The sequence below is a fragment of the Plodia interpunctella genome, chromosome 1 (assembly GCF_027563975.2).
Source record: "Plodia interpunctella isolate USDA-ARS_2022_Savannah chromosome 1, ilPloInte3.2, whole genome shotgun sequence".
Taxonomy (NCBI): Eukaryota; Metazoa; Arthropoda; class Insecta; order Lepidoptera; family Pyralidae; genus Plodia; species Plodia interpunctella.
The window spans coordinates 7442167-8018882 of NC_071294.1; the positions used below are offsets into that span (position 1 = coordinate 7442167).

General features: G+C 35.0%; 38 protein-coding genes and 3 long non-coding RNA genes across 75 annotated transcripts; 22 read left to right on the forward strand and 19 right to left on the reverse strand.

Moving 5' to 3' along the window:
* Positions 1-22798: 22798 nt before the first annotated feature.
* LOC128683871 (5'-AMP-activated protein kinase subunit gamma-like) lies at positions 22799-31630 on the reverse strand. 3 transcript variants are annotated; one of them, XM_053769930.1, is made up of 4 exons: positions 31341-31615; positions 28592-28679; positions 26147-26313; positions 22799-25126 (listed from the first exon to the last, which is right to left on the reverse strand). In XM_053769930.1, the coding sequence occupies exon 4, from the start codon at positions 25056-25058 to the stop codon at positions 23007-23009; it is 2052 nt and encodes a 683-aa protein (XP_053625905.1). In that variant the 5' UTR covers positions 25059-25126; positions 26147-26313; positions 28592-28679; positions 31341-31615; the 3' UTR covers positions 22799-23006. The 3 variants fall into 3 exon arrangements, with proteins under 3 accessions (XP_053625905.1, XP_053625896.1, XP_053625914.1); XM_053769921.1 differs by lacking the exon at positions 26147-26313 and having other exon boundaries at positions 31341-31630; XM_053769939.2 differs by lacking the exons at positions 26147-26313; positions 28592-28679.
* Positions 31631-36841: 5211 nt separating this feature from the next.
* Positions 36842-49395, forward strand: Hr38 (Hormone receptor-like in 38). 2 transcript variants are annotated; one of them, XM_053769952.1, is made up of 4 exons: positions 36842-37265; positions 45524-45600; positions 45960-47394; positions 48018-49395. In XM_053769952.1, exons 1-4 carry the CDS (start codon positions 37166-37168, stop codon positions 48272-48274), a joined length of 1869 nt encoding a protein of 622 aa, XP_053625927.1. In that variant the 5' UTR covers positions 36842-37165; the 3' UTR covers positions 48275-49395. The 2 variants fall into 2 exon arrangements, with proteins under 2 accessions (XP_053625927.1, XP_053625936.1); XM_053769961.2 differs by having other exon boundaries at positions 36843-37453.
* A 2746-nt stretch (positions 49396-52141) lies between these two features.
* On the forward strand, positions 52142-55961 carry Vps52 (Vacuolar protein sorting 52). The gene is made up of 7 exons (XM_053745680.2): positions 52142-52557; positions 52857-53002; positions 53112-53679; positions 53852-54007; positions 54246-54364; positions 54823-54946; positions 55150-55961. Exons 1-7 carry the CDS (start codon positions 52306-52308, stop codon positions 55777-55779), a joined length of 1995 nt encoding a protein of 664 aa, XP_053601655.1. The 5' UTR covers positions 52142-52305; the 3' UTR covers positions 55780-55961.
* Positions 55954-65198, reverse strand: LOC128670194 (uncharacterized). The gene is made up of 12 exons (XM_053745668.2): positions 65006-65198; positions 63798-63865; positions 63514-63652; positions 62788-62889; positions 62110-62272; positions 61482-61660; positions 60912-60978; positions 58481-60829; positions 57849-58382; positions 57214-57393; positions 56621-56872; positions 55954-56399 (listed from the first exon to the last, which is right to left on the reverse strand). Exons 1-12 carry the CDS (start codon positions 65075-65077, stop codon positions 56176-56178), a joined length of 4329 nt encoding a protein of 1442 aa, XP_053601643.1. The 5' UTR covers positions 65078-65198; the 3' UTR covers positions 55954-56175.
* A 1503-nt stretch (positions 65199-66701) lies between these two features.
* Positions 66702-68895, forward strand: LOC128673977 (uncharacterized protein). 2 transcript variants are annotated; one of them, XM_053752189.2, is made up of 2 exons: positions 66702-67240; positions 67314-68895. In XM_053752189.2, the coding sequence occupies exon 2, from the start codon at positions 67332-67334 to the stop codon at positions 68670-68672; it is 1341 nt and encodes a 446-aa protein (XP_053608164.1). In that variant the 5' UTR covers positions 66702-67240; positions 67314-67331; the 3' UTR covers positions 68673-68895. The 2 variants fall into 2 exon arrangements, with proteins under 2 accessions (XP_053608164.1, XP_053608162.1); XM_053752187.1 differs by having other exon boundaries at positions 66704-67240; positions 67332-68895.
* A 2070-nt stretch (positions 68896-70965) lies between these two features.
* LOC128673959 (peroxisomal N(1)-acetyl-spermine/spermidine oxidase-like) lies at positions 70966-72745 on the reverse strand. The gene is made up of 2 exons (XM_053752153.1): positions 72403-72745; positions 70966-72330 (listed from the first exon to the last, which is right to left on the reverse strand). The coding sequence occupies exons 1-2, from the start codon at positions 72702-72704 to the stop codon at positions 71028-71030; spliced, it is 1605 nt and encodes a 534-aa protein (XP_053608128.1). The 5' UTR covers positions 72705-72745; the 3' UTR covers positions 70966-71027.
* Positions 72746-74027: 1282 nt separating this feature from the next.
* LOC128673967 (aromatic-L-amino-acid decarboxylase) lies at positions 74028-86298 on the reverse strand. Of its 2 annotated transcripts, XM_053752165.1 has the most exons (7): positions 86165-86288; positions 81616-81654; positions 81093-81177; positions 80493-80727; positions 77802-78051; positions 77235-77383; positions 75171-77104 (listed from the first exon to the last, which is right to left on the reverse strand). In XM_053752165.1, exons 2-7 carry the CDS (start codon positions 81644-81646, stop codon positions 76382-76384), a joined length of 1473 nt encoding a protein of 490 aa, XP_053608140.1. In that variant the 5' UTR covers positions 81647-81654; positions 86165-86288; the 3' UTR covers positions 75171-76381. The 2 variants fall into 2 exon arrangements, with proteins under 2 accessions (XP_053608150.1, XP_053608140.1); XM_053752175.2 differs by lacking the exon at positions 81616-81654 and having other exon boundaries at positions 74028-77104; positions 86165-86298.
* Positions 86299-90982: 4684 nt separating this feature from the next.
* Mtpalpha (Mitochondrial trifunctional protein alpha subunit) lies at positions 90983-97979 on the forward strand. Its single transcript, XM_053769697.2, has 15 exons — positions 90983-91177; positions 91327-91433; positions 91579-91765; positions 92006-92198; positions 92287-92408; positions 92666-92895; positions 93321-93500; positions 93800-93966; positions 94257-94486; positions 94619-94734; positions 95218-95294; positions 95740-95875; positions 96076-96299; positions 97098-97214; positions 97537-97979. The coding sequence occupies exons 1-15, from the start codon at positions 91108-91110 to the stop codon at positions 97673-97675; spliced, it is 2295 nt and encodes a 764-aa protein (XP_053625672.1). The 5' UTR covers positions 90983-91107; the 3' UTR covers positions 97676-97979.
* A 2319-nt stretch (positions 97980-100298) lies between these two features.
* On the forward strand, positions 100299-101640 carry LOC128683782 (probable palmitoyltransferase ZDHHC24). Its single transcript, XM_053769734.2, has 2 exons — positions 100299-100437; positions 100598-101640. The coding sequence occupies exon 2, from the start codon at positions 100653-100655 to the stop codon at positions 101493-101495; it is 843 nt and encodes a 280-aa protein (XP_053625709.1). The 5' UTR covers positions 100299-100437; positions 100598-100652; the 3' UTR covers positions 101496-101640.
* Positions 101641-102415: 775 nt separating this feature from the next.
* Positions 102416-106446, reverse strand: LOC128683772 (major facilitator superfamily domain-containing protein 1-like). 2 transcript variants are annotated; one of them, XM_053769721.2, is made up of 11 exons: positions 106162-106446; positions 105845-105969; positions 105263-105413; positions 104865-104990; positions 104513-104718; positions 104082-104295; positions 103491-103704; positions 103200-103297; positions 102988-103100; positions 102806-102899; positions 102416-102726 (listed from the first exon to the last, which is right to left on the reverse strand). In XM_053769721.2, the coding sequence occupies exons 2-11, from the start codon at positions 105963-105965 to the stop codon at positions 102531-102533; spliced, it is 1533 nt and encodes a 510-aa protein (XP_053625696.1). In that variant the 5' UTR covers positions 105966-105969; positions 106162-106446; the 3' UTR covers positions 102416-102530. The 2 variants fall into 2 exon arrangements, with proteins under 2 accessions (XP_053625696.1, XP_053625686.1); XM_053769711.2 differs by having other exon boundaries at positions 106054-106193.
* Positions 106447-107814: 1368 nt separating this feature from the next.
* jp (junctophilin) lies at positions 107815-129870 on the forward strand. Of its 2 annotated transcripts, XM_053756961.1 has the most exons (8): positions 107815-108194; positions 116439-116650; positions 120098-120381; positions 120753-120926; positions 122855-123189; positions 124535-125981; positions 127753-127953; positions 128533-129870. In XM_053756961.1, exons 1-8 carry the CDS (start codon positions 107968-107970, stop codon positions 128617-128619), a joined length of 2967 nt encoding a protein of 988 aa, XP_053612936.1. In that variant the 5' UTR covers positions 107815-107967; the 3' UTR covers positions 128620-129870. The 2 variants fall into 2 exon arrangements, with proteins under 2 accessions (XP_053612936.1, XP_053613013.1); XM_053757038.2 differs by lacking the exons at positions 107815-108194; positions 116439-116650; positions 120098-120381; ... (1 more) ...; positions 122855-123189; positions 124535-125981 and adding an exon at positions 126879-127368.
* A 139-nt stretch (positions 129871-130009) lies between these two features.
* Positions 130010-136522, forward strand: CarT (Carcinine transporter). The gene is made up of 8 exons (XM_053757163.2): positions 130010-130176; positions 130301-130537; positions 131157-131324; positions 131512-131770; positions 131845-132471; positions 132625-132806; positions 133449-133627; positions 133727-136522. Exons 1-8 carry the CDS (start codon positions 130123-130125, stop codon positions 133917-133919), a joined length of 1899 nt encoding a protein of 632 aa, XP_053613138.1. The 5' UTR covers positions 130010-130122; the 3' UTR covers positions 133920-136522.
* On the forward strand, positions 135006-136522 carry Catsup (Catecholamines up). Its single transcript, XM_064435991.1, has one exon. It carries the CDS (start codon positions 135006-135008, stop codon positions 136044-136046), a length of 1041 nt encoding a protein of 346 aa, XP_064292061.1. The 3' UTR covers positions 136047-136522.
* A 561-nt stretch (positions 136523-137083) lies between these two features.
* On the reverse strand, positions 137084-138158 carry RpS18 (Ribosomal protein S18). The gene is made up of 3 exons (XM_053750169.2): positions 138020-138158; positions 137697-137882; positions 137084-137383 (listed from the first exon to the last, which is right to left on the reverse strand). The coding sequence occupies exons 1-3, from the start codon at positions 138020-138022 to the stop codon at positions 137114-137116; spliced, it is 459 nt and encodes a 152-aa protein (XP_053606144.1). The 5' UTR covers positions 138023-138158; the 3' UTR covers positions 137084-137113.
* A 1635-nt stretch (positions 138159-139793) lies between these two features.
* Positions 139794-149341, forward strand: Fs(2)Ket (Female sterile (2) Ketel). The gene is made up of 11 exons (XM_053751194.2): positions 139794-139970; positions 140495-140736; positions 140933-141113; positions 141684-141943; positions 142144-142330; positions 142568-143709; positions 143795-143965; positions 144052-144174; positions 144671-144805; positions 146131-146285; positions 146733-149341. Coding segments are annotated over exons 1-11 (2655 nt in total). The 5' UTR covers positions 139794-139912; the 3' UTR covers positions 146734-149341.
* On the reverse strand, positions 146946-151207 carry LOC135309695 (uncharacterized). The gene is made up of 2 exons (XR_010369863.1): positions 151093-151207; positions 146946-150842 (listed from the first exon to the last, which is right to left on the reverse strand). It is a non-coding gene; the product is annotated as an uncharacterized LOC135309695 (long non-coding RNA).
* On the forward strand, positions 150918-156222 carry Ahcy (Adenosylhomocysteinase). Its single transcript, XM_053751320.1, has 4 exons — positions 150918-151328; positions 152014-152204; positions 154889-155041; positions 155157-156222. The coding sequence occupies exons 1-4, from the start codon at positions 151307-151309 to the stop codon at positions 156081-156083; spliced, it is 1293 nt and encodes a 430-aa protein (XP_053607295.1). The 5' UTR covers positions 150918-151306; the 3' UTR covers positions 156084-156222.
* An 847-nt stretch (positions 156223-157069) lies between these two features.
* Positions 157070-159458, reverse strand: mRpL15 (mitochondrial ribosomal protein L15). The gene is made up of 3 exons (XM_053751447.2): positions 159199-159458; positions 158259-158413; positions 157070-157758 (listed from the first exon to the last, which is right to left on the reverse strand). Exons 1-3 carry the CDS (start codon positions 159298-159300, stop codon positions 157131-157133), a joined length of 885 nt encoding a protein of 294 aa, XP_053607422.1. The 5' UTR covers positions 159301-159458; the 3' UTR covers positions 157070-157130.
* A 6920-nt stretch (positions 159459-166378) lies between these two features.
* VhaAC39-1 (Vacuolar H[+] ATPase AC39 subunit 1) lies at positions 166379-168795 on the forward strand. Its single transcript, XM_053743917.1, has 4 exons — positions 166379-166602; positions 166792-167300; positions 167791-168045; positions 168454-168795. The coding sequence occupies exons 1-4, from the start codon at positions 166482-166484 to the stop codon at positions 168613-168615; spliced, it is 1047 nt and encodes a 348-aa protein (XP_053599892.1). The 5' UTR covers positions 166379-166481; the 3' UTR covers positions 168616-168795.
* A 446-nt stretch (positions 168796-169241) lies between these two features.
* THG (tRNA-histidine guanylyltransferase) lies at positions 169242-171443 on the reverse strand. The gene is made up of 2 exons (XM_053743930.2): positions 170605-171443; positions 169242-169580 (listed from the first exon to the last, which is right to left on the reverse strand). Exons 1-2 carry the CDS (start codon positions 171199-171201, stop codon positions 169269-169271), a joined length of 909 nt encoding a protein of 302 aa, XP_053599905.1. The 5' UTR covers positions 171202-171443; the 3' UTR covers positions 169242-169268.
* Positions 171444-173658: 2215 nt separating this feature from the next.
* On the reverse strand, positions 173659-175835 carry Cog6 (Component of oligomeric golgi complex 6). Its single transcript, XM_053743903.2, has one exon. It carries the CDS (start codon positions 175587-175589, stop codon positions 173730-173732), a length of 1860 nt encoding a protein of 619 aa, XP_053599878.1. The 5' UTR covers positions 175590-175835; the 3' UTR covers positions 173659-173729.
* Positions 175836-176996: 1161 nt separating this feature from the next.
* Positions 176997-181811, forward strand: l(2)37Cb (lethal (2) 37Cb). Its single transcript, XM_053746309.2, has 5 exons — positions 176997-177534; positions 177706-177842; positions 178591-180154; positions 180755-181157; positions 181537-181811. Exons 1-5 carry the CDS (start codon positions 177206-177208, stop codon positions 181756-181758), a joined length of 2655 nt encoding a protein of 884 aa, XP_053602284.1. The 5' UTR covers positions 176997-177205; the 3' UTR covers positions 181759-181811.
* Positions 181806-182625, reverse strand: LOC128670560 (succinate dehydrogenase assembly factor 4, mitochondrial-like). 2 transcript variants are annotated; one of them, XM_053746331.2, is made up of 2 exons: positions 182516-182625; positions 181806-182300 (listed from the first exon to the last, which is right to left on the reverse strand). In XM_053746331.2, the coding sequence occupies exon 2, from the start codon at positions 182278-182280 to the stop codon at positions 182002-182004; it is 279 nt and encodes a 92-aa protein (XP_053602306.1). In that variant the 5' UTR covers positions 182281-182300; positions 182516-182625; the 3' UTR covers positions 181806-182001. The 2 variants fall into 2 exon arrangements, with proteins under 2 accessions (XP_053602306.1, XP_053602297.1); XM_053746322.2 differs by having other exon boundaries at positions 182408-182580.
* Positions 182626-184931: 2306 nt separating this feature from the next.
* On the forward strand, positions 184932-189159 carry LOC128669332 (WW domain-containing oxidoreductase-like). The gene is made up of 6 exons (XM_053744093.1): positions 184932-185118; positions 185340-185487; positions 185991-186244; positions 187387-187566; positions 188393-188660; positions 188801-189159. The coding sequence occupies exons 1-6, from the start codon at positions 185099-185101 to the stop codon at positions 189080-189082; spliced, it is 1152 nt and encodes a 383-aa protein (XP_053600068.1). The 5' UTR covers positions 184932-185098; the 3' UTR covers positions 189083-189159.
* A 939-nt stretch (positions 189160-190098) lies between these two features.
* mib1 (mind bomb 1) lies at positions 190099-331114 on the reverse strand. 2 transcript variants are annotated; one of them, XM_053744081.2, is made up of 18 exons: positions 330910-331114; positions 330614-330809; positions 330337-330533; positions 329781-329948; positions 329254-329361; positions 328568-328753; positions 327735-327902; positions 327198-327342; positions 326739-326917; positions 325953-326122; positions 325292-325391; positions 288113-288264; positions 193657-193912; positions 193212-193398; positions 192515-192861; positions 191766-191982; positions 191248-191393; positions 190099-190949 (listed from the first exon to the last, which is right to left on the reverse strand). In XM_053744081.2, the coding sequence occupies exons 1-18, from the start codon at positions 331018-331020 to the stop codon at positions 190809-190811; spliced, it is 3174 nt and encodes a 1057-aa protein (XP_053600056.1). In that variant the 5' UTR covers positions 331021-331114; the 3' UTR covers positions 190099-190808. The 2 variants fall into 2 exon arrangements, with proteins under 2 accessions (XP_053600056.1, XP_053600048.1); XM_053744073.2 differs by having other exon boundaries at positions 191248-191396.
* Positions 331115-331558: 444 nt separating this feature from the next.
* Positions 331559-341056, forward strand: LOC128670472 (uncharacterized protein). Of its 2 annotated transcripts, XM_053746144.2 has the most exons (9): positions 331559-332017; positions 332221-332330; positions 332607-332787; positions 332971-333231; positions 333762-333797; positions 335100-335214; positions 335699-335889; positions 337785-337992; positions 338174-341056. In XM_053746144.2, the coding sequence occupies exons 1-9, from the start codon at positions 331698-331700 to the stop codon at positions 338312-338314; spliced, it is 1563 nt and encodes a 520-aa protein (XP_053602119.1). In that variant the 5' UTR covers positions 331559-331697; the 3' UTR covers positions 338315-341056. The 2 variants fall into 2 exon arrangements, with proteins under 2 accessions (XP_053602119.1, XP_053602127.1); XM_053746152.1 differs by lacking the exon at positions 333762-333797 and having other exon boundaries at positions 331570-332017.
* Positions 341057-342634: 1578 nt separating this feature from the next.
* On the forward strand, positions 342635-347403 carry LOC128673054 (radial spoke head 10 homolog B-like). 2 transcript variants are annotated; one of them, XM_053750661.2, is made up of 9 exons: positions 342652-342786; positions 342871-343215; positions 343326-343387; positions 343701-343847; positions 344353-344583; positions 344833-344946; positions 345141-346128; positions 346541-346765; positions 346964-347400. In XM_053750661.2, exons 2-9 carry the CDS (start codon positions 342969-342971, stop codon positions 347245-347247), a joined length of 2298 nt encoding a protein of 765 aa, XP_053606636.1. In that variant the 5' UTR covers positions 342652-342786; positions 342871-342968; the 3' UTR covers positions 347248-347400. The 2 variants fall into 2 exon arrangements, with proteins under 2 accessions (XP_053606630.1, XP_053606636.1); XM_053750655.2 differs by having other exon boundaries at positions 342635-343215; positions 346964-347403.
* Positions 347404-347890: 487 nt separating this feature from the next.
* Positions 347891-349166, forward strand: LOC128679297 (uncharacterized). The gene is made up of 3 exons (XM_053761469.2): positions 347891-348337; positions 348536-348665; positions 348757-349166. The coding sequence occupies exons 1-3, from the start codon at positions 348039-348041 to the stop codon at positions 348982-348984; spliced, it is 657 nt and encodes a 218-aa protein (XP_053617444.1). The 5' UTR covers positions 347891-348038; the 3' UTR covers positions 348985-349166.
* Positions 348986-351751, reverse strand: LOC128679145 (uncharacterized protein). The gene is made up of 2 exons (XM_053761226.2): positions 351486-351751; positions 348986-351357 (listed from the first exon to the last, which is right to left on the reverse strand). The coding sequence occupies exons 1-2, from the start codon at positions 351492-351494 to the stop codon at positions 350476-350478; spliced, it is 891 nt and encodes a 296-aa protein (XP_053617201.1). The 5' UTR covers positions 351495-351751; the 3' UTR covers positions 348986-350475.
* A 228-nt stretch (positions 351752-351979) lies between these two features.
* Positions 351980-356737, forward strand: TM9SF4 (Transmembrane 9 superfamily protein member 4). Its single transcript, XM_053760972.1, has 9 exons — positions 351980-352137; positions 352215-352600; positions 352798-352953; positions 353023-353300; positions 353546-353749; positions 354050-354467; positions 354722-354905; positions 355082-355220; positions 355699-356737. Exons 1-9 carry the CDS (start codon positions 352129-352131, stop codon positions 355797-355799), a joined length of 1875 nt encoding a protein of 624 aa, XP_053616947.1. The 5' UTR covers positions 351980-352128; the 3' UTR covers positions 355800-356737.
* On the reverse strand, positions 353543-354779 carry LOC135309924 (uncharacterized). Its single transcript, XR_010370187.1, has 2 exons — positions 354681-354779; positions 353543-353971 (listed from the first exon to the last, which is right to left on the reverse strand). It is a non-coding gene; the product is annotated as an uncharacterized LOC135309924 (long non-coding RNA).
* A 630-nt stretch (positions 356738-357367) lies between the features above and the next one.
* On the forward strand, positions 357368-358429 carry LOC128679222 (carbonyl reductase [NADPH] 1-like). Its single transcript, XM_053761348.2, has one exon. The coding sequence runs from the start codon at positions 357507-357509 to the stop codon at positions 358329-358331; it is 825 nt and encodes a 274-aa protein (XP_053617323.1). The 5' UTR covers positions 357368-357506; the 3' UTR covers positions 358332-358429.
* A 3736-nt stretch (positions 358430-362165) lies between these two features.
* LOC128679075 (fez family zinc finger protein erm-like) lies at positions 362166-377110 on the reverse strand. Its single transcript, XM_053761101.2, has 6 exons — positions 376694-377110; positions 372888-373102; positions 372588-372728; positions 369441-369772; positions 366774-366924; positions 362166-364694 (listed from the first exon to the last, which is right to left on the reverse strand). The coding sequence occupies exons 2-6, from the start codon at positions 373099-373101 to the stop codon at positions 364426-364428; spliced, it is 1107 nt and encodes a 368-aa protein (XP_053617076.1). The 5' UTR covers position 373102; positions 376694-377110; the 3' UTR covers positions 362166-364425.
* Positions 377111-401570: 24460 nt separating this feature from the next.
* Positions 401571-440728, reverse strand: Schip1 (Schwannomin interacting protein 1). 7 transcript variants are annotated; one of them, XM_053743559.2, is made up of 13 exons: positions 430042-430270; positions 421079-421094; positions 415931-416315; positions 415371-415531; positions 413851-414911; positions 413297-413418; positions 412626-412723; positions 410391-410517; positions 409846-410046; positions 409418-409593; positions 408897-409037; positions 407661-407794; positions 401571-407145 (listed from the first exon to the last, which is right to left on the reverse strand). In XM_053743559.2, exons 3-13 carry the CDS (start codon positions 416307-416309, stop codon positions 407064-407066), a joined length of 2682 nt encoding a protein of 893 aa, XP_053599534.1. In that variant the 5' UTR covers positions 416310-416315; positions 421079-421094; positions 430042-430270; the 3' UTR covers positions 401571-407063. The 7 variants fall into 7 exon arrangements, with proteins under 7 accessions (XP_053599534.1, XP_053599543.1, XP_053599561.1 ...); XM_053743568.1 differs by lacking the exons at positions 421079-421094; positions 430042-430270 and adding an exon at positions 440589-440728; XM_053743586.2 differs by lacking the exon at positions 421079-421094 and having other exon boundaries at positions 415371-415528.
* Positions 440729-441795: 1067 nt separating this feature from the next.
* LOC128677606 (uncharacterized protein) lies at positions 441796-447416 on the reverse strand. Of its 8 annotated transcripts, none has more exons than XM_053759028.2 (8): positions 447354-447416; positions 446680-446793; positions 446111-446210; positions 445753-445885; positions 445517-445645; positions 444224-444387; positions 442699-442871; positions 441796-442149 (listed from the first exon to the last, which is right to left on the reverse strand). In XM_053759028.2, exons 2-8 carry the CDS (start codon positions 446789-446791, stop codon positions 441875-441877), a joined length of 1086 nt encoding a protein of 361 aa, XP_053615003.1. In that variant the 5' UTR covers positions 446792-446793; positions 447354-447416; the 3' UTR covers positions 441796-441874. The 8 variants fall into 8 exon arrangements, with proteins under 8 accessions (XP_053615003.1, XP_053614588.1, XP_053614838.1 ...); XM_053758613.1 differs by lacking the exon at positions 447354-447416 and adding an exon at positions 447271-447343; XM_053758863.2 differs by lacking the exon at positions 447354-447416 and adding an exon at positions 446876-447199 and having other exon boundaries at positions 446680-446807.
* Positions 447043-447463, forward strand: LOC128678024 (uncharacterized). The gene is made up of 2 exons (XR_008405599.1): positions 447043-447123; positions 447273-447463. It is a non-coding gene; the product is annotated as an uncharacterized LOC128678024 (long non-coding RNA).
* Positions 447464-448943: 1480 nt separating this feature from the next.
* LOC128677401 (uncharacterized protein) lies at positions 448944-453061 on the forward strand. Of its 2 annotated transcripts, none has more exons than XM_053758243.1 (2): positions 448944-449191; positions 451640-453061. In XM_053758243.1, the coding sequence occupies exons 1-2, from the start codon at positions 449107-449109 to the stop codon at positions 452896-452898; spliced, it is 1344 nt and encodes a 447-aa protein (XP_053614218.1). In that variant the 5' UTR covers positions 448944-449106; the 3' UTR covers positions 452899-453061. The 2 variants fall into 2 exon arrangements, with proteins under 2 accessions (XP_053614218.1, XP_053614305.1); XM_053758330.2 differs by lacking the exon at positions 448944-449191 and adding an exon at positions 451330-451569.
* Positions 453062-453757: 696 nt separating this feature from the next.
* Positions 453758-459869, reverse strand: eIF4A (eukaryotic translation initiation factor 4A). 2 transcript variants are annotated; one of them, XR_008405545.2, is made up of 8 exons: positions 459606-459869; positions 458793-459168; positions 458494-458708; positions 458179-458326; positions 457850-457981; positions 454974-455197; positions 454591-454798; positions 453758-454134 (listed from the first exon to the last, which is right to left on the reverse strand). XR_008405545.2 is itself a non-coding variant. In XM_053758456.2 (7 exons), the coding sequence occupies exons 1-7, from the start codon at positions 459626-459628 to the stop codon at positions 454654-454656; spliced, it is 1263 nt and encodes a 420-aa protein (XP_053614431.1). In that variant the 5' UTR covers positions 459629-459869; the 3' UTR covers positions 454240-454653. The 2 variants fall into 2 exon arrangements, 1 of the variants encoding a protein (XP_053614431.1); XM_053758456.2 differs by lacking the exon at positions 453758-454134 and having other exon boundaries at positions 454240-454798.
* Positions 459870-461510: 1641 nt separating this feature from the next.
* Positions 461511-468654, forward strand: chic (chickadee). The gene is made up of 4 exons (XM_053749285.1): positions 461511-461873; positions 466843-467014; positions 467368-467467; positions 467639-468654. The coding sequence occupies exons 1-3, from the start codon at positions 461763-461765 to the stop codon at positions 467463-467465; spliced, it is 381 nt and encodes a 126-aa protein (XP_053605260.1). The 5' UTR covers positions 461511-461762; the 3' UTR covers positions 467466-467467; positions 467639-468654.
* Positions 468655-468736: 82 nt separating this feature from the next.
* LOC128669079 (uncharacterized protein) lies at positions 468737-563232 on the reverse strand. Of its 8 annotated transcripts, none has more exons than XM_053755865.2 (16): positions 562832-563232; positions 543778-543800; positions 523406-523446; positions 517109-517167; positions 515965-516025; positions 498838-499041; positions 498212-498340; positions 496147-496264; positions 495232-495924; positions 493035-494596; positions 492527-492669; positions 491468-491677; positions 491159-491285; positions 487990-488174; positions 479274-479345; positions 468737-469555 (listed from the first exon to the last, which is right to left on the reverse strand). In XM_053755865.2, the coding sequence occupies exons 5-16, from the start codon at positions 516009-516011 to the stop codon at positions 469467-469469; spliced, it is 3579 nt and encodes a 1192-aa protein (XP_053611840.1). In that variant the 5' UTR covers positions 516012-516025; positions 517109-517167; positions 523406-523446; positions 543778-543800; positions 562832-563232; the 3' UTR covers positions 468737-469466. The 8 variants fall into 8 exon arrangements, with proteins under 8 accessions (XP_053611840.1, XP_053601166.1, XP_053600356.1 ...); XM_053745191.2 differs by having other exon boundaries at positions 491468-491668; positions 562680-563232; XM_053744381.2 differs by having other exon boundaries at positions 491159-491282; positions 562680-563232.
* On the forward strand, positions 531871-538606 carry LOC128670864 (myb-like protein X). 2 transcript variants are annotated; one of them, XM_053747273.1, is made up of 19 exons: positions 531871-532029; positions 532144-532201; positions 532631-532771; positions 532858-532890; positions 533122-533178; positions 533350-533364; positions 533461-533529; positions 533780-533812; positions 534182-534238; positions 535132-535197; positions 535276-535323; positions 535473-535544; positions 535684-535884; positions 536004-536060; positions 536469-536507; positions 536702-536740; positions 537402-537461; positions 537807-537925; positions 538512-538606. In XM_053747273.1, exons 1-19 carry the CDS (start codon positions 531979-531981, stop codon positions 538545-538547), a joined length of 1251 nt encoding a protein of 416 aa, XP_053603248.1. In that variant the 5' UTR covers positions 531871-531978; the 3' UTR covers positions 538548-538606. The 2 variants fall into 2 exon arrangements, with proteins under 2 accessions (XP_053603248.1, XP_053604065.1); XM_053748090.1 differs by lacking the exon at positions 534182-534238.
* Positions 563233-576716: the final 13484 nt, after the last annotated feature.

The window sequence follows — 576716 nt, forward strand, 5'->3', positions numbered from 1 at the left end:
AAAAGTTTGACAAGATTTAAGTGCTGGGCATTAATAGTCACTGGGAATCTGGCATTTAATTCTGTACCTATCTAGACCGATCAGTCAGGCAGAAACATCAAGATTGACTGAACGGTTTTATTCGTCTAATCCTATTTCAATATCGTTTTTTATACGTCTGGGATTTTATTTGCCTTCCATTTGACAACCTAAATTATTACAGACAAATACTTTCACCAATTTAATTGTCTATAATGCAACTAAGTCTAGTTTGATAGGGTAATGTCAACGTGTTTCTGTCCGTGAACATTTAAGGCTACATTGCATTAAATTAGATAATTGTTATTAAAAAATATAATATAAATAAATAAAGCTCTGATTTTATTAAAGTCGCAAAGTAAACAGTTCGATTCCTCTTCTAAGTGTAGGCACCCTTACTGTTAAGAACCAAATATTTATAAATCGATAATACATTTGTATACCTATAATTCATTTGTATTTATATTTGTGTACCTATAATTCATTTGTATTATAGATTTATAAATATTTCACAAATCCATCCTATGTTTCTTAAAAATATAACTACCTTCATGATAATATTTCAAAGAGTAATCTTCCTGTCTAACCATCAATGTGATGAGAAAAATATAGTAGCCCCTTAGCACTTTCTATAGCCCCTTAAGTAGTTAGTGGATGCCGGCACCGATAATAGTGCTTTATAAAACCTGACCACAGTCACTCTAAAAGTAAATCGGGTGTCAGAAAATGCACATTATTCATGAGGTAATAGAAGCAGGCAAACAACTTCACATATCTCTGATGCAAAATAGTCTAGTTTTAGATCTTAGTATTTAGTTTTTACGACGACTAAACATCGTCTGAGATACAGGCTTGTATCTATATATACCAAGTTAGAATAATTGATGTAGTTATAAGCGATTTAGTATTGTTGACTAGTTAATAAAATTAGGGGTGAATTACACCAATCAACTTTGACGTTGACTTAAACCTGCGCGTCGCTGACGTTTAGACAAAATGGCGTAATTTAAGTTTATCTGAACAGGTTAAAGTTAACATCAAAGTTGACTGGTGCAACCCATGTGTAGAATGAAGGACTTTGTAGACTTTGTAGAGTTGGACTCGCGCGCCGAGGAGTTGTGTATGAACCTTTTGAAGTAGGTATAGAGCCATAAAAATATATTTTTCTGAACATTGCGTTTTTTCGTAAAATACTAACTAACTACTTTAGTAATTTAAAGTGTAATGTATATGTACATAATATTCTCAAATCTCATATAGGTATGGAAGAAATATAAATTTGAAAATTGTTGTTTTACTACGATCGCAGTACAGAGGTTCCTTATGTCCTTAAGTCCAAGCCTGGAGTGGACACAGCCGCTTCGCATCTGACCATAACTAACCAGTGCAGCGCTCCGCAAGTGAAGGGCACGCTTACAATTCTCGGATTATTTTAACTTGTCTTTTTCAATGTCAACGTTTAAAATAATTGCATCACGATTTAAAATGCGATGCTTTTGCTTTCAAGACGGTTAAACCGACATTTTATGATACTATTTCCTGTAAATCATGAGACACCTTTTTGTCGGCTGACATGACTTTATACGTTGACACATATGATAGTTTAGAGTGCACATACACTTCAAACCCCTTCCACACGACCCAATTTTACGCCCAATTTGATTAGATTGACAATCAAATTGGGTCGTGCGGACGAAAAATATGAAATTCAAGGTCATTGGGTGGTCGGTATCGCCCGATTTGGGATTGCTCAGTCAAATACTGAAATTGGCGATATAGTTGTGTACGTATGGAGGGATGATCAGATTGTACCCAATTCAATCGGCAATCAAATTAGGCAATCAGATTGTGTTACTTCTACGGGTGTTACTTCTAAGGGTGAGTCAACTCAGAATCAACACAATCACTCAAACACAACGATCATTCAAAATCAATGTCAAATGTGACGGTGCACTGTCACATTTGACGTTGATTTTAACCGGTGTGCCGCCGCTGACGTTTAGACAAAATGGCATATCTTGCGTTTTTCTGCGCACATTAAAGTTAACGTCAAACATGACTGTGCAACCTAGAACCCACCCTGAGTAGTTAAAGTTGCAAATGTTTCAATATTTGCTAAATAAGCACGTCTCGACGTTTCCTTTTACATGTTTAAATACCAGGGAATGTTTTCAAGAATTTTCTAAACTATACATAAGACGCATCAAAAATAAATAGAAACAGATACTTGGCGGAGAAGCTTGAACTCCCATAAATGTTCAATGTAGAAAATACCGCAATTAGAAATTCAGTTTTAATTAATAAAACACAGGAGTACCTAATTATTATGAGTCAGGTAATTGTTTAAAATTCTTTAATAATATTTCTTCCTTAATTATTTTAATAACTGCTCAAAATATTTACAATATAGTACAATAAACCAGTACACCTGACTCTTGAATAGCTTAATACATTTTTTACATAAATTCATATTAGGTAGGTACTATTAATTTGAGTTAGACACATTTCTCTCCGAAATAAGCAGGTTGTGACCAACAGGATACAACTTTAAGACTCAATCAGCTTAAGCTGTCCCTTAACGGCAATGAACAGCAATTTTGATTACATCAAATATCATCTCGATTAAGTAAGAAATAATAATAATAAGACCAATTAAGTTAAACATAAATCTCTGCTATCATTCTCGATGATTGTGAAGCAAGGTGAGGGCACTCCCTTTATTCGAAAAATCACTAATGACAATGTATAATTTTTACTTGTCATGGTAATTATGTTAAATATTAATTCAACATCATGTAAGAATAAATTGAAAATCGAATGGCGCCCTTGTTTTTAAATTGAGTTTATTCATCCGGGAAAAACGGCTTTATAATCGTTTTACGTAGTAGTGATTTGTAACTGACTATTTATTTATTTCAGTGGTTCATAATACACATTTATTACCGTTTAAATTAGTTATTTATTGGTTTAATTTTTTTAAATTACTTATAGATTTTCATCCTAAGTTAAATAAATAAATATCGATTTAAATTTTTTTTAAATTAAAAATACTATTTAAGTTTATTAAGTTGTGTAAACACAGTGCTTGTTATATTGTTATGTCTCAAGTGCTTATGTTTTATAAATGAATTTAGTGCGACAACAATTACATTTGGTTATGTCACTCACTAATATTTTGTACTTACTATTGTGTCAGTGTACCTATTTATAATTCACATGGTTTTATAATAAAGTCACATTAAATATTTTTGTGAACTTGATTCCTTTCGAATGATTGCGGATGTTTGTATACAATCGGTACACCTACTGAATTCGCCGATATTGGCCATGATCAATACATGATCATTGCATGTTATAAACATTACCTACGCAATTATATCTGGGCAACTCGTAAACACAACAATAACATTGTTGAGTTTATATAAATGGATGCGAAATTGCAATTTTCGGTTGCAACATTCGACTGTGTCATTATATTTTGTACGAAGATAACTAAAGTAACAACGCGGCAACGGAAAGATACAAATTATAAAGAATACAGAAATATGTAACAAAACTCAGAACTGACAATTACTATTCGATGCCGGGTAAGAGTTTACTTATTACTCAAGCCATATTGTCCGCTAGTTTATTATGATTTTACCCAAGCAAAGATGAGACGAAATAGTTAGAAATAAATCGAGTTACAGTATTGATAAGATGTATATATTTGTATATATATATTTTTTAATATTTCCTTTTTACTATACCATGATATTTTCAACTTTGACGTTGGCAAAATCATTATTTTGGCGCACCCATACAACTTTTTTATAAATACCGCGGCCCATGGACACCAACAATACGATAATAATCACTTTGCGTTGCTGACCCTGTGGCCTAGGGTCTTAACCATAGTACTTTTATATATCAAGAAAAGCAGATTTTTTACTGAAACAGCGATCTCTTGCAGCGATAAGACATATCAGCGCAAAATGGCATAATATTTCTCTACTACTAAGATACAGACTCTGCCTTATAAAATTGCCGAAGTAACTAGATCGACACCATATACAACATGACCTATATTCAGGCATCTTTGACGTTAGGTTTAACTTGCGTACAACAACGCAAAGTTCATCATTTTATCGAAAAGGCGGCGCGTAGGGTGATTAAAGTTAACGTCAATGTTTACCGGTACAACTGAGGCTTAAAGTATTTTCAATAAGTTTCATCTGCATCCTCGCTGTTTTGCGGTGACGAAGACAAAGTTAATTTAAGCCGTCAGATTGCGGCCAGCGGCACCCGAATGTGGATTTCGGCTGGGAACCGCCCGCAGGCTCGCATGCCGCTCATATGCGGTTTGAGAGCATAGATTACACTACTAACTTCTTCTACACTGTGACCGGCAATGTGGGTCTTACAAATCTTGAGAAAAAGATGATTAGCCTTTCATTTATTCTACTACTAGCGGCCTGTCCCGGTTTCCCTCTGGTTAAACCTTATAAATTATGCACCTAAAGCTTCCTCAAGAATCACACTATCTATTGGTGAAAACCGCAAGAAAATCTGTGCTGTAATTTTGAGTTTATCGCGAACTGACAGGCGCGACAGAGGACTTTGTTTTATAATATGTAAGGATAAGTAAGTAAGCTAGTGATGGGATATATTAGCTTTTAAAATTATATTTTTTGTACAATCCATACGAATATTATAAATGCGAAAGTCTGTCTGTTACGATACGATCATATATATAAATATAGTTAAAGACTATATAAATATAGTTCAAACATAGGCTACTCTTTCTTCACACTTCTAGCCCAAAAATCAAAAATGGGGTCCAAAAGTTTTTATGACAAATATATTTTACTTCAAGTGTATCTGCGGGCAACAGCTTGTTAAAAATAAAATGGAGGTGTTTATTTAAAAAAATAATTGTATTTTAACTAAATCTAATCCAATAAAAGTAATGTAATTATTACGTACATAAATAAAGTATAAAACTACATAGAGTTAGTTCAAATCCGCTCCTCTCATTACTACAGCCGACGAAAAAAGGTAAGCATTGGAATTATAACGAATATAAAAGCCATAAAAATAAGTATTTTAAAGTTGAATAAATTACCGCATTGGTGTTACGAGATGGTGTAAAACAAAACCGCTTCTGTCGTAATGAGATCGAGAGAAATTCCAAGGAGATTGCAGGTGACGACAGCTGGCCGTACCAGAGGTAACATGACATGACACAAAGTATAGGATACGGCCTGAAATCTGCCCGTAACGTATACTTACAAGTCCTACGTGTTATGGATCAAGTGGTAAATGAAATACCGCGGTTATGCCTTTATAGAGACAGATTTTGTTAAAAAGGTATATTGTAGAGGGTACCAGCGTACTTGTAGCATGCATGAAGCTTGACTCTACGTTAAGATCTGACAAATTATCTGAAAATTAACTATGTATATCTCCTTGTAACTATGTAAATCTAAAAAAAGGCATCCACGCCCTCTCAGCCTCCGCTGAAAAAAAAGAGTTAATTTCATTATAAGTAAATCTCCTACACAGATGTATAAAACTTAATTTTGTGTGACGAAAATATTATACCTCAGTAGGAAATATACAGGAATGACGAGCAATATGCAATATATTGTAGTACATACTTAGATAAAGTCTTTCCGCAGAATGTCCAAAGAGATAAAATAATCTTTCGAAATAATGAGCTATATTTGTTTGAAAGGAGCGCATTTAGACGCGTAGCTTGAAAGTAACTACGACCTTATTAATTTATTCGGGTTCAATGGCTAGAGACCAACACATCAGAACCCTTCACAAAGTGTGTGTTTTAAGAAAAACTTGTGTGAAACATGTAAAATTCCAAGTATAGACGATTTCAATATTTACAAATGAAGTCGTCTACAATTTTAACAAATACCTAGTTAAGTTTGTCGAAAAAAAGAATAAAAGTCATACATTGAAATGAGATTTCATTTTTCATTATTTCGTAGATAACAGAGGTTGGATGTGATAACTTCATACCAAATCAGATGGACGTCTTTGTTTCTATTGTAAAAAGTATTTCTACTGCTTCATTCGCTCCCATAAAATTTTGATATAGGTTAAATAATCCCCTCTAAATTTTGGTACCGTCAAGATACGCTATGAGCGCTTCTAATACTCCCCGGGAAATGTGGGTCACAGGTCGAGCAGTTAGTTACACGCGAGATTCGTAATCGGGTCTGCACGGGTACAAGATAATTAATTCACATTTAAGGATACGCCTATTATAGCTTTTTATTAATTAACGGCGATTAACAATGTTGATTAACCATTTCACCAACTATTCACTATTTCACCAGGTAAAAGTCTACATTGAAACTCAACTACATAATAAATACGATAATCTTGTAAAGTACACAACACAAATAGTGTAAGTAAAAAGTGAGTGTTGAGTAAAATATTATATCATATATCTTTATATTATTATTTCTCTAACTAACTTAACTTATTAATAGGAAAATGAAAAGACGATCTGATTCTAGTATTCAGGAATGAGGAGCGCAGTCAGTTGCTGGATTGGCAGTAGATGAAAAAAGAAAGAGAAGACCTGGCGGCGAAAATCAAAGTTATTCGACAGCATAAGTATCTAAACTAGTCAGTAGGTAAGCAAGACCCTTTTAACCTTGTTAAAATAATAATTCAAGTCTGATTCTTAATATACTTTCTTTGTGACAGATATTACTTTTGTTAGAGAATATAGAATAATTACGTAAATTACTAATTTTGTATTTCGACAAACACAAATGATAGGTTCTATCGCCACAAGCACCTCCAGTGGATAGATGCGCGTTTCGAGATATCGCTATACATTGTGATACGATAGGAGTAATAAATGATGTGACCTGTGTACTAATCGTCGTGCACTCGAAGTAGCGATCAATCTTCATTACGGCGTGTAACCGGCGCCTTGCGATTAATTCACATGTGGCTCGAGAAAGATGCATCATTACCTCAAAACCGACCAACACTGTGACTTATTGAATCGGCAGCTGACCGCCTTATAACATCTAATTTCGAGATTCATTTTGTGAAATCCATTTATTCCTTCATCTTCATTTTCTAGTCTCAAGTGGAAAGTTCCTTCATTTCTTCATGTACGTTTTCTAACTTCAACTTAGGTTCAAGAAAAATTTTAGATTACCATAGTCTAGATTCTTACTATGTAGAACTAATCAATTAGGTACATATCTAATATCAACAGATCGATCAAACTTCGATCGAACGAATCAAGAGTTATAAAGAAATAATCCGTTACAAATATTGCACAGCGATCATCATCATTTCGGATTATTGTTTTGTATATGTATAATACGGTTAGTTTAGTACTTTGTACGATGTTATGTCTATGGAGCGGCGGCGGCGCGGGCTGTGCGCGGACGCCTTTCACCGCGGGTCGTAGGTCAGGGCGCGCTCAGGTGCTCCGCCCTAGCTGCCCCGCACACCGCACCGCCTCACCCCCGCGCCCTGTGCTCAGCGCTAACGGCCCGCCAGCCCGCCACCATTGCCCTATTCAGCTGTCGCCACGCGAACACCGCCGCCGCTGGGAACGACAACACTTATGAATTATTCCAATGTACTGAATTGTTTGGAAACAATTACTAAACAATACGAATTCGTATCATAAATTTCAAAACGCTCTTTGTTTCAGCATTTAGTCTCTAGAGCTGCCGATATTGACCTATGCACATTTACATTGTTTACGAGTAGAGTTTATGTTCAATAGGTACACCTGCTTTATATTATTCACAATAAATATTGTTCCTAGAACTTTCTCAAACAGTTGATTAATTTATTCAATAACTATGATGACATCAAACCGGCCGCAAGCATCATAAATCAATTTGCGATGTGTATTGAGCGAATTGAGCATGTTGCGGTGGCGTGCTATGCTAGGTGCTGGTGCATCGTTAAGGTAATGCGGCCGTAGCGGCGGAAGCTGCGCATTGCGAGCTTTCGGCGGTTCCCACGGCGCCCCTCCCGCGCCCCTGCGGTTACACAATGAGAGGTGAACGCGGATCTAAGCAATCGCTTAACCTCGCCCACTGCGCCGGCGCCCGCGCCCCGCGCTAGCCACCGATGAGCCACAAACAGCGAAAGCATTTAATTTTATATCAAGGAAAACTAGCTGCAGATCACTTTCCATTTTTATTGTTTACAGTTGTCCGAAATAATTATATTTCTCTTCAATGTATATAACTTTGTAAACTTTGACAGGTTATTGATGAAGTTGTAGAAAGGTGAATCTCACTGAATTAATTAGTGTTTTAAATTCCAGCACAAACTAAGTAAACATAAGTACGTTTTAGATTCTGTTACAAACCTCACCGAATGTTTTAACACCTTGTTTGCAAGAGAGTACAAATCTCTGCCCAGTTATCTTCAGTCCATTGAGCCAGCGACACCGTCCACGTCTGATTTTGAGGCTGACAGTGATGGCCACTTTCGATACATCCGGCAGTTCGAAGGGGTCATGTCTTTTTGTCCGGCGCGGCGTGCACATGACCCATGCGTGATTATGTTCGACGCGCTTAATTATGCTGTCACATCGTCACTTGATAATAGTGAAAGCGAACTATACTCACCATAATAATAGGGAAATATTATTCGTAGATACTCACGCTAGTTATTCACGCTTTGTTCTTTATGATTAACTCATAAACGAACCTCGTAACCTGTTCCTCGTGTCACCTTACGATTTATGCTCACACAAAATTAGCATCGCCCGGAGTTAATTATTCGTCATTATGAATAATTTTGAAGCAGCATTTAGTTGCTTAATGCAAATTTCCAACTTGATTAATCATCTTATTATAGAGATAGGCAAATCCAGTTGGACCAGTTTGCAAAATCAATTTAAAATCAAGTGACGGAAATCACAACGATAGCTATACAGATTCTACCCTATCGTATAAGTAATTTATTATATCAACGAATAGATCTACCGGAGGAAAGCATGCATGGAAAATTATTATATAAATGCGTATGAATTCTTCTCTAGAATATAACTACTCCATATATTCCCGTAATGTCGTACGATGTGACGAAAACAGAAAAGCTTGAAAACTATTAGGCAACAACAGAATCCCCAAATAAGGTTGACGTCACACGTAAAATCACAGCGAAGTTCTACCTACTTATTGTAACAATATTCTGAAAGTACAATAAACCATGTAGGTAGAAGAGGCACTGAAAGTGTTTCAATCAGATTCAGTTATCTTGGATCCATATTGGGCACTTTTTCTGTCGAGATCGCCATAAGATATGAACTAATGCCGCAAGCCAGCAAGGAATGAAATAATTTCATATTGTAGTGAATATGGTACTGATCCAGCCCACAGCTATCTTAAATGTAATTTATAGAGTTTTGTCTGTAGCGAGCACATTTTCGCGCGTTGTGTTCCGGCTGCGGAATGGCCCGGTCCTCCTTGAGCAGCTGGATCCAGCCGATCGCAATCTTTTGATCATCGGGCCGTACGAGTTACAAATTTATTTATAAATCGAACGACTATTCATGTAGCACATGATGGAACTATGGGATTAATTCTTAAAGCAAACCGTCAATGAACCTTGACGTAATTTTCTTACTTCCATGCTTTTTACAAAAAGTTTTCAATAATAAATTCGATCATGATAATACCTTATAATGTTTCATAAAACTATATATAACTATAACAATAGATTATGTGTTGAAGATTCACAAAAGAATTGATACTTTGAAATTGGGTGCCCTTTGATTCTTTTAAAATTATTGTTTCTAATTTCACTTCGTGAAACCTTATTGGCCTAAACTTACAACGCACAATTACTATCTTATTAATTATTTTTCTGCACTTTTATAATTTAGCCTTATAATTGTTAGTGGTTCGAAACTCTATTGTAAGACATCCTAAAATCGTTTGAAATTTATTTCTTTAGACTTAACAGTAACCTAGTTTAATAATATTTGAGACAATATTATCATGTCAAATGTATGTATGTAATAATAATTTCAAAATGTACTACAACAGGTTAAAAACTCAAGTCGGACAGCGGACAGCAGGAGGTGCAGGGGGGCGCAGCCCCCCACAATAAAAAAAACCTAGCTGTGTCGGTTAGGTTAGGTTAGTATTGTGAACATACCAAGCGGAGCGAGCGGAGCTTAAAACTATTTTTTGAGACAGAGGTTTGGATATGTGTCCAAAACGTAAGGTTAGGTTAGGAAAAGCCTACACTTACTGCATGATGGTAAATAAAGATTATTATTGCACAATAAAGATTAGGCGTTATTCTTTTGTATTAACTTGTTTAGTGAGAAACATAATTAAACCATTATGAATATTAGAAGTAACAAATGATTTGGACTACTAACTAATTTGGGAAGTAAATCAACGGCGGTAAAATGCTAGGGTAATGCAAAGGCAAAAATAGACTATACAAAATTAAGAATAATAAAAATGTACTAAAAATTTTAAGCAAAAAGTTTGTGTACCAACCTAAATTAGTAATACAAAAAATTAGGGGAATCAATAGAGACCCTTTAAAATTATTTCCAGAAATAAAAATCAACCTATAACATTTTTGGTCTGTAATTGTTTCATTAAAATCAAACCTGTCCTTCCGTAGCGATTTTGAAATGTCCCCTGAATAATATTTCAAACTAATCACATCGATATGCTATCTCGTCTATGCTGCCTACCTGCTAAAGCCAGAAAAAAGCTTATATTGAGATACGAATGTGATTTATGGTACTTTAGTTGCGAACAATAGCGTATAGATATTTAATTTATTTCATTGTGCAATGTGTTTGTTTCGATAAAATATCGCATAACAGCCTCTGGTTTCCGAGATATATTGCACGTCAAATAACTATATAATATGGGACGAGTGCGACCGTTGCATATGAGCAATCCATTATGTAAAAATGGCGCTCATAAATCAAGCTATCTACTTACACTGCAAGCTCGCGTCACAGTGTGGGCAGAAAATACTGCTCGTCTAATTTGAAAATTATGCAAATTAAAACAAGATAAACCTAGTTTCTTTAAAAATAAAATATTTACATAATATTATATTAAAATAACTTACAAATGACAATGCTTAAGATTAAAGATAAAAATTAAAGGTTATGAATTGAAAATGTAATGTTCTTTATTTTCTCATTTTTATGTAATTACTATATTAGAGCCAATGTATTTTAAGCTTTATTAAAATATAAAAAGACTTTTAATTTAATTTAATTCTAATTCTAATTCTACTATTTTTAATTAATCTATTTCTAAACTGTCTTAACAATAAGAAAACAATATTTGAATTAATAGGAAACAGTCCTTTTCCCTTGAAACATTTTTATCTAAAATAAAATCATTATACGTAGGATTACAGACAGACTAAAGATATTTATAATTTATATAAAGTGATGCAGGTGGCTATATTTTAGATATTATCAAACTGCCAGGTTAACATATAGGAAACTGACCACCGACGAGCAAGATGCTACTGCTACTACTTATTTATATTTCTTTTAGCAGGATCGACGTAATAACAAATTTAATTAAAAGTAAATTAATTCAACTTGTACAAGTAACTTATCTGTTGTCTGGGGCAGATCCTGTAGGAATTAATGTAATATATTATATTATAATTAATATAGACACTTAATTTTAAAAAATTAAGTGTCTAAATTGTTATTTTTTTTATTTGGGACGAAGGATAAAATTCTATAAGATAAGATAAAGTTCTAGAATTATCAAAAAAGAATAATAAATACAATACAATATTATATAATAAAAGTGGTTCGGAATGTAAAGTGAGATTTCACTTTTAGCATCACCGAGAAAAAAATATACATAGGCGAAACATTTTTGTTTACATGAGTGTTTCACTTTGAAGCTACTATACACTCTGGTAAGTCTACGTTAGAAGGTTTTATTATTTAGTTGATTACATATAAACATAAAACGTATCCCAAGTTGACATTGCATTGGAAATTTTACTCTATGAATATGTTATTAAGACACATAGTTTGTACTTTCAGGATGATTATAAAATGCCGAAGGCCAGATAGAACATCAAATCAATCCATCATTAATTAAATATTGGACTGTCATCATCGGCGTTACACAAGTCACTTTGTTGCCTCTAATAGGATACGATAGCATCAGTAAGTTTCTTACATTACAATTCACATTCTTATTTATGTACCTTTGTGGGCTTTAGCGGTTAATGCAATAAAATACCTTCTATAGTTTCTGCATCATTCTAAATCAGCTCTCGCAAGTTCTGACTGAAAAAAATGTTCATTTTTAGGGTTCCATGCAAAAAATAAATAAAACGGAACCCTTATAGGATTGCTCGACATCTGTTCTGCTTCGAATCTACTGGACCAAATCAGGTAAAATTTGGTAAGATAGTGTAATAATATCTATGATCAAACACAGACGTGCAGAATAATTAAATATTATTTCAAATAATGTTATTAGAAAATTAAACAAAAAGTTTTGCAAACCTTTTTGTGTTATGTATCAAATAAAAGTATTTTACTGAGGTACTCTAACTCGTAATGTACACGTATACTATTGTAAAATAAACAGTTTCGATGTTGTTCACGAAAATTGACCATTAATTTTACTCATTAATTATTTAGAATGAATAATTAATAATTAATTAGTGGTTTTGGATTGGATAGATGGCACTAGTGGTTTTAAATAGTCACGCTGTTGTTTACCTATATTTAAAAAGATGTTGTTTAAATATAAATAATACTGTCATGCAAAAACTCATACCTATGGATACTCCATAGGTATGAGTTTTTAGAACCTACACACGCACGACGCACCCCTGGCGTAGCTAGCGACGCACCCTGATCTCTGAAACTACTGAGCCAAAATTTTGAAATAATACGAAATATAGTGTATTGCTTATATTACACAAAAACCTACAATCCTCATCACGTGAGTTCAACTCGCACTTGACCAGTTTTATTTCATTAAACACAAAATCAAGCAAGACCTCTTTTCTTCTTCTCAAGTCTGCTCTCTCTCTCTCTAACCAGAATTTTCGCGGATTTTAGTAATTTGGATTACTTGTATAAACAATATTTTATGCTAAATGTAAAAATGTTAAATGTAATTGTAATTTTGTTGCTCCAGAGTAAAAAAACTATCTCCAATCTCCAAATATTAATAAGTTAGAGTGGGTACTTTCCCACAAGATGAGGCAAAATAATTCCAATTAAGAGCAATTAACATAACTAGTTGTTCGCCGCGAACTTAGACCTCGCAAACACAATTTACAAAATTGTGACTATTTCAAAAACGGCTGAACCAATTTTGAGGCCCCACGAACTTTATCATCAAAATCATCAAATCACACACACATTTATCTGTTATTATGACCACAAAAAAGTATCTGCTCGAACGTCCTTACTTGCGACTTGTAAAGCAGTAGTCATTCAATTCCAATCTCGTGAGACTACAGCTTAATTAGGCGGAACCATTTCATAACAACTTCATAATTGTGATAACCGACAAAGAACGTCACGTCACGCATCATGTGAGAAATATGTTAGTCTAGGACCGGAAACCGGAATGCTAGTTAATATGTATAATGCATTAGTTACCGTATATGCGTTAGTACAAATGAGTCTTGACTCAACATCCCAACTTTGTATTTTATAATTTTTGTACATGTATTAAAATCTGTTTTGTTGCTGATGTGCGCTAAACACTTTAAATACATCTAAAGTGTTTAGCGCAAGTAAATATAGGCGAATGTATACTGAAAAGTGTACTTATATTTACGTAAATTTTACAAACACCTTTCCTCTTCTTTCCAAAGCATGTTACTCGTACATTCAAATTAAGAATGCAACCTCTTTTTGTTTCTTAATTACATTTCAAATAAAGTAATAATAAGGTTTTTGAAATGTTTTCAAAAACCTCACGTCGAAAATATAATATCGACTGATAGGGCTGAACCAATTTTCAAAAATCATTCTATCGTCAACGTGTACCAGATCGTATTAACTACTTGTCTACTACCTACAAACTGACTTTGACCATTGTTCCGTTCTTAGAAATGATACCTATTAAATAAACATTTTATTTTATAGTTTTTTATCTACTTACACATTCAGGCTCAGGAGACACCGGGCAATGTAAAGTACGTTGCACTGACACCTGCATCTGTCATGCCATGCACGATACTACTGCATGCATTCTCCGGGGGGAATAACCGCGATTAAATACTATTAAATACATTTTGGTTAAATACTATTTTATTTTATGACAAATGATTATTAATTATTAAATATGAACATGGATGGGCTTTACCAAAGGTCTAGTTAGTTCCACGACCATCAACTGCTTTTTTCAAAATTTTTAGATCAACGGGAAATTACTATACTCTATTCTCTACTCGATTCCCTTGTGATATCGAAAATTATGTGACATAAATTGTCATGTCTTTTAATGCAGATTTTTTATGCATTTGCTATTTTTTTCAAGCCGTAAGAGACCATAGAACTGGGTAGGTATTTGATATAAATACATAATTCCAACTTGATACCTCCAAGCATTCCTGATCGACGGACGAACAGATCGGATCGATCCTACCTATTTAGAGTTCTGATTTTAACTTTTGAGGTACGTACCTACCGTACCCTAAAAGTAAGTAACTATCTAAAAAAATAAACAGATACACTACTTAAATCACATAAGGAAAATCATGCATTTTTTCTAAGACCTACCTATCGGTTTGTTTAGCCATTATATCATCACTTGAGAAATTTCACTTTGTTGTTAAACAAAATTACATTATGCAATTGGACATCATCACATATAGTCTTAACTTCCTTATGTATAAAACTCCTATTTTATTACTGGTAAGTACGCGATTTATCTTTCTGAAATCTCAGTACATCACTATCCATATAAATATAGAACTTATATCTCTAGCACTAGTGTGCCCTAGGTACGAGTAGAACAGTAGAAATACAGTAGTCCGTATATAATATGCAACCTTTTTTAAAATTTAACAAAACAACAGCTTTTTTGTGTTATTACTTAATTAATATTATACTAGGAATTAAATAAATCTCGACATTGTAAACACCTATGAAATTTCACATAGCAAAAGTGCATTGGTAAACATAATAAAATATATTTTTGGATATCCGCCTTATTCATGTTTAAAATAGAGAGTAAGAGAGTTAAAATGATCGCTCATAATTTAATTTAACGTCACTTATGCTGGACCGCGCTGAGTTGTTTGTTCTTTGATTTATCGACTGAGTGTGACTGAGGTGTGACTGCTCCGTGGTCAGTAAAACATCGGTTTTGTCTTAGATATATAGGTACTTACGATGCTAGTCAGTGTATCTTTTGTATATATCGCCGCGTAAAAGACTAAATTATATTTTTTCTAGGAAACGGTAATTGTGCTATCCATGCATAGGTACTCGGAAAGTCATAACCACAACGATATAGGGAGTTATATGTAGTTTCATTAAATACCCAATAGTCAACGCGTTCACGAACAATGAATGAAATAATACCCCGTAACTTAACATGATGGATAGACAATAAAATCAATAGTAGATCATTTTCCATCGATTATTATGGCTGTGTCAGAGGTCATCGACTCCCAATCGCATGACATCAGCCTCACTTAGGATTACAAAATACACTCTCACTCACGTAATCTCAATTGAGGCTAGGCTTTACAGGCAGTTTAATACATTTTGTAACATTATCGTTTCCGACATCACTCTTAACTCCAAACAGAATATGTCATATAATCGACACTTAGGTACAGGTTTCGTTTCACGTTTACAATGGTGTTGATTGTTATTTACATAATTATATATTTACTATTAGACATTCATTTTATACGACACCTGCTCTGAAAGAATAAAATTCCATGTTTGAACTTATAAGTATATTATGAAGTCGAACTAAAACCGGTCCGAAAAATTGTATAAAAATCCATTGTTCCCTAGAACGTTAGGTATATAAATTAAAACCCGGTCGAAATAAATGTGAAACACGCTGCATACAAACGTCATTTAGATAGATCCAAACACAATTCCGTCGTGTTACATAAATATTTAATGACGGTAATGAGAAATATTTTTTTAAAAGAAGAAATATTTATAATGCAAGCGGCCAGAAAATATGATTCTATTTTTTTTGCAAATGTGATTATTTGATAGACGATGTTGTGTTAGAAATTGCCTTTTTTTTTATTTTTTATTATCACTCGAAAGAAAGTACGATCCACATCTCGACTGATTCGAGATATTAGTTGAAGGTCGCACCTTCAACTAATGTCTCGGACCTCACACACCCTAGTTAGAATCTGTGACGTCACAGATCATAACGTGGGTATTTAAAGAAGTTTAAAGAAAGGGTCTAAAGATTTTTTTTTTCTAAAACCCAAAAAATCTTTATGGACGATAATCAAAATAATATATAAGAATAGATAAGAAGAAATATCTACATAGTCTAGACATCATAATGAACTAAAATAATTACTTGTCACCGTCTTAAAGTGGCAACGAGAGAGTAGGAAACTCTGCAATTTTAAAGAATATCTGTGGTTTTTGACATCCAAAAAATAATGGCGGCCATTATTAAAAACGAAGATGGACTGTCCTAGCCCGAGGCGTTTTAGTTAGATGCCACATAATCACACAACTTAAAAAGTAATCAATCCATTCTCTTTGGCAACGTTTACAAATTGTGTCTTCAATGACTCGTAAAATCTTATGACTCTCACTGGACGAAATATTGAGAAACATATTTAAACTCACCGAATACATAACGCACATTTACTTTCAAACTATGCTATCCATCTTACTGTTGCTGCCATTAAATGATAAAATACAATAGGTAATTCTGTTTTATTTACAAATGAACGAAGCTCCTACTTCAAATTTATTACAAATTACTGTTTTATAACTTTTAATTTAGTTCAATAATAATGGGAATTGGCAGTCCGTCATTTCAGCAAAATATATATAATAGGATGGAAATAATAAAATACACAGAACATTTAATTTTATTTAATACTGTCTGTGGGGACAGCAAAATTCCATTCTCAGTAGTTACTCTACAAATTTCTTTGTCGGTGATAATTTTATTTATGGTACCTGGTTCAAAAAGACTTTTTACCCTTCAAGTTTTCTTACCTTTATCATTGTAAACCGATCTCTATCTATAGAGATCGGTTTTACGGTTTACACACGAAATATTTATCATATCATATCAAATTTTCACCGTTTATAATATAAAATTCAAATTTAGCAGTACCTAATTAGATATTAGGTAGGTAGTACTATTTTCGATATCAGGAAGTACATATTATTACAATAATATTATTTAATTTAGAATATGACCTGAAAAGCCTAATTTCTGAATAAATCATTTGATTTTTTATATTACTAATTCCTATGAGCTAATACCGTGCAAAAATAATAATTATCATAAAAACACTAACATAAATTTTGTTGACTTACAACATTGACCATGACAGCACTGCAATCAAATACATATATTAATAAGTAATTATGTTTTAGATTTACAAATTCAGATTAGTGATTGGGAGCTTAGAAGATGGACAAAAATAATGGGCTAAAGATTAAATTAATTACCGATGAGTACATATGTTTAAAACATTTGAAAAATTACACTACCAATGTATCATGTTCATTACTTGTGTTCTCCTGATACACATCGGTGAAATGGTAAGTGCCGGTAATGTTTGACCTGCCAAGGTACCTTGCGATGTTTAAAACACCATAACACTTTGAAATAATGGATATAATGTACATGTATTTATTATACAAAAGAGATCAAGGGAAAGTTGTATTTGAACTATCTAAAATATCTAAATCTAAATATCCGAAAAAATTGCTCGAAATACGAAGATATTTTTTTGGTTGGAGGGTAAAAATCTAAAGGTTGCGGAATGCCAATGCATACAAATAAATAAAATTGGTGTGTCTGTCTGTAATTTCAAATAAACTGCGTTTTATTACATAGTGCTATAGACCTATATTTTTTGTCACTATATCTCCTTATAATCTACTATCTATAATCGAAGAAGGAATAGAGGTATAGACATTTTTCTAAAACATTTGTCATGTTAGAAGAAAAATAAGGAAAATTTCAACGTCGCATTTCCCGATGAATTAATTATGGGGTGCAAACATGCATGAAACTATTTATATATACTTGATGTGTAACAATATTATTATTTTTGTTCCTAAGAAAATTCTCTAGGGCAAAAGGTAATTCTTATATTTTTCTAACATTACTTTTAGACAGCCCTAGCCGACGCTGTGCTACAGGCACTTCTAGCCGGCCGCGGTCTGTGTAGGCAGATTCGTCGCACAATCGCGACAAGCTTCCATATTTACTTACCGATGTCAAGTGACTTACCGGTTTCTTGTGAGTGGGCCGCTACTGGTTCGTATGATAATTCAACAAGTTATCCTCATTTTTTGTCGTCTAATTCATAACTTGCACATATACTGACGAAATACTAATGTTAACAGGATTAGGCTATTAAATCAGGAGTTTCCTACGAGGAGTATCATTAGTGTTGATGTGCTGTTACTCAATTTTATCATAATAAATTAATATTATGTACTTAGGTACCTGCTTACATCAAAGCACTTTCGTTGTTTTTCGTTGGGCTTCATTTTAGCCCAGTCTGAACAGATTTTTAACATAATAGTAATTTGCTCTCTATTACTATGAATTTTTCATAGGCGAGAGTGTAATGAAAATGTAGTATTCGCAGTACATGTATAGTATATAGTATAAATTGAGTCAATTTAACTGTGAAGATCGGAGAGTCAGTCCCACGAGTTATTTTATAAGGTTTCAGTTTTTTTCCTTCAAAAACCTTAAAAATATACTATTGAGTATAGATTTAGTATATTTTTAAGGTTTTTGAAGGAAAAAAACTGAAACCTTATAAAATAACTCGTGCATTTTATAAGGTTTCTGTTTTTTTTCCTTCAAAAACCTTAAAAATATACTATTAAGTATAGATACATAATTCTGGACTAATACAACCTAACCAAAATTACTTCAAATTTGCCGCTGTTGCTGCGACAAAAGAGGGCTTCATTTTCGGTTGACTGTACACTACACACAGACATATCTATTAGTATAGAGACGAGACCTGATATAAATGAATTCATGGTCAAAAGTAAAAGATACTGTGTGACCTTGAGACCAAGTGGTTTGTTCCGGGTTGGCTCCTCCAGCGACGGCGACCGGTTGCCGCGTCTCTCCTCTGCATCGAATGCGCTTGCACACAGCTCACCCGGCGTCCTAGGTAGTCGTCAGAACGCTGCACGACGCGATCCAACGGTCTGCGTGTATACGTGATTACCATGATAACATAGACTACAACTAAATAAGTACATAGTTACGTTGTATAATTTGAATATTGACACATTGCGTGCTGCTTTGCCATTTGTCATTCACCTACACCGGATCAGCTATATAACGACACATGCAATAATAAACACAACTACAGAAAAACTATGTAGAACTCGTCGCCGCGCCTCGCCTAAATCTAGCTTCTCTAAATCTCGTCTTTATGATACTTTATCTCTCAAAAGCTTTGTGTGCAATTTGGCCATATATATTGTTACGTTATAACGGGTATAGTTCTAGGCTGATTTTGACGAAAATTATTTTTGTTGTAATTAATTCGAGGTCAAACGTAAACTACGTCAGTTGGAGCTGCGTGCAACAGCTAGTATAAAATTAATCTAAATTCAGATTCTATACTCAGGTAATAATTAAAATTATTTATAATTAATTCGGATGGCAAATATATTTAAATTTTATCATAGTATTATATTTTTATATAAATTAATATATTTTACCGAACGTGTCGTAACTTCTTTTAATCACTCTGTATGATGGAATTAAATTAAAAATAAACGCACGACTCCTACATGCCCACGGAATTATTATATATATATATATATATATATATATATATATATATATATATATATATATATATATATATATATATATATATATATATATATATATATATATATATATATATATATATATATAGAAAGAAAAATCGTCTTACAATAAACATATTATTACAATCTAATCCAGACGTTTATCCTTTATGTAGAGTTTTCGAAAGATTCCTTTCATTATTCAGTCTAACAATTATTAAGTAGACAAATACCTACACAACTTGGTAATGAAGTTTACACAAACCGAAATTACCATCCTACCCTGGATAGTATGGAATATAATGATCGATGAAACAAAAAATATATTAACTATTACTTTTATTTGAAATATATATTAACTATTATTTTTTCTTAAATATTTTGGATATTGCTTGGGTTCAAAATTTCTATTCACTAGTCGGATCAACCAATATAAGCTATATTAGTTCATCTATCTATGCGTTCTACATTAGAACACAGGAATCGTTTCGTATCCTTTATCGTTCGGTAGTCCTACAGACAATGAACCCGTACAGTTTCGCCATGTCCGTCTGTCGGTCCATGGTTTAGCTCTTAAGCATAATTAATACTAGAATAGTAGAATTTGGTATGGGTATCTATACACATTAATCATGCCAACAAAGGTGTCAAATAAAGTTTATCAACGAAGCGGTTGTTGTTAGGCATTCAAACGTTATAAAATTAATATTCATATATAACTAAATTAGAAGGAAACCGTCACACCTAAGTTGGTTTAATAAGTTTACGAATTCTACTCGCACTTGGTTGTTTGTTGTAGTCATCGGAACCCTACACCGTACGTAGCCCGACACGCACTTGGCCAGTTATTTGTGAGAACATAACAACGAAATACAATAGACCCTACTCTTATATTTCGTAAAATATGCCATCAAAAATATGCTGTAAAAAAGCCAAGTCCCGCAGCTCAGATTTTCTACCGTAAAAAGATGTGAGATCCATGTTACCAAGTCGATTAATTTATTTAGTCCCTACTTAGGGGACCTTCTGTCTTAAGTTATTACGCAATTTATTATCATATCAATATTAAAAATCTTTTATGTTTTAAATAAATAGATCGACTCGAGCCATCAACTTGGTTTCTCGCCAAAATCGTTGGTGTATCTAGAAAACTGGATCGAAATTCCAATTTTTTTAGGTTTTCCCTTGATTTAGATACTAACCACTAATTGTATTCTAAATTTGAAACTTCTAGTCTGCTAGAAGTGCCTTAGACTTTTGATGATCGGTCAGTGAGTGAGTGATTGAGTGATTGAGTGACAAAATCAAGAAACTTTAACAAGTTAAAATTCTTAAAGTACTGGCTCGAATTGAATGAAATTTGAAATTTACAGTGTTTATACAATACCTGCTTAGTTACTGAAAATGAAAGCTTCCTGTTTTATCCACAACAAAGTCATTGGGGTTCGAAATTGGCCTGAATTGCTTCGAGAAAAGGATGGTACGGCCGTGCCTTTTTTTTTTGCTCGACTTGTGGGAGCACTGCCGTGCCCCCAGATAAACAGACGACTATACTCGTATATATTACATCAACTTTTAAACATATTATATTAGCTCCGCGACAAAACTTATTATATATGTCCTTGCATTCTTATTTAACAGGTTTCGTAGTTTATTTGCGACAATCCAGTCTAAACGAACCAAAAGATGACCGCTAAATACCTAGGCATTTTTTAATAACGCATAATATTATTATTTAAAAAAAATGGTTGCCTGTAAAGTCGGTTTTACGGGCGAAGATTTTACGTGATAACGTCTTTTTCTCGGTAGAATATTTATTGATATGAATATAATTAAATTGCACAATAGGAACAAGGAATTGAATGAAAATAAGAATTGCACAAATTTTAACTATAGAAAAATATTTTGTTTACTAAACGAAACGAAACGAGAGAGAGGCCCGCCGAATGCCTTGCGTCTCTCTCTCCCTCGGTGACTCATCGTAACGTTACCGGGCGTTACACTTTTTCATAAGTGACTCCCAGCCGCAACCTAATTTAAGACGTTGTCACGTCAAAAAGGTATAGAACAAATAAATAATAATAATAAATACATCTATTAGGACAAATTACATAGATTGAGCTAGCCCCAAACTAAGTTCTAGACTTGTATTAAGGGATACTAACTCAACGATACTATATTTTATAACATATACTTCATAAACTTCAAGACACGTGGCTAATCAGAAAAATATCATTTTCCATCATGATCGGACCGGGGATCGAACCCGGGACCTCTCGGTTCAGAGGCAAGCACTTTACCACTACGCCACCTAGGTAAATAAAAACATATTGTGCCAATATTTATCATTTGCTGGAATAAGGCTAAATAGCATGGGCTATGAAAGGTATAAATATAGGTAGGCACATTTGGCATATACCATAAATCCATATCCATATATACAGGCTTTTCTGAATCTCCGATAACATGTATGCTTGACTTCAGGATAAAGTTTAAATCAAGTTAGGTACGTATAACTTTGAAGGATATACAAATGCAGCACATACTATCCTGAAGTGATGAGCGCATGAAGCAAAAACAAGAGGCGACGCCTTTAACAAAAGCAGTTTGAGGATACGCGGTGCTGAGGCAAACGACAGAAAACGTAATAAGCCCCGCCCCTTTACATGATGTCTGTGCGCCTTTGGTTCGGGGATGAGTGCCACGATCTCTCGTGGCACGCTAACGCACTAGTTCATATTGGGTTTTTATTACAAAACTCAGTAATACTGCTAAAAAATTTATTAAGTTACAGCAATGTTTACAATGAAGTAAATAATATGAATAAGGCAATCACGTGTAAGTATTTGTTGCAACTATGCAATAAAGAACTAGATGATAAATTTACGATACCAATATAAGCAAAAGCATGTTTCGAGATTAAAATACATTCGGTGACTTCACCTATCACAATTTCTTTGGAATAATGATCTACTTATTCTTTAACATCAGCAATCGGTTCATCTATCGTAGAGGAATCTACTGCTGGTTCTACTATTAAACTATTATTTACGTGTCTATTATCATCGGTCTGTTTTGTTTCCGACAAAATCTCGTTTTCCTCCACGCCATTAATATTTTCTTTTTCATTAGTTACAACTTCCCTTTCTAAATTATTTTCGTCAATTTCAGGTACAATTTTATTTTGTTCCGCGCCTATATTTGGTACTTCGATCGATATAACGTCATTATCTGTTTCTTTCGGTGACTCCGCAAACTTATTTTCTTCAAGAGGTTTGAAAATTTCTTGAAGCGACGAAACCTTTTTCTCAGTCGGAATTATTCTATTTAAATATTGTAAAATATCAGATAATGAAACAATCGCTATAAGTTTATCTTCCTTATTTACTAACAGTAATCGATGACTCTCAGTTCTTACTATAACTTCTAAGGCCTCATATAAAGTAATACTTGAACGACATTTTTGTAACTTTTCTTCCCAGTCTTTCTTTTTTTTTCTTACTTCCCCTATTGTCAACGATAAATTGCTATAAAGTTTTTCGTTGACCAGATTCAATACTTCATATTTTGCATAGACATCAATAAGTTTGCCATTTTCATCTAATATTGGTAAAGCAGATATATCTTTTTCAAGCAGTAACTGAAATGCTGACTTAATACTAGTATCATCATTTACGGAGTGAATATCGTCGAAAGTACCAATTTTCAAATCAGTTAAAGTTTTGTGGAAAAACGTTAATTCTGGAAATTCATTTAAATAGACAAATAAAAATCGCAAGATCCTTTTGTGAGATAATATATACAAAACATCGCCAGATTGAGGATCAACCATAAGCAAACGATGGACACGATTTTTATTTAACAAATTAATAGCTTCATGTAGAGACTGGTCTGGACTCACACAACAAAGTTGTTTGCGTGTGGACCTTAATATTTTTCTCCAATTATGAAGAGTATGCCGTTCTAAGTCCTCTACAGATAAATTTTCAGCTTCTAGATAAAGAAGAATACGAATGAAATCAGTTACTGTTATCATACCAACAAGTAATTTTTTGTTGGCATCCCAAAGTGGAGCCGATCTAATACCGTGAGATATAAGCGTAGGAAATGTTTTTCTAACTAAGAACTGAGTGTCAAATATAATTACTTTTGCAGATTTAGGTAAAATTTCGTAACATTTATGGTATTTGAAAAAATTCAACAACAATCTAGTTTTGTCTCTACCCCCTAACGATATTTGTACAATTGATAAATATGGATCATATCTGGGAAGTCCTCTAACCTCCCTGAAAATTTGCTTAGCTTGCACTGGATCTAATGAAGCATAAGAATTTTTATGGTAAGTAGGTGAAGTTGTCTCTATTGAAGATCGACGTAACGTATTACTTTTCTTTTTTCCTTGATCAGCTTGATTATTCTCAGTATGTGGTTTACTTTTGAAATTAAATATATCCATAACTCTAGTGATAGGACTGTATTTCCGCGACGATGCCCCTGTAACTGTATGATAATACTTTTTATGAGAATCTTTTGTATCGGCTGCATTTTGCTGTTCTTTTGAAGTTTCTTGAGTTTCTATTGGTTTGACAGGCTTTGGATACTTTTTAGCATCACTCTTTCTCCTTATTCGAAATATATCAAAAATAGAACTACGAGGACTAGACGATGTTCCGTGAAATGTTTCATATTCCTTTTTTTCCACGGAATCTCTTTCAGAACTTGATGGTCGAGATGTTTCTGCAGATCTATCTTTAAAAATAGATCTAATGTGTGGTCTTTGTGATTCCACACCGCGTGTACCAAAATGTACCGTGTGAATATTACTTGCTGCTACACTACCCGAAGGACTTTCTTTATCGTCGGTTGTTGATAAAGTGGTGACAACAAATTTTTTCTTCTCGCCAACTACTGTTTGTATATCTTTTTGTATTTCATTTTGGTTTCTTTTCTTTTTCTGTTTGTGCTTCTTGCCATGTCTAGCAATATTCTCTGCCGTAGCAGATTCATTTTCTAAAATTGGATCCATATTTCCATAAAAACGTACCTATTATATTTATACCGTTATAACAGCCCATTTGGAGATGATGTTGTTACCTGTAAACAAGAAATATGTTTTAAAATTGAAAATGTTTTGCCATCGTTTCTAAAAGGGGTTCATTTCAAATTGCAGAGAGAAGCCCTGGTTTTGTTAATTTTACTTCCTATCAGCTTCTATATATACTACCTAAATTGATAGGATTCATTCACATAACCGTAAATATCTTCAGTTGTTATACAAACTGATGAATTTGTAAGCATTTTATTGAAAAATCAACAAGTTTTATGAAAATCTAATAATACAGAAAAAAACCATTATCGGGGTGTTTTCACAATAAATTGTCTATTTTAAGAAATTAACAAATTTACACAAGACAGAAAAGATATAAGGATAATCAGAATGAATTCAATCAGAATACTGAAATTTCTTACTTTTTTACATACAGACAGATAAATAGTAATGTAAAAAGGTGTTTGTATTAGAAATGAGCCAATAATACCATGCGATTTTTTTAAATACACGACAAACAGTTAAAATTGATTTGTATGTATACATACTAATGATATAACAAAAATAAATCATTACCCTAGGATGTGGATTAATATAAATAACGAAATCCACATCGTGTCTTTTTACATAGATCAACAAAAATAAAAAATACTGTTGGAAGAGGTATATAAATGTACCATTAAAATAGTCTATACCGGAATATACAACACCGGAGCACTAGAATACCATAGAGGTATAGATGATGTCATTCTCATTTTCACTCACTCTGTTGCTTAGCAACGAATGCAGTAAACTCGTAAACTATGTAGTATGCACCATTCCTATTTTACGCCATTGCGTAACGCATACGTAGTAGTTAGCAAGTACCTATTTAATAAAATAAAAAGACATTTACAATATTCTTTTACCAGTCATATCTTTCATACAAGTACGTAATATAATAGATTATTTAGTATTACAACCAGGACATCAAGTTATGAGCGTGGTTAATTGACACCAATTCTTCAATCAATACTTTTGGAAGGTTATCACTGTCACTTTGCTTAATTAAATAGAATATTGCGTACCTGAACTCGGTAGACTCATCTTCTTGTCAAACTATTATCGTCCTTAGGTCAATATTATTTTTGTTATTCTAAGTTTCGATATTTAAATAAATTTCGTATTAAGTAAATGTTCACTGTGAGACGCCATGTTGACTGTCAAATGACGGAGACTACGCCATGCACGCCATCTGCCAGCGGGCGCAAAATACAATTTGTAGGGGTGAGGTACTGATTTGGACAGTAGTTGACCGCGTTCTTGTGACTTTTATTATAATAATAGTTTAAGTTTTGACTCACGAGATGTCAACCAGTTATTTTATGAAGACAGTCATAAAAGTGAGTTCTTTGAAGAACATGACAAATACACTTTGTCATACATAGGTATGCAATGTGCGATAGATTTGGCACATAACTATATTATCATGTTACTAGCTCATAAACATAATTCGATCCAACCTACCATACTAATCTACCAAATAAGAAAGTTAATATTTTGACTAATTAATTAAATAAAACAATAAAAATATCATTGACTGAGCTGACGGAAATATACTTGGAAAAATTTATCACATACTTGCACCTTCTATTTCACGCCCTTTGGGTTTGAATTTCGGGATACTATTCGGGATAATCTATCTTTTTCCATGTAACAATCAACCTCAGTGCCAGAATTATCCAGAAAAATTTAGTTCACATAGATCGTAAAATGTATGACGCTTCATATTTATTATATATTTTCATATTTTTTCTTGAATATCTCGAATGTACAACACAACAACAGTTACAATTTCAATAAGTATATTTATGTATCTAAATTCATGTATGTTGCGAACATTGGTAACTTAGGTTGTTGACTGTACTTGACATGTATTAGGTATGATGATCGTGACCCATAGATCAACAAACAAAAACTAATAAAAGTAACAAAAAAAATTAAAAGAAATTCAACAGTATTTCATGCCGTAGCGGCATGAAATAGTATCGACATCGAGATATATTTTTTCGGAACCCATATGATTTGTACAAAAGATTTAAATTTATCTAATCTAAATATTTAAATATATACATACACGTGTCACCAACTTACCATATGTCTAATTCAGAAAATGAATATATTTATGTTTATTTGATGAAGTTAAATTTTATTTGATTAAATCAATCTTTGATTTAAGCAAATAAAATTTAAATTCTTCAGACTTATGATACGTGACACGTGTATGTATGTTAAAATGTGTTATAAGGCTCTATACGATTATTACATTAATTGCTTCATCCGTATCATGACGTGAAGCAATGTCGACGACGGCAATAGCCTAATTATAGGTAGAAGCTACAAACCGCACCGCGCATGCGTTTCAAACAATGACGTGTTACAACGTCATGAATTAGTGACGTCACCATTGAGAAGCCACGGGAAACGGTGACGTCGCAAGTGGGGTCAAGAGGGGGGGGATGCCCAACCGTGACGACACTCGCAAGTCGATAAATCGAGGCTCTAGGTATTTCAGTTCAGTGATAATCAAATAATGGCGGAGAAGAAATGCAGCGTCCCGGCAAGTCATGGGTCGACAGCTCACGTGCCGAGAGGGATGCACAATTAATATACATAGGTCAGCTCTACTTTATCAATGAGTCTATTCGACGTGACATTCAAACATATCCCACCATTCAATGAACTGTAAAGTTTTTCATCACACTTTCTATCAAAAAGGATCGTACCATGAAATTGATACCTAAATAAAATTTCTAAAGACGTTTTATTTATAACTAGCTTTTGACCGCGGTTTCGCCCGCATTTATTTTGTGCATCCTTAACTTATAATTGTCAATATCTCAGGTTTTAAGTAACGTAACGTGATGAAATGAAACCTATACCATATAGAGGATGGTCTAATTTATAAGTTAGACCATCCGCTATACAACTCCGAAAATTGCTTCAAATTTTGTCCAATAGTTTTTGCGTGATGCGCGAACAAATGTACAGACAAAAATTCTAAAAACAATTACATCTATTAGTTCTGTTAAGACCCCCTATAATAATTTTTCTTCAATATCTTCATACATAGTACAATGGCTGTACATAACAGCCATTGTACTTACTATGTATAGATTTAGCTACTTAACGCATTACATTTTCTGATGATCTCTTTTGATACAACTTTCTACAAGTCAATGTACCATGAATGCTCATTTACAACATTGTAAAAATTTAAACAATAACTGGCTGGAACAATCAATAACCATGTTACTGAAGCTTTATTATTCATTTACTAATGATATTCAAGACTTTCCATGCGTACGTAACATATATCAGATAACTCGACGGAAATATTGTTATCGCAAACATTAATAATAATTTATAAGTACCTAAAATAAGTATTCACTATGATTGCTGGTGGGAAATCTATATCAGTTTTGATTATAACAATGTCTTTTTCTTCATAAGTATTAGTAGTAGGTACTTACGTATTCAGAATGAGATGAAACCATTGCTGAATAGATCACCAGCTCAGCTTTATACTTCGGCATGAGTTACGCTGATTTTCAGAGGGGCCTATAAAAATTTAAATAAATAAAAAATAAAATAAAAGGCATGTAAAATCATAATATTGAATTGAATCTTTGCGCTTGTTCATCAATTTTCAAAGATTGTTTTATGGAGATCGCGTTTGAAACAAAATCTTGAAATGATATAATAAAATTACGATATACATTTTTAAAATTGTTTTGAAATATATTTTGCTAAAACACTTCGCTCGTCGATAACGTGATGATGAGTGCTTGCACAGAGATTTAGATAGCACTCAAGGACTCTTCAACATTACAAAATCATCTTAAATCTCAGTTTATACTAAATCTCTAAATATTGATAGCATGAGGCAGAGCGGTGTATGAACAAGAAATTAGGAGCGTTATAAATTAATTCATTACAACTTACATTACTTCACACTTCTACTACGTCTAGGTGAAGTTGATGGTGGTGTTAAAGTAACCCACTTCATTTTATTTTTATTAAATTTGTAAATGTAGTAGTGCCTTTATATATACATAATGTATAAAACCTCGTCGGCAACCATCGTAACTATTTTTGTACTTAACCAGTTCTGTTTTTATGCAATTAAAAATTGTATAAATTAAAATAATATTTTTGGATCAGGTTCTGCATCATCGAATAACTTTATACTATACGTTACCGTCTCACTCAATTAACCTGGGTTAGATAAGTATAATAAGATACCTAGTAATAGCTGTTATTACCTACATGTGATCGGTACTAGGGTGGTTATTTATTGCATTAATAGTTGATAATATTTTCCTTGTAACAAACATTTTTTTTATTTTTCTAGTTTACAATTTGCTTCTAAAATAGTTTCGCATCGGATTCGTAATGAAATTAAAATTGTGTAAAGCAGCATTTCTCAGGGAAAACAAAACGGTTATGGTAATATGCCATTGCAAATAGTGCAAAGTCATTCCGATGCGTTTATTGCTGCATATGCAGTGACGTGCGATGGCGGAGGCTCGACTTTAATTAGGTACCTACCTAAATTGGCGCACATTACTACTGTAACATGAGATTTCCCTATACAATAAAGGTAAAGCTTAATATTTTTATACTTACATGATCTCATAGCTAACGAGAATTGTTTAAATGTTCGACTGTTTTATTTATATCTGTACTTCTGCACATCTGTACTCTTCCGTAATGAATTAGATTTCTCATATTATTACTAAGTAGGTAAGGTTATTTTTTTACTTATTTTTACTGGTTTATTAAAAAGTATAATTATTAATAGGCCATATTTGGTTATAAGAGCACGGAAAATAATACAGTTAGTGATACAGCAGTGAGGTAGTCGTACGTTTGTATCGAGATTCCACTGATAGTGATTGTGTAGAGAATGAAACTATCTGTGTTTCAGGAGAATGAATCATTTTTAATTATGAATAAGCTTTAGATAAGCTCATTTAGTGATGTCACTGGTTGGATGGTTTCATCATTTCCAACTTAACCTTGTGGATGCAGTAAAATATTGAATTTTGACCATGTTAGTAAATCTAACTACCTAAAAAAAGTATAATAAAAATTGGTTACTAGTTCTAACAAAACTTAGAAATTTATAGTAATTATTCAAATTAGTATAGTAATATAATAAAATTTTAGAACTGTTTATTTTGAATAAAATAGGTAGTTAGGTACCTACCTAATTTAATTGAAAGCTTACTAAATGACTCGCCGCACAAATTTATTCAAACAACAATCCTTAAGTGTAGTGAGTTGAAATAAATAATATGAGAAATATGTTTAAAATTCGTAAGACCTATTTTACTATCCGCTAAAAATTACTAAATATTGGAAGTTAGCCAATTCATTATGTACATATTGTACATACATATTTACGTAGGAAGTGTTGAAAACAGGATAAATGTACATAATCAACGACTTCTAGTTCATATACCTACAGTAGAAAGGTACCTAAGTAATTATGTACTTAACTAAATAGTTACGAGTAATTATTCCAAAACGAATGAAGGTCAATCATAAACATGATGTCTGGGTGATAACGGTGACAGTGATACGTTACCTACTTATTGCTATTTTTTATGTACCTATCTGAATGCATACATCTAAGTAGGTATGTTCTTATAGCAATATCAATATCGTAACGTAATTCGTAAGTAACAGACAGACAACGGTAATTTTTTTCATCAACTTTGGAAACTTAAAGTAGATTGGTGAAGTATATTGTGATGACTGTAGGTACATACTATTTCTGAGAACTCGATGTTGTCGTTCGGGTCAGTTTACGACATAGCTATACCATGTACCCTTACTATACTTAGGTATCTACCTACCTACATTAACCCTGAAAACATTCCGCTCTCAGCACATAATTCAAAGTTTATAAATTATGCAAATGTAAAACAAAAATAAAACAAACAAATATCTATTCTACTCTAATATAGGTAGTACTTAGATCCCAAGAGTTGTTTGATAAAGCGCCAAATAATTGTTAGTATGACTATCATCTGAAAGGGCCGTGTGATAATACTTGCTAATTAGCCCAAGGATAGATTGCGATTCTGACAAATACGAAGCGCGCAGATAAAGTATTTTTGTCTTCGAAATTCTTAAACATAACCTCAAAACCTCGAACAAAAATATGCTTTCATTGTTAATTATACTGATAAAAATACAAATATTGCTACTCACGACAGAGATCACCGCATTGAACTCCTCCTGCACTATTTGTGGACACTTCACACACACATCTGTGATGTGCATAATGTACAAGTACTAAATGATAGTTGAACGTCGAAACCGATCAGAGAATACCTGTTTCACTGGGAGAACGCGCGAAAAGACAATGAGGACACTTGAAAGGGAAATGATGGGGCTACTGCTGTGTCAGTAGGGACCGCCATGCCCAATTAGTACAATTTACAATAACCAACAATGTTCTAACAACGCGCTGACGGCATCGAATTGAAGCAAACCAGCCGCGTTCACGCTAATGGAATTCTCGCGCGGGCCGCTGAGCTGCGTTCGCGCACGATATGAGCCGGCACCCACACTCGCCAGAGAACTACATACACATGCACGTCTCACACAAAGCGCCCGGACAACACACTCAACGATAATGATAACAACACTGGATAATATTGCTTTAATATCAGAACGTCACATTGATTTGATGTTGCTAATCTTTTACGAATTAAATAATTTCCCGATTTTTATAAATAGCATGGAGGTATTTTTTGCCAGTTGATCCTTGTGATATTTTTTGTTCGGAATGACATACTTTAAATGTTTGTAGAATCTGACAATCAGATTAATGTAGTGATTATATCATTTGTCCCGCTTTAATCGGGTAGGATTTTCTATAAGTCTTCGTCTCGGAGTTTCAATACGCTGGTTTTCAAAAAATCTATGATTTTGATAAACGTAAGTAGTTGAACTTATTATTTCTTTCTTGTCAGTATTTGAAATAACTATGTGCGACCCGGATCCAATTTCAGATCAAAATGTTTTACAATAAGTACACTTCCCAACATCTATCACGATCACAAATTCAAATATGTTGACAAATGCCATTTTCTGGGAAACGCCAGATAATGTGAAGGATAGGTTTCAGTTACTACAATTGCTAACATTACGTGACTATATATAGACTAGTATTACGTAGATAATACTTAAATACGAAAGTCTGTGCGGATATCTTTTTCACTATCACGAAAATTCTACTGGACAACATTTTTAAGTTGATACAACAAAAATCTGTCGTTTGCGGGATCCGTCATTGACAGAGTCGGGGGTTATAATGGTCTGTTATTTTCAAAATCGGACATTTGTTGACGACACCGATTTTACACAATCACTAAATTACAATTGGAAAACTGAATTCAGTATTGATTTTCTAATTGCAATCTGTAATACTCATCTTTAACTTTCTATAACACAGGTAGGTCAAGTTTACCTGCCCTTAGCTCATCAAGATTTGCTGTTTGATTTATCATCAAGATTTGCCGTATTAAAGTGTCCGAATTTAGTCTTTTTAAAGTTATATATAAATATTAAATGCGTTTATTTTACTACTCAATATTTCATCATTTTGTATCCATAGATTTTATCCTACTACTAGTTCTATACACACTAAAGTTAAGCATATCTTTCTCAATCTAACGGTCATAATATATTCATATAAATGATATTATCTACTTGTCTCCTTTTCACAGAACCGTCCAAGTATACTTTTTAAACGTGTACTCGCAAAAATGTACCAGTTGTTAATAATGCTAATATCTGAACAAATTTTGTGAATTTGCTTAATTATTTTAGCAATTGACTTAAATACCTAACACGAATTCGTTCTACAGTTGGGTGCAGAAAGTCTAACCCTTATTTATTAGCACATATGCAGTCTGGAAAACTGGAGCTCATCAGCTCATAAAAGATCATCATTTAACAGAAAGAGGATCAGAAACGATATAAAACTAATAAAAATCTTAAATATATTATCAAACTGTATATTTTAATAGATTCCAGTGACAGTATTTTAAGACATTATGACATTCACATACCTACATTAAAAAAAACTGTAAAGTTGGACTGACTCAGCTATTGATATAACTAAGTAAAGTATTTCATACTAAAGATATTTCAAATATTTATTATATGTTATAAGAGATTGTACCCACTTGGTTGTCCATATACTTAAAGACACAGACAAGTGTTTTGTCGGTAAGAGGACGATGCGACGGCATCGATTATAAGTAAAATTAGAATAACTGGACGGTTGCCCGCGCTACGCGCAGCAAATAGTACTGGGGCATGCGACCAATCGTACTAGCCGCAAATACACGCATCGTCTGAATGCGGACACTCCACGGGACATGACAACCCCTCGGCACACAGGACTCACATTTTCTTAATCTAATTCTACTAATTTTCTAAAAAAAATTAACATTAATATCAGTGTGGATAGAAAAATCATCCTACCACTCACGGCTGAAGTTGAACAAATTAAAAAATAATTATATGATAGAGGTTCTGTAATCCGTACCTGAATAATAGGTTCAATTACAAGTCAGCCACCTTTCAAACAAAAAGAAACAACGATGCAACATACATACTATGACACATACACATAAGTACATCATCAAACTTATAAACTCTTGCTTCTTGAGTTAAAAATAGTACAAATTTTATTTGAATAAATATATATCTCGGAAACCTATCTAACTTAAATACTTTGACATCTTGGCTTTTTAAAGAATTATAACAGCCTAACTTATAACAATACTAGTAGTACTAGTGTAATGATAATAAAAACTAAGAAACAGTGGATATAAAAGAGTAAAAATACTTACGAAGCGCTTAAGAATATATTTAGTCACCAAGAAAGGTAAAACCATAAAATCTCAGCAGGTTTTAAAAGCTTCTCAAGGTTAATGGGCAGCGGTTCTCTTTTGAACATGATTAATTTACACTAATATAGGTAAATTTGATAAATTCGACGATCACGGGATATCTGTTTCTATCACTTCTGTTATCAATATTCCATTTAATTATGTTTATTGAAGGATATAATTTAAAAAAAAATAGTTCAGAAATCATAATATTTTAAAATTCTAATATATACTATAGGTACATTATGATAGCATGCATATATTATTGGATAATTTATTATTGTATTAGATAGTATATTATTTTATAATTTAGATGAATTTTTGCGCGAAACAAAACCGAGCACTATAAAAAAGCGGAGTGATTAATGCACTCGTGTGTTTTTCAACACACTTAAAAGCCTATAGCCGTGTGCTATTGCTATTTTATAGATAAATACTTTTAGGATGCACTTTTTAATTTATATCGATACATGAAAATTCCAGCACAATTAGATCTCCTCCAGTGTGTGAATGGCCCATAATCACACTAACGTAATACAGGAGCAGCCGCAGCAGCCCTATATGTGTCCAGGAGTGACGACGACCACAATCAATGCGGAAGAGAGCCGTCTCCGAATGGGGGCACGGGATGCGGCGGCCGCGAGACGCAGTCACCGCCGCATTTGTCTCCAAACACCTCGATAAACACTTCGTTATTGATTATTGCTATTCTAATTTCTATAATGTACTTATTTCTTTTTTATTTGGTCATTTTTATATTGTCTTCTACTATAACAGAACCTGTCACTGACTGTTTATCAATGACTCGTCAGAAACTAACTGGAAATTAATACTAATATTTGTTCTTAATATTTGTTCCTATTTGAATATTATTTTTAAGTGCCAAATTTTCATAATGTTTATTATAATTGACACGGAATACAACTTTCTCAAATGTTGCATTGGAAAAATTTCTATATGGAAACTAAAATTTAGGATACGTTATTTGACATTTTTTAATTATAAAGCTCCAGAGAGATGATAAAAATAAATATATTTATTATAGTTATTTAATACGAAATAAACATTTAAGTATGACTATCACTCCATTGTGGTTCGATCCATATCCATACTTCCTTCCACGCTAATATTATAAATGCGAAAATCTGTCTGTCTGTTTCGCTTTCACGACTAGCAAAAAAATAATCTTTGGTTAAACTGATTTTGAGGAAATATGGTATGCATATTACTTTTTTCCAAAATTCGTCCCAAATTATAGTAGGGGTAAACTTTTGTGTTCCGCTTTCACAGAGAAACTTACGCGGGCAAAAGCTAGTTTCAAATAAGTAACATTTAAAATAATTAATACCTATAATAAAGTTTTCGTTTTCGGTTGTTAGATATGCTTTAGTAACTAATATTTATTTACTAAGCTGTAGTGTGTGTTCATAAAAACACACTTATAAACAAATGGCGAAATTAATGCTAAAAGCATTCTCTCCCAGCTAACCATTAGGACAAACAGAAAAAAATGTGTAATTGTTATTATGTTGTTAATTGTATATTGATCAAGTTATGATGCTTTTTCAATTGCATTTATTATACATTAATTTGATGATACAAAGCAAGTAAGTATGAAGGTTAATAATATTTTGATAAGTAAACGTTGTCGCGTCGGGGAACCGCTGTGCAACTGGAAATATTTGAAGTAGAATTCGACTGCTTACATATAGTTCATTCATATTTTTTTTGAGATATAATTTACGTTTAGCGGTCCCCCGACGCGAAAACGTTCACGTTAAACGTTACATTATTTCTTGCTTTTTAGAAGGAGGAGTTTCTTAAAATTTTCAATTTAACTTTTAATTTATAATTTTTAAACTTCAATCTAAGAAATGGCAGCATCAAAATAATCGATCGAATGGAACTCTCTCATCTCATCCGAGCGTGCTCCTGATTTTTTCTCAGCCATTGAGTGTTGGAGCTCAAGGCCCGTAACTAAATGTCTGTTTGTTTATGTGTAAACCCATCATGTATACTAAATCCGATCTTCCGTAGTCGGTATATGATCTCTCTCCCTTCTGAGCGCTCTGTCTGTTTCTTTCTTATCCACAAGGCATGGGGTCCAGGGCCCGCTATCCTACTTTTTCTTCGCATTATCTTCAGCAACCTTAATTCTCACACGATTGACACGTATATCCTCCTTGACATCATTAAGCTAGTACTTTTTGGGTGTATTCCTTCTGTCAGAACAAAACGGAAGTGTTATGGTTAAGCACATATATTTCTTATTTTCCAGTTTGCGCCAACAATGGTGGTTAAAAATACGTCTGTTGATTTTTATTGAAAAAATGTACAATTTCATTCATAAAGCTCTACTCTGTCATAGAATATACGTACGATTGCGTGTTTGAAATAACAATGCTATATTAACAGCACATGTAAATTATATTAATCGAAATAACTCACAACCGCCTCCAAAAAAACACCAAAATGAGGTGTAAACGCAGGCAATGAATGCCCACTGCCTGCTGTTCCAAAATATCACTATTTGTTAAAATAAATATAGTTTCCATTTTTCAAATTACCATGTACTTATATATGTGAAAGTTATTCAAAATTAAGTTTTCTATAATTTAATAAGAATTTAATAATCTGAAGCAAAAATGTTCACGTTGTTTCCTCAAGCTCATTTTGGTTTCTGTTCGTCTGAGCGAAAGCTCCTTAGACATACTTGTAAATAATAATCTTAGAAACTCATCATATATCATCAGGTGCGTTTTGGCCCATAAACAATATTTTAGATACTGAGACTGCCCTATAGGGCGCGGGTAGCGGCTGCGACGACGCGGGCGTGCGAAAGCTCCGCTCCGTACTCGCGGTGCCGTTAGCGCAGGCTCGGGCGGGCGGCTCGGGCGGCGGGCGGGCCGTGGGTGGTACCGTTGAGCCGTGCCGACGTCACCACTGTGACGTCACAGTCGTGACGTCAGACATCGCGATATAGCCACCAGCCTCGGCGACGGCGGCCTCAGTAACGCACCGACCGTTCACTAACGCGTACCTCCGTGCAGGTTCACGCGGACTGCATTGACACTACCGACTGACTGAGTGAGTGAGTGCGCGTGCAGTGAGTGGAATGTGCTCAGCCGCATGAGGATCCTGCTGAGCGAGCTGGGACTGTCCGGCGCGTGCTTCGGCCTGACCCTGGAGTCGCGCGAATCCTCGCTGGACCCCGACAAGTCTGCGCCAGGTCAGCGCCCGCACGACGATACGCGATCCAATTCTTCTGTGTTTATTTTCGCTTTCGTTGTGTAGAACCTCTGGGTGTTGTAGAACTTTGTGTGGAACTGTTCTGACGATGGCTATCGGCTAGAATGCGAGGTGCGTTGCTGACGCCCTCGAGCCAACACTGCGGCCTTAGACATTTCCAAAACACACGTATGTACCCGCTTTTTATATTTTTTTATCATTTACTTTTAAGTTATATTTTATGTCCTACGTAATATATTGTTTTATTTTAGAGATCATTTATTTTGTTTAATTTGCTCGAACCTTCCTAGTTTAAAATTAGCCTTAAAAGTTTTGTATGTAATTAACTGGGTAAGTATGTGTATTAAGCCTTTGCTTGATAATTTAAGGTAGGTAATTAGATATGTTTGGTTGTACGTAAACTTCAAACTCCTGGACGAAAGACACAGTCAGCTAACACAAAAACACTGGTGTGAATATTACGCAAATATGTCTTGTCTAGATTATATGTATTGATGACAAACTATATAAATATGTAAATGTGCCTATCGTAAATTTTTGAATGCAGTCACACCATTATTTTATAATTTAACAAAAAAAAGAAAATGGAAATATATATTACATTTTTATTTTCAAGATTCAAAACCACTAATTACTTTCTCCGCAGCAATAAATAAGCATTATCATTTTAACCTCATCTGCCTGGAGATAAGTGTGTCATAAACTTTATAAAAAAAATATTAGGCGATTTTTTCCACATCAAATTTAATTATGGTTAGACAAATATTCAATCAAATTATATTTTTTACTAAATATATTGATAATTTCAAATATTATTATGTTCAAAACAAGTATAGATTATATCATAATTCAGACTAGTATGAACTTAAACTTATCCTCTATTCAGCTTTCATCTGCTCAATTTGATTGTACTTAATATTACTTAGTACTATTATAAATGTAATGTGAAAATAAAAGCATATTTTGCACAAATAAGAAAGTTTCCGTTGAATTCTATAAAATGTCACTTCATCAAAAAAAAAAGTAAAATGTATAAAATGGTTTTCTAAATGCTTTTCTACCTGTTATACAAGGAATCAATTTTGAAAATAAATATTTCATTTTATAAACTTCTCAAGTTATTTGCACTATACTTATTATGTGTGTACAGAATCTTCCTTGATGATTTGGTTAATTTACCTAAGTCCTATTTTTTAGATATGTAATTCTTTAATTTTCGTTCAGCTTAATATTTCAAATTAAAAAAAGTAGTTCCAGACTGGAAATGTGTCCTCAACACATCTCTAGCCTGGAACTACTGTTGTGTTCTCATTTTTTTAATATAAGCATTAGTTTAAATATATGTTTCGCCGATTTCATAAATTATTCCTTTTTAATCACAAAGAAGACAAACTAGCAGTTATGAAATAAATTTCAACATGTGCAAGACCGGTCTGGGAGGCATCGCCTAGATCGCATAAATTATTATTAAACATCTATCCGAATATGTCATAAAATGCATAAAGAAGATTAGGTTTTGCTATTATATATTAATTTATCATTTGTTGCAGATATTTATAAATTTATCAAAAGCTTCGCCCTTTTTCCGTTAAAGTATTTCGTTATTTCACCATATCTCAGAATTGTGTAACGATTTAGATAACACCTAAAGTAAGAATCCTTAAATCCTTTCTCATTATTATATAAGACCTAGTTAGTCATCTGACAAGAGAATAAACAGAATGTTCAAAGTACTACAAGTAGACTGACTATGTTCCAAATATTGTATCGTCTGCAACTCTATGAATTGCCATAATATGAAATGTTTATGTCGCGATAGCCCCCGGTGCCCGAAGCCGATGGCCTCAGATCGCTTGCAACTTGCCCAATACTGTCGTAACCAACCGGCAGACGTTGCACCTGTCGAGATGCGAGCCTCTGCAAATTGCCATGTTGCCGGCCGACGCATAACATCATATTGTAACGCATCATCTCAATATTCATAAAACGCTAGCTAAACAAACGGTCTGCCATCATCAACTCACGACTTAAAAGTAGGTCGAATTAAAGCAAAACTCAAATATTAGAAATATTACATACTTTCACTTTTTGTGTTGATGCTATCTATAAGACTTCCAAATAGCACAGATCCCATTTGCCTCATACGAGTAGAAGACAAAAGTGGTCCTATAAAAAAAATATGGCTCTAGTTTTGGTTTATTAATAAGCATTTATATTTTATAGACGTTAAATGTAAATTGGAACTTGAACAACAAAAATGGCTAGTTTGAGTTGTCCATTCTTGCTTGTTCTGAGATCATGTTATATATTGATCGAATATAGTAACAGACTGAGGTATCAGATTTAAATTTTAAAGATTGTCAGGGTTAATAGATAGTGATATCGTCCAGCTGTGATGACGTCACGGCGGAGTGAAGCCCGCCTGCGTCATCGGCTCCCTGGGGGTTGTCTACACATCCTGCGAATAGATTTGGATGTTCTCCCTACAACAAACGGAGCAAAGCAAACCCAAACCCTTTTGTTGCTTTTTGTGTCTATTATATTCTTATCTCTCTATTATCGTGAAAGTGTGAAATATGACTATCAATTCTGAAAGAGATCCCCGCAGAAGATATGGATCTCTTATTTTAATAAAATATTGATGCGTCATTATAACCACCAATCTCGCAGAGATCACATATTAACTATGAGGCACCGTAAAGTATAATTTGAATATGAAAAACAAATACCTAAGTAGTTAACACCTAATAAATATATTAAGGATAACGTATGCAAGAAAAATACCATAGCTGGTTGTTCAACGAGCTGAAAAATTCAGAGGCTCGATGTGGAAAAGCCCATCAACTCTCTTGGTTAAAACTCATTAGCTGTGTTGAAAATTCAGACATATTGGTTCGCATCATTACATTCTTTTTTCACTTAACTTAGAGCATGTGACCGGATAAACAAGCATAACATCAATTTCCTGCTCTTATTTGAAAACCTTTTTATGGAGATATTTTTGGCCATTAATTTTGTAGTCTATGTCGTATTCTGTTTGAAAGCCTGATTACGTCACACCGTCTAAAAATACTGAGGTGGTGGAAAACGGCAGCGAGGGGGTGCGGTGGTGGTTGACGGCGGGCTCGCGGCCTCGGCCTCTGCTTCGAACGCGCCTGTGACGTCACGCGCCATGACGTCATCCATCGACCGCCGCTTTGGCTCAAGGACGCCATTGCCCTCGTCGAACCGGCTACTAATTTTCATGATACGCCTTCAATTTTGCATATAAAGAGGCGCAACGTAGATAAGTTTATTCTTACACATACGAGCAGACGACAAATTAAAAAAGTGCCCAATTGTGGGTCAAATTCGCCAATGAAGATTTCCGTAGTAGTAATAACAGGCTAGGGACCGCTATAAAAACCGCTGATAAACACTTTTTACTGAAAGCTCTCATTGATCGTATTTAATACTAAATTTTCACTTGTTAGGTTCCAACAACTTGGCTTTGGGAAGAAATAGACACCTCACAGTTTTAATAATAATTCAGCATATTATGAAAATTTAAAAAGTTAATAAACTACAAGATAATGTGCACATGATAATTTTAAAATGGTTACAAAACGGAACAGTTCTGCATAGATATAAAACCTATTTAATGAAAATCTCTTTTGTCTTGAGATTTTGAAACGACGCTATAATACGACAGAGTATACTATATGTATAGAATCCAGCTTGGTTTTGCTATGAAATTTAATTAAATACTCGTATCCATAATATGGCGTCCTTAAAATTAAGTATTACCTTAATTTCTCGTTATTGCCCTCAAAGGAAGACATTCAGAAGTTGCTATTTTACCATTCTGTATCCGGAGCATTTATGAATATATTTCACATGGCGACGACGGTGAGGGCTGGGAGCGTGACGTCAGATTCGACAACGTCACACGAAAATCCATCCCCCCACGCCCGCGTACCGGCGGCTGTGCCACAGCTGATAGTCGTGAACACGTTTATAACAAGTAAATAAATATCCTAAATTTAACTCCTCCATGGCGACTGACTGATAAACAACCGGAATAGTGGCTGGAGCCACTAAACCTACAAATAATGGATTATTTCAATATTTATTTTATATAGATAGATTGTAACATTTTACTAATAAAATCGATTTGGTTCAAGTAAATTTAATTACCACCACATCACCTAAATTTAATTTAATGATGGATCAGAGACAAATTTCTTTATACATTAACTAAATATTTAAAATTGAGAAAAATTTAATGCAGTCAGCCAGTATGCAAATTAGCAGAACTATTTCATATAATTGCAGACCTAATAAGTCCATAACTAAAAGTTTTAGATCAGTGAGTCCATTATAATAATGGCCTATAAAAAGAAAGGCACTTATACGGATATATACAGTATACCCGAAACTTAACCATATAATTACATTCGTTATTAGTTACATATAAAAACTACTACATCCATGCACGTAAACTACGAAAGCAAGCCCCTTCAGTGTAAACGTCATAAAATAGAAAAATTTCAGTGTGTCGTCACTAAATTCTTGTCTATACAATATGTAGACGTCGTAGCACTCGCGTAGCAAACAAATCGATATTGTAGCACGTAACGCCATCTGTCTGGTAATGTCGTCAATAATATGAAGGGTGCAAGCTTTTCCGCAGGTTGCTTGTGAGTCAAGCTTTCGTGTGACGATTTGGAAGCCAAGTTATATTAAGTAGCGTCTACACTTTCGTTTAGATGGCATAGTGTGGAAAAACAAAATGAAATGAAGCTGTAGTGACACAGTAGTCCGCCTGTGACAAAAAGGTCCCAGGTTCTACCACCTTACTTATGCCACGTGAGTTCCTATACCAAACCGACTCATGTATAATAATTTTCATAAACCACCACTTGCTTCCGGTGACGGAAAACATCGTAGGGAAACCTGTACATTGGTTTAGTTTAGTTCACTAGTGCCATGCGATTACTTGCCATTAGATGACGGTAGATAGAATGAAGTGTGAAAAATTGTGAGAATTTGGTGTATGCATATTTTTTTAAATTCGATACTTAATTATCAATAAAATTTTTATCCTGAAATTTCTGAAGGAACAAAATTATGTTGTATTTATGTAATGAAAGTATTTTGGATGCCAATTTTTTCGAAGTGTAAATTTATAATGTTCTTCCGAGCTTCGAATGGAATCCATTCTCAATATGACTTCAAAATTGCAATTGATGACTATCATCCGTAGCAAACACTCTACTTTTCATTTCGAATATAAAGAAAGAAAAAAAATGATGATTTTTCACCGAGCGAGCGAAGCAAGCGAGGTCTACAAATCGACTTGGGGAAAAGATACATTGTTTGTATGTAAGTTTGTAACGCGATAAGTTTCGAACCGTTGGTCCTCTTTTGATGAAATTCAAAAGACATGTAGGATCTGTCAATAAGAATTTTTAAGTTCGTAAGGCATCAAAATGGTTAAGTCGTTTTTTTGTATTATTCACAATTTTGTAAAAAAAAAATGTGTTCGCGAGGTCTAAGTTCGCGGCGAACAACTAGTTATAATACATAAAATGTATGATAAATAAAACGAAAATTTATAATTTCGGTGTTGTAGATTCACCAAATTGCATTACAATGCAATTTAGTGAATCTACAACACCGTGTAGTGTGTGTAAATTTTAAATATGGAACACGCGACTCATTAATGCAGGCTAAGACAGCCTGCTAAGATATTTTAATATAGTAGTAGGGAAGTAACCACAGGTTTTTCCCGGAACTCGAAAAGTATCCGCGAGTTCTCGAGTATAAGAAATGAAAAATAAATTTCCTTATTCGTAAAAATTGTTCATATATTGATAAACAATTCTTGATAATGTTTAATAGGAAACAATTAGTTGGAAATGTATGAATACCTGTAGCTTGAAATAAATAATTCATAAAAGGCTCACTAAAATTAGTTTAAAAAATCATAAGCCGTAAGTTTTTATACTTAGGAAGAGGCAATCAAGTAAATCAACCAATATTTCCATAGAGCGAAATAAAAATAATATTGCTGGGACCATTAACTTGTTCAGATTCAGACACGCACATTACATTCACATAACAATGGGCAAAGTCGTTTGTGTGTGTAGATTGCGCAACAGCAATAAAAAAATCGCATCCTACATAGTATCCTCGCGTCAAAACATTGAGAATCATCTAATAGTATGAACAAATAAGATACTACATTATCTAACATTCCCGACACCAAATCTACTGGTACAAAGTGAGAGTTGAGAGACTATTGACCTCCTGGCCAGGCCGTAATGAATTATGTTGCGTTGCGAACAAGCAAATATTAGTTAATTAGCATTAGCCATTATGTGAGCTTATTTTATTTATGTATACCGATGACTGGACAAACGGTAAAAAATTACAACAGATTTTTTTTCCTCTCGATTGTATGTTTCCAATTTGACTGTTTGTTTTTATTCTATGTCTGCGCCTGGTATATTTTTTCATTTTTGATGCAAGCTTTTATTGTCATGTTGTGTACATGTGCGTGCTGTACACTGTTGAGGTGTTCCCCGTTGGTCGATCAAGTCGATCAAGAGTGTCCCATCTGGTCATTCCTATCATATTAATAAGTTATAGTAATGAAAAATTTGAACTCGATACATGTGGAAGAAGGCGAAATATGACTAGCAAGATTTGATTGCAGATGGACGGTGAACGTTGAAACGAAATAAGTAAAAGCTTATATGAGCAAAAGTTCCATCATTAGGGCCAAATTTATATTTGGGATTTTTGATGTTAATATTTTTTCCTTCATTAAACTCTTAGTTAGAAACAATTTCAACCTCAAAGATTAATATATAATCTTTTACATGATATCAGTCAAAACATGACACAAGAATATAGTTTCATAACAAAATGTGACTTTGTTGTCTTCTATCTATCAATACGACCTATTAGATTTCACGGCTTTATTTAGTTAATCAAAATTATTTTACTAAAATAATAACTAACTTACTGGATATCTTTATAATGTAGGTAATCGCAATTCAAGCATAGGATGGATGCAATAAAATACAAAAACACCATTTAATATAGCAGGATTAGATGGAATATTGATTTTTATGCTAAATTCTGAATAATATATTGGAATAGTTGTTTACTATACGGTCATATCTAATTAATCAAAATATATTTTATATACTTACTAGTTTTTGCCCGCGGCTTCCCACGCGTATACTGAGAGTTATGTGGACACGCGAAAAATAAACTGATTTGCGCGAAAAACAAAATGCACATAAAAGATTATATATCTGTTTATGTAGGTATAATGTACATACATACTATGGTTATTTCAATCCGAGACTTATCGCATAATTGTATCAGTTTTGCCATAGTATTCAGTTTTTCATTTACGGCATACCTAATCGTTAAAAATGCTTGTTATATAGGGTGTTTTAAACACTGCATATAATAACAAAAAATAAAACAAAACTGTTGGGATACATTTTATAAAAAACAAAGCCACTATTTTGGCTATAGCTTAATAAGGCTGAAATTAATGGTTCTTAGGATAATAGAAACTGCAAATGCCACTGATTTCATAACCTCCCAAGGGAAACATCGGCTTTTCGCCCTAAAAATTCAATTTATACTTGACAAGCGGCTCTGAACTCAAACCAAAAGACATAAAGTTGAGATTAGCACATCTTCATTAGATAATTGTTTCGTTTTATATGCCAGTCTATGCAAGGTGTTTATAGAGTATTAAATTTTCGGGGCGTGGCAAATCAAGCACCGTGACCGAATGTATTCAAAACGCCAATATTCGGCGGGCAAAACTGCCGTATAAATTAGGAGACCTTTCTTTGTCGTCCTCATTTGTGATAGAAGGGTAGTGATAAACAGTACTGTCATTTCTCAAACCCCGTATAACATTATCGATTAGTCGGTTACGAGTGCTCGGTGAAGGAAGAACTAAAGTATGTTCGCCGAGGGTAAATATAAATGATGCATGGATTGGCTCGAATAGCGTGATAGTTCAAAGGATGATACCGTCAATTTCAAGTCTGTCCGTTCATTTCATTTACAATCCACCCCTCCCTGTTGTTCAATCGTTACCGATCGAATAGAAATAACAGAAAGAAATCTAACTCGTATTACTTCAGGCATAGTAGTAAGAAGTCGTATTTATTAATGAAATTTATAATCATTTTATATAACGAAAATGTTTATTTGTTACAGGGCCGAGCGCCTTAGAGCCGCGCTCGCCAAGCGCCTTTTCGTCCAACTCATCCAGCATGCTACTGCTGCAGACACACGTAAGTACTACTATTAATAATCGTCTACTATATTTTTACATCAAAAGTATCTAAGCTAATATTTAAACAGATTAAGTACTTAGACTTGCATGGTTTTTAATAAGAATTATCAAAATGAAAATGCCACAATATCTCATCTTTTTAGAAAACAGTTTATTAAAGAATTAATTAGTTACAGTAAACATCTGAAATTAAGAAACACGAGTAGGTAACTAGTTAGCACAATATTATTTGCAAATGTTACTCAGTACGAACCGACACGACACGCAATTGGTTCGTCGTAAGGTAGCCGCCCCAGTTTGAAATACCGCCTACTGTTTCTGTGACGCCTACAATATCGATTGTTTTTTCCATTGCAGAGCAACTACGGTTCATCCTTCACTGATTTGTTGTCGCCGCAATATCAAGAAGACTCGTCCGAAATCCTAGAGGAGAATTTGGATCCATTTCCAGACGTCGAATTTCACGCTCCTGCCCCAGTTGAAATTAAAGAGCAACGGACCACGCCTGTGAGCGACCCCGCCTCACCCACTCTCGGACCCACGCTGCCTAGCTTTGAAGAAACATATTCAGTTCGATATCCGAAACAAGAAATAATGGCAGAATTTGGCATTAAAATGGATGAAGACTGCTACAATGTCAGTTCATACTCTCATCAAGGCCACACTTCAACGCAATTATTATACCCTTATCATCAACCAGCAATTCCATACGTGCCCTCACCATATTACGCTCCCGCCCAGCCGTGCAGCCCCACGTTTGATACCGGGGGCGTAACGCATAATCAAGACTCTTATTCACTACCACCTTTTCCGAGCTCGGTCGACCTTCACATAGCTAACGACCAAGCATCCAGGCAAAGACGAGCATCATTACCAGTGCAACGTTCAGAATCAAACAGTTCAAATGACAGCCCTAAACTGCACGGCGGCAGGGTCCACTGTATGCAAGCTTCGACACCCAGTTCAGCATCAAGTTCCCCGGGAGGCGCCCCTCCGGACGTGGTAGGTTCGCGTGCTGCCCCTTCTTCGCCAAGTCAGCTGTGCGCTGTCTGTGGAGACACTGCGGCATGCCAGCATTACGGAGTTCGGACTTGTGAAGGCTGTAAAGGATTTTTCAAAAGGACCGTACAGAAAGGCTCAAAATACGTTTGCTTAGCAGAAAAATCCTGCCCTGTTGATAAGAGAAGACGAAACAGATGCCAGTTCTGTCGGTTTCAGAAATGCCTCGCCGTAGGTATGGTCAAAGAAGTTGTTCGTACTGATTCTTTGAAAGGAAGACGCGGCAGATTACCCTCAAAACCAAAATGTCCACAAGAATCTCCACCAAGTCCACCAATTTCACTAATTACAGCTTTGGTCCGAGCGCACGTTGACACTTCTCCAGATTTTGCCAACTTAGACTACTCACAATATAGAGACCCAAATCCTATGGAGCCTCCGATATCTGATCTCGAAGTTATTCAACAATTTTATTCTCTACTCACTACGTCCATTGATATGATCAAAGTTTTTGCTGAAAAAGTTCCTGGTTATGGTGAACTGTGCCTCGAGGATCGTGAGCAATTATTTGCGTCTGCGAGGTTGGAGTTGTTTGTGCTGCGGCTAGCTTACCGCACTCGTCCCGAAGATACTAAGCTCACATTCTGTAATGGACTTGTACTCGACAAGAGACAGTGTCAGCGGTCATTCGGAGACTGGTTGCACGCAGTTCTAGATTTCAGCAACACCTTGCATTCGATGGATATCGACATTTCAACGTTTGCCTGTCTTTGCGCATTAACTTTGATAACAGGTATGTAACCAAGTTTTAATATTTTAAGAATTCATATTTATAAATAATGTGTAAATGCGTATGTATTCCGTGTTCTTGCATGGGCCATGTTCCGTGTTGAATTTTTTTCGGCTGTGAAGCCGCAAAGCTCGGGGCCAGCATAAAAAAATTAAATTTTAAAGAGTCAGCCGTGATTTGCCTACCGTGAAGTCAACCCTCCTAGAGAATCTTTATATATAACGTTATCTATTTATTAGGTGCTAAACCTATAATACGACATATCCACGGGAGGATATGCTACTACACGATACAAATAGTGTTTCATTATTTTTCAACTTCATATGATAAAATATGAAGTATATATGTATGTACATACAATACATTATTATCACGCCTATTTCCCAGATACCAGGGGTACCCTGACCATATAGGTCAGATAAAAAGATGATTCATATTATACGTTAGATATGTATGTATAATATTATACGTCAGAAAATTGATGATTAATATTATACGTAACTTTGAAATAAATATGTGAACAGAAAATCTTGCAGAGATCGATAGCTTAGCCAGGCATTTAAAACTATTTTTACACCTATTTCAAAATGTTAAAAGTATAATTGGTATTTATTGTTTGTTAACAGAGAGACACGGTCTCAAAGAGCCTCATCGAGTGGAACAACTGCAGATGAAGATAATCGGTTGTCTCCGCGCGCACATGCCGGGCGGCAGCGCGGCCCCGGGCGGCGCGCCGCATTTCAGCCGCGTGCTCGGAGCCCTGCCAGAACTGCGCTCGCTCTCCGTGCAAGGACTACAACGCATCTTCTATCTCAAGCTGGAAGATCTCGTGCAACCTCCGCCCCTCATCGAAAACATGTTCCGCGCCAGCCTTCCGTTTTAGGCACCCTATTCCCCATTGTAACTCCCGCCTTCGTAATGCATTCTCCTTCTATTTAGAGCCGACTCCGTTATTTTAAGCATTAGATTTTAAAATATTTTTCTATAGTATAGATGGACGTTTTATAGACAAGATCTCCCACGGAATCGGTTCATGCTAAATTTAATGAATTTTGAATAAAATAATTACGCAAAGAAGACAATCGTATTACATAAGTGTATGTTAAGCTTAATTTATTAAAAAATAGTATAGTATATATGTTATTTGGGTGTGATTTTGTTTTTATAATGTTGTGTATTTAGTCTGCATTTGAGTTACCGCTCGTGATCAATGGCATCTTGTCGTACAAATATTCCTATGTTATTTACTTGCGTATTATATAGATAAGGGAAATCTAGTCACAAGACTTAGAAATGTTAAAATTGAGCTCTTAAGCAAAGAGCTTTTATTATGGTTATTATAGAAATTACTTAAGGAATGATTATGACATTTGATGTCCTGTTGTCTGAGTAGTATAAGCAGCGAGTTTGGCGAATGGGCGAATCAATGAGGGGTTGGCAACAGCGGCCCGGCCGACCGCTGCCGCACAGACCGGCAGACTCGCTCCTATCTGCTCACGCGTGTAGTGTCCAACCGTACACAAGATTGTTGGAAGTTACCTTTAGGTTTAAATTATTTTATAATTAATTTAGACGCTAGGGCGTTAACATAATTTGTTACATTAGTAAAAGGCCAGAGAAAAAGTTCAGCATAATTTATAATGTAATCTCCTAAATCCATTGTGTCTTAACGAGTACCTTCTAGGTAGATAGAATAGATGTTTTCTTACGTTTGTACATCTTTGTACAAACCGATACATATTATATATGTATTGGTAAAATACTAAACAAACATATCACTGTTTATATTTTTTAACCAAAAGGGTTGCAATTATTATAAGAATCTACCTATTGATATCTGCTTCCAACCTTTAGATACATTTTGCAACCAAGTCTATAGGTATCTTTAAAGTAATGCGTGCCTGCGATTTCCAAATAAAGTGCTTTACTTTAATATCATAAAATAGTTTCTTGATATCTTGCAAACATCCACTTTAAAAATATATATATATATATATTTTTTAATATATATATATATATATATATATATATATATATATATATATATATATATATATATATATATATATATATATATATATATATATATATATTAAAAAAATTGATGTCAATATGACCACATTATATATTGTCTGTTATTCTTAAATCCTAGGGAGTGTACCTCACCTACTGGACCAAAAATATCATATAAAAGTTAGTATACTTACATGTTGATGTTATAATTAACATAAGTGTTTGTTATAGATCGACTAAATGGTAAATTTTAAAACTGCATATCTATTGCCCTCTGTCTAAATGATTCGTCTAAGTATTATAACGAATACGTATGAATTAAGATCTTTATCTATTTATTAATTTAAAACTGCTTGATAATTTCAATTAAAATGACCTTTGCTTGCACTTCGTTCGTCAAACTCCGTGTGATCACTTTTGTAAGAAAGAAAGACTGTTGTTTCGTATTTAAGGAAGTGATACTTAATAAAAATAATGTGTAAAACACAGTTCACTCGCTGAGCCCTCAAATATGATTATTTGTCGACTCGGATGTCCCTTTTTCCTATCAATGAGAAGTGATAACTTTTTCATGAGTAGTTGTAAGTTATTTATAAATATGTGTGAAAGTCGGTAATTTTATATGAAATTGGTAATATTTTGATATTATATCATATTTTGATGTAATGTTATAAATGCTGGACTTTTTACTCGATCGCCAAAACTCCTTTAAATTAGTTAATTTTATAGATTTGTAAGTAGTTGACAAGAATAATTTCTTGTTAATTTAAATTTATGGCGCAATCTTTAATTGTTGTACTGTACTTATAATTTCTTGGTTGTGCTTCACAGTGTTACCAGTTTTGTAACAAGATTGATTTATAAACAAATTTGATAATAGCAAAGAATACTTCACAATTCTTCAATAACTACCTAAATCTGTAATTATTTTTTATACCTAGTGACAAAATATCTCCCATAATTATAATTATCATCAAATAAAGTTATAAAATACCCATTAAGTCACCAGCAAAGTGCCTATTGTCTTGAAAATAGAGCAATTCCTGAATTAGTTCACCCTGGGCAACTCATGCAGTCATAGTGTTAAAATAGCAACTTATACAATGGACTAATCACTATAGTTATGAGTAGATAAAATGCTCTATTTTGAAGATATTAGTAAAAAAATCCATCCTCAAAGAAATCAAATAAGTACTATTAATAATAAAAGTCCGAAATACAATAGATATATCAATCTGAGCTCTTTCTGAGATTGTAATAAAATAAAATGCATTTCTTTATCTTATAGATTGATGTGCTTTTGTTATAATGTTACACATTTTCTTTGTAAATATTTTGTCAGAATATACCGGTGCAAATGCATCAATAAAGTTTTCTTTTTATTTATAGACACCATACCTACTTTCTAAAGAATTCTTTGAAAACGTGGAAAAAAATTACAATGAACAAAAGACATCAACGAGCACTTATTCCATATATGGGCAAGGTATCAAAATGTTTACTTTAGATTGGGTTGTACATAACTTACGCGATTTTGAAATTTCCGATTTTCATGTCGCTATGGGAATTTAAGGAAATCCACTCCTAGTGCTCCCCAAGAAACCTACATCTTAATAAATATCAGCTGTATGTTCGTTTCTGTCCGTCGTCGTCGCCACATTTGGAAAATTTTACAAAATATTGATGATGGTACAAGTTAGTGTGATGTTTTATATTATATACCTATCGGTTATTACACACGAATAAAAACTCGCACACCCTAACATTGACCAGAGGGGTGGTATAAGTAATATAAATCATGGCTAATAGGGAGTATTACTGCGCATTTATCCCGCCCGAGTGCAGCACTGTGTGGTGCACAAAATCTTTGCCTTTTGCTAAGTTGATTATAACGTTTATTTTAGAGTACGTTATTAATCCCTTCATTATGTAAGTTTTCGTTTGTGAAAATATACAACAGTGTTGCATATTCAGGTGCCGAAATATTGGGAAAAATGGTTTTGCAAAAGATAAAAAACTATGGGAAACTGGCTCGCACTATAAAATTTTCATAAATAAAATCCAGTAAATGGTCGAAAATAAGCACGGAACACACGATAATAAAGATATTATGTTTTACACTGGTTTTGAATCATTTAGCAAATTCGTCTTGTATTTAATAGGTACTTTGTGTTCTGAACCCTATTCAATAATCCACTGAATCCTTCTTTTTTTGTTTTAAATTCGCACCACGATTGCGAAGAAACTTTTTTGGTCGTAAATCATCAACAACATTGAAAACTGGCGCTCTTTGCCACCATTAATCTCTTGTCAGTCGAGCGCCATTTTTAATTTGTCTTTGCGTAGGTAATATTCCCTACTAGTCTGGGAGCGTGTGTGTTTCTTTCGCTCCCAGATTAGTAGGGAACAAGTTTAAAAAATGTGGCAACAAGTTTAAAAGTTTAAGAGAGAAGAAAAAAGGGCTACAAACATGAGAATATTATTTGAAATATTTCATTTAGTATGAACAAACAGTAACTAAACTGTAACAAATATTTCACAAACGGATTATTAAATATAACACACTCTGCACAATACATATTTGTTGAGTCTGAAACAATATTTTGATGGATACAATATATTATCGATTATATGAATGACTCACGATTGCGCGCTTCCGACTATGTCGCAGAAAGGTAACTTACAGAAAAAATAAAGCGTTAACAGCTGTCAATGTCAAACAAGCTATGTTGAATTTGTGATGTTCTTCGTGTTCTAGTGAATAGTTCTGAAGAATCATAAATAAAACATATTGTAAATGTGTGCATTTGATCAAGTTTGCAAGAAGAAATAAAATATTTCATCCACTTACCTTATATAAAAAATCACAGGTCCCCCGCCTTGGTGCAGAATAATATTAAAATGACTACATCACCGAACATGAAAGATGTGTTAGATAAAAACCTGGAGGATTACGAGATTCAAGAAGTTCTAAGAAAAGGCACTGACTTGCGTGAATACGCCTTACAAATTGACAAAGGTATCAAAGAGGCAGAAAAGAGTTCTGTTGCAGACTATTTAAAAGAAAGTGAAAATATAAGTTCCCTTCACAATCAAATTGAAGAGTGTGATGGGATTTTGGCTCGTATGGAGAGCATGCTCATGGTGTTTCAGGTATTTCAATTCATTCAATGACATTTTAAGAGAAATTTCCACATTCTATTTTTACCCACTGCATATTTGTGACATAGGTAATAGAATTGTTAACAATTAAACATGTTATGTTTTCAAATACATGTTATAGTGCAATTGTTTGTATAAACCACAGACATATAAGCATATGCTTTTATGTATTAACAAAAAAAATTATAGGTTACCTATACTAATTTTTAAATGAGGTACAGTTTTACAGTTAAATATCTGAAACTACTATACCTTGTATGTTTTATCAGGCTCATCAATGATTTTTTCAGAATGATCTTGGAAGTATAAGCAATGAAATAATTAGTCTTCAGAAACGTTCTGTCAGTATGTCTGTGCAGTTGTCTAACAGACAGGTCTTAAAAGGACCCCTTTCATCATTCATTGAAGATATGGCAGTTTCTGAAACACTCATATTGTAAGTATTCATGTTTGTGGAAGTGTATTAATATATTAAATATTGTTTAATATAAATATTCACAAATTTATTAGCATATGTAATGAAAATGCCGCAATTTTGTTTCCAGTGGTATTAATAATGTTCCTGTTACTGATAAAGAGTTTATGGTACAGTTAGCCATTTTAAACCAGAAGCTTAATTTTGTAAAAGAACAAGATTTCAAGGAAACTAAATCATGCAATGATGTTAAAGATGTTCTTGAAAAATTAAAATTAAAAGCAGTATCAAAAATCAGAACATACATATTGGAGCAAATATACAAATTTCGCAAGCCAATGGCCAATTATCAAATTCCACAAAATGCCATGCTTAAATACAAGTTCTTTTTTGAGTTTGTCTTAGCTAATGAAAGAAATATAGCTCAAGAATTATGCAATGAATACATAGATACATTAAGCAAAGTATACTATTCCTACTTTAAATCATATGCATCAAGACTAGATAAATTAAAATATGAAGAAGCTCCTACAAAAGATGACCTTATGGGTATTGAAGATGGCTCAAAAGGTGGATTCTTCCAAAAATCAAACTTAAAAAATAAAAGTACAATATTCACCATTGGAAATAGAGGCGATGTTCTAGCCCAACAATTGGAAGCACCTATAATTGTACCTCATGTTCAACAAAAAACTAAAGTATGTAACTCACTTTTATACTACAAGCAACATGGATTGGTGCAATGAACAATCATATTAATGAAGTTTTAATGCTATGGAATTAATAATTATTACATTACTAGACTAAATGTTTCTAGTTTTTAGCTTGCATGCTTTCAGAATTCTGGTTTATATGAATTTTTGTTTTCAGTATTCTTATGAGGCTTTATTTAGAAGTCTACAGTATGCCCTTGTTGATAATGGCTGCAGAGAATACTTATTCACAACTGAATTCTTTCATGTAAAAGGCAGTCATGCACAAGAACTGTTTGATAGAATACTGGGTAAAACATTATCTTTACTAGTGGTAAGTTTATTATTATGTTGCGTTTAACTCAGCAGTTTACATCATTTCCCGAAAAAATACGTCACTTGTGAAGTTAGCATTAAAGTAACATTGGCACAATGGATTGTTCTATAAAAGAAATATAATCATCCCATCTACCTGACCACTCTTAAAGAAAGGCATATCAATTAAATGTAGTATTTTTAGAAACAACAGTTAATAATTTAAAAGACAAATACCATTCTATTTCTTTTTTCAGAAAAATATAGAAAATTATGTTATGGAGTGTTACGATTGCTTGGCTCTGTTTTTGTGCTTACAACTAATAAACAGATACAGATGGATGTGCCATAAGAGGGCTGTAGCAGCTTTAGACAGGTATTGTTATTACTTTTTTATAAAGATAAACTTGTTATGAGCATAAAATTTCACATAGGAGGTAGCGGCCCCGTTCAGGTACCATAATAAATTATACATCTAAACCTTCACCAAGAATCACAGTATGTATTGGAGGAGAGAACTGTACAAAAATCCGTTTTTGAGTTTATAGCATACAAATAGACGCGACAGAGGGACTTCTTTTTTTAATAATGTTATGTAGGATGTTTTGATGTATGATGTATTACCATGTATTTTTAAGTCTTCCGTCTACGAACCAGTGCAAAATGTGCAAATGTGCTGGTCAAACAATTGTTTACACCTATGTAGGTAGTATATTGTGTCTTGATTCTCGCGATGGACGGGTTAATAAAGCACGGAATTATCTCTCCAAGTACCACACGCCTTTATTTTGTGCTCTAAAATCCACATTTAGTGTTGTTTTTATACTTTTTCAGTTATTGGGACTCTTTACAAACTGCCCTATGGCCGAGGCTTGAATATGTCTTGAAATTGAATATTCAAAGTGTGCATGAATGTGATCCAGCAAAATTGTCCAATAAAGAGCTGGGGCCACATTATGTAAGTTTTACTTTCTTTTTTCAAGAATTCTGTACTTCCGTGTTCTGTAATTCTGGACTACAAACTAAAATTAATATGCAATATTTTACATTGAACAATTTGATCTGACATTGTTAAACGGTTTTATAAGGATAAATATGTTACTTATAAATGATAAATGTTACTTACTGAAAACTACAATTGTTTCAAAAATATATTTACAGATTACTCGAAGGTATGCAGAGTTTTCAGCCGCAATGCTCAGCTTAAGTGAACAATTCCCTTCTGAAGAGTTAAGTAACCTACTTCTCATTCTTCAAGATGAAGTACATTGCTTTCTCTTAAAAATGGCGGCTGAATTTCCTCAAAGAATTCAGCAGTTAATATTTCTGATCAATAACTATGATATGGTTCTAAGTATTTTAATGGAAAGGACAAGAGATAATACCAAAGAAGCTGAGAGTTTTAGGGAACAACTTCAGGCGAGGAGTACAGAGTATGTAGAAGAGATACTTAGCCCTCACTTTGGTGGAATGATGCAATTTGTAAAAGAAGGTGAGCAAATTCTAGAATCGGATAACAAAGCGCAACTTGCAAATCTAGAAAAAAAATCAATTTCTTTGGTAGCATCATTCAGTTCCGGTTGGAAACAAAGCCTTGAAGAAATACATAGAGAAGTTCTTGTCTCTTTCCCTAATTTGGTAACAGGTTCAGGTTTATTACAAATGGCATTGACCAACTTTGTACAATATTATCATAAGTTTGTAAAATTATTAACTCCCAATGCACGTACACAACTTGTTAACATTCACGTGATAATGGTTGAGATAAAAAAATATAAAACAAATTTTTAAACTAATGGTGCATGGATCATATTTTTAAAGCTTATCATATTACTTTGTATATATTAGCATAATTTTGTGTACTTAATGTGTATAAGTATAATAATATAAATTGTATATTTATAAGTATATTGTAGGTAGTCATGAAAAATAATAGAATTATAGAATAAAGAATAAAGTACTAAGTCATGTTATTAGTGTTTATTTTTATAATCACAGTTTTCAGTGTGCAAAGGAGGCCCACTTAACTTAATGCCTAAAGTTAAATACTTAACATTAAATCCATTCCACAACTATTTACAAATAAAATAAAACATTCAAGTTTCATGAAAACTAAAGGAGCAGATGTTACTACATCATTGGATAGCTGTCATAAAAATGAATATGGCTCTTATGGAACAGCACTCATTAGTCTTCAGCTTCATTTAATGTATCCATACTATAAATTCTTTTTATAATTGATTTCCATGTATTTGCTGGTTTATCCCTTACGAAGTCACGTATTACTTCTTGACACTCTGAAGACAAACGCTTTGGATGCCATTTTAACAGGGCTCCTACCACACGATTTTGATTGTGTTTACACATGTACATTAGACTCGTAAATATGGCTTCTTCCATTGGCGGTGAAGCTGAAAATTAAACAATTTGTTTATAAAACAAAAACCGAAGAAATAAAAAAAGATAGTTTTATGACTGTTTAATTCATCAAAATCCAAGTCAAGTCACAGTCTGACGCTGCGTCAGCATAATACAGGTGTCAGATACTAGGGTGGACATTGTCAAAATAAGAAATAATGTGATGTAAATGTATGTATTGTATACTGATAAATAAATATAATTAGGCACTTACGATTTTCTTTTCTCATATCCAGCAGTAGGTTCATGATTATTTCACAATGAACTTTCATATCCACAGGGTATGGCTTCACCAAAGGCCCGATCATGGAAACACAGAATTGCTTTACTGCACTGGGAGCATCCTTATTTTCTATGATAGGTTGAATCATGTTTGCAATAATATTTTTCTGACACCAACGTGCACCTTGCCGTTTTGCCAGTATAATTAGAGATAATCTTAACATTTTCTTCTCAACAGGAATATCTAAAAATAAAACATAGTGTAATTTTATAACCAAGTCGATTATATTAGTAAATTCGATTTAAGTAAAATCTTTCTTTATAATAATATTTTAGATGCGAAGTTTAGGTTGGTATATGAGGATGTCTGTTATTCAATCACGCGAAATCTACTGTATGCACATCGGTGAAACTTATCCCGAAAATTCTACGGGTGTGATCATCCAAGTCAGTCTAGTACTGAATATAATAAAGGCGATGTAATAATTTATAAACATGAAGCTCCATTATTATATTTAATACATTTGTGACATGTCTGACACATTAATTATTTCACGATCAAACATTTATTTTATAGTTTCTTACCTCTAAGTTCGTAGATAGCATTTCTAAACATATCTAAAATCTTTGTTTCATTCCATTCTGATATTTGATAAGAGTATTTACGGCTTAGAATATTCCTTATGTCTTGCACTCTGTTAAAATTATCCTCACATTTGTAAAAATGTAAAAGGTATACCACGCAGGTCACCAGCGGATTCTTGGCTGTAAAAAAGTAACAACATAACTCATTTGTGTCGCTTAAACATGTTTGAAAACGATAATATATTGTATTTTCATTAGACTCCTCTGGTTTCTTTAAAAACATCCGCTACAATAACATTAGTTCCACAAGCTATATTACCTTGTTAGATGCGTAATTTTTTGTTACGAACTAATGTATTTTCACCTACGCCATATTTGTCTAGTTAACCAAGTTATTCGTCATTGTTTCGAGCGGAACACTGCGAGCGGTTAATACTTTAATTTTGTATTTGACGTGGTGGGTAGACTAAAAGAATCAAACTGATAATTCGAACAAAATCGAAATGAAAATGCTTTTCTATAAGAAACCGTTAAATTTGGGTTTTTTTTACAAAATGCATAGAGAAGCGCGCTAACTAAAATCTAACACCAGTATTAGCAATAACACATCGCTTAAGACAAGAAGACAAACTCACCAATTCCCATATGTGCTAATGGTAATACGTGCATCCAAACATCCATACATTGCCTAATCAGTGCAATAGCTTTAAATTGCATACAATACATAGCATCTAACATAAACAGTCTCAGTCGGGTCTTCATCTTGAAATATCTGCATAGGATTGCATAAAAGTGAGACATACTCTCAACAGTATCAAATTCGGGGGTACGGTTTAGTTTGAACATTGTGTACTCTATGCTACTTAAAACATGATTCACTATATCAACATTAGACCAAACATTTCTCAATTGCATTACAATATAAAGAAGAATTTGTTCTGATTTAGACATAGGTGGTGCTGGAGGCGAGTTAACTTTTGAATACAATTCCACTTTTCTTTCAGGATCTTGTAAATATTTCATTAACCCTGTCAAAAATTGTTTCACATTCCAAGACTGAAGGTTATCTATCATGCAAGCCATAGCTGATTTGGCTTCCCTTGGTTTGAGCTCATTTATATGTTTAATACTGTCTTCAATCTCCTTATGAATTGTATTTGTAATTTCATCTGCAAAAATAAAAACATATTTTAACAAAAATTCAAAGAATGAATATGTATATCTACAAAGTTAGTGGTAGTTTATATTCATAATACGAAAAACATACCTGGAATTTTTTTTGGATAAAATTTTACTTTACTCAACCCATACTTTTCAAGCATGGTACATAAAATACTGTCTTTTGAGTCCCTTTGGCCTACTTCATCGAACAGAATGTTGTTTCTCATTGGCTCTTGCTCACTAAACATATCAAGATCGTCATAACTAATTGCTGAATTATATTTAGAGCTATCAATTAGCTTTTCATTTTTTACTGGCGATTTTTTTTCATTTTTGCAATTTATATTTACTTTTGGCGATTTTGAATTATTCTCTTTGTTACAAGTGTTTGTTGTGTTATTATTATTATTAATTTTTGTGTTATTTTCACACATTGAAAGGCGTGTTGAACTGCGCAAAATCCTTTTATGTTCAAATTCCTGCTTTCCATCTGAAGCCACTCGTTTCAGTCGTTTCTTGCTTTCTTTTGGTAATACTTCCCGCATGCTTTCTGACGCCGATGGCTCATGATTTAAAGTTTGAAGGTTTTCCACAAATCTACTACGACTCCTTGTAATTACACTTGGTGACAAAGATTGTTGGCCTTTGGTGTTTTCAATGTTATGACTTTTGTCGATGCATTCGACACTTCGCTCTGTTATATCTAATAATTTATCAATACGGATTATGGGTTGCATATTTTTCAAAGACTGGGTATTATATTCGTCAAAACATACAGATTTTTGTGTCTCACGTGGTACCGTAACAGACTTAATAACTGGCCTTGGAGTCTGTTTAGATATTAAGTCAGAGATGTCAAATGGTTTTTCAGTTATATCCAAAGCCAATTTAGAGACGTCCAATAAACGCTTTTTAACAGATTTTCTAATCTCAGGGCTATCAAGAGATTTTTCAGTCTGTTTCGGCGTTAAAGATTTATTATTAGGTTCTTCAGACTGTTTCACTTTTAACTCAGACATAATTTTAACAGCCTTATCGTATACAGTTTTATCATTCAATGATGCTGATGTATCGGCAAGAGTAACCTTTTTCTTTAGAGTTTTTAATTTCAAATGTTTAACTGATTTTCCAATTGATTTTTTAATGAGACGTTTTCTTGTCGATTGTACATATTCTCGTCGTATCTTACTTTTAGGAACCATTTTTCTCCTGAATTTTTCTAAATTATTTAATTTCCTTAATCTTCTTCTTAGTCTTTCATTATTATTACCCAAATTTTCGACAGAATTCTGTGGTACTGCTGTCTCATTTGATACATTGGAGTTAATATCATTAAATTTGTCTGGTGTACTTTCTATTGAAGAAGGATCTTCTTCAAACTCTAATCTGCTCATTATTCCTTCTGGTGGGTTTTCTTGTTCTTCAATAACAATTATTGGATCTTCTTCTTGTGAGCTTGGTATAAGCGTATTGAATGCACCTTCATCGTTTTGCATATCTTCTCGGGTTTCCAAATCACAAAAGTCATTGAATGACATATCTTCACTATCACATATTTGAACTAGATCTACCATGTCAGTCAAGTCATCATTTTCATTATGATCCTCATGAAGATTTTCATTATGATTCTCATGAAGATTCTCATTGTGATTGTCCAGTTGGTCCTCTATAATCTTATTGTTTCCACATGTTGGCATGGAAATCTCAGCTATTCCTTGGTTTATGTTTTTCTCAAGAGAAGCAGTAGGATTCATTTTCAATATACTTTTAATATTCTTAATTTCTTTTGCTAAATCTGTAATATTTGCGTGTAATATTTTATTTTCTTCTTTTAATTTAGCAGCGTCTCGACAGATAATAAAATCATCGTGATTAGTCTGACAGGCAGAGACTATTGAAGTTACTGTACTTTGACTGCTACATGGACTACTAGGCATTGGCGTGATCAGATCACGATTGAATTGCATTTTACTTAATATCATCTCAATTTCGCCATCTCTGCTATATTCATCTTCGTAATGACTACTACTATTAACCTGAAGACATTCCTCTGCTTGAGTATTCGAGTATTGATTATTTGGTTTATCTTGAATTGGGTGATTTATCACAGCTTGACTAGAACATACTTCGGTTGGTGGGGGAACATTTTCAATGCCTGTAGATCTAAAGGGACTGACTTCTTCATTAAACGTATATGTAAAGTCTGTCTGTGATTCAAAATTAATTGGACTTGTAGCAGTATCAATGGTATCCAGTATTGGACTAGTGCCCACACTATTCATGGTTGATTTGCATATAAATTCTGGACTATTATCATTTGATAAATAATCAGGACTACGGAAACATTTTTCGCTGTCAGAAAATGCAAGAGAAGAACCTCTACCGGTGTCTGCACTAGCTACGTCATTGCTGTAAACTGAGCATCTATCAATTTCACTTGGTTTAGAAGTAGTATCTAAAACAACAAAAAACGTAATTTAAAAGTAGGTATTATAAAATATATGACTATATTTACTTTACTCATACAAAATACCAACCATCTTTTCCTGCACTGCTAACATTCACAACAATTACTTCTTGAACTTCTACAGATGAAGAATGAATCTGTAAAAATGTATATATGTAGAATGGTAAAGACATTGTGGTAACATTAAATAATTCAAACTTGAATTTCAATCATAGTAGTCTTATGCTATAAAAGAATAACTGAAATTTTACTTCTATACTTCTTAAAAGTCTTTTCTTTACTTCTTAAAAGGTTAAGAACTGAAATTCACGCGTGCGACGTCGCGGGGAAAGGCGATAAAAGAAATACTGAATGACTGACTAACATATGAACGCACAGCCCAAACCGCTGGGTCTAGAACCTTCAAATTTAGCACGAAGGTTCCTTATGTGGTCTAAGGGTGCACTAAGAAAGGATTTTTGAAAATTCATTCTCTAAGGGGGTAAAGGGGTTTAAAGTTAGTCTCTGAAATTTAGTAACTTATGCACATTAATTTCGATACTTATAGAAACATAATGACTGACAAAATAAAAAAGTTTGCTTTAACTGGCTTTATAAAGGCGAATTCAGTTCCGTTATTATATATAGAAATATTTCTCACCTTGTGTTTATTGTTTTTCAAACATAGTGGACTTTGTGGAGACTTCAACTCTTCCTCAGACAAATCAATTTCATTATCACTATTGCCGTCTCCAGAATCATTGCTAGAATCATCATCATGTTTTTTAAGATAGTTTTCATACTTCTTGAGAACATTAACATATTGTGGTTTGAGGTTTTCTAAAAGCAAATAAGTCGTTTTTTAATCATTAATCACATCAAACAAAATTCTCAAATTGTTAAAAAAATAGTTTAAAAACATAATATAAGCAGCCATTTTGCAAAAACCAAGAAAAATATATATAGATGATAATGAGTGTAACCAAATGAGATAGAAGATTTCCATGCAACTTCCAGGCCCAATCTGACTTATATAATATAAAGTAGATTGAGCCAGGCTCTCTGCACTCTGTCTTGTATCTTCTCATGTATTCTAATATGCAGATCTCCCTTTTTGTGAGGGAAATGGAATGATGACTGTAATAGGGTAATTGATTCATTGACTGATGATTTAGTCAATTTATCAATTACCAAGGTAGCAAATTTTTCACTAAAATATGATCAATTTTTATTTAAATTATTTTGTGAGGAATCACAGTCCTTGAACAAAATCAAACAAAAAATCTTACTGTTTTGCAGAAGCAGTCCTCCCAAAATACACAAGTCTCGGAGCAGAATGTCATTTTGCTTCTGGACATTTGTAATATTTGTAGAATTCTTACTGCTTGTCTTTCCTAAATGATTTTCAATTTTTTGCGATTCAATTTTGGTCTCTTGCTCTTTGACTAATACCTGGAAGAAAAATGACAGTTTAGTTATCAAAATTGGCATGTATTATGTGTATGTTAAGTTAATTAAATTTTGGTTTTAGGGTTCCAAGTAAACGAGACCCAAATAATAAGATTTTGCTGTCAGTCTGTCACCAGGCTGTATATCATAAACTGTGATGATGTATTTCGGTTACCACTATAACAACAAATACGAAAAAAAATAATAAAATTAATATTTAAGGGAGCTCCAACAGAACCATGAGAACTCTTAAAATTCTCAGATACAAAAAATTAAATAGCATCCTGTGACAAATTACATTTACAAAATACCTACATTTCAATGCATTAAATAAAATGAGAAATAGATGATCGGATGATCTAGATGTGACAAATAAGTATTAGAAAACTCCAAATCTGCATGTGATGTGTAACTACTCAACAGACAGAGATGAATGACATGGTAGTGGAGAACCTTTGCCCAGCAGTGGCCATAAGCTAAAAAAATGAATATGTAACGACCATTTAGTAAAGACAGACCTCTAACTGTTTTGCATGGGATTGTAGAGCATTAAATTGATTCTCAACATCAGATAACTTTAGCTGTAGTTGTTGGTTGTATTGGTGAACCACTTGAATTTCCTGAAATAAAGACATTTTTGTTATATCATAACTAGTAGTATCAACATAAGATACAAACGACTACCATAGTGGCGAAGCACCAGTTTTTAAGATAAAGTTTTGTATTGACAGAAATTTATATGGAAATTATTTGTTCCTTTTATATATGACAAGATTGGTTCAGTAGATAACGCATGAAGATGTAACAAACCAATAAACAATGTTACTTTTGCATTTGTAATATTAGTTGGAATAAAGGCATATATATCAATAAAAAAGAAAAAATGGTTAGAGGTAATATCCATTTTCTATATACATTTTATAGATGGCTGAAGCTACCCCATAGGAAAGTGGAAGATTTTATATCAATATTTTCCTCCAATAGCAGTAGTCCATTCAACTGAACTCTGTAACTTTTGAGTAGGAGTAACTGGTTTAATTTATGCTAAGTTTGTTTTTTTTTTCATGAAACAGTTTGCAAGTTTTAGGATCATATCCTTTTTGAGATCTATTTTATAGCTAATAGAAAGATCAGCTGACAGAGGCATTTCTAAAAAGAACTTTAAAAGACAGCAATGTTACAAACATTTTAAAATAAAATGATAAATATTCTACTTGATTACTTTAATCAAATATAGTACTTACATTTTCCAATCTTTCACATTTTTCTAAAACATTTTTGTAGTCAATACAAACTTGTTTACATTCTTCTTTGGATACAGAGAGTGACCTCTCTGTCTGTTCTAAGACTTCTTTTTTGTTAAAATATTTTTTTATTAGTCCACTGAAAAAAAGTTACAAATTACCAGACATCTAAAAGTAAGTAAAAATATAAATGCATATTTGGTTTCAATGTTAAAGGGTTTCAAATTTAACTTCTCCTTTACCTATGTACAAAATATTACATTAATTACAATATGATTACTTACTCTGTAGTTATGGTTTTCTTCTTTACAAGCAAAATGGCTTTACGTTGTTTTTCTAGTTTACTAAAACCCTGTAAAAATTTAAAACAAATTATAACTTGATATAATAATTGTTGATTCTTTCATGCATGCAATATTTCAAATTTCCTTGCTTTTCATGTTGCAATTATGCAGAACAGATATATGTAGTGTACCTATATATTATATAAACCTAGCCCAACATCTATACTTAGAATCATCGTTATAATATTAGTAGACATAACACAGGTGCTGGATTAGGAAGGGTTCATTATAATTATTGCCTTTTTTTATATGTACATGAAAATAATAAATATAAAGTACATGAAAATAAATTTTGAATAATTTGGTCAGGTAGGTAATTTGGTCATTATATAGCTACATTTTTGCTTTCTTGAAAAGGACTTTTGTCAACTTTACTTTTTGTTACTTTATATATTAGTCTGAAATTACAGATTTTACGCATATTTTACTATGCGGAAAGCAATTCTCCATTTTATCAAAGATAGAAAATATATTGTTGGTCCAATGGTAAACTCTTGTAACAGTTGTAACTGCCACTTTGGAGTTTTTGACATTTTTACATCCTTATCATTGTTTTTTTTTGCATTTTGTGTCAAAACAACATAACTGTATGATTAAAAATGGCGGAGATATACTAAATATTCTGCAAAAGTAAACTATCTTATGTTAATATATAATTATTTAGCTGTAAAAAAACAAGTTTTCTTCTAAAAATACTAGCCAAAGTGGTAGATATAACACTTTTTCTCAATTGACTTTTGGACCAAGTCAATTGAGAGAATTATCTCACAAAGTAAATTAGTCAATCTGCTTTTTTTTACATGAAACATAATATTTTTACAGTTTTAAGTATACACAATAATAGACATTCATTTGTAGAGAACCTGAATACAGGAATTTTTTGAAATTTCTTTTCGCTTTCCTGTAATGTTTGCTATTTCAGATCTACCATTGGACCAACGATATATTCTCAAAACAAAATATACAATCACAAGTATACAATAATGTGTAATTCATGTGTTAAGTCATAATAGTTCACTTTTTCTGAATGAGTTTATTATTAATTAAGTTTTACTTATTGCTATAATGATAATTAAAATAACATATAGGTATTTATTTGGTAATAATATAATGAAAATACAAGAAGCATAAGTATAACCTCAACTTACGATATTCTTTGAAGTTTGATTTAAAAATCCCAAATCAAAATTTAAAACACTATCATCAAAGGACGAAGTCATAATTATAGCATTTAAACTATTTTTACTATAAAATACACATTATTTTAGGACAAAATTTTAATAAAACGTGAAATCACCCCGGCGCGCGAAGTACTTTTTGACAGATTTCGTGCGTGAGCTTGTTTCATTCATTCATTTCTTATAATCGATAATATTTAACTTTCTTTTACATGTTTCGGCTGCGGAAACCATATAGAAGAGGCTTGTTAACGTTACAAAATTCGGGTATTATTATTTGCGAATGATTTTTTTTCTATACAACACAAACTAGGACTAAAAATTGAGAGGCAAGCCATCAATCCGTTTTTGGACAACATTGTCGGCTTCGTGGATCCTGACATTGCCACCCCAGTGATATTCTTTTCTATGATGCCCCCTAAAGTTTTAAAATTGTAATTATTTTCTCATTAGCCCACTCCTGTGGTAGTATATAGTGCGCCCTGGCCTACTCATGGAATGAGAAGGTAGGCAGACAACAAAAATTTTGATCGAATATGGAGTATTAGTACTGCACATTTATCCCGCCAGAGTACAGCACTGTATGTTAGGTACACAAAAGCTTTGCCGCCTATTGCTACGTCGATTAAAACGTTTATTTTAGAGTACTTTATTAATCCTTTCATTATGTAAGCATTCGTTTGTGAAAATATACATCAATGCAGCATATTCGGGTGCCGAAATATTAGGAAAAATCGTTTTACATAAGATAAAAAACTTCGAAAACTAGGGATACGCCTCACACTGTAAAATTTTCGAGCCGGTTAACGGTCAAAAAAAGCTCGTAACACTTCACACGTGAAGACTATAAAAATATGGACTTCATATGAGTAAGATCTTCAGTAAAAATCAAGATTATATCAGTTTATGTTGACCAAATAATGCAGAACATAACCTAAAATTGTGTTATTATTTTCAGAACCAGTTAACCGCCCTACATTTTTCTCATGGCCTAAAACTGAGTACTCAAAGGCGACAAAGAGCTGCTAAACGTGAAGCTAAAAATCAAATATGTGTCGTCGTATATGAAGTTAACCCTATAGACGGTATTTGTATTTATGTTTTTGATTTGAATAGTTTTTGGGTGGAAGTGGTTTTAAATTCATTATGTTGAATAAGTGGTGGTCGAAAATAATATATATATCCCCATTCCACAAATAGTGTAATGTGATATTAATAGTGTTCAAAAATTATAATAAAGGTATTGTTTTTACAATGGACTTGAATCATTTAGAAAATTCGACTTGTGTTTAACACTTTGTGTTCTGAAAGCATAATCAATAATCTACTAAATCCTTCCTTCTTCCTTTAAACTCGCACCACGATTGCGTAGAAGGTATTTTTGGGCGTAAATCTGCAACAATATTGAAAATTGACGCTTTTTGCCTCCATGCGTAATGTTTGTGTACCTTAGTTGTACCAGTAGCGCCATCTGCGCTGAGCTTTACGTAACATTGCGGTGACAAACGAGCAAGCATGTTTAAACACTCGCTCGCTCGTGTGCGCTCTGCCCGTCTTTTGACTTCCGCGCAAAAAACCGACAATCGAGTTATTGACAATCGAGGGAGCGCCGGGCAGTGACAGTGACATCAGCAGTGAGTGACAGCGCGAGTAGGAACCTAAATGAATTTAATAAGTACACGGAGTGAGTACCTACTAATTCCAACGTAACCTATTTACATAGGTACTCGTGCTGCCCACTGTGATGGTCACTTCCTTGCCCAAATGCTTGCCCTGAGTGTAGTGTAAATGTGGCATTGATCTACACATGGATTTAGTTGTACGGAGTACCTACCTACTAATTCCAATGAATGTCAATGTCAAAACTATTATTCTAGCTGTCGGTTTTTACGTTTTTACCCAACCTGTGACAGTGAGTGATCTCAAGCAAGACTCCTAAAACCAAATCTAAACAAAATAAAAACAAGGAAAAAAACCCAAAGTGCATACAGACAGACATTTTCTGTTAGTTGTGCTACGAGTATTCTTTGAACAAATAAATTAATGTATTATTTTCTATACTAAGTCCTTTTTGCACGACTTAGTCTGGAATCATCAAATTACCTATACAACAAGTCTTTGATCATCAGCAGTTACTTCTTCGTCCTTGCTCCAAGTTCAAGGTTGCGACTTTGAGAATTGCTTAATCGAAAACATAACGACAGGGTAAGTCAATATATCTATAGTTTGAATAATATAACAGCATAAAATGCGAATTATTTCGACGCTATTATAACAGTATTTTTAATTATTTCAGATGGTTCACAAAAGTAACGAGATTTCAAAAAGAAACTTATATGACAGAGTCAAAAAGCTATTAGTTTCTTATGACTGGAGCGACTGCAGCTTTTCTGTGTCTGGGAAAGATTTTAAAGCCCATAAACTCATTCTGGGTATAAGCAGTCCTGTGTTTGAAGCCATGTTTTATGGACCATTATCAACAGAACAAGATGTCCTTATAACAGATATAGAGCCAGATATATTTCAGTTAGTTCTTAATTATATTTATACAGATTATGTTGAAATCACATCAATAGAACAAGCTTTTGAGTTACTGTATGCATCTAGAAAATATCTTCTTGAGCATTTAACAGAGATGTGCATTGCCTACATTCAAGAAAATATCAGTGTTGACAATGTGATAGAAGTTCTCAACTATCCAGAGTATCTGCAAGATAAACAGTTAATTTCATTTTCCTTAAAACTATTTTGTCAACATGCATATCACCTCATACAGGAAAACAAAGTTTTCATATCTTTGTCATGTTTGAAATTAATATTAGAATGTGAGAAAATAAATATTATGGAAAAAGATCTCATTAAACAAGTATTTGAATGGACTACATGTTATTGTACATTAAATGATATTACATGTACATTTGAAAATAGAAGACAAATCCTGATTGATAATGGTATATTAAAATTGTTGAGGATATTTACACTCTCAATGGATGATATTGAGGAAATTACTAAAGATGAAAACAATTTACTGTTGCCTAATGAATCAGATCATATCAAAAGAGTGGCTATGCAGTCTGAAGATGTGGCCAGTAATAACTACAATAATTTACTAGGCAAGTGTTTGATACCACGAACTTCAATAAGCATGCAGTGGCATTTTTGCCATCGCAGTCCAATAAGGCCTGTTGCACCCATTGTTATTGATTCAAGCAATAATGTTGTGACCACACGGTTAAAGTCAAACAAATCCATATTTCTTAATTCCCTGTATATACCTACCAGGATGGCTCCGGCAGTAACATTTAGAACTAATAGCCCTAAGATTTATTCTGAGCAACTTTGTATATCTATCATTTCAGAGTCTGATAACAATGTAATTAAACACACAAATTTTATGAACAATGTGGAGTATAATGCAGTTGTTGATGTAGAACTAAATGAACCATGTCTTCTTAAAAAAGATGAATGGTATAAAATCTGTTTTACTTGGCCTCAAAATAGATTTGTGTCATACTCTTATGTTGCAGAATTTAGAGATACAGTATATAAAGGCCATAAAATCTGTTTAGATTTTGATGATTCCTCTTCAGTTGGAAGCTGTGGAAGTTTTCTTGGTGGTTTAAAATACTGTTTGTAGATGAATCAAATGATAGTAAAAGAGTTTAAATTTTATCAAAATCTGAGCATTATCATAGTTAAATCTCTAATCACATAAGACTCTGTACTACTGGAATGATGAAAGAATAAGATAATAATCAAACGAGAACATAACATAGAATAAAATTTAATGGGATATTAAGGCATGATAGGGTTGAAATTACATTGTTGAGTTTTTATTAATAAATCATGTTTAGTCATTATATGTACCTTTGCCTTTTAAATTTCCATTTCTTTTAATACTGGCAATGGAAATTGTAATCTCTTATTGAATCTGAACTCCACACTTATAATCATTAAAATGCAAAATTCGGTCTGACTGTCAAGCTTTCACTGCTAAATTGCTAGGCCCATTAGTATGAAATTTTGAATAGTAATAGTTAATGACTTGGGGTCCAACAATATACCGCGGGCGGAGTTGCAGCAACCCAGATTATAGTTCCACGGAATTTTCACAAGTGTAATTTTTTGACATTTCAGAATAGACCTTTAGGTTTGTCCAAATAAAATAAAACACTTATTTAGATTACAACTGAATTTAAATCAAATTAACAAGAGTTTACTTGATCTAATTCCATTGTAGCACCATTGGGAAGAATTCCTTGGAATTAATCAGTGTTAGTGTGTCGAAGGGTTTGAACCCTTAGTTAAAGATAAAAAATCATGTTTATCTTTATATAACATGAAAAAATCATGTTTATATTTATAAAACATGTTTGAATTATTTAGCTTCTCTTTGTATAAAAAAAATTATATGTTCAACGTAACTCAAGATATGGCCTGAGAGTACCTATTCTGTCTATATATGTACATCTGTTTATGTATGTTATGGACCAAGTGATTAATTGGATGCTATTAATGGCCGCGTATAATTGTATAATGGCCAAAATGAGAGTGCAATGTGCTAATAGGGTGTCTATTAGGATATAATCAAATTGACTAGACATTATGATTATGCTTGGCATTTATTGCGCATTCAAATTTGTATTTTTTGTTATCTTAGGTTCAATTCACCGTTTCCCGCTACGATTTCCGCTACTTGTCTCGTTCCGAAACTTGTTCTGTCCTTCCTGCAAATTGTCCCATGTCGTTTCCCGCAACGTGCCCCATCCCATTTCCCACTCCCGCTTCCCGTAACGCGTGCCGAACATGTCGTGCCAAGCATGTGTGGACCTCTCTTCAAAAATAATAAAGTTTCGCATATATTTCCACCCCTATATCATTACCCCAAAGATGCAATTTTCAAAATCGAATTAATGCATTATTATTTTTTATCAAATACAAATTGAAATCAAAAATTTCATGTGTCTCACTTCAAAAATGACGAAATTTCATACAAACTGGCAACCCCTATTTCACCCCCTTAGGAATGGAATTTCGAAATATTCTTTCCTGCCAAATTTCATCTTCATGAGCTCAATAGTTTTCGAGATTTCGTGATACGTGTTTTTTTTATTTCGCTCGAAATGGCTATCCATATTTAAAATGCCCGGGCATTATTAATCATGTTATAATTAAACACCTGGTCCATAACATATAGAAAACTACCTATATCGTGAGTCACTGCGTGCACAACGCGTACCTATAATTACCTATACAATGTATGTATTTGTGACCAATATCTATTATATCGGTACTTAATGTTCTTGTTTCTCGATTAATAATAATAATAAGTTAACGGATCGAACTAGTGAGAACAAACATTCTCACTAGTTCGACGGTCGAACAAATGAGAAAAAAAATTCTCACTAGTTCGACGATCGAACTACTGAATCGAACTAGTGAGAACAAATGGTACCTAGGTAAGTATAGACTATAATAATAATAATACACCTATAGTTATTTTGTTGATCTATGAAGTAGTGACTAAAATTTGTAAATAAGTGTCATTAAAGAACAAAACTTCACTTTGTAGTATTTTATTAAGTTGAACACAACCAAATCATTTCGTCACTTCGTATTGTAGATTCGAGTGGCGCTAATTCTCCTTAAAATAATGTTAATCTACATACTATTTCCAGGTTTATTTCTATTATTAAGCACACAGCTATTTTTTACAGTCCCCTAGGGTTTATTTTTGAAAATAACAATTGTTAATATTTCTAAAACTCGCGCTTTAGAAATATTTTAAACACACTAAATATTATCAAAAACTGACTCTTCAGCCGAGCTACCTCTATTGTTTCGATGTTCATATAGTAGTTAGGTACGTCAGTAATTATTATACTTTTAAATAAATATATTTTTAGAACATTACACTTTATTTAAACTCATTTTACACAAAAACTTACATAACATGGTTAATATAATTTTAATAAAAACAGCAAAATATCAATCAACATGGTGGACCTTCAAATTTCTTAGTCAATTGAATGACACGTTCTGCTTCACGAATGCCACTTAACCTTGCACCATGTACTGTTGCGAAGTATCCAGGGACGGTGGCTTCGCCAGCAAAAAGTAATATTGGTGGCTGAGCATCGCAAGGCCCGGGCACAGGTGTACCCAGTTCACATTGATGACTAACTGTTGAACAACAACTCATGTATGAATAAGACCCACAGAAGTGTGGATCAGAAGCCCATCTTGATCGCAACATCATTTGAGGATAAGGCAAACACGGATTTCCGGTGAACTTTCGTAACAACCGCGTCAACCCTTCTGCAACGTCATTATCAGCCATAGTTTCCATCATTGCAGCTTCTTGTCCCGATATCCAAGCACATAACACGTGCTTACTTCCAGGCATCTCATCAATGGCACATACCCCTCTAGTCCAGTCAGAACTACTTTGTAACTCTTCGGCAGACCAAGCTAATTTGAGATTACCTTCGTGACATACCCAAAATGGTTCGGCATATTCAAGAAAAACTTTATCACTAAGACCAAATCCAATATTACATATTGCATCTAATTTGCATACAGGAAGAGGCGGTGCAAAAAGTTTGTCTGCCTGGCATTTCAAACATCCGAGTGACATAGTAAGGATTGTATAGTCTGCCGTCAATTCTTCACCATCGCAACATTTTACTAGAACACGACCATCTCCTGCTTGGCCTGAACCCCAGCGTACAACATTGACAGGTTTGTTATACCTTATACAATTGTCTGGCAATCCTCGCAACAAAGGTGCCATTACTCCTACGTAACCCAAAGGAACTCTGACACTGCCGCCAGGCAACTCTATGTAACTACCATATTGATCAGCACTAACGAGAGACAGATCATCACCACATCGATTGCGCAAAATGTTTGTCAGGCCAAACATCACCCGGGCAGCGTCATATCTTTGATCTTCAGGAAAATTGTACAATTCCTGTTGTATACGCAGTCCAATGAAGTTTAGTAGAGTACCATGGCATCTCTCTCCACCAAGACGAAATAAATTTGCAGCTTGTTGTTCAATCTGACGAAAAGTATGGTACGCGGTAATTGTTACTGGAAGATCTACGGCCCGTCCTTCACTGGTACAAAATAATCCTCGTGATGCATCTTGACGTGGCAATGGTGTTTGCAGTAATCTGTCCTGTGAAGCAAGTGTATAAACTGAATTGGGTAAACAAGCGCCGTAAATCCATTCGGCGCCCATTTCAATTACAGCATCTCCTAGCCAACAAGAGTGTATGCGGCCACCGGGTCTGTAATCAATATTTCTGTTAGTTGCGTTTGAGGTTTTGAAAAAAAAAAGTACTTAAATATAAAAAAAATACCTTTCTTTTGCTTCCAGGACTATAAAATTACGGATTCCACATTGCGTAAGCCGATGTGCAGCAGAAAGCCCTGCTATTCCTGCTCCCACGATAATCACGCGAGGCTCTCTGCAACTTGGGCTAATGCTGCAGGAGTCCATGATGCACGCTTCTTTCTTATCTGGCGAGCTGACAGCGCTGCTCATTGTTCGAGGAAGGACAGGCTGGACAGGCGCTGCCTTCCCCGCTCCGCTGGCTCCAAGACATTTTCCAAAAACCTGAGTGCTCTTTTGATATACTAATTTTAAACGCGATACTTTCATAGCGATATGTTATAAAATCGTCTGAATGCTTACTGCCATTTACAATCTGAAAATATTACATGACACTCTATAATTTTGTTGAGTAAGTACATCGATCACAAAAACAGCTAAAATTTAAGTCACCATAGCAAGCACTTGACATTTTTATCTTCTTATTTTTCAGTGTTCTTGACTGCTATCATCTCAAAAAGAATATTAACCTCCTTTCAATGTATTCTATACAGTAGGTATCTTTATGCTTCTAGTTTGCATTACTTCTTTTTACTTCACTTATCCAAGAAAAACAGAGAAGGATAAGTGAAAAATACTTTTTATTAAAGTTGCTCATCGAATTTACTATTCAATCCACTCTAATATTGATAGTAGACCTACTTAGGTACTTATATACCTACTAAAACCTGTGGTAAACCTAAGTTAGATATTTTCATGTATATACATACACACGCGGGCAGTTTATGAAATAAACTAGTTAGGTAGGTATATGCTTTATATTTTTGTGATACAAGATATTTGCAGCAAGGTGAACTACTAAAGCCTGTTTGCAAAAAGTCAATGTTCTCTTTATGTGTAGCATGATAAAAACATCGCCAGAGTTTATCTTTCGATATTATTATCTACGAACGGACTAAAAACGGGTATGTATGTATAAACACGCGAAATTTGCATATTCTTTGTTCGGCGGTCTTTCGTGTTCAAAGTGTAAAGCCGGCACCACACTATCGGCAAACATTTGGCAAAATTTTGGGGTTTTTACTGCAAGGAAATCCCAGCAATGTACGTTACATTGCTGGGATTTCATTGCGGTAAAAAAGCTCACACAAAAGATATACGCAATGTTCATTCATTCGCGTCCGCATTAGTCCGACTTCGCCGATAGTGTGCAGACGGCATAAAACCGATGAAAGAAATGGTCCCTACCAACTCGCGGATCTCTGTCCTATATATAAGTCTAGTAATGTAACTGTCCGCTTTTTTTCTTTTTCATCACCACTTTACACGGTCGTCGGCATCCCTGGCTGTCAGACCATGGCAGGCATATCATATCATCCTTCTTGGGTTTGCCCCTTCTGCCAGGGCCAGGAGAAAACGGCATAGTCAGACATTTGTCCGTACGTACGAGCGGAGGATCTGTAACATTACAGGCCACGTATCTATTTTCGCCACATTTAGTTTCAGACCGCCATAGAATTCAAAAAAGGGAAATTTCAATCTACCCAGGTTTTTAGATAGAAATGGAAAAAATCAGGAGGATAAACTAAGTATGATCTTACCAGAAAATACCGGGAGAATAACTTGTCTGAAAATTAAAAAAAAAACATTAGCTCAATTCAACAGATTTATTGAACACTCAACATCTAGTTACAAATGTTTATTATACATAGTAGTAATGTAGGTACCTACGTGATACATACCTATTTAAAATATTTAGAAGGAGCTATACGATACAATACCTATTACTTAGGTATAAATATTTCGAAAATAATAAATATATCTACCTACTTAGTAACAATAATACTTACTTAGTTCATTTAAATGAAATGTAACACGTCAATATGTTTTTCCTACATTAATATGTGTTTTAGTATTAACTAACTGATGCCCGCGACTTCGTTCGCGTGGCCGAAAAGATTTTGGTAAGGAATCAAAATTATTAGAGAAATTTAACTGTACAAACAAAGGGTAACGATACCTATACAGAAGATGCTCATACGACTGAAACCTGACTGGACCATCATGGGTCTGCATCAGGTGTTCTAGATCTTCATTTTTTATACCTCAACAGAAAATGCTCATCGACTGACTGAACAACTTTTATTAGGGCGTCATTTATATATTTCCTGTAGTTTTGCTGTACCATCATTGTTATCCATCAGGTGTTCCAGTTTTTAAAATTATTTATACCCTATATTTTGCACAGGCTTAATAACTATATAACAAAAAAAGTTTCATTCCAATCCCTCCAGTAGTTCCGAAGATTAGCGTGTACAGACAGTGTATTTTTCAAATTCTTTCTCTGTTACTATGACTCTAACGCCTAATTTTGTTTTCATGTAAATATATTCAATGTACAGGATTTTATATATTGAATATTGATTAGAAAATAGATAATTAACTACTTACATCAAATCTATCCTTCAATACTCTTTTTGTTGATCTATGATATAAATAGATGTTTTTTAATGTGTTATAATGTTTTATCTCAAACGTTTTTGAGAATCGTTACAGAAATAAATACCTATGCGTAACCTCAGTGCGTAACTAAAAACCGACCAACCTTTTTATTTATCCATATAACGTCACAATTAATGCGAGTGTATAACGAAGAACAAAAAGTGAGTAGGTACTTATAAATACATCTAAAATTACAATTACAATTGTTGTCTAGTGGCAAAACATTTAATTATCATATTTACTTAATTAAAACAATCATAATTAAATTAACAAAATAAATATCACATGGGCAGTTTGTTATTGCGAAATAATTTTATTAAATTTAGTTACTTACATGTCTATATACATAATTTACTGGGTAAATAGCACGGAGTACGTATAGAGACTCCGTAGTAATAGGTACATCATACAATACAAAGGAACTCTACAGTAGTTATTATCATGTACTAGCTTTTGCCCGCGGCTTCGCCCGCGTTAATTTCATATCAAAATCTCAGTAATTTTTTATCGCGTACTCTGCAAGACTGGTATGATTCAAATTCGCATTTTTTCTCATCTTTAGTTCCATTTCCTGTTTCCCGTTGAGTGTCTCACCCCGCAAACGTGTCCAATCCCGCTTTCTGCTATTTAATGTAGATATCCCGTACTATGTGCCATCATGTTTTTCGCAAAGTGTCCCGTCCCGTTTCCCTACTACATGTCTCCTTCCCATTTCCCGCTCCGACTCCTACTCCCGCTTTCTGCAACGCGTGCCGTCCTTATTTCCATGACGTTTTACGTCCCGGTTTTTTATTAACCACAAACGTAAATTAAACGTTTTTTGTATTTACTATTACTGTTATTTTCTACAAAATTTTAAAATAAATCGGCTTCGTGGATTCCGAGGAATTTTTGATTCATATCATAATTAGTTTTTCAATTATCCTACGGGAACTTGACCATTTACCGGGATGAAATGTATCTAATTTTCCCCACATGACCCCTCATATTCCGGGATGAAATGAAATGTCTATAAGATGTTAGCCCGTAATTCCGAGGCATTTTTAATTCATAATTAGTTTTTCAATTATCCTATGGGAACCTGACCATTTACCGGGATGAAATGTATCTAAGATGTTAACCCGGTGTATAAGGTAACCTACACACCAAATTTCAAGCAAATCGCTCCAGTAGATTTCGAGTGATGCGCGTTCAGACAGACATACAAAAATTTCCAAAACTATATTTTCGTCATCTATATCAGTATCTAAGTATATTCCATGAAGAATTAAAAAATATATCCAATGTACAAATTTGGCCTTTCTTCAATTTTATTACATGTATTGATGATCAGGTATTTTGAAATAATTAAGAAAAACCATTGGAAGTTTAGATTTACAGACACGTAGCACAATAGGTCATCAAGCTCTCGATAGGGCATATTTAGGAACCCAGACAGCAAGACATAGGTACTTAGGTAGGTATAGGCTTACAGGGTCTATGCTAATATAGCACCATTTATGGTATTACTCCTTGTAACTTTTAAATACTTCCTCTGCAGATGCTTTCACCTCGTCCCAAGAAAAGTGAATATCGCTTTCTTCAGTGAAACGAGAGCAAATCGCCAATCTCAAAAAATAAACGTCATCAATCTTGGAAGGTACGAGATGAATTTTACCACGACCATTAATACGCCTTAACAATTCTTCGTTCAATTCGTTACTGCCTTTTAGTCTAAAGCAAACTAATCCCATCGTAACTTCCTCAAATAGTTCAAACCTTTCATCAGAAATGCATAGCTTTTCAAAAAGATGGGCCAGTGCAACGTGTTTTCTGATGTGCTTCTGAAGGTTCTCAACACCGTATAATCTCAAAACAAACCATAACTTCAGAGCTCGGAAGCGACGTCCGAGAGGAATTTGCCAATGACGGTAATCAGGGGCCGACCCCTGTTGGTCATGTTTTAGATACAAAGGATCGACATTGAAAGCGTCGACGATCCACCGCGGCTTCTTCAGCCACAGAGCGGAGCAGTCGAAATTCACCAACATCCATTTGTGTGGGTTGAAGTTGAAGGAGTCTGCCTTGTGGATGCCTTTCATCAGGTATCGGAATTCCGGGCAGATGAACGCAGAGCCCGCGTAGGCTGCGTCCACGTGCAGCCACACGTTGTGTACCTGGCACACGTCGCCGATCTCATCGACATCATCAAACGTACATGATGAGGTAGTGCCCAGCGTTGCTACAACCTGAGGAATATTAACAATTATCGTACCTAATTATCAATTTATCATAAGTACTTCTTATTTTCCATAATTTAAATGAATTATGGATAAATATTAAGTATGATTTATTTGGTACCATAAAATCAATACTTACGTAAAATGGAATAAGTCCTTTACTAATATCTTCCTCCATGGCCGTTCTAAGGATATCACCCCGCAGGCATCTCTTGGCGTCCGGCTTCAACAAGCGCAGCTTCACTCCACCTAGGAGACCAGCCCGTTCCACCGAAGAATGAGCTTGTTCTGCAATATTGAAAATAATAATTTAATTTTGAATAGGGTATTATGTGTAAAAAATTATATGTAAAAGACCGTTATTACATACTTTAACCACAAATTGAACCCTAAAATATGAAGATAAGTACATCTTTTAAACCTTTATAACCTGGAATAGCGCATTACTTTTTATTTTAAAAATCCAATAGGGGCAAAGCTCCAGAGCTCATTCAGTTTATTAGCCTACCTAATAATATTCTTTTACCCCGATATTAATTAAAAAGAACACATAGGTACTTACTTTAAGCTAAAATATGTTTTGTCACTATTGCACTTTCTAATATTTGAAATTGACAGAAAGAGACAAAACATATTTTAGCTTAGAGTATGTTTTATTAACGTATGAATAACGGAGTGTATAAATAAACCACAGATATAGACTTACTGTTGCAATATCCCACAAGTTTGGACACTATTTCAGAGTCAGTCCAGTCGGGGTGGTCCTCCTTGATGCGCTGCATGGCTTGGGCCTTGGCCCCCAGGAGCGCCACGAGCGTGGCCTCGCTGGCCGTGCCCTGGATAACCCCGCCCGCTTCGCCCCCCGACCGTGCCAGGAACTCGTCAGGCAGACCCAACATCTGACCCAACCAGTCCAGCATAACCACCTCCAACTCCGTACATGCTGGACTGGCAATCTGCAAGATATATTTTTTATTTAATTGCATAAAATAAAAAGACGCATCTACAAACGATGAACTAGTATTCGATATCAGTCAACAAAAAGTTTAAATAAAATTAAATACCTAGTTGTAAAATTTTAGCTGTATAATTTATTATACCCGAGCAAAGCCAGGACGGGCCGATAGTAATATATAATTTAATTGAAAAAAAAAATAAAGTTTGTAATGCCAGATCTACACGGTCGCCGAAATCATACACGTGTGAACATTGCGTAGGTAGTTAGTACGAGTGCTTTTATTTAACGCAATGAAAAACCAGCAATGTATTCGCCAAAGTTTCGCAAACACTTCGACGACAACGAGGAGCTGGCATAAGCACTGTAGCACTGTAGTTTACTAATGTTTATGCGACTACTTTTCACTAGATGGCGCGATAAGTAATTCTAAAAGTTATGCCCAATGTTGTCATACTCATGGAATTAGTAGGTACTACGACGGAGTACCTACTACTACTAATTCCATGGTCATACTAAACTTGTATGAGTGTCTGATACATTTAGGAATTGGGGTTAATTGATAAAATCTGACATCAAGCCAGTGTTAGTAAAATATTGAGAAATGTTACTCGAGATTTTGATTTCCGTGATGATACCCAATAAATTACCCAAACAGTATTTAAAAAAATTAAAATTTGGAACACATAGCGCCCCAGAGCCGCTTATTTTTTTTTAAGACAGCATACTTCAAAATATCGCCTCAATTTCCGTTTTAATATTAATGAAAAATTGTGCCAGGCCATATCCTTATCCTTTCTTACATATTAGATACTATCTGATGCCCGCGACTTCGTCCGCGTGGTCGAACGATTTTTGTTTAGAAAGATGAAAAAAAAATCTTTATAAGTATTATTTTATTACTTCTTTCCTTTGGGCGCCAAGTTATTATGATAAATTATGAATAAAAGGAAATCTTTATGCTGAACAGTCCAGTTAAATCTCTATGAATTCAATATCAGACGTGCATGTGCCAGACCTTCGATGTTTTAAATATTTATAAACACAATGTTATGAAAATAAATTTAACTGTACAGAGAAAGCGTAACGATACCTATACAGAAGATGCTCATCAGACTAAAAAAGCATCATTTCTATATTTCCTATAGTTTAGCTAGACCATTACGACTCTTCTTCAGGTGTTCCATTAGATGATTTTAGATTTTCAATAGGAAATACTCACCAAACTGAACAACTTTTAGGTGTCGTTTCTTTATTTCTTATAGTTTAGCTGGACCATCAGAGTCTACATCAGGTGTTCTAGATCTTAAATTTTTATACCTCAACAGAAAATGCTCATCAGATTGAATAACTGTTGTTAGGTATTTCTATATTTCCTGTAGTTTAGCTGGACCTTCATGGGTCTACATCAGGTGTTCCAGTTTTCAAAATCATTTATACCAAACAAGTTTCATTCGAACCCGTCCAGTAGTTCCGGAGATTAGCGTGAACAAATAAACATACAGACAATTTTTTTTCCAATTCTTACTCTGTTACTTGACTCTTTCGCCTAATTTTGTTTGTAAATATATTCAATGTATGTACAGAAACTATTTTTCTACTGTTTTATTAATATGTATTGATATTCAATGTACAGATTTTTTTTCTACAGTATTATATGTATTGATAATACAAAGCCGTTGCCGCGTCTGTCTATCTTATACTCGTAGTCTATCTGTTCGCGATAAACTCAAAAATTACTGCACGGATTTTCATGAGATTTTCACCAACAGATAGTGTGATTACTGAGGAAATGTTATGTACCTACTTTAGGTGAAAGTTGAAGTGTGATCTTTATATTGTCGGTCGTGAGATACTTGAACTTTTTAGGCGGTATCTATACCTACTCATAAGTATAATTAAGTAGTAAGATAACTTTTAGGATTTCATATGTGATCGTTACTATGAAACCAGCATTCCAATTAAGCAAGTAGGTATTCGTCACGTGTTTAGGTATTAATTATGGTAATGAGATTAAGCCACACTTACAGATTTGATAAGCGAGACCGTTCTTTCAAGCAATTCTTTCAAGATGTACCTAATCGACATCCGAAAACATCGAATTCATTTTTATACTTCATGAAACATTTTTTCAAATTACCTAAGAAAAGTTGAGCTTGTTACATAAGAGTAGACATACTTAACTATATATACATACTTATTATAATAATATTTCATAATATGCAAGAGGCCTGTTAATTCTAAACCTTGCCTGCCTTGCTATGAAATGTGTAGGTACTTTAACTAACGCGCCGCCCCGGCTTGTCGTCGCGACGTCGTCGTTTAGATAAAATGGCGTAAGTACTATGCGTTTTTGTGTGCAGGTTAAAATTAACGTCAAGGTTGAGTGGTGCACCCTAAAACTTTTGTGAAACGTGAAAATATAATGAATGAAATAAGTACCCATGTGAATCCGATACAGGCAATGGCCCCGCTGAGCATATCAGCAACGATCGAAGGGTAAGAGTTGGCGGTGGGGAAGTAAGCGTGGAAGCGGGGTGAGTGCCAGTGCGTCACCCCGGACATCACGACCCTCTCGATGTCAGCCATCACAGCCGTCCAGGGCTCCGGCTTCTCCGGCGCCTGGTCTGGCAGCAAAGGCCGCAAATACCCCGGCTTCACTGACGGAACCACTTGCCTGAAAATTCACAATATATATATATATATATATATATTTATAACTACATACTTAAGTCTGGTAGTGATAAACATTGTAATCGAGCAAAAGTATAATCATTGTCGACTGAACTGGTCGCGCTCGGAGGGTTCCATACAAATTTCTCACGAAAATCTTCCGTAGCGAGCGATGTGCGATGGGTGACCATATAGCGACCGCGCTCTCCATAACATACCACTTCCCATGAGTTTGCTTCACGATCATAACAGGATTTTTTTTTTTTACTTTTTCTAACTGGCTAGGTACGCAATTCGGAATATTACTAGTTTTTATAACAATCTATTGTAAGAATGCTTAGGATACGTTTTTACGATTAAATAACATACCTGTCTCTGATATTTTCTAAGTATTCTGCTATATAGTCTGTCATCGCCTTGGCGAAGTCCTTAAAATCTCCGGCGTCCATCGTATCTGTAAGTGAGACATAAACTTTGGTAAACTTCACTTTTTTCCCTTATCCACCTGTACCACATAAACACAATATGTATGAGTAAGTAATAAACAATAGAGTTAATATGTACTAGGTACATATATGCAATAATTTATACATTACTTAAAAGTGTGTATTGAACAAATATTTCAGAAATATAAAACATAATGAAGCTCTTACAAATTAGTATTAAACCATAGAGAGAATAGTACTGAGAAAATAAAAAAACCTAATTTGACAGAAGCAAGCCAAGAATATTTTTTTACAAAAATATATAAGTTGTATCCATCTGTAAGTCTCCTTGTATACCACCTATACGTACGTTTATGTGCTATTACGTTACCTAGGTATATGTGCTAAAATAAAACACAAAAATAAGCAAACAACACAAACCACTAAGTTAAAAATTAGAAACATACCAAATTGAAGTTTTGAGTCCTGAGTCGTCATATTGCTCGCTAGGAACAAAATTTTATTTTTGATGATTCATTTATTTTCTTAACTAGTGGTATTTACTTAAACATAACTTGTAAGCTACATAATGCCGGAAAGCTCATCTTTTCAGCGCCATGTGTCTTGACTACTTGGGTCCAGCCAGATTGATGGCAAAAGAAAGTCGCAAGATAAACGAAGATGCGACGTCTGAACTATCTGTCTTCAATAAGGGATGAGGAAAGAGTTTATTCTAAGTACTTCGTTCACCTGTGTGAACCAACTTCGATGAACAAAGTAAGACAGAATTGTTTATCTCCTCATATCACCTACTACTTAGTTAAATGAATAAGGGAAATATCGCTACCAAATTCGAGTTTGTGATCCTAATAAATTTAGGTGACATTGAAAAAACACGTTTTTCACTGAGTATACAAGATAGAAAGGTCCTAATATCTGGCTGTCACGTGACATAAGAATTATGCGACAAGATTCTAGGATATGACAATCGAGGGGTACGGTATACGAGGCTATATGCAGCAGCGAGTCATGGTTCACGTTCAATGCCGAGAGAACGGCTCAGTTGCTGCGCTTGCGCAACCACCGGTCTGCGCGAGCTTGAGTTGTGAGCAAGTGGTGCGAGGTTATTCGCGGACCTCGCAATATAGCGGCCAACAATCAACTTGCGATTCCTAAATTTCAAGTCAAATACTGTATTCGCTACCGTATAGGGAATACCGTATTTGCTTACACACACTGACACTGTAACATCTTATAGTACCATGAAATACAGGTCAAACAGTATTGTACGTTTAAAAATTGCTAGGTCTCATATTAGACGCTTCAATGATTTCGATGCTTAAACCGCTAAAGCTTAAGCTTTTCGGAAATTGATTGGAATTTCTCGTGGAAATTTGAAAGTTCAGCTGGTTCTCAGAAATATACTCTCAAATAACTCATATATATCACGCCTGTTTCCCATTTAGGGTTTCTACTTGCCACGATCCTGACAAATCTCATTCGCTTCCTCTATACTAATTCCCATTCATCACTCTCTTCATTATAAGTACATGCTCTCCGGTTATAGGTGCTTCTAATACTATAGTACGTATAGAAAGAAGGTACGTAGGAGACGAAGTTCTTAGGCGATGGATGATGTAAAAATATTTTAATTTTAAAAAAATATGTCATTGCTGTCTTCTATCAAGGCAATCTATCGCAATTGGTGTCAATTGAACCGATTTAGTTTCACGTCTATAGCCAACCTACATCAAACTCAAGTCAAGAGGTAAAATGTCAACTTAATTAATTGTAATTTATTTAGTCTTGAGCAAACCGGTGGTCTAGTAAGAGTATGCAAAGGGCTGATGAATTCTTAACACAAAGAATAAGCATTGCCTTTCAACGCGGCAATGCTGCCAGCATTTTGGGTACGCTTCCGCGAGACAACATTTTTTTATGTGTAGTTAACAAATAATAAATCTATAATATACGTAAATTCCAAGTTATATTCTACCCGTGTATAAAATATCATAACAATCGATCCAGCAAATTTTGCGTGAAAGAGTAACAAACATACACAAATACATCCTCACAAACTTTCGTATTTTTGGTATACTTAGGATTTTATATCTGCTGGATCTTAAATAAATAATGATTATTTCTTTAAAACTGTTAAAGCAATATGAAAATAAAGAACAAATGGATATCATAATTTAAAATACCGGTCAAGTATCACAACAGCTAATTTTAGGGAATCATCGATACGCGAGTCCATCTTCTAGTTCTATGGTAAAATGTCACATTTACGATTTTCTATTCTCTAACTTGTACCGTAAAATAATTATGTAGTTATGACTATGTAGTTACAAGGTCTATTTACTTTGGAATCGTAAATGTGTACATACACATTTAGGATTTTCTATTACTTAACTTGTGCCGTAAAACCACACAAGTCTGTGAGTATAACTCTGCTTTTTGATTCTATAATATTATAACGGGGAGTACCTACAAAAAAAAGGAAATATGTATAATCTAGATAAAATATATCTATTTGGTATATCTATATTATTTATATACAATTTATAAAAAATATACTATTTAAAAAAATATTTGTTCGCCCTCGATAGAAAAGCAATGTCTGGAGACTTTCACAACGGCGAGGGTGGATTCTACACTACATTAGAAATAAATTACCTACGTAATTTCAGCCAATTTAATGTGCACCACATTTTAAATATGTCTAAGTAATAGTAAATGTTATTATTAACTAGATACCTAACTTATTAATACGTCGGAAGATGTCTATCTGCAAAATTATTTCAAAGCGACCTTTCGACCAGGGTCGGAAAATGGCCGGAACCCGGAAATGAGCTGAGGAACTTGCAGCTCTCTTGGTTGTGTTATGTCATTGTTGTGGCGGTCTGTCTGTGTGTACAATTTATGGATAAAATTAGCTACTGGTGAGTCATACAGTTCTATATCATATAAGTAGATAACTATATGTTAGTTGACTAAGCGAAAAACCCTAGATTTGTATTGAAGTTACAATAAAATTCTTATTTCATAGAATTGTATCATTATTTCATTTTAATTAGCTGCAAGTGATCATTGGGCCAAGGCAAGGCGCTGAAAACACGCGATTTAATAATAGGAATTATGTACTATTCAAAATCTAAAGATTGCTGTACTAGGAAAGGAACTGCTTACTAGCACAGAATAAAAACGACAAATGGGTGTTGGGTATTCCCATTTAACGTCACATCAGGTAAACACCAAACACACCCATAATACGATCCGGTTTCTGACTTTCCTTAATGTAAAATGACGTTATTTGCAAACATCAGTTTCCTCGAACCCACTTCGGAGGATTTTACGTTTCAGCATACCTATTACATTTGTATTTTGAATGTACTTATATAGGTACCAAACATATCGAACGTGTAGACTGTCGTAATCATGTTTTTGCTAATTTAAAATTTGTTGGTAAACAAATATTATTTTATAATATCAGAGTACCTTATACAGAAATTTGTACTACAGATCAATTTATCTGAATTGCGTGATGTGATTATGAAAATATACATATAAATTAAATCTAAGATAGAGAGAGTATAATAGACAACTAGACTTACATAATAAGTATTAGTACTAGGTACATACTATCATTAGATTATAATTTATTTTAATAAAACTCTGATAACTAAATCCATTCTCAGTTTCGTAGGTCTATCATACTAAATGCGACGAAAAATTCAACGTAGGAACGTATAACCATACAAATGTTCATGCTCTACATTTGGCACTATCCCTCAACAATACCTAGTTAGTAAAATAAAACAAAGCACAGTATACTATCTACTACGTGTTTATACGTTTATCGCCAAGGTATCGGTCAAGGTCTTTAAACAAATTTAAAAAATACCGGTCAAGTAAGCGCGATATCTCTGCGGGCAGACCAAAAACACATTTACTGATTTTTTTCAATTTACAACTAAGTACAAATAATTACAATTAATTAACCATTCAATGTTATGCATGGATAAATACATACAGGTAACCCAATTAACAGCTTATATATAGGTCAATATTAATAACAATACAGAGTACAACTATCAACACATTTTCTCTTCGGTGTCCACTACTGGGTATAGTTTCTCCTGTTTCCCTTACTCACCTTGGTCCTTTATCTCCTGTCCCGTGTCTATTAAACTCTACAAATCGTTATTTGGAATAGTTAATTTAATGTGCTAGTTATACACAATAAGTTAAGACCATTTAAATATTGTTAACTAAAATGAAAAATCAGGATGTAAAAGAATAAGTAAATATAACAGATACTTAATTACTTATAGTTCAGTTTTGTGAATTTTGTTATGTAACAAAAATCTGATAGTAAGTTGATATCTACTTATAATGTTAATGTTGATTGTGGAATCGTAAACTTAAATCTTGCATCTACAGATACTATATCGTATAGGTAATATTTATTGATTCGTATATAAACTGAACCTATATTGATAAATACATTATGTATAGACAAATTACTCAATCAGATAATAAATTCAACTATACTTATGTATATGTAGATTTCGGGTTCTAATTTACTTCATTGTAGAAAGCATTTCTTCGTTTATATATGATAGTAGTTTTGATATTCAATTTTTAAAAATCTTAAGTCTGCAAGTCAGGTTAATTTTTTTGAGAATTGTATGGAATTGAATATGAATTATTAATTTCCTCATCAAATGATTAAACAATAAATAATTAGGTTTCGCCTACTTCCTATCCCGAAATTTACCCAGTAGTGGAGCCCTCCAATACAAGATGTGCATTTTGTGCAGATATACCTAAATAAAAAGTGACTACTTACTTAAATTTCATTTGGCACATAAATTATATGTAGCATTAGAGTTATTTGCAACATGTACCTATTTATAAAATGTTCTCTACATAAATAACTCGTTAAACATTTGTATCACGAAGTTAGGAGCTAGATTCTACAAAAAGAAGTTTATTGAAAGTTTCCAAACTTACCAATTTAATTAAGTTAACTTTTTACACATAAAACTGGAGACCAGTGTTCGCGAGGACTGACGGAACGAAAGTCACAATGCGTCCGATACGTTGCTGCAATTCGACTACGCCCGCGCCGCGTCGCTTATAGGCTTTATATACTAGTAACAAACAGTTCACTATACTTATAGCAGCTCTATCAGAAGATTTCCACGGCGCATGAGCCGTCAAACCGAATACTAAGCGGGAGAGGATGCCCTAAATCTTCTGTGAGAGACTTGAGCTAGTTACTTAAATAAGTAGGTACGCGCTCCTAAATAAATTGCATTTAAAATTAAGAAATTGTAGTAAAAATGTTCAGAAATTGCAACACATTTTTGATTGTTTGTAAAGCGATTTAAAATCAATCCAACTAAGTTTTTCAGAGTGCTTAAACTGATATTAACATAACTGTAGAGTATGACAGTAAAATTAACAAAATCGTGCAAATCGAATCGAATCGAAGATTAACAAATTCAGGATTCCGGAACTCACGACCCTGCCTAACCGAGTTAGTGGAAAAGAAAAGCAATCGAGTCCTGAAATTTTGCTCTCCTGAAATATTGTATATAATACAATTATAATACACTAGCTGATGCCCGCGACTTCGTTCGCGTAACCGAACCATTTTTGGTAAGGAATCAAAATTATTAGAGAGAAAATAACATAAGCCCGCAGGCATATTCTATACATAAATGAGAGTTTTAGCCAGTTTAGGAAAGTTTTCAATGATAGATCACTCGTCGATATATCGAAAGGTCGATATACCTATGCCAAAACTGTTTTAAAAAAAATGACTCTTCTTCAGGTGTTCCAGAACTTCGATTTTAATACCTCAGCAGATATGAAAATGCATCAGACTGAACATCTTTTGATAAAGCGTCATTTCTTTATTTCCTATAGTTTAGCTGGACCATCGTGTTTCTACATTAGGTGTTTCAGATCTTAGATTTTTATACCTCAACTGAAAATGCTCATCAGGCTGAACAACTTTTGCTAAGGCGTCGTTTATTCCCTATAGTTTAGCTGGACCATCATAGTTCTCCATCAGGTGTTCAGTTTTCAAAATAATTTATACCATATTATGTTGCCCAGACTTAATAGCTATATAACAAAAAACTTTCATTCGAATCCGTCTAGTAGTACATTTATTTTTTTTATTGTTATCAATTTCTTACTACAAATTATGATACTCGATCCTGAGGAAAAAACTTACATATTACCTTAGGTAAGTTACTTGTATCTAGAATAATATCATCACTCATAGTACCTACTCTTTTCTCCGGAACCTTCGGTGTGAGAATTGCACTTAGCGGATGTTTTTTAAAGATTTGGATATTTCCCAAATTTAAATAAAAACTTATTTTCACAAATAAAAACGTTCCTACTAAGTTCATCAACTTCGCACGAACATCGGCATCCTTAGTTGTCAAACTATTGGCAGTATTGGCACGTTTATCATCCTTGCCACAATGAAGCCAGTTGCCCGTTCTGCCAGAGGTAGGCACAATTATATATTCTTCAATATATCCACGATTTCAGTTCAATCACATTATTTGGCATTGATTGCCACATTAAAGACCTAAAAAGAATCCGCATTGAGGTGCCTGTGAATCCCTAAAAACAACTGACTTAAAAACTTGTTAGCATAAACGAATAAGAAAACTTTTCTAATAAAACGACGAAGGCAATCAAAAATAAATCAATTAATAAAAATATGGAATATATTTTCATGTACTTTCCTATTTCGATATGATGAATGACCCAGCTGAAGTGGGCGCCACCCGTCCGCCCCTTCAGGGACCAGTGAATTGAATCAATCCGCGTTTAAAGCCTGTAACTCGAGACTCCAACTGTCTGAAAAAGTGCCTCATTTATTGATACAAAAGGACGCCAAATCCACTACTGCTGACGACTTGCGCAATGGAACATGAGCTAAGGAAAATTTGGCCAATCTTACTTTTTCTAAGATTTTTACAGGAAAGTGTGTCAATGATATTTAATCGGATTATTCTACAGAAGATCCGAGGTTTTACCCCCCGACGACAGAAATTATAAGTTTAACGTATATCTGTCATGTATATCTGTCTGTAGCAGCCAAAAGACTGAATCTAGTTTTTTATTATTTTAAAGAAAAGTTACTCGTAATATTCTTGGCTATGTTTGAAAAATTCGTGCTCAGCCGTTAAAAATTGACAGGTTAGAAAAGAGTTGACTCTAGCAGATAAGAGGATATGAGCTACTTCGAAGTCGGAGGGATTTCTTAAAAAATTAATATATTTTTTTAAATTTTAGAATACAAACTTAGTTTATTTTCTTACTGTACCTAACTGCCAATAAATAAATTGTTTTATTTTCTTACTAAGTATAATTTGCAGTGCAAGTTGAAGTGTAACAGAACGACAATGAATTTATTTCGTCTTGATTATTTTTGATGCTACGAAAAATTATCGTAAAATAGGGTTATATATAATAAATAGTACATAGACAAATTTACAGGCAAAATCTTATATAGATCATTATCTCCATCAATTTACAGACCGTATCTTTTGTTCAAACAGCACAAAGCTCAAAAGTCTATAGCACAAGCTTTAGATGTGTAATTACCCGAGTGACGCAGGCTCACTCTCGACTCCTCACTTCACAAGCGGCGGGAGAGAGCATGGGGTGAGGTCCTGATAGCCTCCCTTCGTCGTCATGGCTACGCTAAGAGGTATAATGCTATTGCAACAAGTGTGTATAGGAGAGTGTATGGACGCGAACCTTCATGAATAAAAGAAAATCTATGTTAGTACGAGCCTTGGTACGAGTGATAGATGCCACTCTAGTGCTCTACTTCTTTATATAATGGCTGCGTACTGGGTATATATTTTCATGCAAGCCAACACCATTTTGCGAAACTATAATAAAATACTTAATTGTAATTAAGTAGTACCTATCTACAACCTTTGGCATATAAATGCTTATTTAAATAATACGAGTAAATCAGGTTTTTTTATTCCGGTGGTGTTGTCGCTAAAATTAATCCTAGTTATGATTACCGCACAGAATTGTTAGAAACACATATTTTTCTGCGACTAATTAAGACTGTGACCGAATCGTAAAAAATAAACCATGTAATATTGCACTGCCTGAATGATGTAGTATTTTGGAAATACTTTTTTTTCCAAGTTATGTAAACAATTGCTAAAACTAAATAATTAATAATAAAAGTGGTTTACCCGTATTTGATTAAAATAATGATTTATTTTTACTATTTCAAATATCAATATATAACTTTGTTTGGATATACATATAACAAAAAATATTTAATCGAAAATCAAATAATAATAATAATGCATTAAATCTGTCACAACATTTTTGTAAATAGGTAAGTAAATAGGTATAATATGTAAATAGGTATTCCTTCAATGAAGTAACATTTATTCAAAAAATAATATTTTATTTTTTTACTAAACTCACTACTTAGGTACTTACTATACAATAAATCTTTTAGTAAATCGAATGGCTTGAAAATGTGAGTTATGATTTACCACTAACAGCTGGGGCACTACTATTAATTATGCTTAAAATGCTTAGCAAAATGCGACAGTAAAACTAAAATGTAGAATTATGTTTCATATTATAACTAAATAATAATCTAAATCATTAACTTCAATCTTTCAACATAATTTCAAGTATTTAAGAAAATATTAGTATTGTAAAAAATAAATATGTTCACTGATATGTAGGTGTGTAATTAGTGTAAGTATGTGTATGTTGTACTTATACCTATTTAGGAGGTTGCCGGTGAACAAGGTCACCAAAAAATTTTAACTTATCTTTTATAATCCAACAACTGTATATAGTTACAATGTGAGATCAATCAGTCTGCGCACGTGAAATACAACGTTCATTTGCTTGTTTACAATGGAAATTAATGACACTGGTAAGTTTAGACCATGAGTACCTTAACTAACACATAATTTCACTAGTTACTGTCGTACCTACTTATCTTTAGTGAGTTGGACTTAGTCTGATTACATTTTATAATGATAATATTAAGTTTTTTGATAAGGAATGGCTTAGGGTTAAGGTAAACTGTTGTTATTGTTAGGGCCATTTGTGTTATATTTATCGTTATTCGATACATTTACGAGTACCTTTACCTAACTAGGTTGTACTACCTACTGCAAAATTTTGGAGCTCGGAAATGTGCCGACCATCGCCCAGGCCACGTTAAGTTAATGGGTACCTACTTAGTTTATAGTTAGGTAACTACCTATTAGGTTTTGTGGTGAACCTACCTACCTATATGAAAATTAGTTGTCACCAAAGAAAACCAATGTAAGATTGTAGTTTAACTGTAAAGTGAACATGTCGTATGTCGTAAGTTAGACAATGTATCCGTTTAGTAGTGTATATTGACAGACAGACTGGTCTTGGACTGGTGAGAGTTGTTGACTATTGATATTGGTGATATTAACACCAATTTTACCGTAACCGCATTATTAATCCTCCTTCTTGTGAAATTCTGATTGTTTACTAAACGATTTACAATCGAATAAATAAGTACATCTGTAAATTGCTATGTCCTTGACACAGTCCATTTTTTCCCATTAAATTGGTAGGTACATCACTAGATCGGACGTTCACCACTAACTGTCAAAGCTCGTTTACCAACGAGTCATGTTTTATCAGTGATATCAGCGATCTAGTAGTAGTATTTTCAATGTCTAAGGTCGCCATCAGTTCGTTCATCTCATTCTTATTAGTTCTTATTTCATTCGTTCATGTCATGTCACTTTCGTAATTTACCTACCTCCCCTTCTCACTTCTTCCTTCGCCTCCTCCGATTCCTTAGTCCACGACGAAAGTTTAGGTTCAAAGTCTGGGTTCGAAATTATTTAAATTTTTGTATCTTATATCATTAATTGTTCAAAAACATGGCGAATTCCAAGATTTTAGGTGCTTTGAAGCTCTTAAAGAGTAGCAAAGATGTACATTTCCTCACTGGTGAGTTTATATTTTAACTTTCAAAGTAGAGCTATCTACCTTCTAAATTTTTGAACTGTTTTTATGCCATCATTATAGTTTATAATCAAGCTTACTTACAATTCTTTTCAAATATATACTTAGATATTTGCCATAAATTATTTTTAAAGGTTTACACAGCAGAACTTATGCGGCGGCTGCGGCAACCAATGTTCACACGAAATGCAAGATAGTCAATGGCGTTTACGTTGTCACCTTAGATAGTCCTAATACTAAGGTAATTCCTCAAAGTATTAAATAAATACAACAACAACAACTGTAGAACAACTAGAAGACTATTTAACCTTTGCACATGTCAAAAAGTTATGGAGTGTAATACCTATCTACTATTAAATGTTCAGGGTAATTTGTATTAATTTCAGGTCAATTCCCTAAATACTGCAGTAATGGATGAAGTGAAAAATATTATAAGTGAAGTTGAATCTAATCCTTCTATTGAAGCAGCCGTTTTGATATCTGGTAAACCTGGATGCTTCATAGCTGGAGCAGATATCTCCATGCTAGAAAGTTGTAAAACAAAGGAAGAAATAGTTACACTATCAAAAAATGGTGAGTTTATACTTTGAGCACACCTTAAATGTCTCAATTTTTTTGACTAATATTAACTAACTGTGCCCCTGAACTTCAATCTGGCAATTGTTTGTGTTGAGAAAATTTTTCGAATGCTTGGAACTGCCTCACTGGACAGGCTGTCCAGTGAGATTAGACAACACAGTTTAAGCAAACTGTAGCTTTATTATATGAAATAGTGCAGGTTTATATTTTTCATTTTAAATAATTTGCCTTTAGGACATGAAATATTCAAACGAATGGAAAACTCCCGTAAACCTTATGTAGCAGCAATTCAAGGTAGTTGTCTTGGTGGCGGTCTCGAGACTGCACTCGCTTGCCGCTACCGTATAGCTGTTAAGGACACAAAGACTGGTTTTGGTTTACCTGAAGTAATGTTGGGACTTCTACCAGGAGGAGGTGGTACACAAAGGTGAATTATTTATTATTGTAACGCAGCCCTGCCTTACAATAATATTTCTAATCAATAACAGATAATTTTAACATAAAATATGTTTTAGACTGCCTGCACTTACATCAGTACCTACAACTTTGGACCTAGCCCTAACTGGCAAAACAGTGAAAGCTGACAAGGCAAAAAAATTGGGAGTTATCGATCTGCTTGTTTCCCCACTTGGACCTGGTAACTATTATAGTTTTGATTATATTATCAACTTAATATACAATAACTAGCTTAAACCTGCGGCTTCGCCCGCGTTAATTTTCTGGGATGAAAGGCACCCTATGTCCTTCATACTTCAAACTACATGTATGCAAAATTTCAAAAAGATAAGTTGAGTAGATAAGAGTGTGAAGAGGTAACAAACAAACTTGCTTTCACATTTATAATATTAGTTAGTATAAGAATTTGGATTTTATATTTTATTCATCATATTACAGGAAATGGTCTACCTGAAGAGAACACTGCCAAATACTTAGAAAATGTTGCGATACAAATAGCCAAAGATATAGCATCTGGAAAAATGAAAGTAGATAGATCAAAAAAAAGTTTAGTAGAAAAAGTCACAGCTGCTGTAATGCAGTGGGAATTTGTTAAAAATATCATATTTAATAAGGCCAAAGAACAGGTTATGAAGGCCTCTCGTGGACTTTATCCTGCACCGCTCAAGGTGAGTTTGAATTTGAAAAAAAATTTTAAGTATAGTAAACAATTAAATTCCTATTTAAAAAAATATTACTCAATTCAATACACATTATATAATACATTTGGTTCAACAAACTATAAAAAAAAATGTTTTTATCAGTTGTTGACTTTGAACTGATTTTACTGGTACAAATAAATTAGCAGTACCTTACTGCACTACAACAGACTTCAAATATGAAGCACTACTGAAGCAAAACAGTGTACACATCTGACATGCCTATAAAATACACTGCTGTTGAAATGTGTAATAGTGTCATCATTCATATAAAGGTGTACAGCTTCCAGTGTTCCCATCTGGGAAAACCCCTTCGCCCATAGAAGAATTAGGAGAAAACTACACAAATGGGGTATAGAAGATTAAGTTGTAAATAATGATAATTATAACTTCAGATATTGGAAGTGGTGCGAGTTGGTGTGGACAAGGGCCCGGCCGCCGGCTACGAAGCTGAAGCCCAGGCGTTCGGCGAATTGGCTATGACACCACAAAGCAAAGGTCTTTTTGGACTCTTCAGAGGACAAACGGAGTGTAAGAAAAACAGATTTGGAAAGTCTCAGGTTGATGTAAAAACGGTATGTAAAAATGAAACTATTACTTAATAAGTCATGAAACAATCAATATATACATATAGTATATAAAATGCTCACTGACAAAGAACCGAAACTACTAAGTATAAATAATTGGGGAGCACTAAAGCAGAATTTCTCGAAATTCCGACGGGAAGTGGAATGATGTATTTTCACGCGCTACTATATTTATAAATAATTTAATGCAGTCCAAATATGTGTGCAGATGTAATAATTTTGAATAAATAAATATTATAAAGTTACCTATACCAGCCATGGCTTCTCACTGTTTATTATTTTGTCAGATTGGTGTTTTGGGTGCTGGTCTGATGGGCGCCGGCATCGTCCAAGTTTCTATCGACAAAGGTTATAAAGTAGTCATGAAAGACGCCACAAATCCGGGTCTGTACCGAGGGGTGGGACAAATACAAACTGGCTTGACAAATGCCGTCAAGAGGAAGAGGATTTCTGCGTGAGTTGATTTATATTATAATTTATACCTATTGTTCATAAAGAAAATCACAGTTGTGTGTGTATTTTGTTGTATATTTTTTAATTATGATATGCTTGACCTTTTCTTTTTTACAATATTTGTCATTGACAGAATGAGATAAAAAATATTTTTAAAAACGTAAGAGGAGAAAAAAAAAGTCAAAATTACAAATACCTAAAAATTAATATTTTATTTCGTAAAAATACAATTAGAAATGAATCTAATTTCTAAATATCTTATCTTATAAATTATTAAAACATCTTTTACAGTTTACAGAAGGATAAGTATCTGTCAAACTTACTGCCAACTTTGGAGTACTCCAAGTTTAAGGATGTGGATTGCGTCATCGAAGCAGTATTCGAAGACATTAACATCAAGCACAAGGTGATCAAGGAATTGGAGGCAGTCGTGCCAAAACACTGTGTAATCGCAACCAACACTAGTGCTATCCCAATCACTAAGATCGCAGCTGGCAGTAGCAGACCTGACAAAGTTATTGGTGAGAATTTCGTTGTAATTTAATATCTTCTGATATTTCTTTGACCAGATCAGTGCTCTATCTCTCTCTCTCATCTCCGCATGTTCATCATTAGTTGGTAATGCCCTAACGGCCTTAACCATCATGTGGCAGGTATGCACTACTTCTCGCCCGTGGACAAGATGCAGCTGCTGGAGATCATCCGACACCCCGGCACCAGCGACGACACGGCCGCCGCTGCCGTCGCCGTCGGCCTGCGACAGGGCAAGGTACTCCTACTGACATTATTAATGCGAATGTTTGTATGTTTGTGAAAATAGGATATTTTACCTAGTTAGAGGAAACGAAAAACGAGAAATGTGTTTTTGAAATACACAAAAAGAAACTCCAAAATAATTGGCAAATGTTCCATTGCAGATTAAAGAAATACTGTGTGTACCCATGTTTTGTCTATGAAAATGACATCACAAATCGTGCTCATCTTCAACTACATATGTACATCTTTTATAAATGCATTGCATACAAAAATTCAAACAAATCTATCTCGTTTTCAACTTAATCTATAGATTAAATCCATACATCCATATACCGATATTATAAAGATAAAAGATTTTTTTTTTAATTAATAAACTCAAAAACGAACTAAATTAAGGTTTCAACCGAGCGAAACCGGGAGCCGCTTGTTCTTTACTACTACATAATTTAATATATATTTATTTGTATTATTGCTAATGAATAGTCGTGTCCGTTAGGTGGTGATCACTGTTGGTGACGGCCCCGGGTTCTACACCACACGCATCCTCTCTACCATGCTCAGCGAGGCCATCCGGTAATCTCTATATTTCCTTATGTTTTTTGTAGTAGTGTTTTTTCGTACCTAGGTAACGACAATTTGTGATAATAAAATAAGATTGATATTTCTGTTATATACTACTACCTAGCTGTAATTCATTAAATAATTTAGCAGCGTTGGTGATAAATGATATTTATATAATCAGTGTCAATAGTTTAATGTTTTGAAATCTATTTACCGTGTAATTTAGTATTCCTACTAATATTATTGATGCGAAAGTTTGTGAGGATGTGTATTGTATATTTATGTTTGTTACTCTTTAACGCAAAACCTTACTCGACGTATTGTTATGAAATTTTGCACACGGGTAGAATATAACCTGGAATATCATACATACTTTTATCCCGAAATTCCCGCGGGAGCTAAGCCCCGAGGCACAACTTAGTAGTTAACTTAAACTATAAGATGTCATATATTCCAGGTTATTGCAAGAAGGCGTGGACCCGAAGGAGCTGGACAACATGACGAAGCAGTTCGGGTTCCCGGTGGGCGCGGCCACGCTGGCGGACGAGGTCGGCATCGACGTCGGCGCGCACATCGCCGTCGATCTCTCCAAGGTTCCGTGACTACTCTCTTAATTACTAACGTTCACCTATACTCTCTCATAACTGAAAGCTTGCCCAGTTTTTTCTCCAGCTGTTAACCATCGGAGCTCTGCAAGCACTACTATCATCTTTTACGGAACGATTAAATGCAGCGCAGTTAAATTTAGGAACCCGAAATGAATCGCATTGAAAATTAACTTGTATATATACAGGCATTTGGTGAGCGGATCAGTGGCGGCGACTTAAACATAATGCAAGACATGGTGAAAGCGGGCTTCATGGGCCGCAAGTCGGGCAAAGGAATTTACGTTTACGAGAAGGGCACCAAGAACAGAGATGTGAATCAAGAAGCCGTCCAAATGTTGAAAGAAAAATACTCCTTGGAGCCACGTGGCGCCAATACAGTGGAAGATCAACAATTGAGAATGGTGTCTAGGTAAATACAATTTTTATATTTATAAAAAATTAAAGTACATGTTACATATGTAAAATGTACTTTAAATTTAATATAACTTGCCACTATAATTAAGTTAACTAATACTAAATTTACACAACTTCGGTGGTGGCGTAATGGAAAAGACCGCCTGTGGATCGAAAGGTCCCAAGTTCGAAACCTACTCGTGCCACATGAGTTTTTATACCATGTATAGTAGTTTTCACCGACCACCACTTGCTTCCGGTGAAGGAAAACATCGTGAGGAAACCTGGTTGATTATTAACTTGTGTGTGAAATGGCAAAGGCAATGGCAAACCACTCCATTACTAATGCCAAGAAAGTTGTTATGTGTGTTTCATTCCACGTAGTGACCACGACCTCAGCCATGAGGAATACGACTATGAAGAAAGAACACTAAATACCCTAATTTAGTTTTACATAAGATAGATGCAAACCTTAGTTCTTCTTCTGTATGTCATGCTTTCACGCATCAACTTGGTTAAAGATCAGAATTAAAAAATAGGCTACTTTTTAAAATTCAATTGTCAAAGTTCAGAAATGGGGGTAAAAGTTGGTATTACAAACGTCCCAGATACATATGCTGCGGGTGGAGCTGCAGGAAACAGCTATACAATTTGATAGAAACACCTTTATGCTATTTCAAGAACACAAGTTTTAAACCTCAAAATTGAAGGACCCAGTAGATTATTTTTTATTTCTACTGCGATATATTTTTTTAATATTACCATGTACGCTATTAAAATAAGAATTTATTTATAATAATAATTCTTTTTTAAGGTTCGTGAATGAAGCTGTTTTATCTTTAGAAGAAAAGATTCTGCACAGTCCGCTGGAAGGTGACGTCGGTGCCGTGTTCGGACTCGGATTCCCGCCTTTCACTGGAGGCCCTTTCAGGTATTGTCATTATAATTTGACTTATTTTGTTAACTACAGTTAGTTTAATTAAAACTATATTCCTTACATATTACAAAACAAAATCCTCTGCCGCTTCTGTCTGTTCGCGATAAACTCAAAAACGACTGCACGAATTATCACGCAGTTTTCACCAATAGATCCTGTTTAGATGTGGTAGATGATCTTGAGGAAGGTTTAGGTGTATAATTTATTGTTTTTATCCGAGCGAAGCCGGGACGGACCGCTAGTGTAATATAAATTATACCTTAAATAGTCAGTCTTTATGTATATTTTTCTATATGTATGTTAATTTCGTTTTCAGATGGGTTGACCAGTATGGTGCTGATAAATTAGTAAACAAAATGGAAGAATACCAAGGCCTCTACGGCGCACCATTCAAACCTGCCCAGACACTTGTGGATATGGCGAAAGATCCCAGCAAGAAGTTTTATAATAACTAGGGTATATACCCTATTTCGCGTGCCAGCTCTTCACGATTTTTAATAAGTAAATTTTTATAAAAAAGTCACAGTGAAAATATATCTACAAAATGTATAATTAAAAATATTTTAGCATGTAAATATGCGTCATAAGTTTAAATGTGGTATCGACAAATGAAAACCGTTCATAAGTGAAGAGTTGATCACTATGATTATTTATTTAATTATTGATGGTTTCATTTGAAATAGATTATTTGAGATTTTGTGCTGTACTGTAAGAGTTTTTGAGTATCATTGTAATATAATAAAAGTATTTATTTTATAATCCACGTTTTTCATGTTATAAAGAAGGATGTGTATCACGTATTTATATATTTTTTAGAAATAACTAGTGGTTCGATCTAGCTTCGCTCGGGTAAAATCAAAATACATCTAAAATCTAAACCTTATTCAAGAATCTCTATCTATTGGTGAAAGCTGTACAAAAATCCGACAGGACGTTTTGATTATCTATCGCAAACTGGCAGACGTGGCAGAGGAGTTTCGTTTTGTAATATACTAGCGGCCTGTCCCAGCTTCGCTCGCGTAAAAACATAATATAAGACATACAAACTGGCAATCCCTATTTTACCCCCTTAGGGATGGAATAGGGAGTCTTACTGCGCATTTATGCCGCCAGAGTAAACAAAAGCATTGCCGCCTTTTGCTAAGTTGATGAAAACGTTTATTTTAGATCAAAAATTTCATGTCACTCGCTTCAAAAATGACGAAGTTTCATACAAACTGGCAATCCCTATTTCAACCCCTTAGGGATGGAATTTCGAAATATCCTTTCTTAGCGGACGTCTCCTAGTCACAATCTACCTACCTGCCAAATTTCATCTTCATGGGCTCAGTAGTTTTCGAGATTTCGTGATACGTGAATGAGTGAGTGTTTTTCGCTTTTATATATATATAGACAGATTTGTATATTTTTTGGGTGGAAGTGGATAATTGATTATGTTGAAGAAGTGGTGGTGAATATACATTTCCAATCCCACAAATAGTGCAATGTGATATCAATAGTATTCAATAATTATAAAAAGGTATTGTGTTTTACAATGGACTTCGAATTATTTAGCAAATGCGTCTTGTACTTTGTGTTCTCAGGGGTTGGTGCGGGTGTAGAATCCACGGACGAGTTGATGAAATGAAACTCGTGGAGTTCCAACAGTGCTATTTAATCTTCTTTTACAATAGTAATATGAACACCTCTCACACTATCCAATACAATTATTAGGAAGTAAGGATGTAAAATAGCGCATGCATCAGGGATAGCGTCGACGACAAAGCAGGCAACATGCGGACGGTGCAGCAGACATCATCGGTGTGTCACGAGACGGTGAAAGCGGCCGTCTGCGCGGAAGTGGACAAATTTCGACATCTTGCGTGCATGCTGTGCTAGGTCCGTTACATATCACGACACGACTGCAGATCTGCGGCACGACTCGTCGTACTGCGAGGTAAATTATATTATTATAAATAGCAAATATATATGTTGATATATAAATAAAGTATTTATATGTATAGATATTATATGTGGGCACGCCACACGGGTTTGAATTTCACTTTTCACCATCGAATCGATTCGAAGTGAGACGCAGCGAACCAATCACATTGCAGTGTGGTTGTCGTAGCGTCACAATGGCGCAATATACGAAGCGAACCAATGTTCGCTTCGTCTCGCTTCGAATCGACTCGATGGTGACATGTAAATAGCAAAGTCGCACTACGCACACTGAATTATCAATAATCCACTAAATCCTTCTTTTTTTTTTTAAATATCGCACCACGTTTGCGAAGAAGGTATTTTAGTCGTAATCTTCAATAATATTAAAAATTGGCGCTTTTTGACTCCATTGGCAATGTTTGCTAACCCTAGTTGTACCATTAGCGCCATCTGCCCTGAGCTTTGCGTAATATGCCCTATTTCTTAAATCTGTATTATTGTTGATCGGAAATGATCTTTCCTTTGCCTTTTAATCTAATTTTGACAGTTGACATTGTAATTTTATACGAAATATATTTTATATAAAATCAAATTAATCTGGCTGGTGGTAGTGTTGCGAACTATATATAATTTTAATCAAAAAGGCCATACTATCGATAGCTATTTTGGAGCAATGCTATTGGTAAATTACAATAATATCTATAGTATCGAATCGTGAAGACGAAGAGACTATGGCTAGTATAGTTTTGAAATATCGATAACTTATCGATAGTAGTAATTTTCTAAATCAGGTAAATTATTTGTAGCGGAGATACTTAAATTTCAACTTTACATCACAACATGATAAGAGATAAAGACTGCGGGTCGGCGGCGCCACGAGCAAGATGTCCATGTCCACCACGAGCAAGATGTCCATGTCCACGCCTGCGTCACACACACACCGCCGTGCCGTTGCTTCGGTGAGAGCGCACGAATATCGAAAGTCGATATATCTCGCGAAAAAATATCGCTGATTTATATCGATTTATTTCTGAAAAAACATCGATATTTTGATTTTTTTGCCCATCGCTACTAATTCTGAAGAGTTGCTATATCTTGTATTTTTTTTATTTAGTTAGTGGTTGTACGTGAGTGATAAGATATAATTACTGTAATTAGTTTCGAGGCATGCGCATAGTTTGATAGTTATACCTATTAAAGTGTACCTTCTGCCTGTCTATAAAAATATTACTTTGAGACCGAAGGAAAGCTTTACAGTATTATAGTTATCTTGTCTAATAATCTCGCATAACAAGTACGTACCTATGAAAAGTTATTATAAGACTGTATACCTACTTCTTACGTTTTGAAATGTGTTCTTCTTGTTACTGTTTGAATGGAATAAAAATATATGATTAATTTGTAATCGCTGTACTTTGCATGCATGTAAAGAAAAATTTACATTTTTATTGCAGGTAATAGCAGTTTGAGTGAATTCATTAGTTTTTTCATCAAATCAAACTAGTTCCCATGTGTCTAGTTAATTCTAATTCTATCAAAAACAAATTTCTGAAGCGTATAGTAGACCATATATTTTATCTCACATTTGTTTTTGTTTATGTACCTGGGTTCTCCTATTTTCATCTGGCTATTGTGCTGCCAACGTTTGTAGAAGCATGGAGTCTATCACATTATATTCACCTCTTTATTTCATATTTCCTTTTACTTAATGTTATAAGCAATATGATTTTTGGCATGTTTACTGAAACTAGCATAAAAGGCAGGTTTTTAAGTATTGTTGATATAAGAGATTGGACTTTGTGTAGTGTTTGTGAATGTCTATGTCCCCCTCGTTCCTGGCACTGCAATATTTGTAATATATGCATTTTAAAGAGAGATCACCATTGCACATTTTTCGCTTGTTGCATAGGATACTTTAACTTTAGATATTTTATATATTTTACTCTCTATACTTTTATTTGTAATACATACTCATTGTATTATAATGTGAAATATTTTGCACCATTTTTTGTATGGAACAATGGGATTGTTATTTTAAAATTTGTTTTTCCATTAATAAATATATTTTTTGGTTTTGGTTATGAAACTATGGGTGTGTTTTTGATTGTTCTTAATTTTCTAGTTGCTGCTATTACTGGGTTTTTATTTATTTTTCATTTGAACAATGTCCTCAAGGGGCGAGTAAGCCCAGAAATAAAACGTGGTGTAAAAGGTATGGTCAATAAAGGCTGGAAGTCGAATTTAATAGAGGTATTTGGTTCTAGATGGTATTTAACCTGGCTTGCAGCATTCATAAATAGTCCTTTGCCAGGCAATGGCTTGGAGTGGGTTGTTGATGATAAATTTGAATAATGTAAATATGAAACTAACCAAATAAATATAGAATAGTACCTAAATCTACAAACTACGAATTTAATTATGTATTTAATTTTTATGGCACAAGGTACTATTTATGAATCTTCAAACACTCCAGTTTAGCTACTGACTCCAAACATTCCACTTCAACTCCAAAGCAAACATAATAATATTTTAATATAAATTGTTCCACTTTAACAGCAAAAAATTTCAAAGGGTACAGTGAGCTACACAATAATATTCTAATATTATATATTTTATAATATATAATATTAGAATATTATTGTGTACTATTTTATATATAATATTAGAATATCGCAAAATGTCTTCTTAATCTTTTTGTGCCGGTGTTTTTATTTTTACGAGTATTTTCATCAGGTTTAGTCATTGCACTTAATTCAATTTATAGGATGAATTTTACGAAAGAAATTCAAATTTTAAAACAAACTGTATACATATATTTAAGAACTAGATGTTGCCCGGGGCTTTGCTCCTGTGGGAATTTTGAGATAAATATAGCCTATAGCAATCTTGGATAATGTATCTATTTTTAATGAATACATCTTGTTGTTCCTTGTATTTTAAAATTAATGTCAAGATGCAATTGCTGTTGACTGTACCAAAAATACTTTGGAGTACAAATGGAATCAATGTAGGCAAATAATTCTAACTTTTTTTCGCATTTGTATGGACTGAATCAATTTTGAGAACTATGGTTTTGAGTGTGGCATAACTCAACACTCCAATTGTAAAATTAAATTCTTTTGTGAAAATAAGTCATTACTACTACATGTACTATCACAGATAATTATAAATAACATTATTATTTTATACAAGCACACTATATGTGCAACATAAATGTGTTTTCAGAGTGTTTATTTATGCAGCATTTGTAATTTTAAAATAAAACTGTTCTATTGGATATTTTGTTTAATTTCGTCCATTTACATCTTTTTCAATATTGTTTTAGTTATTAGTCACAGTACCTAATGAAGTAAATATAACTTTAATTATATACATAGCTACATATGTCTATTGTCGTTCTGGAATGTTAGTGTTGGGCAATATTTGTGCTAAGTATCGGCTGCGTATTCTATTAGACTGCGTGAGAGCAGCATCCCGTCGGGCACTGTCATCAGATTCGGTCGGCTGACTGGCGTCAGTCTCTTCGCGTTCGGCATTCACTTCATTGTCCAATAGATTCGCAGATTCGTCAGTAATATTCGGTCTGAAATCAATCACAAAGTTAATATTTCGATAATTATTCATGTAAGCAATATTGTTTGTTATAGCATCTAATTACTTACAATTTAATTGAGTCTCTCATTTTGGGGGACATATTAAGAACACCGTTATTAGCAGAGTCCATAATATATATAAGTACAGCCGCTATCAGAGAAACTAGAACAAAAATAATTACTTAATGATGTATGAAGCTTGAAAAATATTGATATTCACATTTTGCTTCGAAAACTCAGTCAATACTTACTAAAGAGACATCCTAAAAAGAACATTTCCAACATCAAGTATCCATATTTATCCACAATAATTCCAGCCAATATTAGAACTGTCGCTAGGCCCAAATTTTGTACCGCTTGGCATCTGGAAGTGAAATTTAATTAAGAATTAGTTCATAATCTTCTAAATTTAAATTGTAGAAAACTTAATTACATTCATATTTTTTCTTTACTTCATACATACATTCCATATGCAGTTCCAAGCTGATTTTCAGGCACAATTAAGGCAACTAATGGCCATAAACCACTAGCCAATAGAGAATACGATATACCCAAGGCAATCTGAAACATAAAAAAATAACTGTAAAATTACTAATTTCTACATGTCTAAGAAAACAATTGGTACCTAAGAAAATAAATATTAAGTAACATAAGGAATGAATTTACACATCATGTAACAGACCAATCTACCGATTAAACAGGCTAGATCTAAATATATATTTTATTTTATTAGTACAATAATTTAATAACTCACCACACCAATATAGGGGTTATAAAAAGTGAACGCCAGTAGAAAATGTGCCCCTATAGTTGCAACAATGCTTATAATAACCCACATAACGTTTCTTCCGGTTTTGTCAATTAAAATACCAAAAAAGGGGCTTAGTGCTGCTGATAATAAATATACCATTGAATTAACGGTATTCGCGTCTTGGGGAACAAAATCAAATTTGCGCTCAAAAAATAACCTGTAAATATTAAAATGAATGTTATCAACTATACATTCCATATTTTAAATAATGCTTAATTCTCTAACAATCTTCTATTTTTTATTTATTTTCAAAAATAGATGTTACCTATGAAATTACTAGGTGTACCTAAGTATTTTTATCCTTACATATGATAAAACAAAGTCCTTTGCCGCGTCTGTCTGTCTGTTCACGATAAACCTAAAAAACTACTGCACGGATTTTCATGCGGTTTTCACCGATAGATAGTGTAATTCCTGAGGAAGGTAGATATATAATTTATTATATTTTTACCCCAGCGAAGTCGGGACGGGACGCTACTTTAAAATATATATATATATATAGTAGTATAATACACTAAGACAAAATATGCTTACTTTCCCAGCGCAATAAATGGAAATATAGCTAGATAATACACAACACATATAACGGAAACCAGCCAAAATACAGATTTGAAATGTAGAATATCTTTCAGGTGGAAGGGTTCCTCATTCGCTGATTCTTCTTGCCTTCCTAACATTTTCTCAGCTCTTTGATCCATCCAGCCCAAGATTAAACCACAAATCAGAGATAACAGACATGTGAATGCGGCTGGAATAAAATAACATGGTCAATTAATTAAGACAGGGAAAAAGTGTCCATACTAAAAGTTAACATTTGGTATCAGCCATTTTTTACTATATTTTGTCCCTAGAAAAAAAATCAACGAATTATGGTGCAGATGACAAAGATTTTTTAACAAGTATGTATCCTTGCAAATGTACAGTGTACAAATAAATCAAAATTTTAAAGTTTTACCAATACCAACCTATAAATAAAGCTACACCCAGCCTCTCATATCCGGCATAATAATTTGCTACCCATCTGTAAATAGGCTCCATGACCCAAAAATTAACAGTGCTGCCAAATCTTGAAAACGAAAGTTGAAGCCCAAACACCATGTTGAGTTCCTTGCCTTTGAACCAAAGGACCACATAATTGTTAACAGCTACTTGTAGAGATTCTCCTCCAATACTGAAATTAGTGAAATGTTATAAAGTTACAAAGCAAATTATCATTTACTCATTACATAATTGGCCTTCAGTAAATAAAGTTCAGATGTACTGACTACAAAGACAGATTCCCTTTCCAAAGAAAATTAAGATTTTTCAATATCTTACCCAAAAACGAAACGACCAAGAATCATCACCCAGAATGCATTGATGTAAACCCCAAATGCAAATATAATGGCTCCAATCAATACTATTGTCATATAAATAATAGTCCCCAGTCTTACTCCAAAGTATCTGGAAAGATTGTAGAAGAATTCTGTTAAAATATATCACATGTCACAAGGCAACATAAATGAGGAATGATTAAAATTAAGTTTTTCAAATTAGTGCAATTCAGGCTTTGTTTAAACATACAAATTAACAATACATTATGAACTTTGATTATCTCTATAAATATCAAAGTTCATGTGTGTTGTTCTAATTCTACTATCAGAACATCCAACTATCAAATATTTAGTCTAAATATAAGCAACCTCATATGATTTCTAATAAAAAAGTCTCCTCACCTATCAATCAAATATCCCCCAATGAAGCACAGTATGACATTGGGCCATGAATATATTGAGTATAATAAAGCAAACTGGGATGTGTTCAAATGTGAGTCAACTTTAAAGTTATCTGCTAGAGCTCCAGGTGTGTCATAACAAAAATAGGAACCTGAAACCAAAACATATTTGATTCTCATAAATATACTATATAATAAAAATATTACGTTTTTGTTTGATATATTTAGTTACTATTTTCAATTAAGTATGCCTAGTTTATATATTGGCAGATGAATCAACAAACTATTTAATTAGCCATGATTGTAATGTAGACAAAATATCTTAGTCTTTCTCTTGATAAGTTTTATTTCATTAAATTCTTTGTAAACACATGCTGTCTTTCAAACAGAATCAGATACATATCTAAAAAGTACCTATTAGAGCTAATGGCTAGTGTAAATAAGTACAAGACAGTAAGAAATGGTGTCACGAAATGTCAGAGGCCACGATTATCTTTGGGTCGCTGCGCCGTAGGTAGCTAGATGCCTACATCTATACCAATGATGAAAATGTTACCTATATCAATAGAATGTTTCAACTTACCAAAACAAAGGAAGCACATCAACAAAAGCGCTATAAAACGATGCACCTTATGAGCCGGGTGGCACCATGATGCTGGGGACACTCGGGTTGAAGAACTCCCACCAGATTCAGGATTCTCCATCGCCCTTTGAACAATAATGATGATTCTTATAAATATATTTGGATATCTACAAAACAACTTGGAAATCTAGTAACATTCTAGTTCTCACATGCTTAATTCATCCATTATTTTTAATCATGTTAAAGTTTACAGATTATGTTGCTACACTCCACTTATAAAAAGGTCTGTTTTTAGTAAATCCCAATGTATTACTCACTTGTATTATCTATATAAATTACTACAAAGAACTTGCTGTTGTAAACTAACGCAGTTATCGGATAATATACACCCGCAATATGTCACACACTCATCTCACACATGCATTGCAATAACAGTACATTATTTAAGATAAAGAGCAATATCAATTTTAACAACAACGCTCAAATTATTTTATTTGTTGATAAACGCAATGCACAAATGTTTTTCTTTCCGTCGATTTGACAATTTATCAATTTTTGACACTACTAAGTTGTCTCTTGTCTCACTCAGCTGTCAACTGAACTGTCAACCTTAATCACTCAGTTTGTCGATGGTTTGTGATGAGACCTTATATATATATATATAGCTATCTTTTTCTTCTGTTGCTCCTGTACATGAATAAGAAAGAGAGGTCGGGCAGATCAATGTCAAAAAAACTATTTCCAATAAATCGTTCAGTTTTTACAGTTCAACGTAAATGATACCCATGGAATTGTACTCCGTTGTACGTAGTACTTATTAAATCCATGGATATACCTACATGCTACATGTAACTATCTGTGATTGTGACGGTTACACTTAGGTTTAATCGGAATGTTAAAGATCCGATGTCTCTTTGGTGATGTCGTGCGTGTGTCATGAGGTATTATCTATATTTTTTTACTAATTTTGACTTCTAGCTAAAGATAGCAGTCTACAACAACTTAGGTAACCCGTGTAACCATTAGACAAGACCGGAAGCACCTAGATTTAGCTGAGATGATATCTTGCCTAAGAGAAGATAGGTCGGTTCGTGTAACCAACTGACAACGGCTATACATAGGTTTCGCAGCACGACAAGGCTTATTTATTAATTAGCTTCACCCTGCGGTTTATCATTAGTTGTAATCATTTTAGCGTTGTAATTATTTAAAAAAATATAATATTTAGGTACGTTTTTTATTTAAGCACAGTAGCGCCATCTACTTTATAATGTGCCGTTGACAATCAGACTGTTTGACCAAATTCCATGGGAATCGCGTACTTTCTAATATTAATAGGGTGGGGATTTTATTTTCGGGGGTTTACAGCGAAATATAGAATAAAGTAAACATATGTTTAAACATATCTACACTAACTACCAGACTCCACCGTAGTTATATAATAAATTTAAGTATGTGAGTGAGAATACATGATTTTTTTGCAAAGGTACCTAATTAAAATAACTATCTTATTTTGTCGATGTGGATGACAATGATAACCTTGACCCAATTACCAGATTTTATATATTTAAATACACATTTTTGTAAACCATTATCTTTATAGCTAGTAGATCTCTATATATTACCTATCTAGTAAAGTCTGTGTATTGTGTTAAAAGCGGCATCGACCCAAACTGCTTCATCATTACTTATTTAGATGACGACGCATAATGTTTTCTAAAGTTATTATTTTAATGAGTCTTATGATGTTTTCAAGTACTACTTAATTATATATTATAAGCACATCTGGTGTAGTTGTGATAATATGTAATAATGATTTAATAATTATTATTGTTGAATTTGAATCGGTGTCAATAAGGAGTCTGCTGATAGACGGGCGCAACGGCGGCAACGCGGCGGCGGTCACAGGCGGTAGTCGGCGGTGTAGGCAGTGCGCAGGGCGGGCGGGGAGCGGAGGGCGGGCGGCGGGCGTCGGGCGCGCAGTGCTCCTCGCGCAGGACCGGAGTGGTGTTCACTCGGCGGCGCGCCACGGCGCGACATGCCCAGCTGATGTTTATTTATACCGCGAGCTCGGAGGAGGGTGCGTGCGGAGGGCCCTCCCCGCGGCAGCACGGCGCCGCGTGATGCAGCCGAGCGAGCTCGACACCGCGCACGCCGCTAGCGGAAACCCCCCGCAGCGTGGCCTCAACGGTGGCCGGTTCGACTTTGACGATGGTGGAACATATTGTGGTGGTTGGGAGGATGGCAAGGCCCACGGTCACGGTGTGTGCACAGGACCTAAAGGCCAGGGCGCCTACGCTGGCTCCTGGCACTTCGGCTTCGAAGTTTCCGGTGTCTACACCTGGCCCAGGTGAGATAGTGACTTCGCCCGGGCCTCGCACATGCCCGAGCGCAAATCCGCGTTCGAAGCCGCTCCAAAAATAGGCTGCTATTAATAATTGAGTTCGGTGTTTCGCTAGAAAACGTGTGTAACGGCGGTGAAAGTGCCTCATGGCCCAATCACCTCCGAAATATTCATATCGATCTGTAGCCACTGATAACGACACGTGATAACAGTTTCATATATGTGTCAAATCACTATCATACACACACATACAATATTTTATAACGACCCAATGTAAAACAAATCATGATTTAATGAATTGTAATTGAGAAGAAGGGTGCGTGTGTCAATATCTACAATATTTGCTATGTAGAACGTTACCGTGAACGTTGAGTTTATTCTGTCTGACTGTGAGACTGATGCTGATGGTAACGGAAAGTACATGTAGACCTTGAGTTGCCTAGAATACCAATAATAACAAATAAAAATTGACCTCACAAGAAAAATATTTCATATGTACCTAGATTATTTCTCTTTTCCCTTCTATAACTCTGCAGTTAGGTACTCCTTTTCCGCAAAATGTCTTAATCAAGTTGCAATTGTTGTTGCACTTTACAACATAGCCCTTGTATAACATTAACTACCTAACAATAAAAAGTACCTATCGAAGGTGGAAACCAAAACACACACGGTGAGGCTTTCATTATTAATAACAATAAACATAAATTATATTGCAATGATAAGAACAACTCGCTTATGACCCTTATTCAATGCCTCGGGGCTTCGCTCCCGTGGAAATTTCGGGATAAAAAGTATCCCATGTGTAATTCCAGGATATTTTCTACCCGTGTACCTACCAAATTTCATAACATTCGGTCCATGAGATAATGCGTGAAGAGGTGACAAACACACTTTCGCATTTATAATATTAGTTGGGAAACCCGCGGTTTATCATTCGCTGTAATTATTTTAAAAAATATTCCGCTTTTAATTTTGTACACAGTAGCGCACAGTACTTTATAAAACTCCGTTATTTATCAAACTTTTTGACTGTATTTTATTTTATATATTTTTCTCATAGTTCAGTTCTTTCTTTTTCAATCCAAAGCTTGACTGCAATAAAATTACTTTGCGTTAAATCCGTCTTAACGCTAATTTATGTTTGAATACCTAGTTATTACTTATATTCCTTCTGTAAATGGTGCAATAAAGAGTTCATCTATCTTTTGAGAGGAGTTCATCTTTCGGATCCACTCTCTCATCTCTGTTAAAAAGCAACGAAGTTTGGGGTTGGGGGGAAATAAACCTTAAAATTAAAGATTCGGCTGTGACTATCTCCTTGGGAATGCTATAGTTGCCTATCAGCTGCCTAGGCTGTGCCTAGGCTATCCTTAGTCGCCTCAATATCGGCAAAATCGTTAAATATCGTCAAAATCGTTAAAGCTGTCGCGAAGAAACATTTCATAGTATCTGAATCGGCGTAAATATTATATGTCCAGTACATATGTTATATGAGGCAATATCTAAATATCACATACCTATACATTATTAAAGCATGTTAAAGGTGTGAGTAACAATAATCATAATTTAAACTAGAGACTTCAGTCAATAAAGTAAATTAACAAATGGAATAAATGGTAAACGACTCCGCCTGAATGTGATGTTGTGCCAGGACTTCCGGTTAAATCTCGGAGCTTATGCCTGCTTCAATGCAACCCACTTTCATCAGGTCATTGCTCCATCGCACGGGGCATCCCGACCGATATTCTGATTCCTGATTGACCTCCATGCTAATAAGATTCAATCAATACTAGCTTCATTAGCAATCTGCGTGATGCAGATACCGGCGTAAATTATACAAGGTTGTAATAAGAGACCTTATAACAACTATCTTGGTCTTGTTACTCGATCACCAGGGCCGGTGTCTACTCATATATCAAGGTGTCGATTATATTAACGATAAGTCATTGTCGTGTCTCAATAGTAGTTTTTAATGCGGAATAACAAGAGACACTAATGAAAAGCAATGTTGACTTAACGTAAGCAGGATCGACATCCAGGTTGGATGTATTTTATCGATGTGATGCAATTTAAACAGACAGAATTTAGACAAACAGATTCACTTTAAAAGTAACAAACATAAAAAATAGATTCTTCGTGCAATTTAAAAGTGATATCTACAATAAGTATTAAAATTGGGCGAAAACAAACAAAAAAGATTTTGACAAAAATGTTGTTGGCTTTTATTGTTGTAGTTACAAGGTCTCCTTTGTTACATTCAACGCGTACATAAAACTCATATCCGTGCTACAAACCGTAGAGGAATCTCCTTGGTAGCCGATCTTGAGTGCACCATCAGGAACTTATGATAATAATGCACTGTAAACTTTAAGCCACATTTGTAAGGAACTTTGTTTATTTATTTATGTACACAAGTTAACAGTGCAAATATGAAACTTCAAATAGGAATCTAAGTACAAAGGTCCTACTTATTTTCAACCGAAACAAAAATGAAAAAAATGAGGCATAGAGGTGGTATTTTTTTAGTTTTCAAATTAAAGTTCTTAAGAAAATACAAAAATATTAACTTGTAAACACGCAAATTATGAACACTGTTCATAATTTACTGTAACATGTAAAACGTGTTATTATAATACTTTGATTATAATAACATGTTTTACACGTTACACTAAACTCAAGTTTATCTGAAATCACTGTTCAGTATTTTTATTTCTCATAAGAAGTGGCTATCATATAAATAAAGTTTTTTTTTAAAACGAGGCTATCAAGCGTCAAACCACTAATGCTGCGACACTAGACTGACAAATACTGGTATTGTACCGTAGCATAGGAATAAGACCCACTACCGTCTTTATCCATATTATTACTAGTTCACGAGTATTAGTTGCCTCTTCTCTTGCCAGAGGTGTAAGTAGTCGTAAAAATCAAGTGATGATTATGTCTTTAGGTAACTTGAATAAAATCTGACAGCAGTGTTAGCAATAAACATACTCAAAAGGAGAGAAGAATAGTTTATCTTTACAAAAAATATTAAATTGTTAGACCTTTAGGGAAAATAAAAAATGCAAAGCAGTTTTATAACATAACCTGGGAGTACCTCCAAGCGGTGAAGGCGGTAACAGTGTTTTTATCCTGCAATTCTCACGGGAGCGAAGCCCCGGGGCGCAGCTACTATTATAAAAAGAAGTACCCCTGTCGCGTCAGTCTTTATGAATGCGAAACCATCGGACGGTATAATTTATTATGTTAGTTACTAATATTATTATTACTATTCAATTTACAAGATTGTCTTCTATGGCCGTCATTGCCCGGTACAGCGTACGGCCAAGGGCCAGGTAATCTTGATGTTTTGTATAACTTCAAGGTTAGCTTATCTTCAACCTTCAGACATTAAAGTAAGGTTGTTTTTGCTTTGGCAATAAAAAATCCTTTCAAAGACTTACCTATTGCCAAAGTTTGCAATTTAGGAAATACTTCTTTGAAGAAATGTTAAAACGAGCTACTTGCAACTTCGCGACCTTTCCTATTGTTTATCTTGTAAGGATTCTCGTTATTTGCCAGAAACGGTTTCTTTCCCTTTTGTAATTTGTTTTCAAAAGAATGTTTGAACACTGCAGCGCCCCTAAAATATGAGCACCTAATTATTTGTCGACAGTATAAGACTGTCTGTCCGTCCCTATGAACAGAGACAGAGCGAGTGCATGCTTAAAGCTGTGCAATGGATTTTAATGCGGAATTTTAAAAGATACCTAAGTGATTTGTGTATATGGTGAGTGATTCCTGAGATAGGTTTAGTGGTTTAGGTATTAATTTATTATGGCTTTACTCGAGCCCGGCTTCGCTCCGGTATATTTATAAACGTTGACACGCCTGACACCCCTGGTGTTGCAGGTGTCCATTGGCTGCGGTGACCACTTCCCATCAGGTTGGCCGCATGCCTGTTTGCTTTCTCAGTAGTATAAAAAAATATATGATAATAATAATCTTGGATGTATTGATTCACACTATAATGCAAGAAAATTAACATAACACATTTAATTTTGGAATTTTGTATGGTAACTTAATAAGAAAATTATTTTAGTAAACAATTAGAATCGATTAACATCCATCTAGATATCACGAAAGGGTCCGCATACCCTTACATTTGTTTGTTATGCTGCTTATAATTATGGTTCTAGTTCAACTTGTCTAATAAAGTTCAAATTTGAAACACAGGTAGCTTCAGTTCTTAGTTACTACTTACTGTATTTACTCTTGTAACTCTAAAAGATAAATTATATTTCGTTTGTTTTCAGTTTGCAAAAGGCTTCAGTTTCAAGCGTATCGCTAACGATTTGTTTGCTACTCTTGTCAAAGAAATATCAGATTTCTACAGACAATTAATTTCTCATTTTGTAGGAAAAGTAACGCAAATACATGACATGAAACAGTTATGGACATTTAACATCTTTGATTTTATGGTCAACCGTTGAGGTGGACCAGCAGTGGTGTTGATGATAATAACGAATATTTGATATTTTATTAAGTAATTAACAAACATGTGAGTTAAATGGCTGAATATGAAAGACAAAATGAACTTTCGATTATATTGGTACGGAGAAGAACATTTGTAATGATTTGAATACGCTTTTAAACACGCGATATATTTGGCACTGAGTTCAGCGTGAGTTTACGTATGAGCTGATTGTCGTCGATCAGAAATCAAAGTCGAGATCGTAAGCTAGATGATATATGGCAAAATATCACACGACATTAATAAATAAACAATAATAATGTATAGCTATGCAAATAAATTTGGTCATTTCTTAATATTTTTTTATAAATTACTACATTAATGTAGTGTTGCTCTGTGGTCGTCGTGTAAGTACACTACACTGTTTTGTTTTACACAGCTGTGGAAAAATACAACATCGCAAGCGAGGATTTACTATATCGATGTATTACATCATACATATATCTCGTTGAAAGTTGCATGTGCTACTTACGAGACACGTTGCGGGAAACGGGACGGGACATATATGTAGCGGGAAACGAGTCCCACCTCCTCCATAACTTAGGACGAAACGCGGTATTGAAGGAGAGACAGGAGTAGGCAATTACCTGCGTAAAAGAACTTCGAATAGGTTTAGCTGGGAGCAAAAACAAATAGCCGAGTTTACTTAAAATTACTTTCAGAATTACCCTTGTTTACTGTAATAAACATGAACTAAAAACATAATCTTTCGTAATTTAATAAAATATTCCGGGTCTAATCAGATAATATATACTTTATCTGATTATGCCCGGAATATTTTATTTTTTTCCTTTGTCACTATCTCTATTTTCACTTTATTGAAAGAACGAGAGTAAGAATGAATATTCTACCAAAGGAATTACTTTTTTAGTTTTAATAAGCTTATTTTTAATAAGACTCACGTTCAACTCGTATTTACCAAAATAAGTATAATTACCAATATAGTGGTTACCTATACACATGTTTCAATATGGTAGTATAAGAGTGACCTTTTTCAGTGTTTCCCAAGGTTAGATTTTTAACAAACACTGTTAGTTTAGCCGGTTAGATAGGTACATTGAATTCGTTACGATAGAATATTTGTAACAGCTATGCTATAAATAGAAACTAGACTCGAGTTCTCCGGAGCCGCCGCGCTTAAGTGCAGAACAGACCATTCCATTATCTTACCGCAACTAATAAAAACTGAAAGGAATTTAGGAGCAAATGTTTGTTATTATATTTCCGACTACTGAAAGTAGAAGATAATATTTTTGCGGATAAGGTCACTATATACAAATATAATTAAATATGCGGTTTTTGCATAATGTACAAAGACATATTTTTATGAGTAGGTACAAAGATCGTATGCTACATGTCATCTCGGAAAAAGAAGTAGTTAGGATACCTTTTCTCCCATTGGAAATTCACACGGGTGAAGCTGGAACCAAAATTTTAACCCATCACGTTAACGTCAACGTTTCATGACCGTGGACCGAACCTTTGAGGAATTCCCTCGTCTGGAGTTTATCCTAGGTGCACTAGCAGGTTACGAATATGTATATCTTAGTAATCCAATGTCATCCAAACTAAACGTGTATTTGACGATATCGCACTTCCTCAAAATTGGGTTGCAAAATGTTTAATTTTATTTAATCCAACTTTTTATTAAATATTTTAAGTTTGAATTCAAAGTTTTAGGATACATAAATACATAAGTAGGATCACTAATTCTTTAAAACAAATGAACGTGATCTATGTGATTTATATATTTACATAGGTACGTATACCTACACATTGTTATCGGTATCTTCTGTAAGTATAATATATCCCGGTTCATGTACCATATGCAATATTGTATGCCGATCTGATAACGAAAGAATAACATAAACAACCTGTGCCAGATGCATGATAATCGGATGGTATATTGTGGTGCCGTGGAGGTTGGGGTGGCCGATAGTGTCGTATCCTGATACACTGACGTCATCTCACACACCTAGTGGAAAGCCTATGTGGTCTTTAGTAATAATAGAGGTATACTGTGACCAAAGGGTCGGAAGCTTCTATGTTCAGCGGCTCAGCATAGTAGTACAAATTGGCATTACAGCCAGTCTTTTGGGCACGTTGCTCCCCTGCAGCTTGGCAAAAAGGCTTGATCTTGCTCAAATGCCATTGTTATATTTAAGAATTATATATTTTAGATATATTTATGGTATTTATTTCATTACAAAAAAAAATACATTTAAAAAATCCATAAAACGTCCACTACATCGATCCGTCGTCAATGAACATTTGAAATACACGGAAACAAGAAAAAGCTCGAGAGCAAAAACTACTTTCTAAAATAATAAAACTACACGTAGAACATCTACGAGGCTGCTACGAAATTCGTAGCAGAGTCTACATAGAGCGTCGTAGCGTGGACCTCGTAGTTGGTGCACGTCGTAGCCCTTAGCTGAAGCTATCGCGCTCGTAGCGCCTATTTAGGATTTCGGTATTTGAGCGAATTCGCGGGTACCTACACCAAGAGCACGCAATGCAGTATCTTCTTCAAAACAAAGAAAAACATACTTCCATAATCCATACCAATATGATAAATGTAAAAGTATGTCTGTCTGTCTATCTGTCTGTTCCGCTAAATGGCTAGACTGATTTTGGTCAAATTTGGTATGCACGTAGTTTTTCAAACATCAATCCCCAAATGAGGGGTGAAAGTTTGTATGAAAATCATGTCAGTTCCGCTTACGTAATATTTCGTTTAATTATTGGAACTTCTCGATACTTAGTTCCAGACAATGATAACATTTTTTACATTTGGAACTAATTTCAAGTATTAATTGAAAATTAGTAATAGATACTTCAAGTGCGAAAATGCTGTTATATATGTAATTATTTATTCGCCCTATAACCTTGGTTTAATCTATTACTTTAGTAAAGTAAAAAGTATTATAAAACTAAACGAATACGTAATATTATTTGCTTTTGAATAAATACATAAAAACAAACAAAAAATCTACGAGATAATTCCAAACTTTCTTCTTTCAAAGAGAGAGTATTTATATTATTATGAGTGCTTACAGACGATTGGATCGTTACAAATAGAGATCTTAATACTATGTTTATTACTATGGAGCACAGGTACCTATGATATGATGTTACATGGTACCTTTAAATAGCCGTAATAAATTATATATTCATAGAGCTACTAGCAGTTAACTGATTGACCTATTAGTCAGCATCTGAAATATATATGCTAGTGCCAATCAATATCAATTGAAATAAATTGAGAGGTACTTTATATTAATGTGAATAATAAATGTTACCAGTATTCTCAAGGCTTTCTCGTAAAGAAAACAACTACCAATATTTACTATGTACGGTACGAAATCCTTTATTGCGTATTATAGTAGGTATACATACGAAAATACTTAAAACTGAAATATATAAATCATCGCTGGAAGGAATTTCATTTACATAACCTTCTTTACATATGTAAAAGTAATATAATAAAATATGAACACGATAAACTCAAAAACTAGTTGATACAATTTTATACGGGTTACCAATAGATATTGTGATTTCTGACGATGGTTTAAGTGTATAGTTTATTGTGGTTTTACTTGAGCAAATTCAAAAAAGTTAAAAAAAAAACTTAAAAAATATTCAAAAAACTTCTATATAGATTACATTTTCTCATTTTACTTGCTCCTTCAATTAATAGTGAATGCGAAATTTCATATTAAATTTAAATATTTCAGTGGCAGCTCGTTCGAGGGCCAATGGCAGAACGGCAAGCGGCACGGGCTGGGCGTGGAGACGCGCGACCGCTGGCTGTACCGCGGCGAGTGGACGCAGGGCTTCAAGGGTCGCTACGGCGTGCGCCAGAGCACCACCAGCAACGCCAAGTACGAGGGCACCTGGGCTAGCGGCCTCCAGGACGGATACGGCTCCGAAACCTACGCCGATGGCGGTTTGTATTATCTAACTACTTCCCTTGCCAACTGAACCGCTCACATCTAGACGAAAATACATACGTTTACATGACCGTGGCATTCTTACAATGAATCGCTTCGCTTGCGGTATTATTCCAAATCGACCCGACAATTAATGGTGCATAATCGAGTTTTATTAACTGCTAATATATTAACCGTTTAAGTGTGAACAATTTCAAAATATTTTCATAAGTTCACGATTAGCGAGCCCACCTATTGACCCAGTTACGGTTGCGTGAACTAGGAAGGAACCATTTGCTTGTTTGCTGTCAGTGAAATTATGTGCGTAAACAAGATACACGGTCACAAAACTAAAATAGCGCTTAAGTCAACTTTTTAAACATTATTTTTTAAAACTTAATATTTTTTCTTTTGCTCCTTAACTGCTTTGCTTATTCTGACTAATAAATATTGAATACCTAGTGAACTAGTATCACATGAACTGACAGGGCAAATCAACCTTGGAATTTACCGAAAATCAGCTCGGTAATACCTAGGCAGGCATGTATAATTGTGTCCGCACACTACCATGAAACACGTCACGCAATCCTCGACACCAATCCGTTGACTCATAACCGCATTAAGATTACATACTCATTCACAAAATTATATGTAGTCATCGAATTCGTTTTACAAATACAGTTCTAAATGTTAGTCACATATCCGGTGTAGCACGGATACAAATAAAACGCAGAAAATATAATGCCTTTAGTCGATCTACTCATTCATTCATAGCCGCTATGGCATATCTACGTCATTCGGCGTCATGATGTAAGCTATAAATGGCAAACGTCTATACGAACACAGTATAGCTTTCACGCAAACTGCGCAAAGCGCGAGGTCGCGCTCGAGTGCACGTTTGGTGTGCGTGCAATAAATTATGAGCCAATTTTTTATTCAGATCTACTTAGAATGAACGATACATCAATTCATATCCCACATTGCGTGGAGTAAGAATTTTTGATATGGCTGTTCAATGGACTGAGTGAAGCCCTGCTGTCCATACAGCCGTCGACCACGCGGCCCTCGCGAGTTAAATATAGAGCAGGCACGCCCGCAACCGCGCCACCTCGCGCACGCCGGCGGACAATTGTGTCGGCCGCTCAACTTCAGCAACGTTGCTGTTGCAATAAAATAACAACAATGATTCAAAAAACTAAAAAGATTTGCTAAATATGTAATAATTGAACTTCTGTCAATTCTACTTTTTGACCGCAGTTTTCGCTATTATTCTACGACCCAAACGTCTGTCAACGTCTGTCACGTTCGGTCGTAATTCAAATTCATACTATTAATTTTAAAGTATCTTCTACGTTTAGCAATAACTACACTCACCCCTATAAAATCACTTTTGTTATCCTTTTCCCTGAAAATCTCTTTCACTTTTTGTCATATGCGAAAATGGTAGCTGCGCGTACGAATAATTTATGTACTACTAAGTAGTTCTACAACATAGCTTAAATAATAGAACAATAAACTTTTCTCGATAATAAGATAATAAAAATACTTATACATAAAATGCATTCCTTTTACAAAGCCCCGAAAAGATATTTCAATAATGCAATCTTTGCAATTTTATTTCGCTGGTGTTGCGTCTAAATGGAGAGTATTTTATTTTTTCGTGTAAATTTAACTAAAACAAATATATAATAATAATATAAATCATCAGATTATATGTTAAGTATATTATAATAATGTGAAAATTAGAAACAATGTTACTCAATCATGCGTGTTACCATCCGTTGGATTTAGTTGAAACTTGGCACTGGATAGCACTTGCCCTGGATTATACGCAAGATACCGGGAAACTGTATCTAAACTAACACTTAACTCATATCTATTACATTATTCTCATGGAACGATAAAGTAAAACGAAAAAATTCATCACTATTTCTTGTTCTGAAATAAAAACGACATGTACTATTTTTCTCTCATCTGAGCATTTTCCCGGTTGGTTCCACAGATTTGAAGCGTCGGAACCCAAGGGTCGGTTCTTACTTTTTCTTCTCCACTTGGGATGTCACGGTCTTCCCAAGTTGTCAGACCACTGACTCGCATGTTTTCCATAACCACATCAAATCAACACTTCTTGGGTTTGCCATAAATACTACATCTACTATTAGGTTTATCAATACATATAATAAATAGATGGAAATAAGACATCTTATTGTGCACGCTTGCTAATGTCTCGGTCTTAAGGGGCTATGATGTCATGAGAGACACATTAAAATAGCTGAAAATAGCTGCTCCGGAGGAGACCAATAATGAAATAATACTCATATCATAATAAGTACAGACATACAGACAAACAGACAGATTTCTTTTCAAATTATTACTCTATTGACTCTATCGCACAATTTTGTTTTTATGTAAATATATTTAATGTACAGAAATGTTTTTTCTACTGTTTTATTATATGTATTGATGTCGCATAAATTCTGTATACTTCTTATTTTATAACGCCATTCGTGGCGTGGCTGCTCCTGCTAGTTCTGTATTTAATTAAGCTAAGAGTTAGTTTCCACGAATACTATCTTTGTGATCACTATTATATCCATAACGATTAACTTAATAAATTGAAATTAAACATAGGTACCTAATCTATTCTTATGAAATAAAAGGAGGTCGAAAAGGCAACTAATCTTTTATTTAATTCTTAAAACATTTATGTACATATACACAATCTTCTGTCTCTTTTTTTCTTCTAACGGTTTTCAGCTGATATCACATTGCCAACTCTTCCAGTATCAAAACTATTATTAAAATATTACATAGTCACATGACAAGTTAATGGGCAACAAACATATTAAATAGTACATGCGAATACAATAAATTATTTATCTTAAATAAAAACACTGGCTGACATTGGAAACCACTTCAATATTATTGTTATCTAGGGTACATCATTAAATACAATTAATCTACATTTTCAGCAACTCCGTGCGAATTTTTGCGAGCGTGTAATTAGACGGATATACATTATCGCGGAGCAGTTTGCCGAAATGTGGCGGATTCGGTATACATTGCTGATTTTTCATTGCAATAAATGCAAACTACGCAATGCGTTGACATCTGTCTGAATTCGGTGATAGTATTAGTCAGCAGACAAGGTTCGGAAAAGTAAAATACCTACACTATTTAGAAATTTTAAAGATATAATTTGTTATTTTGTCGTACTGGCTCTATATAAGCGATTTCTATAGTTGACTGTTTAGAAACTCACAAAAACTTTTATTAATTCATGTTTTTCTTAATTATGTAAAACTGTTCTAGGCCGGCCTCCTAACCAAATGTATACAATTCTCGCCGTAGAAAGTAAAGCAATTTCAATGAGTTTTCCCGATCTAGGTTGAGAATCCGTATCTTTCACCAGCTATTCGGATCAAACATACACTATTTTCCAAATTTGCAACTGTCTGCCTTAGGAACATACCAAGGACAATGGATGCGAGGTTTGCGGCATGGGTACGGTGTGCGTACCTCGGCGCCATTTGGACTGGCGTCGCATTACAGAGGCAACGCGGGCGCGAGGCACGGCCACCGAGGTTCGCTGTCGTCGCTCACCGAGGCGGCCGGCACGCCCGATCCCAGCGACCGCCGCGCCACCAGGATGGACGACGCCAGGGGCGGCTTCGTCCTCAAGGCCAGCTCCGATGAGCCCACCCGAAGGGGGTCTCTCGTCGAGAAAACGAAAAAGGGACTATTATCGGTATGTACAACAACTTCAATTTGTTCTTCGTATAATTTTTACAGATTTCAAAAGAAAGCAGTCTTTTAAAAACAGAGTCAAATAACAAATCATCCAAGTAGGTTACAGAGATTGATTGCTGAAAATTCTGTAAAGAAAACGATTTGTTAGTGTTATTTTGTGCTTTTTTTGTAATGATTTCTTAGAACTTGGTGTTTGTTGCTAGCGTGAACAAATTCAAAGCAATTTCAAAGAAATCTGCTAAAATATAGTTCGTCGGAAGTGTCAGAAAAAAAATTTGGAACAGACAGACAGGGCGATTTGTTTTATACTATGTAGTGTACCTAGTAATTGGAATAGTGATAGAAGATTCTGTTTTGGTGTACTTGCAGAAGTTGCGCAAGCAGCGCAGTGCGGGTGAGCTGGATAAGCGCGGGACGGCGTCAGTGCGGTCGGGCGGCTCCGGCGGCTCGGGCTCCTCCTGGGTCTCCTCGGTGGAGAGCGCGCACTCCGCTGTCACGCACGCCTCGCTGCAAACCAACTCCAACGCCAGCTTCGTTGTAGAGGTCACTGTCTGTTTTCTACCTTTTAAATATACGCATTTAAATTGAAACAAAGAAAAATTTGTTTGCAAAATACATGAATACATACAAATTCGAATCCGAAAGCAGATTAAATTTCTTATAAGCAGTGTCTCTGTTTCGACATTGCAGCCGTCAAGAAGAGTACTTGTAGCGTTTTCACAAAAAGTCGGCCACGCATCGGCGACCCGTATAGAGTTGCTGATGGCCACGGGCTGCGGTGTTTGCTTACCCATACAACTTGCATAAACCAGTATGCAAGTTGTATGGGTAAGCCCACTGGTTTGTTATAAAAGAAAATTGGTGTTTTAAGAAAAAGCAAAAATAAATGAGAAGTAATTTACACTTAAAATAGACTTTGTTCATTAATTCATTAAAGGCATCTTCATGTCGACTAATTAATTACGACATATTTAACGTACTTGAGTTTGTATAGATCAGCGGTACTCAAACTTTTATGAAGACTGAACCCTGACGGATAGCTAACCATTTCACGAAGCCCTAAATTAAATCTTGTCAAATTGGAACTTGCTCCGTGTGCTGACATAACAGCTGACACTGACATAGAAACATATTTCATTGGTCTCCATTGGTTCCCCTAATTTTTTTGTATTACTAAATTATGTCGGTACACAAACTTTTTGCTTAACATTTTTATCATTCCTAATTTAGTATAGCCTATTTTTGTTTACTCTAACATTTTATCGCCGTTCATTTACTTCCCAAATTAGTCAGCAGTCCAAATAATGTATTACTTCTAATATTCATTATGGTTTAATTATGTTTCTCACTAAACAATTAAGCACAAAAGTATAACGCCTAATTTTTATTGTGCAATAATCTTTATTTACCTAACATCATGAAGCTTCCCAACCTAACCTAACTTTTTGGACACATCCAAACTACTACTACATCCAAACCATTTTAACTTTTGTTGGCATAGTTTGAAGCTCCGCTCGCTTCGCTCGCTCCACTTAATACTAACCTAACCTAACCGACACAGCTAGGTTTGTTATCTATATGATTTTTTTATTGCGGGGGGCTACCGCCCCCCAACCCCTTCGTACAGGGGGCTGCGCCCCCTTCACCCCCTGCTATCCGACTTAAGTTTTTAACCTGTTGTAGTACATTTCGAAATTATTATTACGTACATACATTCGATATGAGAATATTGTCTCAAATATTATTAAACTAGGTTACTGTTAAGTCTAAAGAAATAAATTCGATGTCGATTAGGATGTCTTACAATAGAGATTCGAAAATTGTAGCTAACAATTACAAGGCTAAATTATTAAATTAAAGTGCAGAAAAATCTATTAGACTAGATAATAATTGTGCGTTGTAAGTTTAGGTCAATAATGTTTGACGAAGTGAAATTAGAAACAATATTTTTTAACGAATCAAAGGGCACCCTACCTATTTCATAGTGTTTAAATTAGGTAATTTGCAAATTTGATTAAATCATATGAAATCATTTATTTTAGTTTTTTATCTAACACATTTTTCATATAATATGACCAATATTTTCACGGCGCTCCAACAGGATGCTTTCTTTGTTATACCTGACGCTCCAGAGCTCCATGAAGGTGAAGCACAATTTGAGAATAGATATAGACAAATCTAAGTTTTAATTGACAATAAGTTTTTCGCACATATATTTTATATTTCCTTCTTCTAAGGTCTCGAAAGTACCATCGCTTATCAAAATAATGCATTATTAAGAGTGTTAAATTTCAACTCTGTAGCAGGAATAGGTAATTTTTTTTACTTGTAATATTTGAATTACTGGCATCGAGACAGGTGAAAGTAAATAAAATTGAAAGTTATTATAAAATATAATATAAAAGAAGCATAGGTAGTCATATTTTACATACCTATGCAATTCATCAATATTTCGGTATAACTTGTTTCAGGATGAACATTTAGACGCCAGTGTAACGGAAACTTATATGGGTGAATGGAAGAACGACAAGCGTACAGGATTCGGTGTTAGTGAACGAAGCGATGGTCTCCGGTACGAAGGCGAATGGTTCGCGAACAGAAAATACGGTTACGGAGTGACTACATTTCGGGACGGCACACGAGAGGAAGGCAAATACAAGAATAATGTACTCATCACAAGCCAGAAGCGAAAACATATGTTCCTTATGCGCTCAGCTAAATTTCGAGAACGGGTCGACTCGGCGGTCAACGCAGCACAACGCGCTTCAAAAATAGCAATGCAAAAGGCCGACATTGCTATCTCCAGGTTAGTGATTATGTTATGTAGGCTAATATGTAGGTATTGTGCTAGCTAGTGCATGTCCTTACCCAATTACGATAAAGTCTGAAATTATATCTGACGACCTCGGTGGCGCAGTGGTAAAGTGCTTGCCTCTGAACCGAGAGGTCCCGGGTTCGATCCCCGGTCGGGTCATGATGGAAAATGATCTTTTTCTGATTGGTCCGGGTCTTGGATGTTTATCTATATATGTGTTTGTTATAAAATATAGTATCGTTGAGTTAGTATCCCATAACACAAGTCTCGAACTTACTTTGGGGCTAGCTCAATCTGTGTGGTTTGTCCTAATACATTTATTTATTTATTTATTTATTTATTTATATCTGTACCTATCCATATTATTTTATAAAATAAAATAATTGCATTTTATGAATGGGAATAAAAATAATTGCATTTTATGAATGGGCCTGCTGATTATATAACAGCAAGCCCATGCATAAATAAATGCACATAAAAATTAAGCATATTCTTCACAGTAAATAATATTATTTTCAATACAAATAATTATCAAATAAAGAATCCATGTTTAAACTTAGACGTGAAAGTACGTAGATAATTGAAGTCGAACAAAAATCCGGCCAATTCATTATTCCCCGAAATTTCATTGTTCCCTTATGTATAGTATACACGGCGACTAATAAATGTGACCCTCATTGAATACGAACTTTATTTAGACAGATCATACAATGCAAACTGGCAGAAAAGTTTGATTATAAGTTCTTTAAAAAAATAAAATACTGCGAATGTGAATATATGATGGACGTGATTGTAATTATACATTCAAAATTTTATTCTTATTATTTATTACGTAGACAGGTATCGTATAAAACAGTATGACTTGATAGAAAGTAAGAAAAGAATCTTAACTCCGGTGTTCGCGGTCCTCAATTCGCGTCTCAGGCCTCAACACCATCGTTAGAATCTGGTACGTTTTTAATCGGTGTACAATGTACTGTCTTACACATTACTTACAAACGTATTATTTTAAATAGAATTAATAGTTTTTAAATAAGTTTTTATCATCATTACATTCAATATTACGATATATGGATATAAATCCATACAAAATGAGAGGTGTACAGTAAAACAAATGGCAAGTTCTGTAATTTGCTGATGTTGATGTGTGATGTTGCTGAGTTGTCGTCAGAACGTGAACATGAACATATGCACCACACCCGGTCTGCTGAAACGGACAAACCAAATACCGGCCGTAGGCCGTACCTACGCAACGCTGCTTCCATCCATCAAGTCAATTTTGCTGACTCGTGAGTTGTCGTATGATTAATAAAAAAATAAATATTTTATTTTGCAGAACTGCGACCGCGCGAGGAAAGGCCGAACAAGCTGACGAAGCGGCAGACCAAGCAAAAGATGACTGTGATAATGCACAAATGACTGCGAAGCAATTCGCACCCGATTTTAAGCATCCCGGTTTTGACAGAATAGGATTAAGGGAAAGATACAGACAAAAGAATTTTGACGTACCTCTTACGACGCCCATATTGCAAGAATCTGACAAGATCTTGGATGGAAAGAGCATTCCAAATCATATCCCTCCGACGCATCCCCAAATTCCTCAGACTAATAGAGTTCCAAACGCTGTTCCTTCCAGACGACCTTCGGCACAGTATACTAATGCACCTTATCCCAAACCAGTCCAATCCATAGATCCAAGACTTGCAAATAATACTAGTTACATTACAGATAATAGGACAGGTGGACCCTCGTATGATTCGTATAATTATGGACCAAACCAAAGTAGTCAAGATAGTTGGTCATCACCGAATGTACAGTCTGACAAACCATATATGCCTAATGATCAAATAAATGCATATGGAACCACCTCCCCGAGTGGTGTGCAAACACAGCCTTCTTTGTATCGTTTAAATAGACAGGACGCTTTGCAACAACCACCTAATATGGATCAAAGTAGTCAACAATACGTTAATCAAGGACGTAGGCTTTCTTCAGCTAATAGACAAATACCAAACCAGAGACCAACTCAAGAATGGAATTCTCAAATTGGTCCAAGGAGACAAAGCATACTAGCTCAACCTACGAGCGGAGCTCAAGAAAACACATATGTGGACGCGGCAGCTGCTGCGTATGGGCGAAATGAATTTCGAAGTGGAACTGTGCATTCCGAAGGACCTCTCGATAGACAAACGATGGATCCTGATTCACAAGTTTATAGACAAAATGTAGATAACCAAGGATATCGACAAGCTCTCGACCAGCAAGGATATAGACAAGTTCCCGATCAACAAATGTACCGTCAAGGGCCTGCCGACCAACAGCAATATAGACAGGCGAACCAGATAGAACAAGAGATGAATGGGGTAGCCCGTGCTCCAGGTCAACGACCTTCTATAGATTACTTCGACCATTACAAAAGGCCGCCTAGCCGCGACGGGAGTGTAGATCGTTACGGCCGACGATCTCGCCAGCCGTCGGTGGAAGCAAGTGCGCCGAGCGGCGGCTCGCGCGCGGGGTCTGTGGCGCCGCCGCCCGCTTCACGTCCTGCCTCGCGCGCCGCTACGCCTGCTGGCAATGGCCATCTAGCGTCTGGCCGCGGCTCTATTTCCAGAGCGAGTTCTCGAGAAAACCAACCCTTTGAAGAATCACTATTGCGAAAAAGAACTTTAGGGCAAGAAATATCTCCATCACCTTATCAACCCAAGAGGACGGAGAGCTTATTCGTGCCACAGAATCCAGCACCACCGCCTCCTGCGCCCATGGCTGGAGGAGGGGGACGAAAGGTAAGATGGGTAATTTGAAATAATCTTCATTATTATTACATACTTACCAAACATTTAAAACAGACCTACTACCGTAAAACAAGGCCTTCGAGTTTCGTATGTGTTATTCTAGATTATATTTTACCCATGTTCCCCCTTATCGAACCCGTGTACATAACAAATTTTATCTAGTTTCCCAGCAGCTGAAATATATTTTAAAATATTTCAATAAATATTGAAACCACATAAAAATTATCACTTGACCAACTAGGTACCTACTAGGCAAAATAAAAGTCTGTAATATGTAATAAAAATCTCAAATATTGAGTGGGTGATGAAATGGGAAAGACGCCTTAGAACTACGGACATCTATATATTCGTATATAATATAAGCGAAAAACACTCACTCACTCACTCACGTATCACGAAATCTGAAAAACTACTGAGCCCATAAAGATGAAATTTGGCAGGAAGATAGATTGTGACTAGGAGACATCCGCTAAGAAAGGATATTTCGAAATTCCATCCCTCAGGGGGTGAAATAGAAACTTCGTCATTTTTAAAGTGAGACACATTAAATTTTTGATTTAAATTTGTTATTATATTAAAAAATTATGATGCATTAATTCGATTTTGAAAATGACATCCCTTTAGGGGTGAAATTTAATTAACATGTCATTAGAACTAATAAAAACAAATTATTACAATAAAAAATAACACAAGTTTTAGAAACACTCCATAAGAGTAAAACTAGATCAAAATCGATTGGTCCGTTTGGAAGCTACGATGTTGATAGAGACATAGGTCATAGATACAGATACACAGACACGTATTAAACTTATAACACCCAATTCTTTATATCAAGGGTTAAAATTGACTTGTTTATATCTGTTGGCTTACGTGGTGAATTCACTTCATAGTAGTAAAATGCTTCGGATTGTCGGTCAGGCGCATGCCGCGGTTACGTCGTAGGCGTCCGGCGCGGGCGCGCGGCGGGAGCAGCCCGTTCTATTTCTAAATTGAGACAGTCACTCGGCACAGCTTTCCGCGTATCACCTCTTCGCTATATTTAACTAAAAAACTAAAAATCGCAAATTAACCGACTTCCCAGCGATTTCTTATCAAATTACAAAACTTAGTGCTAAACTGATAAAAATTAATGACAAATGGCAAAAGTTCTTGTGTATTGTTTTAATTTTTTAAATTTGACATTGAATAGTTTAATGATGTAATAAATATTAGTGATGGTTATTAGTAACTAACTAAATATTTACATATTTTTGAATGAATTAAGTACATCAAAATGTGGTATCAAGGCGAAGATGAAGACGAGGAAGATCTTATGTGTTCGCCGGCGATTCTCGCTCGGCGAGCCTCCGAAAGTTGGATAAATGTGCCTCCAGTAGAGGTAATAAATAAAAAATAAGAACAAGATATAAACAAAGTCCTCTGCCACGTCTGTCTGCTCGCGATAAACTCAAAAACTACTGCACAAATTTTCATGAAGTTTTCACCATGTGGAAGCTTTACATATAAATTTTGTTATGTTTTTACAAGCCGTGACGGGCCTCTAATTCACGATATTTCGGCTTTGATCTGACAAAGGATGATCACAAGTAGTTAAACAAGACACATTCTAAGAATTATGCATACATCAAATTAATACAAGGCCACGGACAATGCTTTGGCAGTGGCGAGGTATTGGTCCTGACAAATTAAACACCAGAGTCGACACACTAAGAAGATACAAACAAATAAACATGAAATTGTAATATCATTGTTATGTGGGCAGATGCTGAGCACGCCGCAGACGCTGCAACGCAAGAAGTCGCTGCCGGACGTGGCGGGCATGCCGCGCGCGCCCGACGCCATGTCGCGCGAGGAGGTCTCCGCGCTGGGCTCCGCGAGACGCGAGGAGGTGCGCCGCATGCACGAGGAGACTGAGAAACTGCGCGCCAACCCTCTGCTCTACTTGGTCAGTCCGCAAGTCAAGGTGAGCTGATATTGTTCGTATCTCTGGATATCTTGGGCGCCAACAACTCATAGAAGGAAAAAGAAACAAAGGTTTTTTGGCTTTAAATATATATGTTTTTCTTTAGGCAAAGATGTCTTTGTTCATATAGAATGAATTAATATACAATTTCATAATACATTCACTAAAATACATAATAATTATTACCAATGTCTGTCTCGACGCGTCGTCGCATATGTCACACTTTTCATAAATTCGTAGCAACATCGTAGAACAAGTGCTACGAACTAATTTTATCGTAGCTAGTGCTACGAACTAATTTTATCGTAGTAGCATTATTAAGGAATTTTTAACTTCATCTTTCATATCGGGTGTATTATTGGTACCAGATTTTATTCAAGTCACGTAAAAGCATCTGACATAAATCATGGAATTAGATCAGCGGTTCACAGAGTGTCTATAGCAATGTTGGGCCAAAGGGGTAACGTCTTCAAAAAAGTGAGAGATACACGGAATATATACGGCACGGGTATTTAAATAGCTTTACCATATCGGTGTAATTCATGGGTCAGTTTCGACATAATCGCTTGGTGTTTGCAGGACTGGTTCTCCCGGCAGCAGCTGGTGATCCTGGTGTTGTTCATCAACATCTCGCTCGGCATCATGTTCTTCAAGCTGCTCACGTAGCGCCGGCCGGCGGCGCGCGCGCGCCTTTTCTCCTCCACTGTATACATCCAAATATTGTAAATATTTGTACACCCTTGGTCGAGACTAAACTTTTGTTTCATGTGCAAAATGTTAACTTTGCTATTTATTATGACCCTTTTTATACGAGTTACCATTTTAATTTTAAAAATATCGTATTTATTTGTTGATAAGGACTTCGGTTTGCTAGTGTACTTTTCTTTGACGTTGTGTAAGTGTGCAAAGAATGACAAGAATTTCAAGTGCAATTTTATAAGCTCCACCTGTCAAACTTTTACAACTTTGTGATGCGAGTGATATTCTGTGACCACTGGACTGTCGAGTGTAAGGAGCACGAGTTATTAATGGACCTGCATATTGTAGGTTTGATATGCTTTCGAAATGATGCTTGATGTCTTTTTTTGCCTTGTTTCGAATACAAAACACAACACTGGCTTAAGTACCATGAAACTCCTTTGTCGAAAATTATTTGTTATCAGTTCCATATTTTTCATACATTCGCATTTTAACGTTATCTAAATACGTTTTAATTAACTACTCCATAGAGTGAACATGTTGATATAATTCTTTATATTGACATGATAAACAAACATGTTTAATGTAGTTTTGATGAAACTCTTTCCATTAGTTGAAAGCTATCCTGGAGTGATATTATAGCACAAACTTTGATAGAATACGAATAGTAATTTTAAAGTGTACATAAATGAATTTAAAGGATCTTTACAAATGTACTTATATACAAAAAGAACTAGCCTACTTGATTCGCTTGTAGGCATTACATGGAAAAGCGTATGCTTTATTTTCCTATACTGTAAAATTTTAAATTATAGTTATTAAAATTTAAATATGTACTTATAAAATCTGTCTAGATCATTATTACCCCAGTTTTATACAAAATGTATGCTTCGTTTTATACCTATGACGTCAATTCTCTTAAAATTGAAGTTTTTGTATAAATAATAAATCTATAAAAGTTATTTACTATATTAATTGATATATTGGCATGGGAATCTTGCGAATGAGACTGTTGACGAGTTCTGTACAACGAAAGTTGTGGAAAGACGAGCATTCTTTGAATGGATGGATATATTATATAAACATTTATAAGACAATTTTCACAGTTTCATTATTATTATGTAAAAAATATAAGTTATTATCTCTAAGAATTTTAATTACTTGTATCAATTTTATCTACGTTTCACAAATAAAATATTTTAACAAAACTAAATAGAATTTTATTTACTCATACACGTTGAAAATAATGGGATCACCTATTTACCTAATTTACCTCCTACGCCAATGCATTGATAGATATGTGTAGAGTAAGTATGATTAATTAGATTAATACCATACGGCTTCTTGTAACTTTAAACCGCTTAATAACCTTTAGAAGTGAGTGTGACTTCTTGTGTGCGACACCCGCATTTCGCCGTGATGTTCGTGTCATGAAAGAAACTCTAAAAGAGAATTTGAAAATCTAGTTTGATGTCGAAAGATTCGAAAAATATCTTAACCTATGGAACTCAAGAGAAGCAATTGGTAAGCAATTGTATTATTTACAGAATATCCTTCGAGTCACAAATTGCCACCATAATATATTAAAACAAATCTATATTATCTATCTACTATCCGAATGCGTAATAATTATATTCTTTCATTGAAGGGCGAGTCGACAAATGGAGAGGCCATCGACTTGGACGATGTTTTACCCAAAATTGGAGAATTCGGGCTTTATCAAAAACTTTTACTCTGGCTCGTTTGTCTGCCAGCGTGTTTGCCGTGTGGATTTTGTGCCTTTAACCAACTGTTTATGACAGATGTCCCTGATTACTGGTGTAAAGTGCCAGAATTACAAAATATGACACAAGAAGATCGTAAAGCTCTCTCTATACCACTAAAGGTATGAAAACCATGGAATTAGTAGGTACTCCATCTTACTAAATGAAAACATGCAATACCTACACTATCACTATTTTAGTAAGCCTAGAATCTTGTTGATGACGACAAAAAAGTATGTAATCAGCCTGTGCCACGTCGGACCTATTTATTCTGGCAAGTAGCTGATGATAAAAAAGGTTAAATTCATTTAGAAGCCTTCGGGACTCTTATGATGTTAGGGAGAAATATGTTTGTGACCTTCAACTAAAAGTATCTTATAAAATCTGTTAAAAAACAAGTCATTGCTGTACATATACTCCCACCTGTACTTCTATACTATTATTATAAAGAGGTAAGCGTTTGTGAGTTTATATGTTTGAGGCGGGTAATCTCCCAAACTACCGAACCGATTTCAAAAATTCTTTCACCATTAGAAAGGTACATTATCCAACATTGCTGATATTTTATTTCAAAATCCCCACGGGAGTGAAGATATTGCTTGGAATATCTAGTACTTTATATCGCTCAGGAATAATATCAAATTTTGCGAAGCGATTGTTCCGACACAAACACACACAAACTTATACTATAAAAATATTAATGTAGATGTAACGAGTAACGGATTTAATAATTATGTAAAGGTGGACAACAATTCAACCTATGAGAAATGTGTTCGATATGCAGTAAATTGGAGTTCAATTATAAAAACAGGAAAACCTATGGAAGTTAACACTGCTTGGCCACATGAACGCTGCTGGGATGGTTACGAGTACGACACAACTGAAGTGACGTCATCTGTTGTAATAGATGTAAGTAGTTAGGTAGTTCCGAATCTTGATCGAAAATGTAAACTTTTACCTGCGTTTCTGTGCCGAACTTTTTTATGCAATCAAAATATTACTGTAATTACAATTTAAGACGATTTACAATTACTTATCCAGAAGCATATGTTTATGTAAGCATTTATTAATAAGTATTCGGTTTTCTCTTTCACAGTTCAATCTGGTCTGCGAGTATGACGTATATCCTACCCTAGGACTGGTGGCCCTCAATATCGGAGGACCAATTGGAGTTTATACGTTTGGACTTCTAAATGATCGTATAGGTCGTAAAAAGTCCTTTTTTGCTTGCCTCACTACATTACTCATTGGCAGTATTATGACAGCATTTGCAAATGAATATTGGATATGGGTTCTTGCAAGAACAATAGTGGGTTTAACTATTCCTGCAGTGTATCAGATACCGTTTATTATATGTAAGTTTAATCAAGCGTCTGCTTTAAATATTTTAACATTTTACTATGGAAGTAAAACGTTTTGATTTTTTCAGCGCTTGAGTTAGCAGGTCCTAACTACCGATCATTTGTGACCGTTATGACATGTGTATTTTACACTTTGGGTTTAATTATGCTATCGGGCATAACGTATTTACTCAGAGACTGGAGATTACTCGCCTTAGCTACTTCTGTGCCGTTTTTATTTTATTATTTATACTGGTTTGTATTACCCGAATCGCCCAGATGGCTTTTGATGAGAGAACGCTTAGAAGAAGCAAATAAAATCCTAAAAGACATCGCAAGAGTGAATGGCAAAGAGTTGCCAGAAGAGTTCACATCGAAGCTTCAAAAACAAGTCCTGAAACAAAAAGAGAGAGGCTTTAAAGAAACAGAGACTGCCAGTGTTTTTGCTTTGTGTAAAACTCCAAATATGAGACTAAAAACTTGTTTGATAACTTTGAATTGGTGTGCGTCAGAAATGGTATACGTTGGATTAAGTTACTATGGTCCTGCTATCGGAACCAATCAATACATGAGTTTTTTTCTTTCATCTGCTGTAGAAATACCAAGTTACATTGTATGTTGGGTACTTATGGACAGAGTTGGAAGAAGGTGGCCCCTGTGTTTATCCATGGTTATAAGTGGAATATTCTGCATAATTACTGTACTACTTCCCGAAGGCATGTATATGTAGTTATCTGTCTACATTTAAATTATGAAAACAAACCTATATATTATGCTATATGTATACATTTTTCTACTACAACTAAGTATGTAGACTCTGTGATATAAATATATGTTGAAATTAAGTAGTAAAGGCTTGATTTTTCCAGATGCTCAAATGGAAACCCTTATCCTATACTTAATATCCAAATGTTTTATATCGGCATCCTTTCTGATTATTTACCCTTATGCTGGGGAGCTGTACCCGACGGAGCTGAGGGGCGTTGGCATCGGTACATCGGCATATATAGGCGGCTTGGGCTTGATTATTATACCTTTTATTAATTATTTGGTAAGATGAGACTCCATGGATTCGGAAATTATTAGTAACTACTTATTGCTAATTGCGTAGAAATGTCCCATGTTATATTTAAATATAATTTTACATGGTACGCTATAAAATTATATTTCTTAAAAGTTACTGTTAATTTATTCAGTCTTGTCAATAGCTTAAAATGTAACATATGTAATATTTTAAGCTATTGATAAGACTGAATTAATCAACACAGCGAAATATCGAATATAGTATATAATATAGTAGTAATATAGTATACTATATTCGATATTTCGCTGGGTGGTTCACAGAGCGTTCGAACCACTGCAGCCGCTGCCGCTGTCATTACGATCCATCAATTTTCTTGATGAAGGAGTGATTTCCAAAATCAATCATTCATAAAAATTCTATTATCACCAGATTACATACTTATTTTAAAAAATTGAAAAATTGTAATGACAGCGTAGCCGCAACGGTCGAAACACTCTGAGAAACACCCAGCTGTAACTAAAACACCTGAAAATAAATCGTATGAATTTATCGCGAATTAACCATTTAAAAAGTTCTTTGTCTACGAGTATTCCAGACTTTGTAACACAAAAGTTCACATTTATAACACTTTTCAAAAGGAACTAAATCAAGCTAAGCTTATATTTTTAGGGCTCCAGCAATCTGATATTACCTCTGGTGGTGATGGGTGCCGTGTCTGTTGTCGGCGGCCTGACAGCCCTTCGACTGCCTGAAACTCTTCACTCTTCTCTGCCACAAACTGCTGAAGAAGGAGAGGAGTTCGGAAAGAACTGGACATACAAAGACTGCTTTGTTTGCGGTGGTCAGAGGTATGAAAAGAATATATATTTTACACGACTAGACAAAAAGGAGTGATGTTGTCAGGATTCTATTATTCGATGCAATGAAAGTATTCTTCCTTTTTACAGACAAATTTCAGATGCAGATTCCTACGAAAACATAGATCAATTAGAGTTAACTCAAGCCCCTCAGACGGATGACGAAATCTTAGACATACCAAATATACGACGGCCATCAATGCGCAAACTTGTACGACAGTCGAGCACGGTTGAGACGCAACGAGATATTGATGGCAACATGAAGATGACTTATTGGTTTTGATTACATAAATACTTATTTAAGATTAATTTAATTTTTATTTTGCTTACCTAACTTGTGCTTATTTACCTAATTAAAGATATGAAATAGTAATAACATAAAAAAAAACATTATTATTTCAGGTAGGTCACCTAACATTAACCCCGAAACACGAGTTAAATAAATGTAAGGTCAATATATCAATAAAAATAAAGGTAAGTAATAAATCCGAAAATTGGTAATTGCAGTTTTGAAAACATTATTCATTGCATACAGTGCATATCGCAAAGTATTTATTTTATTGTTCGTTTCATATAGGAAAATATATTTTTAATGTAATATTTATATGCTTCTCATTTTCTTAATTCGACTAAATAAGCAATACACCATTTTCGAAATATGTAGGTATGTTTATATATTAGATAATTATGTGAACTTTCGAAGTTTTTTTATCTTATGGAAAACGATTTTTCCAATATATCGGCACCGAATCGGATACACTAAATCCATCCTTTTTCCTTTAAACTCGCACCACGATTGCGTAAAAGGTATTTTTGGTCGTAAATCTGCAACAATATTGAAAATTGGCGCTTTTTGCTTCCATTGGCATGTTTGTGTACCTTAGTTGTACCAGTAGCGCCATCTGCGCTGAGCTTTGCGTAATATCCCTATTAGTAGGTATTCCGATCCGCCCTTCTAAATTTATAGCATAGAATTATGTATAATGGTGCAGCTTTGGTTGTATAGGTTTTTAGAAAGGTGCCCCGCGCGCGTTGCTTGTAACACTCTTGTCAAACATATTGTAAACGACGTAAGTACGTTGTAAATAGGTATCTACCATGGAAATATACTGCACTGTACCTACATCATGGAATTAATAGGTACTACGTTACTAATTCCGTGATCTACCTATCTTTTTCAACGTAATAAAAACATAACTGTCGACTGTCAATTTCTGACAGTGACAGACATTACACACGCGAGTCGGAAATAAAATGACACGATAGCAAGAGAGCAAACGATAGAAACAAAGCCAAAAACGAGAACACCTCGGCAAGTAATGCAAGTGCAAAGTGATAATACACAGTATTTAAACTATAAATTACCGATATGTTTTCCTCAAAACAAGCAGTACTATCGTGTATTTTTATAATAATCAGTGTTGCAGTTGTGTTCGTACATTCACATTCTCATGACGAATCACCTGCTTATAAATATTCGAAAACTGCTAATGAACAATACAAAACAAAGGAAGAGAAGATAACAGAACCCGATTATGACTTGTATATGAGAGCGTTGGGCTCTACTTTGTTTATTAGTGTTGTACCGTTTTTCATATTGTTTTTTATACCTATTGATGGATCAATTGAAAAGCAACCACTATTGAAGGTGTTATTATCATTTGCTTCTGGTGGACTTCTTGGCGATGCTTTTCTGCATTTAATCCCACATGCCTTAGTTCCTAACCATGATGAAACTGGTCACAGTCATAGCCATTCACATAGTAGCCCTGATGAAGAACATGAACCTCACGATATCTCCGTTGGTTTGGGAGTCCTAGGCGGGATAATAACATTCTTAGTTGTTGAAAAAACTGTTCGATTGTTTAGTGGTGGACATGGGCATTCACATGGAAATGATAAGAAAAAGAGTGAAGAAAAGACAAAAAAAGGAAAGAGCAAAGACAAAAAAGAAGAAATAAATATTTCTGGTTACTTGAACTTGGCTGCAGATTTTACGCACAACTTCACTGATGGACTAGCTATTGGAGCATCCTACATAGCTGGGAACAACATTGGATTTATCACTACTGTAACAATTTTATTGCATGAAATTCCTCATGAGATTGGAGACTTTGCTATCCTTGTGCAATCTGGCTGCTCAAGAAAAAAAGCTATGTTTTTACAGTTGTTGACAGCATTTGGAGCTATATCTGGTACAATCCTGTCTATATATCTACAAGGATCAAATGAAAGTCTTGTATCTTCCCTAATTTTGCCATTTACAGCTGGTGGTTTCATTTACATAGCCACAGTGTCAGTCATTCCAGAACTTCTAGAAAACTCACATAAATTGTCTCAGTCAATCAAAGAAATTATGGCCCTCTTAGCTGGTGTGTACATGATGGTTATTATAGCACAATATGAATGAGATACATTATTTTCTAGAGTTTAATATCCATAGAGACATCACAAGTAGTTTATGGACAGTTTCCTTTGTTTAGCAATTTTTTGGTTATATAAATAAATTTATATGTACACTTATAGACAACTGTAAATAAAAAGTTTATAGAAATACCTTGCAACCACCAGAGAAGGTATTAATTATTAAACATTTATAAATCATTAGAAATACAAATGAATGATTGAAAGGAAGAGAATATTAAAATGAGAAGTTATATTTTTATAGCAATAGGAAAATAAGTTACTATAAATGAACAGAACATATTGTTATGTCGGTATTCTATATTGAGGAAATGCTTCCTTGCTGGAAATGTATGTATGCCGAAGCTATTTTTTAAAATAGTTTTAATCATTTTATTTTCTGCACCAATAGTGATATAAATTGTTTTTATTATTACATGAAGCTATTAGAATAATAAAGTATTTTTATGACTTTTTAGCATATCAATTTCTTTTATTCCAATTTTCACCCCTAGCAAGTCACTGCACCAGAGTTACCACAAGAACATTTAAAACAAACTGGACAACCTTCTGTTATTGAAACTTACTGAAGTCCATTTACTGCTTAACCGCAGGTAATATGACGAGTCTTGAGGAATGTAGAGCCGAAACAGTAAAACACCCTAGAAAATTGTTTGGAATGTCTACCCAGGGTTTCCCTCTTTTATTGTACAACAAAATCATCATCTTCACTGCCCAAGTGGAGCTACTTCATATTTAACAAATACAATACCACATATTATAAATGCGAAAGTAAGTTTGTTACCTCTTCACACGCATTATCTACTCTACTGATTGTTATGAAATTTGGTACATGGGTAGCAAATCACAGCTAGTCATTCATAACATTGATATTACCACAGCACAGATAATTTTAAACAAATAAAAAGATAGTAAAAATTGCACAGCTGTTAATACAATCTGAGAACCATCCTATAATGAGTTTGGCATCAGCACAAAGTTTTAATCAATGAGGTTAAGTAGTGGGTATATAAGAAAAGAAGATTGGAGAAAAGAATGTTTTATTATAACAGATTACTTCTTCTTAGATACACCAACTGTCCTTCCTCTTCTGCCAGTTGTCTTAGTATGCTGACCACGCACACGAAGGCCCCAATAGTGACGCATTCCTCTGTGAGCATGAATCTTCTTCAACCTTTCTAAATCTTCACGGAGTTTGGAGTCCAAGTTGGAGGAGGTTAGCTGGCTGTATTTTCCGTCAACAATATCCTTTTGTCTATTGAGGAACCAATCAGGGATTTTGTACTGCCTTGGGTTTGACATGATGGTAATAATTTTTTCCACCTAAAATTATTACAACTGTGTTAAAGAATATCAAGACTAAGCATCAACAATTATTGATACCTATAATAAAAAGTAAATAATAATAATAATAAATGAAAATATTGGGACAATAACACAGATAAAACATATTGTTTAAAAATGATTTAATTATGTACCTACTGTGTTTGGTTATAATTAATAACAATATTATTATTTTTACTATTATTATTGCTAATGGGTTGTATTGACAAAACAAAATCTATTTTGTAATAGATAAAAATACCAGAAAGTACTAACAAGTATTTAATTAGAATAAAGAAATGATTATAGGTACCTCCTCTTCGGTGCATTCGCCAGCCCGTTTGTCCAGGTCGATGTCAGCTTTCTTCAACACTATGTTGGAATATCTGCGACCAACACCCTTGATAGCTGTCATAGCAAACATAACTTTTCGTTTGCCATCAATATTCGTATTCATTATACGGAGAATGTGTTGAAACTTATCTGGGATCACCAGCGACTGTAATTACAAAAAACACCATATCAGAATAGCGAAATATATGAACGCTGTAGTTTAACCGCCATCCATGGTTATAAAACACGAAACTAAATTGTATAAACACACCAAGATGATCAAATAATTTAAAGATTTATTACCATTTTGAGATTTTATTCGGCAAAACGTCCTGAAACAAGACCACCAGACATGAAAAAGGCAAATGTCAAAAACTTTAATGTCAATGTCATACAAAAAGAAATGTGAAAATCTGCTATGACCGCTTCACTTCACTATACGCACACGTTCAGTCGATTCGTAATAGCATTCACTTTTTTGTATCGAAATAGTAAATCGTTTAGATGTCCTTTATGATATATTTTTCTATCTTGGATAATATACGTTAGGTATTAGGCGAATCTGCACTATCAACTTTTACAAAATGAATCGCATTCATACCACAGATATACGAATGTAATGTTCTTATATCTGTGATTCATACTAAAAATTAAGTCGATGGTACGATCGCAAAGTAGATTGCGTTTAAGAGATGAGGTATGAGGATGAGGCCCCCTGGGGCACCGACACGGCTGGAAGTAACTAAAAAAGGCTCAGTTATGAGAGAGAGAGAGATACGTGAAGATATAATATAATACCTAGGTATTATATTATAAAGTTTTCGGTTATTTTTTTACTTAAAACTTTGTTCTTATATAGATCAGATATTACTATGTTATACGCTGTGGCTGTGTAGAGCGAGTGGATAGAGCTTGTAATTGGGCGTTTGGACCGCTGCGGCCGCGCGTCATTGGTAATTTTTCAAATTTTAACAAAGACAAGAATCAGTTTTACTATATGACTTTAAAATCATTAATCTGTTCTGTAGTCAATTTTGTTAATGATTGGTTTTGAAAATTATTCTTTTCTCCACAGATATAAATTTTAAATCTGAGCCTTGTGCCTTCCTCAAGAAAATTGACGGATCATAATGACAAAACAAACAAAAAACAGCGGTCGAAACGCTCAGAGATTCACCCAATAAATTCATAAAAATCTTGTTACAGTGTGTTTTGTCTTTTTCTGTCAATTCCAAATATTTGATAAACTTATTATAATATGTTGTTATGTATTGTTCTTATATCTGTAGCTTACAGGGAGTGTGGAATAGGGAGTATTACTGCACATTTATCCCGCCAGAGCACAATATTGTATGTTAGGTACACAAAAGCTTTGCTGCCTTTTGCTATGTCGATTACGTTACAAAACGTTTATTTTAGAATAATTTATTAATCCTTTTATTATATAAGCATTCATTTGTGAAAATACACAATAGTGTAGCATATTCGGGTGCCGAAATATTGGGGAAAATCGTTTTCCATAAGATAAAAAAACATCGAAAACTATGGGATACGCCTCACACTGTAAAATGTTCGAGCTAGTAAACGGTCGAAAATAAGCGCAGAACACTTCATACGTGAAGACTTATTTAAATATGGACTTCATACAGGTAAGATTCAGTCAAAATCAAGTTTATATCAGTTTATGAATACAGTTGACCAAATAATGCAGAACATAACCTAAAATAGTGTTATTATTTTCAGGATAATCCACTAAATCCTTCCTTTTTCCTTTATACTCGTACCATGATTGCGTAGAAGGTATTGTTAGTCGTAAATCTGCAACAATATTGAAAATTGGCGCTTTTTGCCTCCAGTGGGAATGTTTGTATACCTTAGTTGTACCAGTCGTGCCATCTGCGCTGAACTTTGCATAAGATGAGCTATAAGTAGCTACTCCAGTACTTATTAAATCCATCATATTACTTTCAATATGAAAAGCGGGGAATATTGCGACTTGCAACAAATAGCAAGCGAAGCTACCGATTGCGAGTCAAGAAGCAAACTATAAAAAAGTGACAGTTATTATTTTTATTTGAAATTAATTGCTGGCAACACTTTCACATTTTGTGAATGTTCTTCGTGTGCCGGCTCCTTTTGATTTTTCGGTTACGAATTGTTAAAGTTCTCATAATTATATACATAAAGTGAAACAAAATGCACACGGAAACTACGATAACACTTATACAAATATTAGAAAAGACTATATCACCAGGTAAGATAGTTTATTCTTTCATTCTATGAGCATGGCGTTTCATCTGGTTGTCAACCGACTTATCGCACAATGACACTAATGTTAAGACTTACTTTGTAACAATAAATGTAGGTAAATTCTATCACTCTAGCTGGAAAAGAATATCAAAAACGATGAATTAAAGATGATAATTTATACTGTATAATAACATCTATAAAACACTTTCCCAAGGCTACTAGTTGACATGCCAAATTGTCATGTAAGGAAGTTTCTAGCGTTATCTTGCGAATATATGTACTTCTGTACCTTTTATATTCATAGAAATAGTGATTACATATTTTTGAATACTATTTATTTTCTGTTTAAACAAAATTATTCGTAATGTATGTTTGTTAAAAATTACATCTACGTTTTAAGGTTATGTTCTGTTGGATAAAGGTTGACATTAATTATAGAGATAGTTCTAAAATTCACAATTTTATTTATTTTAGTATTGTACTACTGTTCATATAAAGTTCATACATAATAATTGTCTCAATCTGTAGATCGAAATGAGTTGGAAGCGGCAGAGAAGTATTTGGACCAGGCTGCGGCCACCAACTTCACCACCTTCATCAAAATGCTGTCTGATGTACTGGTGCAAGGTGGCAACAGTCAAGTGGCAAGGATGGCTGCTGGACTACAGCTGAAAAACCACCTCACTTCTAAAGACCCAACTATGAAACAGCATTATCAACAAAGGTGGCTGGCTCTTCCTGAAGATATTAGATTATATATTAAGAAAAATGTGAGTAAATTACACTTGTTCTACAAATCAAGTCCTTATCTGTCAAAGTTTTTTTTACATAAAAATTATACATATGCTTCTAGTAGTTATTCACAAATTCTCTTTCATATGCCTAAAATTACAAAATTGATCAAAATAGCAACTGTTAGATCATTAATTGTGTTGTTTTACTGAATTTATCACAAATTATTTCCAGATACTCACAGCAATAGGCACAGAAAACAGTAGACCAAGTTCTGCAGCTCAATGTGTGGCATATGTAGCAGTAGCGGAACTGTCAGTGGGCCAGTGGAATGACCTTATCCCTATTCTTGTAGAAAATGTTGTTAATGCTCAGTCAACAGAACTTAAGAAGGAAGCTACTCTGGAAGCTATTGGTAAGTAATATTTAGAAATATAAGACTTGCATGTTTAAATGGAAAGCTTTGAGCAGCTCCAGGTATATTATTAGTAATAATGATAAAACAGTTTGATTATAACATATGCCCTATGTAATATGTTTTACAATTGCATTTACCACTTTATGATTTCACTGAAACATATTTTAAATAGGTCATTTGAATTCCTTTTTCCTTTTTCTCTGGTTAACTGTCAGTTGAAATCTTAGTATTTTATATGTGGGTTCCTTTTTTTATCTACTTTTATTAAGGCTGTATTGCACAATTTCAAAATCTAACAAAAGGTGGGCTTAATGTCGGGACTGTGGAGCGAGAGTAGCACATGGTCCCGGCACAAATGCAGTTGGTGTTGTCATCGTGTGGTTTTAGTGGGTTCAAGTCCCACACACCTGTCCGGCTTCCCGTGGCCGGATGGACGGGACGAGGGTCTTTCCACACGTTAAAAAAAAAAAAGGTGGGCCTAATGCCATAAGCCATTCTTTGCCAATGTTTTGTTATGTTGTTACAAATGTTCAGTTACTGAACTAGTATTGTATTTAAATGTTACAGGATATATTTGCCAGGAGATTGATGCAGAAGTTCTTACAGAGCAAAGTAATCCTATCCTTACTGCTATAATTCACGGCATGAGATCCACAGAACCCAGTACCAATGTCCGTTTAGCTGCAACACAAGCCCTCCTTAATTCTTTAGAGTTCACAAAGGCAAACTTTGATAAGGAGAATGAACGGAACTTCATCATGGAGGTTGTTTGTGAAGCCACACAGTCCAGTGACATGAGGATTAGTGTTGCTGCTCTACAATGTTTAGTAAGTTTTATACTTCAATTAATATCTTCTTGAGATATTCGAATTGCAATGTTTAAATAGGACTCTGCTGTTACAAAGAATTAAAGTTAATTATAAATAGAGGTCACATTAATTACCTGTTTTAATAGACACATGGTTTAATCTCTCATTGATGAAATTAATGTGTAAACTCCACCTTCTGATTGTATTTTTATTGTCAGGTCAAAATACTTTCCCTTTATTATCAATATATGGAACCATATATGGCACAAGCATTATTCCCTATCACACTAGAGGCTATGAAGTCTGAAATTGATGAGATCTCGCTGCAAGGTATAGAGTTTTGGTCTAATGTCAGTGATGAAGAAATTGACCTTGCAATAGAAGAGGTGGAAGCTGCTGAAGCAGGTATATATTATTTTGGTTTTTATGTTTAAGGAATAAGATGTAGCTTAAGCTTAGAAACCTTTTTTGGGAAGGCAACTCTAGTTTTGTAACAAGTTTATCCTGGCATGGATCTTCAGAACTGCAGATTTTTCAAAATAAAATTATGTTAAATATTTTAAACAGGTTTATAGTCTTTATTTTTATATTATTTTTTTCTTTTACTGAACAAGGTGTATAATTGATTGTTTTGTTTATCAGGACGTCCACCAGTAAGAACCTCTCGCTTCTATGCCAGAGGAGCTCTGCAGTACCTCGCTCCAGTTCTTATGCAAAAGTTGACCAAACAAGATGATTCTGATGATGAATTAGAATGGAACCCATCTAAAGCTGCCTCAGTCTGTTTGATGCTCCTTTCCAACTGTTGTGAAGATGAGATTGTACCCCATGTGCTGCCATTTATCCAGTCAAATATTAAAAATGAAAACTGGAGGTACAGGGAAGCTGCACTTATGGCCTTCGGTTCAATATTAGGCGGTCTGGAAGCCAGTATTCTAAAACCTTTGGTAGAAAATGCTATGCCAACATTAATTGAAGCCATGTACGACTCTAGTGTAGCAGTAAGAGACACCGCTGCCTGGACATTTGGCAGAATTTGTGAAATAGTTCCTGAAGCAGCCATCAATGAGACCTATTTGAATCCTCTTTTAGAAAGTCTGGTCAACGGCTTGAAAGCAGAGCCGAGAGTCGCAGCGAACGTCTGCTGGGCATTCACTGGCCTCGCGGAGGCGGCATACGAAGCCGCAGATTGTGATGATTCGAACCAGCCCAAAACTTATTGCATGTCCAACTATTTCGACTTTATCGTCCAGAGATTGCTCGAAACGACAGATCGCCAAGATGCAGCCCAACACAATTTAAGATCGGCAGCATACGAGGCGCTCATGGAAATGGTCAAAAACTCCCCGACGGACTGCTACGTCACCGTTCAGAAAACTACCATGGTGATTTTGGAGAGGCTTCAACAAGTGCTGCAAATGGAGAACCACATTTCGAGCCAGGCGGACCGCTCGCAGTTCAACGACCTGCAGAGCCTGCTGTGCGCCACGCTGCAGTCGGTGCTGCGCAAGGTGACGGCGGAGGACGCGCCGCAGATCTCGGACGCCATCATGTCGGCGCTGCTGACCATGTTCGCGGGCAACGCGGGCAAGGCGGGCGGCGTGCAGGAGGACGCGCTCATGGCCGTCTCCACGCTCGTTGAGGTGCTCGGGGAGGGCTTTCTCAAGTACATGGACGCTTTTAAGAGATATCTCTACGTCGGTCTGAAGAACCACCAAGAGCACCAAGTGTGCATAGCGGCCGTCGGTCTCACAGGTGATATTTGTCGAGCTCTGAAAAGTAAGGTGAGGAGATGGAATTTCGTAAATCTGAATACATTTGGATAAAATTTCTAATTTCACAAAGTATTCAATACATATGTCTTTGCAGGTGTTACCTTACTGTGATGAGATTATATGCCTTCTGTTGGAAAATCTCGGAGATCCATCCATACATCGTTCTGTGAAACCGCAAATATTATCTGTATTTGGAGATATTGCACTCGGCATAGGCCCAGATTTTGCTAAATATTTTGATGTAGTAATGACAATGTTGCTGCAGGTAAATACCCTTTCTATAAGCTAATCGAAAGTACTTTACTACAGTGATCGTGATTGTATGTATGTCAAATAAAAATACGTTTTCAGGCCAGCAATGCGCAAGTAGATCGCAATGATTACGACATGGTGGAATATTTAGGAGAACTCCGTGAGAGTGTACTTGAAGCATATACTGGTATTATTCAAGGATTGAAAGGATCTGGTGGAGAAGTGAGTATCAAATTAACATATGTCCTACAAATTTATTTTATCAGGGTGTATATAATTATTATGATTTAGTATGAAAACATATTAAATCATAATATACATGTGTACTATATTTAGTGGAATTATTTCATTATAAATATTTCATCAAAAATTCAATCATATACATTAGTATTTTCAATGTATTTAATTTTCGTAAAATTCACGATTTGTTGGGATGATCATATGTGAATAAAAAAAATCACAATGCGCCATTGTAACGAAACGATTAATTCAAAAACTACTTGATGGTTTTTTGTACGTTGTTCATCAATAGATAGAACTAATTGCACCCGTCTTCTATCTACTTTATAAAGCGCCTTTGACTATAATAGCTTTGATCAAATCCCACGGAAACCGCGAACTTTCGGAATAAAAGTACCCTAGGCTACCTCAATACCAAATTTAATGAAAATAGGCCCTAGGTAGGCCCTAGGTAGAAATGAAGAATGTCCGTTTCCAGATCCGCACGGACGTGGCGCTGGTGGAGCCGCACGTGCCCGCCATCGTCAGCTTCATGACGCTCGTGGGCAGCGAGCCCGAGCGCACCGACGGACACATGTCCGTCATCGCCGGCCTCACCGGCGACCTCTGCACGGTCAGTCTCATACTGCTATTTATTGTTTCCTGGTTGGGGACGCTCCTCCCATTCTGGGACCATTTCACCCATTTCCCCGACAGTCCCATACTGAGGGCCGTCTCACGCTGATTTTGCTGATAATAGGGTAGTTGACGAGGTCAGAGAATTGTAAACAATATATATAAACTAGATAAAATAGATATATTTAGGATCATTGTGATAATTCATAGACTAACCATGCAGCTGGATCTAAATAGAAGATTTAAAGTTGGAGGGAAAGTGCTTTTTTAAAAGTATGAAATTTAAAAAAAATGTAACCATAAAAAACAAAAAAATTGTAACAACTTTTATTGAATTCATTACATTAGTCAAGAAGCACGTTGTGACGTCACTCCTACATTTCATTTAGTATGGAGCGTTTGGACGAGTCAAAAAATGTGTGATTTTATTTTTGTCATATCTTGGAAAGTATTGTCATTATCACAGTAATTTTTTCACTGGTGTTTCTAATGATATAAGGGCCTTTGAATAGTAATCAAAACAAAAATTTGTCAACTAGCCTATACGGCTTTTCATATTTAAAAAAAGTTAAAATATACTTTAAGCTAAAGTATGTTTTGTCGCGTGTTAATGTCAAATATTTCATTACATAATTACATACCTAACTATAAAGAGACTGCACAAACAGCCTTGACACGCCCCTGTTGTGTGAGAATAGAGCTTATGCTTACGATTCGTATAAAGTAAGGCCACAATGATACAAATCAACAAGGATTGCTGTTAAGGTATTGCTATATATAAAACCATTCAAAAACCAAACCAAAACTTTTATTTTGTAAAATATGGTGAACTGAAAAAAATTGCTTTTGCAACAAGTCCGCCAAATCACTACTTAATTATTACTTACGCTTATTCTATTTATCATCGTAAGGACCTGTAAATACCCATACTTCACCCAAGTGAAGCACGGATCTGGACTCAAATAAATGAACTATTTTATGTTAAATATAATATATGGGGAGGAAATTCACACAAATTACCTTTAGATGTGTAGAAAATAATAAATTATAATCTAAATTATATATAATAAACTAAATATATAATTATAAATAATAAACTAATCGTTTATTATCCGGACGTCATTATATCATGACATCTCCAGTAAAATATGTATAATCTCGCCCTAAGATAATAAAAGATGTAGCGCCGATTTGGATAACTGTAATTCCGGCTCCACACCGAACTTTGACGGATTCGGCATACATTGATGATGATGGCGATGCTGGCGTAAGGTGTTATAATTGCTATAAAGCAAATAAGCAAACGTATTTGTTGACTGCAAGGTTTTCGGCCACCGCGTGCTGCCGCTGCTGGAGACGCGGCCGCTGCTGGACCTGCTGCAGGCGGCGCGGCGCTCACGCACGCCCCGCACTAAGACTCTCGCCAACTGGGCCACCAAGGAGATCCGCAAGCTCAAGCAGCAGCCGCTCACTAGCTGGTCTGTATCACTAACTATAAACATTAATTCAAAATTTAGCACTATGCATTGCATGCACTTTTCCATTTCGTATTCTAAATTAATGTAATTATGGATGGATGACCTATTTTGGACAACATTGTGCGGTTCCACAGATAACAAAGGTGTATAGTAAAAACAGTGCTAAATGCTGCACCATTTGGCATAAAAATTCCCAGGTTATAAAAGATATAAATTATGGGAATATTCACTTGTTATTAATAAAGTTTAGTATATTTATATCATAAAATCTGTACTAGCAATGCTATAACTACTACATACTTACAACTTCTTTAGTTTCGGGAAGTCTTCCTTAGATTTATTATTATGTCTTTATTTCTCAATATAGTTTTGATCAAACTATACCTTCCTTATTTTCTTATGCTCTGTGTGTCTGTCGGATTTTTATTTTGAACCTTGTTGTTTCAGATTTAAAACGCCGCAACACAGCACTGATGTAACTCAGTTTCAGACAACTTATTGCTGGTAAACTCAATAACATTGGCAGGTCATATCATGTTAATCATAAGTTGCTGGGTGCATATTGTTTTATAGCCATATCATTATTTTATTACTTTTTATTTTAATATGCTACAATTAAAGCTAAAATTTAATGCATTCTCAATTAGTTAATATTCGTAATTTGTTTTTTTTTTTTAAGAAAGAAGAATTGTGTATTATTTTGTATTGCGTTGTGTAATATGGCGAAATGCGTGCACCTATCGCAACATTCTTGAAATTATTTAGTATGCCTGACCATATTCTTTCTGTATTGTCTTGAAAAGTCGAAGCATTTTTTCTTATTTGGTATTATAAATACAGACAGTGGCTGTGGTATCTTTACTTATGTGAGATAAGTGATAGTTTGAAAGAGGATCTTATGGAAGATGACGTATGTTATTTTAGGCATGCACATGTGCAAGGGATTTTGAATTTTATAAATTATTATTATGTTTTGTAAGTAATTTGAAAGGGGTTGTGATTGGCCAGGTATGAATGATATGATGAATGTATGAACACAGATGTTTTGTAACTTAGGCATGTGTCTTAAAGAGAGTTGGTGTATTGTAAGATTCCGTAACGTTAATTCGAGACTGAAGGACGCCATATTGGTGACTAATGCTATTTGTTCATCACAATGCATTCCTCTATGTAATAATTGTGTCTTACTCTGCCGTCCAGAAAGATTATACTTCTGAATTAAGAAATAACACCGAAAGAAATTTCTTGACTACTGGCGGTATAACACTTGTAACATAAACTACGTGTGCGCACCTAGTCTCAAAATGATAAGACTATTCCCTTTTTATATACTACGAAATATAAATATCGAACTCTATATTACTTTAACGAATGCCAGTTTTTGTGATGAATAAACAAGTATGCCTTTGTTCTCGGTGTTACATTTATTGTACATATGTAATTAAAGGTCTTTTATGTTACAATGTTTTAAAGGAACTCGTAATGGCTACGGGAAAATATTGAAAAAGGAAGCGAAATACATATAGCTATATCTGCCGTAAATTCAAACATTATAACTCCGTAAACTTTACGGAACTTATTATAAAATCACGTTTTTAAGATGCGGCATCGACATAATTATGCTACAATTAAGATTTCATGAATTACAACCATCAGTGAAATACGATAGACAAGCATTGTGGTCTACAAAACTATTCATTAGTGTGTTAATGCTGAAGTTGTGATGCTCAAAAGAGCCAACAAGGTCCAACATAACTATTACTTATACTGTAATCTTTAATTCCAATTTATAACATTTACAGTTGCCCCCTTATCCATATCTATACTAATATTATAAATGCTAAAGTCTGTCTGTCACGCTTTTACATCTAAAACGCTGGGCCGTTTTTAAGGAAATCTTAATAATAGATATAGTTAATGACCCGAGGTCAAACACAGGTTAGGCTACCGCGAGCGGAACTGCGTGCAACTTCTAATTCGTTATAAAACTTTAATGTCGTGATCGTGAGTGACTACATAAATGCCTACGAATTATCCATATTTTCCCTCATTCCAACCTGAATGCGGTGCTAATGCATCTTACTCCTATATTTCACAGACGTTTTTCCTAAGATGCAAATAATGTTTATGGGACTTCTTTTAGGTAAATGTGAGTCGCTGCGATTTTACACATACAAAATATTGAGGATCTTTATTGCAAACGAGTTTTTGCAATAAACTGCGACACGGCGTAATTGTGTTTTGTTTATTGACGCCAGAATTACATAGATTTAAGAAATTAAACTGGATTTAATTATGCATAAATAATCACTTGAAAACCAATTTAGTAGCATAAATAAAAGATGGCGAAAATGATAAAGATAATAAAAGTTTATCATTGCCGGGTGACTCTCACCCGTAATGGTAATATGAATTTGATGATAGATCTAATAATATAATTATTGCAAAACCGTAAAAATGGATTGATACGTATCACTGGATATTGATTTATTTGAGAGATACATTTCGCGAATATGCTTTAAATCTTCTGCTTATTTTTTTATGATACTTTGCATTTTTTTATTGTTGCTCTGAATAATATGTGGTATTATTTAATTTTGTCACATAAGTGGTTTTCAGAAATAACTTCAGGAATTCGAAATAAACTTTCTGTGTCTAGTCTGTGAGCATCACTGACAGGTATGATGTTTGCGCGAATTATGCAAGAATATTTATGAGAAGTGTATCGTTAACTTTTTTACGTTACATAACAGTATATTCCAATATGTTTGTCAACAGTGTAGGATATTAGATAGATTCCGGAGTGTTATATGTATGCATATTATATTTATATATATTACTTCTATTAAGTGTGATAGGAGACTGTGTGAGGACTAGTGCCATGCCATGAAAGGTTCTGAATTAGAATCATAGGCATCGAGTCGATGAATACCACCCACTTTTCCTGCGCGAATCGTAAATCAATTAAAATTATTTTATTACGCCCTTTTTTCCTTTCATTTTACAACAACTACTTTCTGTAAACTGTTCTTTTAATAATAACACATTTAGACGTTGATATTGTTTCATTTATAAAATTATTCATACCCAATTAAATTACCCCAACCTTTTTTTTTTTTGCTTATTTTCGTGAAGTCGTGTGTAGGTACCTATGTACAGTCAACAGCACTTCAACCTACCAAAATTCAATGCAAACTCGTCGCTATTACGTCGCTCGTGGTGACCAAGCACAGCACAGACCAAGCCTTAAAGACAACGCTTCCATATACATTATTTTGTCCATGATTTTTTTAAGAAAACACATTCGCCAAATTGTGACAGGGTACGAGGAAAGGTCGCTTAGTTTTCATTGGAGCGTTCTTTTTTTTTGTTTTTTTCAGTAACTATAACATGTCCCACTGCTGGGCAAAAGCCCCCCTCTTTCCACGTGTCCCTTTCTTTGTCCTTCTCCATCCAATGTCTGTCGAATGCCCTAAGCTAGAGAGAGTATTACTGCGCATTTATCCCGCCAGAGTGCAGCACTGTGTTAGGTAAACAAAAGTTTTGCCGCCTTTTGCTAAGTCGATTAAAACGTTTATTTTTAGAGTACTTTCGTTCTTTCATTATGTAAGCATTCGTTTGTGAAAATATACAACAATGTTGCATATTCGGGTGGCGAAATATTGGGAAAAATCGTTTTCCAAAAGATAAAAAACTTTGAAATATATGGAAAACGCCACACACTAACATTTTCGAGCCAGTAAACGGTCAAAAAAAGCTCGGAACACTTCACACCTGAAGACTTATTAAAATATAGACTTCATGCAGGTAAAATCTACAGTCAAAATTAAGTTTATATCAGTTTATCACCACAGTTGACCAAATAATGCAGAACATAACCTAGAATAGTGTTATTATTTTCAGGACTTAACCGCCCTTCAGCTTTCTCATGGTCTAAAACTGAAGTCTTAAAAGTGTACTCAAAGGCGACAAAGAGCTGTTAAACGTGAAGATAAAAATCAAATATGTGTTGTCATATATGAAGTTAACCCTATAGACGGGTTTTTGTGTTAATATTTTTGATTTGAATAATTTTTGGGTGGAAGTGGTTAATTGATTATGTTGAAGAATTGTTGGTCGAAAATAATATACATGTCCCAATCCCACAAATAGTTAAATGTGATATCAATAGTGTTCAATAATTATAATAATGGTTGTTGGAAATCCCAACACTAAATTATATTTTTATTTTTTTACTATAGCAACATTTACGCTCACATTAAAAAGAATGCTCTCTTCCTTTTTGTCTCCAGTGCCAATAAAAAGTTCTCCCAAGTAATCTCGGCATATTTATTTAACCGGCTCCGAAAAAACTACAATAAATTACAGTACAGTCCACTGCACCACGAGCCGTCATTTATACGATGGTATTGTTTTGCAATGGACTTGAATCATTTAGCAAATTTGTCTTATATTTAACACTTGTGTTCTGAAATCCTATTCAATCATCCATTAAATCCTTCCTTTTTCTTTTAAACTCGTATCATGATTGCGTAGAAGGTATTTTTGGTCGTAAATCTGCAACAATATTGAAAATTGGCGCTTTTTGCAATGTTTGTGTACCTTAGTTGTACCAGTAGCGCCATCTGCGCTGAGCTTTGCGTACTATGCCTCTATTCTATTCCATTGTAGTTTAATTTCACATTATAAAATCTGAGTTTGAAAGAAGAACATTCAGGTTTCCAAATTTGGATTCCGGGTCTTCCTGATTCGGAAACCGAACGTGTGCGGCCGCGCGAAGTGTCACCCCTCACACATTGTCACTTGCCTTGCTCATCTGTGATCTGACCATATTGGCCTTCCTCCTTGCTTGCTTGCCTCGTTTTCTCAGCTTCAACTCAATCATCAATTTGTAACATAAGTTTACCCGGCGACCTGCAACTTAGCAAGGCGCTTTAAAATATAAATTATTCAACTAAGTACCTACATTTTAAATAAGAGTTTTATTTTCTGTAGATAAAATCGGGATATTTACATTTAACATGAAACCACCGTACAAAATCGGTAAGTACCTGTTCACATAATCATATGATGAAATATAAATTATTTTATTTGGATTCTAATAATCATTTTCTATAAATATTTCTTCGCACACGTTTTCTTAGAAATGTAGGTTAGGCACTGCTGTTGGGTACACGCGCGAGATAATTCTTCGCGACGATGCGACGAGTATAAAAATAGAATTTGGTAGTAGGTACCTACATAGGTATTACATTATAATGCACTCATATGAAAATAAATTTAGTTTTCTACTACGCGTGTATTAAATATAGGTACCTGCATACATATATATTTACGGGTATTTATTCTTGTTAACATACATTATGTTGAAGAAATAAAAAAATATCAACATGTACATGGAAATAAAATCTGGATAAATAAGTACTTAATTTCCTATCAGCTATTAATCGTGATAACAATTACTTAGCAATGCTATCCATGTAATATTGCTTATAAACCTATGATAATGATAGTTATCAATCATGTTTAGATTCATTGTTTATAATTTTAGCAATTATTTTTCTAATATAATTTCTTTTTATAAACTTATGATTATATATTATGCATGCATATATATATGCATTTTTATACACCTAGTTATAATACATATTATGCATGCATATATATATGCATTTTTATACACCTGTACAAAATAAATGTAATTGATTAGATTCTTTTGCCTTTCCAGCTGATGAGAAGTTGGCCGAGCTTGGTCGCAAAGAAATCATGCTGGCAGAAAAAGAAATGCCTGGTCTCATGGCTTGCCGTCGCAAGTATGCTCCAAGCAAAATCCTAAAGGGAGCTCGTATTGCTGGCAGTCTCCATATGACTGTTCAAACTGCTGTGCTAATTGAGACCCTTATAGAACTTGGAGCTGAAGTGAGTATATATTAATGTTCTGTGTGACTTTATTATTTTACTAGTTAATTTTTCAGAATGACAGGTAAACCCTCCTCCATATTTCAAACTACATGTATGCAAAATTTCAAGTAGATTGGTTGAGTACATAGAGGTGAAGAGGGAACAAACAAACTTTCTCATTTATAATATTAGTTAGGATTTAATAAGTCCCTACCTACTTTATAAATTAAGCAGTTATTAATGTATGTATATGTAGATTCTGTGGACCACCACCAACTTGGGTTACTAGATTACCCACACCTCAATAAGAGAGTCAGAATAGTGGGTGAAATGGTCTCAGATTGGTGATTGAACTGTCAACCAAAAGCAAAAAATAAATAACCTATCTACTTCGACCCTGTATCTTTTAGTTTGTTTAGTTAAGAAGAAAGTATATTCTAGTACCTATAATAACCGCCAGATGAATCTCCATTCCGTCTTGAAATGGTTTGCCAAAAATATGTGTAAATATATAGGTAATGTGTGTAGCAATAATAGTATTATTTTTTCGATGGTAGCAAGTAATATTATGAACTTTAATAATATTATGCTTAAAATATGTGTGATACAGTCGAGTTCCATTCCTATAACCTATCAAACAAATTTATATATATCTTGCACATGATCTGGGGATTTTATACATTTTATTAAAAGAAGTCAAAGAAGTCGTGCCTGTTGTCTATCTGTTTGAACGCGATAAGATGCAAGCGAAGCCGGAGCTGCTCTTGTCAGTATCTTTTATTGTGCCAGTAGTGTAACTTTGAGATAAAATATTGAAATGATAAAAGATAAGGACTGCTGGATGTCTGAACAATTGACTAGAAGATATTTACATAATGTATAAAATGAAATTTATTCTTTTCATATTATAATCATTCCTTACTTACGCCTAAAAGCTTAAGAACTGATTGTTACCGCGTATTCTGCAGGACTGGTAAAATTTGAATTTTTATTTAAATTCTTATCTTTTCCCGCTTCTAGTTCAATTTCCCGCTACGATTTTCGCTCTATTTTCCGTTTCTTTAACGATCCTTTTAATAATGTTGCAATTACAATAGGTATGTATATAGTCGTTATGATTATGAGCATCATGTGATCTAACATTGATGTAGGTAGCAGAGATGAGCATTGTGCGAATAAACTTTTATCTAAATGATTTATTTGTGGAAATAAATTTCGCCATAAATAATTCATTTGTTATTCGATGATATTTTGCCCATTTCTTCTCTGTAGGTTTCTCCTATCCTACTTAGTTTTGTGGTACTTATCAATCAATATATACCTACCTATACATATAAAACTTCCGTCTGAGTGACTAGACTGACTGGCTGACAGACAACGTATAGCCGAAACTACTAGGCGTAGGAAGCTGAAATTTGGTATGCAGGTTTCCTGGGGAGTGTAGGTGAGCACTAAGAGAGGATTTTTGGAAATTCTACCTTGAACGGAGTGAAACGGGTGAATAACTTTTATATGAAAAATGTACACCGTTGAAGTTTGACTTGAATTTGGATTTTAGTTGTTTCCATCATATTAATGAATACGTGTTTCAGACATTTCTGAAAATTAGTCCTCAACCCCTTCAAAACGGAGGTGAAAGATTGTATGGGACTTAATACAATTTTCAAAATAAAAAGGTCAAAATTAGTAAACATACTCTTCATCACTTTTGAAATAATGGATTATATATTTTTTTTTAAATAGCATCTCTAGGGGAATGATGTAGGGGTGACAATTTATATGAAAATTTATTATTTTTAAAGAGAGACCCATAAAATATTATTTACGTTTGTGGTTAATAAAAAAACGGGACGTAATTAATACGTCTTGGAAAATAGGACGGCACGCGTTGCAGAAAGCGGGAGTGGAAGACGTAACGGGAAATGAGACGGAGACACGTAGCGGAAAATGGGCGAGGCAAGTAGTGGGAAACGGAGCGAGACTCAATGCGAAAAACGTGTGGAAGGGAGCAGGATTGGACAAGTTGCGGGACGAGACACGTAGAACAGGAAATTGAACTAGAAGATAAAAAAATACGAATTTACGAATTTGAATCATATGTGTTTACCAGTCTTAAATAATTTGCGATAAAAGAATGACCGAGATTTTACTATGAAATAAACTCGAGTGAAGCCGTGGGCAAAAGTTAGTCGTAAATATATCTTATTCATAATCTATACTTCATCTTTGAACTTGAGTTTATCATCGTAGTGATGTAATGTATATTTCACAATACATTTAAAACGTAGGTTTATTATAGTATATATTATAATATCGCACGCTTTCGCGTAATTGTATAAACACAGAAGATTTACATAAGATACTGGCGTATTAAATCACATTCTGATACAAAGGTCAGTAAATACGAACTTCAATTGAAAACAAGTTACATACGAAGTATAGATTACGCTAGCGTACCTACCTAACTAGTTTCTATCTGCAGCTTCGTCTGGGTATACTGTAATAGCAATAAATCGGCGACAGGTAGGTAGGTGTGTAGGTGTAATGTAGGTATAATGTTTACGTTACTTATAGGCGAAGCATGACCCTACATGACTTGAGTCCAGCGTTATCGTGACGTTATCAATATATTGCTCATACTAAGTAAAAAAAGGCAATAACATTATTTAAAGATATTCACAAACGCATTTATCACTTTCCAGGTCCAATGGTCAAGCAGCAATATCTTCAGTACCCAAGATGAAGCAGCAGCAGCTCTGGTTGCCGTTGGAATTCCCATATATGCCTGGAAGGGGGAAACTGAAGAAGAGTATGTCTGGTGTATTGAGCAAACTCTGGTCTTCTCAGATGGAAAAGTAATATCCCACAGCTTTAATGTTTAACTCAAGTGTAACTTAGAACATATTAATATTGTGCCCATAGCAAAGCAAATTCATTCTTCTAGCTACTTACCAATCTTTTCTTTTACAGCCCTTGAATATGATTTTGGATGATGGTGGAGATTTGACAAATTTGGTGCATAAGAAATATCCACAATATTTAGAAGGAATTCGGGGACTTTCTGAAGAAACTACAACTGGTGTCCACAACTTGTATAAAATGTTTAGAGAAGGACTACTGAAAGTACCAGCTATCAATGTTAACGACTCTGTCACAAAAAGCAAATTTGACAATTTATATGGATGCAGGGAATCATTACTAGATGGAATTAAAAGGGCAACAGACATGATGATAGCTGGCAAAGTGTGTGTTGTTGCTGGCTATGGTGATGTAGGCAAAGGATGTGCCCAAGCTTTCAAAGGATTTGGAGGCAGAGTGATAGTGACAGAAATAGATCCCATCAATGCACTTCAAGCTGCAATGGAAGGTTTTCAAGTAACCACAATGGATGAAGCTGCAGAAATTGGGCAAATTTTCGTTACAACAACTGGTAATATTGACATTATTTGTGCAGAACATTTTGTAAAAATGAAGGATGATGCAATAGTTTGCAACATTGGCCACTTTGACTGTGAAATCGATGTAGCATGGTTAGAGAAAAATGCGAAAAAAGTGAACATTAAACCACAAGTAGATCGTTATGAACTTGAAAATGGGAACCGTATCATTGTGCTTGCTGCTGGAAGACTTGTGAACTTGGGATGTGCTACTGGCCACTCTTCTTTTGTCATGTCAAACTCCTTTACTAATCAAGTATTGGCACAAATCGAGCTCTGGACCCGGCACAATCAGTATCCTGTGGGTGTTCACACACTCCCAAAGAAATTAGATGAAGAAGTAGCAGCCCTTCATCTAGATCATCTTGGTGTTAAGTTGACCAAACTTACTACTAAACAGGCAAAATATATTGGCGTACCTCTTGAGGGACCTTATAAGCCAGATCATTACAGATACTAAATACTTACTATTATTTTAAAGATATAAAAATTAATAAATCTTATGGAGATAACAAGTGTCTTTTCTATAATGATGTCCGTTAAAAACGAAATGTACATGTGTACAGGCATTTACTACTTAATAAAATAATTTACGTATATTGCGTATTTTTTATTTTATATTTTCAATATATATGATGCACGCCTATATTCACATTTTAAGAAATACGTGGTTGTTTATATTTAGTTATTGTACGAAATACATAACAGAATGTAGAAACATTTTTTATACTTATACAATAATATAAGTTTTTAAAAATATAATTTAATGTATTTGGACTTGAATAAATCTACTATTAACTTTAAAAAATAATAATATAAGTCAGAAAATAAAATTCAATGTAGTGTTTCTTTTCACTTTTGAGAATTAGCATGGATTTTGCAAGTACTTTGTACAACTTACGTTTGTCTGGTGCCAATTTGTGAATTAGGCATAATGGTACTAAACAATATTAGCTTCGTATGATACAGAAATAGGTTCCTTTACGCGCGATTGATCTAATTCGCAATTGGTCCAAATCAAATCATTTCATTCATTCAGAAATTAGGCCTTCACAGGCACTTTTTCACGTCATATTCTAAATTAAATGATATTTACCAAAGCTAAAAACTACAAGCCTACCAATATAAACTTTCCAAAATTAAATAAAATTACACCTTTCTTTAAATATATGTTAAGTATAGAAAGATAGGATTATTATTGTTAAAATCTTATATACCTTGCTGGGTTGAGAGCGGATAAAAAACAGTGTACCTATGCATGTCTGTTTACCCCGCAAAGGATAAAGACGTGATTGGTATGTATATATAAATAATAAAATTTCGGAAACATCGATTTTGGACCAACTACGAATTGGTCATTTTTTGGAACTTTGGACCAATCGCGCCGAAAGGAATATGTTGTGTAGTAACTTGCGATTATGACTGATGAACAAAAAGTCAAACAAATTTATATAATTTCTCAGATATTATTATTAGCTATATATGTATGAATACATTAAACAAATATTTATATTGCATAATATTGTAGTAATTCTTCATCTTTTGGTTTCAAAATACTCTCATCTTTCAAGTTGACAACCCATCCTGGTTCAAGACCAAAGAAAATTTGTCTAGGATCCTTTCGTTCAGACAATAGCTTGTAGTCAGTGTCCTTTTCGAGTTCTGGCAACTGGTACCCATATTTTTGAGATAATTTTAGTCTTTCTTGGGAAACCTGCTCAGGATCAGCTAAGTATCCTCGAGTTTCTGCACTGGTATAAAATTCAATAACGTCCGGTGGTGGTATCATTCTTCTAGGAATAGCCTGACCTGTTTCAAAAAACTTCTTTGGATTTTTAAGTAAGAATAAACTGTGAGGATCATAGTATGCTGTAGTAATTGTGCCTCCATTTCGTTCTATAGCAGCAATCACCTGTTCGCTGGCCCACTGAACTTCTATGTTAATCTTAGCTGCAAATATATCTGCCCCTTCATCTGTTAAGTGTACCCCAAATTGTTTCTGGTCAGGATAAAATTTATAGAGCCCTGATTTGACAATACTTGCTATATCAATCGGTTTGGTAATATCCAACCTGTCTCTATCTATTAAACTTTGTACTTGCCATAATGACAGTGGAGGATATTGTCTTCTGAGGCTGAAATGAGATTATTTATTACTAGCTGCGTCCCAGGGCTTCCCGTGGGGATTTCGGGATAAAAAGTACCCCGTGATATGTTAGAAAATGTTATTCCAGGTTATATTCTACCTGTGTACCAAATTTCATAACAATCTGTCCAGTAGATTTTGAGTAAAAGAGTAACAAACAAACATCCCCACAAACTTAATTTATATTAGTATTTTTAAAAAACCAGAGGCACAGATGAAAGTTCAATAGTAACTTTATTAATTTAGTGTTTATAACTTTACAAATTCACTTTATAATTATTTATTATTAGGTTTTTTATTATATTTGTTCATGATCAAAATTGCTATGCTAGTACTACCTTTTTAAAAAAAATTAAAACAGTAACAGTCAACATTGCTTCTGGTTACTTTCAATTCAAGATAAAAATAAATTTGCAAAGAATTCCGACAGGAAATAAGTTTTTAACTTTTAATGCAAAAATGAGTCACTCTTATCATTTGAAAACTTACTGATGTCCCTTGTAATAGGGCTCATGAGGAAAGCGTAAATAAAATGGGTTATTTCCAGTTTCATAACCAAGCCTCATGAAATTTTGCCTCTGTCCAGATCCTTTGTTGCCAGCTCCATGTTTGTCACCTCCATGTTGACCACGGCCACGTTTTTGCTGCAAAATAAAATAGTCCCTCACCATGTGCCCAACCCAATCTGCCACTTTTTATGAGATTGGCAAAATTAAGCCCCAAAGGCTTTAGATTTCTTCTATCTCATTTGGTTGCACGGTTGTATGTACATATGTATAATAAAATGTGTAAGTGAGCTGTCTTTACATTTATATTGTGTGACTAACAAAGCCAAAACAATACTTTTTAGAATTTTTGTCTGTAAGTTTGCGCACCACACAAAAACTACTGAATTTGATGTGGTTTTCACAGTAGTATAATGGATAGTATGACTTAAAAATTTAAAAAATAAATGTTTGTATATCTGTTTGCACACACATATCTCTGGAACTACTAGATGGATTTTGATTGTTTTATAAATTACTATACAATAAATTGTATACTAGTTGTTATATTTTGTCTGGGCAACATTTGGGTATAATTCATTTTGAAAACTGTAACACTTGAAGTTGCTAAGATCACAGATCTGAAAAATATATGATACGGAACTCATATTTGTTACAGATTTTGTATGCATAGATAGGTAAACCATATGTAATATATAATAAGAACAATTATTCGTTTTTCTTTAGATTGACAGACATGACATAGTAAAATAAAGTTTCTTTATAAATCACCAACGAGATTGTTTATGTACCGATGTACTAACAATATACCAGCTCTACAGCAATTATATATGGAAATGGTTCGTGAACGAACTCGCAGACTATGGGCATCAGATAGCGAATAATATCGAAGTACAATTAAAATAAATATTTTTGCCACTTACGGTCCTCTTTGAACCTGGATTATCCCGTATATTATTTAAAGATATCCTTGGAAGTGACCGTAATATGGTCAAAGATTTTTCTATTAATTGTCTAGATCCCATTGCTTACGTTGTGTATGTTAATCTTGGTACCTATTAAAATTTCTCCTAAAAATAAATCAATACGATAGGTTATGTACCTATTCACATTTACACACTTTGACATAGGTAGCCAGTAGAAATAGATAGACCGACCATCACAAGCTTTGATAAATTTCAAGAAATGAATGATGACAGTGATTATTACTCGGGTATTAGTAGAACACATGAAATTAGTAGGTGTAAATCCATGGTAGAAAATAGGGAGTATTATTGCGCATTTATCCCGCCAGATGCAACACTCTATGGTAGGTAAACAAAAGCATGCCGCCTTTTGCTATGTTGATGAAAACGTTTATTTTATAATACTTTATTAATATAATAATATTTTATAATATTTCATTATGTAAGCATTCGTTTGTGAAAATATACAATACTGTAGCATATTCGGGTGCTGAAATATTGGGTAAAATAGTTTTCCAAAAAAAAAACTTCGAAAGCTATGGGACACGCCCCACGCTGTAAAGTTTTCGAGCCAGTGTTGAAGAAGTGATGGTCGAAAATAATATACATATCCCAATCCCGCAAATAGTGCAATGTGATCTCAATAGTGTTCAATAATTATAATAAAGGTGTTGTGTTTTACAATGGACTTGATCACTTAGCAAATTCCTCTTGAATTTTTACACTGTTCTGAAGCCTATTCAATAATCCACTAAATCCTTCTTTTTTTCTTTTATAGTCGCACCACGTCACGTTTGCGAAGGAGGTATTTTAGTCGTACTTAAATCTACAAAAATTTTGAAAATTGGCGCTTTTTGCCTCCATTGGCAATGTTTGTGTACCTTAGTTGTACCAGTAGTGCCATCTGCGCTTAGCTTTGCGTAATATGTCCAATTCGATTTTATTGTGAATTAATTACATGTTGCTATATTAATTACTGCGCGCATACAAAATAAGTTTTATAGAATTTACTAATCATATACAGCATATTGTGATATTAAAATTCGTATTTTCTTTGTAATAAAAAGAAAATAAATGTTATATTGAAAATAAATGTTATATTAAAAATAAATCGTGTCTAAAGATAGTATTCACCAAAATAGTTTCACCGACAATACATTTCAGAAAATCATTGAATCCTAAACCTTGAACCTAAAAGCTCCCCAAATACTAAGTGTAGAGTTGCGTGTATCCGAACATGTTCAACTGTTGAGTTGTGTATCCAAACAGAACACTAAGGTGCCAACATTTCTGGTTGGTTTAGATTCCGAGCTAATACAAAGTAGCAGATTGAGCCTTGAGCCGTGCACATGATGAGGGACAAAATATATCAACTGTTGAGGAGTGTTTAAATAGATAAACTATCATAAAATATGCACAGGGTATGGAGATAAACCATCACTTGTTTATTTCTATTATAATATTAAAATAATTAATATAATATTAAATATACATTAAATCATTACAATAATTGTACCATCTCAGAAAAAACAACCAACTTTCATGACAACATTTTTCTCTTTTTAGTTGTCATGTTCTAGAGATTAAAACTCTTTACTCTAATACTCCTCCTTAATCACGTAAACATAAACAATAAACACGATATTAACAACTTATGCTCTCACACATCCCCTCATTCAGGATAGCTTTCATTCTCACTCACGTCTCAAACACACAAACCCATTTCTCTCATACACCACTCAAATTCTCTAGCTCTACCTAGAGGACTAGGTAGAGATTTTGTTAAGGCATTTGCGACCATTTTATCAGTTTCACAGTACTGTAAATTAAATTAATAATATCTGCCTCAACTGCATCTCGCACAAAATGATAACGTACATCCACAAGTTTTGTACGTTGATGGTGTACTGGATTGTTAGCGATAGCAATAGCTGACTGACTATCTGATAACACAGTTGTAGCTGTCTGAAATTCTTGACCAATCATCTCTGTCAGGAATCGCCTAATAAAAACAACTTCTTTTGTTGCTTCAGCCAGTTATACATATTCTGCCTCTGCAGTACTGAGTGCCACTGTGCGCTGTTTGTTGCTCTGCCAAGAAACAGCTCCTCCTTGAATAAGAAATACTGATCCTATATAGGATTTTCTGTCACTGTCCCCAGCAAAATCAGCATCAGCATAAGCTTTCAAAACATATTGAAGTTTATCTTTTGTGTATCTCAAGGCTACATTATTTGTTCCCTTGAGGTACCTAAGTACTCTTTTAACAGCAATCCAATGTTGCTCCTCGTAGCATTCATTGAACTGACTCAAGTAGTTTACTACATGAGCTATATCAGGTCGTGTACAGACAGCTAAGTACATTAACGAACCTATAAGCTCTCTATAAGGAATGTTATTATTCTTATTCTTTGACCTGGTACTGCTGGTGCTTTCATTGGTTTCCAATTCTCCATATTAAAGTTCTTTAACAGTTTCTCTATTATCTCTATTATTATATATTTATATACTTCTCCTGATCTAGTTTTCTTTCGGTGCTCTGCCTTTCCTAAATCTTTCATGTCAAAGCGTGCACTAAGATCCCTCTTAACTTTTTGCATCTCCTTTTTGTTATTCCAGGAAATAAGAATGTCGTCAACATAAATGGCTAAAATGATAACATTCCCATTCTGAAACCTCGTGTAGACACGCATGGTTCGTTCTCAGATCTCTTAAATTTTAACTTCATCAATTCTGAGTGAAGTTTTGCATTCCACGCTCTTGGTGTTTGCTTGAGCCCATAAAGAGATTTATGCAATTGACAAACAAGGTTTTCATTGCCCTTTGCAACAAAGTCCTCTGGCTGTTTCAAGTAAACGGTCTCTTTTAAATCTCCATTCAGAAAAGCCGTTTTCACGTCCATATGATCTATGTTCAAACCTATCTTTGCTGCTAGAGCTATCAATGCTCTCAAAGAACTATGCCTTATTACAGGAGAAAATGTTTCAAAATAATCGATACCATTTCGCTGACTGAATGAACCCTCTCGCTACCAGTCGTGCCTTATATCGAGTCTTTCCCCCGTCTCTTCTTTGACTCTTAATGACCATTTTGAGTCAACGATGTTATACAACTCGGGTGGTTCTACAAGCGTCCAGGTATTGTTCTTTTTTAACGCTTCTAACTCCTCCTCAATTGCTACTTTCTATTTTTTACTGTCAGGTCTGGATAATGCATCCTGTACATTTACTGGTTCATTTACCATATACGTAGCTTTATATGTTACATCAATCAGGAAATTCTCTACGCTTTCTACTTCGTAACGGATACCTCCTATCCGATATTTTCTCACTATCCCATATATCACCTTCCTGTTCATCAGATGTCACCCAATTCTTCTTTACCTTCATTATCAGATGTAGCCTCTCTAGGTACATGATCAATCTGATCTCTATCGTCGTCAAAATTCTCAGGAACAACCTCTCTAGGTTCAGCATCTCTCTGACCTTGTTCCTCTTGGTGAACTGTTTCGTTTTGTACATTTAATGGAGGTCCATCCAGCACTATAATAGCTTCTCTATCTGGAATATCCTGCTCTAAAGATGAGGATAATTGATTCTTATACTTTTGATCCTCGAAGAATATAACATCTCGGCCTTTAGAAACTTCTTTTGAAATGGGGTGAAATAAGCGATAGTCATTGGTATTCTCACAATAACCAACGTGAACTAATGCTTTTGATTTTGAATCCCATTTCTTCCGTTTTTGATTTGGCTGGTGAAGATATGCCATGCATCCAAAAACTCTAATAAAGCTTAGATTTATCTTTCTTCCTGTCCAGGCTTCTTCCGACGTTTTATTTTTTAGTACTATAGTAGGCGAGCGGTTCTTAAGATAAACAGATGTATTAACTGCTTCTGTCCATAATTTCCCGATCCTAGACCCGCTTCCATCATCATGGATCCTGCCTTCTCAGTAATTGTTCTGTTGGCTCTCTCTGCGACTCCATTTTCTTCAGGTGTGTACTCAACAGTCAACTGATGTCGAATGCTTTTTGCTGAACAAAATTCATTCATTCTTTTATTCACAAAACCTTCATTGACTTTCCTGTCTGTCGTTCTACAAGGCGTACGAACTGTGTAAATTTATCAAAAACCTCCGCTTTTGACTCTAAAAAGTAAACAAATGTCTTCCTTGTGAAGTCATCTATGAATGTGAGAAAATATTTGTATCCACTGTACGAATTCTCACTCATGAGACCACATACATCAATATGAATCAGCTCTAGGACTTCTTTAGCTCGACTAGCACCAGATTTCTTGAATGGAAGCTTTGTATACTTTCCCATTACACACGCTTCGCATTCTAATTTTTAAGTTGTGTTAGGAAAACTTACCCCTTGTGCTATAAACACCATTCTCTACAGTACATCTTCACCCATTACCTTACATACATCCGCTTTCATAATTTTAAAGCCAAATTTCTCAAATAGTACTGAAAGATTTTTACTCACAATTTTGCTTACACTAAGCAAATTTGATGATAGTTTTGGAACATACAATACATCACTGATTGATCCATTCCCATTCTCATGAACTACCTTACCAATTACTTCAGCGTATACTACCTCACCATTCGCACAAGATATCTTTAACTTGTTCTCCAGTGTCTTATAGTTATGTAACCAATCGCGTTGGTCATATGATTTGAAGCACCGGAATCTAGAATCCACACTCCTAAGCCTCTGTCTTCACTAGTCGCCATTGCTAGTGACGTCATTACAGCTTCCTTCTTAAGTTTTGAATTTTTTGGACAGCTTCTTGCTTTATGAGGACCATCACAAATAAAGCACTTTATAGAACGCGGTTGGTTCTTTCCTCTTTGCACTTTCTTTGCTTTCTCTCCTGCACTTCTTGCTTCGAGTGCACTCTAGTGCACTCGAAGCATGTTAGTTTGCTATGTTGAGGACCGTAGAAGAATCTATTCTTTATTAGGGCCAGCATCGTATGCATCTTCCATTTGAAACAACTTAGATTTAACATAATCGGTTGTTAACGTTATGTTGCTGTTCTCAATGGCCAATCTCATCGGTTGAAATTTCTCTGTTAATCCTTGAAGCATCAACGCTGCTAATAATTCATCATCAATCTCTTTAACGATGTCACACAGTTGTTGTGCTATCATCATCATTGTTGTTAAATATTCTCTTATCGTTGAAAACTGCTCTAACTTCAGGCTCACCAACTTTGACAGCAATTTGCAGCGATTATTAAGGCCCTTATCCTCATAAGCAACCTTCAATGTATCCCAAGCTTCTTTAGCTGTCTTCGCGTTACGAACATGGGCCAAACAATGCTTTTTTATCATGAGACAGATTTTGACTCTAGCTTTTTGGTCCTTTTTACAACCTAAAGTATCAGTTTGAGGTGGTGTCGTAGTATATTCTAGAGATTAAAACTCTTTACTCTAATACTCCTCCTTAATCACGTAAACATAAACAATAAACACGATATTAACAACTTATGCTCTCACACATCCCCTCATTCAGGATAGCTTTCATTCTCACTCACGTCTCAAACACACAAACCCATTTCTCTCATACACCATTCAAATTCTCTAGCTCTACCTAGAGGACTAGGTAGAGATTTTGTTAAGGCATTTGCGACCATTTTATCAGTTTCACAGTACTGTAAATTAAATTAATAATATCTGCCTCAACTGCATCTCGCACAAAATGATAACGTACATCCACAAGTTTTGTACGTTGATGGTGTACTGGATTGTTAGCGATAGCAATAGCTGACTGACTATCTGATAACACAGTTGTAGCTGTCTGAAATTCTTGACCAATCATCTCTGTCAGGAATCGCCTAAGAAAAACAACTTCTTTTGTTGCTTCAGCCAGTTATACATATTCTGCCTCTGCAGTACTGAGTGCCACTGTGCGCTGTTTGTTGCTCTGCCAAGAAACAGCTCCTCCTTGAATAAGAAATACTGATCCTATATAGGATTGTTGTTAAATATTCTCTTATCGTTGAAAACTGCTCTAACTTCAGGCTCACCAACTTTGACAGCAATTTGCAGCGATTATTAAGGCCCTTATCCTCATAAACAACCTTCAATGTATCCCAAGCTTCTTTAGCTGTCTTCGCGTTACGAACATGGGCCAAACAATGCTTTTTTATCATGAGACAGATTTTGACTCTAGCTTTTTGGTCCTTTTTACAACCTAAAGTATCAGTTTGAGGTGGTGTCGTAGTATATTCCCACAAGTCTTCATGGATTAGGTATAATTCCATCATAATCTTCCATGTGGAATAATCTGCACTACCATCAAGCTTATCAATCGTGGGTAAATTTGAAGCGCTTGAACTCATGTTTAATGTATCACTCGATCTTACTAAGTTTTCAATGTTTACATCTCCAGCGTTTGCCATATGAGGATTTGCTATTTTGAGGACCGTAGATAAACTATCATAAAATATGTACAGGGTATGGAGATAAAACATCACTTGTTTATTTCTATTATAATAAATACATTAAATCATTACAATAATCGTACCATTTCCGAAATAACAACAAACTGTCATGACAACATTTTTCTCTTTTTAGTTGTCATGGTCTAGAGATTAAAATTCTTTACTCTAATATCAACGCATTGTCCCGTTTCTTCTTGTGGCAACATCTACCACGCCACATGCACAACGGCGCAGATGTAAAAAGCCGACCAAACGCAACTAATAACAAGCCACACAAGAGATCCAGGACACTACGGACAGATGGCACGACGGTCGACTCACTATGGACAGCTAACAAGCCTAGACCGCGCAGACAGTGCGTTTTCGATTGGAAGCATAAATACAACCTCCGACATGACACCGTCGGAGCCGTGCGGTTTCCCAGGCGCAACACTTAGCCTGGCGGAAAGATCTTCCCTTTGTGGCGGTCGAGCATAATCACCTAGCTCCCGCTACATTCTCATTTATTTCTAATAGTTTTGCGTTTTTTTTTTGTATGATGAGCAAAATAGAAGATAGGCCAGGGTCTATAGTTTTCTTTATCTACACTCGAACCATTTACCACAGAGATTCATAGAGGTCTTGGAGTTAGAGATTTTTGGCCCCAACCCACCCATCGTTAACTCCTAGTCTATGGTTAAATCATATGATCAATGCTGAATTTCATTCAATCATTCTGTCTTTGGGGCTAGTGCTAGTAGAATTTATTTTATCGGCAACGGAGAGGGAATAATTAAAAACAAAATGAAAGGGTGTATATTTAATATCGATGGCGGGTATTTGGAGGGGTTGTGCCGTGGATTTAAATGTGGGATACTCAAGCAGTCTGACTACTTGAATTTGGTTCAGTGCGAAACATTGGAAGGTAAACTAAATGTTATAGCTTCCTTGGTTTACAATAAATCTTGATTAATTTCACAAATAACTACAATGATCTATATATTATTTATACAATGGTGCTAAAAAAGTTTCTCCAATGCCATAATATATCTTATTGACAAGTACCTGGATAACATTGAGTAAAGCAATAAGTTGATTTTTTATCATTTCACAGATTTAAAGCTTCATCTCCAAGGCACTGATTATGGGACTTTCCTCGCCAACGAGCCCAGCCCCCTCTCCGTTTCTACTATTGATGACAAGCTTCGTGAGAAACTTGTTATTGAATTTCAACATCTCAGAAATCACTCTGTGGAGCCCCTTTCTACATTCCTGGATTTTATTACATACAGTTACATGATTGACAACATCATCCTTTTGATAACTGGAACTCTACACCAGAGACCAATATCAGAGTTGATTCCTAAATGTCATCCTCTGGGATCTTTTGAGCAGATGGAAGCCATTCACGTTGCTGCTACTCCTGCTGAGCTGTACAACGCCGTATTGGTAGATACACCTTTGGCACCATTCTTTGTTGATTGTATCAGCGAGCAGGATTTGGATGAGATGAACATTGAAATCATACGCAACACTCTGTACAAGGCTTACTTGGAAGCTTTCTATGACTTCTGTAAACAAATTGGCGACACCACAGCAGATGTTATGTGTGAGATCTTGGCAGTAAGTATTAAATCTTAAATTTTCATTTGTGAAATATTAACATCCCTAAATCAGTAGTGGAATATGCATGAATAATAAAAACTACATTAATTTATTGTTTACTTTTTATGATTTGTTAATATTATTCTACATTAATATTGCAACTTCTCTATAAAATATTTTTTTGTTTGTTTTTGAATATGGAGAAGCAATAGGCATCCCTGGAACAAACCTGGCATTTAATTTAATTATAAGCAATACATATCTATACTACTGCTGCAGCAGATACAAGGCATTTACCTATGTGGTGATGGTTATTTTACTGTTCTTCCTGGAAGCTTGAATTTTAATATTGTTTCTGCTCAGTTTTAGCAGGAATACTAAGTCTGCCGCTTTGATGAAGTTTTTTGATTGTCTTAACCTGTACTAACTTTTATTCTATGCTTAATACCTTTTGTTATCCCATAAGCTACTGAAATTCCAATAACATTATCCTGTTTCTTTATTTCAGTTCGAAGCTGATCGTCGTGCCATTATAATCACTATAAATTCATTTGGAACAGAACTATCCAAAGATGACCGTGCCAAGCTTTACCCTCGTTGTGGTAAATTGAATCCAGATGGGTTAGCTGCTCTAGCTCGTGCTGATGATTATGAGCAAGTGAAAGCCGTGGCAGAGTATTATGCAGAATATGCAGTTCTGTTCGAAGGAGCTGGAAATAATGTGGGTGACAAAACTTTGGAGGACAAGTTCTTTGAGCATGAGGTGAGGCTTTCAAAAATTATCTGATTTCAACTACTGATGAAGATGACCTCTTTGCTTAGTTATAGTAGTGTCTATTTGTTTATTTCAAATCAATCAGAAATTAGACCTTCACAGGCACTTTTGGAAACATATATTAGCCACAGATTTTGAACCTAAGTAATATATCTGTGATATTAGCCATACACACGAACACAATCATGGCAGGCTGGCTTTAGTTGCTTTTTGTCATCTAACCCAAGGACATTTGATGTCAGGCCAGATATATAATTGAAGTCCAGGCCAGATATATTTCGTCACAACACAATGCAGCTGGAAATACGAGGATTAGAGTCTGTGAGAACTCTCCTATCACAATGCTACACACTATCACACAATATTTTGATATTGCATATGTATTTGTTCTTTCAGGTAAAACTTAATGTCAATGCTTTCATGCAACAGTTCCACTTTGGAGTCTTTTATTCATACCTGAAGCTGAAAGAGCAAGAATGCCGAAACATTGTATGGATAAGCGAGTGTGTGGCTCAGAAGCACCGTGCTAAGATCGACAACTACATTCCGATATTCTAAGATGTGAATCCAAGCCTAAAATTATTTCTGAGTTGTGTAAATATTCCACAATCAAAAAAATGGTAAATGACAAAGAAATTTAAATAAAAAGTATTACTTTGGGTTAAATACAAATACTATGTAATAATATCGTAGTTTAAAAATGTTATTGGAAAATAAAATTATCTAGAATTATTGAAATGTGATTTCATTGCATTATTAATTTGTTTCAAACTGCTTGACCATAGTTTGTACTGTATATAGATATAAATTGTAATTTATTGTTAAAACCATTAAAATGTTAAATGCAGGAAACACTACTACTTGCTTGGTAAAATAAAGTATTTCAGATTAAAAAAAAGATAATTGTGTTTCCCTGTTATTATAATTTAAAACTGTGACTCTAGATAATCCTTTTTCATGTATACCTTTAAATTTAATATAAATGTTATATGTATTACTATTTAACTTGCACTAATAGTTTGATATCCTAGTGTTCTTAGTTTTACTGAAATAATTCTTTTAGAATATATATGTATAAAATAAAAATATTGTGTATTAATTATTCAAATAAAATACTATGTACAATACCTTCTATTATTTTACAATTGATTAAGAATGATATTGGAATAAAAATGAAACTAGTATTCAGTAGTCTTTATTTATTGAAATAATTAAATAATCAGGTTGGTAACTTTCAACTGTGCTTGAACAATATCAGTAATGGGGCCTTCATAGACTAAATTCCGTTTGGATGGTTTGGTTTGCAATAATGTTGAATGCTCCTTCCAAAATGAATCTTTTAACATATCATGGTGAACATCAACTATCACATGTTTCTCAGTACCTTCTATTGCAATTGTTTTCTTTAATAATAATGTGCCTCTTTTAAACATTTCATGCTCATTGTTGTAATTAATATTGAATTCTTTAAACAAAATTTCATTCTTATCAGCTGATACTGTACCACTTAAACGTTTCTCTGCCTGAAAAAAGTTTCATAATAAGTAGTCTGTCAAGTATAACTAATAAACTATTAACTGCAGCAGTCACAAATAAATATTTCACATTTTATTTTTATAATATTATGATTAGACTAGATTTTGATGTATAAAACATACATAAAATTTAGTAGAAAATTCAACTGTTTTCTATGCTCAACAATCCAACTGGTTTAATCATAATTGCAAAAGTAGTTGGAATGCCCAACTGGTTTGCTTCCTACGTAGCCGCGAGCGGCATGCAGAGACATGGGGTGACACAGAAACATCAACAAGTAGAACTGTAGTGTGAAATAAAAAAAATGATTTTTTTTCTAATTTATTATTTATTGTTCTCAACTGTTTTGCCTATGTGCAATGCATTAAGCCAAAAACAATACGAATCAGACAAAAAAACAAGCCATATTGTTATAGCCACATTAGTTACTTAACCAGTTGGCAACACCAACTGGTTTAATAACTAGTTGCTCATTGAACAAAAACAGTTTAGTTTCATTGGCTCAAAAAATGTCGACTACCCACCACTAGTAGATTGTGTTTAAAGATCACTAACTAGTTAGTGGGATCATTTGATATACTGTAATGTGCATGTAACTTTTCTCGATAAATAAATTCTTATTCTATTTATTATAGGTATATCTCATAGTACTCTTCAATTCTTCATTGTTCCAGTTTCTGTTATCTCCCCCAGCTTTGGCTGTGTGAGTGTGGGAATTTTTGTAAAAAAATCCCAATTTAGGTGATGTCAACTGCGAAATAAAAATGTCTTTTTGTTGGTGGCAGTAATACTTTTTTACTAATAACTCTTAACATAACAAACTTTTCAATTTTGTTAAAATTCAAGTTAAGCTATAGCTATCATGTTTAATTTTTAATAGGGGTGACTAGGATGTTTCCTAATTGAAATTTCCATTTGTCACTCCCTTTGCCTAGATAGTTCCTAGATAAAGCCATGGGTGACGAGTGGGAATGACAATTTTTTTCTATCCACATACAAAATTGTACTAACCTCTACTGGACTTAAATTTCCTTTCAGTACCAAGTTCCAAAAAGTAGTATTGTATAAATTATTTATGTGAACATCAGCTTGTCGCCATTTCATATAATCGATTAAATTTTCTTCAGAAGGATACAACACAATGCGGCCATCAAATGTTGGTGGGTATTTTAATTTTTGGTCACCAAAAAAATTACTCCAATAATATACGTAGGAAGAGGAGAACTTGCTGTTAATAGTTGTCAGTAACTTGGCAGCCCTTCTTTTGTAAAGAGAAGTGTGTTTTTTAAATACAAACGAGTATTCATCACTCTGACCAAAAGCCATTAAAATATCATGGAATTCTCTAAAAACACTAAACGCAGTATAGTTCATTAATTTTAATGCTCTTGAGTCGTTAGGTTTCACAAATTTATGATCTTCTGAAAACTTATGAAAACATTTACCGTCAAGTCTTACAACAATCCAAGAGTTCGGCATTAATGTGTCATCGAGTTCAAATTGTTTTACATACTCAAAGGAACTTTTTGCCATTTTATTTATATAGAAACTATTACAATGCGTTCTCTTTAATATTCTATGAACTTTGTATAGAAATAGACACACCATTCCATACAATAAATATAAAACTTTAGAAACAAATTGCAAAAAAGTAGATACCTACCTACCTACTACTGCTCTGTTTTGACTTTTGAAGGTATTTTGGCACATGTATGCATTCGACTAGCTGTCAATGTCAGCCTGGCCGCTCACATTCGGTTTCCGAATCCGAAAATCTCAATGCTCTCGCTTAGATTTTGGCTCGATCGCCGGCGCCGCACGCGCACGTATTTAAATTTCGTTCAAATCGGATTAGAGAATGTTGCCTTCTTCTATGGGTGCCTCTCCAACTAGTGAACTATAATGTTGCCAGCACACTATGATTCGATCGAAATAGATTTTATCACGAGTCAATTAAATCTTGCTAAAATTTAATTAATTCGCATTAAAGTCTATTATTTACTGTTTGAATTCAATATTTTGTAGAATTCATAAATTTATATTTTGGTATTAAAATTCGAATGTTCTGTGGTACATCGTCATCTGATTCGGAATCAACAACCAACATCAACTTCATCATATATAATAGCGATGAAATTGCAAATATATATTTTTAGATTTGATTTAGAATATTTATTTAGATTTAACTAATTTGAGTCGTGCATTAAAATAAACTTGGTTTTATTTCAATGCGCGACTCAAACCAGATTCCATACGATTTCCGAGGCAATCTCAATATGAGCGATATTTCAAGCGTTCATCTCGCGTGTCTCCATATTATTGATTCCACTGAAGTTATTCCCAACAAATTGCGTAGAGGACGCATTGCAATCTTTCAATGTAAATTTGCACAGACCCAATATCGATGCGTCTTGGGATCGCTATCATTTTATTATCATAGAGGGACCGCCTACTATTTATTATTCAACTAGTGTTGTCGATCGATAGGCAAGAAAGCAAAAGTTTAATCGGCAAAAAAATTACGTAGATAAGCATAAGTTTGCTTATAATACTAATAACATCACGGAATAATAAACTTCTCGTGGACCGTGAGGGCGGGGCGCGCGTGCTAAATTTAAGTCTAGCGAGACTTGACTGAGTCCACACACAATCGCTTCGTGGTTGATAATACTTTGTGACGTTTGTATCTGGCGTGTTAGATTACAAAACAAACACACAAAACGACTCGATGTTTTCTAAGAACTTATTACAACCAGGTATTTCTTATCATAGGTAAATCGCTATTTACTTTGAATATCATTATTTTATATTTCGGTAATAAATCTTTCCAATAGGGAGTATTACTGCACATTTATCCCGCCAGAGTACAGCACTGTATGTTAGGTACACAAAAGCTTTGCCGCCTGTCGTAAATCTGCAACAAAATTGAAAATTGGCGCTTTTTGTCTCCATTGGCAATGTTTGTGTACCTTAGTTGTACCAGTAGCGCCATCTGCTCTGAGCTTTGCGAAATATTCGTATTGGTGTGAATGAAAAATGACTTGTATTCTATTGTGATAAACTCTAAAATCGTATAATGCTTGTTGCATACGCGTGTCTAGCGTTGAGTAGCTACACCACACGTAACGGACACTGGTGTTAGGACATCAATATGATACATATTATATCGATTTGAAAAATATTTTCGGTTGAGTTCGTTAATATATTTGTGAGTAATAGTAGATTTATAAAGGTGTAAACTTCCAAATGAATGCTGCCAAATGCTGATAAAAAAATATCTTGAAATTCATGCTGAAACTAGTCCAGGTATGGATGGGACACGCCAAAATTACACATTTTTTATGAAAAAGAATTAATTTACTGATACTTTACTGATTTGTGATAGAAAATGTATCGGTAATTTAATCTGTGATTGAATGGCATAATTACTTTAAAAATCCAAATTAAGAGAATAAAAATAATTGTTTCCATTTCAAGTGTGTAGCTCTTATATTTGACGAACAATATTTCTCTCTCCGATTATTAGTTTAAAATTTTCTTGCTAGAACAACGTTAATCCAGCAGAAATAGTTTTTTCCATTAAAAAAAAAACTACGACAGGCACAAATATTTATGCCGGGCACATACATAGCTAATTAGGCACTAATTATAGGTTTTATTCTTATTTCTGAGGAGATACTTTCTAGCAGCTGGAGTAACGCACACACTTAAAATACACTAGTTATTCGCCGCGACCTCAATAAATTTTTGATGAGTTTTTACAAAATTGAAAATTATTTCAAACCGATTTTGTTGCCCACGGACATAAAAAATCTATTGACAGATTCTACATACCTTTTAAACTTCATCAAAATCAGACCAACAACGGATAGAAAGTTACATACAAAAAATGTATTTTTGCACCAAGTTGACTTGTTGACCTCGCTCACTCATTCAATTATTATCAGATACATTATCTAGGTAGGTCTGTCTAGCATTTGACAGTATTGGTCCCTATGATAATGTCCGCCCATATCATGCCAGAAGAGCTTTCCCAATGATCAGTGGGTAATGAAAGAATAGACATTTCTATTTTACTAGTTTAATAAATACATAGTTAACTATATTATAAAAAGTAACAGAGAATGTCACAGGTTTTATTTTAGTAAATTATTTACTTCTTCAGGTGTTCTACGCATAACTAAATTAGGATCACTATAACCATTATTAGGATCATGGACTGCAACATACAACTGGTCATAGATGGCGATAATTACTTCAAAAGCACGCTTTTTAACATAAGACTTATGTGTATGGCTCAAAAGCAAATTTAGTTGAGGCAGCATATAAACCTCCGGTGACACTAAGAACATATCAAATTTATTAAGGAATTGTTTTAATGTAGACATATCCATACCAGGTAACGTTGAGAGTGGTCCACTTGTCTTTTCTTGTAATATTGTATATATTGGTCCCAAATTCAAATTGGCCACTAAGTAACTGGCCTGTTCTGATGTTAAAGTATCTATCTGTGCTTCTGATTGTGCTTGTAGCCTTTCATTGTAATCATCCATAACTGTATAAAGAGACAATGTGCACTGAATGTGATAAATACAGTTCAACATATACACTGACATATCTGTTGAGCTCAAATGACATGCAGTTTCATTGATTGCATGAAGCAATGGATCTAATATATGAATTGTGATAATTTTTCTGTCATCATTATTGATGTTGTTGGTAATATTCATCACAGCCAGTAAGTCCCGCAAGAAAGTGACAAGGTCTGCCACTACAATTGAAGGGTTAAGATCTACAGGAGGAGCTTTTACACCATGACTGAGTTCTCTTTGAATCTTGCCATCCAAGGTGATCAGAAATATGTCTTCACTTTTTTTGAGAAGCTCGTCAAAAGTATCAATCAAATGACCTGTAGGCATCACACACTTTATGACATCTTTGTAATATGTGATTAAATTTGTAATGGACCACAAAACCAATGGGTCTTTGTCAGGTTTTAAAATGAGCTCAGCCCTTACTTTCAACAAAGGGCATATAGCCTCCATAATGCAGGTGAGGGCATCTGTTATTTGTTGCCCTTTATCTGACATCTCACAAAATTTGAATAATGTATTTAGATTTTCTTTTTCTATAGGGATTATTTGGTAGACCCATGTTAAAATATCTCCAATGTAACGCTTAGCATCATTTGCATAGAATTCTATTGGCTTGGAACCTTCAGTTCCTTTTGTCAGTGCATCAATGAATGCCTGAACTGTAGTAGCTTTTCGAGCTGAACAATATTCATCAACAATATTTGAAAACAGCACTTGCCTATTTTGAAACTTAGCCAACGCTTTCGGCACCAAGGCATTATTTGGAGAATCAATACTTACACAAGCTCCAATTGTCCAATGGTACAATTTTTCAATAGCTACTTCTTGTTGCATACCAATAATTTCCATTATATCAAAAGCAGAAGTTTCATACCAGCATTTAACCAGAATTTTGCAATTATCATACAGTTTTTCAATTTGAGACAGAGTATCGAAAAAATCTACTGTGAGTGGAGTTTTTATTGATACATTGTAAAGGTATTCATTTTGCTCTGCAGAAATTTGGAAGGTTTTAACAAATGCATCAACCCAAATCAATTTTTTTTCAGTTTTCTTTCTTTCATCTTTTAGTTTTGTAGTCTGCGAAATCAAATGATGTGTTTTCGTTTTGGACTCATGCAATCTATTAGACATATCTTTGACAGCAGTCTCAAGCGAAGATAAAGAATTTATTAGTATACGTAATTTGTCGTTGACCTTATTATATTCAAGCAGAATAGTTTTATTAACTAACATGTCTCTTTTCTCTATTTCGTTTACAAGTACTCTTCTGGTATAAGCAGAATTTGAGGAACATAATGTAGAAACTGTGTTGAGAGCTTCACTATTATCTGATAAAATATGGCTATCAAATATCTTATTAATTTTTTGTCTTAAAGGATTACTATACGACGAATCCATTTTGTTTATAATAATTAGTGCACTTTATTATTTTATATAGGTAGGTATGTAATGAATCTGTTTTATTTACCTATATTTGCTGCTTTTAGAGCTTGCAGTTGCATTGCAGTAGACATACTTGCACTCAAAAACAAAACAAAATGGTAATGGTAATACATGCAATGACATCATCAACTCACAGCTATGACAAGGCAATCCAAGTAACATTTTGGCTGACAGAGCCTATCCGCACACAACAGTGCCAGCACAGTGCCACACGTGCCGATCAGTAGTATCCATCGGTGTCAGTGAAAAATGATATTGATTTTACATGTACGACGCTATTCACTCGTACTGATATAATTAATATTTCTTTTATTTTCTGTTTTTATATTTTTTATGTTTATTATAATATTTTTCCACCCAAATGCACATCGAGGCATAGTTGATGCAAATTCGAAATATATTTCGAAAATTCACACAACAGCACAGGGGGCTTACCATCATCTCTTAAAGCGCTTTCCACTTTCGGCCTAAACTAAACTGCATCGCAAATTCGTACCATCCACTTAATTTTTAGTATGAATTCGATTCATTTTAGGTGCCTAAATTGAACTTAGTTGCATTGGAAGCGTTCTGTAAAAGTTGATGGTAGGCCTGCAGCACAGCAAAATACCATTAAAAAGCATCTTTAACGCACAAACACTTCAAAATTCTAGATAATTAATACAAAAACGGAGGAACAGATTGCTCAAATCGACCTTTGAAGTGAAAATAGTAAATGTGAGAAAAGTGAAAAAAACAATCAAAAAACACGGTGGGCACCACCGTGTTTTTTGATTGTTTCATTTACTGCTGATTTTAGTGTTGCAAAGAAGAGTTTTTAACGGGGGATTTGCATTTAATGTTGCCACTTGTCAGACGTTTACGTACAGAATAAAAACTTTTATTAATTCTTCCCATTCTTCCCATAGTTTTCGAAGATCTTATGGAAAACGATTTTTCCCAATATTTCGGCACCCGAATATGCTACATTGTTTTATATATTTTGACAAACGAATGTTTACATAATGAAAGGCTTAATAAAGAACTCTAAAATAAAATTTAAATAATTAGTTTTAATCGACATGGCAAAAGGCGGCAAAGCTTTTACCTAACATACAGTGCTGTACTCTGGTGGGATAAATGTGCAGTAATACTCCCTTGATTAAAAACAGGATTACGAACGCTTTTTTTTTCAAATTTTTAAAATCTTTTAAAAGTAAACTTTTGTGTCGTGTAACCTCGAGGTAACCTTAAGGAGTTAAAAATCACATATATATATATATATATAATTTGTATATTTATATTTATTTATTATTATTATTTACATATATATATTTTTTTATCTATGCCTTCTAAATAACATCACTAGTCTCTGGTTCCACTGGAGTCGATGGCTATATGGGCTAGATCCTTTTGCTTTTCCATATGGATTAACTAAACAAAAAAAACATTCCATCAAACATCAACTTCATTCAATATCCTCTTCCCAAGCTAGAGAGTGAGGATTCCTTCTTCTTCACTGTTTGTTTTGTGTTTGTTTTTGCAAATATATTTTGTAAAACTATACAAAAACTTGGTTTCAAACAGTCACAATGAGTAAATCAAGCAAAAGAAGATATTCTACTGATTCAAGTAGTGAAGAAGAAAGTCGTATAAAGGATATTAAAGAACGAGATGAATTCGCTAAAAGATTAAAGAAACGTGACGAAGAAAAAGTGAAAAAGATAACCGAATCTTCGAGTAAAAGATCATATGAAGAAGCAGCTAAACGACTCAAACTTGAAGCAGAGGATAGAGATAAAATTTTACCAAAGCTACGCGTTCAATCACGCCGTAAATACTTGGAGAAGAGGAAAGATGACAAAGTTGTAGAACTCGAAGCAGATATTGCTGATGATGAGTATTTGTTTGACGAAAGCATGTGAGTATTTATTTATTTAGATCTTGGTTTTGTGAATATTGAATATTTTTTCAAATCAACCATAAGATACCATTACCAATTACTCTTCTATCTATCAATCAATAGTATAAATTTACTATTTCAAGTAAAAAAAGCACAAATTATCTTCAATTGTATTAATGTTTGTTATAGCTTAACAGAAAGAGAAAAGAGAGAAAGGGAACATAAGAAGACAATATTACAATTAGCAAAAGAACATGAAAAAGCAAGGGAATTGGAAAATGTTCAAAGATACCATATGCCTAGGGACTTGGGTAAAGGAGAAAAAGGTAAGGTCCTACCTTTATTCTTGACAAGAGATTTAGGTCTTACACAACCACATTTGGATAAAGGAGTTAAGAAACGATTTTGTCTGTACAATAGATTTGTGTAAATTGTTGATTTACAAAAGATCCTCTTTTGTCATAATGTTAGATTCCTTATGTCTGTCTTTAAAATTTGCAACTCGAATAGAAAAAGATCAGTCATAAAATGTCAAGCATTTCACACTAGCTGATGCCCGTGACTTTGCATGGCTGAACAATTTTTGGTAAGGAGTCAAATTATTAGAGAAATTTAATTGTACAGACAAAGCATAACAATACCTATACATACAGAAGGTGCTAATCGGACTAAAAACTATTATACTATAATTTAGCTGGACCATTGTGAATCTTCTTCAGGTGTTCTATCTTTGATTTTTATTCATCAACAGGAAATGCTCATCAGGCTAAACAACTTTCGGTTAAAACATGTTGTGCAAATGTTTTTTAGGACACTTAAGCTTGCTTAGATAGATCAAAATTTAATGTCTATCTTACAAACAACCTTACCTTGCTTGTGTACGAATGGTACGAAATGCGCCGGAAAAAATTGTCTATTTATTTTGTATTGATTCTCTAGATCTAGATTATGTAATGTATGTATAATTTATACAACATGTCTATAATTTTTTTTGTTACTTTTTATTTCTGAAATTTCAAAATAATAAATAGTACATGTATTACTTATTTAATTCTGCATCTTCTTAACTTCTAGGTGAATATGTTGAAGTTGATGAAAATGAAAAATTACCACATTCAGAGCAAAGAAAATGGGAGCAAGAACAAATAAAATCTGCATTTTACAAGTTTGGAGCTAAAGATGCAAAATCTCAAGACGAATATGAGCTTCTCTTGGATGAGCAAATTGATTTCATACAAGCTCTGCAACTTGAAGGCAATAAAGAAAAGAAGGAAGAAAAAGAAAAATCTGAATATCAGAAAATACGTATGACCATTGAGGAGACAAAGAAATCACTCCCTGTTTATCCATTCAAACAATCTTTAATAGAAGCCATTAGGACCTACCAAATATTAATAGTGGAAGGTGAAACTGGTTCTGGAAAAACAACTCAAATTCCTCAATATCTTCATGAAGCTGGTTTTACTAATGAAGGAAAAAAAATTGGCTGTACTCAGCCAAGAAGAGTAGCAGCTATGTCAGTAGCAGCAAGAGTTGCTCAAGAAATGAATGTCAAACTTGGCAATGAGGTTGGATATAGTATCCGTTTTGAAGATTGCACTTCTGACAGAACTGTGATTAAATACATGACTGATGGTACATTGCACAGAGAATTCTTGTCAGAACCAGATCTTGCATCATACAGTGTCATGATTATAGACGAAGCTCATGAACGGACTCTGCACACTGACATTTTATTCGGCCTTGTAAAAGATATTACTAGATTTAGACCAGAGTTAAAGTTGCTGATATCTAGTGCAACATTAGATGCTGAAAAATTCTCAAAATTTTTTGATGATGCACCAATTTTTAGAATTCCTGGGAGAAGATTTCCTGTTGATATATATTATACTAAAGCTCCAGAAGCTGATTATGTAGATGCTTGTGTAGTGTCAGTCTTACAAATACATGCAACTCAACCACTAGGGGATATTTTAGTTTTTTTGACTGGACAAGAAGAGATTGAAACATGTGTAGAAATGTTACAAGAAAGGACAAAGAAAATTGGGAAAAAATTGAAAGAACTATTAATACTGCCTGTATATGCAAACCTTCCAAGTGACATGCAAGCTAAAATTTTCGAACCCACACCTGAAGGCGCCCGAAAAGTTGTACTAGCCACAAATATAGCTGAGACATCCTTGACAATTGATAATATTATCTATGTTATTGACCCTGGATTTGCTAAACAAAATAATTTCAATTCAAAAACAGGCATGGAAAGCTTAATGGTGGTACCAATTTCAAAAGCTTCAGCAAATCAAAGAGCAGGCAGGGCTGGGAGAGTAGCACCTGGAAAGTGTTTTAGATTGTACACTGCATGGGCTTATAAATATGAATTGGAAGATAACACCATACCTGAAATTCAGAGAATCAATTTAGGGAATGCAGTACTTACCTTGAAAGCTTTGGGAATAAATGATCTCATACATTTTGATTTTCTAGATCCTCCACCTCATGAGACACTGGTTCTTGCTCTGGAACAACTTTATGCACTTGGTGCTCTCAATCACCATGGTGAATTAACTAAAGCAGGACGAAGAATGGCTGAATTTCCTACTGACCCAATGCTTGCAAAAATGTTGCTAGCAAGTGAAAAGTAAGTATCTTCAAATAAAAAAATATAGCATTGCACCTAACAATTATATTCGATTATAAGTGTGCGTTATTAAGTGATATGGATAAACTAAAGTATATCCAATCACTTAATTAATTTAACGGATTTTAAGTTGAGGAAGGACAATAGGCACTAATTACGACAATAGGTTAATTTCCAACAGTTATGATAATGTGTCATATGAAAGCTTTTGTGTGTACTTCTTTTTATATCAAGCAAGTTCCGAAAATAGATTTTTGGTGCATTTCGTGCATATTTTGTGTGCAAGTGTAAGCCTACGCTACGTGCAATCCGAGTAAATCTACTGAACTCGCAGCGAGCGTAGTCGGCGTCGCGCATCGTATGAGACAGTCATCGTCATTAGGTACGATAAAAATAAGAGTTCGGAACCTTAAACAGAAGTCAAGTATTTCTTTGTTTTTTAGTGTGCAAAATCCATCATATTGTGAGTCTACTATGATAGATTACATACTAGAAAGACTACACATAGGTACAATATGTATAGTATCTACTTTCTTTACCATTATAAATGAGGAAAATTGCACAATACAAAGAGTCTAAAAATAATTTTATTTTTTTTAGGTACAAATGTTCAGAGGAAATTGTATCCATTGCTGCAATGTTATCAGTTAATAGTTCAGTATTCTATAGACCAAAAGATAAAATAATACATGCAGACACTGCTAGAAAAAACTTTTTCCATCATAATGGTGATCACTTGACACTGATGAATGTCTACAATCAATGGGTAGATTCAGACTATTCTGTTCAGTGGTGTTATGAGAATTTTATACAATATAGATCTATGAAACGTGCTCGTGATGTGCGAGAACAATTAGTTGGCCTCATGGAAAGAGTAGAAATTGAAATGGTATCAAGTATATCAGAAGATGCTAATATACGAAAAGCTATAACTGCTGGGTACTTCTATCACATTGCCAAGTTTTCAAAAGGTGGACATTATAAAACTGTAAAGAATAATCAAGTAAGTTCTTAGTTATTATGTAACATATGGCTTGTGGGTTGTTACAATGGATAGTAATCCATCCAAGAAATTAACAGCACTGGCATTTCAGTAATATAATAACACATTAATGTGTAATATATTTTTAATAGGCACAGTCAACAGCACATCAAGTTACCCTATATGAACCTCTATGGCAGAGCAATAGCAGTGTTTGCAATGACCTTAGGTAGATTGATAAGCTGTTGACTGTACATAACTACTACAATTAAAGACCAGAACAATAATAAAAATATTTATATTTTGCTATAGTTTGGAACTGAACTATTCCTTGTGGTTCAAATCCAAAACTAAGGTGTGTTGTGCAAATAAGTTTTAATTTTTATATTTCATGTTCCAGACTGTCATGATACATCCTAACAGTGCTTTATTTGAAGAGTTACCTCGGTGGGTAATTTATCATGAACTGGTATTTACATCTAAAGAGTTTATGAGACAAGTTACAGAGATTGAAAGCAAATGGCTGTTAGAAGTGGCTCCTCATTATTACAAATCAAAAGAACTAGAAGACTCAACAAATAAGAAAATGCCTAAAACTATTGGAAAATCTGCTAATACTTAGAAAATAAACTTTAGAGTATTATTAATTTTGTGTAAATAAAATATTAATATTTATTGCACTTTTATTGAGATCTAATAATGGTTCAATTTATATCATGCGGCATACTTTTGTAATATAGACATTTTAAATTACTTCATTATGGGACAGTATCATATTTATCCCATAAGGAGTAGACAGATCAAAGAGTTGACAAACTCGAAGGCCACATAATACAAAATGATATCTATATAATAAAATAGTTTATCAAAAATCAGACACTCTTCCTTTTCGTTCCCAATCACCATATCTTGTAGGTTCGGGTCCTCTTGGTCCACCTACTTCACCTGTAACAGGATTAGTGTTCTCTGGAAATGGTTGGTAAGGATCACTCTTTTGCGATGGATGCATCAATGGTTGTTCACCTAGATCATCAATTGGTGTGGTTTCCCTTAATTTTTTTCTGAATTCAGCCATCCTTTGTGATTCTTTTTTTTCTTTTTCTGTTTCCTCCGCCTTGGGTGTATTAGAATAATTATATGACATCACATATTGTACAATTATCCCTGAAATCAATTTAATTCAAAGGTTATGGTTATGTATATTATTTTTCCGATTTATGACAAATCTGAGAAATCGTAGCTTGTTCCTATCTCACAATACGATTTATTACCTTTAGATTTAATGGGATCTCTTATAGACCGTAGCATAATTAGTCTAACGAGTACAGTTTAAAAAGAATAAACGGAAATTGAAATATTTTCGATATTTTTAGATATACCTAATAATTATTGGTGGTTTGATTTTGAAATGCGCATGGAAAATATCAGGGGGGTGACACTTCTTCGGCGCCTGTCATTCCACCATTATTCGACATAGATACAGGCGCCATCTATATAACCTAACTTTAAAACTTTTATGCATTGCCAGCTATTTACCAAAAGATATTTTTGTTGCAATAAATAATATAATACAAATAGGGCATATTACGCAAAGCTCAGCGCAGATGGCGCTACTGGTAAAACTAAGACACTCAAACATTGCCAATGGAGGCAAAAAACGCCAATTTTCAATATTGTTGCAGATTTACGACCAAAAATACCTTTTACGCAATCGTGGTGCGAGTTTAAAGGAAAAAGGAAGGATTTAAAGGATTATTCTGAAAATAATAACACTACTCTTATGTTAATACTACTACGGTTATGTTCTGCATTATTTGATCATCTGTGGTCATAAACTGATATAAACTTTATTTTGACTGAAGATCTTACCTGTATTTTCAACCGTTTACTGACTCGAGAATTTTACAGCGTGAGGTTTATCCCATATTTTTCGAAGTTTTTATCTTATGGAAAACGATTTTTTTCAATATTTCGGCACCCGAATATTTCGTTTGTGAAAATATACATTGTTGTATATTTCACAATAAATAGAGTGTACCCCGTATTTGTCGTAGAAAAATAACTTATCGATAAACTTATCCTAACGAAATTATAAAAAAGAAAATATTGTTTGGAAGTAGATAAATTTGAAAACTACTTTTTTCAAACTGGTTTCCGACGAAAAATCAATACATATAACAAAACAGTAGAAATAAATCCTGTACAATGAATGAGCTGTTTGAAACTCTTACTTATATTTACATAAAAACAAAATTAAGCGATATAACAGAGAAAGAATTTAAAAAAACTCTGTTTGTCTGTCTGTTTGTACACGCTAATCTTCGGAACTACTTGAATTGATTTCGGATTTGAATAAAACTTTTGTTATATAGCTATTAAGCCTGGGCAACATATACGTATAAATGATTTTGAAAACTGGAACACCTGATGGAGAACTATGATGGTACGGCTAAACTATAGGAAATATAGAAATTACGCTCTAATAAAAGTTGTACAGATGAGCATTTTCTGTTGAGGTATAAAAATTTAAGTAATTTAAGTTAACACATATGTAATAATTACCTACATTAATATAGAACTGAATAAGAATGCAAAAAATATTTTATCATTTGCATAACAGCAAACGATTCTAGGTAGTTTAAACTTGTATAATTGATCTCGTTCGTGAAGAAAGAAAAAACTATTTATTTGGTAATCGCAAAGTTATCATTAAAAATTATTCAATGTATATACTCTATGATATAAATGAGTATTTTAATTATGATACCAAAAACAATAAAAAACTAAAATTTCTATGGTTATATGTAAATGTAATTTTATTAAAATTAAGGTAATACTATAATAATATAATAATGTAAATGTAATTTTATTAAAATTAAGGTAATACTATAATAATATAATAAATTGATAATTTTGTTATTGAAAAATATTGCATGCTTGTAAGGGCAATCTGTTTGAAACTCTTACTTATATTTACCATTCTTGTACTCGTATGTACATGTACACAGATTTTGCAATAAATGTTTTTGACTTTGACTTTGACATACTAAACTTGCAAGATACCAAATCTCCCTTATCAATTTTATCGATGGGCCCAGCGCATACATAGGTACACATGCCTTGGTAGATAAGGAAACCTATAGACTTCCTCATATTTTCACTCAGACCTAAACTTATGCCAAGATTTAGATTTGTTTGTGATTTTACGACCGACCTGCTAGATGTCAAATCTATTTGAGAATGCTGTTTGCTTTTTATCTCTTAGTCGCCACCTACGACAACTACGGGAGGATATGGTCAGATTCTAAGGCGTGAACCACACTCCTAAAACTTCCGTGAATAACTCGTTTTAGCTGTAGTAATTTTCATAATTAGTTCCAAGTTTACAAGTTTATCTAAATATTCATAGAAGTTATTATGAATTATTAAGCTATTGGTATGCAGGCAATATTGTCAATGTAAACCTAAACCACCCTTCAAGGTTTAGTCGTAACATAATTATAAAAAATCCACGATTTGCTATAAATAAAATATTCCCTGATAGTCATAAAAAATAAAGCAACTTTAAACTAAATTGTGTTGTTTTTTCACTATTGCACTTTACAAATTTTGACATTGACTGAGCGAGACAAAACAAACATTAGCAATGCTTCATTTTTTTACAGGGATTTACTATTTCGAATAAAAAATTTCTCTGGCCCACAGATATAGATTGCGTGCTTTGGCCAATAAATACTGGTGTTCATCACGTCACGCATTACAGAAAAATAAAATTGAAATGACGTTATACGTGGACATTTACTTTATCAAACTTCATAGCAACACCTCAGTAATCAGCAATATTATAGTTCAGCAGAACTCGGAATTTATATTAGGAATAACGGTCCTTAGAATTTCAAATAATCTTTCATCTTTTAATTTCTTCATATATAGCGTTACATAATTAGACGTATAGTGATAAAATGTTTCTCCCCTATTTCCGGTGAGTCGAGCAGTATTCATATACTACCTACTCAACATGGCTACTCAGCATCAGATTCGGGGCATTCTCATTGTTTTTGAAATTTTATTTCGTTATTTATTTAATAAAATATTTTGAATACGATAACATATGTCGTGTAAATAGGTCTCTAATGCTGCATTAGCAAGATAGAGGATTATATTAGAGGAAAATATATATTCTACTAGCGTCTCATTTTGCAGGCATTCAATCCGTCCCGGAGTCGTCAATGACTTGTGCAGAAGAAATATTGTTACTCTGGCAGGCATTAAAAATGTTGTCGATGGCTATTGGAAAGCTATAGCAGAAGATTACGTATTTGTTAACATACATGGCTGTCGTGCTGAAGAGGTTGGTCATCCTTGCCTACTTGCTTTAGACCCGAAATGTGACGTGGGCGAGCGAGATGCTTTTAACAAGTCTACTTGTAATAATGTAATACAAAATATTTTTTTAGCTTCCTAAAAGCCCCCAGAATTAGTGCGACAAAGATGGCAAGGGCTCCCCTATACGAAACCTAATGTAACCGTTTGATAAAACATGATTTGATCGAAATTTGAGCTCTATCTCATTTGTAGATAGTTGCTATATCAATGCATCAAAATCTAAGTAAAAGCGGTACCTAAACGCTATTTCTCTAAGCATCGTAATATCAAATCGTATCGTTTTGTTATTCATAAACATGTTAAAACACACTTTAAGCTAAAGTACCTATGTTTTGTCGCCTTGGGAAATATAAAGTGCAATAGTGACAAAACATATTTTAGCTTAACTTTTTTGTGATTTACGAAGGACATGGGCAGATTTGAATGTGATATTTTTATTATTATTACCAGATTCGTTTTATTTGTTAGATCGTGAAAGACCAAGATTTATCAAAAAAAAAGTGCTTAATAACTGGTGCCAATAGTGGGATCGGATTGGAGATGACCAGGTGCATGACTTCCCGCGGCTGCGAAGTGTTGATGGCCTGCCGGAATCCATATGAGGCCACTACAGTTGTTAAAAACGTTTGTGAAAACCCCAATCTTCTGCGATTTTACGAAACTAATCTCGCGTCACTAAGTTCTGTGAAAGCAAGCTCGGATGAAATTTTGAAAAAGGAAAAGTGAGATTATTGCTCTCTAACTCTTTGTTGGTAGACTTGATGCTGGCTCCACATTATCAGCGAACAGTTCGCAAAACTTTGGAGGATTCTGTATACATTACTGATTTTTTTTTGCGGTGAATTAAGGCACTCATACAAACTATGAAACGTCTAGGCATTCGCGTCGGCATCAGTACGAGTTCGGCGATAGTGTGTGAGTGTAGTGTAAAGTAGGTAATACTATCAATAGTCTAATCGTCATCACGGTTCAGTACTATTGATAGTATTGTTCATTGTCTGCGAATAGTATTTCACCAAAACGGGCTATATCATTATTTATGCAGTGGGAAAAGCAGACAATGATGCTGATGATGAAAACCGGCTATCGATATTTTATGGCCTTTTCCGGTTAAAACTGTCGATAGCCAAACTATCAAGTTTTAATACTGGTGAAATTAAAAATTATATCACGAAAATTATGCATTTTCACAAGTTGGGTTGGGATGTTCTTGTGCGCTGATATCGTGTTGATTGTCCTAATCCCTATTTAGGCGTGGCCGCGGCAGCAGAAATACAGTTTTAGTACATACTAGCGCGGCGGAAGTACCTCAATTTGCTGCGGCATTGTCTTATGCATCTTTTTTAAGGAAAAGCGGGACATAATAGCAAAATCGCAAATTAATATAAAATAGTTTTTATAGTATTATTTCATAAAACAACAATAGCTAAATTTTGATGAAAGTTTAAATTAAAGGCTAAATCTATAAAATAGGTATTTTATACATTTAGCCTTTGTGCAAAAATATGCCGATATCGTATTTTTTTGATTCTTACTGCAAATCAAAAAAATTGGGACAAGGCTCTTTGAGAGCGACTTTTGTCCCTCTTCTGGAATAAAAAATCGGATCTTCCCGCCAAAATCGGGATGTTTGGCAAGAGCGAGAGTTTTTATACTGACGACGCCGTATGTAACTGTGGAATCACACAAAATGCCTGCGATATAGGTACATCCAAGTCGAAATGTAAAAGATAATTATTGTAAGTCTATGCTACTGTCCATTGCGGCTATTGAGACTCGTCGTCACCTCGTTAGATGACGAGTACTGAGATTTGCACACGGTATGCATCTAGATCTCATTAATACCACCCTTATGAATGTACAGGAATATTGACGTCGTGTTCCTTAATGCTGCAGTATTTGGCCTGCCATGGACTTTAACCGAAGACGGTTTTGAAACTACGTTCCAGATTAATTACTTGAGCCAATACTACTTGTTAATGAATATCGAAAAGATCCTAGCACCAGACGCTAGAGTTGTATTTGTTTCTTCGGAATCGCACAGGTTTGATCTAGAACTGTTATAATGTTCTTATATTAAGATTATTATTTCCTGGACATGTCTTGTGCCACGAATAATTTTAATGATAATTTTGCAATTACCAAATAAATAGTTTTTCCTTTCTTCACGAACGAGATCAATTATCCGAGTTTAAACTAACTAAAACCGTTTGCTGTTATGCAAATGATAAAATATTTTTTGCATATTTATTCAGTTCTACATTGATGTAGGTAATTATTATAGTTTTTTTTATATTAGCGCTAAGTATATTTGGCTATATATAACTTAAATTTAGCTTCACTTGGCTATATACTATTTATAACTTAAAAAAAAAACTACTTTTTCAAAACTAGTATTTGTGATTTCCGGCACAATAAAGTGAAATTACTGGGGCTCGATTCTCATGAAATCAAAGGCCATTTCACCAAATTTCTCCAATTTTTTTAGAAGGTATAACACGGTTTCTCGACTTACGAAAAATCACAATTGAAAGAGTTTAATACAATGCATTAGCGATCCATTTTTTCACATTGTAAATTTGCTAAAAACCTTTAAAAAAAAGTTGCGACAATTGATGATTTGAACTTCGATTGCGTGAGATTCGTGTCCCTGGACACGGGACAACACGCAACATCCCGGATTTCCCGGCCATCTGACAACCCTTCCAACCGCGCATTTCCAGTCACTAGCGTACCTACGTGCTCGTGTTGCTCGCCCAGGTATCAACATTGTTGTTAATAACATGGGCGAGCAAATACGCAAGGGTAAGTTATTGGTTGTTGAAAACGATTCACACGTCATTGATGTAGCAATCAAGCGAATTTTTTAGGAATATAAATTGGGATGCGCATAGCACACTGATGCCATCTAAAGAGCTACTGTCTATTCCTGAAGACAAGTATACCTCGATTAGAGCTTACAACGTGTCGAAGCTGTGTGGCCTGCTATCCATGCACTACCTGGCCTACCGCTGGATGCACAGCCAAAAGCAAGTATTCTGTGCTCACCCAGGCTCCTTCGTTAAAACTAGACTGTGTCGAAATTGGTGGGTGTATGAGGCACTTTATACTTTCATGAAGCCGTTTTCTAAATCTATTGTAAGTATTATTGTTATAATTTTAATTTTAGCTATTATAGAACCTACATTGCCGTAGATATATGTTATAAATATTGTTAGAAAAACATCTTTTTATAACTAGAAAGATGGACTGTAATATTATGTACATTTTTTTTTCAGAGCCAAGCGGCCAGTACACCACTATATTGTGCCTTTTCACCAGAACTGAACGGGGTATCAGGAATTTACTTCAAGGACTGTAAGCGATGCACTGAGAGCGATATAGCGAGCGACCTCCACTTATCGTTCAGGGTCAACGACCTGACGCACGACATGCTGCGCGACAGAGTGGGCGCCTTCGACGACGTCGCGCGCGCTTCCTCCGCGCTCTACCGCCAGCAGCTCAAGGAGGCCGTCGAGGACACGGTCATGTCCAATTACTCGGGCACAATAAACTCGTAGACTTAATACTCTATTATTTATATAAAGTTAATTTATTTTGTCAATTTTGGAAATTAGAAAATAAAAGATGGTGTTTACTATAAATCTTTAATTACATTAATTCAATTATAAATACATTTTATTATATAGGTAGTATAAATGAAGTTCATGTTTCAAGGTGAATACAACAAAGCAGGTAATAAACACATTTTTTTTTTTGTGGTGGATTGTGTTTTGTCCAGTTTTCAAAAAAAATTAAATAAAATAGAAAATTGACTTAAAAGGCAGTGAATTATTTGACTTTTTTAAAGCATGTCGCTTTTTTAAAGATTCAAAACCATCTGCCGTCTTCTGGTAGCATAAAATGCAGGTCGGATTAACCCAGCTAAAGTTCATAAATACTGGGCACGGTGAAGTAGGAAAACTATACTCTTCAAATAGAAATTATTTTTTCTAATACTTACTGCTAAATAGTGGCTTTTGGGCTTTATAGCAGCACATCCTTAAACTATTCAAAATAAATGCGTTATCATAAGGTTGAGTATGAGATTGAAGCAATTAAGTATTATAGTTATAATAAAATAATTTTACGTAATTTTTAATACTACTCTAGAAGTTTTATAACACTTGAAGACAATAACGACAAGGTCAGGTGTGAAATTCGAAATTGCGCTTAAATAACTTTTATTATTTCAATATTTTTTGTAAAGGCCTTAATTTACGAATAAGATAAATTCTGACTAATACAAGAATACGTATACAAAGACGAGCTTATCCCATGTAGCTTTCCAAATTATGTAGATTTACAAATAATGAATTATGTAAACGTTGCAAATCGATCACTTGATCTTGTCGTATTTATCATTTCAAAAAGGAAAGCAGCATTTAACGAATAATCAAACATAACATTTCTTAAAAGGCAGGTAAAAATAATTGTTTCTTCCGTTCAACGTTAACCATTTCGCCGGCCAAATAACCGTAAACAGTATACAAGTAACCTATGTAGATTAACAAACTTTAATTAACAAAAAAAGTACAAAGTATGAAGGTACATGTTGCGGAGGCGTTCGGATTACGAACCGAACACCTCAGCTTTTTAAGATGAGATAACGCCACTTACTTCAGACTAATTAAAATATACTCTTGAACCATACGATTGATAGGTTGTAACATGTCGCTTTTTCATCGATACCACTTACACTGAGTTATACAAAGATTATTCCTAATAAGGTAATGTATTTTAAAGAGTGCTGTACTATTGAGCGCCCTGTATTTAACGAGTAACTGGTGTCTGAGGCTAATGTTCCATTGGGCTCATGTTCGCCTTCTATTTTCGGTAGATGGCATTTGTGAAACTGGAGGTCATTTGAATTTACAATCAATTGCGCCAAGATCGAGTGCGCATGGCATTTGCTAGTGACAGTGACAGTTGAAAGCACACAGAGCTAGACAAATAGGATGACCTCAACTCCTCAACTACACCGGCGACATCTAAGGTTAGATTGCCTGCCAGTCTCATAGATTACCTCATCGTAAGAATAACAATGTGTAACAATAATTAGAGGTTACAAAAGGTCACGTTGAGATTACATTTTCTAGGCTTAATGCTTCTTATTATCTCTTTCGTTTAGTATACAGAATTACCGCTATTGCTTTTAGGTATTCAATATCGTACTAACTGTTACCATGCATGAAATTAGTGACTTTCAGAAAAATCAGCAGATAGTCTGGCCACGTTGCCAGCTAGCTAGTAGAGCAATATGCGCTTTTCAACCTGTTTGCGGCAGATGGGGCACACGGTGATGCGGTCACCGCACATTTGGCACATCCCGTGTCCGCATAGGAATATCATGTTCTTTAGTCGGTCCAAGCATATAGGGCACATCGTCTGGAAGGGAAACGAAATGTTAAGTAAACAACTATTTTTAACCAGAGCCTATAATTAAGGTACTTGATATGTTGATATCGTTTTAAATGCAAGAGAACTCAGACAAAAGCTATGAACTTCAGTGTGTTAGTCTGATAATAATAAATTTAAGGATGAAGATAATTTTTACATGACATTTTGATAAATACATTGAAATGCCCAAGATATGGATAAGTATGCCAGAAGACATGTAAAGATATTTTTTCGGCTCCAGGTTGTTGACTACTCGCGGGTGCCCGTGTAGTGTAGGCGGCTGTACCTGTTCCTTGATGTGCTGCAGTTGTTGTTGTAACTTTTGCACGTCGGCGGCCGGCGCGCGCGGCTCCAGGTTGTTGACCACGAGTGGAGTGCCCGCGCCTGCGGCTTGACCTTTGTTCATCGGCGCAGCTTGGCTGTTGTCCTTTTCTACTGCGGGACAAATGGAAATTGTAGTCTTATACTGTCAATCAATAACGGGGATTCCGTGGGACGTTCAGCATTAAATCCTGTTTATTACGTTTTTCCAGTGAAATTCAAACCCATAAATTTGCCTTTCGGGTAGTTTTAGGATTCGCTTGCCTTATGAGACAAAAATTAGAATTATCGTTCAAATTTATGAAAACCAGCTGTTGCCCGTAGTTCTGTCCGCGGTAGCCTATATTTGACCATGGGATTTTAACTATACCTATTCCAAATTTCATCAAAATCGGCCCTGCGCTTTAATCATGACAGACGATAAAGCATTTATATCAGTAACACAGGATTATGGACATGTGTAAGTATATAAAGCAGAGTTACCATCTTTGTTGTTGGGCTCGGGCGGCGGCTTGAGCGGCGGCAGCACGGGCGTGCGGCACTCCACGCACTTGCGCATGAGCGGCGCGCAGGCGGCGCACGCGCACACGTCGCCGCAGGGCCGGAACACCACGCTGGCGGGCGCCTCCGAGCACACCACGCACTCGCGCATGCGCTGCCGTCCGGACACACACGACCGGCAGATCAGGCACTTCTTTACCTGAAAATCAAATCACCTTTATCTAAAACGATCCAAAATTATATTTTACTGATATCTTTCTTTGTAAATACAGTATCATGACTCCCTAATGGAATAAACAGTCATGAGTTTTGAAACTTGAAAAGCTTATGACTCATGAGAATCTCTAATTTCCAACTGTTTTCTTTGATTTTAAACTTTTACATTCCTACCGGGAGGAAAAATATGATATATTCTATGTTTTTATTTCGCTCCCAGACCAGCATCAAAACACTATTTAGTTATCTATTATTATTATATTTACAAATTAACCCAGTTTTTTCGCTATTCTCGTGATATAAGTTACAACCCTATCCTCATATTATAAAATCACAAGCAAACTTACAACGTTGTATATTAATATCTTTAAATTTATATAAGTATACAATATTTTTCACAGTTAGCATACATATAGGAGTATGGAGAAGGACATTGGATAGGTGGAAAAAATACGTGGATGAAGCCGCGGGTATAAGCTAGTTATATGTATTGGTGTAGGATGTAATAATCTTACCCTCGCAGCACAAACGCTGCAGCAGCATATGTGTCCGCAGGGCCTGAATAATGTATCACGTTTCGCATCAGAGCAAATAAGGCACTCGTCTGAAGTGAGTTCGAACTGGCACATTTGAGTGGAACTCCCGCTGGCGACAGCGGCGGGCTCCCCGGCCGCTGCGTTGGCACCGCTTCCGGTTCCGGTTCCGCTTGCGCCTCCGCTCCCGCTTCCACTCGCTATGCTCAATGAACTTTGCTCGCTATCCGGAGTCACTTTATCCAATATACCCCCAGTTCCTTCTTTACGACACGTCGTTAACGTCTTGCAGAGGTTTGGATCAGGACACAGGTCTAATGGGGTTTGACCTGAAAACATTATATATTGCAATATTAATCGCGAGAGCGATTACGCATGAGTCGCTCTGTCGATAGCAGTCATAATATTAACACGTAACCCTGCTCATTAATAACAGGAATTTACTCTTTCACAAACATCAAATATATTTTATAGCAGCCTTTCAGAACCTAGTAACTCGGAGAAATCTATCGAGTTAGGTCAATTGCAAGGGGTAGATAACGTTCCTATAAATTTCTTCAGAAACTTGTTTAGAATGCTCGGAGAGTAAACATATAAAAAATTTGTAGACAGAATATGACGCTCACAAGGATTTGGAGTATGTTTACTTCCTGAGCATTCTAAACAATAGAAGGTTTACCTTTCTTGTTCTTAATGGTGAGGTCAGCTCCCCGGGCCGCCAGGAAGCAGGCGATGGACGCGGAGGATTTCTTGTCGTGGGTGTGCGCCAGCCCGGTGAGGAGAGGCGCGCCGCGCGCGTCCTGTAGTTGCCTCAACTGTTGCAGCGTGTGGTGCCGCAACGCTTCGTGCAGAGGCGTGTCGCCGTCCTGATATATCACATTTTATATTCATTTATTGAATCATATAGCATTTATATTTTAGTCAGTCGTTCATAATTAAATATAGGAAACTGATAAATGAAATAACATGCGTGCGCAAAATAAAAAAAATATATACTCGCGAAGGCTACGTTCGCGGTACTATTTAGCACAGTAGTGTGTGTGCGTTTTTTGCCGCCATGTGTTGTAATTGGGTATTCGTAAGTAATATCAGATTCCTTTAGGCGACTTAATGACAAAGTGTACCTTATCACATATATTAAGGTCAGCTCCGTGCGCCACCAGCAAGCGCACTATCTGCGTGTGCTGCCTCTCGACCGCCAGATGGAGCGCAGTTTGCAAGTTAGCGTTCTGGAGGTACGGACGTGCGCCAGCGCATAGCAGGAGCTCAGCGACTTCCGCGTGGTTGTTTAGGGCCGCAAGGTGAAGGGCCGTGTAGCCGTCGTCCTTCGCTTCGTCCACGATCCATGGCCGCGACTTGCCCAGCATTATCTTCATGGCGCTGTGGAACCAACACATATACTTACTGTTAGTCATTGAGTCAAGCTTTTTTAGAATAGATAAATGTTGCCTGGAAAGAACTGCCAACAGTCAAGTCTTGATCAATGCATTTTTAGTTGTCATACCAGGGGTTACAGTTCTATTTTAGTATTTTATACCTACCTAACTCCAATTAAACTCTTTCTCAAATGGGGACTTGTTACACATGTATTACAAAAAAGACCTCCCATTGAGCTTTCTAATTATACAAACTAGCGCCTGCTGACTCCTGTGGATAGCTAGAGTTCAAATCCATCTCCTGTGTATAGCTAGAGTTCGAATTCATCTCCTGTGTATAGCTAGAGTTCGAATTCATCGCGCATTTTATTAGGCTAGGATCAACGTTGTATATAGATACCAAAGTAAGGTCTAGTTTCTAAATGAATAGAAAAACAAATAGAAATTCTACACTAAATATAAGTGTTTCAATTTGAGGTATCGAAATTACGATACGATGTCTGATGCAGAAATCAGCGTCTGCATCGAGGTGGATGAACTCGTAACGAAAATAGCTAAACAGATCGCGTTTGCATCACCTACAAGGTTTACATTTCCACGGCATTACAAAATAAAACTCGTGCCACGTCGAGTCCGAGTCTAGTAGCTCAGACTCTCTTAATGAGCGCAGTTAAAAGGCATGGTGATGAACTATTATAACGCAGTAATCTCCATTTAACGGCGCATGTTGTATAAAACAATTGTGAGCTCTTAAAGCGTCAGCGGATTCCGGTCTTTAACGGGCGTTGTAATGGAGTAGTTGACAACAATAAATTAGACGGTACACATATTCATATGGCGGGTTACGTTGGTAGAGTAAAACGAACGAACTAATTAAATAAGGTCAAACGTCGGCGTCGTCATTAGGTTGGCGGCGCTGGCGACCTCCGCACACCAACAGTTGGGAGCGGCGAGCCGCGCGTCGCGCGTTTGCTCGCATCGCTATACCACGCGCTTCGATCGCATACAAAAAAGAACACATATTCAGTTCTCATTTACTGGACGGAAACCTAGTGTTATATTCATGGAATTTTAAATGTGTTCATGAAGCAAACATTGGATGTAGCTGAATTTTGTTTACGTTCTTATTGCCTATTCACGGTGAGTTCAATTGCAGCGACATCGATTACAAAATGTGATTACTTCTACTTAAATAATATCAAGCATGTAAATATTGAAATTTCAGGAACACTGATTCATCCTAAATAATGAGCATTTGCTCCCTAGGGGAGGATATAGGATATTAAATTCAGTAGTAATGTAAATACATGTGCGCTGCCGTAAAAAGAGGAATTTAATTGAAGTTACTACCTCCGTCACTAAGTAATAGTTAAGGTTCAAAATAAAACAGAAACATTTGTAAAATGAAATGTACTTTTATACATTACAAATTGAATTGGACGGCCAGTAGTTAGCAACAGATTTATGGTTGAGTATGGTATTCTGAGCTAAGCTCGGACAATCCGTTTGGTTCCGTAGTAGTGCAGCTGACGCTCACAATTAAGTCCTTGCATTAAACGCTCCATTGGTTGTCACTGTTTTGATATGAGGTAGGTACGTCGGATATCCAGGTCACATTCATTTAGTACAAGTACATCAATAAATAATATTACAATCGTGAAATAATATACTAAATTTTGGTATTATTAGGCCTTTTTAGGATAGCTATTTTTTTACTGTCATTAATTTAGATACTAGCTAATAGCTACGAGTAATTTTTATAGGTAGTTATGTACTTATAAAAATTTACTCACAGGTATATAAAACTTATAATTAAAAAAATCATGTTACTAAAACTGGAGGAAGTCTAGCCGCTTTTCGGGAACAGTATTAGTATTTTTATGTTAAGCAGATGATAACACAACATGAGAGCAAGACCAATGAACTACATAAACGTATCTTCATCGATGTTTATTTTTATCAACTTTCTGTATACTCTCGTTTCTTTAATCTCCTTTGGATTTAAAAAATACTGAAATAACGCGAAGTAGATGTTAATGAAATTCTCTTAATATAACAGCTGCTCTTAATATAACATCTGTGGCTAGTCTATTTCTCATTTGAGGAAGATGTAGAAAATGAATTAGTAACAGCGTCCAGTTTCTTGTACTTTCAAGAATATAATGTAGAGATATATAAAATCGAGGCGGAAATTATTATGTCATTAGCTCTACGGATCTAGATCAGTTTTCTAGTTAAAATACAGTACATGGACAACAGGAACTGATTTTCATTCACCTGATGCTAATTAAGTTTACTAAATCTAGATAATATCTATGAAAAAATATGATTTCAATAGTATACATTATAATGTCGACGAAAACTTAATGAAAGACATGTTTAAACGAGCGTAACTAGGAACTGGCATGCACAATCTGTAGCACATGAGACAATCAACCGATGAATAACCACGTTATATTATCGCGTCGCGTGCGACTGAGTATTCGAGAACTAACTTACTGTATTGATGCATAATGTAACAAATAGTGACGTTAAATATAACAAGGAAGATATGAGTAGCCAGTGATCATATTCCTACAGTGAGCTGATTCCCCACGGATCCAGAATAGTAAGTTATGGAAATGTGCGATTGGGGCAGCGGGCACTAGTGGCCAATAACAATGTCGCATTAATATTCAACAGACGGTCTTTGGACACTGGCCTGCTCTGCGGACAGGATCGCAGAGTTTCTTTACTGAAGCATCTTCATGTCTACACAAGCTCACTTTATTTAGTAGGAAAGAAAGATTGAACCGCTAGTTCCATTGCTCTTTTGTTCTATTTTTGATAGAATATATTATTTTAGAAAAAATATTTCATCCAAATTAATATATAATTAAGTTTAATCATAGTTTTATCAAATTAGTCATGATATGGACGAATACTGAAATGTGTTGGTGTCGTCATTAATGTTACTTTATTAATAGTAGTCTACTTATAATTGTTTTATATGGTAACTATCTTTTACCCGCGTATTCGTCCACGTGTATTTCCTTAAAATATAATAAGTCAAGTGTTTTTCAATTTTAAATATATAAATAAGTAGAAGATATTTGGATGATTCTACATATGAGAACGTTTTCGGCATTTAAGTTGTTCAATACAGTTTTACTAAATAAAAAGAGTTCAGCTATTAGACTAAATGAAATAACAAAGTGAAATTTTGTTAAATTTGTAGGTTTGTTACTTCATGAATTTACGAGACCACAACATTATTTCATGTATTACTAAGACTTGCAATAATAGTGTTTACAGCATTACCTAAAGACAACAACGTAATGAAAACAGGAAACAATGTATTGATATAATGTAAAGGAAATAGATATTTCCTTCTACAACTTTGCAACATTTCAGTATCGAAATGCTAACAAAACCATGTTGCTTTCAAGCAGACAAAAGATGAGTTGGCTGTCGTCCCACTTGTTTGTCTACGAAACTTTGCCAAAATTCTTTTATTGACTGAGGGAGCGTAGCGGCGAGCTACGTCGACAACGCGATATCGGTGCCACAATGGACTAGAATCCAGCAAAAATATCTATTAATCGATTTGGAAACATCATTTTTAAATTTTGTTGATTCTTCTATACTAAAATCATTCCTTATAGCAACAAAAGTCAGACGACAATCAATCATTACTACTCTTAAATAGATGCAAATTGTGCAACAATTGTGACATTGATGATGTGATTTTGGTTTAATTTGTTTTTCGACGTTTTTCAGAGGTCAGTGAACGCTAAGGTTTGCCAGATCTTGTGATCGGAACTATGTATAGCTCGACTACCCCGCGGGAGGTGACAGTGGTGGATGGTGTACTACTAATAATAGCATCCCCTCCAGCGCGCGACCATTGGAACGCTGACGGGAGCGCGCACATGTGGCGCTTGTCGGCGGCGGACTCAGTGTGCACATTTATTTTCGATACGGTCGTCACGCGACGCGGTTCATGTTGGTGTTACTTACATAAGAGCCTCAGAGGAGTCCCCAGCCGAGGCTCCTGTGTGCACCACGATGTGCCACCGCATGGTGCACGTTCGGAAAACCGATCCGATGGACGCCTGCCGTCGGGTCTATTTCGGGAAAATACAAATTTGGAATGGATGGTACTCGCGAGTCGTAAGCTAACTCCGCCGGTTGACTCCATTTTTAGAGCTGGTCTGCGCGTGCGCATCGATCGCGCCGCCAGTGCTCTCCGAGCTGCCACCACGCCGCGTCGCTCGTTGGGGTGGTTACGGGCGTCGCGCTGTCGCGATCTCGGACCGTGGTGTTGCTGCCATCACCATCTCCCAAGAGATGGCGTCACATGAAAGACCATCGGTTTCGCGAACGACTTCAGTGTGCTGATTCTATGAAGAGGAAAAGCCTTGCGCGAGTTCCGTGCTTCCTTACTTCCCATAGTGCTTATTATCATATGGAATGTAAAGAAGTATGGAGCTGCGCGGGCGTGTCATCGATCCCGGAAATCTCCGATCACATTTTTCTCAGTGACAGAAGATTCACAGATTTGAAATTAATTTGTGTTGATTAGTTTTGAAGTGTCTCTATTATGTGTGTTAGCGGTTTTTTAATTTAGTGCACGATGGTACCTAATGGAAATTTATCGCTGATATCCAATTTGAGTTGTAAGCTGAACAGATTATCTTTTTAAACAGATTAGAATGGGTATTCAGCCCTTAAGTACAAGACACAATTAAAATAAGTTGCCACAGAATAAACGACTGGAATGTGAACAATTGTATGAACTCTAACACATAAATTGTTTATTCGGTGGTGAGATGTCGTAAAATAACATCTGGCGCAGGTTTTGACTAAGGCAACATAAATAAACGTCAGACCAGAGCGTCGACCAGGGTTTGCTTCTCTCCGCACACCAAAGTATATTTAGACGCGAGGGAGGCAACTCGGTGAGCCGGCTGTGAAACATTTTTACACATTACCACAACGCGAATAATGCCTGTAGTTTAAATAAGAGCAAGATTTACCTTTTACTATTCGTTCATTTAAGCTTGCATGATTAACAAGACTGTTAAGGAACAAACTGGATCCATATTCACTTTGACAAGTGGTTAAATAAATTTATACTGCTTAAATAGTATTACGATAGGCGAGCGGATTCTGGGCTCTGACGCTTAACGGAGAAAGAAACCGGGAAAACGCTCAGATGAGAGATTTAGTATTACAATAGTCTAGTGGTGCGATAATTTGTGTTAGTAATCAAAATTACATTTTAGAAAGTTTGCAATATCGGATATCATTACTAAAGTCTAGTAAGGGAATGAGTACCTATTCAAAAATACAAAATATTATAAAATACCTACAATTTTATATCGGCGAAATGATCCGTAAATGTTTTGCTTCAATTTCTACTGTGCGTAACGAATATTATTTTGGGATGTTCCATAGAAATGTAAATCTTGCGAGCGACAGCAACTGTAATTGTGGTGCGTTGTTATTGTTACACAATTGCAAATATCCTCTATATAGTGAGGAAAGTCAAATAAAATTTCTAAAAAATATACCGAGCCTTTATCAGTTCCTTCTTACAGGTTTTAAAATTGGGTAGGTATTTCAATTAATTGATTTATATTTAAGTAAAATAGTTATGTGGCAGCATATTATTATTTCAAACAGGATCGTAACATTGTCAACGCATTCTTGTGAGGCGAATGGCAAAAAAGGAGCAAAAAACAAAAGTGGAGGATGTTTAGGGCCGCGCCTGCGGCACATCTGGAGCACACTGCATCTCATTATGTGCCTCGGTCGCGGCTCACTGCCCGTCGCGCGGCCCCGGCCCTGACAATATGCCATATTATATTGTGAGGGAACTACATCTTGCCATTGTTCATTACTATGTATTGATTTATGTTGGTCAGTCTACATGTGCGTTGTTTTTACTTAATTGAATTTGTGTCTAAATTTAAATAGATTATTTTTAATGAGATTAAAGAACCAGCCATGAAGTTTTTAGAGTTCCAATTTTTGGAGAAAATATTTACACTGATATATAATATGTACTTCATTATTACCATGAAATAAAAACGTGTTTCCGCATTCAAAACCTCGAAAAACCAAATAAAAGTAGATCTGCTCTTCTTATTACAACTAATCTCGCTCAATTGTTCAACAGCCATCCATATCAAGGCAATGTGATAAATAAAGTATGTTATCTATAATAATTTATTTAAAATGGCCCGAAATGGCTTTTCAAAGTGCACGGGCATTATGAATAATATTCATTGATCATTTTACTAACCAAGCTGAGATAATATTATATTAAGCATGTGTACTCTGACATGACCTAAGGCTTAAACTACAATTAAATTACATAGATATTAAAAATGAAATGATAAAAAATCTTGCACTACAGATTTTACTATATATAAAGGCAGTATAATAATGTTTTAAATCAAAAGCAAATCACAATATCAAACTTCCAAAAATTATATCTCATTACTAATTAAAAAAATATATATTTTTGGAACAGTCTTAGATCTGAATTTCTTAAAACGATCGTTTCATCCATCCATTTACTTGTATGTGTTTTTCTTTACAGGTTGATAAATGTGATAAATGTTACTGCAAATCGATACGCTTTTGTTGTAATACTTGTGATTAATGTTTTATTCCCCAGATGCGTTACCAACGATGTAAACATGGAGTGGTAGTCTAACGAATGAAAATAATATTGCGTAATTAAAATAAACATATTAAAGAAAGTTGACAAGTAATTAATAATAGTGTGTGGACTTATCTCAAGCTGTCAGGGTTCAATCAAGGGACAAATTGTACGGCATCGTGGCAGCCATTTAGGTTTCCATTAACCATCAGGATATAGAATACAACGATCATTATCCAGGTTCCGTTCATTGTTTTAAGAAGCGAGGGGCAGTAGAGTTTCGGCCGGGCAATGACAGCGAGCACGCATTGTGATCAGCCCAAAGCGAAAAGGCGCGACCGCCGCCATGAAAGATCACGTCGATTGTCTTACGATCACGTGACAAATACACATGCTTCATATAAACACAGTAGCAGGACTCAGCCGTGCACTCAATGCTAGAGATTAAATAATAATCATCCGCAGCTACAAATCCAGAATCAACCCGATCCCGCGCCCTTTAATAGTGCACGCTATTTACTATCGCACAAAAGAGTTTTCTATGAGAAAGGGAGCTTGACCTACCAGTTTGTTCAGAATGTTCAATTCTTAAAAACAATTTATTCATGCATCCATGCAGCGACTGCTAACAAAAGAATTCGAAACTAGACAGGGGGATAATGAATACTAGACAAAGACCATTTTAATAGAGTTACTTGCGTGTAATTCGGGTTTGCTTTTTTTTTTATTTTATTGAATGGAATTGTTCGGTTGAATGGATAAGACAAAGATAGCTAGACTAGTGATGAGTGGTCTTGCTTGCGGTATAAGAATTATTCTACAGATATGTATAGAACGGATGGCTTGTTATTGGCGGATGACGCGCGAAAATAACCACCAGACGAATATTTGGCATCGCTCCAGAGGCCGCTGAAAGTCTTATGACGCTTCCCGGCAGCTATGTCGACATTTCCATCCGACTCAGAATATTATTTATGTACTATGTGAAAGTTCGTGGCTTTTTTTAGGTTTGGCAATTTTTTTTACAAATATGTGCGTAATATCTTTATATTACGTACATATTTGTAAAATTGTAATTATCATTCTTTCAAACATCTAACAATCGAACCCATATTATTTTTATCTTAATATTAGATAAAAAATAACAACTACGATAAATATATAATGAATGTGAAAATTTTCAGATCAAAGAAACTTAAAAATTTATTTAATGACATTAGTCAATTGTTTTTACTTAACAGTTTATGAACACAGAGATGGAACAATGTAACCAACATTTGTAATAGGAATGCAAATGCTGCTTATTTATTACAAATGTTTTTTCCAGCAAAATCATCCAAGTTTTACTTAATATTTTGTTTTATATATTTTGTAGATAATTTATTTGAATAAGCATAACTGGATAGGAAAAGGATAAAATTATATGGATTTCATAGAATAAGGTTTTATTATAGATCTTAGTAATATTAGTCTACTAGCAGCCCGTCCCAGCTTGGTTCGGGTAAAACCATAATAAAACTTTCACAGAAATCGCCCTATAGGTAATCAGATTTAATTCAAAATAATTGAAGTTCAGGAACCATCAACGGTAACAACGTGAATTCAATGGTGTTTACCGCTGAGCTGTCTACTCATATCTTTAATTGACGAAACCTATTTATTTTGTCTTTCTAGATATTCTATAATGTTTAGACTAGGCCATGCCAGTTTATCCTGTGAGTGTTTCTATTAGGATAACTTAGTTTGGCCTAGGCTAAACTGGTTTATCCTATCGGGCTTAGGACGAACTAGTTCAGCCTAGGCTATACCAGTTTATCCTATCGCATGTAGGAAGAATTAGTTTAGCTTAGGTAAAACTAGTTTATCTTGGAATCGGGTTTGGCCGGTAACATATATATAGATTTACTGATTTGTAATGTATCCTGTCAAATTTTTTATTATTTTATATTACCATCCAATTTAGAAGTGAAAATTTTAAATATATAGGTACCTATATTCTTTACTCAATTTCGGAAACGCTGTCGATAGCTAGAAAAATATTTTTGTGGATATTTTGGAATAATAAAAAAATGATTCCACCCTAATTGTCCTTGTCCAAAATGTAATTACCATTCGTATGGCGGACACTGCGGACGAAACAAAATTCAAATTTATTTATTTTTTTCGGGCAAATAAAGAAAATTTCAAATTGGTTTTATCAACTGAAGCACTGACGGATTCCCATAAAGCGAATACAAATTTTATAAAATCTGATAAAAGTAATAAATGGTATTCGATGGAATTATTCGAATTGCACTGCTGCAGTTAATTTAGTTACTTTGCATTATTGTTTGGTGATTTATGGCAAATATGTTGCATAAATGATAAAGCATAGATTAATATTCATCCATATTCCATAATAAGATTATAAACGAAAAATATTTGCACTTTTGTCACTAACAAACTCAAAAAGTACTTGACTAATTTCGTTGATCGGCTTAGAGGTAGAGTAGGCTTCTGATGTAAACATTTGCTACTTAAATAATTATTCCCCGCAAATGTAATCGCTGGCGAAGTGCTAGTATGGGAATACAATTCTTATAAATACTTTTAGTTCAGTCTTAATAATTTAATCAATAAAAGGTGGCACGGTATTCATATCTATCTATCTATAATCGTCCGTGGACATTAACTGTACCATTATACCCTTGTCTTCTCCTAAAGGTCTACTTTATTCTACTCTACCTAACATTCACCGACTACTCTACCAAGGAAAATAGCATAGAAATATTTTTGTTCAGTCTTTAGTTTTAGTCTTATCAGAAGAGAGACAACGCACGGCGCATATGTTTGGCGTTTTATAATATAAGTATGATATTACGTGAATTAGTTACTTACTGATAAAATAAAAGTGGTTGAGTATATGTAAGTAAAAATACAACGTATGTATGGTATAAGTAGTAATTATATTGTTACAGTAAGCCATGAAGCAAAACACAAATTACTCATTAATAAATACGGATCACTAGATATTACAAAGGAGCACTAAGAGAAAGCTTAGCACTGACGTTCACGTCAGTAAATTTTCCTTAATTTTAAATGTAAGTAATGTGATGCTTGATTATGTCGGTCAATCAACTGTGCGCGTGTGCACGACGGAAGCGAATGTAACTAAAATTACGACTTTACGTAACGCTGTTTGCCACAATCGCTAGATGGCGGTTCATATCCCTGCTGATAATAGTATCTGGGGGCACGGGAGTGCCCCCGTCAAGACGAGCCAAGCGAGGGCACTACCTACCTTTTCTTGAAACGTTTCGTTGTATTTTTGAACCCTCGTATTTTTTCAAAAATAATCCCTTATCTCCTTAAAAAAGGAGGTGAAAGTTTATACGGCAATAGTGACGACGGCCATCGCTACGAGGTCAATAAAGAAATAAAAAAATATATAAAAAAAGAAAACAAAACAAAAATAGTGGGACTAAAGAAATGCATAGGTTTTACCAACTTACAAAAATAAATGAAATCCCGCCAAAAATATTTTCATATAAAAATGTTGCCAAGACGAGTCTAGTTTGCTTCACAAACTCTACACTTTAGTCAAAATGTATGAAAAAGTGGTCAGGTCTCATGAAGAGCTCATTCTTTATATATGCGCCCTAACTTTAGCACATCATATGTTCTACATTCTAGTTAAAACGTGTGGGTCGGCCCTTTTGCTATAGTCACGTAGATTTCATAGGCATTCGTTATCTTATTTCTAGAGTAAAGAAGCGGCTAAGCTACACGTTTTAATTAGAATGCAGAGTATGTGAAGTTAGGACTGGTAAAGTTAGGGCGCATATATCAAGAAGCTTGGTTCTACATGAGATCTGACCACTTTTTCATACATTTGGACTGAAGTGTAGTGTTTGTGAAGCAAACTAGACTCGTCTTGGCAACATTTTTACATGAAAATGTTTTTGGTGGGATTAAAATAAACAAAAACATGGCAAAGTAAAATATTATTTACTGTGGCCTTGTTTTTGTTTATTTATTAAATAAGAAATATTTCTGAATATTTTTAAATTTTTACATTCATATCGACATGTTTTGTATAAAGTGTGGAGTTGTGTATGAAATATGTCTTTTGCCAAACTCTTTTGTAAATGAAACTTCAAATAAAAGATATCCCTATATTAGTATATAAACATGATTATATGACAATATGTTAGATGGAGTGAAGTTTCTTGCCTTTAAGGAAGTATAAGTAATGTAAAACAAAAAGCTTTACTTACGTACCCAACGATAACCCCTTACCCAAAGATACTTTCATCGCACACATAAATGTAAATACACAGTATGTGCAATATATCGGCAAAGTCAGAACAACGAGAAGCTCTCCTGTAAAATATGGCAACATTTCGCTGTAACGTACTTTTAGAAAATCAAACTTTTTCCTCATATATGTCTGTTCGAAACATCGAGGAAACATGTAATATCTCTTCATACGTTGTAGAAAATGTTTGATCCTGAGCTTATTTTAATACTGATTATTTGAATTTGCTCATTTGATATAATATATAAATGATTATAAATGCGAAAGTTTGTGAGAATGTATGTCTGCTACTCTATCACGTAAGACACGGATTGTTATGAAATTTGGTACACAGGTATACACATAGAGTAATTTTTATCCCTTGGAGTAGAGTAATTTTTAACCTGGAATACACATAGAGTAATTTTTATCCCTTAATTTCTTCGGGAGCGAAGCCCCAGGGCTCGGCGTCTAGTAATATATATAATTACGTTAATTTCCACGAATTAAATAAGTAAAATCAAGATGAGTGAAAACCTTTAAAATAACCGTATAGAGTTGTCTAATAATAGATTTTTATATGTTAATGAGCAGTAAAATACATAATAATTATATATATATATACTTACAACAAAATATGTTTGCACGTAATCGTAGGTCGTAGCTAGAGCGTTTACGGCGTAGCCGCGGCGTAGACCTTGATCTACAACCTATGTACTAGAATACCGTGTGATTTGGAATGTTTTAAAAATATTTAGTTTAATATGTTGAACAATAAATGATAAATTTAAGCGTACTAAGTGCAACAACGTACATCGTATAAACTGGATAAACACAGCTCAAGATATATAAATAAATGGAGAGAGGAGAGGGAGACCTTAGCCCAGCAGGCTGATAAATAAATAAACTGATTCTCAATTACAAATATATAACTGAAAAAATCTGTAAATGTATATATATTCGATGCATAGCCATGTCACAGGAAAACGTTGACAAATTTCCTAGCATAATTTAGTGGGTGATTTTAAATGAGTAATTAGCGGCATATGTTGTTTGGGAGCGCCATCAGTAACGTGCCGCCTGCCCAGGACTGCCCAGCCGCCCATCCGGTTAATAAACCGACACCGAAATTATCTTTTCCAACAATTACTCAAGACTTATAGCACATTTTCCATCAAAAACGTGCTGTGTAATTGGAGAAATTACTTTTATTCCTTCCAGTGTAATTCAGAAATGTATTTTTTTGTACAAATTAACATTTGAACAAATTAACTAGAAAAATAAATATACATTTTCATTTCATTATTGAAATGACAATTGAACACAATAATGAAAAACTTTTTGCACACAATACTATGATGCTGTCAGTTAAAATCATTCAATATCATCGTAACTGTATTCTACACTTCGGAAGTTGTATTAAAAGAAGTTTTTTTTAAGAGGCTAGGAAGCCTTGCTTACAGGTTAACTAACGTTATGAATATATTAGTATTCGTTTAAGCAATTGCGATCGATTTTCTAAAAACCTAAACTAATCTATAACTGTCATCAATTTCTCGTATAGTCAAACAAAATGTGTCAGTGTATGAGGCAAAAGGTAGAGGGCCTTGGCTCGGCAATGGGAGGGATAATGGTTGGCCGATATGAATTTGTGATGGATACACATGTTTCAAAATAAGCTCTAGAATGTACCCTTAGAGGATACAAATGTAGAAAAAGTAAACCTGGCGACGAATCTTAGAAGGGGCGGAGATGAAGAATGAAACGTTAGTTTACCCCCACCTGGGACTTAGCGGGAAAACTGAAGTAAACAACAAATTCATACAAATATTTTCATAAATTATGAACATTAAAAGTACTGTAGTCACATGCATATTATTTTAAAAGTAAGTATTAATGTTCTCGTGGTATCGCTCACTACTGCCTCGCGATATAAAAAGAGCGCATGCATTTTACTGATATAACTAGTGATATAAAATTTAATAACTTCTGCATAATCTTATTAATATTTATAAATTCGAATGGAAAACTGTTTGTTGCGCTTTCACAGTTGAACCGTTGGTCGACTAATTGTAATTAATTTTGGTAGAGAGATTGAAAAATGATACTTCGATTCAAACTTGACATTCTATATAGAAAGGTTTATAAAATATACACTTTACGAACGATTTGGTCTCAGTTATTAATTTATCGAAGGTTAGAGCCCTGTATGTACACTCCGATAAACACTATTAACTGTGCTACTACTATACATTAAAAAATTCTAATTCTTTGTAAGTATGTACATATAACTATTCACCACATAATACATATACAGAATATATAGTTTTCAATTTCATTAGATTCAACAAAACATTTCCTGTACAGGAAAAAATATGCAGATAAGTATCGGTCCGCTGCCATAAAGAGACGTCTTGATGAATTGAAACAGAAAGAAAGGGATCTCAAGGAATTTTATGTTGGGAATAATCCCAAAAGCGGCCGACACAATTCTTCATTTCATTCACGTTCCCCTGCGATGAAACTTTTTCTCTGCAATTTTTCTGTAGAGGGCGGGGTGTTATCAGGTGGGGCGCTTTGCGAGTCGCCGCACGTAGCGATGGCAGCCCCGCCGCCCTGTGCCCGCCCGCTGAATACAAACTTCATTAGCCGTTTGATAATTAGCCCGTTAAACGCCCCTCACTCATCCAGTTACGTCTTCTAAACCAACCTTATACATGAGATACGTATTCACGACACTAAAGTTCTACGTTTGCCATTGATCCAAATGGAACTGGATACGAGATTTTGGCTTCAACCGAAACTACTTTTGTGTTACCCTACTTTTTAGTAGCGTTTGTTGATTGCATTTTTGGATAGGGTCGTTAATACAATGACAGAATGACTTTTGAGCACCTTTCACATTATGCTCACTACATGTAATATATTATATTTTAACATCTTCTAATAAATATAAAATAATAGAAAATTCGTCATTTTATAAAAACAAATTTCTTTCTTAGAATATTTGATTAGGGGTCATTATCATCTAAACCTATTGCGAAAATTCCGCAGGTATTCAAAAAGTCACCATGTATTATGCTAATAAGAGTCAAACCGCTGCGTAAACTTCAATTCACTCACTAAATGACTTTTCAATAGTACAAGGTTTCTCTACGGTTTCCAATTCGGATTACAACCAAAATTACTGTATCGAGTTAACCATCGTATGGGCCAATTAGAATATGTCGGGTTTTATCAGAAGTAAATGAACGGTTTCAAATTTATAGAGATAGAGCAATGTTTATTTCATGAGTTGATGTTTCAAAATCCATCTAACTTACGATACATAACTGACGTTTGCATGGGACTGGCAGTTTGTGTATTTTTAAAATGTACAATTAGCCACGTTCCGTAGGTTTTTTTTCACCTCCCAATCGGTGCCGAACCAAAAGCTAAACGAAATAGTAATTATGTATGTTTTTACCTATATAATTTCCATATTAAAACAAAATGCCTAACGGGAAAGTTGACCGATCGTTCCGGAGTGTATATTTTAACTAAACTTTTTTCAACAATAATGTATATTAATAATTGGAAAAAATAGGTACATTACGCAAAAGATAACAGTGAAAACGAAATGGCTTCTTTAATTGTAAATGTTACCAAAGTGAATCCCAGTTCAGACGCGGATAATAAAAAGTGACAATTTAACCGGGACGTCGCAGGAAAGAAGATACGAAACAAAAGGAAACTACGAAGAGGCGAGGAGGAGAGCGAACTTAGAAAAATTAGGAAACAATGAAGCAGGAAACGTGTTTTCTTGGGAGCGATGGAAGGCGGCGGGTGAGTTATTAGGACATAAATTAATAAAACAGATAGATGGAACGCTTCCAACAATGAAGGCTTCAATAATGCACCTATAGAGACCATAGCACTCAAAGCTCCCTGAAGCTGAACAGTGATAGTTTTGTCCAAAATTTGACAGCGTTTACAAAATCCGACTGAGCATTCTGAGGACAAAGGGCGTCTCTGTCGACCTGAGCATTGCGTAGCAGACGATAAACAACCCATATAGATATGTTATTATTATAAAAATAATATAGCTGCTCGATTATACGCTATTCAACAACGTCGAAAACCGAAATCATTATAAAAAGTATTTTATATCATTCACATGTTTTTTAGAAAATTTTTGAATTTGAAGATCCTCCGAAGTTCTCATAAAGAAGTTTACTTTAAAAAACCCTTAAACAACATTTTATTGTTTTATTTAAGTACAAAATCGTGAGGTGGACAAAAAAGTGAGGTACTAGATAAAATACAAGTTTCATATGTATTCTTCTTAATAGTTTCAGAATGCTGTATAATCGGATAGATAGACAAACATGACGAATCTATAAGGGTTTTTCCCATTCTGTAACGGAACCCTAAAGACCATTAAACATCTTGGAGCTCTCATTTTTAAGCCCCGACGCAAAAAGATGTTATAAGTTTAACGTGCCTGTCTGTGTATCTGTCTGTTGCATCGTAGCTCCCAAACGGATGAACCGATTTTTGTTTCGTTTTTTTGTGTCATAGATAATTTTATACCGAGTATTCTTAGCCATGTTTCATAAAAATCTGTTCAGCCTTTCAAAAGTTGTAGCGAAATGAATATTGAAAGTCGGGGGTATTTTAATTTGTCTAACAAACTTGTATATGTACATTGATAGATATCCATGTCTATAATCGATATTTTTTTAACGGATTGCGTTTAGCTACGAGCCCGCCTTGCCAGCGTCTGATCGATATACCTGCATGAGAAAATTTAAATTGATACAGCTACCAAGTGCTCCTATTTGTGCGATGCATTGGTCGTTACAACTTTGCAAGCAACTAGTTTGTTATTTAATAGTAATTTTATGTATGAAACTTGTGACATTTACGTATTTATGTTCAAACTGCAGCCCGTAGTACAGAATCTTAGACCAGGACTTTAACACTTAATTCCACATTATTATCTCAAGTAGTATTATAGAAAATGGTTATGCTGGTCACGACATTTTTACAGCGGCGGAATAACAGGTGCGCATAAGTTTTTCTTGATTGCTTCTTCGTTAATAATCATTTGATTACTATACCGACATAATTATACCGTATCGATTTGCTTTTTTTATCATTAATAGGATTGTAATTTGCAATAAAAGAGTGTATGGTATGGGCGAAACAGGCGGCGGCGGCTATTTCGACGTAATTAAAACAAACAGGAGGAGGCTCGGCACTCCTCTCTAATTGCATTCGTGCTGAAATAATCACGGGGAACAGTGACGGGATGGAGCGTCGATACCGATCGTGTTAACTTAGCGCTCCAGTCAGGTGATTGTGGAAATGTGGACATTGTATTTCCACTGCGGCGAGTGACAATTCTGCGAGAAGACATATAACAACTGATTATAATCAGTTCTAATATTAATTCCACATTACAATTGATAAATATGTAATTTGTCGCAGAATTTATGTATTTATTGTATTAGTACACGACACAGTCGTTAGATAAAAACATGGCAAAGGCATAATATTTAAAACCGAAATGATAACCGAACATACCAATTACTACGCGTATATAAATTGCGCTCTAAAGAGCTATAAATGCGGCCGTTAAAAAATAAGATAAAGCCATTTGGCTCCTAGTTTGATGCTGGATCCCGAAGATATCATAGGATCATTTTATTAACACGAACCACAACAACAAATGCACATACCTATAAGAAGCATATAATGTATGTAGCTATGCACAAATTTTAATAAGAGGAAGGATACATATTTTTAAATTCATTATATGAACTCTATATTTTTGGGTGCTTTAGTTGGAGTGTAATTGAAACAATATACTGGTGTTTATTGCTCATTAAGTTAAATATATTTTTTATAAATAACTCTTTATATAAATAACGCTACTTTAATATTTTATGTTGTATGTGAGTATTATTTGTAATTTTAGGAGAAATACATTTATTTGAATTTAATTGTATTTGAAAATACTTTTTACTACATTTTAACTTAGAGCTGCAGTCAGTAGATTGTGGATATTGTATCCCATTTGCGGTGTGGATAGCATATCATTTTAAGTGAGATTGAAATAATTTTAAGACTCACGCTTTCCAAATACAATTTTATTGGAAACTTTGGCGAGAATTTATGTTCAATTTTTTTTAAAGAATAGATTCACGGCGTCTTCGGATTAAGACTTTGCTGCCTTAATAGTAAATCATAATTAAATCACAAGCTAATTACAATTTAATCGATACATATGTTTTTTTTAAATCCTTACTTATTATAAAAAAATTCACCCCTGTCGTATCTGAACTCTGTCTGTATGAATGCGATAAAGTCAAAAACTACCGTAGTTACCGTATATGGTTCCGTGTACGGTTTTCGGCTGTATAGAGACAGACTTAATTTTAGAGAATGAGATTTTGGAAATCCGGGTTCCAGAAGTGATTAGCGTGGGAAGTAAACTTTTTCTTAGGGTAGATTACACAGTAGCGTGTCCATTTTCGAGTGGCATGGCGTAGCGCGTGGTAACCCTTGTTGGGGTAGAGTGGCATGCGCGGCGGGCGGTCGCCGATCACGGCAGCCTGCAGACGCGGCAGACAGTACGGCTCGGTGTCGGCGGCGGCGGTCCCGGCCGGCAGCCCGCGAGCGCTCGGGCGGCGGTGCGGGGCGCGGCGCGGCGGCGCGATGCTGCGCGCCTCTCAGTCGAGACGCGAGGGCCGCCCGCCCTAGCCGCCCGGCTGCCGCCCGCCCGCCCCGCACCCGAATCACGCGACTTTCCGCGTTCTTCATACATCCGATCGTTAATTAGAACTTTATGACGGGAAAGCTATACGTATCGAATGATTTTTAAAGTAATGAAAAGATTTGTCCCACTCTAGTTTCGGCCTACACGCGTTTATAGACGTTGATTATTTTCGAAGCTTTCGGATAGACCGGAAGGGGGGGAGGGAGAACCGACAGAGGGTCGCGGGGCGCAGGCCCCTCGCGACGCGGGGTTAGTAGGTTCGCGATGTCGCGCGTCGGTCGGAATGCATTCGCGAACGTAGAGCGGCGACCTAAGGTGCCGTCGTGATTCTCACCTGAGATTGGGGTCGGTCACCTCGTTTATACATGATAGCCGGCTAAAAAAGTTGCAGTTCATATTCGGGTCGCATTTTTCTACAATTTTTAAAAAGTATCCGTAAAACTATTTTTAGACCAAACATCCAGAGATACAAGGTCAAATTTGTTAGGTGTCAACGAACTCCTCGTCAGGTGCTCACGTCAACGTACGGTCGATGACGCCGGGTCATCAGGTTAACTAGAAAGAGATTACTTCCGGAAAATAGACTTTTAGAAAAATAATAATCTCGTCCTTTTATGTGATGTGTTTTAAGATCCTTGACAATTTATTTAATTAAAAAAAGTGTCGGCATAAGTCTCAAAGACGGAAGTGAAAAACGGTCAGCGGCGATCGGCAGAGGCCGCCGCGTTAACCCTGCCCGAATTAGTGCAGCGGCCGGGACTAAAATAGCGAGGCGGCGTGTACGGTTACATCGTCGCGTCAATGTCGGCGCGCCGGCACCGCGTACTCCGGCTCTCGGGTAAGCTTACACTGCGTCTGATTGCAGAACGAGCCGACACCAGCCCTATATGTGGAGGCGGCTGCTGCTCCGCCGCCGTCGCTCCTCACGCGACGTCTCCGAGCACGCCCTCGCACCGACCACTACAAGCTATTTCTGGACTCATATGTTTCACTGTACATCGTTAAATACTCGTTTCTAAATATACTTTAATCTATGGCATGAAAATCACGATTTAGTTTGTTAGAGAGGTGTGCCCGTTCTACATTTTACCTTATAATTTATCATTTCTATTCAATTTACGATTTATTTTTATCAAACTAATTTTGAAGTAATGAAGATGTGAAAAACTGCTCTGCGGACACCTGTGAAGAATCTTCGGACGATGAAGACTGAAGAAGTGTTGCATCGAATTACGAAAGTGATAGCGTTGTTCGCTTTAGCTGGTTGACTTCGGGTCAAATTGTCATTAAAGTATCATTTGGTCCCCTTCAACCAGCTGTAGTTGACATCTGCTTTGCTTTCTTATCACGGCCGCAATTTGAAGATTACAAGCTGGCGTAAGCTTATTCACATAGATATTTCATATCTACAAATGCTTGTAAAACGTACTCAACTTTGCTTGTAAAATGTATCGCACACATTGAGTTTTATACAATAATGATTTCTGAAATTAATTTTAAATTCATTATTTTTGTGAAAAATATTGACTTTATTACAAGCCCTCGCAAAGTAAGAATACTTAACAGATTTTAAAGACAGACTACTTAAAGGGCCTGCGAAGGCGGAGCATGCATTAAGCATCATTAGATTCTCACAAATATCAAATACATAAATAATATTTAAAGCGTGAATATACATACACTTGAAATTTTCAACATCTTTTTTTTAAATTTACCCACTTAAAAATATATGCGGTTTACGTTTTTCATGTATGTGCGAACGAAACCGCGTATATTATTAATTTAAGTAGGGGAAATTTTAGAAAAAGTTATTTGTATATATTATTTTCTTATTAGTGGTTTGTGTGGGAAATTCATTCTCCACCAGCCCCTTAAATGACAACTTAAGATGTTAAATACATATTTATAAACTTCATTAACATAGTGTGAAATAAAATAACTCACGAATTAAATTCGAAAATAAAATATCATACAATTATGTAACTTCAATGAAACAATACAAATTACAAAAAGGATAAAATTACCTGTAATTAGTTCATTTGTTGATATATTACACACAAATATGTGTAGTTTCTACCCATGACTTCTCATGAAAATTGTTTTCTCGGGATCGATCGGGAAATAAGCATACCGTATAAGAAAATGATCGAATACTTAGGTACAAAATGAATAGGGAAAATTAATAAAAAATATATAAATTATCTATTTTACTATGGAACACAGTTATCATTCGCATTTGTTAATTAATATACGTATTTAAACAATATTACTATGAAAATCAAGCCAATTCAATCAAATATAACAAGTCTAAAATACTCGAGTATTACTATTGAATATAATTCATTGATGGAACAGAAGATCATTATATAAAAACTCACATAAAGTAAAAAAAAAAACGTTAAAAAGAAATTAGAAAAGTTGAGGCTATATAATCCATTAAATGATCCATAACATCAGTAAAATTCTAACTATTGCGAGAGAGTTCGTAGGCAACTTTAGCGCTGACGCGTTTTGATGGCTTTGGGAGATATTTTTTCAGCAAGGCGAGACCGCCCTCAGGGAAAACAGGCTTTCGTAAGGTGGTCAATAAAGTCGTTTATGTCCTCAGTTCGCAGTATCGATTGTGAAGGCAGCGAAGGTTTTTGGAGTTTGCACGCGAGGGAAGGATCATAACGCGTGGCGCACTTTGATATTATAACGAGATTATTTGAGGAGCCGCCAACGGTTTGGCGCATGGCGGTTGGACGACCCTACCTAGAAAGGCTGTAATAACTTTATACAATAATTATTATACCGAAATAAATTACTAATCAATATTGAAGGATAAATATTTAGTACAAAACTACGAGGGTTTTATAGCGATTGTATTATATTGCGTATAATAAAACGAGACAAAAATTATGTGAGAGTAAAATTTTATTGCCACCAATAAATTTTACTTTGTTCGGGTTAAAACTGAGTCCTATATTTTTGACGTACTCGTATAATAAATGAGTGTATTAATATTCAATGTCTCGTGGGATTAAAGTAATTGTTATATTTTATAAAAAAATTAAATATAAAATAAATAAATAAATAAATAATAATAAACACTGAATGACATTTTCAATAATTTGCTTTAGAAAAATCAAGCACAGTCAGAAAAGTTAATGTGTAATTTCAATTATCAATTAAATAGAGTACCTAGTTGCCATCAAGTCGAACAGGTGTTTTTTTCCGAGTGTCAAAAATAATAAAAATATATGGGGCTTATATGACAGTGGTAACAAGATAAACAAAAAACCCTGGAGTCAAAGAGCGTTTTAATGATATTTTAATGAGAACTGAAAATACTAAATATTCCGATACAAATAAAATTTATACATTAAAGTCACATTTGATTATCGTGTTTCATTATGTGAATGCATTTATACATCACAAGATTAGAATTTAACCAAACATAGTCAGTACTTAGTGAAGTGAGTAGTTATTATTATATTATAAGGATTACCTAGGTTACTAGGTTATTATTTATATGTGAGCATATAATATTTATAGTTTATTTTAAAATTATTACCTAGTCACTCTAAAATAGTTGACATATAGTCCGCTTAGCGGGTTTTTAATGAAATGGTGTCGTTGACACCTTATAGGATTGAAAAGCCAAAAATAGAATACTAATAAATTAGGTTGTAATATATAAATAATTAAATAACATACAAATTAATTAAATAATATATAAATTAATTAAATAATATATAAATAATTAAATAATATATAAATAATTAAATTATATCTACATTATTAAATGAAATGGACTTGCGAGTAAAGGGTTGCAAAGCGATAAATGCCGCAAGCGGGGCCGCGGCCCGGGCAGCTCGGGGCGAAGCGCGGGCTGCGGGCCTTGCGGTGCGACTTTGTCCCATAAATCAAAAGCACCCACGGGAAACCTCGGATAACACACAGTGAGTATAAAATACTACAGCATATTCTATGAGATAATAATTCAAGCGACATTTTAAATATTCGCCTCCGGCGCTCAAATGTTAAAGCTTATTTTGCCGTTAAAACTTTTCCAGCGTATTACATTACCTTTGCAGCTGATAAAGAATGGAGGACTTTTTGAAATTCAAATTTAAAATTATTTTCAATTTAGGATGATATACATCATTTATTGACGTCAATAAAATTATCTAAACTAAGTCTACCGCTGACTTTGGAAGCGCAAGTGAAGAAGAAGCCGCGCAAACGTAATCGCAGCCTTTTCTCCAAAGACGTCAATTAACAAATGTAGGTGTTATACGTATATTAACAACTTAGAGGACGAATTTACATCATTATAAAAATGTAAAAATTTTAATAAATAAAGTAAATATTGTTAGTATTCTCAATAAAATTATTAAAAATTGTTAAAAATTATAATGTCGCAGGGTTAAAAATTGTTAAAAATTGTAATGTTATCAGAGCCGTGGTTTTATAATTAAGTAAATAGCGATCGGTTTTCATAATTTCGTGATCTCTTTTCAGTGATATTGTAATTTCACGGGACCGCAACAGTGATATTTTAATAACCGTAGGTATTATATGATGTTTGTTTATGATGGGGGGTTCCGTGTGTTCTGATTGGTCGGCCGAGTTGATCAGTTACCATTTGCAAAAAAATAGTTGTAAACATTGGAGCGTGCTAACTTTAAAACGTTTTACTATATAAAGTTATTTTTTGTTGATTATTTTAGACACTACCTAGAAAGTGAGTGCTTGTGAGCAGTTGAAAATCAATAAAAAAACGCTGTCTTATATTTCATAACTCTATGATTATACTTTGTGGCACAATTAGTAATAAAAATGAACCAATTTGTGTTATAATCAACGACCTTATATATCCAGTTGTAAAATATAATTTTAACTATAACGATCTAGTGAAATTATAATGTCACTAAAACGAGGCTGTTATATCGTAATCGTATCGTATTGACAAAAAATCGTGTTATTTTAATGTCACTAGTGAGTTTATAATACCGCGGCTTTTATAATATCCCTGCGACATGTTATATAACAAGTTAAATCCACAAAACATATGTAATCATGTCATAAATCAATATACATTTGTTATGAGGATTTCTTTGTGATTTTAGAAGGATTTATAAATTGTAAATCATAGGTGCTTGTGAAGGCCTAATTTCTGAATAAAAATGATTTGATTTGGTATTAGCATTAGCTAAATAACCGTATACGTTCGATGATTTTATTACATGTTTACCTTTTATAATAATAGGCTGACCACAAACCAAAACTTACAATTTTAATCATTAGTATAAAATTAAAGCCTAAAATTGTAGGTATATGTAACCGAATTTTCTTAAGGCAAAGCTTTGAATTAAACCCTATTCCAAGTTTTGCCTTAAGAAGATTCGGTAGTAATTAAGTAGTCAGCAATTAAGTATAATGCAGCAGTTGAATTTTTCCAGTGCTTACAGTGACATTGGCGTGTTGCGGTGGGGTACTTTACTCGAAATACGGCTTAGAAGGAAATCACCTGGCAGGCCATTAACCTAATTCATGGACGACGCAAAGACAGGGCGGAGACGCGAGTGGTGAGCTACCTTACGGCTTTAATATCGCGCCGCTGTCGGTAATAACATGGAAATAAGCCTGGCGAAGAAACCCACCCAATCATTGCTGTTCATAACTTGATGACGTCGCGCCCGAGCCCAATTAACTGATATTTAATTCATCCTCCATTGATAAGGACAAAGAGCATTTCGACTCACAAACCCATACGCCCATAAATAATTTCGTCAATTGCCAATTACATACATTCCACAAACGCATTTCTTACTCAACTCTTTTTTTGGCTATGACGCCTCAATGCCCGTGTCTGGGTAAAACATTAAATAATAATTTCACCTCTCTTTAGGAATGTTGCTGTGTTTTGTATCGCCTAGTTAGGAATATGGGAAGATATCATGTAGTCCTGTACTATGACGGGAACCACATTCCACATTAAGTCCACAAAGGCTACCTTATAAATTTTTTGTCACTGAAGTAGAGATGAATTCTATTACGGCGCAGTGGTAAAGTGCTTGCCACTTGTAAAACCGAGACGTCCCGGGTTTGATCCCCGGTCGGGTCATGTTGGAAAATGATCTTTTTCTGATTGGCTCGGGTCTTGGATGTTTATCTTTATATATATATATATATATATATATATATATATATATATATATATATATATATATATATATATATATATATATATATATATATGTTATAAAATATAGTATCGTTGAGTTAGTAATATCCCATAACACAAGTCTAGAACTTACTTTGGGGCTAGCCCCAAAGTATTGAGCTAGCCAATGTGTGTAATTTGTCCTAATATATTTATATTTATTTATTTACCAGCTTTTGTCTGCGGCTTCGCCAGCGTGCATTTCATAGCAAAATCTCAGTAATTTTTTTATCGCGTACTCTGTCAGACTGGTACATAAAACATATATGATTAAAATTCATTTTTTCTCATCTTTAGTTCAATTTCCTGTTTCTCACTGCGTGTCTAGTCCCGCAAACTTGTCCAATCCCGCTTCCTGGTATGTAATGTAGATATCCCGTACTGTTTCCTACATATTATATGCCATCATGATTTTCGCAATGTGTCCCGTCCCGTTTCCCACCACGTGTTTCCTTCCCATTTCCCGCTCCGACTCCAACTCCCGCTTTCTGCAACGCGTGCCGTCCCATTTTCCATGACGTTTTACGTCCCGGTTTTTTATTAACCACAAATTAAACATTTTTTGTATTTACTATTACAGTTAGTTACTACAAAAAGTAAGCGTGCCAATTTTCAGCTTTTTATCTTGAAAATTGTATTAAGTTCCATACAATCTTTCACACCCTTTTTGAAGGGGTTGAGGGTTAATTTTCAGAAAAATCTGAAACACGTGTTTATTAATTTGTTGTAAACAACCAAAATCTAAATTTTCAAGTCACTAACTTCAAAGGTGCAACGGTCACGAACTTATTTACAATTTTTCACCCCCTTCGGAGTAGAATTTTCAAAAATCCTCTCTTAGTGCTCACCTACATGCCAAATTTCTGCTTCCCGCCCAGGAGTTTCGGGTGTACGTTGTCTGTCAGACAGTCACTCAGTAACGGGAGTTTTATACACTTATATATTGATACATAGTGCGCCCACAAGCGCCCACCTTGATACCTTCTAATTATATCTATATCAGACATTAATCGATAAAAAAAATTGTTTATATTCTGTACCTTATACATATGTATACCTTTCTACAAAATTTTAAAGTAAATTGGCTCCGTGGATTGTTATTTTAATTTTCCTACAGGACCCTCCTCATTTCCGGGATGAAATATCTATAAGATGTTAACCCGGGATTCCGAGGAATTTTTGATTCATATCATAATTAGTTTTTCAATTGTCCTACGGGAACCTGACCATTTACCGGGATGAAATGTATCTAATTCTCCCACAGGACCCTCCTCATTTTCCGCGATGAAATATCTATAAGATGTTAACCCGGGATTCCGAGGCTTTTTTGATTCATAATTAGTTTTTCAATTATCCTACGGGAACCTGACCATTTACCGGGATGAAATGTATCTAATTTTCCCACAGGACCCTCCTCATTTTCCGGGATGAAATGTCTATAAGATGTTAACCCGGGATTCCGAGGCTTTTTTGATTCATAATTAGTTTTTCAATTATCCTACGGGAACCTGACCATTTACCGGGAAGAAATGTATCTAAGATGTTTACCCGGTATATAAGGTACCTACATACTAAATTTCAAGCAAATCGGTCCAGTAGATTTCGAGTGATGCGCAGACAGACAGTCAGACAAAAATTTCCAAAACAATATTTTCATCATCTATATCAGTAACTAAGTATATTCCATGAAGAATAAAAAAAAATCCAATGTACAAATTTGGCCTTTCTTCAATTTTATTATTTGTATTGATTGATGATATTACCAAACTACTTTGGTGAATACAAAATTGGATGAGTGGTTAATTCTGTAAACCACTCATCTAATTTTGTATTAATTAAAATAATTAGGAGTTTTCATATTTAGGTACACATACCTGCATACAGGATGATGTATTCAAGCCTAATGTATACCAGGCTTGTATATGAAAAATAGTCTACATTTGCGCATAATACTGAAATAGTAATAGAAAATAAAAAAATAATAATTTTTAAATTAAAGCTTGCACTTTTAACTTTCTAATACATAAGGACGAATTTTTTTTTCAAACTTGATTTGAGCTAAAGCCCTCCCCACCATTATATCCTTCATATTTTATTCCAATAAATAATAGTAATTCGTATTGCAGAGTAGAGTGGTATGTACTATTACCGCTAGTTTTTGACTGTCGGTGACATAGAATTGTTGGGCGTTTTCACCAACATTCAAATAGATACCGAAATAGCAATATATAAAATAGAAGTTAATAAAATTAATCAGCTGAAAGTCTAATAAGTGGCAATCCAACAAATATTTTATTATATTTTATAACAGATAAAGCGAGTACAAGAATAAGGTCACATAGTTAAATTAAGTTTTAGGCCTCCCGTTGCCCACCTCCGCCTGCGGTAGCTTTTGTTTAACCTAGAGTCATTAACTATATATATCACAAATTTCCTCGAAATCGATCAAGCGGTTTAGCAGTGAAAGCTTAACAGGCAGATGGATATACTTTCTCATTTATAAGTAAGTAAACGTATCGAAATTATTGATTAACGACATAAGAAAATGATATGAACTACGATCTTATTCTTATCATGTTTGTTTCGCAAAGTTTGTGTAAACGTTTAACGTCGTAAATAAAAATTACTAAACACGAAGTTGACATTATGGTGGGTACTTAAAAATCAATGATTGTTATTTTAACAATTACAAAATTAAATCGTGACTTGATTGATGTGTTTTTATGTTTGGTTGCTCATTTATAACGTACCAAATGATATGTTGATGTTTTATGCTTGATTGCTTGTCTATTTTCATATGTAATCTGTAGTCTGAATTAAATATTTCAGGTGGAGCGCAGTTCGCGAGTTAGTACGAAGGTTGATGAAACGACATACTCCGCACTCAGAGCCGAGAGAAAATTTAATTATTGTTCCTTTGCTACAGCAGCGCCACTGTTGAACACACTTTTAAATGGTGGAACACATTTCTGTGACATTAAATGAGTTTTCGTGTAGAGTTATTATATAAAGACTAGGAGACGTGAGGTATAAACGTAGTTCCGTGTACATAAGATGTCAGAACGTGGTAATACTAATTTTGAGACAGATGACAAGTTACAAGAGAAACAAGTAAAACCTATGATTGCCATTTGTAGTACATAATAATGTTACTATATCTAAGTAAATATTTTGATTATTATTATGATACCCGTAGAAATATACTGTATAATTTTTGGGTTGACTAATGGATAAAAATGTAATAAAATGATTGCAAATCACCATGTTGTTTTATTGTCTATTTTAAAGACATGGGATAGGATAAAGTAATATCATTAAAGATTTCACTTGTAAATTGATCAGTTAATGGGATATGAACGAAGCGCGGGTAGGTGCTGCGGTGGCGGTGCACACGAGATGGATCTAATGGAATTCACGTGTACGCAAACAAGCCGCCGAGCGCCCTCGCTCTACCTGAACCGAGGCGAGGTAAGTACGCGACTCGCATTACATCGTTCGGGTCCAGGATATATTCTCCGAATAGGTAACTTCGCTTTTCATTTCGCTGTAAATCACGTTGCTTCTCTATCCCTTACCCCGCGATAGACAAGGATCAAGCTAGTCGATCATGCGAGAATCGAGTTGACTTTGCTATTCAGGAACCTTTAGGTACGTACTGCCAATTTGAATTGATGGCGCACTTCTAAATTGCATTAAAGAAAAATTCAATTTCAATGTAATGTTATTTACGGGTGAAAAGGTTAAATTTGATAGTGAACTTGAATACGGTATCATTAATAAAAACATACATTTATATAAGTAGCTTATAGAAAGAGGAGAAGTGTTAGTGCAGGTCAAATACCTATGTGTACAAAATTACGGAGTAGAATTTGTGAGATTATCTACGTACCAAAATTACGACAAATATAATAAAAAGGTGTTGCTGTTTACCTGAAAAGAAAATAAACAAATATAAATAATGAGAAACAAAAATCAAAAGCCACCTTTAAAACAAATTTTGAGTTAACCGTGAAAAGCCGTTCGTATATTTTCTTTGAAATTCATCAAAATATTCATCATTCCTTTCAATTTTTCCTTCGATCATAAAACACATTACATCACTAAAATATGCTAAATAGTCACCGTGAGTAAAACTCGTAATAAAATAAATACGTCATGAAATTATAATTGGATTTCACGTAAACTATTTAGTTAATTGAACTCGGGAAGCTAAGTACGCTATAACCATTAGTGGATGTATGAACATAAAGATTCCGGGAGGTACAGAGTGAGATTTTCCGGAAAGCCGTAGTTGGCCTTAAACCAGATTGAAGCGCTTAGAATTCCTTACATAAGCGCTCTGCTATAATATCGGAAAAGAGATCAGAAGTTAATCTATCGGCAACATTCCTCGCGTTTCGCCGGAAGGCACCGCCGAGCCGTCCGCCGCCGCCTGCCGCTATGGCACTCGTGCACGCGAGGCGCCTCCGTCGGTACACAAAATAATCAATGCTTTAGTTTGCAATCTATGCACTAAACAGCAATTTCGCTAATTGGAGCAACTTTTGCAAAGCTTATTCTTGTTGGATTTTTTGCCCATTCCTTTCCATTACATGTTGAAACTAATTTAGCTACATTATGATTTGATTAGGATTATATACATAGGAGCTTTGAAATACAGTACCTCAGATAGGTAAGTAAATTAATAGAATTGATTGGCACTGGGGATAACAGCAGCTATAGTGTCATTAGCAAATGAGCTAAGTGTTATATTTTTTATAAATCAACGTCATACACACATTATATGTATAAGTGCATCGATTATGTATTGTAAAAACAGTTTTTTAAGATAGTTTCGGAAGTCTTCATAAAAATAATGCGCATACCTACTTATATATAACAAGTAGAGGGCGCCTAAATAACTACTGTTTGTCACATAAAAATCACGGAGAGTATAAAATAAGGAATGTACAGATGCATGCATATAAATATTTAATACACGTTTGGCAGATGTGTGCAAAGCTTTAAGGTGAAGCTTGTACAAACCATTGCGAGGGTGTACGGTGACGTAAAAATAAGTTTTACCTTGAAAAATTATATTGATTTAGAGACGAGCAGAAGATAATGTTCCACCTTTTTAGTTTGTAGCTATTTTGTATGAATTTTAAGTTATGTATTTATTTTTTGTGCTAGTTGCTACAAACTACTACTGCTTTTTATGAATTGCTAGAAACAACAAATTTTTAGTAAAATAAATAAAATAGTTTCATGGGATTACGATTGTCAAATTGATTCTATAGTGTCTATATTTCTTTGTCGAGATAACAAACAACTCAGGCAGGGTGTAGGGCGCGCAGGGCAGTGTGTTCGAAAAGTTGACATTTGTTGGTGTCGTAAAAATATAATGGTATAACTTGTGTTTTACGAGCACTAAGCCTCGGCGACGATCGGGTAGGATAAGTGTACTGTACTTGAATTGTTTTGCGCACTGCGCTGTCTTATCGTATTGTAATAAACATGATTTTAATTTCCTACATAGGCAAGCAATTCTACTAGTGTATAAAAAAACTAACTCAACAAGTGTGTTAACTACTTACACAAACTGTTCAGAGTTACATATTATATAACAAAGCCCATTGCCACGTCCGACTGTTCGTGCTAAACTCAAAAACTACTGCACAGATTTTCATGCGGTTTTCACCAATAGATAGTGTGATTTCTGAGGAAAAATTAGGTGTATAATTTATTATGGTAGCCAATGCCCCGGCATTGTTCGGGTAACCGAACGAGGTCGGGACGGCATTATCATGTTTAATAAAAAGGGCGATATTAAAAACGATGATGAAAAATATATTTAACAGTTTTCAATAGTTTATTTTGAATGAAAGAGGATTTTATAAAGCACATCCCGCAACATCGAAAGCCATTTTTATTTCGGGAAAAGCCATCAATCCCCGAGGATTAAAACTCCGATAAAGCAACAACATTGATTTACCGCTTAAGTTGACAAAACTATGTTAATAAAAAGCTCTTAAATTTTTATTTTCAGTGTTACGAGATAATTGAATCTATTCAAATAAAAGCAATATTTCCTATATTGACAGCGTAAATTAAACCAAAATAATATTTAATTTGCTTTCTCAGTAAATTATATGTCAAAGTGTTCCTTTAACGATGTATGATGGAAAATAGAGATAGGATCTGTTATTTATTCAGTTAGTATATAGTAACATAAATAGTGGCTATTTTCATTCCTTTATTTAGTTTAAAACACAATTCTCGTGTAATAGAGTTGTGTAGCTATTCATGTAGGCGGGCGGTACGCGGCGGCGGCGGCCGCAACAGGGAATAGATTCCTTTACTCACATTTATGGCTAATATATTCATGAAAGTTTCACAAAAATATTTCCGAGCGCACTCGCGTCTGCTTTGTTATGAGTGCGACATAGACAAAACACACACGCTCTTATCAACCCTATATTGAGACAAGCTATCCCCTTACTTATGATATTTTTATTGTGAACAAACTTGAAATGTGTGCATTTTGCAGTAAATAACATCTGTAAGAGGAATTGTGGTGTCGTTAAAAAGTGAGATCGGTTTAAATTAAATAAATGTTTAAGCGATACACGTTTCAATACAATACAAGAACTCCTACTAATGGCTTTCCGCATGGTGACGCGTGTGTATAGCAGCAGATTCGAGGAAAGTATAAATGTGCTGAAAAGACGTTACACAGTGATGTAGAATATTTTCGGTGGCATAGTGTGTATCGAAGTGAAATAAAATGGCGAGCCGAATAAAGTGCATGTCACGGACACGCGGCGGGCGGCGCACGCGACGCGCCGCGCAATTTCCGCCTCGCTATCAGATGCGACGCTAGCGCCGCCCCGCGCCTCCCGTGTGAACTCGACCGGGAACCAAATACACAACGTTGCATTTCTGTGCTGAATGGAAAAGAAATTCCGACAGTCCACCGAGAATAACCTCAATTTGAAAATAAAAAGATAGGAATCCAACGGGATTTTAATTCTCAATTGAATTTTCATTTTCTATAGGTACTTAATGGAATAAGTAACATCCAAGTTTGTTATTATGCAAGCTTTTTCATTTAAAAATATGTCCCAATTTCATCGTCGTTATATTATGGCTATAATTAAAATAGTGATTCCGCTTAGACGGCGTTATAAAGAGCTAAGTTTAGGGAATATTTATTTATTTTCGAATACCTTTTTCTTGGTGAGTTTGGAATGTATTTAATAATCAGTGTAGTGTGGGGTCTAGGTGGAACGATGAAGTGGGGCAAGGCGCGATTAAATCGCAGGCGTTTCGGCGTGTAACAGGAAGTGGGTCAAGCGGCGCCGCCCGAGCTATTTATTGCATTACCGGCAAAATTGCAACAGCTATCTGTGATTTTTGCAAATTATTAGAAAAAAATATTTTTTTGAGAATATTTTTATATTAAAGTTTGGATTTCAATGGAAAGTCCAAACGAGATCGTTGGATAATTTGTACTTGAAATTGTTAGAACAAAGTGAGATATAGGCTTTGCCTTTTGAGTTAGTTTCGCGAAAGCTCGTAGAGAGTCGACAAAGGCATACCATTAAAACTTCTTTTTGCTCGGTGTTGCCGTTCAGCTGGGGTAAAGTCTTAGTCGCTCTGCAATTACAGACAAGTGCCTTTAAATGAACCGAGCTCTCGAGCACGGCGCATCGCTTCGCACCCGACTGCGCCCACTCCGCCGCCGCCGTATTTCCACACTGTGTTAATTTGATTAAAAGCCATTATTCAATTCTGCAAATTTACCAATCACAACTTTCAGATTTAATAAAAAATAATTTCATCATAACAAGAACGGCATCGTACAAAGTAGAACATAAAATTGGAGCATTGGTTTATATCATTTCAGTTCAGTCCTGCTCCTGGTGTTGATGTAAATATTAACTGCAATAGCAAATAATATTTACCTACTGTAAATTCTAGTCGGTAAAAGAAACGTCTAAGGAAATGATTTATTTTTCATGTATTATTCATTCACATGTCCTCGAGCGCTTTCATTTCGACGTAGTATTTTGGCACTGCGATAATGATATTTATCCTGAAAGTCGTTATGCCTGCGCAAAAATACATATTCGTCAAGTCTTTGCGATTGGCAAAAATAAACTGTAAACCACGTAAACAATATATGTTTCAATCACAACAAACCTACAATTACCCAGTAGGCATCGTGCTACAAAATCACTCAATCAACAATCCCAACAAGTATAATAACATATAACATATGCTTTACATAAATTAGACTGATGTGTATAGATATTAATTGAGAAAACCAAAGTGGAAGATATGAATACACAATACTGGAAGTTCGTTAAAAAATAAATAACGAATGCGGGCAGTTATCTCAACTGTACGCTGCTCTTTCGGGAAGATTAGTGTAAAATGCGCGACGGCGTGTATATACGAAGATATTGATTTTGGAAAGTAGCCAAAAAAACTCGTAGAGCAGGCACGCGTCAACTGCTACGCTGCCCCGATCCCAACATCAACCCTTTTACGAATATTAAATTCTGTTTTGCCACTTCGCGATTCTACATTTCCTCTGAAAAAATATGATCTGATTCATAAGGCCTTTGCATTATTCACTGTTTTCGACGATGCGCGCCGCCACCACGACGCGGCTAGTATGTGTGTTGCCAGGAAATAAAAAAATATTTAAACATAAAACCATTATATTATAACACTCTTTCATAAGGGAGTGTCTGATCTTTTTTTATTTAAATATACAGTTTCGATGAATTTTGAATTTAAAAGTAAATATCTGAAAGTGCCACTTATTCCTTAACACTTTCCAAATTTCTATTTATCAATTTATCTGCAATGTAAACCCCGAAACTAAAGAGTTCACATTTGGCTATAATTTAGTAAAATAATAACAGTTATACCAATGATAATATAATTATATAGGAAAATGAGTAGATTTAAAAATATATTTACAAATTTAATGCTTAGGTATATAGAACATGAACATATTTATGAATGTATAATAGTATTAAATATCTTAAAAACTCAACAAACGTGATCTACAAATCTAAACAACAAAAAGATGCCATAAAAATATCATAACATTATTGTAATTTTCATTAATGTTAAAAAAATTTTGAAGATTACAAATTCCACTTCTCAACTTTCTAACGATGAATACAAAATTCTTTTGTAGATAGCCAAGCAGATAAATAGATTATGAATTTTCATTTCAGAGTTCAAATTGCTTGAACCTTTAATTACTTTAAGGAAACTTGTACAAACGCGCTCGTTGGGAAAGGGTTAATCCGAGCTTTGCTACGAAAATAGAACATTTGCTTGATTAAAGACAAGAGACTGAGACTCTCTTAAAGGGTGTTGGTACTCTACGAGTATCATCCATAGAGCAAACATCAAACAGTTAATTTACTTAACGTAAACTTTGGGTAGGTTAAATTATTGAAAATAAACAAAGAATCAACCGTTTCAACGAGAAGAGAATGTTACCTAAAGAGTTTTATTTGTTTACAAAGACTCACGTATCTCCAAAGAATAGCTGAAGACTGACTGTCCGCGAAGTTTTCTGTCGCACGAATGTGTCTACTTTTCTCTATGAGCGGGTCCGTTTCCGCTTATCTTTGCTTCTTTTTTGTTAGCGACAGTTTCTCATATTTTTCTGTTGTATTCGTTGCATCGGAAGAACATTGTAGCTCCAGGGAATCGGCGCCACTAGATATCAGACATTCTGATCGGATTTGTGTATTGCAACTAACAGAAAATACGGGAGATTTTAGGAAAAAGCGGTCACGAGTGACAAGTGAACTGAATATTCCATATAGGTATTAGTTTTATCAAAAAGAGATTATTTTTAAGTTAAATCTGTTAGTAAAATGATAGAAAACAACTAGTTGGAATGAGCAGTGCAGTGTACTGCTCTGGTTTGACAACCTGTTCAAATTTCAATTGTTCGAAATCGGTACGACGAAGTTTTAAATGTCAGTTTCTTTTATATATATATTATGTTTAGAAACTTAATTTATAAAGAATCGAAATCTATACAAACCATTGTCCGATTGGGAACCAAGAGGTTCCCCAAATTTTTTGTATTACTAATTTAGGTTTCTACACAAACTTTTTGCTTAAAATTTTTTCGTACATTTTTATAATTCTTAATTTAGTATAGTATATTTTCGATAACCCTAACATTATACCGCCTTTCATTTACTTCCCAAATTAGTACTCCAAATAATTTATTACTTCTAATATTCGTAATAATTTATTTAATTATGTATAACCCTATATATATATATATATATATATATATATATATATATATATATATATATATATATATATATAGGGTTATAGCAATATATATATATATTGCTTCAAAATCGAAACTACATAATTTGCACACAGCTACATCGGATACGCCTACTTCCGTAAATTGATGCCTCGCCGAGCTCGGTCTTAAATTAGTGTAAATCCTCAAGGCACAGATCATGCCAACCGAACACCAGCTCTTGACGTGCCACCTCCAATTACTTTAATTAAAACAACAATACCACCAGTATATAGCACCAGTGCTTCGTCGATTCACCGCTTCTGTTTCCCATTTCCCTATTTAAATACGAAAACGAGCTTCGAGCGCTTAACATGCAAGATGTTACTATTCACCACTGTGTGCTCACTACTGTTCAGAATCCCCCAGATGCCGACAGACTCGGATCTAATTCTTCTAATTGTATGATACAATGTTGCTAATAAAGGTATCTCAATTAATTTGATGAGTCGCGTATCTCACATCTTGCATTATCAACTCGTATATACTACAATGGTGTTAAGCAGTCCTGGTTGTTAGCTAGGTAATATATAGTATTAGGTTATTGCTTTCGATCAACTATAATAAGCTATTCACGAAATTTGAATCATCAATTGACACAAGTTGTCACATTAATATTGGGCATTTATTTTTATATTGGGTTTATAAATACAAAAAATGTGCATATATTTATTTTTATTGTTTGGTTAGTAATCTAAGTACATCACTGAGATTAATAGTACAAAATATTAATAGTAGATTATAAGGTCAAGTTGAGATGAGGAATAAACGACGATCACAAGTATTAGTCTGATGAGAATACATATATGAATTCGATAATTTTGTCAACCAAACACGAAATTGATACAGTTAATGGTAAAGCTAATTATGGGTAAAATATATCTTGTCGTTTAAATCTCGATTATGTGGTGGTAATTTATACTCATCTCTGTCTCGGCTCTTAAGCGAGCGGTTCGAAAATCGATTAAGGAGTCGGGTTGATTCAGCGACTTCGAAGCTAGTAATTTACTCTCGAGTTGGCTGAAGGCGACACCTGTCGAGCGAAGTGACGGCTGATAATGCGACGCGAGCGCCATTCATGCGCAGCGGAGTGAGAGGACGCGAGCGCGAGCAAGAACCGCGATCGCCGCCCTGTGATAACCACTGAGCTAAATTACCACCAAAAAAAATAATACTAGCTTAGGGGCACCTGTCTATACGCATATGAGGTAAGGCATGAAATTAACTCTGTTACGCTCTTAAGTTATAGCGATATTGGATCATGTCACACTTCTTTTTAGTAGGAGTTAGAATACCGCTAGGCACGCTGAGATATTAATACGAGAAAGATAATATTCTTATATTCCGTTAAAAAGTTCCAAAAGAAGAGAAACGCTGATAAGTCTGAAGATTATGAATGCCGGATGTATCTCATAGTTGTTACTCGTCGGGCAACATTTATCAAGAAACTTCTGGCGAAGGTAATATAAGCTGGTAAATCCCAGCATCATCTACGGGATTACAGTTTACACGGGGTCGAGCGGAGCGGGGCGAGGCTGCGATTCCACGACACAGCACATCTCCGACGGGAGCAAACTTTGCCAACTTTCTTAAGGGCGGTTAGCAAAGTTTGATGTGCACGCTCTAGCATCGTAAGCTCTGGGATTGGTTTCTTATTCTTAGTGACGTCTCCAATACTAACGTGATGAGCACGTATGTTTACGCTTAGAATATCATAACCATAATTAGTCATTCCATTAACAACGGTAATATTGAAATTTCTAAATTGCAATTTTTAGCACTAACTTCAGCAAAAGCCTTTATTCCGTTTAATAACACTACAAGTAATATTCATATAAGCCACAAAAAGAGAGCCCTATTGAAATATTATCATTTCGCTATGTAATGAAATAACTGAATATCATTATTCTAAGCGCGGTCTCGAAGGCACTCGTCTGTGTTATTAAAAGGTGGCGAAGGTGCACAGGGCGGAGGCGTGGGCTGCCAAACTATGGAATATATGGAAGAAAACACCTCTGTTGAATGCAGATACGGTGGGCTGCAAACATCTAGTATATTTCCTAGGAATAAGGTTCAAAAGTTGTAATTAGACTTTCAGGCGTCCCTACAATCAAAGTTCACATTACCGAAACTTGAGGGGTTTGGAAACACAGCATTTAAAAATCGATACTTCCAATTTTGAGTATAATTCCAGATTTTTTGTGAAATCAGAATTAGTGTGTAAGTACTACATGCCTTTGAATAACGATAGTCCTAAAATCATACCGGATATCAAGTGGCTTGAGTAAAATCTAGTGCTGTATTTACGAACTTGATATGAAGAAGAAAAGCATTAAATTGCAAAGTAGAGAATTAAATAATGTAGAGTAGCACGTGTGTGCGTGAAACCCATCAATTTTTCAGCCTTCTACTTACTAACTGTAGTTTCTTTAATTTATAAGCGGGAGGGCAGGGCGCGTATAACTCCTACTTTTGTAACTACGGTGCGCCTCGCGCTGGCCGGCAGCTTTTTTAACCTACCTTCAGTTTTACGAGTTTAATCAAATCATTCCAGGGGTGTCACGGCGTAACGGCTGATCGTATGTGCAGAACACGTGTGCTGACCCGTTACCATTACTACCCACTACACACAAATACACATTATGCGTTTGTTACATAGATTATATTGCCTTTTATAAGCCAAGGGGACGAGCACGCGAAACATGTATTAGAACTATATCGTGACCACGATGATTTTATTTTATGCGTGGCATCCACTTAAACTCGGTTTTACTTAGATAATTTTGAAGAAGTTCATTTTCACTGCCGATAGTTTTAGTTAAAATGGTTAGTAAACATAATTATTTGAAAAGTACACGACTGAAGTGTTTTCAAGTTTTAGTCCTATTAGCAGACACCAAACGAACTAATTTGACGCAAAGATTAGAATATTCTAACATTTTATATCTAGACCTTATATTGGAACCAGAATGTAATAAGTGCCTAAAATACTGGAATGTTGATGAACGTTCTAAACACACGACTTCAACACACAGAAAACCAGTCTACTTTTCCTCTCTATATTCTATTTTACATTATTTATTCGTTAATTAGAGAACGCAATTTTCCTCTTCTCTACCTTATAAAAAGGTATTATTTGACTACATCAATGCCAGTACATCATAAATGTATACTCTTGTAAGCTTATCTCAGGGAGGCCAGAAGCAGTAATTCTTTTCTAAGCAGCGCGTAAAGTTATTCAAAATATGTATAAGTTACGTCCTAAGCTGGTCGTAAAACGGTATTACAAACGTTATGAAGGCCGGGGTTCGGCCGGATCTCATCACTTAGGGTTGTTCGCAGAAGACGACTACCTTTCAATAAACCCATAAAATTGCCTCATCCAGGCGAGTTTCGGCCTCGCCTTTGCCCTGCCGCTTGGTCCTAACAATGCACACGTCAGTATAAAATTTAGCCGAAGTAACAATATATCGACGTTCAACTTTTAAGAGTAATATCCATCCCTAAGTAGGCATTCGTCTCGAGATGAAAAATGTTTTCCAGGGAAACCGTCGTCGAATATTCATGCACCGGCAGCGAGATCGTAAATTATTGACGTCATCGAAGTTACGGACCGGAGAAATCTCTTGTACTGATTTAGAATTTGGTTGAGTTTTCACAGTTCATAGAGTAAAAAATTAAAGATGAACGTTGACATCAGATTCGTTATGATTATATAGCAAACGGTATTAGCATACTTTAAAAAGAAAGTTTATGAGATTGGCATGCTGATTCACTTAATTTTGCTAATAATATTTTTTAACGCTTCTCAGTTTTCCCCGATTATACAAATTGGCTTTATAAAACATTCTGACAATATAAGTGTACGGTTTGAACCGCACATAGATACAAAAAATCGCCAGATAAGCATTTATTGCACGAATGCATAATTTTGTAATGTATAAATCAGTTCACGATTCACCTTCGCACATCATCGCCGCGCATCGCGTTCGTGTTCTCATTAGTATCTAAGTATTTCTGAATACATTTGCTTTTATTTCAGCAGCATCTATTCAGGTGTTAACGTACAATAAGTTTTATGGCGGCGTATATATTTAAGCCAATCAGGTATAGGCGTGACACATTTCCGTGCACCAATGTCTGTCAGCCGGCACTTGGTAATGAGATGCGGGGCGCGACAGACGCGACTGCTGCCGCACATAAAATAACAAGAGCAAAAACCCTAAATGATTATGAGTGAAACAGTGACAAACTGGTCATTGTATCTTCTTATGGCTCATTGTTCAAGTAACGTAATGGAAAACACAGTAATAGACAAAATTCTCTAATGTGCCACGATATGTGATGACTTCCTATGAAAGCGAAATACATATAAGTTGACCGAACCTCGTACGCATGAGAGCCAAAAAAATTTTTTTGAAGTTGGTGCCTAAATACATTCGACATTCCAAGTACTGTACAGTGCGCTTAAAAACATTGCATTATAAACTAATAACGATTTAACATAGTTATTATCTGGACTTATGTTACAATGATGCGCTTTTTAAAGGCGCGCTAAAAGTTCGTGTTAAATATTTTCGTATATTTTCTATACTATGGTTATTTTGTACCTGGGTGGCAGTGTATGCATGTTAGATGAGCGGAATCCGCGCGCAGCGGCACTGTGCTCCGGTGTACAGGTGTCGCGCACCTTATTTTTAATGCACACCATACGTTGCAATTTGCCGCCTTACATGTATCCAGCTAGAAATTTCTAATGCCTGATAATGTTTACATTTTGCTGATTTATTAGGTAAGCAACATTGTCAATGCGGAAATTAAATTAAATCATAACGGGATGATGGGAAATGAGAAGGGATGCAATTTATTTCTATTTTAAGGCAAAATTCTACTCTAGTAAACAATCAGTTGTTTAATACATTTCTCAAATCGTATTAATGAATAAATAGACGGAGCAAATAGTTCACGATTTCATAAAAAAAATGTATTCGAATTAATGGTATAAGTTCGTAGCTCTAAATTGTAATGCGCGCTACAAGCGTAGCATCGCAGCACTTTGCCTTGCTACGCGTAGTCTACGAACAGAATACACTGCAATAAAACTAAATACTCGTATACTGGCACTCTACGAACAAACTTTTGTACATGTAAAAACTGTACAACACTTAAAGTACGACCTGAAGGCAACCATTACATATCTCTTAAGAAAACCGGAAAATGTTGTAACATTTCTCTCATTATTATACACGGTCATTTACTCTTAGCACGAGAAAATAATTGTTTGATCTTTTCTGTTTAGTAATTTTCAGGCGAAAATATGACTCGTTTATTAGAGTCTTACGTGGGCGGGTGGATGTTCCTGAATGTAATTTTTCCTTTTCAATGCTTCACATCCGGAATACTCAATTTGTCGTCGCGACTTATGATACCGACGCGATAGGTGGTACGTGTGGAACTGATTTTGAATATTGCCTATATTCAATCCTATATTTAAACCAATACGGTCCGTTCATAAATTTTATTTTATAAATTTGTCATTTTTACATTGAGGTTCTATTATATTAGTACCGGCATCACCTGTATTAAATTTCAGTCTCGTTAATCATGATAAAACAAAACAAAAGTTCATTCGATCGAAAATTGATTGCGCGGGGCAAACTGTTCAGGTAGAGGATTCGTTTAAAACACTACGATAGAAGACAAATTAAAAGAGATCTGGAACGCTAATTCCATTACGATTCGATGGACAGCAAAAGTCGCCTTCGTTGGACTCAAAGCCGGTAAAACGTAATTGCGAGTTGCCTAAGCTGGGTTCCGCACGGGGCGATACGGACGAAAGGGGACTCTCTGTAACGGCTGATATAAAAGCGGCAATAAATTTAACAGGATGAACGCACTACTTACACAGGAGGAGCGCGGACGCCGGTGGTCGTAACGAGGGGGCTCGCGACCGCCGACCTGTGTTCCCGCCCCCGACACAGTTTGCTTTTCAGCCTGCCGCCAGCGCCAACCAGCTCGACTGTCACCTTTTTTTTAGCCGTAAATGAATCACGGGATTATAGCGTCACAACTAGTTGTCATGCGACTTGAAATCACTACTTTAAGCTAATTTCGTACGACTTTTGTGCATTAATTTAACTCAATTTGTCTCTGATACACAAAAAAAATAATGAGTATAAATTATTAGAGGCTGAAGTAGTTAGAAAACTGTCTTGCATTATTAAATAGTAAACGCATTGTAAGAACATAGTTTCCATTTTGGAAAAATACTAAAAAAATGTTCTGAAATAATATTTAACTGCTAATACAGCAGTTAAACGTACGTACAGCAGGAAAACGTATATATTTATTAAAGGGTATACACGTGAAAAATTATGACATATAGATGAAAAATTATGATAAAGAGATCATGGTGCTCGATTTTACTAGCGTTTGCCAAACGAATACGTTTGTGATAGGGGAGTGCAATATAATGAAATTACTGAGTCGACAATCGAATTAAGTAACGTTGTTGGAAGAATTCCAGATATAAAACAGAAAGCAGAAATATATTGAAATAACATTTGCTGTTACAGAGAAACTACAACTTTTTGACATCGAATGATAAAAAGCATAGAAGTGGACGTCTGAACGATATTAATTAGTTATGTTTGTAGGTATTCGTAACATAGGAAATTTCATTTGTAAGTTGTCTCATTGTTGTTTGTTACAAAAGGACAAAAAATAAAGCACAAACAATGTTAAAGGAAAACAATCGTCACGAGAAACAAAAAGGAGCCTAAAAGAAAATAGTTAATGTCGTTATTTTGGATACACATGTTTATTGCTATGAAACATGGCAGCCTCATAACAATCCCTTTCACTCTCCACAAATTGGAAGGAGCGCGTAAAGGAAAACATGGCTATAAATAAAACTGGCAGATCAACTAGATAGACGGCCATTACCCGAGATAAGCACGACTTATATACCCGATACTAGTTCGGTTCGGCCAGATTAACGGAATGGGACTGCGTCTGTTTGCAGATATCGACATTTTGGCAAGTCACAGCTTCCGAAATTTATTGTGGCGTTCAAGGAGATATCTTCTTACGGACTCATTAAAAAGGAGACACGTCGTACATAAATCAGGGCCAGGCGTCGGTAAAACCCTTAAAATATTGAGCGTGCAGAATTAAATAATTCATGTGAGGTCGTTTCAGTTTGTAAATAAAGTGCCACTAACAAAGTTTATATACTTATTCAGCTTTTTTTGTGAAGTTGCATTTCATGGGTAAGGACTTAGGGATGCAATATGAGTAGGCTCTTCTTCAGTTTGCAAACAGATTATTGGTATTCGTGGACATGGCGATAGGAAATTAAACTTATAAAATCATTACCAAAATTGGTATGAATGCAAACATGTATATTTTGTAGTCTCATTGATTTGTACAGGTGGCGGGTTCGGCGCGTTGTTATCGGCGCGAGTGCGCCGGCAATAGGCGCTATCCGGTTCCGTCGTCGCGCCAGCGCCTCCATTGTACCCCAAGTTGCTCCACTGTTCGCCACCAAACCCCCGGCTATCTAAACTTCATTACATTATCCCTATACTGATACTGAAGTTCCGATCGACAATTGGCTTAGGATGAATATATTTTATTTTCATAGAATAAATTATTTAACAGGAAATAATAAGCATTGAAGAGATTGCATCCCTAGGGAATTCGGGTAGAGAAAAACGCCGTTCTTCTGTATATGATAGAGAAAAACATCGGATCTTAAGATTTAAAAAAAATCCTGTTAAAGCATTTAAAACATAGGATATTTTAATCGATAAATAGGTCTGCTACTGTATTAGGTATATGTGTGTTTCTGGTTCAGCCTTAGTAAATTTACCACAGAGAATCAAGATGCTTCTAGTATTTATGTCGATGCCATAATTTCATCATGTTCAATATTAAATATTAGTCACAAGTACCAGGATAGATGCCGTCCATATCATTACGGCGGTCATATTACAGCTTAGTCCTAAAATATTCATGGCCTCGCACAGGAGACGTAACATTATACTGCACGTTAACGCAAGTACTTCAACATATAAAAGCCGAATAAAGATTAAATTGTTAGCTAGTACCTTTTCTATAACGTCAATGGCGCTATTTTAATATGGATGATGCAAAGGATGTCTCTTAGTAGCTTCCTCCTCTGTGAGTTGGTCGCTTAATTCATCCATAAGCTGGATGATTAAGTAGTGCTAGTGACTTTCACAATATACATGAATAGAAATTTGTTGAACAGCTCAAGAAACAATGATGCGACAAAGACGAGTCAGTGAGTGAGTGAACATACTAAGCATGCTTTCTTGAGCCTCTAGGTTATATACGACAATGTAAAAGGTAGTCTTGAGTGTATATTAGACTTATACTTCTAAAGACAGCAGACAGTACAATTCATGATATTAGACGGAAGATCATGAATGATACAAAACAATGTATGGATAATTTCATAATAACTTTGACCGTCGTTCTTATACAATATAGGATCAGGAAAATTATTCAAGAAAGTGGTTTTAATCCTGGCGCAAAATGAGTGTCGTGAACTTGTATTTTCGACGTTACATTTTACATTTTTTTCTGTTTTAAAGGTTCCTTTACTTTCATTAAGAGCATTCTTAAGTTAGGAACTGCAAATAATGAAATTAATAAAAATAAAGTACTAGAAAACGTATACGACATACATATTTGTTATATTGGTTTGTTATGCAGCTTCAATATCCTACTACCCATTTCTATACGAACATAAATTAAAACTATGATCAATATAGACGCAACGTAAACATGTTCAAACATTTCAATTTATGAAGGTAAACGTCCCATAAATAGTTACTGTGCACACACGCAACAACAAAATTACAGTTTAGGGATCGTCACTTGTAGTCCAGCGGGCCAGGAATATCCCAAGTTTTCGAGGCACCCTGGAAATTTCAAGCATTACGACCACCCGCTCCCCTTGAATTATTGGACTTACACACCTACTTACACGTCGACGTGAGTGCAAAGTTTTGTTTCTTGTTTGCATGGAATTACTTTAATGCAGTTACTTAGTCCCACTATGTCTACAGAAACTGTAGCAGAAACTTTTTAAAACATTATTGTTACTCGTCTTTGTACTCGTATAAATTTGTTTAATGAAATTGGAAATGCGCACTGAAGCCGACGGGGTTGTTGACTTTTTTCAAAGGGTTGCATGGTGTAGATCCCGGTTGGCGGCACAGACCAGGGTTTGTGCGCGAGTGGATGAGTGAACAAGTGACAATAATTGGCGAGTAACGGCATCGCATCGCAATGTTCGCCGCTGCGTCACGACTTTAATTGACTGATGATTTCAATTAATACGCCTCGGCGAGTTCACGAAACGCCACTATTCTCTGCGCTGTTTCTGTTATAATGGCACCAGATATTCACTCAAAATGTCGTTGGCAGCTCGCTCGGTGTGAATTTACGACACTGAGGACGACCAATAAATGCAAATTTTATTGTTTATGGCAGATTTAACGGCAGTGAACTCTTTTACCGATGCCGTAAAGTGGTCCTTGCATTTCTAGGCGGACAAATCTGAGCACATTAAAAGTAAATGTAGAGCAAGCACTGAGATCAAATACCTACCATTTGACTACACACTACATGGCCAGATTACCATTAACTATTAATTGATGCAACGATAATAGATATTAACTTAATGAATGATAAGGCTTTATTTACATTTGTATTATTGTTTAAGCCCCGGACGAAATTATATAATGCCATCTCAAGTATAATATTATATCGTTCGGAAGGTAATAATAACATAGATAATTTATTTTAAATAGTCTAGTTATATAAGAGCGTACATAGAGCGCAAAACCGTTGGAATGATGCTAATTTTCTGTTGGCTAAAACATGCGTTGTTTGTGACAATAGTTCAGGAATTTATTTAACTGGTCCGGAAGCGCGTGGCAGTCACGGGTGAACGGCGCGCAGCGGCCAGCCGCGGTCGCCGCAGCCGATGTTTTTCAAACTCTATGAAAACAAGTGAACACACAATGTTTATTTTGTTTATACCTTGGATCGTTGTCTTTTTTATTTTAGACTTTTTTTTTGCATAAAAACCTTTATTCAGTCTCATTGTTAGGTTTAACTTAAAAATTCCATTTCCAAATTTTCTAATTCGAATCCAGAGAATGGACTGATTAAATTTACCGGTTGTATAATTTGCCATTGCACCGTATGTATGCATGTATAATGTAAACTGTTGAAATTGAAAAAGGGCCATTTTAAAGTTCAATCAAATTGTAGAGTTGGATTCATAAAGCATGAGTATTTCAAATTAATACGGATATTAGTTATCGAATTGTAAAGTTCCATCGCCTTTGTAGCCGTTAATATGGTTTGATAGTAAAAGGTCGTCAGAGAAGGGGAAAGACGGAGACAGAAAGAGCGCGGTCTGCTGGAGCACTGATAAGGCTATTAAAAGTTACGCCTCTGGGCCACCACAGCGGAATTATACAGATACCTACCGATACTAAAGAAAACCTTTCAGTGAAAAACAAACTGAAGCAAAACGGGGCCGGGGCTGCAATAACAGAAGCACGCTTACAGCGTTAACATCCAGCGTAATGTTACTGCCGAAGGAAAAGAACTGCTAGCTACGATATTGCGCGTTTGTTGGAGATAACGATTCACTGACTTAAATTTTATTTAGGGAATGTAGATACCTAAATATGTCATCCTAATTATTTATTATTTTAATAAGGATGTTCATAGTGAGTCAGTAATTCAGTAATGTAATACTGCGTTTATTTGCTCAAACGTATCTATGTACATACGTAGAAAAGTATACAGTTACGTAATCATAGACATTAAAAGGAAAACAATTACTGAAAACCAAGTAGACTGTAGTAATACCGACGATAAACTTGGACGAAGTTTGTATTCAGCAAGTTTGATAGAATATGATTCAAATCGTAAACTAATCTACTAATTGTAATAATATTAAACCACTTAATTAATTAATTAATTACGTAAATTACCTATCTGTATATATATATATATATATATATATATATATATATATATATATATATATATATACAATAACAAGCGTTTTTTACTAATCAACGCCCAGCCTAAACCATAGAAGCTATAAACGCGAAATTATCAGTAGCTTTAGGTTATTACGTAGTGCTCAGACGAGAAAGGAATTTAATCCCGTTCAAAATTTCGTCAACTAAAGATCCTGAACTTCCAATTTTTTTTATTGTTATTTTGAAATATTTTTTGTTTCATTTTGTAAAGAAACATTTAAATTAATTCATTTTATACGGGAGAAAATAAAAAAATGCGGATTTGAAATTTTGCCAGTTTATAGGTACGGAACGACTTCTAAATGTTTTGAATACATCTTTTCTTATGTTCCTTTTGTTTAATTTTGTATATAAATATTTGAATAAATCCATTTTCAACATAATAATTCTACTCTATTCTAATTATGAAATGAAATTAATATTGGACCAAATTACTAGAAATTAGTAATTAAATCTGATTCACTGATTTCTGATAATTATGGTTTTACCCGTGGTTTTATTCGAGCGAAGCCGGGACGGGCTGCTAGTAAATCCATATATGAACACGGAATTGTCACATGTTTGGGTGAGAAGTGAAAAGTTTAAACTCATCTCGTTATAGGAATTTTATTTATGCTGTTAATTCAACTTTCAACAACAACATTACCAAAATTAACATGTCAAACTTTTGGGGCTTTTAGTTTTACAAATTATAATAAAATACGGACTGCGGATTTTAACAAAAGATACGCGTGGAAGGAATTTTGTTCAAAGCAATTATTGCGAATAGTGCTCACTTCAGCGACGGCAGAAATTCGCGTATAAATCGCGTCACAGACCACAAACAAAAACGTGCATGTGGACCGGCGGCCATTATTCTCGACTGCATAATCGCTTCGTCCGACGCCCGCATCGCTTCCCTTGCTATTTTATTTCCTACCGCCATAGTTGTATTTCGACTAGGCGGAGCTTTTTCACCGACCCACCAGCAGGGAAATTAAACCATGTTTAATTCTGTTTAAGGTCCGGTTCCGGTTAGAGGATGCACCGAGCCGACGAGACCGGCGACAGACCAAAGCCACCACGCTACAATTCTGGCACAATGTGTGTCCGTTTTAATAGGATTAAACTCATTGTTACATACGAGCTGAAAGGACCATGAGCCAAATGAAATTGTTTCTAACGAAATCGATGAGGGGTATGTTTCTCAGAAAATGTCGTTTGATTCCAACAATAGGTGCTTTGATTGTTTTCAACAATTCAGGAAGAAAAATAAGGCCACAGCTTTTCCAGTGCAGCCAAGCATTTGGCAAACGTATTGAATTTTATTTTTTGTCCATTGTTGCATGAGATAAGGGTAGATCCCATAAATTTCCACATGAATATACTGGGCTGTATCGCTAGGGGAGGATTTCATTTTCTATATATTTATTTGTTCATGACTTTCATCTTGCTAATAACAGGCCAAAATAATAAAAAAGTATTAATTTATTTAAAAAAAATATTTTTATATCTACCTACTTGTTACTACGTACTTCTTTTTGTGTCAAAAATTACTCTTGCAGTATGCCTTCGCTGGTCCAGCGCTTAAGAGTTGTGTATATTCGATGAAGGAGTATCCGTATCTTCCTGACATGAACGCCTAAGGTTTTTTCTTGTAAGTTTTTTTGTAAAGAAACAGCACTTTATACATTTTATAAATGTATTAATTTTTAAATCATTAACATTTATATAAATGGGCGCTTTGCCTGGAACATCGTTTTACAATGAACGTTGTCATTTTTACTGTCGTAGTAAAGAGCATGGAATTAGTAGGTACTCCGTACAAGTACTTACTACATCCATGGTAAAGAGTCATTTTGCAGACAACACAGTCATGGCCGAGTGTTAAACCGTTGGAGGAGTTCTCTGTTCGGGAGCCGATCCTGGGTGGAAATATTTGATTTACGTTTGGGTTTCATAAAAACTGAACGACACGTCGTGAAAAAAAGATGGGAGAGTTGCGAGAAGTGAAAGTGGGATACGTAGCGGGAAATGGGAGAGTTATGTAGCGGGAAACGGGATGGGGACATTACGGGAAAGGGGACGGAGACACATCATATAAATACAATCATACAGTCATATAAATTTTATTACTAATCTTACGGAAACGAAAAGAAGATTATATTTCGATTCTTCTTATGGAAATTCACGCTAGTAAAACCGGGGTCAAAAGCTAGTACTATCTTGGTAAATACCAATTTGATGCATGTCACATGCTTCATTTATATACTACATGGTATTCTCTCGTCTCAGTTGTAGAATTTGTTAAGTAAGCGTACTTAAATCGAATTAGTATACAGGTGCCGAAAGCAGCCGTGTCCTCAGCACCACCCCGCCGTCTCACGGATTCGTACGATCTCATCAGATATGCACTGGGTAGCACGCGCTAGTAAACACCTTCCTCAAGGCATATCCTAGGAATATACAAAGGCTGATTAACATAAAGCTGTGTCAATAAAATGAACAGAGAGATTTCTAAAACCTGTTCAAATTACAAACTGGCATGTTATGCTGCTCGACACATCCTACACTACGTATAAGTAGACAGAATACACGATACTCCCCTGCAATACTTCAGCAACTCTCGAGTTGGTAAATATAAACTATTAATCATAATAAAGAAAATTGTATTCTGTTGCGAAGGATTTGCGAAGTTAAGAAGGCAATCGTGTTATGCTAAGTCAGCAGGGTGAATGATTGCGGAGACTACATTATATTATCTTTTATTCTGGAAAATATCCAATTACTGTCCACATTTGTATTGTCTAATAAAATGGAAGTTTTAGTATGAACTGAAAGCTGAAAGTGCCTTCCGAAGACATACGGCATTGTCAAATCAGAGATTTTTTATTTTTTTTTATCTTACCATCCACCTTAAACTAATAATAAGAATATGCAGATTATATATAGATAGAAAGTGTACACTTTCGAATGTAATATACGTTAAAAAGCACATGTATTACATTGTCTTTATTGTCTTGCGTTTAATATCGAGAACGGGTAGCAATATCTCGCATATTGTAATGTTGCCACAACTTTGCACTATACTGCTATTGTAAAACTAAATTTTCCATAAAAATGTACCATCCGTAAAATCATCAGTCAATACATCGAATAAAAATTTAAATTGGGCATCTGAAGGTAGTCACACGAATGAGGCCCTCTTATTTACCTAATAGTTGGCGTTAAAAAAAGTTGTAATATATTTTTAATTTTGCTTAATTTACAAAATAACGCTGTAAGAATCTTCACTACTTAGAAATATATGAGTACATAGCAAAGCATAGGAAGCCAGAATGAGATCACTCCAGTGAAGTCATGCAAATAATAATAAATTCCACACGTTGTTTATGTTGATGTCACCGTGTATTTGGCTTCTCTCTCTCTTGCTATGTGAACCTGTGACGCCCCAAAGCCCATGGAAGTATTAACCATTAAATTTTAAAAGTTAGCTATGATTTTACAATCTGCTGCCAGCCTGACGTTGACCCTCTTTGGGAATGCCTATGAGCTGTTAAGGCTATGTGTACCTTAGTCGCCTCTTACGATCTCCACGGGAGTATATGTAGTAATTCTGGGCAGGGGGATTTTCTAAGGCCGTCCACATTTTATGTTGTAAATTTTATGTGGTGAAACTCTGTGATCCATTAATATATGTAGTAAGATGTACCAATATATGTAACATAAAAATATTCAAAGCTGATAAACAATCATAATGACACAAACAAATTCAATGGAAAACATCGTCAGAAATATGAAGTAAACAACAAAATCTATCTATTTGAGAAGACGGTAATGATAAAAGACATGCATTAGCATTCGTATAGTAAAAACAAAACAACATCACGAAACCTGAGGAGATGAAGAGAACGAATGAGCATCACTTTTATTGTTTAGTTGAAATTGAATGCGTGATGCGTCGTTACCGCGCGAGTTAATGATAAGAAAGAAAAAGCGTCTGAAGTGAGGCTGGTAACTGGTTGCTCGGGGACTGGAGCAGAATGGAGCAATCAGGGCGAGGACACTTTGACACAGCAATTTGGACGGCGCGCCGCCGATGTGTTATTTTGATTGCGTCGCTTTTGTGCCGTGGTTGTTTGTGCGTCCGCTTCCTTTGCGCTTATAAAAAATATTTATGACTCCTATGAGACCCCTATATTGCCTCTTACAGTCTTAATATTATTTTCAGTGATATAAAGAAGCTCTCTCTAGAGTACGTATCATGGCGTTTTGCTGAGAAAATATATATGACAGGCTTTTTTAAATGTTTTTTTTTTACTTCATTTGTTGTCAGATTGCTGCTCAATGATTTTTGGAAAGGAACCGAGAAAATGCTCAGATGAGAAACAATATTATACCCAAAATCTAAATAAACGCCACTATTATAACACATAACATAGTTTTACAGAGATTAATCTCTATACCGGAAATTAAACGTTACATGAAACGATGAGTTATGTAGCGGCATTTAGCTCTTTAAATTTATAGGTCACTTCAAAAATCGAAAGTTTCAGTTATGTACAAATTGAAGCACAGAGCACGTATGCAGCCATTAAAGAATTAGTTCAGCACCATCGACCCCGGATCGACGCATCCTAAATTTCAGGACGATTGATTTAGCGGTCTAGCCGTTATTTATCCACGTATCCGTTTTCATAATGCGCAGAGTTTCACAATACAAATAGGACCGAATTAATCAGCGCTTGATCAAAATGCAATATTCAGCGCAGGAGTAGTATAATTGTTTAAATTAATAAGAGTATGTGCTGTGAATTGTATTTGTAGATTTTATATGACATTTTCATTATTTGCAGTATTGATTGGTTCGCATCAATCGCGATATGCAAATATTAGCTCTGCTCTGTGACCGGCACGCTGCTTCCGCGCGCCGACGCTTATGTACGCGTGTCACCATGCTACGTTATGCCATTACGATCGTTTATTAAAAATTTACCGTCAAACTGTTATAGTTGTAACCATTTATTGGAGGTAAACTGTGCAGTGTTATTGTGAATATACGAATTAATTTATTAAATCTGTAGAGGAGGTGGATGGAGGTTCGTAAGGATACGGCTAAGTAAAACGTAACAGTTTAGAATAGGAAAATGTGGTGGAGACTGACATGGTACATCAACCGCTTCAAGAGTGCAGCTGCCGTCGATCCCGTGGGGATTTCGGGATAAAAAGTATCCTATGTGTTATTCCACATTATATTCTACCCGTGCACCAAATTTCGTAACAATCCTTCCAGTCGATTTCGCGTGAAAGTGTAACAAACAAACATACACATACATACATCCTGACAAACTTTCGCATTTATATATTAGATATGTAAGTAAAGATTAGACCTCATTAATCATTCGATTAGCGAAAAATATCTCGATATTTTTCAATATCATCAATACATATAATAAAACTGTACAATGTATATTTTTTGGAAATTAGTGTGAAGATTGAGTGTGGATTTAGACTTATTTTTGCAATTTCTGATTTTTTTTCTGTCAGTCTGAACACACATCACGCGAAATCTACTAGGCCGATTTACTTGAAATTTGGTATGTAGGTATCTTTTAGGTATCTTCATTTTATATAGGATACAATAACTCTCTTTTTCGACAGGAGTTCAAATATTCTTCAACAACAACGCTCGCGAAATTCGATGCGAGAGTGTCACGTAAATCAGAACACAGCGGGACGTGTTCCATGAGTAACGCGCTTTGTGCTTTTATTGCCTTAAGGTATGACTTTCAATAAATAAAATATGTATTTCAAACATGAATTTTATAATCAAAACACAGCCTCGGAGCTAATTAAAAAGAGGGTAGATCTTAACTCGCCGTCATATGGGAGGAATGTCGGGGACACTATAATGTCGGGCATCGCCTGATTTTATGGTGTCACAGACCGGGTGTATCATCAAAAACATCGCAAAAAGCCACAAGCGGCACTGGGCGTAATGGCGAATATAATGTATGCTAATGAGGACAGTGGGGAAGCGGACGTGACGTCACGCGTCGGACCGCAGCCGCCGCGCGCGCTTAACGAGCGGGTGTGCATTTTCAACACGCAGACCGCTGGCCCGCAGCTGGACCGCGCCGCACAAAGACAAAGTACACTAAACTGGTGTTCAAGGTTAGGAATTAAGTAAATATGAAATTAAGACAGCTCCAAATTATACACTTGCTGCCGCGGGGCAGAAACCTCTTTCTCGTATCTTTGGAATTTCGTGATTTACGTATGCCTGTAATCCCACTAATACTATAAAGACGAAAGTTTGATGTTTGTTACTATTTCACGCTCAAACGGCTGGACCAACTTTTATGAAATTTGATATTGAGATAGCTGATACCATGGATTAACATACATATAGGGTACTTTTACCCTGAAAGTACGCGATTGCTGTAAGATTTGGTCTTTGCTGGGCATAAAAACGGTAAGTTCTTTTAAATCATTACGCGTGTAACACCGGTGCAGGTAGTAATATATAAATGATACTTACACTAGTTGTTCGCCGCGAACTTAGACCTCGCGAACACAGTACATTTTTACAAAATTGTCAATATTTCAAAAACGACTGAACCGAATTTGATGCCCCACGAACATAAAATACATACTTTTAAATTTCATTAAAATCGGACCAACGGTTCGAAAGTTATCGAGTTACATACATACATAAAATGTATTTTTGCCCCAAGTTGAATGTTTAATCTTTCATATAACACGGATATAGTATATAACTATTTTAAATACCATGTAAAACAAATTCTGAAAAATAATTAGTAGAAGAAAAGAATATTTCGGTAAATAAATGTTACTACCAACAAACGGCCTTAGAAAACTTTTTCTCCGAGAGTAAGTATTTAAGGAGATGCAGCAGGAGGAGCTATAACAAAAACAACGAGCGCTACAATAATAATAAAAGTTAGTGTTGTGGGCCCGCGAGGCGATGCGGCGCCGCCCGGGCCGGGGCGGGGCCGCGCGCCCGCTCGAGCTCGTCACGGCACTGTTTACTATCCGTACGATACTTGTTCCTTTTTGTTTACGATTTTTTCACCACTTTTTAACACCCTTAAAACTCCCTCAACTTACATCTTTATTACACTGTAATTTAAGCATTACAAAGTTCGACTTAACGAGCTAAATGCTGTATTTGATTTAGTCGATGCACAGACTGTATTAACAAACGAAAAGTACATTTTTCCTTTGCTAATACAGACAGTCTATGTTCTACAGAAATCAAGTTATGCTAAAGTATACGAACGACGAACTTGTTGCCTTTGAAAAGAAGAGTTGCCTATGCAGTCAAGATAAACAGAATAAGTAAAGTACTCGAACCTCTGGGAAATGACGAGAATTTTTAATACGAAAGAGTCCGAAAATTCCAGTTTCATTAGAAAAACAAAATATTTATACAACGTGGGGTCACTCAAATAAAGTATAATAAAATTGGATGACCGTTTGGGTTGGTATAAGCCTTTTCATTAAACCAATAAAACGAATGCTCTTGTTACGTGTAACTACTAAAATATTGTGATTAGAAAAGTAAATTATGATTATGCTAAACACAAATTCTTAATGTAACGATATATTATGAGGTACAATCCGTGACCCGTATCCGTACCTATTAAAGGTATTATCTGTGTTTTTTCGGCGAAACTGCATCATCTATCAAAGGGTGTCGACTGATTTATGGCAGGAGCGGGGTGAGGTGACAGGAACGGGGCTCGCTTGCGATGACGACGCGATTAAGAGCGAGCGAGGAAAGGCTCGGGGAAGACGAGACGTGATCTCGTGACGTGCGGGCTCGTGTCGACCTCACGTCTTCACATACTTTATTCTTTGTCACAATGTCTTCTAAAAACGTCTACTAGGTTTTCAATGTGAAAATCTTCAGATGAAAATATACTCTAGGTATTAATTGAAACTTCAGATAAGAGCCGATTATAGGATTGATTTACACATTTGATCGGACTGTTTTTCAAAGTAGTTGCTGTATATAAAAGTAATTTTTGAATAATACTGTATGTGTTTTCAAGAACAAAAAGGTACATTTCATAGAGTCACACAGCCACGGCTATCAGACCCGGTGGCCCGCGAGAAAATTGCAAGTATTCATCATAATGCGTGACGTTTAAAATTACCAGCCGCCCGCCTGCCAGCCCACTATAAATCAACCCAAACACTAGCTTCAAATATTCCGCTATATTTGATGTTATTGGTTCATTATAATTTTATTTTTCAGTTCATCTACGAGTATAAACTGAAATTGAGAGTGACGCAACGATTGCTTGTAAAACATGCCATTAATTTGCTGAAGCACTTGGTTGTAAAAATCTCTTTCAGAATAAATATTACACTTAAATTCTCGTGTGTGCAATAATTTAGTCGCCGTTCACAGATATTTATAGCGTGGTTAACATGGTTGGTATTATGCGAGAGCGGCACGGCGTTCACCGACGGGGATGTGTAACGTAATAAGTGTTAGCGATCAACTCATTATAAATTTAGTGGCTGTCTGCTAACAAATTATATCGTATCATGCCACTAATATGCATTTGTAAGAGCACATAGTGTCTATTGTGGTTTCGACGCGCTACATTATTAACGGACTGTTAAATAGAAATATATTATATAATGAAATTAAAAATACATTGTAGAAGTTTGATTCTGAAATCCTTACTGGAAATTGAATATTTTTATACATATTGAATTTCTACATCTTATGTATATGCATAACATGTCGGTGAATGTGGCACAAATCTTTTTGCGTTATTTCATGCAAAATATGTCATCGAAAATTAATGCTTAAATAGAAGACAACATTATTTGTCATAATGTCATAAAATTTAAAAAACATGAAAGCTTTGTTGTAATTTTATAGGTTAATGTAACATATTAGATTCTTAATTTTTTTCTATAATCACAAAACACAAGAGGTTGGAGGATTATCCTCCTCCACATATAATTGATCTCAATACAAGACTGTTGGTGAAAAATATGATATTGTGTATGTTACAACGAGATCCTACATTAGCGTCTTGGGAGATTGTAAAAGCGACCGCTGCATGCGCTTTGGCGCGACTGCGGCATGCATACAGTCGTCACAAGAGCCCTAACGAGTGCCGAGGCGGGCTCGTCTCGTCTCAGATCGTGGCCGCGGACCACCCTCTTGCATTTATTCATATCGTTACCGCTAACGATAATTTTATCGTGTGCTCATTTGCCGGCGCCAGACTCGCGGCCATCCGTCAGCGCCTCCAAATCGACAATTTGTGCAACACTAAAAACTTTATTGCCACATAATTGACCCTCAGTAAATAACGTTCGTCCGTACTGTACAACTTGTTTGCTTTATAGTTTCGTGGACTTATTGCCTAGTATAGTGGATATATTTCTATTCTTCTTTTTCTTTTAGAGTTGAAATAGCAAACAAATTATATTTATTCAGATGTAGAGTGCAGTAAACTATTGAGGTGTTCCCAAGTTAGGAGCCATGGGTGGGTGTCATACTTATAATACTTTGTCAAGGAAACTGAAGCGACGTGTAAGCTTGTAAAAATAAAAGCCTTCTCACAATTACAATCTTATTACCCCCAACCATTTTAAGTTGTTTACAGAAATTAGAAAAAACAAAGAATTTAACAAATTCAGGCATTCAGCAATAGTTGGCACTGAACTCATTAGTTTGCTTCTTTCAAATAAATTCTTTATTTTCTTTTCAAAAGCAAACGAGCTTTTCATTTTATATTTATTCGAAGACACGCAATCCTAACAAGGCCGTCTTGAAAATTTCTCCCGGCCGTAGTGGGTAATTGAATAGCACTAGAGGCAGCGTGCGGTAGTTAAGGCCGCGGCTAGCCGCTGCACGTCGCTCGCCTCGGACGGCGTAATTGCAGAAACTTTCATGTGCTTCGCATACATTTTCATAATTAAAGGGGCAGTTCGCACCAACTGGTGAAAATGGTGGACGATATTTATAGCCACTCACCTCAATAATGTAAGTTTATCTTGTTGTAACTACATCCCAACTTTTACCCATATATTACACCTACGTCAGAAGTTTAACTTCATGTAGAATGTATGGTTGCCTTATCTGTTACACACAACGGTAGAAGGATTCAGTGTAGTCTTAGTTATCAATACCTAAGGTTTCAATCCCAGTGTGCTATTTTATTTTATTTTGCCTGCGACTTCGTTATTCGGCCGAATATTTTTTGGTAAGGAGTCAAAATTATTAGAGAAATTTAATTGTACAGACAAATGTACAAACACACAGAAGATGCTAATGAGACTGAAAAAGTAAATTTTCTATAGTTTAGTTGAACTATTATGACTCTTCTTCAGGTGTTCCAGATCTTCGATTTTTATACCTCAACAGAAAATGCTCATCAGACTGAACAACTTTTATTAGAGCATCATTTCTATATTCCCTATAGTTTAGCTGCACCATCATGGGTCTACATCAGGTGTTCCAGATTTTCGATTTTTATATCTCAACAGAAAATGCTCATCAGACTGAACAATTTTTGTTAAGGCTCATTTCTATATTTCCTATAGTTTAGCTGTACCATCATTATTCTCCATCCGGTGTTCCAGTTTTGAAGATAATTTATACCCTATGTGTATCCCAGGCCTAATAGCTTCATTCAAATCCGTCCAGTAGTTCCAAAGAATAACGTGTACAAATAGACATACAGACAGACAGTTTTTTTTTCAAATTCTTACTCTGTTGCTGTGACGCTATCGCCAATTTTTATTTTTATGTTAATGGATAGGAGAAACTGTTTAAACCAATTGATTTTTATACTTCGTCTTTCAGTCAAAAATAAATGTAAGAAAATTAAGAACGAAAGAATCCATTAAACTAATAAATAGTATTCGCTGAACAGTTAACACAGTGAATCTAAACACAAACAGAAGTTAAAAACAGAGGGTTAAAAAGGTCCCGCAACTAAAATAAACAATGAAGAGTAGAGTCACCTAATGAACCCGTGAAAATTTGGCGCAGGGTGTACACGAGGGGTTGCTTATTAGAAATTCTCCGCTCGAAAGCCGCGTTCGGCGGCGACAGCACAGTCGCAATATCAAAATTTAAAAAGTAACTGGCACCTTCTACGAATATAAAAAAAGTAATTCATCATGCTCATATTCGATATTCAATTTAACTATAATTGACAGCTCGTACAATGTTTAAAATTACGTTGATTTGAGTGAATAATGAAATAAAATCGTAATAAAGAACGATTGAATAAAACTTTCAGTTACCCGTTCCCAATTAAATCATTATTGAATAATGTTGGAAACATAAATATAAACCGTAACATTTCGAAATAACCATTAATTTCGTAGAGTGATATATGAGAGTACAAATGAAAAACTGAGAAGTAAATAATTTCATTTGTAAGTTAATGTAAAATCAAACAACGGCGGTGGAATCGTATAATTTTCAGCCGCGGCTAGAAGGTATAACAAGGAAAATGTTAAAGGAAGGTCTTTTCACAAACCCGAAATAAATATCTCGCTTTTCCATTAAGGACATAAAAGCAATTCCGCGAGAGCCGAATAATAACGAGGGGCAGCGTTGTCCGGCCGTGGCCTCCTCCGAATTTTATTTGCATCGCGGGGCTCGTCTCGGGCACGGCCTAGGGCGCCGCCGATTGCCCCAATAATCGCTATTGTGTAGCGCTCGGCTAGCTGGGCGCGGAGGGAGGGGACAGCCGCCGCTGCCAAGTTAGCGTGTTCGCTTGGCATCGCTGCCGGCACCGCCGTCACTCGCGCCAGGCCTCTTGTGCAACTTCGAAATTGCATGCGCCCGAGAAAACTTCCACCTTTGAGAAAATTCCAAACGCTCCGACGTGCTCTCGATGTAACCCCGCAATAACCAGATACGTAACCACCGGAATTGCCAATCTATTCCTATATTATTATTGTTATCGAAAGCGGTTCGATAGGCAGGCAGGATAAAGTAACTTTATATCTGCAATGCCAACAAATGGTGCACGGGGCGTGAGGCAGTTTTAGATAATCTAATTAGTTAAGTTCTATTTAAAGACGACTCAAACATTGAAGATGGCATAGTTTACTAATTTTACTTGTATTTGTTTGTGCCTTCATTTAAATCATTATAATTTATATAAAGATATATAATGTAGTAGTTATGACGTGACGTAAATAAAATTACTACACATTCAAGGATGAGATAAATCCACAACGCTCATGCAGATTACGGTATCGCAAAAACAACAATAAAATCTCTGCTCTTTTATCATTTAGCACAAAATGTTATATTGAATACACAACGTTGAGGTGCACTTTGAAACTGAAATTATATTGGCACTTTTAGATTAATCTTACGCATTTATGAATGGTGTGTGTTGTAACTAGACATAAAAGCTCATGATAACAACCCTGGCGAATCCTTCAGTGGTACGTTCACACTTAATTTTCTTGGAACACAGTAGCGGTAAGAAATAAAGTTAAAATTAAGACGCGAGTTTATGGGGCGTTACGGGGGTGGAAGGCGCAAGGTGGGTGCCGCGGGTGTGGGCACGGTGTGAGAGGCCATTCGAATTCACCGCGCGAGCTGCGCCGTAGATAGCGGCAGGCGGAACACGTACTTCACTTCCACTAACTCCAACTATTGACAATATTAATGCACGCTTAGCAGGGCCAAGCGACCGCGTGCAGTGCCTACGAAATAATGCAAAAAAATATTTACCATTTGAGCAAAATCAGACATAAAAGGTACAAACAATCTACAATTTGCCAGCATCCTGGCAGTTAAACGTACGCAATCGTCGCTCATTGGTACTAATTTATTCCTCTCCTAAAGAGAAGTCTCAGGAAGTAAAGCAAATATTAGTGGAGGCTCGGCCCACGACGGCTGCCATTAATTCCAGAATTGAAATCTGGAATTGCGGCGGTGGTGGCGAATTTACATTCATCGCGGTAAGAACTTAAATCAAGTTCTCAGTTACGATTCAGTTGCGATATTATTTTATTAAAATATGTAAATGACGCCGTTCCGCCGAGGTATCTCTGTAGTAAGGACCTTACAATTGTAGGGGAGGATATCTCTAACGACGCAATATTTTCATTAGCGGGACAATTACCTCTAGCATTATCACCATTTATACGTTCGTTATGTTTTTGCAGAACAACTTCCCTACTTTGCGACTCAATTACAATCACAAGAAAATCCCTTTGAATATTTTCGATGTTCATAAAATTACATGTTTTTGGGACAAATATTAAGGGGATTTGGACTAACACACAAAACATTTTATAACAGTCCTGAATTATAGAAAACCATTTTTAATGAATAACGTGTTTGTCACATAGCTGATCTGCTGATGTATTCGTAAATATAATTACAAAAATATTAACACTATAAAAAGTTTATCGTATCTTTGCAGAAAAGATTTAGGTGTTCAGTCATGTGGAAGGTGGCCATAGCATAAGGTTATCAGACCATCTTCCAAACATCTTACAATTTCTTCTCTTTTCTCCTTTAAAAAAACGCGTAGATAAGCATATGAGAAAATAGGAAAATTCCTTGAAATTTATGAAAATTCCTCACAAAGCGACCAGCTTGGATTGTGAAAGGTGCACGCATATTTATGTGCCGTGTAAATCCCAAGGCGTGAGGTCGTTAATTTACGGCAGAACTCGCTCAAAATAAACATTTCGACATACACATTTAGGGTTACTTTACATATGCAAATATTTGCCGTGTTTGGGGATTCGATCCCATTCATGCACACAATGATTATATTCAAAAATTCTTAATTTATAACATATTATTTTCTTTCGATAAGTTGGTTAATACGTGAACGTATTATTTATATATATAGATATTACCGTGACCGTTTACGTGAATATATATATACATATATATTCATGTAAACGGTCACGGTAATATCTATGGTATTATTATATAAAGAGGTAAGTGTTTGTGAGTTTGTATGTTTGAGGCGGGTAATATCCGAAACTAACGAACCGATTTCAAAAATTCTTTCGCCATATAGAAAGATATGTTATAATTGCTATAGACTATATTTTATTTAAAAATTCCCACGGTAGAGAAGCCCCGGGCAACATCTAGTTAATAATAATAATCTTTATTTATTTTACGAAATAGTACCAGTGATTTAAATATTACATGATATGGAGAGGACAAAAATGCAAATGAATCTGCGACGTGGTAACAAATAGTTTTCAATTGTATTCAGAATAACTGTGTTGAGGACTGTTTCATCAAAAATAAACTATTATTTTATCTTTCAACTGAACATGATTGCTCAGACGGAAAGGATTTCAAAGAACCAACCCTTTTCATCTGTTCAAATACCTATTCCATCCGCGGGGTGGGATACAAGTATGAACTTGGTTATAGTTGGAAAAACTGAGCCCGCAGCTTCTACCGATTCCAAGCACAAAGCAGTTTTCAATTTATCGGGAGTAAATGCTTCGGTTGGCAGCTCAGACACCCAATTACCGCGCACAAAAGCTGATTACAGCGCGGGTGCGGGCACGGCGGAGCGTTGTCGAGCGGCCTGCAGCGCTCCCGGAATATTTGAACGACTTGAGGAACTCTTCATTTACTTTCTTTACTCTACGAGACGGAGACGTACCACGGTCTATCGTGATTGAAATCAACGTCACTAAAAAGATTTCGACTCTTACTAAAAATTTTAAGGCGCTTGTGGTTATAGAACATGAACATTTTCAAGCTTGATAAAAGACGAAATTGAAGAAAAAGAAATTTCCAGGTTTCCTTCACATAGCAATGACATGTGTTATGTGAAGGAAATATTATAAATGAATGGGTAGGGGATAGGTACGCCTATCCGACAAGGACAATGCACAATCTCAGAGAACATTCATCAATGTAGGCGGCGCGCGGCGGCGGCGGCGCGGCGCGTGGCAAAGCTGACGTGATTGCAATAAGGCGCGAGGAGCGAGGCGAGACGCGAGCGCCGCGCATCCTCCTGGCTAGTGTCGCCGAATGAATGCGACAGAGCCCAGGGAAATCATGGCCCAACTTGAGAAAAGGGACCAAAGCCAGCCATGTTAGTGTTGATTTGTTGTAAACTAAATTTATTTTAAGTTGAGCTTTCAGTATATATTCCATATTATATTGTAGGTATACTACAATTAACATCGCATTTTTTCCTTCATAATCAAATCATCTAAGGCAAAATTAATTCACGTGCATTTTACAAATCACAATGTATGTAAATATTTATGTGTTTTACATATATGTGATGTGATATCAAAGGGAAGCTAATATTGAAACGTAAATGTTTAATAAAAAAATAATTTTAAAAAAGAATTGTAGAGAGGGCAGATTCGGTAACGTTATTTATTTACTATATAATAGCTCATTTACGTGCCTATATCAAGAATACAATGCATCCCCAGCATTGTGCTCGTCCTTCATTAGCAGTGTAAACCTCCGCTCTGGCTGAATTATGGCGGCGTGTCATACGCTTAAGACGTATGCAAACAAGATTTATGTAATTAATTTAGGAGATAAGAGCGGGTGAGAATACATACGTTATGGAATACTAACATCGCTGTCATTGGAGTTCTCTTTGCTGTCCATGCTATATTGTTGTTGCTATTGTTTTAAAGCTCGACTAGATTTCGACACTGGTAGATACCGAAACATTGTACAACGAAATGGTCAGTATTTATCCTCTTTCATTTAATTATAAATGAATGGAGGGGTAGGACCGCGAGCATGTTTATTTTAAATCCACCGAGTCTGTTAATATAATAAAACAAAGAAACACGATATTATAATATTAATAATTGTTCGAAGAAAACTCTCTTTCTTTTTAATTGTTCTCGTGTTCCCGGTTACATTCTCGGCATCAACTTTGTCAACATTCTTTGGAAATACTGTTGTTGTCTCTCAGCCGTCAAGGCTTTTTATCCCTTGGTCGCCACATTCGACATCCGCGGGAGGATGGAGTGGTCCTATATGACCACATGCCACACCTGTTAGAAGAATACAATTCGTAATGTACGACGACCTTTTGCATCTCTTTATCATCGTAGTCTGTAAACACAATACTGCAAATATACTTAGAAAACAAACGTATATTTAAAATACGTTGAAGAATGCCGTAACCTCCAGTTATGAGAATCATAATAATAAAAAAATATAAGAGTAAAGCTCGAACCGTTTAGTTTGGGGCAAATGCAGGAGTCGGACAAGCGGGCAAGTAGGAGAGAATGGGCGACCGACAGCTACGGCCCCTGATATTTACGTTTATCTTCGGGTAACGGCTTCATCGCGAGCTTTATTACGACATCCACTCACGTAATCCTCCGACGCCGTCATAACTCCTCGTTTGTAGCCCGGCTACAATGTACTACACTGGTTTTCCACTAGCGAGGACGATGCATCGCCTCGCCACCCCGTACTTACCTAGTGGCTACCTGTGCTGACGGGTTAGTTTTTATAGTTAGTAGCGAACTTCGCTTCAATGGTCCAATTTTCTTACAAATATACTTTTCTTACAAATGTGCTTTCTAGCACTAATAACCAAAGTTTAAATATGATAGCTAGAGAATATACGTGGTGATCATATACAGGATCTTGTTAAAGGAACACTAGTAGTTTTTCTAAGAGGTCTGAATAGTACAATGACATATTTCGATGTTTACTCAAGAGTAAATTTCAACTTTTCAAGATAGGGGTCGGGCGTGGAATCGACCCGGCTATAAATGAATATCGGATATGGGATCCATAAATACTCAATCTAAATTCGTAAATTTTCTCTGGGGATCGTAAAAAATGAAGAGGTAATCCGAAATCGGCTTATGGCTGAGGCACATTTAAAACATTTTCACCTCCAAAGCAATTTATTAAATCGGTTCATCAAAACGAAAGCTGTTTTTGTTTTGTTTAATCAGGAGAAGATAGAAGAGGTTTTTAATTGCGACCAGATCAAAGTTGTTCCTTTGTGACATCGTCATAGTCAACTTAGAAAGCAGGTAATTCAATTCATGTATTTACACAAATGTGCCTAGGTAGAGTGGTGTTGCAGAAAGGCTGAAATTGAGCGAGGGATTGGACACGGCAGCTTAGTGCAGCCGCCGGAAGTAGGCCTGTAACCGCCGCCGTATAATAGCTTCCAAATTGACCCTTCCACTCCGGCTTCGCCGCTTACTCCAGCGCCAACATTATGTTTCACGACACCATTACACAATAGACTATGTACAAAAATATATGTATGCCAGTCAAGTTATGAAGCATTTATATTCACATCTATTCACAATTTGTCGTAACAACATTTCTATTGAATGTAGCGAGTAAATTAATTTTCATGCAAAAGCATTAACGCGAAATCACATCGGAAGTTTCGGAAGTGCTATTTCCTTTTAAAGCAAAGGCAAACGTCAACCGACCGGCAGGACTGGGTATAAGGATAGTCAAATACATAAAAGGGACGAGTCGCGCGAAATACTGGTATTGTAGGTTCCTAAGCCCTGTTTAGATTAGATCAGACCTTCGAAATAACAGTGAATGAGGACGTGGATTAACTACGGTCCGGGGCACTTCGGCCTGTGCGCCTAATGGGGCACAGTTAGGGGTAATGAGGGGCGCGGGGATCGGCCGGGGGCCGCCTGTCGATCTACGCAGAGAGAACTCCACGAAAACATTTTCAATATTAGATATTGAAATTAACTGTCTCAATGGCGGCGTTCAGCATACAAGTCGGTTGTAATATTACGTTATAAACTACCGGGAAAAGTAATAAATTAGGTTTAATACCTAGATTTTTTGACATCGTGTCTTCGAGTGATGAAATGTAGACTTGAATTATAAAACTTTGGACTCGTATGATTCATTGTCGTCAGGCCACCAACTGATTACTTATACACTAATAAGTGGAAGATAATGGGGGAGGTCTTTTTTCAGCAGTGGGACACAACAACTACAAGCCTTATAAAAATATAAATAGTACGTTTGGTTCTATCCAGAAAGGCTATATTTTACATAAGTATAGCCGTCTAGCAATTCCATTCCAATCTACCGTTGCTAAAAACATTGCTATGTTAAAAAAAGTGGATATATAATTTATGACACTTGTTAACGTTGAGTTTGCCTTAATCATAATTTGGAACTTAACACAGAAGACAATTTAAATAGAAGGGTGAATTTCACCGGTAGCTGCGAATCGATTCAGATTCAGTACCGGTACAGTTGTCCCAGTGGTGTAAGTTAGAGACCAAATTCATTTTTCAATGTCAAAGAAGAAAATTCATTAGAACTTTGAAATTACTAATGGCTAAACGGACGGAGTAAAATTTGCTCTTAATTTGTACTGAAACTTTTTCACGAATTTTAAGAAACTTTCCGAAACGACTTTTGAAGTGAGAAAGATGGGGGAAATGCTAATGATTCCTGTTTTGCTTCTTATTTATTGTAAATCATTTGATGAATCTAGTAGGTATAATAAAGTAAAAATACCTAACATAGGTATTTTTATTAATTTACACGAACTTAATCAATTTATATAATTCCGTGTGATCACGTTCTAGAATAATACCACTCTATACACTCCCGAGGATGTCGTATGAGGCAACTAAGGGACACATAGCCTTGGCAGCTAATAGGCAACAATGGAATTCAGGCGGGCTTCGCAGCCACACAGCCCCTAAGGAACCTGCAACACGCGAGGATAAGAGAGTTATATCAGCAGTCCAAAAGCTTGTATTTTTTCTATTGACATGATTTATTTAAAGAGCTTTGTATCGAAAGTAAAGATATCGAGGAAAGATAGTTGGGAACTTACGCCGATAAGTAGATCATAAAGTAAAATAATAGCCTATTACTGTCTATCTGGTGGACAAAGGTCGATATTATCGCTTATGTCATGGAGACCTATGGTGATAAATGTTTCTCGGAGGTATTTCGTTTTTAAATGTACACATTTTATTACAATACAAACAATTGTATATAATTATTTATAATAAATTAATATAAAGAAGAATCTATAAGTCGATTAGTGAGAGCACGAGTAACAGTGAGACTAACTGGGTGTGACTACTAATCTATAGATAGTATCTAACAATATATTTAATAATGTTTATTAAGGTTAATTATAAGTAAAGAAGGTATTAAACTCAAGTGTAAAGAATACAATTTTAAAATGAAGTCTCTAAAATAAGACAAGTACTCTAATAAGAGTGTTTAAATTATTATTTTAACATGTAAGTTTAAAAATCAAATAACACAAGCAAAGAGAAAATTATTTCATCTACAAAATTAATAAAGATATTGGGATAGTTTTGGAGTATATACCTACTTATATCTATATCAATTCAAGTTTCATTTTAAATAAAATAGCGACAGCCCACATTCACAGGCATCGGACGGAACGCTGATATTAGAAGTAATAAATCTGCAGGCGTGATGATGTAAGGCTGTGGAAGCGTAAAGGGCTTATTACACTAGTCGTTAATTTTGCATCAGTAATTTACAATACCTATTTATTTATCTGATGAAAATGTGAAAATTGGTTTTTCGAAATTGAAAAGAAATTACGATAGAAATAAAGAAATGAAAATCGGAATGGTATATTTATAGTATAGTGTAAAAAGTTCTTAAGCAAGGAGGGAAGCGATCCAGCAGTAGCCACTGGCGCCGTCGCCAGAACAAGCCGATATTAGTTTACTTTTCCTCTTGAACTTACTTTATTAGTTATCCAACCTCCATCGCTGACAGTGACAGTTTCCACGATATTACGAAGTCAAGTGGAGCTTCAAACATATGACATCTTATGTGTGTACGTACGTAAATGGAGAATCATACGTAAAGAAAATTGAATTCCGATATTCATATATATATATATACATATATATGTATGAAAAAATATATATGTATAAGTTTAGTATGGTTTGTTTTGTTATATAAATTAGTATAATAGGACGGCTGTATGAAATGTGGAATGAGATGCCATGAGCGGCATAAATATAATTTATTTTCGAGCATATTTAGTATTATATGAAACTTTGTATAGTTTAGTTTTAACAAAGATGTTCTAAACAATTGACGAGTTTATAAAAATACAAATAAAGTATCGCAGCTTTTTTACACACAGTAACAACGACAGGGTAAGCCGTGATAGACTAAAAACAGGTCAGGCGGTTTTCCGTTGACAACAACAGCTTTGTTATGGAGGATTTTATTGGCACAAATATCGTCCAAGTCGGCTGCGGCGCACTATTCTTGATTTACCGAGCTGTTTACGCGAACCACATAGGGTTTTGTTGTAGAGCAGGAGCAGCCAAGTGAAATCTAAGCTGTTGGCATATTAATGCTTCTCACAATAGAAGAGTAGATATTGAGAAAGTAGATGTTGAGATTGTACAGAAATAAGTAGTACCTTTGTACTTCACGCTATTTGTAAGTTTTATATATATAATTATGTATTAAATTTAATTGGGCCTGACACGAAAAGCATATTATTTTATTATAGCATTATATTCGAAATCTTGATAAGAAAATTGTATTAATTCCTTAAAATAGACCAAAATAATAAAAAAAAAAATTCGTTTCGACGTATTCTTTTAAGTATATTTTTCTAATTCTGTTTTTCTAATACACATATAAAATTGTTCAGCCACGCGAACGAAGTCGCAGGCATAAGCTAGTAATTAATAAGTTTCCCCTCATGCCACCCGTTATATGTGATATGAAACAAAATTCAAGCACAAATATTATGAGTAATTAATGGTTTAACCACCACAATTTTGTTCAACATCTTTATTTAAAGAATTTTCAGGTTAACATTTTTGTATAGATAAGCAAGAAATTTGGCACAGCATTTTCCAATCAGGACGGAGGGTGAAGGCTGCCATTATGTCGCGGACGGCGCGGCGGCGTCAAGGGAGACAAAACTGGCTCATCTTGCGCTCTGTCACTTATATACTGCAAGCCTTAATATACAATTGTACTTCCTTCCTATATTCCTTCCTTCCTAATCTAATAGACAAGTGACAAGCTTTAAAATTTACTTACTTTATAGATTATAAAGACTCTGTCACCCACCATTAATCGCGAGATATATTTAGTTTAAGATTCACTGAGTACTACAGATCACTATTAAGAACAACTATATTAAAACATACAACTCTTCCACTACAATAAAATACATACACTCAAATTAAATACATTTTGGCAACAAAATCTATAATCTTTTTACTCCAAGGGTTTATAAAATATTCATTCAAGTGTATCTACAGAAACCTCAACTCTAAAATGTTATCGAGATTATGTTGGATCAAGAGAAATGGATCCAAAGTAAACGAAGTTATCCCATTAGTGAGCCTATTTCAAGACGCAATAAATTAAAGCCAAACATTAAGGATGCGCTGAAATCCGATCGGAGGTACGTACCCGTCCCCAATAAATTGTTTTTACAGTGGAAAGAAAATGGCGATAAATTTTACGAAGAAAGGTTCCAACGTTTTAACTTGAAAGTCCAGGAAACTGTAATTTATATATGGAAATGGTGTATGAAACATGATGTTCTGTTATCAGTAAATTAAAGCGAATTTAATAACAATAATTATATTTTGGAAATCATTAAGAAATACTTTGACTAAACATGTACCTATGTAAGTGAAAGAGTGCTGAATTGGAGAAAGAACGTAATTATGAGTTAGTACTTTATAATAGGGAGTAGAAAGTCTGCTAATCCTTTTATCTAAACGAAGCACACGGTGGAGGCGAGTGGGCCTCTAGCCTCCAGCTTACGGGCGTTCGCACCTGTTTGGCCACACTCGAGTTAGAGCCGGGCGTAATCTCCTCTCTTTTTATCATTGCAAGTCTCAGCCGCTTAATTATCGGAGGCCCGCTTCACTAACTTTTAATGTTACTCCATATTTACTGCGAAAAAGTCGGAAAAGGAAATGCATGCACTGGAAAATCATTTATCTCTGACGATGTGAAAATTTTAGCGAATCTCAATTTAACCAAAACAATCCTACGACTTTTGTATTTAAAAATGAGGAAAATATGTCGTAGTAGGAAACAGTAACGTGTCTAGGACAACTAACGGTAGCTTGTTTTCAAACACTGTATAATATAAATACAAACAAATCTGAGTTTATTGGTTCAAATTGGAATTTCAGATTAGCGAGAGTGTGTATTGTGGTTGGTTTTATGTATGTCGAATTTACTAGCGAGCCAGAGACGACTATTATTTATATATATATTACACTGATATTATTGTTAGTCGAACCGGAGGGAGTTTATAGAAAGTAAATTACTTCGTTTTTATTTTAGTTCAAACGTTATAACTTGATAAAGCTTTTTTGCAAAGAACTGATTAGTAGTACTCCAGAAATATCTCTCCAGTCTAGAAATTACTTACAATAGAAATAACAAAATTTTGAATTTAAAACAAGTTCGTTCTTAATCACGCTACGATAAGAGAGGTACATTAAAAAGGTCTGGCGTGACAACAAATCTAAAGGAAAAATCTCCGCCTCTGAGAGCCCAACGGTGATAAACGAGAAAAACTTTGGAACTAAATGGAGCATTCGAGACGCCGAGCTGCGCTGCTCTCGCAGAATAATACTTCTCCTGAAGAAATAACACTTATAGTCCGCGAGGCTTAAAATCAAATGTCTCCGTTTTCCCAGAGTTTCCAGCGAACACGGTATCTTGACGAATTGCGACAGAAACAAGTGCCAATTTTTATGACGCTGTTCCACGATTTCCATTCCATTTACGTCATCGAATCTAATAGATATTCTTCTATTGTATTACGATGAAAACTTTGCCAATAATATCATCTATTTAAACACAAATCTCTGTAGTTAATGGTAACACGTCTATGTTGCACGATAATTGATTGATGTAAGCAGTCGGCAGCTCTACTAATGGCGTCCGTTAATATATTACACCGTGTAATCAGAGCTAACAAGAAGATCAAAGTTTGATTAGCACTTACTGATATGTATCTGCATTAACTATGGGCGGTTGTTTTAAATTAGATCAATCGCTTACCTGTAAACAAAAACAAAACAATATTAAACACGAGTATGTATTAATTTATACTCCGCCAGCCTAGATAATTTGTTAGAACTTCATTATCTTTAAACTTATTAACACCCCCATATTATTTATCACAGAAATGACATTTTCTGTTTGACATTTGGCATTTACCACATATACATTGAGCAAATTTATCGAATAAAAATAGAATAAGGATATATTCTGGAACTCGTAAGAACACAAAGCCTTAGTGACGGGGGTGCTTTGTGCCGACAACGAAAGAGCAAGGGCAAATTACTTCAATTTACATTAATACGAGTTTTCCGGGAGCAGTGACGCTGACGAGGCGACTCTACTCCGACTCGGGGACGAGCCGTAGAGGGCCAAACGGCCAAACATCTACTACAAAATACAGAGATTACAGATTTAACATAACATATAATACAGATTAAGCATATAGTACAGTGTACACGCAACACTTGTCAAGAAAGATTTCACATTCATTTTAGTGCATTAGAACAAACTGTAATACAAAGTTTTTATAGATAAATAAAAAAAAAGTGTAAATGTTAACTTCTGCATATTCCATGTTGTATGCGGGACTAAATCACGCTTCCCAAGAGAACACACACCTCGCAACGCCCCTGGATTATGTTATATGAAAATAATTGTCGCGGCGCGTCAGTTCACGGTCCAACGCCAAAATTACCTTATAAAATGAGGGTCGACTTGTTGTTTTGCGCCGGGAACTTCCTAATTTGATTAATTTTAGTGTCGGAACTTTGGCTTTATGGGAAAATTGACACAGTTTCTCATTGGAGTGAGTAATTTATAATATAACACTTTTTGTGTTTGTATGTGACTCTACTTCGTCATGGCACGCAAATTTCAACTCGAGCACATTAACACCGCAAAGGGTCTTCAAAGCATTTATAGCCCAGCGCGGCATATGAAAGAGTTACACTATATATGTAAGCATAGGTGCCATCGGGATGTGATGATAGTATCGCAGGAGTGGCGGTGATCGGCACGTGCGCCGCCTCGAGTGGCGGCTGCGTCAGCGAGCCGCTCTGAACAGCGACTCGCAACTGCCACAACGTCAAACACTTGATTGACGACCTAACGACGATCTAACTACCACGTAAACCAAATTGACAATGGAGGTTTTGTAAGCCTAATACAATAGAATTTTGGATTGTTTAACCGGATGTAAGAATCTATTAATAGTAGATTTTCTTAATTTTCAAACTGATAATACTAATTAATCTCTCTCTATCGAATTTTACTCTTATTTGGGATGCAATCATAAATATGCAGCAGAAACTCGTGTGCTGTGCAGAAAGAGCTTTGAAAAAATGGTTTTATGTGGTACATGCTACATATAAAAATAAAATTCACTCGAAGGGCAATATCATAATGGACTGGCGTGGCTTATATGAGTTGCATTGCATTCACGTCGTGCGCCGGTGGTAACCGCCGCTGGATAGCTTTCTATTACAGAGGCAAAGGCGAACGCTGCTCTAATTTCTATTACGTAAATATGCAGTTTCATAAAGTCACCGCATCAAAGCAATCCGGGTTTAATAAGTGATTAAGCTAGGAATTCCGGGGTTAATATTTGGCCAATATTTTCTTATTTGCCCTGAGATGACATCGCCAAATAAATGACGACATTGAGTGATGTCGTCATTTTTAGATCTATTTGTCAAAAGTAAAACGATATATATTTTTCAAGATGGTAAAATTAATTTAGTTTCAATACGACTAACTAACCTGAAAACAAATTTAATTCGGCTGTTTTTCGACGGTAATTTATTGGCAATATTATACTTTTTATATTATTGTATATCGGCGTTCCAAAAATTTTGTCTAATAAAGATTCATATAATATTTTTCGCAATGAAAAAAGTCTACAAATAAAATCTTTTAAAAACGCTTTTGCAACAAAATACGGGTAAATAAGGGTTATGGTTATAGGTTTTGCCAGTTTAGTTATCCCCGAGAGTTGTTTTCCACAGATCACAAAACAACAAGTTGCGGAGATAACTTGTAACTCAGTTTCCAGCATGACTTCGCAGCAAGACAAAATAGGCAAAACGTAGAGACCGTTGAAGTGATTTCGTTCGAACAAAGTTTCTCTATCAACGAAATTCAGAGTGTAATTTGGGAGCAAGGGAAAGTTTTAACTTATCACAGAATTCCACGTGGAGTGTTTTGTCGGATTCCCTAATTTTATTCACTGACGAACAAAGTTTTTTGGCCTTGTTCGATATCATGTTCATACAAAATAATTTTAATGGAAAATGTAAATATTTATGTTATAGCGTAAAATAAGAACATGCATTTATGAGCCAAAAATTTTTGTTTTGTGCTATGCATTCTCTTATTCGTACTTAGCACTTATTCGTTTTTTCATACCTATAGTCGGAAAACATATAGGATTATATGTATGATACATATAGGTTTAAGCATTTTCTTTTAACACCAATTTGTTTCATGGTTTTTGCAAATAAATTCTTTTCAGAGTGAAAAATATTTCCTTGCTAGTCGCGTTCCATACAATCAGTCTGTAATAAAAAATAGTAGCAATGTGGCAGATGGCAACAAGTTATCTAAGTTGGAGCTCGGTCGGTCCAGATGTTGGTGGCACGTCCCGGTAACGAATGGAACGCAGCGTGACTTCGACTCGCAGCCGTCGGCCGTAATTGGAAAGACGCTACGTGGCGCTACGACTGCTGAGCGTCCTATCATTAGCGTCACTCACAATTTGCTGCTACCGCACTGATATCATCACTTTTCCTATTATTTTATATTACAGGTTATTACACGTTTCCATTTAACTTACACACACAACAATGTCATAATTTAATTCAGTTCCAAATATAATTCAACAATGGCATTACAACAAACACAAAACAATCGTCAATTTAATGTTTCGATCGCAAACGATAATTGGAATGAATTTTAAAATAGCTATTGAATTTTGATCGTGAAATTCGGCCTATAATGAGTGCCTAACATAAATCAATGTAGTGTTAATAATATATACGCTTTTGTTCGTTATAAAACAAATTCGGTATTCGCACGAAATTCTGTAGCATTGAATTCAGTCATTGTTTCAGATTTTGTGCAAAAAAATATGAAACAATTATTTACTACGAAATAAATACCAACGTCAACTAGAAAAAAATAACTGTTCATGTTTACTGTTTCAACCAAGTTGACAATCATTGAAAGCCGAGATTCTGTGTGACTTTCGAAACAAGGAGTATAGATTAAAATGCATGGCGATTGGCGACCCATCTCTATTTTTTATTCACGTTTATCTTTATTCACGTTCACCATGATCGACTCATTTTAAACTCCCTCATGTTGTTGTGTAAGAAATTCTGGTTGCGATAATCTTCCTCAGCTAGAAACATATTTAATAATATCTCAGAGTAAAGCAATTTAATTATGTACCAATCTAAGTAAGCAGATTAATAGGTAATTGAATTTTGTTGTAGGTCCTCGAGAACGATCGAGACATTGTTTACAGAACTCTTGACGTCCCTTCGACCCTTTGACTAGGCCAAACTACTTTCCTGTTTGGTTTAATCAAGTACTTGTATATAATTCGATTTGTTTTGTATCAATAACTTACTACCTGCGCGATGTCTATGAGTTTAATTATTAAGATTTTCACACAAATCAATCTATTTCGTATCTTATTAGTGTAAATGTTTGTGAGGAAGTGTATGTCACTCTTTCACGCAAAATGTTTTATGAAAAATAGTGTACGTACAATATGATAAATGTATATGTATGTATTTTGATTAAATTTGGTAAAGGCGTAGAATATAACCTTACAATAATACATAGTACAATATTTATTCCAAAACTCTCAGTGATGTGGCGCTCTAGGGGGCAGCTAAAATAACCTAAAATAATTAGATAGCTGATGAATATGTATGACTAACTTGAGAGCTGAAATAGAAGAAAACATTCAACGTAATTAAACGTTCGGCCAGCAGTTTATGCGGCGATTAGTGAAGGGCGCACAGAAGGCTCGGCCGTTCAATTTGCCGGTTCACTTGACACAATTCGACGCCTGACTCGGGGACAATCGCGCTCGAAGCCCCGTCGACCTCCTTATCTCCCGCCGAGGTAATCTTTCCTTCCCTCGGCGGCAATAACTCCAAGTGGGCAGGATTACCTGCAAAGGGGCATCGCAAGCCACCTCCGCAGGGTTATCGATTTAAACAATGCCTTAACTGCACTGCACACGTCATTTATAACATACATTTGTACATTTGTTTACTTTTCAAGTTGTGATAGTAATTAAGTAAGTAAGTAAAAACACTTTATTGCACCAAACAAGATTTAGACAAAAACTTAAAAGGGGTATCATCGAATAAATAGTATAGAAAAATAGAAAAAAGGTGATGTGTCTGCATCATTCTAGAAGATGTATAATACAATCAGACTATATTGTGTATAATATTCGAATAAATAAAGCCAAGAAACCTAATGAAAGAAATATCACTTGTCGCATAATTTCTTCCTAAGTCGTGTCGGTAATGAAATATTCACCTTTTGTCAAATGTTACAAAACCAGCGTCTTATTTTATAGTATACTAGCGACGTGTTCCGGCTTCGCTCGTATAAAACCATAATCAATATCAAGCAATACATATAATAAAATTGAAGAAAGGCCAAATTTTTACATTGGATTTTTTTTAAATTCTTCATGGAATATACTTAGTTAATGATATGGAAAAATATAGTTTTGGAAATTTTTGTTTGCCTGTCTATCTGTCTGAACACGCATCACTCGAAATCTACTGGACTGATTTGCTTGAAATTTGGTATGGAGGTATTTCATCCCGGTAAATGGTCAGGTTCCCGTAGGATTATTGAATAACTAATAATGAATCAAAAATACCTCGGAATCAGCATGCAGCGGGAAACAGGAAATTGAACTAAAGATGAGCAAAATGCGAATTTAAATCATATGTTTACAAACTACGCGATAAAAAAATTACTAAGATTTTGCTATGAAATTCACGCGGGCGAAGCCGGGTAAAAGCTAGTAAATTATGCACGTAAACCTTCCTTTTGAATCACTCTATATATTTTAAAAAAAACATCGAAGCATACAGGACAGACAGACAACGGGAACGTTTTACGTTATTCATAGAAATGTATTCTATTAAAAACATATAAAGTATCTATTTACAAACAAGCCTTAGCTGAATGTTTCATTACAAGTCGGCAATAGGGATTTTATTTAACGCAGAAGCCCGATGCAGATAAGGATAAAGCCTTGTAAGTCTGAGTGGGGTTCGAATCAACGAGATAATACTATTTGCCAGTTAGTTTGGTCTTAATACTTATACAACGCTTACTAAACGAGAAACGAGGCAAAACAAGAGTATGGTACATAAAATTCTTAATTAAAGCAAATATTAATTTCAATTGCAGAAAAAAGGGCTTAAAATTAATTTATGTCGATTTCTATTTCCATAATTAATATGAAGGAATTATTTTATTGTTGATGTGCTAATTGATTACGAAGAGGGGCACTAAAGAGTGTGCGAGTCATAAAATATAGATGGATAACTGGTGCTACCATTTGCAAATAATTTCGTTCGCATGTAAATCTGCGCGCACGTAAATTCCGCCGCTGTCTGCGCACGGAAATTGAATCGTTCGAGAATCATTTCAACATATAATTTTAGCAAAATATGTCTTCACCCGTTTTGGTGTTTAGCACACAAAAAAAAAAGAAATATTTCACAGAACTGTAACAAAATATCTCAATAGAAGTAAGAGAGATAGCAGTCAAAAATAAATAATTCTTGTTTTCAAATATGAAATCGAAAAATAACAGAACTATCTTGTTTTGTAATATTTAAGTGAACAAAATAAGGTGGTGGCTGTGAGACTGGTGGAAGTCAGAGCAACGGGGATATTTCAATTTGGCCGGAGACGCTCACTCGAGGCCGCGCGGCCGGTGCACGGCTCGCTGAACCGTAAGCCCGCTGCGGGCCTCGCCAAAGAGCAAACACCGCCTCCGCAATCTTGTGCCACGTGGACCATGCCGAACACTCGACCACGACAATCTACTAGTACAATTACCCACACTCCACTTCAGATATAGAGAGCTTTGAGCGTACGACCCGAATCCTGAATCGAGTAATCGATATCACGTCTCTAACGGAAGTAACCCCTTAATATTGACGGCATTGCCACTTGACTTTCGATTTGATGGAAAAACAAATTGATTATATCGTAGTCTTGGAAATCAATTATGATAAATACTAAAACAATATTGCAAAAGCTACATGATACAGCAACTTACTTTCTCCGTTTTTAAAATTAATTTGTAAAAAGAAGTTTATTGTCAGACAAAAATCTACCTAACAGAACAATACAAAAGCTACTATTTCGGAATCCGGAACTGGCCACTACATAACAATATTTAAAAAGTTATTACATTTGATAGTAGAACCATGGAATTAGTAGGTACTCCGTCGAAGTACTTACTAAATTCATGAGTGGAACTCATTGGCTGTAGAATGCAGTTTGACAGTTGATGGTGAATGTTTTGCCTGGCGTAGTGATGTAAAATGTAAATTTAGTCATTCTATAATCAAGCATATTCTGGATTTTGTATATAATAAGGTAGAAAATTAATAACATATTTTTTACATGTTTGTGTTTATATTTTATGAAATTTATTTTTCTCAAAAAATTTCTTCTTTGTAGCGAACATTATGGAATTATTAGTTATATTTTGATTTCTAGAGTGTAGTCATTCGACTACAACATAACGATTCATAAGCAATGATCCATATGTCCAACGATTCATAAGCTATGATTATATTTAAGTGCGTAAAATCGTGCAACATCACTAATACACCTGTCTTATTTATAATTACATCTATAGTTCATGGGATATTTATGTAAAAAAAAAGCTCACATCGAGTTGTATGGAATACATTGCATAGGAGCATTAATCTGTATATAAATCATCGAAGCAATGCGTGAACTAATAATGCAACATTGACGATCTTGTTACATATCGAGAGCTAGAGGCGTCCTTGGATAATTAGTATGACAATGACAAATATAAGATATTGCACGAACACTTGGCTGCAAGTTTGATACCGCACAACTTGACAAGACAGTAGATCAAAAACAGACTCGTATCGATTGGTGCAAAATTATGATAAAAAATACAATCGTGGTATACCACGATTGTATTTTTGATATATCAAAAGCCGTTTATTAAAGCAGGTGATGAATCCTGGATATATGTTATAGTAGTAATAATGTTGAGGACCCCGAAACTAAGCAACAATCAACAGTTTTGGTGTACCAACATGAACCGAACCCAACAAAAGTTGTTCGAGTGAAAAGCACTTTGAAACTAGCCCTTGGCAACTTCTTTTTACTTCCAACCATAAATAATAAATTAGGTGGTCATTGATTTTCAACCCAAGAAGTTGTTGAGACATTCAAAAATCATTTTTTGGAGATACCGACTTCCGATTTGGAAAAATACTATGAAAACTGTTTTCACCGAATACAAAAGTGCATCGATCACCACGGCGAATAATTTGAATAGCAATAAAACCGTATTTATTTGTCAATTATAGTTTATTTTTTATTTGTTTTATTCGGGATATGTAAATAGCAGCCTGTATAGGTACCTAACGTAACAAAAAAGTATACAGCTCAGAAAAGAGAAACTATTAACTACTAAACTAACATCTCTGTAAATATCACCGATGAGCTCTATAATGACCAACAAGGGATAAGAGAAGGTCGGCAGCCTGTAATCATAAAGCGCACATCAAACTCGGCAGCTATTTTCTAAGAAATTGCCCTTAAAGCGGACCCAGCCAATATATTTGGGGAATGACGATGAGCACTAGCGACTTCGTTGGTATAGTTACCGAGCTTCATGCTCATTGGCTCTGAATAACAATGAATTTGCGGAGCTCATAAATCCAGCAGGTGCGCGTCTGTTATTGAATAGACTACGGCATTGCGAGACTACATTAATCGTAGCCCGAGTCCTTATAGATGAATAGGACGTCATAGACTGGGAACTGAATCGAAAGCATAGTAAGCAAATATCTTCTCAAGCTATGATTAACTACTCGCCTTCCATGGCAGTACATAACAACGAAACCTCAGTGGGCGAAGTGATTTTGTTATGTAAAATAAATCCATATTGAAATAGAAGATTTTGCAGTCTAATTTTCCTACTCGTTGATTTCCCTTGCGGATAACGTATCAGTATATTACTAATTAACTTCTTCACTATGATATAGAGATAGTAGATGAAATAATAGAAAATGTATACCAAATGTCGCGCATGAAAATTTTCTTTATGCAACATTTCATATTTGTTTTGATGATTTCTTAGTCAAATGGCAAAAACGGAACCCATATAATTTCGTCATGTCCGTCTGTCAAAATTGGTTTGAACAAAATCGATTAAGCAGTTTACCAAATATGGGATAATTTTTGTATTTACATACACTATTTAGAAATCTGTACAAAGCATTTCATATATTGAATTAAACTTAACTTATTATAGGGCCTAATGTAAAAGGTTACATATTTGGTGACGGACGGACGCTCGTCTTCGGAAATAAATCAATAGATTATAAATCTAAATTAATAGGGAGGCATTATTATGCCTTCCTATAGATTTAATTTATTACATTTCTCACAAGAAAATTAAAGACATAAAATATAACGCTGCGTTTTGATGCTAATAGATGGCGCCATGCGTCAAATTAAATACCGCTAAGATTGGGTATTCGATAAAGCATAAGAGTTTTCTCCTGTTGCAACTGTTTTCAAATAACTGTCAATAGAAAACCGGCCAAGAAGAAGTCGGGCTCACTCACGAGGGGCAATAAAAAACTTGTTTTGCATGCATAATGTATGCTAAACAAGTCAATCATAAACCTATATGGGCACGTATATGCGTGCCCATGTAGGTTTATGATAACTAAATATATGTTACGGAACCCTTCGTGACCAAGTCCGACTTGCTCTTGGCCTTGGCTTAAAATACACAAAAAGGAAATACCAAAATAATAATTAATTCAATAATAACATTAATACTAAAACAGAATTACATTTACAAATGCTTTCAATAAAACTTTATGAGAACACAAGATGTATTTTTATAGAAATTATTCAATCTGTAGATCAGACCCTGCGGCCAAATATAGCTTTAGCTTTCATTTTCTTTCTTTCGAAAAGTAACGAACTGTGTAATTGGAATCAGGGAGTTAGCCAACACTGACGACCACGCGCATTACGGTCGCTCTCCATCCCATTCTTAGATTTCAAAATTAGGAAAAAAACATTTTAATGTTCGTATGAACAATTAAGAACTGTTAATTTGAATGAAAAAAAGAAGTTATTATGTTATATTTGGCCATTACCCAAGAAAGTAAAAAAAATCTTAGCAGAACTGGATCAATATTACCATTCTAGAGAATAAGAGGAAGTGATTTACATTTTAAAAATTTGGATCAAATAAACTAAATTATTCACAGGAGAAATTAAACTATAACTTAATTTTTTAGTAAGGTTTAGGCAATATGTGCTTCTTTTGTAGCGATTACAAGGAGCAAGATTCCAAATATTTTTTGTATAGAAACAGATAAATGTGCGTTCGTAAAACTACAATAAATCCCCAAGTAATATAAACGCGCTGTCGACATTGGTAAAAAATAACCAGCGAACAGAAGAAAACTTTATGAAAATGATTTCATTGATTATTTACCGGTTGTGTAGATTGTCTGAATAACATATTACAACTATACAATTTTTAAAGATGTTAATTTCTACATTTTAGAAGCGGATGTGAACTATGCATTTGTTCATTGAGAAAGTTTACAATAGGGCACTATGTTACATGTATTAAATTAAAAAATCTTTTAGCGTCGTTGCATTAGATAAAAAAACCTGAAATCAACATTACTGTGATTAAGAACCACATAATATATAGTTTTTGGAATAATTAATGGATTGATAGATAAAAACTTCTCTATTTATTTCACGTTGTCCGCTGAGATTCCGTGAAGGATGATGTGTCTGCCTTTACAGCTTTGAATGAAGCACATGAATTCAATCATCTGTCACTCTCTCTCATTTGTGGCAGCGCGGTACGAGGGGTGCGCGGGGGACGCGAGTGCGGCAATTTTTCTCTCCGCTGACAACATGATGTAACGCCAATATCGCACGCTGAGCGATTAAGCCGCGTACGCCGATATTTCAGACTTGCCCCTACTAACTGTCAAAGTGTCGGCGAGAACTCTGTATCCACGTCGTACACCGACACATGTGCATATAGCTTTGAAGCAGTTTATCATATTTTGTATCGACTGGAAATAACAAACAACCTTTCGATATGTCAGCATTTTCAAGTCCGAAGATAAAATACGGATATTGCAGTTAAAATTGTCTAAATCAACCTCCAAACGAAATAACTTGAAGGTTGAAAGAAAATAGGTAATCTAGGAAAATAAATCGGTATCAGTCGGTTGGGTCGGTTGGCGAGTCTGATCACGCAGGCAGGCAATCACTCGATATAAACGTGGGGCGAGACGCGCGCAGCACGGCCGCACGTACTGCTGACGCCGTCTTCCGCTGCGGCGCCTGCCTCATGCAATACACTCAAACGGCAGACTATTTGCCAAGTTTCGCCAACTTCGCGCAATCCAATATAACCAAAAAAACAAGACGAAGATTTTTACATTGTAAAATTTTAAGTAATGTTTGTATCTTCAGTCTTTATTTATAACTAGCTTTTGCCCGCGGCTTCGCCCGCGTGAATTTCATAGAAAAATCTCAGTATTTTTTTATCGCGTACTCTGTAAGACTATATTATATGATTCAAATTAGCATTTTTTCTCATCTTTAGTTCAATTTCCTGTTTCCCGCTGCGTGTCTCGTCCCGTAAACTTGTCCAATTCCGCTTCCTGTTATGTAATATAGATATCCCATACTGTTTCCTACATATTGTGCCATCATGTTTTTCGCAATGTGTCCCGTTCCGTTTCGCACTCCCGCTTTCTGCAACGCGTGCCGTCCCATTTTCCATGACGTTTTTACATAAACGTAAATTAAACATTTTTTGTATTTACTATTACTGTTATTTACGACAAAAAGTAAGTGTGCCAATTTTCATTACTTTGTTAAATTTATTTTCGTGACATTGTCTTGATGATGAAATAATCTCAATACGTACTCAATACTTTTTAATCTTATGGATTAATATGCTTGTGTAATAATAATTGTAAAAATGCACCTTTTACATACAATTTCACAAACGCTTATACACCATAGCGTGATTTAGAGATTTAAAAGTTTATATATATATATATATATATATATATATATATATATATATATATATATCTATATATATATATATATATATCTATATATATATATATATATATATATATATATATATATATATATATATATATATATATATATATATATATATATATATATATATATATATATTGTACTACCGAAATAAATAACTAGATACTAGATATAAATATATAATTTTATCTCTCGAAACCATAGCGCGTTTTAAAAGTCTTGGTGGCGCCATCTATTATCTTTATGTTCAAAACTAAAATATAACAAAATTAAATTGAAAATTGATATCTTCTAATTATATTTATATCAGACTGTAATCGAAAAAGAAATTGTTTATATTCTGTTTACACCTTTCTACAAAATTTCAAAGTAAATCGGCTCCGTGGATTATTATTTTAATTTTCCTACAGGACCCTCCTCATTTTACGGGATGAAATATCTTTAAGATATTTACCCGGGATTCCGAGGCATTTTTATTCATAAATAGTTTTTCAATTATCCTACGAGAACCTGACCATTTACCGGGATGAAATGTATCTAAGATGTTAACCCGGTATATAAATACATACAAATTTCAAGCAAATCGGTCCAGTAGATTTCGAGTGATGCGCGTTCAGACAGACAGACAAAAATTTCCAAAACAATATTTTCGTCATCTATATCAGTAACTAAATATATTCCATGAAGAATTAAAAAAAATATCCAATGTACAAATTTGGCCTTTCTTCAATTTTATTATATGTATTGATGATTACTAGTGATTTCATATTTATGTCTATGAATCATATATCATACCGTGTGTAATCATACCGTGTGTGGACAAATCACACAGACTGAGTTGGTAAATTCGAGATAATAAATAAAAATGATTATTACTAAGAGCCTTTAACAATCTGTCAGAAGTTTAAAGTCAACTTCTAAAATGTCTTTCCAAAATTACATCAAATTACATTCACTGTTCAAACATAACTCTCATCATTAGAGAATGGTAATAATACAGTACAACGAGATACATACGGAAATGCCTATCTAATATCTTCTGTTTGTGTAGTTGCGCTGACAAAGCGGGAGGCACGAGAAACAAACGAATAATATTATTAATGCGGTGAGCCCATCAATGGGAAAAGAAAATGGCGCCAACATGAAATCCTGGGTAATAATACAAGGAAAGACACATTCAATTCAGAATCGTAGACGGACCAAAGTTGTGTTTAATTCATAGGTTATATTTTTTGTTTTTATACTTGAAAGGCAAGGTAATATGATTTCATTAAATAGGACCACAGAGTCAACGGCACCACAGAGGTAGAATGTTGCTACGATTTCGTAGCATGAGCTACGAACGGCTACGACATAAAGTTGCTACGAACAAGCTACACACAGTTACCATACTTTGCTATGGACTTAGCATAGGTAGTTTAGCTTTCCATAGGTTTTTGTTATATTATTAATTGTTTCTATGTTTGATACAAACAAATAGCTTTATTGCATACAAAACGCAAAGACAACAGGTAGAAATAATGTCCGCAACGGCGGACTTATTCTATGAAGGAATCTCGTCCAGAAATTCGGCGGGAAAGACGATAATAAACAAAACGAAAAATTCAACCATGATTATCATTATTATTCATCCGATAGCACCTTGATCGACTGTTTCTATGTAATCCATGTAATAAAGGACCACTCGCAGAGAATTGCAATGGCTGGCAGGCAGAGTGAGAATGACGTGGGCGTTATTTTACCATCAGTCAAGATGACAGTTGTATTTTTCGCGACCACCGGCCGACGCTCAGGCGCCGGCATTGCGTCGTTTATCATCGACTCCGTTACGTCCAATCTCTTAGTAAAGTAGAATAGGAAAAAATAAATATGATCGAGTCTTAAATATTTTATGCAATTATGATTTGATACATCTAGGAGCACGAGAAAAAAGCGGCACGGCCGTACCTTCCTTTTCTCGAAGCAATTCAGGCCAATTTCGAACCCCAATGACTTAGTTGTGGATAAAACAGGAAGCCTGCATTTTCAGTAACTAAGCAGGTATTGTATAAACGAAGTAAATTTCAAATTTCATTCAATTTGAAAAATCGGTACCCTTATTTTAGATTCGTCATGTCTCTCTGACCGTCCGTCCGCCCGTATGCCACAGCCACTTTTTTCCGAAACTATAAGAATACTGTTGACTCTTGGTAAGTATCACCTTATAACCTCATTATACACAAATTATATGACCATAAAAACTTGTCGCGAAGTTTATTTGTGTAAATAACCTATTTAATTGAGTAAAATACTTGTAGGTATTTACGCAAACCTCGCGACAAGCTATAAGTTGATAGTTAAAATTTTAAAGGAAAATTTTATTTTTAAATATTATTTAAATAAAAGCTTTTTTAAAGTTTTTTTCATTTTTTTTTTTGTTATGTTACTTGTTACTACGGAAATCTTCATGGGCGAGTCAGACTCGCACTTGGCCGCATTTTTTATATTGAACATTTGCATCTGTTTATAGAATTCCGGCAAATAATTACATTGTATCTAATACAGTTGAAATATTACTTAGATGTCATACTTGTATATAGCTGTCTTTACAGTTGTCTAAACAAGTATATTCGTATGCAACTGCATGATTGTGAAGTCAAAATTTTGCTGCATTGTGTAAAGTGACGACTATAGTGACGACGTGGCCGTTTTTAATGCGACCACTCAGTTATTATAACGAGTTATTATAACAGTTAGTGTTAAACTGTATATAATTTTAATTTATGACACTAGTCTAATTTTTTACGTATATTTGACTTTATTTTGCAGAATATAAGTATTCTAAAAAATATATCTACCTTTATTCAGCTATTGCCAGATTTTTTAACAATAGTTTATCGCTATAAAACGTCAGTCCAGCCTTAGGACATGTAGATATTTCGCGTACTGTCACAATAGCGGTAAAAATAACAAAAGTGGTAAGCAAAGCTTAGAATTTGTGAATAGTATGTAAATTATATATAAACAAATAATTATCTCTGGCTTCCTATTGTATTTTCATGAGCGGGCAGAGTGAGGCATTTTCAAGTGTTTAATTCGAGTGGCCAGAGTGGTAAATACTAGTATTATGGTGTTAGAATATCATAAGTTGAAGACAATGCGTATAGTATATATAATAATCTTTAGTAAGCCTCAAAAGGTTTCTGTCGGTACCGCTTTGCATCATACGGCGCTTAAATCATTAAGGAACAATTGACTAGTTAGTGTAGGTAGGAAATTCATGGAAATGTGAATGTAAATTTTCGGCAATATACTCGTAGGTGGTCTATCGTCGCAGCGTCATGATTTTCCGTTAAAGTCAATCTGTGAATCAGCTTGAGTGTGTATGGCGTTAGTAACATAAGCGAGCGATATCATAAAGACGAAGTTCGGAATCCTCAATACGACTTTGCATGCGAGGCGTAGAATCACTCTTTGTTTAGGTAATTGATAACGTTATTGAGTATTTCCATTAGAAAGATACAAAGAGGATCAGTGGCAGTAAGGAATGGCAGCGAGTAACGGGTCACGTTTATTCCATAACTTTGTTGCTAACGTTATTACGTCAGACGTGAAAACAGTAACTGAGCGACGTGACCGCACTAGCAATAATCAATTGGCTTGTGTTTTATTACTTATAATACAGTACGGCTATACTTTTTTCAAGTAACAGATATTTCTATACATTTCGTTTTATGACTGTAATTTTTATTATTATGAAACCTATAACAACTGAAAATATGCAATTAGAAAGCTGTAACCCAGAACGGAACCTGTAACCCAGAACGGAACCGAATGAATGAATAGAAGGAATGCCCATTCACAGCAGTGCGACTCTTGATAGCTATATATAAATAAGTTTGCATTTGCAAAAAGGATTCAAAAATCAAAATATGTTAAAATATATAATCTAATTCAGAGCATAAACTTATACGCGCCTTAATATATGCCCCGGGTAATACCTTTTAAATAATTCAATAGAATTGGGGCAGTTTCACCAACGTTTCAACAGCTATTCCGTATAAGCGATATAAAGGAGTCAGTCCAACTAGTCAGCGCATGACCTGATTGATGGCCACCGTCTGTTTCGTTCTCTCAGCGAATATTTCATTAAGAGAGCTTTGCGAAGCCGCGCCATGCATCATAGGGTATGTGTCCGGGAGCCACGTCGACGCGACGCTTTGATCCACTCAGCTTGGTATAGAAATTAATACGCTAAGTGCCGTGACGTATGGCTATGCGACACGGTCTGCAGATGAATGAGAAAGTTGACTTAGATAACTTCTGAAAGCTTTTGACTCAATGAATAATGTTTGATCATAAATTTCACATATTGTTGACATATGAGGTTATCGATTAACATTTAAACTTTAAATACCTAAATAATTTAAGATATGTGTGTATTGACAGATCATGACATAATCGATCCCATAAAATATTGTTAACGCTATCAAAAAATTTTGTCAAAATGTGTATATTAGTGTTGTTGCAAGACACAAAAACATCTTACATATGCATGTGACAGTTGAGATGCTATTTACGAAGAAAAGTTGAGTGTGCACTGCGTTGGGAGCAAATGTGGGTGCGTCGTATTGTGGGGGTGCACGTACAGAACTCCAGGCAAATCCGAGCACGCCACTCGCCGGGAGTTTATTACCCTACTCATATTTGTACAATTCGAGGTGTTAGCAGTCTAGTCTACACTTGCACTTTGCGAATACGACACATCTTTAGAATCAGAATTTCTGCCATTATAAAACTCGTACAATACTCACGACTCATCTTAGTAAACAGAAATATTTACAAATGCTCACTTTAATTTACGAGGTATAATATCTAACCGTGTAATGAATGAATAGAACAAATACTTTTAAGAAATGCGAGGCCAACTCGGGTGATTAAGTGTCTCATTTAAATGCAGTCTCCCAACGCGGACGTCTCAAACGCAAAGGGAGCGCGCCACTCGCGGAAAACGGAAGACGAGTCTCCTCACAAAAGGAAGGAGAGGTATTTAAATTAGCGTAGTCGCTGAAAAAGTGCACTAACAACATTAGCAAGCGGAACAATGGCAGGGCACACAAAGAGACGGAACACCCTAGCAAAACCTACGCGCTCGCTGGTGCGGCGTAACGATGCATGCACACACTGCCGACAACGCTCCTCCGCTATATTATTGTCATTTGCGCAAGCAATTAATTTCAACCTATGCAGCAACTGCACTAAACACAACCAACTTTTAACTTGAATTTATGAATGTACATTTGAATCCAGCAACGCGAGGTGGGACCGATCTGTCTTCACTTGCCAGGAAGTAAGGTGCCGTAAATTGAGTTCCTAGTAGTAGTAAGATTTATCCTAACTTTGTATTTCAGTTAATTCATTAATTGCGCCTGTAACTGAACCAAGCAATTAGTGTCACATGCACTCTAGGAATCCTCGTGAATTTCCCGTATTCATTATAACCTTCTAGAACAATAAGACAAGATTATTGTTAGAAAACTTTTGAAATTCATTAATCATGATTAAAGTGTACTTCTGAGATATTCGCTTTATTTATCGGAAAAGCATGTTCACTACGTATTGAATGAAGATTTCGCTGAATCAATCATATTGATAGCTGTACACGATTTCGAGAGTTGGTGCTCTTTAAAAGATTATTTTCTTAAAATATTGTCATTATTATTTTTTGACTGACACGCAAAATGTGATCGATTCTGTTCCCAATTTGCGTCATATGCCATCAAAAACATGCTGTAAAAAACCCATGTCTCGCAGCTCAGTTTTTCTACCATAAAAAGTTGTGAGATCCATATAATACCAAGTCGATTAATTTATTTAGTCCCTACTTAAGGGACCTTCTGTCTTAAGTTATTACGAAAGTCATTATCATATCAATATTACAAATCTTTTAGGTTTTATATAAACAGATCGACTTGCATGCCATTGCATGATTAGATTGTTTAGTATGTTTCACACCATACAACACTACGGAATTATGTCATCTGATGAGCCGCTTGGAAAACTTACACATTCGTTTTGGAGATGACAGTTTCAATCGAGTGGGGCGCCATAGACTAAACAATCTAATATAATATAATATGTATTACTTGTTATTTTTTATCATATTTCGACATTCCTATGGGAATGTTGTTCAATTTCATGGGCTTAACATACCCTTTCCATTATACAGGTACAATGATTCATTAACTGCAAATGTAACTTTGTAATTTCCTATATTTATATGGGATTACAAAGTTATTAATGCAGTTGGTGTATCTAGTTTGTGTGTGTGTATGTGTAGGTTTTCCTTTGATTTAGACACTAAACACTAATTGTATTCTAAATTTGAAGCTTTTATGTCTGCTAGAAGTGCCTTGGACTTTTGATGATCGGTCAGTGAGTGAGTGAGTGAGTAACAAAATCAAGAATCTCTTACAAGTTACAATCCTTAAACTACTGGGTCAAATTGAATGAAATTTGAAATTTACAGTGTTTATACAATATCTGCTTAGTTACTGAAAATGCAGGCTTTCTGTTTTATCCACAACGAAGTTATTAAGGGTTCAAAATTGGCCTGAAAGATACCTGGCTTGCGGTGCCGCTTTATTTTTTGCTCGACTTGCGGATACAGATTAACTACTTTACGCACTTTTTACGAAAAAAGGAGTTTTAAATAGATAAAAAAACGATGTTATGGGAACAAAATACACAATGGGCGTTCCTTCTGTGTACAGCGTCTGAGTAGCGTGAGGCTCCGCCCTAGAATAGGACCACTTCATATTCTTCCGTGGATGTCGTACGAGGCGATTAAGGGACACATAGCCTAGATAGCTGATAGGCAACAATATTATTCCCAAAGAGGGTTGACGTCAGTCAGGGTGCCGGTTGTAAAACAACAGCCGAATCTTAAAAATTGTTATCTTTTTTACGCTGACCCCGTGCTTCGCGGTTTCACAAACCCGAACGCAGTTGCGTTCGGGTTCCCAGTTGGGAACATGCAGAGATGAGACAGAACCAGAGAACAATTTCGTAAACTACGGTAATTTCTGATATCAAATTGAAGCAAGACATATATAATGTTTCATTTATGTACAAATGACATGGAACGTCATATTGCTGCAATAAAGGACTTCAGTTACGTATGGACGTACGGAAGGCCAACGAGGTTAATCCGCCCAAACAAATTAGGAACAACATTAATATATCCTCTGTATCCGGCAACTTCCCGCAATAAGCAGAATGTATTGGTGTTATTTATCTTAGCTCGAGCACCACCAAAGTTTTAATTGCAAGCGCCGATACAATTTGCGTACAAATGAATTTATTCGCTGAATCCGGAGTGCAATCGTGTTGGAACTGCGGACGAAGGATGGCGGGCGCGCGAATGCGGATTATCCGCGTGTGTACAGCCGCTAATTGCGGGAAATAGTCCAAGTGCCAACCGCGAACATTGCTTATTAGAATATTTAAAGAAATTCATGTTGGAGGCTGTAGGAGATTGTGGAGAAAATCAGACAATGGACGGTTATGTAAGACAGATGATGAATATTTGCTTTAAATCATAACAACTTTTGTAGACTCTGTTATTCTCAGTACTAATGAAAAATTATATAAGTTGTTTGTATGAGAAAATAAAACCATAATTTCAATAATTATTAATAAGGTTATTTTATTACGGACTAGTTTTGGGGCTCGTCGATTAAACTATAAACGATGCCCATGCACAGCACCCTGCTGTGCAACGTTTGTGCATGCTGTTTTATAAAACATACAATCCCAAAGTTGGTATAATTTTATAATTTATTTGATTCCAATTTTATTAATTATTTTGTAACACTTTAAACGAATTAATTACAATCGTTTTAACATTTTGTTTATAATTGCATTTTTTTTAATTTATCACAATCATCTTATTTTGTTGCCCTACCAGGGGGTAGAGCAACAACACCAGCATAGTTAGTTTTCTTTAAAAAAAAATCTTCGTATAAATATCAATATTATCACGGACACAATAAATCCTCAGCGAGAATAAATGTTTGGAGTACATTTTTTGTTGTGAAAAACTTATATCTATAATAACATTTTAACTCCAACTAAGCAATACTAAATAGATTACTGTCATTTGTCAGAAACAAAACATAGCTAGCTACAGTACGTGAGGTGGCGCTACAACAAAACATAACACAACCTAGCTCGCAAAACAGATCGTTGACTGAGTGCAATTAAAGATGCATCTTATTGGCGCCATCATTGTTAATGAGAGAGTTAAGGACCTCTTTGTATTTAGTACCCTATCACAGTTGATCTGCTGTAGTAGATATAAGAATTGGTTCTTAGAATTTATCAAATTCGACAGCAGGTTGGAAGCTTTGAAATACGGAATCAGCTTAACTTGGTTATCATATGAAGTGGTTATTAGAAAGAACCTTGACGTGGTAGGTACATTTGGAGAGAAAAGAAAGTAACACTTCTTAAAACTCCTCAATACACGGTCTCAAGTTTTAAATCAATGTAATGTAATAAAAGAAAAAACAAAATGAATATATATTTTGAATTTAATGAGTTATATTAGTAATATATAAAAATAAAAATATATAAAAATATATACAAATAAAAACATATAAAAATAAAAATATCTAAAAATAAAAATATATACAAATAAAAACATATAAAAATAAAAATATCTAAAAATAAAAATATCTAAAAATAAAAATATCTAAAAATAGCAAATATTTACGTGGCATTCGAAAGGAAATTAACAAACGCTAAAGAGCGGCTGCATTCGGGCCAGCGGAACTGGCACAGCAGTCGGTATCCATCCTAACAAAAGGGTGATAGCGGTACGTGCGTAAATCAAACGTCGCACAATAACAGAGCCTCCCGCGGCCGCCGCCCGCCCTCTCCCATCCCAACTGCCTCCCCGCTCCTAACCAACGGTCGGTCCTCATAAATCTGCCATACTAAAATGTGCTCCGCTGCCGGCCACTCATGTGACGATCTCTGTCGATATCTGTGCCAATAGGTTTTCAATGCCAGCGGGTTCGCAGTTTCGATTCAGTTGAAATCAGCCGTCGGTCAGGCGCGCCCTTTTGCTATCTGGCCTGACAAAGTAAGCTTTTTTTATGCCCCCCCCCATTATTTTTAGCGAAAAATAGCATCCAACAAAAATATAAAATATATAGTAACTCACAACCGTTATTTCAAACTGCCTAGCTTTCGTGTTAAAATTGCACGTATAATTCTCGCGAGTTCTATTCGTGAAGTTACTGGCATACAATTCTCATTCGGATAGACCGATAGCATCGCACTTCGCTGCAATTAACGCTGCACAATGACCATGTAAATCTCACGTGAACGTACTATTCATCCGCGTAGTTATTTGTCTGCATAGTCCAGTAAGTAAATGATGCAGATCGTACTAGCTGACTTGATATATTGTGGTCGATTGAAATCAATAGCCTCCTCAGTCAAGATATAACGAAACCAATTAATATTGGCAAATAACCATCAATGATGTCGGTAACGGAAAGAGTCTGGGAGCCGCGGGGCGGCGCGGATTGCGGGCGCTGCCTAATCTTACCTATACGTCTCGAGCCGAAGAACAAACAAGCCGCGAGCTGAGATTACGTTCCGAATAAATCAATGTTACGACGCGTTAAAATATTTAAGCTCACGATTAATGCTAAGCGGGAATGCGCGTCTTATCGAGCTGCGACGAGGACAAAGCGCAGCTGCTCTCGATGTCGATCGTTCCCGAAATTCACGAGGTATTAATCACGTCACAGCCAGCTCTGAAATCTGTGACACAAATGTCACCGAATCTACAAACAACAATAATTCTTAAAGAACGATTTCTTGCTATCGATAGTACGATTATATTTTAAATCACGAGATATATTGCGTATTTGTACTTTAAAATGAATTCTGTATCTGATCCTTAAATGAAATATTGTATTAAATGATGAAATTTCGCATGTTTTCAGTTACCTTTTCATATCGCTGCTCACCGAATGTTCACCTTATCGGTACAATATGTTAAGTAGGCAACCGCAATAAACGACACTGGAGCCTTATTTACAGCAGCAATTTGTAGCATTTATAAAGACTACAGACATACGTTAATTACCTCAGTATTAATAAAGCGGTACTCGAAACCCGAACGTGTGCATCGCATGAATATGTTGATTAACCTACTCATATGAGACGTAAAGTGGATTAAGTAATACAAATGCCAACAATATATCTTAAATTAATAAAATTGTGTATCAGAGGTACTTTGTAGCTGACATGAAAAAGAGCCTGTGAAGGCTTTCTGAATAAATGGTTCGACTTAAGTATAAGCAGACTTTAAATTCATTTTATTCTATTCATTACAGAATAGTGTTATTTCAAATTTCGGCATCAAAAATAATTGTTTAGACCTATATAAAACCTTTTTTTAAATAAAATCAGAAAGTGCATTTTTGTAATGATAGATGTAACATAAATAAAAGTCCACGATAAAATTGTTGTAATTTTGGTGAGTCGGTGTATTAAAAAATATATACACATATTAATAAATCCAGCGTAGGTCACAAAAGTATACCTCCGCCTAAGTGGACGCCAGGGAGCATTGTGCGCGAAACATGGGGTGATTTGTCCGTAATCACTGCAACGTGGCGATTACGGCCAGGTGGCTGATCGCAAGGCTTAGATTACGCACCGGCACGTGACGTTCAATACTATGGCGTATTTGATCTATTTCAGTCATTCATGAACTGTTTATAGGTGAGACAATTTCAGAGCAAATAATAATGTTTTAAAAAATAACAATAGACTGTTACGTCAACCTTTACTTTACTATAATGTATGAGTGCTAAATACAAGGTAGTATTGGTAAAGTTTAAAGCTACTTAACACTAGCTTTTGCCCACGGCTTCGCCCACGTATATTATGTGCGTCCGCTCACAAATTATTATTGTCAATATCTCGGGTTCTGAGCAACGTATCGGGATCATAGTTATACCAGATTTTAAGTTAGACCATCTGCTATTCTGTGAAAACCGCATCAAATTTCATCCAGTAGTTTTGTGTGATGCGCGATACAGTCCGACGAAAATTCTAAAAAAAATGTTTCGGCCATAAAGCCCCCAATAATTATTTTTCTGTACTTATGGCTACGTACAGACATATACCACTTACAGTTTTGTTATATATATCTATAAACGTAAATATAAACAGATTCAAAGATAACCATACTCATTTTGAGAAGTTTACTTGGACAGGAAGTTTTGGTAATATAAACTGATCAAGCAACATCATCGTCAGTAATGATAATGAACGATAAATATACCAAAATTATGTGTATGGTGAATGAAATGAAGCACAAATCAGTATACCGTGTTTGCAAATACATGGTAATGTCAATCAGCTTGTCGACGTTTTCATCAGAAATCCATTTCCATATTTTAAGGTGGATGGATAATATGGAATTATGTAGTATTTCCATATTAATTAAACGGTTTTATTTAGTTCACCCTGCATTTCATGCTGGAAAAATAAATAGTTTTTATCCGCTTGGATATGTTTACGGCGTAATCATATGAGCAATAAAAGTTTATATTCACATGTGAATTGTAAAATTATTACGTAAACCTTATCAAAGGAATTCCCCGCGCTACTGCGAATAAATGTGTAATTTACGACGATGATTAACCGGAAGCTTATCGTGTTTCAGTAATGTATTACGAAATTGCCATAGAAGTTTTACAAGGGCTCGTTAGAGGGGTTGTAACGATAACCGCAGGAGATAACTGTTTCTAATCAGACGTAATGACACAGCTTCACTCCGATACCAACGTCGCTTCGCTTTGCACAAACCGCTATTGCTAACTCAAAGACTGCACAAGACCGATATCTCGGTTGTGGATTTCAAAACATTTTTCTTGGAATTCTTTGTCCTTTTGAATAACAGGATTTGTACTATACATAACAAATCGTCAAAAACACAAGCAACATTTAAAAAAAGGGTAGGTGAGGAAATATTAAAACATTTTTAAGAATTTAAAAACTATTCGTTTGCAAAAGAGATAAAATTTTCATCTTATCTAATAAAAAATTATATTCGATTCACCAAGACAAAGAGACGTGTCATTGTTCCGTGTTTTCCGTTTTAGCTTATGGTTTATTAGAAAGCATTTATATGAGTGTAGTCGTCAAATTTGAAAATAAATCTATACTATATCAGAAACCTTCATATCAAGGCAAGATTTTCAGATTGCTTGTGGCTCGAATACCCTTATGGCGAGCGAATGAATCGAGATCCCATTTGATCAATTTGATTTTTAATAAATAACTTTCGTCATCGAGGAGGATGGATTCATCTAATATAACGATATACTGGAGGAAGTAATAAAATAAAACGATTTTACATCTCCAGGGGGAAACGAACGTTTTTGTCGAATGCGAAAACTCGCGAGCGACTTCTCATTCTGCGATAAAATCGAAAACGTTTTACGACAATCTTCAATTCGATTACCATTAAACAACAATCTTTAAAACGACTTTCTTTCACTAAAAGCAGTCATAACAAAAAAGTACTTACTAAGAGTAATGTATTCAGTGAAGTCGATGGCTTATAAGTAATTATAACCTAAGTACAATATTTCGTTCAGATTACAAAGAGATAAAAACCTCAGAAGACGCAAAACATCCCATTTAGCGAGGTTTACTTAAGAATTGTCGGAGGCTGTTGAATAAATCCGTTCGGGTCCCGGCTGTAAGAACTATCGGAGATTTAAAAAGGTCCGTAAGGTTTGTGTGCTGGAGCACGTTCGACTGTTTGTAATATGCGGCTCGGACGGGCGTAGGGAAAGTATCTAAGGTGACCGCGTATGCCGCGGCGAGCTCTGCGCCGCCGCATAATGAACTGGTCACGTAGCTACATTTCGTATTATTTCCCTGGGACGCGTCACGTGACTTGAATAAATGTGGGCGGCTGGTGCGCGGCCGTCCGCGGCTACAGCGCCTCCTCGGACCCTCCACAAATAAACCGCTTCACGCACGATTCGCTAGCGGAGATTCATTATTCTAACTCTTACTTGCGGATTCATAATATATTGGAAAACTTTTCTTACCAGATATAAATTTCAATCTTTTTCCTACCTGAGATGAGATTGCGAATTTAATTTCCATTGAGTTGAAAATATTTATATTACGTACCTAAGTAGTGGACTTGTATATATAGGTATTTAACTTTATTATTTACATAAGTTTTATTGTAAAGCTAGTATTTATTTAGGCAGAAGTATCTCAAACAACCAAAATAAAGGAAAAATTCTTCTATATACTGAAAGATATATACATTTAATTATGTTAAGGGACGGCAATCCTTCACTACAAATATTCTAATCCTCTGTCCAAGCCTGACATTTAGTTAAACGTTTTCAATTAAAGTTGTCAGGTCTTGAGAAAGTGATGTTCGTACTCGTGAGAGATGGTTATTACTTTCAACCAGCAACAGCAAATGCTTCGGACTATTTCGATTTCACAAAACTGATGATATATTATACTTACGCTCGTTCAGTCTTGAAATTCATACGCCACGTTTAATTTAATGGTAATTTAATTTGATAAATTACACTTTTTGACATAATTCTAACAAACTCTCTTTGTAGGCTACGGAAGAGTAGCAATACAAGAGAAACTACAAGTAAGGATTTTATTAAATAGTAACACACTGAACTGACAGAGTAATTAAAATTTTGTCGTAGCACGTCTACGATGTTCTACGAAACCAAACGCGTCAACTTTTATATTCGTATCAGACAATAGTTTAATTTAATTTGGCTACAAACAATAATGTACGCCTGTGATATTTTTTGTACGCGTAAGACGCGCTACTAAACCAGGAGGCAATAAAGACACAGGGCGCAAAGCACACACTCTAGCAGCGCGGTATTAGACGCGAGCACTTTATTGTGCGGCAGGCTTGCTCATAACTACCCATTCCCCGGGAGATAATGTCCAACACAAGCAACGTTATGTTTATTTCTCACAAAATCTGCGATATACAGATTTTCTCAAGCAAGTTTATTTTACAAATTATTTAGAGTAATTCGATTAAAACTTTCTATGGCAAAAACATTATAAATGTGTTAACAACTTTCTGTGTCCCCCTGAGGACAACCTCTTTTTGAAGCTGAAATTGTCAACCAGAAATAGTCTGTTGGAACAGAGTTAAGCTGATTTCATTTTTCATCATTTCTCATTGGGTATTTTAATTAACACTACTGACACTGGAACCCAATATGGCTTACTATACGACAGTGCCTATATGTCACACACAGTGCATGTATGAATATATCATGATGTCAGAATTTAGATAAATAAAATATATTTGAGTTTACCTTGGATTGCCGCGAAGTGCAGCGTGATGAAGGGCGTTGAATCCATTGTTGTTTGTAAGCGTCATGTCGGCGCCGTGCTCCAACAACAGAGTCAGCATATCATCACGTTTCTTGGTGATGGCATCGTGCAAAGCTGTGTCACCTTCAGAATCCTAAAACAATATATTGAGCTAAAATAAACAAAAGTTTTCGAAATAGATTAACATTACTTATCATCTGGTTGAAAGTTCTTTTTAACTAATCCAAGAGCTGAGGAAAGACTGAAAACTAGTAGCAGCTGCGTTGACGACATTCGGTTTCTGAATTATAAAGCATCGCCCGTCTCGAGTATCGCGACAATTTTCTAAAACATCAAATCGCTCGAATGAATAATTGAGGCGGCGGAGAAGGCATTTAGGGCGTGGATTATGGCGACTTGCATAATTTATAAGCATCTCAGAGTGGTTAAGGCGAGCAGCGAGAAGCGAGCGCCCGGGTGCCGCTGATACGCTGCGGGCTGGCGGGCGCACGAACGAAATCAGAAAATGGTGTCGAGTTCCGTAATATAGGGCGAGCGGCGCAAAAAGCGCGGCCACCGTCATTATCATAATCACCGCCGCTGCGTGCCGCTACGGTGCCGCCCAAGCCGTTCCTCTTTGTGAGCGTGCATTAAGAGAGCTGAGCATTGTGCTCTGTCATTCCGCAATTAATTTGCAAGAAACCGTTAGAAGAGTGATTTTCCGAAACATGGGCAAACAATACAAATAGTACTGTCAAAACAGACGTTTGCCGTCTCATTATTTACATTCTTTGTATAATAACAGTATTTCATTATCAGTTACAATTCATCAACAAAGGATTTTGTTTCAAAAAAAAAAAAACAAGGAATCTACATCTACGTGGAGCACTTATTATCCCCAAAAATTTTCACCTACATCGACAATAAAACAAAAGATAGACGTGACATTGCGTTTGAAGGTACATACATCAACGGCGTGACAAAGCATTCGACACCCATTCAGTTAGCAGTAATTCAGTGCAAGCTCAACCACAGACGCGGTAATTCCGCACAGAATAGCGGCATTAAATATTAATCGTATTGGCATATAGATGGTCATTACGGTCTGTAATTCATGCGGCTGGTGCAACTGGCCGTATTACATAGCGATACTAATTATTTGATTGTTGATAAGTCCACACAAATGCGCTGCAGTTTTAAACCAGAACCTACACATTATTATATTACGTTGATACGGATAATAAATTGATGTTAACATTACCAAGAATGTTCAAGTGCACATTTTATAAATAAGAAAGCAACAATTTTGATTGACTGATGAATCAACGGCCTATATTGAAGTGAAATGCATTGTCGACGAAATTTATTTGTAAAAAGCTGTATATTTTTTTATTATAAACATTAGTCCACGTTATGTCATGTTTTTACTATTAAATCAGAATGTTTTTACACCAGCAAACCTTGCAGCCGCGAGTAAACACGTCCCGACAGAAATAAGTGTTAGACGAAATAAGAAATTTGATTTACGCGGCAATATCCGCAGGTGCACATGAGTTGCAAGCCACCGCCGAATGCACGCTCCCATCCCAGAAAATATTATATTACCGTAGTTGACGGCTTTATAACACATCGGGCGCACCGAAATTTTAATTTAAAGCTTTAACACGTACGAACTGTTAATCGGAGTTTTACGATATAGTTATGTTTCTCCACAACCCGTTTCGTGGACCCAGAATATTACGGCATATAATAAACCCCTGGAAGTAGTTTGTGAGATATTATATGCAGACTAAATTTTAGTTTAACAATAAGCTCAAGATATATGCGCATATTTGAATAAATAGGTAGTAGGGTTAATCAGTGACGATAAAATCATAACATAACAAAGCAAGCTATATCTGTGTCCCCGACGAATAACACAACAAAACAACAAGGTAATTACTCAAAGATAAGAGTAACGCAACAAGCACGAAAGTGGTGACCCTTGCACGACTCTACTCCGCCGGCACAATACACCGACAGTACAGAAACTCATTAATAGACTTTGCCTTGGAACTTGTAGTAAACTTAGTAATAAATTTTAATAAATGCAAAATAGTATCACTTGACCTGTTAAGTTTTAATGAAACTTGAACCTTAATATTTATCATGCCTACTGATAAAATGTTTCAATGACGGTGGCACACAAAGTATGAAGCTTTATCTCCGTATTTCTTTGTGGCACAGGGGTGTGGGCGGAGGAAGAGAAGCTACCACCTGATGTCACAACCGTGATAACCCACCGGCTGTGAACTACCAACGTTAAAAATTCGTTAGCCTTGATTAAAATGCCGGCTTGTCGCATTATTGTGGATGAACAAAAGACGACACGTTTATCAGCAGAATTAATGCAGGCTGTAAAAGTGAACGCTTCTCCTGAAAAACGAGGACAATTGCCTCGCTCCGGCCGACGAATATGAATTCTTAATTACCAGCTGTATTCTATAACCCTTTATAACACCAATAACGCGTATATTGCATCTAAGCGAAAATGTGAATAATAATTACTTCATACTATGGAAATAACTCATATACCTTTATTTTACTTTGGTACATCTGTAATATTTTTTTAATCTAATTCAGAAGATAATTTATAGCTTTGAATGTAAAGTGTTATTACATCCTTAATTGTTTTGCAATCAAAATTTTGCATTATTTATAACTTGTGTATATTAGCTTTTGCCCGCGGCATCGCCCGCGTGATTTCCCACAGGAGCAGCTTTGTTTCGGGATGAAAGATACCTCATGTCCTACTCCGTATCTCAAACTATAAGTATATGTATGCAAATTTTTTAAGAAGATTTGTTGAGTAGATTAAGCGTGGAGAGGTAACAAACAAACATAGTTTCGCATTTATAATATTAGTTAGAATATACATATATTCCTATGATGGTTTAAGCATTTAAACAGGTTTAGTTGAAATTTTAAGGGTATCTTCTATAAAAGCCGGTGTTAGACAAAATCTAGGCGAAGCTCCATCATTGACGAGGCAGAAAGAAAACAACTAATTGTTTAATTCCAAGCCATTAAGTCGAGTATTACGGGGGGATTATTCACGGGCCATATACCGCGGCATCAGAGCGCGATGCCGCCGGCGAGAGCCGCACGCCACCGCGCCGCGCCACGCTATGCTCGCCGCCCCGCAAAATCACTCAAATCTCCTTTTAACTGAATCATCGAGTTCTCCTAGGTTACTTTCAATAAAAAGCTACTAGGAAATCACTTATATTTTAGTGAGATAAAAGTTTCAAAATAAAATTCCACGTTTAGGTCACGCTTCGGCACGGATGACGCCCGCGCATAACCACCCATTTTCATCTAACCACTCCTTTCAATACGATACATTACACACGACGAACGGCTATAGCCGTTAGGAATGGTTCAATATTTACGGCATCAGAACTTCCTGTAACACTTCAGGACTCACTGGTGAACACTGAAATGACACTGGTGAACTCTCAAATAAAATGTCTGCATATCAAATATCTAATGTAACGTTGGTTGGTACCTACACATTATTTTTTGTTTTGTTTGGGAACAGAGCACATGAATGAAATCTGGCAGAGCTACAAAAGTCTAATCCAATCACATTATTAAAAATTAGAACTGAAAAAGTAAAACATGTAGTCTGTTTTGCATAATTTTGCCGGGGGAAGTTTGAAACAAGAGTTACAGCGAAATACAGGTCCACCGAACGTCATAGCGTGGAAATTTGCCAACACGAGCAGCGGGCCGTGCCCGGTGCGCTTTTAAATTTATGGAAATCCGACACAAGATAAAATTGTTTGTTAAACGTTAAATTTAATGTGTCAGTTCCGTAATAACTGAATTAATTTTCCAATCAATATCGATAACAATTTATCGATTGGCTCAACGAGTTAAGCAGTGCGGGCTTTGCACTAACAGGACAACACCCTCATCAGCCGCCTTGATTGATTGTCCGGAAGTAAGCCAGCACTGTGAGCTCGTATTAACGCGCGCGTTGTGGTCGAGTGAAATAGAAGATAAGGAAATATTCAGACAGCTATTGTACATGATATTTCCAGAGACACGAACTACGACAAAGATTTGAAAAGTTTCATAAATCCCGTAGTCCATTAGTGCTCCAATATCTCAGCCACGCAGTTCTTTGTTATTCTTGCGGACCGTGCCGCCGCCGCCGGGTGGTGAGTGAGCACTCTGCTTTAGATATCGGAAAACGTTAATGTACTCAGCGAGATTTAGCGCTGAGCGCTGCGCTAACGTCCTGCACCTGCAACTTGCACAGCTCGCACTCACCTCTTTAACTTATATGTAGAATTGAACTTATTATTGATTAATATTTCATTTATTCAATGGGCTACTTTTAAACGATTTGGTCACTTTGAATTTATTGAACGAAGATTCTTCTAGGTTTATGTAGAGATTTCCATACTGTATAGACAGTTTCTGTATATATAAATTCTATAATAAAACAGTAAAACTAATTTGTATGTACATTTTAATATTTACAAAAAAAATGGGAAAGAAAATAAATAGTGATGAAGAAACTGTAGTAGAGTAAGAATATAAAAAAAGTCTGTACACGCTAATCTCCGGAACTACTACACTAAAGTTCGTATTGTAGTTACTATACGAATTTACTATAGAATAGTGTAGGGCACAAGTTCCGATTACGAAATTATATTAGTGAAGGATTAATATAGTTAAATTAGTTTCAGATAAGTTGAGAATTTGAAACTTAATTAAAATATTATTTTAGTCTATAATATTTCTATTATAGGAGACAGGTAGGTACTTGTACATACATTTACGAGTATAGCATTCTAAATTGAGCAATGAAAATGTTTAGAAATCAATTTTGTAAATACTATATTAGATCCCAAATTCAATAACAGTTTGGAAAGTTTCAGCAGTTACGTAGTCAATGCGAGGGAGAAAAGTATATATTAGGTGAATTTTACTGTGATGCGAGTGTGCCGGGCGAGATTACGGCAGCGTTCGGAGTCATTCCAAGTTATCGGCACTGCGGCCAGCGCGCAGGTGGTGGTAATGTGGCACAAATCGAAGTTAGGGTCAAAAAATCCCAACCTCGACCCAATATATGCTGCAAACAGGGTATTTATCACGTACCTTCATTCCAATGTATGGTGATAAAACAGAAAATCTTATGTTAGCATTTTTCTTCTTAGTGTGAGTAAAACACATATCAAATTTTAGACATAATGGTTTTTGAATATATTCAAAAACTTACTATTTTTTTTTCATTTACTACTGAAGAACTATCAATTAGATATAAATTTATTTATGTATGTGTAAGCCAGATTCATATATATATATAATAAATGTGGTTAGATGTATAGTCTATTCTCATGAGGATAGACTATACATCTAACCCAAAAATAATGACAAAGGAAAGGAATATTCCTTATATCGCTATTTCCTGCCTTCGACTACTTACAAAAAGCTAGGTTGGTACACTTGTAAGTGAGCCGTTGGTGCAATTCAATTAAACAACGTTGGAATAAATAAGTTGTTAAAAATTAAAGACTATACAATTAAAATTTCAAAACGTTATGTATATTTTGTCTACTTACAAATACATTCATATTAATTCATAATTGTCCTATTTCCATTTACAAAATTGCCACTTCAATAGTTATTGAATTTTAAGCGAAAATATTGAAGTAACAAATATAACGATTCGAGCGGCGAAGGAAGAAACGGAAAAATTTCAGGTAACGGTGGCCCTTCCATAAATTTATCGACAGATCGTGGTAACAGGCAATAAGGAAAATATTTATGAAGCAGAACAGACCCGGGTGCGATTTTCATTAGCTAATTATTCCCGGCTTATCAAGAAAGCCTAAAAAGTGACTAGAATAAAAAAAGAGACGTTTTAAAATTTCATTTTTTTGTTTATAAGATCTTTTAGAAAATAATAAAAGTTCTAATCTAAATTATAATAACATTTTAACGTTGGATTAAATTTATTTTTGAATAAAATTATTTTTTCATCATCCATTTGCAAGTAGTTTAATATAAAAACTTACACGTTCGTATCCCAAAACAAATGAAAAATAACGTGTCCTATATTTCTCAGCGAAATGACGCAGCCCTCCAAATATTTTTCTTTTCTTTTATTTGAATCACATTTTATGGTATTCTAACTTCGCGGAAACAATAAAAAGCGAGACATTTTCTCCTCGTTGGATCATAATAAGAATGGTATAAAACCGAGCCTGTGTATTTCTAGAGCCTTTTAGCTGAAGTTTTCATCGATGCTACATTTAGACTTTATGTATAAAAAAGTTTCTGCAATAGATAATGGGAATTGAATTTCTCTGTTCGTTATTTACAGACATTTTACATATGTATGAAAAAATCCGAAAAGAAAGAAAGAAACAGACATTGCTGTCTTTTGTGAAAAGGAACAAGACATAGGAAATGTACGTAACCCAGTTCAGTCAAAGCAGTACCGACAGTAAAGGCAATTTTAGGGAACGAAATAGATTGACGAGCACAAATAGACAGCTACCCAACCGAGTTTTATTGCATGCTGAACACGACATTAGGTACATTAGACGCTTTGCACAAAATGGGGATGGCATCAGAGCCGGCATTCCATGTGTGGCGTTTAACAGAGCTATCTCCAACCAAATTGGCACGTTTAATTGAACGCCTGTTCAGCCATTAGCGCACGGGACAACAGTTATTGGCAGTAGGCGGACGGTCGTCGGTTCACAGTAAGCAGATCTCACGTACGTCCGTAGCTCATGTCGAAAAGCTACATACAACGAGCGTAACTCTGACACGTAGCTCTTTGTAGACACAGCATCGTCTTTTTGTATCGCCTGTGTAAGCTACCGAACCGTTGAATTTTGTCTACAAAAGTGAATATTATATCCCCACAAAAATGTATATTTTTATTGTTCGCTATTTATTGCCTGAAATTTGACTTGTGTTTTATAAAAATATTATACTTATCGAAATAGTAGACTTATCGAGCTATCTTTTCCTTCTAATACAATTGGAAATCTGATGCCACAAATGTCTTCGCGCGAGGACATGGATATTTAATAAAAATATTTTTTGAAATATCATTCTTTCTGAATGTGACACGGCCAATAAATCGCATAATGGTGTCGTAAAATTTCGTCGGTATTATCTTGGGAAAACCCAGCTATTTTACATTCACCTGCGAGGTTTCCCTCCGCGTCCAATTTATGTTAGTGGGCACAAAACGAACGCTGACAAATGTGGAAATAAAATGAACATACGTTTTATCTGTACGTTCACGAGGAGTTGGTTTTCGTTCTCACGACGAGGTTGCCCGGGACTGCGCGGGGTGTGTGGACGCGAGGGGGGAATATGTCTCTATTAGGATATACCCAGATTACAGAAGTATATTTCGGTGTATGTGACTGTACCATATTATCTATCCTTTGTGACAATTATGTATGTGTATATTTAATATACTATACGAGTACTTAAAAATATTTAAAGATGTTTCTTTTCGTTTTTGGATTAAAGAATAACAGTGATTATCTATGCAGAAATTCATAAAATATTATTTATATTCATTTAGAGAGAGAAAAGTTATTGAAGAAGTTAGTAATTAAAAATAATAATTAGTATTATTAATTAAACTTATTACTTACAAACAAATATATGTATCATAATAAAACATTCCAAGAGAGAACGTCTGCGGTAGACATTTATTATGAAAACATCTTAAAAGCATCCCTGGACTTTTCAACCACTCGCGTAGTTCTTACTTAGGTATGGTACGGCGACGGACGAAACTAAGTGGAACTTTTCCCAGGTTGTCGCATATAAAAAGAATTTTAAAAGATACTTCACATTGCGACTTGCTGCCGCTTTAAACTTTTATCTGGGCTCGTACACAATACATATGTGCAAGATACGTTACAGTTGCGTAGAACAAATCCAATAATAGAATTCTACGAGACACTAAATCTAACCTGCCAGTTTAAGTCAAAACAGATAGGATTGTATTCCTATTTGATGGTATCAGCGACGATCAGTTTAGTTAAAAATGTATGCTTAATACAAAACAAAGCAGTCATGGCATTTAATCAATCAATTGATTAAAGAAGTCGTATTTAATGGTTTCAAGATCTTATATTATGCACGCACTACTAAACCACATTATTAATAAACTGGCGTTGATAATAACGAAATAATTGTATTCATAAAAGATCAGCCAGCACAAATCATAGCGGCAGCGCAGGGCGTAGCACATCGTAGCCGGCTACAAGCCTACTACATGCTACAAGCTACGAGGTACGTGCTACGACAAACTACGACATGCAAGGATCGAACTACGAACAAGTGAGACTCTCCGTAGCTAGATAAATGGAAGTTCAGCTCGCGGCTGACGCGCACTTCTGATAACCGCGCATATCATAAAACTTTATTTACCACCTCAGCTCCAATTTGTCTTTGCGAAACTTTCCAACTCAGATATGATGATAACTTCCAGTTGTTACATTCGGGGAACATGCAATATGTAATCTATGCATACGAGAGAAGTTTGCAAGAAATATTTCCTTCTCTTAAATCATAAAAGTAGCTGTGTACATTACAATTTGTCGGGCGAAGATGCAGACAACAAAGATTTTTTTAAAAAATCTAGGATAATTTACATATACAATATTGCCATATTAAATTAAGACATACAAACACACGTATTTGTATAAGATGATGTAATACAATATATTAAAATAAAATACATTTTCACAGTGTAACAGATATAATTTATTAAGCTCACTGAGCCCAAAAATCTTTTTCATCCCGATTCTATCTTAAATTACATTTCCACGGAATACACTTCCTTGGACCGTTAATATTTTTTATCTGCATTAATTTACTGTAATAATACAAAAGTGCTTTCGCGCCCGGTGAGCCATTTCCCATAGTCCCAGAGTAATTACACGGCGCGGCTCACAAAGGTCGGGGCGCCAGGGGCGGCGCGGGCAGCGGGGCGGCGGTGGCCAGTACTATAGCCATCACTCTCAGAATGTTTGACAACTCAATCTCAATGATATGGTATTGATATGGCAAGACATGTAAAAAATATTTTGAAACATTAATGCCTCTACACTTGAATAGGGATAAGTTTTTTTTAAATATCCCAAAGGCTTTGTACCCTTCGACGAGGGGTCACCGGGACCACGGGTAAAACCTTTCTCTTTCTCACGGGAAACTATTTTTCCTCAAGCTAATCCGTGGTAAAAACTATAAATAAGATGGTTCAAAAGAAAATGAAACTCCAAAACTTGGCATCAATCCTTTGATATAAGTTTATATGATAATACCTTTGATATGGTTTTCACATTGATTGTAGTGAGATAATTATTCAAATTGTAAAGAAATATAAAGGGAAGCGGTGGTGGTGTAATGGTTAAGACGCCCGCCTGTGGATAGATAGGTCCTAGGTTCGAATCCTACTCGTGCCACATGAGTTTGTATACCAATCTGACTCATGTATAGTAGTTTTCATCGACTACCACTTGCTTGCGGTGAAGGAAACCATCGTGAGGAGGAAACCCGCACACTGGTTATTATTAACTTATGTGTGAAATGGAGAAGGCAATGGCAAACAGAAAGTTGTTGTGTCTGTTTCATTCCACGTAATGACCTCGTGGTCATTACGTGGAATTACCCTCAGCCATGAGGAATAACGACTATGAAGAAGAAAGAAATATATTATGAAAAAAGTACAGTGATGAAATATATAAGGTAGAAATATGATAAAAATACATAATAACCTGCCCATACCTGGATATATATTTTATACAGAAACAGAAAAGAACAAAAAGCATAAACTAGAGTAAGTTTAAATTGAACGGCAAACAGTTGAGAGATTTCAAGAGCTTTAATGACTGTAGACAGTGTGGAAACACATAAGAGGCTTGAGTCACAAAATGATAAGCGTGTGGAGGAATCCTACTAATATTATAAATAGAAGGAAGGCAGAATATAACCTGGAATGACATAAGTATAGGGTACTTTTTATCTCGAAATTTCTACAGGAGCGAAGACCCGGGGCGCAGCTAGTTTTTCATATTTGGTAAAAGTAAATATAAATAGTAGTATGTAGTTTGTAGCAGGCTTGTAGCATCTCTACGAAACGCTACGCGCTGCTACAGAAATTATGGATTGATAAATTATTTGATAATTATTATGGTAAGATGATTTATTTACAGAATGGACCGGTATCTACAATTTAATCTTACTAATATTAAAATGTCACAAAATCAATTGGGTGGATTTGGTACGAGGGTAGAATATATATCTTGGAATGTTACATAAGTACTTTTTACGCTAACTGCCAGAGAGTGCGCAGCTGATTGCAAATTCGCCAATATTGATTCAACTGGGATAAGATCCATATAAATTCGTACGTGTACGAGAAGACTTCATAAGGGTTTATTCTGTATTCTTGTTAGGTTAGACTCGTTCTCTCCAACACTGGCCTAATGAAGCCGTAACGGCGCGAGGAATGGAAAACCAACACCGGCACAGCTGCTGTTATTGTGATCATCACTATAAAGAAGGAATTACGAAACTGTACGCTCTACTAAGCTCGCGTTATACTCCTGCAGCTTATCTTGCTTAGAGTGTAGTAACGCTATATTAATTACTATGTTGTGTTTCGATTTAACAGTATTTAAGTTATCGATTAATTCATTGCCTTTATTATTGTATCTTCAAATACGTATTGTTTCTGGCTGTATACTACAACTTTGTTTGTTTAGTCACTAAGATAAGCTTTTTGAGTCAAGGTTTTTCTGAAATATGGCTGGCGGTTTTAGACTAAATCGGATCCTTTTGATTGATCGTATTTTCGGTCTCTCCTTTCTTTCCTACAATTAAGATTATTTTTCTCTAACAGCGTAATACAACTAAAACATAAAAGGTCTATAACTACCTAAAACATAAAAGGTTCATTTAACAGAGTGGATTGGATACAGAGCTCGATGATTTGCATGCGAGAACACGAGCTGTTGCGAACAGCGCAATTGGGAATAAGTGAAAAGCAGATTCAGATCACGGGCCGGTGTTGGAAGCGCACGAGTTCGATATTGGGTTGATGGCACCCGCGCCGCGCCGGCCGCACTCCGTACTTATAATCTAATATTCGCAATTTACGAGGATCGCAGAAGAGGGCCGCTGGGAGCCATAGCACTGTCATCGCGCCAGGGTACCTGCCGGTTGCACTTACCTCGCCGTTAACTCTATCGTTGTTGCTTTTTACACTTTTTACGAGGGTAATATTTCCCTTAGGGAATGGCTCGACATGACGGTACTTTTATTTTGGTAGGTTAAATGTTTCAAAAAGTTACATCAATGATTTTAGTACACATGTTTTATTTTTTCTAACTATTTTAATAAATAGAAAAAATAAAAATCTGGTTCGAAATCTGGATAAATGAAATAGAACAAAACATCCGATTTGGCGGTAAATTTATAAAACCTTATATCGATTACAATTATAAGAAACAATCGCTAAAAGTCTGATCTGATCTGATCCATCAGAAGTATCATTATCGTAGGTTATTATGAACAGCCGATAAGAATTAAGCAAGGACCCAGTGCGAATACAGAAACGTAACATTACCATTAAACTTCAACGACAGAAGTAACAATTGTTGCACGCGTAGATAAAAGTATAAACAGGGTTTAACGGAGTTTTTATCTTTATGGCATCCTTACAGTATTCGAAATGGAAGGTAGAGTCGGTTTGTTATCTATACAATATATATATTTTGTAAAAGATTAGTTAATACACATTTATGAAATGCTTTCCAAATACAAAAGGCACCCGCCACAAACACTATATTTCTTAAGGAGATTGAAATACGATGATATCCTAATCTTTTCATATTTCAAAATACCTTGACTTCCAGCCAGAAGCGGGGCTATTGACAATTTAATAGACGTGTTACCTAGAGCTCCAACTTCGGGAAAATATCAGGACATGATAAATGATGTACGTGAAAAGAACTATTACTAAAAGTAGCAACGGCTATTGTATGTGACGCTCCCGTTCAATAGAAGAGCTTCGGCACAAAGTCTTCCCCGGATCTCCACACTTAGGTAAATCTCCAATATCCTTCGATATCGGCAGCGGAGACGCGTGCATGGGAAAATATGTCGATGTGTATGTTCATTGTTACACAACAAAATGCTTTTCAATAAAGTTCAATTTTGCAACAAGTATATTATAAGTAAATAGGCTTAATAAATCGGCACACGAGCGTTCTATCTATATGTCCCAACCATCTAGACAGTTCTTGCAATGATCTTAACTTTCTTTCACCGTATTAAATACTTATTTGTAAACAGAAACAAGGTGAGATAAAGTGTCAACATCCCCTTCCGAATTCAAAATAACCTAAAGTAAACAATAGGACAATACAATTGGAGTACGGCTACCGTCATATTTACTTAAATTTGAATCCGGGACGTGAGGAGTCAGCAGTCTATTACGTGACCGTTAATAGCATTCAAGCGGGGACTGCGGACTCCAGCCAGCAGACAAGCTCCACGGCCCAATCGTTACTCTCGAGCCCGGGAGCCCGGGGCGGGGAAAGATCTATAAATTACTGAAACGACAACTCGTTCCGCGCCAGATAAAGCCACGCCACAAAACAATGCTCCGGACCTCTGGACGAATGCCTTAGTCGTTAGCAGGATGAATCGTACATCTTTATGAACTGTTTATTCAACGGATTGTGAATTGAAAAAATATGTTTGTTACATATTTAAAACGCTCGTTTTGAACTTCGCAATCCTTTAATGATCCCCAAGTCGATCCTTTAAGGATAAATATTTTTCTGTAACTCACGACTATCCTCAATTTCGTTTCAGAATACGCGTTCAAAGGCGAACGTTTCTGAACTCCCAATAATTTAATAAAGAAAGTTTGGGAAGCGTGCGTGGCTGGCACGCTCGCCGCAAAAAGCCGAAAACTTTGATTCAATTAAAACAGAAAGTTGGACGAAGAAGTTACGAGCACGCCGATACTGACAGGCGCAAGGCGCATCATTGTGCCCTTTAACCAGAGCTCATTTCTTGCTGAAGTGATGGGACCATACAATTAATAACATAAATCTAACGCTACTTTTATAATTTTAGAAAGATATTTAATGTCTCTGGACAAATTTCATGAAAAAAGGTGCTGGGTCCGGTGGGACACAGCCTCGTAGCCTGCGAAAGTCGCTGGTGGGGAATAAGGGGTGACGAGCATTGTTATGCAAATTGAGGTCGTTATTTCGCTACGAGTGAGGAAAGAGCGCGACAGCGACCGCCCCCGCCCTACGACTTTCCCCCGCACGCCGCAACGCGGAAGACGCTTTGCATAATTGGTAATACAAGTAGTCAAAAATAAAGATAAAACAGAATTACCAATAAGTAAAATATCTCAAGATAAATCTTACAGAATTTTTGCTCTCCTGTGTAAAAAAATGGGAAAGAAATTTTGTCATGTGAAAAACACTGACACTGACAAATTACGTTAACTAACAGTTTTAGCTAGCTAGCTAGCAGTTTAGGTTGATGGCCCTTAGTGTTGTATGGTGTGATACATACGAAACAATCTAATCATGCGATGGCCAAGTCGATCTATTTATTTAAAACCTAAAAGATTTTTAATATTGATATGATAATAATTTGCGTAATAACTTAAGGCAGTCGCTTATGTAAGGACTAAATAAATTAATCGACTTGGATCTCACAACTTTTTACGGTAGAAAAACTGACTGAGACGTGGGTTTTTACAGCATGTTTTTGATGGCATCTCACTTCTTTTTGTAGTCATTAGTCGAATTTGTATGGAAAGTATTTTTTTTCATATTTAAAAATGTTTTCCTATGGGAATGTTGTTCAATTTCATGGGCTGAACACACCCTTTCTATTATAAAATTATTATTGTACCTACAGGTACAATGATTCATTAACTGCAAATATAACTTTGTAATTTCCTATATTTATATGGGATTACAAATTTATTATTTAGGTTTTCCCTTGATTTAGAACCTAAAAACTAATTGTATTCTAAATTTGAAGCTTCCATGTCTGCTAGAAGTGCCTTAGACTTTTCACTATCGGTCAGTGAGTGAGTGAGTGAGTGAGTGAGTGAGTGAGTGAGTGAGTGAGTGAGTGAGTGAGTGAGTGAGTGAGTGAGTGAGTGAGTGAGTGAGTGAGTGAGTGAGTGAGTGAGTGAGTGAGTGAGTGAGTGAGTGAGTGAGTGAGTGAGTGAGTGAGTGAGTGAGTGAGTGAGTGAGTGAGTGAGTGAGTGAGTGAGTGAGTGAGTGAGTGAGTGAGTGAGTGAGTGAGTGAGTGAGTGAGTGAGTGAGTGTGTGGTAAGTGGGTGAGTGAGTGAGTGAGTGAGTGAGTGAGTGAGAGTGACAAAATCAAGAAACTTTAACAAGTTAAAATTCTTAACTACTGGTTCAAATTGAATGAAATTTGAAATTTACAGTGTTTATACAATACCTGCTTATAGTTACTGAAAAAGCAGGCTTCCTGTTTTATCCACAACAAAGTTATTGGGGTTCGAAATTGGCCTGAATTACTTCGAGAAAAGGATGGTACAGGCCGTGCCTCTTTTTTTGCTCGACTTGCGGGAACACTGCCGTGCCCCCACATAGCAAAGTTTCAATTTTCGTCATTACTTTTGGATAATGACTGTGTTTATGCAGTAAACACTTAATCTTGTGTGAATAAACAATAATTGTATTGTATTTTATCTTCTAAAGAAAAATTATAATAAAGAATATTGTACTATGTGTACTAGGTACAATTATCCTTTAAGAGGGTATTTTATTTCTAGATTTTTTATATTTTGTGTAATAGGCAGAGTCGTCGTGTACATCGGACACCTAGCGGAGGCTGGAATAGTTGCGACTAGAGACAACTTCAAACGCCGGACGAATGCAAACTCTGATTACTATTTCACTTACAGAGATAAATAGTCTCAGTTTGTTAACAGTTCCCAAAACTTTAATGGTCATTATGTGGACAAGAATGCTGAACTAAGACGATGTTTTAGTAACTAAATATACAAGAAAGGGTTTATTGACTTACATTGTATTTAACTACATAAGACTATATTGATCCGTTGCTAAGTATTTCGGGTCAAAAGGTTAGCATAGAACTACATTAACCCAATGTTCAATGTCAAACATTTAAACTTACTTTCAAATAACCCACAAGAAGAAACATACAAGAAGTACACCATTATTTTCGAGTTCACTATAATTCACTGGTCGATATCTATTTTTTTTAATATACATTTAAGTAAGTAGTACACTTAATTGTACCAAAACTCGAAACAAGTTACTACAAATATGAACAAGACAAATGGACAAATATACAATAGACGGCCTTATCGTTAGTGCAATCTATATCAGGCTACCTCGAAGAAAGGAGATGTGAATATAAATGGTGGTTCTGAGAGTGATGATAATTAGATGACGGATGACCTGATTTAATTAATAATACCTAAATATATTATAATTAAATTTGTTTTTAAATATAAACATGACCTCACTCGCTTATTAACACTTACTTTCAAATCCTTTCAGAGGGTACTTCCTTGTAGACAATAAGAGAAAACTTTGAACACAACCGCGAAACACATCAAAGTTCTGCGGAAAAAATCCACCCTTTACTTTACCTTTGAATTGAAACAGTCCGATGGAATTACGAAAGAAGAAAAGACTCTTCTTACTTTTAAAACTAAAACTTCTTTTTCAAACAGGTGAATTCAATTGGAACTGCGGGCAAACAAGGATAGAGATAAAAAACGGTATAATATGTAATCTAAAGTAAACAGTTAAAATTTAAATAAATAGTATTTTAGCTGTATGCTAATTTCATTGTGGTTTATGTAATACCCAACGGATTGAGATTGATGGATTGTTAGAGGTTGTTCACCTTTGGTTGTGATGGAATTTTAGTGGGATAGGCCACTAGAGTTATTATCATTTCGAGGTAATTTATAAAACATTACTAATAGCAACAATTTTAATAATAATTAATAATAGTGAAATCTCTTGATGTTGAAACATTTTGTCGAAGTAATTTATCCAATCTAAGTGTGGGGCGCGATTTTTTGTTTGTAACATCTTTATTGTACAAAGAACAATATTAAAAGTAAACATAACAAGAAGGTAAATATACAATTTTACATAGTATACCAGGCCGTACATAACATAACATACACGGTATATTAAAAGTTATACAATTGTTCCATCCTTGAGAAACTCAAGTTCGTATATTTAAAAACAAATATTTCTTACTTTCCAAAACCATATCTGGACTGAGCGCCCACGGAGATCATTTTTCACTATTTAATCGGTATAAATTTTCCACGCTCCGCTAAATTACTAAAGTAATACCATCATATTCATATTTTCAGCCGAATTATCCAATATAATAAGTTTCAAAAGAGTAAGAGACGACTTTTAAAAGGAAAAGTTCCGCGAAAGCACGTAATGGCTCATCCCGCTCACGATTCCTGTGCCCGGGGCGTAGCAGGCGGACCGGCAGCGTCAAATAAGTTTCTAATTGCTTATATTACCAAGTTATATTCGCTCTTGGAAGTAATTAAGTCAGGAAGTTATACCGCATTCACGTATTTTAACGAAACTTAACAGAGATTTCTTTTAACCTCTGTGCAAATGGAAGAATATAATAACTCTGGTAGTCATGAATTAAACCCTTCTCAGTGGGAACGTGGAAACGAAAGCACTTTGATATAACTCAGCCGCAAAGGTTAGGTACCTCGCTACCCATTGACGCGAAGCGGTGAAATGCATCCGCGTGGAAAAGTCATGAAAAATGCCCTCTCCTTTTTACGATGTAAGCCTCTCGAAGAGGTGACAAAACGCTCGCACACGACTGACTGCAGTGTAATAATAGTGACGTTTCGAACCTTGTGCTTCTTGGTTTTGAAATGCGTTGCATGCAATTTTATCTAATCACGACTTCGGTTTCTGTGATTATTTCCAGTTACAGTAAATAAAATATGCAGAGAGAATTGCTGAAAAACTCGAGCATAAACTAAATTTGCGGGAATCTCTTAAAAGGGTTTCTGTAGAAAGAAATTGTATAAATAAAGAGAATAATGTTCGAGTGAGCAGACGCTCGAATTCAAGAGACATAGAGGAAATGTGTAAACTATTCTTGCTTTCAAGTTGGCAATAACGGTGTGGATATGGAGCGTGCTCGTGGCGTTGCCGTGGCAGTAAATTAAGCACCTACGGCGAGCGCCGGCTCAGCGGTCGCTATCTAGCAGAGAGATCGTTCACAATACCGCACTGAAGTATTCAATCTCTGTAAGATTTATGCTACAAAGTACTAATTTATCTGTGCTTACAACGAACATTAAAAATCTGTTTTGTCAGTCACTGCAAATGTTTGTTAAAAGCTTTTTGTAAGCTTATTTTACTCTTTGTGTGTGGTTTTACCGTAACATAACGCATGTATTTTTGTCTGTTTGCACATGAAGTATGAATTTCGGTGAAGGTTTGTGTGGGCGAAGGCGATTCTGTTGCTTTAAACGGATTCGCATTACGATATAAGCTGATAATGAAAATAAATTAAAACAAGATACTGGTAGACGTTCGGATATAAATAAAAACGGACAAATGCTTCCACCATAATTCTGAAAAGAATATCGCAAAACAAAATAAAGAAGCCCGACTTAAATTTAGTGTATCGGTGTGCGAGTGTTTACGAGCCAGGCCCCTGAAAATAAACAAACCCACAGTAAAGCACAAAGGCCAGGGTTGTGGGAAATGTAAACCCATTCACTATTTCATCACTGCTGACTAACAAATGAGACACGTTCAAGAAACCTTTACGAAAAAGTTCAGCACGAACTTAAAATAATTTCTTTGTAACTTTGTATTACTGGAGGATAATACGAAAATTGTATTGAGTTTCTAAACATTTTTCTAGCTCTCGTTTATAAACACTTTTCTAGCACTCATGCTTATGGGGATTGAATGCATTGCAGTATCTCTATGTTCCTTTTTGCTTAGTTCATAGTAAGCATGTGAGAAAATCAAACAGAATATTTTCGGTAAAGTTGAACGTAGTTCCCAAAATAAGTTTTACCCTTTATATAAGTACACACACAATAGGGTGTGAGTTTGTGGCGAGGGGGCGGCTGTGGCGACCGGCACCGGCTTTCAGTGAGAATTGCTGGGAAAAGGCAAAGTTACGTGCGCCCAAAACTTGTACTAACATACACGTGAAAACGAGGTCAGAACCCTCGATACTACTTAGGCAGAACAATAAAATACGTAACATTATGTGTAGACACTAGGCACTCGTATTAGCGAAACTGATATCACCGTAACATATTTTTATATAGGTTGATCCTTATTTACAAAAACAAAAATGAAGAATAAATTTTTGACGAGTTAGATAATAAAAAACACTTTGATTATTCTAGATATAATTTTAGCAAATTTTTTTTTGTAATAAATTTGTAATTTATTTCTATATAAATTACTTTTAATATAGATAATCGATTTCGAATCCCTGTAACAACCTGCCTGTAATAACTGTAACAACTAAATTTTGTAAAATATAAAATTAAAGTTAACTAATTTTCAGAAATATTTTAAAATGAAACCGATTAACTCTAATAACCGAGCAATTGTATTTCATCATATGAAACACAAACGAAGAAAATTAAATTATACCACAGTAATTACAAGGGTGGCGGGTGGATACACTACGATAATAACAATAAAATTATCCAGTGTCATAGGCGGGTGATAATGGCGCTAGCCGCTCATTAGCCGCCCGGGATTACCTATTGTTAATGTTTTAATTTGTATCCGCCCTTGTGCCGTCCGCAGCGACCCTGCGGCCGGTACATATATCACGCGCTTCTCCGCAATCCGCCTGTACCTTGGTCGCATCGCCGCGGCGCACAAACGTGAACGTTGTTTAATGGTCAACCTGTATATTTTATTGCCGAATTATCTTTTTGAATAAATTTTCGTCTTTTTTAATAGGGGCCAGATCAGGTATGAATATTGTTAAAAATGTGCAATTTTATTCATATATATTTATCCGGTTGCCTATTGGCCAAATTTTTTGATATATTTTGAATGGCAGTAATGATAATAGATAAAACAAAAAATAACAGTCGCTTGGTTTTCACCTATAAACAGTATACTACAGTTCGTTTTTTTTACACTAACATGTAAATAATCTTCACAATAGTCGTTATTGATTATTGTTAAAAATAAATATTACTTAGTTCAAACCTAAACATTCTAAAGTTAATCATTTACCTATTAACCACGAAAATAATTTCCTAAAAAGTCGTAAAAAGTTTTAATTTATATTACTGTAATATCGAAGCTCTCATTTCGATCCACTTTGGGGTCACTCAGCCAGCTGGGTTAATATTATATTTCAAGCAGAGTAAAAAGGCAAGCCTTCTATTTCTTAATTCTCTTTGACTTAATTCTTGTTAAGTAACTGTGAATACAAAACAGAGAATATTGTTATGTATTCCGCTTTGAATAAAATCCCATAAATAGGAAGAACAATTTTCCCCCAAAACTAATCAAACAAAAAAGGAAGTTGAAAGAAAATGTGTATCCATAAAAACGGAGTGAGTTAGGAGACGGCGCTAATGAGAGAGCATAAAGCGTGACGTCGTAAAGCCAGAGCATTAAGCGCTCGCTGCCAGAAGCTGCCCGTAATCTATTCGTAGCTATTTTAATTAGCATCGTAGTAATAATACAGCGGGGGTAAAGTTTTTGTGCCATCTCCATCTATATTTCCCGAGGCGTGGTGTCGGAGCCGCCTGGCCGACGCCCGAGCTGTACACCCGACGATTGGGAATACTTAAACAACTTTACGCTTAGTATACTTATAAACTTCTACGTGCTGAAGTTATAATGGGTATTATAGATGTTGGAAATACACAACGAATTCAAATAAAACTAGGCGACAAAATTTATATTGGCTATTCCGTCAAAGGTGTTTTATAATACTGACTGACTGATTGACAGACAACGTACAGCCGAAACCGAAACTACTGGGCGTAGAAAGCTGAAATTTGGCATGTAGGTTCCTTGGGAAATGTAGGTAAGCACTAAGAGAGGATTTTTGGAAATTCTACCCCGAAAAGGGGTGAAATCCTTTTATATGAAAGTTCTACACCGTTGAAGTTAGTGACTTGAAAATTTGATTTTAGTTGTTTACAACGAATTAATGAATACGTGTTTCAGATTTTTCTGAAAATTTACCATCAACCCCTTCAAAGGGTGAAAGATTGTATGGGATTTAATAAAATTTTCAAGATAAAAAGCAGAAAAATGGTAAACACACTCTTCATCATTTTTGAAGTGAAAATAACTTGAAATGTTAGATAAGAGAAAGAAGAAAATATAATAATGCATATATAAATATAACTATTTTTAAAAGTTGCATCTCTAGGGGAAGGATTGTGTATTGTAGTGAAAATTTATATGAAACTTCATTATTTTTGAAGAGAGACCCGTAAAATGTTTGATTTACGTTTGTGGTTAATAAAAAAAAGCACGACGTAAAACGTCGTGGAAAATAAGACGGCACGTTTTGCAAAAAGTGGGAGTGGGAGAGGTAGCGTGGGAAATGGGACGGAGACACGTAATGGAAAATGACCGAGGCAAGTAGTGGGAAACGGGGCGGAACACATTTTGAAAAACGTGATGGGACAATATGTAGCAAACGGTACCTGATCCCTACATGGAAGGAAGCGGGAAGCGGGATTCGATAAGTTGCGGGACGAGACATGTAACGGGAAACAGGAAATTGAAGTAAAGAGAAGAAATACAAATTTGAATCATATATGTTTACCAGTCTTACAGAATACGCGATAAAAGAATGCCCGAGATTTTACTATGAAATTCACGCGGGCGAAACCGTGGGCAAAAGCTTATGCTTAATATACAAAATCATAAACTCGAAAACTATTGAACTGATTTTGATGCACGATTAAAAAGGGCATCAATTTTTATTTTAAACGCTAGTCAAAGCCTGTGTATACATTCAAAATATTTTGTATATAAGTAACATAACAAACGTTATAAAACGGATATTTTTACTTCGTCTTTACGCATATGATTTTATTTCCATGTTTTTACGACTCCTTGATATGTGTCGGGAGAAATTTCAGCGCGACGAAGACGATACACGATTCCAATTATACCACTATGTCGATTTTATTACATTTTGTAAATATTTAATACGAGTCATAGACTTATAAAGTTTGATCTGAGCGAGATTCGGTACAAATGCTCCAAATTACTGTTTGGTTGCAATAATGATTAGGAAATAATTAACAAAATAATTTTGATAAAATGTTTATTTTTGTTTTCTTTTGTTTTGTAGAATCTAATGAACACGAAATAAAACTGTAAAACATTGTTGTTGTCGTCGTATTTTAGATAACAGTATAGTGTGGTGACAAGAGGCAGATATGAAACAAACGTGGTTCATACTAGAGGTAGCATTACAGTGGAGCGTATCTTGGTAAAGTAAATCTGCCGGGCTCAGCAAGGCACGAGACACAGCCCCACAATCGTCCTCTAGTACCTCTTGTTTCACGCACCGTCTGCTACAGTGGCGGTAGCATAAAGCTGCCTTTAGAGCCATTCAACAACACTCGATCGCTACACATTCGACAACTCGGGTGAATGTGTGGCTAGTCGGACCGCCGTTATGTAAATACAAGTTTCTGGGATATTACTTTCTTCCATTACTTTGTGTCTTACCAATGCAAACTTGAATTTGGTCGATTCAATGATAAAACCGCAATGAAAATTCATCGTCGTTCAATATTTAAAGCCCCGCCAGAGCGAAGATCTGAAACCGCTTAATTCTTTGGTACTTAGTATGGTTTGGAAAATTCTTCAGTAAGTATTTATTTAGCGACCACTTTCAAAACTTTACGATTTGACTTGATAATCGAGTTAAATAAGTAAAAAATAAATAAAATTGTATCCATAACAATTTTCCCACACTGAGAATCAAATCCTAGGGATATAGACAGCGAGTGGGCGTATCGTACCATGAAAATCATCAAAGTTACATGTATATACAATACATATATCTTTATAGATAGACAACAAAAATAAATACAAAACCTATTCTTCAAAAGTGTACATTTTGTTTTAGTTGAAAAAGGAAAATAAGATATAGTTAACTAAAGATGATAACAACATTATGATGTTAATTTAATCTTAAGAAGCGCAAGGTATCTCTGCTCACGGGGAGGCCGAATCTCGCGGCCAGGCCAATTGCCCCCGGCCGCTATTACATTTTGCTATAAATTTCCTCCGCAGCCGGTCTCAACACAAATCTACTTGCGATTTTTTCATATAAAAAGCCCTTTGTTTTCACTGTCTTTGATAGGTGTTTCCAATCGAAGGGACAGCCTGTAACGCTTGATATTAAAAAAGTTTTTTATAAAGATCGGGGAACGGGCGAGATTCCATGCAATTAAGCGCAATCTTAAATAGAATTCCAGATATTGGTATTTAAAGAATCTTATCGGAATCATGATTTGTTTTAATCTTTTGTATATTTACTCTGTTCATTATGACAATTTGTAGGTATTACAAACTACTTACAGTTAACATTAGTCTTAAACACTTATTTATATGTTGCCATAACTTGTTGTTTACTACAGAAAGGAACTAAAGGGAAACTATAAAAAGATCTGAACATGATTGTGATAGACGACCATAGTTTGTTTGTTGGGACGAATGGCATCTAAATCTTCGTTACAACTCAGCCGTAACATAACTTCGCATCACAAAAGCCGTAAACAGAGAATAATCCAACACAAACATAGACAAGAAGACATTAGTCCAGCAAAATGTCTCCCGCCAGGTCAGGTGGCACACGTTGAAAGCATTGAAAGCGTTCATAAATTTGCACGAAGCGAACCTGCACAGGACACAGGTGGCGCATATACAGAGCCGCCAAGAGAAAGCCTATTACCATCAACGAAGAAATTGTATAGCTACATGATCCCAGAATATATTTACGTTGCAACGTCTTAACTGCATATAGGTAGTCCCGTTTTCAACTTATTCTTAGTTAGTTACGTCCAGGATAAAACGTCGAGTCAACAAACATCGCGTTCGTATCGAAGGAAAATATTTACTTTGGTAAGTAAGTATAACGCGATCTAAGTTCGTTGGAGCAATGTGTGCGGGTAGTCGAGATAAACGGCTAACGAAGTAAACAATAGAGGATTCGCGCCGGACCCGGCTACAGGGGATTGTAAAGACAAAGGTCTGATGAATCTGATTATTTTTCTCCGTTATTATACCCTGCCGGTATTAGTTGCTACAATCGCATGCAATTTTAGAAATTCCCTCTCAGTGTTCACAAAGAAAAAGAACAACTCTTCCGTACTTGGTATAAAGGAATAGTATGCTCTACCACAACTATCTAACCGAAGAATCATTAAAATGAAATGATAAAAAGATCAATAAGCTACTATTTATTTGAAATTAATAGTTATTGATTAATTAATACATTAGTACATTAGTACTTTAATTTACGCACCAAATATCAAAATTCGTTCAAAAAGCTATACAAAGAAATATTGAACATAAACTCATGTCGTCAACTTATCTGATTATTTACTTATTCAGACGTTGCAAAGTGTAACCATAGACTATTCTACATTCTGTACACGGCACAGCTGCGGGCACGGTTTACCGGTAGCGAGTCCGGCAACCAGCACCACTGACACACAGCAGCCGGTGAGCCGCCTGCATTCCACATTTAACTCTACTACCTCAATACAATACTTCGCTGCTATGCGAACGTTTTCCTCGCAATGTCTGCAATCCTATACTTTATTACTAAATTGCAACATCGAATTTCTATTCCACTGATGAAACTTTACTCGCAAGAAAACATATAAAAACTAGTATTTAATGTCAGAAGATGTAACGTTAAACTTTATGATATACTTAAGTCAACAAATTCAAAGGTTTGCTTTGACAACAAATTCAAAGCAAAAGAAATAAAGCAGTAGTGAGCCAGGTTATTTACGACGCGTGATTCCGGCGCGGATGGAACTCTGCAGGAAACCCAGCTGCAACTCGCTGTTACATCCGACGCATTCTCCTCGACAAATATTCATTGTTTGTCCATTTATTTCTTCCACCAATAGTTGCTTTCTGTGTTAACTTTCTACGTGTGTAAAGAAACTTGGATATACAAGTATCAGAGTAATTGAGTCATAATATATGTATTGTTCTGAAGAACAGAAGTTCTTCAGAACAATTAATTTACATTACATTTTATGGCTATAAATTTGATCGAAGGAACAAACTCGGTGTCGTTCTGGGGATATAAAATGTTACTTAGTGAGCCACAAATCCTCGTAACGCTAAGCCGAGATAAAACACTAAGCTCGCGGCGGCGGCGGGCGATGCGGCAGCACACGCCAACAAATTTTTCACAGGTAGCACCTCCCTACAATGTTTACCTCACATGATATTACTTACATAAGAATTATGATGTTCTATAATGAAACAGCAGCAAACTTATAACCCTACTATTACAGGTTTTCTTTGTGTTACGTCGAGTAATTATTCTGAAACGTTTCTGCTGAAATATCTTTTGTATTTAACTCGAGGCTGTTAGGAATCTTATCTCAAGACATTAGAGGAACGAGTCTCAAGAGATAACTGAAACAGTAATATATTACGTGTTTACCAGTTGCCTCATTCAAGAGCGTTCTTAGGAAGTTCAGGCCGAACTGTGGACGCGTACGGAGCTCGGAATCCGAGATCAGCAAACAGAGAAGAGTAATAAAGCCATTAATTCCGCTTTACGTGCAAATAACATAAATCAGACTGTAGCGCCTCGCGCCGCAAGATCGCTGGGAGCGGTGCGGGCGGCGGAGCGGGCGGCGGGCGGCGGCACGCAACCAAGCCGCGGGTAAATTAAGCGCCCGCCTGTCATACATCTCCTCTAAACGGAGCCGCATACCGGCATCGCCTAAAGATTAAACCAATCGCTTGGAAATATCAAAAAATAAATTGCAGTTGCAGATAGGTATTGCTCGAGCAAAAAACGAATCGAATATGAATCGTGGAGCCCGTAAGCATCTTCTTAGAGACACAACTTGAGAGGCATATAAATGTTACTACTCGTAGATACGTATTAATATTCTCATAGACCGCTAGTTAATTCTAATAAAACTCTCGTGGAATGATCTTGTGTTTGTCCGTGAAAAAAGTATTTATATAAATCGGCTTATTGTTATATATAGCGACAGTGCATGTTCGGATAATCTAATAATTAAAAATATATATTTTAACTAGCTTTTGCCCTGTATTTCAGTTCTTAAAAGAAATCGATGTAAAATTTCAGTTATTCTTTTATGGCGTATTCGAAGACAGGTAATATTTAATTATTACTATGATTCAAATTCGTATTTTAGTCATTTTGTCATCTTTAATTCCCCGTTTTCCGCTACGATATCTGCTACGTATCTCGTTCCGAAACTTATCCTTTCCCGTTTCCTACAAATTGTCCCATGTATTTTCCCGCAACGTGCCCCATCCCATTTCCCGCTACGTGTCCCACTCCCGCTTCTTTATTCCTTCGGTCGCCAATATAAAAAGACCTGAAGGTCACCCTGGGGATTGCATCAGGTGCTCTAGATCTTCATTTTTTATACCTCAACAGAAATTGCTCATCAGACTGAACAACTTTTATTAGGGCGTCATTTCTATTAGTCCGTATATCGAAGTTTAGCTGTGCCACCTTGGGTCTGCATAAGGTATTTCAGATCTTCGATTTTTTACCTCAACAGAAAATGCTCATCAGGCTGAACAACTTTTCTTAAGGCGTAATTTCCATATTTCCTATAGTTTAGCTGTACCATCTGTATTCTCCATCAGGTGTTTCAGTTTTCAAAATCATTTATACACTATATGCCCAGGCTTAATAGCTATATAACAAAAAAAGTTTCATTCAAATCCGTCCAGTAGTTCCGAAGATTAGCAGTACAAACAGACAAACAGACAGACATACAAACAGACAAAGCTTTTTTTTTCAAATTCTTTCTCTGTTACTATGACCTATCGCCTAATTTTGTTTTATATAAATATATTCAATGTACAGGAATTATTTTTTTCTGTTTTATTATATGTATTGATTAGATGATTTTGTATAAATAAATAAAAAATACAAAAAACAAATTCAAATACTGAGTGAAAATAGGCAGAAAAAACTATCTAGAGTTTAGTCTAGGAATACTAACAACAATGACAATTTAATGGCAATAGCTCCGTCTCAGAGTCGTTTGGGGGATTAACGAAAATTAGATTTCAATAAGACGCTTGAGCCAAGCACGGAACTAACTTAAGTCAGAGCCGTGTAATGCGCAGACGGTCACGCTCTTCCTTTTAATGCAACGTCAGCTATCCTTCGCTATGTACCCCTGGACCGCCCGGCGGTTCAGCTAGCACGACACAAACCGAATGTATAATCCTACCCTAAGTTAAATTGCATTCCGATACTAGCTTCCAATGTATTGCAGCGCTTATACAAATAAACGACTGTAGTGGCAATACCAACTAAACGATGCATTGCGCGAGACATTGTTTTTCCATGTCGACTCTATTTTTTATTCCAAAATAACCAACATAAAAGCCATCAATTTGATTAAAGCTACCCTTTATTCATTTGATTGTTGGTTTGGTAATGTAGAATTAACAAACTGAAGAAAACCCCCAAACATTCGAAATAAATTATTGCTCAATTCGGTCATTTCGATTCAAATTGAAAGAGCATCTCTGTATAAAGATTTTGTGACCACAGCGAAAGAGAGAATACAAAGAGGCATATAAACGGAAATGGAATGGCCTCATGAATCGTGTGGCCGATTTACAATTTGGAGCACTTAATAGGGATGTAACAAAAAGTATTGTTGTCTACCCAACTACATTTTGGGTAATATGTCTGTATTATAATTATTTTTTAATGTGTTTATTTCTTTAATGCGATTTCGGCCTACTTACATTTATACACACCGATGTTCTATCAATAATCCAAATACTGAACGCATTCAGCATAACTCGTCTACCTATGAACAGGCTTCATTACAATCCCCGAGCTAGTTGATTCAGCGCGCGAATGATTTTAATCAAATATTAAGTGATTAACTATGTTAATTTGGTAAACAGCCACAGAAGCGAAAGTACACGAACTGAAAGCTTTGAAATTTATATGCCCCGACTGAAACAAGTTTGAATTATTTATTCATTAGATATTCGCATGCCGTTCACGCGCCCAATAGATAGCTCGCATAATTCTCACAGGGATGCCGTGCAGACCCACGAAACAATTGCAGATTATCAAACAAAACGACGTAAATAGTGCTCAGAATAGGAGAAATAGGGCGCGGGTTAAGGGCCCGCAGGATATCCGTATCGCGACCCGAATGCTAGATGAGGTAACAAACAAACCAGCCCTTTTTTATATATATTCTTTTAGCAGACCTATAAAACTATGCCTGAACAACTTAGAAAACCATTAGCTTGGTATCACGTGAAATATAGTTTCCCAGGGCAACCTTGTAAATTTACAAGATTTTAAGAGAAATTTTTCAATTCAAATATCAACCAAAGTAGATAAAAAGATATAATCTTTATAGTTTAAAGGACAGGGAAGTAGGTAATCCAGTTTTCCATAAAAGTATATTGCAGACAAAACGATAACTTTCTGTAGACCATATAAAACCTATTTCAACAAAATCTTGTGAAAATACAATAGCGGCAATTTCAACAATATGAAAGTCCACATTCAGTGTTTGCTTCGATAGTTCGACAAAGAGGACAGCTTAGTCCTGGTTCTTCCTTGTTATTAGACGAGGTTACTTTATATAGAGAAACTGAACTATGGGGATGCTTTGTAATAGCTTACTACGCTACTACACGAATTGACAAATTTAATGATGTAATATGAGAAATACGTCGAAATCGGTTTCTTTAAAATGAATTGAAATGAAATTACGTCTATGAAGTTTTCATAAAAAAATTCAGAAAATTCAAAGATTAACTTAAATTTTCTTAAACTTTACTTAAATTTTATTGAACAAGAAGACGAATAATTTTATGGAAACATAATAAAAACCAATGATATAACCAAAGATATACAAAGTAACAAGCTAAAGGTTTATCTAATCGTGGATTTTCTCGAAATTCATTGTTGCATTTAGAATGGTCGACTCGAGGAAGAAGAATAAAATAAATAGGTATATGATAATGTTAAATGTAAAATTTATTGCAGAATTCAACGCAATGAGACCGACTCGTGGTCAACGACCACCAACTGCGCCAGTAATGATCCGAATAACCGCAACATTTGATAAAACCATACCATCCACTGCCAATCTATCGCACTCACATACAGTGTGCGTCTTTCTACAATTTACAATACAATAATAATTACAAAGATTCAAAATCACTAACATCAGTAACTTCGAGAAAAAAATAATGAAAATTTCTGTAGAATCTAATCTAAATCTTATCTATCTTGCAGTCGACATGCAGCCAGTTTTTTTATTATCTTTGAAAATATTGATTCACCCTACTTTCTCAGCTAAAAAGCATCGGAGCCTATAGACCAGTAATTTTTATCGCGTATTCTGTAAGACTGATAAACATGTACTCGTATGATTCAAATTCGTATTTTTTCTTATCTTTAGTTAAATTCCGGTTTCCCGCTACGTGTCTCGTCCCGCAACTTATTCAATCCCGTTCCTACTATGTAGGGATCTCGTACCGCGTCTCCCGCCCCGTTTCCCACTACTTGCCTCGCCCTTTTTCCACTACGTGTCTCCGTCCCATTGCCCGCTACGACTTCCACTCCCGCTTTCTGCAAAGCGTGCCGTCCCATTTTCCACGACGTGTTACGTCCCGGTTTTTTCCACAAACTTAAATTAAACATTTTATAGGTCTCTCTCTTTAAAAATAATGAAGTTTCATATAAATTGTCACCCCTACATCATTCCCCTAGAGATGCAATTTACAAAATATAGATAATGCATTATTATATTTTCTTCTTCTTCCTCTTACCTAACATTTCAAATTATTTATTGGTGTTTGAAGTAATTTATTACAAAGAGTATGTTTACCAATTTTCAGCTTTTTATCTTGAACATTGTATTAAGCCCCATACAACCCCATTCACCCATCTTTTGAGGGGTTGAGGGTTAATTTTCAGAAAAACCTGAAACACTACACTAACTTCAACGGTGTAGAACTTTCATATAAAAGTTTTTCACCCCTTTCACCCCCTTCGAGGTGGAATTTCCAAAAATATTAAAATATTCTAAGTAGTTTCGGCTGTACGTTGTCTGTCAGTCACTCAGTAACGCAAGAGTTTTATATATATATATATATATATATATATATATATATATATATATATATTTAAAATCGAATTTAATTTAAAAATCGAATTCGAAATAATAGCCGGGTGAATATTGTAAAATTGTTCTCTCTTTGCAACAGATCCGCCGCCGTAACAGTATCCGATCGCATAGCCAACAAAGAGACGCGTGAAATGGAATTTAAATAAAAGCCACGTAGATTAGGGACTGGAACGATACGCCATTGAGACAAATCTATCAACTTAGACTGCAATGTTGAAAGTTACCTTCTGCGAAATTATTACGTAGCGAAACAATATCAACGTGCATAATCACACAACGTCATTGTTTCCTAGAACTAGCACAACCTAAATTTTTGTAGATAGTGCTGAAACCATAAACCCCCATGTTTGCAGTTTGTACGATATAACTTACGTTTGTTTTTAACAACAAATTGTACAAATTATTCAATAGTTCTATAAAATAGCTTTGTTGTAGGAAATAAAACTATAACTTTTAAAATTATAGTCAATTAGCTGCGTTCCGAAGCTTCGCTTCCGTGGGAATTTCGGGTTAAAAAATACCCTATCGGTTATTCTAAGTTACATTCTACCTATGTACCAAATGTCATAACAATCCGTCCAGTAGATTTTGCGCGAAAGAATAACAAACAAGATTTAGTAGTGTGTAATAAATCCACGCATTTATAATATTAGTACGATGTAAACCCAATTTAAAAAACCAACGCAGGATTTTCTGATTTTATTTCAGTTTTCAACAATAATAACAATGCCACAGGAGGCCATATCCTACTTTTTTATAACTTTTTTAAACCAGTCATTGAAAGCGTTTAATATTCTGATATCGCAACCATCGACGTTTATTCATCGCAACTATCAATAATTTTATTCAAAATGGACGTTTCATATCCACTATAGTAGAGTAGAATGCTAACATGTGAATAGATCAAAAATTTGCTTTTATTTTTGAAAAATACCCAGAGAACGGATGTAAGCTTTTCATGGACAAGTATGGTAGTCCGTTGTGACAATTCAATTATCCTTTAGCCAGAGCGACACAATCTGGCTGCGTCTCAAAACAAAGACCCCGCTAATAGTATCGCGCGTCGGATAAACAGCGCGACATAGAGTTTGTGTTGAAAAAATAAAGGCGCGACGACGACGCCGAATAAATGAGAGCGGCGATAAACAGGAGGATCCGTTCCGAGCCGAGGGTCGATATCGAAATACATTATTCCCCGATCGGAGTGTTCCGATTCAAATTGAAAGAGCACCTCCAACATGAGATTTCTCAGGCGGCGAGTGGGCGCAGAATATAAATCGGCGCATAACCAGAAATGGAAGGGCTGTGAATTTCCGCTTCGCGGTGTACAGCGTGCCTTGCAGATATTATGGTTACAAAACAAAAATAAAACAAACTCTTGGAACAATGGCACGAAATAAAGTTTCGTAACGTACATTTTTATCGCAATATATCTCAAATATACCTAGTTTGCAATATGTTTAAATAAATCTAATCTAATATATAGAATAAATAAATAAAATAGGAACCCCAGTGCGGCGGCCGATGCAAAAGAAAAGCTGTAACACTATAAGTGTTCTCGTAAAATTTAACGCAAATTAGATTTTAATGGGGCCCATACCAATATTGACCGTGTCGCATCGCTCGTGTTTTGTTCTGGGATTTAAAAACTGTTCCGGCTTTTTACGGTCCGTTAATTTATTATTCACCTAGACTGAAACACAAAACGAGGGAAACGTCTAAAGGAAACCTATTTATTATTACCACGCGGGCGTAAAATCTATTGGAATTTAAGTTCTTGGAATTTACAGAGATACTGAAAAATGTTAATTCAAAACATTTTTTTAATATACTTGAAAATAAAGACCTACAAGGTAATTCCCGTGGACCTGAAAAAATGAAATCTATTATAAATAATGACCTAATAATGCAAAAAGAGGAATAAATCAGAAAGTTTGTAATTTAAGAAAGAAATGTAATGTTGATAACGTGATTTCACATTAAAATCGAAAACAGGATACTTCACATTGACCTAGAATTATGGGAATTTGCAAGAAGAACTAACCGTACATATAAAGGGAAAATCTAAAAACAATAAAATATGTCTTCCAATCCATACTAATAATATTATAAAAAGGTAAGATTTGTATTTTTGTTTGTAACGAATAAACTCAAAAACTACTGGGCCGATTTTTATGAAATTTGGCACAGAAATAGACGAAACTTTCAGGAGTGACATAGGCTACTTGTTTTATAGTGGTTTTACCCGAGCAAAGACCGGGGCGGGCCGCTAGTTTAAAATAAAAAGAATTTATGAACACAACACAATATATTTAGTTAGAGCAAAAATGAATTTAAGACATTTATAAAAAAATATATATTTCTACCTACTTACACACGTGACATAAATTCTAAAATCCCATTATAATTCTCGATGATTGATTATTCTTAAATAAAAACATTAGATATATAAAATTATTTTATTTGTAACAAACTATTACTGTCGACATCGTCATGGGATAATTAATCCTTTGGCATTCAACACGGGACAAAAAGTCATGCCCCAGCAGTAAACCGTTGAAAGTTATCCCGTTAGGACTGTCTGGAGCTGATCTTGGGTGCACCATCAAACCATCTGGTTATGCTTATTATAATAATGCATTGTCATGGGACCTTAACGTAATCGAAGTGCGACTGATACACACAAATTACGCGAAGATCCTGTAAAAAAGGAAGATGAGCTGCCCTTGTATCGTGTGTTAAGTACAGATTTACAAATTTGTATGGAACCCTCGATGTTCGAATCCAGCTTGTACTTGACCGATTTATTTTTACAGTGGACTTCAGTTTAAAACATGTATTATAGCTAATGATGTGGCTATAAGTTATCTAGCATCTCAAAATTCCTACCAGGTACTTACTACGGGAGCCGACAAAATACCACAAAAAACGTAACCAACGGAACTAAAGTCTCGAGCTCTAAGTCCGCATTTCACATGTTTCGTAATAAAGATAAATAAAAATATAGATTTGGACATACATTTTCCCATTAAAAGCCAGAACTACATTAATAGGTTCTTGGAAAGGACTAAGGGGCGTTGAAATCATTACAAAAAAATTAAGGATTGTCCGTGACGTAATGTAACATTGTTTCTAAATACCGCCCTGACAACTAAAAACCTATTACAATTAGTAGAAGTGAAAATGCAGAAGCTACGAGCTGACATAACCACGGCTCCGTGCACACTGTGCGTTCTGCGATAAGTATGTGTCAGTTTATTTCCCAAAATTTGAAGATGTACACCGCAGACAGTGAAGATATTCAAGTCGTTGAATACATTTACTTACACTGAACAGAAATGGGGCATACGCCACCCCTCATCGTGTATTCCGTCCAATTCGCAACACGCCTAGCCGATATTTACGTAACAGCCATCTTGCTGACTACTGACATTTTCCCTCACTTCCTTACAAAGACTACGCGTCAAAAAACATACCACTACATAACAAAGTCCAAATTATTATTTTCCACATTTTTAATAAATGTGTATTAAATTTATTCAATCTATGATATGATAATGCAATACAACAGTTAAAAAGCTTATAAACATAATTTCAGAAAAACTGGAAATAACTAATTTGACTAATAGATGTTCACCATACACACATAGAAAGAAACTGGCTGATTCGTGTCGTGTGTGTGTGTGTCGTGATCAGAAACAGGATTAAAACAAAGGAGTGTCATCAAAGGAGTTATTTTGATGAAGATAAATCCCAACAGGAACTTATTTGGAAGAAGATCATCCAAGAAGGGTCGTCCTTTAATCTCAATTATTAAGATAGGTATGTCCAGGTATCAATTCACTACAAATCTAACCAATGTAATTTTTAATATATTGCTTTGACCACTGATAGCCAATGGAAGCATTCCCTATGAGGATTGACGTCAGGCAGACGGCCGGTCCTAAAACTTTGGCCAAATCAATAAATATAGCGGCCTTTAAGCTCTCAAGGTGCTTTGCGGGAAAACGCTCAGATGAGAGTAATTTTTTAAACATACGTATATGAATTGCCGTTTTCGTGAAATACCTAAGGAAAAGAATAAACCCAATGTCCAGAAACCACAAGATTTCTAGAAGTAAAGTTCATAATAAAATTTCGGAGAAAAAGTAAATCGTCGCACCAGAATATACATCAAAGAAAAACACCAAAATAAGTAGAGCCAAAAGCTGGAATTGAATAGTGGAATGAATCTTCAAATAGCCGAGCGGGCAATAAACTGAGTAGAGGCCGCTTTCGTTGCTCCGATACAAACAACATGGTTCATTTCACATACAGCGGATAGTAGTGTATAAAGAGGAGCGAGCCAGGCATTTAGCTCGTTCAAGATGATTCCGAGAGACGCCGGAGGCAGCAGTGGGCGGCGGGCAGAGTGGGCGACGGCACTCTAACTTTATTAAGGACGAGACGCCAGCGCTGAACCAAGGTGACGCGCCTTCACAATACCCTATTCAGATTTAAATAGCTTTACGCCCAATTGCGCTTCAATATGCCTCTAGCTCTTGGAATAGTTATTTCATTGAATCATTATTTTAGGGCATAAATTAGCAGCGAAGAATTCCAATTATTCTTGAAGATCGGTGGTACTCTCAGTTAATTAATTAATTAACAGATGATGAAAAGCTAAACATCACCAAAGAGTTCGGTGTTTGGTCTAAGAATGTTGATTGTCTTAAATTACTGCCTCTGTGGCTGCTGCCATTCTCATAATTTGCGGTTACTGTTCCGTATGCAAACTCAAAGTAACAATGGATTTCTTATACATGTACATTAACTTATTTTTGAAAATAATAACGATAATGAGACGAAAACATTCACACATTCTAGAATCGAACGGGATATGATCCCGCGCCCCTGTCTATCCGGGACAGGTGCTCATGACCACTAAGCTATCGAGACCATGCCAGTTTGGCTGAATTAATTTATCTCTCTACGTTTTACAACGTATGTTCTATGAGTTTTTAAAGTAACAATGTGAAGTCAAAGTGTCATCTACTTAGATGACTTGACTACTTTACTTGAGGTAGAGTACATTTTTAACGTCAATAAGTGATGTAGTATAGTCCTAAGTTGAATAAAAAATATTGAATTTGACTGCTTGCGGCGGTCCTTTTAGGAATAAATTGGGAAAATACTGGACTTAGATTCATCTATGCCTAAGTATGAATTTTTACACAAGACAGAAGTATTTCTTCTTTGTATTAATTTAGATAATATGAGTATTATTCTGGCACGAACTTAAACAGAGGGTTTAGGTTAAGGCATCCAACACACGCGTTACTATGAGAACAATGGAACGCGACAAGTGGGGGAGGGGGCTGCGGGACGACTGGGCTCCAGCAAAGTTTGGCAATTATGGCGACCGCAAGTCTAAGAGCGGTGCTTCACTCATTACAGAGTAAAACGCGACTCGTCTAGATTAAAAGTCCAACAACGCTGTCCCCTATTTACAAAAGGCTGAAACAGTTTACTCAAAATGTTCGAATGTATCTAGATTCGTGTCTGTGAAATCATACGTAATCCTTTGCGATAGCTTTTTGATAAGAAAAATAACTACCAAGAAAGCAAATGCGAGCAGACGTGCGCGCAAATATTTATGTAAACACGACAGTTATACAGGTTTACCTGTAAAACATCAACCATCTTACAGGACTGGATAGCTGACATAACAACCTATGTTCTATGAGTTTATATAATTCGTGAAATTTAACTACCATACAAAATTATTATTAAATACATGAATATATAACATGTAAAATGTATTACTAACATGTTTTAAGTTAATAATATTATTTATTTTTATTTATAAATGCTCAAATTATGAGTATTTCAAATACATTGGGTATGGGTATAATATAATATTAGTATGGATCAAGCGTGTAGAATTGAACTCTAGTATCAAGTATTGAGAAGATCGTCTAAACCATGTTAAATTTCCTGGAAAACTCTTCGGGTGGCAGCTCCGGCAGCGGCAAAGATAGGGATTAATGTTCGAGACAACGTTTACACAAATAGCGTAATTTGGGATTTCTTGTCTCCCTAGCTAATGTGGGCTCTCTGATCAAACTACATAAGTAACAAACAAACCACAGAATGCTACATAGATAAAATCAACAAATAAATCGATGAGAGCCTCGTTAAATTGCCAAGTTGCAAACAGACAAAGTTTGGTAACTAACTAGCTCAGTGCGCCGCCCCGCATTCCGAGACAACGTCTGAATAAACACTAGTTCCCGTCTCCAATGGCCCGATATTTTATCTAATTTCGTAAACAAACAGTAATGTTAAATAATGACATACAAAAGTTACAATTATGTAGTACTCAACTTTCTCAATCTGTTCTATGTAACGAGAATGCGAATTTATAAAATGCTTTATATGATGTGCCTTTCATTTCAACTCTTCATTAAAAAACAATAATGGTTCCGTTACAGCATGGGAATGTAGTTGGAGGGTAATAAAGTCCTGTGATTAAAATGAGCACTTTAGATATCTCGTTTAAAAAGTTTACTTCTTTGAAATCTGTAAAAAAAACAATAAAAAATTTCATTTAAGGAACTCCACCGATGTTTTGATGTATTAATTATATATTTTTGAACTATCATCCCTTTTGAGGCTCCCCCATGGCCGAGATGAAATACAATTTGAACAGATAATACGAATAAATGTACGGTACATTTTGGTAAGAACAGATTTCAGTAATAATTCCATTCCGTATAACGCAAATTTAGTATAGTTACAGTGCACTAAGCGGCGAGAGCAAGTTAAACATTGTTGCAATTCCAGAACTTGTACGTTACTGTCTCAGCTATGTTGTTGGTAATAAGTAAAGATTATGTTGTGATTATGAAACAATTTCACAAGTCGCAACTCAGTAGGTACATATAGGATATCTCTCAATAATGTTTTAGTAGGTTCTTGGCAAGTTTTGAACTGAAAGTTCAATTATACAATTTCTATGTATTTATTACTAGATGCGCCCCGGGGCTGGTGTTCCGAGGTACAGACTCTGCTTAGTTTAGACACCAGTCTTTCGCAATCTATAGTTATGTATACTGTGTGTAATGCTTGTAATTATATGTATATTTTATTTATCGAATCTGCTTTTAAACTCAATACAATGACTGATTACAGCAATAGGTAGGTACTTATGGCAAAATCATGAGAGGCACGCAAACTAATTAGTGGATATAGCTGACGAAGCCCATATCCCCAATACCGTTTTACCTTTGTCTTTAGCAATGAAAAGCGACACATGGAATAGAAAAAAATAAAGAACTGAATCGCTTTCACCTTGCTATCTCCGTTTGGTCTTATGGTAGATAATGTCTTATGGCGTTATGTCCAATATTTGTACATATATTTATTTTTGAGATTTTGTGCAATATAGTTTTAAGTAAATAAATAAATTCTTTCTTATACGAAATCCCCTCATGGGATAAGTTCACCGTTGCCAATAACTTATCTCTTTAATTTCTGTCTCTTTTTTTGTACTTTTTTACGTGCAATTAAGTTATTTCAAATAATCAAGTAAAAACCTTCAAAACAAACTCGGTCACATATTTTCAAGTAGGTACCTGCGGAATTAGCTAAGACTTACCTGAAGACTAGGGTGCACTCTCAGTTGCAACAGTGTTCGGACGACCCCTAAGTGCCCTTTGTTGACGGCGATGTGCAGCGGGGTTTGTCGTCGCCGATTTCTACAGCCGAAAATAAGCGTGTGAAACGAAAATCTTTCATTCATCTCGGCAATTAAAAATGTTTCATTAGTTTTACGTACAGACAGAAACATGGAACCTCGCAAGTTTCTGTCAATCTATGCTTGTAATTTAGTGAATTACACAATTCAAGTAAAATGAAGACGGCAGTCGTATTATTTTTATTAATTCTAACTCATTACTTCTACTATTACATAACAGATGTCCTCGCAATCTTTCGCCGGTTGACTGTTAGAGATTTCTACATGGGATAAGCTAACCTATGTACATAAATATATCTTTCTTATATTCATTTTAATGTATGTACTTACTTAAAGCCTGTCCCAATTTCGCTCGGGTAATCTATACCCATTCCCATTTACCATTAACTATAAGTGGACTACGTCTTTATATAGGAGATATTTACGGAAAAAATAGGACAGGACTATATAGTAACATGATATATTATCATGTGGTAAATAATTACCACATGATAATATAGCATGTTATTATACTAGGTACCAGATGCTGACAGTGTGGAGTGGTATGAGGAGAGGTGCACACCTGGCGTTGAGGTCAGCGCCGGCGGCGGCGAGCGCGCGCAGCGCGGCGGGCTCGTCCCCGAAGGCGGCGTGGTGCGCGGCGCGGTCGCCGTCGCGGTCCTCCGCGTCCGCCTCTGCCCCGCGCTCCACCAGCGTACGGATCACTTCCACATGACCGTTCTGGGCGGCCGCCTTGCACACGAATCACTATTGAGAGGAACGTCTACCGGCCACTTGCCCATACGAGAGAAAACCTTTTTCTACCCTCTAAACATTGCCCCGTTTTAATGTTTTAAAAAAAATATGTTATTGACTCCATATTATACTGGGTTTATAGGTTTTTCTTTTTTAGACCCAGTGCACGAGCTTAGGAAGGCGGCAGTAGACTTATTTGCTGCCGACTTCCAAAGCGCACGTGAAGACGAAGCGGCGCAACCAACTTCACCACAGCCTCTTCCATAAGATAAGAGAGAGAGAGAGAGAGCCAATCCTGAGATCCCATCAGATCATGCTAATCATAACAATGCATGGAAACTAAGACAACTTTGAAAATTTCAACTCTATAGGATGTCCGGAAATAGATTAAATTTTCCTTAAGTACAACACAAATTGGATTATAAAAATATTTTAAACATAATCTCTTCGTTGTCGAAGAGAGTTTGTGTGTATCTCGGGAATACAAATTAGGAACATAATGATTTTACTTAATTTTCACGTAGTACCAGGGCTAACTTATCGAACCCGCGTGCGACCATTGTTTGATCAACGTTTCAGGAACATGCATCATTAATAAATGTAATCATCATACCTGCAGAGCGGTGTGACCACCATACACGCCATTAACATCAGCGGCCCCGTCGGACCTCGCCAGTATTTCGGCACAACGCGCCGCGTCACCGTTGGCAGCAGCCTTTACTAGTTCTTCATTAGCGTCCCCGGTCACGTGGGACTCGAACAGTGTCTTCAGAAGCGCTGATAAACGTTCACCTAAAAATAAATATTATTAGCATCATTACAATGTTGTACAACAATAAATTACCAAAAAAAGGTTGGATGAAAGGATGTTTGTTACTCAATCGTGAAAAATGTACTGGACTGATTTCGATGAAATTTGATACATGGGTAGAATATATCGAGGAAAAGCAAATAGAGACCTTAAGCCTCGGGATGCAGCTAGTGTATTATCTTCTCTTTATTTGGCCTCATACGCTGGTTAACATCACACAGCACACAGCGAGTATATAATAAAGTAAAAATTTGGGAATACCTGACGAGTTTCCTGGGATACTTCCATCAGACGATGCTACTTTGGTTACGGCTTTTGGATTGTAAGTCCATGATGTATTGCAAACTTCAACTTTGAGATCGTTATCGTGGTATATTTGCTGCACACGACCTATTTTTCCAAGAGTCTGCAAAACAAATAATATCGTAATCAATATAAAAACATAGAACTTTTAATTTAAAAAACTCTTTGTCGTTACTAGAATCATGTAAGCAGTATATGTTCTATAGATTCACATATTATTATCAAGCAAATTAAGGAAATAAATTATCCACACTAATATTATAAATGCGAAAGTCTGTCTCTTTCACTTTCACGGTTAAACCGATTTTGATGATTTTTGGTATGCTTGTAGTTAAATAACCCCGTACAAACATAGGTTACTTCATTTTTCAAAAATCAACACCCAAATGAATATAATGGGGGTGAACGTTTACATGAAAACCAAATCTACGCTTTGGCAGAGAAATTCACGCGGTCGAAGTCGCGGGCAAAAGCAAGTGTAGAATATTGTCTTACAGGAGCCATAGCCTCCGCCCACTCGCCGTGTCCGCACTGCAGCGTCTTGACGCGCTCCTGGTCGGCGCACACCTGCACCAGGTCGCCCACCGCGAAGGCGCCCGCCGCCGCGCCCGCGCCCGCGCCCGCGCCCGCGCCCGCGCCCGCGCCCGCCGCTCCGCTGCACACCTGGCGCCGACCACAGACATTCCCAACTTTCTATTCGACTTCCGGTGATATACAGGGTGCCGGCTCTCGGTCACACTAGTGTGACGCAAGATTTTTTTCTGCATTGACATACTATCAGGCATCGAATATGACGTCAAAAGTTCACTTAAAACTAAGTCTACTGATGAAGTAAGCACTCCCAAAGTGCGAGTGAAGAAGTAAAAATGTGAATTTATGCCGACATTTTAAAATTTCATCAAAAACAAAGTGAGTGGCTAATATGTAGATATTGCAATTGTGGACTAATTGTCAGATTCATCAGCACAGCTCTTTCTTACTTCCGAGTGCATTCTCGATTACCTTTTTATTTCCTACTTTTTTCATCTCTACTTTGCATAGCATCCTCAATCCTTAACTTAATTGTCAGACCTTCCTCACTGATATGTACAAGCTGGAAACGGATAAATTCGGGAGAACACGCGTGTTCACTCACCTGACATAAAACCAGACTGGATATTCTCAAGTACCCTTAAATACAGTATATGACACTAACAAATAATTCTAATCTTTAATTTGAATGTACCATGTCAATAATTGAAGTGAAATCATATTTTCATACGATAAGTTATTTTTAGGAAAAAAATATATAAATTACCCATATTTATACCCTATAATAATAAAAATACCTTAGTTAAAACAGCAGGGTTGAATGTCCACCTATTACCACTGGCATAGGTAACCACAATATCATGATCTTCATCAATACCAACAACAGTTCCAGTGGATCCCAGGCATTCGAACATGCCATCTGTCCATCCCCCATGACCATGCTGCAGTGACTGGACTATCTCCAAGTCCAGGTCTACATTTACCTGAAATTAATATTTCTAATAATTAAAAAAGTATGTTAATTTTATTCTATGATAACAATTGGAGCAAGAGATGTGTGAAGGGATTAAAATCAATAGTAGAATGAAAAATCATGACAAGTACAAGCAAACATGTTTTCAGTTTAGTAAAATAATGGTATTCTTACATTTCAAATTTAATTTGAACTTCAAAGTGCTGATTACTAATTATAATTTTCTGGATAAATAAATTGGATGTAATACTACACATTGTTGTGAGAAAAATTTCCATCAAGATCTTTTGAGTTTATTAAGAGAGAAAAAGTTAGCATGAAATTTTTTATATTGTTAGTCTGTATTATCAGACAACAAACAGATTTAAGTCACCAGTCAAGGATCAAAGTGAAATGAGGTCAAAATTCTTGCACCAAAACCACAGAACAGTACACTGTAGCAGTAGTAGCATTGTGTGGTGCGGTGTCTGTCTGTATATATATATATATATACACATAAAATATACATACTTGGTCCCCAACTTGCAGTCCATGAGGACCTGTCCGACCAGGACCCAATTCTCCCAATAATGGCAAATGTTCCTTGTACACATTTTGTCCTTTTACATCATTGACAACCTGAAACATTTTTTTATTACAATGTGTCATTTTCGATATTGAATCAAGACAATGTAAGTAAGAGTGCCAATCTATTACCATAATATGAATTACTTTTATATTTTGTTATTATATAAAATAGAAACTAACCCTCATTATTCACAAAAAAGTTTAAGCATACTTTTAAGCATATGTTTTGTCACTAAAGAAAGACCTTTACAATATATGATACTAGCAGAACAAGTCATAAAAATTCACGAAAATTAATGTCCAGTTCAAGCCAAGACACCATACAGAGCGAAATCCATTTTGGGGCAACTTGTATTTTTCTTAAACATTGTAAAGTGTTATTTATATGCATGTACCAAATAAATATTTTTTCTTTCTTTCAAAAATAAGTAAGTACAAGGGACTAGACTATTTCAATAGATTTAATGAACCTTTAAGTCTGCCATTCCTTCAAATCCTACTCTATACAAATTCTTAGTGCCATTGTCCCACACGATATAAGCAGCTGAGCGAGGGCTGGCTGCCGACCAGTCTTGAATCTCATTAACTTTGCCACGTCTACCATTACCACCATCTTGATCTTCCCATTGCCAATCTACCTGGAAAATATACAAACAGTTTCTTACAAAAAGAACTTACAATATAATATTGTATTGTATATCTGCAATGTAAACATTGTTACAAATAATAACAAACTAGAGAACCTTTCTATTATTTATTATCTAAATTTAAAACATGTTAAACTTTTTATATACAAAGATTTTACACCTAAGTAATACATGTAAAATATTGACCTTGCAGGACTTGTCAAAAACATATGGGCAATCACTGCATTTTAATAAATTTGACATCATTTCTGACATGTAAATGCCAGTGATATGAAACACTCAACCCCAATTTAGTTACAAAGTAATCATTGAATCACTTGTTGTGTAATATGCCAGTAAAATTAAACTACACTACTATTTTTCCTTTTTTTGTACTAACCCCTCTAACAACTCTTGCTCCTGGGAATATACCTCTGACAGCTTGCTTTTTACTTTTGCGACGTGGCTCAACCAAACATCTTTGAGCCCCAGGTGCACTAATACGATAAAACCTATGCCGCAAATTATGCTTATCTCCATGATAACATACAGAACATAGATCATAATTACTGCATTCGGCACATTTCCACCGTATTCCTGAAAAGAGAAACACAAACATAAAAAAAAAATTCATCGGTAAAATATAACAATATCCATTAGTATGTACACTAACATACCAAAAATTGGTTGCTGTCTACAAGTATCACACATTGTTCCTTCATGTTTCACTCCTGTTGGGGCACTATCTAGTATTCTTAAATCATAAGCTCCTGAACACCTATAGTTGGCAGCTGTACCATTGTCCCAAACTACAACCACTTCTTCAGGAGACTCAAAGTTTCTTACAGTCCCTACATGTCCCTCGCCTCCATCCTGTAATTAATTTTTAATTATAGCTTCATCAATCTTCAAAAACTTAGAGTACAATATATACTTAAGCGTAAAAATAAAATAGTAAACAAAACTGACATACCTGTTTGCCCCACTTCCAATCAGGTCCTCGTATTACTCTAGCACCTACACCTTCCATCATGAATCTAGTGGCTCTTGAAGATGCCGAGACACCAGGAACATTAGACTCCATGTTTATAGAAATTTGTTCAATAATATTAGTTATTTTACTTTGCCCGTAAAAATTGTTCAACACCCTTCACTTTACAAACTTTTGACACTTGTTCTTCTAACTACAAAATGACAGTTGACAGTGATAGATTTTCGCAATGGTAGCAAAGATAAAAAAACATAGTGGCAAGCAGTCCCAGCAAACATTTTAGCTGACAGAACACAATGCATACGTCCTGTCCAGCACAGTGGACAGGCCATATATTATAAAATAATTATCGTAATGGTGTGCGTATGCATTGGGCGCTTATATATTCATATATATGTATGTATGTACGCCACTGATTTAAGAACGTAATTTTCTTATTGCGTACCCTTTCGTTGTAATAACAAACAAAAGAGATAGCTTTTACTTGTTTTACCACGAATAAACACATGTTAAAACACTTCGCAACTTCACGCATATTATCTGAGCTAACCAGCATAAAATTAAAAATTACCAAAATGTTTGGTATGTTTTTTTTTGTTCTTTTCTGAACTGATTTTCAATTCAGTGAGACACTGACAGAAAGATGACAGATTTATTATTCAGACAGACAGATATTTATAATTTTCAATTTTTAGTGTTTCAGGATCAGAAGTTTTATTGAAAAAGCTCTTATAAAAAATTGCTTTTGCGTGCACTAAAATAAATAAACTATGTCGAGTAACCGTAACAAGTATGAAAAAGCGCGAAGAAGACTGGCCGCTGTTACATTTTTATCCAATATATCTCTCGACGGCTCCTTCAAAGATACGGAATTAGTAAAGATTAGTGATAAATCTGCTAAATCTGAGAAATCCGATTTAGTAATCAAATCTGATAGCAAAGATATTGTTGTGCGTAATAATGTTCAAAATAAAAACAAGGTTCCACAGTCTAGTCCTGTGCATCGTCTAGGAACTGATAATCAATCGTTGAGTTCAGACTCTGAGCACACTAACATTACTCCAGTGAAAGGACATGTCTTCAGAGATAGGTATGACCTTGAAATATATCTGATATTTACATAATCTTTTTCTACCTTAACACAGTCAGTACGCGGCGTATTAGGTAATATTTTTATTTATTTATCATCATGTGAAAGTTCTCTACTCCTATGATCATCTACATCCTACACAAGAGTGACAGTGTTGGGAAGTTGGTTCAGTGACTTTGCCAATAATTTCACTTGTTTTTCAGGTGCCCATCTGTTAATACAGAGTCCTTTAAGGAGAAACATTCATCTCGAATAAAAAAAAATCACATTATAACTGCTGAAGATAAAAGTAGTTCAGAAAGCTTGAATTTCGGTAAGTTACTGCCTTCAATGACATGTGTTATTTTTCGAAGTATATTGCTAAAGTTGCCAAGGATGATATGCTTGCCAATGGTCTGACAACTAGGTATACTGGCAGCCATGTGAAATGGAGATAAATACATAGGAATATATATTTCTTTCATAAAATGCAACATGGCAGAACTTGAGCCAGAACTGAAGTGTGAGTCATCATGTCATATACATAGGACACATGCTGGGCAAACATATTCTCTGTCTTTGTCAAGAAAACTCTCATTGTATTTTTTAGGTCGCTTCCGTTCAAGCAGTATCTGCATTCCTGAAAATCCATTGCAAAATGAGGTGCGAGTTGTTCGTGCAACAAAAGGAGTGGCCTTTAGAGATGAGAGACTTGCATTGGTCCCACCACAAGGAGTACCTTGTGTTATATTTAGCACTATACCATATTCAAAGACTATTCGCAGTGCTCGGTATGTTTTGATTTTTAGTCTACCAATGTGCATGTCATGATTATTCAAAATTTCCAAATTTTAATGAAATAGCATATTAGACCACTTTCTATTAACATTTTTAGAGTGGTATTAAAAGGTGTACAATTTTTCAGGCATAACTATTGGATCAACTCAATATTTCAAATAATTGCTTTATTTCAGTGCTGATCTTAGAAAAGATGGGGTTAGAAGACGTAACACTTCAGGACCAAGGCCATTATCTGCTATTACAGACAATGGGGTGGATCCTTTTGATTTACTTGGTTTAGAAAGGGAAGAGACAGGGCAAGATATATCATACTCTAAGTTATTAGTCCCGTCACGTGTTTGTACCAGGGAGCAATATAGAAAAATGTATGAAGGAGATTTCAGTGACAAGTCGAGCTGGAAGTTGTCAAATCGTCATCCACATGTTATTGCCAGGTAAATATATTATTTTTTTAAAGTAAATTCACTTTTAAGAAAATATATAATCTTTAATCACATGCAATAACTGAGTGTGCATGTTCTTGTGATGTAGATTATTTTTTCTTGTTGAAGTATTTTTGTCCATTGATTATGTGTTTTATGTCTATATTACTATACAATATTTATCAAGAGAGGAATATTTGAAAATAAAAAACTTATGTACTTAGCTAGACACAAATTTGTTGAAGATTAAAAATTTGATTTATTTCTTTGTTAAAAAAATATTCCTCTTGACTCCCATCACAGCTGAAATTTTTTTAAGAGCTTATCAAGTAAAATGTTTGCAACATGTTTGCGCTATATTTTTATTCTACATTATAAACACCTACCTACCTACTTACCTACTGATATGGTCATAAAATATATTTATAATGCACCAACATACAAAGATTATAGGTGCAATGAGACACTACACAGTTTGATGCATTTTTAATATCATCTGCAGTTTTCACACTCATTTTATTACTAACAAATTTAAATTTCAGGACTAAATTATTGACGCGGCACAAGGATAAGAAATGGTAAAAAATAAATATTTGGTTTATGCTATGCAAGAAGTACCTTTTAGGTTTGGCTAATGTTGTTTAACTTTAGTCAAGGCAGTAACTGAAACAAATACAAATTTTTGTTATCATTGCATGCTCTTATTGAGATATAGCTTGAGGTAGTTTGGCAGCTATTACAATATGCTACTAAACTCATACTAATTACAATTTGTGTAATGGTCTTGCACTAGACTAGTTACGAATTATATGTGTTCCCAACACATATAATTCGTAACCTTGATTTACTTGTCTACCTGCACTTTGATGATTCATAACAGACTGGTTGTAATTTTTAGAATGCCTATCAATATACCAGCGATTTTTTATAATTATATGATGATCTAAATGAAATAATTCTTTGCACCTTCCTATCTAAAAGTCTTTATGATAAGTTTAAAAACTTTGAAGCTTACAAAATTGGCTCCCCAGAGAATTTTGGGATAAATAGAAGCTTGCATCAATTAAGGAACCACCTTAAATTTTTGCACATACCAGTTACAAAGAGGCTATCTCATACCAACATAATAGCGCTTTTTACAATATCGGCTTAGTAGGTATTTCGTACTATAAAAAATAGCATAAATTTAACCTTGGGTACTGCATAAAGATGTTTGTCCTGCCAGTTGAATTCTAATGACTTTCAGTTAACTAGGGTTAGTTTAGATAACTAATATTTGTTATTTCAATATGAGTCAGTATAAAGCCTGAAATGCTTTTATGTAAAACTAATGCTTTTAATTAATAATGCTTTTATGTCGATATTACTACATAATAGAGGTCCCTGTGCAATGAATTTGCAAAATACATTGTCATTGTTATATATAAATACATTACCAGTAAGTGCTTTGATCTCATAGAATACTATTATTAATAATAACAATTTATATCTCTCTTATTTCGCCACATTACTCAGAAAAACTTGCAAAAGCTGTTTTTTTTTTTTATTTTGGTGTTGTCTCTGTGATTTCCTATGCATGGTCTTCACCTACCTAATTCATGTTATGTTTCTGAAGTAGTTTATGTGAAGCTGGAAGCTGGTCTCAATCTGTTCTTTCATTTCTGTTATTAGCATATCATAAAAAAACACTACAAGAAATATTTACAACGCCAGCTTTAGGTAATGAGGATCAGTCATTGGTATTTTTATAACAATGTTGTGAAAAATGCATGAATGTTGTGACTAACAAGCAGTGAAGGCATGCGGTGTTGTCAACTAACATAAACCTATGAGACTTGATTTAGTTGTTGTTAATTTTTTACACTGGCATTTATTTTTAGGTGTTTCTCGTACGAGTCGTCCCAAAGAACGAATGTAGCATCTTCTCCGCCACACTCGTCCGTAGAAATCAAATCGTTCGATTGGGATGAAGGATCTATACTAGCACAGAAATATGTAAGCAGGAATTTAACTAATAAGTTAAAATTGTTACGGCTGTCATGTCAAATAAACATTTAATATGATTTCGTTTTATATCCTTATAAACTTTTCCACTTATTCATAAAAAGTTAAATCCTATTTTAAGTTGAAATATGTGTTCCGTTGCGATTTTGTCCAAGAAAGATGAGAGATTTTACAAGTTTCTTTGGATATACTGAACAAAACGCAATTTTATGATAATAAATCTTACGAATTTAATCGAACGAATCTTATCTTAGTATCACCATGACAGTCAACAAGAACAGTGTTGCCTAAATAAAAATGGGGCGACTATGTACCTATTTATGAGATAGGGGAAATATGTATTGATTATATAAATGATAGTTTATATTTAAAATTAAACTATCATCGACCTCTATTATGCTCATATTTTTCGAAAGACTAGTATTTAGAATTAAAGGAATAATAAAATAGTAATACATGAATGAATTTCTTACAGGTACAATACTGCCCTAACGTCCTCGATGATCCGGAGTTGATTGCCGGGAAACACAGGACATTGCTTACATTCACATCGTACATGACCTCCATCATTGACTACGTACGGCCTCAGGATCTCAAAAAAGAATTGAACGACAAATTCCGAGAGAAGTTTCCTCACATCAAACTTACGCTTAGCAAGTTACGAAGGTATTAAAATTCAAAATTCTTTATTCGACATAGAATGATATGAGTATATAACTAATAAGTTACTTCAAAAATTTACACAAAACTCAGTCTACTACCGACGAGTGCCGATTTCCAAAGCTAATCTATTCTATTTGGATCGGAGCCATTGTCGCGTTGCTTTAATAAGCTTATGACGGACGGTGAATTTCCGGAAAACCTAAAGGTGGCAAAAGTAATACCAATCTACAAATCTGTGGCTTAAACCGATCCAGGTAATTACCGCTCCATTTCTGTATTACCGGTCTTATCAAAGATATTAGAAAAAGTACTTTACAGTCGCTTATCAAATTATCTCGATTCTTTTAGTTTTCTATCTGCTCGGCAATATGGCTTCAGATCGAAAAGCAACACCACGACGGCAATAATTGATTTAACAACAAAAATAAAAGATAATTTATATAGGAAAAATCTAGCAATGGGCGTCTTTATCGACTTAAAGCCTTTGATACTGTTTCTCACAATATACTATTAAATAAGTTACAATGCATTGGTATCAAAGGCACTGCCCTCAAAATGTTTAAATCGTACCTTACGAATAGAGCACAGATAGTTAAAATTAGCAACTTTAAAAGTACATCACCCATGGCCTCCCACAAGGTTCCATATTGGGACCACTTTTGTTTCTAATTTATATAAATAACGGAAAAATTGGGTCTTCATGGTCATCTAACCTTATATGCGATATGAATAAAATCATCTCACAGGCTCAAGAGGATTTGAACATGTTGTTCGAATGGTTTTAGTATAATTATTTTTAGGACAAAAAACAAAATAATTCCCCATCGTGACCCCATAAAAATTAATGACATCTTGCTTGAACAGAAAACTTGCGAAAAATATTTTGGTCTCAGAATGGATAGTTATCTAACATGGAACAAACAATTAGAATACATAAAGAATAAATTGACATCACTAATAGGTTCACTCCACAGTTTAAATCATTGTATACCTAGTAGTTTACATTTTAATATCTACAACTCCCTAGTAAAATCACACTTACTATATTTAATAGAAGTATGGGGAAGTGCCGCCAAGACAATAATAAAGGAATTACAAAGGGCTCAAAATAAAGTAATTAAAGCACTATTCTGTTACCCATACCTAACATCAACTCGTAAAATCTTCAAGGAGACAAAAATAATGAGCATTCGACAACTTTATTTATACAGTACTTGCAATTTAATAAAGAAGATCATCAGTAAAACCATTCACACCAATATATTTTTTATTAAACGGTCACAAATAGACCAACCGTAGTTTACGTCGTCCAAGTTTGCTTGTCTTGCCGAGAGCACGCACCAAACTTAAACAAAAAAACATTACCTTTGAAGGAGCACTTTTCTACAACAAATTACCTCCACGTATAAAAAATACAGACTCCCTACAATCTTTTAAATCCGAGTTACGTGACTATATTATTAAAAACTGCTCACTCTATGAGAATTAATTTTTAGTATGACATATTCATATTTTTGTTTTGTTCTTTGCTTTATTCCTTGTGCTTGTTATCGGCATCTTTCAACTTAAGAAATGTTTAGTATACCCTACCCTTAATTACCCTTAATTAAATACGGGGCTGCTGTCTAGTTTTAAGAACCTTTATCTTTTTTGTTCTCATGTAAGTGGATTTATTGTAATCTTTTATGAGAATAAATTCTTTAAACCTATTTCAAGATTTCATCCAAACAATAAACTAAATAAGCCTAAATATGTCGAGCTAAACTAAACGAGTCCTTCGGGTTTCACGTTTCATGTTTCTGTCTACCCCATTAGGGATAAAGGCGATATACCTACTGTATGTATCTGTACCAACTTTTTTTTAAATATTTTGTAATAAGGTTTATGTTTTTTGACAGTCTCAAGAAAGAAATGCGGAAAATAGCCAAACATGATAGCGGAGGTGTTGACCTACTTTCGGTCGCTCAAGCGTACGTCTACTTCGAAAAGCTAATCCTGGCCAATTTGATCAATAAAGATAATAGGAAGCTTTGCGCCGGCGCATGTTTGTTATTGTCGGCCAAACTGAACGACGTCAAGGGAGAAATGTTGAAAGCTCTTATTGAGGTTAGCATTTTTATTGCTTTTGTATAAAATTTAAATGAATTAAATTTTAAAAAGTGAAACAGGTGATCATTGTTTTTAACTTAATCATAGTATCGACAGTGATGTCGACTATAGTTTCGATCTGTCACCGTATAACCACCGTCGATATTTAAAATTACAATGAATACTCATCTTGTTGCAGCGCATCGAAACAACATTCAGAGTGAACAGGAAAGATTTGATGAAGTGTGAGTTCGCGGTGTTAGTGGCCTTGGAGTTTGGCCTTCACGTGCCCCCGTACGAGGTGTTCCCGCACTACCAGCGGCTGCTGCACGACTCGTGACCCTGGCGAAGACTGGCCCTGGAGCCATGCATACGGGTCTGCCATCGCCGCCGCGCCAGCATCGTTGATAACTTCAGGGCTAGCGCTTGGATCTAAACAAACGCAAAGGAAACTAAAGTTAGGATGTCAACTGATGCTCCTCAGATTACAAAACTCGACACTCGACTATGAGAAAATGCTATATGGGGACTTTTAGGCGATGGACTATAAATCTGTCACTATTTCCGAATCGCAATATGTTTAATAATTCCGTTATCTATGTACACTTAGCCTATCATGCCCACTTAGCCTAGTCTCGCGAGTGACTCTGTCAATCCCGTAAGGAATGAAGAAGTGACAATGTAACTTGTCGAAAGACTATTAAACAATGTGTGATCAAAGATACTATATGAATTGGAGGATATTTTTTGCCTTGACGGTAAATAGCCAAGGCCCCCACGGTTTTGTTATACCACTGACATCTATGAAATATAGATAGTTATTATGAGTGTAGTTTTCAAATGATCAAATATGTAGTAAACTATTTTCTTACCGAGAGGTGTGACGGAATTTATACATTGTGTGGTCTTTTTAAATACACGTGTTAAATGCCAATCGGAAATGGCATTTAAACGTTGAAAGCGAGGTTACCTCTAGTCAAAATTATAGCTCAAAATTAGAATTATAAATAACAAATGATATAGTTACATATATGTATTAACTAAGTAAATAGTATGAAGCAATTGACGCTCAAATCAAAACTTTAAATTCTATATGTATATAATTAGTTATGTTTAGGAAGGACTGTTATTACTGAACTAATAGTTACTGCTATTAACATCATATTTCATGAAAAGGTCAAGTGCAGGAAAATTTCAGTGACGGCATTCCCCTCCATAAAAATAGTTAAATATTAGCACTGTGATGTACAAAAATCCTTTAAATTATTCAAATTCATCTATTTTGTCTATAAACGATTAGAGTAATATTATGTAATACTTAAGTAGTAGTAAGTACTCGTATAGTAATTTATATAAATGCTGCCAAGCGGATGAGATATTATCCTTGTTATGTAATTTTGTAAATATTAAAATTTATTAATGCACATGCAATAATTGTTCTATAAATAGATGTGGCCTGCGAGAAGACAAAAAATTCGAATACCTTTTGTGGCGCTATGAAGTTCGCTCCACTCAGTATGAAGACTCGCTTATCTAAATTTTGGCGACATTATAAAAAAAAATAGTGTTATGTTGATAGAGCATGAGCCTGCCCACAGTGGAAGGAAGTGAAAGAGTGGTTTTTATTGGCAATATTTATTCTCCAGAGTCCACATACCACGACGTGCTCTTCACTAGAAATGTTGTCACAGTAGAGTCAGTAGCGATAAGCGAATGCGAACGAATTCTTATTCTTCTCAGATATTTTATCTCTTCGAAAGTGAAACGTTTACTCTTTATATGACCTAATTTGCCACAGTAATGGTTAACATTTTTCACGGCTTCCAACGCACTGGACGAGTTATTTTTCTTGTTACAAACTATAGAAAAAAGTGTTTTCACAGTTTTTCATATTCTTTTTCCTAGCTTCTTCTTGCAGTAACCTTTAGCTAGTCATCTATTTTTTTTCAATATGTGCCAATTGATGAAACAAACTCATACTGATTCAACAGACATTTTTGATTAAAATCAAAAGATTCTTTTGCCCTGGTGGTATCACGAATATCTTGATAGAATGACGATGCAACACTAAATCCAATCCTAGCGAAATCACGTGGTACACGGTCTGGGTCCACGCCTGTACCTTCCTTTATCCTTAGCCGTATCCTTCTCGTGTGAGCACCATCATGAATTCAAATTTCCATTGTAGGAAAATTTTCAACATCACGTAGTTTTTCATTATTTTGTCGACTAACTAGTCAGAGGCCTCTGTGGCCAACAGAGCCAACGGTCAGGAGCCACAGCAGCAGGTTATTCGGCTCTAACGACAGCTAAGTGATCGTTGCTCGTCAGATAAACCTTATCATTGCACAATTAGGTTGAAAGTCAGTTTTTCTCCTTGAAATTCCACGAACAATGTATCTAGTTAAGGCGGTATTAGTCAGACAAGCAGTCTCCAAGTTACTGATTAGCGCATAAAATTCTGGTAGCCCCTCAATAGAAGTTGAAAGAGGGATTTTCAATCTTGTCATTTATTTATTTTGTATCTGCCAATTTGATGAACCAAATGCATTACTGCTTCAATATACCTGGATATTGTACTGTGCATATTCCACGCGATGCAGTTGATGCAATAACAGCACAGGGCGATAATGCCTTTGCCCTCAAATAAAATTTTGAGATTAGTCCATACTTCCTTTGCCGTGATAGTACCTATCACGAATGTCCTGATAATAGGACGACGGAACACTCAATCCGCAATACTAGCCAAAGCACGTGCTACACGGTCCACATTAGTATCTTTCACAATCTGACATAATCCTAGTGTGAGCACCATCTTGAGTTAGTATTTATGTATTTTTTTATGGTCATTTATGGCCATAAAAGAATCCTATCACACTGTGGAATAGAATAATACTTTCAACATTTTATGATAGTAGTAATTTTATGTGCCTATTATTTGTAAAAATGGCACAGGAATTGGTTGCCTGACATCTTTGTAGTCCATAAAGTGATGTTTGTTATTGTTATTATAATTATTTGCTGCTAAAATATTACATGTGTTATTTGTTTTAAAGTCTTTTAATAAAAAAATAACAAAGGTTTTGCATTTTTGTAGTTAATGTTCCTATGTGTAATTTTAGTATGCACACTTTCTAGTTTATATGGTTATGCAACATTTATATGCAATCACATCCTTTTTCCATTATAATAACTAGTGATTGTTGATCATGACATATAAAATTATTCATTTCATAATCGTTGTAAATGCCTAATACTCACAGTTATTAAATTACCTACTATTACAACACCGATTTGGATCACTGACATTGCAATCGATTTTAACGAACGCCTCAAACTACGTATGTCCTAATATGAAATGCCTATCCGGTCCAAATTTCATTGCTATTGATGATAAAAACGTTTGCTTTTATTCATTCAGCCGTAGATCTAAGTAGGCAGTAAACGTATAGTAAGATACGGTAATGAATTACATGGTACGTATCAATTTGTGCAGTTTAAAGTGATACTGCGGTCTGTAGTATTTTATTTCCGAGAATTCGTACAGTAGTTTGTTGTGTAATCTACCTACATTTCTAATTCTCTATTTCTGTAAAATATATCGTGTCGTGTCGTTTTTTCTAATTCTCAGACTATAAATAGATAGGTACCTAATATTTTAATTTTATTCGTAGGTATTGCTTATTTTTGTTCTACTGTGCCTAATAAGGACAGGGGCTGTCGAAAAAAAGTCGCTACATGTGCGACAACTAGGCACGCCCGCAAACCTTATCGAGTCTGATGTTCCTGACCACGCAGACCTCACCATGCAACCTACACTATGGCGCTCTTGGAAGCCATTGCAGTTTTTAAATTCGGGTTAACATCCTTATTTTAATAATAGCTGAGCAAACGAACTGGCATGTGACACACCGGCAACGTGAGTGTGGCGACACGCTCGTTGCTGGCCTTGAGTAAATGTTTTAGAGTCCTTTTTGAAAAACTCTGTAGTAGTTCTTATAAAATAAAATATGTGTGTACCTAAAATAGTGCTTGCAGTTATATATTTTCTTTCATTTGTAGGTCGATCTATGTTTAACAATAAAAAGTTGGCACCCTCTCTTGGACCATTAGAGAGCAGATTTGAAAGACTCCACGGAGGTCATCGCGATCGGTCAAAGCGCAAATTAAAGAATAAAGTGAAATTTTTATTTAAAGTAAAACAGTACGAAACTTATTCTTGTTTTATTTAACTTGTTTCCATCGCATTATTTTTCAAAGTTCAATATCCTGTTACTTATACTATAGTTACCCACTGTTAACCCACACACTAACGCCACCATCACTTTTATCAATTTCCGAAATTACTTTGATACCAGAGACAACGATAACGATTTTATTAATTCCGTTAGAGTTCAGATTTAGAAGACTTTTCTACTCTATCTATATATTTTATTCATGGATTTAATAAGTAGATAGTTCGTACAACGGAGTACCTACCTACTAATTCGATGGTTTATTCAGTTAGTAGGCATAAGTATTATTTAATATCGAAAACCAAAAGGAATAATAAATACAAAATAGTGTAGTAAATTGAAATTAATACATATATTATAATGGAAAACTAGGTACCTACCTATAACACTTTCCACTAAATAGAATGTCAGGAGTATCTTCCTATATATATTATAAAGTTAGGTTCGAAAAGGTACTTACTACTTAGCTCAACTTTTTGGATTGACCACAAAAACCTCTTTGTTGTATATTTACAGTCATCATAGACGCTATTGACAGACATGGTAAATCAATGACTTATATCCGAGCAGCGCAAACGTACCTATTCGTATAACTAATATTAATATATTATTTTAATAATTCAATAAATACTATTAAAATTTTAAAAAATGTTTTACGCAGACTCACAGCGTACTGTGACTCGTCGGGACAGCTCACTCGTCCTGTCTTCTAGACGCCATACACCCTACTCTGGTTTTGACGATACTTACTATGATGCCATGTCTTCAACACGCGGGCAGTCCGTGATCCGTAGCGACTCTGCAGGATCCCTCTCTGCACGCTGCAAGCCCGGCACCGTGGAGAGAGAAATCGTCACTCTGATGTTCAATTCCATGTTAGGCAGCATCATTGAGTCGTGGGACGTCATTCCTCCTCCTAAAACAGATGATCCAGCGCAGAGTATGGCAATTCCTAAAACAGCTAGTGAACTTACCGTAACTAGCAAAAAGAAAAAAGCTGCCGTAAGTAAGTTGATTTCGACTCGCCTACGACGTTGCCTCATTTAAACTCTTTTTTACTGACTTGCTGACTTGTAAAAGCACGGTCATATTTTTTAATGATTACCTTTTTTTCAGCAACTGTGAAACAATCTAAAACCAGACGAAGCAGATCTAAACTAGATGTATTAGAAGGCCAGGTAAACTTATATCGCTAATGGTTAATAAATACTATAAGTATAGTTCAGATCCTCTGTCGATGGAAAATTCGTTAAAGAGTATTCGATAGTTGATATGCGACTAAGGGCATTAGCAATAGCATTCCCAAGGATGATTGACGTCAGGATGGTTGTATAATCAAAGCCGAAACTCCAAAATTATAAGGTTCATTTTTACGCTGACCCTTCGTCACAGCCCTAAATGCAGAATTCGCGAAGATGAAAGAAAGATTAAAAAACGTATATTGCAATGACCCAAAATATACGCGGACAACTTATAGTTTCTTGTTCCCAGGATCAGCCGCCGGTCAGCTGGTTTGCACCACCTGATGAACGTGCCATCATTCGCTTCCGCAATGGAAACCTATACGAAGGGAATATTTCCATGAAGTGCATGCATGGAGAAGGCAGGTTTCAGTGGACGGATGGGACAGTCTATTTGGTAATCATGACCATGTATTTTCCTTCGCCTTTCCTATTCCATATACTACTATTAAGTACTATATACATACATATAAAGAATACTAACCCTGCCTGGCAACTTGTGAGATAGTTAGCTTTCTGCATAAGGTACTTAAATAAAACAATTAATCGTATCCCAATGGATCGAGATTTCGTCTCGGCAGTGGTCATTTCCAGCTTAGCTTGGAAGATCATACATGATCCATATCCATTCTTCCATACTAACATTATAAATGCGATAGTGTGTCTATCTTGCTGTCTGTGTCTGTCATTCTTTTACGGCTAAAGCATGGGACTAAATTTGATGTTGAACAGCGATGTTGATGAACAGCGGGCAGAGCTATGTGGGCAACAGCTCGTAAGCGACAAATGTTTTAAGTCTAATTTCAGAATTTATAATTTAGGTACTCGGTTAGCGCTATTCAACCAAACCTCTCAGCTTAATGTAATTAGTTTAAACAAATTCACATTTTTTTCTGCTACAGGGTAAATTCAAAGACAACGAAATAAAAGGACAAGGAAAAATATTCTGGAAAGATGACACGTGGTACGAAGGGGAGTTCGTGGACAATTTGCGCCACGGGCACGGTCTGTACGTGGACTCTAGGAAGCAACGCATGTACTGCGGAGGCTGGCATTGCGGCACTAAACACGGGGAAGGTGTCATTTATTATTCGAAGACGTTCAAAAACTCTTACAGCGGGGAATGGATTAATGTACGATAAATTTATCCCTACAACTGGCCTTCCATTTAGTTTATTTATTTATTCATTTTCTTTTCAAGTCGAAATAGCAGGCGAACCAGACCAGTTGCCTTGTCATTGGCCTCATTAAGGTCCTTTATGAAGCAGAAGGAATAGTTTTTGTTACAATAATTAGTTTATTTTATTTTAATTATAAGATCATGACGCGTTAAATTTTAAAATCCTGTAAAAACACTTAATATTTTTTTTGTTACACTATAGAATGTTCGTCACGGTTTTGGCTCACGAGAATATTGTCCCTCAAGCGGTTATAAAGGTGAATGGAATGCTTACGTGAGAGAAGGAAAAGGACTTATGATTTGGCCTAACCATGATGTAAGTATGCAGAACGTAACGTTTATATCATCACGCATGCCGTTCGAAGTGTTATCGTAGAAACTTCTCTAACAACTTCTTCCAACATGATCATAAATTTTCTGACATTGTTTTAATCTAGCTCTATCCCAGGACTCTTGTTTGAATTTGTCAATTTAAACTGTCACATTTTAAATTTCATAATTCATTTTCAGTTTTATAGAGGAGAGTGGAAAAACGGAGTGATGTCTGGCTATGGGATTTATATTTGGGATGCTTATTATAACAACTCAATGTCTCTCCCCTCCGTAAACGCATTCCGTGGCAATTGGGACAAGGGCCAGAGAAATGGCTATGGAGTTTTAAATCTGGGGTTCGGACTAGGATCCCATTACAAAGGAGAGTTTAAAAATAATAAGAAAAATGGGGCGGGGAAGTTTGTTACTAACAATGGATTTATTATTCAACATAAGAATTTGTTTATCGATGATAACATGGGCCCTATGATTTCTGATAAGAGCTACGCGGCGCTTGAAGATCAGAAACAAGTTCCTCTATTAGAACCTTATAAATTTGATATATGTGATGAGACGGTAGGCCTAATATACCACATAGAAGAGGCTTTCAACAATATTGACAGGCAACATGAAATAAGAGCAAACATTTTAAGTGACTATTTGGAAATAAATAAGCCGATGGAAATTGAAACATCACACATGTCATATGTCGCGCGTAAAACACGTCCAAGCGAGACACAAGCCGGAGAAATTAAAAATTTAAAAGATTTAATTGAATTTGAAGAAGAATCTTTAAGAAAAGCACTGAGATGTTACGAAACAGAATTAAAAAGAATATATTATACTTATGCAACCATATGCAACACCGAAGAAATTAATTTTAAGCCAATTCTTATTCGTTTATATTTGTGGCAACTCTATTTCGATTGCAATATACATGAAAAGGGACTGACCTTAGTTGATATTGATATGATGTTTTTCGAAAATCCTGAATGGCTGGCAAGATCACCTCACAATCCATTTGAAAAAATATATTTTTGGCAATTTATACACAGTCTCTTAACTGTAGCAAACAGATTGTATGCACAGAAACAACTACCTGGGCCGAAACCGGATACAATATTAGCGAGTGGATTTAGAAAATTTATGGAAAAAGATGTTTTAGTAGGAGCGGGCCGATGTAGAGGTAGGTAAATCCACATTTTTTTACTTTCGATTTCGTTGCTTAGCCATTGATTGCCAATGCAAGTATTTAACAACCATAGAAAAAAAATTACAAATTCGAATAGGTAGGTAGGTACGTAAGAGATGGAACGAATGTTTAATATAAAACATGTAAAAATCTTATATCTACAGTCGATGCTATAACGTTCACATTACAATGACCTATAATAGGTATTTTTCATCGACGTAACAAAGGTTTTTGTTAGTTTAGGATTCTGTAGGTCCTATTATTTGAGCACTGCCAGCAGCAGTGGCCAAGCAATTTCAGCAAGCATGTATTTTACCCCGTTTTATATAAATTATTTGCGTATTATATACATAGGTAAGTACTTATTTTTCATTAAAAAAAAGGAGGTATACTTTTTAATTTCCAGGGCGTCTTGCTAAGGGCTACGCATCTTTCATACCGTTGAAAGCATTATACAACCTGTACCGTCGCCTGGGGGAGCCGCACACGTTGCGTCAATTCTTGCAAGCCATCAGGTTCCCACCCCACTGTCTTGAATATCCACAACCGGAGCTTCTTGAACCCTTTGAGGATGCTTTAACTCTTGGAAGAAATGCTTACATTTATGGCGATGATATGACCTTTATTACTGGTGTGTTCAATGTTCATGGAGTTATTTATTTTTTGAAGTTAAAAAATAATAATCAGGCACGTGGTTAAAGCAAGCTTGTTATTTCATTTTTGCACCATGCATAATACAGCCGCAGCATGTCGTCGCAGTTTTCGTGAGAAAAGTAAAAAAAAAAACTTTAAAAATAATAATCTAATAGGCGTAATTTTGCTGTTTCAGGTGAGAATGTCTCACTTCAAGAGACTAATTTGAGCTCGGACTATGCAGGTCTGTTACTTTTCAATTTCGCCAATTTGTCAAGTAAGGCTATAGTAATAATTTTTTCCCGAATCTTTCCGGGAGTCGTAACTAAGACAAAGAAAAGGATTAAGAATCTAGAAACAAATATGACATTTTACGAGTTCTTTGAAGCTTTTGTAGCGTGCGCGGAAGAGAGTATCAGGGTCAAAGAAGAAGAGTTGCGATGGAGAGAGAAATTTGCTAGCGAAATAATAAATACTTAGGGTGTGGAAGATTGTTTTGTTGTTTATATTTATAAAAACAATGTTTTAAAATAAATTCTGATTATGTACCTACTTGTTTGTGTAGTGTTTTAATTTTTTATAATATTAGTACCTACATAGTTATACCTACTTTAACTAGTACGTACTTACCTGCTGATTTATTTCTTATCCCTTTTAAACATACCTACTTACTTAATAACAGTTAAAAGCGTATCAAGCTACTTATCTATATCTAATATTATAAATGCGAAAGTTTGTAAGGATGTGTGTGTATGTGCATTTGTTACTCTTTCACGCAAAATCTACTGGACCGATTGTTATGAAATTTGGTGCACGTGTAAAATATAGGTAACCTGGAATAATGCAGGGTAGTTGTTATCCCGAAATTCCCACCGGAGCAACGCCCCAGAGTGCAGCTAAAATTCGATTTTATGAACTATTTATTTACATATGTATAAACAAATCTCAGTTATCCACACAGATTTTAAAACGTAATGTTTTTATATCTGTGGTTATCCGGAACACGGAATAAAGGAATGAATAGGAAACTCCTAGGAGTCCCCGCCTCCGCAATTTTTTGGTATTTATTTCTACCTACTATGAAAAATATAATCAGCAAATAATTAAAAAAAAAAAAACAATTTCAATAATCTATTTGTAACTGTATTTGCTACATGGTTGACGTACATCAATTTGTATTTTCTATTTCAATTTTAATTAATTTCTTGAATATATCACGCTTTAAGTAATAAAATATATTTCTTGTATCTTTCAAAACTGTACCATTAAAAATGCGGACTAAAAATCCTATGGCGAAAAAGCCACAACAAATATTGTTTTCCAAGAACACATACGGTCCAAAAACAAAAGTGGAAAATTGGGACTTTTCAATACATGCAGAACCGAAAGATAATTATGCTTACAGGGATGGTCTCAGTAACCACGTTAGCACGTACTTGCGCTGGGGTAGCGAAGATCAGGGGGTGCGCATGACGGAGACACGACATATGCTAGCACAAGTTTTCACAAAAACTGACCCTGTTTATTCTTTTAAACCCCTAGTCAACTTTACTTCTTACCCATGTACCGAGTAAGTAGTGACGGCAGCCACAAATAATAATAAGAGCTAAACTTGCTCAAGAATTGTACCAATCAGTGAAATCTCATTGAAATCAGTAGCGTGGTTTAGGGGGTTATTATACGTAGATGACTTTAATTTATATAATAGCTAGTGATGAGATTTAGGTACTAGACCTACATTTAATACTTTGTCATCGTATTTTCCCAGTACTCCAAGCCGTAACAAGTTAATGAAGAGCGCCGATTTGGCACAGTTACATCCAGATTTCGGTGTAATGGATTACCTGACATGCCAGCAAGATGACTACAGAAGTCCTTATCCAGCTGTTACTAAGCCGGTGAGTACCTACCTGATTTAGAAACATACAAACCTACAAGTTACATTTTTTTTATCCTTTTATAACGACCGGATACGATTTTTCTTTTCAGCTGACCATGGCATCACCTACTTGGTTATTAAATCGAGTGATTCGGTCAGACTTGACCCACAATCACGGGACCGCACCTCCTCGAGGAGATTACCAATGTCTGGACACCCACACACCTATCGGCCACATCCGACAATTGAGATTATTCCGTTTCCAGTCGTTTAATCCTGCCACATGTCTTCAAGATTTTCCTACATTAGAAAAAAGGCTAGATACTCCAAACAACTAAATTAATTCAAACCTTTATTTACTTAATTAAAGAAAATTGTTGATAGAAATTTCAACACAATTTATCAAACAGAAACAAAGTAATTAAACTTACTTATACGAAACAAAATATAATAACAAATAAAAAACGTATTGAAACTTTTTCATATGGTCTTCAAATTTTCGTTCATTTATATTGTCTTAGATATAATAAAACAAATCAGAAATAAACGCCAATAAAAAACATGCGAGTACTTTTTATTTATTGTATGAAAAAGAAATTAACATTTATGCATATGCTAGGTAATTGTTATATTGGTGATCACCAACATGTGATAACCAAATAAGGCGTGTGGTTTCCGCCCTGAAATAGGACCACTTCATATCCATAAGTAATGTTGATAAAGTTGATAAGCTAAAGAAGCTTTAATCAGAATTTGTCAAAAGAGATCCATGATCGATACCAAGATCAAATTCAAACAGAAATGACTTAAAGCCCCTAGCCTTTAGAGAAAATACAAATTTAACATTGTCCATATGAAAATTACAATATTATTTTAAATACCTTAATAAAAGTAGTATATTTTTACCAACTAATTAAGGCATTGTCAACATATATGAGATTATGTATTGAAAAATCTAAGCACTTTTAAGCTCTAGGCTAGGAACAACCGATTGTCACGTAACATGCACTCTTGTAAGCTTTGAGCTGTCTACACACGGCTCTTGATGTTGGTCGTGTCGTAAGAACAATGAGCAAAACTTGAGATACACGACACGACGCGGTGTGCGTCGTGTGCAATGCCATCATCTATTTCAACAACTACATGGTTAATGTGTCCTCATATTACATGTGTATTAAGATACGACTACACTTATGAGCCAAATACAAAGTGGCTTAGACATGTACAATGCTAAGAGGCCAGTCAACATCTTGAATCAAACTGAAATAGGAATTAAAGATACAAGATGTTTCACTCAACATATAAAAATTCAGGATTTCCAGTAAATCCTGAATTTCATGACACTTCTGGCATCTACAATATTATATGCAGGTGCACAAGATTATCTTAGTTTATCCATATAAGACAAAAATATTATCAATTTAGAAGTAAACTTGTAAAGGTTTCAATGATCAATTTTGAAATACAATATAAAAATTGAAGATATATGTAAATATACTTGATAGTGTGGCCATTCTTGATTTGTGCTACTCTTGGCACAGTAAACAAATGATCCACAATCAGCAAATACTTATTATTAACCACATCAGTCCAATTTTAATTGAAATGTCACTAAAGTATGATTTTTAATGAATTATTTATATTGAACATTGCAAATCTTTTATTATATGTGGTTGTCCAAATCAAATGGAACCTTATGGTGGCTAGCAGGTCTTTATTGCCGTTGTTTTGTATTGGACCTAAAGACGAATAAGACCTAAGTGCTAGCCGCCATACGGTACCTTTTGATTCGGACGAACAGATATGATAAAATGTTGACAAAAATGTTTTTAATGCATACGCCTTCTTTTAAAACCTTTTCCTTTCTTGGATTTCATTTTATGTTTACGAGAACCACCTTTTTCAGATCTGCGTCCTGTTATTTCATCAGCCACCATACCAATTGTTGTCAACTTTTTTCTTCTGTTCTTCTCTGCTTTTGTAACTGGTAAACGAGTCAGATAATTTTCTTCATATTCAGTCTTTTCCTGTTCATATTTTGAAATTGAATGTTTAACATGATTACCTGCGCTAACTTCCAAAGGAGCCTCTGAATATTCTTCTCTAAGTTCTCGCATCACACTTGAATTCAAGAATTGTTTCTTTGATTGTTCCTTACTATTTCCATCCACCTTGGAATTATTTTCATGATAATGAACAGCAGCCAGTTTTGGAGGGACATATATATTAGTGTTAGCCTTGTCTTTCTTGTCTTCATCATCATTTGAATCACTGGAGTCTTCATGTTCAACAATTTTACTCACCAGGTTGTCTGGATTAGCATGATATGATTGTGGATCTTCTTCAGATGTTGCTCCAATTACAGCAGTCTTAACAAGTTTATCAATTTGATACTTTAATTTAGAATCAATGGGTCTTATCTTCTCAAGAACAGTTCTAATTTCTATAAGTCTGTCAATGGATGGGTCAGATACAATTTTTTCACCAGAACATTTTCGCAAGACTATATATGTTAGATTTATTAAATAACTCAACAACATTTGATATTTCATTTCCAAAAAACTAAGACCACTATCAGTAGATAGTTCACCACTTTTAACTCTAATTATCATATTGTCAACAAGCTGTGATACCTGTTGTATGTTGGAATTCATCTCGTGAAGTAAATTCACAGCTTGTGGAAGGTCAGTTTGTTCCATTTCATCTGTAGCCTGAAACAAATTTCATTTGATAGTAATCCTATACATATAAAATAAACATTGGTCGACAATGACTTATCATTATTTAAAATTAATCCAATAAATCATTATAATAGAAGACAGACAATGAATAAACAAACCTGTACCATGTTGAATATTTATTTTTATATAACCTAATCGAAAAAATGTAAAACTTAGGTACTATATTTCAAAACACTCTTTATATAAATAGATATTAGCTAGTAAAAATGAGTTTGATTTAAATTACACTAAACACCAGCTAATGAACTAATAATGAATTTATTTCAATGAACAAGCGACGCACGCACATTCGGCAATATTGCTGAAGGAAGAGTTGCTGAACGCTTTGCTTGCTTTGATTAGACAAGACAAGGAGCAAGCATGAATGAATGAATGACAGATATGGCATAACCAACGGCATAACACGCACGACATGACACATCTATAAGCTAGTGTTGCCGCTCGATACTCGATAGTCAACTATGGATAAAGATAAAACTTTTCGATTGTTTTTTTTTTCGAAATATCAATGATCACTGTCTATCGAAAAGTTATATACATAAAGTTATATACAACCCACCCGAACAGTGTCCTAGTAGGCCTTACCTATGCTTGCTGTCAAAGTCATGTTGATAGTTAATGGAATAGCTGACGGTGACGGTTGTAGAGGTACACTTACAAATTTTTGTTAATTGTTCTGTACAATGGTTCAATTGATTGCTAAATTAATCTGTGAAATTAAAAGTTGATATCTACACAAATATGGTTCAAGTATGTTAACTTTACATCGGTGTGTAATATTTTCATTATATTGTTATTTGTTTTATCTTTCGTGTTTTCTGTTCTAGTTTCTTCTTCAGTGTCTCATCATTTGTAGTATCATTTTATACAGCAATGGATTTTACGTTCCTGGTGTGGCTCCAGTGGAGTTTAAGAAAGGCCAAAGAATTGAGGTTAAAGCAGTGAAAATGACAAGTACACATACACAGCTGCCATATGAATATTACTCACTTCCATTTTGTTTACCTAAAAATGGTACATTTGTTTACAAATCTGAGAACTTGGGTGAAGTACTGCGTGGGGATCGAATTGTAAATACTCCTTATGAAGTTCATATGGCGGAAAACATTAAGTGCCGTCTGTTATGTCATCAAAAGAATACCCCAATCAATTGGAGTGTAGAAGAGTCTGAGAAAGTAGCAAGTCGCATCGAACATGAATACTTTGTCCATCTGTAAGTGAATATTTTATGCTACGCTTTTTTTGCCTTAGTCTGCTGACTTGGCTAAATTTGTTTGACTCAATTTGTTCATATTTGGAATATTATTGTTTTATTAATAGTTAAGTAAATAAATGAGATGGTTTAGCAAAATAAGTTCTGGAATTGTTTCACAATATTTTATATTCTTATTGTAGATTTGTTCTTTTCAGGCTAATTGATAATTTACCGGTGTCAACAAAAATTGTGAATATGGAAACATTGGAGAGAACCATAGAACAAGGTTATCGTTTAGGCATTATGTATGAAGGCAAAGCATACATTAATAATCATCTAAAATTTCTCCTTAAATATCATAAACACGGGATGTATGTTAATTATATTTCGTTTTCTGTAAGACTTTTCTAGACAAAATCTAAAACTTAATATATTTTCAGAGATTCATACCGTGTAGTTGGTTTCGAAGTTGAAGCTCTATCTATTGACAAAAATGAATTGACATTTACTGATGATACTTGTCAGCTTCCAAGTATTCCTAAGAGGCAATTGGTGAATGAAGACACAGGCACTAAACTGTATTTTACATATTCTGTGGAATGGGGCGAGTCTGAGATACAGTGGGCATCTCGTTGGGACATGTATTTAGGGATGAAAGATACACAAATACATTGGTTTTCAATTGTGAACTCAATTGTAGTACTATTCTTCTTATCAGGTAAGTAGTTTTTTAAACCCATGCATATGAATCAATCTTTTTTGTATATTTTAGTTTCTTTCTTATGTTATTTGGATTCTACTTTGATAATAACCTTACAGCAAATCAATGTAAGTACATTAGAAAACACACAAAATTCATTTCAGGGAATGAATAGTCCTGTCTATTGGCTGCAAATGTACACTAAAATGTATACCTAGTTCATTCAACATAAGCTGATAATACTAGTTGCTCATTGGTTACAGGTATATTGACTATGATTATGGTAAGGACATTAAGGCGAGACATAGCTCGGTATAATTCTGATGAAATGATGGACGATATGATAGAAGAAACAGGGTGGAAACTGGTTCATGGAGATGTGTTTCGTCCTCCACCAAAAAGAATGCTTTTCGCTGCTGTTATTGGAAGTGGCATTCAAGTATTTCTCATGGCTCTCATCACTATTTGTAAGTTCTATTTTATGAAAATAAATAGTATAGACTTCTAATTTGCATAGTACCCAATTAAAATGATTTATTGATTCACTCTCAAAGCCAAACCAAACAAATTACACCCCTGGATAATACTGGATCTTTACAAAATGTGTATGTGATTCAGTACCTATTCAGTATACTTGAAAATTAAGTTGAGGTACTCCCATTTATTTATTGCCAAAAGATTACCCCAATCTGCAATGAAATTGATATGTTTAATTTCAGTTAAGAATATAAAGGACACTATCTAAAAATATTTTTAATTTCTTCCAGTTATAGCCATGCTTGGAATGTTATCACCAGCAAGTCGAGGTGCATTAATGACGGCTGCTATATTCCTTTATGTATTCATGGGACTTATTGCTGGCTACTACTCGGCGCGCTTGTACAGCACTATGAAAGGGAAACAGTGGAAACAGGCTGCATTCCTGACAGCTACTCTTTATCCAGCAATTGTCTTTGGAACCTGCTTCTTTTTAAACTTCTTCATAATGGGTAAACATTCCAGTGGTGCAGTTCCTTTTTCCACAATGATGGCATTGTTATGTTTATGGTTCTGCATATCACTTCCATTGGTGTACTTGGGCTATTATTTTGGATGTCGTAAGCAACCATTCCAACATCCCGTTAGAACCAATTTCATTCCAAGAAAAGTTCCTGAGCAAGTGTGGTATATGAATATTTTTGCATGGTAAGAATTGTCTATATCTACTTACTAATATATTACGTAATCAATACTAATTTAACGAAAATATGCATATTTTCATGAACATACAAGTGTATGTAAGCATTCTTAGCAGGAAGTAACATTCCCTCCAACCCTCATATTGTTATAGTATAGTTTGTCTCACATTCTGAAATTTCTAAGTGAAGCCATGGTAATTTAGCATATAAAGGTGCTCACCAAAAGAATGAAACATCAAGTGATCGAATTCTTTTTTGCAGTATTTTAATGGCTGGAATCCTACCGTTCGGAGCTGTATTCATAGAACTATTCTTTATCTTCAATGCACTATGGGAAAACCAATTTTACTATTTGTTTGGATTCCTGTTCCTGGTATTCTGCATACTAGTAATTTCTGTATCACAAATATCAATTGTAATGGTCTACTTCCAGTTGTGTGGTGAGGTAGGTCCTATTGATTTATACATTTGGATTGGATCTAACTCTGGCACTTACCTATAAGGCTTGAGTTAGATAGTAATTAATACATACATGTTAAACTATTGTTTTTTTTTTTCATTGTAAAATCAAAATCTATTTTTATTTTCTTAACTATATACATACCTATATCTTTATTTCAGGATTATCATTGGTGGTGGAAGAGTTTTATCGTGTCTGGGGGCTCTGCTGTGTATATTTTAATTTATTCAGTCTTTTATTTCTTCACCAAATTGGAAATAACAGAGTTCATACCAACTTTGCTGTACATCGGTTACACAGGTAAATGTTCATTTTATGGATAAATCAATCACTATCAGTTAAACAACCAGTTTGTTTCAATGTGCTACAATCAGGAACTACTTAGAATTCTGGAGAAAATTATGTGACGACCACACTTGGTCAGACATTAATTTCATGCTTATATCGGAATGTCTAGGTATGTCTAGCCAATTTATTATTGGAAAAAGTAGAGTAATTTGAGTGTGAGCTTTTTCATAAATTATACTTTTTGTTTTTCGCTTCTTTTCGAAATCGGAAAGAAATGGAAAGGGAAGGGCCAGTTATTTAATATTAGCTGTGGACACCCTATCTGTGGTTGGTGCAAGTATGTCTTTAAATGTCCAGTCATTACTTTTTTTCTTATCTATGTTGTCAGTCAAAATTCATCTCATTTGAATTATCATCAGATATCTTATTAAACATTGCATAATAGGTAAATTCTCATTAATTAATAACAAAATTTTAATTACCATTTCAGGACTCATGGTTTTGACGTTTTGGCTTTTGACCGGCACAATTGGATTCTTTGCAGCCTACACTTTTATACGAAAAATCTATGGAGCTGTGAAAATTGACTAAGTCGTAATTAAGGAAATTTAACTAAATTATGTAGTTTATTTGGATCTGAGTGATTTAATTTACTGCTGAGATTTTGTTATGTGTATATAGTATCATAATGTTGCATTTTTAGTCATTTAAGGGATTAGTTTGCATGAAAGTTTTGACTATCGGCCAAAAACTTAAAAATATCACTCGTTAAGTCACGTGTTTTCATTATGATTCGCCGAGTCGACACGCTAAGAAGAAGGATATTTATATAATATTATCTTATAAAATATAATATTTACTCAACAAAATGTGAGTAAATATTATATTTTAGGTACTTGGTCGTAATTAAAACATTATATTTCCCATCTTAAGGCGTACCCTACACGCTAGCGCCGACATCGCAGTTTAGCCATGTGTTCATTCCCTTTGTCAACCGAATGAGGTCGCCACCATCAATATTAGTGGCCAGTGAATGAAGCCAAACAAAAGGTTAGAGCGCATATTACAAGTTAGCAATAAGACAGCAGGCTTTACAGTAGAAACGTTAAAATTTGCAAGGAATTAAAATTCAAACCCCAGGTTTAGACCCAGAAAGAAGAATTATTTTTCTTGTTTAATTATTTTCATCAGAACTTAGTCGGAAACAAAATCATCATTCGATCTTTTTCTATTATGCAGTCAACGTCTTCTTGCTTAGAAGACGTTGACTTTATTGTATGAAGAGAAAGGAATATATTGACTTATGTTTTATGTGTACACTTAATACAATCAACAGCATGTCAAGTTACCCTGTATGCATATATATTATTCTGCAGTAAGAACGGTGAATTTTCAATTCATCATAGGTTGATGAGCTGTTGACTGTACCTAACACATGATACTATTTAATTTAAATGTTTTGTGATTCAATTCAGTTATATGAAGTATAATCTATGATAAAATGAATATCAATAAAGCTATGAACAACCTATGAAAGCTTTTATTAGGTGATTGATACATAGCGTAGGTGATACTGAAAAGTACCTAAAAAAGCACAGCACTCTTAACATTTCCAGGATTTTATAAGCAAATAGTCCACACCGCAATGAGCGCGAAATTTGAATACAAATTTTGGACCCCTTCGCATTTTGCCACTGCATCAACTTATAATCAACCTATAAACGCTAAAGTGAGTTTGTGTGTATGACAAAAGCTATGTAATATATTAGGTATATACCTACCACAGTAAGAACATCACATCAATGTAATGTTCATATATCTGTGGTACCTACCTAAACAGCTTCGGAAGCTTGCATGAAGATGACCGCGATAAATTTTTGCGATAATAAAAGAGTACCTACAGATCGCCCTCGTTGTTGTTGTCAGAGTATGTAGCGCCGCGTATAATAAGTGTAAAGCCGTAGACAAAAATACCTATTAGAAATTACACCAGAATTACTACTAATAATAAGACCTAATTAATTTATGTGCACAAAATACAATCGAGATAGAAGACAATATTCTATCACGTAATTACTATCACTTATCTTTGCCTTCGTGGAAATCTCATTATTTTTTAAAACTAATGTCAAAAATGACAAAAGGACAAAAATAAATCTTACCTACATGAAATTGACAGTTTAGGTACTAAAGATGTCATCATGTCAGTAGATTGGGTGATAAAATAAATATTCCATTATTTTTACATCGTTAGTACATATTTTCTACTTATTTTAAATTTTTAATTGTATTTATAAAATGGAAACCAAAGTAGCTATTGTAACAGGGAGTAACAAAGGTATTGGCTTTGAGATTGTCAAGGGCTTGTGTCAGAAGTTCAATGGTGCTGTGTACCTCACATCTAGAAACGAGGAAAGGGGACGAAAAGCTGTAAAGAAACTCGAAGAGTTGGACCTAAGACCTTTATTCCACATCCTAGATGTTACGAATGAAGAAAGTATTCAGGAGTTCGCTACCTACATTTCAACCCATCATTCAGGAATTGATGTATTTGTGAATAACGCCGGTATATTGGATTTTGATAAGGCTGTTTCATCGTACGAAGATGCAAAAAAACTAATAGACACGAATTTCATGAGTCTGTTGACTGTATCGAAAATATTATATCCTTTGTTGAAGAATGACGCAAGAGTTATCAACATTAGCAGTGACTGGGGATTGTTGTCTAACATAAGGAAGCAGACCTGGCTCGATACACTAGTCAAAGATGACCTATCTGTAGAAGAAATATTACAGTTTGTGAATGACTTTCTTCAAGCAGTTAAGAATGGCAAGAGCTCAATGGTATCATTTGCAGGACATTTTGGAGATTATAAAGTTTCTAAAGTAGCTATGTCAGCACTTACATTTGTGCAACAGCGGCAGTTTAATGAACAGGGAAAAGATATATCTATTAATTGTGTGCACCCAGGTTTTGTTAAAACTGACATGACAAAAGGAATGGGGGACTTTTCACCAGAGCGTGGAGCTCGAGCCCCGCTATACCTAGCACTGGAGGCACCACAAACATTAAAAGGTACTTTTATTTGGCATGACTGTCATCAAGTGAATTGGGACGATTAATACTTACTTGATTATTTTATTTGTCTGTAAACTCTGTTAATCCTGTGATAACAGTGTCAGCCACACTTTAAACTGTAATATATTATCTTTTTTGTTCATCTTAGTTTTTTTTAAATCACATTATAACCCATTGCCTATGATCACTAGCCTAGTACCAAATAACAATTGTTTGCATTGAATATGATTCTTTGCAGTTGAGGGATTAACCTTTCCAAATCCGCAATCTTTGATAGATGTATAAAACTGTCCAAGATATTTTTTTGTTGTTTTATCTACATTAAGAAATACATTTGAAATCACATCATTATGTTTATAGTTGCCGTATTTTGCAATTGATTAGTTTTGTATTTATATTGCCTTTAGTTATTTTTCAGAATTTAAATATAAACATTTATTCCTAATACCATTAATTTTTTTATGCCATAATTAAGATATTTACTTATTTTCAATTTCACGGAGGTCAGATGACTTGTCCAAAGTTGTAGGGGAACACTGGATGCAGGCCACTATCAACAAGTCATCTTGGAAATCCTTGGGAGAGGGCTATGACCAGTAGTGGACTTTCTCTGGCTGAAAAAGTGAACATATTAATTTAGGTACATAGACATATAAAATTAATGCTAGATGCTTTTTTGTTAAAATTTCACACCTAAAACATATGCAATCTAATTTCTCATGAACTATATATTTCGAGTTACCTATGAAATAGATTTCCCAACAAACTGAATAAGTATTGTATAGAACTTAATAGATACAATTTTCTAAATAAAAGCTGAAAATTGGTAAACATACATTGTAGGCAGTAAATTAAAAATAAAATTTTGGAAAGTACAGGTACAGGATAATCCACTAAATCTTTCCTTTTTACTTTAAACTTGCACCACGATTGCGTAGAAGGTATTTTTGGTCGTAAATCTGCAACAATATTGAAAATTGGCGCTTTTTACCTCCATTGGCAATGTTTGTGTGCCTTAGTTGTACCAGTAGCGCCATCTGCGCTCAGCTTTGCGTAATATGCCCTATTAGTAGGTACTCCGTATTTACTAAATCCATGGCCCTATCACAACAACAAAATAGCTGTTAAAAAACAATGAGGGTTGCCATCACTTGTGTTTTTTTTTGTTTTAAAATCAATATAATTTTTTTCATCAATAGATTTTTTTTCCAACTGGATTCATACTTTCATGTTCAAACAAGCAAGTAGGTAGGTTCCTACCTCGGCTTGTAATTAATTGTATTAGTAGTGTAGGTATGTACTTATTTTGTCTCTGTCTCCCTCATCATAATGTGCTCTCTTTTGCATTCGCGGATGTGTCGCCTGGTGCTCGAAATTTTAAATATTCGGCTCTGATTTTATGACCAGCCGTTTGCCTGACGATCCTGACATCATGCCTATTTGGGAATGCTGTTGTTGTTGACTCTTTCCCCTTTACTTATGAATAAGGTTTATTTTATGTATGTAGGTAAAGAAAAATAAAGATTTAAACCCCCCCTCCAAAACTAAAACCTGACTACACCCATGCCTGAAGACATCAGTTCGGGGTCGAATTTTAATTAAGAAAATTATATAAAAATAATAATGGTAATAAGTTGATATGGATCAACATTATACAAACGAGCTCGTATCGGCATTTCTTAGCAGCAGTAGTCGTTCCGAAATGCTATGATATGCTTTGCTTTGATAAATAAGTAATACTTATACAATTTAAAATTTGACGTGACTTGCCTGTGAAGGATTTTTTAATAAATGCTTTGATTTCGGACGATTTTTTCTTTGAATATGATTGATGAATTGTTTAGGAAATCGGTTTCATTACTATTTTCGTGACCACGCGTAAATCAAACAACGGAGTGATAATGATACCTGTATCATTGGTATCGTCTGCATCTACAAAGTGTAAATATAAGTTCAATTAAATAATGTCATCAAAGGCTTCATTGGAAACCTACTTACTATGTATGTAAGGAAGTTAACGTACCCAACCCTCTATATAGTGAGTTACGAAATCTCATTAAGAATTTCCAATGCATGTGTATGTAGCTCTTTGTATGGATTCTGATGTCGTTGCCAATTCCATCTAATTGTATTAAAAAATCGCGATGGCGGACATAAAAGGGTTAGCGTACCTATCGTACTAAGTACTGCCGTACTACATAGGTTTAAGGCTTAACACAGCACTTTATCTGAAGCCTTTCCGTGGCAGTGTTTTACATGATGTTTTAAATACCCTAGTTAGGTATACCTAAGATAGGGGTAGGTAGGGCAATTAGATTTTGATGAATGTAACTCACACAAAAATTACTAGACAAATTGCATTAAAATTTAACACAATTCCAACGGGAGTGGGTAGTAAGCATTTGTGTTGATGTTATTGTAAGTGAAATGCGATAAATAAGGGTATCTTATATATTCCTACATCCTAATCATCTTTGTCGAGTAGGTAGTGACTAAGACATTAATAGATTAATTGAATTGACAAATATCACGCGAACACAGTTATGATTTCGTTGGCCCTTCTTCAAATGAAATGGAATTTTATTATCAAATTTGTGGCTCTAAATTACAGAAACTTCTGATTACGCCTAGTCCATAACTAGTAATTGTTGTTTTCGTCGGAGTGTAGGCGGTCTGTCTCCATGTATGTTCAGTTCATTATTTTGCTGCACTCAAATACGCTCGTACCCGGTTCAGTCAAAATATTGGCTGACTATGATTATAGGATAGGGACAAGTTACGTTTGAATAACTTAGTTTTATGGATTGTGATTGCATGTGGGAGTACAGTAGCGATGTTCGATAGGATGATTTATAGAATATTATTTGTGTTTGTATAAATGTAGATGATATTTCGTTGTATGCGCCTAGGTTCCATTCCTTGAATGGTTCAAATTGTTTATAGTTCTTTTTATCTTCAAATGAAGTCATTATTTTCACGTCTACTACATTGAGTTGCTGTTGCTAAATCGTAATCGGCAAAAGTATTTTGCCGATTACGATTTAGCAATGCAATGATCATAGATATAACTACATTATAAATTAGGTGTACCAAATACTTTTTATAGCAATACCAACTGTGAACTTTGCATTTAGTTAATAATCGTAAGAAATCAAAAAATATAATTAAAATACATTTAATTAAATATGCACTCATGTTGGGATCTCTCCCAACGTGCGTGTATACAGGGTTACTGGTATCTAACGCATAACTTTCCGAAGGCGCAAAAGCTACGTACATAGGGATAAATAAAATAAATATATTTAATTTTATCTATGATAGAGACTAACATCTTTTGTTCTATGACTTTTGTCTAAACGTAATAAACACAAACATTTTCCTTTTTTTTTGTTTTAGTGTCGTTTCTATAAACGTTAACTCTATATTCGATAACGCTTGGGGGGCTACCATCAACTATTATAAAACGATTCCAATGCAACTCAGTTCAATTTAGGAACCTAAAATTAACCGCATTAATACTAAAATTAAGTCGATGGTACGAATTTGCGATGCAGTTCAGTTTAGGTCGTAAAGTGGATCGCGTTAAGAGATGATGGTAAGTCCCCTATACTGTCTCGTATTGCTTGGCTATTGACACACATAGAGTTAAAATATGTAGAATCACAAAGTAAAGTAACATTTTTATATGAAAAAATGGCTTGTTTTGATGTAGATACCCAAGTAGTCTTTAGGAGGTTTTGCGTTTGATACCAGTTACCCTGTAGATATTTAAATGTAACCTTAGCTCGCTCAATTTTGGTCTTTCTTTCATTGGGCATTTCATTGTTTCCCAAAAAATAATAAATGTGGACTAGAAATAATCAAATGAAACTAAGAAATATGTACTCATAAATATTTATATTAAAACTGGCCTAAATAAATTACAACTTATTTATCAAACTTACAAAAACGACTAACGAAACAAATTAGCATCAGAGTTGGTTCACATTTTGCGATGTTGCTTTGCTACTCGGTCTGACCGAGCAGTAGGTGCTCGTGAAGATAGGTATACATGTATGTGTGTGTTCTACACTTACGGTTGACTAAAGAATTACAATTTCGACCGGCTAAGCGGTATATAGTAAACAATCATAGTTGTACTCTTTGGTGTTCTAGCCGTTTCTATAAAGGCTGCCCTTTTAATTCAAGGTACTTTTTGTTTTCTCTGCACCTAAAAAAATAAAATAACACAAGCGCGATTGCTGCGGTTTACACCCACCTTTAACTTTTTAATAGTAGCAACAGATGTAAAGTATAAAAGACATAATGAAAAAAATAGCTGAAAGCAGTCTCAGTTATCATAGCCTCTGACCGTTATGCGTACCTACCTATCTAACAGTATATTGTCATCTTTACGTGAAACATAGGTAAGCAGAAATCATATAAGTTTAAGTACTTACTATAAATGCATTAAATACATCAAAAATATTTCATGAAAAATATATCTAGGTAAGTATATTTACGAAGGCACCTAAATTTTAAACATATACTTAGTACACATTTCTTGAACTAGACATTGTAAGTAAATTGTCACATTTACCAACGTAATAAGTACAAATTCTTTTTTTTACATTTCAAATAAAATTTAGAGAATACAAATTTGGTATAACAAGTTAAGAAAAATCTTCGGAAGAATAAAATATACAAATTTGAATTTAAATTGTGTATTTATGAGGTAACAAAAATGAAAAGAAACTTCTGTCTAAGAGGTGATCATTAGAAGTAGGTACCTAATGAATACGAAAAATACACACATTTACATACACTTCACGATTATTAACAAGTTACTTACTTTAACAGATTTTATCTTAGGTGCACCAAAACCTTGTGTAAATACGATGTTTAAAACAAATACAATAGTGTTGTGATGTCAAGTAGATACCCCGGTTTTGAGTCATGATCAGAATCAACTCTTTTCAAGATTATAGTAACTAGAAAGTTACGGTATTTTAAATAATTTTATGAAATTAACATAAAATTCAAAATAATGGTAACAGACCAATTGGACTCTGGAACTGGTAACCGCAGTGACCTTTTAAAATTCTAACTCACAGACGAAGGCTTCTTACATCTTATACTTATTATGTATATAATTAATAAAACTAAACTTTTAAGACGTTGTTTTATTACAATCTATATAAATAAAGCGTTTCACACTCGACTAAATAAGACACTTATTCACTTTGGTTTGTATTAGACTATACTAAGTGTACTGTAACTTACGAATTAAATGGTTGCTGTCGTGTGACGGTGAAACTTTTGATAACTTAATATCTCACATTCTGGTAAGTACTTAAAATTTAAATTTATCACGATAAATTGGACGGATGGTTTTCTGTTTACGTTTATAATCACTATCCTCACAGATCTACAATTTACACATACCTATCTACTTTGACGTACCTACAGTTTGATATAACTTGGGAGTGAAGGCGAGCAGCTCCTAAACTCCTTTCCGTTCCTTAAGGGCAGTTTGCCCAACGATGGCCACATGGCATTACTATACCACACTCCCATTTTGTCGTCTATTTTACGTAAGTTCCTAAGGATATTAATATACTAATTTATAACAAGACATTATATCGCCTTGTGGTATTATACAACATAGGAGGATCACTGGCGAGTCTTTAGGCACTAGTAAGGTAACAACATCAAAGGTATTATTTACGAGCAATGTAGCATGTAAGTATGTAAGTAGTTACAGCCTTTTCCATTCACTAAATACTTACGTAACTAAGAAGTTCTCTGGCGAAGTTTGTAACAAGTTTAAAAATCCTCATCAAGTCATCCGTTGCGTCGTTTAAGCGCAGGAAATAAATAAATACTTACCTTTATAATTTATATTTAACAGTTTAGAAAAAAGATCTGTTGATTTTATCATAAGTTAATTACTCCATTATCATAAATTAGATTTCCATCCTAGAACGTATGCCGATAAAATGTTCAGGTCACATTAATACCTATATAAAACGTCAACTACAAACAACAGCACATTCTTTAGAGTCCACATGGCCCTCAACCACACTGGTTAGTAAAATATATGTCTGTCTATGAACACACTAAGACACGCATAAAAGCATTGATTATTGAATCCTGACTTTAATTGGTGACGAGAGGTGTAAGTGGCGCGGGTGGTTCGTCGCCGTAGAATCTGTAGCGCTGCTGAGGATGGGGTAGGGGGGCTGGGTCTGACGCGTCCGCATGCTGGGAGTCCCTGTGCCGGCGCAGGTCCACCTTACGCTGGAAGGCCTTGTCGCACAGCCCGCACGAGAACGGCTTGTACCCGGTGTGTTTGCGCATGTGTGTAATCAGATTCGAGCTCTGGCTGAACGCTTTCGAACACACTACACATTTGTGAGGCTTCTCGCCTATAACAAAAAACAAAGGTGTTGATAAATATTTAATGTCTGTTCAGAACCATGGCCTTAACACGATGTTTCAGTCACCTTCATCAATAAGGTATATTTTTTAAATTCCCCAATTCATACATTATCTAAGTACCTACTTAATAAATCGCAAGTAAGAAAGTTTCTAATACTTATTTTATATAGTTTATTAGCCGTATCGACCGTATCGTGATAAGACACCAACTGAACAAAAAGAAATTGTAATGTAATGCCTTTAAATAAAGTTTGAAAAATGACGCTCAATTTGCTTTTCGAAGATTATTTATCAAAGGTTTGGAAATCGTAAACGTCTCTAATTTCGTGGGGTAATTAAATTAAAAATTGATATCACGCTGTAGCGGTATTTCATTTCTAATTAATTCTTAAATCTACGTAATACGTACCATCGCATCGTTAAGTAATTAAAGCTTGTATAATCGGAGGACTGTACTTGTCATAGCATCGGGAATTTATTATTAATTGCGTTGTTATGGACTGATTTAATATGCAACGTAGGCACATACCTAGTTGTTTCGACGGAAAAGGACGGAAAGCTATCGCGTTCATCGTTTGTTAGTCTATACTAGGCTTTATAATTTTATTAATACATAATATGTAACTGTATGTATGAGAAAAATGTTTATTTATATAATATTTATTATTGAAAAACATTCCCAAAAGGTAGAACCATTTCCAAAGATACCAACGCATGTAATGAAAAATAATGAATGTAATGAAAAATATTGTAGGTACCTACATACCTAGATATGTGACCTATACCTACAAGACTCCTTTTTATGTGAGGCAAGTCAATAATAAGGTTGTTCCTTCTTATACGGATTGACAAATAAGACGAAAAGTAAAGATTGTTTTATTTTAAACATAGAACAGGATTTAATAAGTGGGGTTTTTGTTTACGCCGTGATCGGTGGGTACGTGAAGGCCTGTGAAGGCTGCGAGGCTAATTGCAGGCCGAGCCGCATTTTGGAATATTGATGATGAGGCATTTATCGGGAGAACCAGCGCCATGTAGGGCTGCTGTAAATCATTCGGAACCGCACGGAGACGTGACAAGATGTCTCCGGCCACGACAAATATGACCGCCACATTTTTTACCTACTCAATTCATCTTATTTGGCTCACTATTATTTCGTTGAAAACATTATTATATTTTTATTTTGTTCTTATATCATCTATTTACGTAACTATATTTATTATTGACATGAATGTCAATAATTTAACAATTCACATAATTATTTTTCTAACATAAATTTTAAAAAGTTTTGATACAGATAAAATATCTTGCACCTGAAGTTACTATATCGATCTAATAAATAATTAAAACTAACTTATATGTAACTGTCCTAGCAGTTTATAACTTTCACACTAACTGAAATAGTGGATAATTGCTACAAAATCACTATCATTGTACTAAAACTTTACGACGAGGGTAATACTTACGTGGTGTGTATGAACTAAAATAATATTATGCAAGTAAAATGGAATAACGTGGAGATATATATATATATATATATATATATATATAGTAGCTATTTTTGTAGAACAAAAGTGAAAGATCCAGTTTTTAACAAGGTTTATGTAAGGTACCTAAGTAGTTAATGTAAATATTTTTTTCAATTTCAAATCCATGATTTCAATTTCGAATACAGTTTATGAAATGACCAGTAGCAAAAAGCGTCTTTCTTACTTTAATTTTGTAATTGTATGTTCTTAGAAGATGGATGTTAGGACTTCTCTCTCTATTATTTGTGACTTTCCCGTTTCATTTTCAACTGTGATGCCCGAAGTTAGTGATCAGTTTACATAAACCTTTAATTTTTGTAGATTTGGCTGTGCTTTTACGACCGGCCGCTTGGAAGATATCAACCTTCTTTGTCAATGCTGATGTTGCCGGAACCCAAATGATGGAAATTTTCTGATGTTAGGACAGAGATTGAAACCGCTCACCTGGTTTTTGATATCTCTATATAGATAGTAATTTTACTACGTAACATTTGTTAAGTAAGGCATTCTTTTTTGTAGAACATTCTTAGAACCAACCTGTGTGAATGTAGGTGTGCTTTTTCATGTCGGACTTCTGGTGGAACCGCTTGCCGCAGTACTGGCACGGGTAGGGCCGCGTGTCCGAGTGGATCAGTAAATGGGTCGACAGTGTGCTGGACCGCTTGAAACACTTGCCGCATTGCTTGCACTGCGCAACAAATTAAATATGTAATACCTATAATAAATTAGGAACATTATTACATCAAAATTTTCAATTACATTCATTGTAGTTTGGAATCGCAGGCAATCCTGGGTTACGAGATCTCGCTTATTCAAGGTGTTTGATTTAATAAGTATTTAGAAATAACTGCAAAGTAATTTTAAATAGCAAAGGAAATTGTTTGATTCACTTTAGCTTCTTTAGATACCATAAATATTTGAGACGGTCTTAGTTTAATTGACATATTTGCTTTCGATGAATGAGGAAACATCCATGGAAAGCAGCACACTGGTAGATTAAGTTCACTATAATCATCAGATCACGATATTCGTAAAAATCATATTAGATGCGTTTAGGCGATTTGAATAAAATCTGACACCAATGTTAGCATAGCATATCAATTTAAATGTTTTTTTTTAATTTTATTTTATGCAGTTAATTAAATCTGGATTTTTGTTAATGATGTTAATGTAAAAACAATTAGTTGTATAATTAAACATCGCCACGACAGCACCCATCACCTTCGCGGGACAGCTAGTAATAAACTAATAATAGGGTGGTGGATATCCCCTTCCACATTTTTCTTTGATTTTCTACCAGCCTTCGAGTGAATTTTTCTTTGTCCAGTAATATGCTGCTATCAACGGGTTATTATTTAATTACACATATTAAACAGAATATACCCAACTATAATTACATGTTATAGTGGTGTTCTTTTCAAATATGAATGGCTTGCATTATGTATAAAATATTTACCCAGAGCCCTCACAAAATTTTAAGCGAAGATGAATATAATAAAGAATTAGGTGTCATAGAAATTCTGTACAAAAATTTAACCGCTTACAATGTCTTCTGAAACAATGCGTTTCGGTAGAACAAACGATGGTCTGGTATACATTAGATTTGTTTAATCAGATGTTTTACATTTTGAAATGTAAGTATAATGTTTGTGTAACAGAATTTTTCGTGCAGGGTTGAATAACTCGGATTTATTTTTACTTGAATATATATATATATATATATATATATATATATATATATATATATATATATATATAAATTACTTAGGTAGGCCTAAGTAATTTTCATCAATAATTAGTTAATATAGAAGTTTTAAAAGATTACAAAAAAAAATGTTTTATAAGTAACAAAGAAGCTCACGGTAAAGCTGTCAAGTGTGAGACGTGTGGCGTGCGCACGCGGCGGGCAACGGGCTATTAGCCGGGCGGTTAGTCGTCAAGTATGCGTATGATAATCTGCGGCGAATCCGCGTAGCGGCCCTTGTGACAGTTGGCCCCGCAGCTGCCTCGCCTCGCCTCGCGCCTCACAAAAACACCAACTTTTTTGTCGTCTTTTTATACCGTTGATGCACCTCTTATAAACAACACAGGTGCTAGGGTATGACTGTCCACATATGGTTATCGGCTTACTTATAGCTTAGGGAGGTGATTTTTTATGATAGCCGGTTAAAAAACGGTTGGTTGGCAGGGTGCTTCGTCAGCTTTCTACTTTTTGGTTTATGATATTTTGGTCTATGATACTTTTTTAGTGATATTATAAACTACATTAAATTCATTTACATGTATTTAATGTAGTAACCCGTAGTGGCCCGTCCCGGCTTCTCTCGATTAAACTTAATAATTTAGGTATAGGTCTAAACCTTCATCAGGAATCACTATGTATTGGTGAAAACACCATGAAAATGTTTCTGAGTTTATCGCGAATGGACAAACAGACGCGGTAGAGGACTTTGTTTTATAATATGAAAGGATAACATTTATTGGCTTAGCTGCTGCAGTGCTGCAATTACAGTATATGTAGGTAGGTACCTACTATTAAGTAACCCGGCTACCAACTACATAGTAAATTTCATAATAACAATATTGTAAACTTGTGTCAATAAAGAATACATTAATTTAATAATAATAATTAACTATGGTAATTTATCAAAGCGAATGGACATTGCTATACGAGTGACGTGCAGCCGATGATGCGTCTACGCAATTTACCGCTTAAGTGTGAAAACACCAAGTTGCACAGCAGTTTTTTCGATGTGTGACACAAGGTAATTATTCGTCCAATTTATAAACCGGTTTTTCGCTGCGATATTAAAAGTCGGAATTTTGATTAAAACCAATGCGGATTTTTATAATGGCAGTGTAGAAAAAAATAAAAATACATAAATGGTGAGAAGACGAGCAGGATAGGATATAGGTACGAGCGAGAGGCTGCGCAAGAGTCGCGCGACCGGCGCCGTGCGACTCGTTCGATACTCGAGTACTTATTAAGACAGGGGCAGTTTTTGTTATTTGATTTGTTAAAGAGACTAACAGATACTGGTTTGCTATTTTCGAACGGAAACAGTACAGTTATCCTGGCGCAAAGGATGTTGTTGGTCCTTGCTGAGGTCCTTGCATAGCATTTAAACATTTTTTCCATAGATACAGTGTGGTCACTTTATAATTAAGCTTTGCTCGACACAAAAACGTGGAAATAATACCAACCTGGAATGTTTTTTCGTTTCTATTTTCGTTCTTGAGCAGCAATGAGAAGTTTAGGTCTCCGGACGTGGGCGGTGGTAGCGGATATGTTTGATGAGCCGGTGCAGATGGACATCGGCGAGTCTCTGTGTTGGAGTCGTACTCTTCCGCGTCAGGACTGCTGCGACACCTCTTAACGAGCTCGAGCGGCGACTCCTCCTCGAGCTTGACTTCGAGCGCCCACCTCGGAGGCGGCGACGAGCTGTCCGCATCTCGCTCTCGCTCGCAAGCGCTCCCAGGAGACCAAATCTGTCTATTCTTCGTTGATAAATTTAAAGGCAGCTCCTCGTCGTCGTCTGCAAACAAACATGTCCCCATTACCTTACCTACCATACATTTGTGACCGTTCTTCACGGCTTAAATTTTAAAAGTCAAATGGGTCATCTCCTCTATGTAATTACTTATGAAATCTGAACAGGTGTGCCTACTGACGTTACGTCAATGAATATGCTATTACAATATTATTTATCTTTCAATATGTGCCTACATTCGAAGAATATTGATGTCGCAGCACTGCATGGATTAAATAATGAAGTTCACATTTACGAAACTTGAAACTTCAGCATTAATCTGGAATTTAAGCTCCAAATATTGCTTGTAGGTATTTACTTTTATTGATTACTAGCTTTTGCCCGCGGCTTCGCCCGCGTGACTTTATCGCGTACTGTTTAAGACTGGTAAACATATATGATTCAAATTCGCATTTTTTCTCATCTTTAGTTCAATTTTCTGTTTCCCGATGCGTGTCTCGTCCCCCGTAACCTTATCCAATCCCGCTTCCTGCTATGTAATGTAAAGTAAATATCCCGTACCGTTTCCTATATATTGTGCCATTATGTTTTTTGCAATGTGTCCCGTCCCGTTTCCCACTACGTGTCTCCATCCCATTTCCCGCTCCTACTCCCACTCCCGCTTTCTGCAACGCGTGCCGTCCCATTTTCCGTGACGTTTTACGTCCCGATTTTTTATTAACCACAAACGTAAATTAAACATTTTTTGTATTTACTATTACTGTTATTTACTACAAAAAGTAAGTGTGCTACTTTTCAGATTTTTATCTTGAAAATTGTATTAAGTCCCATACAATCTTTCATCCTCCTTATAAAAGGGTTGAGGCTTAATTTTCAGAAAAATCTGAAGCACGTATTCATTACTTTGTTGTAAAAAACCAAAATGCAAGTTTTCAAGTCACTAACTTCAACGGTGTAGAACTTTCATATTTACAGTTTTTCACCCCTTTCACCCCTTCGGAGTAGAATTTTCAAAAATTCTTTCTTAGTGCTCTACACTCACCTACATGCCAAATTTCAGCTTCCCGCCCAGCAGTTTCGGGTGTACATTGCGTCAGTCAGTCAGTCAAGAGTTTTATACTGATATATTGATACATACTGCGCCCATTATATCTATATCAGACTTTAATGGATAAAAACAATTTGTTTATATTCTGTTTACACATTTCTACAAAAAATTAAAGTAAATCGGCTCCGTGGATTGTTATTTTAATTTTCCTACAGGACCCTCCTCATTTTCCGGTATGAAATGTCTATAAGATGTTAACCCGGGATTCCGAGGAAATTTTGATTCATAATTAGTTTTTCAATTATCCTACGGGAACCTGACCATTTACCGGGATGAAATGTATCTAAGATGTTAACCCAGTATATAAGGTACCTACATACTAAATTTGAAGCAAATCGGTCCAGTACATTTCGAGTGATGCGCGTTACGACAGACAGACAGACAAAAATTTCCAAAACTATATTTTCGTCATCTATATCAGTAAGTAAGTATGAAGAATTTAAAAAAAATATCCAATGTACAAATTTGGCCTTTCTTCAATTATATTATATGTATTGATGATGATATTGATGATATCAATCCTTTCATTAGTTATTCATCCATTAATTAGTAGTGCAGTGAGGTATAGGTAGGTATAGTAGTAGGTAGGTATCAAGAAATTGTGTTCAATTTTTTGTTTCACCTAAATATCTAGTTCTACTTATTATCGCCAAGAACGTAAGAACATGAAATGGATAACGAGTAATTTGAATTCTTAACGAATTCGAAACCGTTGACAATGAGTTTGTCAGGTTTACTTGATTGTAGGAACACAAGACTTGAAGAGGTAAACGACTCATAAATGGCAGTTTTATCGGCACCACAAAATAATAAATATACACAAATGGAGGGTTTTGTCGATGCGAATGAAAGAGATTCTGATTCATAAAAATTGTCTGTTTGAAAAAGAGCGTGTCTGATAGGAATAAATTGATTAATAGCCTTAATATAGATATAGATCGAATTATTTTTTGTTCTGTAATAGCAACTAGTTAAGTATGAGTTCATTTCATATTGGAAGGGTTTCTACACAAAAGATTAACGTCTACCCTGTCTACCTTATGAACAGGTGCAAAAGCAATATCTCGATTCTGCGCGATCGACGAATAAACGAGAAGTATAACTACGAGTTCTCCTTCTGTGCCTCACTAATCTGTACTATCGGCACCGCTGAGTATTAATCGGAACATACACTGATAACGATTCTAATGAGGCATGTTCCGAAGAAATAAGCGTAAGCAGGACGAGGCGAAGCCAAGTTTTGCAACAACGGAAGCATATGTAGTTATTTACATAAATACTTTAGAATTTCTGAAGGTATCTCTAAGTACATGTTAATTTATTCTCTGTTATTAGGTTTTACTTTAAACTTTAGGTTTAGATTGTGTTAGATAAGTTGGAAATTGTCTGCTATAAGTAAAGATATATATTTATATTACGTCGTTCCTACTGTGTCTTCATTCGACTGAAAAAGATAATTTCGTAATTATAGGTACTTTAGCGCGGTAATTTTTGGCGGTGTTAAATTTAGGTACCTATCTATATATGACCGATAAAATAATCAAATAATGTTAAAAATAATCATGTACAACCATTCCTTTCCGGACGGAGGGCAGTATGGAGATGCGTCAAGTCGACATATCAACCGAAGTACCATGCGGCATTTGCCTCAAGTTGTCGAAAGGCGGGCATCCCAAAGGTGGCGAAGCGTAAGACAGCAGAAGAGGCAATACAGAGTTCGCTCCTAGACTTCTAGTCGATAGTATAACGTACCATCCCTCGGCGGAGTCTGTCTCGAGTGGTCGAAAGGCGGGCGTCCAAAAGGCGGCGAGGCGCGAGGCAGCAACAGAGGCCATACGCCAGCCCCGCCATACAACGCCCCTAAACCACTACAGTACATCAGAGCTCCTAATTCTGCAAACAAAAATATGTGTTAAAAAGTTCCAATGAACATAGAAAATTAAGCGAATTAAATTATAGAATGTTTTCACGTAGTTATGATGTAACCCTATCCTGCCAAATTTCGCGCAGCGCTGCTAGAATAAATTGAATTATTGAACTAGTTTTCCTCACCATATTGTTTGAGGACTCTACCAGCAATTTCAATGTCTCCCAATTGCAGCATATCCATGCGTTGTCGAGCCAGGGAGTCGGGTGAGTGGGGAGGAGACTTCGGGGACGGCGAGTGGGGGGAGACACTGCGCTCGGGTGAGGGGTAGCGGTGCGCCGGCGCCGGCGACGTCTGGAACTGCTCCGCCAGTCGGGACAGCAGCACGTGCCTCGACATCCTGATAGAAAATATTTTATAAGTCCTCGTAACCGTTACTATAGGTATATAATATTCTTTAGGGCAAGGAGTAGAAACACTAGATCCCAATGGGCATCTCTAATTACTTATTATGCGGATACCTATTGATATGATAAGTATTCATGCAAATTTTTGATTGATGTTTAACAATTGATATTGATTAGCCGTACCTCATAATGAATTTATATTAGATACCTACCTTATGATTATAATTTAATTAAATAATTTTCAAATAAATGTATTTTATCTTTTGGTTTATCATAGACAGTTGTAACATGACTTAAGCGACTTAATTGACTGAATAAAATGTGTAAATAAATATCGGTACCATAACCAAACCTAAAATATTACCTAATCATTAAAAATCTATCAGCAAATTAATCTATTAAGTACTCACGTTAACAAAATATTTCTATCGTCGAATATACTAAGCTTTGTACGTACATTACAGTAGTGATAACATTGTGTTTGACGTGACCACCGTCATTATCGGCGCCTCTATTTGTTGACACCGCTCGCTCTGATTAATCCGGCCACTAGTGTTGACAGCGCATCACATTAAAACCTCAATCAAGCAAATGAAGAATCAGGATAATGGAAGTGCTCGCCACTGCCGCCCCGCGACCTCTGCGTATGCGCATTAATAATTCACGTGTCGAGTAAAACAATCTTCATTACGCTAACACACATTAGATATTTACACAACACTCACTACCTTCACAATCTAATCCATATAAAAGCCCATTAAAGCTATATTTGTAGACCACGTAATCCGTTATTAATTTTCTCTGATTGTCAGAGTAAATCATAAGTAATGAGTGAGCAGGAATGATTGGCTAAATTTCCTAATTATGATACACAGATCCACGGGGGTGATACGGGCTAATGGCGGGCATTACGCTGACACATTAATCTCATCGGCAATTCCGGCGACTTCGTTTTCATTCCACGTGTATAGATTAATTTGATAAAGCAATTTCTTTCAAGCCACTACCTCTAATTGGCCAACAAGTTAATTCACATGATGTTCAACGAAAAGACAGAATTGACTGCCTTATGAATTAGAGGTATCGATATTGATGGTTACAAGCATTGACTCTTTGAAGCCTATGATAGTAGTTTCATATAAATCTACTTAAAATGGTACATCTAGGTATTTTATAAGTAATTACCTATGTAAAATCTATCATAACACTATACTTGAGGTATCCTTCTAGGTTCTCAATATTTCTTAACAAAGGTTGTATGTTGCAATTTTTTTTATCAATAAAGGAAGTCTTCATTACATTGCAATTACGGACGAGTAATTGGTGTCAAAGTTTTTATTTCACCGCACGTCATTATGGGAACCGCACAAGTGTCGCCGGGAAAATCAATCAGCGCAAGAAATGTTGTTGATGACAAGGGTTTATAAATCTATCACAATACGCTGAAACTGAAGCATACTCATATTTTATTCAAAATAACTACGATTCTATAATGACATGTTTCGTCAATGCATTATTTTGCTATGATTCATATAAATAAGTACTGATAGAATAACGAAATCTAAGCTTTGTCGGTAGCTTATTGGTAAAACATTTTATTTAATTATCTATAAAATAGTAATTATGTGTTTATGTATAGTTTAGAAATATAACATTACAACATTTGTTATAGTTTAGGTCTCATAGTCAATTTAATATCTTAGCAAGTATATCTACAAAGTAATATAGGTACAGAACATGTACCTACGTACGGTACTTTGAGAACATGACATGAACATGTGCAGAATATAATTTTTCTCTTATAATTTCTCTGAAAATTTTCAGTTGCAGTTATGAAACATTTTCATTTGACTGATGATGTTGACGTATTTATTTAAATATATCTACGAGTATATCTACTAAGAAAATAAGATTCAAACTCAACAAATAAAAATATGTTATTAAGTATAAGTATGGACGTTGACTGATAGATAACTATATCAAAGCAAAGACGGACGACTACTGAATGTAGAAATTAGAAATTAGGTATACAGCGAGGTTCTGTTAGTAGCGTAAGAGTTGTATTCCCATCTCTGAGTATCCCTCATCAACATGTGGAAGCATAGGGCAAAAGTAAATATAGGTCATATACTAAGTAGTTTTCCAATAGGTACAATATACTATTAATGTTATTATTTATTCAGCGCAAATATGCAGTTTTATTGACGAATTATTTGTTGGGGTAGGTAGGTATTTCGTTCAAGTACCTATTTACAAAAATTGTAGATGAATATTCATTCGTTTGTGATCACAACTGTTTTGGGACATTCATAACGTATTGTTCACATTAAAACACATGTACTTAGGTAGGTACAAAGTTTTATATAGCGTGTTTGTTCAATCCATCTTGGATTGAACAAACACGCTATATAAAACTTTGTATTTGTATGTATGTACTTATAATATCTCGTTTGAAAGTCACTTTCATGACTCGCTGAAAATTACTTATATAATATGTATTTACGAATTGTTTATTTATCATTTACAAACACCAAACATTGCCAAGGACTATTGATTTGACAACTTTGTATAGTTTAATTGCAGTACTTAACCTAATGAAACATAAAACAATATTTTAGAACCATCTAATGTAAGTAGGCTTCAGATTTCGTAATCTGAAGCCTACGTTAATTTTTTTCAGTTTTCTTTTCTTAATTTTAGTAACAGTAAAAGGAAAGAAGATTTGATTTGCTCATATTTTTTAAGTAGGTATTCGAAGTGACCTGCTTTAATTTTGTCTTATATTAGGAACTGTGAGCTAGTTAACCAAAATATTAATTACCGGACTAGTGCGTGTCGAGCCACACACAGCGTAAGGTTCCGTAGTTTATTCAACAACCATACAAGTGCGAGTCGGATAAATTGATCGAGTGTTTGATATTTTGACAGTAAATCACAGATTTTAATTAAAATTGATTGATGAAACTATAACGCGCGTTCGTGTAGGTACCTAGGTATACTTAGGTAATTAAATCGCGGCTATGATAATAGTCGTGATTTAGTTAGCGCTTTTGTCAGCCATTAAACTTAACCCCAGGACGAATACTTTAATGAGGGATCATTAAAGTAGGTATATAAAGTAGGTATAAAAGCGCGAGACGCATGGAGTTGACATGGATGGATACTGGCAGCTGTGAAGATAGCCGGTGCGGCGGCAAACGTCTCGTTTCTGTACGAGTAGGAACTTTGCCTGCTTGTCTATATATGTCTAAATATATAAGAATTGCTGCTGAATTGCTTCTTACATAGGTATTTTGTCACTGCGCGGTTGACATTCGAAAATGGGATTTCCCTGTAGATTTTCTTTTGGCGTTTTGAAGCGACCTTTTGGGATTGGACGTAATAAATTAAGATACTCTTTGGTACATTGCGCTACATTTTATTGTTTTCATTATTATGAATTATAAATCTAATGCTATTAAAATAAATCCTGTACGTTAAGTACATACTGAGAAAAATATTAGATCGAAGATCACACAAAAAGGGAAGAATGTTATTGTATCGAGAAATTACATATCACCACTTATAAAAGTTCAAAAACTCACCTTAGTCGAAAATATTTTGGAACTCCTCACTCACGCACTCAAAAGGTAATGATAGAAATGTAACGAATCAGTTCAAAATCCACAGAAAATCTGATATCATATTTTATGGCAACTTTGAAAGTTGAATCGGAAAGCTTCGATTGGTTTACCGCGCGGGGCGAAGGCTGTGTAGGGTGTGTCGCGGCGCAGGCTGTGCGTCGCGTCGGGCGCTCGGCACCGGACTGAAGCAGGCTCGCGCGCCCCGACCTACCCGACTGCTCATGCACTATAACTTTTTTTTCAAAAGTCTGGTAACAAAAAAGAGCAGGTCGGGCGGAGGCTGCGCAATAAAGAAATGATTTGATGAAACGGCCACTTGACAGGTGGCTCGCGTCGCATCCTCGCATACACCAGATAATTGTTGGTTGCACTTACGTTGACGGCGCAGAGGACGTACTGAAAAATGGCTTTTAAGTATTAATGCCCTCAAATAAGCGGTTGCTACCTCATGTGACATTAAACCTGCGTTATTATGCATAGCGATTGTTGGCCGCCGATAGGCCGGCCCGGTTCATTCGGAATGGCACTGTGTTATAGGTTATATTTAGACTGCTCAAATATGTATATAAAACATAATACCAGATTTGTAAATGCCAGTATCACGAGTTGTGTAGAGATTAGAGGAAATGTAGAGTGAATAGCGGATAGATTACAGCGCGCGCTCCGCCCCCGGCCGGCGATTGGCCCGTTTCTAACGCTGGGCGTGTCGATGACTGGCTTTGATCCGTTTACTTTTTGGCGACATCTGCTAATAAAACAAATTATTTATGAATTTATCGATTCTTTTTGAATAAATCAAATATTATCAGACATTTTATGGTAACATTTCTAATCAACTTTTGCATTAGAATTCGACATGTAAACAGTTGTAAGGGTATATCCCTTCTCTCTGTTAAAAAGTTAAGTTAAAAAATTATCTAACATTAATATATTTACTTAAACTTATTTGACACAATGTAAATTAGTTTGCCTACAGGTAAATAACTTAGGTGTATTATTGACCTTCCTAGGTACCTAACAAAATGCTATAAAATTTAGAATCACCATCAAAACAGCCACCAAAACAGCATTTTTAATCATGGAAATGTTGTTCTTTCTTATTTTGTTATCACTATGGTTATAATGGAAAATTATAAAACTTATTAATATGAAGATATAATCGTTTCGTATTTTAATTACTTACACGATGGTAAGGTATCTGGTCAATGAAGATCTTAATATAAATAACTTGGACTGCAATTTAATTGCCACGAATCTGGTTTTGGTTAGCCGCACGTTTTACATTACACTGGGTTACTTGCTGTTTCTAACTATTTATTTTATTGGATAATTTGTAATCGCAATATTAATTATAAATCTTAATATTGTTCATTGAATTAGACCGAGATACGTAGAAAATTTTTGGAAAATTTTAATCACATCAAATACAGTTCGCGTCTTTTTCCCCTGCCTTTCTTTGTACTTATATCTTATCGTTGTGCAATAAAGAGTAAATACAAACAAACAAACCAAGTTTATCGTCTTATTATGCATAATTCAATTTAGTTTTCATAGACCACCACTTGCTTCCGATACGTACACTGGTTGATAGTGTCAGTTTACTAGTGAGATGCGATTACTTGCCACATTTACGTCGGTCGGTAGGTGGTCACTCATGCCAGATGCCTTTAGGTGCCTTTAATAAAATCTGACACCAACGTCAGTAATAACACTCTCGAAAAGATGAGAAGATGCACAATTTTCCTGAAGTTATTAAGTACTAAAATTTTAGGTTTGAATCAGAGAAAATTAAACTTACTTACCCTCTTTTATGTAACTATAAGTACTATAGATTACGAAAAATTCTAAAGCTCAACCGTGTTTTGTTTTCTATGAATAGAATTAATATAAGTTGAAAATATATTCGTTTTAACATCGAATGTAGTTGTTACCATTAATTGATTGCAAATACCGCGACTACTTTTTATGGGCGACGACGTGATAGGCAACGTGTAGCGTGGAGCTATTTCTGTATAAGTACTTAGGTACTAAGAAAAAGTAGTTACTAAAGTCATCACATTTTTAGTCTGAAGTATTTAAGTATTTAGGTATTTCAATGTATGTACTTAATTTTATTAGCAAGTTATGTTAGTTTCTTTTAACACATTTCAATACATTTTACAAATGTTATACTTAAGTTTTTATTTTATAGAATAACTTAAATGTTTATATCATGTTTACTTATTTACACTAGTTGCTTCGTGGGGCTTCGCTTTCGTGATAATATCGGAATAAAGAGTACCTTATTTTATTCAGGAATAATAAAGAGTTTCCTATATATTGGTGATTAAAATTTTGAAAATCAGTTGAGAGACAGTTGAGAGATAACTACTTACTATGTACTAACTCTTTATAATACTTATTACTTTTAGGGACACGCAGTCTAGGCATCTGATAGGCAACAATAGCATTCCAAAGGAGGTTTGACGTCAGGCAGGCGACCGATTCCAGCCGAGACTTCAAAATTTTTCAAAATTCAGAGTTTCGGCTTCACAACACCGAACGAAACCGGAAACATGCAGATATGAGTGAGAAGTATATACGTAATAAATTTTGAAATAATAAACGCACTAGCCTACGATCAAAACTGCTATACGATCGTATAGTATTCTTCATTATTTTAAAAAATATAAATTATTCCAAATTCAGTAAGTTTGTTTATCTCTCTCTCTCGTCTGAGCGCTTTTCCCGGTAGCTTGCTCCACCGCTGATCTCAGTTCATCGTTTAATAGTTAATAACCACAAAACTAAAAGGTCTGCAAAAGAAGCAACAAAGTTACATCGATAAGGCCTACGCTCACTCTTGAAATGACAGCCGCAGGTGCTTGGAGTGGTAGTTGCTAGCTGGTGCAAGCAACTTGTTTTCAGGCATCGCATTCTGACTTAGATACATTACTGGACGCTACCGGACTTAAAACTAACGGCCCGCCCCGGCTACGCACATTATGCATGTTATATACATATTAACAGTCCTCTTGAATCACTCTATCTATTAAAAAACCCGCATAAAAATCCGTTGCGTGGTTTTAGAGATAGAAGTATACATAGGGACAGACAGACAGCGGGAAGCAACTTTGCTTCTTACTATTTAACGATTTCAAGTTTCTGTACAATTTATTCAGATAGGTAACCTACATGCCTGAAAGAGCAATCTGTTGACTCTACCTGACCTGTACTTTAATAAAAACCATATATACTATAGATATTACAATAAACACTTGATTTGATTTTATTACCAATATTAACATAAATCTTCCAAATTCAAATTTACACAGGTATAGAAAAATTGTATGGAGTTGAACGAAGGATTAATGTTACCTACATGACATTTACTTTCCATTAAATGGCGTCAGCGTGCAATGTTTTTCCAATTAAAAGAAGTTCTTGCAGTTGTTTACAAAAGTATAAAGTTATACTTATAAGATAAACGATTCAAACTAGAATTAATCACGTTTGTCGCTTGATTAAACGATTGTAATAACAATCTCGGGAAATTCAATTAAGCGCCTAATCTGCTTTGGTTACTACGTGTTTTGTTACGTTCGGGAACGTGTATGGTTTCAGGGGAAGTGCTTCAGTCGGTTCAGCTGGCGACGGGCGCAGCGGAGTGGACGGCTGGGCGTGTGCATGCAATTGATGGTGTTATCTCTATGTCTGTATAATTGTATGTTTTCTTGTGTACCTAGATGTTCCCGTAAACGTTAAGAACAAATACTACACACACAAAACAAAAAGTGTGTAATGAATTTGAATGAAGTAGAGTATAGAGCCTAATAGAGAACAGACCATTTTTATTGGGAACTTGAATCTTGTGACAATAGATCGCAGAAACTTCCATTCTAATCTGGAGATAATGTCTGAATTGAATAAAATTTTCTGAAAAGTATTACTGAAAAAAACTAAGTACTAAGGATGGGTACATAAACATAACGGCAAGCGCGTGGCGCATGCAGGGTGTACGGTGGTGGGTGCGGGGGTGCGGGGAGGGCGGCGTCACGGCCCGTTAGCGCGGATCGTCGGCGCGTGCACATGTCGCGCCGGCACGCGCCCGCGCTACTTTTTATTTCTCTTTTTCTTTTGATGTTTCTGTTTCTCCCTTTGTTCCGATTTCGAATTAAAACCTCCTTTTCGGCTTTGCTGGAATATTATAATGAGGGACACAAGATATCGCGATCGATTGCATCGAAATACTGATTTAGTTTTTTTATTATTTTTTAAATTGAGGGTTGTGCAACCTGAATAACGGTCGAATCGGGACCGGACAAGATATTTTTATGGAATTTATCCCTTTTCCTAATATGCAGGTTGAAAGTTCGGAAAAAAAAATATAATTTTTTCATGAATTATGTTAAAGGTGAAAAGCGTGATTAACCGTACTTCAATGAATTACTTACACCTCTTTTTTATTATTATTATAAAAAAGAGGTGAAAGTAATTGATTGAATTAATAATTATAGTATAGCAAATCAATCTCAAAGTATTTTTACTTTTACATATAAAAATATTTATAACAAAACATACATAAAGGTACCTATTTACAATACATATCTATAATGTAACAATGTACAGATTGGTCACAAGTCACAACCTCACAAATACCAGTGCCACAGCCAGTCACGGTTATTTACAAGCACATTATGCCATAATTTGTAAGTCAGTAACATATAATTATATTGTTATCTTAAATAACTGAGGCTTAAATGTTAAAATTAATACCTGCCTCATGTGATTGTAGTGTCAGAACCAATCGAAAAATGCAAAAATAGTGTCATTGTTTAGTCTCGTACGTATAGATACATACGACTCCAGACTAGACTCTAGACCTAGTTACATATATAATTATCGTTGTATAACTAGTTAAAATTAATACAAATACTAATTTTAAAAGCCATCCTTATTTTTGTATAAAATCAATGTTATTGATAAAAAAATAGATGTGTAGATTCTAAATTCGTATACGTTTGGACGACTGGTATTTTGGTTCTAAGTACCTATCAAGAATAAATATGTAAAATTATCTTGATAGATACGTGAATCAAAATAAAACAGTTAAAGGTAGATGTGTGTAATATGTTTCAGCTGCACCAGAACCGGTAGGCCGCGGCAGCGGCCAGGCGGCCATGTGCTGGCCATTCCTCGCAGTCAACTTTTATTAATTGGGCAGATGAGAGCCAACTCTCATGATGAATGCTTATCCCTTATACGGACACCACTTCGCCAAACCTTTTATAGATTCTCAATTAAAAGTGTTCATTATAGATACTAGAGGTATACATAATAGGCCGAGCAGCCAGACATTGTTGTACTTATAGAAACTGCTTTAAATAGGGATAAAAACAGGTAATATAACGGAAAGGACGATTAAGTGGAATAAAATATAGCGTGGGGGTGCGGGCGGCAGGTGGCGGCGACGTAGAGATGCGCGCGGCACTCCAAGTCGATGTTTGATTTCATACATTGATAAAATTGTTTCTAGGCAATGGATTCTCATTAGTGAGATTTTATTTATTTATTTAATTCTATAGATCCAATTATGGATCATAACTAAATTTCTACATAATATTTGCATAAAATTGATATGTAATTATTATACTTTACAGAGACACTACATTTTGTATATTGAAAATAATAGCATATTTTCCCATCCCTTAATACTTACCGTTGTGTTATAAATACATTGCTTCCTAGTCAGTTATCGATATGAGCAATGGGGCCGCACTACACACCCTCAGACTTGACCGGCAAGATTCACCACGCGACCTGACATCTGCACCCTAACGGATTTATACGGGCCCTGCGCGTGCGCCCCGTTCCACGCTGGCTGTCTTCAAATCAAGTCGCATGTGTCTTTGAAGCTCCCCTTACCAATAATTTGCATACAGAAGACATCCAAAAAATAAAAGAAAAAGTTGCCAATATACTACCATACAATTGCGCTTGAAAAATATAGATGAAGTTTTCGATAGTTCTTGTTTTAAAAAATCTATTTATATTTTTTTCTTATTGATCATTTCAAGTTCAACAATTCGGTTTACCAATTTCAACTTATTCATAAAAGGCAAGGTATTTTTAATAGGTATATACATGCTGTTATATTTATGCGTGTGTGTGACAATCTCACATTACACGGTGAGATGAGGTACTTAAGTCGTTAAGCGAAGTACTGAGATATAATGCTGAGGGCAGGGCCGGAATTGGATGTCTATCCAGTTATAAAAACAAATTTTTGTGTTAGTGTTGAAGGTAAAATTCGAAGTAGAATTCTTTTTTAGTTTAGTTAGTTAAACAAAACGGTTTTTATTTTTCTACTATTTGGAAATCCCAGGGTGGCAGCCATGCCTGGCATTTCTAAGTTCGTCTCTGGAAGAGGGGTAATGCAAGTGGCTGGAGCAAGTCGCCTCTAGGTATCATTCTAGTCTGGCCACTGTAACTTACACGAACAAAATGAGAATTTTGACTTCCAACGAATAAACTGCCAGCTTTTATAATTTATTTGATCAACTTGTGGCAGTGAATAAGGACCATGCGTTATAATGATAATAAGAAAACTCCCTGTAAGAGTTATGAATTACACGCTATTATATTTTAAATGTCATACGATACCCATTTTAGCTACAAACGCGACATTTAAAACCGGTACCCGTGATTTATTTGGAAATGTAGTCACTATTTATTTAAGTAACTATGTCTTCGCGATAACAAATGTTCAGTTATTATATTTACCTAAAAGTACATACTACCTATTTGTGGTAAGAGTTCATATTAGTTGCACTCTAGGTAGGTATCACATCAGTTGCTAAAAATCGAACCTTGCTTTCAAAATTATGGCACTTTGATAAACAGAAATGCTAAAGTTACTGTGGTTGTTTACAATATTAATTATTATTTAGCTTCCTAGTTCGATTATATTTTAGTTCCGATTAAGATTTGACTGAGATAGACAGAAAATATGTTTTTGACATGTAATTTGGGTATCGTCTCCGTTATTATAATTGATGCAACTTGAAACAGCAAAAAACCTTTCGAACTCGACAACAGTTAGTCGAGTTGAGTCATATGGCGTGCGTCGTCGAGCTGAAACCGTAAAAGCTCCGAAGGGTACCCGCGTGCGCACAATAGCGGGAGTATTGTGCGCCTGCGCAGCGCGCGGCACGCCCGCTCATTACTGCTGCTCTGCGCTAATTACCATCTCCCGACGCATATTCAACCAGCACATGTTCCGGCGAGGCCGCAGACTGCTGCTATGTTGCGGTTACCGATTACTTCACGTGTAATTGTGTAATGACTACGCACGACCCCATAAAAAACGTACATTCATCTTATTCATATCTTATTTTATAACCATTATATTCATAAATTAAATAACAGCAGCTACGCACGATTGTGGTCGAACGTTTTTAGATGTACCTTCAATGGTTTTGTCGTGTTATTTTGCTGTTGACTTTTGATTGTAGCTGATATTAAAACCCAGGTATATGCGTACATGCACTCTTTGACAATTTAATAGCATATGCGCAGGCACCTGCCGCTGCAAAAAGCTGGCGCACGCTTCAGGCGAAGCGCGGAATTCGTCGCCGAGTCAGCTCCTAGCCTATCTTACACGCTATTTATCAGTAATTGATTGGAAAGGTGCATAAAAGCCCTTAAGATATTTTTTATATCGCTTTACATAGTTGGTGTCTACAACTCTTTGTTCGTCATCCTAACTGTACTCACATTCTTTATCTATTTGAGTCTATCTCGATGTATTTAACGGATACAAACTAATCAATTCATTTTTATTATTTTCTGATTGATTTAAAATATAATGGGAATAAGTTTGATACTAATGCGCTTGGCAAAATCATAATTTTTATGAATATTTTAAGTTGGCTAAGAATAAGAAGGGTGGCAAAAAATTCGTAGACAGGTGCTCGAACTTAAATCAAATCAGAAATTCACCTTCAAAATATACGAAATATAAATAATAGATTTTTTTTCTGATAATCCAAGTTAAAACAACGTGTGGTTCCGGTAGCATGTGATTCCATCCTAGAATAGGAGCACACCATATGCAACCGTGGATATCGTAGGTACGTGGCGACTAAGAAACACAGCCTAGGCTGTGGCCTAGGTAGTAGATGGGCATTAATAGCCATCCCAAGAGGGGTTTTTTATTACGCTGACCCCGACCTGTGCAGAGATGAATGTTTACAAAAATATTACCAACTTGTCAAAATATTAAAAAAAAAAATAGTTACTAAAAAATCATAGTTAAGTTTAAACTGATAATAGTTAATATGTATCGATTACATCAAATACAAAGTAAATTGAGAAGCTGGTTGTACAAGTGTTCTTGTATGTAAACATGAAAAGATGTTTGCTGACACGTTATGATGACATCTTTTGATAAAATATGTAACTTCTTTCAGACCAAGTCAAGATATCATAATGAAGTGTAGTGAATTGTAACGACTAATCGAAACAATTTTTACTACATTACTAGACTAGAGTATGCTTAATTTAGTGAAAAAATCTAAACTGCGTTTATTCGTTCAGGTCTTGTACCGTAAAAACGAATATTTCGAATTAAAAAAAAACACCATATTTAAAAATGACAACGAGTTTCTTGTTAGTTTGTAGCTTTGTTAATATTAATAAATTTAGAATATGACTTAAAAAGTGCCTGTGGAGTTGGAATTTTAAATAAATGAATCTAATTTTAGCAGAACGAGACAAAATATATTTTGACCTAAAAAGGCTGTAATATGTTTAAATATAATATAATATGTTTAAATTAATAATTTTGATTAATGTAAAATATAAATAAAACAGCGTTTGGCCATGAAGCTGCGCGAATAATGAATGGGCAATCACGCTCGTTCTGAATGGAGGAATGCAATGTATCTCAGCTTGTTCCTGACAAAAGCTGCGGCTTTGGAGGCCGCGTGTAGCGGCGGCGTAGCTTCTCGTAGACAGCTACGAACGCGTAGTAATCGTAGTACTTCGTAGTACCATATCTAATCTAACGTTGTAACTGTAACATTTGGTTTGTTTATCTCTAATCTAACTATTGTATATTATGATGTATTAGTAAATATATCTTTTTGCTGATTCTCTTTCTCTCAGCTGAGCCTTTTCCAGTTTTCTTCCTCCGCCATAGAGCGTCGGAGCCCAGCTTCACTCGTGTGTGATTGATTACTTGTAATATCAAACATAAAATACAAACAATTACGAATTGTTACATAATTTTTAATGATAGTCTTGAAAAAATATATGTTTAACAAAATATAATGGAAATGGCAGAATTAATCATGAAAATTTTAATGGATACGGATTAAGTTTTATTGTATACCTAGTTGTGATAATAGGATAATAATAAAACCTATACCGAAAATACCTACTTACTACGATGACTACGAGAAAGTATATATATTTTAAAAAAATATGTCTACGACCAGGTCTAGTACCAATCTATATATTGCAGACTCTTAACCGTTCGATGAGTGTGTGATGCGTCTCTCAGTAGGGCGCTGGCGCAGGCAGGTGGTGCGAAGGCCATGCTCTACAAATATAAATAGAACAGAATTAAGTATGTTTATAATTTCGTATGTATTTCGACTGACTTTTCGTAAAGCTACAGTCGACACGAGTCATGCAGCTCGCAGGCCACGTTTATTTGGATAGCGGATATGTGTAAAATATCTTCGTCAATATCTTTCTAAAATTCTGATCTTTCTAAAATTTTATTATTGTAGTTTGTTATAAAGACGTCATCAAGATACTTTGGTTGCCTTTGTGAAAAAAACTTTTTATGATATGACAATTTTTAAGTATTTTTGCTGCCATTTTATTGCTTTAGAAAGTCGGACCACGTGGCCAGAGCGCCGTTTGGTAGCTAACCAAACGTTTGTTTTTTTACAGTTTTTTTTTTTAAAGTTAAATCGTTGACACAATGTTACGTCCTTATAAAATTTAAAAACATTTTATTTTCAAATATATTTTTATTCTTATAATTTGACAAACCGGGGATGAAATAATGTGGAATTTTGATTTTGCAAACGTTCCTTCAAATTAAGGTTATTTGAAAGTCAAACAAGCTAATCTTCTATAAATATTTTATTTTGGTTGTATTGGAACCGGGAGCATCGCCTCCAGTTAATTGATTCCAATCTGAGGGACGGAGCGCCGCGATAATTCCCGCGGCATGAGTCCACTCTCGCTCTCGGTAATTATGAAACGAGTCGCCATAACGGTACCACTGACGTGACATTTAATTAATTTTATATCATTTTATTTGTATTAAAGTAGAAAAATCTTATTCATCATGCGTATTTAATAACTGTATATAGACTGTATGCCATCGGCCATCGACAACATAATCATCAAGCGACCTTTATATGTACTTGCGACTTACAAGTTTTTTTCAGGATACAAGCACCAGTCTCGAACAAATCTGACTTAAATTGTGTTTCTTGGTCCAGGTACATAAGTACCTATCAATATAATGGGTACGAGTTAGGCTATTAATACCAGGAAAACCCTACGAACTCAGTAGCTTCGCCATCGATAAACATCTGCAAGACGAACACAATCAGGAATGCAGTGCGTGCGAGCACCGCGAGCGTTTTGCGCATCAATTGTGCAGAATGGCAAAAGCGGAACCCGTGATTGTCGTAAGTACAGTAATCTACCTGCGCAGGCACACCAAACGAGCGCCGGCCGCCGCCACGTCGTCGATGAGAATCGATTTAATTGCCGCCATTAATCCGCGGACACGGCCATTTCCTCCGCTTGCCGGTCATTTAAAAAGACAACTTCAGTTTTATTATCCGTTTTACCTCAATAATATTTTCAATTTAATTGATATTTATCAATCTTTGATTACTACGGACGCTGCCTGTACTTTAAGTCATAAAAATGCTATAAACTTTTTGCAACTGCGATTGTTTTTAAATGATTCAGAAGCGCCGCTTTTAGCGTAGAAAAATACTCGTAAAGAATACTTTAAACTATATTATCAATCGAATTGGCTTCGTAGCGCACCCTAGAAAATTATATGTGTGGCATGAAAATTGCCCATGTTGCAATCAAAACAGATGATTTATATCGATAATTATAACTGTATTACTTTATTTTATAGTTTCTAACTCAATTGCAAAATTTATTACCTATCGAATGTATTTAATATTTAATTCCTAAACAATCGATTTTCATTGATTTACATAATAAAAACGGTTATGAAAAACTAATCAAATACTGTTGAACTGTTTAAATTTTGCCTTGATCGGAATAAAGTTAAACGTGCTAAGGAAGGTCTAATTTCTGACTATTTAGTCAGGAATTAAACCTTTATAAGAACGCTTTAACTAAGTTTTAAGTGAGTCTACTATATGGTAAATTAAATGCGATGAGTGATAATAAATTGTAATGTAAATTCATGGTTTGAACCTAGAAATAATATGATATGTTTCTTAAAATACCATTGAAACATTCTTGCCTTTTTTCTGAATGAATAAAAAATTAATGTAATGTAAAGTGCCAATATTTTTGAGTAAACAACATGAATTTGGAACAAATGCTTAGAGATGATGCTTCAAAGTATAATAAGCTTTTATTTATTTTAAATAAGTTTTATTATCTACAATTATATTTTTAATACAAGCTATAACCGGTCCTCGGTAGTCCTATAGAACAGCCGAATGAGGAGGAGATCACTTTCAACAAGAAACCAGGAAATATTGTATTTGGCTAAGAAACCTCATCATTCAAATAAAAATCCTTTTTATTTTTGCAGGTAAACGACTTAAAAATCTCATTAAAATGTAGGCTTTAAAAAATATAAAATTTTAATAAGTTAGGCATATCGAATCCCTAAACGGTCTTTATTCATTTACGTGTCTTTGTCTATGAAACAAGTATCCAGTCATTATAGTGCCGATTAGAATCAAATGCAAAAAAAATGATAATCAAAGGGCGAGTGTATGTATAAGTAGCATTTTCCATACTTGTAAGGCAAGAGCGGTGTGTGCGGTGCGTATGCCGGGCGCGCGCCGCACGCGTACCAGTTAATTACGCGAAAAGGTCGCCTGCGCACATTGCGTTGCAGCGCCTGCGCGGGGCCGCGCTGCTGTGCATCCTCGCTAGCGATTACTGGTCGCCTCGGGCGCATCCTCTGTCATCGTGTATCGCATATATCGGGTAAACTCGTTTTTATGAAATGTAATCGCAGCAAGATGAAAGTTAAGAGGAATATAAATCGCATTTAGAATCATTGTTTTTTTTTTTTCAAGTTCCTCATATGAACACGAATTAGTGGTTTATTTTTCGAATGAAATCTGGAGTCCATGAACCAAATTAATTAAATAATATTATTAAAAACTAGCGGCCAGCCACAGCTAAGCTCGCGTAAAATCATAATAAATTATAAACCTTAACCTTCCTCAAGAATCGCGCTATTTATTAGTAAAAATCGTACCATAATCCGTCCGGTAGTTTATGAGTTTATCGCGTTCATACAGATAGACGCGACAGGGGGCGGGATTATTTTTATAATATGTAAGGCTTTTCTACAAAAATAATATCCCCAAGGTTACTTCATATTTGAAGACATTTGAAGACGTTCTTAAACATAATCCTACTAACGTTATAAATGCGAAAGTGTCTAAGGATGTATGTGTGTATATTTGTTAGTCTTTCACGCAAATTCTATGTACCTACTGAACGAATGAAAATGAAAAAAATATATCAAATTTGGTACATGGGTAGAATATAACCTGGAAAAAAACATTGGGTACTTTTTAAACTTACTTACTTAAATTCCCACGGAAACACAGCCCGGGGCGCAGCTAGCTATATAATACCATGCACAGATACTTACGTGCCCACTTGTAGAGCCTAAAAATAATAAAGATGTTTACTGATAAATGTTCGATCGCCTCGCCACGGTCGCTATCCGGTTAATTATTAAAGCCTACAGCAATTACTTGTCGCCGGCATGTGGAGGCTCCGCAAAGCCTCAATTATATGTGACCATGAATTTCATGTGTTATGATTGCGTGAAGAACAGGGTTGGCTTGGAACCGCACAACCGTAATATAAAAATATCGTCGTAGTATAATAATACCATTTATTAAGTCTAATACTCGAAAGGACCGGTGAAATTAATAATAATTCAATAAACAAATACGTATGTGATTTGCATATATGCCTACCTATATAATACCTATCATTAGTTCTGTAAACTCAGTAATTGAATTCACTATATTTTGGTCAGAAATCGGTTATATCAAAAATGTTATATAAGATTTCTGTGTCGGTATTACTAAGTTAGCTTATTTTATTATAGAAATAAATATGATTAATTTTAACATTAACAGTTACATCTACATTTTATCATCCCTATTGGCTCAGAGCGGACTATTACGACATCTGCCAATGCATCGAGCTGAAACAGAATCAATTATCTACTAATTTAGTATCCTAGATGTATGCATATTATATTTTTCACATTTACATATTTATCATGTTACACAAATCAGAAATGAGTATAATTTCATAGGCAATAATAAGTAAATCCATTGGTTCAATGCAGCCAATAACAAATTGGACCCTAAATCTTTCCTGATTTCATAATACTAAAAACTTTGAAGGAGTAAGTATACTTTACACAGAGAAAACTTAAAAACTGTACAGTTCAGTTAAAGTTACAAAGTATACGTTTCTAATAAGTAAGCATTATAGTATTAATATAGTATACTCAAAGTCGGATCAAATTTTATCGATCCAATTATTTAGTTGCAATGTAACTTTGAAGACGTCCCGGCGAAATCAATGAAGATAAAATTTTACGACTGCGAAAGTCATAACCGCAGAATTGAGCGTACGATATAATAGTAATACTAAAGTATTTAAATCCAATAAAAAATCCTACCGCCTGCAATAAACCTAACTTTATGATATCGATGAGGTATATGATGACCTTGGATTTATTGTAATCATATATAATCGGCAGTGCAATTACTTTCTATAATTAAATACTTAAATAAACTACTTATTTCAACATGTATAAAGAACTTATTCTGTGAACTCTGTTTCCTGTTTAGCTCTTCAATTTTAAGGCTTGGTGAAACATCTTTAATTTTCTTTTTTCTTGACTTTTTCTTTTTGGATTTTATGTAATTTTAGGATATTTCTTTGCACGTTGTGCACTAATTATTTTCCGTTTTACTTTTCCTGTGAATATCGCTATGATCCTTTATCAATCAATATAACTTTAGTATTATGACAAACAATAAGTCCATTATACCTAGTAAACTTTCACATGCCAGATAGGTGATAATTAACTACACAAAAATAGCATCTGAAAGATAAATTAGACCATGTCGCTGTCGAACATACAAAAGCACTCCAAGATATATATCACCAAATTACAAGCCTTTGTGGCGTGCAATCGCTGCGACTGCGCACACGCAGTTATAAATAAAACTTTCGCGTTAAATCGTATCCGACGATGGCTGGAACTTGTCTGTGCGCACCTGCGACAATTTTTATAGTATAAATTTGCATTAATTCATTTAGTCCTGTTTCCAAGCAGCGTATAAATGGGTTAGCCGGTAAGTGAAGTGGTGGGATCTAGCCGTTGCGTTGCAGGACGTCGCGCCGCGCGCCTTTTATCACAAAAAGTATCCTATAGATAAGTCATTCCATGCTGAGAACAAACATAGCAGAGCCTTTTTGTTACCGTATTAGTGATAATACGGTAACAAAAAGGCCTGAATGCTATTTTTGATCAATAACTTAAAGTATACATAAAATTAAAAGTCCATAAAATACCTAGATGACATTATTCAGTCTGTCTGGTTGTGTCTGTTCGTTTGTGGTACAAAACGTCTAAGATGACAATGGTAGATAATTATATGAAGTAAATATAGGAGACTTTCCAAATTGAGTATGGATCGTGAAATAAAGCATAAAATCTGATATTTTTCATACGATAGTATTGTTTGCGTATTTTTATTAATTTGTGTTAAAAAGGTCAGCAGACTCGTAGTCGTACGGCGCGCACTCCCGCCACGCGACTCCTGCCCACGCCATGGACGGCGCTACTGAAAGGCTTAGGCTTTACTGACCTGACGCTCGATAAAATTTCCGCTGTAATTTATATATGGCTCTCACCAAATGTATTCAATGATTGGAAAGTGATTTAGTATATCTAAACTACACAGAGTAACAGAAACACAGCTTAGGAGCATGAAGTAGAGTTGACCTAAGAAATCATAGTTATTTAATACCTATTGCACGCAGTTCCGCCTGCAATAACTAGTTTAACCTAGTCATTCACGATCATTAACTATCCCAAATTTTATCAAAATCAGCCCAAAGGTTTAGCCGTGAAAGCGTGATAGACTTTTGCATTTTATTAACTATGGATATGCAATAACACCCGTATTTGGCTCTCATATATCTTCCAACTCAAACAAGCTTCAGTGACTTTTTATTAATGCGAATGAAATGAACTACAATTATCGTTTTCTTAATTAGCAAAATAGTATTTCCAAAAAAATTTAAGCCTTTTTAATATCCAAGAGAGCCTGGATTTCCCTCAGCTCGCTGTCAGTGCGAACGATTCTCAATAAAGAAATACGCGCATGTAACTGACGACTGGTTCCCAACACATCTTGCCACTGTTTCAAGAATATAGGTTCTACAAACATGTTATCTCAGTGTATGATTTTAAAGGTGCAAAGAGTTATCAAAGGTTTATCGGGAATCATTGCAGTCCCGTACCGCCGTTTGCAATATCGCCGGTTAAAAAGTACATTTAAATTGTTGTAAAAATGACAAATGATTCGATATACGTTCATAATTGATAGATTCAACTATCATTTTCGCTATAAAATTTACATTAGCGAAAATGATAGTAAAATGAAGAGGCTAGAGCATTGTGAGTAAATGATCTGTTTGATTATATGACTAGTTTTAACACGCGGCTTCTTCCGCTTGATTTTGTGGATCAGTACGTTATTATATATACGGCATGAAAGGTCCTTCTACTCCGTACTCTCCGTTTCCGTTAGCAAAATTTCAGAAAAGCGTGAAGACATAACAAAAGATCTCATTTTTGCATTTGTGCTATTAGTTAGGAGGTGTAATTTAATTTTTTAAACACGTTTTACAGAAGTAATTGTTACTTATATGGCAATAGAAAGTTTATTTGATAATGATGGCAGTTAAGAGAATTATTAATCGTTTTTAATGGAACGTCTTATAATAGCTAATTATAAATATACTTGATAATTGGTTCAGTTTAGTTGAATGGATATTATACTTAAGCTCAGGAGCCCCAACACCTGCATGGTCTGTTTTGTTTCGGTAGTAATGTTCTTATTGTTGAATAAATTTTTCGTTGTTTTATAATAAGAATATTTCTTTTTCATCAGCACTTGATCACACTCATAATATATTGGGGATGAATAAAGTGATCCCGTCTTATGGATCTTTCTCTCTCATCTTCTCACGTCGCCGGTTGCGTTTGGGGCTGTAAAGCTGCGAAGCACGGGGTCAGCGAAAAAAATAATCATACAATTTTGAAGATTTGGCTGTTATTTTACAACCAGTCTCCTGCCAGAAGTCTATTTATTTAAGCAATTGATCCACGGGATCAATTGCTTAAATAAATAGACGGGATCACTTAATTCATGCCCAATTTAAGGTGCGTACACACGTGTGCTAAACAGGGAAATGCACTCAACACCTCAGAATAATTACCCTTATGATGCGCCGGTGTGGGACCAGCAATAAAGACGTTACAAGGATCCGGGCTAACCGCCTCACTGGCTGCTTTCGTTTACTTTCCCACGATATATTTCGTAATGCCAAGGTAGGTATTTGAAATAGAATTAATAATATATTAAATGATAAAGCTTAGGTACATGTAAAAGCAACCTAGATATGCCAAAGTTTTTATGGATTCATTTTTAAATTACATGAAACTAGCTATTTCTTTGACCCCGGTTAAAATCAACTCAGCGGTTTGCCCGCGAAAGTGACTTTTGCATTTTTAATATTAGTATGGATATTTATAAAGATACTACAAAAATAATCTTAAAGAACTTTGTTATCAACAAAGTAGGATGGTATAAGTAAGAACGCTACCAATTTTGTAGTAAGTAGTATTTTTAATGTAATTTTGTAGTGTTTTTGATAGCAAATCTTTTAAATATATAATGTTATAATAGAAATAAACGTTTGTCCGGAAGAAAAGACATCAACGAATCGAGTCGTAGCAGAGCTACGAGAACCATGCGCACAGAAAAAAATCTCCCCACATTATAAAACATGTGAAAAATAAAACCACCAATAATTTTTATAAGACACCTTATGATATTCTTGATAAAAAAAAGTAAAGAAGTTTTTAGTTGTCCTAAAAAGTATTTGGGGGGTCACAAACCTTACAGATTTAGAAATGTGCTGGATGTGGTAATAAATTAGTTTTTCATTTATTTATTAATTCGTGACCTTAATTAAAATTGTATGAACAGTTTGGATGGAGTATTCTTTTTTATATAGAAAAGGATTTATTACATTATTTTTTAAAACTATACTGATTTTATTGAAAGTAGACCTTGGGCTCCGACGCTCTATGACTGAGCATCATCTCTCTCTAGAAATGTCGTACCCTAATGTACATATGTAAGTATAGGGTATACAACTCGCACGTCAAAATAAAGCCCAAAGAGCTTGTAGTAAAAGAACATCAGAGTCATCAAAATTTAATGATTTATATTTTTCACCTCAATCAAATGTACCGTTTGGATAGTATGGGAGAATAAGGACATTAATAGAAATTTCAGGCCGTCACAAACGTCAACCCGGGAACTTGCTCAGATGAAAGAGAGATGAATTGGATTAAAAATACTCTTCCAGTAGTTGTTTACAATAGCACATCCAGGGGTGATTTAGGTGGCATCCCCCGGCGCCATATGGCGGCGACATGCGCCCGCGCCGCTCGTGCGCTCGCTGCGTCACAAATTGCAGGTTTCCAATCGCTCTCCAATTAAACGGGAACAAACGTTTGATGTACTATGCTTCGACAATTACCAACACGTAAATTGTGCAGTCAGTAAAGATCCTAGCGATATGCGCGAAGCGTTTAGTAGGAAAAACTCCCTAGTAGATATTTTATTCCTTTGTATTTCAAAAATGCCGTGATGAAAAAAAATGGTAACCAAGATATTTTTTATTGTGAAGTTTTTAGTTAACATTTTTACAATATACATAGATTTAGATATAATAATTAGTTATCGATTTGATTAGTTGTCGCGCTTGGCGGTCTGGAGCGCTGTAGTAACAAAATGCTTGATTTAACCAATAAAATTGTATAAGTATATCGTAAAGATGCCTACAAATCTTCCTATTGACATTCATTAATTTTGCCATAATTTAACCCACTGCCTGTAAATAAGTTTTTATGAAGGAGTGACCTTTGTACAAACTGTATTTATACACTTTGTATGCGTTGATATCTGTCACAGTATCGCTGCACCTGGCTAAGATGTTACAATATTAATAACACGTCAATAAACTCTCAAATTCGTTTCTAATTAAAGTTATCTTAAAAGAGGAAATATTAGTGGGATAATATAGGCTGAAAATGATGATAATAAAATTATATTCCTATTTAAAATATTGGAATGAATAATTATATAATGTTTTTAAGTTTTAGTATCCACAAAAAATAAATGGATAACATTCAACGGCCCACTCTAAACCCTGTTTACTGCATGGATATGATTTTTTTGTTATACATTAAATACAATAAGATCTCTCTGACAACAACAAAGGCTTGTCTCAAAAATGAAATCTTTTTATAAAAAATACTCATAATTCAAAAATAATTATTAATTTACAATTAATTTAACAAACGCAACACACTCACCCCTCGTAATAACTCACATCCAATATGATCTGTCGAAAAGCAGATCTAATCCGGAGATGAGCGGCGTGACGACATATTAATTGTTCCACATTGTTTCTGATTGCCGCAATATGCCGGAGGCGGCCGTTATCCGATGAAATATGTCCGTTATGATTGGCAAACAAACAGTATGGCGCCGCCATATGTCGCGGCACGTGCGCCCGCGCATCGCTTGCGTTGCTCGCTCAGGGATGAAACTATAGACTTCACAATTTATTAAAAAATTAAAGAAAATTATAAATTAATAAAAATTGTTATATGCATCAAACTTGCAAAATAATAGTCCAAAAATTATGCGACACCATCGAATTAGTACTTTCCGACTATATTTTTGAAATAAATATCTGTTTATCTCAAGTTTATTGATATTTTATATATTTTTATAGCTATGTGAAGATTGATTTAGATAATAAAAATAAGTTGTAAATACGAATGTAAATTCAAGATTTAAAAAAGTGCGCAAGGTTTGCAGTACACCTGCGCCAGTCATTAGTACCTTAACAATAATGAAGTGAATTAATATTATCAATTGAAATATTTTATTAAATTATGCATTAACCCAAATAATTAATGTTAAAAAAATCGCGATAACCAAATAATAACTATTGGATAGGATGCGTAGAATTCCTAAGTGGTGTGTATTGTACATACGATTCAACGAAAACAAACGGTTTTATTATAGTAATTTCATACATTATTTAGGATAAATACAATTAATAATTCTGTTTATAAGGCTTTTTATATGGATAAGAATATCTAGATCTTCGTGACTCTATGGCCAGGGAAGCCGTGCGCGCGCGCCTCCCATCCGTCAGCATAATCGGTTGTTAATCATTTTTCGGTCGACGGGGTTCATTGTGCCCTCCACGGATTATGTTTTTCACAACATCAAGTATGCCAAATATAAATAGCCTTTATTATTTTCATGACAATACTGTTAGCAACGTTTAACGGAACAGTCGACATTACACTTTACACAAATTTTATTTTCTACTAGCTAATGCCCGCGACTTCGTTCGCGTAGCCGAACCATTTTTGGTAAGGAATCAAAATTATTAGAGAGAAAATAACATAAGCCCGCAGGCATATTCTATACATAAACGAATACCTTCCGTCGTCATTGAAACTTAGCTCAAACTGTCCGCCTTCACCACGTGGAGGTACTCCCAGCTTATGTTATAATAGTATAGGGTAAATATAAGATTAACTTTATTACAGAACTTCCGTTTCAGAAATGTTTGGAATCTTCTATTTTAATACGCCAACCGTTACTGCTCCTCAGGTTGAACAATTTCTGCTAAGACTTCACTTAACAGAAAATGCTAATCAGATTGGTTAACTTTTACTAATTTTTATATATATTATAGAATGCTCGCGGCATAGAAGACATGGGGAATAAAATAGATTTTCGAGTCTCAAGATGTTTGTGAATCATGGTTAAAAACGTGGTCCACGTTTTTCTGATACTCTATCGATCTTAATTTTTTTTTATTTCAACATCTTCCATGTACAGAAATACTGTTTTATTATATGTATTGACTGATTTTGATATCATTGAGTCTTTTCATATCTCATTATATCCATTATTAGAGTTTTAAAAGAAAGGTAAATAAATATACTAAATCAAAATTTAAAAAACTGTTTTTTTTTTGTTAGATGTCTTCAAAGATGGCTTCTTGTTTAATATTTATTTTGTACTAGCTATTGCCCGCGGCTTCGCCCGCGTGAATTTCGCATTTTTTTTTTTCATCTTTAGTTCAATTTTCTGTTTCGCGCTACGTGTCTCGTCCCGCAAACTTGTCCAGTCCCGCTTCCTGCTATGTAATGTAAAGTAGATACCCCGTACTGTTTCCTACATATTATTCCATCATGTTTTTTGCAATGTGTCCCGTCATGTTTCCTACGTGTCTCCTTCCCATTTCCCGCTCCTACTCCCACTCCCGCTTTCTGCAACGCGTGCCGCCCCATTTTCCATGACATTTCACGTCCCGGTTTTTTATTAACCGCAAACGTAAATTAAACATTTTTTGTATTTACTATTACTGTTATTTGCTGCAAAAAGTAAGTGTGTGTAAGCCAATTTTCAGCTTTTTATCTTGAAAATTGTATTAAGTCCCATACATTTATGAAGAGATTGAGGGTTAATTTTCAGAAAAATCTGAAATACGTACTTTGTTGTAAACAACCAAAATCCAAATTTTCAAGTCACTAACTTCAACGGTGTAGAACTTTCATATTTACAGATTTTACCCCTTTCACCCCCTTCGGAGTAGAATTTCCAAAAATCCTCTCGGAGTGCTCACCTACACTCACCTACATGCCAAATTGCGGGAAGCTGCAATTTGGCATGTAGGTGAGTGTAGGTGCCCAACAGTTTCGGGTGTATGTTGTCTGTCAGTCAGTCACCCAGTAACGGAAGAGTTTTATACTGATATATTGCGCCCATTATATCTATATCAGACTTTAATCGATAAAAACAATTTGTTTATATTCTGTTTAAACATTTTTACAAAATTTTAAAGTTTCCGTGGATTGTTATTTTAATTTTCCTACAGGACCCTCCTCATTTTCCGGTATGAAATGTATATAAGATGTTAACCCGGGATTCCGAGGAATTTTTGGTTCATAACTAGTTTTTCAATTATCCTACGGGAACCTGACCATTTACCGGGATGAAATGTATCTAATTTTCCTATAGGACCCTCCTCATTTTCCGGGATAAAATGTCTTTAAGATGTTAACCCGGGATTCGGAGGCATTTTTGATTCATAATTCGTTTTTTAATTATCCTACGGAAACCTAACCATTTACCGGGATGAAATGTATCCAATTTTCCTACAGGACCCTCCTCATTTTCCGGGACGAAATGTCTATAAGATGTTAACCTGAGGCATTTTTTATTCATAATTAGTTTTTCAATTATCCTACGGGAACCTGACCATTCACCGGGATGAAATGTATCTAAGATGTTAATCCGGTATATATATATATATATACCAAATTTCGAGCAAATCGGTCCAGTAGATTTCGAGTGATGCGCTTTCAGACAGACAGACAAAAATTTCCAAAACTATATTTTCGTCATCTATATCAGTAATTAAGTATATTCCATGAAGAATTAAAAAAATGTATCCAATGTACAAATTTGACCTTTCTTCAATGTTATTATATGTATTGATTAGATACTAATACTTATGTGAGTAAAGTACAACAATCTATGACAAAAACAAAAGCTATAAAATAGTTTACGACGCGGCACGTCGCCCGTATCGCGAGCGCAACCACCGCACGACCCTACCATTGACATTGAACTCTACAATCAGGGGAACAAGGGGTTGTTTCATCTATTATTTTTTTGATCGAAAAAATTTAGCGTTATCATTTTTCTCGTAACCAAAAATTGTGGTTAACACAGTTGGATGCTAAATGAAACTTATACCTAAAAATACATACACTAATGTCAACAATTAAAATTAAAACTAGTAAAAAAATAAATAAATAAAATTAATTTAAAAAGACAATGAGCCTATATCGTCATTGTCGTACGGTAGTTCCCAGTAGGCTGGCGACATTCATTCATTATGGTAAAAATCATACAAATACGATAATCATGTGGAAAAATAAACATAGCATACTATAACTGTTACAATAAAAAGCACATTATCGTTACGAAAAATACTTAAAGTATTGATCTGTATGTAGATTTTAATAAAAGTATATAGATTACAGGTCATTCATCTATATACCTACTGTTATTAAAATCTACATGCAGATCAATACTTTAGGTATAGAGTGAGTACTCTATGAACAAAGCTCCATGAGTTTTATCAATGGACAAGGTTTCCTATGTACCGAACACAAGCAAAGCCGTACGCGAAAATTACTTACGCTTAACCTAACCAACATTACATTGTTTATACAAGTTATCATAAAGTATATAGAAATATACTTATTAAATTCAAATTCAAATCATTTATTCAGAAATTAGACCTTCACAGGCACTTTTTCTCGTCAATTTTTATATTTATAGTTATTTCTCACAAGCTACAAACTACTATATATATATATATATATATATATATATAAGCATCGGCATGCTTCTCGGCATTCGGTCGTTCCGAAATGCCAGTACTACTTGCAGATAGTTTTAGATACTTTTATATATTATTAGAAAAAAAACATCGATATCGATGTGAAACACAATTAACTTAGTTACATGAAAATATATGAGAAACGAGATGACTAGTTCCCTCTGGCAGCACCCGTTCACGAGTTGACGCATGGGACAGCCGTCGCGTAGCTCAACCGTAATAAATAGAGGGAATCTCACGACCCGGCCCACGACTTACTTTAATATCCTCAACATTTAAGACATAAATAGAAAAAATTACATTGATTAGTATTCTATTGGTATCCAAAATGGTGCGGACTTCCCCACAGGCAGTGTGTGCGCCCGCGCACCCGCATGGCTCGAAGCGCGGTGATTTGCATGCTTCTCAACGAAACAGATAACATCACCCTCTAAGTTTTACCCGCTTGGCATTCCAAAAACAAACGTACGACCTGAACTTTAATTTATCTAATGTGGACTTATAGCTTTCCTTACCGCTACATAACATTCTAAATTAAATACTTACCATACCATGTATTTTTTTTTACTTTCTACCAATTTAAAAGCGTGCCAAGTTATCTGCGCGTATGTAAAGACATATTGAAAGCCATTCATTCGCATAACAACGCAGTAAATTAATGCACTTAGGCTTCGTTTCGTTATTTTTTTACACCTGCTGTGAGTCGGAACTTACACCGGGCGCGATTTTATAATGTTGGATAACTGAACAAAGGCTTTAATGTCCCGTTTGCCATGTAAAAAAAATCGGCCATTACATTCGGTTGTTGTCGTCTTGTTAGTATCGAGACACGTGATGTTATTGGAAAGATGTCAAATATACTGGATAAAATTTAAGCACACAATTGTAATAAATGCTGAAGTTTAATACGTATTACTTTATATCAAAAATATTATTACTAAATACTTTTTGCGAGCGCTTTAATTGGATATTTAATAATATTTCAAAAATAATAATTATATCCATACTATATTAACGATCTAGAAATGTACTAAAATACTATGTTATAAAATACTAAATGTTCACACGTGTTAAACTAATAAATTTCCAATGTCAGGTATAGATTCCCACAGGAACTCAATTTGGAGGGGATGATGCATTTATTGACAGATAAGATTGCAAATGTGCTTTCTCACATTAATACACCCCATAAATACACCTCGTTTCCAATTAAGATAAAAAGTGATCGAATAAAGTGAAACATTTTTATTAAAACCATTTTGCAAAGTATGGTTTTATGCGGTGAAAAAGCTCCGAACCCCTTGGGCGCGATAAAGACAATAAAAGAAGTGAAATAAAAGAGGTCTATTATTAGTTGATGATATTAATTGCGGGATTGCACCTGGGGCGCGCGCGAGCGCAGGTGAGCGCCCAATTTGGGGTCAGCGGAGGTTTGACATCGGCCAGTGCGAGTGCGACCCGCAAGATTGTGAGCATCGAACCCTTGATGCTTTTGGCTATTTCTATTAATTGATTCGCAGATGTTATTATAGATAAACACGCAAGATACAAAGTTAATAATGTGTTAGTTTCTTGCGATAAATCAATGAGATAAAACACTAACTAAAATTTATGGTGACATCTCAGAAATATACAATCTATTTTTTTGCTAACACCTTTTTGTTTAATCTTTTTGCGAGCGTTGTTTGTTTAATCAAATATTGATTTACTTTTAAGGATTGTTAACATAGTTACATGAATAAAACAGATATTTAAACACTTTCCTCTTTATTTAGAATGATTCAATAGTATTTATCACATATCGGTATGATTTCCAAGCACGCCAAGCATTCTCACACAACCGCGAACCACGGCTGTACTGCCTACTCTCAGCTGCTAGAACAACAGGGCCGGATTCAGGAATTTTGCTTTCAATGAAACAGAAATATTTTGAACCTAGACATTTCTCAGATTTGCTATATCTGAGGATAACAAAAGTTGCTTTTACTCTTCCCCAAAAATTACCTTTTTGCCTACAACAGATTTCACTTTAAATTTTTTCATCTTCTAGACACTCAATATGTTTGTGTCAGTATCTATTGTTGGAAGAGTATCTAGCAACGTACATTCATTGAAAACATTTTCTAAATCAAACTCTGTTGCAGACTTTTACACATACTTATAGCCGATAATTTAAAATGCGAAAAGTATCTAGAAATTTTCATTGGCTGTAATTGAACTGAAATGCCGAGGATAGTCAATGTGTACAAAATGTGCAAAATATAACTGTACGATATATATTCTGTTGCAATTAGCCAATGAAAAAAAACATCGATAAATTTATAGTTGGAAAATATCAAAGTAAACATTTTTTGTGCTAAAACCACAATAAGCAGTTTACACAGACTCCATACTAGGCATAACCAATGCTTCATGGGATACACGTATGGCTAGGTGTTTATTCATCATAGGATAAAAATAGTTTGTATTACGTCTGAGTTCCCACTAATGATTTGATAGTTCTGCTTTCGCATTATATCATCAGTACAGATGTTTTCATGACATTTTATTGCAGCTGAGCAGCTGCTCTCAACTATAAATATCATATACAATGATTGTATGTAATTAGATTTAGTCAAGTAGTTATAGTTTAATATAAGACCATTATTATATCTTTAACAAAAGATGTTTGAAATGTTGAATATTTCAAAGTATATAAGATTTATTTCGCACATCGTACGACATTTAGGTATATCTTTTTATACTTTTAACAATTAAGGTGATGGATATTGCATACTTTAAAAAAGAAATCGTTTCAGATTTTCTAGATACTAGTTAGAATCATTAGGTTTTATTCAGTTCTAAATAAAGAAGTAAAACGAATGATATGGTAACTATAGTAAAAAAACTAATTATAGAAAACACACGACTGCGGTGGTAAATCAAAGTAGAAATTAGAATCCTCATCTAACATTATGATAGTGAGACTAAAGTGTGTGTGAAAACATTTAGGATTCAATTATATGTGAGGACGGAAACATAGTTCCCAACGAGTTTCTCTATGAATGTAGTAGAATAGACTAATATTCATATTTGGGCAGTCGTGTAAAAGAAAACTAGCATACTAATCAATATAATTGTTTAAAAAAACTTGAAGGAACTTACACAGTAGGGTATCTACTTAGATGAAAAGAACGTGAGATCCTAATTGGGCAAATCAAAATATACAAATAATAAATTCGATTTTTTCCAAAATCTAATTTTAAAAAGTAAAGAAACAAGTGAGTCCCGTTTGAAACACGTCTTTCAAATATTTTTTTATTCAATATCTGCAATTACTGCGAAATCAGAGTTTCTTGAACAACATGAAGGTTTTATTTACCATAATATAGAATGGATAGCTCTCTAACATTTCATTTAAGTTAATTTTGTTTTTTTTTTTACATTATTAGAAAGAACGAGCATAACGGGACTCGACCAAACCATGATTATATATTCTAAAGAATCATCAAAGATATCATCTTTTATTATAGATTTGATTTTACCTCGTTATAAATCAAGTATGAGCTGAAAAAATAAAAATACTAAATTAATTGAGCAAAATCTAAATCAGTAAAAACTGGATAGTAATATAACAACAATGTAATCTTACTGATGTCTTGAAGGATTTTTTTTTTACATTTCATGCTAACGAAATATCAGCTTTATAAAGGTAACAAAAATAATATCTTATGACTTCTGGTCATGTGCCTTGTAAGTGCAATTGTGGCAACAACTTGTACAAATTTGTAATACGGCTGGTTTTATTTGCTATGTGTATTTAAATGTTACTCTATCGCGGTTATTAGCTAATAGTGGAAGAAACCACACTATAGTAATATCAAAGTTTGATTAAAACATAGCTATTAAACATGGTTTGCGGGATTAAATTCCATCAATGTCCGTGTCACAAATTGCAATATGTAATATTAGTTCCTTTTTATACGAACTCACTATTTATAATCGGACTTTTATCATTCCACCAATTAGTCAGTCCTGACTGTGTGACAGTGCTTATGATAATAAGCCACTATGAATGTTCGTAAGTCATGAACCGCGTGTACCATTTTATATGTATACTTAAATGTAAATGTCGCAACCAACTGGTTAAAATAGCCGTTCAATCAAACAGATAGACCTTACACTGAACAACGCCATTCAATCACACGGCTATACGTCGTTTAGCCGACTAGGTAAATGGCAAATTAACTAGGGTGACCATTAGTATAGTATGTAATTTGAAAGAATTGGAAAACTTTTTGTAATTTCTTGGGAGATTATTCTTGAAATAAGTTTAAGAGGTAACCAAAAGTTTGATGAAATAAGTATAAATGTAATTATAGATAGAATTAACTAATTTCTCCTTGAATATTTGTTTAAACTTTGATTCACTCGCATCACTCGTGCTTCCATAATTTCTGTCTCTTTAATAACACTAGTAATGTATATTTACTACTTTCTTTCCGAAAAATATCTTGAAACAATTAAAAACACCGGTTAGTTGATGCGATATTGAAAACAAAACGCACTTATCGCCGCGGCGGTGAGTGTTAAAAAGCTAGACGTGTGGTTGAATGGCGTTCAGTCTATTGAACGGCTATTTTCACCATGGCTGCGACATAAATATACTAGGTTTTGCGATCCGTTTTTACTAGTACACAAGCATGATGAATGAACTGTACGAACTGCCAAACAATGTCGAAAAAGAGAGCAGATAAGAACTGAGCTCTTATATGCTCTCTTTTTCGACATTATTATACAAGTTGATTTCTATGAGCGACTAACACTGCTGCATGTTATTAACAGCTGTTTAAAACGATATCATATCTTATTGCCTAGATATTAACGTGATGCAATTTTTGAATGTACAAAGTCCAGGTTTGTACCGACAATCCTATTGCTGGAAAACCCACTGATTACAATAACATGAACGACTACAATGAAAAAATATGTTACTCTAATCTGCGAATAATCACAAAATATAATATCTCTAGGTGGGCTAATAATATCTATCTTAAAGCGGACATGATTTTAACGTGAATATACACTAAAATGTTTGTATTTGCAATATGTATGTAGACAGGAAACTTCGACGGAGAAATATTTACATACAGCATGTTAAAATTTCTTATGCAGCTAATATTAGGTATGTACAGTGTCCCATAAATAAGATTTATACAATATTATTTTGCATTTAAATAATTTATACAATAATCAATCAACATAATTTAAACATGCTATATGTAAAATGTTTATTATATTAGACAGCTATAACTTTCATAACATGAAGATTCTAAAATGTCCTCTATTTAGTGACATATGAGTAGATATATACGTTAGCTAATAACATTGAGTATGTTCACGAAGGCAAGACGTGATTGGCTCTGCTACGAGCCAATAAAATTGGATGGTGAAATATAATTTAACTAATGCACATTTGTGTACGTAAATTAACTAAATAATTGTCTAAGCATTATCTTGCATTGTTTTCAAATAAATACATCACAGTTGTCACGAAACACAGTTTTGGTCCTCATTGACTTCGACACCAGTTTTACTTTTTATTCAAAATATACCGTCCCAAGAGTTCCTGGGACGGTATATTATGAATAGGACACTCTACAAATACATAAATAAATTATTATAACCATAGATAAATGAAGGACATCGCCTGTTACGATTTTGATACCACCGACGTATGTATAAATGAATCGGAAAATAGTTCTACCGTTTCGGAGTACCTACTGACGGCGAAGTAATTCTGAGGGAGGGCTCAATCTACGGGCCCTAAGTCGGAACTAACCATACAAACGCGTGCGCGATATAATTCGGCAAAGTTGTGTAATTTCCAGGTAATATAATTAACTAGTTTTTGCTCGCGCTTTTGTACAACCTGTCTATAAAAAGTAGAAAATGGATTTTTAAAAACTACCATATTGTTTCCATGAACACAAAGAATAGAATAGTTAAGATTGGTTGATAAACACCAGAGTTACCAGCCAAAGGACATAGCGTCCTCATTTATTTTCTACTCTTTGTAGACAATCTGTAATTATTAATGCCTAACACCGTGCTATCGATATTACGGACATTTGCGAACGACGCATTGTGATTTTAAATTAATCAGAAAAAAAAAAACATTTGTTTGCGTGAATTCTATCTTAGCACCTCCTAATTAGTTATGTCTACTACATTAAGTTATTAAATTTGAACTTTTTACTATTAATTTACATGGTAAATGGAATATTACTGTTATGTCATCACGCCACGCACTAAAATATGAGATGCAAACGGCGTATTTTGAGAAGTCTTGCAAAGAATGACATATTATTGACTTGTGCACCATGACAATGGGGGTTTTTGTTGGTGTTGCAACATTGCGTAATATTCTCTATTCCGTAATAACTCAACATCGACTATCGAACCCAGTAAACTTTGTAACGTATTGTATAGGTATGCGTCATTTAGAGCTGTTGTATATATGTGATTACATTTAGTAGCAGTAAATATGAAAATGATATATAGTGCGAAGATTGTGAAGGTGGAAATAGCGTTGCGCTGTTGTCACCGCGTCGGTCAGTCACACAATAAGAAATTATATTGTACATACTTAACACTGTATGTGTGCATTTATTTCATCGAATATATATATATGCACAGTGGTTTTGATATCTGTAGAGTAAGTTCAAGTTTATTTTTCACTTGAATATAATTTCTTAACAATGACAAAACAATATACATTTTTGTACGGTCAACAGTACGTGAACTTACATGAATTCATTGTAAATGTCGCCACTGTATACACGTGGGCAAGCACAAATTTTTGTGAGAACGCAAGAATCAACAAAATGTGTATAGAAAATTAATAGATCCCGGGACGTACGTGTACGAGTCGCTGCCGCGCTGTAAGTTAACATAATTTTGTTAATGAAGTTACGATTACTTTAAAAAACAAACCTACCTTTCCAACCATAGTGCTCAATTACTGACTGATGCAACAGATTTCAGCGTAACCCTATTTCCAACCTAATTATTACATACCATCATATTACCATATCGAACGGTCTTTATATACATATATCTAACGATCTTTGCATCCCTAAATACTTTGAACGTACTCCTTGGATAAAACACGACCGCTCGCACTATACTCAGCTTAGGTTATATAGCAACCGTAATATTCTAATAATAGATTGCATATGCCTAACATTAAAATAGGGTGTACTTATTTGTGCACTAGTGAAGTGAACCTCCGCACTCCTGACTTTGTACTTCCTTTGGTTTTCTTAGTCTGCTCTTTGACGCCCCTGGAATAACGAAATAAAAATATTGTTTAATTAACACCTAGTGGTATCCTTGCAAGTAAGCAAAATTTATAAGAATTTTATATTTTATCATTCCATAGAAATATATTTTTATGTCGTAGTATATCTACTGGTATACAAATACCACATGAGTTTGTATACCAATCTGCTGCTTCCGATGAAAAATCCGATGAAGAAAAACATTGCGAGGAAACCTGCAAATTTATTGACAGTTTAAGTTCACTAGTGTGCGTGTGCGATCACTTGCCACTAGACGCAGTAGGTAGACGTAAAAGTCATGTCGGATGCCTTCAGGCGACTTGAATAAAATCTGACACGTGTTAGCGATAACGCACTCGATAAGAAAGATCAAGCGCACGGCCCCCTCGCTCAGGACAGGACATCCGTCGATGCAGAAATTGTTTGGAGATTCGACGTACGAAGCACGTCAGTGTCAGTGTCAAAACAGATGGAAAACAACGGAGCGCACGACGCAGCGCAGCAATCAGAGCACTCACAGGTAGCGGGTGAGGTCCTCGATGTCGACGAGCATGGAGTCCTGCCCCATGTGCAGCTCGTCGCGCGCCATCAGCAGCGTCACCAGCGACTCGTTCAGCGACGAGATCTGCGAGTGCAGCTCGTTCACTATCACCTGCAATGTTTATTTATATACCAAATAATCGACAGGCGGCTTTTACAGCTGAACGTATATCAGGTATAGTTGAAATTTTATTATTCATTTATTGTTTACTAGCGGCTCGTCCTCCTAGCGTTCCTCAAGAATCACACTATCATCTATTGGTGTAAACCAATGTGTGTAAATGGCGTTTATGTATATGTGTATATTATTGAAAGTTTTGTGATAATAGTTTCATTATACCCGTGTCGTCTAGTATATATATAGCTATAATTTCACAAACTTTCACATTTATATTATTAGGTAGATGGATCGCAAATTTGTTTTAAATATATTCAAAGCAAAAAAATATCACTTAGCCATATGACAAATAATTGAAATATACGCTTGCACGTGAAAAATGTCCTACAAGACGGAAATGAAAAGATTTTTCGAGGTTGCCTATAAACAATTACACAATGGCCATTGTTATAACTGCTTCCTCCAACGAAATAACGATCGTTAAGTGAGTCAGCCGCTGGTCTGCCGTCCCAAGGTCGGAAAACGCAGCGAAATACGAAGTACCACGCGTGTATACACCGATCGTGCGACCTCTTTAGTTTAACTATGTGAATGAGACATGCTGCAGTCCTTATGTCGAAACTAATGTTACGAAATTATGCATTATGCGATTTATACGTCAAATTACGAATCTCGAATAACCGAGTCTTTCTTTAATAAAGGCTACGCGCCTTAACAAAAACAGTTCTAATTATGAGTTTCATAATCTGTGCTTTGTTTACTTTTTATGCTGCATGGAACAACTGGATTACAATTCTGATAACAGCTATACACCCTATTGGCAAACAGTCAACGACGGTTGAACAAGGTCAAGTGATGTGGAAAGATACAGAAAGCAATGAGCAACACTCAAACAACCCAGAATCATACACAAACACAGTAAAATCACAGCCGGATCATAAATATTTTAAGGTATACATTTTTAGACTAACCCATCGTGACGTCATAGGCTCAAATGCAACCGGGAATATTCGGAAATGAGGGAGAGAGATGTAGGCTCTATGCTGAGCAAGAGCGTCTAGCGACACCAAGTAACTGGAGGAGTATCTGGGCGTACCTGTAGCTGGGCGACGTTCATGTCGGTGAGCAGCTGCCGCGACACGCGGCGGCGGTCGCCCGCCAGCGGCGCGTGCGCCTTCTCCAGGCTGCGCCGCAGCATCTCCGTCACCGGCGACACCGAGCGGCTTCGTCGCTCACGCTGTAATTATCATAAAAATTTATCATTGCTATAGGATTAACAAAAATATATATAAAACAAACTAAGAAAATTCTAATTGTGTTAAGGCACTGCAAAATAACAAATTTTTGTTTGGAATTTATAACTCTGTATTGACATTGTTAATTTTAAAAAATCACATATGGCTAACAGCATTACTACGATTGCAAAGAGATCCAGCGCTAGGTAATATATGTGGTTAACTGTACTAATTAACGAAAATAAAGAAAACACTAACTTGGAAACATATGTCTAACAATGTATCACAATGAGCTATTTTATAATCATTTTGACACAAACTGACCATACCTAATAAGTAAATATGAAATGATTGGTTAAATATTTTATTACAAATTACTAACCTCCATTTGAATACGAGCCATTTCTTTAGCTTGAGCCAATGCAATTCTGGCCTCTGTTTGAAGGGTGGCTTGTAAAGCATAGAAGTCAGACTCCTTCAGCTCTATGTGGCCCAGTGAGTGTGATGATCGAGATTTTGAGGTCTTTGATGTAAATGATGATGGACGCAACTTTGTTCCTGAAAGTTTATATTATTTTACTATTTTATTTTCATATTTACCTCAAGTAAAATAAACACTATTTTGGATAAGAATGCCATATTCTGATCCAAAACAATCTACAAGTTCAAATTAGTACAACCAAGCCCCATATAAAATAATTATTACAATCACACCATGATAAATGAATTAGCATGAATTTACAATTTCCCCTTTTTGTGATAGTAAGGATGCCAAGGATTTCTATTATGTACAGTAACAAATAGACTTACCACTTTGCATAGTACTTATTTTGTCATGTTTTGTAATGCTCACTGACAATGGTCTGGTTTGGTATGGGTGGTTATAGCTTGATTTGTTGAAAAGGCTTGTTCGAGATGATGACTTACTACTGTAACTTTTCTCTAGATCTGAAGCTTGGGATTCATTATCTGATGCTGTTTCATTCATGAAACAAATTTGAAGATTTTTCCCTGCACAACCACACCACATATATGGAACAGTTCATGAACATACACAATGTAATGATAGCAATGATATTAGAAAACATATCAAAGAACAATTCATACAAAAACCACAAGTAATTAGGTAGCTTGAAGTAAATATACTATTTTACATAAAGGTAACAAAGCTTAAGAAAAAGTAGGGCTAATTTAGCTTACTAGGCAATAAATATAATTCCAAACCAATGATTAGACTTCTAAATATTTAAGAGGAAGTAATGACAAAGTATTATATAAAAAACACTGTTTATTTATATCATAACAAACCATTTGAATATACAGAAAGACTAGCTACAAAGTGAATAGGCATTTACCATTTTGAAGCCGAGAATGTAAACTTGGTTTCTTTCCAGGGCGTTCTGTATGTCCTAAGCTGTAGTACTCTTCAGCATCGGCACCCATGGCCAACCTTCGCCTGATTTCTTCTCTATCATTATGTTTCTGAAAAAAGTCAAATTTATGCTTGAGTTGAAATTATCATTGTAATATTAATCTACATCAATTCACATTATTTATTGTAATAATTATTATTCATACTCTGGAATCCTGCGAGTTGCTTTCAGATATAGTGACAATTCTAGTAAATCTATCGAGTATATTAGGTATATTGTCTGTGAGGACAGGCCATTCGATTTCGGTTTCGACAGAATCTCCAATTCCAATAGCCCTTGGACTCAAAGCTGTATCATCACTATAATTCACTAGTAGTCTGGAGGGTTCAGGCTTCAAAACCTTGGACTTGAAAATATGTATGCTCCTTTTGATCCCTGTTTTTTCTGGAGAGCCCTTATTATCCTCTTCAGAAGTCTTGCTAAACTTGCGTTTAATATTACTAACAATGCTTTCAAACATCTTAAAAATAATCAGTCTTTCGTTTTTTGGCAATAAATTATGGCACGAGGCAATCGTTTCGAACAAAAAAATAAGAAGCGTATAAACAAAAATTGGATTGAAAGAAATTAGTTTGTCAAGTCAAACCCAGTCAAACCCTACTGTCATTTTGACATTTAGGACAAGGTCATGTGGGAATTTCGCGTTCCATTTTATTTTAATATCCTGACCAATTACGATACGAGTTCCCTGTTATGATTTTAGAATCCTCTCTTTCTCTGTAAGAAATAAAAAACAGAACTTACAAGACAGCAGATATTATCCACAGATTCATGATTATCATAAGTAATTGTGTATAAATCCAAAAGAAATCTTGTATCTTTTTTATAATGTCTTTGTTCAGAATTAAAATAAGGCATCGACGCCATCACTTTTAGCTAGCACAGACACCCGTCACTACGCGGTTTGTTTCGAACTTGTAGCTAGAGACTGGCAAGTGCTCTGCCTACACCGTTAGAAAGCTGAACCCACTACCTACTGCTGATAGCAATTAACTGTTACTGTTACACATGGTTACCGTGGACGTGGGTCTAACGCGAACGTACCGTTACTTACATAAATTACCGCGTAAATTCAAATGATGATAGATAGATGTAGATGATAAAATTTGTAAGTACTAGGTAGGTAGGTATTTGACTAATGTCCAATATGAGAGTGCAATGTATTAACAAACATAAAAATAATGACATCGGCTAAATACTTAACCGGTATTATTTTAATTAATTTTTATTATTATTCATCAGACTTAACTGCTATGGGACAGAAATAACTGTTATGTATAAACAAACTGCTGCAAAGTGACCAGGTACCACCTACTCGATAGGCTGCCCTGGATAGATGGAGTTGAGGTGCAAGTCAAATTCAAATTCAAAATTCTTTATTCAATTTGGGATGATATACATCACTTATTGACCTCAAAAATTTACATAAGACTTAGTAGTCTACTGCCGACTTCCAAAGCGCAGGTGAAGAATAAGCGTCGCGACAAATTTCACCGGAGCCTTTTCTTCAAGGACGTCAATTAACAAATGTAGGCAATACACACAAATATTAAAAATTAACACAATTAATTAATTAATTAATTATAATTAATTAATTATAAAACACATATATTAAAAATTAAAAAGACGAATTTACATCATTATTAAAAATATCTAAATGTATTCATTACAAAAGAAGTTGTATTTCCAATAAAATTATTGAAAATTGTCACAAAATATATATAAATTAATAAAAAGCTAAATGTACAAAACGTACGAATCATGTCATAAATCAATTACATATGTTTAAATTATTGTATATGTATGAGGATACTACTATACTAGGCTTGAGCCAAATATTATTGTCATTCACATAATCATAAGACTTGTAATATGCCTTTCTACAAAGTAGTTCTTTTAAAGTGGTTTTAAACACTAGTTGGTGTGCCAAAATTACAACTCTCTGTCATTTGCTGTTCAAATTGAATAATAATACCACATACCTACACTTAGGTACCTAGGTACATAGGTACCTACGCTAAAATGAAACGTTCGTGTCCGGGTAAAATAACAAAACGGTTAACATCAAAACTGATCAAGGCATCTTGTTTACCTACATTTGATGTTTAGATAAAAATAATAGTTTTAAAAAATTACATGTAATGAAATTACACTTACCCGCCTTTCAGCTTCCTTAGCTGCTTTCAGATGATTTTCAATTGCGTCGAAGTCTAGTTTTGGTAAAGCTGTTTCTATATTGTACACATCAAAACTCCCTGAAATACAAAAATATTTTTTAACAAATATTCAAAATATTTACGTACCTACCATCGTTTATCGAATCACATATATATCGCCTTGAAGTTTGTTCAAAAACATCCCACGTGCATTAATATTACTCGGCTTTAATATCATTTTCCACTTCGCGTCCCGGGAAAATACAAGCAATATACGCACGCATAATAAAAAAATTTGGAATCTCAAAATACCAGAGTAGTTATTGTTTCTTAAAACGTTTCCATTGAAAACTTTCATTCAATACGATTTTAGGGAATTAAATAATTATTATTACACTACAAAGTAAACTTAACACGAATGAACGGGCCACGCAAAATTTTCAGGACTTCATGAATGACCATATAGACCACCGCTCTAACATCTATATCACTAGGTAAATATATGTATATTTATATGCCTATGTCACTACTAAAGGTTTCGCCTATCTCTGTGCCAAATTTCATCAAAATCGGCCCAGTAGCTTTTGAGTTTATTTATTACAAACAAAAAATACAAATCTTATGGAATCATAATGAACGATTTTTTTAAAATAAAGAATTAAATTTTCTTACCTAGATCACAGTCGTTAGCACTGTTATTTTTCATACGGACGGATGTGGTTGTTTGAGCATTTTGACCACAACTCTTGCTCGACTGTTGGTCTGAGTGGCACTCTCTCAATGATCTCGTTTCACTGAAACACGATTGCATTTTCACACTTTCAGTTGTATTGTTTACACACAATTCTTTGCAGTTAGCAAAAACTGAGGAAAATGTTCGGAAAATAATAATGATAAACTAGAAGACTAGGAGCGATAGAGTGTAACTACACTTCCGTCTACTGAATTCAACACGTGTAGGTAATCGACATCATATCTATTTTAGAATTTCCTAATACGCACACAGTCATGGGATGATGTAATGCTTACTTCTTGTAAAAAGTAAATTCAATGAACACTATTGCGTAGACTCAAAATTGGTGTAGTGCCTAAACAGCTAATAAAAAAGAAAAAAGTATTGTAAAAGTTTTTGTAGAATAACTGATATGAAAGCTGTATCCTTCAATGATGGATGGAGTTTATGAAATTTATTTGAAAACGTTAATTGTAAGCAATTTAGTACTCACTTTTTGATTCCATTCCGATTATGGAGAACATCTAGTGCAAAATGTTGACTACTTTCTTTTTGATTATATTTCGCATTTACTGGCGACAAATTATATGGCTTTGAAGACCCGGCTATTTCATTAGAATTTCCATCGGTAACCACTACTGGGACCGATTCTAAAACGCTTGCATGCCATAATTTATCCCTCTCACGCATTTCATCTAACTTGGGGATAATTTTTCTAAGTTCAGTACTTAATTGTTTAATTGTATTTTCCACATTCTGGCTTAATTTATCAGTGTCATAATCACTATAGTATATACTGATTTCATCCTTTCCATCGGATAAGAATGCATCAGCTATGGTGCTGTTAGTATTTTCTATTAATAAAAATGTAGGCCTACTGAGACTCATTTCTGCCCTTGTATTTGTTTCATTTTCTTTATTAATATCATAAATATCCTCAACCAATTCTTTTTGTTTCAATTCCGTACACGGCTCTTCATTGACATCGCTCACATCACATTGTGTTTCCACAAGTTTTTTGATAACGTGATTTACAACTTCACTAATGTTATTAATAGTATTTTCAATAGGTTTCGCAAATGTGTCCTTTATATCTTTCCTCAATTCTTCAAGGTCATCTTCAATGTTAATATTGTAATTTAACAGTTGTTTAATTTCATCTTCGATTTCTTTATTGAAGTCTCCAATAATATCTTTGGTATTAAAATTGTTTTCAAAATCTGCATCACAATAATTAGAATCACTGTTTATGTTTTCGTTATTATTATTATTGTTATTTGCGTTTTCTGATATATTTTTTATGAGATCTGGTACTTCATTTTTTTTATGACTATCTAATTTTTTTGTTTGTGAAAATGTATCATTAGAATGAGAATACAGTTTCGTCACACTTATTTCGGTCTCGGAAAAGTTATTATTATTAATATTCTTAAATTCTGTCGAATTTTCATATTGGTTGGGTTCGTTTTCATATCCTATTTCCGTGATCTCTATATCATCGTCAGTCATGTCATTTTCAGATTGATAAAAGTTTTCTATGTTTGAAGAATAATCCTAAAAAGATAATTACCTAACTCTGTTAGTAGCCAAATAAAGTGATATTAACAAATATTATTTTTAAAGCAGACTCATAATAGAGTTAAAAGAGTTAGTTAAGTTAATGAACTTATTGTTTGGCAATACTTAAGTATGACAACAAAAAATCTTGTTGACTAAATAGTGACGTCGTGCGTGACCGGGATGTACCTAACCCTTCGATCCTGGTGAATAAGGTGATACTAAATGGTACAGTATTTAATGACACCAATGAATATTGTTAAATCTTTTAGATTTTTTAAATATCATGAGTGAATTATTTGCCATATATATACACATATACGGTACGCACAGCACGCCGCGTCTTAGTAATATGAAGCAAAAATTGTCATATTGTATTTTTTACTTGAACGAGAAAGGCTTCCTTGGTGTCCTTAATTCCAAACACTTTGAAGGTTTCCCTAAGTGAAACGTTACCTGCAACGTGTGTGCTAAGTGTTGGAAGCCTGGATAATTTGGATTCACTATACCCCTAGGTACTGGTTGTATTCCTTTTTCTGACATCTCATCAGTGTCAGAATGGTCAAAGGCTCGTTCTTCATCAACTGGTCTATTGTTAGATGAAACATCAAACCCTTCTGAAAAAAAAAATAATGTAAAATATAAATACCACGACACATACAAACAAGTAACACGTTACTGTCTCTTTTCTCATATCAAACACGCATCGTGTAAAAAAAAGAACATTTGAGCGCAAAGTGGTGCTAAGTGCTTTATGTTTCATGGTAGATGAATGTTCATTTTTCAATAAGGGTTCTTGCTTCAATGTTTTATTATCAATACAGTATATATAAGTGTATTTAATTTTTTATAAAGTCAGCTCCAAAACAATATGTTCGTATTTCTTACTTAAGGTGATTCGCGTGTGCCGCAAAAATAGCCATTATAATAGAACATTAAATATTTTGCAAATGAATGTATTAATCGAGATTAGTACGTATAGTAATGGGAATTTTCTAGAATAGGTAACTAACTACCTAAGAAGTATGTAACGGACGCCTTTGTCGTTAATTCCTCCAGATTGTTCTCTTCCTCGACACACGACCTTGCGAAGTTCACGTTGCTCTGTTTGTTAATTCTATACTGCTTGTTACACACGGAGAGTTCATCTGAATTCGAGTCTTGTACTAGCAAACTCTGTTTCAACGTGTTACTTTCGAAATTCTCCCGGTATTCATTGGTGTCGCAGTAATTCTGACTGAAGTTTTCGTGTCTGCTTAAATTTCTGTACACGTTGTTCGATTCCGCGTTGTCCGACACGAGCCACCTTCTGTTAATTGTATGTTTTGGGAATAAATTCTCATTCCGAAACTCTATCACAACGTTGCCATTGTTACTCGGTTGCTTGATCCTCATGATTATCTGGAACGAAAAAAATCATGGTTTAATGATTAACAAAATACTTAGGTACCTACCAATTTCGATTATGATTAATCTAATCGCATTCGAAATAGGAAGAAGCCTAAGAATACTTGAATATTTGTAAATAGGGTAAGTTGATACCTAGTTACATAATTTTTTTTTTACTTTGTTAACAATGATATTAATGTTATTTAGGAGGTATTCTCCTAAGATTACGTCCTAGATAGGTACTTACATTTTTCAAGCACTTAACCTGTTTAATGCTTTTTACACTACGGAAGCGTAGTCTCGGAGTGCAGATGGTGTGATAATAAAAACTAGATAAACATTCTACCAATCGGAACCTATGAAGAAAGTGTACTTCCACCGTCTTAGTAGTACTTAGTTTAGTCTAGTTAATCTATCTAATATAATACAGCTACATCTATTTAGAAGAATAATTTTATGCCGATGTTTGGCCCGGCTCGGTAATAAGGTTCTGAGTTATGACTTGGTGATGAAATTACCAAGCACACATATGAAACTAATCCTTGGACTTGGGTTCGACACGGAGTGGTCTCATAGATTAATTAACTTTTTGACGAAGCATGTTGCAGATTTCATTATATAAACATTTTGACGATTTTTGTATCCTTGGACTATTGTGATAAAACACTGAGTCTTGAGTGACTTGCCTTATATACTTATCCTGGTTGTTGACACCGGTGTCAAACCTTTCATCCCATATTTATAGATTGACAGAAATCTTAAAGATTTTGTAGGTAAACTAACATGTACACAGTTAGGTACTCATAATATAACGTAGTTTTAGATCACTTTTGATAAAAATTGTGTCGTCAAGACATGGCTTTTTATTTACAGTATCATGGGTAGGATGCCAGGAGATATAGTTGATAGTGGAAATAACTCAAAACATGACAGCATACCACGTAAACACAAAAATGAGCCTTGAAACAACAAACTCGTTTGGGTTAAGTTAAATAAATAGTTTGAATACTTACTTATTGCGTCGCAATAATTAGATGCTTAACTTTAAAGACATTTGCTATGTAATAGTTTATGGCGAAATATTCAGATTTAATAAAAGGTGCTGGCCTTGCTAGTGTTATGTTCGTATTTAGCATAAATTAGACGTAAGTCGTGTAGCCTAGCCAGTGTCGGCGGTACACGGTTTAATAAAGATGTACAGCGGACGTAGACGTCGGGAACAGCTGTTATGTCTATTTTGAGCCTTAACTGTGAATTTAGTACTATAGGAACGTAGGCTGTTTTATTGTTAGAGCTATCAGGTAAGTAGGTCAGATTAGCAATGGAATACTTGTGCCTAATAATTACGGCTTTTTTTTCACTTTTATCTTTAGATTTCGAAACGCTTTTTTATGGACTATACTTATATAAGGACAATTAACGGAATGTAGGTGCCTCGTGTATGTTTACAGTTGGGAGTACTTGGAGGTATTGGAATCCCACCCTCCTCGGTCGGGAAATACTTATACAGATTGCTTCCCTCTCGAGAATGGAAGAAAATTTTCCAAAATAGAACTGAATTTGGCCTCAAACAATTTGACTTAAAAATAATTAAATGTCGATAAAAACAAAAGAAAAAGCTACAACATTGGTAAGTTTATCATATAAACAGCCAACATGATTCTAAAAATAAGCGATCTATGTCGCTGTGTGTATCCATATTTTTAATTTTATGATTACTTGGGTAATTTCTTAGGTGAAGTTAAAAATTTTGATTTAAATGTATCAAGCTAATATTTTACTTTCCTTAAATCTTCCCAATCCCAAGTTGAAAGCTATTAATTCCAATGGAAATACCTCGCATTAGGAATTGATTCCTTACGAACCTTGTCTTAACAATCTTAGGTAAGACTATTTTTTCTCTTGGACTGCGTACCTTACTAAAATGAATTTACTGCTTGATTGTATAACTAAAAATGAAACTGATTCATTTATATAGTATACTTTCAAGGGATTCTTCTCTAATCTTATCTCCTCGTAATAAATTTAAAAGGGTCGGGACTCTAGATAAAATAAAGGTTTCATTTATTACTAAACGACTCTATAATTCTCTCCTTTTTGAGTAAGTGTTTGGAGAAACCTTCTAATAATAGTGAGAACGTATGATATTTCATTATTTTTTGAATCGTACCGAAGTAAGAGATGAAACGGTTGTGTTGGCTCAGTAGATAAGGTGTCCTCCTGTATTCAAACGCTCTGTGGTTCGAATCCTATTCGCCACATGTTCCACATGAGTTTATTTAACGGCCGAATAACGCGACTTAAGTACTTATTTGACTTCATGTAAAATCTAAGCAACCAGTATGTAAATACCTATTTTGCTTCAATAAAGTCCTTATTGTATATTTTGGTAGTACTTAAAGATCCTAATCTGGTATAAGTATAATAACAAAATAAATAAAATGTTCTTAAAATAATCAGCATGCCTTTGACATTATGTAAGTATAGGGTAAGTATATTCCTAAGTATATTGGTTTATTTTTGTTTGCATAATATGGTATAGGCCATACGATCGGTTATAATCATTGAATTTTATGACTCAAATCCTTGGGAGGATCAGGGCGGATATTATAATCGGCGCGGTCGACTTTCCGGAGCAGGGGTGCGGTGGAGCAGTGCGGTGACACGAAACATGCGGCGCCGACATCAATAAATACGTAGTTACAGTGAGTACCTACTATAGAAAAGACTGTTTGGAAATCACACATATCTAAAATTATCCGGCTCCATGTAAGATATATAGGGCTGTCATTAATTTTTGTAATACCTATGGAAAATTTGATTTTTTGTGTTTTATGTATTTAGTGAGCATACGACTGAATAAAGATAATTAAGATGTACTTGCCTAGGTTTTTGGGCTTATTAAATTAGTATTATATTATTAAGTTCGCCTAGGTATTATACTTTTCAGGAAGACGTGTCGTGGTATAATGTTTGCGATCCCATGACGCCCTCAGTGGGGAAACGCCGCAGAGGAGTTTATACACTAAACTCCCCTGCCTGAGTCCGGGCACTATTTTTGGGAGTCCCACACTATCCGGGGACAGTGGCCCCAGGGGCTTGTGTGTAAATGCATTCCTCCCTACGTGAACAAAAAAAAAACAAAAAAGATATTATACTTTCACAAATTATATTTTAATGTTTTGTGACCCGCCCGTCTGATACGAAACCCTACCTTGCCCATTTAAAGATAACAATTTAAAAAAACTAACACAGTTTAGGATATGTTCACACACCCCGCCAGTCGTACCTATTCCCAAAGCGATTTTTTTGAATTATACATAATAAGGTCGACTCGCCGACCCGATACGTGATGCTTAGCATAATATGAAATTCATGAAATAATAAGGTCAAACCCAATATGTTGCTCATAGCGATAATAAGCATACAACCAAACATACAAAAAATCAGTGTATTGCTCCCAGAGTAATAACATCACTGAGTTGTGGCCTGTTTAGATTACTGCAGCACACACACCCATAATCACTTTTTGTATTTACCCACGTTTTCTTTTTTATCTAAATTTTATTTTTTGGGTATTATGTGTGTGTCTGTAGTTTTTTGAATAAAGTTATTTCTATTCTATTCTACAACAGTTATGACATTTTCGAAGATCAAGTAAATCAACTTCTTTTTACTCATATTGACCCACACATGGGCAAAAGTCAAATACACTATATGACCCTTTCTTATATTACACATTAACATTAACTGTTTAAGTCCTAATTATAAAAATAAACGAACAAGTAAGTACTTACTTATTTTTAAAAACTCGAGGAATTCAAAAAGTAGATATGTTTTGATCCGAAAGGAAAAGTTTCCATTTTATCTCCGGAGCGCTCTTGGTGAGAGATTTAATTAATTCTAACTCGGCAACATCCAGCGCTAACGGCGCTTCGGAATCTCTCGCAGAGATATAAACACCATCTTATCTGATTTAATGTTCTGTAATCTATTTTTTTTTCTTTATAAATACATTATTCATAATTTTACTTTCTTCTAATTTAAAATGATATGCCAAGTCCCACATAGGTTGCTTTGAAAAAAATGTCGTTTAAGTTCAGTTCTTGTCTACCTGTGACTGTCCGTCCATTTATCCGTCGGTCGTGTAGATTTTTTCAAAACCAAATTGAAATTTATAACAAACTAGATTTTGACCGCGACTTCGCCCGCGTGAATTTTCCTTCTAAACGAAGAATAAAATAAAATCTTAGACATTTAATCGCAAATTTTTTTGGACTGATAAAATTTATTCGATTCGTATCGTCTTTGTAATGAGAAATTGAACCAAATATCGATACGATTTTTGCTCCATTTTTTTGTTACTCGTCGCGTTTCCCGCAATATAACCTGTTACATACATAGGTATCTCGTCCCATTTCCCGCTACATATCTCGTCCCGGTTTTTATTAACCACAAATGGAAAGCCAGAATTTTATTTGTCTCTCTTCTAAAATAATGAATATTCATTTAAACTTTCACCTTCTATTTCACATTTCATTGTTTTTGCAAATAAATAATCTTGTCTTTGTCTTTATTCTCACCATAGAAATGCAATTTTTGGATAACATACAAAATTGCAACCACTATTAAACTGCCAAAAAACCCTATGGCAGTTTAAAACAATCTATTTGTTTATTATGGCAGTGAATTTCTAGAACCATGAAACTTGGCAAGAAGTAAGGGCTTATAGGTCATAATAATACGTATTGGCTTATATTACAGTAAATACTTACATAAAAGGAAGTGAATCTGAAAAAAAATATTTTACTTTTACATAATGGTATATAGAGGCGGATTAATTATTAACACTATGCCGCCCCTTCTTATCGGGGGGTTGGCGAGCTGTCACTTCGGCCATGCATTCTTTAACGAAAGGTCATGTCATACGATCCTGCACCGCAATCGAATTATAGAAAAAATATACCTTCACAAATACGAAGTATAGAAAACGTCAAATCCTTCAAGTCTCCCTAGGTTCCAACCTACTAATCCGCCACTGGTATGTACAGTACAGTACATACATGACAAAATTTGATTTTTACGTAACCTTTAAAGCACGAGTACGAGAAACCCTAGAAGTAATCCCCTCAATAAAATCTAGGTAAAGATATTTCTAATTACCTATAAGTTATGTAGTTCACACAGATACCTATAGATTGACATTTGTGTCGGAGCGGAGTGTGGTGCAATAAATATTCTCGGTTTCACTTCACGGTGGCTGGGTCCTCTCATGTTTTTTTACATATTGTTATTAAAATAAAATGAAAATAACTTTTCACTTTTATTGTTCGTGATGTACAAACATTATAAAATAAGAAATGCGAAGTATCTAACTTTATTTCGTATGATTTACTATCTATACATTATATCCGCGGTTTATCTTAACGCGAGGTGGTTTTCGACTCTTCAATCGATGATGGCCGGATAATATTTATAAAATGACTGATCCAGATGTGTACAATATTGGAGTAAATTAAAATATTATAATAATTTAAGTAGGTTTATTTACCTAAACAATTTGGTATAGTTGTCTTGTAAACATGTTAAAGTGATTCGCTCTACTTTTGAATAAGTTAGTATAAGGTTAACCTAGTTTAAGTATTAGGTACTGTGAAAGTAGATAGGTGTTATTTGCTTTATAAGTATATTATTTACCTATAATTTTGTATGCGTTCGCAATGCTATTATAGTACCTATATCGAATGCTCCTAGCTACAGCGCAGGGCGACGGCGGCATGGCGGTCTGCCAACAAATTGATTTTTTGTGGCGACTCGAAAACTAATCTTATTAACAGGGAATGGCGCCCTTATACTTAATCCTTATTTTCTTCTTAGGTCTAAAGTACACAAAAGTCTGAAACGTAGTGAAATTGATGGACAATCAAGGAAACTCTCGAACAATTCTTAATAAAAGATAAATCAAAATTCGAACGCTACAGATCTGACAGAATCATTGATCATAAGATAAATAATAATTTAACTCTGCTTGGATGTTTATCGTTTAACTTTGTGTATAAAGGTTCCTCCTTATTCTAATTTAGTATTAAGTATGATACTATAACCTAATTTAATTAGGCTACACACAAAAAATATATATAATGATTCCTAATTCTATTGATTGTCTGTATTTTTTTTAAATATTGATAGTAGGTATTGGTTTCAAGTTCGCTATGTGCACTGGACGTTAGCACAAACAAACAGAAAGTCAGATCGGCGTAAAACAAGAGGAAAATACCTTCTGCATCTGTTATAATCTCATTAAGCCGGTAGGATAAAGCAATTCGGCCTTATAATTGTTAATTGTTGAACTGTAACGATCTTTGTTTAGTACAAATTCGTGCGCAAAATGGAGTGCCTCTCTAAAGACAATTACGGTTGGTCACGAGCACTTTGAGCTCCTAAATTATTAGGGAATTTAATTAGATTGTAGTATTGTCTGCAGGATTCATATAATATATACTACAAACATTCCATTTATTATTAGGTATTTAACCTGTACACCGCAGTCAATAATAAATATATCATATTTATTATTATTTTATTATCATATTTTTAATATGGCTTATTCACTTCATTGTTAGTGTGATTAACTCGTAACACTTTTATATATAAATCGTAATGATGTTTTAAAGAAGTTCACAAGTAACCATGTCGCATAAGATTTATACCGAGTTTCTGTTGGACAGAGATCAACTAAACATAAACAACAGCCATTGTTGCGAAAAATCCAAGTTTTATTAAACCGCCCCGAGAGAACGCAATATGTGAGGCGGTCGATTGCCGAGAACGTCTCAGTTCTCCCACGACGACAAAACTACGTACAAACATACCTTTTTCACTAAAGTGTGACTATTTATTTGTTTTGGTACACCATATGGTTAAGGTTAGAACATACGCACATGTAAATCGAAAAGATCTACCTCTTAGATTTGCTAACACACTTCAATTAAATTTATTTTATTTTATCCATGTTTTTTGTCACACGAATTATGTAGTACAACGTGGTAGGACGCTATAAATAAAAACTATACAACAGTAAGTATACTATTACTTCTGACAACAGGAGTAACAAAATAGGTACTTACCAAACATACCCATTTCCACAAAATGTATTTCTTATGTATAAATTAGCAGATGACTTCACATTCAATTTCACGAAAATACAAGTACAGACCTATTTATGCATGGTGTTGTTAAAACAGAGCTAGGCCCTTCGGAAGGTAGATACGAGTGTTTCGGTTTAGCGGATCGGTATCTGCTTAATAATTTACCTTCATGCGAACCCTTGCGACTTGATTCTTTTTCAGCACGGACGTGAAATTCAAACGGGAATATAAAAGTACTTTCTTTGTGCTTCAAAACTATATTTTTTACAACAAAAAGTTACCCATAGTCAATATGATGATATAAATAATGATTTCTCAACTCTTTCATGGACACTAAACGAGACACAAAATAAGTTTGTCTTGTTATTCTTCTAGGTATTTATAAGGTCTGTAGAGTTAAGGGTCTTGCAAATGGTTAAAAAATGCATGTTATTTAAAAAAATATGGAATTACATAATTTTATAGTGTTAAGACTTACTTAAAAATTTGTCATTTACCCTATTAGGTACTTACCTAATAGGGTAAATGACAAATTTTTATTTTGGTGACTATTCGAAGGTCCTTATATTATTAGAAACATCAGTGAAAGATATGACAAAAATTAAATCACACGTTTTTGTATACTCGGCCAAACGCTCCATACTAAATGATACTCTAACATGACGTCACGTGACGATTGAGTAATATCTTAGTGAATAAAGCTATGTTTGTTCGACAGTTTAGTTATTTTATTTACAGTTTATTTATGGTGTTGACTTCTTAATAAAAGTTGTTTAAAAGTTTTAGTTTTTTACGATGGTTGAGTTTATTTTTATAATTTTTTTCTTTTTGACAAACTTTAAATCCACTGGCATTGTTACAGTCTATGAATGATCTTAAATGCATAATGTTTTATCTAGAGCATAATATTTTTTACAATTTACCTTGTCTTTTACGCTACTGAAATAATATTATTCGTCTTCATGTCCTTCTATTACAACTAAAGCTTTTAACTACCAATAAAACTGTCATTATCTGGTTATCAAAAGTACAATCTTTCAACTTTTAAGGCTTGTGCAATCCCTTGAACTTTTGCCATAAGAATTAGGGAGCATTTTATTTATAACTTCGGAGTGGCCCTTGGGGTTACTTCAGGAGGGTATACATATTGCTCTGTTATTAGAATGTTTAGAATGTGTGGGGCAGGTAGTGACACGTGTGGTGTAAGAATACTGCGACGTGGGTTATCGATTGATTCATTTCTATTCCGTGGTTCCTCCGCCACTTTACCACTGCCCCCAACATTAAATATTTATATAAGAACGGTTGTTGCTCTGCCGATGCTACTGTCCTATTACAACGACCCTCATCAATTACCGGTACATCGCTTCGAGGAAAATATCGTATTATTTTATTTCTACTTATTGAACTTATCTAAAATTACCGTAAAAACAACGAAGTAAAGAGCGTGTCTAGGTTTTCGCATATTTTGACATATACACAATTTGATATTTTTTTATGAAAATAATATACAACATACTTATTTACTTACGTACGAGTACAATCGTTTCTACTTAATATGTACTTAAACGTAAAAGCTTTGCATGTTTTCGTAAATGTAACTGATCGAAACAAAAAATAATTCAAATTGCTTTATCAGACAGCGTATTCATAACACCTCCTATGTAAATAATAGACTAAGCAGGTATACTAGCTATGATTGTTTGAACTATTTATACTAGGTAAAGTAACAAGAGTGCGCCGTAGTCGTGGCGTGACCTGTCGCGCCCTAAGTTCGTAATTCGTTAATAGCCACCAAAATGATGGATAGCGAAAACATGAAATAAAAATGTTACAGAAAATATGGAACGCCGGTGGTGTTGAAAAAAATTATGTTGGTTATGCAAATCTTGACAACACAGCGCGCCTCAGAGACGAATATCGGCTCAAAGTCGAAAATTCGCTCAAATTCATATTTTATACAGTACTGTACAGTTGCGTGATTATCACCAGACAAGGCGGATCAATGTCCCGAGGCGCTCAAAGAGCCCTGAGAGATGACATTCGGAAGAATAAGTATTCAATAATACAAATGATAAGACTAGAGAAACGTATTCGTAATGTGGTGCGACATCAATACAATGCGCTTGGAATGCGAGGATTCCCTGACTCCTTATTACAAGGTAAAAAAAATAAAATAGATAAGATAAGAAGATAAAAAATATTCTTCATTAGTATTAAAATGAAAATTCATTATTTGAAAACAAGTTTTCACAAAAAAACAAAATCTGTAAGAACAAAATATACAAAAACATTCAATGAAAAAATATAAAATGTAAATTCTGTACAGTCGTTGATTTATGATTCAAATATTGTAACACACAATCAGGGACTGATACGCAAAAGCTTTCAAAAAGCAATGAAAATAGCATTTATATTCATGTTATCCGAGTTTTTCAATAAATAAGTTATGTTATTTGGCATGCGGCTCTAAATTGTTACTTTTGGCAGTTTTGGACTTCTTATGAAAGTACCTAGTGCTGTCAAGTTTGATGTAAGTTAAGTATTTTTTGTAGTTAATTAAACGTCGTCTAGCTTATAAGTAGTATTTTCTTTAGCGTCAAGAAACTATACAAACTAAGTTCTTTACGATGTCGTATATTGTACGAGTAAGTTCCTAACGATGTAGCCTCGTCTAGAGTTCAAGACGCTCTTTTCTTGGTTCTCCAGAACTAGAGAGCTTGTCGCAGCCTACACCTGAGCTCTTCAACTCCATGGAAGCAATTTACTGAGATATGGAACAGTGTACCTGGGAGTGTAGTGTATGGGAGTGTAGTGTATCTGGGAGCTAACAAGGAAAGGGATTGTAAATATACATTGAGGACTAGCAACGACGGCCAAGGTTTTGCACGTAATTAATGAAACTAGTGTTCTCCTCTTAGTTCAGATAGGTAGAGCTATTAAAACAATATAGAGACAATTTAAACAACCCTGAAAATCTTACAAAATCATATATCCCGATGAGTTTTCATAGAGTATCAGTTTACTCGATACCACAGCTCGATCATAATAAAATGTTTGACTATGTGAGTATTAATTTACAATTATTACTTACTTACAATTAAATAAACCGTAAAACCTAAAACTTCCAAATGGAAATCAATCTAATGGGACGAAAGACAAACGCAATTACTTGGCGTGGGTATACGGAATAAATGTAAAGATCAATTTAAATTCCAGCGATCCCACAGTACCTGTTACATGCGACCTTTTAACATCGAGTCTCATATTCTGCATATTTTTTACGTTCTTTGGTAAATGTGATTTAGATTTTTAAGTAGTGATTTGGAAGTATGGAATATAAAGGGAAATTTGTACTATCTGACTCTAAATAAAACGAATAAATTAGATCAATAAACAAAACAAAATACCTCGTAAATCTATTACAGCTTCTATTTATGTCGGGAATAGCTCGAGTCAACCCAATTCCATTGTGTTCGAAATGCTGTGGTTTCAAAGGAACACAATGACGTGACTCTCGTCTTTGTTCACGTTCATTTGCAGGCATTAATTTTTGTTAGCTAGACAGTAAATAGGTGCCTTATAAAACACATCGATTTTATATAATAATTTTATACCCCGATTTTCACCTCCAATGGGAATTCCGATAATAGTACCTACATAGTATGCGTTATTCGAATTTTCTTCACGAATTTTTCACCAGAATGCGCTCGATAATAGAAGTGCGATGTCACACTAAAATGCGAAAAGTTTTAGTAGGTAGTTGCAGAAAATCTCAAGATCATAAAATGAAATATTTCCCTGATTTTAAAAACAATTATTGATTGCCTTTTTGAATCGGAGAGAAATTCTTCTTGAAAAATTCCATCTTCTTGCTGAAACAGTATTTTACCCGTTTTAGTATTTATTTTAAAGAATAAAAGGTGCTTAAAATTGCGCGTGTCTAATAAAAACGTTTAATTCAGATGACTTAATTTCATAATATTATTTTGTAGGGGAAAGTAGGTAACCTATAATTTATATGAAAAAAAACAATAACAAATAAACATTTTAGCTATAATAGGATAAGATAAGTTGAGAATTGCGTATACATACGTAATACCTACCTACTTACCTACGTTAAATCGTTTTGTAAGTTATTAATCAAATGGATTACTCAGGAGGTTAACTGAGGCATACGTCTAAATAGAGTGACCGGCAGTTTAATGAGCTATTCTGGCCGTAAATAGCGGTCGCGGAGGCCGAGTGCCCGTCCCTGCCCTTATTTGGCAATCATTACAGAACTCTGTCATTTAGGCATTTCAGAAGCTACATACCGGATTCAGACAATAATTCGTAGTTTTATGTTTTACTGGATTGATTTGAAATAAAAATATACCCACACATGAGTAACGAATCGTCGAAAGATACGTAAGAAAGCACGAGTTAATTATGTTTTACTTTTTTTATCTATCTGATAGAGCAAGTAATGTTGTGTAGTACCTAAGCATCGCTAAGTATAAAATTGTTTAATTTACTTGACATTTGGTATACTTAAATGTAACTTAGGTACATATAGATTTCTTCAATACATACATTACATCTGTCTGAATGTATTTATAATTATATATATTTATATATACACATAAAGGTTGTTAAAACGAATATCACGACACGAACTCGCGAATTGCCCTAGCACGCGTATTTTGTAGTGAACATTTTCAAATCTTGTTGACAATATTTATTAACATTGTCGTAATAGTACAAGTACAATTACTTCCAGTGCAGTACTTCAGAAAGTGCAACGTTATTTGACACGTTCCGAATGACGTCACGTGCACACATTGGAAAACTCAACATGGAAAATAACACAGTACGCGATTGTGCTGTGTAAAGTTACCACATATTTTATCTTTACCATCAATTGTTCTATTCAAGACAATATAATTATTAGCAGACAATAATAAACGAATCAGTTCTAAAATTGACTGCATTTAGAATATTTTATTTAAAATATGCTGCTGAAGGCATAGATCAACAAAAAACAAAATGGCTGAAGGGGTTGAGGTCAAGTTTTGTGCTTCATAAATACCTACATTGTAGGCAGGAGGTATTGGAAATGTTATTGCGCTAGAATGATGTTTTGTTTTTCAAGAATAAATATTTTGAAACTGATTTTTCAATACACTTTAGAACTTGACATTTAGTATTTTATAGTTTGTAAAGTCTACTATAAGCCTCGATAAGTTGTTAACTTTTAATCTATTTTTATATCAGTTAAATATTTTTGCTAAAAGCGCTATGAATACAAAGATTTTTTCTTGCAATTTTCTATCATATATAGGTATCAAGGTAAGTGATTTATTACTGGTGTCATATTACAAGATGCCATTTCCGTAATATAAGAGGGTTAGCGCGGAATGGATAATAAGGCAGCGATATACTATCATGCCTCCAACATTACCGTAGGTATATTAGGCATGGAACTTGTGTCTAAAAATTTACCAAAATATTTTGTAACTAATACGAAAACACTAGCTTGTACTTTCGACTTTACACGTGTACGTTTTGATAATCATCCTTATAATGACTTTTTGACGACCTCGGTGACGCAGTGGTAAAGTGCTTGCCCCTGAACCGAGAGGTCCCGGGTTCGATCCTCAGTCGGGTCATGATGGAAAATGTTCTTTTTCTGATTGGCCCGGGTCTTGGATGTTTATCTATATATGTATTTGTTATAAAATATAGTATCGTTGAGTAAGGTCATATCGTAAAATGTATATTATTGAAAACAAAAAAAAATAAGTTTCTACCTACGCTCAGCAGTTTCTTCTCTGTATTGGTATTTGAATTGGTCACTCAGCGAACATCCTCTTTTACTATAATTATATGAGCGATGTAGGTATACCTAGATGGTTTTTATTACTTTTGTTTGACTGTATCACAGATATAAGAACATTATATTGATGTAATATCTTATATCTGTGGACTATACATTTCGGTAGTGGGTTTGTTTGGTCCGTATGTGCAATTAATTCGATTCAATTCAATGCAAGATTCGAGTTGACAATAATTACAAAAAACTAACAATATGATATTACGTAACCACCTAAAGCTTCAATAAATAATCAACTAACTACTATTGATGAAAATAAAATAAGGCTATCCCCAGTACTGATAGTATTCAATACTGTAGAATTCTTCATTTATCTACGCGCGTTACATTGAATCAATTCAGAAGCATGGCAACCCCTTGTGTGGATATACGTATACTTAAAAGCTCATTCCTTCTGTCTAGCTATATGTCTGGGGTAAACGCACAAAACGTTTCATCCAACTGCACTCATATGTAACCACTTTGTAGAAAACTATGAGAGTGAATTATAGACTTTAAGTATTGTTCTTAAAGTTTCTATTCCCCACAGGTGAATTCAATTTCCATCTATTACACATCTGTACAATGCCTTCTTATACGTTCTAGGAAATGCAATAATTCAAAGACACGTACAACCTAAAGCCATTTAAAACCTGTTATGTTCATAAGAAGCTATACGAAATGAAAATATAGCAACAGAAAACTTGGAAAAGTTAAAAGCGAGGTAGAGTTGTACCTGTGAAGGGCGCCATCCTGGCTATAGGTTAGCGCAGTCACTGAATAATAGATGCAGCGAGCGAGGTTGTCTTCGTGTGAACTATTCCGTTGCGTTTCACGGCACTGTCTACGTGTCCAGAGTGCGCGGGCGGAGGCGAATTCTTTACGTCACAGAGTAAGGAGGTTATAGTATAAGAAACAAGGGTGGTGCGGGTGAGACACGACACGACGTGTATCCCGCCCGCCGGCCGGAGCGGAGTGATCGCGTGCCGGCTGCTCCCCCCACAGCCCCCCTCCGTCGCCTCACGGCCGCCCATGTCAAAACAATACCAGTACAGAAGCTGCGCTTCTATGACATTATTTCCTAACCTACCTTATCTGTCATGTCTTAAAGTTTATGTTGACAGAAGAATGGAACGATGAAACTAAAGCTATAAAAATCAAAAATATGTTGTGCCCTTATGATAATGACACAATTTCAAAATGACGAAAATTTCATTAATAAAGAACACACACTCACAAAATCCATCATAAGTAAAATATTCTGTCCTACCATTTTCACCTTAAAATACATATTTCATTGCACCCAACTGTAGAAAAGGTACAAGTGACATGTTGTATTTAATTTTGTTATTAATAAGTACCTTAAATGCAGATCTAATAATGCATTACATTCATAAATTACAGTTTATATAGAGACTAAATATAGGTGTCCACAATTCTAATATATTATAAAAATATCTACTGCAAGTGTATTAAAAAGCATCTTATGACATTGGGCGTCAAAATTGATCATTATATATTCAAGCTTACTTTGGGGACTTTTATTACGGAGTTCTAACTCAACGATACTATGTGTTATAACTATACATTTACAAAGAACACATGTTAAAAGTACATACATAACAAGAAGGTAAATATACAATGACGAACTTATCTAATGAAGGGATCTCTTCCAGTCAGGTTGACTGGAAGAGATCCCTTCATTAGATAAGTACCCAACCCAACCACGTTTGAGGTTTATATCGTGTATTGTCGTGTATCGTCATCATATATTGAGTAAATATTTTTACTCAATATATGGGTGGAACTAATGTTGTCCGCTCGAATCATAAATTTCAGTAGGTATATAGACTTGCGCTGGAGTATAACTTCTGCACTTTCGATGTTTGGTGTGGGTTGGCCGAACATAGTAAATATAAGAATATCAGATAAATCCACCTTCGTGTTTATAAATCGTTATTAGGAATGATTTAATTACTTATGTATGAGCTTAATGAACTGGTGTATAAAATGTATAAACGTCTCAACTTCAAGTTTCAGTTCGTTGAGCTTTTTATTAATTAATTCCGTTCCCTCTATCATCACTAATCAATCATGGAATTTAAATCGAAAATTCCACATCACTAATCATTAAATTCAAAACGAAAATTCATATAGTCAAATGAACCGACGCGGCGCACTGTAGAACTACGATAGTTCGTCGAGTTCGTAGCACTTGCTACGCTGTCGTAGCTCTCTACGAACTTAAGTCGTACCATACGATTTTATTTGTGTTTCTGTATTTAGTTCAGATTATTGCAACATTATCCGACATACAATTGCATAATAATTAATATAATATACTATAATATTTGATTTCAAATCGCATCATAAATTTGTAAATAAAAATGTTATGAATGCTAAAAAGTTTGCAAAGATGAATTTTTGTTACCCTTTCACGCAATAGCTATAGGGAGAGATTTTAGTGAAATTTGGTAAACAATGGATACATTTTATTCCGATATTCCCATGGGAAAATTAAGTCCCAAGGCGCAGCTATTGAACCATAGTTGTGTGTCCAATTTTTATGCGACAATTTAGAATTTAATGCATAAAAACTGCAACTGTTTTATAGCTGGATCCGCATTCACGGCCTCGGTCACCGCGCAAGTCTAGAACAATACCATTATGTGAGATGAATCCAGGATGCATATTTGAGCAGTATATCCAAAATATCAACAGTTTTACTATTACTATCAGTGGAAAAAAAACGTCATAATGTACCTATTGCTCCCGCAGTGACTCTCAATCAGAGACAATAAGGTTTATAAACTTTCTTAAGCAAAAATAAAAAATATTTTCTATAAGATTGATATTTTGAGAAACTTTCAACAAAATTAATATAAATAAGTAAATATCATAATAGGTAACATTATAAAAACTTTCATAGAAGACACAAGAAACATACATTCTTAAAACTTCTTCAATTTTACAAATTTGATTGTATTAATAATCTTCATGATTGCGATCTAACATGCCCGCTTATCTAACAATGCATTTTGCACAAAATTTTGCAAGCAAACATTATTTATGTGCAGTGCTGGGCGTCGTACGTACAAGATCCCAAAGGATTTATATAACATAAATCACTTCAGGGTAATTTAAAACGCTTTAATGCTTTCATAAAATATAACAAAGGTAAACAACCCTCCCGGAGTAAAGTCGTTAAATGAAATAGACTTCACGTGATTAAGCTCGTTCACATACAGGAAAATAAGCTATAAAATAGATAAGATCAGAATAGTATAATCCATACTAATATTATAAATGCGAAAGTCTGTCTGTCTGCTCCGCTATTACGACTAAATCACTTGACCGATTTTGGTGAAATTTGATATGCATATAGTAAAGAACCCCGTTCAAACAAAGGCTTTTTTCAAAAAAATCCCTGAAATCAATATAATGGGAGGTGAAAGTTTGTATGAACATAAAGTACATACATTTTTTCAACGTACAACAACGCATGTCAGTGTTAAACCCATGGAATTAATAGGTACTCCGTACAGTACTTATTGAATCCATGATCAAACCCTATAGAAAACAACGAAGCATGACGTACTACAACGTACTGAGTCGTCGCAACAGAGCACAACTGATCAATGGGAACACGCTCTAATGAGGCTTGCATTTCTCTTCATATTCTCGTAATGCCCCCTGTAGCTTGTTTCTCGTAGCAGGCTCTACGAGATTGAAATATCGTAGACGCTATAGAGAAATATTTCATAGCAAAGTACATAGTGGAGATGTCGCTGCAAGGTTCCGATTTGAGCTTTCAGACTGTAAATACGTTTACGAATAAACGTAACAGATGGCGTTGCTCGTAGAATTCAACCCATGGATTTAGTAAGTACTTCGTCGGAGTACCCACTAATTGCATGATTCAACCTTCAACGAACCGGCTATGTACGAATGGCAGAATAGGCTACGAGGTCATATTTTTACAAAATGTAAGGCACTACTTATATTTATATGCATATTATGTTTTCTTTTTAGTACATTAAACAAATATGAATAATGATGAAAAAAAATCTAATATGTAATGAAAAAATTTACTTTATTTTTATAAGTCTGTTAAGTTTATAAACTTCCACGGGTACCTTATGGTTGATTTTCTATAATCTGGTAGGTAAGTGTTCAAAAACTATTCAGATCAAAAATAAAAATACATATAAAAAACCCTTATGGTTCAGTCAACAGCACATCAAGTTATGCCTGCATGAAACTCTATGGCACGGTAATAGCGGCGAGTTTGCAATGATTTTGGGTAGGTTGATGTGCTGTTGACTATACCGTAGAAAGTTACAAATACAGAGACAGAAAAATAACTATTTAAGTTCTGGTATGAAAATAGTCCGATGTCGCTCATATTTTCAAATTTGATGTTTCTATCTAGCATTTGGGTCACGTAGTTGTCAGCGCGAACCCGTCGCTCATTATGATGTGAACTACTACGTTACTGACGTAATTTGCTCTCCATAATAATCCGCTATAAAAATACCACTGTTTTCATTATACAACCCGCATTTAGATATTACTTAGCTTTTGCCGCGACTTTACCAGCATCCACATCCTAAGAAGACACCTAGATACTGATATCTAAGATGAATGACAATTAATATCCCAATTATCATTTTCTCAAGGAATTAGTACTTAATTAGTAGGTACTTGTACGGAGTACCTACTCCGTACAAGAATCTACTAATTCCATGACTTTTCTATAATCTTATGTCTGTGACTGAAAAATGTCAAACTGAAGATTCTCTTTCACAATAGGATTTAGAGAATTGGAATAGAATTACAAATTTATTTTAATTTTCGTATAATATTTGAGTAACAAAATTAAATATTCAATCAGCTAGAGGTTTATGGCTATATTAGACGCAAAGGCGCAAAGTATTGTCCCCGACTCTCAATCGTAGCATTCTCGTTAAAATGCACCCTACGGTGTCTGAAATGGTGAGTCAATTATCTCTATTTATAATTTGATAATTATCTTCAGGAAAATATAGATAAATTAATATATATGTACCTATTGTGTTAAATATCAAAACTCCAGAGGCTAATTGGTATTCGGTAAGTCAACCTAAAACTACTTCACATCTGTCCGTAAGTAAAAATTATATAAGTATAAGTTAGTAATTGCCATAAATATCGAAAATAAAAATGCAGCGCTTGCTTATTTAAATAACCCCCTCACTGAAAACATGTAAGGCGTATAAATTATATTCACTGAGGTGTAAAAACAGCCTAATGTGACAGTCTACAGATTTATCTTTTTCCCAATGAGTTCAAAAAAGTAACGAAAACTGAATGCAACGTGAAATCGGAAAAGCCATTTATAAGCAGAGAACTATGAATGTGGTATCAGCGTCACAATGTAATCTTATTAAAATCGATATAAAAAATAATCAAATCAAAAATATTCAAATCGATGTAAACACGTATTTTAGTAATTGTAACAAAAATTGTTAAAATTGTTTGTTAGAACTAAAATCGAATTAGACATTACGGTATGTAGTTACGTCACTTGCCCTTTCTTTGTGTATAACACGCGTGATGTGACTTAACTGCGTTGTATTTTGAACAGAGCTACAAAATACCAATTTTTTCTAGTTGCATGGTTAAGTTAACCATATCCTGTATATACGCGTATATATAACTACCACAACTAATTTAGTACTATGTATTATATAGTCTACTATTTTATAATTATACAAAAAAAAATGTTAACTCTTTATAAGTATTAACTGATTTTGGTAAAATACTCGGAATGAATTTGCGAAGCTAATAAATTCTATCAATTTCGTTGTTAATGTATGAGATCCTAATATATGAGCGTGTAGCAAATTAGTTCAGGTATTAGTGAATGTAGGTACGTAATTCTCTCCAAATCAGGTAAACTCGCGCTTAACGGTTGTATTTTCATGAAATAAACCAAGGTGTGGTAAAACTATATACATTTTTTCATTCTTTCCCCCTTCTGAACTAGTTATGAACTAGTAGTTTCAATGGTGGCCAAAGGGGTCATTCGACCACATACACTGATGCCGCATAAGCCGTGACAAGCTCCCCTTATTATTTAATACTCCTCTTAGAAACGCGGACATTATTGTAACCATGTTGTTAATGTAACACAATAAATGTGGAATTTACATAATTAAATGACTATACAATTGTTAGTCGTTATTTATATATAGCTATTTATTATATAGACTGTATATAATAAAATAATAAGTATATCCAATTATAATTACTTATAACGTAATTACATACTATGTGAATAATTCTAAATTTAAACTTTAATGTCAATATATTTTGGTTTCTAGATAAAAATTATTGACCAGTCTTCTAAATAATCGGTGGTTACTAAATGAACACTTATTTTAAATAAGTACCTAATTGCTATTTTATTTAAATAAACTAGGATAAATATCATGACAGTTTTAACACTCGATTTCCTTTTATTTGAATAAATATATGTTAAGATATTATTCGTGTTATCATTTATGCTTTTACGACCCGCAATAGCAGGCCATAAATATAGGTATTACCTACGCCAAGATGTGTTGAACATTCCCTACTTTTCATATTCTGAAAATTGTGAAACTTAATTTCGTTTGTCTAAAAATTTGGCATATTTAGGCACATACATTTAAAACAAAAATTATCCAACCCATACGTGTGGCATATCTATGGATATGTCTTCAAAAATGACATTGAGGTTTCTAATATTATTTTTTTATAAACTGAATAGTTTGCGCGAGAAACCCTTTCAAAGTGGTAAAATGTGTAACTTCTAAAATAAGAGAATGATAAACTCAAAAAAATATATGATGTGTACATTACTATGTATACTTCCACCGAAAATTGATTTGAACGAGATCTAGAAAGAATTATTTTTTTATACGTCATAAATTGTAAACCGCAATTTATGTTATGCTGCTACGGAACCTTTTATGGGCGAGTCCGACTCGCACTTGGCCGTTTTTATTTATTCTAACAATACTAATTATAATTCGTAACGTATTTATATTAATATTTTAATTTGGACAATTTATTTATTTTGGACTTTTACATTTTTGCTAAGAATTACAATGTCGTCGGTCAAGAATCAAGAAGTTTTTCGCAACAACACGAGAGCAGAATCTGTCCAGAACTTGGCGTTATTGATGCTGATACATTACGTGCGTGAAATGGAATCACAAACTTACCTCTCGACTTTGGGAAAATATTTTGTTTTACTTTTTTTTGTGGAATTTATTTTGCGTGACACATATGTAACTAAGTATATAAATTTTCAAGAGGAAAGAGTCCATTTTATGACCTAAGGACAGGACATGGAAAACCACAATATGCAGTTACGGTACAATTTCACTCGTGCTAGATTTTCTAAGTAGATATTCGATTAAGCAAATTTTTAAAAAGAAACATTGTAAGTTACACACGTGTACATAGTGTACACAAGTGGCCATTATAAGTTATTTTTACCTCGGCCTGGTTTACATTGCCGTGGCCATCTTCTTCAAAAAAAAAAAATCACAAATACTAAAACCTGAAGAAAAAGCAAGCACCATAAAGCCAAACTGAAATATCAATCTACTACTTGCAAAATCAGCAAAGGTATGGATCGTTTTCCTCGCAAAATACAGGCATTAAGTACGCAAACTGCCTGGATGGAACATTACGAACCCTCGCCACGGACGCGACGGCTATTATCTTAAAATATAACAGATAAACGTGGTACTTACCGAATAACGTCAAAATTAGTAATATTTGGATAGCAGACTGTAAATCAGACTATGACTATGACTATGTAGTTAAAACTAAACTACTTAATAATAAAATAATATAAATGCGAAATCTGTCTGTTAATGTCTCTTTGTCTATCACGCTGTGATGGTTAAACTGCTGGGCTGATTTTGATAAAATTTGGAATAGGGAAACAACAAAACACACAGACTACTGGGGACGGAACTGCGGGCAACAGCTAGATTTATTTTAAATAAATTCCTAACTATATACTTTTTCATTGTTATCTACTAAATATGGAAAATGCAATGGGAAACCAGGATCGTTTTGTGTGTATCATTCCACTTAATGGTCACGCCCGCCCACAAAGAATACGAATGTAAGGAAGACTAACTAAATAAAATGTATGTTAATATGTACCTTTAAAGATAGCATGATTTTGATCAAGATTGGAAATATCAATACTTTTATTTAGCTTTCTAGAATTTGTTTCCAAACTTGGTTTGTGGATAGCAATCCACTCCAATAGTTGTCAGGGTCGCCCGTAAAGAGCCCATTCTTTGTTATGAAAACTCTCCAATGTGATTGATTTTTTCCTTTTTTTGTGATCATATTTTCTATGGATACGATAAGTACTCATTTTAAATATAATCTAAAGCTGTAGGTTATGTTTAAAACTATATATATCGGAACCTATAAAGTCCTGCTTTATAGGTTCCGACACTAAGTATTTGTAAGTAAATATCTATTTTATATCAAGTAACTCTTTAATTATAAAATTACTTACAATAAAATTAGATTCACATGCAGGGCAAGAGTGATGGGCCACAAACAGGACTATCTCCGGTAGGTAAGTATAAGAAGTAGATATCTAAATAGATTATATATCAATACAGCATTTATCAGTGTTACGTAGAAATATTCATTAGAAAGACATTATAAAGAAAAAAATATTAAGACACCAATTTTAACCTACTTGATCATATTATTAAATTAATACTTATTATCATCGTCTGTATAGATCGATGGAATATTAATATTGGATATTTATTTTACTCCAACAAATGGTTTCATGGGGATGATCAAATATATTTTTCTCAAAGATGATACTTCTATACTTTTAAAACCTTCTTATCAATAGCTCACTAGATGGTAGGTACTAGGTAAATAAAATCCACTGTTATACTGAATGAGAGCTTTCTAATTGAATATAGTAGATAATAGTAGTAATTATAGGTAGGTTCATGTCCTAAACAAAGCTAATTAACTCATAGATAAACTCTCTTGAAGTTTTCCGATTGACATCATTGTAAGTTACTGTCCATCAACATGGAATATCAATTGAAATTTTGGAATGTTGTCCTTCGTGGCGATCGATTACGTACTGCGTCGTCCATTCATCATCCACCCTGACAGAAACTCCTTGTAGACATTAATTTGTAACTTTAACCTGCGTACCCGAATTTCAGACATGACACTTAGGACGCGTCTTCATTATGATAATAACATCTGTTTCTAGCTCAGGAGGAAACAACAAAATATCAGTTACTTACTTGACTGAACAAATAGCCACGGAATCAAGTAGTACAAAAACTGTTTTTACATATATTATTGTATTTAACTTTGGAATATAATTATAATTCAATGTATAAATAATATGATTCCTGAAGTAGGTATCTATCTAAGTCCTAAACACAACATAATGAAACGAAAATTAGATTATTTGCCCAAACAACCCCGGGGAGTTGTCACATTGTTTATAATTGTCCTGGTTTATTTGTAAGTTGAGAAGGTTAAAAACGTCAGTTATTCCAAAATAAACAATTCTTTTTATGTAGTCTGTATTATTTGAGTTAATATCTTATTTTTATTTATATATTTTTGTTTGTACACAGGGACCGGACAGATATCCTTGGTCAGAGATTACATACTTAATAATTAGTGCTTTGGATATTCTTATTGTGCCTTTATTATGCATACAATTGGATAATTATCCAATTGCATTAATTTCAATTTATTTATTCCCAATAAATAGGGTTTGCAAATGTGGTTTAGCAATAATGTCCAATACTTAAAGTATTAAATCTTGTTTTTTAATTATAATTAAACCTTCACAGAGGTTTCTTAGAGTTTATATAATACTTCTAGCAGTAAAGGCACGTTTTGGTACATCCTTTGAATCACTTACATAAAGGTACTTCGACAATGAAGATTCTACTCTTGTGTTGAAAGTTTAGGGGATTATTCAAATTGTATGCATACAGATGATGAAGCAGGCACGTTCGTTGTATTGTGTTATATGTATATTTTATTATATTCTTTTATGTTCCTGTCATGCAAATCGATATACGAGTTCTTTCTGTGTATATAAAGAAATAACTGTCCTTCGAATATCTAAAATAAATGACCGAGCGAGCGAATCGAGTGAGGTCTACAATTCGACTTGTGGCAAAAATGCATTTTTTGTATGTATGTATGTTTGTTTGTTTTTGTACGCGATAACTTACGAACCGTTGGTCTGATTTTTGATGAAATTTAAAAGATATGTAGGATATGTCAATAGAATTTTTAAGTTCGCGGGGCATCAAAATCGGTTTAATCGTTTTTGAAATGTTCACAATTTTGTAAAAATATATTGTGTTCGCGAGGTCAATTTCGCGGCGAACAACTAGTAATAAAATGTATATAGACATACATTTACTGATTCCAATAATTCACCTAGATATGTGTAATGTACAATTAGTTATATCAATGCAGCAGGAAAGAAAAGTACGTCCCTTTCCCTATTTCGTTTGTGGATATTACCCGATTCACTCCCAACATTTAGAAAGTCAAGTGTGCAAACTGAATTGGAGAGGGCTCCCTCTCCAATTCAGTTTGCCACACAATTATAATTTGGAGTTCTAATTGAGTTGCCTCTATGGAGAGATACAGAGAATACACACTTTCGTACTTTAGATGAGATATAATGTGTGTGGCTTATTATTTGGTTGCGTTACCACGGTCCATTCCTTAGTTCCCATAGTAATAATTGCACTGATATCACGAAACAGTTGTATTTATTAAGTTTAGTATTTACTAAGAAAAAACATATTTAACAAGCAAATAATGTTTTCCTGCCAACCCCATCTTCTACTAATTTGTAAATTCTATATCTCATAGGGATGTGATCTAACATAGGAATGTGACATCTATCAACACTTATTTATATTATGAAGTTAGAGAATATATAGTTTTGTTTATATTAACTTCCTTTGGTGTATGTGTACAAAATATTTCGCATATTAACTATATTTTTACTACAAAATGAGGAAATTTTGTAGGGTTTCTTGCCACATAAGGACCTCTGATTACGACGAATATTAAATGGATTTAAGTAGAGTGTGCTGTTGACTGTACTTATCAAACTCAATTTAATAAACATTAAAATTACCTAGGAACTTGAACAGAATATGTTCCAGGAAATTAAACTATAATAAATAAGTTTATACTTACATTCAAGATACACGAGAATCCTTAATCGAAACGATTGCTTGATTTTTGTAAGAGATTGTAGCGCTACGCGGTACCGGCTACGCGCTACGAGGTTCCGGCTACGAGCTACGAACGACGTAAGGCGAGCGCATCGCGTAGGCAATGCGTCTCTACTGCCGCGACCCCTCCCTTCCCGCATTGCCGCCTCGCTGGCTGTCAAGGGACTTGGTTCACTGCTAGCGATAAGCGATATTAATCTTTCTTGTGATTTTATTCCATGATAAGTAAAACGAGGTTCAAGATTCTCATTTTGGAACGGTTTGAGTAAATATGTATTGTAGAGAAAATATCTACTCATTCGTAATGATTAAACTCGATCAAAAGTGCACCAAGTAAAAAAGACAACGTTTTAGAAATTTTACCTAATTTTTTTAAAAAGTTCTTAGTCCGCATACTAAAAGTTAAGTGCTAGAAACATATTGTTGAGGTTAATTTTTATAAACAAGTCAGAGATATTGTTGCGCGTGACGAAAAAGCCAGTAATCCGTGCAGTAAACCGTTGGTAAACAATCCTAGGTACCTGACCCGATCGTACTCATCATATTAATGCATTTGCTGTAAGACACACAGTGAACGTGAAATTTAACTTAAAAGATTTGATTACAGATAGACAAACATCAGGACAGGTGAAACTAAATATAAGCCTCCTGATAAAAGCTTGTAAAAAGCGATCCTCGTACATTGTTGCCAGTAGAATCGATAGACCGATAGCGGTGCGTTTCCATGCTTACTCATCGAGTGCGGCGACGGTGAGTAAGATGTTTTTTGTATTAAGTCTAAGTTACCTAAAATGTATGTGTGTGGCGTGGGGTTTCGCCCTAGAATAGGATCACTCCATATCCTACAGTGGAATTCGTAAGTGCCGACTTAGTGACACAGCCTAGGAAGCTGATAGGCATCAATAGCATTCCTAAGGAAGGTTAACGTCAGCAGGCGACTAGTTGCAAAATTACAACCGAATCTTCAAAATTTTAAGGCTTTTTTCACGCTGACACCGGGCTTCGCGGCTTCACGACCTAAAATGTACCTCGTTTTATCAGTACTCATCAAGTTAGCGTAGTGTAATGTAGTAAATACAGACAATTCTAAAATTCGTATCCTAGATAGATAGACAATAGATCTATAACAATATAAACATCATAAATAATTTTTTGTGAGAGACTTGTAATTTTTGAATCTGTAAATTACCAATTTATTTCACAAAAATAAAATTTATTAGGTGTAACAACAACAAATAACTCTTAAGACTATTTCAAGGAAATGACACATGTAGATTGGTAGTATCCATCTGATCCCATAGTGTGCATCTGCGAAAGATGTATGTCCGTCAGTTCTGTAACGCCGAAATCGTAATCCGAAAACATTTCGAGAATCTCAGAGCCATCAAATGTAATTCTAGGTTTCCTGAAATTCCTTACATCACCCGACTGAACTTCCGAAGATCGATCTATGTATTTTGAATTCAGCAATGTCACATGCATTTTAACTTTGTCTCGACCAAATTCTTCTCTTCTCATAAATTCTAAAACAATGAAATAATTGATTAATACGGGCATTCAACGCGCACGTAAATAAAATTATATTTCATTAAAGCCATTAATAATGAAACGCGAATGTTTAATATCAACACACGACAGAATGATGCGACACAAACACAATAATTACCGAAATTCATTAAAATAATTATAACGTACTATATTACAATTACAAACATTCGCTTTTATATCATACTAATCATCGTCATACTAATTTATAAACGCGAATATTTGTGAGAATGTATGTTCGAAACCCTTCCATATAAAATCTACTGAATGGATTTTGATGAAATTTAGTATACAAGTAGAATATAAATTGAAATAACGCATGGGAAGTTTAATTCCAATATTTACACAGCAAAGTTTGCGAAAATGGAGGTAGACTATTCGCTATTTCACGCAAATTTGAAAAGTGCGAGGTCCGGGAGTTTTATGTAGTTTAGCGTCCCATTGTACAATCGCCTAAAACTTATTATGAAATAATTAATTTCACGATTAACAAACGATGCAAGTGAATTAACTAGACCCACAATTACCTGCTTTATAAAAATAATCCACCAAAGAGTCTGTCAGACTTTGAAGCAAGCCTGGTGGGGCATCCTCTTCGTGCACATTGCAATATAAAACACAAATTTCTTTTGGGTCATCGTTCATGTAGGATAAACCTTTTAGACGTATTTTCAACGGCAAGTAATCACGTACGAGGGGCCTAAAACAATTTAAAAACGATTAATTAATAATTGGTTATAAACAAATAATACGAATAGGGTCAAGAATTTTTATTTCTAACATTTGTTGTTGTCTCAACAAATCCTACTAATATTATAAATGCGAAAGTTTGTGAAGGATGTATGTTTGTTACTCGTTCACGCAAAATCTATTTGACGATCTGTTATGAAGTTTGGTACACGGGCAGAATAGGGGTTGCCAGTTTGTATGAAACTTCGTCATTTTAGAAGTGAGATACATGAAATTTTTGATTTAAATTTGTAGTTGGTAAAAACATTACCTATAATGCATTAATTCTATTTTGAAAATTACATCCCTATTGTGGTTAAAGGTTGCAAGTTTATATGAAACATCGTCATTTATGAAGTCATTTATGACACATGAAATTTTTAATTTAAATTTGTAATTGGTAAAAAATAATAATGCATTAATTAGGACATGTACGGCACACATTACGGGAAGCGGGAGTGGGACACGTAGCGGGAAAAGGGATGGGGCACGTTGCGGGAAACGACATGGGACATAAATAAATTTTACGAGTCTTAGAATGCGCGATAAAAGAATTGGAATTTTACTTCCGATTCCTTTTAAGAACTGAAATTCACGCGTGCAAAGCCGCGGGCAAAAGCTAGTGTTATAGAAAATTTCGAATCATTCTGTCCCGCGCCCAAAAAATAGCAAGAAAGAAAAGGACATTCAACAGATATAGATAAAGAATACCTACCACAAGAAAAGACTGAAAGACCCTACCTCTTAGGCAGATCGGCCTACCACTTCTTTTCTTTCTTTTTATATACTTCTTTCTTAATATATAATCCAGCAGGTGCACATACATCACTAAATGCCTGTCCCGTCTTCGCTATAGTAAAACCATAATAAATTATAAACCTAAACTTTCCTCTGGAATCACACTATCTATTGATGAAAACCGTAAAAAAATCCGTCCGGTAGTTTTGAATTTGCCGCGTACAGACACAAATTCATTAAAGAAAAGATCTTCCCATCTGTGGTGCTTTAAACGCTTATAATAGTTTATTTACTCACATGGACAAAAGAAGGTTGATGACTTAGGTAGGAATTATTGAATTTGTCTGAAGGTTATGATGTTCTGATATACTTGAATGATCACGATTGAATAAAATAGAGATAACATTGCAACAATGTTTCCTTGTCTGTTATAATTACATAGGCATATAGATATAGAACTGAGACTGGAAATTATATTTATTAATGCTAGCTTCCATGAGTAAATTTAATCGACTATAATAAATAAAAATATTAATTAAGTAGATACTTTAATAAACTAAAATAAGTACACGAAATTATACTTGCATGACAATTTTCTCTTTAGCTTCGGTAAAAAGTTTTGATGCATGCAATCTCTCCTCGTTGTCCATGAGACACATGACTCCCACAGTGACGTGCAATTTACTTCCTTTAATAAACAAAGAATCTTCAACACCCCTACACATTGAACAGCGTTTTAGAACCTCTTCCTGAAATGTTGTAAATATATTTACCTAATCATCATCTGAAGCCCTCTGTGAGTTCTGTGACCAATGGGTCACAGCTGGGTATAGACCACTTTCCGTCTATGTAATATACCTACGGCTGATATATTTACCTGCCTACTCCGAAAAAAACAAGGTTCTAGAATTTTACTCTCTGCTGGCTGAGAAATCATGAAAAGGATTAAGCAACATTTCACATGTTTTCAAACTTCGTCTTTTTGCTAATCAGTTACCTACTTGTTTCATTATATTTCTTGTTTTGACATTTCTGGTTCATAAAAATGATGTTCGCAATGACTAACACTTTGTAAAACCTTAAACCAACCTAGTAAAAGTACACTTTAATCACAGTAGGGCATCGCAGCAGAGGCAAAGCTTACTAACGAACGTTCGAAATTGTTACCTATTTTAGTAGGGTTGGCAAAGGAGATTTAAATAAAATAAACAAAACATTTATTGGATTTAAATTAGATTACGACAGAAGCTACAAATTTTAGCAACAATCATTTCTCAACCCATTTTTATTAAAAAATGAACCGCCATAATCAATTGATTATGCGAAAATCGATCGTGCACCATCACTAATACATTAGCGTGTGACGTCATTTAATTCTACTTTTACCAATCCCGTGCATGTTCGACCATGTGATAAAACATTTAAATTTAATTAATTTCTTACTTTAATTTCTATGTTTGATTCATTAGAATTACTAACTAACCCTTAAAAATCTACAAATATTTTTAAGGGTTAGTTTCATTTGGCTTAAAAAATATTTATATATTAACAACTGTCTGATCAATTTTTTTTATTATAGACAAATACCCTATTAACAAATTAACTCCTAAAAACAAACCTTACTTCCTAAAAACAAACCTTACTTCCTAAAAACAAACCTTACTTCCTAAAAACAAACCTTACTTCCTAAAAACAAACCTTACTTCCTAAAAACAAACCTTACTTCCTAAAAACAAACCTTACTTCCTAAAAACAAACCTTACTTCCTAAAAACAAACCTTACTTCCTAAAAACAAACCTTACTTCCTAAAAACAAACCTTACTTCCTAAAAACAAACCTTACTTCCTAAAAACAAACCTTACTTCCTAAAAACAAACCTTAAATTTTTCAAAATTCTTCATAACCAATTGTCCATTCACTGGAATAGAAATGAAATGTGTGGACCTTTGTTTCATTCTCATTGACATCACTATTGTATTTATCCTTTTTCTAGCAGCCTTTACATTCTGAAAAATATTTACAAACATATATATATATTGAGATCCAATTTATTTTTATAAAATAACTAAAATAATCAATAAAAATGCAATATTCAAAATTAAATTAAACAAACCGCAACACTTGACCCAAAAATTGTAATATCTCCAGTCTGTCCTTGCCTAGGTATTTTGATATCAGTTCTTGTGTCTCTTTCTATCCTACTTCTCATAGCACCTTTCTTTCCAATGATGTAGCCAATGTAATGCCTGAAATCATTATATTATAGATGAATAAAATATTTTCAAATCATTAATTAAGCTCAGTTTGCATTTTGGTTAGTGATGTACGAGTGTTAAGTACAAATACTTGGACTCACACTAATCAGTGCCTGTCCAGATTGTGTACTTAACACCTGCCTTAACATGCTTACTTAACTCTTACACTAATCAAAATGCCAAGGAATTTTATGTCAAGGTGAAAAATAAACAAACTTGGATACATGTAGACTGGTTGTATATCTATCATTATCAATCTGTTTCACTTCAAACCCCTCCTCCTCATGTTCATCTTCAGGTATGTTCATGGTCGTTTCTAAAACACCAGTATAATTTATTATTTAATAAAAGATTTATAGTGTATCATATGGTGCAAGCTAGAAAATAACAACAAATCTTCACAAAGCTTGTACAATCATACATTTATATAGTAATTAGTATACTATATTATAATGACTGAGGTGGCTAAGTTACTGAATTACTTACTGTGGTCGAAACACTCTGCGAACCACCCTACTGTACATTGTAAAATTACTATTACATTATAAATGTTTTAAATTGAATTGAATAAATAAAAATATAAACAAATAATTAATCCACAACTAGCCAATGCATGTGACTCCTGGTGTTGCAGGCGTCCATAGGCTGGTGGTGACCACTTACCATCAGGCGGGCCGCTTATTTGCCTACTTGGTTGTTAGTACAAACGTAAATCCTAGAAGTTCTAAAATTTTTCTAAGAGCAATCAAACATTATCATTTTTGTAAAAATAAATAGGTATATACCATTTTCATACAAATCATGTTCCTGAAATGCAGTAATTTCTGTAGTAGGGTCATTCACTCTATAGCACCTTCCTTCAACCCATATTAATTCTGGCTTCAATATATCACCCATATCTAACAAAGATAATCTAAATTGAATCTCTTAGTAAAATGTAATAAATGATAATTATAGTAATAACTGCAGAGATATACCTACTATATTGCACCAATAAAACTGCAGCGAGAAAAAAACCGTGAATACGAGGAATACGACGATCTCAAAAGTCGATTTTTTTTTACTTTAGAGAGAGCTAAGAATAAGAAATTTCAATATTTTTATTAGGTACTTTTTTTTTTTTTCATTTCATGGCTCCATCGTTCGCCAAAACGATGATTTTGCCAACGTCAAGGTTGAGATTGACACGGGATATAATACGTTATAATGATATTATGAAACACGGATTAGTGAGTAACCTAAAATATATAAATATATTATACATACATACATACGGATAAAGTAAATGAAAATTATAAGTAGATATTATTATTTTGTATAAGTTTTGCCAATATAAATGGGGAGAAAACTAATGTTAATAGAAATTGCATATTTACAGGTCTTGGGACATAAGGGGGAAGCAAGTCGTATAGAGATGGAGAAAATTTTGAGCATTCAAAAAATATGTGATCAGGTGTACCCTCGTCTAAGCCGCAGCATTCACATAGCGAGTTATATTCCTGTAGCTGGGCAGCTGACTGATAGCAAAGCTGAAATTTGACGTTGACAGATTAAATTGTTACTTTTCCATTTTTAGTTTTTTTTTTAATATGTATAGATAGCCAAATAGCTATGTTGGAAATTGGTCATAAAATATAGGTACCTACTAATAATATAATATTTGGATTTAGAACTTATGCCACTATGTTAGAATGTAATTGCATTAGTTTTTAGACAAGCCTAAACTGAAAACATTTTTTAAGTTCGAAGTAAGTACATATCTGGGGCAAACTTGGCACCTATACCCTACGAGAAGGAATGACTTGCGAAATGACTGATGCCGTAGTCAGCACAGTTATCAGCGTGACACAAAATTTCGAATTAGGTGAAACGTCGTTAATGAATCACGGATTTGGTCATACTGCGTACTATCCAGACAGATCAGAAATCGGTGGCCTGGTAGACGGCCAAGTAAAACTAACCATTCTCATTAGAGTACAAACTGTTTTTTTATAATTAACTGTATTAGCTCTAGTTTGTAAATTATAACATTGGTCAGGAATGTTTTGGGACATTTGGCGCGACCCCGTTAGTCAAAAAGCTTTGCATACCTACTTACTTTTATAACTCGAAAGAAAAATATTTATATAATTATGCAAAGCTCAGCGCAGATACAGCTACTGGTACAACTAAGGTACACAAACATGGCCAATGGAGGTAAAAAGCGCCAATTTTCATTATTATTGCAGATTTACGACCAAAAATACCTTCTACGAAATCATGGTGCAAGTTTAAAGGAAAAAGGAAGGATTTAGTGGAATAATAACACTATTTTAGGTTATGTTCTGCGATATTTGGTTAACTGTTCACTCAGCGCATACGTATACCCATATCGCCATCTACTCGTGTCAGAGAATACAGGTTTTTCGCAAATCACCCTGGAACTGTGCCCGGGAACAATAGTTTTTTCCGAGATGAAAGGTACCCTGTATCTTTCATTTGTATGTGCGAAGATGGATGGATAAATCAACGTACAATTTTCTTAAGCTCTGTGGAAGCAGTGCATCAGGTGCATGCATCTTATGGTTGCACTCTGCACTCAATTGTGTATGCAGCTATACCTGTATCTATGCGGTTACGATCTGGACCGAATCTAATTAGTTAAAATCGATGCAGGTTTTAAGTACCTATGTACGTACCTACCTGTCCAGTCGTAGCCACAAACAATTTAAGTATATCTAGAGGTCTAACTAATCTGAATAATTACATTCTAGCAGCCCGTCCCGGTTAAACATAATAAATTATACACCAAAACCTTCCTCAAGAATCACACTATCATATGCATAAAATCCGTGCGCCAGAGGACTTTGTTTTATTATTGCGGATTAAATAAGGATTTATTTGATTACCGACCATTTTCAACTTACCTACTTTATGATTGCAACTTAATGTTCTGGCTGACACTTTATTTATGTTTATGTAGGTATGATTAAATTAACGAGTACGGCATACAGTCATATACTTACACCATTTATTGTAAAGTAAATAACAAAACCAGACTGATACGCAAACGATAGCTTATCTCGTGACCAACATATACATCAGTCTAGCGCTGAGACCAAATTACTTAAGTATATGTTTTTCGGCAGCTAAACGCGTACTCAATAGTATTTTATTATGTTTGTTATTCTAAATTTAATTAGTGCAGCTCAGTGACTACTAAATAAATAACAATGAGTAAACCCTCGTTTCAAAGATCTGCTAGTACATATTACAATACTAATTATCAATACACAATAGTTCAAAATAAGGAAAATGGTAAGTTGTACAAAAAATATTTATACCTAGATACTAACTTCTCATTGTTTTTCTTATACCTAATCCTAGTTAACTAGAATCATATAGTTAATAATGAGATGAAAGAATCAGGACTCTAGCGGGAATAAAATCATCTTTGTTTACTTCGCTTCCACAAGTTCTAACCAAACACCAAATTCTAGTGATTATACGCATCTGCGTTAATTTAATCATAATGGACATTGTCCACAAATTAAAATTGTTGTTTGGCTTGACCACTTACGTTACTACATACCTATAGGTAGTTACCATTACAATGTTCTTTGTTTTCTTGTATCCAACTAATAGCGGCAACTAGTTATAAAACCTTTCTTATACGAGTAATAGGTTAGTACAATAATTTTATGCTCATCTAGACTCCTGGTTCGGGTTTTTATTTTCTACTTGAGGACGCCAACGCCAGCGAAACCATTTCCCAAACTCGGATTAAGGTAGTTTATCATAATAAAATGCGATTAGTGGCATGAGAAGAATTCGAACTCCCAGTCCTTTCTATCCCACGTTTTAACAACGTTTTAATCAATGCTTCATTCAGACAATAACATTCAGGGTTCAAAGTCTAAAAATAAATAATCCTAGGTATATGTAGGCCTAGGTGTAACCGAAATGGTAAAAGCTAAACCTAGTTTTAGCCGACCATAAGCAGGCTACTGTCATTCTTCATTCGGTAAGGCATGTTGAATCTAAGTGTTTTAAGATTTTATGTATCAATTTACACGTGTTTTCGCTAATAAAATATCTTTTATCTTTATACTATATCTTATAATATGTGTTTTCTATAATTTGTTTTATATTAACACATTTACACTCTGCCGTGTCAAACCAATTTCATGTATCTCGCGAAACCTAGTTTTGAGTAATCGCCGTTCAAAGTTTTAAACAGATTTTTGTCATTATAGTAAAAGTATTAAGATATTATTGCTATAATTTTTTATAAGTGCACATGTATAAAGCTTAAAAACATCGGGAAGGTTTTAGAATACAAAAGAATAAAATATTAATTATTCTTTGAGTTATTAACGATAACTGAGTTAGGCGTGACAAGATTTCCATACAACTCTTGTTTTACGCGCGTTGTATTTTAAGATATATCTGTTTGCCAAAACTGGTCTAATTATGTATATTTTGCTAATCTCAGTTAAGTGTAAGTTACCAGATATAGGCGTGTCAGACAGTGCTCGTTTCTGGCACCACTTCTCTTCAAGTTAGACCAAATAAGATAAGTAATCATGCGCAAACAAACAGACAGACACACAGAGAAAATTACAGTTTTAGTCCTACAAAGTTAGTCTTTCGAACTAGTTCGAATTTTTCTTTAAAATAAAAAGAGTGGTTATTAATAATCACTTTAATAAACCAAAATAAATATCGACTCAGGTGAATAGGAGCGAGAGGCATTTTTTGCGCAAAATTTACCTATCACGGCGAACTCGTGTAATTGTCGTGCGCTCGTCGCGCCTAATTCATATAACTGTGAGTATCTTGACAGACCTAAGTCGTGTAAGTAAAAATACGGTACTTTGCCAAAATGGACAGTGGTAAAATCATTGTTACATGAGATTGGGTGACAGTCTCGTATATCGATTTAAGTAGAAACAAATGAAAAAATACTTTTCTATAGGTTTACGAGGTCATTTAATTACGATTCAGAGTTATAACACCTAACTCATGTAACTCAAGTTAACTGACCTACGCCTGACACGGCAGCACTCTTAGTTATAACTACACAAAAGTAAAACATAGTAAAAACACCTTCCTCAGGAATCACACTAATTGGTGAAACCCATACAAAAATACGTTCGGTAGTTATTGATTTTGTTGTATTTATACCATGGATTTACCATGGTAAGTTCTACGTTGTACGGAGTACTTACTAATTCCATGGTTTATACAGACAAGAAGTCCCCCTGACTTCTTTTTTAATAAGTATGTTTCATGGAATTAGTAGGTACTCTGTGGAGTATACTCATTCCATGGTATGTTTTTACTGAATTTAATTCTAAAATCGGTAGAGGTATCTACCATTTAGGAGAATCACTTTCCGTCAAATGGCAACACTACAGTCAAATCGAACGTCAAACTGTTCTTACAAGACTTGGCTGGATGGGCTAGTACCCTTTGCCTCCTCAATGAAACGAGGGAATAAACAAAAAAAAGTCAAAACAAATATAGGCGGAAGGATGGATTGAAGGAAATAAATTCTCTGCCCTGCCTAAAATAGATTAAACTGTTAACTTGTTTGCTTATTATAAAATCATGTCTCGTGATTTAGATCAAACTTTTAATCATATCATATCATACATGTTAGATTATAGACTATGAATTTGGGCTTGGAATTTGTAAGTCATTACATTCATTTTGTAAGTAGTTTGGTGTATTAAGTAAAGCTTAGCATATTTTTCATTACAGATGGAGCTAAAATGCACGGTTCTCGACGAGTAATAACATTTTGTTTCCTGACTGCAGTCTTACCAACGATACTCATAGTCCTGCCTTTGTATCTAAGGAACATGAAATACGCTGATGTGTTGTACCGAATATCAGATTCAGACGTTATTCAGATACATAAAGGTCAATCTTCGATATTCTGTGAGAAACATACGTTACGAATGAACTCTACATTTAATGCTTTCCAAATGACAGGTAGACCAGAACTATCTGAAATAAGGAAACATATTAAACTGAGAAAATCAATGACTCTACCTGATGATACTTTGGAATACTGGGGATTTTATCTTTTCAAAGGAGCAACAGTAGAACTAAAGGCATGTTCTCGATATGAAGGTGCAAAGATATTAGTTGTAAAAGGTGAGAAAAAACTAAATACTTGTGGAATATTAGAGGGTGACAAATATAAGAAGTCTCATCCAGTTGATGGAAGCCAAGGGAATGTTTTAGTAACATTAGAAGATCCAAAGGAGAAGAAAGACAAATCAAAATTGAGAGTGTACCAAAATATAAATGAAAATATAGAATGGTTAGAAAAACATGACTTTATTGAAAACAATACCATCAATGAAAATGAAATTGTATCTTTCGAGAATAACTCAACTGATGTTAGTAAAAGACTATACCTCAAATTACGAGAAAAACGAAATACCAAAGTGCACAATCCTAATACTGTATTGGACACTGGAGTGCATCATGGTGGAAATGCCTTCAATGGAACAACAAACACCCCACTGGACAGTGTGTCCAGTTTCGAGAACACATTACATGAGTGTTACCGCAATAACATACTTATGAGCAATTCCAAAAATGCCTTTCCATACTCAATTCTTTGCAATAGCACAAACTATTTAGAGAAAACCACTACCCTCAAAGTGAAACATGATGTAGTCCTTGATGGGTATTACTATTATATCTTTTATAGTGATAATGATTTTGTTTTGAATGACATCCATTCCATTTTTGATATTTATAAGCCAACATTCCAATATGTAAACATGTCTGATTCAAAAGTTTGCATAAATAAAACAGAGTGTGTGTTTGATGTAGATTTTTTCAGTGATGAATTGGTTATTGTTGAAGTGCCTACTGAGGACGGCTTAACTTTTGATGATGATAACTCTTCAATTCTGGTATCAGTATGCCACCCCCGAGTTTCTGTATACATAATTTTTCCTATATCTGTTCTCCTAATGATTTTACTCTTCGCATTTTTATGATACTTGTTAAAAATTGTATTCCATTACTTTTTAATCAAATTGAACATTACCAGAAGTGTGATATTAATATACTAAGCTAGTGTTTAAGGATAATACATAATATGTATATATTAGTGTTGGTGTTATTTAAAGTGAATAAATATTAATTGATGATTAAGTAAAACTCTTGTTAACTTATCAGTTACATTTCCATCACATACAAAATACCATTTCCAATACGGTATAATACTAACACCAGGCTCTACTCTCTTGATATTAGGTTTGCAAGCAAAATATATCTTCTGCTACTAATAATGCTAATGTTATAGCTGTGCGTGGGAGCTCCACTCACATGGGAATTATGGCATAATAAGTACCTACCTACTCTATTCTATGTACCAGTGAACTAAATTTCATCAAAATCCGTTCAGTAAAAGTAGGTAACAAAGTGAGATAAGTAAATTTGAATCGACGATCTATGTGAATGTTAGTGAACTAATGTTTCTCAGGTACTCAATCATGTAAAATTTCATTTCTCGTACAGATGAGAGATGAAACCAGAACAGAAAGGAATAGGGTAAATCTCTAATTTCCCTCCGAAGTGTAGCGACGATCTATGTGAATGTTAGTGAGCATGATGATAAATTAATAATGTTTCTCAGGTACTCAATCATGTAAAATTTCATTTCTCATACAGATGAGAGATGAAACCAGAACAGAAAGGAATAGGGTAAATCTCTAATTTCCCTCCGAAGTGTAGCCCCTACGATTATAGTGCGATATGTGAGCAGGGTTTAAATTTTGAAAAACAATGTAATAAGTTAATTTCCTACACTAACGAGCTTGGTTCTGGTTAAGGCAAATAAATAAAATTAACATACAAGAGATCACCAAGTTATTAATAATCAATACTGAAAATGTACGATATACATAATGTAAAACTAATTACATAGTTCCCTTTAAATGTACCTATACGTATATTATCTTTACTAGTAGGTATAATAGGAACCTTAATTACCAAGCTTCGTAAAAGTCACTAATATTTCGAACAAAATTTATTCCAAAAATATAAATAATTCGAAATGAACATATAAACCATGTAGAAAACAAATTTAAAAAGTAAAATGCAAAAGCAAAATGGGAATACAGGATACAATAAGGACCTGTCAAAAGAAAGTAACTTATTAAGGAAATTTTGATTTATTATTTCCACATAGTTGTGTCCAAAGTGCGTTTCAACAGGCTCAGGTAGATCTTCTGTAAAACAAAATTTATTCAAGTTCAATAAAAGTATTAAAGAAATTAAGGTTCCGATCGGGAATGGAGTGCTAGAATTCGTATATCAATAACAATACAATTAAGATTATTTCATTATATTTATTTAGCGTATTACAAAAACAGTTACCATATTATGTACAACTGGAAAGTGTTACAATACATTGTTTTCTTCTAGTACTTTTGTGATTGAAATAGCCTCTCCAGTACCCGATGAGACCCCTCTGCAGGCGGCAGAGGAGCCTGCGCGGAACGGGGGCCATCCGGCCGAGCCGGTCTTACACCTAACTATGTATATTAAACTTATATTGATACGTCTATTATAGTATAATGTATTCATTAATTAAACTAAAACGAAATATATCGGTCCAAATAAAATGAGTTCCAATAAAAAAATCGGCACAGCGGTAATTAGGAGATATCCCCTAATACACACACCTTATAAATATCGCAATAGATAGAACGCAGGACACAAAGTATAAACCAGGAAGCGCAGGCTCCTCAGATGAGGTTAGCCACATCGCTGGGCATTTCCGTAATAGTTGTATGGTAGAACTCCTCAATATCCTTCAATGCTCTCTTATCAGCTTCAGTCACGAAGTTGATAGCAATTCCTTTACGGCCGAAACGACCTCCTCTTCCGATTCTGTAATAAAGGAATTAATTATCAACATAATTTCATAATTAAATGCAGAATATATCTCTCTGATTTCACTTATAAAGACAAGTGACAAGTAGCTTCATTATGTTATACTTACTGTGGTAACTTACGTCTAAATCTAGCACAATAAATTGAATTAATTATGTCTCAAATCTCTTACCTGTGAATGTAGTTTTCGCGGTTAGTTGGTAGATCATAGTTGATGACGCAAGAGACTTGCTGCACGTCAATACCACGCGCAAGCAAGTCCGTGGTGATCAGAACACGAGAAGATCCAGTACGGAACTGCCTCATGATCACCTCACGCTCGCGTTGGTCCATGTCACCGTGCATAGCAGACACGGTGAAGTCACGCTCATGCATTGACTCAGTAAGCCAGTCCACCTGAAAGACAAATATACATTGTTAATTTGAGATGGATAAACAATATCAGCAAAGACACAGGTCGTAGAGATGGTTGGCTTAAAAAAAAGGCTATTAAGATATTATGCTCAGCAGTGGGTTGATCAATTAATTATGGGGCTGTTAACACTCTGTTATCATTAAGTACCTAAGTTCCATATTTACTACCACAAAATAGATTGTCCAAAAATAAAAATTAGAACTAAAATTTTTATCTATATATGTATACTAGTCTAGTACTATATATGTATACTAGTCTGGTCAAAAATACTGTTACAATTAAAAAGAAACAAAATATTACATTTGAATTTGGAATCCATTTTTATATGATTTTTCATTCATTGTCTTTTAATCTTTTTCTTATTTTGGCGCCAATAAAAAAGAATAGCGTGGTAAAATCGAAACAACTACAGAAGCGGTACGCAAAGGGAGGTCACAGAAAAAAATTGTTTATGGATGAGAAAATTTTTACAATTGAGCAACATTTTAACAAACAAATGACAGCATTTATGCTCAAAGCTCTAATAAAGCCTCCCAAAGTTCATCGTGGTCATTATCGACTTCAGTGATGGTTTGGTGGGGCTAAAGCTATGGAGTGACTGAGCCATACTTTTGTGAAAAAATATCAAAATATCGGCACGAGTGCATCAAGATACAATTTTTTGAGAAGATGGTTATCTCGGTCCACGCAGTCTTGGTTGGAATCGAACGTTTTCGACTTTGACGAGCTGAAGACTGACTGGCAGTCGTTTCCCGTCCCGATCTTAATCCGCTGGATTATGATTTATGGTCAATTTTAGAGAGAATGGCTTGCTCTAAACGCCATGATAATTTGGAGTCCCTAAAACAATCCATACGATTGACAATGAAGAATTTTCACAAGGAAGAGTGCGTGCTTCTATTGATAACTGGCCTCAACGTTTAAAGGACTGTATTGCAGCCATTGGAGACCACTTCGAATAAGTTTTGTATATTTTAAATTGTTTTATGTTTATGTAAACGAACACATTATAAAAGCAAATGTTATTTGCAATGGATTTTTTTAAGGCTATGCTAGGTACCTATAAAAGCGAAAAACACACACCTATCACGAAATCTCGAAAACTACTGAGTTCATGAAAGTGAAATTTGGCAGGAAGGATTTCGTAATTCCATCCCTAAGGGGGTGAAATAATAAATTAAGGGGGTTGCCAATTTGCATGAAACTTTGTCATTTTTGAAATGAGACACATGAAATTTTAAGAATTAAATTTGTAGTTGGTAAAAAAAAATAATGCATTAATTCGATTTTGAAAATTACTTCCCTATAGGAGTAAAGAAGGGGTTGCAAATTTCTATGAAACATCGTCATTTTTGAAGTGAGACACATAAAATTTTTAATTTGTAGTTGGTAAAAAATAATGCATTAATTAGATTTTGGAAATTACATCCCTTTAGGGGTGAAATATGGGTTGAAGAGAGGTTCATAAAATATTCGGCACGCGTTACGAGACGCGAAAGTGGGACACGTAGCAGGAAATGGGATGGGGCACATTGCGGGAGATGACATGGGACAATTTGCAGGAAACGGGACAGGACAAGTTTAGGAACGGAACACATGGCGAAAACCGTAGCGAGAAAGGGGGAATGGAACTAAAGTTACAAAATATACGAATTTGAATCATAGTAATAAATACATTTTACCAGTCTTGAATACGCGGTAAAAGAATTATTTTATTAGTTAATTAGTCTATTATTTATCTTTATAAAGATTGAGTTGTCATGATTTAATAATTCCAAGAACATTTAACCAAGGCATTTTATGATGACTAATATAACATCAGCAAGTTCACTGATAAAGTGGTAAGATCATATAATGTTTCCTTTCTAATATGTCTAATAACCTTATGAACATCAAGTAAGCTCAGATATAGGCACATTAACCAAAATTTACTGAATTTAACCCATTAACTGTGGAAAATCGAGATATAACAGATAAACAATTGTTAGACTGGCGCATATGCACCGGTTCATAAAGTAGTACATAATATTTTCAATGCCACAAGTAAGGCTAGTTTTCGTATTACATTTTAAAAAAATTAATAATTTAATTAATTAAATAAAGTAGTATGGCAGTATGGCAATGAGCAATAATAGCATTCTCTATTATCATACAGTAAACAAAAATTTTTTCACCAAACCAGATCTTTATTGCCAAGATACTAGGCAATCAGCTTTACTTACATGAATTCAGTTCAGAAAAGAACATATGCTTCTAAAATTTAAAAATTTCAAATGTTATGTTGATGTGAAATAGCTGACAAATCAATTCTGATTTAATTGAAATCATGTACTAGTATTAAAATATCAGAACAGTGAAATTTGCCCTGCTACAAATCATACTATATTATTAATTCACAGGAAATTTACTGGACAGAATGTTATGAAATTTGGTCATGTAGAATATAACCTGGAATAACTTAATATTTCCCACAGGAATAGTTATTTTGCCATGGTGAAAGGTACCCACCCACCCTGTCCTTGTCCACACCTCAAACTACATGTATGCAATTTCAAAATTTGGTTGTGTAGATAGAGTGTGAAGAGGTAACAAACTTACACATTTACCATATTAGTTATGATTATTGGGCTTACCTTGCGACGGGTGTTGCAGAAAATGACAGCCTGCGCAATTGACAGGGTATCATATAAATCACAAAGTGTCTCCAATTTCCACTCTTCCATTTCAATAGCAATAAAGAATTGTTTAATCCCTTCCAGAGTAAGCTGAAAATATAAAAAAGTTAAACATAAAGGTGTGTTGAGTAAAGATTGATCAATGTAAAATTTGCCCAATATTTTACAGAAATACAGTATTTAGGTAAATGTTTAAGTAAGGCCTAATTTATGAAAGAACACATTAATTAGTAGTTAATATCAGCATAAATATAACAGACATTACATTTCTTCATAAGATTAATTACCTCTTCTTTCTGGACAAGAATGCGCACAGGATCTCTCATGAAGCAGCGTGAAACTTCCAACACATCATCTGGCATAGTAGCCGAGAGTAAAATGACTTGAACATCAGCAGAGAGCATCTTGAATACATCATGGATTTGATCTTTGAAACTGAAAATAACTAGTTATTAGCCACCATGGAAAAAACTAAATACATACCATAATAATAAAATATCATAACCAAAACAAGTTATCTGTTTTCAACATAAAAATTATCCTTAGTAACACTATTTTTTATGATCGCAAGTGATGAATAGGTAAAAATTGGGAAGACTCACCCCCTGGATAACATCTCATCAGCTTCATCAAGCACAAAGAGCTTGATGGTATTAGCACGTAGAGCACGACGAGTTATCATGTCATACACACGGCCTGGAGTACCCACAACCACATGAACACCACTTTCCAGTTGGCGGATATCCTCACGCACATTGGTGCCTCCAATACAAGCATGACATTTAGCATTTAAGTGGTCACCAAGAGCTATTACCACCTAAAAATAAAACCAATCACATAAAAGAATTCCCATCAGTGAAGTTATACATTCATTTTCAAAAAATAACCTTACAAAATTTACCTTTTGAATTTGTTGGGCCAACTCTCTGGTTGGAGCCAGAATCAATGCCTGGCATTCACGAATACTAGTGTCTATTTGTTGCAAAATAGAAATAGAGAAAGTAGCTGTCTTTCCAGTTCCAGACTGGGCTTGAGCTATAACGTCGCGACCTTGGATACACGGCATAATGGCGCGCTGCTGAATAGCTGATGGCTTTTCAAAGCCATAAGCATAAATTCCTCTCAGCAATTCTTCTTTCAAATTCATGTCATCAAAGCTTTCCACGACTTGATGCCAGTTTGTATCGAGTGCTCCTTGGGGATCCATACCCGGAGGGCCGTCATAGTTTCCTTGATCCTTAGGCCCATTTTTGGAATCCTCCGGCCAATCTTCTTGTCTGTAAACGATGTGAATAATATAAATATCAGAGCACAACTGAAATTCGATCAATAGCTAAAAATGGCATAAAACAATTTAAAAACGACTACAGGAGTCGCTGCTGTCAAAATGGCATTTAGATAAATTATAAAACATTAATAGACGAGCATGTTCACATTATGAAATGGCACGGAAAACACATCATGAAAATAAAGAACATATTAATGTCTTACAAAAAAATGCCACACTAAATTTAACACGTGCGCTATGCTCAACTTGTTAAATTCTACCAGCGCCATGTTGGCAATCGGCGACAATGAAAATGAAGTAATGTAAGCATTTTTACAGCTAATTGAGTGATACATTTGCATCTGATTGATTCCTCGCAAAAAGATGTAAGTTCTCTCAATTACATACACGAATTCAAGCATAAAATAATACAGAATTCCGGCTTACCTTCTTTCAGGTGAATAAGACATGTTCCAATCGCGGTAGCTGAACGGAAAAGAACTAGCAAGGTCAAGTTAAGTTTAACAAAAGCTTATTTGTATCAATTTTTAACAAAACTGAGATAAAACAAGTAAATATTGACAAAATAATTATTATTTTGTTTGATTATTTTTAATAATATTAATTAAATGATATAATCACTATTCACAAGAGAAGTGGAATAATAAAATTATTGGGAGTTATAGCACCGGAAATAGCATCCGTCAAATTTATTCTTACGTTGGCAACGTTGAGTTGCGTTCCAAATATTATAAAATAATAGTTTCGTTCTATTCTTCGCAATATCTATTACGCAAAGCTCAGCGCAGGTGGCGCTACTGGTACAACTAAAGTACACAAACATTGCCAATAGAGGCAAAAACTACCAATTTTCAATATTGTTGCAGATTTACAACCAAAAATATCTTTTACGCAATCGTGGTGCGAGTTTAAAGAAAAAAGGAAGGATTTAGTGTTATCCTGAAAATAATAACACCATTTTAGGTTACGTTCTGCATTATTTGGTCAACTGTAGTCATACACTTGATATAAACTTGATTTTGACTGAAGATCTTACCTGTATGAAGTCCATATTATAATAAGTCTACACGTGTGAAGGGTTCCGAGCTTCTTACTTGCTCTAAAATTTTACAGCGTGAGGCGTATCCCATAATTTTCGAAGATTTTTATCTTATAGAAAATGATTTTTCCCAATACTTCGGTACCCGAATATGCTACATTGTTGTATATTTTCACAAACGAATGCTTACATAATGAAAGGATTAATAAAGTACTCTAAAATAAATGTTTTAATCGACATAGCAAAAGGCGGCAAAGCTTTTGTGTACCTAACATACAGTGCTGAACTCTGGCGGGATAAATGTGCAGTAATACTCCCTATTCATCACATCATGAAAATATTTGGATGTTTGTTAGTTTACAAAAGTATGAGGTTATAATTACGGTATTGTATTTTGTTTCTGAAAAATTATCTTGTGCCTATAAATTATTAGGTATTGTTCACAGTTAAATGTTTTTATATCTGTGGTGTTGTTACAGTTTATAACACTTAATAAAAAAATATGTAAAATATTTTATAATAAGTTAACAATTAGTAACGCACACAATAAAATATTTTTCCATCAATAAGTGAGCGTGACATACTCAATCCCCTAACTTTAAATTAATTTCAGCTACATGCTTGCATATAAATAGGAAACTGAAAAACTCAAGATTACTGTAATAAATAAACGATCTTTTGTATCGAGTCTAAAAAGTGTAATTTTATTTTACGCCTTTTGTTTCTGGCATGAGTAAAACCTATAATATTATATGACGAAGTCAAACTACAGACTTCGTCTACAATAGGGTGTACTGCGCATTTATCCCGCCAGAGTGCATCACTGTATGGTTGGTAAACCTTGCCCGGCTTTTGCTGAGTTGATGAAATTTTTATTTTAGAGTACTTTATTAAAATACTTTGAAAAATACTTTGAAAAATACTTTGAAAAATACTTTGAAAATTATAGGAAACCATGGGGAAACTGCCACACGCTGCAAAATTTTAAGTAAATGATCAAAAATATACTCGGAACAATTCATACCTGACGACTTATGAAAATATGAACTTATACGCACCACTATTGTGCAGTTACACTATTTTTGTCGTAAATCTTCAACAAAATTGAAAATTGGCGCTTTTTGCCTCCATTGGCAATGTTTGTTAACCCTAGTTGTACCAGTAGCGCAATCTTAAGTTTTGTTTTACGTTTGCGCGCGCGGGGCTAGCTGCTTGACAAGCACATACCTACATAAAGTAAAAGAGGCTTGTCAACTAGGTACATTAGGTATGTACACCTATTTTTTTATCATTTCGGAGAACCCGCTTGTGGCGGTGGCAATTAGGTCACTGTTATTTTATTGTCTATGCTTTTCTAGATTGTCTTTTAGTTTGATGTGTTGGTAACTTTGTACTTCCTTGTCTGTATTGTCTATGACACAGCAATACGCTGCCATTTTGATTTTTAACCGCAGTGCTTTTTGTTCGTGTGGAGCGTTTGCTCGTTGTGAAGAGTAAATTGTGATTTAGCCAAGTAGTTTTATTTTTAATCGAACTCTATCAAAATGAGCTGGCAAGATTATGTTGATAAACAGTTAATGGCCTCCAGATGTGTTACAAAAGCTGCGATTGCCGGTCACGATGGCAATGTCTGGGCCAAGTCGGAAGGTTTCGAAGTAAGTTTCATGCTCCATAGGGCCTATGTGACCAGTGCATTGTTAACAAAATGGATATAGTGCGTACATATGTGTTTCAAAGTGTTCAAAATGTGCTGACAGTGATAATGTTGAGTACATGGATGACGAATTCTATCGCCAAGTTTGACAAGATGGCGACATGTGGCAGAAGGCAGACAGCCCATTCTAACTAGAATGTGAAAATTATGAAGTCACCTGAGGATATCTTTGTACTTTTACACAGGAATCCCTCTAGCTTAATAATTTTAGTCTTTCAATCTCTCTTATAGTCTTTTTAATTCAACACCCGCGAAATAAAGGTACCGGCCGGTATGTTTGCTATTGATACTGTAGGTACCTACCTATTCTATTCAATTTAGGCACATTTTGGCAACAGATTTCATGAATACAGTGTAGGTGTCTTGTACAAAACGTAAACTTTGTTTTAAATGCAGATAAAGCTCGGCGCACGTCTTATCATGTGAAAATTTCGTAGGCAATACGGACGGCTATTTCGACATCTTAACTAAAATTTATTAGTTATTTGTGCAATAATAATAATAACTACTCCAGATTATCAATTATCTTGTGAGACTTCTTCTATGCAGTTGAGAATATAGGTATAGAATATGTTTATAATAATTTACCCCATGTGTTCCCGTGCACATCGAATGCATATGCGGCGCAATTGTATTGAATTTTAGGGCGTGTACGCATACGCACGTATGCACGTCCGTTAAAATTTTCATATAATCCCTTTATTCTAGGTTTTATTCTATCCATGAATTAATACAGTTTGCAAAAAAAAAACACCAAATGTTTGCTAAGTCTATATCAAAATATACACTTGGAAAATCAATATCTGAGAACATAAAATTTAATTAATGTGTTTGTATCTTATTTATAACTTAAGATATTTATTTTTAGGTACACAAACCTTCAGTAAATTTGGGTGTAGGTTAGGTACCTATATTCTGTGTACCATATTATGATGATAAAATATGGTGCAGTTTGATCAAAATAATAAATGTACACACTGCAACACAACATCTGGGATGAAAGCTAATGCTAATGGCCTGTCTATTTTTAAATAATAACTATTTAACCTTAACACACAAAAAGTAAATATAATAACAATAAAAAAATAATATATTAAAGGCTAGTAACACTACATCTATCCCAACTTTCGCGTTTCTAATATTAGTATAAGTAATAATGGGATAAGTCCGCCGACATACATATCTTTCTGTATTTATTTTGATAATGTAGGTACCTACTTATTTTCGCGCAATAAAATTATTACAAACAAACAAGATGGAATGATACTTTATAACACGCCCAGCCTGTTAAATTAGTTAGTTAGTTATTTAATGTTATTTACTACCTCAAATCTTATTAGAAATAAATATTTTATAATTTAACTAGAAATTAATCAAAATCACATCATATTGCTTTCTTGGGCTATGATTTGATGATTTTTTTTTACACTGATGTATTATATAGTGTACAGTCACAGAAATGACCCTAAAATTTTTAGTGAAGCCCCAGAGTCTAGCTAGAAATGGTTTTAAAGTTGTTTCAATATTTTAACTGAAAATCTTAATTTAATTTTCACTGGTTAGATGAAGCCTCAAATAAAACAAAGCCTCAAAACTCTGCTTTTATTTTACTTGTAATGTCTTAGTAGTTACCAAAACACCAATCTACAACCATTAATACTATAAATCCCAGATTAATACTATAAATGCGAAAGTGAGGTCCTTATCAACTCAAATCATTCTTCTTATAATGATAAGAATGATAATAAATATTAGAAATGGGGAGATCATAAGGAACCTACCTACATTTCATCCTGAATAATTAAAAATCCTTGTGGGTGTCATGTCTAAAAAACAGAATGAACAAACAACATTAAAGAGCATTCTCATGCCGGCATCGGGAAAAGGTGACAACCATTTTATAATTTTAGAAAAACATCTTTCAAGTGTACCTTGACAATAATTAGCAAACCTAACCACAGGAGCAGGCACCCCAGGGAGATTGGTGGGCGTTAGTTTCCCGCAATAAAAAAAAAAAAAACGATAACACCAAATTGTGTCGGTTAGGTTAACACACAAGCAGAGCTTCAACCTGTGTCAATAGAAGCAGTGTAGCTCAGAAGACCTTTTGTAACGTGTGATCCTAATATTGACCAAACGTAATCCAACGAATCTTAACGGAGGTGCTGCTTGACTCAGCTGAACATTTGTACTAAATTAAATAATTATTTTATAGCAAAATAATCATTTAATTTAGCTGTACTACACGTTTCTCACTTACATAATATCCTGTCCCGTTTCCAGCTCTACCTGTCTTTTCCCGCACGCCCTTTCAATTACCCATGTTCATTTTGTGCTAACCATTAACGTAAACCAAAAATAACTTCTATCTCACTTTAAAATTTACGTAGGTTTATACAACTTGTATTATTTCTCCTATTTCACTTGCGTAGGAATGCAATAGAAATATGCTATATTTTTGGGAATAATTCCTGAAATTGATGATTTTAATTCTTATTTTTATGCGATTGCGGATGCGGTTTTTTTTTATTTGATAGCTAATTTTCGTGCGGTGGTTTATAGATATATATGTTTGATCAAAATGGGTTCAGCTGGTCAAAAGTTGTAGCGAAATAAATATTGAAAATTTTTTAATTTGTCTAACAAATAAACTTGTAATTAACCCAATTATATGGTGGCGATCCACTTGTAAGTTGTATTTGAATAATAAATTAGTTTGTATAAATGAAAAAATGGAATATATCTCAAGTTGAAGGGACTGACGTAAAGTGGCATATTATGAGAGAAACCTTATTTACAGAAGAAGTAAATATTGCTAAAAGTTATAGAAAAAATACTGTCTCTTAATATAGTTAGAAAAACAAAAGAATTATCGAGTCGCCTGTGAAACGTTCAAATAGTCATCAAAACAAATAAATCGTCATCTATTCTGTTGAAATTATGCAATAAGCATTGCCATTATCGCCATTATATATTAAAGTGATATTATCACAGATGATTATTGTCTCGTCCTTCAAATAGTTATCATGAGTAAAAATTAATCTTCTAGCCTATTACCTAATAGTACCAATCTATAAATCTGATGAAACCACGTGTCGGTCTATCGGAGTTCTTGAAGAAGCGATGTGGGATTGATGCGAATTCTAGGAGGACTAGCGGATTCCAGTCTCCAAGTTTTTCTATTTTTATTATAAAACGAAATAATCAAGTAGTATTAGAATCTATTGGAATAAAATATTCCATAGAGTTAGTACTTACAGAAGAGCCGGCTAAATCTTTTTAGTTTTCGCAAAAATAATGAACCTGAAACGTCGAACAAACCGAGGGTTTCACGAGAGGTTCGTAGAAACAAAGGTTTCAGTACACTTTTGGAGGTTACAAGGTTTCATATAATAAAACAGTACATCCTTATCCTTACATATTATAAAACAAAGTCCTCTACCTCGTCTATCTGTTTGTCTGTTCGCGATAAACTCAATTTTCTTCGTGTGATTCCCGAGGAAAGTTTAGGTGTATAATTATGTTTTTACCCGTGCGAAGCAGGGACGGGTCGCTAGTATTAAAAGAAGAGTGTGGACCCGATTACATTTGTAATAAGATTAAAGTCAATTCAGATAACTTCTAATCGAGTAAAAAGTAATCTTACATTCAATCCAGTTTTTTTCCTAAGATTATATAGATTACTTTTAACTAGAGACTTAGTATCGCTAGTATCAATTGTCAAATGATTTTGTACACAATGGTGCCATCATCAATCAAAATCTTGTGACATGGTCAACCACGCCTTAGGTTGTTGTTTAATCGACTATGCACTTCTTAGTTATTAGGTCAATCGACCATGCACGAATACTTTAGGTGATAGGTAGTCCATGCGCCATAGTTGATCCTTAGTAGTTTCGGCTACTGTGGTGTAGTTAGTTAATCGACCATGTTCCCACAATTCACGTGCCTAAGTTGGATGGTCAAAGGTCCTCGCACGCCTTGGTTGCACACTTTGGTTGGGTGAACAATGACTTAATTGGTTGGTGAATATATCTTACGTGTCTTGGTTACACATCTTATGGACATTGACGACCTTCGTGGCTTAAATGGTCATCATGCCGGACTACTACACTGGAGGTCCCAGGTTCGATTCCCGGCCAGGTCAACATGGAAAATTATCTTCATATTGACCTGGTTCTTGGATGTTTATCTACCGAATATAGTATTGTTAAGTTAGTATCCCATAACACAAGATTCAAACTTACTTTGGGGCTAACTCAATCTGTGCGATTAGTCCCTATATATATATTTATTTATTTTATTCACATTAACCAATCAACCAACCAAAACGCGCATGGTTAGTTGACTAGCCATGGCGCGCGTGATCCATTATACAACTTACAAAAATCTGCTATCGAAGCGCAGGAGGCCCAATGGCTAAGGCCCGCGAAGTTCACCGTACCAAGGTGAGCAACCAAGACGCAAATTCGATTGACCAACCAAGTTGCGCAAAATCCATATATCCACCCAACCATGATGTTCAACCAAGGCGCGCTAGGTCCTTTGACTATTAAATCAAGGTGCGCGAAGGCTAATTGTACACTCAACCAAGGAGTCCAACCAAAGCGCGCATGGTCCATTCTCCAATTAATCAAGGCGCGGAAAGTCGCAAAACCACCAACAAAGACACCATCAAACAAAAGGTCTTGGTCTTTGACGATCCAACCCTACCCAACTAAGGCATGCGTTGCATAGTTTATAGTCTGTTTTAGTCCACAGTTTCAAAACTTGACCCGTGCACAGAGCACAAGTAAAACAAATATCACATATTTAATATAATATACGAAAGAACCCTGTTATTCGAAGTCGAAAATTCAGGAAATTTTCAATAAATTGTAACATTTACCCTGATTTTTTCTTGTTCACAGATATCAAAAGATGAAGTAGCAAAAATAGTAGCTGGTTTTGAAAATGAATCACTTCTAACGAGCGGTGGCGTAACGATAGCGGGTTCGCGGTACATCTACCTCAGTGGCACAGACCGCATCGTACGTGCGAAACTTGGCAAAGTCGGAGTACACTGCATGAAGACACAACAAGGTAAGCAATACTAACAATACATTCCCTATTGAAAATATTATTGTTAACACTCGTTACCCCCTGATTATTTCGTTTCTGAGTTATTTTTCTTGTTATTTATCAACATTAGATTTTTATCTATATTAGATAACTTTTTATAGATTTTATCATTATTAGATTTTTTATTTGCCAACAACAATAGTCGGTCCACCTACCCTACAACCTACACAAATTCTTTTTCAGTTCGTGAACCGTCTGTCGTAAGAAGTGCGAGTGAAGGTCTAAATAACTTTTGTTTTTGATTGTATTATACTATCGGTATCGGTACTTTAGCCTTAACGTGGACGAAGTTTTAGGATCCTATTTTGTTTCAGCCGTCGTAATCGCTTTGTATCAAGAACCCATCCAACCCCAGCAAGCTGCGTCTGTAGTCGAGAAGTTAGGAGACTATTTAATTAACTGTGGTTATTAGAGGTGAGTTTTCTTCAATAAACCCTTGTTCCTGATTGATTATGTTCTTTACCATATACTTTTGTTCTTGTATAACATTTTCTTGAGAGTTCAAATTGTTTTACCAATCAATATCCATACATGTTTAATTTTTAATTATGTATTGAGCATAAATATAATTTATCTTGTCCACAGATCCAAGCGCGCCGTGATCTAAGAATACTATAAGATAATATTTTTTCCACAGGGAAATAAGTAACTGCATTTTGTATATTCTATAAAGTGATAAGGACCGGTCATTTGTTTTGATATTTGATGAACTATGGCGTCATCAGTGTCTGATGCGTTTAGTATCTGTTTGCAGAAGCTATTACTTTGCGGATTCTGGACTCTTTTTATACGCTCACCGCTTCTACAGAGTAATTGATTCTGTGAACTATTTGAAAATTATATTTTAAAATTGCTTATTGACCAGTAAAGCTTTGCAAGCAGGTCTCAAAGCATGATGTATAGAGATTTTTAGGTTTTCTTTTCAAGCATCCCAATACTTGCTGAATAACTAATCAACCTGCGCGAATAAACCGTTGTCGAGTCCTAACTACAGCAAATCGTCAACAACGGCAAGATGATTTGTCCGTGTACGTGTACATGCGTGATGATGATGATGCCTGACAAGAAATTATAATAACCGCGTAATGAAATTACTGTAACAATATTATTACAACATTATACATATATATTATCTAATTACAAATAAGCATTTGTGTAAGGGCTTGTTACGAATGAAAGACACTGTAACCCAAGTATTTAATTGAAAATCTCTAGTCCCACTGGAACCATCGTGTGATTAATATAATATTCAATACACTGTGTGGCAATGGCGCGTGTAGGGCTCGGCGGCCTCGGCGTCAGCCGTGGGCATGGCCACGGCCCAGACACATCCACCGTTGCGTATTATGCTATGCTTTTTCTTTTAAATCGTGCCGCATTTATAATATCTTGTAGTAAATAAACATTTGCATTCTATTATTTGTAACTCTTAGCTGCAGAAACTATAAGCGCTCAATTTTACTCTGTATCCTCAAACAAGGCTTGCAGTAAACGAAGGGTGCATATTGTTTATATTTGATATTACTACTATAGCTTTGTACATTGTTTCTGATAAGCGATGGGAACTGTGTCTATCTAATAATAAAATGATTTGTATTATACTGACTTGTGTTTCTGTTCAACTAACTCACTATCATACCAACGCGCGTTCTCACAGGGAAAATAAAAGTGAAAGATACAAAATGTTATTGCTATTGAACATAATTTATTTTCTTTTGACAAAATCTACAATAGTAAGAGTTAAGTACACTCGAATACAAGAATTTGTATAAAATATTAAACTTGTAGCAATAGTCTATCAAGTTGGTTCTTTAAATTACAACACACAAGGGCCATTGATACTTAAATCTACGTTATAATTAACAAAAGTAGATTCAAAATATAGATAACTATATTATATAAAGGTACTTTTGGTATAAACTATTGTTCCTGGCAATAGTTTTGGAAAGTAAACTATTAGATGTTATTGCTACATGGATATATCTACATTTCTACATTCTATTATCCAAATTGAAATTTAGTACTTTTGTAATACATATTTCTTAAATAAATTATGCATTGATATAATTAATCATTGATTAAACAAATTAATGGTACTCAATATACACTCGTTTTAAACAAATACGGCTTCAGTGAGCCTGTTTTTTATTATTAACTAGGGTATTCGATTTAGTAAGCAATCCAAGGTAGGTTTGGCATAAGCTTCATAGTTCCCTAGTTCTATTTTAATTAAATCGAATGAACAAGAAGTTGCGGTATCAAATACATTGTGTTACTTGTGCAAATTTTGTTTTAGTTTACATTGGACCTGTGGATTTCCCCCTCAAAGCTTATAAAAGCCTCTATCGTTCTCAGCTTTTCAGTTGACATATTATTTTTACAGGGTTGAGTCAAAACCATTCTTCTCATTTAATCAAGGATGTTCTAAGGAATAGTGGCGAGATTTTTTCCACAGGCTTCTGAAGAATCCTTTGCGTTGTTTCTGTCCCGGGTGTTCCTCGCCTGTGAATAAAGAAGTTATTAAATAAAAGTACATATTGTAACAAAAAGCTACCTAGTTTTCATTTCAGGTGAGAAGACACAGTACATGTTGAGAGAAACCGTTAATTCGCGGCGGCGTTATGCCAAGATGTTAGACGAAAAACGCAATTCTTTTGCACAGTCACTGCTCACTGAAACCTAATTAGCTGCAGTTTTTTTAATAGAGGCGGTATATAGACACATGAATTAATTTAAAGCTCGTGAGACCGTGAACGATATTCTTTTGAAATTCGATAATACGCTAAGCGTATGTTTTGATATAATCAAAATCTACATTATTGAAATAAAAACTTCTTTAGCGGCGTTGTGCACTTTTTGTAATGGGTATAAAAAATTTATACTCGCGTCAGGACACATGACATCGAAAATTCGTATAACATCAAAAATGCACAACGCTAATTGACCAAGCCAGCGAGGCCTACAAATCAACTTGGAACAAAAAAAATTTTTTTTTATGTATGTACGTATGCTTGTAACGCGATAACTTTCGAACGGTTGTTGGTCTGATTTTGATGAAATTTAAAAGGTGTGTAGGATCTGGCAATAGAATTTTTAACTTCGTGCGGCATCGAAATCGGTTAAAATGTTTTTGAATTATTCACAATTTTGTATTGTTATAACTGTATTGTGTTTGCGAAGTCTAAGTTCGCGGCGAAGAACTAGTAGTAGCTACCTATTAAAGTTTTCATTTCTGCCGGCACACTCGGAATGCCACCCCTTTTTATTCCATAGAAAAAATACTAAGATTGCATTTTTCTGTAACTACATATATCCAGTGACTATTGGAGATATTAAAGAACAATAATTAAGGGACTAATAGATTCCAAAAAAAATTTAAAAAAATGGATGCTGTTTTCACAGTTGTATAGCAGATGGTCTAACTTAAAATCTGGTAAGGTTTTTTAGAACGAGATATTGACAATAATAATTTATGAGCGCGAACACATGAAACAAACGCGGGCGAAGCTGTGGGCAAAAGCTAGTCTTTTCTAAAATTTTATGAGACGAGTTCCCGTGGTACAACTATAGTATATGTCAGACGTTATGAATGTTGCGCGACGAAGTAAGCCGAGTAGTCACTAGGGCATCCCAGAATAGATGAGAAGTAGGTATTTTCCAGCACGCATACCGAATGCCATACGCCTGCTGAAAATAGTAGTGTGGCCCTCTACGCGATACCTGATTCCACGTTCTGTTTCTCTTCATTTGTATAAATAAATAAATATATTAGGACAAACCACACAGATTGAGCTAGCCCCAAGGTAAGTTCGAGACTTGTGTTATGGGATACTAACTCAACGATACTATATTTTATAACAAATACATATATAGATAAACATCCAAGACCCGGGCCAATCAGAAAAAGATCGTTTTCCATTATGACCCGACCGGGGATCGAACCCGGGACCTCTCGGTTCAGTGGCAAGAACTTTACCACTGCGCCACCGAGGTCGTCTAAATCGTCTAGTATATATTTGTAAATTGTTTAATTTCGTTCATAACCCTTCCCTTCCGATAAAATTAATATTTATCATCTGAGCTAATTTAAAAATACGAAAGTAGTAGTACCTACACAGTTACTATTTATAAAGAAGCAGTGGTGGTCTATTCTAGAAAGATTCAAGTTCAATGGCTAGACTCCCGGATAGAGATTGTTGACACACCATCGCCACATGTTTTTTAATTCATGTGCAGTCGGTAAAAAAAGAGATATTCACGTTCGGATACAATAAATAAAAACAAGTGATATAACTTGTCACTAAGCCAGAATTTGTCTCAATAAACTTATCATTATCATATTTTCCTTCTATCATTCAAATAGCGGTGTACTGAGCCTGAATTTTTTTTTCGGCCCTTCGAGCCGGATAAATAACCGACCAGAACAAAGTTTCTACTTGTCCGTTAGGTATTGATTACGAAATGTTATTGGGCAAACAATTGATAAAAACGAAAATAAACAAAATGTTTAGAAATGTATTTCCCACATATTTCAGACACGATCCAGACGTTCAGAAAGTAGTACCTAACTAGAGTAGTGAAATTCGCGATTATCCGATTATTACATGGTTCCAACTGAACTATGTTCTTTTTTCAAGGGGTCATCAATCGTGCGAGCACCTTCGGCCGACGGAATATTAATGAGCATTGATCCGGTTTCAGAACTACACGCGCGACTAACTTGTGGTCATTTTATACATTAGCAACGTTTTTTCAAAACTAGCTTTGAAAGAGTTTGCTTCGCCAGAATTTGGATAATTCCTTCTTCGTGCGTCCTCTTATTATTGTCATAACCTATTAACTTATTATAGTCAATATTTTGGTAACGTATCCAGATTTTAGACCATCCGCTATACAACTGAAATCAGGCAGTCAAAAATTTTAAAGAAGTTGTTTTGGCTTCTATTAGACCTATAAAGATTATTTATTTACTTTATTATCTCATATGTACAGTTTTATTGTATGTACTAGCTTTTTCCCGCGGCACAAACCTCGGTCACTCTTTTATCGCATATTCTGTAAGACTGGTAAACATATATGATTCAAATTCGTTTTTATTTTCTTTTTCAGTTCAATCCATTTCCTGTTTCCCGCTACGTGTCTCGTCCCGCAACTTATCCAATACCGCTTTCCGCTTCTTCCATGTACGTTAGGATCACGTTTTTTCGAACCATTTCCTACATCTTTTTCGCAATATGTCCCGCAAAGTTTCCCACTATTTGCCTCGCCTATTTTCTATTATGTGTTTTCATCCCATTTCCCGCTACGTCTCCCACTAACGCTTTCTGCAACGCGTGCCGTCCTATTTTTCACGACGTATTACGTCCCGTTTTTTTTTAATTACCACAAACGCAAATCTATATACCTCTATATTCAAAAATAATGAAGTTTCATATACATTTTCACCTCTACATAATTTTCCTAGAATTTATAAAAAATTGATAATGCATTATTAATTTTCTTCTTCTTCCTCTTACTTAACATTTCATGTTATTTTCACTGATGATCAGAAATGATGAAGAATATGTTTACAAATTTTCAGCTTTTTATCTTGAAAATTGTATTAAGTCCCATACAATTTTTCACCCCCTTTCGAAGGGGTTGAGGGTTAATTTTCAGAAAAATCTGATAACACGTATTCATTAGTTTGTTGTAAACAAAACCCAAATTTTCAAGTCACTAACTTCAACGGTATAGAACCTTAATATAAAAGTTTTTCACTCCTTTCAACCCCTTCGGGGTGGAATTTCCAAGAATTCTCTCTTAGTGCTCACCTACACTCCCCAGGGAACCACCATGCCAAATTTCATCTTTCTAAACCCAGTAGTTTCGGCTGTACGTTGTCTGTCAGTCACTCAGTAACGCAAGAGTTTTATATATATAGATAGATAGATTGTTGCGATACGGTAAGAAAGTGATGTTATTATTGATCTACTTAACCGCCAGTTTTGCCAGTTATTTGTAAATGCCTCGGTCGGGCTATACGTATATTGTCCACGGCCGTCTCACCACCGCGCGATGCACCGGACCAGTCATCCGAGAAAAAATGGCACTGCCAATTAAACAAGCGGGATATATTTTTACTACTAGCTGATGCCCGCGACTTCATTCGCGTGGCCAAACAATTTTTGGTAAGGAGTCAAAATTATTTGAGATTAAAAAAATATTTATATCTATAATATATTGGGGAGCTTTCCTTAGGGCGCCAAGTTATTCTGATAAATTATGACTAAAAGAAAAATGCTGAACAGTTAGCTAAATTCTATATATTCCGTATCGGATGTCCCAGATCTTCGATGTTTTTTTTCGCCCTAAATTATTTTTTTGTAAATATATGAAATGTACAGGACAAATACTGTTTCGTTATATGTATTCTTTAAATAAATATATTAGGATAAATCACACAGATCGAGCTAGCCCCAAGTAAGTTCGAGACAACGCTACTATATTTTATAACGAATACATATATAGATAAATATCCAAGACCCGGGCCAATCAGAAAAAGACCATTTTCCATCATTACCCGACCGGGAATCGAATCCGGCACCTCTCGGTTCAGAGGCAAGCACTTTACCACTGCGCGCCGACACACCGACATCGACTATTCTTTAGACCTTCACAGACACGTTTTCACGTCTAATATTATATTCTCCTTTTTTTCTCGGATGTGTCGGTTCCGGAGAGATGGACACCGGGCATGGACAAACGGCCTATAATAGTTTATCTTAAAAATAATGTTTTTATATCTGTGTTCCAAAATGAATTTCTTTATCTACAACATCTGAAATATTGTTGTTTATCAAATCTTTACATAACAGTGGACATTACGGTTATTATTCACACCCACGCCTCACTCACTATCAATGACCCAATACGATATTCTACACCTACTAATATAGCGATTAATGCGAAATAAATTTATTTTTCTTAGCTTATCCAATCACACAAGGAAACTTTGAAAATTTGCCTGAACACTATGGTTCCCCACTATTAATTGAATGGTAGGTATGTCCTTTGCAGTGCTACATTAAGCAATTTCAAGAAGTTTGGCTGAGTAGATGAATCGTGAAGAGAGAATATACTTTCTCACCTACTTTATTTATTAGTACAATATATAATTGGAAATTTCACGCTGGCGGAGATACCTACGCGGGAAAAACCTGGTATATACGTAGATAGATACCTATTCTAGGGTTTGGCTACACACGATACAATAACAATGGATTTTATGTTCTATGTAGTAGGTATGTAGGTATTTAGTGAAACATAACGGAATTAGAATATTATTACTACTAAAATCATACCTAGACTAAAAGGGAATTTCAAAAAGTACTATGTTTCCTTAACGAATCATATTCAACGGTCTCCCCTTTGGGTGATCTCGTTGAATCACAGTAACGATGGCGACAATGGATATTTTAAATAATCGGGTCACGAAGATCGAGTTGGGAAGTGTGAAGGGCTAACGTGAGGGGAGGGAGTAAGCGGGGGGTGCGCAGGGGTCGTCGACACTGCGGTGAAGGGCAGCGAGGTCGGTGCGTTCGCTTTCGTCGGCGCGCGACGCCGTCGGTCGCCGCCGCCGTATTGATCGCAGCCTCCGCTCTCCCGGAGCTGATACCGAAGCCGCCCGCCCGAGCCGCCCGTCCTCCGATTCTAAAGCTTCCTAATTATATTGGTGTGCTAACTTTTGCTTGTGACTGCCCTCGCGTGAATTTCGCTTTATTTAAGTATGCGAATACATGCGTTGACTCCTGATTGACTCGCTGTATTCTATTCCCATTAAAATTTTTTCGTGTTAGTCTATCTAAAAGTCGGTCGCTAACGAAACTAAGACTGACGTGGGTCATAGTCGCCTTGTATGAAATTATGACACGGTAAAATGTTACGAGCTGGTTAGGTAGGTTATCCAGGCACCACTCTGTAATTCAAAGGTCTGCACTGAGTAGGACGCGTTATTGTAAGGCAGAGAAGCACAGTAACCCTAGCCTAGCCACATGGATTGCCGCAGTAACCACCGGCGCCAGCTCTCGTTTCCGAAACACGATACGACCCAATCTCGAAAACTTTTCTCATATTCTTATTCAAAATAAATATGTTTTTCTCTCGTTAGCTATTTATACCGTTGAAATTCCATGAAACTAGCGCACGTCCTACATCTCTGTCGCTGTTGCTTCGAGCTTTTGTAATGTTATAAATGCGAAAGTCTTGTCTGTTTAGCATGAATATTTGTTTGCCATAGCAAATTTATTCCGCTTGACGGACCGGACGAATTAAATTTTCTATTGTCGCATCTAAAATTATATAGTATAGTTCCCAAGGAAAATCTCATTAGAGGGTTCCTCTGGCACTCTTGGCAAATGATAGTTTGAAAGAAAAAAATATTTTTCTAATGTATGTCTTCTCCATATCACTATAAAAATAAATCAACCACAAATAAATCACTGAATGAAAATTAATTGCTAATGGTCAACGTCCTCTGATAAGACAGGTCATGATCTTTTATCAATACGTTGTTTATTTATCCTTTGCAATACATAATAGGTATACCAGTTTATTGGCGTTTTCAAATGAACTGTTGAATCGCTCCGGTTACCTACTCATTAGCAATGGACTGAATTATGTGCATTACTTTCTTCCATTTAACTGTATTAGTCAGTCAGTTAGGTATATCGATTCTTTCAAGACGCAAAAAGTTTGCTGTGTGTCTTAATTTTAAAAAATTCGAAATGTCTAAACATTTACATTAAAATATTATTGTATATAGGGGTCTATCAAATTATAAACATTTTATAATCTTCTATATTCTGTGCTATTTTGTTGTTTTCAAGTCTGAGTTAAATTAATTAGCAGCAAGCAATCAAAAATCTTAAGCTAACTAGCTAGCTTAAAAAACATTTTAATTAATTCTCCATTTCAGTCACCTAGTAACGAATAACCGACTGTGATCCTACTCTTGAAAAGATAAGATGCAGTGGTGAATGTGGTGATTCTGCCTGAGTCATAACTTATATTCCATATCGTAACAGAGTAAGTAAGTACCCACCACAGAATTTATAATATTTAGTATTTATGGATTTTGAGTTAAATTAGGATCAATGGAGGTTATAAAAACCGCTAGGATTTATAGGATTTAGATTTTAGATTACACTATACTTCCTTTTTTTTCTGATATCTGGTGAAAATATGTTTAGGTAACTAGGTACCTTATCGTTATAATTAGAAAATTTAAATCACACATGTTTTAAACAGTCTGCCAAAGTATAGCAAGTGCGAAAAATATTTTCACGCCAAATGTGTCCGCAGTCAGTCACCATTACAATAATGAATTATTAATTGTAGATGGACGGTAGGTATAGTTCAATGACCTAAGGTGTAACTATGTGGTAATAGCAACTTGAAATATGCGCTGACTGCGCTGACTGTAGATATCTAGTCTAATTTTGTTAATGACAGACTTTAAATATCTATTATTTAGGTAGTTAGTTAGGTTGTTATATTTACATATATATTATTTTAGGTAGGTACCTAAGTACTTACCTACCTATTCGGACAAAGCAGCAGGTGGCTTTTATCTAAATTCTTTACGTGTTTGATGACATGTCCACATGTTATGTGATTATATCAAGTATGATAATACCACATTATGAAACTAAAAACGAGGTATATAGGATTATAGGATAGTATATAGGATATTTAAAATTTCATAGTTTGCAGTGTTTAACAAGTGTTTAACGCTGGACCAGATCCAAATGGTGCAAACGACGAATGTTTACCAGCAGCTGGATGCTAGGAATAAACGTGCCACGGGGATGGTGGGTGGAAGGGCAAGAGAAATAGTTCACCCATTTGTCGCCTTGCATTTTGAAACCATGTACCTACCTACTTTTATAATTTTATTTACGACAATACATTTTATCAACAATATAACAATATACTTACTTAACAAAAACAAATTTAAAAAAAAGAGTTATTTATATATGTTTAGAAAAATGCCAGTCCCTGCAATTAGTTACCTTGAGGTAGCGTGCCCAGAAGGCTGACAACATTGCCACGTTGAATGGCAATACATAATCTCTGGCCTAGATATATGCCAGCCTTTTGGTCACCTGTTACCTCAATTATTTTATTAGAGATAGCTTTGCATAATTTGTCTTAATCTCTAACGGCTCCAATATGTAAAGTTATTAATTAATAGTTATGTTATTATTAAGTTAATATTGGAATATTTACGCCGTAAACAATTGTATATAATTGTATATATTTTATATGTATTTCATAATATAGTGTTATTTAAGGCGCCATTAAAATAGTAATAATGTCATAATAGGTAGTACAAGTCTGGTGATACAGGCACGTTTAATATTATAGGTATTATTTTTTTAAATAACTTTTACCCCGTTTATCAAGTTATTCAGTGTATTTCTAAGTGCATTAAACTTTATATACCTACTTAGGTACCTACATAAATTAATATCTCATGCATTAGAATGTAATTTGTTATAATAACAAATCAAGTCTTGAATCCTGCACTAATGTGACGTACTGACGTTCAACATGTCAACGGCATTAAAGCGGTATTATATTAGTAGGTACTCGTAGCGTAAGTACCTACCTAATTCAATAACGTTTGTATGCTAAGCTTATGTAAATTAGTTTGCAAACATAAGTAGATGTAGTTGCTTGACTTATAAATAAAATATGAATTGGATTATAACTCAATTGATATTTTTAAATTGAGTAGTTTTTAGTTACATTATGTGTACCTATGTGCCTTGTTTAGTGAACCTTCATTAATTTTACATCATACCATTTATGTGTATGCATTTTTTGATTGATTACTGTTAAGCTATTATGGAATTTATATTTTATCGATCACCTTCTATCTCAGTACCTAACTCACTTTGATCAGGCGAGTAATTTTAGCTAAAGTATTACTGTTTAATTTTGTTGACTAAAAACATAAAACCGTTACGATAGCTAAATACCTATATGTATCTCTGATGATAAAACCAAATGGTATTCCATATTTGGTAACTTTCCTCTAGTACTTGTGTACCTACCACATAAGTTTCATCTAACATTGAAGAAATCTCTATATTTTTTGAGTGTAGCTGTTAAAATGGAAGATTATAAATAATTAATAATATGTTTTGTCATAATTAGCGATCTAGATTTCCACAGATGTTGCTGAGAGAACACGTGGCAGACGATAATACGACAATTAGACAGTATGATACAATTAAAATGTAACGAACGGTTAACTTCCAAAACGGATTTGCTAATTATGTACCTATCTAGAATAATGAGTCCAAAGCATAATTTCAAAAACCAAACTCAATAAACTACATTTACACAGTGAACTAAAATTTACCATTCTATATTGGCGCAACGGTATCGGAAAGCGTGAAATTTGCTTATCGAATAGAGGATAATTGCATTGGTTTAAAAACACGGTCATTTTAATTTTTTCTTATTTTTGTAATATTACTGAACTGAATAGAGATTTCAGTGTGCAATTGTAGGGATAAATAAATAATTTAAAATATTTACGATCCGACACTTGTAATATAGACTGTAATGTAAACTGTCTCGTTATATCGGTTCATTGTTTTGCCTCCAATGATTATTGTTATTGGAGTGAAATGATTGATATTGACAGAACGACGTTAATCAAACATAATGGATAACTTAATGTTTGATTGAAACTAACTGTTCATTACACTTTTATGTCTAATAGGTACCTATACTTTGAAAGTGCTTTTGCTTTCGGAATTTTTTCTATAATTTGGAATTATGATCATAAATACAGAGGCGTCGTTGAATGAGATTACGCGACGCAGTCAAATATACAGGCAGGATTCCAATTTCCGCAAAAATGCGGTAGGGTGGGTTTCCCTCCCGAGTCATCGCCCCTGCAGAGAGGGGTCGGGGCGGTGCGGGGAAGCTAAGGGTGATCACGAGGGTGGCGCAGCGCTTGCGCGGTCGTCTCCGCAGCCCCCGGGGACGCGGCATGTGCGTTCCCTGCCTCTCTCCGCACAGCCACCGCTGTCCCCTCACTCCTTACGCCCTCGCTACTTAAATGCCCAAAATTAAGCACTCATATCGAGCTATTGCAATCATCGTTATTCAAATCTTCATGCTGTAAAGACCTATCAGAAATTAATTATATAATGAAACTGACCGTTGGCCGAGCGAGCCGCTGGTGATGTGGCTTCCTTGTTTCGTGCGTTTTCTTTCTCCTTCCCACTGTTCCCTGTAACAAAAACACGTTATCTATTTCTTTGTTCGTAAGTTGGCTGGGGTTTTGCTAAATGAGAATTATTTTTGTCAAAATAGTGATCATTACATTTTGAATCATTATTATTCGAAAAAAATAATGGATGTGTAGGTATGAGATTAATAATAACTTTATTCACCAAAGAAAAAGTACAATAATTGTCAGAATCATTTTAGTAGTTAGATTTACAATTTATAAGTTGGACTGTGGACTCTGCACTAAGCGATGCTTGTACTGATTAAAAAAAGAGACGATATCATAGTTTCGATACTGGAGTGCACGGGTGGGACACAAAACATTGAGTACCTACTACTAAAATAGTAATACGTACATATACCAACAGAAATTCTGTAATGTATATTTAAAGAATTAGTTTTCCTACTTTTTATCACGTTAACATGCTTAAATTAAGCGGAAAGAATTATAATGAAAATAACAATATGAGCAGTCAATACATAGGTACAAGTTTTAAAAGAAAAAAGTATTTTATCGACGTATATTTTTTGATAGATAAGTGACTATTGTTAGGTAGCTGTACGTTAGTTGTTCAGACTGTCCTAAACTCCAGATAACAATGTTGATAATGTATTAACAATATACCTAGTTCCATATCAGAATTTGTTGGAATTACAAAATTTTATTTTCATGTTTTGTTGCAATTTGCAATTCACATAAGGATATAATATGTAATAGGATTAGGTAGTAGGTAGGTGCTTTACTACAATCCGGCAAGGTGAAAACTGCATTTCCAGCAGAGTCCAGTGGCAGAGGTTGGATCAGTATGTTTTTTTTTACTAAAACGTGCGGAAGAACCGCGAAGAATGCAAAGAACAGTCAATAATGTCCTGAAAATTAGAATAGCGCAGTCGGTATGTAATCCTATGTCGTAAATTCGTGGGCTAAGTAGGAACATACACGCCCAATCTAACAATGCCTTTATGCATTACGCGTGCAGTTATATTGTGCGCACATCGAGGCTGTTTGACAGATTTAGCCGGAAACCTACGCGCTAGGCAAAAGTGGACCGCACGGCTACACGGTGGCGGCGCGCGGCGGCACGGCATATTCCCAGTACCTACGATCCTTCTGCGTCGTTGGCTGCGCAACCGGTTCCTGCGAGCGTTCACCTGCGCAGCGCCACGTCACCCATTCGTGAATATAAAGCTCCTCACCTCAATTTATATGTAAAAAATCCTATACAATGTTACAAACCGTAAATTTATATGTTTTTGGTCTGAAACTTAACATGATTACAGATCATCCTTATGCCTTTAAGGTTTCATTTCACGACGTAATGGCCACGTTTACGAGTAGCTGCACAGTGGGCTTATTATTGACATTGAGATTCAAATATTGTGTAACAGGTTTATATACAATCAGGGTTATAAAAATGTTAATTTAAAGATTTTTACTAGGTAGGTTAGGTACCTATATGAGCCAGGAGTGAAGCAACTATTACCTATATTTGATGTTATTTTTTCATTCCCAAACCTACATACCTAGAAGCGATAAACGAAACAACACTCAACGTGTAATAATAAACAAATATTCGTGCAAGTGGATGACATTATCTGCTATGTTCGTCATTCCACGTCCGCCGCGCTGCTGATAAACTACTTATACCTATACCTAATCGTTACCTATTATCTTAAAATTGTAATCATTATCTTGCTGGCATTGCATTTATTGCTAGTTAACAACATCATTATAGTCAACGATATTTCGTTTAATCGATTGCGTCAAATGATTTTGTGGTTGTTTCGCGTTCGTTGAGAGATCGGTCGAACCGACCTTGACAAAGGCGTTGACTCGCAAGCCGCACGGCCTCAAAACCTCGCTATATGGCCGCGCCATAGAATGAGCGAGCGAGCACATGAACCGAATAGTATCTGTACTGAGAGCTTTAAATATTAGAAATGCCAAAGGTTCATCAAAAGGATAGAAATGATCGTATAGTGAGGAGTACGGACATAACGGTACCTAACTTTCAACCCATAGAAAATCTTTAAAAAATTAGGTACCTACTGTACTTTTTCTGAATGCATTTGCATTCGGGTGAAAGAGCAGACATATAATTTAAATAGTCCAAAATACCAGCAAAGGACGATGTACCACAGGAAAGGGCGTACAGGACATTACCGAGATAACATACTCGTCCAACAGGAAAACCATATCTAAATGGAATGTGTCAGTGGTCAAACGACATTATGGTAAAGTAGTATACGCTGCAAGTATTTGTATCTAGTTTTCTCTGTACAGTGAGCATTTCGGTTATGACATGATTTTTTATTGAAAGCTTTAAGAAACCCCCAGAAAAATTGTTACATTTGTTACAGATATAATATATACCTAAATAGCCATCATCACCTATTTATAGAACAGGAAACTGAGGAGGATAACGTTAATTTAAATTTATTTTCTGTGCATATAGGTAACTCTGGGTTTTACATTTGTATTATTATTTAGTATCATTATACGTGTCTACTGAGAATGTTTTAATAATGGAATCGGTCTAGTAATTTTGAAAAAATATTTTTTACCGTTAAAGTTTTAGACAACTGTAAAAATCTTCTAAATTTTAACTCCACTTAATGCAAGCAGCTGATTATGATTACTAATTTTTTATGTCTAGTGCTTATATTTTCCATTTCAAATTATTCGTTTTTTTATTATTTCAATAGTTAGTTACTGTAACATGTATTCTTATATGTATTACCATAAAAGCTTTAGAATTCATCGAAAGTTGAAAAGCTGCAGCGAGCGAAAGCCTAAAAAGTGTGTCTATAAGTTGTGCAGAGTGTACACGTAGCGCAGTAAAGTAAATCGTCGTGTGTATGAACAGGTGGCCAAGATATGTAGGTGATGGTCGAACACTTGGCGACATAACGTGCACAATAGTCTGGTTTTATGTTACCAGTATATGCGTAGGTAGGTATCTACTTACCCACAAGATCTGACAACAATAAGAATAAAAATAAATACATTTTTCATTTTCATTATTCCTGACTTCTTCAATACACTTAGTTTGTCTTTTCATTGTATAACTCACTGTCGTTTTCTATTTCTTACCATCTTATGCAGTTTATAATACGCAATGTTATTATAATATAATACGACACTGTTTGGTCTATTTTTCAGAAACTGCATATGTGTGTAATTTGTATTTATGACTGTTTGTGTCAAATAAATTAAAAAAAAAGAGAATCTGCGAAAACAATAATGGAGGTATAAAAAGACAGATGCGTCTAGCTTTTACAATACCTACTTAGATAGTGTCGTACTCGTACACTGTCAGTTTTGGTTTGTTCCCCTTGCTACACATAGGGGGTCAAACAATCCCGTCGTTTAGTAGTGTTACACATTGCAACTATCTTGGACTATGGGGATGAATCTGAATGGGAATAAATATATTACAATACATCCAACTCAAAATATTCGACATTTGCTGAAGGGTTGCTGAAGAGATTGGTGCCGTTTACAATATAGTGTACTATGCTACATAATTTATAGACGATTATGATGTGTTGTCACAAAAACACAATCCTGCTTTGTCGAGCGTGGCGCCTTGCCATATTGGATTACTACGAGGTCACGGTGTAACGTATGATACCAAAGGATATCTTAAGGTTAAACTTTGTAGTCTCACGCACAAAATAGCTTTAGAACTTTAATAGATTTTTTCTTGTTTTATTGAATAAACAAAAGCAAACATAATTGAACCGAGTGAAACGCGCAATATCGCAAATGACGATATCGCCAACGGGCGAATGACTCATCGTTCAAACATAAAATTAAGCACGTCGCGACTCCCAGTTGTTTGTCTTTATTTTTTTAATTTGAAACATCACTTTTTCATTCGGGTGTACTTCACCATATGGTGTCGATGTTAGTCTACAAAGTCAAGACCATAAAAGGTTTATGAAGCTTTTAGCTTGCATGATCTGATTCTATAACTTCTTTTGGTGTTAAGATATATGTCTAGATGTGTAGATATGCTACAAATTGAGTGTAGCCATAAAGGATGTATGTGAAACATCTAGCATCATTCAATTATTTGTTTATTTTAATCTCATAAAATATATAAGTATTACTGGAAATATCTTCATTAAAATTTAAAGGGCATTAAAGATGGAAGTAAAGGGTTCCAGGAATAGAGGAATACCTAAGAAGAAATGGATAGAGTGAACAGGAAAGGAGTGTCAATAGATATGGCAAATGACAGAACGAAATGGAAGGAACTTACATACTGTGCCGACCCCACATTCCGATTCCCTACTACATATGATTATCCCAATAAGGTGAAGAATAAGAAGAATGGAAATATCTTCATTGTGAACACATTAGGCATTAAAATCAGTAAAATCAAAAATAAGTGTAGAAACCATTGAAGCAGGCAAGCATGTGGGACTCGAAGGTTACGACAAAATGTGGCGAGGGCGTCGGGCAATTGACATTCAACAGATCATTCAATCGAAATGCTTGAAGAATAACACGGTTTGTAGTCACGTTGGTAGTCAACGTACAAAATACATCAATCTGTTCCTATGTCGGTAATAGTAGCGTTTGCTTATATTGCAGCCCTACCATAGCTAAACAAATTAGCAACATTTTTGTTGACTGTAGATCTACATATATTGTCGGCAGGTATTGAAATGACGTAAGATATACGTTAGCGATTACTCATCGCCTAATGTAATGGAATTCTCTGGGGTTCAATTATTATATTCCTCATTATATTGTAAATATATGATACGTTGTAGTTCTACCAAGTGAACTTGAATTCTATCGTATGTGGTCGTAACAACGACCATTGTGATCATATTTCCATAAAAAATGTTGTGTCTGTATCTAAAGTCAATACATTTTATCAATTAATTAAATTTTCTATGATCCTATATCTATCTATGCAATTTTGTTCACTGTCTACAGCAAACAAATAATTATATCCTCCAAGATGTTATGTCACATTGAGGAGATACTTTCAAGAATTTTCTTTTTTCAGTGTTTTATTTAAAAATAAAAATTTGATCGTATGGATTTAATTGCTATGATAACATCAAGGAACTGTGAATAAGGTACTTACTTGGAATGTCATTATTTATTAGGTAGGTGTCATGGAATTACTAGGTACAAATAGTAGGTACCTACCTATGTTCTTCTGAGAATATTTATCATCTGTATGACGTCGACCGGATATAAGATTAGGTGGAAGACGGATGTGCGGCCATTTGCATTCATGGCGCGACTCGGCAACAATGCGTATGCGCAGTGGGAACAACAACTCGATGAGTTGATTCCAAGGATACGATTATGATTACCTTAGAAATGGCATTTGGAATATAATAGGAAGTTAATATTTATTCAAATTTAAATTCAAATTCAAATCATTTATTCAGAAATTAGACCTTCACAGGCACTTTTTCTCGTCAATTTTTATATTTATAGTTATTTCTCACAAGCTAAAAACTACTGGCATTTCGGAACGACCACTGCTGAGAAGAAATGCCGAAAGAAACTCATTTGAACAGTGTTGGTCCCTATCATGCCAGATCGGCTTACCATTATTCTTTCTTACAATGTTTTTTTTTTATAAAATATAAAAGTACATACTGTACATAGTCAAAAGGTATATAGATGTGAAACACAATTAACTTACATGAAAATATATGAGAAACGAGATGATCAGTTCCCTCTGGCAGCACCCGTTCACGAGATGAAGCATGGGACAGCTATCGCGTAGCTCAACCATAACAGAGGGAACCTCACGACCCGGCCCATAAAATATATAAAAATTGAATGTCACTTTGTAAACTGAATTGAATCAGGTTGTATCACAGGTTGTACTTACCTATACGAGTATGTATATATCGGAAGTTCCGTGTCGCGAAAAAGCTTAGAATGCATATAATTATTTCATAGTTTCCAACAATATTTTCAATGTACGATGCCATAAATATGTATGCATAACTAACTTGATTGTAAATTCTGTATTCCAATGAAAGATCAAGTTGATTCGATTATGCCGAATTATCGAAAGGATATCGCAATGACTCCGCAACGATAACTTATCGTTTTATGATTATGACCTGCCGGATAGATAGGCGGTTCACAGTAACGGAAAATATTCAATGAGATTGAAATATGCCAAGATTTGGGATTGCCATAACTATCACACGAAATTAAACATCCAAACTCAAGAATTTTACGAATGAGAATTGGCGGGGCTCCAACACACTTGCAACGCAGAGGAAATATCTCAACATTTTTATAACCCGTAAACTAAATCGGGATACTGTAAGAATGATTAGTAGTAGAAATGATTGAATTGTATCTACAATACAGAAATGAGAAAAATACTGTTTCGTTTGTAAGTAGGGCGACGTTTCGGCGACTCGGTTCTAGGTAGCGGGCACGGTCTTGGCCTCAAAGTCTGACCGGTTGCCATCTTTGGCTGTGACCGGTTTTACCAGGCCATTCTTCGTAGCTAAACAACAGTTCATTCGCTAGGTAGGTAGACAACGATATTAAAATTTAACCGATATCGTCGGATAAATTTTATACATTTTATTAGAAAGGAATGATCTTTTAAAAGATATATTTGCCTCAACTTGTCATTCATTGTGTCAATTACTCGTTGTGTATTATTGTGTTGGCTATATGATCAAGTACTACCAAAATAATATAGATCGATAATAGAAATGGGTAAAAAAGACTTTAATTTACGTAGTTTGAGCTTAAATAATTTTCAAAGAGAAAATAAAATATGTATAGTCAGAAAATTAATTAAGTCTAGACATCCATAGAGATCCATATCCAAACTATTATTATAAAGAGAAAATAATGAATGAATAAACTTAAAAATGAATGGACCTATTTTTAAAAATCTGGAATAGAGACAGACGAAACCTTCTGAAGTAACACATGCTATGTTTTTATATGGTGTTACCCAAATGAAGCCGGGACTAGGCGATAGTTATTCGATAAAGATAAAGAATCAAATTGAACAATGTTGTTTTACAAAAAAATTATCATTATCTAAAGTACGTATACAAAATTGCAGGGGTCGAAGATATATGCTTGAAAACTGAGTTGCAAGATTCCTCCACCCGAACAAATATATGTACTTATAGAGATATAGAGCGCGTAGTATAACACATTACATACATATACATTGCGAGCTGAATAAAAGTTGTAAAATGCGTTTGCACCTTTATGAATGAGCTCCAGAGCTGGCCGCAAGTTAGAAGTGGAGGGATCCAAATGATGGTAATGTTACAGATAAACAAAAAAGGGTAGGTATTAGTACGAGTCAGGGTTACTTTACGAGAAGTGACTATCGCCCACATCTATCACATTTCTATACTCATGGGTGTATCGACTCTGGGTCGCCAGCGCGGTGAGTCACACCTATGACAGTCGTGGAGGGCCACTGAATCACAGCACCGGGCTGTCGCCGTGCCATATACTTTTATGCACATACTGATGTAGCAGGTAACAGAATCGGCCATTGTATGCTATTCACAATTGTGCATCAGAACTTTTTGGGCCCCTAAGCGATTGTTAACGCGGCATTGTGTCCAGCTACCAATGAATAAGTAGGTATACTATTTATTAGGTTCAATTTAAAATTATCGATGTAGAAAACATTTAATAACATTGGTTAGCAATTATGCCGTATTAGGGGTTCTTTATGTGTCGTTATATATTTGAAATAATAATAAAAGATAAAACATTTGGTTGATCACATACATTTTTTTCTATCTGTGGGTTTCTTTATTACAAAGAGTTTTATCAAGTCTATAGATAGGATGTGCATTCTGGTAAACTGCGATTTTAGCCTGCTAGCGCCATCTATCGTTATATTTCACAAACAAAAATTAAGGGAAAATAACTGAATCATTATGCACTAAATAAAATTAAAGAAAGAATCTATTTAGAAACATTTAACAGAATGTTGTACTAAGTAGTTGATCTCAATAACATAGGATTCCCTACTACATGATAGCTGTACATCGGGCCAGATTGGTGGTGTGGTATGGTCTACAACTTGGGGAGAGGACGTAATATTTCCTAACGAAATATGGACTAGACAAAAGGCTTTATTATATACGATCTATATTGGTTAAATACGTATTTTATAAAGTTAAGACGTCAATGTCATCAAGCTACACGCGGACCGTTGCGGCGGCCCGGCCGTTTATTCTGGAATTCTGGATACATAATGGACCTCATAACATAATTCGTGATGATGTGGATAGTCTTACACTTATGTTATTCATCAATTGTATGTGGAATCTACATGTTAAAGATGAAAGAAAAAAATTATTAATAACATTTATAGTACTACAACTACTACAACTTAAAATAAGTATAGTATAGATACTATCGTGTAGGTATGTAGGAAAACGATCAACTCGGTAAAAAAATAACCTGATGTGGATGAGTATTATAGTGTGGGACCACATAGCTATGAAATAAAAGTAAAAATTATAGAACACTTGTGGTAATGTGGTATATTTTAAAAGTCCCACTGATGACAAGACCGTCTTTATTCATTATTAGGTAACTTACGGCAAGTCCCTAGGTTTATTACAATAAATTAAAATTACGTTTTTCTTACCTTTCCGAATTAGTAAGCTTGTGACTCTGCGCAGTGCTTCTCTGGGTGACTTCTGGAAGAATTTGGGTGTTATATTAGGTGGCAGTGTGAGGGGTTTGCGGGCGCCCGGGGCTTCCCACGCCGGAGGGTGCTCCGTCGCGCTCTTTGAGGCCGTTAGCCTGTCCAGGTGCTCGGTGGACGCTGGCCTGTCGTGGGCAAAGTTAGCAAGGTTAGTTACGGTAGTATTTAGTTGGCAGTATGGTGGGTAGGTTAAGGTAAAGTCACCTAAAAATTTACTTCTAACAGGTGTAAAAAAAGAATAGTTCTCGTAACCCTAGCCTCTTGGGTAAGAGCTAGTAGTACCTATTATAAATTCTATGGTGCTAGGTATCCTCTAGTTCAGGTTTTCTCAAACTTAACTTGTTCCACGTCAAGAATACTGCGAACTGCGTTCAAAAAATTCCAACTATTGATAGGCATTTTAATAATCGGTAAATGATATGAAGAAAAAGTTGACACCTAGCTAGGCACTATTATACCGATATATGTTGTGGGTACGTTCCGTCATTCATTCAATAGCTTCATTCGCCGCCGGTCGCTGGAGAGCATTAGCAGAACTTAGTAACTAACATTTTCCAAGAAACTGGATAAAGGATAAATAAAATTATTATTAATTTTAGGGAAGTGTTGGTAACGAACCGTTACAACGTTCGACAGGCTGTCACAAATGTAATCGATTCTGGGAATAATTTAATTATACGTGCGTTTTACCTAATAGCTATTCAGTGTACGTGTTCATTGAGTGCGTGATTTTTGTGTAAATCAAGTATTTTTTTAACTAGTCCTCTTACACATTCGATAGCCAGTTTGCCAAAGACATTATGTAGCCAATGTACCTATAGTTTGCAAGTTATAAAATACCCAAAAAATAACCGCGTTATTCATAAAAAAGTTAAAGTATACTTTCAGCTAAAATATGTTTTGTCATTTTATCTCATTTTATATAGAGTATTGACAGAAAGAGACTAAACATTACATTAGGTGAAAGTATGTTTTAACTTTTTTTATGAATAACAAGCTGATGCCCGCGTCTTTGTTCGCGAGGCCGAACAATTTTTGGTAAGGATTCAAAATTATTAGAGAAATTTAACTGTACAGACAAATCGTAACGATACCTATACAGAAGATGCTCATACGACTGAAATATATATTTCCTGTAGTTTAGCTGGACCATTAGGACTCTTCTTCAGGTGTTCCAGATCTTTGATTTTTATACATCAACAGGAAATGCTCATCGACAGCTCATCAACAGGCTGAACAACTTTTGTTAAGGCGTCATTTCTATATTTCCTATAGGTTTGCTGGACCATCATGGGTCTGCATCAGGTATTTTGCTAGATCTTCAATTTTTATACCTCAACAGAAAATGCTCATCAGACTGAACAACTTTTATTAGGACGTCATTTCTATATTTCCTATAGTTTAGCCGTACCATCATGGTTTTTCATCACGTGTTCCAGATCTTCGATTTTTATATCTCAACAGAAAATGCTCGTCAGGCTGAATAATTTCTATATTTCCTATTTTAGCTGTACCATAATTGTTCTCCATCAGGTGTTCCAGTTTTCAAAATCACTTATACTCTATATTTTGTCCAGTATATGTAGCTGTTTTGTTATATAGTCGCCGTAAGGGTTTTAAATCAATAAATTGAGAGGATCCCATACTTTAAAAAATCTTATCTACATCATACTTGGTTACTTATCTATATTGCTGTGAACATATGAGTATGCATGCAATATGAGTATTTGATGTTAATTAGTACCAATGTAGTGGATAAAATATGATAGGTAGTCATAAAGTATGAATGTAATTTATAGGTGCCTGTAATAAAATATTATAGTATTATTACTAGACTACACAGCCACAGTTTCAAGAAAATTTAAATTTATAATAGTACCTATCTTTAAACAGAATTTGATAAGACCAACTCATAAAAATTTCAATTTATCTTCAGTGGAAGTTCCTTTGATAAATCTACAAATACCTACCTACGTTATATGTACCTATTACAATAAATTTACTATAAAATACAACTTTCCGTAGTTTTGTTATTTTCATTTTACACCTTGGATCGGAATAATTAAATATAAGTTATAATTAATTATTCCACTAAAACGCATGGATCAACATATGAACGCTTCCAACTCATCATAACCGAGCCCATGTTTTAGCGAGAAGAAAGAAATGATAAGGGAGGTTTCTATCAAAAATATCGAGATTGATCGAATGACACTCGAAACGTTGCGGCAAATACTGTAACTGTAATGACAGAATTCATTTCAATGTTATGTTTATTTCCGTTTCATATTTTACATCAATTCTCTAAGCTAGCTGACACTAGGTATTTATAAATAGGTAGAATGTGAACCCTGTCGGATATTTGCAAATGAATGACCTATATGCACTTTGTTATAAGTACGCGGTTATCTTTGTTATCAGATTGTGGTTTGTATCTATTTTAGTTTAGGTGATTAATGAGGAAAAAGTCAGATAACGCCAACGGGCACGATAAAAATGAAATTATGTTTTTATTGAAAGCACAAGCATATATAATGATGCGATTTTTTATATCAAAGTGTAACATTTATAAAATATTACCATTCTGCGGTTTACTAGTATATACATATATTTACTAATTTATAGTACAGTAAACAATAATTTCATATAAACTACAAAAGACAATATTTACGATTGCTTCATTTTGCTTCTTTTTCAGTATGAACTATACTGTTTTACTTTTAAAACGGACAATGACTCGTGAAAATATAATAAAACCCAAAGGGAACAAAAATAAACTACATTTCAGAATTTTCTTTATCATTTTGAATTTCAGTGATTGAAATTGTTATTTTTTGATGGGTCTGTTTTTTATATGGAAAAATCGAGCTCTTTTCGAAATTAGCCGCTTAGATATAGGTAGCATTGACCCAGTGATTTAATTAGTAATACTTTAATACAGAACTTGCATTACAAAAAACATGATTATTTTTTTACACGTTTTTACTGTTCGCGACAAGATTAAGGAGAATATTTTGCTGGCTGCCGTCTTTGGTAGGCCTACTAAGTAGTAAATCGGTCGGCAGAACTTCCGATTTGTATGTTTTACAAACATTAGGTAAAAGATTACCGATGCCTCTGGCGTGGGTACCAGCCCCGCGGTGGTCCACCGAGCCGCAGCAAGTCTGCGCCCGTGCACACGCCCGCACCCATCACCGAGCCCCGCCCGTAGCCGCCAAGAGTCGCACTGCTGCCTGCTTGCAAACAGAACATTGAATTAATAAATTGGCATGAAAATTTCACAAGTATTCAAACCAAAGCTGGCCGAAGAATCATGGTAAGGTTTCGTTAGGAAATAATTTTCGAAACGATGAAATTTTCTCAATTCTTAGGCAAAAAATTGCATTTTAACTCCACGTTCAAAAACCGTCAAACTAACCTATTGACTGTATAGAGTTCATTGTGTTATTTCTTGGAGGGCCAGTAGAGTTCCTAGGCGGGGTCCGGGGTACGTCACAGCCGCGGGCGAACACCGGTGTTTCCGGCAGGCTGGCCGAGGTCTGCAGCGGGCCCCGCCCCGACACCGCGTCACGGCTCTGCCGCTGCAGGGTGCGTCGCCGAGCACCACTTGCGCCAATATCTAAAATAACTATTAATCTTCAGACGCTAAAATAAAAAATAGTAAAAACTTCAAGGACTTGTTTTGGCGGGTAGGCCTTTTGACTGAGATTTATAGATAAAATTAAATAAAAAATCATTTTGCACAACTGGTTGTGAATCCACGATAATGACGTATCCTCTTTATAAGTATATATAAATATATCCTCTTTATAAGGTATGGAAGTAAAGAGGAATGAGATCTTAGTAAAACTATCGAATTATAGTAATAGTACCGAAATCGTGGCGAATCATGACAGGTGAGAAGAACATGAGAACATATTGAGGTAATCGTTGGCATCTTCTATTCATAAGTTTTTTAATTAGTTTATTTTTATTACCCAAACGAGTAACTTCGACGAAGTGTTGATTAGAAAAACAATGATATTCAGGTTACTAATAAATGTATATTTATAAAAATTCTAAAACGAAAACTATTATTACTTTACTAAAAAAGAATATTCAGGGCTAGAAATATTGTATCTCTTTTTTATTGCTCAGTGGGCAGCAGACGTTCCTCTTAACAAGCAATAGACAGAGGCACCAGTGATTTAATTATGCAAAAGTATGTGAAAGAACATTTGCGAATGCGATTAAACCTTAGTTTTAATTTACTACATAGACGTACCTACCTAATATGAATCATTCAAGTATAATCATGTTTCGTTGGCTACTACCTACACCAGTGGTTGAACATTTTCAACTACCATTCGTTATTGCCAGTTGGTCATATATTTTTTAATCTATATGGCCTTCAAGATACAACTTCTTTAAATAAAATAACGGCAGCTTTGAGATCAGATCAGTGAAACAATGAAGCACAGCACATTTGTGAAACTACCTGTAGGCAATGTTCTTCTGTCAGTAGAGCCGGATTTGAAATTGCTATTTCTTCTGTTCTTATTGTAACTTGTCTCCATCGACCTCGTCTTGAGACTGTTTGTCGTGTCCCGGTGCGGCGGCACTGCAGGGGGTTCGGAAGGCCTGTAAACACAGCAATGGAGTGACCTTATTCAAACGATCAAATGGAATTCAGAGTAAAGAACCTGACAAGTGAGAGTTACAAGTGTGAATTTTTTTTGTCAGCAAATATTTATTACATGTTAATAACATTATTAAAATATAAATATATGTGTATATTAAAACATAAAGAAAATTGTTGTTGCTTTGGATGACTCACTTGTTCGTGCATCTATATATATATATATATATATATATATATATATATATATATATATATATATAATACTTACTGTGTGGGACGGCCGTATATGTATATATTTATTTATATCCCGGCCATCCCGAGCAAAATCGTAGCACTACAAAATAAATCTGAATTGTGAACTAACCTTCTTCTAATTTCCATCGTGGGCGTCGGTAATGTATCAGCTTTCTTTGGGTGTCTCTTGTCTAATGGCTGCATGATTTCCGTATATTCGTCTACTTCTTGAACAGGAGAAGGTGGTAGTGGAGGGAATTTAGGCGATTCTGGAGTTTGCGGCAGAGGGCCCATATCATGACCCAAATTGGGCGATGCGGGCAACTGATGATGACGGTATGAATGCTCAACAATTTGAACATTTAGGGGGAAATCACCTCCACTCGAAACTGCAGAGTCTGAAGATGATGGCTGTCTCATTAAACTAACTGGCACGTCCTTTGCACTCGTCGACTTGTGCATGCTGTTCGATCTTCTTCCAGACGATCGATCTCTACGATCTATAGATCTGTTCTGTATCTCATTGTGACTCGATGATTTTTGTATATCATGTCTCTTTTGTCTCTCCCTAGAACTATAACGGAAATTGTTATCTAATATATCTTTAGATACATCATCACAGTATTCATCCTTATGTATATTCCAGTCTTTTGGTATGTATGGGGTAAAATGATTTTGGTCCCGACCTTGACTTAGTATAGCACTTATGTTGTTTTCAATCTTCCGAAGCGGCGAGGTCTCACCACTGGACCCTGGCTCGGCGCTCTCCTGATCCTCCTCCTCCTCGACCGTGGTGATGAGTGCCTGCCGACTAGTGGTGTTGCTCTCTCCCTCCGCCCCGAGGCTCGGCAGTGACACCACTCTCACCATGTTCGGTGGGATCGTTGATAACTCATTCACGGTTTCATTGCATTCAGATTGCGAGGTTTCTTCAATTTTGCCTTCTTTTATTAATGATTGGATGTTGTCAAATGTGGACGAATATTTTTTGAAGTCAGTAAATCTATTTTGTGGTGATAATTTGCTCTGTACCACGTTATTTTTTGATGAATGAGTACTCTTATCACTAGGTATTTTTCTACTTTTAGGACTATGACCGAAATACTCTTGCGTTATGTACCTATCGGGGCCATTATTAAGATCTAAACTTAGTCTCGATTTAGGTGAGGTCATTTCTTTGCTCAGTCTAGAATTGGGCGTACAGAGGTCTATACTATATCTAGAGTTAGGTGTATTGAGCTCTCGACTTAATCTCGAATTTAAATCTACACTGTAACGAGATTGTGGTAAGCTTAAATCTGAACTAGGCCTAGAATTATATGATCCGACAGAGCCTGAACCACTTATAGATATACTCGAGCCATCAATAGATTTGTCTATGTCTAAACTTCTATTCAAGCTATGACTATGTATTAAATTGCTTGTGTTGATCGGTTTGCTTGCATTTTTATTGAAGCTCGGGAGCTGTTTCCTGTTTTTGCCCTTACGAATGACGTATGTTCCAGAGGCGAGGTCTTGGCGCCTATTATCGTGCTCCCCGTCGGAAGTGGGGGAAACGAGAGGTTCGCACAGAGTGAGCGGCGGGGGTGGAGGCCAGTACTCTTCGCCCCAATCGTCGTCCACTCGTTGCGGTATCGAACTTGTACTCGAATGTGAATGATCACCAGACTTTCTTCTTCGTCTGCCAATCACCTGAAAATATTAAAGGTAAATTTAAAGAAAGAAAAGCATTTTAGCAAGAAAAACAAATATAGACACATAAAAATGTTCCAGTGCAATCACACTAAGTATGTATTAAGTACATTTTTACTTAGGGAACGACCCATACTACTTGACTCTTTGAGAATACTACACATGGTCACCCGAGGGAGTGAGTTTTAGTTTTGGTTACGTAGTCAATATCTTTGCTTTTCCTGGTGCTAACTGATCCAGGGTGCCACTCTTATATTGATCTAATCTGCCAGTAGCAGCTCCTTGGTTGTACCTAAGGTACTACTTGCTTGCCATATCTTATTGATTCAAACTTGCTAACAACGTCTGTTCAAATAATAATTTGACTGGCCTGCATATATTTAAACTGCTGATCAATATAATGATTGCCGAACAACAGTTGAAACTACCTACTTAGGCAAGGGGCCTGAATTTTATTATTGCCAACCAAATTTTTATTCAAAAAGTTGGGAAAAAATGGGTCACGTATTATAGGTACGTTCCCGTAAATATACGATCCTAAAACTCAAAACTGAACTTAAATCAGTTATTTATGACAGGGCAGTGGCCTACTGTCTTAATTAACTGATTCACATTTAGAAAATAATCGATGTTACCTTAGTACTTCCAGGGGTCAACAGAGGATCATCACCATCGAGTGACACTTCCCAGGCTATGGAATTGCGTTTCGAAGGCGTGGTAACAGCGGGCGGCGGCGGCGGGAACGCTTCTTCTAACGAATCGTCCGAAAAATGCTCGTCGTCATTGCTCCTATTCAAACCTCTCCTCTTCTCTTCCTCCGTCATATCCTCCGAGGATCCTCTACACACTTCTCTATGCCTCTCCATAGAACCGGCGAGAGTACGCGGAGGTATTTTAGTTTTGGGGGACAACATATCTCCATCGGACCTGCTGTCTCGTTTTTTCTTTTCTGAGCTCCTCGTATTCGAGGGTGATAATTTGGGTATGTTGTATGTATCAGAATGTAATTGCTTATTGTATTGTATATTTGGTCCTGGGTATATTGTAACTGGATGCTCATTATATGGCTTGTCGTTGAATTCACTTGAGAAGCCCATGAAAGGGAAAACTGGAGCATTTTCGAGACTGGGTGATATTTTTTGATTAGTTGGTGGCGCATGGTGTCGCGGAGGTAACCAAGAGGGCAGGCCGTCGGGTGGCGGAGGCCTGGCGCCGTGCTGAAGAGACGCAAAGCGGTAAGACTGTACAGGCGGCTGTTGTAGATGGAAACCATTTGTCGTATCGTTGTCTTTCTCCCAACCATATGGGCGTTGGTGTTTCGTTTTTGGCTGCAAATTAATACAAATTTTCATAAGTAACAATAATTTCCATCAACAAAATGTCACATCAAATTCAAATATACAATTTTTTTGGCTAAGTATATTCTAATTCTGTAGTTTAAAGTTACAAATAAAGGAGTGATTTTTTTCTATTTTATCTTTATCGAGTAGGATTGTATCACTTTTTGCAATCTGATATAGAAATCGACGGAGAAAACAAATAGTACTTACAAAAGTTGTTTGAGTGGCAGTAGTTATTCCGTTGATACTTATAATAGAATCTAATTTTTCTTCCGCTTCCCGCTGCTCAATTGACGTGGTTCGTTTTGCTGAATTTGCTGGTGATACCCTGAAATAAATCAAAAGTAGTATTTTATTATTTTAAGATTAAAATACATACGTTATTAATTGTGTGTTCGCAAGTATCCATACCTCCATACTAATATTATAATGGGAAAGTTTGTCTGTCTTTCTGTCTGTCTGTCTTTTCGCTTTCACGGCTAAACCGCTGAACCGATTTTGATGAAATTTGGTATGCACTTAGTTAAAGACGTTCAAACACATGCTACAATAGGCATTGTTTCAAAAATCAGCTCTAGATGACTATAATGGGGCGTCTGTTCCGCTTTCGCAGATAAATCCACGCGGGCGAAGCAGCGGGCAAAAGCTAGTGTAATCTAAATAATAATAATAATAATAAAACGTTTATTTTTTTATTACAAGAGAAGTCTTTTAAAATAAGACCTCAAAGCTATATGTAAATGTATATGGTGACAAGTTCACCCTTGTTTGTAGAACCTGTCTTGATTGAATAATGTTAATAAAAGATAAAAATCTACACAGGTGGCGGGAAGTTCACATGCTAAGAGTGTGTGAACAGGGAGTATTACTGCACATTTATCCCACCAGAGTACAGCACTGTATGTTAGGTACACAAAAGCTTTGCCGACGTTTATTTTAGAGTACTTTATTAATTCTTTCATTATGTAAGCATTCGTTTGTGAAAATATACAACAATGTAGCATATTCGGGTGCCGAAATATTGGGAAAAAACGTTTTCCTTAAGATAAAAAAACTTGGAAAACTATGGAATACGCCTCACGCTGTAAACTTTAACACGAGCTAGTAAACGGTCGAAAAGAAGCTCAGAACACTTCACACGCGAATACTTATTAAAACATGGACTAGATCTTCAGCCAAAATCAAGTTTATATCAGTTTATGACCACAGTTGACCAAATAATGCAGAACATAACCTAAAATACTGCTATTATTTTCAGAATAATCCACTAAATCCTTCCTTTTTCCTTTAAACTCTCACCACGAATGCGTAGAAGGTATTTTTGGTCGTAAATCTGCAACAGTATTGAAAATTGGCGCTTTTTGCCTCCATTGGCAATGTTTGTATACCTTAGTTGTACCGCCAGTAGCGCCATCTGCGCTGAGCTTTGCGTAATATGCCCTATTCATAAACCTATCGTTAATGTAGACCATAGATAAAAGAAAAAATATATCAATGATGTAGACATTAGGTTTAACGAGGGCCTGTTACTAGTCTTTTATCAGGATTATTAGATTCATTTAAATTAAGTTGTTTGGTAAATTTTTGTTTTAACATCATTTTGCGCAGGTAGTCTGAACTCCTTTGGAATTTCCAAATGTTGCCGGAATACTTATCATTACTTTGTGGCATATCAGAAAGTAAACTTTTGCCCTCTAATGCTGCAATGGATTTATAATTTTTTTTATACGATTTTTCTCTTCAGAGTTGGGTACATCACAATGAGTTCTTCGGTAATGTTGGGTTATGTTGTATTGTTTATGGGTATTTAATTTATTAGCACCATTGCGTGTAGCTGTTCCTTTTTGCCGCCATACTTTAGTAAGTACTTCCTTTTTATATATGCTCAAGTTACTAGTATTTAATAAGTACTTTAGAAAAAATATGCATGAATCAGTAATCCTGTGTTGATTACACATACGAATATTAGGTATAAATGTAAAAGAGCAATTAATAAATCTGGTGTATATGAAACACCTATGCAGGAAATAGTATGAAATATTATCATAAACATTTACTGAGTTACACGAGTCCAGCAATGACTGCGGTGGGTCTAGTGACGAAGGCTCGGGTTTTGCGTCCTAAAAAAGTTAAAACATACTGTAAGCTTAAGTATGTTTTATCTCTTTTTGTCAATGGCAAATATATGTAAAGTGCGACAGTGACAAAATACTTTAGCTTAAAATATGGCTTAACTAATTTATGAATAACAAGGTAGGATTACAATGATTTTTACTTTGGCAAGAGTGTTGAGATGATTCTCTGCGCCTCCTCAGGAGGCGGCGGAGAGTGCGGCGACGGCGGGTCCGGCGGCGAAAGCTCCTCGCGCTCCTCCGTGGGACGGAAACCCAACGCGAACTTCGCTCTGCAATAGTTACATACATAGGAGATTATTCATATTATATTCAAGAATATCAATGGGGGTGTTCTTGCGATGACACTTTAAATTGATAACGATAAAAAGTATAATTTCAAGAACATAATAATGTCCAGCGTCCGAAACAATAACGCATTCAGGAGACAGAGGTGTTGTGCGCCTCAAATTTTTGCAGTTTCATATTTTGACTTGTTTGTGTGGCGTACAAACGGGCTAGGTACATCGTTTGTGTATAAGGACTAGCTCCAACAGTGTCGTGAAAATTGTAGCGCATAGATTTGACAGTTCGCCTTTGATTTTTATGGTAAAGATATCTTTAATAAGAAGTAGAAGCTTTATTGTCGAATGCTTTTTCCACGAACAAGGCAAGCCCTTTTCGTGCTTTTGAAATGCTTCACACAGTAAGTAGTAGTGGCATAGTAGCTTTTACTCCATAAAATATAAAAATATATATACGTTGTATATATTAGAATTGAGAAGCATACCGTCGACCGTTCATGCTCATGTATCCATCGTCTTCGGAGGTGTGACCGGCGAGCGGCGAGTCGTCGTCGGTGGCTGGGGTAGCCGGCGTGGCGGGTGTGGCGGCGGCCGGCGCGCGCGCTTCCAGCGACCGCGGCTCGCCCTCGTCGTATTCGCTCAGCACTTGGTCCAGGAGCTCCAGAGACCGCTGCACGTCGTCGCACCCGCTGGAATAAAAATATAAGCACATTTAGTATACATCACCCTACACATATATTATATAGTATCACGTCTTTATTCGGTACTTAACAGCAAGGCCGAATAAAGCACAAGCAGTTTACTGTTGGACATTGCACATACTTTTATATAGTTGGTAGCAACCAACAAACTAATACAAAATCTATTTGTGATCTTGACGATTTCATCAGACCATCAACGGCACGGTTATGGTAAAAAAGTAAAGTTCACCGTCTAGTTACATAGTACACGAAAATTCGAATTGTGACAACTTTTTAATCCTAAGTTGCCGTGTAGCGTGCAATTGAAATTTCTTTAACGCAATTAATCGCATCAATTATTGGGCGCCGAGCGGGGTTACCGATAAAGGAAGCAAAAATGCACGTAAATATAGTTAGGGGGAATTGGCTAGGCGAACCCAATTTGCAGCCCTGCAATTTCCTCGGCAGTTTTCTAGTTGGGTTGTCATACTAAATAAGTGTAACAAGTAGCGGCGACCGAGGCGAGGTCGCGGTAGTCAATTCCCCGAGATAATGGTAAATTGAACTCATTTCCTTCACGAAGCACCATTCGCTCGCCCCGAGAGAACGCTTCCTTTCACTGGACCATTAGAACCGAATTAGACAATAAAGATATAGTTATCTATCGTGATTTGAACGTGACCCGCCCGTTTGTCTTCATTATGCGGTATTATTCTGGCGTTTCAGTTACTGTCTTATGTAATGTTGTTAGCAACTTTGTCTAAAACTGTTTATAAATTTATAAGGCATTATCCTTTTCGGTTGACGTGAAAGTAGGCGGCAATGTTCATCTCAAACGTCAAATGAGAAGTAATGCGTTATTTGCGTGAAGTTGCGAAGGAGGACATGACATTTTCCTGATTATTGACCGTGACTCTATAAATGTTAGTTACCAAGGAACATTGTTTTATTTAAGCTTGAGTATCGAGGAAAGCTCCATTGAAGTTGTCTACTAGTTAATTCAACTGATTGTGTGTCGTAGATAAAACGTGTTACGCACTTGTAAAACTCGAGCTATTATAGGAATCAGAATATTCACTTGGGAGTATAAGCTTTAGAGAGAGCAATAAAAATCTGGTAGTTACATATTGGATGCTATCAGGAGTTCGGAAAATACTTATAAGCTGTGCTGACAGGGCGTGCTCTGAGAGAATTCATTATGTTTAAAGGCGCCGTGTTCTCGTGCAGCGAAGTGGTTCTAGAGGCAGGCACAAAGCAACCTTTTGAAAGAAGAGGTACTCTGCTCTCGCGCCATCTCTCGATAAGCTTTTACTGAGTGCCGCAGTCGCCCACTATATTTGTTCAATATACTGCAACATTTTCAAGATATTCATGAAATACTTTTAATATTGCAGAAATACGTTTGTAATATTTGTGTTTGAGAATATGATTTACCAAAACATTTTTGTTGATGTAAACATTTGAGAACACTTTAAGAAAGGAGCAGAATATTAATTGGTTGACAAGATGAATCACATAAATAGATTTATTGAAGAAACCTCAACGTTTGAAGAGGTGGCCACTAGCCGTTATCTTGAACGGGCTTGTCTCCTCGGGCGATCTCCGACCTCGATCGAGAGGTTCATTAGTGTTCACCTCTTTAATGATCCCAGAGAACGATTCGTGCCGATACCTTCCGATAGTCGCCGGTCTACTTTTACCGATTTTACCTGATTTATTTCTTAAGAATTTGCATATTGGAAATTGATGAATTTGCGTTGATTGATTAAAACGTCAGATATATACTATAAACGTCAAATAATATAATACTAGGTTTTGACGAAAATGTTTTAATTTCTCAAAATACCACACAATTTATGGTACAAATAATTTAAACATTAAACAATATATTTACATGCATATAGTAGAAGAGCTCAGCAATGGAAGATGGTACGGTAAGTATGGCCTATGCGTAGACGTATGGCGCGCGTATCGCATTGTAGCGCTCCTGGCTGCCACAAAGCAGAACTCTCAGCACGAGTGCCGGCAGCGTGTGCCATCCTTTGTTTTATTTCACCCATACTCCTTCGCTTTCGAAACTTTTAAAGGGGGATTTCAAATTGCGTTTCTCATTTTAATTGGAGGCAGTTTAGGGTCATTAGTTACAAGAACAAAGTATGTTAGATCTCATTACTTTTTGGCAGGAATGGAAATTAAGCCCTGTTTAGTTAGCCGTTAATAAATGAGTTGGTTAATGAATTTGGTACTTAACATGTTTTATTTTGTTTTTATTAGGTATTTGATAGTTATAATGGCGTGAGAACTAGTGGCCATGAAAATTTGCGATGCAACAAAATAGCGAACAGCTAACAAAAATTGAAACTCCATCCAGTCAATGGAAGTCTAGCGCGTTCGCATAGCCTCTTAGGCCTACATCTTGATACGGGGCGAGGCAGGTACTATTTATGCGGAAATGAATGCAGCGAGGTGGAAGTGTAAAGCGCCCCCGGCCACCCCCGGCCGTCGACCCCGCCGCCTTCGTCTGCATCGAGTACACCAAACAACTGAAAGGCGTCCCCTTAACAGCAATACGTCAATACGGAAAAATCGTAGATCAATCACGGACCCGGACAAGTGTGGAAGGTTGTATTTGTTGTTACCCATGTTCGTTATGAAATTGCGTGTTACGGACTAAGCAGAAAGAATACTTCAGAACCGTTACGAATTTTTAGGGTTGTATTTCCGCATCTCCGGACAATTTTTACAGGGTTTTTCTAAACAAATTGAAAAAGTTACCTAGATGTTTATGCAAAAAAGAACAACGAACGGATAAATTACCAAGCAGTCGAAATTTATAATGCTCACTCAAATCTGCTTCTATCACATTATATGATCGTATATCATATGGCCAAAAAAAAGTAACTAACGTAGAAGTAACTAACTTAATTAACGTAGATTTAATGACAGAAATTCTGGAAGAAAATTATATGGATTTTAATCAGAATTCAAGTCTTGCGATAAGTTGCGAAGTACCGAATAGTTCGTAGTTTGTGGTAGATTTCAGTTTGAGCTTGTAATTCAACTGGTTTTTAAAGTGCACCGAACTTGGCCAATTAGTTGTTGTTGAGAGTTGTTAATATGAAACTTAGGTCTCAAAGGATTAGCTCAAAATCCCAATTGAAGAGAGCTTATTAATTGGATAGACAACGCCAAGAAAACTATAGTACTTGACATAATAGTGAAGCATTTAATTATTTTATATTAAAGAATAAAAACGCATTACACTTAAAGTTACTTATAAATTATTGGTTACACTAAGAAGTTTTCTTATAATAAGTAGGTATAATGTAAAAATTGTCAAACTCAAGATAAATTAAGAAATTTGTTATAAGTTTTCTTAAATGATAGTTAAATTAAATTACCTTTCATATTAAAGTTATGTGTAAGTTACACTTTCCGAAAAAATAAATTTCGTCAACGTCTTAAATATTTTTATCTAATATCCGTAGTTTGTTTCAAATCAGCAATATTATTTTATAGACATATTCCGTGCCACAAAGTAGGCACACGTCCCTGACGTCACGCTAGAATTCGCAAGATCATGCTTATAATGATTACCAAAGTTAAATAACTTTGTTAACGAGTTAGGCAAAATGACGATAATGCCGCTTTTAAGCAATAAGGACACAGTGAAATTGATATTTCAGAAGAAGTTAGCGAATACCTATTCATTAATTTGATAACTCATGATTGATTAACAAAGTTTCTTAGTTTATTGTTTTGTAAAAACTGGATGTGTGCTTGATAAAAGAATAAAAATCAAACGACAAAACTACAGCAGAGAAACTGCACAATTTATCAAACGCTTTCTCAACATTCAAGCGGTCGACTTGAAGTAAAATCGCAGCGTGTCCTGACGCAGCGTCGTCGTCTCGGAAGGAAGCGCCGAGGACATGCCAATAAGCGCCCGGCTGTAACAATACCTCGCTCATACAACCCCCGGAAGCAATCCCAGCCCTCACCACACGCTGCAAGGTTGACATTCCAAATAAGCTTTTACTATTATCGGCTGCACCGACTTAAAGCAATTTTGTGAGTCAATATTGAACTTTCAGTTCTTGCGGGACGATGTGTTCCGCTTAAATAAAATCAACTATAGACCCACTATAATATGTCGTAGCGACGTCGTTTCTGGCTTTTTACGGGTCTTTTCCTACAGCGATTGTAAATATCGTGAACCATTTTTAGCGGTGTTTTTCTGCCACAATTTTTTTTCTAAAGTATTAGATGAAAGTGTTCATAAGATAAGTATTCTGGCAATTCTGGTTCAAATTTGGAAAATGAATGTATGCATGATGAAATGCTTCAGAATTTACATAATATACATATTAATAAATTTCTAAACAAGTAAAAATATTAGACTTATTTATTATATTAGAATATTATATTAGAATATTATTTTCTGCGCTATTAGTAAAACCATCGATGGAACTGCTCTTTATTTACAACAACTGTTTCGTTTTTCACTAAATTCAAATTAGCCTCTGGTGTATTTTGTATAAAATTCTGCTTGGTGTAAATGCGATTTTGCAAACGTGGTTATATTTCAACATTTTCCGTTAATAGCGCTCCGGGAGTCAGGGGAGAGTTTAATTTTCGCTCTAAATCATTTGTGGGCAGTCATCGACGGCGGCGCGTGTGCGATTTGCGTTCCTCAATCATTTGTTTCGTGTATATATCAACGAAGTATTTACTTTTGTATCATGATTATTTTCAGTGCATCCAAGCAATCTTGTCGATCTAAGTACTAACGAAGTATTTTCATACTAGATGTTGCCAGAGTCTTAGCTCCCGTGAATTTTGAGATAAAATATAGCCTATAGCAAACCTGTGAAATAATTTTAGAAATCGGTTCGGTAGTTTCGGAGATTACCCGCTTTAAACATACAAACTCATAAACGCTCACCTTTTTACAATAATAGTATAGATAGTTAGATGCATTAAAGTATTTTTATTCTTACATAAGTATAAAAATACTTTAATCATCAAGTGTAAACGTGATACAAAGTTTAGTTACGACGTGTCGTTGATTTGATTTGTAGTTCAAGGTTCTGGTGGGATTTATAATTTCGTCTGTAACAGTGCAGTCGCCCACGCTCGATATCGATCTCAGCCGTAGCCAGACGACGACGCGCCAATGAAAAACTATGCTTTTTGTCACACACAACTTTTGCCACAACTTGTTCTATCAAAACTCTGCTTTTATAGTTGTAATCAAACTATGTGGTCTAGCGGCGTGGCGCATTGCAGCATTTGACTTTTGGTTCTACTATGCTATTTAGTATATAGTAGACATAAGTAATGTAATTTTTTTACAGTACATATTAGCAATAAATATTGTAAAATAAAATATGATGAAAAGTTCTGAAAAGACAATGTTTTCAATTGAATAAAACAATTTGTATTCAGACAATAAATAATGAGCAAATACTTACGAAACAATCTACAAACATGGGGTAAGTCTGGTAAGAGAATAATCGTTAATAACATCGAGGGTTGCTATGCCCGTATCCTCTAATATTCGAACCCTTCGGCGCCACAACAACCATGCCCAATCTTGTAATATCCTGAATTTGTGACATCAAAATATTTATGTTATTATGTTCGTTCAGGCTAAATTAAACTTCAATAATAAAATGACAAGGTACGTACGGTACGACGCAGGCAAACTTGAATTATTTAATTTATCCTACCAGGTAAAGCATCAAAGATTTATTTAGATGTCCATTTTTCTTTGTAAACATTTCAATGAAAGACTGTAGGTAGATAAAATAATCGTGAATGAATAAATAAATAACAGAGGCGCCCTCATTCCGGTTACGAGGCAGGCGTGCTTGGCGCGTCTGCTTCGCTGGGATATGACGAGGTTTCTACTTGCCCCATGGTAACGTAAGCAATTGTCGCAGCTTGCAGTCAACCGACGATAATCGGAGACGCCGGATGCACCAGCATTACCCGCGTGATTTATTTGTCTGGCGGCACTGTGTTGCGTTAATTCCGCAAACAATACACAGGGGGATCCTAAGCGGTTATGGACACTTTTTCATCGTATGTAGCTTTCAACATAAACAAAGAAGTCTTCCAATGCTATAAATATTCAAATTAGATATCATAGGGTAACATATCAAAAGAGATTATTCTGATGAGGCAATTTGAATATGAATGGATAACATCAATGTTCATTACAAAACAAACCAAGACAGCCTTGTTTACAAGCACAACGAACGTTTTCTAATTTGATTTCCTAAAAATATTATGAAATGTTTGAAAGCTTTTGAAGAAAAAATTCCTATAACTATATATAAAATATTATAGAAAAATCTATATATAAAAAATAATTCAATAAAAAACAATAACTTGCCTGAAGGAATAAAGGGAGTCGCTGACAGAGATGTCATCTTAAAAATCAATATAATCACGGTCGCTTACCTAGCCACCCCTACAAATTGTTCCAACCCTATCAGTGTGCCCTCGCACCCACCGACTCGCCGCTGTTTAAAAAGCTGGGGATAAAATTTGATCCCAAACCCCAACCCTATGGTAGTACTTATCTGCAGTTAATTATCTACGTGCAGAGGGGAGTTATGGAAGACGTGCAATGCAAATTCCAACTACAGCCCGATTTAACTTAAGATTTTGAACAAATCAGTGATATTGTAGGATGCCTGTGTATTCATTGAAATTAATTAATTTTGATTTATAGAGTTTAAACAAAATCTACTCTCGCTTCAATTCTATTCTTCTTGTTGGGCAACAAGAAGAGTAGAAGTTTAGCTTTAGGAGGTTCCGCCTTTCCGTTATGTTTTCGTTTCAGTTCATAAGCCTTGTAAGGAATAATTCAAACTTTAATCCGATTAATAAAACTCCTCCCATATTATATGAATATATTTTATTAAAATTCAAGAAAGACATTAAAACCATTTTTAATGATGATTCGGTATAAAAAATATCTAGGGAGGAATAAAACCATTCTTTAAGAAGCAGTAAACGTTAATGTTTTGTAGATCATTAAGGCGAATGACGCGACGGTGACGGCGGTGGCGGCGGTGGCCAGAGCTAGCAGCAGGAAATCAGGAATTTACAAAATTGAATCGACTTTATGTCATATGTAAAAGGCATTTTTAAGTCACGTCCATCTCAAGATCGACACGATTCAACGTATTTAACAAAAAGAAGAATGAGCATAGAAAAGTGCAACACAATTATACATCAAAATATCTTAAGACATTGATCATCAATCAATCAATACATATAATAAAACGGTAAAAAAAAATTGTACATTTAATATATTTACCAAAAAATAATTTAGGATGAAGAAACAGTGATGGATTAAGAATGAAAAGAAAATATCTGTCTGTTTGTTTATAATTTCCGAAACTATTGGACGAATGTGAATGCAACTTTTTTGTTGAACAGCTATGAAGGCGGTGCAATTGCACTTGTTTTTTTTTTTAACTGGAACAGCTTATGTCTTACTCTAACGGACCATGTAAACTATAAAATGTATCATTATAGTATGTAACATTATCTATTGAAGTATACAAAGATCTGGAACATCTGATGTAGAACACAAAGAAGACCAGCTACACAATATTATATATAGAAATGAAGTTTTAGCAAAAGTTGTTCAATCTGATGAGCATTGTTGTTCATTTAGGACTAATTTTCGATGACGACGTATCATATATAATCTTTGATAAAATTCGCCCAGCTGGTTAGCATAACTATGTAACAAACATCCTCACTTTTGTATTTATAATTCACTGTTCTAATAATTTGTTGTATATTATAACTCTATGTTACTAAAATCCATCTGGTATTTGTTCTATAATAGTTTTAATTTGTTCAGGCGGTATCCAAAAGAATACCTCCCTCCGCCTACATTTGTCCCAAGGGCGTAATTACCGGCATCAAACGGATAAATTAGATTAATCACACTTGCTTTGACGGCCAGGTGCTAATGGAAACTCGCGTTACGACCTGTAAAACGTTAAGTGTTGACATGCCTCGCGCTCTTATCGTAAAATTGAATATCACGAAGTTACCGCGACTAAACTCTCTGATTAAAGTAAGCTATTTTATTTACTTTTCATTTAAAAATTTAAGTCCAAAAGCATTTACTTACATATTAAATTATTGTCGACAATAAAATCGAAAAAATAAAATTTCGATAATTAAAATCTCAAACAACATATAAAAATATATTGGAATGGAAATAATTATCTGGACAGTTTGAGCGACACATTTTGCAGCTTTTGGAATAGCCTCTACGATAACAACGCACGCTACGTTCGCTACGATTGTAGACAAGAGATCGATGCTACGAAGTAATTTAAAATAGTACTGGCGTAGCCTCGGGCAAAAGGTATAAGGGCATTCCTAAATAAGTTACTTAATCTGCGACAACTTCAAAATTGATATAACTGTAGCAAGAGCGAGGTGATAATATTTTATCATTTCAATATTTTTCTAATATTCAAAGTCGTCTTCAAAGTTCTTTAGTGGCTTTACAATGGGTGTATCATATGCTGAATGCTACAATAACACAAAGCAGCGTTTGAGTAGCGTGCTAGTTAATTGTCACCGTCGTCGCCCCTGTAATTAGCTACGTACGAGTCGCTGGGTGCGAGTGTGATTGCGAGAGACGTCGGTGTTTGCTCACATCCTGGATCCTTCGCGGACCCTCCAGGCCAGACGGAGCTCTTTATCAACATATGCATAAATTTATTAGTTCGTTAGGTAACAAATAAGTTGGTAGGGCACCAATCAATTCATGTTTATTTATGCGTGATGTATAGCTTTCACTACTGCAATAGACAAGACAATATTTTTATTCAGTTCAGTGTTATATAAATATCTTGTTATATGCAAATAATTATTTAAAAGTATTTAATTAAGTGGAATCGTGAAATTTATTCTCACCAGCTAAACCAAATAACTACTTCAAAACGGCTGTAATAAATTGGATTTGAAATAAAAATATATATGTTAATGTGTTGATGATTTTATGAGCTATTCTGTGATATACGGTCGACATAGTAGAGGCGGCTTCGATGTAAGTATCATGCAAATTATAGAGGAAAACTTAGCAAGTGGGGTGCGTGCGACAGATGTATCCCAGCGCGCAGTGAAGCTCGCTTGTTTTACACGCATCGTAAACAATGTGCTTAGAAATCACACAATATCATAGTCTGGGAACGGCTACGCAGGAGAGCTTACTTGAGTGCCTGCTCGTTAGTGAGAGAGCTTTAAATTACGCCGCAACAATGTTCTAGAAATAGAGGGTACGGAAGGATACATTAATTCAGTATTACTTGTATATATTGTATATATTTTTAATTCTTTTAGTGAGCACCGCCTATATTATCCAGCTAAATATTTTCTATGAAAATACGAGTAGTATGATGTCTACAATTGGTAACATATAAATTGTAAATATACTTTATTATTTTGGTAACGTCTGGTAACGCATACAAATACTTAGCTATTTATATTATAAAGGCAAAGGACTTAGGTACCTACATAAATATACTTTACTAGAGAGTGTTTACGTTGTGAGATATATTCTGCAGTGTATTTTAATTTGAGGTAAACGTGGCTCAGTCAGACAAAACACGAGGATACAACAATAATGTTTCAATTAGGTGAGCGAGACACTTCTCTACTTGCTTTCAAATTGTACGTTGTTGTATGTAGGATTGTTATTAAGAATGTAAAATCATATATATTTATATTTAAAAAACACATTTCACAAAACGAAGATACCTTTTTATGAAATTTGCATATTTTCAGTCTATTACAATTTACAATAATTATAAGAAATTTTATTGTAAAAAATTCTCCAACATATAAATATGTATTGCTATCATAATATCTATATTATATTGTTGAGTACTTTCCCTCGTCTGCGGTTCTTGGGGATCCCTAGTCGACACGGATCAGTGAGGGGAGGAGTTGGGGGAGACGAGGGCCCAGGGACCTTCACTTTCGTCCAGCCAAGTGCGGGTGCAGCCGACGACCGCCCGACCGACCTTACCACACTGCACAAGTTTCGCGATCAATTGTACGATTAAGAAAAATAGCGGCAAAAAGGACCTTTGATCGTAATGTTTGCTGTTCCATTTACATACACTGGAGTATTATTGGATTTTATAATATATCACGACAGAGTTCATATAGCATATAAAGAGATATATAAAGAGATACCAAAGAACAGACTGAGACTATGCCGGAGTTACTATGTATATTATAAGACTAGTTGTGCCCGCAACTTTGTTTACGTGCGTGGTTCGATATAAGTAATATTTTCTTTTACATGAAATCCTTAAACATTGAACACAATTGAAGGGATATTAAATTGAAGAAATCCGTCGAAGAATCAACGCAAAAATTGTAGTCTCAATGTCAAAGCCTATGTAAAACAACGGAGCACGATTAAGTTACGCGCTGCGTTGACGCAACGGAGCATTGCGGTATGGAGCGGTGCGCAACGGAGATTACCCTCACTATGCTAATCCCAAATCGTATTTCATGCAAATAGAGGATAAAATTACCGAAATAGATTCAAATTAGGAATTAATTCATGATACGATTCTAGTAAAACAATGTCCATTGCTATCATTCGCGTATAGTGTTCTATAAACTGGCTTTACAAAGGCTTATGGAGGAATATCGTATAATAACATCTGGTCAGCGAAAATCCGACATCGGTCCATTATGGAAATTGACAGGTGCGGGGGTGGGGGCTAGACTATGCGCATATTTACCGCAATTTTATAGATTTCCCTGCCGTCGTGGGTGATGTATGTTGCTAAGGTATACACGACACGTACCTATTGTGTTAAATTACCTTATTATACGTGGTCGTCAATACAAATATAGCAATGATATTTTGTGAAGAAGTTAGAAGGTGCAAGATTATTAGGTGTTTATTTAGGTAAAAATATAATTTGATAAAAAATGTAAAGGAATTATCTAAACTATTTATATCTAAACGCAGAAAAAATATTTTTCTTATATTTATGTATTCCTATGGTTTATATAAATATATTATCACACATTAAACAGATGCGCACATCACGTATACCTATATAGGTACATAGATGTAAAAAGAAGATTGCACAAAAGAGAACACCCGAACCAAAGGGGGCAACGTCCTAAATAAATTTACCAGGCCTCCATCGAATATTTTGATATGAACCTGAAGAAGAGTCATAATAGTTCAGCTAAACTATAGAAAATATACTTTTTCATAGGTATCGTTACATTTGTCTGTACAATTAAATTTCTCTAATAATTTTGACTCCTTACCAAAAATTGTTCAGCCACGCGAATGAAGTCGCAGGCATCAGCTATATTTAAATAAAAGTTATTTCCATTACCCATCATGGCCTAAGGAAGCACTCACAAAAAGATAAAAGTGCTTATTTAAATTTTCCGCTATTCAGTTCGTTTCAACTGTAATTTCAAATGTAACTGTAAATTATTCAAAAATAGTGTACATTAAAATACTGAAGCAATTTAAAGTGGAAATGTAACGAAAATGCAGGCAATTGATGACGGATATTACTCGCAGTGGAGCTTGTGTATAATCTGTGAGATTGAAATTGAAATGTCCAGACACGGATGATCCGAGGTGATTAAGTATTTCAAGCTAGATTTCATAAATACTTATACGTTTATCTTACTCAATATTTATCAATTCACTGCGTACCTATGCTTTGCGGCAAATTATTTAATTTTATAAGGCGGCGTAAGATCGTAAAACTAATTTAAGTCGGCTTTGGCTTTCCAGGCCTCAAAGCCGTGAATGCAAACGGGAACACACTCGGATGAGAGATAAATCAAACCGTTAGGTAGCCACTGATCGACAAAAGTGACAAGACAAAAAGTGCTCAAACTTAATAATTTGAGAATTATTATAGACCCGATTGAATAATAATTCTATCGGGTCTATAATATACAAAACATAAACTAATAAGATTGTGATTATTTCACTAATTTATGTTTCACGGGAGGTATATCTAAAGGAAAAGTTCGTACTTCGTAGTGGAATTGGCCGGAGTCATGACCCATAATTGAGACAAAAACAGACTTGCGTGAGAATTGTAATTTGAAATGGCGGCCTTTAGATTTATTGTGCATAGTGTTGTTGTATATGAAATTTGTGCAGTTAAGTTAATTGTTGTAAATTGTTGCACGCTTACATAATGGAAACTTTTTTGTTTACTAATGTAATTATATTTAACACAAAATTTTCTTCCCATGCAATCACTGCACGGCTCCGGGCTGCTTGCGACCGTAATGGCTTCGTAGTCAAGTCCATGGGGTTTGCATTTGATAGCATATCTACGTGTTACTTCTTGTAGGTTGCAGATAAAGGATACACCAAATTTACGGTATAGGTAGTTAGTCCTTTTCTGTTGAATAATCTGTCGGAAACCGCAATTTTGACTTAAATGAAAACTTAGATTTGAGTGAGTCAAACGCAAAAATCGCTGTTGACTTTTGTTAGATGTGTGTTTATAATTACATGTTATAGAAATGGCGATCATTCGTTCGTAACGTAAGTGCAACACAAACGTTAATTATGTGAAGTAAAAGTCAGCAATTAAGCGTTAAATTATGCACTGTGTAACTGGTTTTGTGGTGGATTACAGGAAAGCTACAACAGATTTCACTCTGAGCGACTGAGCGCCGTGTTAATGGTAGTAAACACTGAAAATAATTATGCAGCAGACGACTTAGTGCATGAATGCAAAGCAAATAAAATTATCCCACCTACAGGTTTCGTTGAATCATTCAGTGCTATGTCTGCCGCGGAGGGCAGGACAAACGCAAGGCAAATGTGCTGATTTTGAATTGGATAATTTTACGTTAAGACTGGGTAAAGATTTAAATTAAAATTTAAAGTTACTTTATATAAGTAAATGTGCATAACAAGTAAAAACATATGTGAATCTGTAATCCACAAAACATTATAACAATAAAATTATTTAGATTGTACGAGATCGACTACAGTTGCAAAATCTGTATCCATCGTGTGTGTAGTCGACGATGGGAAAAGTAGTTGTTACGTTTGGTTCGGCTTATACATATTATATGCCTATGTAGAAGATAGATGATAAAAACAACGCATATGATTTTCCGAGAGCCCTCGAATAGTGTAGGGTTCTTGTGGCTAGCGGTGGCTTTGATCGACTGCGGTAATGGCCGCCCGACCACATTCGCGGAAACTTTTACGGGACACTGATCCACTTCTAAACGAGCGGCAATGGTTAATGTGGCTTTTCTTTAAGAATCGTAGCATCCGTAAAATTACAAGAGTTTCTGACCCTTAGATGATTAGTTTAAAAATAGTTTTCTGGGACAAGTTATGGGTGTAAAATACTAGTATGACAATAATGACCCCGATATTTGACGTAGGTGTCCTTAATCCTGATAAAATATTTCTACTAACGAAGAGAAAAATACGCCTACAATTTTTTTGTCGATCACAATTGTGATAATTGTTATTATGCAGAGTATACTCGTAAATACAAGCGAGCTAAATCCTTCAGAATCTAAACGTCTGTACTCGCCTATTGTTCTAGCTTAACGTTAGCTTAACGTAGGTTGATAGTGAATGCACACCGACAAGTGGTGTATTGTTACTGAATTTATAAAGTATTGTATGTAAGGACTTGTATTGCAAGAATATTTCGCATTGACCTACAATCGAGGTCGAGCGATGGTGAGGTCGGAGAGACCAATCAAAGTTATGAGCTATTTCCTTGCCGTATAAAAGCCAGATACTGATTTACGATGGAAGCGCTCCTCTATGAATGCCAGGTATCTTTATCTTTATGTGGAATCTTCAAGAAATATTTGTACGGAAAATATAAGACAGAACTCAGATGACTTTAATTGAACGCCATGAAAGCAAATTAGTATTAATACTTTTATTACTAGGTATTGTCTTAAAAATAATGAAATTAATCAGTTAATTACAGTTTTGCTTTCTTCTTAGCCTAACTCCAGACAGAGACGGTTTGGCGCCCCTTTTAGGTCCCTAAGTATGATAAAATAACATGATATATTGTCTTAGGCGCACTATATTTTACTGAGGGCCGTTTCTTATTTTATTCAGTGTATATTTTGTCGTTCTAATATTTGGCCGGGTCTAATGTGGCCTTAGGTTAAATCCTCACCAGATCTAGCTTTATCTTTTCGTCGTGAAAATATCTATTGATTTTTTTTGGTATGTAGAATTAATATTATTCTTAAGTCATATCATACGAGGGAAAAGGCCTCTAAGGTGCGTGACGGATCACCGTCAGAAATGAAATCACAAATCGCGCTCCCTGCGGTCGCTCTACATACGTGGCGGATTGCTGGAATAGAGTATAAAAATTTCGAAATTTTGTCTTTATTTGTGGGATTTACATGAGAGCTCGTGATTTTGATTGCAAAATTATTGTAACTAAATAAATATGATTGGTTTAAAACTAGAAAGAAGGAAAAATGTAGAGCTAGGTTTGATTTATTGTGATAGGTGCAAATTTAATTCGATTACTAGGTTATAATTTCAGTTCTTTTGTTGTTACAATTTTATTGAAATACGTGTCATTATTAGTTGGACGTACGGTATGCAATGAACGAATAAAGTTTAGTGGAGTGGAGGAGAAGTTGCTGCTAACAATTTAAAGTTAGCCTCGGTTGAGTGCGAGGCGAGGTGAGAAAATGCAGAGGACCGAGGCCGGCTGGACTACAAATTATGAAGAGAACAGAACTACGACCTGTAATTATGTGTATGATTTAACAGGAGACGATCTCAGTGCTCATAAGTTTTAGAATACTTGTAAGAGAAATTAAATGTAAAAGAACTATTGTAAGAAATTTTGCGTACAATAATCTGTACCTGACAGTAATTATGCTGTTTATACATAAAAAGGTCAAACTGACAAGATTTTTGAGTTAACTTGCCTTGTCTAGTTGATATTTATATATTGTAGTAGTTGTGTTCTAAATTATTAAATATCTATACATAAAATAAAACTGTAAGTAGCCTATGTATGTAAATATAAGATATTAAGGAAAAATAATTATAGGGGATCTTTATGGGACTAACAAAAGCCAAAACAATATTTTTCGATTTTTTTTTGTTTTTCTGTCTGTCTGTATGTTTTATCGCATCACTCAAAAACTACTGGATGCAATTGCGGAATGCGGTTTTCACAGTTATATAGCGGATGGTCAAACATAAAATCTGGCATAGGTTTCATCGCGATAGGTACGTTACTTCGAATCCGAGATATACAATACTATTATAAGAACACGCGCAATATATTATTTTTGGCGATATCACTGAGAGTGTGGTGCTGTCTCCTCATTTTGAGTATCAAATAGGGGTCGCCTGGACGCCGGGCAGTGCTCGCCGCCTCGAGCACTCCAACTATGATAAAGTTACGTGAAACTAGAGGTAAGTGACTTACCCGTCGCTCTACCTACACCACTTGCTTGTTATATGCCACCCTGATGAAAATTATATCAATCTCATAATGCACGACACAGTCACACTGCGCCAAGGCTCAACTTGTTTACATAATACAATTATGTAATTCGAGTATTACCTCCAAGATTCTAACGAGGGACCCGCAGCTGTATAATATTTGAGATATTCAATAAAACATGTTTATATGGATATTATGGATTGACAGGATGGCAACACTAAAATCCCTAATGAATGCGAACCACACCAAAGGAAGGCGGTATGCCAATTCTCCCGGGAGTTGTCTGTGAAGTTCGACGTGGAACGACAAGACGTATAGAGCCGCTCCGCGCCTCTCCGACAGGATGCATTGCTAGCAAACTTACTCTATTAAATACTGTTCACTTGAAATGCTTTTAGACCCTCAAGGGACCTAATGTGTTAAAAGTTTACTGAATACAGAATGTAAAGGAGAGTGTCTTGCTAAAATCCTCGAAATGGCTCGTTGTAGTGCATGAATAATAAGCCGGTAGAAGACGAGAAAATGCCATGCCCATGAGGACCGGTGTTCAAAGTAAGAAAATAAGTAATTGCTCTATCAGGGCTGCACCTGCCGCCCGCTGCCCTTCGGCTGCGCCCTCACTAAGTACTCCGTGATAAGGGCAATCGGGGCGAATTAAGGTTCAATCTATATTTTATAGGTTTATATTTATGAAGGGAAGAAAACAAATCACACTATATAGGAACACTTGTCGCCGCAAGTCTAGCAATACATTATTGTTTGATGTTACATAGGTGTAAGATATCGCAGAATACATACATACTCGTCATGTAATAATTGCAATTATTACATGACGAGTATGTATGTATTCTGAAACATAAGCGGCTTGAATTCACTTTGCATGTAAGTAATGCCTCAATTAAGTTAAGTGCTGAATCATGTCTCAGTGAGAAAGTCGGACGTAGGCTGATATGTCGCAAAATATAATAATAATATCGCAAAATATAATAAAGTACATATTATTATTGTACATGTCTATTTTTTAAGTGTTATTCGTGTTAGGGATGGGAGAATAATGTTTTCTTTTGCGTGAAATATTACTCTAAAATCATTCTGTATTTTTATATATCCGTCTCATTTCCTGCCACGATAGAAAACATATTTTTGTTTGGGCGTGCATAGGAATTCAACAGATTCTGTAATGGCAATAAAAGAAAATATAATTGTGAATAAGAAAATGTGTTGTCAATTGACTCTTTAAGATTGTATTAAATATTGTTGTATTTAAGATTGTATAATCTTCGGCTAATATGAAATTTATAGACACGATAAAAAAACTGATCAAGTGCAATGTAATGAACCTAAAATAATATATATTAGCTATATATAATCACACTGTAATAAGTTAAGGTGAAGTACTCACTCTGCTCCATTTTTTCCTCCCCTATGCAGCATGCCCGCGCGAGCCATCTCACGCCCACGGCCTGAAAAAACACACCATCCATTACTGTCTCGGGACTTTCTGTAGCTTTCCACATCTTTACGCTTACTAAATACGGTTTAGGCCTATCCTTATTTATTATGAGATGGATGATACACAAAATTATGCTTGTCATGTCAGTCTCATGAACTAATTTCCTAAACAAATTCATTGCTTCCGTTTGATCTAAGTATGTACGTAATATAACATTAATCAACGTGACAACACACCCGGCTTGGCTTTACTTATTCACTCTCTCTCTCTCTAGATGAACGTTATCCCAATTCTTTCCTCAGCATTGGAGCCCAGGGAAGCTGACTGTCATATAATTTGTTCTCCATTTCGCACAGTACTCCTGTAAGTCTGACTGAGTCTGTAAAATTATTAACAACACCTATTTTCAAATGCCTATTTTCAGGTATATATTTAAATTAAAATTTTAACAATAATTGAAAGCATTCTGTACAAAATAAATGAGGCGATTCAACAATTTAATCAGCAATCTATTCTCAAAGACCTTGATAGATGGCCAGCCCAGAATATTTCAGCGAGAGAGCGTTGTACAGTTTAAATTGCGACATCTCCTGCGATAGGTAGACAATGAGCCAAGATGGAAATTTATGAGTCTCCACTTTGAAGTTATTCGTCTCTCGAAAGAGGGGTGTATGAATTTTAAATTCTACTTAAGCTGACGGCGACGTATCAATTGGGAAATTTTGAGGTGAAGTATTCGTTTCAATGCATTTTTCCCATTCCAAAGGCTCGCGTGTTTATTATTAGTAATAACTAAAGCATTTAAGCTACGGAGGAATGAAGTTTTAAGTGGATTACAGGTTACATTAGCTACGGGCTTTTATTTGGTGTACAATATCATGTAGACCTAGTGATAATTAATTGCACACGCGATTCTGCCATTAACCTAGCACTTGTCGATTTCAATTTAGTGAAATTATTAAACAGAATAGCTAAAATAACGAAAACAGGCAAGTATCGTAACGAGGTTAAATTAGAAGAATTTTTTTAAACAAAGTAAATAGTAATTATTCATATCTTATATACATCGTAGGTATCGAATTAACAAACTTACCTATACATTCGATCTGGTGGTCGGTAATGCTGATTGTTGGTTTGGATCATTACAGACACCTGAAACAAAAATGTACATTTATATATTTTTTAAATAAAATTTTAGTAATATTTCATTGTTACTTGATTATTCGCTACAGTTAAAAAGTAGGTGCTTGGTGGCTAACCACATGGAAAACCTTACAATACAACGTAAATTGTGGGTCATTTCACTATGAAAGATTTATGTAGACAAAATTGTCCCGTTTTCTCTTCATTCAAATTCTCAAACATCCCTCGTTCGTACTGTATTTATAGCAATGGAACAAAGCACGTATCATATAAATGGACAAATGGACGGTCCAGTTTTATGACACGTGTTTTATTCAGATGCTATATAAATACAGGAAAAAATCTTGTTGGAGGACATGTGATCTAGTTTCGCATCAGTTTGTGTCCTAGTAACACGGATACACATGGCCTATATGGAAAGCGATCGGTTGGCAGATCATTTGACTGACTAATGCTTGAATCTATGTACGTTGGACTAGTCATCGGAGCAGTCGATAGGCTGATCGGGCGAACAATGGACTGGTCGTTCGGAAAGTCCTGTATGGAGTCCTTAAGTTGCCGAGATACGCCGCATAAAAGCTCGTTTACGATGGGCCAGAATTGCGGCTTTTCACGCCACACCTGTGGCTGTAATAAAGCATTTTATAGCCGACAAAATGTGAGACACGAGGTTTTGAACGTTTCAGCCTTTCTGGATATAAATCATTTACAGAATATATTTAAATTGTTCTTTTATTTACGATGCTGTTTAACAACGTTGTCCAATTTATTTTGTTAATGTTCATTAGTTAAATACTGAAAATATTTCTAAGCCAATTGGCAGAATTCTCAAGGTACTATTCTAGTATAACCGAAATGAAAGTGTCTATATAGTTCAGAAATAATCATGACATAATATATAATTGAAAACAAAGATTAGAGCGCATTTTATATTAAAACTGGATATAGTGGAACATTCGAATGACATCACGAATACAACAACGGAGATTTTTTTTCCTTTTCCATGTAGGATATAGTGTGTTCTGATACAGAGTTATGAATTAGAGAATGTGGATAATTTATGGTAGCAGTCGGAACAAAGCATCTCCGGCACGCGACCTACATCTTGTATCCCATTCGAGATAAATTCGATATCAAGTAACATTCCGAAGTGCTGCGACAGAAATATTGTTCACATTTTGTATTCAATAAACTTGATTTCATTGAAATCGCCCCCATGTGTTTTCCGTAAGGAAGAGTAACTTCCACCCATTCATATATATTACCAATCATCATTAGTTTTTTTAAACGCAAACGATTATGTAACTAAATGATGATAATCGATGTATTCGATTTCCCTGCACCGCTTTGGCTCAACCTACTTACAACAATTAAATTCGAATGTTCAATAGAAGTAAACAATGGTTATATGTAAACAATGTATATTTACTGCATTTTAGAGCTTTGAGAATTTGTGAGTCGATGCTAATGTAACAACCAGCGCACGAACAATTATCAACGATGCCTTGTTGGCGCGATTCAACTCTTTAAACAATAGCAGCGCCCGTGTGGCCATATCTATCATGCTGCAACAATGGGTAATAAAATATAAGTAAAACACAACATACAATTTTCAGGAAAATCTAAGGATTTTGTCATCCTATTTACATTTCTCCCGACAGGTCAGCAGTCTAACAATACAAAACTAAACAGTTCGGGAAACAATGTGGCTTTGCGAGAAGTGTACTACCCCAGGCGTTTCGCGCTATTGCCGGTGTGTAGTGTCCCAGTTAGCAGCCGACAATGGATAGAGAGCTATTAGAACCGTCCATGTGTGTTAATACGTTGACCATTTTAAATTCCTGTTGCTCGTTTTTAAACGCCATTGTAGGGTTGAAATACAAAATGAAAAACCAATCGGATCAAAGGTCGGAAATAACTTCAATGAATTGTGATATTAGTATTGCTTTGTTCGAATAGCGCTGGAATGCGTACCTGGAGCCTTTGTTGTTGTCAAAGCGATTCTCTGAATTAGCATTGTGGATTTACTACCCTTGCAATAGTTCTTTATAGTTGCTACATTTCAGCGTTAGAGAAAATATATGAAGAATAAGCAGGTTGGTCCCTTATCTATTTAATTAAGATTCGGGGACATTATAAACTATGCAGCGTATTATGTAGCCTATCTCACTCTCATCTCGGCATGTTCCCAGTTGCGTTCGGGTCCGTTGGGGGCAAGCCCAGGGTCAGCGGAAAAAATATCCTTCCGTTATTTCACACTCTGCTTGACGTCAATCCGCCATGGGAATGATATTGATGTCAATTAGCTGCCTATGTTCTCTCTATCATTTGAGCGTTTTCCTGGTTCCTTCCTTAGCCGTTGAACGTCGGAGGCCAGGGCCAGGGACCGCTTTTATATTTTTTCGCTTTGGCTTTACTTTCTGTAGGCCTATTCTAGGGTGGAACTATATGCCACAAATTATTTATATACATTTTATTACGTAGCTATGTCATTCATTTGTTTGTTGGTGTTGGCACAACCCGTACAGCTCGTTTAGCACAGGCGACGTTCTTTCCAAGGCATTAGTGGTGCCAAACGTGTGTGCCAGCACCAACTTATGTATCACAAATATACCTACTATTCTTTTTGTTGATTTGGGATAAGAATTTCTTGTTTTCTGAATAAAATCACGAGCAAATAAAGAAAGGAACTTCTATGACATGGGTTCAAGGACCGACCTCCAAGAATTTTATTGAGCTTCACAGAACCACCGGAGAAAATAGGTCAAGGCTCTGTCTTTAACTGCCATTAAATGTAGCTGAACATCCATTATGTATCATTCGAACAAAGGTGGTAAACATATAAAATTCACGGCGACAGAATAATAAAAGAGGTATTATGTTGAATATAATAAATAACTGTGACAGGTGTGTGCTATTTGATTACATCGATAAAATACTGAAAAGAAATAGGTATGTGTAAACCGTTACATAAAATGTTTGTTTTTCTTACATTGTCTATGTTTGATACCGGATCATTAACTTATCTATTCTGAATTTCATAAAAACCGGCCATGCAGTTTGCTTTGACAACCTCCGAAATGAACTACACCATTATTTTTTGTCACTATCGCACTTTACAAAATTTGATATTGACAGAACAAGACAAAACATACTTTGGCTTAAAGTCGCCTCAACTTTATTTTGTCAATAACAGATAATAATTATCACTGTAACTCTTGAAAATAAAGAACAAATCAATATTCCATACCGAAATACCGAACTATATCAAACATTTTCTTGCCTTTGGAATGGAACATATATCAGGGATAACATATGCAATAACTAGGAAATTGCGTACTTATTCCATTGATAACAGACATGCCGGGACCTACTAGTTTTACGATATAATTTGATTACCATCTAGTTCGAAGTTTGACTGTCTCTTCCCTGAACAGGATAGAAATACAATCCTTCAGCTATTTGATAGAGAAGGAAGTTGTTGCTATTTGAGTTGTGGTTTAAATCGATCGACGAACCGCGACCAATTAAAATGGCATCCTCTCAAACTATTACAATCAACATTTCTAAACATAGAATCAAATTGCTTTAATTGATTGCGGGAAAAATTAAATTAACAGCGATCAAATAGTTTTTGTCAAAGAAAGAGTGACTTTAGTTAGTCATAAACATAAATTTTCATTTCACTCATTTACAATTACAGTTTTCGCCGAGAAGTTGAACTAAAATTCCTTTTTCATACAATAGTTGTTTGACAACTCTTTTTTTGCTCTCTCATCTGATTTTTTTACCGATTTCTTCCCAGCGGATCCTGGGCTCTGACAATCAACAGCTGGTTGATTGTCAGAGCCCAGGATCCGCTTTCCTACATTATCGTCTCCACTTCTCACGTTTTCATTGATTCACAATCATTGTAAATGAATCTCAAATTAATCTTGGAGAAATTTTAGATTTGTATGCTGAATAGCGATAACATTTATTTTGAAAACGAGCTTTCGGCTATAAAAGTTTTGGAAGCATCATGGAACGAGATAGTAAAAGTCTTTATGACGCCGGCGCCGGCGGCCCGTCAGTGTGGCGCTGTGCTGTCCGGCCTTACCTACTCGTATTTGTAAACAGCACGTTCGAGTAGTACCTAAATAAAACAATCAGACGGTCGTTGGACATTGTGATTCATCACCCCTTCGATTAGAGTTGATAAATTATATCTTGATAGATAAAATATTCAAATAATTCGGTTACTTCCAAACCCATTTTCCTAAGCAATTCTCTTGAAATATAAGTTTTAGAAGCTGTAATTATTCGAATTGCTTATTTTCTAAATAAATAATAAAATAACGTATAACTTTTTTAAATTTTCGTTAGAACCTAGTACGTGCCAACATGTAATGTTACTAGTTACTCAAAGCAAAAATAAAAAATAATGTTTATTATATATATAAAAAAAAAACTTTATGTCTAGGGATATACTGATTTTAGAACGAAGTCGAAGTCTGAATGTCAGGATTAGATAACTTTCTAAGACAAGAAAACATAACTTTGCATTAAAACATTAATTATAACTTTGCATTAAATACAAATAAAACACCTTGCCTTGCAAATTAAGTGCCATGAAAACACAGACAATATTAAAAATAAATTACAAACTTGTTATTGCAGACTTAAGATCTCATTAAAAAGTCTTGTTGTGATGGAAAGTGAAATTGTTTCAGGTGTGGAGGTAAATTCTGGCATTGTGTAGCGAGCAGACATCAAAAGGTGTATATCAAAGACGAGTGTTGCCATGTATGGGGAACTCCCCTCAGCGTGACGGCGCCAGCTAGCTCAAATTTTACATGTGATTCCACTCACACGTGAGCTCCAAAAGTGCACCTTGTTACCCGACTTAAAAACAAGTTAGCAAAATATTTTTGTGTCCCAGATTTTAAATGCATTCTTTTTTAAAATAAATTCTATGAGATGTATACTACCTACCCCAAAATAGTAGTTTAGATGACTATCATAATTTGATTTGATAAGCTTTGACTTCTAAGTCGCTGAAAACAATTAAGTATATATTACAAATCAATCAAGTGCTCCTTGAAAGAGAAAATTTATTGATTTCATCAAATTGTGCCATAAAATGTTAATAGTCCCAATACGTATTAAAATTTAATGGGCAGGAGTTATTGGACGTCTTAAATAAGGAGTCGTGTTGAATAAATAAGAGGACATGAGAGCTCCTCTGGGGCTAAAAATGTAGAACTCGAGTAATTCAATGTGAATAATAAATAAAGAATTTCCACGACGGGGATGACGGAGTGAGGTTCCGGTACTCATCAAATAATAATATTATTTCCTAAATATAAATAGCGGCAATTTATTTTGTTTTAAGTTGGACAATGTTTGGAATAGCTTGAAATTCATTAGGTAATGTTGAGGTAACAACACAGAAAGACTATTCCCAACATTCGTAATGCTGGCTGCCGAAAGCTTTGAAACTAGATTTCGTATTTCCGATTCGCAGACTTTCATTTTACGGAGAAAGCTAAATAAATCGCGCTTGAGAAACAATGTGAGAATTTCATTGTTTACTAGATTGGCAGCGCTATGGCTATCAGGCGTTATTTTTAATTTTCGTGTGCTAGATGAAACAATTACCTATATATAAAATATTATGTAATGTCCAACGCTACATGTTGTTTTATTTTCATGTCAATTAATTCAGTACATAATTAACCAGTTCAATATTACACAAAGCTTGTCAACAGCAATTCGACGGCAACTAGGCATCTCATAAAATATGGTTAGGTTTACAAATTCAATAGGCATTGTTAACATATTGATTTAACAATATATCGCTATTATAGTCCTGCAGCATGACCTGGATACTACTGACCTGTCATGAAAGGGGTAACGTAATCTGGTAGCTCAGCTAGCTGATAAACACACCGAGATGGAATTTGTGTTAAGCTCGTCTCAATGTTTGTTGGGATTATTCAGTGACATTATTTACCGCAGAATTAGTAAAGGGAAACTATTTTAACTTTCGAATAGGACAAAAGTTGTAGAGAAATCAAAAGTTTGTCTTATTATATATAAAAAAAGTAGACGACTTTCACATTTAGACCAAACTGTTTTCAATCAGTGTTATATTGTATTTTTAGTTAGTGCAGTTGCTCATTGTTGTAGTACAAGTTGGAATTTCAAAGATTTTACCCTGATAAAAAACTTATAGATGAGTTAATATGAATTATATTAAACATACCTGGGTATCCTGTAGGTATATATTTTAAGTGCGGCGCTGACCTGAAACAAAGGAAGATAAACTTAAACTCTCATCTTGTCGTCAATTCGAAGCGCCATCTATTTTCATTTATTGAGAGATAAATTTACAGAGTTTGCATTTACTTAGATGTTGAATTCGCTTAATCTTAATTGCTTTTCAATAGTCTCCAGTTTATTTCCCCAAGGGACGATAGAACCGATAAAATTTTGATGCTGCAATTTATTGTCCACGTAAAAGCAAACTAAAAGTAATAAAGTGAAACGACGGCAAGTGTTTAGGGTTAATCTCCCTTTATAATTTGACGAGGGTCACTCCTGTCCGGAGTTTAAACTTTATTTGTTACTAAACATGCACAGTTTACAATCGCAAAACTATCAATACAAATAGCTACGAAAGAAAGACAATATTTCGCTAGTGAGTACAATGTTTTCTTTTTTGCATGTTTCGTTTAAATACAGTAACATAATAACTGATAATATCGGTCTACATTATGCAAATGCATGATATTAACGAGAGGAACCAAATAAAATAAGATGAAATAAATAATAATGAGCGTGCACAATAGGGAATTGGAGCTGTCGTTTCATTCATTGGATTATTAAAAAATGCTGGATAAAAAATGCAATCGCTGGAGTGTGAAAGTAAAGAGCTCAATATGTCAGCAGACTCGTATCTCTCGTAGCGTCGTGCCAGGTAAATATCGTAACACTTTTTGAGTATGAAAATCTTCATGATAAAATGCTGACCGAATATACTATTGCAGCGTTCCTATGAAAACCCCGCTTTGGAAAAAGGCCCATTTTGAAGGATCTACATAAACAAACGACTATATTTACAATACTGGCTCGGGAAAAAGCAAAGGTGCACGACAGGCCCATATTGAGTGTACAGGAATAAAATTAGCATTTCACAGAGGTGTGACAAAATGCCTCCTCTTCTTAATGAAGGCAGAACATCGTCATTAAACGCCTTACGTGGATGTAAACGGAGCCGGGTCGTTGCCTAAATTTAGCAATTAAGGAGTGCACTCCAGGTGTATCGATTGGAATTAGGGTAAGATAGTTAGAAGCACCAACCTCCCGGTGTAAAGTCAGAGAGTTTAATGAACGGTAAGATGTTTATTTTGGGTTCAACTTGTGCCAAATGTATTTTGGATAAAATATTATTAAGTATTTATAAAACAAGAAGAATCATTCAGTATAAATGTCAATACATTCCTGTATTGACATTAGTTTATCATTTTCCTTTTGCAGAAAACCGTAACTAATTTAGCCAAACAGTTTAAGATTCAATCATTTTCTTTTGCAAAACAAGTGCCTTTTCTAAAACGCATATTCTTATGTAATTCTTCTCATGTGTGATTTAAATTAGCATACTTCCATTTTGGAATAAACAAACGGTGCTGTTTCACCTAACGGTTCACTGAACATTTTAGATAAAAGATAACGTACAATCCCTATATTTAGACCAGTTTATTCGTGTGACACTTTGAGCCGCTCGGCACTGTACTTCGGGCATTCGGCACTCAGAGAAGCCTCATGTGACATCTGCTTTTATCAAATATTTCTCTAACGCCACCGCTCGCTTTATCCATTTCTGTAGTGACACAATTCTCGATTTTGCAAAAAGTCAAGAGATATATCTATATGCATTATACCTACTCAACTAAAATATTTGTACATAACTACCATTAGACATTATTTACGATAGATAAAAGGTTTAGTTGTTTAAAAAAGCTAATTAATTGTAATTCTTTCGTGATATGAGTCTCAGACCCTTCTCACCCAAATAAATATACTTTCGTAAAAGCTAAGCGTAAGAAAAAGGAATATATATATATATATATATATATATATATATATATTTTTAATAGATCATACTTATATCAATAATACTGTAAGTAGGGGCACAATAGGCTTATAAAACAGGCGGTATCAAAATGTTCTGAGCCAGGATTGCCCGTCTTTTGGCGCGCGGCCAGCCTTCTCCAATGAGGATTCTCAGATATTGCGGGGTAAAAAATCCCATGAAAATTTATTACCACTATTGTAATGTCGTATAGATATACGACATATAGATTTTATTCTATATTATATAGGGACCTTTATAAAACAAATATGAGAGAAGGCCTTTGCTATGTCAGCAACGATAAATATAGGTAGGTACATAAGTAATTTTCACATACTCTATATTTTTGCTTCTTTTCCTATAATTTTTTAATATCAGAACTAAATGTAAATAATCAAGACAAAATATGTTGTTTATTTACATTTAGTTGACAAACACAGATTATGAAATAGGTACCCGAGTAGTGGAAGAGGAATCTAAGAAGTACTCCTGTACTACTTAGATTCCTCTGATTCTGATGATATCCCAAAGTTCCTACTTTGGAATATCATCAGAATTTGCGCACTCAAAAGAAATCGAATGTAGTATGTTAAGGCGTTCGTCTCCTTTATACACGTGATAATAATGACAGTCATTCCGAAGTATTACTGCAATGAAAATATCTATGTAAAATAATATTCTCCAACAAGGAAACAACTAAATGGACAACATCAAATTCTATTGTTTGCAATTTCACTCATCCTGCTCTAAGTGCGAAACCAAAAGGGGGTTGGGGATTGGGTTAGCAATACATATCTCGATATATCCAGGGTCTTCGAGGGTGTTGCGATCCCAGCTTCACTGGGGCTTCGAGTGTCCTTCAAGACACTGGGGCTGATTGTAATCCGCTTTGTCAGTATCCGGCAAAGCAGGAACTGTTTAAGAGCTGTTCAACTTCGTAACAAGTGTCAGAATGCTTTTAATACTCTTGTCAAAAATATCCGATTATTCAAACTGATTACAGTGTAATCTGTGACATATTTTAACTTTAAATTTCAAGAACATTAAATAAGCTATCGGATATCCGGACTCTCATTTTAAAAAGTCTGTTATTACTTTTTCTTGTGCATATTCCAGACAATGTCCCATACGCCTAGACGCATAGTATATTCAAATACAATACAATTTATTTAAATATACTTCGTAATGTTAATGTTATTAATTCGATTTTCAATTAATTACGTAAACACCTGGTTGATGGTTATTGCGACATCACGCGGTGTGAATTTAATTATTATCTCTATGGTGAAGTGTGCCACGTAATTTTAGAGGTAACTTATTTCAGTAAAAATTTGCCAACTCTCGCAATAGTTGTGATCGTGCAAATTAATATCACGAAAATATCGAAGGTTAATAAATCTTGCAATTCAAAAAGTTTTCATTGAATTAAGTCATTTTTAATTTCAATTTTTCTCGTAACGATTTATTTAATATCAATGGCGTACTACTTTTTACTTGTGAAACTAGCATCATAATACCAATTACAACAAATTATTGAATGACCTTAAATCATCTGTTTGCTTTCAGTAAAGAGCACAATCCGACTTTGTAAAATCAGGTAACTTAATACTAATAAAATATCACTTTCCACAAACGTGTGCATGAACATGACATGATAAATTAATAGATAGGTTTCAATTCTGAGAAAGTTAGCTCAGCTAAAACATACGTCTACCACGTCGTGTGTAATGCACATTAACATTCATAAAATTTGGTAAATTCACTGATATAATATTTGAATTAACAAAAAAATTTGATTTCAAATTTTTTTATAAAGTATATAGTAGAATAGATATTATCTCATATTCCCAAAACTGTTTTACATGCGAAATCAATATTTCATAGTTATAGCATAACTCAAGGTGAACGTTTCGATGGAAATTATATCATCATGAAGATTGATACTAATGCGCTTGTTACGTTATAAACAATTATGAATCGCAAATCAACGATTATTAATTTGTATTCAACGTTGATTGATTTATGGGGTATAATGGAAGAAATCATCGTGAAATGTGAACTGTGACGTCACGATATCCGGATGCAGCTGCCGGGAGCCTGGGAGCTGTCGCGCCTGCTGGCAACGAACCACGTGACCTGAGCCAGAGCGTGTAACCATGTGAAATGTGAATGTCATCTGTGTACTTGACTTCCACTTTTAAATGCGTATAGGGTATATTTATTTCAACAAACCATAAAAACTAAATTCAGAATTTGTTTTTTTTGCGATGGTACATTATATTGGACGCGCGATCTATCGTTTCTAAGACCGTCATTTTATATTTTATTATGTTATCATGAATATTATTATTAACTGTTTTAGCCTACCGTGTTACCTACTGTGTTACCCTGTTTTACTATTTCGTTTATTATCACTTTAGCTCGCGATAGGCAGTCGTAAAGTTATGTCACATTAGCCTTTAACTTGAATAACAGAATCCTAAACTTGGATACAAAAATCGGTACATTTTTTGCAGTTTGATAATATAGCAACCCGAGTCCCTTTCATCATGGCCAAAAGTGGTGCTTTCGTATGTCTGTGTGTTCTCATCTAGAGGTCGCATTTCTCAACCGATTCCAGTGAAATTTTGGGAGCAGGTTCGAAAAATATATGAAAATCGATTGGCAAGCCATTTTTTGGAATTTTTTGAAAATGGCGGAGTTGACACAAATGGCCCACTAAACGCCTTTGGAATTGATGGCACTTACGACTATTTTGTTGTAGTGACAATGAAATAACAAAGGAATTTCATTTTCTATTATGACATACACATAGACATAATAGACGGATATTTTAATCAACGTTGTCAAAAGATGAATAGTCCAGTTTATTTACAAAGAGATAATGACTGATTGGCTTGAGCGTCTAGAGTTCGAATCCCGTTGGAAGGCGACCTCTCTTTAGTTCACTATAGGTATTTAGTTTTATTTTTACGAACGCCATTTCGAAGTTTATTTTACCAATATTTTTCTTACATTCTACTTGGGGCAAGAAATCATTTTTTGTATGTATGTTTGTAACGCAATAACTTTTGAACCGTTGGTTCGATTTTGATGAAATTTAAAAGTTATGTAGGATATGCAAATGGAATTCTTAAGTTCGTGGTGCAACAAAATCGGTTCAGCCGTTTTTGAAATATTCCCAATTTTGTAAAATCTTATCAAAATTTATTGTACAACTAGTATTAGATGAAGTATAGAAGAAAATTTGCGGAATGTGAAAATCCTCAACTGCCACCGCAGAGGTAATACGGGAGCCGCTCGCTAAGCCACGGTGAGCCACTTGGCAGTCAACAAGACGCTTGTGGATTTCAATTTCCTTTGTCAATGTGAACTGAGATGTCAGGAATGCATTTAAAGACAAGGGTACTTAGTACGACCGATATACTCAGATATGCTTCAAGAAATCTTAAAATTTAGTAGACTGGGAGTAGTTCTGGATGTTTATGAAATTGTTTATTGAGGAGTTCGAAGCTAGTTGGTAGTTGCTAGAGGTAGTTAACAATAAAAATATTATAAGTTAAGCCATAAGCAAGCTATGGCTGTTAACTATTCTATTGTAGCTGCTTAATCGTACTCGCTCGTGTGTCGCGGTCATTGTTTTTTGTTGTAAAGTGCCCTGAGATTACACGAATTGATTATAGGTGCACTTTAGTCATTGGATTCTTTAACGATAAACATACTGAAAGCTTCTTTTCTTTTTTATTTGAAAACTAGATGTCTTTTATTCATTCTCGTATTTGACTAATAGGTATAATCAATGTAAGTCTACCTACTTACATTGATTATACCTATAGTTTAAAACGTATCAAAAGGGATTATTTAAAACTAGTTACATATTATTTATAAAGCTTATTTTACTTATTGCCAACTTTTTTGCATTGAACGTAAATATTTATTAACATACCCATTAGGTCATCCACGACAACGAAAAGATGATAATTAAAATACACACAGTCGTGACAACATACGTCCAACAAAAACAGACAGATGACATCATTAGGTTCATGGTAGATGTTAATATTTATTCTAGTGTATCTGTACTATCTGTCGTAAATGAAATGCAAATTCATGATAGACGCCCAAATATGAAAATGCAAAAATCCGCCATTACAAGTGAATCCCGAGGGGTATTTCATGCGCCGCCAGCAGCAGATCGTATTTCAAGGCGGCTGATAGCACGTCAATCTATTTTAGATACACTTAAGGTGCTCCCCAACTTCGGTTTATCGTCACAAATCCCTTACCCCAGAATGCGGCTGCAGGCACCAAAATCGTGCAACATTATCTGGTTAGATTTGTTGGTCGATCCGTCCAGACAAAACTTAGTAAAAGTTTAGTTTTCGGCAGAGTAGTCGCCACACGAGTCTAGCGCATAGGTCGAGTCTAGACGGCGCGGTGGTTCCCTATCGCCCGCTGTAAAATTATGTGACGGAGGGCGGGCGGCCACCGGTCTAGGATATCCGGTCTTCCGGATTGATTCGATCTTCATTCACTTGTTTAATTTATTAAAAAATTGTTCAAGTATCCGACATGCACATGTAATAGTCTGTAAGACAGATGAAGGGTTACACGGAGTTTTGTTCCTTGTGTGCTTCGTTCTATTGTATTTGTAAGTAACAATACACGCCATTACAAAACTCCTTCACGCTCGAACTACATTATAACTCAGCTCTATATCTGGTTTATTAATGTTGAATAATAAGAATCGTAACTGAAACATCGGTGTTATGAACCCATGAAGAATTAGACAACGCAACTTTGTTTAGCCTTAAAACTGTTTACCAATCTGAAACATTCAAAATCAGACGTACATTTTTTGAATTCATTTTTCAGATGAAGGTTTTTTTTCGTTTAATATCTTTAAAATAAATGGTGAAAAATAATATTCGAGTTTAGTAAAGCTCCTAGTGTATTTTACAACTGACCCATTAGGCCTTCAAGTTTTATATACGCTTTATTTATCTAGAAAGAAAGTTATATCCATACTAAATATTATAAATACGAAAGTCTGTCTGTCTATCTGTTTGTCTGTCCACTTTCACGGCCAAACCGTTGGACCGATTTTGATGAAATTTGCTATGCATGTTGTTAAAGACCCGCATTCAATGGCTATAATAGGGGGTGAATATTTATATGAAAATCGTGTCTGTTCCGCTTTCTCACATAAATTCACGTGGAAGAAGCTGCGGCCAAAAGCTTAAAATTAACGAATTTTTACCTATTAAACTGATAGCTCAGTACTCGTATTGTTTGGACACAATAGCGATTGCAGATAACCTCCAGTTGAAAAACGCAAAGCGATGCAACAAAGAAATCTAGATCAACCGACAATGCGCTCTTTACGAAACTCGTTAGTAATTTGTGAGGTGTTAGCATCTTTTCTCTGCGGTGAGAGTCGTGCTAAATGGCGAAACTGAGGCCCAACAATGGAACAAACATCGCTACCGGGCCGGCGCGGGCGCATATCTATCGCGGGTCATCGCGCTGAAACCTTTCACCACTGACATAAAATAACGAAACCGCAGAATTTACAGTTCAACTAACTGAACAAAGTTTTTTTATGGAGATCTTTGGATGTTGAGAGCATCTTCGATATTCATGATTATCGGACTGCGGCATAAAAGTAATTATGAGATGGTGTAGGCATAAAACGTAATAATAAAATAAATTAAAACAAAAAAACTAAAAAAAAAGGTTTTATTGAAATACTCCAAAAAACTAAATAAAATTCTGTTTCAAGATTGAGTAGCAAAATTCCACCCGAACAAACAAACAAACAAACATACATACATACATTGCAAGTTAAAAAAAGCTTTTAAAAATAGTGAGTTGTTCTTTTGAATAAACATTATTTTTTCAGCACAAGCAAGCAACAAACAATAAAACCGAATCTTCGCCGCACGAATGATTTACTATTTTTAATGTAATTTAACTGCTTTTCCTTGGATTAAATCGTGAGCGAATCATATTTTGTTTGTACTAATGTTTAACTTTTAACAAGTCTAGTAGTGAAAACAAAAGTGAAATTTTCTATATTTTAGAATATGCAACTACATTTTTATTAATTGCTTCGATTTTATAAACTTTACCATAGATTCTTAAAATTTAAATGTACGATGCAGTAAAGCATTATATTAAAAAGTTAAATGTATGAAAATGAAAGCCAGATCCGATGCAAAAAAATAAACATAGAACAAAAAAGTTATCATAGATTTGGATACACCGTCTCTCTTTCTCTTTCTCTTTCTTATCCGAGATTTTCCCGGCTGCTTCCACAGCCGTTGACCGTCGGTGCCCGGGTCCATTTGGATATACCATTTATTTAGACTTAATTTACACATTTTTACCTACTTCGAGGTTACAAATGGAACTTGATTGTAAAAACTCAAGTCTTTGTGTTCTGCTGGTGCCTATATAGTAATTTTGCTATTAGACAACGTCGTACTTGGAGTTCATACATGTTAAATAAAATAATATTTAAAGCCTGTCCTTGTTTTGTCCCTGGCTACTCAGTAATCTATCCAGCGTCCACAATCTTTTGGTCTTATTGAACTCCAAGTTATAAATTACACGCTCACTGCATTCCGATTAACGTTTGTAATTATTTTCCCTATGATTGCTTTTCATAACATGTCTAAAATATATAGAAAGCCGAGTGAAAAATGAAGAGGAATGTCATTATTTTCTTTGTTACGTTAATTATTTTGGAGTTTGTGAGTATTTGCACAAAAATTTTACTTGGTCCATTTTAGGGTACAGACTTAGGTACATTATGTATACTTTTTAATTACTTATCAAAAACAAAACAATAAAATTTATTATTTCAGGCCAGTGCCGATCCAGTTGTCTATTTCAATGGTATATCTCAACCAGAGCGACGACAAAGTACGAAAATGTTTATTCCCTAATATATATTTTTAGAAAAAAGCAATATACCTATATTAAGTTAGAACTCATCATTAGAATTTTCAAAGAGGTAGGTTTCAGAAATTAGGCGGACTACAACTAAAGACAGAAGGCGTGCAAAAAGAGAGCCCAGCAGCATTGGGGAACGATGTGGGAAAGCGGGCTGAAAATAACTTCAGCCCACTTTTCAGAAAGTAGTACCTAGTTCTAAAACCTCGCTATGTAACAGAGATTATATATTATTACGTCTTTGTAATTTTACTAGCTGCGGCGTGGGGCTTCGCTTCGTGGACTTTCGGAATTCTGAACTGCCTTCCTCATATAAATAAATAAAAACAAATCAAACTCGAGATTAGCTCCTTCGAACTATACTATACCTATATAATGTGAGATTTTATTTCTAATCAGTAAATGATCAAGAAGCTGATGATATTAGAGACGATATAAGCGAAGCCGAAAATGAAGATAGCGGACACGTTCATAAATTAAAGGGCGATGATACTGATGATGAAGGCCAAGTTGAAAAACTAAGCGATGGTGACTCTGAAGGTAAGTGCCCATACAATCATAAATTATAAGATTTTTTGATGAAAAAGTGTAATATCTGATTATAAATAAAACTTTTTTTTTTTCAGAGGAAAATTATGTCGCGAGGCCTCTTACTGTCGGTAATTGTCTTGCATAATTTTTCACAATTCAAAGACACCATTCAAATATTTAAAAGTAATAACATATTTTATCATAGCTGCGCCCTGGGTCTCTGCATCCGTAGGAATTTCAGTTTCATGTTATTCCAGGTTTTATGCTATTCGCGAATCAAATTTCGTCAAAATCCATCAAGTAGTCTTTGTGTGAGAGAGTAAACAAATATAATGAATATATTTATATTGTGATTTCAGGTGACACATTTACCGCTCGAGAACTTCTACCTGTTGCTGAAAAACTGTTTGAGAAAAGTTAGTAAGCATTTTATGTACTTAGAGAAAACAGAAAACGACTAGGTATAAACTTAATAAAATAAAAACGTTTGTTAAAAGGATGAAAGCCATCACACGTGACTTATGTTTTTCATAAATATGCAGTATTTAAAATATATTGTTATTAAATTACGTATGTTTGAATTACAGTCGAACATCCAGGAGGTAAGGTATCATAATTTTACTACAAGTTGTTAAGTTTGTTAAGTTGTATAGTAATAATATAAGTAATGTTTTGACATGAAACACATTTTCTATCAGAGGGAAAGGGGATTGTTTCATCATCAACCCAGCCAGAGGAGCTGTCGGATAAATTGTTTAAAGCCTTTTGTAAGTTCCGCCTTTTCTACTTATTAACAATTCAATTTACTAACATAGTTTTAAGTTACATGTTGCCAACAAATTTTGATTTCATCGTTATCTGAATAAAAATGTATTTTTTTACACTTTAATTTCAAACATAATATAACTATTTATTTATACCTATACCTACACATCATTATACCTACATAGCATCGAATAATGTGTAGGTATAAATATTTCTGACACCTTAACAAAATGCGTAACAATGCTATTACAGTTATGACTTCCGACCGCATAGTAACATTAACAGGTAAGTGCTTAGGTACATTAGTTAATAGTATGATCGTCTGCACTTACTGTGTAGTTACCAAATTTTTATAAAAGGTTTAGACTAAAATAGGCGAAGTACAAGTAAAATACAGATACAGTATCACGTCTTTATCCCTTACAGGGCAGACTATAAAATTGAGATTCTTGAGTTTTGAATTGATATTAACAAAGTCAGTCTATTTATAGGTACGGTATAATTATAGAATAACGTAATTAAAGAAACAAGTTTTTTCTCGTTTAAGTTATTTTCGATTCCGTACCTAATATATAATTGACTGGACATAGACATGACACAGGCATATGAAGCAATAAAAAATTATAATACTTATTAATAGAAAAAATATTTCAGAGGATGATATAATTTCGCTTGATACACTACAAAGTCTAGCTCTGGTTGGAGAACCAGGTAACTAAGATCAGAGGCCGTAGTACGAATTTTTATAAATAAATGTTGATGTTATCTGATAACGCAGATCCACGTATACACTAAAGGTTGTCGGACCACGTTGTCGGGAGTACCTATTTGTCAAACCACATGATACTCAAACACTAAATTTACGTGTTGCTGCAACATTGCGCAATGTCCAGCAACATGCCCCATAATATTCTACGATTGTTGTTGAGTGTGGACACGAGCACAGCGTGTCGCTCATTCTGTTATACCGAATACTAATAACTTGATAGATTAGCCTAACACGTCGAGTGTGGGAGATAGGAAGTCCGCGGGACAAAATCTTCGGGCAATATGTACGGGGCATGTTGCACGATTTATCCCCTTGCATTTAACATCAGCGTTTAGTAACAAAATCTCGCACTAAGGCCTCTGCACTGCCTCAGTGACAATATTTTACCTGTGAAAATTCATTTACTGCTTATTTTTCTACTCGTAGTTTTTCCAGAAAATTTACATATAGATTTTACTTTAAAAAATAAGTCTTTTGTTTTGGCTTTTTTATTATAAACGAAAGATTAGAACATATTCACAGCAGTTATTTAAATTTATTAATTATTTGCTGCGTCCGTGGGAATTTCGGGATAAAAAAATACAAGTTATTTTCTACCCGTGTACCAAATTTCATAATAATAGGTCCAGTAGATAATTCGTGAAAAGGTAACAAACAAACTTACTTTCGCATTTGTAATATTAGTTGGGATTGTATTATTTTCCAATAAATATGCAACTTGATGTATTTGTTGTTAACAAGTTTTTAATTATTCAGGAAATACATAATACTTATGTATGTTATGTACTTATTTGGATTGTATTTTTCTCATATGATTTTGTATTTATTATTTCAGCAACACGAAAAAATTTCGTCGATCAACCCAAAGAAAAAATACATAAAAAGATTGTAGATGTTAATGGTATGGTTGTGTTATATATAAATAGTTATAACTACATTATGAAAATACAACATTTAACACAAATCTAACATTTTTAAGGGCAATGGGTCGAAATAAATGATAATGGGAACACTTCGAATTTAAAAGGTAATAAAAAATTTTGTAAACTATAATTATTTTTGTTATCCCAATGCGTGTTCTATATTTTGCATTTTAATTGTAATACGAGTATAATTCTGCCACATGCTTCACATTTTAGAGAACCTTGTTTTATGTACATGAAATTTATGTTGCAGTTTTAACCAAACAAACTCAAGTTCGTAATCCGAAAATCAGTAAAACAAAAAATATCGGATCTCAGCGACGAGGTATTTCACGTCTATTTATTAGTTACCGCTTACCGTAGTTATCGATTTAAGTAAATATTGCATTATCGATTAGTAGATTCAATAGTAGCATTTATCGATTTAAGTAAATATTGCTAAAAAAAAATATTTGTGATTTAAGAAAATAAGTTGATAAAGAAGTTAGGCAAGAATCGCCATTTGGTAGTTCATCGAAAATATATGGAAAATAATAAAAGCATCCCAGAAAAACCTCCTTGTCGCTGGAGTTACGTGTGCAAAGACCCGCTCGACTTGGATTCCTGTCGATTAAAAGAAAACTGTACTCTACGTCAACCAGACGAAAAAGTGGATCACAATCAATGTAAGTGGTTTATAAATTATATTACTCACTTATAAAGTTATTAAGTAGTTGGGGCGACATGTAATTAAGTAAAGTATATCTTAGGTAATTTACATGACTAATATCTAGCCTTTTTACAGATATTGAAACCAATATAAACGAAGACCCAAAAATGTTAAATAAGTTTCGTAAATTTTGTAAGTATTCAAATGCTCATTCTCATTACTGTCTATTAGTTTTGCCATAGGCTTTGCCCCACAGATGCTCGTGAGGAATTTCGGGTATGTGTAGTACCACATACTTGAGGAAGGCAATATCCTCAAGTATGTGGCTATCAATCGAAATAAGATTATTGTAATAGATTAGCGCTTTCATACAATCCAATTTTTATAAATAAATAAAACTTTATTCCTTTTTAAACCTTTCGCCGGGTGTCACTACTAAAAAAGTGCCTTAGCGCCAGATACATATTTATGCTGAGCTGAATGCATCCACGCTTGCTACATAACAAACATCAATTTTGTCATTAATCAACTGCAACGGTAGAGGCATGGGATAGCTTGCCTAGTCCGCGACCGTTGTTAATAGGTTAATTCTATTTACAGTATCAATAAATGCACTGGATGAAGAAGTAGAGAAAATTAGTAAGTAATATATTCAGTTACGGTTCCTGGGCCCAAAAAATACTCACGACTTGATGTCGTCGTAAAGCAATATAGTAATAGTAATTTATAAGCCTGATGATATCACCTTCTCAACCTTCTCTCTAAATACGACATGATCAAGTGTTTACATTTTAGGTAGTAAAATAATTAAAAAATGTTTTGTTATTTTTCAGTTGAAAAAAGAGTACTTAAATATAAACCGAAAAATATGGGTAAGTACTCTCCAGAATTCTCATTACTTCTATGATCTCAATGTTCTTTTTCTTCATTATTAATGAGGAGATGACAAGGTCAGAAAATTCTGAAAAAGATTTAGTTAGAGTAGAAAGTTAGCTGGAAAGTCCATTTAAAAAAAATATATAAAAAACCCAACCAACATAAAAAACTAAAATGTTGAAACAAGTCATCACCATAAAAGCACTAATTAAGGTTGTTTGTCGAACAAACATAGCCTTTTTTCGCTAAGATATTATACATATAGATATATTACGCAATCGTATTATTTTGTATGAGCGTTTGGACGAGTCCAAAACAGCGGGATTTTATTTTTGTCATTATCATAGTATTTTTATATTTATTAAATTTATAAAATTATTATTTATTATATTTATTAAATTTTTGGTGTTTCTAACAATAAAAAGGCCTTTGAATAGTCACTAAGATAAAAATTTGTCATTTACCTTATTATTTAACTACTGAAATGTAAATCAAACTCGTCCTCGTCGAAACATACATAAACCACAAATCTCCCCACAATCTTACGTTATAATATTAGTATAGATTAGATTTCATTAGATAGGCCAGATTTAGATTATATTTACTCTTTTTTTAAAATAAATTATATCGAGTATGTAAAATGATCTTTGATTTCAGGCAGTGCGGAAAACATGGAGAGCTTATCTGAATATTTCCGCAAAATACTTGTATCAAGTGGTGAGTAGAGCAAAAGTTTGATCCTTATACCTGATTGCGGGCTGAAAAAGAGGTTCTTAGTTACCGCTTATAAAAAAGTGTATGACCAGAGGATAGCTAAGTGTAAACGTTAATATAAATGAGAATCATAACTAAATACGTGAATTAAACATTTAAATATCACCGACATTCTTCCCTTCATGGTTAAAAACAACCTTAATTCAACATTTCAATAAAAAAAAACAATCAAAATCAATACTTTGGGGTGGGGGCTATATACAAACTTACGACAGCCTTAGGTCGGGGATAAAAAAAATAATCAATGTATATTATATTATTTATAATAATTTGTTATATATATTCCAGACAAAGCGGTAACTACGACAATTGGAGAAGAAGAGTATAGTGACACTACTGAGCCGATTGCAAAAGCAAAGACGAAACTGAAAGGAGATGACAGCAAGGTCAAGAGTCTGAAACCTGAGGTATTTGTTCACTGTTCATAATTCTACTGTTGCTAAACAGTAGAATCAAACAGACCGTGTGTAGGAACAACCAAACAGGTTGCAAGTTTGTTTCGATATTCTCACATATTAAGAACTAGCTAATGCCCGCAACTTCAACTATTTAGCCAAACTCTTCTTCACGTGGTCCAGTTGTTCGATTTTTATACCTCAACAAAAAATGCTCATTAGGCAGAACAACTTTTGTTAGACGTAGACATTTCTATATTTCCTATAGTTTAGTTGGAACATCATAGTTCCCCATCAGGTGTTCCAGTTTTCAAAATCATTTATAGGTACCCTGTATATAGCTATTGCCCAGACTTAATTGCTATATAACACAAAAAGTTTTATTTGAATCCGTCCATTAATTCTGGAGATTAGCATGTACAAACAGACAAACAGACACACAAACAGATTATTTTTTTCACATTCTTACTCTGTTACAACTATGACTCTATCGCCTAATTTTGTTTTTATATAAATATATTCGATGTACAGAAAAATTTTCTTCTACTATTTTATGATGTATTGTTAAAAAGTGTTTTAGTAAAATGTTTATTTACAGAATAGTGATGAAAGAAGACTGAGAAGTAAGGGCTGATGAGTTAAATATTACATAGCTACTTAATTAGGAAAACAAATAAATAAATATGTACTCTACACCTACATTTTTATTACATTTCACATCGGGCTGTAATGACCTAGCAGTCTGTAATTACATAATGCTGCCGAAAACAAGCTATTTTATGAGTGTAAGTAGACATACTCTAAAATAAACAAGCCCCAATGCCGTGGCACTGACCTTTATTAAAGAAATGAATTTTAATTATTATGTAATTATTACGGGAATTTAATAATATTATTTAATAATGTAAATTGAACTAGGTACAGGGATAGCTATCCCATGTAACCACGTAACCTTTAAATTTTACCTTGAAGCTGAAAGGCAAAGGTCACACGTGGCCAGGTGGAGGAGAGCGGCGTAACTCGGCCGAGGCTGGACAGTAGAATGCAAGCGTCCCGGAATCGAATGACGTCGCTTGGCCTCCGTCACGCCGGATACCTCATTCTCAACCCCGACCATCATACACTTTATGAGACTACTAGCTAATTAATGCCTGCATCTTCGACCGCGGCAAATGTATCGGTACATAAATAAAAACAGGTGCGTTTATCATACAAACTTAACACTACTGGGCTCTGGGGATAGGATTTTGAAAAGAATTGTTTGAACTCAGGTTTTTAACTTATGCATACCGAATTGTTTAGCTGTGAATACGTAACAGACGAACAGAGATATTTTCGAATTAATAATATTGGTATGGACATTACCTCTAATGTCCATATGGAAGTATGGATTCTTGTCTTGTTTATATTGTTTATATCGGAGCCATAAACAATAATACACGACCGTATGCAACTTGATACTTTATCCGGTTGGAGCGACTACAGGGAGATGCAGATACTCAAAGTCAAAATAAAAGCATTTATTCAGAAATCTATAAAAATCCCAATTCTCGCAGCTTAGTTTTTCTACCGTAAAAAGTTGTGAGATCCAAGTAATACCAAGTCGATTAATTTATTTAGTCCCTACTTAAGGAACCTTCTGTCTTAAGTTATTACGCAAGTTATTGCCACATTAATATTAAAAATCTTTTAGGTTTTAAATAATTATATCAACTTGGCCATTACATGAAAACACAGTGTATCTTACAAGTAATACATATATTATATTTGATTGTTAGTCCATGGCGCCCCACGCGATTGAAACTCTCGTCTCCAAAACGAATGTGTAATTTTTCCAAGCGGCTCATCAGATGACATCATTGATTCCAACATGGATCTGGGGGCATTTAAACTTGTCAATAAACCAAGAAGTGGAGACGGCATCTAGTGCAACCAATTCACTAAAATTGTATGATAATAACTTGCGTAATAACTTAAGACAGAAGGTCCCTTGAGTAGGGACTAAATAAATTAATCGACTTGGTATTACATGGATATCACAACTTTTTACGGTAGAAAAACTGAACTGCGAGGCTAGGGTGTTTGTTGGTATTAGAACTTTACGGATACTTTTCATCAAATTTATTTCGTTATATATTAATTATCTTAAGCTAAAACATTCATAAAACTAGCATTAAGGAACAACCGATGCTGAAAAGAAAAGACGATCGGGTTGTGAAGATTAAGCTAAATGTTATAAGCATTCTTGAATGTAGGTATGTTCCTTTCTTGTCTAAGTTGCATTTAATTACATTGCAGCGTTTTCCTTTCGTCTACATTTTAATTAGATTTGCGTCAACTCCGTAACATGTTAGGATGTGGCAGTAAACTGTGAAACATTTTACTCTACAAGACTGAAATTTTATTCCGGCATAAGGAGGAAAAAATAACGATTTCTTTGCCTATGACGAATAGTCGTTTGAAGTTACTGATCGCGTATTTGAGATCGATCACAAAGTGTAGTAATAACTAGTAACATGGTCTTGCGAACTTTTAATTGAAATTTGGTTTCGGGAAGTGACATTTCAATCTGACTTCGCTTTTGTTGCATGAAACTGTACTGCAACATTCAACGGTAACTCTCTCTCTCTTTCGCATTAGTTTTTCCGGTTTCTTCCTCATTTCAACGATAGTTCCTTTCAGAGAAGTTATTACATTAGGAGTAGATTTTGGTGATGTTCAAATAATGTCCTTGATAATAAAACGATCTTGCTTGTATAAATATTTCGACATACATAAACCTACTTGGGCTCCGATGGTCTCTGGCGTCGGAAGTAACCAGGAAAAAGCTCAGATGAGAGAGTTGGGAAACATGTTAATTATTTGAAATAAAAAATTCAGTGATAAATAGTTACTTTGTAAAAAGCGCGAACAAATATTTTTAACTGAGCATAAAATTGCAGCAGCTTGCGGCAGTACTTTCGCTGAGGATAAAACCTTTTATTTAGCTACGCGACGTTGACTCCCGATCGCGTCGTCTGAGCAAGCTGCCGGATCGGAAGGCTATCAAACGTAATCCACATTTTATTCCTTCATTGATATTAAAAAAGAATAGAACACTAAAGATACGTACGCTATAACCGAGGAGAAGATTTGTGAAAATAAACTTAAGGATTTAGCCGATTAAACTTAAATTTAGTCTAGATGATAGGCCAACGCAATGTCGTAAATGGGATAAGTCAAAACTTTTTACAGCTTATCTACACTAATGATATAATGTGTTAGATAATAATCTGTAACCAAAGCTTGTTTAAAACTGTTTATTTTAATAGGTCTGTGGTACGGCAGGTGAACACACCCAATTACGTTTCGATCAGACGAGTGCCGGCGGCGCGTGCGGTCGGTCTAACCGGATTATTGTGCCACAAAATATAGTAAATATAGAACGGGCACTTTCTAACATTAATCTTCAATGCCAATTACCCAACTGGCTCTATGGTTTCTATACTATGTATCTACGATTGCGGTATCTGCTGTCGTAGCCATTAAATCTTTTCTGGAAAGACAGTCGTGCTGTTGAGCTAGCTATATTTGCCATCGACATGCAAAGATGAAGAATCCAATCTTAAATCACCTGCATAACATAATCCAATTTTAAATTAGTCGAATTATTATCAAAACAACACAAACAATCTTTTAAAACTAGTTCCTTGTAAGCCAAAGGTATGTCGATTCATTTCACACACTAGACCAAGAAGGTAGGTACCCAATGCTCATTGTATGATTGTATGTAAATTGTACGGAACCATCTATTTCTGTGCTACCTATATTTTGTATCCGCGGTGCGAGCGTGGTGCGACGACCTACCGCCATCTACCACATAATTCGATACTATCTCATCAGCTCCTCAATATTCAGCCACCGCAGACTGGGTGCTAAAGACATTTGACCACTCAAAATAAAATCACGGTGGTCAGCGGTCAAATGTATAAATAATATATAACTAATTATCTTTGAACTTATTTTGAAGGTTTATCAAACTAGTTACTAGCTATTGTTCGAGTAACCAATACCAAATTTTTTGTCTTTGACAAAGTTCTTTAGAATGATTATGTCAAATAGAATGCTGTTCTCCACTTATATTTTCTACAATTAAAACAACCATCCTCAGTCTCATCTGACTTTCACGCAGCCTTTTCTGTCTACCTGTAGCTTCACTTCTTCTGTACAATCTTAGTCTGTACCTCTCACGGTAAGCAAGTAGCGTGCTAGAAGAGCATGTACTTGTTGTTCTGGTCGTTCTTTTAAAGGAGAATCCGTATAACATCGCATATTAGGGTGAAGTCATCAACTGTGGATTACGTAAGGCAATACAATATCCCTTGCAGTTGATAGGATTGATTAATTATAGCCCTAATAATATAGTACCTAAACCTCAATTACGGGAACCGAAATAAATTGAGTAGATTACGTTGTATTTAATATTAACATACTTGACGAGGTATGAATACTTCATAACTTAAATGAAACTATTCCAGTTTAATAACGAAATGGTAGTAACAATTCGAAGTTAATTAAAATCTGAATTTGATATTGAGTGCAAACTCTACTGGGCAAACGTGGATTTCATCCGTCCATTATGAACATCGACCGACATATTTACTTAACCTGTTTCAGGGACAAAACCGGCACTCGTTTGCCATAGCCGCAGCACGGCGCAGACAAAGCGGAAAACGATTGTCGCAGCGGGACTCGGCCTCGGCCAACCGACTCTATTTCATTTGGATTCCATTTTTCTTTGATATTTGATGAAGATGTCATACGTTTTGTCGCATATGCCATGACCCTTTTGTTCTTCATTGTCTTTAATTTCAATATTGTATATGTAATCTTTAGGAGTAAGTAATAATGATTAAAACATGCTTAAGTATGTTTTAATTAAGATTGTTTTCTTTGAACACTCCTACGAGATGGTGAGTATTTAAAATATTTAGAATTTTCCATCAATTTACGTCCCTTGCGGGAGTCAATTGCTTGGAGACTGAGAACGCATAAAGAGACACACCTTAAAGGAGTATTGTTCTACTTCTAAAATATTTAAATCTCTTGGGCGACTTTCCCGTGCTCCAGTAAAATGCAAAACACAGGAAAGTTTTCCCCCAAATCAACGGAGTCAGCGGAGTCCCGGCGAGCCGTCCTGCAAACACACCCGGGCTACAAACAAACTTTAATTCAGCTCGGTGACGACGGTACTTCGTTTCGGAATTTCTTCAGAGGAAGCCCGAACACCAGTTACTTTAGAATATTTTGATTATTAGGTTCTTGCCCCGGCTAAGCCTATAAATATAGATACTCGAATAAATCAGGGAGGTAATTAAATAAATTAATATTAAACTATATCCAGCAGTTAATATATAGAACGTTAGTTACGTTAATAACTAACTAAAATGTAATCGACGATATGCTAGTTATGAACTGTAATGGATTCCCATTTCCAAACAAATTGCTCTTACATGAACTTGTTAAATATATAGATAGTAGACAATGCGCCGTATTATTTCCAGTAATAGGGTCAAACTTAGACCACCTATTAAATTGCATGGTTTTTCAAATAATCAGAAACAAGGGCGGTGCAGAGAGAGTTTCTACACAAAGCAATGTTGCAGTGTATACCATTATCTACAAACTAGTTCAGCGACTATGCAGAAGCAAAAAGGCAATATTGCCACCCAGACGAATATATTTGTAAATGATCCAACCTGGGAAAAAATACGGCTTCATTCACGTAGAAATGGCGATAGTTGTACCTCGCAAACGTTGCTGCTGGCAGTTCTATATTTTCATATTACATTTTTAAACAAAGACACAATATATTTGCTACGTACCGTGGTTCAATATTGAATACAATCTGAAACAAAAAATAAACAACTTAGAGTGTTTTTAGAGATATAAATAAAAACTAACACACGCAGAGCGGATATCTAAATTGACGCTTTTCCTGAATCTCTTTTACAGGAAATTAAAACAAATAACTGAATATTATTTTATTATTAGTAATGTATACTGTGTGACATTGTACAAAAAAAATATATTGAGTCAGTATTCGTTCAATCATAAAGGCTAATATTAAATAACGACTATCATTATAAAAAAGATTTATGCAAGTGGAAGTGAAATTCATCAATCGTCTACTTGGAAACAATGGTTTACAATTTGCATATAATGAAAAGATTATTCAAGCACCGTGCACTAAGTGCCAATGAAACGCTCCTGGGACACCTAATTACGTGGCAGCATTTTTCTCACTCGGCAGAGCCATATCGAGCGACCAGTGGGAGCCCAGCACGCATTCTTGCCACAATAGCTTTCCTGCCGGCTTCACTTTTTCTTTACCCGAGTGTCATGAATAATAAAATTGTATACGATTTTTTAATGTCTCAACAATGTCCTGAGCAGACCTTTTGTGTTCTGCATGTTCAAGAGCTTCGGATAGCTTTAATTATTACACTAGCACCCCTCGATTTTTTTCAGCCGAATTCGAAAATTTTCGTTGACATCGAAATATTCCACAGAAACATTATTACGAATACCAAACGTTAAGATTGGATTTGTTGTCTTTAAATTGAATGGTATTTCCGTTACAACAAAAAGAAAATAAACAATTGGTCCGGACGTATAATCCATTGAGATCCCGGAAACTCTTACGTGTAAAGAAATAACAAACTTAATTTAGTATGTTAGAGGGAAACAAAGTTGAATACCGTCATTAATTTAGATCATATTATCTTGGGCTTTTCTTTATGGAGCTGTCATATAAATAAAACTCCCAAGTCATTAGCTTCGGCTATGGTACGATCCCTGACAAATATTACCAGGGATACAGCGAGATTAACATTGTCCTCCATCAATATTTGACATCAGTCGCAGAGGAGCCAAATAAAATTATTATGAATGACCCACCGATAGGCGGATGACGTGAAGGTTCCTGTTTTGCTCTCATATTACATGCGATGACCTAATTCGTAAAATATTTCTCGTGTCATTGGGTGATTGAAGTTGCGGGAATCGATACTGATAACTGTAACGAGTATCTTCATATCTATACTATGATGTAATAGTTTCAGTTTATGGGATGATATCGGACACTTTAACAATCTGTATATGTTTTATGATGGCATTGCACAAGAATGGGCTTTAGGAGACTCAAATATTATTGTGTGTGAAAAAAGATTGCTTGCTCTTATTCCTCTACGAAATATTTTTACGCTTATATGCAGCGGTTTCGCAACGTAACGTAGGATATAATCACTGAGCTTAACGTATTTAAAAGAACACGATGTATTTTGTAATACATCTCTCTCCAGGATGCTACTAACCCCGGCTCGGTCGGCCTCGCGAGCGATCTCATAACTGTGTCAAGGATAATAAGCAGTAAATTTTCTATGTAAAAGTAAAATACGCCGCCCAGAGAAATAGACATTTTCTATTTGTTGACTATTGAGCTACGATATGAGCATCGAACTCTTATTAATTTGAGCAATCGATAAATGTAGGAAACTAATTTATTTAGCATAGCGGTGCTTATGCTTGCATATTATTACTCTCCTATTTTTTGAAGACTCCATGACCACCACTATAAACTTTGCTAGTTTTAGGTGGATTTGTTTGACATTGGCCCGCTTAAGTATACTTTATTATGATGAGTTTCATACAGTGTGGCAGACAGCCAGCAGTCATCGCTCATACGGCTCTTAGGTGGAACACATGGCCAACGTAATCTACCCATTAACTTTCATGTACATATGGCAATCTAATTACGGAAATAAAGGTGACTTGAAATATAAGTACCTAGGTACGTTTACTATGAGTACGGTTGGCCCTCAACTACACTCCTTTTCACGAAACTTCTTCTTGCGCTGTAATAAACTCTGGAATTATAAACTTCCCTCAGCGGTGTTTCCTAATGGTTTTGAAATTGAACCTTTCAAGATCTATCTATCGCTTTCTCAAAACAGTCGCAAACGCGCCGGTGACCCGTATCGGGTTGTTGGTGTCCATGAGCTGCGGTGTTTGCTTACCATCTGACAACGCGCATGCTCGTTTCCCGCTATACTATAAAAACCTACCTACATCTTAATTCCGATTTTCTAAACAAAGTAAATAAGTGAAAACAGCGTGAAAAAGTAGCGCGTAGGTATAAAGTTTATTTGTACACGCTATTTTTAGGAAATACCAATAGGTTTCTGATATAAAAACGCGAGCCTGAAATGGAGTAATACAAAAAAATTACACAAAATTCAGAAAAATAATTCATTAATTACAAAATGGAACTTCTCAAAAGTAGAATATTTAGTCAGTCCGCTATATCGTCAATACCAAACCAACCGAGACGTTTTCAAAGTTTCCAAGATAAACCAAGACGAACATCACAGGAGGGGCTCAAAATACATAAATACTTATTACTTAGACAGTTTAGTATAAACGCCCCATTCGTTAAAACTTTTTGCATTATTTAACGAGTGGGAGGAAATTGTTTCCTATAACGAAACAGCGCCAACCGCGTAAGCCTTGAAAATCATACTAATAAAAGTTTCTAATGCTGGCGAGGCTGGAAGATAGCGTTTCTCTCTCTTCTTTACTCCTTGCACAACAATGAAAAAATTATGAAATGGTATTTTTGTATTGAGAGGTAGAGCTGTAGGAATAAAAACATGTTCATATCTGCTGATAAGTATTTTATATAAAAATCTTCAAAAGGTTACAAGATGAAAGTGAACGACATTTGTACTTATTATGAACCTACCTAGGTACCTACTCAACAGATTTAATAAGGATTTCCAAAGCGGAGGTGATTAATATGATAAAGGAGAGTTTTATTTTGCAATTCACCTAATCGAAAATGCAAGCATTAGGAAAAGGTATATACATATAGTATATGCACCTAAATACCTACTAAATGAAATAAAAGTTTTGTCCTTTAACAGCAACAATTTTGGACTAAATATCCGCTGTACAGAAAAAAGGCGTTCGCTCGATAATGTTTACAATTACTGATATTATGAGTCGCGTTACACGTGGAGGTAAGGGCCGGTCGTCGACCCCGCAGTTCACGGCACCGTTAATCACTTTCGCACGGGAGTGCAATACACACGCCAGCAACGGGTTCATCGCATCGATGCGATTTTCGCAGATCGTTACCCGATTTGTTCTGATAAATTAAATTGCAATCAACTCATATAGCTACTGTTGTTGGACTAAAAATATAAACTAAAATTCTGTTTTCTTTAATTTTTTACTATTTTATTACGCCGGAAACGATAGGATATGACGATATTCAGCTAAACACAGATTCAAAGATACGTCAATATGATCTAAAAATAAAGGCCTTTTCGATATAATTATTTGTTTTATTTTATTTTAAACAAATAAATTTCATTCTGTAACTGTAACTTTAAAATAAAACTGAATGAATGACATTCAGTTTTATTTTAAAGTTACAATCAATACAATAAATATGAATCGAATAAACCACAAAACAGCCAAATACGTGGCCAAAAGAAGCCTCTACGGACCAGATTGTCTTAATAATAAAAACGCATCACGTTCCCTTTTATCTCCCTCGCCCCACCTGAGAGGAAAGCTTCCCGAAGCGAACTTCGTCGGATCTCCGCGTAAAATTTCATTTCTGGACATATGTAGCTATAGCCAACTTATTACGAATATTATGTGCGGCCCTAGCGTGGCTGACAACCGTCTCGAATGAGCGCATAAAAAGGGTCGAAGACGGGTGATGTGAAGTAATTTTATAGCGTAAATCTAGTGTGAAAATAATCTGAACAAATAAAAATTTTAGATTACTATTTTGATCTTTATCACGCTTTCTTCCCGAAGGGTCGCAGGTCAATGATTGTGCACTTGAAATGTGTCCTGAACTCTTGACGGACAACTACGAAATAGGTACTTAAAAGTAATCTTGTATAATACCTACAAAGCTCACTTTGTAGGTAAAGGTAAATTGTATTTATTTACCAGTCGACACAGATTCGAGTCTCGGTATCTCGCTTACTTGAATAATGGTAAACTAAATCAAGTGTCTGGAGGAGATAAAGCAGGAACGGCAGCATCTGGAGCGAGTGCGACATTGCCGTAGTCGTCGTCCCGCCCTTTAGCCTTAGTCCTGAATGTATGACGACCTACGACGGGATATATGGCCGGCAACTTTGCGAAACAGCCGGGACCAGGACAGACACGCAATTTATCGTTCTATTTTCCAAGAAAATTACTTTTTTGTTGCCGCTATGCGTATTAATTTTATAAAACATATTTATTATGCAAGGTGACCAAATGTAGTTTGTGAATAATAAAATGTCACTCTATGATTTTATCTGATTATGTTATTTGTTCTGTTGCTTTCTTTAGTAAGGAGGGTTTAGTGTAAGAAAATAATCTAAACGTAAAAACAGTATACGCTACTTTTGACATAACTACGCGTGCCTATTTAACAAAAAAATATTAAAAATTTTCTCGCACACTATCTTATTCTAAATTTTGTAGTGAAGAATGAGTCCCAAATCTTCAAATAAAGTTGGAATGAACAATAAATAAAATCTCTTTTAAAGTCATGTTGTTATGTTTTCTCTCAGTTAACTTGTTAGTCACTTTTACGAAGTTGGAATAATACCCTTGCGACGACATTAGATAAAGTATCAGTGAAGTCAACTCGAGGTCGTCAACGTCACAATCAGCATATCGTCGTAAAAATATGTATTTATCTTGATTTTATTGTATAAAATATGTGTTACGAATTTATCGTCAATGCGTCGTTTTCGATTATTGAGCAATAACTAAATTGGAATTGGACTTTTGAAATTTAGTTTCTTGAGCCCAGCATTAATGACCTAAGTCGCCATTTTGAAGGGCTGCCTTGAGGAAAACCCCCGCTCGCCCCGGGGAAGTAATGCATTTTCTTTATCACCCTGCGGACAGTTTGCGCACTTTTCGAGAAGGGGACGGCTTTTACGATTATTGCTCATGTTGCTACGTACATGTGATCTGCAATTTAAAAACATTGGATTCGATTTGATCCTATAAATCTTTTAGGTACTTACTTTAGTATCTATTAGCATACTTATTGGCTATAAACTAAGTAGATTTTTGATAACTAATAATGTACTCGTAATATTTTTTCTGAAACTATTAAGTACCGTAGTCCTTTTTGGGAAATCTTTACCTAAACGGCAGTAAAAGTAATTCAATATTCCAGGTTACTAATCAGGTCAGCACAGCTTTGCTATAAAAGGGCTAGGTTTAGTTACAATAAAAACAATATTGCGCCACGCGCCTCTCGCGGCATTTCAAAGCAAAATGACGCAACTCAAGCGTGGGTGAGCTAAAAATGTCAATTTCGTGTTGGATTCCGCCTTGAGAACCGGGAGCGGGAGTCGCATGCGGACGCAAGCTGCACCGGAACACTGACGGCATGCGGACCGTGAAATAATGCACCACGTGTGAATAACATCGGCAATTAATTGCAGCAGGCGAAAGCGCAAGTGTTCCCATGCGAACGCACATTAAATATGACTTATTAGATCGTAATTATGCACATACCTATAATTGTTAAGAGAATTAATACGTAAGCCGTTTATAATATGGGTGGGAGGCAAGGGAAGATTTATTATCAACCCCTCTCACCCGCTTCGAGCTGCATGACTGCACGCGGATGCATGCGGCGTATGTGCCGCTTTTGAGTACACTTCACAGGAGATATGACCTGACATGATAATTCTGTATACCCGTCGATTGAACAACACTAAATGATATAAATGTGTGTGTGTATGTGTTTAGATTCTCAATTCTCACCTCATAACGTTCCTTGACTCGGACGAAGATTTATCCATTATTTATTAGATAGTTCATTTATTAGATAAAATTAATGTGTATGATAATTAATCCACCCACAAAAAATATGTCAGTTAAACTTACTATAATCTAATATGAATCTACTACAAATTGATGTACTCGTATGTATGTAATTAGTTTGGTATAATGTATACGACTGTATTTGTGGTTACATTCCCATTTCTCTCATAAAAAGAAAAGTTTGATTCATCCGTTTGATTGAACAACTAAATAGGTCAGTCGTGATGAAAGCGCAAGCGCAGTCGTGACGTGCCGGCGCACAGGACAAACTAATATTACAAAACTGCTGACAAAAAGTGCATTAAAAAGATTAATCATAGTTACGTTGGTTTGAGTAGAGAAATGGTAACATTAGCTATAGAAAGTAACAAGTCCTATAATACGACTCGTCTCGTGTTGCAGCGTCGATAGATTTGAATGCATGGTCACGCCTGGATGCCCGACGGGGACCTATCCAAGAGATTTAATTAGAAAGCCCAGATGACACGAGATATATCAACTATCTAGTGCCGGCTGGATAGTTTTAAACTAAGTGAAAAGCAAACGCTTTCGTATAACTCAATTATGGTTAGCTCGGGTTCATATAAAAATGGTCGAAGTATCGTAAAAGGAAAATAATTCCACAATAAACTATTATTTTCTTTGCTATAATTCGTTATGAAGCTAGTTTTCGAACAAAAACACAAATAAGTAGAAATAGAAGAAAAACATCCGGCGGTGAGGCAACAGACAATCGAACACAGGCCCTTCGCTGCAACGAGATAATTACTGAGCAAGTTTTTTTTGTTTTGGTCGGATGAAGATGGAGTACCGACGTACAAAAACCCCATGAGTATAAAAGTTACCAGCAATCTAGTTTTCTCAGAGCAACACTAATTATAGGTACTTTCTGCATGCTTGATGAAATATATATCCACTGTTCAGTAAAATACGGTTTCCAACTGCAATGGGCACACTATCGAGCATATCAATTAGAAAGCTGAGTAAGCGCACTCAGTGGCCGGGCCAATCTATCGGATAGATGATGTCGGTCGATCTAGCGAGTTAGCCAGTTAACGTTTGACTAGTCAATGACTTCACGAAACGTTGAAAATGTTTGTTGCATTCAGTGTGTGGCTAAGCAAGCATTCACATTCTTCATCGATTTAAAACATTCTTGATCGATGTAGTGCAAACTAATTATATACTTAGATTTGTTATTTGAAAATTTAGTAATATTACTTTGCGACTAAGCTTTTTAGAACTAAAAAAACATATTGCAAAAATCTAAATTGATACAAACAGAAAAAATAAAGCAAGAGCAAATCTTAGTTTTGCATATGTGTAAGTTGACTTGAGCTCCTGCTTTGTATTGTAGTAGTTTGAAAATACGAGCATTTCCGAACTTAACATGGTAAATTAGACGTAATTTATTGGATTGCCCGAACAAAACAGGGAAAGAAAAAGGAATTAAGGGAACAGTGAAGCAATCTTCTAGCGACTGAATAGAACTATGCACGTTCCAATTCGGCAAGTTCTATTAACAAAATACAATGTTTATTTATCACTTGTTGACATTGTTGAAACTTTCTCCGTCAATATTCATGACATGGCATTGTTTGTGCAGGTAATTGACGATAATTCCCACTTAATGCGCAGTGACTTGCATTGAGAAGGCATGTTTTATGTAGGTTCCTTAGAATTATGTACTGGTTTGTTTTTACCGGCTCTAGCTGTAGCCCGGGCATCGAACTGGTGGACGTGCCCTCAGTATAACAAGGCCTTTATTACTCAACCAAAGAAGGTTTAAGATATAGGTAGATGAATCGATCGTACCAACAAATGGTTCACACATCGCACATTTTTATTGAATGCAGCTACTGTAGGTTTTCCAACGTAACTAAATATCCTAGTTAGTTAGATCCAATTCTGACTTTGGGTATGATTTTAATTCTTTTAATTTCCTTCTCACTTTCTCTTTTTTATTCACTTAGAACTGGGATATACGGACATTCATTAATTTTCATAAACATTTTTGAAACTTTGAATTAATGATATTTGTTACATGACAATATCCTTCTGTAGTCTAAATATCTTGGTGTTCCGTGTATGCAGTTTCATTCCGGTTCAAATCTCGCAACTTTGTAAGCATCTTGTGTTCCAGACAAAAACATTTATATGTCTACTATAAAATCTCAGAAATATGCAACGTATTCAAAGCAAATTGTTTCATCATTGTATGTGCAAAATTGACTGATACTGATTCATAATGTTCCACATGTTCGAATTTGGTCAATACCAGTCAGTCATCCAAACTATGAATCGAAATCGTCTAATAATAGTCAAAGAATAACTAACACGCGCTATTGAGATTGCCTCAATCAAAATTTGCCTTTGGCTAAAACGTCTGATTATTGATCGCAGAATAGAAGCAAAAAAGTGATATTGTATAGCAGGAGCGACAACTCTTATCGGACTGGTTGAAATTACAGATTTTATACATCTACATTACTATTTAATGTTATTTCGTTGTTTGTATGTTTAATAAATATATTTACAGCAATTTACCACATATTACGTTTACGTTAGTAATAGACATTGTCGCAATAATAATTCATTAGGTATTGTAAATATGTGACCTTGCTTGAACTCAATGTACTTGTATCTAAGAGAGAGCAAGTCTAAGTAATAAATAACATTGTGAATAAGATTCTGTCTTGTTAATACACCATATTGGCAATAATATAACTACCTAAAACAAAATCATTTTGTATAAAACGAAATAACTAGTTCATATCAACACTTCAGTCAGTAAAATATTTTTAACTTTAATTTTATTCGTTTACATAGCTCTCATTTCAGTAGCACCTAGTATATAGTACTAACAAGAAAAAAAATGTTGGGATCACTACCATTAAGATCCAAGCTCAAAAGATTACGATGATGATATCCTTGAGTTCCTTTTACGGTATTATAATTTTAGAAACGGAAAGTGTCATAAGAAGGATGAGGTCGATTGTTCAGACGGGTCAGGTTAATCATTGTTGCCAGCGTGACGTGCTCCATCACCCAGGGATCAGAGGCAATTTGTCAATCACCACGTGAATGCCCTTTCAACCGCTTTCAATCAGCACTCACACGATCCATAATCGATAAATAAAATGTAGTAAATTGGTTCTATTATACTTAATCTAATATATAAGTCTGTGGCTGCAACCACAGACTTTAACCAAGAAATTTGAATCAAGGCTTTAACCCCGTGGGAATTTTTATTTCATTATTTTCTTCATAATAATCTTCTTCGGTTTTACTTACACTTATGAGCTATTTTGTCCGATAACTATTGTACATTTTACATTTGCATATTGAAATTATTGACGATGTCGCAACGGATAGTAGACACAAATGTATAAACTGCTTTGTTTTGAAACATGTAAATGCGTAATATAATGAATCTATACATCCATATCTATTATAAGGATCTTACCATCTACGCTTGATTGGGTTACAAGCGTCACTGTTGACAGCATGATATCATTGGCGACAGAGACCTTGCCACACCTTATTCATAGAGAACTACTAATAAACTAGCAAACATATATCTCTAAAGCACAGCTTTGATCGTCTTGTACTAGGTACGTCAAAAAGGAATTACGTTAAATATAAAGTAATTCCTACTTCTATATCATACAGTCCACAATAATTTATCTATGTACTAATATTATCATATGAAAGTGTATTTTTGTCCTTCTTTCACGTCATCGGATACAGGTAATTTTTGGTGTGTTAGAAGAGCCGGTTAAGGTACTTAAGTTATTTTCACCGCGAGTAGTGCCGCGGACAACAGTTAAAATACATATATATAAGAAATCATAACAAAAATAATCGATAGAAGTAATTAATTTGCAATGTAAAATTAGAAAAGTTTACATGGTCCGTAATTTTATAAAATGAAACAATACCAATAGTTACTTATTAGATATAGTGTTATTATTATAGCTAGATAGACATATTTAAATCAACTCTTGGGTATGGCATTCTCATTTACTTTGTCAACCAAGACTACAAGAACAATGTTCTCACCACAAAGCGGATATGTTTCATTATACAATGTTATGTGTGATTACGCACGACACTGAGTGAGGGTAACATTCCCATGGCAAAAATCATCATCAGGATATTGAATAATGTTATCGTATCCCGTTCTATTATTTATTTTATTGAGCATTTTATACAGCTTAGGTTTATGGGGATTTGATTTTCGACTGTACCTTTGAAAGATTCGTGCTATGACATTATAACTACAATTAGGTCAGGCCTAATCCATTCGTCGGCGATATCGTATGTCAGTAAAGAATCGATTTTAATTAAAATCCTCGAAACAATGATGCCATTATTCGGTTCGGTAAAGCCGCAGTCTGATTGTAGCCGGCACCCTCCGCTTCACCGCGGCAAAGCGAATCTTATTTGCCATGGCCTTATCAGTGTTCATTCTATTTTATTTCTTCGAAACAGATATACAAGGATTCATTCTCATTTTACAATATTTATAGCTGTATGGTAAAAATATCTGCTTCTCAAGACATTTCCAATGTAATATTAATGATGCCTAAATGCTATTGAATATCCTCTTGCATTTGTGAAAACGGGATTCAAATACCTATATTTTAGAGAATATCATACTTTAACAATAGGAACCCTTATTATTAATATTCATTGTCATGCTATAAATCTGGGTATATAGCGATGCCAGTCTTGATATATCAATGAGGTAAAAACAGTTGAAGCCCACGTTAATATTCTTGCACTCGATATTGCGTGCTAATGCGTATGTCGTAACACGCCGGTCACGACAATAGACACGACAGTCACGTCACATTCGCTTATTAATCCCGTTAGTTCAATGACCCACATAATCGGCATCATTACGTATACCTACGTGAAACTTTTCATTAAACGTTTGTACATCAAAAGATTATGTGCAATGCAACACGTAACACAATGGAAGAACTGCATTATATTTTTTCTTGCGTGACAATAATGGCGGAAAGATAATTTATTAGAAATGTTTCTCACGGTGTTCACGGGTAGGAACTTAAATATATTGCAGACCATAATATCTCGGCCACGTCAATAGCCATAATATGTGTTATTACGCTCGCAAGGTATATGATTAAACGGTAAATCACCTCTGCACATAGGCAGAATACTAGATATATTTAATTTTACCAATTTGTTATTGTGATTTGATACAGATGTAGTATAAAGTATCATCCCTTAAGGGGTGGGTAGTTAGAGCTAAGAGTAACGTTTCGAGTTTAGATAATATTATGAAGTCAATATTTGAATATTCAAGCTCAAGGAATGTTACATGCTCATCATCAGTCGATGAATACAATTTTCCAGAAATCCAGATTAAGGAGTTAAAACACAGATTACAGATATAAAGATCAAGACTTGGCACTAGTATTTCGTCAGATTTTACTGCATACAATTTCAATCTTGTTATGATGCTGTTATGAAACTTATTTTATAAGCATAAAATATACGTAGTAGTAAACGATATATGATAACTGAAAATAAATTTTCGTTTACACCTACTGTAAAATTCGAGCAACTCTTGTTTACATTGATGACATACTGATGAAATCATTTATTAATTATGTTACTACATTAATGAATTATGCTAATAAATGTTTTAACAATATAGACACAAGTTTACATCACGGTAAGCGAACACCTACGAGGCAACGACTAAAGTCTGTTTGTGACTCAACAGGCAACATCTGGCATTGTGCAAATATTGAAGTATATACGTGATCATAAATGCACAATTCGTCAAGTAGTAATCATAAGTGAAGCACTCATTTGAACAGGTAAAAGTATATGTTTTACTCACACTTATCCCAGATGCCATTGCATCCATTGCATTGGGGGCATTACCGTGCCCCCAGATTCATTAATCTGGGGGCACGGTAATGCCCCCAAGTCGAGCTAAAAAGCGGCACGGCCGTACCATTCTTTTTATTTTTCTTTTCTCGAAGCAATTTAGGCCAATCTCAAACCCCAATAACTTCGTTGTGGATAAAACAGGAAGCCTGAATTTTCAGTAACTAAGCAGGTTTTGTATAAACACTGTATATTTCAAATTTCATTCAATTTTATTTAGAATTGTAACTTGTTAAATTTTCTTGATTTTTGTCACTCACTCACTGACTGATTGATAATCAAAAGTCTAAGGCACTTCTAGCAGACATAGAAGCTTCAAAATTAGAACACAAGTAGTGTTTAGTGTCTAAATCAAGGGAAAACCTAAATATTTTGTAATTTCCGTCCAGTTTTTTAGATACACCAAGTACCAAGTCTATCTATTTATTTAAGACGTATAAGATTTTTAATATTGATATCATAATAACTTACGTAATAATTTAAGACAGAAGGCCCCTTAAGTGGGAACGAAATAAATTAACCTACTTGGTATTACATGGATCTCACAACTTTTTACGGTAGAAAAACTGAGCTGCGAGACTTGGTGTTTTTTACAGCATGTTTTTGATAACATAGTATTTACTATACTACCTTGTGTTTGTATCATATCCATCGTTCTCCTTGAAATTTTGTAAAATAACTGTTCCTATAGTTTAATGCACACGGCAAAAGCTAGCTTCCTATAAATTCAATAATTTACTTTATACTTATTCGACCGTTTTGTAATGGCAGTAAATTAAATACTGCGTGGACTACATTTAAATGTTTTCTACTGCTATTTATCTAGTTCTAATTCTTAAAGAAAGTAAAACCACGAGCTGTATGACTCACTCAATGGCACAATCTGCACGGTCGTGTCGTGTACGCCTTGAAATGTGGGCCAACGCAGCTGAGCCGTTTTGCAGATCAATAGTTGATACGCACACCGCGCTCTGAATATCGTTGTATAGTAATTGTAGTGTATCCGGATTGAATTAATTATCCACTTACACACTAAAACACTTTGTGAATAAAAAAAAAACAATCTCTACTTCTGTTTCCAACTGACCAGCAAAATATTACTATATTGGCGTGTCGCGGCCGGCATTCTTGATGCCATGTATGGCCATGTCTTGTTAGTATGTAAATCAAGGAGAAACGTCAAATAATTCATATCTTTGTGTAAAACATTGAGGTTAGAATCACATTATTTTCATTAAGACGCAAAAAGGTAGTGTTTGAGGGCGGGCATACCGATCGACTTTAATAAACAGATTTAGGAAGTTGGTAATATGTCGAAATCGCATGCCTATTGACTATTTTCTTTCGTGAGTCTTAAGGCCTGTCTGGCAAAAAAGGAATATTTTGGCATTTATCGCGTAATGCCCGTGATTTGAAACAATCTAGTTTTTGCTAAAGTTGTGCGGAGAAATCTTACCGCAATCGTCGACGGTCACGCGACTGCGGGATACGACGTTTACTGTGATTTCATAAAAAAATTGATGAAATAGACAAAATACAAGAACAAACTAAAACTTCATAAATAACAAAGAATCAGAATAGACTAAAAGTGATCACGAAATGATGAAATCAGAATATCTCAGTAAGTACATAAAAACCATATTACTAAAAACTTTTTTCAAATTTACATTGCTTCTGTTACTAAGCACATAAGAAATCATCATTTTTATTATTTTTTTATATTTTATGCCTTATCGACTAACACTTCTTTGATAAATGTTTTCGCATTAGATGTTACTATATATAGGAGAGGTATAATTGTAACATTTTAGAAATCAAAGAAATTTGAATATAATTAACTTCATGCAATGCATACAAGCAATGGACTTCATGCAATGCATAAAACAAATGCTGTGAGAACAAATATTAAACGTCGTTCTAGATTAAAACATTATCCACTAAAAGCCATATTAGTTTTAGCAGATTTCAGTCAAATTATAATTCTCGATCAAATTATAATAATCGACTGGGTAAAAAATAAAATGTATGGAGGTATTTATATAATCAAACATGGTAATTAAGTGCTACTTTAATTGATCAGTTTTATTAATTACGTGAGTCTCATTAAGGTACCTACATTAGAAATGCTTTTTGACACAAAAATCCGTAACGTCACAATTCATACAAGCTCCATATAAAATTTTATTTTTACAGTAGATAAAAGTATCTGATTTGACTAGTTGGACAATAGTTCAGTAGGATATATAGATTTTTGACATATTATCATCTTACTCTTTGATGGGCGAAATTAGCTACGGTACTGTAACCAGTAATATAACGACGCGCACAAAAATCGACAAAACATCACAATAATAAGAAAAATATTTTTATAGGTTAATATTATCTATATTTTCCTTATTTTGTATTAGAAGTGACCATCCGCTATTCGTTTCCCGCAATACACAACTGCTCTTAATTGGAATCGGCTCTCCAGTGGTGATGGTGGTATTGGTTTAGCAATGTTTGTTTTTGTGTGGACCAATCCTATCCGATCATGCTGCTGGATACAAAATTGACAGTTAGGTGTAGGGCTGTGGATCGCGTTCTGTTTGATTAACATTAGTAAAACGAGTTCATACTACCTTTTTGGTAACGACCAGTTAGTCTTTATGTACATCGTAGTCTTCAAGTATTGAATGAATTAAAATAATTAGTTATTTATTACACATTATTTTACCTATGGACTAAGATTATGTTACCTAATCGTTTGCATATAAATTAATATAAGTATTTAAGGTGTTTGATCTGGAGGCTCTATTCCTCCATTCTAATACACTATGTACTGTACGTATGACTTGTGTAATAGACATTACAAAAGGCACCTTGTGGTTAATTTACGTGATAATTAATGCACGACCTTGAGCTCAGTGCGGTCGGCTGCACTTACGAGTTCCGCCCGACACAAATAAAATGTGGAAAGCACATGTGTCTTAAATTGATTTGTATCTAAAATTTAATTTTAAGTATTTTATAAATAATAATGTAAACCACACAACTGTACTGATAATCCCGCAAACACTACACAGTCTGTATATATTGTACATTGGAACTAAGTAGGCATGTAATAACATATTCTGATATCTATGGTAATAATTCATAACGTAACAATCGTTAGTTAATTTTTGTACCCCATTATGTTATAAGATTCCAAGTTATCAAATTCTGCCTAATACAAACAACATTACCTATGAACAATGTATTCTAAATTATTTTTATTTTGTGGTCATAGGCTGTCTCGGTCCAAATGTATTACTGCAGATGTTAATTATTCGTTACGAACAGTGCATTCTATGTTGTAATCAACACAGGTAATGCAAGGGAGGAACGGCTATTCACATGTAAAAGTTAAAATATTATCAACTCATCTAAATTTATCAACAGTTTTTATTTAAAAATTAAATTGTTAACTTCCCGACCTCTAATCTCGCTGACTAGCATCCATAGGCAAACAAATTCTAATTAAAGATTCTAGAGAAGACATAGACTTAAAACCATTTTTTTGACCTTCTTGAAGTATTTCCTTGGGTAACTTTAATGTTACCTTTAATGGTAATTGGTAACTTTAATGTTACCTAAGAAGTTTGTTGCTTTGACCTACGCCTATGGATGCTAGTCAGCGAGAGACAAATACCTACGAGTACTACCTATGTAAATACTACCTATGTATTTTATTTTCAAAGCTCTTTCTTGTTATAAATTACAACTTCTTATAGTTGACTGCTGCCAATTCGCGACATTTATGCCAAGAATACTAAAAATGGAAACACGCAGCGTACCTACGTTTTTAGCAGTCAAAGTGTAAAGTACATTAAAAAAAAAATACAATTCATTTAACTCAAAGGTGTTAAAAATAATAATTTCTTTAAAGAGATGCAAGCCCACATGGGCTGTTGTCACATTCCCGACCGGTTTATCCACTTGACTCCTTATAAGAGCGGCTATTCGTCTCCACGCTCGACCCCATGGCAACCCTCGACGTCGTCGGTTCTGCTTCATATCCCACTGAGAGCTGTGAATTCACTACACCTCTCCACTTTACAAGCACCCTCGTTTAAGCCACCTGCATACATATACCTAATCATTCAAGCTAAGAAACAGTTGAGCAATTCACAATCGGAATACTATTGAGATAATACTACTATTGAGACGTTTTCCTTAATTTAAGTAAATGATAATTGAAACTGGGAATTGTAACATTTACTGTTCCGTTGTTTTTTAATTTCGATATTTTTATACTGTTTTAGCATTATTTAGAACTATTTGAATATTAGCCTAGACCTGTTATTTATTCCAATGTATGAATCGAGATAAAATTGATTAATTATTTTAATTTATTTAATAGTATAAATAGATCAAAAGAAAATATTTTTGGTGGCTGAAGTAAAACCCGAGGTGAAGGGGAAAGTAACTGCGATTGAAGAAGATAAAGCAAAAAGGGCGCTTTGAACCATAAATAATGAGATTTAGACGGCGGGGGTCAACCTTTTTATCTCGCAACTTATGGTGATGGATGCATACGGCTATTCGCTGTTCTGTTACCTGTTCTAAAGAAACTAAAGAAATCTATAGGTAGTAGAAGCAGATACAATAGTCCAGAAGCGGAATAGTGAAATGTAATGTAATTTATTAAGATTAATTCAATAACTATAAAGTTATTAAAAGTGTGCTGTAGTCTACACACACAGCACACTTTCGTATTCACTTTGATGAGTAAAACAGTATTTAGCTACAGCAATACTAAATAAATGTGGCTATTGAATTAATGAAACTAACGAGCAAGCATGAACCCTCTGTGAATAAAGCTTTGTGCCAGTACCATGACTTTTAATAGGTATGATGGTCATTCCGAACTTTAACAATGATTTAAGGGACACCAAACATAACCCAAGCAAATAACCATTTTGTGAAAATGCGATCAAGCGCGTTAAATGCTTCGATTTAATGATTCGTACTGAGAAAATGAAGTGGTAATAATAAATTGCTGAACGCTCGCATTAATCCTATAAACTCATTAATACGTTCTAAAAGAAAGAAGAGGTACAAAATCTTATGTTTCTCTAATTTGCTAGAATGATGTAGATTTTAATCAAAATGGCTTAGCTACGACCAGCACATCGTCTTTCCAATTTTAAGTTTTGCGTGGTATCTGTGATATTTTCCGTCATCTTGCATTATATTGTTACCTCGCACCTATGACATCAATGCAGCTCAGGGCTATTCTTCGAATACATAGCGCGCACGTAGGTGGAGGGCTGGAGGGAACTAGAGGGAGCGGGTACTTTCAGCCCCTTGGGAGCGGTAATGTGGGACGTTAGTAGTCTTTGCATTCTGCGTACATTAGCCGAAACATGGTTGCCAACGTGACAGGGGCGTTGTCACAAATTAAATGTAGTCATTAAACTGGCTAATTCGATGACATAAATGTTCTCTGATTGGGGAGAGGTCAAATCTTTTATGCTAATGTTGTAATATTACGCTGTACGGACTACAAACTAAGTATAAATAGAAATACCTACGAAGATGTCTCGGCACGGCCCATGAATGATGCCATCGGGTCGTCTAGGTGAGTCATGATATAATTTATCTACTTGCTGTCTACCTAAGGCTAATTTTCATGACCATATCGTACGTAGTTTGCTTAAAAACAAACCTACTCTATCGTTAAATAATTTATTCTCTACAACACAAGAGCTAAACTTGTCTTCATTATAGGTAATATATCTACCAAGAGAAGATGATTAGAAAGCAAATGGAATTTTTGCAACTGATAAAAACAATACAAATGTATGCAACCTACATTTTTAGAAACAACTAAAATCCTATTTGTGTAATTAAATTTGAATAGGTAGTCATGTTACGTGCCCTACATTCGTAAGTACTACACTTCTAATTTCCCGAGGGGCTAATGATATCCTTGAGAGCTATTCCAGTTCCGACATCTTGAGACAGTTTCACTTTTAAACTTTGTTCTGTAATCCTTAATTTATTATTGATCGAGTAAGTGATATAGGTAGTATTAACATTTCATTTTTTCTGATATCAGTGTTACAAGAAAAGAACAACATTAATAAGCATTTTACTTCTAATATGTGTAATTAATTTCATCCTGCCGCCCTTAGAAAAAATAAAAATGGAACGATGTTGCATTATGGATTATGTATCTATAGTAATAGTAACGCTAAGTAAAGCTAGCCGTCAGACGAGCTCATCGCGCCGCCATTGTGGGACCGTCTGATGCTCATGAAATATGAAAGAGAGCCTGAAAGAACCAGTTCCTCGCTTAGCATTCTCAGTGCCAGTGGTTAGAATACGGTCCAGTCCAGTGATCGACCGTTGCATTACTTTAAAAAGAACTGGTTCATTATTTAGGGATCATCGCTATTCTTTTGCTTCTTGCTAAACCTGTCTTCTTTTGTAAACATGTTTGACGTGTAGTGTATTTTCAATCTATAAGCTTAGGATGGAACGTATTATTATAATCTTGTGGCATTTCGGTAGAACTTTCCTCTCTTCCTACGCTTGAAAAAGAAAGTACCTACTTACCTATATGTATCTCCGACGTGTAGGAGGCGCTCTACCTATATTGACTTTCCTTTAAATGCTTACACTAAATAAGTTGGTGTTTGCTTTAAATTATTTTTTCGCCGCAAATTAACAATAACCATAAACTTAGCGATAAAACCTATTCATGCAATAATAATACAAGAAATGGAAATAACATACAATATTTTATTTTAGTAAGTTATAAAACAATAGAAAATATAACGATTGCATCTGTTTGCCATCTAAAATACAATAACACAAGACAAGTTAATAATAAGGTAACTTTAGTTACCTTGCAAACATGCAATGCTGCAATGCAAGAAGATCAGTTAAAGTTTTAATGAAATTAATTGCTTACCATAAAAACCAGCTCAGATGCCCAAAATTGTCAAATCACAGTGAACAATCGCCACTGTGCATATTCCCAAGGTAAACAAAGATTACGTAAACGTAATCCCACGCACGCACGTCACCCGATCGATTTTCAAACTTTCGAATACGCCCACTTACTTGTATTTTATATGGTCAATTAGGATAGGATAAACTCGATTAAAAATCCCTGCAGTAATGCATCCAGAGCACCAACCATCAAAAGACCACTGTGTGCCCTTGAAGCCGTACAGGTTATGTTATCGATAAAGCACAACACGCGCACTGACAGTTCGGGCAAACAATCACAGGTCAAGTTCGGAGCCGGTTTCCACAAAATACAATGAATTACTCGTGATATTTTCAACGAAAACGTCTGTGAGTTTATTTAATTTAGGTAAGGTTCATTGGCGTATGACGAAAGATGCGTGTGTATACGAGAACAGTGTTACGATCGTCGTGGTAGAGAACAACGCTCGTGAGTAGCGAGCCGACGCTGACTGACTCGCGAGGACGCCGCCGGCCGTGTGGCTCGCGTGGAGGCCCCGCTCCTCCGCCCGCCGGCTCCGAGCTCTGCCTACCACCCGACTGCGCGCGCTTCTTCTCCAAAATATTTGCTTTCTCACAAAATTATTACTTGCTAAATTGTAATCAACTTTCAAATAATATACAAGAACTTCCTACAAATTATAATCACCCATTTGATTAATCATCACAAGTCTTTAGAAAAACAAAATGCTAACAAAATAAATTCAATACAAAGGGAAGGATTATCGAACATTACAAAAAATATTCTAGTAAAACATAGATTTTTTACAAGCTTTTATTTAACTTGTTATGTATCTATGTCCCTTTATCTAGGGTGGAATCTTCAGGCGATTGAGTTAAAATTCTGTATAAAGCTTTAGTTTGGATGACAATGCATTATTATAATAAACATGATGGTGCACTCAGGAACGTCTCCAGGTGTGGGAACTCCTACACGAACTTGGAGGAACTACTTTGGTTTACTGCACGGACATAATTTTTTTTTGTCATGCATTAATATCTCTCTGACGCTTAACGCTCTCGCTGAATTATAATGGGTGATAAATATTATTTGTTAGGCAAATTCGATACATCAGTGAGCACGCGGAGCCACTCGCGTCTGTCAGGGGCAGGTGATTGAGTCTTTATCGCAACAACGCGGCACACGACCGAAACCCGAGGGTGCAACCTGCGTCTGTGTCACCGCCACTTCCCCATTCATTTATCATAGAGCGAACTCTTGAAAGGTACACGAAGAACACCTACTCAATGTAGAAAGATTGGGGAAAGTTAAGTGTCGATAGACGTGCAAAATTTATATGAAACAGACAAAGAAATTGAAGGCGAAGTTTTGTACAATAAATAAATATTTGAAGAACCATTCACTAAAATATTCGTTACTTTTATTATTACACTAAATATCGTGGCATTTTGTTTTATGTCCGTGGAGAATGAATGGTAATGGCAGGTAAGCAACAGGGAGGCAGGTAGCGGTATTTGAGCCAAGACGATGTAGCCCACTAACCCGCGCTCGAATATTCCAAGAAAGCCGTCTCGGTCTCGGCATAGCCGCCAATGTTTAACTTGATAAACGTGGAAATAATGACCCACAGAGAGCTTATTGGACACGCACCAAAACCAACCAAATAAAAAGGTTTTTGTTCTCGAATCTTTGAATTAAGTACTTACATATATGGAATAAAAAAGATTTTCTACCACTAAAAGTACATGGTGCTATCATATTTTGAGATCCCGGAGGACTGCTTAATTTCTGGAATCGTTTAGCTTTCTTATCAATGAAAATAGTAATCCATTACCATTGATAAGAAAGCTAAAATTAAATGCTGTCCGATTAATCTAAGATTTTTATTTTTCGTTTGCAAAATAAATGATATCGATATTTTTTCCCGACTATGTTTTATATTCATTATATGGAATAAAGTTTTGCTAGTTATCCCTCCCATTTATCTACCATTTGGTCCATAAGTTCCTACGCAAAGTTTCATGGCCAACTCTCTCCAGACGCAATTATCTGATGAACTTTCGCCATCACACTACATGTTAGGACATAAGTATAGTGTTTAGAATAGGTACCGATTCGAATAGAAATAACAATGCCACTACTTATTTATTTCGGTCCTAAGAAGCAGTTAACTAAGGAATAGACTATGAAGCCTGTTGGAATTATTTCATTATAGGGACACATTTTCATTCAATTGTTTTCATTTTGGTTGATTACAGCATTGTAGCATGGAACACCTATTGTCCTTATAATTCTGTGCTTACAACGTACAACGAAGATAATTCTTGCTTGATAATTCTTCATGCTGATAATTCTGTGCTTAACCAGACGAACAGTCTTCAAACCGCTTAGTGTAGAAATATTTGTAATACTGCTTAGTAAATAGAAATTAAATGTAAATTGTGAATAAAGCTTAAAGAAAATGCAGAATAAGTATGAAATAATGAGACAATGGAAATGAATCACTATTAAGAATAACCAGACAATCGGACAAAGCAAACAGTAGCCGCGGCAAATGAACATTAGTACATAAATAGCAAACTCGGTAAAGCTACCGTCACAACTCATCTGCAGGCCATTTCCTGTTCAGACGCGGTTCAGACATCGCCCCCCGCGCTGCTTGCACCCACTTTGGTATTATAGTTATACATAACTGTTATTGGTAAAGATCAAAGACTTTTAGCATTATGTGCATTCATTTCCTCATTACCATTTGCAGAAAGATGTTTGTATTCCTGCTGCTTCTTCGTAATCCAAAAACGAATCATCAAAATCAAAAATCATTTAATTTTCATCCAATTTATCAATAACATTTTTCGGTGGAAATATAGTGAATGTACCAAATTATTTTGTAACAAAAATTCATGATTTCCTATCTCAACTAAAGGTCCACTGGAATTCAAAATCATTATTCTTTACAGAAGGCATCCGGATTTATAGGCTTGCGTGATATGGATATTGGCAAAGAAAACGGGAAATCATACCACCGCGCCGTCTGGTGAAACCGTCTACCTGTTTATATGCACTGAGATAGTGCAGATAAAGCGCAGACTGTTTACATGCGTTTCACAGGAATAAATTGTTTCTAAACTCTTGTTGCATTGTGAGCGCACATGGGCTCATTCATCTTAAACCTTTTCAGATGCACGGTTTAATTCTTGCACAAATCACAAAATACCTAAAGGACAGAGAGAGATACCTAGAGTGAGACACATACCTAGTAAAATCTAATCAGTTATCGTCAGATTTTAACTTATATTTTATCTTACTATTAATATGAATACACAACACTATATTCTTGATGAATGTAGAATATCTCTGAGGTATGAATTTAATGCAAAAGTAGTATGGAATTTAATATTTATGTAAATTATTATAAAAATATTTTTAATAGGTTTTTTTTTTCAAAATAAAAAAAAAATATTTTCACTTGCAAAAGAGAAATGAAATGTTTGTTTGTCTTTTTTAATTTGTGCATAGACCAGACGAATGAAGTGCGCCGCGGTGGGAGATATAAAAACGTTCATTTGCATTGGGCTACCAGCACGGACTCGGTATTTATCCAGTGTTACCGTACTGCATAATAAGAGAACACTATGAACCTTTGACGCGGCATGTAATCCCTTTTAAAGCATAATCTTTTCAAAGAAAAATATGCGAATGCTTGGGTACGCTAATTAGCCAGTTTATTCAGTAATTCAGAGTGTGCGCGGGAAGTACGTAGTAAACATTTAGTACGTATATGAGTTTAAGCGAAGTAAATCATGGCGTTCGTCGGGCCTAGCAATTAAACGGACCGTTTACTGCTCAGTAAACTGGGACACGGCAAACTGCGTACCGGCTAGTGATTTGCTCAATACCAACACGCCTGAAAATACAACGTGAAATTAAATTTTCCGAATGTTACTTGTTTCCGTGACAAACGAACTTAGTTCATCAATAAGTTTTTTACAATTAAGACATTTCTTACACAGGGTCTATTTAGTCATCAAACAGATCTTTTTGCTTCAACACGTAACACGAAACCAAGTGCTAATTGCACAACCGTTGCGTATTCCCTCTATTGACGTGATCCTGGGTGGGTATTAAGTAATTCTTATCATAATAATACATTGTCGTGAAAACTGTCTGACCTGAAAAAGTTTTAACTCGTAGACAAACGAAAGTAAATAAAATTTAACTTGCAAGATGATTACAGACAGACAGGTGAAACGAAATAAAAGCTTATTGTTGTTTTGGAACTTAATATAATAACAACACATTACCATACTAAAGGACTAATCAAACAAAAAATTATACTAAAGTACTTACGATCTCTACCTATATCCCGTTCCGGATTATTTCGTTCAACATTCAAACGTCAAAAAAATTGTTACTTATTTATTTAATTGAAAGGAATTATCACATGGAAAATCTTTAGTTTGATAAACTCCATAAACCCTATGATACATAAATCAATATATACATAAAAAGACATATAGGCGAAGTATTATATCGCCGCCACTTGTGGACTCCGTCCCCCATCGCCCGTGTAAGCCAAGGTAACATAAACAGTAATAACACAACTTATCTCCATCGGCCGTTTCATTTCCGTGTCCAAGTTATCGCCTCCTTTCAGACCCCAACCATATCATAAGCTTGGAATTGAAAAGAACCCACGGCATTGAAGATTAATGAAAAGTTAATGAAGACACTTTGACTGATAACTGTGATATTTATATTATTATATACGGTCGATTACTTTTCCGTTGATAGTCTTTTATTTGATTTTTAAGTCGCATAAATCTACAGAAGATTATATACCTATCACTTGTTTAGTTTCTAAATATATTATAATGATCTATGAATCAAACATGACTTAAACTTAACGTAGGTATTAATTAAACTTACTCAAGTTTAATTAATACCTACTGTCATGAAATGGATACCAGAGTTAAAATCACAGACGACCGCTGCTACTGATAAGAAATACTGAAAAAATAATTCAGTGTTGTTTTCTATCATGCCAGAAGGGTTTATTAATTACCATTTTGAATTCTATATTAAAGAAAATTAAGTATAAAGACATGCATGTGATGTAGTCGCAGGATCTGTTTATCGGTAGCTGAACAAAATCACCACGACTGGCCGTGGCTGTGATATAGTGGCTATATTTCATGTGTACAGCACGTGGGCCAGGCAGGGCTCGCTCGCCTTTACCCAACCCTCCACCAATCTATTTAATACTTTTCCTACCTTCGCCACAAAAAATACCTCGATGGGAAATATTAAATCGACTGCGGCATTACCGACCCGCAGATAAAGGTAAAATATAGACAACATTTATATATTTGGAACATACATTATTTTGCAAACCATTTTAACAAAATGTCTTTAAACATTATATATCTAAATTATTTATTTAGAGACGCAGATAGTTACGTATAGCCTCCAGTATGTGCTGTAGTTAGCTGTAGCTGCTTTTCGCAAAGAGAAACGAGCAATATATTATACATTTAAAATATATTCTTTTGCACATTTCAAAAAATTCTAAAATAGGTTTCGCCCTGAATAATGAACAACTCGGAAAAGGATCTCTGAAAAAATGCACAAGTGAAATTCGTTTGGCAGGGAGATGGAAAAAAATGCGAGTGTTTCTGGAGCGGGTAGGGTCGAGGCGCCCTGCTAATGGCGGGCCCAAACGCCAATTATATCAATTAAATACTTTACGAGCGGCGAGCGGCCCTCTACATGCCTTTTTTTGTGTTGGTCGCGTTATTTTCCTCTTTAGGACGTTTATTTCAACTGCAAAACTTATCTAACTTCAATTTCTATTGGATATATTAAGCATTATAGAGAATTTAAGATAAAAGCAAAAAATAACTGAAATAAATGAAATGGCCGATATTATGAAGGGTCGGGTAAAGTATAATTACCAAAGGCGCGGTCAACCATGACTGGTACAAGTAGTCTGGTCCATAAAGCCTTTTCTTTTTATTACAGTTTACAGTTAGTATATTTAAAGTTTTATATAGACGAATATAGAGCAGATAATACGTAATAAAGAGCAGATATAGAGAATACGTACGGTAATACTTAACATAATTTCCATCACACCATAACATAAATCAAATTAGAAAGATTTGCTCGGTTCGTTATTACATAATCAAATTTGTAATTCACCTAAATATCTATAAAGTTTTAAATTAATTTGTAAATAATATGTACATTTTATTTGTTTCACTTTTCAATTTGGACTGCTGCGTTTTCCCCGCCACGCAACATTCCAGCCGGGAGACTAGACTCTCTAAATTATTTTTTGTTATGGATTCCACGATACGTACTCAAATTAGATATTGCTATGTAGGTATGTACACTATACAATGTAGCGAAAACTTCATTAAATGTAAATCGCGCTATTCTAGCGGCATTCCGTCTTACATTTTCATGGAATTTTCTATTCGAAGGTTTGCATTGTCTGCAATGTAAATGAGGCAAGAAAATACATATTTTACAAAACCGTCAAAATATGAACAAGAAATACTTATGTAAGGAATACATATCTATTCAAATAGAATTCTTAAACTTATAAGTATAAAAAATCCCAATATATTTTATGCTAATGAGCACTCCTCACACAGAAACATCTTACATCCTACCGTCAAGTCACCTCTTCGTTAGGTAATTTTTTAACGTAAATAGGTTATGAATAGTAATGTCTTCAAAGAGCTCAATTTTAATCTAAGAAATAGCAGATCCCTAGTATATGGGATGCTGAGTAGTCGTTAACTTTGAGATGAATGGTGACTTCACACCCTCGCCCCAAATTAAATAAATTACAGAATAATTATTATACTTATACTCAACATAAACACATCTAAAAATCTGCTTGATGTCACAGATTTTAGAAATTAACAAGTAATGTTCACTCTATTCTCCTTTTATATTCTTAAGTTATTTATGTGATTTTACATAAAAATACTAAGAAGTAAAAAATACTAAGAATAAAATACTACCCTGTAAATACCCTGATGTGTAGTAAGTTGTATGTCAGTATGTTTTGACGGCCTCGGTGGCGCAGTGGTAAGATTCTTACCACTGAACCGAGAGGTCCCGGGTTCGAACCCCGGTCGGGTCATGATGGAAAATGATCTTTTTCTGATTGGCCCGGGTCTTGGATGTTTATCTATATATGTATTTATTATAAAATATAGTATCGTTGAGTTAGTATCCCATAACACAAGTCTCGAACTTACTTTGGGGCTAACTCAATCTGTGTGATTTGTCCTAATATATTTATTTATTTATTTATTTATTTATGTCTAGAAGCCGATTCCAATAATTGGCAACTATGTTATAATCATCTAAGTATATTCTATCTCAACTCTATTGAAAGGTTTAGATGACTCTGAGCTGGTATGTCAGAGCTCAGTTGCGTCAGATAATAATTCTGGACTTCTACATAGCTGATGACTGGTGATATTTAAAATATCTAGAGTGCTGTTCAGCTAAACTCTCTTTATTTTGTTGTCGCTCGTTCTTCGCTGAATGCCACGTAATTGAGGTTTCTTCGCTTCTTCATAAAATTACGCTCTCAGTGACCAGCGACGCCACAAATAGGTGTTCCTGTACGAAGGTCAGAAATATCTGACGTTCGTAGATATTCTATTGAAGAACAAAACATAAAATCCCATCGCTTTGTTTGCCACTTTGAAAACCCCAATAAAAAGTAAGGAATGTGTCAATGAATTACTTACTTACTTCGCTGGCTCAGTGGCCCAAAGAGGACCTTGGCCTACGATGGTAGAACTTATCTATATTTCCTATTCTACACTACTTACCAGTTGACTCTTCGATGGGCATCCAGATCTCTCAGTACTTCATCACTCTCGCGGCACCTGGGACGACCGACAGGTCGTTTCCCTCTTACTTTTGTGTAATTGCTTAATTAATTACGCTATTTTTAAACTAGATTTTATTTTAAACTAGATTAGAGAACAAGTAATCAGTTTACTTTTGGTCCCAGAGTATTTGTCCAGTCACGTATGATCCGAGCAGGCTTATATGTATTTTTATTCTAGTAAACATTTTAGAATATTGCATTGGAATAAAGCATTCTTTTAAAGGTCCGACAGACTCCATCGTCGCTAAGTATCTTTTTCAAACGCTATACAGCACGCGGACGAGATTACACAAGAGATTGCAAACGCAGAACAATGGTCACATATTCAGCAAGACGACGACGCAGCACATTTCACGGGGCGTATTCCACCAGACTAGTGTCCGAAAAGAAAAATGTGGAACGAGAAATGGAATACTGAGGTCGATGCCCCCGTAGGAGCCTTCAGGAATCGCAATACGATCTATGATAACTAACGACTTGAAAGAATGACGACGTATGAAAGGGAAACAACAAAAAGCTGGCGTATTTCTTTAGGGGATCTGGGAATATACGTGCTGGGCGAAATAGAAGTTTATTTTTAAAAGTCGCCGGAAATAAAGGGGTTGTTACGATCCTACTGAACCATAAATCTGTCCCGGGAGACTTCTTGTAGCCAGAGCCATCTATTATTCAGATGGACAGCCACGCTGCGAGGTGTATGACAAATGAAGTTCAACTAAGATAAAATAATTTAGAAGAGTTCACAGATAACAGAGTAAAATAAGCGACTAAAGACAATATAGGTCATGCCACAGCATGACCAAACCACGGAATGTTATCTAATCAAACGCAACAATAATGTTTTGTTAGCTATTAAATTCGAAATTGATGCACCACAAATTTCAATTAATTTTATTGTACAGTTTTAGTATGTTAATGTTCATAGTTTAAACTCAGTATGACACAGCTACACAGAAGATGGCAAGCAACTGGAGAAAATTGTAATTACATTACAATACTCCCATTTACATTGAAGTACTACATTTACGAGTTTCGGCCCAGTAGTTTTTGAGTTTATCCATTGCAATAAAAAAATAATACAAATCTTTTCTCTTTATAATATTAGTATGGATGAGCCAAGAACAATTAAAGCTATAGTATTTTTTCTCACCAATATTATTGATTAATGTCTAACATGTGCATGAAGGCTTCTTCATGGTTAGCTCAGTTGGCACTTGGCCACTTTTTTCTATTATGTAATACAAATTCATGTATTTGCATGCACACTCCCGAATACAAGCGCGAAGACGTATGCGTATCACGCGCGACTTTTTCATATTTAGGCCAAGATTTTTCATCACAAGGCTTGTGTCTCTCCCCTTTTTACACCAACGTATTATTATACCTATATATACGAAAATATTAACTAGACCATAGTCATGAGCACGACATCTCATGAATACTTCAATAACTTTACCTATTTTCTCTCAGTTACCTTGTAAATATCGTCTACATAATTACAAAAGTTTGCATTTAACAATTTATATCGTTAATGCAAACGCTTTCTTGTGCTTTTGTTGTGTGAATGGATTTTGTTAATAAAAATAACTTTATTTTTAGCTAACTTGCTCGTATAGGACATTGAAGAATTAAAAAAAAAAAGAATACCTCGAGAAGTTAGTTTAAAATAAGTATAGGACTTTCTAGATTTGTGTATTACGTTTACTGTGACATTTAACATAATAGGCGACTACTTGACAACGCCTAACATTCACGCACGTTTAAATTATCAAACTAAATTTTCTCGAATATCTACGAAATTGAATATAAATGGGCGGATATAATATAATAGACTGGTTAATTTATATTCCGCAACATTCCATATACCGTTCTGGAGACGGCTGTAATCTCCTCTGCGCACATCCTTTCGGAAATCTATTGATGCCGCAGATCCCTCCCGGCCTCGTTAAAGGTAAAGAGTAGGCATTGTGCTTCTGTTCCAGTACGCTCATATTTGCATATAATACACTCTATATAGCGTAAACAAAGGCTATATGAGGCGTGTGGTTCCTACCCTAGAATAGGATCCTTCGTGGATGTCGTGGCCGCTAGTTAAAAGGTTGGTTAAACGACACATAAGCTAAGTGGGGGGTCGTACGATGCGACTAAGGGATATATACCTTAACAGCGGGCTACAATAGCATCCCCGAAGAAGGTTGACGTCAAGCAGTCAGCCCATTGTAAAAGCAACTTTTCAAAATGTTATAGTTGAATTTTTTACACTAACCTTGGACTTCTGGAAGTCACAGCTCCGAATGTAATCAAAAGATGGAAGTTGGCTTTCATACGCACAGTTGGCTGACTCACAGTTCGATGCGGGCTATTTTATATAATCTAGTTCCTGCTTAAATGTTAGCGCTTGTTATCATTGTAAATAACGGTCATTTTAAATCATATTATATCGCTAAAATGAGCCGATTTTTCTTTTTTACAAATCTGTTTAACAACCCAACATTTGGTATCTGCCTATTTATATACTTTATTAAGTAACTAGATTTTATGAAATTAAGCAATCAAACTTGGAAATCTTTGTTAATTACACTGTTCAGAGTCAATCGACAGCTGACCTAAATCTGCATTTGAATGAGGTCCCGGCTCAAGTCTTCCGACAAGTTTAGCACAATCGCTGCTCCATCTTAATAATTCCAATCTCGCAGTTTGAATGTAAACAGAGCTGCATTCGGAGGATTAGAGTGATTTGTCAAAGTTGGCTGCTTGCGAGGCGGCTGTTGACGTCAGATAGCATCGGGAACTCTGACAAGCCCTACAAATGTGGAGTGCTTTCAAAGCAACGCTTGTATTGTGTGCTATAGGAAAGTTTTTGTGTATGGACTGAGAAACTCACTATGAAAAGAAAGCATAACACCGGAGAAGAAGAGATCTCATTATGGGATAATTCGCACTTGATACCACTTTACGTTTTTCTATCATGTTTTGTGCAATAAAGTTATTTCATAAGCACGAATGACAACGATACCCATGTCGAATTCATTGAGTCATGAGTATCATTCACATGACACAAAATAAACAATCAGCAAAAAGTTTCTGAAGATACTGACTCAATCTTGAATAGCCAATAATGCATTCCTATTTCAGATTTATCTCACCCGACTCGTAAAACTTTCCGACACAAGATAGCCAAGGATAGTTTGACCAAGTTTTTCTTAAGATATCTTACAACTCGCACCCATTTTATCGTTGTTTGATTCGTTTATGAGCCAGTTGGCGAGATTTTTATTAAAACTTAAGTATTCCTTCGGCTTACAGAACTATAGTTAATTTTATTTGTAATGTGTAGTTGTATCTAACCACTTATCTAGTCATATCAAATATGTACAATATGCAATAAACCATATAAATAAAATTAATGCAAATCAAGCAAAAAATAGTAAAACTAGAGATTTTTACAAAAGATTTTTGCACCGTTTTATTTAATAGTGGATACGAGTAAGATTTTTCAATTTATCAAAAGTAAATAATTAAAGTGTTAGTGACAGTGTCTATTTTATCAATACTAGTCGTTCACCGCGAACGTAGACCTCGAGAATACAAAATTATTTTACATTTTTTTTACTTATTAGATATAATGTCAAATATCTCAAAACACCTTTTTCAAAGTTACAGTCTTTTGGCTTCACACGGCAGCGCGTGCCGAGTTCAACAATATACAGGTGTACTTACCTACATAAAATAATTTGGCGTACGTATTTTTTAATTCCACGATATTTCAGTATCTATTCATCCAATTAATGTGCTGTAAAGGAGAAAAAATATCTTCATGAAATTATCTTGATGATGAAATAATTAATTAAATTAAATCATAAGGATTAATATGCTTGTGTAGTCTTAATAATTGTCAAAATGTACCATTTAATTTAAATTATATTTTTGCATATAAATGCCCTATAGTTACTTAATTATAAAAGATAGATGCATAGTGTTGCGGACTGTTTTATGGATCTACTAAAAACCTATATTTATGTAGTACATTATATGCATGTATTATCAACAGTAGGGCCAGCGCACGCACGTTAAGGTTTTCGGTAGCGATTCTTTCTTTCGGATTACTTTACAAGTTTTCATTGATATTGCTGAAAACTAATTTATTTCAAAACAAATATATGCCTATAATAATCTCGGATGATGTAGCTTTCTAATGGTGAAAGAATTTTTGAAATCGGTTTGGTAGCTTCGCGAACCCAATATTCTTTTTACAAAATTGTGAATATTTTAAAACGGCTTAGCCGATTTTGTTGCCAACTTAAAAATTCCATTGACAGATCTTACATACCTTTTAAATGTCATCAAAATAGGACCAACGGTTCGAAAGTTAGATACATACAAAAATGTATTTTTGCCCCAAGTAGAATGTGAGACTGATACTTACCTAGCCTCAAAAGCTTCTCTCTATATATACGTATATATTATTCAGTTGCCCTTTTTAAATTAAATGAAAAGGCGCAATCCTTTCCTCGTTAAAGCCTTCAGCCACATCGTTAACCTTATTACCGAGTGAGAATGCTCAGCTGACTCTGTATCGGTACTGAGTGTGCATCCTACGTCAAATAACATGTTTATTTGTTAGACAAATTAAAAAAAAAACTACTTTCAATATTCATTCCACAACAACTTTTGAACGGCTGAACCGATTTTGATGAAACATAAATAAAATAAAATAAAATAGTCATTTATTTCAGTAATCTTGGTTACACTATAAGGCCTGGACTTCCCAGTGATAATGATATTCGTGATGGGAATGACCTGCTATTACCTTAAAAGTTTTACATAAAGTCTATAATTGTGAATGTTATGTAAAAGAAATAAATAAAAAGGAACAAGGTTACGGTAAGAATGAATGTGAGACCATAAGTGTGTGTGTAAGTTGAGATAAATATAATATATAGTGTGAGGAGCAGTTTGGTTTGCGATAATAGTGGTATGTGTGAATCGTAGCAGAATAATAATTATTATACATACACAGTACTTGAAGTTATAACTTTATGTAGGTTAAATTTCTCTAATAATTTTGACTCCTTACCAAAAGTTGTTCGGCCACGCGAACGAAGTCGCAGGCATCAGCTAGTACTAAATAAAAAATCAAATGCGTGTGGAAAAAAAATTGGTAATTTATTTCCCTTCTTTTTTTGTTCCATTGAAAATGAAGACTTATTAGGGCGGTATAGGCATTTGCGTAAAATATAATTCAATGGGGAATATTTCCAAAGGTTTTCCGTTGAGTCCTTGACTCGCACCAGTAAAATCGTTATCTTTATGTACTTTGCTGAATGTTCAGAAAATACTCGTTAATATTAGGTAAAGACATTCTGAGGAAAATCACAGGATGTGATCCGACTTTGATGGTTCTTTTTGTTTAGTAAATAAGTACTTAAACCTATGTATGTACCTATATGCATTTTAAAAGTTATGAACCAATACCCTCGGGTATTGCTTAAAGACTGGACAAGGTGTGTGAATTGTCAAAAATCAATACATATAATAAAACAGTAGAAAAAAAAATCCTGTACATTGAATAAATTTACATAAAAATAAAATTATGCGATAGAGTCACATCAACAGAGTAGCAATTATGTCTGTTTGTACACGCTAATCTTTGGAACTACTGGACGGTTTTGAATAAAACTTTTTGTTATATAGCTATTAAGCCTTGGACAACATAGGGTATAAATTATTTTGAAAACTGGAACACCTTATGGAGAATAATGATGGTACAGCTAAACTATAGGAAATATTGAAATGACGCCTTAACAAAACTTATTCAGCCTGATGAGCATTTTCTATTGAGATATAAAAGTCGAAGATCTGGAACACCTGATGTAGGCCCATGATGGTACAGCTAAACTATAGGGAATATAGAAATGACGACTTAACAAAAATTTATCAGTCTGATGAGCAGTTTCTATTGAGATATAAAAATTGAAGATCTGGAACACCTGATGTAGACCTATGATGGTAGCTGTACCATCATAGGTCTACTGTAAGGCGTCATTTCTATATTTCCTATAGTTTAGCTGTGAACTATAGGAAATATAGAAAAA

What these genes read in the sequence shown, in the direction of transcription:
- RpS18 (XM_053750169.2), bottom strand. An exon ending in GCGAATGCACCGAAGAGGAG is followed by an intron (nt 137,384 to 137,696) that starts GTACCTATAATC and finishes TAATAATTTTAG; the next exon opens with GTGGAAAAAATTATTACCAT.
- LOC128673959 (XM_053752153.1), bottom strand. Translation starts at nt 72,704, where the DNA reads ATGAAAGTATCGCGTTTAAAATTAGTATATCAAAAGAGCACTCAGGTT. An exon ending in GTCCTGGAAGCAAAAGAAAG is followed by an intron (nt 72,331 to 72,402) that starts GTATTTTTTTTA and finishes TATTGATTACAG; the next exon opens with ACCCGGTGGCCGCATACACT.
- LOC128683782 (XM_053769734.2), top strand. Translation starts at nt 100,653, where the DNA reads ATGTGTCTAGTTAATTCTAATTCTATCAAAAACAAATTTCTGAAGCGT.
- LOC128677606 (XM_053758613.1), bottom strand. Translation starts at nt 447,328, where the DNA reads ATGCTCAAAATTTTCTCCATCTCTATACGACTTGCTTCCCCCTTATGT. An exon ending in CCCCTTATGTCCCAAGACCT is followed by an intron (nt 446,794 to 447,270) that starts GTAAATATGCAA and finishes TATCTTTGTTAG; the next exon opens with ATATGGGTGATATATTGAAG. An exon ending in GCTAAAGAGAAAATTGTCAT is followed by an intron (nt 442,872 to 444,223) that starts GCAAGTATAATT and finishes AAATTGTTTTAG; the next exon opens with GCCCCTCGTACGTGATTACT.
- chic (XM_053749285.1), top strand. Translation starts at nt 461,763, where the DNA reads ATGAGCTGGCAAGATTATGTTGATAAACAGTTAATGGCCTCCAGATGT. An exon ending in CCAAGTCGGAAGGTTTCGAA is followed by an intron (nt 461,874 to 466,842) that starts GTAAGTTTCATG and finishes TCTTGTTCACAG; the next exon opens with ATATCAAAAGATGAAGTAGC. An exon ending in CTGCATGAAGACACAACAAG is followed by an intron (nt 467,015 to 467,367) that starts GTAAGCAATACT and finishes ATTTTGTTTCAG; the next exon opens with CCGTCGTAATCGCTTTGTAT.
- LOC128683772 (XM_053769711.2), bottom strand. An exon ending in GGGGGATATTTGATTGATAG is followed by an intron (nt 104,991 to 105,262) that starts GTGAGGAGACTT and finishes CAATCTTTCCAG; the next exon opens with ATACTTTGGAGTAAGACTGG. An exon ending in CTTGGTCGTTTCGTTTTTGG is followed by an intron (nt 104,719 to 104,864) that starts GTAAGATATTGA and finishes CACTAATTTCAG; the next exon opens with TATTGGAGGAGAATCTCTAC.
- Schip1 (XM_053743568.1), bottom strand. Translation starts at nt 416,309, where the DNA reads ATGAGGATCAAGCAACCGAGTAACAATGGCAACGTTGTGATAGAGTTT. An exon ending in GTCCGTTACATACTTCTTAG is followed by an intron (nt 415,532 to 415,930) that starts GTAGTTAGTTAC and finishes TTTTTTTTTCAG; the next exon opens with AAGGGTTTGATGTTTCATCT. An exon ending in TGGCTCGTATTCAAATGGAG is followed by an intron (nt 409,038 to 409,417) that starts GTTAGTAATTTG and finishes TGATAATTACAG; the next exon opens with CGTGAGCGACGAAGCCGCTC.
- LOC128670864 (XM_053747273.1), top strand. Translation starts at nt 531,979, where the DNA reads ATGAAGAGGAATGTCATTATTTTCTTTGTTACGTTAATTATTTTGGAG. An exon ending in AGCTCTGGTTGGAGAACCAG is followed by an intron (nt 534,239 to 535,131) that starts GTAACTAAGATC and finishes TTATTATTTCAG; the next exon opens with CAACACGAAAAAATTTCGTC. An exon ending in TATCGGATCTCAGCGACGAG is followed by an intron (nt 535,545 to 535,683) that starts GTATTTCACGTC and finishes TTGTGATTTAAG; the next exon opens with AAAATAAGTTGATAAAGAAG.
- Cog6 (XM_053743903.2), bottom strand. Translation starts at nt 175,589, where the DNA reads ATGGATTCGTCGTATAGTAATCCTTTAAGACAAAAAATTAATAAGATA.
- LOC128669332 (XM_053744093.1), top strand. Translation starts at nt 185,099, where the DNA reads ATGTTTCTCCCCTATTTCCG. An exon ending in ATGTTTCTCCCCTATTTCCG is followed by an intron (nt 185,119 to 185,339) that starts GTGAGTCGAGCA and finishes CTCATTTTGCAG; the next exon opens with GCATTCAATCCGTCCCGGAG. An exon ending in GTTTCTTCGGAATCGCACAG is followed by an intron (nt 187,567 to 188,392) that starts GTTTGATCTAGA and finishes CGAATTTTTTAG; the next exon opens with GAATATAAATTGGGATGCGC.
- LOC128679222 (XM_053761348.2), top strand. Translation starts at nt 357,507, where the DNA reads ATGGAAACCAAAGTAGCTATTGTAACAGGGAGTAACAAAGGTATTGGC.
- LOC128673977 (XM_053752189.2), top strand. Translation starts at nt 67,332, where the DNA reads ATGGTTCACAAAAGTAACGAGATTTCAAAAAGAAACTTATATGACAGA.
- LOC128670194 (XM_053745668.2), bottom strand. Translation starts at nt 65,077, where the DNA reads ATGACTTCGTCCTTTGATGATAGTGTTTTAAATTTTGATTTGGGATTT. An exon ending in AAGAAAACCATAACTACAGA is followed by an intron (nt 63,653 to 63,797) that starts GTAAGTAATCAT and finishes ACTTTTTTTCAG; the next exon opens with TGGACTAATAAAAAAATATT. An exon ending in AGGACTGCTTCTGCAAAACA is followed by an intron (nt 61,661 to 62,109) that starts GTAAGATTTTTT and finishes ATTTGCTTTTAG; the next exon opens with AAAACCTCAAACCACAATAT.
- Mtpalpha (XM_053769697.2), top strand. Translation starts at nt 91,108, where the DNA reads ATGGCGAATTCCAAGATTTTAGGTGCTTTGAAGCTCTTAAAGAGTAGC. An exon ending in GGAGGAGGTGGTACACAAAG is followed by an intron (nt 92,199 to 92,286) that starts GTGAATTATTTA and finishes AATATGTTTTAG; the next exon opens with ACTGCCTGCACTTACATCAG. An exon ending in TTTATCCTGCACCGCTCAAG is followed by an intron (nt 92,896 to 93,320) that starts GTGAGTTTGAAT and finishes TTATAACTTCAG; the next exon opens with ATATTGGAAGTGGTGCGAGT.
- LOC128673967 (XM_053752165.1), bottom strand. Translation starts at nt 81,646, where the DNA reads ATGACGACTCAGGACTCAAAACTTCAATTTG. An exon ending in TTAGAAAATATCAGAGACAG is followed by an intron (nt 80,728 to 81,092) that starts GTATGTTATTTA and finishes GTGAATTTTCAG; the next exon opens with GCAAGTGGTTCCGTCAGTGA. An exon ending in AAGGACTTATTCCATTTTAC is followed by an intron (nt 77,105 to 77,234) that starts GTAAGTATTGAT and finishes AATATTCCTCAG; the next exon opens with GTTGTAGCAACGCTGGGCAC.
- Ahcy (XM_053751320.1), top strand. Translation starts at nt 151,307, where the DNA reads ATGAAACCACCGTACAAAATCG. An exon ending in GAAACCACCGTACAAAATCG is followed by an intron (nt 151,329 to 152,013) that starts GTAAGTACCTGT and finishes TTGCCTTTCCAG; the next exon opens with CTGATGAGAAGTTGGCCGAG. An exon ending in TGGTCTTCTCAGATGGAAAA is followed by an intron (nt 155,042 to 155,156) that starts GTAATATCCCAC and finishes TTTCTTTTACAG; the next exon opens with CCCTTGAATATGATTTTGGA.
- TM9SF4 (XM_053760972.1), top strand. An exon ending in AAATATCATAAACACGGGAT is followed by an intron (nt 352,954 to 353,022) that starts GTATGTTAATTA and finishes ATATATTTTCAG; the next exon opens with AGATTCATACCGTGTAGTTG. An exon ending in CATGGCTCTCATCACTATTT is followed by an intron (nt 353,750 to 354,049) that starts GTAAGTTCTATT and finishes AATTTCTTCCAG; the next exon opens with TTATAGCCATGCTTGGAATG.
- LOC128670560 (XM_053746322.2), bottom strand. Translation starts at nt 182,444, where the DNA reads ATGCTACGGTCTATAAGAGATCCCATTAAATCTAAAG. An exon ending in AGATCCCATTAAATCTAAAG is followed by an intron (nt 182,301 to 182,407) that starts GTAATAAATCGT and finishes AATTGATTTCAG; the next exon opens with GGATAATTGTACAATATGTG.
- VhaAC39-1 (XM_053743917.1), top strand. Translation starts at nt 166,482, where the DNA reads ATGAAAGGGTGTATATTTAATATCGATGGCGGGTATTTGGAGGGGTTG. An exon ending in TCAGTGCGAAACATTGGAAG is followed by an intron (nt 166,603 to 166,791) that starts GTAAACTAAATG and finishes ATCATTTCACAG; the next exon opens with ATTTAAAGCTTCATCTCCAA. An exon ending in TTATGTGTGAGATCTTGGCA is followed by an intron (nt 167,301 to 167,790) that starts GTAAGTATTAAA and finishes TCTTTATTTCAG; the next exon opens with TTCGAAGCTGATCGTCGTGC.
- eIF4A (XM_053758456.2), bottom strand. Translation starts at nt 459,628, where the DNA reads ATGTCTTATTCACCTGAAAGAAG. An exon ending in TCTGCAACACCCGTCGCAAG is followed by an intron (nt 455,198 to 457,849) that starts GTAAGCCCAATA and finishes TTTGTCTTTCAG; the next exon opens with GTGGACTGGCTTACTGAGTC. An exon ending in CGCGAAAACTACATTCACAG is followed by an intron (nt 454,799 to 454,973) that starts GTAAGAGATTTG and finishes CCTTTATTACAG; the next exon opens with AATCGGAAGAGGAGGTCGTT.
- LOC128669079 (XM_053755865.2), bottom strand. Translation starts at nt 516,011, where the DNA reads ATGGCTCGCGCGGGCATGCTGCATAGGGGAGGAAAAAATGGAGCAGA. An exon ending in TACCCACGCCAGAGGCATCG is followed by an intron (nt 488,175 to 491,158) that starts GTAATCTTTTAC and finishes TGCCCACGACAG; the next exon opens with GCCAGCGTCCACCGAGCACC. An exon ending in AAGCTTACTAATTCGGAAAG is followed by an intron (nt 479,346 to 487,989) that starts GTAAGAAAAACG and finishes TTTTTGTTACAG; the next exon opens with GGAACAGTGGGAAGGAGAAA.
- LOC128679297 (XM_053761469.2), top strand. Translation starts at nt 348,039, where the DNA reads ATGCGGACTAAAAATCCTATGGCGAAAAAGCCACAACAAATATTGTTT. An exon ending in ACTTCTTACCCATGTACCGA is followed by an intron (nt 348,338 to 348,535) that starts GTAAGTAGTGAC and finishes GTATTTTCCCAG; the next exon opens with TACTCCAAGCCGTAACAAGT. An exon ending in ATCCAGCTGTTACTAAGCCG is followed by an intron (nt 348,666 to 348,756) that starts GTGAGTACCTAC and finishes TTTTCTTTTCAG; the next exon opens with CTGACCATGGCATCACCTAC.
- THG (XM_053743930.2), bottom strand. Translation starts at nt 171,201, where the DNA reads ATGGTGTGTCTATTTCTATACAAAGTTCATAGAATATTAAAGAGAACG. An exon ending in GAAATTTAAGTCCAGTAGAG is followed by an intron (nt 169,581 to 170,604) that starts GTTAGTACAATT and finishes AACTTTTTTCAG; the next exon opens with GCAGAGAAACGTTTAAGTGG.
- Vps52 (XM_053745680.2), top strand. Translation starts at nt 52,306, where the DNA reads ATGACTACATCACCGAACATGAAAGATGTGTTAGATAAAAACCTGGAG. An exon ending in GCATGCTCATGGTGTTTCAG is followed by an intron (nt 52,558 to 52,856) that starts GTATTTCAATTC and finishes TGATTTTTTCAG; the next exon opens with AATGATCTTGGAAGTATAAG. An exon ending in AAACATTATCTTTACTAGTG is followed by an intron (nt 54,008 to 54,245) that starts GTAAGTTTATTA and finishes TTCTTTTTTCAG; the next exon opens with AAAAATATAGAAAATTATGT.
- mib1 (XM_053744073.2), bottom strand. Translation starts at nt 331,020, where the DNA reads ATGGAGTCTAATGTTCCTGGTGTCTCGGCATCTTCAAGAGCCACTAGA. An exon ending in GAGCAAGAGTTGTTAGAGGG is followed by an intron (nt 329,949 to 330,336) that starts GTTAGTACAAAA and finishes TATATTTTCCAG; the next exon opens with GTAGATTGGCAATGGGAAGA. An exon ending in GAGTGCACCCTAGTCTTCAG is followed by an intron (nt 288,265 to 325,291) that starts GTAAGTCTTAGC and finishes ATATTGTTTTAG; the next exon opens with GATTCTGAAGGTGACACAGC.
- LOC128677401 (XM_053758243.1), top strand. Translation starts at nt 449,107, where the DNA reads ATGAGTAAACCCTCGTTTCAAAGATCTGCTAGTACATATTACAATACT. An exon ending in AGTTCAAAATAAGGAAAATG is followed by an intron (nt 449,192 to 451,639) that starts GTAAGTTGTACA and finishes TTTTCATTACAG; the next exon opens with ATGGAGCTAAAATGCACGGT.
- Hr38 (XM_053769952.1), top strand. Translation starts at nt 37,166, where the DNA reads ATGAGGATCCTGCTGAGCGAGCTGGGACTGTCCGGCGCGTGCTTCGGC. An exon ending in TGCTACTGCTGCAGACACAC is followed by an intron (nt 45,601 to 45,959) that starts GTAAGTACTACT and finishes TTTCCATTGCAG; the next exon opens with AGCAACTACGGTTCATCCTT. An exon ending in CGCATTAACTTTGATAACAG is followed by an intron (nt 47,395 to 48,017) that starts GTATGTAACCAA and finishes GTTTGTTAACAG; the next exon opens with AGAGACACGGTCTCAAAGAG.
- Catsup (XM_064435991.1), top strand. Translation starts at nt 135,006, where the DNA reads ATGTTTTCCTCAAAACAAGCAGTACTATCGTGTATTTTTATAATAATC.
- LOC128683871 (XM_053769921.1), bottom strand. Translation starts at nt 25,058, where the DNA reads ATGGATCCAATTTTAGAAAATGAATCTGCTACGGCAGAGAATATTGCT.
- CarT (XM_053757163.2), top strand. Translation starts at nt 130,123, where the DNA reads ATGTCGAAAGATTCGAAAAATATCTTAACCTATGGAACTCAAGAGAAG. An exon ending in CGTCATCTGTTGTAATAGAT is followed by an intron (nt 131,325 to 131,511) that starts GTAAGTAGTTAG and finishes TCTCTTTCACAG; the next exon opens with TTCAATCTGGTCTGCGAGTA. An exon ending in TACCTTTTATTAATTATTTG is followed by an intron (nt 132,807 to 133,448) that starts GTAAGATGAGAC and finishes TTATATTTTTAG; the next exon opens with GGCTCCAGCAATCTGATATT.
- jp (XM_053756961.1), top strand. Translation starts at nt 107,968, where the DNA reads ATGCAGCCGAGCGAGCTCGACACCGCGCACGCCGCTAGCGGAAACCCC. An exon ending in CTGGAGGAGGGGGACGAAAG is followed by an intron (nt 125,982 to 127,752) that starts GTAAGATGGGTA and finishes TTATGTGGGCAG; the next exon opens with ATGCTGAGCACGCCGCAGAC. An exon ending in TGGTCAGTCCGCAAGTCAAG is followed by an intron (nt 127,954 to 128,532) that starts GTGAGCTGATAT and finishes TGGTGTTTGCAG; the next exon opens with GACTGGTTCTCCCGGCAGCA.
- LOC128679075 (XM_053761101.2), bottom strand. Translation starts at nt 373,101, where the DNA reads ATGTCGAGGCACGTGCTGCTGTCCCGACTGGCGGAGCAGTTCCAGACG. An exon ending in TAGAGTCCTCAAACAATATG is followed by an intron (nt 372,729 to 372,887) that starts GTGAGGAAAACT and finishes TTTTGTTTGCAG; the next exon opens with AATTAGGAGCTCTGATGTAC. An exon ending in GCACACCTACATTCACACAG is followed by an intron (nt 364,695 to 366,773) that starts GTTGGTTCTAAG and finishes TTTTTGTTATAG; the next exon opens with GCGAGAAGCCTCACAAATGT.
- mRpL15 (XM_053751447.2), bottom strand. Translation starts at nt 159,300, where the DNA reads ATGGGATCTAGACAATTAATAGAAAAATCTTTGACCATATTACGGTCA. An exon ending in ATCCAGGTTCAAAGAGGACC is followed by an intron (nt 158,414 to 159,198) that starts GTAAGTGGCAAA and finishes TTTATTTTGCAG; the next exon opens with CAAAAACGTGGCCGTGGTCA. An exon ending in CCCTATTACAAGGGACATCA is followed by an intron (nt 157,759 to 158,258) that starts GTAAGTTTTCAA and finishes ATCTCATTTCAG; the next exon opens with CCTCAGAAGACAATATCCTC.
- LOC128673054 (XM_053750655.2), top strand. Translation starts at nt 342,858, where the DNA reads ATGTTTTACGCAGACTCACAGCGTACTGTGACTCGTCGGGACAGCTCA. An exon ending in TAGATGTATTAGAAGGCCAG is followed by an intron (nt 343,388 to 343,700) that starts GTAAACTTATAT and finishes TCTTGTTCCCAG; the next exon opens with GATCAGCCGCCGGTCAGCTG. An exon ending in TGATATGACCTTTATTACTG is followed by an intron (nt 346,766 to 346,963) that starts GTGTGTTCAATG and finishes TTGCTGTTTCAG; the next exon opens with GTGAGAATGTCTCACTTCAA.
- LOC128670472 (XM_053746144.2), top strand. Translation starts at nt 331,698, where the DNA reads ATGTCGAGTAACCGTAACAAGTATGAAAAAGCGCGAAGAAGACTGGCC. An exon ending in GGACATGTCTTCAGAGATAG is followed by an intron (nt 332,018 to 332,220) that starts GTATGACCTTGA and finishes CTTGTTTTTCAG; the next exon opens with GTGCCCATCTGTTAATACAG. An exon ending in TTCAGAAAGCTTGAATTTCG is followed by an intron (nt 332,331 to 332,606) that starts GTAAGTTACTGC and finishes TGTATTTTTTAG; the next exon opens with GTCGCTTCCGTTCAAGCAGT.